The sequence below is a fragment of the Anser cygnoides genome, chromosome 1 (assembly GCF_040182565.1).
Source record: "Anser cygnoides isolate HZ-2024a breed goose chromosome 1, Taihu_goose_T2T_genome, whole genome shotgun sequence".
Taxonomy (NCBI): Eukaryota; Metazoa; Chordata; class Aves; order Anseriformes; family Anatidae; genus Anser; species Anser cygnoides.
The window spans coordinates 95090067-95666782 of record NC_089873.1 but is presented as its reverse complement, the minus strand read 5'-3'; the positions used below and the strand labels follow the sequence as shown (position 1 = coordinate 95666782).

The window sequence follows — 576716 nt, the reverse complement described above, 5'->3', positions numbered from 1 at the left end:
CGGTTACGGCCGTGGTGCTGCGCGTACCTGAGGAGCGGCGCGGGGGGTGCGCAGTGCTAAGGCGGGCCGGTTAGCTCAGTTGGTTAGAGCGTGGTGCTAATAACGCCAAGGTCGCGGGTTCGATCCCCGTACGGGCCAGCTCCATTTTGGTGCCTGAAGGGGGAATGCCCGGTTTTTGCCGTGCCCCGCGAGCTGGTTAATTAACCAGTAGCTTTTAATTAACCGCGAGCTAGTAATTAACCAGTAATTAACTGGTTAATTAACCAGTAATTAACTGGTTAATTACTAGCTAACTGCCCTGCAGAACGAGGACAAGCGTTAGGCGGCGGGAGCCCTGTAGGGAAGGGAAAGAGTGACTGGGTGGAGCAGGGCAGGAACCATCGCGCTGCGTCACGCGGAGGTGACGTCATAGAAGGCGCGGGCGGGCCCGCTGCCCCGCACGCGCTCCTCGTTAGTATAGTGGTGAGTATCCCCGCCTGTCACGCGGGAGACCGGGGTTCGATTCCCCGACGGGGAGACGGCCATCGCCTTTTTCACCCCCTTGGCTTTAACGCCCCAAAAAAGGTTCGTGGCAGGGGAAGAAAGGGCGATCAGAGCAGCCTGAGTCTTTTACGGGAAGCCCGGGGCAGCGCTCAGCACCTTCCTGGCCTGTCCCAGCCCCTTCTGACAGGAGGCAGAGGGGAGGTGCTGTTGCAGCTGATCACTGCCACGATTTCACCAGGCAGAGAAGCTTTGGACAGCTTCTCTTTAAAGCTGACAGCCAGCTCTCACCCCATGTCAGGCACAACCAGGACCCCAACCCAGAATCCCTTGTTCACTGGTCAGTCAAGTCAAGGGCACTGAGGCACATCTCACAACACTTGCTTCCCACCCCCAAATAAAACAGTGTCAAAATAGACATCTTTTTCACAAGGTCCAGAAAGCAGGCGCTGAGGTTTAAAATCATAACAAATATTATTCTTTATTATTTTAAATTTATTCTTTAAAAAAGTATTTCTAAAATCATCCCAACATTATCCTATAGTGAGCTGTGCCATCTAGGCACGCATAATGCTTTCATTCCACTGGGGGAACACTTCACCGTAGTTTAACATTTTTTTGCAGTCAAATAAATCTGCTGAGGAAGTTCCTAAGCATGCACACTAGCCCCAGGAGGGTATCACCAGTCCTTCACAAGGCAACATCAACAGGGGATGACAACATCAGCTGATCACTCAAATAATGAGTTCACGTATTTGCAAGTTACAACAAGTCTACAACATCATTAAGGCACCCTTTAAGAGTATAAATAGCTATACTAAAATGCCATGCAGCAGCACTTCAAATGAGCTGGTTTGCAGGCATTCTTGTTCTTTCGTAATTGCTCAGTATAAGCAATCCATCTTCTTCACGATCCACGTCAGTGCACCCAGTCTTTGGGATTGCGGAGAACCTCCAGGATTTCTGCTTCCCTTGAGCTCTCCGGAGGGGTGTGCATGTACTCCCACCTGCAGGGAGAGGGGAAATGCATTCAGACTGCCCAGCTGCCTTTTCTGAGGGTACTACATGCACAGTTGATAATCTCACATCAGGTGACATAAGGCTACAAATCATTAAATTCATTAAAGACAGGTAACACAAAGATACAGCAGCTTAGTCTTTTTTTTTTCCATCTTCTGAAAAGACAGGAAAAAATAACCAAAAAAAGAGAAATGCCTCCTATGTGCAGGTTTATCTCCAAACTGTTTTGCTTAACAGTCTCTTGTGACACACATGTATCATGAGATAATAGGTCAAAAAGAAACCCCAACAAAAGACAGTGAGGACATGAGGCCTAAGGAAAATTGCCAGCTTCATATTCTATCACTTGACCCTGATGCAATGTTTTCAGCTGTCCATGGCAAGTTCTTCTAGAAACTGGACTGGAAGCACTACCAGTCCTCACTGAATCTTGATTTTAAAAACCAAGGTGATGAGAGACGACCTTTTATTGAAAAGTCAACTAAAAGAGGCATGACAGGAAGAAAAGTGTCAGCAGTCAAAGGGATGGGTACAACCTTTTTCCATTTCCTTCCCCTCTAGGAAGGACCCATTCATGCTTCTAAAGTGAGCTATTTATGCTGGTGAAAACAAAAATCAGATCATTGCAGCAATGAAATTGAGAAGTTAGGACCATGATACAACAGAAGGTCAGGGACACATCTGGTGTTGGCAGTAGGGTGAGAATAGGACAGTCCTCACAGTTAAGGGGTAGCAAGCGACAGCTAGCTTTGCTACTGGAAGGAGGTCACTAAATTCATGATAGGGACTTGTGCTATCAGCATATCTAAAATCAACCTAAAAAGGGAAGTAAATAGTAAATGACAGAGTTAGTTGATGTTACAAGATTAAGCAAGATAATTTAAAACAAAAAGGTAGTTGAAAAACATTACTATCAAGACAAGCAACTCAACAATAACGTGGCAGGTGTAATTCAATGTTGATTGATCTAAAGTAATGCACAGAGAGGAAAAAAAAGTTACCCACACATTGAGAAACTCATTTAACTTCTATTGCCCAGACAAGATCTCGGCGTTGTAACAGTTCTATGAAAAAGCCTGCTCAAAATCAGCAAGTAGCGTATTTAGATTATGAAAATAATGAATAAAGACAACATTATGCCACTGTATGAGTCAGCAGCACACCTGCATCTTAAATATACATATGTAGCTTCTGTTGTCTGAGCCCTATTCCCAGATCAGAAAGGACAAAGAAAACGTAAGCCTAAAGTGGTAGATGTGTTGAAAGGTATGGAACAGCTGCTGTACAAAGGCTAAGAAGAGGAACACTTGTCAGCCTGGAAAACAGACAATGAACAATTGAAATCTGTGAAACAAGAACTATTGTGAAGAAAAATTGGAAGAAAATCTGTTTATTCACTGATAAGTCAAATGAAGCCATCAGGTGCAAGTAGAAAACAAAGAAGCTCTTTTTCATACAGTGCACAAACTGTGGAACTCCTTGCCACAGGCTTGTAAGGTATCGCCAGAATTTCACACGGTTTCAAAGAGCTACTAAATCAGTATCTCTTGAAAGATTTTCCTGCTCCCTCTATGAGTACAAAGCATTAAAAATGACCTTTTTTTTTTTGGTTAGAAAATATCCAGGCCACACATTAGCAGCAAATGGGTGAGTGTAGCAGAGCAGAGAAGCCTCTGCACCTATTTGGCCAGTTCTTGTATCAGGCATGAACCAACCACTGTTAAGAGACTGGACATCACAACAGGCATTTGATTTAATCCTTCAGAGTCTTTCAGTGAGAACAATGCCTACCTGCAACTCCATACACAGCTATGCCCTTACCTTGCAGTCAGTGGCAGAGACATAAGAATGCTTTCAATTCTTGATCCTGGTGTTAGTAGGCCAAACTTTGTACCTCTGTCATAAATCAAGTTGAACTCCACATACCTATGGGGAGTGAAGATACAACAGAAAAACAAGCTTATAATCAGAAGTTGCTTGTGCCTTCTTCAGCTAGCAGATGTCAAACAAAAACAGTATTTCTGCTGTGTTGGGTGTCAAATGAACCCTGTTTTGGGGCCAACTGTCTCTAGCATCTTCTGCACGGAAATGAAAATAAAGCCTTGCTACTCCACAAAGCATAGGAAGTAAGGCCTTAGCTAACAGACAAGCGGACAAACTATGCAAGGAGAGCATTCTGCATGGTGCTGTACTACCTTACTTCTCCCAGGACTCCACCCTGCTAGCAAGCTCAACACCAGGTTTAGCTTGGTTACATTGGTACTCTCATGCGATGGTGTCAAGACAAGAGTAGCCTCAAAGGAGCTGGAAGTGACCATATAAAAAACTCCCTTGTGCTGTCCTCCATGCTGAAGGTCCTTCCGAAGGACACATCAGCGGCATGGTCAGAACAAGATTTTCCTGTTTCTTGAGGAGGTCTGGAAAGCAGCAGAAGTCAGACAGCTTCAGAGTGCTGGCTGGGACTTGTAAGTCCCAGAATGGACATTTTCCTGCCCTCAGCATGCAGACAGAGCAGTGACAATTCCGTAGGGTTTATATTAACAACCAGTACTGAGGTATTAATACTTAACAGAGAAACAGGAAGGAAGGAGCTATTTCTTACTGGCAGAAACGAGAGCTTTGCCTAGCTCAACCTGCAAACAGGTCCAGAGCAACAAGCAGCCTGAGCCAGTCCCAGCTGCAGCTTAAGGAACCTATTCCCTCTTAAAACATCACCAGGCTTGCTAAATCCCATCAACAGAATGTATCCTGAAAGTCCTGCACTCCCAGGAACAGTTCTAGCCAATTAAGCACGTATGCTTATTTGACTAACTGCCGCAGGCCAGTGATCTAAACTTGAATGCTTATGTCCTCTCTATGCCACTTTCACAGGTTTCTTTGCAGAAAAGGCAGCAAGACTCCTCATTTTTGCACAGAGCACACGTATTCTCATTTCTCTACCTGCTCAGACAATCGCAGGACAGAGACAAGAGTATGTACCAATGTACTTAACCTTTTGCAGCATTAACAATCATTCCGAGTAATAAGCATCCTCAGGAGTCTACATTAAAGACTTTGGACCATTCCAGAAAAATAAAACCTCTATTTATCTTTACTCCTTTACAAAGAGTTCACAGCATACTTACTTCAATGCCAAGAAAAATATCAGAATAAACATGTAAGAACCTGAAAGCCCTCTTGCGTACAAATATTTGTCGACTTGCTGGGGTTTAGCTTCATTACTGAATAGTGTGCATGACTCCCTCACCCTTACGCTCCTTGTGACAGGGCAGTCCTATATCCCGTATCACTGGGCTGCAGGAGAGGGCGGGATTCAGGACACCATGCACGCACCCCTTTGCTTGTTACACAGCTTCTCTTTTTTTTTTTTCTTCCTTGAAGGTGTCAGAGAAACTGTAGCATTTCGTAGGGGTTGCTTGTGCTGCTGCACATGGGAGAGTTGCAGATACATACGAGGGTGTGCCAGTACCTTCTGCATCCTCCCTGGCAAGCCAGCACTGGATATCAAAAATAGTTCTGTACACAGAAGTGTTGCAACCCTCTGGTAAGCTTTTGAGCACTTGTGCAAACTTAACTGACACTGTGACAGAATATAAAACACACTTCAGGACATAAACCTCACAACCATGAAGAACTAGCTCATTTTATTCTCGCCAGTCTCATCCACCTCCCAGGTATTCTTTTGCTCCTTCAGTACTCACCGTCCTCTCCGAAGCTGCTGCCATTGCTTCTCCTCTGGTGTGAAGGAGTCATGGCAGTGCTTCTTCACAATGGGAATGTAACAAGGCACAATGGCTTTGGCACAACTCTGCACAAACTGAAAAACTTCCTCCTTCGAAGGAGAGTCCACATCATCAAAGAATATGCCTCCAATCCCTCTTCGCTCACCACGGTGCTTGATAAAGAAGTAGTCATCACACCTAAAGGGGCAGCAGACAGTTAGTAATATGGCCCACAATATTAAAAGAAACAAACACTACTCCAAACAGCTACACGGCACAGGATGGCAGTGGTGAAATAGCAATGAAAAGTCAATTCCTACAGTGCTGGCTGCACCACCGTTTCACCGCCTGCTGAGAGCAGGACTGTACAACACCACGCGGAACGCGCTCCTGCATTCACACACAGTAAAAGCTCAGATTAAGTGGTCACCGCAAAGCTATGTATCATTGCACAGTCACTGAACGTGGAACACTCAAAGACCGTGGCAGATGTTTCCATATGGCGTGATCCAATCCACATTCTCTACCTATGAGGGACACTTGATTTCAAAATTCACCCTAAGAGCTCTTTCTCTGTTTCATTCACAGAGTTACATACAGATCCCAGATTATTTGTACAGCTTTCAGACAAATGTGAAATAAACTTGAAAGTGGATCTCTTTATTCTATTTGCCATTCTTGTGAAAAAAATAATTTTCGGCATCAAAACTAAAAGAATTGACAAACCCAAGACTGGATATGAAGGCTGTTGTCACTTAAAAGGACGGGGAAAAAAAGTGAGGCAGCCTTCTTTGGAAAAAGACTTTGTAATAGTTAAATGTGGAAGACGGAGTCATTCTAGCAGTGACTGTTCTTGGCTCATTTTCAAGTTCATGAAAGAATAAGTGCAGTTTATCCTACAATGAGGTGGGAATTAATCTATTTTGTATTTACTGGAGTGCGTAGGTATGCAATTACTATAAATCACCTGATTCATTGTATCCACACCCAACTTACAGTTGCATGCTTGGGCAACCATGCCCTGCAAGCCTTCATGTGGGGCAGAAATGGAAGCAGAAACCACCAACAGCAAGGAGATCCTGCCTGCCTTTAAGACTAGCATGCCATACATGTGTCGATCCACAATCACTGTTACCAAAGTTTTAAAGCCAGATCAGGAAGGCAGCGTGGTAAACATAACAAGAGCTTTTCTGTTTGAGAGAAGTGGAACAAGGGCGACGCAGAGGAGATTCACACCACTCCACCATTGAGAACCACATGCCCCTACACAGCTGCTGTTTACAGCAAACGTTTATGCTGGGATTAGGAACAGTGTCTGTCTACAGGATACAATTAGTCCTCCTTTGAGTTGCCCTCAGACTAAGAACAGATGTCTGTCTCTCTGATCCCCTGCATCTGGCATCGCTAGCTTACTTTCCCTGCACACAACCTGACCATTAAGGCACGCACTCTGAACCAGCACACAAAAAGATTCCTTAGAGAGCCAGACTGTAGTCTTAAGGTTTTAAGACGTGCTTCTCTACATGAAGCGGTTCACACCCAAACTGCAACACCCACTTTATCTCCTGTCCTCAGACAAGACGTGGTAGCTTACGAAAGGCTAACCCTCCCTTCTGGATACCATAGCTTGTAGCAGATAGGATTATCAGAAACAGAGCAGCAAGCCCTCACTGAGTAGTGAAAGATCCCATCAACTGCATCTCTCAGCTCAAGAACATTCAAAATTCACATCTTTAGAGAATATGCTGTTGAACACTCAGTGAATGTGTCACTTGAAACAAAACTGCAGCTCCATCAAAATTATGAAACTTCTACATTAAAGAAAAGCTTCTTTACCTACCTGGCCAAAAAAAAAAAAAGAAGGACACGCTGAAGGCAGAATAACTGCATTGGAGTTTTCAAAACTGCAGCAATGGCCAAACAGCATCTCTCAGGCCTCCATAAATAACAGACTGCTGTAGACTACATTTTATCCCAATACACATCTACTGATTTTCATTAGGGTCTGCTGATACTTATCAAAAGGCCGAACGGAACATACTTTTCCTAGAATGCATTTAACTGGCAGTCTCCAACACCATCTTCTGTTCCCACAAAAGGGATCCAAGCACATCACTCCCCACATACCATTTCTTGTATTTTGGATACAGCTTCGGATCGTGCTTGTCACAAGCTTCTTTCAGAGTCTTGTGAAAATGTACAGCATCTTCTTCGTTCAAGTAAGTTGGAGTGAGGTCAGTTCCACCACCAAACCACCACTGTTTAGTGCCTAGAGGAGAGAGACAAACAACATTTTTTTATTTTTAAAAAATTGCCAAACAGAAATACATTGCTAGTGGTTCACCAAGAACTAAGAACTACTTGAATAATACAAAATAAAATCATTATTCAGTACAAAATAAAATCATCATTCAGTGGTATCCCTAAACAATCATGACAAATTTGAGTTCAAGGTAATGCAACAACCAAGAAAACACGGAACAAATTTCACAACAGTGAAAACTATTTGTTGGATATTTTGGACATGTTACTCTACCAGATGCCACAGAGTATCAATTTCACAAGATGGGCCGTCAATTCCTACTGTCATAGTTACACCTTATACAAGACAAGGAAACTGCAACTTCATGGATACTTCAACTATCTAGAAACATGACTGCATGCCAAAGAAAGGAAATATCGTTAATAATTCCAGGGTAACTAATTGGTTAGAAATGATCCTTAATACTCTGACAAAATAATTCAAAGAAAAATCTCTCTGAGCCTTGACATACAAATGGCCTCTCAGTGCTAACGTACCTAGCCTTGAAGCCTGCCTTTGACAGTAGCACATGGCAGAAACTCGGGGGGGGGGAAAAACTAACACAGAGAGTGATGTTTCTGACAGTACATCCTCCCAGCTTCTGAGACAAAGGTTGCGTACCCTGACCAGAATGCTTATCGGTCCTTCAGACCTTTCCCCTATTGAAAGAAGCAATTCTAAAATTTAATGTTTTACATATATTTATGACCTCCTACACATTAACATAACTCTGAAACCCCAGTGTATTCTGCAAAAAGTAAGTTGCAAACACCTTTATTCATGAAGATGTATGAATTACACTGACTTTACAAATGCATAATCCAAGGCCCAGAGATTAAGAAATGTGGTGCTATACAACACATTATTGGCATACCTGGGAACAAAACTGGACTAGTTCTTAACCTCTTATCCTAGCCACGCACTCACACTTTCCTCATGCAGAGTCACACGTCATACATGTTACAATGGCTAATAATTCTTACCGTCTGCTTCTTCAATTTCAAAGTATCTGTAGTTGAAGTGCATAGTTGGAACATGAGGATTCTTTGGATGGATAACAGAGCTTACACCCATGGCACAAAAAGGCAGTTTTCCTAGGTAAAAAGATGCACAGAAAAGAAGTCTTCAGCTTGTCAAATAACTTGATTTGTTATCATGTAAGGAACATCACTATTTATACTTAGTTTCCAAGCTATTGGTCCACTACGAGGCAATTTATCGTGTTGGGTAACAATAATTATTAATGTTAAATTTACTTATCTACAATTTTTATGCACCTAAGTGACTTTTCTGCGTTTGTCCTAAAAATGCAACAAAAAGGTAGCGTTGGAGCACCCCTTAGATGATGACCACTGAAAATGCAAGGCACTGCTCCAGCTTTCCACCATCCCGTCCTCAGAACTACCGTTTGCTGTAGAACTGCCACCGAATCCTCTTTAGCCTTCACTTCGTTTTGGTTTTCTCCCTCCACCTCTACAAGAAGTAACTCCTGCGCCGTTTGGCTGCTGAGCTGCAGCATCTTTCTTGAGGAACAACCCTGTGACTTCCACGAGCCAGGCAGGCAACAAGCACCAGGGCCCGACCTTGCTCTCCCACCGCCCCCACAGGAAGCCCCGGCTAAGCGGGCCCTTACCGTCCGCAGAGGCCTTCAGAGACTTGCCCCTGCTCCTCATCTGCCGCGCCGCCTCCTCGGAGAGCTGCCCGAACACCACCGACACGTTGACGCCCGCCTTCTCGAAGACCTCGCCGTCCTGCAGCACGCAGCTGATGCCGCCTCCGCCTGCCAACGCCAGCACCCCGCCGCTGGGTCACCGAGGGACGGGAGCCCCCCGCCAGGGCCGCAGCCCCCCGCCCGGCCGCCCCCCGGGGGGGCTCCCCCCGCCCGTCCCCCCGCACCTTCCTTCCTCTCCCAGGTGTCCACGGCGAAGGCGGCGCCGGGGTCCACGGCCGCCAGGGCGCGGCACACCTCGGCCTGCGTCTCCATGATGAGCAGCTCCATGCGGCTCCGCAGCTCCCGCCGCCGCCGCCGCAGCTCCCGCAGCCCGCTGACGGGCGGCGCCATGAACCGCCGCCGCAGCCGCTCCTCCTCCTCGTCCTCCTCCTCGCCCGCCGCCACGGCGGCCCGCCGCCGCCACAGCCCCAAACCCAAGCCCAGCCCGCCCAGCGCCCCCGCCAGCGCCCAACGCTGCCCGCCCCGGCCTGCCGGGACCCCCGGCGGCGCGGAGCCCAGCGACCGGCGGGCCAGGGCGGGCGGAGCCCGGACAGCGCGGGCGGCCCCGCGGAGCAGCTGCGCCGCCGCCGCCGCCATGACGGGCACCTGCGGCGCACTGCCGGGGCGGGGAGCGGGGCGGGGCGAAATGGCGGGCGGGCGGAGCAGGGCAGGGCCGTGGGGGTTGTATAAACGGTGTTTATTTATGGCTGAAGAGGACCCGGGAAGCACAGCCTTTTTTTTTTTCTTCTTCTTCTTGTTCTCCTCCTCCTCCTCCTCCTCCTCCTCCTCCTCCTCCTCCTCCTCCTCCTCCTCCCCCCCGTTGTTTCTTCTGCTAGCTTGTGGTTTATTTCACTCGGGAGAAGGGCTAAGAGGGGCGAAGTGGCATCACTACACGGCATTCAAGCCTTGCAGCTCGTCTGGTACAAAGCAGGGAGTTGACTCTGTTGTCCTTCCTCACGTTGTCCTTCCTCATATAAAACATTCCGACGTGTTAGGATCGAATAACGTGGTTTTGGCGATACAGCTGCTTCGAGGCTGTAGAGCAGCTGTGTGAGTAGGGGCCTGAACAGGTTCAGGCATGGCCGGAGCAGGTATGCAGATGCATCGTTTCTGCAGTGGAGCTGCTAGGCTGTGTGTGACACGGCTGGTTTTCATGCTCACACAGCCGAGTCTGTTAGCACCAATGTGTGAGACTGCCGGTGTAGAGCAATGAGACTGTTTCCCACAGATTTCACAAGGCACGTGCTTACACTTTCTTTTTTCTCTCTGAAGTTGAAGCACTGGTTGGTTTTTTGTTTTTGTTTTTACTAATAAGAGTAGTAAGAAATCAACACTGAGTCAGATGTTGAAAGGTACTACGCACCACCAATTTACAGTTCAGTTTGGTTTTCTCGGTGCTGATGTTGTCACCAGATCTGTTAAACTGATCTTCTATTTTCTCAGCTGCCTTGAAGTCAGCTATATCAGCTATGAGACAGTACAATGAAGGACTAGCACAATGACCAAAAACTTTAGCAAACAAGTAAAGCTGCGTTTTTGCTCAGGCAAACATGTAAGTGACAGTGCAGCCACGGGTGATGGTACTGTGCTGAACTGAGCTATGAGAGTTTTCTTTCAAATCAAGCAGCAGATTTACTAACATTTTTTAAATTAAGTTTATTGCTTTCGAATAAGTAATGATATTTATTAAAACTCATCAGTTAAGGACTCCTATCAGGGTTAGACTGAGAATAATAACAATTACCTCAAAAGCCTAACCTGCAAGGTTTGTACTCTGGTATGGGACAGTTCTGGAAACAGGCAACTGCTGGTATTTCAGGACTGTTTTACACCTGTAGTATCCAAGAAGAAGGCAAGGAGTCTTGTCCCTAGTATGGATCAGGGCTTCCTTACCTAGTTCTTTCCATTGTAGAGTGGTGGGGAGGAGACGTTCTGTGTAAAGTGATAACAGCTTAGGCAGTTTCATCATTTCTGATCTGATTCTGCTCTTTGTCAGCAGAGGTTGCTGTGAAGCTGCTGTAGCTCTACAAATGAAAAGGGAAGGAGATCTCTGAGCTGGACAATCTCTTCTACCATCAGCTGTGGAGGATGGGGTCTTTTTAAGGTGCCAGGTTGAGCCAGCAGACCTGAACCACTGGCAGCAGGAATGAGGGAGGTGTCCTTTGTTTGCAGGAGAGATCTGAGGCTGAAGGAGAAGGGCACTGCCATGTTATGAACTGTGGTAAGCCTGCTTAATTCAGCTGCACTAAGCAGCTCTTTGTACACTTCTTTATCCAGGGAGGGCTGTGATAGCTTACTTTCATTTTGAATCGCATCCAGTGGATTTACTTAAACATTTTCATGATAAACAGTGTTCATTATGTCTGCTTCCATGCTGTTTACTGTGGTAAAGCTGTGCTCTTTTAGTGCGATTCTTAGACACGGCTATAATGGAAAAAAATAATTAAACGTTGATGCCAAAGGACATGTAAAGTTCATTCATACTGATGAGAATTTCACAGAATCACAGAATGGCTGAAGTTGGAAAGGACCTCCACAGATCACCTAGTCCAATGGCCCTGCTCAAGCAGGGTCACCTAGAGCATGTTACACGGGATCGCATCGAGATGGGTTTTGAATATCTCCAAAGGAGACTCCACAACTTCTCTGGGCAGCCTGTTCCAGTGCTCTGTCACCCAAACCACAAAGAAGTTCTTCCTCAAATGGTGATGAAATCTTCCATGGTTCAATTTATACCTATTACCCCTTGTCCTATCACTGGCCATCACTGAGGAAAGTTTGGCCCCATGCTCTTTACGTTATCCCCTCAGGTATTTATAGAGGTTGATAAGATCCCCTCTCAATCTCCTCTTTTCTAGGCTAAACAGTCACTATTTTTTTACTAAAAAAAATCACTTTTTTGTGTTGTAGGTTGAGTACAAATTTTGATAACATCTGGTAATTCAGGCTGGACAGGACCTCTGGAAGTCTTTAGACCAGCTCCTGGAGCTTATGGCTTCCCAGATGGATAAGGTTACTCAGGGCCTTCCTTATCCATCTGCATTTGGAAAACCATCAAGGTGGGGGTTCCACGTTATGCCTGGGTCTTGCCCTAACACTGCACTACTCTCATGAGGAAGAATTTTTCCTCATATCTAGTGAGAATTTCCTTTGCTGCAACCACATTGTCTGGTCAGCATCATGCACTTGCTGCTGAATCTTAAAAGCGTGATATCTTTACAGGCTGCTTTTCTAGGGCTGGTTGCTGGAGCTTGGTTAGGCTGCACTCTCTGGTAGAGGTGAAGTGGACTGACAGTGTAAAAGTGATACTTCCACCATTTATGTGCTGAATCCTCTCATCCTTAGAAATCTGTGAGGTCCTTCTCCATAACAGCAGTTTAAGGTTGAAACTTTAGGCAAATCCCATGTACTTTCCTTTTGTAGCCATTGGGAAGGTACAATGGCAGCTTGCACAGGAATGGTTATTTGTGGTCTTGGTTATAAGTGTACAACCAAATTGTGCCAGGCAGTTAAAACAGCATTATTGAGGGTAGCTCAAGCTTTTTCAGTATTTGAATTAATGTGCCTCACCACATTATTTCAGCTTACCTCACTCTACAGTACTGAGAAGGGTAGCACAATGCTACAGTGATAAGACCCTAGAAAAAATAGCTTACATTTTGATCTGCATTTTCAGTGCATACTGTTGGTATGAAGCTTGAGGACTTTGAGCTTTTGTGTGTGCTGTTGAATTTCTGTGTTCTTTTGGTTCTTGTGGAAATGCAGACTGAGGAAGAAGAAAAAAGGCGCTCTGAGCTTGGATCAAAGACAAAAAGAAAACCTGGAATTGGTTCTTCCATTTGCTTAATTAAAAATTGAATCTGCAGAAATATACCTTACCCTTTTTTAGTGGGCTAGGTGAAATTCCGAGGTCTCAACTTCCCTATGAGGTCTTTGTGTCAGCTTTAAAAGACTGACTGAAATTTTACAAGGCAAGATGACTGTGAATATTGTGTTATTCAGAGGGTCATCCATTTTGATGCTTTTCATACATGAATGTAATGTGGTACTGAGGATTATGTGGGGTTTTGTTTTCAGAGAGAGTGACACTATTTAGAGTAGCCAAAATCTCTACTGATGCAAACCAGTACGATTCTAGAGAAGGCTATAAGGCTGCAGGCTTAGAGAGTTGAAGAACTGGACTCAACTACATTTTTATTCTTTTCCAAAGACAGAAAGACTATTGCTAATTTTCTTATTTTTCTTCTTTTTTTTTTTTTTTTTTAACACCTGTGCTTTAAAAAGAGCTCTGAAGTATTTCTGTTGCATGTATTTAGGTGCTGTCTGTGTTGTTTTTCTATTCTAGAAGAATTTATGCACAAATAGAGTATTAACAAAAGACCGTGAGACACTAAATGGTCTAAGATAGTGAAGCATGATCAGGTCTGATTCAGACTGAGGCTGTTTGATACTTGTATTTTGAGCACTGAATTAATGCAGTTGCTTATCAGAAAACTGGAAGAAACTTTTTTTTTTTTTTTTGAGAACAGAAAAAATCCCTTTTAGTTTGTCATTTCTATTGCTTCTAAAGCTAAAGGAGCCAATCTCATCCAGCTTACTGTATTACCCCGAGCTTTGATTGTGACTTCTATGTGCTGATGTGAACTTCAAAATTGAAAAAGTACTCTTGTTTAACAGAGGTCAGCTTAAAGGTCTTGCATGACGGTATAAGCTGAATAAAGTTATTTTTTCTGTATGTGTCAGAGAGAGAAGTAAAAGCTTTGGGGGTTGAGCTGAAACAGCAGGTGATGCAAAGCTTATAAGAGAAAGATGATAACCTTCCCTTCTGTATCTGTGATCTCAGTAATTTGTCTGTGTGGTAGGTCCATACTAACTTTCCCCTTTCCCTTTCTCCCTTTCTTTCCTTTCCTTTCTCCCTTGAGTTCAGTAAGGCCATTGATTCTAAGGGTGTCAGAGAGCACTAATCACGTGAAATAATATACTTCTGCTTCTCCTGAGAACACATTTGCCCTTAACCTTTTGCAAAAAGCATGCATGAATCATGCAGAGTCATAATGGAGGTACTTTAATTTTTTATGGTAAAAGTGTGTGTCTTGAGAAACTTCTGAACTTCTGTTCATTTGGAAAAATGAGATAAGGTCATCTGCTGAAGAACACAGAGAAACAGCCAGCAAAATGATACAGTTGGGTTCATAATTCACCCACTATTGTTTAGTCCCCAGAGTGTGGGCAAAACCTCATGCTGTTGAATGATTTATCTTTGCATCTGCTAAAGTATTTGTAGTGAGACAGTAATGTAACAGAGCTATAACAGAAGCAGAGTGCCGCAGGAGTTCCCACCCGTTTTGTCTCTTTAAGGAGCAGAGATGCGAACATGCCAGAGCTCTAGGAGCTTTTGCCACCCCAAACATGACAGGAGGATAGATGATTAGGAGGAACACCTCCAAGTCTTGAGAATGGGGGAGAATGAGTGTGTTGAAAGGCTGCCAGAAGGAGAGTGCCTGCTGCCTATTTCTAGGGAGAAATTATAAAAGGAAAAGGCAAGAGGAAAGAGTGTGTCCCACATGCTAAAATCTCTTTCTGTGACTGTGGTAACCTCAGAAGCTTGGGTTAAAAGATCTGAAGTGCTGTCTTCTTATCTTGTGTGTCTAAAACCTTTTGTGGTATAAAGCATGGTGTCAGGCTGAAAGCCATGAAATTAGGTTCTAGTTCTTCTATTATCAACTGGACAAAATCATATTTAGACCAGTAACTTTTCATAATTCTTCACATTCCTTTTGTACAGTTTGCTGCGGTTTTCAAGATTTTTACACCAGAGTCTTTCACAGTCTGCGCTTGCTGATTATATCAATAGATGTCTCTTCTAAATCCTCGTTCAACCTCCCTTGAGGATTTTCTGAAGATAAAAAATCATCTGGCAAGGAGTTCTGTAGGACTGTAGGGTGTCTTTATAACCCAACTTCTCTTAGGTTCATTGATGGCTCCTCTCTGTTGAATACCTAAAGAGACAGTGAAATTCCTCTCCATGCCATCAGGCCTTCCTAAGGTATCTGTTCACCAGGATAGAGAATCCTAGCCTACTGATTCGTTTTATGGTGACCGCTGTCACTGTATGCAAAGTATTTGTCGGGAACACTACTTACCTGTGAAATGCATGCATTTCTCAAATGAAACACTGTAGGTCTTCATCAGCAGATTAGTGAATTTCTAAATGAACCCACTGGCTTGGGCAGCATTTTCTTCTCTCAGAACTCTGAGAAACAAAGAACAATGTTTTGTTATTGTCTGTTTTTGAGTGTGCTGTGAAAAAGTCCATTAATAAGTGTCTTAACAAAACTCTGATTTTAGACTTACCAAAGAGGAATCACCACCAGCTGCATAACACATTTCACTTCCTTTGTTGCCAACGGTTTTTTAATCTTTCATTTTACAATGGTCTAGATCTGTGGACTGGGCAATATTAACGAAGCAGAAAAACTATTGCTAGTGACAAAGCTGGGGAGTGCAGAGGCAGGTCTGTAGGCAGGGATACTAGGGACTGGGTTACATTAGAGAAGTGAAGGAGCCTGCCCTGTGGATGAATGTAGGTAGTGTACTTTCAGGGAGAGTGGACAGCAAAGACAGAGCTGAAGCTTTTTGGGGCAGTTTGTGACAGTTTGGAAACCACTAATGTTTTTTAAAAGTTAGTTTTCCCAAGTGAGCTGAACTCCAGGTGAGCCCTGCTGGGTATGATGTGGCTTGCACAGACCAAAATGGATTTGAGGAGCAGGCCAGCATACTGAAGGCCACAGAACTGACCTTTTACTGGTACTAGTGTTTTCCAACAGCTTGCTCTGTATGACCTCTAATCAAGAGATCTCAAAAATTCTGACAAGGTATAGGACTTTGTAGGGCAGCTGTACCATCTCAGCATCAGACTTCCTTTCTTGTCTATTTATATAACTCAGCCTTCTTGCCAGAGCATGTTTTGTCATGACTTCTGTGACATTTCATTGTCTTTTCAACTTCTAAGTGAAACAAAGTGTCCCAGACAATACTGGATTTCAGTACTGTATTATCTTCCCCTTTTGGGTACTTCTTCAGTTTCATTCCTTTTTAAATGCAATAAAACCCAGAGCCCTGTCCTGATGCCTTCCCTCCCCCATTCTTGAAAGTCCCTAGCTGGGCTATCACATGCTCATCACCGGTTTTCCCCAAAGGCCCTTTTTTCTGTGGAAACACAGTACTTAGTGTTGTCATCCCGAGTCTTCTTTTACACAGAAGAGCGGTTTCTGCTCTTACTTGTGGAAAACTCCCGCAAAGTTTCCTCTCCCAAAAATGTTATACCTTTTTTCTCTTCCAGATGTCCTCATTTTCCCTTAATGTGAGATACCAACCAGTCACAGAAGCATTGTGCCTGCTTTCTTGAGAAACAGAATTTCTCCCCCTAAATTTTGTAATAAGAAGCCTTGGAAAAGTTCTCATGTTTTCACCTGTTTATAAAATGAAGTTGTAAGAGAATGGCTTTTATTTTTAAAACCAGGGTCCATGGGACATAGAGCCATACCTGCCTTTCCTGCTTCTTAAGATAGGCTGTCACTTAGGTTATAAAATTGAGTAGCATGGTATCAAAATGCATTTAAAAAGTTGTCTTTAATCCATCATTAGTATTTTTACAGTCTGTTTCTTAAACAGCTAAGAGGCTACATCTATATAATGGAGTAAGTAGAGGATATAGGCATATCGCACTTGTTGAATATTCATTCACTTGCTTCACCCTGGTATCACTGTGACCCGCTATCATTGTGATCCATTTCTTATTTTGTATTTAGGTGCTAGTTTTAAAGAAAGTGATATTAGATTTACAATAAGAAGTTTGCAGCAATGTTAACCTATCCTAGAAGTGTACATCAGGTCCTGTGAGCTTGTGGAGCAGTAGTTAAATCATCCAATATAACAGAAAAGTGAGTTATTTTTATTGCTGCTATGGCATTTCTCTAGGTAATAGAAAATAGAAAAGGTTCTAGAAAATAGGCAAGGTTCTTAAGCTCTTGTAATTTTTAAATCGACCAATTTCATGCAATCAGTGTACATACTTTCTTTAGCTCTGTTATTTCAATTGCACTCTCGTAAAAGACAAATGGCTTTTAAACAGTTCAACAATTTTATATGCTTTGATATATTTTAATATGTTTCAACTTTTGCTTAAAACATATAATTTTGCTTTCTCGTATAATTTTTTGATAAGTTATCTCTAACTCAGATAACAAGTTACAGGTTGCATTCAAACAGTTTAACGTGTTTGATTGACATTTTGGATCTTGAAAAATGTCTGAGCTAACATTTTTCCAGGCCATCCTGGAAGTACTGGGAAGTAAAGTCTAACATCTGTCATTCATTAGCTTGAGCAGTTTTGTTTTGTTTTGTTTTTTAAGTATAAAACACGGCTTATTATGCAAAGGAAATCTACTAGATCTCTGAATACTTTGTTCATTATTTAGTAAGTTCAGAAAGTGTTAGATTCAATATATTTTTTTTCTGAAAGATTTCCCTGTGATTTGTGGCTATAGTGACTGCAAAAGATGAAACTTAGGTTCTTTGGTTTGTCTCTGCATCTCCTTTTGTACCTCTAAATCCCGCCAGAGGGTGGTAGGACAGATAGTGGTTCTACTGCTGATGACCTGGTATTCAACATATGCCCCAGAGACGTGTTAGGGAAGGAGTGTTCTCTCACAGTACCAGAAGCCAGAGTGCCTATTGAAATTGCCAGGCAGCAGGCTTAAATCAAGGAAAAGCAAGTAAGCAAGTTGTTTTTCCACAGTCCAGTGGAAATGAACAGCGAGACTGAGGGTCTCAGGGTGTTACTGAGGCTAGGAGTGCAAGTGGTCTCAGTAAAGTAACTGAATAAAATCACGGAATGGCTTTTAAATGCACAGATGTGAAACCAGCCTCCAACTCTTGCTGTCCCTGAACAGCAAGTTACCAGATCTCACTAGGGTATATTAGAGGAAGAGTCAGTCTTGCCCTATGTTGTAATCTTTCCCAAAGTACCCATTATTGGTCACTGTCAGAAAAAGGAGCTTGGCTTTTTACAGATTTGATCTGATTCACTTCAGCTGTCCTTATGTTGTTGACCCCTTACATTTGCGAAATGGAAGCAAAAAGTAAAAATCATGTCCTCCGCCTCACCACAACCTGTTCTCACTTTGTTAATATGCAAGGTTAACGAGCATAAACACATCTGCTTGACTTAAACATGTTCTCTAGATTAAGAGCAGGAGTACATTAGATCCAGAGATCTAGTTTTGTAATTTAATATTCTGATAATGGACTAATGGTCTGAGAAGCAAAAGTAAAACAGCATCAAGTTATTCTTAATTCTGCTGTATCCTTATTTGGTTAGTTTACAAATTTTCAGTAACAGCAAGAAAAATGCAAGCTTCTAGTTCAGTCCAATGCCAAGAATGTAATCCACAGTTTGTCCTTAATCCCTTGAGGATCATCTCAAATGTTTCCAGTGCTTTTGGCAGGAATATTAAATTACAAAACCTAGGCTACTTGCCAGAAACAGGAAAAAAAAAAAAAGGTTCACAGTAAAAGCAGTGCCCCTGTTCTGTGTTTCTGCAGGAGAAAAATGACATGGCAATAAGAATCACTGGTTTGAAAAAAAAAAATGTAAAGGGCAATTTCTCATAAAGGTCGTAAGACAATCTATTCCATTTAATTTGCAGTACTAAAATATTCGTGGTTCAGTGTCTGGAGACAGTTCAAAGCAACTATCTTGTTAGTATATTGAGCTTTTCTTTTATGGAGTTGAAAGTAGTTAACTATCTCTTTTCCAACTCAGGCTGGAACCTGAGCCCCAGATTCTGACTTTTGTTTTATCTGTGTGTGGTTGGGAGAAGCTCACAGAGCCTGATGCGTTTACTTCTGATTCACTCTGATACAACCAAGGCCAGCAATCAAAGAGTGCTGGTTTTGTTAAAGTTACCGTTAGAAGTTGTCAACTAAAATAAATCATCAACTATATAAAATGTTCCAAGGAGAGGAGGGGGTTGGAGAACTGTAAAGTCTTTTTGTATGTATGTCAAACCTTCTTTGAAGATTACGTGAAAATCTGTGCTTGCTTTCTATGTCCAGGTGAAAGTCCTGTTTGTCTTTCAAGGGTGAATCTATAGTTGTTTCTCATAAAATTGTTACACTAGGATACTTTCATGGGTATAAATTCTCCATTAGAGAAAAGGACAAATTATAAACTGTTTATTTAATTGATATTGAAAATTTTCTTCTTACATCAGACAAGTTTATTGACTCTTTCTCCTTCTTTCTTTCTGCTCTCTGTCCCACATATCTGCATTTCTTGGGTCTGTAGAGGAGTTTCTGACATTCTCATCCCTTCTAGGCAATACTGTTGTTGCTTCTGCAAGACAAAGAAATACCCGTGATTTATTTAGTAATACATTTGATGCTATGATAATACAAACAAAACTAACATAGTTACATAAAGCTGATGGAAGTATTTTATTGCCACAGAGTTTAGCACCAATCCCAAAAAAATCTTTATAGAAGGTACTGTACTTTGCTGATGCCTCCCAGCAATTGTCATAACTTTAGGCACAAACATCACAGAAACACTTTTTTTTTTTTTTTTTGGTCAAGAATGGAGTGACTGAAAAACACTTCCCTCCTTCATACGATGCAGTTGTGCTTTTCTGCAGAGGCAGGAAAGGGTGGAGAGGAGGAAGTTGCTTTCATGCTCATCTTTCTTGGCTTTTCGTGATCTGGGAGACATTTACAGTTGCCAGCTGGGACATACCTGTGCCTGTATTGTGTTACCTGCTAAGGATGATTGACTTTTTTAGGATGCTTAAAAGACTCATTTATGCTGTTGCATATGCACTAGATTCGTCAGAAGACACGTCATGTATCATGTATGCATTTGCAGCTACAAACAGAAAGTTGGGCACATTTTCCACTTGTAACTCAAATTTTGATAAACCTAAATACAGGACAGCATTTATCTTGTTATCTTGATTCTGTCTGCAGATCCTTTAAGATGAAAGAGTTTGAAGGAATACTGGAACTAGAAAAAAGGTGACAGACAGATCAGTTGTGTGGAGGACCAATGTACAATGCATATCTGTTTTGTGAAATGGACAGATAAAGGCTCTTGTAGGCTTTTGGGTATAAATCTCATTAAATCCACCCACACACTTCTTTCAGAGGAAGATGGAGATATATTCAGGGAGATGTCACCAGCTTTGAAGACATTGCTTAAAGAAATTTAAGTTGTTTTAAAGCAACTTTTTAAGTTGTTTACAGCAAAAGAATGGCACTGCTTTCCAAACATAAGCAACTCTTCCTTTTAGTTATAAAACACTAGTTACTTTCATCAAGCAAAACCATAAGATACATTTTTCTTGTTAACCGTATACCTAATAACATATTTTTTCTGTTGAAGATCAACTTGACCTTTGGTTAAAACAGTACCTCAGGGTAACTATTTAGTGTGTTAAGAAGTGGCAATGCAGTAGCATTGGCAGAAATAAGAAAATTGAGGCTTCCCTTTTGTTAGTGTAAAAAATTTATATGACTAACAGCCCAGTCAGATAATTCCACAAAGCAGTTATTTTATTTGTGACCTCCATTCTTAAAACTTGGATGCTTAACTTAAAGTATATGAAAGCAAGTCCTACACATTTGCTGAAAGTGTATACCTTTCAAAGAATCTTTGGCAAGGCATTTATACCCGCATGTAAACTCCAGTTCTTTAATTCCCATGTTTGCTGAGTACCTATGAAGGATTATTGACTACAGAGGACAGTCATTCCATATCTTTAGGCCTGTACTGCAAACAGCGTGGTGTTGGCATTGTAATCTGAGCGATTAAAATGGATAAATAATTGAATGCATGGAATATCTGAGGCTAAAATAGACCCACTAAGCATCCTAAACAGATAGCTTCGCTGAAATCAGAAGCAAAATACCCAGTATTCAAACAAGAAATGCTAGCTTCTTGTCTGCATGATATATCCAAGTTAAAAATTAAAGAAAATCAAACCTTGGACCACAATCTCAGGTAGGATTAGAGTCCAAATGAGAAGAAGGAAGGAAAGAATGATACAATCCAATAACTGAATTCAAAGCCTCCAGTAGGTTTCAGACTCAGCATGGAAACATCCAGGGAGAGAGGAGCCCAAACTTGTTTTTGCAATAAAAAATAAAGGGGCGAACCTTACAGAAGGAAAGGAGTGATGACGTAGCTGATTTGTTTGTGTTAAACTGGTCTTTCAACTGAGCAGAAGACCTAGCTGACTTCAGTGGTGTTTTGCCAAAATAGAACCATGTTAGGCACAGAATAGGATTTCAGAACTTCAGGTTCATTGATGTACTTTATAGCCCCTGGGAAATTGTTTTAATCACCTGTTTCCCTTAGGAAGTGTCCCTATAATGGTATGCTATGATTCTTACTTCATGTTGTGTAGATTTGGTAAAGAACATTCCTTCCCCTAAACTTTCAGCATAGTCTCGCATTGCTTAGTGCTGACGTGAAATAAAATATCAGCAGTTCAGGACTCACACTGCTTTTTTGGGGAGGGCGGGAGGAGGGGGGTTGTTGATGTTTACTGTTGTTTTATTATAACAGCCATGATAGTACATGAAGTGCTTTAGTTCAGAAAAAAAAAATGGTCACTCAATTATTTTTTTTATTAACATTCTTGGGGCATATCAGTCAGATCATACTAACTGTAAAACCTTAAGCGATGAGCAATGAACCCTGAGGAGAACCTAGGCGAATCCTGCTTTGCATAGCATTCTAATGTGGAGAAGCATGACAAGCAACATTTTCAGAAGGTTTGCTGGTGCTGTGATCTTCAATATCTGGGGGATTTGCTATGTGCTAGGCCCTAGTAAAACAGCTTAGTTTTCTGTTGGCAGATGTTATGCCTTTAAAAAAGCAATGCCAACTAGAAATGCTGACCACAAGCTCTTAGAATTTGTTCACTTCTTGAGCCTCGCCTTAAAGGATGCTGAGGACTTGCAGCCCTGGTTCTTACTGCTGAGAGCTACTTCCCCTTGGGACTTTTTAAAACTATCATGAGTTTCAAGCTGAGTGTCCAAAAATGAGCTTTCTCGGTGCTCAGCCTATCTTCCTGCTTGGCTTTTATGCACCATGTAACATTAAAAGGGTCTGGATCTGTGTGTCCTCTGCAGCCTCCTACTGCCATGTATTACACGAAAGTGCTGGAAGGTACAATCTTTTCACACAATTCTCTTAAAATTATATTGCCTGTTAAGTAAAATATTAACTTGTGCACGGAGATTATCAGCAAAGCAGAATGAAGGATAATGAGGTGCATCATTGCCCAAACCATCCATTTGAAGATGATGCCAAAGTCACAAGATTTGTTTAAAGTACGTAATAATTTGGGGTTCTTCTCTATTTGCCTTTCTGTCTAGGAATTAAAATTTTTCAGCTTTAGATCTTTAACCAGGCTGATGAAAGATTACTTTTATCAAGGGAGTTAAAGGTCATGTGCAGTCATCTGATTGCACGAGTTAGCCTTCAGAAATACCAGCATTGCATGATTTAGCAATATGGTGTAGCGCTGTTTTTCTTTTGTATTGCTTTTCAGCACCAGGGAAAGAATATATTTCTAATAATTCTTCGTAAGAAAATGAGAAAAAAAAATTGTTGCTGTATCTTCAAGGAATGATAATGATTCTTCTTTCTAGCCGTAGGGAGATTGCATTTTACAGCATGAGGGTGGTAAGATGTTTCTTTAAGCAACAAGTTCTGTGCAAATGAAAGCTGCTTTAATGAAATCACACTTTTCTTTGGGGGACTATATGTATGTCAAGGCAGGGCTCACAAAATACCAGCCATGATTCAGGCATTCTCATGACACTGGAAGAAAGAAAGTGAATGTCACTGACGACCGTAAAGAACTACAGTATGTGAACGTCTTCTTTTGAATCTAATCTTAATGGTTCATCCTTCCTCTGTGAGGGACGACATTCATGACTTTAAAAATGGGGTCATTACTGTGTGAACTGATTCCGGAATCTCTTTAGTGGCCTCAGTGTAGCCTAATAGCCACACATTCCTTAGCAGTGAAATGCAAAACCTCTGTCAACCTCTACTCTCAACTGGAGTTTACTGAAGAGAACTGGCAGTTAGCATGCGTAGACCTTGCACCAGGTCTATTACCTTTCATGCCAGTGGCCACATGAAGATCTCAGTTCAAGACTGGGATTTGGAGGCATGTGAACCTTACTTATGTGGGGACAGAGCATTATGACTCTATCTGTGCTTCATTTCCATCCACTAGTGTGCAGATTAAATCAAGTCAGATTATATTGGATTAATTAGACTAATATACCTTAATTTATTTCTCCTGACTGAAGTGAAATTTGTATGTCTATGTCATCTGTCACTTCTCATTGTTGCCCAAGGACTCTAAGATACATTTATACACCAGAAATTGGCATGTGATGAGCTTCTGTTGGCATTCAGATAAAGTAGCAGTGAAAACAAAGCAATTCCAGGTGGAACTTGGGTTGAGGCTCTTCTACTTAACTGTGGTTTTCTCTATAAGCTTAAGAGTGGCAGCCAGTGCAATTTACTCTGGCCTGATGTCTCTCTTAACATGACTTAAGATTTCCCCTTAGTTTGGGGGTTTGCATGTTGTGTTTTTTGTTTGTTTGTTTTTCTTTGTTTTTTTTTTTTGAAGGGTACATTAAAAAGTCTAAATTGCTTTGATTCCGTATAGATGAAATGAAAGAAGTAGTAATGAGAAAAGCAGCTAAGAAGATGAATAAGGCTACAGTTCTGTGGATAGGAAGACTTGAAGTAGGGGTGACATGACTTTCTCTGGGTCCCATCAGGGCCCCCTGCAAGGCAGGGATTAGAAGACAAGATCTCCTGGCCAGTTTTCACAGTTGACTCATATGTTGGTATAAGTCAGGAAAATATGCAAGGGAGGGACAGGGGAGGCTGCTTTACTCTTGGACATGTGTGACTATTTCACAACAAATCTGTGGTTGTGTCTTCAAGTTTTCAGATATGTAGAGCTCAATTATCCCTTTTGGTAAGCAGAATTCAGATCCAAGCCCAAGGACATACACACTCCTAGGCATATCCCAATCTTGAACCATTCATTGATATAAGATGTTAGAACACATAAGCAATCTGAAGTCACACAGGGGCCTTACTCACTGCTGAGACCATGTGGCATAGTCTGTTTGCTGCAAATGAAAGAGGAAGGAATCAAGATAGCCATAATATTTCTAATGACGGTAGAAAACAACCTATATCCTGGGTAAAATTTTCACAAGTGAAAAGTGAATTGCTTAAGAGTGTAACTTGGATTAACAGTTCTGACCCTCCCTGGTAATCATTTAAATGCTGATTTTATTCTTTTTCTATCCACTCAGGGAGCAAGTATTATTATCAGAGAAATTTTGGATTGTCTTGTCATTTTATTCTCTTCAGTTCAGTCTTACTGTTCTAATACATCTTCAGTTTATGCACATCTCCGTACTCTTTATCATCTCTTTTTCTTCCTTTCCTGTCTCTTCCTATCATTTTTTTCCAACTCGCCTCAATTCACTCCATGCTTTCTAGTCTCCTACCTGATCAGTTTTCTACTTAGTGTAACTAACCCTAGTACGTTGGTATGTACTACATAAATGTGATCATAGCACAGTACAGGGTGATAGGTGAACTGGTATGGTATGATAGAGAAACTGTAGGATCATGTCCTACACATTATTTTTGTCCCATAGGTATTTGTTATAAAACTGTGAGTTGTTGAGTGGAAAACTACATTAACCCAGACATGTTGAACTCACTCAGTTGTTCCTTTCCTTTGAACTCTGCCATTATTCATTTTTTATCAACTCCAGACAGAACGGAAAGTGCCAAGACCCAAAGTGCCAAGACCCAAAGGAAACATCATTAAATATTTTTACCTGCAGTTTGGCTGATACAGTACAGGAAGTGCTTAACTCCAATGAATAAATTTACACAAAAGCAGTCCTTACCAAGCAGTGTTAGTCTTGGAATATAAGAGTTCTTATGCTCTTTAAGTCTGTTCATTCTACCTTGTCATCTCCAGACCATTGCCATATGTACACTAATTAAAAAAGTCTTCTGAGAGAATTGTTTTATCTGCATTTTCCAGGAGAAATCCTGTGTCAGGGTCCTACTTAAGCAATGTAGGACTGAAAATCACAGAGGAAGATAATAAAGACTGTTGCATCAGTTTGACTCAGTTTACTTCAATCAGTGCAGATACCTTTTGTGGGCTCTTTCCTAAGTCGTATTGTAAATAGCTGAACCTAATTCAATCTGTTATCTATTGTTAAATAAGTTTCAGATTGTCAATCTACATAGGTAGCTATGTTAACTAAATCAGTACAGCCAAGTCAGAGTCAGGTGATTTGGTAGACTCAAACCTTGGCCGGTTGTCTTCTTCCACAGGGTGTGAGGATCATTGCTGATATTTGAAGGTAAGGCATCTGTCATAAGAATTAATTGTTTCTTCATCAGGCCATGAGTAAAGTTCTATTGATCAAAATGGAAAAAATGCCAGAAAGAATAATAATGGACTGGAACAATTGTGCAAAGACAGCACAAAGACAGTCAGCAGCTTTGTGAACTGCTCATTTCATGAAGGTAAGGTTTTCCATTTTTGAAGGATCGGTGCTGTGTTTGGTATTTTTCATGAGACTTCAAATATTGCAGTTAGAGGAGATACATTTGGGCCACTGATCCAGGAGTTAGGAATCTTTCTGACTTACCCAATGTCTACTGCAGAATGTCTTAATATTATCCCAAAATATTACACAATAGCGAAGTATCTTTGGGGGTATTCTGTGGATATAATGGCATAGGGTTCTTAGGTTTCGTTGACTAGAAGTGTTCTGAGTAGTGTTGTAGGACACTCAAGGAATAACACCTATAGCAGGAAGGGACCATTTGGAAATCTCCCAAAACTACCAACCTTCATGAAACTTTAAAAAAAAAAAAAAAAAGAAAAAAAAAAGAGAGAGATAAATTTAACAGTAAGATAATAATTATTTAAAAAAATAAGAATGGTACAACTCTGGCAGATTTCTTTATATTGATGCTTAACCATATTTCTGAAACTTGCATGTGATAATTATATTTGAACAGTAAAAGACATAATTTCATTTTGCCCTCTAATTGTATGGTAACTCAGAAAAGGGCATTTGCCCCCACAGTTTTAAAACAAAGCCTACGAAGCAGAGGAAAGAGGTGGTTATGAATTCAGTAGGAAATTTTATCTGGTAAGGAAACCAAGAACATGATACAGTAATATGACTCTTTTTTTTCTTCCAGCAAGAAGTGTTTACAGAGGGGCCCTGTGACCCAAGGTTTGAACTCAGTGACTCACAGAAGAGCTAGTCTGTACAAGCCTTGCTGGTCAAAAATTTTCAAATACTGCGTCAGTGAAAATCACCTTCCAGGTAAGAAGTAATTAAATGAATTGCTATTTCTTGGAGCATTAATTAATTAAAGATTGGAAGAACCCCAAGTGCTTTTTGGCAGTGAGGCCTTGTCTTTGCTAAGAAAAATTGTAGAGGCAGCACTTGGATGTTTGTGCATGTATGGATATATCTTACCTTGAGGTGATGAGTGCTGTCTACATTAGTGAGTAGCACAGTGCAATAGGAATTGATTTGTAGAGCCAAACAGTGCTAAAGACCCTGTGTCTACACTATATGCTTTTTGAGAGCGTTGTTGTTAAAAATATTATATGCTCAGAGACTGTAGGTCTACCTATGACTGTCTTAATGACAGGTATCCATCACACCAGTAACGCTATCTTTTTTTAGCCAAAGTAAAGACAAATCATACATTTGTTGTGGATTCAGTACCACATAAACAGCAAAGATCTTTGTAAAGTTCAAGCAGAAAAGGTGTTTTAAATAAGCACGGGGGGGCTGATAACGAATCTGTAATAGAAGAATTTTGTTGAAAATCCTTGTTTTCCTTCAATAATGCTCTGAGATTGGAGCCAAAAAAATTTGTACAAACCTAAGGCACGAGACTTTTCCCACCTGATGTCCTTGTCTCTAAATTGGAGAGATGTGGATTTGATGGATAAGCTACTTGGTGGGTAAGGAATTGACTGGAAGGCCACACTCAAAGAGTTGCTCAATGTTTCAATGTCTGAGTGGAGATCAGTGACAAGTGGTATTCCTCAGGGGTTGGTATTAGGATAGGCATGGTTTAACATATTTGTTGGTGACATGGACAGTGTGATTGAGTGCACCATCAGCAAGTTAGCCAATGACGCCAAGCTGTGTGGTGTGGTCAACACAATGGAGGGAAAGGATGTCATCTAGAGGGACCTGGACAGGCTTGGGGGATGGGCCTGTGCAAACCTCATTAAGTTCAACAAGACCAAGTGCAACGTTCTGCACCAGCGTGAGAGAGATGATTCTGCCCCTCTGCTCTGCTCTTGTGAGACCTCACCTGGAGCACTGCGTTCAGCTCTGGGGCCCCCAGCACAAGAAGGACATGGAGCTGTTGGAGCGAGTCCAGAGGAGGGCCATGAGGATGCTCAGAGGGCTGGAGCACCTCTCCTGTGAAGACAGGCTGAGGGAGTTGGGGTTGTTCAGCCTGGAGAAGAGAAGGCTCCGGGGAGACCTTGTAGCAGCTTTCCAAGTGCCTAATGGGGGCCTGCAGAAAAGCTGGGGAGGGACTCTTTTGTCAGGGAGTGTAGTGACAGGACATAGGGGAATGGCTGTAAACTAAAAAATGCATAGGTTTAGATTAGATATAAGGAAGAAATTCTTTACTCAGAGGGTGGTTAGGCCCTGGACCAGGTTGCCCAGAGAAGCTATGGATGCCCCATCCCTGGAAGTGTTCACGGCCACGCTGGATGGGGCTTTGAGCAACCTGGTCTGGTGGGAGGTGTCCTTGCCCATGGCAAGGGGTTGGAACTAGGTGATTTTTGAGGTACCTTCCAACCCAAACCATTCTATGATTAAAAACTGAGAGCACCATACAGAGCAGGCTTTGAAAGAGGCTTTCTTAGGACAGCAGATCTTGGTAGCAGGGCAATCTCTTTGCAAGTAGTCAAAGAATTGGACAGAAATCAGGGACATCAGTGGTGAAAGGATGACTGAGAAGGGAGAGAAGCCTGTTGGATATGTGTTTTATTTTCATGGGGAGAATAAAGGAGAATACTGAAGGTTAAGGTGCCTGAGGAGAAAAATGAATATATGGGAATGGGCATGCTTTAGAGCAGAACAGAAAGCAAGGAACTTGCTTGAACAAATTGACAGGGAGAGTGAATACAACTCTTCCCTTGTGGAAATGCTGGCCTAGAATACCTCTGCCAGACTTCTCTATTGGTTTTCATCTTCAGCTACCAAGAAATGTGTGGCATAACAGATATACCTTAATCAAGAGATCTGATTTAAAACCCGAAATGGCCATTATGAAGGGAAGAGAGGAAGTAGTGGGTATATGGGTGTGGTTCCTTGATTGTAGTTAACTCTGTCACATGATTGCACATTCTGGTTCTATTACAGAGAGTTAAAGCATGATGTAGTAAATAAGGCAGGTCAGAAAGAGCTTAGGGCTTCTCTGAGTAGCTGTAACTGGTTTTGAAGGTGGCCACTTATGTGGAAATTCAGAGCTTCTGATCCATTAATACGCATGACTATAAACTTTAGCTTCAGATTTAACATCAGTTTTACCTCAATTGGTTCCTTTAAACTTTGTTGGCCATTTAGTAGTGTTGATTGGTCTTCTGCTGTGGATGTTACCAGGAGATCTGAATTCAAACAGAAATACATGGGTTGTGAATTTGTGCTGGCTAGCCAGTGCACCAACACTGCAGTAGACAACAAACTCCTCTTTTCAGTTCATTGCTGTTCTGCCTTCTCTGAGAAGGTGCAAAGCTTCTAATAGGAAGCACACTGACAGTCTCTAATGTTATGGAAATTGTGGTGAAAACTTTGTGGAGTCTCATCATTGTATCAGAAACCAAATGGGTCAAGTGGCACAGAGCAGATAGCTCTTATTTCTTTAAAAGCATTTTTGATTGTAGTGTAACTTTACACTCATTGAGTAAGTCAAGCAATACAAACTTGACAATATTTGTAGCTACTTATATTCATGACATTTTGTTCTGTTTACTTCTCAGGAAATTGTTTCCCTAAGTAGCAAACAGGATTATGACTGTGGGTGACAAAATGCTTATTAGGTTTCTCCAGGATCACATTTCTACTATTGTGTGGTAGTTCTTAGAAATCTGAGTCATGTCATTTCCTGATTCAGAGTTTCACTGGTGAGCTGCCTCTTGCTACTTGCCACCTTTCCACCCCAACACATACCCATGCCTGCATGCATATGACAAAATGTTTCTCATGTTATGCCAAGTGACCTATCCCTCCAACTATTACAGTATTATAAACAGTCCATTTTTGAACAAAACTCCAAATAATGAGCTTGCCTCACTCGTGTTTTTTTTTTTGGTCTTTTTGTTTGTTTGTTTCAGTAATTACATTCATATGAGCAAACTAAAATCAATTTTGAACCAAGATGCTGCAAATCCCCCTGTAAATTTTTCCCCCAAAATTACAGTCAGTAATTACAAATGAGGAAATCTACAGTGTCAAGATTTGTTTGTAAGCAACTGAAGAACAGGACAAATAGATAAACTTACCAAACCTATCTTATAAATCTACCAATATATTATTATTTGTAATAATTAGGTTTGAGTCTTTCACTTTTTGCAAGACAAATTATTGGCACATTTGGTATTGATAATTGACCATATTGTTTGCAGGGATACAATATACAGTCTTGGCTCTAGCAAGATAAACCAGTAGATGCAGCTGAGCCTCCAGATGCATAAACAAAGAGTGGAAAATTTGTATTACAATTATGAATAAGCTTTTTCACATATGGTTTATCATGGACATTTTTTTTCTCCATAATTGATAAAGAACATCCGCCAGCTCAAGTATCAGTAAATCAGTCTGACCATCCTGCACAGGTGAAACTTGCAAAAAAAACTGTACCGGTTTTGAAAAGAAAAAAAAAGGGGGGGGAGGGGGGGGTTGTTTAGCTGAAACTAAAAACTAATAACTATCAGAATTGCTTTATGCTTTATCGACTATGGTGAAAAAAAATGTCCACAGATCAGAAGCTAATCAATCTTTGTTTCTCTTGTTACAGTGGCAGTTGCATTTTCTGGTCTCTTCTAGCAGGCATGACTACAAACTATACTAATCAAATGAGTGTTTACTTACAGCAAAGTGGAGCATCTTTCATTCTCAATTTTTTTTGCTCTGACAAAAAAAAACAGTTGTTTAAAGTTTGTAATATAGTATTTAAACACAGGTGTGGACGTAGAATTGTTTTAGACTACAAACAAACATCAGAATGGTCAGATCTGCATTATGTTTGTTTTGCCCAGCATTTAAATCAGCTTGGCTCTCGTTTTATTGCCTCTGGGGACTGTGGATACAATTCATTTTAAAATTACTGGTAGATAAAGTAATCTGATTCAGGCTCTCTGTTGAATTCTAGCTTATCGTATTTGAGTCTATGTTATTTCTTAGTTGAAGGTATGATTTTTGTTCTTTTTTTCCCCCCTCCTGTTGCTTAGGGAAAGCTGCTTTTGCTGCATTTAATCAACTCAACAGCCAAAAATATTTCATCTTTAACATTTTCAGCAAATCAATCCCTAAAGACATGCTAAAGAGGTAAGGTGAAACCAGCTTTTGCAAATTTTGGCATGCATTCTTTCTATTTTAATTTTAAAAATATTTTTTCTTTAAATGTCATCTGTTTTCATGCTGAAGGTTAGAGATGTTTTTGAAATGCGTATTTTTTAATCTGTCAGAGGCTTTCCTCTTGAAACTATCTACTGTAATATCTGCAGACTGTTACTAATTACTGATTGTTCAGACCTGTATTCACCCATCTGTCTTCCCAAAGATATTATATCACCTTCTCAAACCTCAAAGAAGATAGAACAGTAAATTCACATTGCAGAGGACTTTGAAAATCAATAATTTTATTTTCAGTCCAAAATACAATAAAAGATAATTGTTAAGCCCTCCACAGAACAGAAATCTGAAAAGTGTTGGCTTGCTGATTTCAACAAATAAGGACCAAGGAAGATTAAGAAATTGCAGGCTTCTAATTTCAAAATCTCCTAGATTTGCCATAAAACCTGGGGTTTCTTTGCTCCCTTTTAGACAATGTGGTAGTGGGATGCCCAGGGACGGGAGAGGAGGGGGCATCTGTGATTCTCTAATTTCTGGGCTATTGGAGCAAGGAATCAAAAAAATCCTGAAGTCCCGTTCTCAAGAGTGCTGCCAGGATCTGGAGGACACCTGCTATTCCTGACTCTGAGGGGGAAAAAAAAAAAAAGTCTGCTTAATAGGGCTGCCTGCAGGCCAAGATACCAGAAGCACACTCCACAGTCCATCTTCTGAACTTTTAAGGAGCCGAATGAGTAAACCAGCAAGAATTCAAGCAGGATTCTGAGGGACAAGTGCTTCTTGCCCTTGACTGAAAATGTACAACTGTAATTGTAGATGAGGAAAAGCAAGCAAAAAGGTAGAACACAATGATGATGACGGAGCAACACAGGGAGTGCTGCTAGAAGTAACTGGCCACGGAGTCAAATGCCTCTGATGCAAATCTCACAGAATTTCTACTTCTTGGTGTCACATAGTGACATCAGATCTGCACTGACTTGAAACAAAACTGATCCTCTACCTCATTTTCATAGCTACAACTTGCCTCAATGTTTCTGTTCCCATGCTCAGAAATGCTTTCTGAGTCAACTGAGAGTTGTACACAGGACCCACAGGCACCAGAAACTGAAGACAGATCTAGACCAAGATGTGTCTGAACTGAACTGAACTGAAGTGTTGGTTTTCTTGCTTTTCAGACACGTTGGACTTAGGTAGACTTTAGACTTTATTTTCAGTAAATGGGTAACATTTGTTGAAAGAAATATTTAACGAAAAGATGTCTAAAAAAGTCTTTGGGGCATTTTTTACCTTTTTTTTTAAGCTGTCCTGTTTGCTTCTCTTCATGTGGCCTAGGCTCCTTCTTCTACATTTCCTTACTGGTCTGAAAGAACTGAAAAATCAAGCTATATGCCATCACTTCTGTGGCACCGGTTTGGTGCCTTGGTTCATGGCACAACTCTGCATGTGTTTTGGAGAGTGAAACAAATGTCCTTTTTTGTTCTTAGAAAGCAAAACATTTCCACTCGGAGAGTGGTATATTACAAGACTCAGTTGCATTTATTTTGCTGAAGTTTTTTTAACATTTAAAGGCATCTTGAAATATTTTAAGAGAGCACTAAAAATATTGGGTAAGTTCTACTAACAAATGATAGTCAAGTTAGTATGAAAGTTTTAGTAATCACCTACTTTGCATGCATTTTGTATGGAAGAAAACCTGTTCAGAAAGTAGGCCGTGTTACCTGCCACACACGCTGTCTCTTCAAAACCAGATGCAGCAGCAGATTGATCCCTTTTGAAAGAATAACATCAGATTAGAGAAGAAAGCTGGAAAGAGTAAATAAAGGCAAGAAGTTGCAACTTTAAAAAGTGAAGTCTTGTGAGTTTTCTTATTTCTGAAAATATGTCTTTACTCCTTGGTGTTACTTCTGAAAAGACCATCTCTGCTTCTAAGAGATTAAGTGCATGTAATTACTGTAACTGTTGGCATCCCATGCTATTTGCCTCTTCTGGAAAGGTTGCAGGAGCCTTCTTTCCTATAAAATAGACCTTTGGACTTGCAGTATTAATGTTTCAGATTCTGCTCTCAAATTTCTCTATTGTTGTTTCTCTATTGTTCCCTGTTGTAAATCATTGTTCATGATTGCTTTTCAGCAACAGTAGCACAGTAGCATTGGGGTAATTTTCATGTTTGTTCCACATGTTCATGACACTGTAACATCAGAAGAGTTACAAGAACATATCCACCTGCAGGATGTGGACTCTTCTAATGATTTTGGGTCAAGCTTTCTGTCACCTAAAGGTAACTGTTCTCTTTATAAAGTATCCTCTGATTTCTGAATTCAGCTGTTACTACATGTTTAAGCAAAACTTATAGGCAACAGTCCATCAAGATTGTCTTTGTTTGCTGTTGGGATACAGAACTACCTTCTAGTAGCTCCTACCAACCTGTATATTGGGAAATCCTTAACAGAACTATTTATTTAAATAGAATTATTTCTGAAAAACTATTACATATGTCTACAGTAGAGTTGATTTGATCAGAGACTTTTGACCATTGCAGTTACTGGGTTACCCAAATTTCTTTAGGTCATGGGATAGCTGGCTAAACTGGCAAAACGAGGCTGTTTGTCCCAGGTAATTTAATTCTGTAATTAGTTTTTCCCCACTTCCTAAGTACCTTCGGGACAAGAGTCAGATCTGGTTCAGTTATGTTCACAAGAAAGTATGAATAGGCCATTTGGAAAGCTGAGCCTCCCAAATACGAAAACAGAAAAGAAAAAAGGAGAATACTTGAGGGGAAAAAAAAAAAAAGGTAGAAAGGTAGAAAATGTTTGTAAAAAACAGGCAATGAGATGGATTCTGCACTTTGTGGTATTGCTTTAAACAAAAGTTGTTTCAGTGACATGAAATCTATATTTATATAATAGAAATATCTGAAAGGCAGCGAGGCTTCACTTGTGCTCTTGCCCAGGCTAACTGACACTTCACATATTCTCATCAAGTTCAACGATCAGCTCAAAAGCACAAATGTAGATGGAAAGATCAGCTGTGCAAGGGTGAGAGTAACATAACGGAAAGTTACTTAATCTGGTCACACTTCTGTGTGACACCTAAAAGAAGGTGTGAGTTTGCTTGCAGCCTCTTCTCAACTAGGTAATTATAAACAATGGCCAGTTCAAAAATAATAATAATAATAATAATAAAAAAAAGCCAAAGCAGCATTGTTTGTATTTATAGTTTTCTGACTTAGTCCTTCCATGCTTTTAAGGCAAGAAAGAGAGAGGTGAAGCTCACAGGACTTCAAATGATGCCCATTTTGTGGGCAGAGTTTCACCCCAACAAGTTTTCATGCTCTTGCCTATGCACTTACATACCATGCTGAGCTAGATAAATGCACTTTCTAAATCTATCTTCCAGCTAATGAAAGCCAAGTAGCAAATGATGGATTTCTCTAACAAGACTGAAACCTCAGTGGCATCATTGTGCTGTAGTCAAACGTACACTAGTAAGACTGGTTCCAAGAGGACTCCTAAAATAGGCGCTGAAGATGTAACCTGACGCTGGCCTCTCTGCAGAGCCAGCTGCAGAGGAGGAGAGCTGTAGGCTGAACCTCACTCGGTTAGTTCAAGGCGATGACTGTTAATGGAACAAGAGCGGTCTCACTTCTGATCCCATTGTGCTTTCCAAACTGGCAGTGCCACGGCGACTGGAATCCTGCCTCTGAGTGTTCCAGATTCACCTTCACTGCCCAAGGAGCCCACATTTAGTTAAGGGTCAAGGTTAATATGTCTGCAGTGTCATTAGTCATGGTAGAATGTAGCTCAAGCCTGTGCTAAGGTCATCACAGGGGGAAGGGCAGGAAGTTACTGTCTAAACTGCTCAAAAGCTGCTGCCAGTGCTTTCAGCCTTTACACAGTGAGAAATGACTGAACAGGCAAGACTCCTTAGCTGGGTAAAAGCTGGTTTGAATTACTTGTACAGCACAACTTGGCTGAGTACCACTGAGAATCTGGTCTGAGGACGTCGCCTCTTTATTCAATACACTACAACTATAAACTCTTTGTTTTCATTAATTTCAAGTGGATCACCATCATTTTCCTGCTTATAACACAGATTCAGAGCATGGACAAAAAAAATGTGGAGACAAAGACAGGAGGAGAGGTGTCCTGAGTCCATCTGCCAAGAGAAAGAGGTACCTGTGCCAGAGTTGTTTATGCCAATCAACAAGAAATGAGGTGGGCTTCTTCACCACTTCTTCTGCAAGTGGGTTTCCCTGAACCTTGCTCATGATTGTCCTTATGATTTTCCTGTAATTTCCAGTCTCTCTGTGTGAATGATTGCTCATCAGGACTGAGAAGACCAGTGGTGTCATCAGAACTGGTTCTCCCACTGCCATAGGCAACTACATGTAACAGGCATGTGGGCATTTTAAGTACCCATAAGGGCAGCTGTTTGGGTTTTTTTTAGGTGCAAGAAAGGAAATTAGCCCCAGGCTCTGATTCCTGGCTGGCAGGCTTAAGTAGGCCTTATCCCACAAAGAGAAAAAAGGCTAGAGGTATGCCTATGCCTTTTGAGGGGGGAGGAGCTCCCAAAAAGGGAGGGTACAAGTGTATTCCTAAGAAAAAGGGGAGGTTTTATCTAGCAAAAGTGAAGGCTACCAGACCTGAGGGTAATACTAATGAGATGGAGTTCTTTATGGGAATGGATGTTAAGAGCAGAGGGAGAGATTTTGCACCAGAAGAGACGTAGTAGTTAGGGACCTGGATGATTTGAGGCAGGGCTGTGATGGTTTGCATGGCAATTTTTTTGTTCAAAAACATCCATAAAATACTGCCTTTATATACCACCAATTCACCTTGTGCCACAGAGTCCTTACCAATACTTTACAACAAATTTGAGGCTTGTAGAAAAGGGCTAAAGAGCCAAACGATTATGTGCCACAGACAGAGGAGCAGAAAGTAGAGCAAGGGTACCAACTAGTTTCCAGGTTTGTGCTATGGCAAGGAATTCATTAAATTCACAGCCAGTTTGTACCTCTTTGTTCTCATGCCAGCATTGTTTAGCTCCTCTCGCAAGACAGGCTCTCCATTCTCCATGTAATCCTTCTCTGCATCTTTTTCGGAATTGTTTTCTTCTTGAGTGTGAGAACACATCATATATTATGTCCTGGGGGAAACACCAGTTTTGTAGAATTGCATAAGTTCTTCTCTACCTTTAGTAGAGAAATAGTGCCTTTCCTATGGCATGTTCTCCTTTTCTATGAACAGCTGAAGAATTATTTATTGTTTATGTCAGTAGTCTATGTGTCCTATCCCACTGACTTTGACAAATCTGGCCTTAATCCCATGCATCTCAATCTCTACACCACAGCTATCTTTGCTGCCCAGCACTGTTTGCCATTTGTGGCTCCTAAGAACATCTCTGTAGTGTTTTTGTTTGTTTGTTTGGTTGGTTTTTTCACTTATTCAGTCCTAGAGTGCTTGCAAGAAGATTTTTCTCGTTTGTAATACATACGTTGGATAGTTTTTATACCTTTGATTAGATATTTTCCAACTTCTCACCACCTTCAGGTCTCTCAGCTCTTCAGTCCAGGTAAATTCACTAATATATTTCCTTAATCTGACAAAGTTTGCCCTTCTGAAGTTGGAAAAAATTAATTACTCACCTGCTTCTGTTTGTTTTTCTGTTTAATGTAAATGGAAACAGTTGCTGAGTAATCAGCCCAATGCTATTTTTGATAACCAGCTTTTTTTGAATGTATTCATTACTTACTAAGTTGGGGTTGTCTCTTTTTGTCTCAGTGACTTCTGTCAGTTGAAGAAATCTGTCAGCTATCGGTCATATGGCAAGCCGGGCACAAGTTTATTAATAGAACCATTTGTTTCCCAAGTGGTGTCTGGAAAGTTAAAGTTGACCATGGCACAATTCCCAGTAATGTTTCTATAATAACATTTCAATGACAGACCTCTTCTTGCACCTTTATATTTTAGCAGCAGACAAGAAAGGCCAGGTTACAATGAGATGTCCAAAGTGAAAACAACCATCCCCCAAAAAACAAAGGCTGTGAACAGGTGGTCTGGGCTGCTGGAAGTAGCACTTCCTGTTCATGTACAATGGGGAATTTTATGATGAATTAAATGATGATGAGTTAAAAGACAAACAGCTTTAAAATAAATTGCAAAGATCATTTGGTGTTTTCCACTAGGCTGGATGAAATGGCTAAACGCTGAAATAAGAATATTGTATTAAGATTACAAATGCCTTTGTTATTGGCCTATTGATCATATTCATGTGGGTCAGATCTGGCTTCCTTTTGGAAAACGAGTTGAGCAGTAGAAGAAAACTCCCCTCCATGATTATACCTGTGAGTTGAGGACACCACCCTGCCCTTTTCTGCCTTAAGGCTGCTCTCTTCAGCCTAAAGTGCCATGAAAGCCTGACTCCCTCTCCCATGCCACCAGCCCAATTTCCTGTGGGTAACTACTGGAGTTGTCTGACCTGTTGCAAGTGGAGACCTTTCAGCCCGTAGCAATAGTCATTACCTGGCAGAATCTGTAAGCTAATTCAGTCATGGGAAGAACTGCATTTCAAATTTTCCCAGTTGTTGTACCTACATCCACGACTTTGAGTGCAGCTTGACTCTTAAGAAATATTAAAAGCTCTCTTCTCCTTCTCAGCCCCTGTCCTTCTCTCATCGAAATTTGGCTGCTGTTCACATACTACAAGGCTTCTAGCAGCTTCTGCCGTACCTTACTTGATTTATACTGGCTTCCCTAGCCTTCTGAGCCTCTTTCTTCTTGGGGTCTGTAGCTATTTGTATCATTTTTATATCCCCGTCTCTTGTCCTGAATTGCTACATCATATTTTCAAGCATAAGCCCAATCTGAAGAGTACTTGGAGGAAAAACGTGCACCTGTTCCCAGGTTTTTAGCTCTTGCACACTGGTTAAGAAATCTGGTCTGGTTAAAGAAAAAGGCTGAAAGTGTGAGGACGGGATATCTCATATACAAGAGCTGCAGTAGCTGCCTTAGTGCTTGCAGTAACGAGTGGGCTAAACAGGTGAAGCCAGAACAACACAGGACAGAAACCTGGTGGTCTGGAGACCAGAATGATAGGCTGTGCAGTGAAGAGCCAAAGGAACAAACAGGGAGGTCTTCTTAAAACTCATGAAGAAGGAAACTGAACATTAAGCTGTGCTTACAGTGGGAAGGGCATCTCACATGCTATTCTCTTCTTGAAACAGCAGACAAGGAACAATGAAACCTGGCATGGTACTGTAGGAATGACAGGGCCATCATAAAAGGCCATATATTTCATCTTCCAAAAGCATCTTATATCAGCGAGCCAAGCACGTGAGACCGAGTGGGTAGGGACCCAGAGGCACAGGCACAAGGACTTCTCGCTCCCTCTGAGCTCAGAGCCCAGCTGCATTTGGCACCAGGGCTGTGCCCTAGTAGCAGACTGCAAATAAAGGTCTCCCACTGCCCTGCCACCCCCTCGGCTGAGTACTCCCTCCTGTGCCCAGCCTCACTTCTCTCCTTCTCCAGGTCTTACCCCATGCCAGATGCCATGGCTGGCATCCTCCGTGAACAGCAGCCCACTGTGTGCCTGTGAGTTTTACAGGGAGGGAAGGTGACTGCCGCCTCCCCGTCAGATGTATGGGAGAGCTGGATCTTGCGAGGTCTGCCTCCTGCCAGCGAAGGGAACGTCAGCCCTTGTCCTCTGTCCGTAAGGGAAGGGCTGCTGTCAGTGCTGTGAAGCTTCCGTTTGGGTTAGCCTTGGATGCACGCAGAGGTGAAGTCATGCTAGTGTGTTGGCAACACGGAAGGATGGATGAGTGTGAAACTTATCCTGAGTTCTCTGTGACAGTGTATTTTAATGGAAATAAGATAACAAATGGAGGAGAGATCTGTTTTTTGATGTTGTTCTTGACCTGGTGAAAATGAGTAGCTGCTCAGGATGCATTCTTCATGATTTTGTAAGCCCTTTCTCCTTCTTCCTGTTTTTCTCCTCTTCAAGTGGGTGTTTCACCTATTTCTTCCTCTGTGCACACCCAGTGAAGCACAAGGATGGTTAGTGCTTATTGGATAATGTCTTTCTTTAAGGGTTTTGCAAATGCTCTTGTGCATAGAGTTATGCCTTGAGGGCTTCATTTTGCTGGGCCAGTCGGGCTTGCTCATGTGCTCAGCACTTCAGATTGCATTGAACTGGCTGACAGGGAGATTGTCACAGCCCACCTGGCTTGCCTCCACAATGTTTCTTGCTGGTTTATGTTTTGTTTGCTTGTATCCTGTCTCCTAGATGGAGTGCAGGAGCACTGCACAGCCCAGGATAAAGCATTCTGTGAACTTCCCAGAAAAAAAACTGTCCCTGTGGACCATGTGAGCAGTCACAGCCTAATGCAGGTCTTTGGTTGAACAAGCCTTGAAAAATGACCTCAGACTAGGTGGGGGTCAGGTCTTGTGAACTCATGGCTAATGCTGTGGATTCTGATGGGAATTCCTACAAAAACTGCCCAGATTTTTTTTTTTTTTCAGACCTCCTGTGGCAGGCTTTATCAAGTTGTCTCCTTGCAAAGAGTCTGTGGCAGAAATATCACAGGGCCACAAATCAGTGACCAAAGAAGCTGCATGAGGATGAGTGCTTGCCACAGCTTGTGGCGTCAGTGCAGTAGTTATCAGTCCCCTGGCATTTGGGGTGGGGGAACTGAGAGAAACTCTACAACAGAGTTGTACTGAGCCAGGTTTTGGAGCTCTGTAACAGATTTGGGCATGTATGGGACTCAGCTCAGGGCTGTTATGATGGTGCAATGCAAAGGAGATCAGTATCATACAGTAGGTGGGCTGTAAAGCTAGAAAATGAGTGGAGCAGGGATGTTGCGACAGTCTGTACTTCTATAAATGCATTCATCTCTTAAAGTCATTAACAAACGGGACAGTTCAATTGCATTTTAATGCTAGGATCAGAGGTGTATGGTAGATTGTGTGGAGCATTGCATGCACAGAGCCAGATTACCAAAATCATCTTGCTTTCTAGATTGCAGGGGAGGAAATCGCTTTCATGATGCTGCAACTTTCCATTCTGTTTATTCTGTACTCTCCACAGTTTTGTTTTTCCCATGTTCAACAGGTTTCCCTTCAATTCTCTGTATTTTTGTTTTGTTTTGTTTTTCTCTCATGTTACAAACTGGGGTAGAGTCTGGGTGTAACTTTTTCTCAGTTTAGTAGTGACTCAGGAGGTATGTATTTTCCTCAAGACCTTAAATATGACTCCATTCTATGTAGATTTGTTTTAGCTATTGCTTTGCATTTAGAGGTTTCTGTAGCTTTTATGTTTGGTTCGGGGAGAGATTTGTGTCTCAGGAGAGTTGATTTTGAACTGAAATGGCAAAAAAAATTGTTGACTTTTTGGTGACATGCATTGTTTTTGCTTGCGGGAGCATTCATTTGACTTCCTGCTAGTCATCCTTTTCCAAAGCATTTCGAAGGCTATTCATTGTTGTCAAATCATTGCTGATACTGTTTGTGTGCAATGGAATATATCCCAGAGAAGTGATCCTTATACTTTCTGCCAAATAAACGTGCCAGTGTTACAGATCAGTTATTAACTTCTTGGTTGTGCAGATCATTTTGAAAAAGACTAAGAACTAAATGCACTTATTTATTTTTCACCACATTTGTTGTTCAACTTGGCATTTGAATCCTTGACTTTAGTTAGACAACAAACACCAGCTTTCATTCTGTTGCTGCCCTTAGATAGTTGCAGTTGCCAAAAGAAACCGAAATGAAAGAACTATTAAGTAACTGCATTATTACATTATTTGACCAATGCAGCTAGATTTTGGGCTTTTGCATTTTTTTTTTCCAGATAGAAGTGTTTTCAGATGTCTTATATGCATTTCTTTTTATTTATTACATACACACACAGCCTTAATGCAGGGGAATCAAACTGTCAGCAACAGGTCTTCTCCTTAGAGCTCTGTATATCCTGTGGACTTCTGATACAAATGGGAATGCTTGGCTCTTCCTAGAGTTAGATGAGTTGTGCAAGACTCCTGGAAAATTGACAAGCACATAACTTACAGCCAGGTGTGAAGTCAAATGACTTCCTCTAAGTCATCAGAGAGTATCGCGGTAGGAACATTGTATATATCTAACTCACTTCAGAGGCAACGGCAACTTGAAGTGGCCTCCGAGCCAGTGGCTCAGCCCTGCTAAAAGCACGTTCATGTTCTTCACCCCTGTGTTTTGTCAGCCGGCCCAGAGATCCATGCTATACTGTTATCAACACCCAAGTTAGGCAGTGTGAAATTAGCTCACGCCCATGAACTCACGCGCAAAAGATGCAGCTGCAGTATACACATCCTGTCTGGAACAGAGACAGGAATAGGATCTGTTTCCTCAAGGTTTCCTATGCGCCCCCGCAGTGAATTGTCCCAGCATCTTGTACTGCAAAAATCTGGCACATCCCTAGAGTAAGTCCATCCTGTGTCCTAAACAAAGGAGGGGCCTCGCAAAAATAAAGCAAAGCTAAAACAATATAACACTGGGCGTGCATAAGGTAAGACTGCCATGAAGCATAAATGCAAGGGGATTGAAGCAGAGTCACATAACCAATCAGCTATTTCCTAACTTCTGACTCCTTTGTTGCATGATCTTAATAATTTTTGAATTGTTTTTGTGCTTATAATACTGAGGTGAATTGAAGGATAAGGGCAGAAGAGATGAGAGGTGATACGAGAAAGATAATAGCAGCATTAGTAAACTAATTTTGGGAGGCAGATATTTTAACTATGTACTTTGAAGCAGCTTGGTTTTGTAAAGGCCGGGATGTGAAGGGTGAAGACCTGAGGAACTTCTTGGGAGAAAGGGGCAAAAGTATGAAGGTATTTTCAGCTCAAGGCAAGACAGATTACAAAGGGCTGAACTTTGGTTCCCAGCCCAGAACACATTGAAAACCACCATGGTTGGCTACAGACTGGGATAGTCCCTTAAGAACAGACAAAATTTCCCAGCTTTTAAGCTGTGATATTATTATATGTACATATAGGCTGTATAAAATTGCTGCTGGTGGAGTCGTTCCCTGTACTTTTTGAGGCTGACCACAGTAGTGACAGTGGTAGCCACCTAAAAATACACAACCAGAAGCTGCACTTCCAGTAAAGGAAGCATTGTTCTGATCCAGTGCTAACACGGACTGCAAGCTCCCTTAAACACCGTATAGAAAAACTTCAGATTAGGAACACTGAGAATCGTAATGTTGGAAGCAGGAAAGGACAGTTAGCATATTAATATGATACAGTCCCTGGACAAAATGCAGCGCTGATGCATGTGCAGTGTCCGATTTCAAACCAAGTGGTAGGTTTGGTTTTTTTTTTGTTTTTTTTTGCATCTCCTTTGTCACTGGCGGAGCTAGTAATTTCCTTTTCCAATAGCAACGCTCTGCCCCATGCAGTTGGGTGCTGCGGCAAGGGGGTGTTTTCCAGGAACCCCATGGCTCTTCCCAGGGCTGGTGACACAGGGCGTGGCCTCCCTGTGCCTCCGGCAGCAGATCTTCGCCAGGACAGATCCTGCCCCGCTGGCCGCCTCTCAGCTGGGCTTGTTGGGGGGAATCATTGGAGGCAGGTGCTTGCACTGGGACAGTCCCACACCTGTGGCTTTCACCTTGCTGGGCTTTTTGTTTTTTTTAGTGTAATTTAATTTTTTAACCAGTTGCCTTGCCTCCTCTTTTTCCCCAAGCTAGCAATGGGTTTTTCTCAGCTGTTAACTGCCAGAGGGTGACAAGTTGCTGGCTGGGGGCAGGAAGGAGGAGCAGGCGCTGCGCTTCCAGCTGGAAGTGGTGAGGGAGGACATGGCGGGGAGATGGCGCTGCGCGGTATCTTCCTTCACAAGAGTCTCTGCTCCCCCGGGAAGGCTTTAATATAGACTGAGGAGGAGGTTCAGTTGACTTGAGCCAAGTAACATCTGCCTAAGTACGCAGCATGCTTCCTTTCACATTTTCTCTTGCAGATGGGGCTCTAGTGAACCCAGCTCTCCTCTTCATCCTCACCATAAACAAGACCATATGGAAATAAGGCTTGAATCTACCAGGAGCCTGAATAGCCCTACGATATAAGAAGCTACAGAAGCTCTTCTGTTCTATCTGCAGTTTTATCAGTGAGAAGATTCAAAAATAAAAACTCCACCCTGTCGACAACTGGTAAGTGAATACATTTGCTGTATAAAGCATAGCTGCCTTTGCAAACTGCTGCACGGGCTGAGAGGACTTCATGGCTGGTGCCCGAACCCACAGGACTTGGCACGCAGGACGTGCTCGTTCCCATTTTTTCCCATCAGAAAGACGTGGGACATCGCCTCGCCCTTCTCCTGCGTTATTTCGCTTGGGAAAACTTCCAGCTAAGCTCATGCACGGGGGACGCGTGCTTACGGTTTTAAAGCCTCCTTCAGGTACGTGCTGACGGCAGCAGCGACCGTTCCGTGCAAGAGACCACACATGCACAGGCGGAGCTGGCTGTCCGGAGCCATCAAGGAATCACACGCGCTTCCAGAGGGACGGAGCCTGCCTCTAACAAGCCTCCTTCAAAGCAGAGCCGGCCCCGCGGGTGCGCGCCTCCGCCTCGGGTGCGCGCCCCGGGCTTCCTGCGCGCTCCCCCCCTGCGGCGGCGGCGGGGTGGGGGAGCCGCCGGCCCGGGGCAGCCCCGCTGCGGAGGGGGGGAAGCGGGCGGAGCGCGGCCCGGCCCGGCCCCGGGGCCCCCCTCGCGGGTGGCCGAGCGCACGGCTAACGGGCAGCGGCGGGGGGAGCCGGGGGAGGCTGCCCCCGAGTGGAAAGCGAGGAGGAGAGGAGCTGGAGGAGCTGGAGCTGCTGCTGCTGAGCCGCTCCGGGCCGGTAATCCCGCCGGGCTGCGGGGCTGCAGGGACGTGCTCGCTTCCCGCGGGGGTACCGGGAGGAGGAAAGCGGCTCTCGGAAGGGCTGCGGGCCTAGAGGGAGAAACGAGGGATTTCTAGGTAGGTTGTGCCCGGAGCTAGGCAAAGCCGGTAGGTACAGGCGGTCTGTGCGGGGGGCAGGGAGGGCAAAGCCTGCAAGTTTTGTGCTGTCTGCTTGCTAAAGCCTCTGGAATATTATTCCACAGCGGAGCTGGTGTTCCAGTTATTGCAAACTGTGAGATCTGTTCTGCCGTCCTTTCTCGAGTTAGGATCCCCACTGAGGGGAACGGGAACTGTTCCCGGAACCGAAGCTCAGCAAAGGCAGTGAGAGCTATCTGTGTTATGTAGATGTTGAGCTCGCGTTGCCCGGTTGAAACTCTGTTTCTTCGTTTGTTTTCTCCCTCTCTTCTTTACCCACTTCATGCCAAGCTATTTGTAGATACAGCGTGGCTACGAAAGTATTCAGAAAGGGCGAACTTTGTAGTGGGATGAGATTACTTGGTGTAACCTGACAATTCTCTTACAGCTAAACTGTATACAAATTGTTATGCAGAAAAGCATATAATTCCTAGTGCGGAGAATGCCAGTGTGCTAGAGTTGTCACTCCTAAATTTTAAAAGCTAAATTCAGGGAGGGCTTGAAGAAAGAGGAAATGTGTATGAGTGGGACTTCTTGTGGACCCATTTCAGACCAAGGAAATATTCCCATCTGATTAGGTTGTAGAAGTGATATTTTTGACAGAAAAATACCTTTCTGCTTGTACATAAGATTGCACCAGTGATACCCTTGTTTTTCTTCCCAGCTATGTGAAATAAATCTATGGACCTTCCTTTCTGGCTTGATGCAGTACCTGAGTCTTCGGCATGTCTGTCTGTCTGCTGAGCTGAAGCAGAGACAGGTTAAGCCACTCTTCAAGCTTATGGCTCTTTATTAAAGTGGCAGTATTAAGGGTGGATAGGTCCCATGGTCTCCCTGAGGGTCTTCCTGGCCATATGAGACAACTTCTGCCGATGGGATGCATGAATTATCCACTGAGACTCTTAGTGTCCAAATACCCCTGTGCTGAAGGCAGGAGGAAAGCTGCTTTAGGTAGGCAGTTGCCTGGTGGGGAATTGTCCGTGGGAGCGGCTGCGGAGTGTGTAGGCAGGGCAGTGAGGCCTGAAAGCTGTCAGAGAGATCTCAACTGCACGAGTACTAGGTTGTAAAGGTGTAGGGGAATAGGTGAGTTATGATGTTTGGCTCGACAAGGTGGTTGGTGAGACATGAGTTTGATGTGTATCTTGTGCTCTGTTAGATAAAGGCTTCAGAAATTACGTATGGGTGTTGCCTCACAGAGAAGGGAAATGCAGCAGCCGACATAGTGAATGATCTCATTCACAGCAGCAAGTCCTCGAGGTGCTTCTTGTCCGCTTTCTTTTCAGAAGTTTGAAAAGTTACAGGCAGAGATGGTTTTAAAAGATTTTGCTTTTGAAGATTTTTGCTTTTTGAAAGCAAAAAGATTGTGTTCTTCTTTGTGTGGCTGTTTTTGGATGGAAGATGGCAGGGAGTGGGAATAGCTTTTTTTTTTTTTTTTATGATAGTTTCTTTGTGTTATTAATATTCTTGTCCTGGGCTCATTTTTGTTGTTTCTGGATACACCGTGGTTAGTGTGTCTCAGTAAAGGTTTGATCTGTCCTCCCAAGACAGGCTTACAAGAACTATCTCAAGCCTGCCTTGGCTGAGATGTGGCTGTCCACTTCTTGCATGTAGCTTTGTGTGCTGCCAGGTGTTCAGGTTCAAGTATTTTGGCCTGGAAGAGGCCACAACCAGGTGGGTCATTTAAAGATGTAACTTGAAGACCGCCATGAGTGTCCATGAGGTAGTCCACACCATTGTCTCAAAGGCATCTGTAAGGAAAAAATTTATTTTCCCCAATATAGCTTGTAGCACAGAATGTTGTTTTGTTCATCTTTGTGTCTTAAGATTCAGGTTATTTTACGTATAAAAGTTTGTTCATACTGTCTGTGAATGTATAGCGAGATACTTTACTGCGGCTCTGTAGTTAAGGGTATTTTAGGAACAGGCTCAAGCTCGCTTGAAATACTACTTCAGACATCTTTTCTTACAGACGCTTACAAAGATTTAACTAAACAAGTTGAAATATACACCGTGTTTTTTAAGAGAAGTTTAATTTTTTAAGCTTGTAAAACTCATTTGTTATTCATTTGAGTTACGTTCATCTTTGCTAGACTTAAAGAGAAACTGGTAAAGAATACTGGGAAATCAATTTATGGGGTAACGGTGTAGAGGGGTTTTTGGTCTTTTTCAGAGTTTCTATTTTCTGCTGTCTTTACTTAAAAGGACAAGAGCTTGGTAGCAGAACAAAAAAAAAAAACAACGCAAAACCTTCAACTTCCCCATTAATCCGCTTTTTTTCTGCTTCCAATTTTGCAATCTTACGTATGACTAATTCTCTACCTATTTGTAGTCTTCAGGGGAAATTACAATAGAACTTTTTGTTTTTACTTTTTTTCTCCTTTGGTGCGTGAACTTCTTTAAATGCTAACTCTTCATCTTTTATCCTACGGAAGATCATAAAATCTTAGCTTTTCATGATAGATGTTCCGGTTGTAAGGAAAATGTGATGTGCAAGCTGTTGTTGCCTCTGAAAATCATCTGTTAGTAGCATATCGAAATTAATCTGCTTTCACTTTGCAATTCAGTCTTCTAATTGTTGCTATCAGCAGCTGAAAAGTTCTAACTGAGAAGCTGAAAAGTGACAGGCAGCACTAGCTAGTGTGTGCTGTTAAAAATAGGAACATAGGTCTTGCTTGAAGTATCAGCATCTTTTGAAAACCTCATTGAATAAATATAGGTGCAAACTGGTCAAAATACCTTGCAGTAATGCAGATGTATGCATTGTCTTAAAATATCTTATCCTCTTTAAAATTCATTTTGTTAGGGTGGGGTAGCTCCTCAGTGTTCAGAAGAAAGTCGTTATTTATTCTTAAGGGCAAAATTGAAACCTTGATATCTCAACAGGAAGACCCTTCTCGCTCGCTCTGTTGCAATGCTGTATTTTTAAGTGTCCTCTGGATAATGCCCAAAGTCTGTGTGTAACTGTTTGCGTTGCTTCCACTCCCAGCCCCAGCAGCAGCAGTAAAACTGGAGCGCATTGTGCTGGAGCTATTCTTTACATTCCTGCATCCGTGGGGAGCCAGGAGGAGCAAGGCAAAAACGTGAATAGCCCCCACTTGCCCTTGCTGGGAAGGGAAGGCTGGAAAACTTGAGAAGCCACAAAGCTGATCCTGCCTCCTGTTAGAAGAGCAGGAATAGAGTAATGCAGGGACTGGTTTTTAAGACCAAAAAGGAGTGAAATGAAGTTCTGACTTAATCAGTGAAGCTCTTCTTAACATCTGTTGATTCACAGTGCAAATTTCCATTTCCTTAGCAGAAATACTGCTTTCTTTTGGGCCACAAGCCAGCAGAAAGCTGTATTTGTGAAGTGGGTGGCTAACAGTCTTAGATTTCCACAGGCTCTTCAACTCACTTTTAAAACAACCGTTTCTCTGCCTTGAGAGTACAAGATGGAAATGCTAAAATAAAGATCAGCTGCTGCAGAGCTCAGAAAAGCTCTTTGTTATACTGAAGCTTCCCAAGCACAGCGGTGCTTCTTTTTTTCGCTACTGCTTTCAGGATCCTGTGGCCAGAAGTGAAATGAGAATGGCGTGAGGGGCATGTCACTGGCTTAACCAGAGTGCTAGGAGAGGTAGGCAGCGGAAATATTCATACCTAATGGCCATTTAACAGCAAATACAAAGTGTATGTGCTTGTGTGTGTGGAATATCATGTGTGGGGTAGGGGAGGAGGAGTCCCTTTTCCAGGGTAAGAAAGGTATTAATGTTGTGTTTCTGCCATCGTCTTTTTTTTTTCTCTTTTCCAACATAAATGTTGACTTACATAGCTCCCCCACATTTTGCTGTTCTGTGTTGCACTGGCAGTTGGTGACTTGTGGGGGAAATGATCCCTTTAGGGAAAGGGGCATGCAAGCACCCTAGTACAAAGCAAGGGGCACTGCAGAGAAGTAACTTGTGGTTTTTTTCCCTGCAATGAGAAAAGGGAAGGTGCTTGGCCACAAGAACTGCTGTTGCTGAATGAAACCACAAATTTATTCATCTTTTTCCAGTCAAAATAGGTATTTCCTGTTTCTCTGAAGTTCTTGAACCTGCTTGTCTACATCCTCCACCAATGTCATGTCTGAGCACCCTGGAAACACTATCACCTTGATCTTCGCAGGGCTTCAGGTAGTCTGAAGTCAATGTGTAGAGCTGAGACCAGGAGCAGGGTTAGTAGCGTAGATGGGAGATACCGTGTAGGGTTTGTTTGAACGTAAAATTTGCACAAGATTAAATGGAGGCATAATATTAAATCCAACTGATGAAGCGCCAGAGCAAGTTAGGATTTGTCCATATTGGTGAATGTGTACAAGGCTTGCTAGCATGTGGTAGCTAGTCTTGATCATGCCCTGTGCATAGGCAATTTACTGTTTTCTCATTCAGTTAGCTGGGAAAAGGCAGTTTTCCACTGGAAACAGTTAAGGGGAAAAAAAAAAAAAACACTACAGCTAGCTCTGCTTGTCCAAGTGTTTCTCAATACTTAATGAGACATGGTGACAGTTACTTGCCTCAGCTGGGAACCTGGAAGGCTGTAAAGGGCTTTTCTTCCCACCCACCTCCACCAATTTTATGACTGCCCATGGCAATTTTAATCCCCAGTTTACAGAGGGACTCAGGACTGTGTCAGTAGTGAAGTGCCACATGGTTCAGCAGCTCTGATGTAGCAGTACTGCTTCAGTCTCCTTTTGTGAGCATCCTCTCCTTTCCCTGCCCCGATTCCCAAGCTTAGATGTTGGCAGGTCCATAAAAGAATACTAAAACAAGCAGGCAGGGATGTATCCTCCAGCTCCTCAACTGAACAATTTTTGATGCTGTGTGTGTACAAGGGAAATCAACCACAAAGTGTCCACTATGTGCTCTCCCTAAGTAGCATCTCCCGTTGTTGCTGGAGACAGACTAGTGGGCTAGATGGACATTAGTGTGGCTTAGCAGGGCCATTATCGTGTGTGCTCCTCAGCATGAGCTGAGCAGCACAGGCTAGGTGTGTAGACTGGATTCTGACTAGCCAAATGGTTAAAATACTGGTCAGTGTAAATACCATTTGTACAGTTTCTTAAGATTGACTTATTCTTGCAAAACATATTAAGAAATTACTGTTACTTCATCTTAATTGGAGCAATTTAAATTAAATATCTATTTTCATTCCTTGTGTGCTAATGGCATGCTGTAGTTTGTTTTCAGCTAGGGACATCAGTTTTTAGATGGTTTTCTATTATTTTAAAGATTTCTAATTTAGAGTGTTGTTGAGAGCTTTTTTTGGAAAAAGCAGTGAAGTGAAATTGAACGTGGGTCTTATTCTTCAGATTTCCCAGTGAGGTTTTCTTACAAATACTTGTTAGTGTCAAGTTTTTTTTTTTTTTTTTTTAAGTTGGGTGACTGAAGTCAGCTAATGCTACTTATTAAGTGGCTGAAAAGGATATTTTAAATATTTAAACATTTAAAAGGTTTAACTTCAGGCAACAGAGTTTAGGAAATTTGGACATTTATATGTTTGTGCAAGGCTTTTCAAAATTTTAGCAATTTTTTAATGGCCAGAGGCTGTTATAGTATATCTGCAATGCAATTATGTGACAAGCAGAAATAATGAAGCTGAGTTTCTGATGGCTTTCTGCATGTAGACTTTCTGATGTTTAATGGAAAAAAAACCCATAAGTTCATTTTTTTCTACCTGACTGCCTACTTATTTTTGCAAAACTTGCAGAGGTCTCAAATACATTGAGTTCTTAATCTCCTGTCAGATTTGACTAAAATTAGCCAAAGGGGTTCAAGAGTTGTATAGGGAAGGAAAGAAAGGGCAGGCACATATGTACGTACAGTGTACGATTGCATAAATTTCACTTCATGCTCAAAACATGTGCAATATAACAGAACAAAGAGCCTTTTACTGCATTTCATGCTCTAATGACGCTCTGCATCGTTTGCTGCATTGAATAGCCATCTAATAGGATGTGGTGGTGCTGGAGGCTGGGCTGGATTTGGTGTGCTCAGGGTAGCAAGGAAAAGATGCCAGTGGGTCCTGCTTGCAGCATGCCTTGCTCTAGAGAACTTCCAGTTTTATGCTGAAGCAAACATCAGGCTTCGTTATATCCCTGCAGCAGTGCAGACAGTTTGGTTATAGGGGAGCAGATCTGTGCTGCAAAAGAAGTCCGTCACCCTGCTGTGACTCAGGAAGGTGAGCCATTTGTTGTCTCAGGGCTCACCTGTTACTCGCTTATCTTCAGTAAGAGACACGGTGCACATACAGCCCTGGGCATATACGATGCTTCGCAAAGATCAGGCAGGGGAGAACGGCTAATGTGTATAAAAACACAGGAAACTCCTGAGGAAACTTATGTTCATGGTGTTTTTTTTTTTTTTTCATGTTTAACCACTGTTGAAACTAAGAATCAAATGGCAAAAATAGACACAGCTTCACCTGCAACAAACCAGACCTGGCTGAGAAAGCAACAAGTGAAAGTGATGCCAGGAATGGATGATTTGCAGCAGATGAAGCTCTGTGAAGGACTGAGCTGTATGGAGGATGGGGCTGTGTGTCTGCAGCCAGCCCCCGCCAGGAGCACTACCCTCTGGCCCCCAGCTCACACTTCGTTGCTCTTGGTGGGGGCTCGGTGTTTTGGCCACTGTGGGACAGCCTCCACGGGAGGGCTGTGAGGACATAAAGGAGCGTATGGGTAGGGTGAAATGCACCTCTGACTTCCTGCAGCTGTAGGGGTGACTCTCTTCAAAAACAAACATCCCAAACAGTGATACATCAGTTCTCAGTTTTGGGGGGGAAGTGGGTGGCGTTAACCTTTGGTGAGGTTTGAGGTCTGAAAGCCTGAAATGGGAAGAGAAGAATCTCTGTGTAGCACAGAGAAAAACATTTAAGCTTTCCCAGCATTCCCTAGTGACTAATTTAGGCAGCTTTCCTGTCAGACAGATGGCAATTGAAGATTACCATCAGACATAATTAGCTTTCCTTATGTATAGCCGGGGAAACTAAGGTGCATAATTCAGGGCAATGAATTTCAGTATAGGCTAAATGCCCCTGAAAGTTAGCACTGCAGTAAGGGCTCTTGTGGTGTCACTTTATAGCTCTGTATCGTTGTAGTTCTGACAGAAATGTGTAAATGAACTTATGCAAACTATTCCATAAGGAACGGAATTCCTGTATAACAACTAACACAGTTGTGCTGTGAATTCCAGTTCTGGTTTTGTGTCTTTTAGCCTGCACCTTTGCCCTCTTTTCTTCACTGTGATTTTGATTTCAGTTTTGTCTCAGGAAACACACAACTAATGATACTCCCAACTCAGATAGAGCTACATCTTCTTTGGAAGCTCGTTAGCTTACAAAAAAACCACCAAAACATAAAACAAACAACAACAACAACAAAACCCAACAAAAACAATTAAAAAATTATTTACTTAAATAGTAAAGAATGCAGTAAGATGTGAATGGATTTTATTCTGAGATGTAAACTTACTGGCAGCTTTTCCTATTCAGAGAATGTAGGACTTTACATTCTGTGTTACATGTTCTTCAGTACTGTGTCTTTCAACTGTTTGGTGTATCTTAGCTCTGGAAATCCTCAGGGCAAGTACCGTTTGGATATTGTATGCGGTAGTTTTTCCTGTGTACATATTTAAGAAATAAAACAAAGCACCTAAAGCCTTTAGGGGCTCTTCTGCTACCTGTACAACAGTTCTTTGTTAGCTCAAAAACACTTTACACCCACAAAGCATTCTCAGCTGTGAAGTTGCTCATTAGAGCATTTCTTATCATGTTTTTTTTATTGTTGTAAATAATATTTTTGAGCTTTAGTGCCAAGAGAATGAAACTACATGTAAAGAAGGCTTTTGAAAACAAACTTAATACTTACAGTACTTGAGCTTTTCTAATTTTGCAATGTCTGTTTGGATTTAGCTTTCTTGTAGTAGTTACCTGTTAAAGTGTGTACAGTGATTAACTTTCATGACCCAGAGGCAATGTGAATGTATTTGTCGCAGTGCTGAGTTAAGAGCACTAATGTTAACAGAGAAGTTGCTGAAACTGTTGGTGTCCTGCAACTTCTAAGTTGGCAGGGTCCTTGCCAACTTCCAAGACTTGCCAGCAGTATGGGTTGAGTGCCACCACTTATCTCCATTCCACCCCCTCCTCTAAATTAATTTAGCTTTACACTTTTCACTGACTTGTTTTGCTACATTCCTGAGGATCTCTGAGCTCTCTGTTGGCACATGTGTACCATGGAAGATTTACTTGCCAAATCTGCTTTTAAGGGTAAATGCCATCTCAAACAGCTAGTTTTTGGTGTTGGTAAGTGGGTGTGCATGTGGTGTGTGTGTGCGCGTTTTAAAGCAGTTGGGGCAAGATTGGAATGTACAAAGCAAAAATTAGTGAATGTAGCATGCTTAGGGCTCTGACTACAGACACGCTTTGCGTGTTATTTCAATGAAAATTAAACTGTTCAGCTTTGTGTGCTGGTACGAGTATGTTTGCCTATGAACAAGTGTATGAGTTCACCTATTTGCTGGCTCACTTAATCCACACAAACCTGTATAATGTAACTTCCCCAAGCTGACTGGTAGATTTACTTGCATAATTCCAAGTCATTCTTGTGAGAGTTGAGGTTAAATCACGAACTCCAAATCAGCTGTAGCTGGATGTTTTAGATATCCTAGGCGTTATTATAAGACAAAGTGTGCCTTGTTTTAAAGTGAACTTAAGGCTGTGGGTGAACGTGCACGTATAATAGAGATAAAAGTCTCTGGCTGGACCTTCTTTATTTAAATTAATCATGGTTTCTGGGAAAAATCAGGTGAGCTGATATGGTTCGTAACCAAACTGTTTTGAAACGTGACTAATTTGGCTATTTCCAGCCTTTTTTTCTTCCACCTCTTCTGATGTCTTTTCTCTGGGAAACCCAAGAAGGATTGTTCGCTTGACCTCGAGACTCTGACTCTGCAGGCATTCATGGACAAAGACCAGTGGGTGTGAATGAGCAAGTGATGCTGCAGTGGGGTGTGTATCTGTTAATCGTTTTCTGTTTTCTCGAGCATTGTGTAGTATGTGTCTTTCTTGTTTGTTTGAGAGAAACTGGAGAAGCAAAACAACCCAAAACTATGATGCTCTGTTCCTTCAGGCGGAGCAGCTGCCTTAAGTTGACAGAAACCTTCTCAGTTTTCCATGTCGAGGTATGAGAAAACGACTTGAACTCTGACCCCCAGAACATGTTGCAAGGCTTGTTTATATTCCAGTCTTTCTGGAAGAGGGGCTGAAGGGAGAGGGGAAACATGGGCCAAAAAGGTACAGTGTTGGCCCCACAGTATGTGGGAGGAGCCTGCGTGGACTTAGAGCACACATTCTCTGTCTGTTTTGTTCTATTGTGCACATGTTGGTGTCTGCTGACACCTATGATGTGTAATATATAAACAGGAGTCCATCTTAGGCTGGCGAAAGCTTTAAATGTTAATTCAGGAGAGTACAACAGGTCTGGAGGAAATCTTTCAGTTAAGGCTGTCTTACTGAATTTGGTGGTGGTGTGTTTGTTGTTGTTGTTATTTGTTTGTTTTTAGATGCAGTTAGAGCTGAATTTGTAGTGTTTGTTTTGATTAAAGCTTTGGGAGTCAAGGAAACAGAACTATCTGCTTAGCTTATACCTGCTTTGGACTTTGCATGCCTAAGTTAGATTTTGACGGAACCCAGAGTAACTGCACTGCAGCTCTGTTGCTGGGTGTGGGAATAAGTGCTGGTCTGTGTTGAAATGCATAGGAGGAATTTATTTAAAAGGAAAATAAAAGTAAAATGTGTTGGAGGGAGGCCTGTGGAGGAACAGGATAGGCAAAACATATGAAAATGTCTGTTCCCAATGTCTGTGCACCTTTGTGGAAATTGGCTACTTCCAGCTAGTCGTCACTTCAAGGTATAACTATCAGCAAGAAGCTGAGACTGTGGCCTTGATTGTGATTGTAGGCAATGTTTTGTGAAATCTGTGATATGTAGAAAACACCAGTTTGATAAGAATCCAGTAGTTACTATTTTTATTCCCCTCTAAAAACACAAGTTGGATGTGGATCTACCTAGGGCTGCCTTCTAAACCCAATTTAGCAGTGTTTAACTGTACTACAAAAGGTATGTAATTTGGTGGAATGAGCCCCAAGCCATTTTGGAACATTAGGGAATATTGTTTTCTTGGAGGGGAAAAATAAAAATGGCAAACCAGCTATCTCCTCTTAATGCTTTCAGTTTAAGTTGTGCCTACACCATACTACAGAGCATGCTGGAGCCAAGGATCCACATTGCACTGTGTTGATCTGAGTCAAGCTATTAGCTCAGATCTCAAGGGTGACATAGCACCCCTACTCTCGCCTCAAGCTGGAGGTGACATGTTCTGCCTCTCAGCAGGGCTAATTAACTCAGCATCAGACCTTTATACTGAATACTGTACCTACTGGAGGGCTGTTTCAGTGGTACCTGATGCATGTACTTTGTTGCATTTTGCAAATCCAGGTTTCCTGGCAGGATACCCCAGCTGATGATCTGTAGTGCTGTTTTTCATCTGTGGAGCAAAGTATTTGGTGTCAGTGTAAGTGATACTGAATTCTGCATAGATAGACCCAAAAGTGACACCTCTATGAAACAATGTGCATCAATAATTGTGGTAGTGCTGAGCACAGGATTGCAGCAGACTGTTTTAGTAAGTTTATAAAGGCTTGTAATAAATGCCCGTAGTCCTGTACAGGTGTGTTCTTGCTGTCCGAGAAACAGTCTGAAGAGTGAATATAACTTCCTTTTTCTATGGCCTGTTCCTGTGCATTGTTTTCTGTTCCTGCCCCCACTGCAGGGCACGTGTAAAAGCTGCTGGGTGTGCAGGTAGAGGTAAGAGGAGTGGACAAGGGGTGACATTGAACAGGCTGTATCGCACTTGATAAATAGGAGGGAGGAGCAGGAGACCATGGGCATGGTGCTAAGGCCGAGTGAGTCAGGACCTGCATTGCTTTTGGCAGCTTTTCCCAGACTCTCTGTGTTGATAGCATGTTTTTCTGGCTTATCTCTTACATGTGTGAGAGGGAGAGGCTACAAACTCGTATTTTACAGATCTTGCCTGAAATGTTGAAGGGTTTGGGTCTAGCTAGAACAAGCCTCCAGAACAACTTCCTTGTATTTAAAAGTGCACAAGGTGAGTGAGCAGGGCTGGAGGTAATGGTTGTGGGTGGTGCAGGCACTGTGTTGCCTGTTATGCACATAAACTATGCCCCTTCCTAGACCTGCCTGCAGCCTCCTGAAAGGGGGCTAACCTCCCTCTTCCATCAGCTGTCTCATGTAGGTCAATTAAGATTACTGGGGTGAAAATAGAGAAGAGTTGTTGACTGGACCTGAAGACTTTATTAGCACATTTTAGCTGAAGGATCTGTTTGCCTAGGAAGAGTTTTTGGCCTTATAAGTAGGACTGGAGAATTACATGAGCAAGAGTGATGCAGAAATCTCCTTGAAGATTTTGGACTGAAGCAAACTGAAATGGTAATTGTCTGAAAAATACAGCAGAAGTTGCTTTTCCTTGTTGCTTGATTCAGCTGGCAGGCTGCTTTGGTGAGGAGCAAAAATACCGGTGTCTACATTTGAAAGGCAAAAATGGAATAAAATAACCATGAATTGCCCACAAAATGATAAACTTCTTTCTGTCTCTTATGGTACATTTACATTTCACCATTAGTGGGGTGATGAAAGGGGGAGGCAAGCACTTAAGCCATAAAAGCAATCTATTACCTCTTGTGGCCTGTCCTGAAAGCACTGTGCAGCCATGCAGAAGGTCCAAGGTGGATACAGCTCTAGTCTGCACCTCTCCGCAGTAGATTAATGTCAGCAGAGGCTATGTTTCTGGCAGTAGTAGCTGATAAAGGGCGAAGGTTGACTAAATCTACTGAACTACTGAATAGACTAAATGTTAGCACTGCTGTGCTATTAAATCTGCTGGACACCATTGCCTGCAGTTGGGTACATAAAGACAGTCTTGCTGCTACTTCCCAAGTTTTCTGCAGTTGTTGGAGGAAGGGGAGGTGTTAGGGGGAATTTTGGAAATCTTCCTGTCTCTGGGAGATGACTTTTTTTTTTAATTAATCAGGTTGCTGTATGGAAATAAATGGGGTTGTTGGGGAAGAAGGCTCTCGTTTTCAGGGTCAGCAAACACTTTTCTTCTGTGTCTGTCTCTGCCTCTTAGACCCATCAAATGATAGGGCAGATAGAGCCTGAAAATGTCTTATCTTCCGGTGCAGGAGTAATCTTTAACTGCTGGTAAAGATCCTACGTGTGACATCATGGTACAAGTCCCCAGTGCCATTTTGACAGAGAAAAAGCTTAATTTTAGGGCGTCGTGGTTGTGCAGGCAGACCTTCAGGAGCAGAAATAACTGCTTTATTTTTGTGTGGGGAGGAGGCTTGAAACAAATAATTTCCAGTTGACATGTTGTTAAACTTAGCACTTCAAAACTGAATCCCTTTTGCTAGAGACTTAGAAACGTAGCTTTAATTCAGGGCCACTTTGCTGGGATGATCCAATATATCTGCCTTCCTCGTTTAAACTTATTGTCTAAAGAAGTCCTTAGAAATACTAACATGGAAAAGAAATGATCAAAAACTTCCTTTAAAAAGAGTGTAAGGGAAGGCACTAGACTGACTCAGCCACTTTAGTACCTTTAAGACTACTGCAGAGCTATTGTATTGTCTGTTACAGCATTTCTTTCCTGAAAAATAAGAAACAATGAACTGTATTGCACATGTTTAGAGCAAGAACTGGAAGAGTTAATGGTGAATAATATATAGATTTGGCAGCAGAAATACCTATATGTGTATCACAATATGCCCACGTTTTGGCAACTTAACTTGAGAAAAATGATATGAGAACTCTAGCTTGTCATTCTGTCGCATAGCTGTGTCACCAGGCATGCACCTTGACCAAAAAGAAGCAGTTCTGTAGGACTGGTGATCACAAAAACTCCCACAAAATGCTGACTGTCTTAAATCCTAACATTTCTTTTTAAGCTTGTTTAGTAGTTTTTCTCCCTGTCCCTTTAAATTTCAAGGTCCACACAAAGCACATTTTCAAGCTCACTTCCCTTCCTCCCCCACAACTACAAGAGCTAGGAATTTAAGGCCTGAATGAGCTGAAATTTTCATGCTGTCAGTTAACTGCAGCAGCAAGAAGTTAAACTGTCACAAGACCAGGTATGGAGCTAGGATTGTTTTAAGATGAGTAGTATTTAATTTAGTAGTAAGCACTTTCTAGTTAAATATTAATGGTTTACTTTATTAATCCTCAAGGGTGCTTTCCAAGTAAGTAGGACAGATGCAAAACTTCCTGCACTGTATTATTAACAATTTAATTTTAAGCATGAAAACAAAAGGAAGGCTTACAAGCATTATGAAGAAAGATGATCATGTGATTGTCCAGTCCGACAGTTGTAGTTGCCTGCATGATTATTTTTATTCTGCATGCATGTGTAAGTTAAAAGGTACAGTCTATGAGATACAGGCTTCTATCAGATACAGCACTTAACTGAAGTAGCAGAATAAATACTGGTGTAAGTGAAGATGCGTGGTTGGCAAAAGCATTGGTTCTCCATCTCTGCCAAGGGGAGGAAAAAAGTAGCCGCCAGGCTTATACAGCTAATGTGTCATATACCCAGTGCATCCCTCTAGTGGGTTGGTGGGAGCTGGGGAGGACCCTCCTGTCCTGAGGAGGTACAGGCTATCTTGCAGATCTCTTATTACTGTAACAGTCTGTCCTGCCTAATTCTGTGATCGTAGTTCCGCCTTGGCTGGGGTGGGAAGTTGAGCAGCAGGTGTTAGTTCGGGTTCCCATTCAGAAATGACTGCGATACTTTTTCTTAAAGGACTAATGCATCCAGTTGCTTACTTTCAGAAAATTGACCCGCGAACATGGTGAACGTCTGGCATTGGCATGCTGGCTTCCCCTCCTCTTTCGTACTGTGTGCCATTGGAAGCTTTTTAGAAAGCGGAGGGAATTGAATAGTTGAGTTCCAGCTTTGCCCTTTGTGTTTTGTTAACCCCGATTGACCTTGACCTATGGGCACCATGACCTCTGTCAATTAGGTTGATTAGCTTGAATCAAGATGCTGAGTCTTGTGTTGTGATAAGTAAGCTGGAATGACTGTCATTTTACATCTGAACCGTGTCTTTCCAATTGCCTATTTTCTTGCGTCTCTGATTATGGGAATTTTCTAGTGCATTATTTGCATCAAACATGTTTGTTTTTTCTTCGATTTACTTTCTATACTTTTACTTTTTTACTCCTTGATTTTAAGAAGAGGAAGGGAGAGATGGAAAACGCTGTCACCATTAAAAATACACTCATAATTTCTTCCGTAAACAAGGCAATGGTTCTATTTACTAAACCAGGTTCACTAAAAAAAAAAAAAAGGTCTGTCTTGATTACAGAACTCGCTCTTCAAAGACCTGAATGAAGCCAGGCACTGGGGGATGGGATGGTGAGAAGACACTTGTATAATTAAAGACCATTTTGTCTTCTCTTCCTGAGTGCTGAGTTAGGTACGCCCTTAATGATGCTACGTTCTCATGTGTATTTCAGACCGAATGTCCTACATAAGATAGTGAAAGTTGTTACGGATTCCTTATGATCTTATTTCAAGAACCATGTTGATTTATGTTGCTTTTGTTAATTTTTTGCAGGCTCTAACAATGTTTTTGTAAATACTGGGCAAGCAGCAGATTTCTTTCTATTCGTGAATAATACTGTTATAAGCAATATCTTTGTTCTTATGCCTCTTTATGTGTAGCTTTGCCTTATCTTTGGTGTGCAACTTGGTCTGACTTCTCAGCAAGGCTCTGTTGATGGAGATTTATTAATTTGCATTGAAGTCAACAAAATTGGTGATTGTTAATTTAATGACTTTTTCTGAGGAGCTGTTACATTAAATGCTGTTGATTTAACTGATGTTTGCATTGATTGAATTAGGAGGTAAAATGTAAACAGTTGATTTAGTGGTATATTTTAGCAATCATTTGCAAAGCAGGAGATAATACCAACAATGAAAAAAAAAAAACCCCACAACAAAGAGCACAGTATCTTTTTCAAGTAAATGAACCAGTTGCTGTTGTTATGACACTTGACTAAACCCAAGAGGTGATTTTTTTTTTTTTGGTAATGTTCTTGTATTTTTAGACACAGATTTTGACAGAATTATTGTGAAAAGTCATGGTTTGCTCCAGAAGTTGAGAATGACTTTCAAAAAATTGCATCTTATCAAGTAGAGTCAAAAGAGTTGGAGCAGTAAGGGAGGCAGTGTTACTTTCCAATGAGCGATAAAAGGTTGAAACTGCAATAGCTGCCTCCCGTGGGTTAATCCATCCAGAAGAAAGCAGGATAGCCTGGAGGATATACTTTTAAGATTGATAGATTATAGCTTGCTCATTGCATGGCTTTGTTACTTGTAGATGCTGTCATAAAACCCCATCCCTGACCCTACAATTAAATCTCTGTGAAGGATATAGAAATAAATAAAAAATAAGGAAGTGGTTGGTTTGTTGCACTCAACCCATTGTGACAAATGGTTCACTGTTAAGTATTTCTTCAGGCTGGAATCTGTGTGAGCGGCAGTAGTTCGCTTCTTAACTTTTAATACCCAAATGTAGCTCTCTCTGTGGTTGTCTTCTGACCTTTACTACAGAGTATGGTGCAGAGATGTTACTAGCATAAAGCTGTAAATCACTTAGTAAAACTGAAGGTACAAAATACAATCTGTCTTAACGCTGTTTAGTGCATATTTAAAATAACAGCAACTCTAAATATTCTTAAAAAAAAAAAAACAACAATATGGAATTAACAACAACAACAAAAAACCATAAAGCCAAAGGGTTTGCTTTTGGAAAATGCAGCAGCAGTATGCAGCTGTATGCTTGTTTGGATGTGGCTTGTTTCTGTTGAACAGCTATTTGTTACCTTCACTTTAGAATACATACATGTACAAGTAGGTGTTTATGTATTGTGTGTATTGAACCTGCTTACCCATACCATGATAGGGGAGAGATGAAAATAATAGAAGGGTATGGCTCTCGAGTAAATTTCCACAGTAATTTGTGGCCAGAGTGTCTATTTTGGACTTTCAGAGGGTTAAGCAACAACAGTTCATTCATAAAGCCTGAAAAGGCAGCTCAGTGTGTTAAGACGTGAGCAATGCACAACTTGCTTTTCCCCTGTCGAGCGTGGAGAAGTGTGTGCTTCTGGTATTTCTTTGGCTTTGTTTTACTAATCTGTGCAATAAGGTGAAAACTCTACTTGAAAAAACAAAAACAAATACCGTCTCTGCTCTTTCTCTAAAACGTAGCAAGTTCTAAGTGCTTTCAAAATATTGGGTCCTAATTTCTCTTCCTTGCTTTGCAATACATGAGAATAGCATTTTTCTGTCATTAAGCAATGAAGTCTGGCCTGTGTCCTGCCCACTCATCAAGTCCTGACACAAGGATGTTAGCAGACAGCTTCAGTGCAGCTTTAAATGACCAAACCCAGACTTTAACAATATTCAGCGGTCCTTAAAAAGCCAGTAGCGATTTGTGGCAGATTCACTGGCATCAGCCTATCTGCCTCCTGCAAAGCACGCATGCTTGTTCAGCTGTGTAATTATGGAAACTGATGGTGGGTGGAGTAAGAAGGAAGAGAAGAACAGGTACCTGTAAAGGCTAACTTCTGACCCAAGAGGCTGGTTTCTTTGGGCTACCAGTGGACAGAATGGAGCTCCTACTCTGATGTGTCTGGAAGAGTCTGCCTTTTTCCACCCTCTTCAGAGGGAACGTAGAGTGAGCCTTTCTCCATATTTGTGTTACTGTGCAGAATATGCACATATGTTAGGTGCAGAGCAGTGTTCAACTCCAGTTACTGGGACTTGGTGTGAGAAAACAGGCTGGAATGATCCTGTCAAATTTGTGGTGATGGAAAATGGCTGTAATAGTGGTGACTTCCTTTCATAGGTTGCAAGATGTAGGAGTTTTTTGTAGAAGTTCATTTTAATATTGTAAGTTGGATTTAAATTTCTTATTTTCTTTTTTTCCTTATTTCAGGTCTACCAGTCATGAAACGAATTCTTCTGTTTTTTATCCTGGCTGCTGCTGTTATGTATGGTATACTGCATGGAAATTTGTGGAGAAATAACCTCTACTGGTATGGTGACACTTTGCTTATACCTCCATGCCCGTATGAAATATGTAGCTGTTAGTTGCTTTGTTGCTGAATAGCTGTTTAAGAGTAATCAACAGAAGGGATTACTACTGTGGATATATGTGCTTTGTGAGTTTTCTGTTTTGTTCTTTGTGTGTGTACCATAAGGGAATGCGTGTGATTGTTCTGTCACCCCTCCTCTTGTGTCGGTTTTAAGCCAATTTGAACCTGTTTTTATGGAGAGGTCAGGACCTCAAAGATAGGAAGTCACTCTGAGTTCCATGAAAAGAGGTGCTCCAGCAAGAAGAGATCTTCTTCTGTGTCATGTCTCTGTGTTGTCCACCCGCTTGTGTGTTTAGTGTTAGCTGTTGCTTTAGGTGTCTGATAAATGATATAGCAGAGACCTGCCTCACGCATGGGAATATCTGCAGTTGGAGTGGACTCCTTCTTGCAAAGCTGAAACTTGTTAAGTCCCAGAGGCAAAATTCTGGGAAGCAGGCCCCTGCTGTCTCCAGGGTGTACAAGACAGGTGACATGGGACCTAAAATTAAGGGTGCTTATTGCAGAAGTTGAGCTTCCATTGACTTTCCCAGTGTACAATTGATATGAATGGTTCTCTGTTGCGGTTTCTTTGTATAGCAAACCTCAGCGTTACACCATTTCCCCTTTTGCAGGATTAGCTTTTATGGACAGACTTCTTCTGTGAGGGCTCCTTCTTCCAATGAGGCTAGTGGAGTTACCCAGTAAGTTCAGCAGTTGAGTGGTTTTGTGTGATCACTTTTGTGTGTGTGTGTTTTTTGTGGGTGGGTGGGTGAGAATAAAATCCATGGTCTTGGTTCAGCTGGTCATTGTACAGCTGTGTCCACTGAGTGTTTGTTATGAACACAATTGTAACGTGTCTGATAGAAAGGAATTTGTCTATGTCATATCTCCAGTGTTTGGTTAATATTTATGGCCACTTATCAGTGGAAAGCAATGAATTGCTGGAAGGATGTTTGTTTACATCCTCCAAATTCCTGGAATTTGGAGTTATATTTGAGTAAAATTAGAGCTATGAGGGCAACTTATGAGCTTAATTTTAATAAATCAGAGGCGTGGTTCACTTATGTGATGTGCTAATGTTCATACAAGCAGATCTTGTGTGCTAAATTAGGTTTGTGAGGCTAACGAGGGTATATGATAGAATGTGAAAGAAGGTCTTCATTCCCTCTGAAGCTGTCCTGCAAAATGCTGTCTGTGAGGTTGATTCTAGAAAGCAATGAGCTGACCAGCTGCTCCATTTCACAGGGTGCTTTCTCAGTGTCAGTATTCACATGATGTCTTGAGGCTACAGAAAGCAATTAACCTTAATGGTCTGCTTGGCTTGTGGCTCTAATGTGGCGGTTTCATCCTTCTGTTCCTAATGCAGCCCAGATGCAAGTTTTGCTCATGGTGATCTTTACCCGCCCTTCTGGGCTTCATATTTGTTCATAAAGGAGCTAAAGCATCAAGACAGGAATGTGCTTAGAAGTATAAGTCTTGGCCTTCTAGCCTCATTATGGGGAATCACTTACCCTGATATAATCTCATTTTCCTTGAAGTGCCCACTGTGGTGCAGTCTCTTTCCATCTCCCAAAAAAGACTCCTCCCTCCTCTTTGAGGAGTGCTAGTGCAGCTATCTCGAATGGCTGCAAGGGTGATTCAGCTGAAGTGTCCTGTTTCTCTGCAGGTGGGTCTGAGATAGAACTTCTGGTTATGGCTGCAGACCCCTCGGAGGAGCACTGTAGAATAAAAGCCTTACTAGGGAAAATAATCATACTGTAATCAGAAAGACCCATCTTCATAATACCAACAGAAGCAATCATGAAAATTTGCCATAGTGTTAACTCAGTCAGCTTACTGTTTTGCTTGTCCACGTTTCTCTACCTTGTTGCTGCTGTCCCTTCCCGTTCTTGCTATTTCTTTGAAATTCTCTCGCAGGCTGCTACCTACGGCTGTGGAGAGAAGGAACATGCTAGACACATGTCTCCTGAAACCAGCATTTGAATCTTTACTGGAGTGAGTATTCTGGGAGAAGGGAGAGGGGGGAGGAAAGGTGGTGGTGATTTAAGTAGAAATATTGGTTATTTACATGTTCTGGACTATTTCACATTTTGATTCATTCCTGTAAGTACAGGCTTCTGGGTTTGTGTTCATTGTTGTTTTTCCTGGTTGTGGCAACACAAATTGTCTAGCTTGTCATTGTTCAGCATCTGAGCGATACAACGCAACTAGCTCAATATGCTGGTATATGTATTGAATAAAAGAGTAATCCTGCTTGTGTTGTAGCCAGTAACGGTGAAACTATTTTCTTGATTGAAATACAAGCCCTGATCTTTTTTTTTCTTCCCATGCTGTTCTTGTAAAAGAAGTGTTCAGGTCCAAGACTGAAACTCAATTATTCTGCTATTAAGAGCATTGAATTAAAAGATTATTTTTTTGATAGCTAAGCACTTTGTAGCAGCCAGAGGCCAGAGAAGTTTTGAAAGTCTCTTCATTTTTTCCAGAGAGAAGAGTATGAAACATGCAAAAACTCATCCACACCCCCTCATTTTAAATGGATTCTTAATTTTAGTAGAATTAAATTTTAATGAAACTTGGGATTGTTTATGGTTTTGTTCCTTGGATAGGTGCTATTGAATTGCATGCTGGTGTTCTCTGCTTTAAGATACTCAGGGGAAGTTTCCTTTGTTAAGAAGCAGTCAACTGAAAAGGAAGAGCTTTTACCCAAAACATAGGAGGTGTCTGGTCACAAAAGTGTGTCTCAGATGTCTGTCAAGAAATAGTGGGAGTTTTTGTTATTAGAATTGTGTCTTAGAATGATCAAAGTAACGCTGCAGGAGCAGACAGGCTGTATTGTTGGCTTTGTTTTTATCTGAGCAAACATGAAGCATGGCCCTGAGAAAAGCTTGGGAAAATGTTTAGATCAAGTCCTGGCTGAAGCAAAGATATTATTACTTTTACTTTTTTTTTTTTAAGTATTTTTCCTGTATAAGAAAACAGGACTTTGATTCAGCACTGCTATTATTTTAAAGAACATGCGAGGATCTCAAGTTTCTCCTCCCCAGAGCAGTCCCCTAGCCTTTGAGTCTTGGTTAGCTGCATGTCTCAGAAAGGTGGTCCTAGGTCCCGTGCCCACAGAGTGCCCAGGCTGTCTTGGTGTCAGGCACAGCAGGGTAGCTTTGTTCCTGAGCAAGGGGGCAGGGATGGACTCAGAGATGCACAGCAGGAAGGTAGGTTCAGAGCTAGGACTGAGTCTCTTGGATATTTCCATAGGTCCTTTACTGGGATAGCTTATGTGAGCTGAATATCTGGTCTGTGCACTTTGGTAATAGCCTGGGGAGGTTGAAAGGGTATCTAACCTGGCAGAATTATTTATTGGAAATGAACTGGAGCTAGAAGTGCCAGAATTAAGAATCCTTTTGCAGCAGGTAAATTATTTATTATGGCTAAGCTTACCAGCTGCTTCTGAACAGCAAGGCAAGTTATTAATTTGAGAGTTTAGTGCGTGATGTCTCAGTTAGCTGTTCTTGCTCAGTTAACCTATAGCCCAGTTCTTGGTGTGTGGATTGTGTACCTTCTGAGCACATGGAACTTAAAGAATGAGACACTTGATTTGTGGGACTGTGAGAGAGCTATGTGTGTGTTTACAGCTATTAATATTCTTAATGGAGCAACAAGTCATGTGCTGGCTGTGGGTATTTATGGTCAACACTCCAGGTTTTCTCCCTGTGACTGCATACCTCTGTGTTTACATTTTAATATAAGACCCAGCATGCAGGATTGCTGCAAAGTCAACCAGTTTGGTGAGCTCAAGTTGACTTAACCATGAGGTGAAACTGAGGGTATGGTAGCATGTGACAGGATCGAGGTTGACTGTTCATTCAGTTGTCTTGATTTTTGACAGATATGGTAATAGAGTCCCTTCCCTGCTATGAAATAACCCTTGGCTGTGGCTACTGTCTTTAGAAGTGACCTGTTGTTTCCATCTTGATGCATATAAGGTGTGACACACTCTTGTTCCAGTTTGTAGGAGGAATGTGCTTTTGAGGCAAACCTCCTCGTGATCTCCATGTGCTGGGCTTCTCGTTGCAGAGCAGTCCTGGCACACCTGGACTGGGCTCCTTTCAGACAGTGCTGCACCACAAGATGCACTGCAGGAGCACACCTGATGTGCTGCAGCTGATAGGGGGTGTTCAGTCCGTGGGACCCCACTAGTATTAGTCCAAAGCAAAATACCTGAGACGTGTGTAACCCAGACATGGGAACTCCATACCTTTTTGCTGTATGGGTCTACTCCTGTTGCCCCAAACTACTGACTAATGTCAACGTAGCCATAAAGTGCCACTTGTTTGGAGTGGGTGCGCTTCTCATATAAGGTGAAATTTGCAGGAGATGGGATTTTTCAATTAAAATACTTTGCTTCAAATCCCATTCCTACTTATTTAATTGCCTTATATAATAACTTTTTTTCTAGCTGCCACTATTATTCTTTTTTTCCCCTCAGCGTGATTATTTACTTCTCAAACCAGAAGTTGCTAGTTGTCTTACAAGGTTAAGATTTCTATCAAATATGCTTTCTCATGATACAAGCTTTTTCAGTGCATGCAATTTTAATGAATCTACATAACTTATACTAGCAAAGTCCTCTTATCTCACTCCCTACCAGAATTTTCCATTATAATGTTTTCCCCTTTCCTGTCACCTGCTTTCTTTCCCTGTGATCATGAGTTTTCTTCTTTTGAAACAGCCAAGTATTATCAATTTTTAAGTAGGATAAGAGTCTTTTTAAAAGTGACTGTATGAATTATTGTCTTAATCAAATACACCATGTGGATGTGTGTAAAAAAAAAAAAAAATCTTTTTTTTTCCCCTTCATTAGTGTTGACAAAATATACCCATTCCTGTGTGCCAACGATTTTATCAGAGCGGCAGAGTTCCATGGAAGTGATAAGTTTGAGCTACCTTATGGAATAAAGAGAGCAGGTATGTGTTCCCTACATACCCGTTTATAAACGTAAATACCCAAATGTGATGGAAGGCCATCTCAATCTATGGGCCTGATGTTTCTTGTTCATCAATGCCAATCCTTTTGGGTCACCTACCAGTTGCTTAATGTTCTATTTCATGCATCTGACCTCACAATTTCTGGCTCTTAAAAGAAACACTGCAGGGAGGGGAGTTCTCCCTCTTGGGAGAGAGCCCCAGAAAGATGGGAGTAAGGAAGAGTAGAGTTTATTCAGCTTCCTTTCATTTGTATGTGGACTGGCGCACTAAAGATATTTAGCTTGTGCTTTGGTGAGTGCAATGGATTTCAATCAACACACCTAAGTTGATCAGGGTCCAGAGTCTTACCGAGGCAAATATTCCCCAGCTTGGTGTGGTTACATCAGCAAAATTTCCCTTTTACAGGACTGTCTCCCCCAGTTGGGGGGTGTTGCTGTGACCGCAGAGGGTAGTCCCACCGTTGCATGGCTGCTGCACTCACACGGTGTTTGTCTGCTAATGTCTGTGTTGGTAACGGGTAGAGTAGGTGGGGTCAGAGAGCCTAGGCTTTGGTTTTCCTTTTAGAAAGGGTTGTAAACTCTTGAGTGGCTTCAGAGTTTTTAATGCTGAGCAGTGCACTGTTGTAGTATACCTGCAGATCTGGGCTTTAGCTTCTCACCTTATCCTCCATCAGCGTAACAAGGATGGTGCGTTTTCCCACACCTCTGGGGCACTGATGAGGGGAAAAATACCCTCTGGGGCACTGATGAGGGAAATATACATCTGAGAATGAGATTTGTTCAGTCCTGCTCTGAGCAAGAGGTATGTGAGTGTCCAGCAGGTGCGTGCCCACAGGGGTGGGCTGGAGAGGTGCCTCTGCTCAGATTTGCCAGTGAGTACAGGCTGCTTTCATGTCTTCTCCCAAGATGTGTAATACAGTTCCTGTCCTTGGCTGGATGGTCCCTCCTCTTGAGACAATGCTGCATCTGTTGCTGTTGAAGATGGGTCGAATAAAAACCAAAGCCAATTAGGATGCAGGTCTTGGAAACTCTTCCAATATGTACTTGTAACTGTATATTTTTTTTATTTTTGAGGCAAATCTCATGCTGTTTTCCAACATGTGAGTGTGGAGGCAGGAAAAGCTTCCAAGAGAGGAGCTCTGATAAATTTGAATTTCCTTGGCATCATTGATTGACCTGTGACTTTAAACTACAAGTGTTCTCATTTTTGAGTTCATCTGAATAGTGCATAAAAACTATTGTATCTGAAAAGGCTGTAGTCAGGGTGGCATGCTTTTACTTTCATAGTGGAAAGTACTGAATGTTTTCATTAAAATCTTCTTTATATTTTCTTTCTAGAGCAATTTTTTCGTTTAGCTCTTTCAAGACTGCAAAACTGTGGACTGTCCAATGAAGATGACAGGTGAGATGGCTTATTTGCTACCGTTTTTGTTCATTGCATTTTTAACGTTCAAGATTTATCCGTAAAGCAGTGTCAGTGACACTATCCTGAAATCACTCAAGTTCCTAAGGTGCAGGTCAGACCTACAGTTTGCAACAGGCCTACAGTGTCTATGTAACTAATTTCAAGGTTTAAATAAATTTGGCTTTAAACACTTGTAGCACCAACATTCAAGAATAATTTTTCTGTGAGGGAGCTTAAAATCCCTATTTTTTTTCTCTAACTGCGTTAGGAATGTGCTGTCTGAACACAGTCCCAGCTTCCTACCCCCTTAAAAATTGCACACAATCTCTTTTGAAGTCATTACTAGTGTAAGTAGATGACTTTCACCATCTCTGCATATCTCAAATATTTTCAGAAGATTGTAGATTGATAAAAGAAATCTTACCTGTGTATCCTCAACCTACTGCATCCGTTGTCCTGCTGCACACACTTACTCATATGTATGTTCAATTTCCTTTTCCCATAAATGACTGTGTCCTGTTCCCAAGGGAGACTTAACGCAGCCAGGAAAGATCTTTCCTGGCAGTTCTAGAGTAAGCAGAGTCTGGCTCAGCATGGAGCATGCCATAAATAACTTGCTTTCCATGCATTAGGTTGTCTTGTTTATGTCTTTGTTAGAAGCAATTTCTGTCAAGAGTTTTTTTTGTTTGTTGTTTTTTTGGAGGTGGTCTTTTTGTGTGTGTATGTGTTTTTCTCTTGTTCCTGTTTGTTTTTTGACGTAGGGTAGTGTGGTTGGCAGAGGCACTAAAATCGTGTTTACCAAGTGACGCAAATGATTTCTTTGCAGTCAAGCAAATGGGCTGAGAACCTACCTTATACAATGGTAACGTACAGAATACTTAATAAAGTAGGATGCAAATAATACTGAGGTTGACTATCCTTTTTTTTAATCAAGGAGATCAAACAGAAGATTGTTGCTCCAAGTCAAATGACAGGATCACATTTTAATTAAATCTAGGTGCAATATGAACAAAATAATCGGTTTTCAAACATAAGAATTATCTCTTTTTTTTTAATACCCGGTTTTCTCTTTCTTCATCTATGGTACTCCTTCTCTTTGTGTTTAATATCTAATTCTAGGATGTTCAGGTTTACTCTAAAGTTCAGAAGGAGGAGAGAAGGAAAAAAATAGAAAAAAGCAACCCAGTACCCACCCTCTATCAGGAGTAGGATAACTGAGGAAACTTGCACAGAAGTGGTTGAGAAAGGCTAGGCTTTTGTCTGGAGTTTGAAGGAGAATGCCAAAGGTTATATTAGAAATTTACTGAAATGACAAGTTCACTAATAATTTTGGCTGTAAAGTAAAGAACCTCATAGTACAGCATAGTATATCCTGAATTCAAGTGTCTCTCCTGTATCTCAGAAGTAAAGGGAGCCTTTGAATGTAGATTTTCCACTTGAGATAGAGGCATGTTTAGTGGTTCTGGGAAGTATGATTCTTTTAATAAAAGTAGTACCAAAGCAAAGTGAGAACTATTACTACTTAATAAGCAGTAGCGTAAATGAATTGAATGTACAATGACTTCATACAATTTGTTCTTTCTTAATTATTTGTTTCTTCTGTATAGCACTGATAGGGCATGAATCACTGTAGTGGGAAAGAGCTTTTAAATATACATTTAGCCAATATACAGTGGCTTTTAAATATGAAACATTTTGGGAATTGATCCTAACAACATTCTCCAGTAATATAGTAACAGAATTATTAGGCAGTTGTGTATTGCTGTCACCTACCACTGCCTTCTTGGCAGAATGCAAACTGAATTTCCCTGTAAACTTTTGTTGGGGTGGGAAACCTACTTTAAAGTATTTTAACAAACGTTAGGCAAAATGAGCATCAAATTCATGTACATGAGCTGTATTTGCACGCAATATTGGTAAAACTGTATGTAGTGAGATACAAAAGATTTTTTTTTCCTGAGTAGTGCAATTTTTAAAGCTTAGGTTGAATTCTCACTGTGTAAAGGTCTCGTTTTGCAAAACAGTTCAGAAGGGAACAGTGTCACTGACTTCAGTGGAGTAGCTTGTAGGGAAAAGGATTTTCCAGGCTAGGGATATATGCATAGAATACCCTCCAGACACCTATTCCACCCACTTCCTTATGAGTGGTGGGCACTTTTAGGACTTCAAGCTTATCAGTGGTGAATTCTTACAAATACACTTACACAATACTAAAACAACAATATATGACCTCTGCATCCTCCTTTTACCAAATAACCTCAAAGGAAATAATTTGCATTCCTCAATAGGCTACTGGGGGTATGGGCTAAAGCAGCTGAGGTCAAGATGCTTTTTTTCCCCTAGAGGAATGCAGATGATGCAACCTTCTTGCCCTTTAAAGGCTACATTTCAGCGTAACAGTATTTTTCTTCTATGTGACAAGGAAAACGTTTCTTTTAGCATTTCACCATATAAACAAAATTATGCAAACCAATGTCTAATCTTTAAATTAAGAGGCTCTTGTACACAATATGAATAGGGAAATGGTTTGAGTGACTGACTAAGGGATTTCATTTAGGTGTTGGAGATCAATTACCATGTGATTTTGCATCCATGTATATACTGAGTAGATTTCCGACATCTAAATGTAATCTCATAGTCACCTGAACCATTCCTATAACTGTTGTTATATCCCAGGTCTTAATCTTTTTTCCTTTCTTAAATACTGTGCTGGAGATTGCAAACTGGACCTCCAGACATCTCAGTCCATCATATTTCGTGTATAGCATACCTGATGTCATTTAAGGACATCTGAATTTACTTCATCTGAATTTACTTCTCTTCATGTTGATTTATCAGTGTGAAGAAAGGATAAGCGTTTTTTTTTTTAACATGAAAAAGGAAACTAAGAAAAAGGGGCTGGTAAAACATCTGGGAATAACAGGTAGCTTAAAATCAGTAGTTCACTTCTGTGATCTGCAGTAAGTACAGGTCAGTTTAAGTATCTTTGAATGCAATCCAGCCTTGCTACGTATTCTTTACCTCCATTTCATAACTCAGGTTTCCTGTGAAGTTGTTTTCTGTTTGCGTTGGTGTTACACCCAATGCACACATGCAAATGTTATCTAGTCTCTAGAATAAACCATTTTCTTCTGTGCTTATCAATGCAATCTATGGTACTGTGGACGTAGACCTATTAATCATAACTGGAGACTCTCCAGCACTGGAGGGAGGGTGCTGAGGGGAGGAGATGATTCAGAAATGGCACATTCATACCAAACTTCCTGTTTGAGTTGGCCTTCTTCAACTTCCAGGGCCTGACAGAGCGTAAAAGCTGATCTTTCAAATGCTTCTCTATTTCTGACTGTACAATGACATGTATACTTCATCATTCATTCATAAGTATTTGATCTGCTTGTTGACTTTGATACCCGTTTCAAAAGTTCACATACCAGTATCAGATGCTTTATTGGTTATTTGAAGGCAGCTGATAACATTTTTTCCAGTACATGTTATTAAGATTAATGGAATCTTAAAGCTTTATCAAGCTTCAAATTTCAGTCTGCTTTTCTGTCTAAGTAGTACTAGTCACTGTTAAAAAGCCATGAACAAGATCTGGTCTGCATCTCTCAGTAAGAGGGAGTGAGTGGATTTGACTTGAGAGCAGCTACTGAGCTTCTGTAGCTGCATGAACCTCAGTTGCCCAGCTCTAAATTCACATTTAATTTTACCTCCTTGCCCTGGGTGTCCTGCCACATCACAACTGCAAAGAGGAGAAACTGAAGAACTGCTCAGTTTTACACCAGAGTCCAAGGCATTATTTCAATAGCTAGGGATGGACATGGTGAATTCCAGTTGTCACTTCAATTCCAATTGTCACTTCAGCCAAAAATGGAAAGATATGTAGTGTAAGGAATCACTTAAAATTCAGCTACAAGGGACAGAACTAGCAGTGTAGCCTCAAGTAACTTCTTGGCTGCTTATCATGATCACAATAATAGAAATCACTTGTTTAGGATTAGTGTTATGGTGATGAGGTTTGTACCTCACAGTTACCCAGCTGCGGTCTAGATGACTGAAACTCAGTGATTTAGAGGCATGCTGTAAATGACAAGAAAGTGCGATGTGCTTTCTCACCTTTCCTTTGTTCTGCTTTCATCACTTCCTGATGACGGTTTTTTGTCTGTTTCTTTTTTTTTTTCTTCCTGTTTCTCTTTACTGCTGTTTCTCCACGGCCCAGGGTCTTGCTTTGAGCTCTGTGGTACAGTTGCAAGTAAAAAGTATAATTCAGAAGAAGGGTAACTTCTATTCCCTTCCTCCCACTGTATGCGTTGCAGGAGTTCACCTGCAATCATTGCATGTTCATCTGCATGCTTTCTCAGGATGTCTTAAAGCTAGATTGAAAAAAATAGTTGGAAATGTATGGGCAGGAGTAATCTAGGAATAGAAGGAATGGTTTTGTAGTGGTAGAGGGAATGGGCATACTGAGGGCAAGATTGTGCAGCAGGTTTTGCCCCTCTGATTTTGGAGGTACCAAGTCCTCTGATTTTTGGAGGTACCAAGTCTCATGGAATTGTGGCGTTAGTTAGAAATCTTTTTCTTTTTGTGAACACTTGGCATCTCCTAAGCTGTTTAGGAAACACTAGAGAAAGGTGAGCCAGCGTTTTCCATGTCACTGTACCCTAAGAGATGTGTTTAGTGGTTCTAGATTTTGTTGGATGTGTATATTGATTTAGAGGTACTTAACAGGTTGGTCAAAGATACATACATACATACATACATACATACATGAAATGTATAGTGTGCGTGTATATACCTTTTTAAATTAATAAAGGCAACTCCCTCTGCAGATGTGGTCTTAGAGCAGCAGGTGAAAAGCTGCCAGCTCAGCATTTCTTTTGAAACATAGTTATTTTAACAGTTGGCATTTATTTTGGTTTAAGCTTTTCTATAAGCTTCAGGTTTTCAGCACTGGTTTTGGTCACAGTTTCTTTTCCACTAGTTCATACACAGTGCAGAATAACTGCTAACAATTTTGTAGGAACTACTTCGTACATTGAGATGCCAGTCTGGGCTGGAACCGTCTGTTTTCACTGATGTTGAATAATACTCTCCTCAACTGAAAAAATGAGTTGGACTGTCCAAGGAGTAAGATGTTAATCAGTCTGCATAAAGTGCTACAAGGGGCATTTAATACAGGTTAAAGTATTCTTTATGACTTGGTATTGTGGTCCCTTGCAGTAAGAAATGGTACAGAGCCTTTTTCTAGTTTGAAGAACTGTATGGGTTTACATATAGCATGTAAGACCACAAGCCTTCCATAAAGAGGCAATGCTCCCTGAGAAAAATGAGACCAAGCCTGTCTAGTCTCCTTTTTGAAACCAAAGCACACATTCTGCTAGCACTGAAATAGGCAGTAGAGAGCAAAAGATATGAATAGAAGACTTGGGACAACTCCTTGGAGAATTTTTACCACTAGAATTTCATTTCATAAGTTTAGCATCTGTGTTTACATAATGTTTTTTCATACGCTTTTTAGCTGTGAATATATCCTGAATTCAAAAGGATGGGTTACTTCGGATGTATCATAAGATCTATTTTTTTCCTCTGTGTTTTATATACCTAGTGATGCTGTCTGATTTGAATCTAGTCATATGAAAACGCAGCTTTTTTTATCATCCTTCTTCTTAGCACATGGCAATGTGCACTTCAGCACATGCTTACATAAGTTAGACAGCACTTCCTAAGTAGATGGAGAAAATTCAACAGCATTATATTTGTGTAAAGAGACATTGTTTGTCATTTTTACTCGTACAATTCAGAGGTTTGTAAACTAGATTGTAAACCTAAATCTTGTCACTGTCGCTTTTATTAGAGGTCTCGAGTTGTGGAGTTGTGCAATTTTGCAGGAGCATCTTAATTTGATTTAGAGCGAATCTGGGAAAACTATCCCAGTTGGTAGACTAGGAAAAATCTGAAGTGTTGTGGAAGATGGTTTACTGAGTGGCAGACACATCACAAACTAGCTATATATGTTTTAAACAACAAACCGCTAGAAAACCAACATGTAGTTACTGTTTTGCACAGGAACAGCCATTTCCTGGCTTTTGTGTTCCTAAAAAAAAAAAAAAAGTGTAGCCCAATTTTGAAAAATTTAGTGTGAGAAACAGGATCTGTGCTCCTGTGTAGTAGACGAGGAGTGTCAATGATACAGTACGCTGGTTGTTAATAACTAAATCAGCTAAATGCTCGTGAGGCAGCTATGTTAATTACAATATTGAAACAGGGGGTGTAATGCATATTAAAGTTGTGTTTGTTCTGCAGCGTTTCCTGTCGACGGTGTGTTGTGGTCGGTAACGGAGGAGTACTTCGAAATAAGACGTTAGGGGAAAAAATTGACTCATATGATGTGATAATAAGGTAAATAGTATTTATTTTTCATTTTCTTCACATATGGGGAGTTACAAACTTCTGTTGTAAGCCAGTAGCTTTATAGTTCAGTTAATATACAAATGAAAATGCATAAAAGCTCCCATTATTCTGTTACATCCTTAAAAAAAAAAAATCAGTTTTATTAGACAGATGCAAGGGAGGAACAATGTGTGCATTCTGTTTCATGGATGGATACATGCATGCAAGATGCTGCTATCAGAGATGGGTCTGGGTATGTGACAGTCCAGAGCCCTGTATGTGCCCCTTGCTGTGAGCCAGCATCCTGGGCAGCCCTGCCTCTTACTTTCCACACCATGCCTGTCTTTCCTTTGTGCTAGCACATGCATTGCTTGGAGTGGATTAAAAGTAACACACTGTGAAGTCCACCTCAAGGCACGTGTCATCTGGAGCATGATGTTAGCGTCTATCTCTTCCTCAAACATGTTAGCTTGTACTGGAAGCATACCAGAGGGTGCTGGGATCTGGAGGAGAGGTATTTAGATCAGGGAAACTGAAAAAGTGCTCAGGGTGTGTGGGTGTGTTGGTGTGTGGGGATGTTCTAATGCCAAGCAAGCTGAAATGGACTATTTAGCTAATTATAACAGTATTTTCTGAATAATAAGAATTTTTAAAAAATCATCCGTTTCTTCTCTACAGAAACTGACATAGTAACCAATAACATGGCCTTTCTGCCAGTAGGTATCTTGTCAGATGATGTGCCTGAACCCTCTTTCATTAAAACCTTTGCCATTTCAGTTTCTGCTTCAATATTGTCTGAACCTCATTGTTACTTTGCTGTCAGTGATGCAAGGAAGCTCCATGAATTATTTTTAACTTATTTCAAGTATTTGGATTTAATCCTTCAATTTAAAAGCTCCTGAACATCTATTAGCTCTTCTTAAAATGGGAATCTTTACATGTGCCGGTGTCACGCATTTAAAAATGGGCAGTTCTAAAACCAAAATTGCTTCAGAAATACAGTATGCATTTTTTTTTTACTGTGAATGAACAAAGAGGTGATGTTTGCATTCTGTATTTAATAACTTGTTGTGATTAAAGCTTTGAAATGTTCTTTTGTCTACCTGCCTTATTTTGTAAAACATTTGTTCCCAACCAACATACCTCCTATTGTGAGCAGTCAGTTGTGTTAGCAGACCGAAGTATGCCTGAGTACTCCAAAGAATATGCAACACAGCTGTCAAGCAAAAACTGCAAGATGGAGAGTTAAACACAGCTCCTTTGGCACCTCAGAGCAAAAGAGACCTTACCCAGAAGAGGCTACCTGCCTGCTGCTTACTAATGTGTTGTAACACAAAGCAGTGGCAGCTGTACAGGAACTATTAAAACAAAAAGCGCTATAAATATGTATCAGCATCATATATGCAGTCATAATCCCTGTTGCCATATGCTGTAGACAGTGAAGAGTATTAAAACACTCTTGAATTGTCTTTTGTGGGAATCAGGTCATCTAGTAATGTGAATGGAGCAGCTGGTAATTTTTCAAGCAAGATATTCTTAGTTTTTCTCCAGTTGCTGTGATTGATTTAAAATTGGAAAGTGTCTGCTGAAGTGACACATTATGAGTAATCATGCAGTTGTACTCTAAACCACCTTGGCCAAGTTCCCATATGTACTTGATCCCTCTATGTTAGCAGGTGATGCAGGAGGCACCTGATAATTGCTCATCAACTGTGTAATGTGATAAGTGAACACTGGGCCCCTAACCCCTTGCATGCCTGGATGTGCTGCCTGCCTTGCAGACTTCTGTGTGTGCCAACCACACATAGAAAGGACAGATGTGTGGGGTAGTCATTGCAATCTCTGCATCTCTGTCTTCTGCAGAATGAATAATGGCCCTGTTATAGGGTATGAAGAGGATGTTGGGAGAAGGACAACTTTCCGCCTTTCTTACCCAGAATCCATCTTCTCAGATCCGATCCACTACGACCCCAATACAACTGTTGTGATCATCGTCTTCAAACCACGTGACTTAAAGTGGCTTTGGGAGATACTAGGCGGTCAGAAAATTGTGAGTTTAAATATTTATGCAATTTTGCACTCTGCTTGCCACACAAAACAGATACATCTCCTATGAGATGTATGTGTTTTGCTTTTAACCTTAGCTGTCCTGGCTGGGAAGAATGCTGGATCTCCCATTCAGTCTATTCAGTTTCCCTTTCCTTTGTATGCCTCTGTTCTTTCTCACTCGTACATTCAATTTGGTTGTTCGCCCCAAAGCAGTTACCTTCTCAGAAATATATTTATCTTGTTCTAGCACCATTTCATATTCTGATGCACGTGCTCCAGCCATTTCCGAGGTTATTTTATCCTGCGCACCTGGTGAAATTACAGAATAGTTTTTTTAAGGGACCTCTCTTTGGAGGTCTTAAGTCCAAAACCCCTGCTGAAAGAAAATGGGTCCAAGCTCAAAGCTATACCAGTTTCTCAGGGCCTTGTCCAGGTAAGTTTCAATTATTTCCAGGGATATTTCTACAACCTCTGTTTCAGTGCTGCACTACTTTCACAGGAAAGAATTTCTCCTCATCCTTTCACTGTGCACCCTAGGATCTTAGTCTGATCCTGTCGTTTTTTTTTTTTTAATCCTCTACCAGTTATTTAAAGATGGGCTGAAAAAAACCACACTCCTCAGACCCTTCTTGCACGACATGTGCCCTGGCCCTCTACTCATTTTAGTGACCCTCTATTGAATTTGCCCCAGTTCGATGCTCTCTCTTGTACTGGGGCTGGGAGGAACCCAAAATGGTGTTTGTGAGACCACAGGCAGGCTCAGTTCAAAGTACTTGAGAGAGATCACTGGTCTACTTGCTCCATATGCTCTTGTTAAAGGAGCCAAGTACATAAGCATTTGTTGCCTCCAGGGCACAGTGCTGGTGCATGTTGTCCACCAGGGACTTTTCTGCGAAGATGCTTGCCAGCCAACCAACCCTAACCTCTGCTGCAGCAGGGGTTTGTCCTGTTGCAGGAGCACAATTTGGCACATACTCTTACTGAATTCTGTCTAGGAGGTTCAACGTTCCTTTTCTTCTTCCTCAAAGTGCTGCTTTTGGATTTTGCTTTGGCTAGAATTAGAGTTGCTACCAAAACAAATTCAACTGTGTATAGCAGTTAAAAATGTGTGGTTACTTGCCTGTTACAGAGTGCTAAAGGCTTTTGGAAGAAACCAGCTCTGAACATGATATACAAATCTAATCAAATCAGGATTCTTGATCCCAGCATCACCAGAAAAACAGCTTACGATTGGCTTCATTTCCCAACAAGGTTTCCCAAAAAAGAGGTAAGCTTTCTTCTTTTTTAGCTTTTAGTTACATGCCACCGAAGAAATAATTATTTCATTATTATAGGGGGACTGTGTTAGAACATCTTTCAGGTTCTTATTGCATAAGCTTAGGTTTAGGTGATGTTCGGAGAAATAAAAAAAAAAGATGAGAAAATGGAGTTCAGAAAGTGTCTAGTCTTGTAAGCCAAAATCTCTATTTATGGGTTCAATAATTAGTATTAACTATCTCTGTCTACAAATATTGTCTCATTTCCTTTTACAAATTGGGAAAAGCAGACAGGCATTGGAACACGATGGATCTGAAGAGCCTCTAGAAATATTAAGGCGTTTTGAATTACTAAACGTAGGGCTTTTTTCTTAAAAACAAACAAATAAAAACAGTAATTTTAACATTGCTGCAATTTATTCTGCTGGGGGTGGGTAGGAACTGGGGAACATACAGGATATTCCAGACCTGCTCTAATGATGTAGATCTAACACCATTCTTGTACTTACTGATTTGATGCCAAGCTAAGTAATGAGTTAACCAACAATTTGGATATATTAAAAAACAAACAAACAAAATATTTTAACTGTCAGCTTCTGGCTGAAGAATGTTTTTTGATGAAAGGTAAGGCTTCAAGTTGGAGACGTCCCTTGTGCAGTCAGGACTGACCATGTGCTGTTTAACAGAAATGCTTGTACAAATGCAGTTCTCTTGGGTCACAGTCATTGCATGGAGCTGCTTCATCAGGATCAGCAAACTGACACACATGGAAACTTCTGACAAGCTGCTACTGCGGAGTATCTACCACAACTGTTTTCCAGTTTAATCTTTCTAATGTTTGAGGGAGTTGTTTTGTGGTTTGTTGTTTGTTTTCTTGTGTGTGTTTTTTTGGTGTTTTTTTTTTGTTATTGTTGACTTATTTATTTTTTAAGTCTAGTAGTGTCTTTGTCTCCCCTATGAACTCTCAAACTGGAATTCCCAGTTTGGCTGCATGCTTGCCAGGGCTCCGCATGCTTGCCAGGGCTCCGTGGCATTTCAGCTCTTCAGCTGAGAGTGAGAAGAGGGCAGCACAGAAGTTGGAAGCTTATTGATCTCCTAAAGGGCCACAGAGCATCCATGGCTTTCATGATTCCAGAAATCTCTTCTGTCCTTTCCTGTACTGCTCCTCTCAGTGGAAGTAAAAGTGAAGCTGGTGCTGTCAGTGAGCCAAGCAGATGTGTGTGGTGTCCTGGAGCTGATACACGGGTGCAGGCTGCTCAGTCCTTTTGAGTAATGTGTATGTTCTTTGTTTCTCTCCTGCTTGCTGGGTGCCCCTGATTGGAGCTGGAGCAGAGCATGTCTATGGTAGGATATAGGTACCCCTTTCTGCCTCTTCTGCTTCCTCTTGCTCTATTCCCAGGGTTTTACAGCCCCGTGTCCCAGACAGCAGCAACAACTGAGCCCAGGTGTACTTGTCCTCACTTCTCCCATCACACAGAGGCAGGCTGTGGCTGGCTTGGAGCCTGCACATCTGCAGTCGCTCTGGCACAGTTGATGCGTAGCAGCTCAGTTAAGTCGGGGTTCATGTTGGGTGGTCTGTTGCAGGACCCAGTTTGGAGCTCTCTGTATTTAGAGCGCATCCCTGGGGTGGAGGCGTGGGGGGCTACTGCTGCCTATGTTGTCCTATGTTTCGGCCCCCTCTGCCTGAAAAGATGCCAAAGGCAGCTGTTACTGTCGCTGCCTTTACCATTAAGCAAACATTATATTCCCTGGGTGTGCATTTGTGCTTAGTCCTGCAAGCATTTCTGTTTCTCTGGCAGCAAATATGATGGTATTAACAGAGCTGGGAAGAACAACTGTAAAATCAAATGTGCTTCCCCAGCAGCAGTAAAGTCAAAAAGTGTTAGAGTCATTGCAGCACTATGCCTGTTCCCACTGAACGCGACTGGCTGAACGAAATTCATTGCAGGCCAAGATCTGTGGATATTGCTAGGGCAAGCCAGGATCTGCAGTCAGTAATAGCAGTTCTGCTTGGCAGGATCCACAGAAAATCAGTTTGTTTGATAAGAACTTCCTTTGAGGTTTGGTTGGACAAAAGAGCATGCTTAAAGCATGAAAATGTATTTTAAAAGTAGGTCTATTATAATAATTACTACATTCCTTTGAGGTGAACTGTATATTTATGATAGACAAGGGTAAATAGAACTAGTTTGCAACCTGTGGTATTCCTGAGCTTTCCAAATAAGACTAATTCTGACAGGTAACATGCCTGTCATAATTTCAGGGGACTATTTAATGTGGATGTTGCAACAGGTGCACCACTAAGTTTATGGTATTGGACCCCCCAGGGTGGAAAGCTGTTTTGCTAATTGGCAGAAACCCTGGGCAGTGGTGCGCGTTTTAAGTCAATGTCATTTTTTGAGTACCCCAAAAGCTGTAAAAAGGTACAAGAAAAAAAAAATCACGTAAAAGATAGTTCAATTCTGTGATTTTAATTAGGAGAGCTAATTAAAGAGTTGTTAGTAACTTTTCCCTGGGGATTTGTTCCTTTATCATATAATACAAAGAACTATTTTTGTGTCACTGAGTTCTGCCTTCTCTCTGTGCAGAATTATCTACTGCTGGTTTGCCTGCTTTGTTTTCAGAGGCAAATGATCTAAGCCTTGAGTAAGAATTCAAAAAAGAAGGTGATTTTGTGCTCACTTTAGGGTTTGACTGCAACTACTGAAAGTGTTCAGTTCATTTGGTCTCTGATAAAACTGTTATTTTAGCCAAGACTGGCACGTCTGCCTGAAAGTTTTACCCACTTACAGGGAATTTTTCCTTTAAGATTAATCAGTTGGTATGATGAAAGAAATTACCTCTGCGTACAAACCTTGCCTCAATTACTTCCTTAGAGCATTTTAGCTGCTGCTAAAAGAGTCATGTCTGTTATCATAAAATGTACATGATGCTTCCAAAGAGTTCTCTGGTCTTGTAAGAAATGAAAATCTTCAGTTAGATGCTCTTAAGTTTGCACGATTAAAACCTGTTTATCGCCTGCTCTTGGTATTTTAAGTTGCATTTACTTCTGAACTTTCTTACTGTAGGGAGACACAAGCAATTTTATCTACAGTGTCCTTTCTTCTAATGAAAATATTGGGGGAAGATCTAAAGCTGCCTTTTCATGAATTTCCCTGCTGAAAAAGTTCAAACGTAGCCAAGTTAATGCAGCTGTAGTGCACATTTTTGGTTTGGTGATAAAAAAAAAGATTTGAGACATGTCATATTCTGTTCACTGGGATCTTAGTCATCTAGAAACTTTCTGAACGTATCTGATAACTCCGTCACATTTGATTGAGGAGAAACTGTCTCCAATATATAGAAGTCTGACTGGTTTGGTGAAAGTAGGTTGCTGAGTGGAGTGGTGGCAGGACCTTACTGATGCCTCTGCTGAGGGAAGAGCTACAGTACAGGCTCAGCCCTTGCTAGAAAAGCAGAAAACCTAAGGGAAGGCTGATGCAGCAGGTACCCTGGTCATGGAAAAGCGGCAGGCAGCACCTTACTCCTTTATGGGACAGGAGGGGATCCAACCCCAAAACAAAATGTATGTAGAAGAGCTAGGCTTCCTGGTTTCTGCTGCCTTTTTTCTTAGCTTTGCTGTTCACATCAAGCTGCCAGTTAATTATGCATGCATGTTGTTTGTGTTCTCTTTTAGAAACCTAAGCACCCAACAACGGGGCTAATTGCCATTACACTAGCATTTCACATTTGTCATGAAGTTCACCTGGCAGGCTTCAAGTACGACTTCACTGACAGAAACAGTTCTTTGCACTACTATGGCAATGATACAATGTCTCAGATGATGCAGGTAAGGTGCACTTGTTTATGCTGAGGGGCATGCTTTGAGAAATACTGCTGATAAGTGAGGAAGGCAATGCAATTAGATAAAAGCATGGACTGCAGGTTAGAAAGGCCTCCCATCTTCTACTGGTTCAGCTGCTCATGGGTTAACGTTGCTTAAACTCACATCTCTGCTTTTGTTTCTGAAAAATGTGGGTAATATTTGTCTCTTGAGCTACACCTTATTCTGCAACGTCATCATTTGTGTGCTCTGTTTTGCTTTAATGATGTTCTTCCTAGGCTACGCAACTCTTGTTTGTAGAGGCATATTTGTTAGCACTGTCAGAACATGAATAGGCACTGTTCTTGTTTAAGTTCTTTTTCTTTGGCAGCTACTTGGAAAACTTGTCTTAGTTGCCAAATTTCTTTAATAAGAAAGAAGTGAAGGAGTTAAAACCTATAAACTTGCAGTTGAGGAAAGAGCTGAATTTCAGAATTGAAAAGTAGCTCTTACAGAGGGATAGGAAGAGAGGGAAGTGCTTCCAGGAGGTGGAAGCCACAACTCACCAGGGAAGGAAGCAGCAGGAGGCTGGCAGACATCAGGAGTGCCTTCTCCTCCTGCAGAGAAGTGTTTTTCTACAGCTGTGCCTCTATTTTCTTTAATGTCTCGGCTCTTGCCTTCAGCTCTGTACTCTGAGCATCTCAGTCTCGGCCCTTTACATCAGTGTGAACAGTTTGCTCATCCATATGCACACCTAGTATAGTGTGTTGGTTCCAAGTGGGGCTTATTTTCTTTCCTCCTCCCTTTCTTGAAAATGTAGTATGGGGCAATGTCCATAGGAGCCTCTCAAGTCTCTCTGAGGAGTCCTACATGCCCTCTGCTCTGAGATAATTTTCCTCTGACACTGCACTTACGGTCACTTTCAGGTTCTTCTCTACAGGTGCTTTGCTTTTTTTTTCCTTCTTTTTTCCCAATATACCTAAGGCTTGAGTAAGGTTGATCACTAGTTGAATAGACATTTATAACTTTCCTAAAATCTCAAAACTTGAAACAGAAACATTATCAGTGATTCTGTGGTATAGGATGTTAGAACTCAATGCTACGTGTATGATCTTTTATAGAGCATTTACTCTGAATTCATTTTAACTTTTTGGATTCTGTGTCCAGTAAGCTTATCTGAAGCACGAGGTTCTTTGAATTCCCTGTAGTCCCCAGTGGATGTTTTGGATTTCCTTGTGCTCTCCTCCACTAACCTCAGTGGTCTCTTGATTATCTGGGGCCCTGCATGAGAGAGCACTGAAAATGGGTTGGTTTGGGGTTGTTAGAGCTGACTGGCAGGACACATTCAAGCTACAAATGTCTCGTGTGCTCTTTGAGAACCTGGGTTGAGCTTGGAGAATTACTCATTTTCTGACTGCTTGTGTTGTAAATGTCGTTATGCTGCTGTTGCCTATAAGCCCAGGGAGGAGCTGGGAGAGTTAGTAAAGGAAGGACTTCTGTCCTACGGGTTTGGTTTGTGTCCTAATAGAAAGTCTAGTGTAGTTTTGAGCAATGGGTTCACTCACCTGTTTTTTTGGGAGACCATACTACAGCCAATGCTAAGAAGTCTTTTCCCTAGAGCCTTCCTGCTCTTAGCATCTTCCAAGCAACACAAGTAATTAGAATGAAAGAGAACAAAGTGGTGCTTCTGGTAATAAGTTGAATTTATTTCTTTTAATTATTATTCCCTCACATCTCTTTAGAATGAATACCATGACATCAACGCTGAGCAGAAATTTTTGAAGAAGCTTATAGACAAGAACTTTGTGGTCAATTTGACGTGAAAGATGGAAAATATGAAGAACAATCACTATTTTCAAGATTCAAAAAATTTTATTTTTTTGTATGACACTTTTATTTTTTAAGTGCAACATAACTGTTTACTGTTTAAAAGGAGCACAGAAACCTCACAAGGCAGAAGCTTCTTCTAAGCCTGAGGATAATGGACTGGTGCAAGCAGAGAACTGAATTTCTGTGAAGCTATTTAATAATGGGGAAAAACATGAAACTTTCAGCTGAAAGTATCAGGGATATAGGAAAAAAAAATGTGATCCACGTGACTTATTTATCAGCAAGAACTGTTTCCAAACGTTTAATTCTCTGGAATATCTTCCTTTCGAACATTGTCCTCTAAAAAGGTTACACTGTCAAGAGACTGTGAAGAGTGTTTAAGTAATAGATGGATGTAAAGTCTTGAATCTCTTGTAATCTGAAAGTGGCTTTAAAAACAATGCCTATATATCATTACTGTGTCTGGGAGAAGGGGAAACATACAAAGCGTACAGGCTTTAGTCTGTCCTACTCCTGAGCAGAGAACATCATCTTCAGTGAAGAAGCCACAGCCTACACTGGTCATCAACTCTGAACTGCTGTCTGCGTGTGCCAAAGGTGAAGACCCTTTGGTTTGATTTGTGGATTTGTTGGTATTGACAATGCTTGTGTTGTATCCAGTTTATGAAAAACTTGCCCTGTGCTGTGCTTCCAATAAATTTTACAGGTTTTGACTTCTCTTAGAAAAGAGGGAGTTCGAAGACTGAAGATTTGTCTTAATTACTTGTCTGTTACTTCCCCCAAACCACAAGAGGAATGCGAGCTGGGACGGAGATACTCACACGAGTTTAAATTCAGAGGAAATGTTTGTTGGATCTCCAGGATAGGATCTAATGTATCTTTCTGTTCCCTTGTCAAGTATCAAGATAACTTCTCCAGACTAGCATAATCCCTTTTTTCACATGCTGTAATGCATATCCAACTTTGAAATGCATCAATGTGAACAGCAACTGTTCCTATTTTTGGTAGTGGAGCATGCTAGGGAACATCCAAGATGTACATCAGCTGAATTAGCGTTTGGCTTCTGCTAATCTCTTCCATTTTTACTTTTAGATTTAAAGAATGAGTCTGAACTAAATTATTTAGCAATGGGAATTTACATGGGATTTTATGAAAGTATTTAATGGGATGGTTACGTTTCTTGTATTGATTTTGTCTCAGATAGGCCTGCTGAGTTAGTTGAATTTGTTAGGGAATGACTTTGACAACTATCAAAGATGAAACGAAAAAGTGGAATGCCATTCTAATTCTTTCATGGAATATACATGTATGTATCTTTTTTATTATGTCAAGTTTGTTTGAAGATCTTTTGGTTATCTTGATCAATCACACCTAAAGAAAGCAAAAACGTCTGCTTCCAAAAAAAAAAAACAAAAACCAAAAACAAAACAAAACAAAAACGCTTCAACGGTGGTAGAAAAAAAGCTTTGCTTTTTAATAAAATGATAGAGACCAGTGCAAGCAATTAAGATATGATCCCAAGCCTCTAGCAGCTCATAAGCACAGTATTGTCTTTTTTCAGGAGCTAAGGATTATAAGAGTACTGAACAGCAACACAGAAGAGTAAGCATTGGAGTGACTAGAGATCAGTCTCATCCTTTCCTATTTCTCTTGCAGAGTGCAATACCTATCTGAAAACTGCCTGTGGTTCTCATCTTTCTCTTTAGCCAGTTCTCATATTTTTCTTTAGCCCTTTGGTTCTGCCATCTGGGAATTGCTGAGTGCAGCATGACTTGCAGGCAAATCTCACCCAAAGAAGAGGTGCCTTTTGCTGCACGGTGTTTTCACCTGATGACTCCTGACTTTTGTTTGGTTTCAAGCAAATTGGACGTATTCAAAATAACTGTGGATGTCCTAAAAATCTGCATCCCCCTTGTGGTACGGGCACTGCCATAAGTGTGGCAGTTCAGCCACCTCAAGTGATCCTGTGTGGGGTCACTCCTTGTCCAACTGGGCGCACAGAGGAGAGGGGCGTGCCAGAGGTCCTGAGGGCAGCGTGGCAGGTGCCTGTCCTGGCAGAAGTGGGGGAAACCAGAATTTCTTCACAAGGTGATGGAAGGAGTCTTACTCAGTTGCTGAGTATAGCCTTCTCCCACCCCCTTTATAACATGCACATTTCTGAGGCTTTGAGAAGGTCTCTGCTTGAAAATCTGAACAGAAATAGGTGGGGTTTTGTACCAGAAAGCAGTGATGCTACTGTTTTTAGCTCTACCATAATGTATATCTCATGATTATTTCAGTTAATTAGTAAGTTTTGTATGTGACTGAATAGCACCAGACCTGCAGTGATTTAAACTACTGACAACAGCAATTCCACGTGGAAAAAAAAAATTTCAAGGCAAAGTTTTTCATAAAGCTCACAACACTGACCTTTCTTTGCATGGAAGCCCCTAGCAGATGTCTCACCGTGCCCAGGGCAGAGCCAGGCAGAGGTGGTGGGCTGCATCCCCCCTAGGAACCTGGGGTTGCTCCCAGAGTCAGCTCTGGCTCCCCCAAGTGTTGTGGGGTGCCCTGCTGTTGTGGGCTGCCTGCCAGGGTACGGCCTCGTCTGCCTGACATCCCACACTATGCTGACTGTGAGGACTTCTGTACAGGAGAGCTGTTGGGTTTGCCCTCTCCTTGCAGCGTCTGGTTCTTGTGACGGTGCTGGCTGCTTCCCTCTTTCTCTCCAGCCACTCTCCCTGGCAGAGGGAGGAGGGCAGCGAGCTGTGCTTTTGAAGATGTGGGTGTTTTCTCTGCTTTATTGCCTTGCCAGAGAGATTCTTCTAAACTGATTCCTTCTCCTAATGTTTTCCTAGGAAAGTCTTCTGCCTTTGGTTTTGTTCCAATAGACTTAAGAATCCAGACAAGAGAATTAGAAAAGAAGGATTCATAATGTCCCCCAAACTCTTTTTGCTTATAATAGTCGCCTTTATTTTGATTTTTTTTTTAATCACACCAGTGTTACGGTCTCCCCAAGCCTTTTTTTAAAAATTTAGTGTTTGTTATTTTCCATGTGTTTAGTATGCTGTCTACAGGCATGTATCCCTATCATCTGCTCCTTCTTACTTCTTCTTAGTAAGTCTCCCCACTTGTACATCTTTCAATTTTTGGCAATTAAACAGTACTCCTGTGGATGTTTTCTCCTTGCTGCTTTTCCTCCTGCAGGAAAGTTGAGTCAGTGTAGGCTGAGGTTGCCCTCACAGGAAGGTGACTCAGGAAAGTTTAGAGCCAGGCCTGTTCACTCGGGCCTGAGCCAAGAGTTAACGCTATTGATAAACCACAGGGCACGGTTTTTTGAAAGCACAGCCTGCTGGCCGCCAGCTCTTATCTTCGATAATAAGCTGTGAGCTACCTGATTCATTGTTTTTCCCTGTAAGATGTTTTGGTAGGGTTCTGTGTATGCCAGCACTGCTTCATCAGCCTCACTTCATGAGGTTGTTTTGTGCTGTATTGCCTTGAGAACAGTTACTGCTTTTACACGGACTTCATGCAGGCAGGAATAACGCTATGTACTCTGTCAGTAATGTCTACAGATCATGGTGTCTATTTTATTGGGGCACATGTTTTCAAAAGTAGCTTGCAATACCAAAGGTTAGGCTTGGGACTTCTTTTTTTTAAAGAATAATAACAATAATAAAAAAAGCAATAATGCTCACTCTGAATATTTCAATCTCTTTGAGACTGAGTTGATATTAAGATTTTCTTTTCCTATTTTTTTTCATTCCTAAAGGCAAGGTTTCTGCACTGAAACTTTATTGTACAAGCTGCCCATTACGCTGATCACATCATCAGTGGTGAAGCTGTCACATTTTGAATCCCAGGGTGCTGCAAGCCTTATTTCCATGTCTGGTAACAGCGTAACTACGTAGGTGCCAGGTACCTCATGTGAAGTGCTTTTCTGTATCAATTGCAGATGGCTTCACCACTGCTTCCTATCTTCCCATTCTTCTGCAGTCTGCTGAATTGCAAGCCAGCAGCATCTTGCAGCAAAGGTGCTCCTGCATTTTATCTGCTACCCCCCTACAAAATGCTCCACCATCAGAAAGACCCAGCTCTGAAGTACCAACGTATACACACAGACACACACACACGCACAGAGACAGATAACATGCTTCAGCCAGAGTTCCGTTTGGCTCAGACTTTTAGGGTGCCTGTTTGTTTTTGTCAGTATCTTTTCCTCTGCTGTAATAATTAAGGGAAGTTCTGAGATACGACCTAAGAAGGAAGGTCACAAATTATTGCACTAAATATGAATTTGGGAGTGCTTAAAAGGTAACAAAACCATGTTCCAGTGACTCTGTGTTGAGAATAATACAGAATCACAATGTTGGTGTTTAATAATCAGTGCATGGTATTTCTAGTTTCTTACGCCATGTTTCTCTTTTTAACAGTGCCCTGGTAGGTAATATAAACACCTTAACTTTTAAGCGGAGTCTGATTTTTAAGAACATACAAAGCTCAACGTCTGTTTCTGGTGCAGGTAATTAATTATTTGCCATTTTTCTGAAGTTTTATATGCCTTTAAAGTGCCAACTGTATTTTGAAGACATTCTTAGAGTTTTTGAAGTGAAATTTTGAATGCTACAAATGGAAAGAAATTATTTTTCTGTGAATAAATTGTGTTAAAGATGCTGCCCTCAAGCTTATTTTTGTAAGGCCCGTGCCGTGTGTGTGCCCAAGCCCATTATTAGGGCCGTGTAAAGTAAATAAGGGATTGTCAGATGTGGCATCAAGTTTCAAAATGAACTTCTGTGGTTAGTAGGACAAACAGGGCTGAAAATTTTTGAGCCTAGGTACAGTACCTGAACTGTGCTGCAGGTAGAAATATCACTCCTGGCTGATAAAAAGCACAGCTGGGACATGATATTTGTGGGCAACGTCAAGATGAGCATCCTCCTGACATTGTTTCGTGGCTTTTTAATCTTACCTGCCTTCTTTCTGCCTTCTTTCAGGGCAATGCTAAAATAGATGTTTAACTAGGATATGTGTGATGAAAATCTTTAGATTGGAAGCAATCAACACTGATTTCAGTACTTCCCTCACGTTGTCTTTTCTCTTTCCTCCTGTGCAGTAAAAGTGAGATGATGGGGAGCAGGGACCTGCTTAGCCAGCGGCTTCAAGGAGCTTGAGGGCAATTTAAAACACAGCTGCCTGCCCCAAGTGGTGGGTATTCAATGCATTCATTTTGGTATTGACCTTTCAGGAGTTCACCAGCTTGGAGGGAATGCCCATCTTTGAGGTGAGACCACGGGCTGCAATCCACTCTCTGCAGTGGAGCAACAGATCATCACTGAGCTAGTCAGTGACAAACTGGTTGCCACTTTCACACCAGCTTTTTGCCACAGGAGAAAAAGCGGGGCATGGGGAGATCAGCAGAATGGGAAAAGCTGTTCTCAAATGATCGGAAGAGCTAGGGATGTAACAGGCGTCTCGAAGCCTGGGCAGCCCACAGCCAACTTTGGCTTTTTGGCCGAGTGCAACCACCCAACAACGCATCTCATACCTATTTGATTTTTCAGCTTCCCTACATCCTGCCCCCTGTGCCTTTTTCAGCTGCACGCCTGCACACACCGCTGTCCCCAGCCCATAACCCCTGCTTCTTGCCGAACCCTTGCTCTGTGCAGTGCATCAGGAATGCACCAGTGCCCCGGCGGGAGCCCCTCACACCCCAGATTCCCGTGGGTCCACAGCTGCCATCTCCTGCTAAATGCAATGCTAGGACAATGCCTTCCTCTCAGGGAGTTTAGGTAAGCCTTGTCAGCAGGGAGGAAACAAAGAAAAACCTGTATTTATATATAGATTTGTTTTTTCATATCAGGTTGTCAGTGGCTTCAGAGAGTCCTTGTAGTCTGATACGTGTATTTGGTGGGTTGAGTGTTCCTTCTAATAACCCTGATTAATGAAGAGAGGATTTTTTTTAAAGATATTTAATAAGATATTTTTTTCAAATCAGTACAAAAATTTTAAATACAAAATTATTTGCTTTTGACATATCTCATATATTCTGGAAACATACCCAAGTCACCAATGCCTGGTAAGCTGTCCATCCGTTCCTGCCAACGTTCCATAAAATTTCTGAGATAAAGCACCACATTATATCACTGGAGTCCTTAGTCAATGTTAGACTGCATTAAACTCTGCATTTAAATAACAGTAATGCCAGTTAAATCCAATTTTAGTTCTGTATGAAAAATCTAGTTCATTTTTGAATCAAAAGCAGTAGCATTAGCTAAGACATGGAAGAAGTGAGGAGTATTTGACTCTTTCAACTAACGTGTGTGATGTGCAGCACTGTACAGGGAAACACAGAAAAGGACACTGTCATTTTTAAATTAATACTCTTGAGGTGAGATTAGCACCATTGATGAACAGACAGTTCTTGCATAAAAGTTGCTTTTCCCCACATACAGAAAAGATTGAGGCCTCTGCAGATTCTCCTAGACAATTGGTAACATATAAATAAGGATTGGAAATCAGCTTTTATATAAAATGAAGTTGTTGGATAAATTTTTATGATCAGTATTGCTGGTAAAGTTATTGATTGATCTCAGACAATGAATTAGTTAATTAGCAAGCAGAGCTACTTCTGCTTTGCCTAGTCGTCGAAGAGTAAACTGATTCAATTTTGGCTGAGTGGCAGAATACCTGTACCTTATTACAAGCCAGACAGACTGCAGGTTTTTAGCATGAATACAGGAATCGAAGCAAATTTATACCACCCTGCTGCATTGCCACATGTCAGCCAAGATGTCTTAATCGTGGCATAAAGCAAATAGGAAGACTTTAAATTTTGTATGATCTACCACATCTGCTTCAACAGTGCAAACGCAGATGGAGGCTTTTTGGGTGCTGTGGCATTTGGAGGTGAACCCAGTGCCCACTGGAGTCAGGCACCTTTCTGGGTCCAGAAACTCCTGGAGAAAGCTCTCAGAATGGTTATGCCATCAGTATTCCTTTTCCATAATAAACAAATAGTTTAGGAAAACAACACAAAACAAAAACCTGCAGGAATATCTTACACAGGGGAAGAGAAATAAAGATCTCCAGCTAAGAGAACCTTTGCCTGTCTGGTAGCCCTGCTGTCAAAAACAAAAACAAAAAAAAAACCAACCCCCACAATAAAACAAAACAAAACAAAACCAACCCACCGCCAAAAACCCCCCAAACAAGTAAAAAGCCACTCAATTTTTTCCATGTAATTTGACACTGACCTACTATGTTTTCAGTCACTGTTTTTCATCTCATAACTATGATCAATGCATCAATTAAATATGCAACAGGAGAGTGACGTAAACTGATTTGAACCTTAGTATTGCATTATTGTGAATGAAATGAAGCATGGCGTCACAGAAATATATAATGTACAGCTAATATGTCCCCCTTGGGTGCAAAACGACTGTTTATGAACCTGATACACACCTTTAGATATGTTCACCACACTTTTTTATATCTAGCTGTGCATAATGTTAAACTTTGTATTTTTTTTTGTACAAGATGGTCCGAAACAGTCGTCAAATGCATCTTTCATGGTATAAGAGTTTTAAGCGGAGAAGAAAGGTTTAGATTTGTATGTGTGTGTTTGACTGTCTGGTTTTTGTTTTTACATGGGATACAATAAATATCCTGAAAAAGATGAATGAACGTATTGCCCAGCATAGAGTCCTGCTGCCTGTTCGGATGGCATTTGAACGTAAACCTTGTCTCCGTGCATCAGCTGAACGACAGCACTCCCGGAGGCTTGGTCCAGGAAGCCCTTCTTGTACTCATCGTAGGTGTACATCAGCGGCTCGTTGTTCTTGAACAAAGCCACCCAGACGCTGGCCCCTTTACAGTGAACATGGTAGGCGAAGTAGTAGATCCCGGGGATCTCGCAGGTGAAGATCCCTGTCGCGGGGTTGTAGTTCTGCCGGCCATTGTAGAGGAGTTTGTCGAACTTCACGGGCACGCCAACCCGGGGGAAGGGGGTGAGGAGCTCCGCCGTGAATGCGGGCATCTCGTAGACAGCACCGGCAGCCTTGCCCTTCTTGCCCGCGTAGCCGTAAGGGGGCTTGACGCCATCTATCCCCGGCCCCACCTCGGGCAGGTACTGTCCCACAGCCGGTGGAGTTGGGGGGATGATCACTGGGGGACCAGGTGGCCCGGGAGGGCCGGGGGGCCCCTGGAGGCCGGGCTGGCCAGGGGGTCCAAGTGCCCCAGGCTTTCCCGGGGGGCCCTGCAGCCCCGCAGCCCCAGGTTTGCCCACACCAGGGAAGCCAGGGGGGCCAGGCAGGCCAGGTTCCCCCTTGGCCCCAGGCAGCCCTGGGGGGCCGATGGGGCCACTGGGCCCTGCGATGCCTGGGATCCCTGAGGGGCCCTGAAGCCCCTGGGCGCCGGGCAGCCCTGGCTCGCCCTTTGGCCCCACGAGCCCCGGGACGCCCGGCAGCCCCGGCAAGCCCTTCTGCCCGGCTTCCCCCTTGGGCCCTGTGGGGCCCGGCAGCCCCCGCAGCCCAGGGGCTCCCACTTCCCCGGGGAAACCTGGCTTCCCGGGGAACCCCTGCAAGCCGGGTTCACCCTTGGGGCCCACTGGTCCCGGTGGCCCCACGGCACCACCTTCTCCTTTGGGTCCTGGGAAGCCCACAGCACCGGGGGGGCCCATGATGCCTGGCAGGCCTGGTTGGCCTGGCTCTCCCGGAGGCCCCCCCATTCCGGGTGGCCCTGCGTGCCCTTTTTCGCCCTTGGGCCCCAGGGGGCCAGGCAGGCCGCCCACCCCACGCTCACCTTTGGGCCCAGGGAAGCCCGGCTTCCCAACCCCGGGGAGGCCAGGGGGCCCTGGCAGGCCTGGCAAGCCTTGCTCCCCTTTGCCGCCCGGGAAGCCCGGCTGGCCAGGGATGCCGTCTTGGCCGGGTTTGCCGACACCAGGCACGCCGGGAGGGCCTTGCATTCCAGGGACCCCCGGGGGTCCCTGTGGCCCCAGCTCACCTGGTGGGCCGGGCTTGCCCAGGGGACCCTGTGGTCCGGGGAACCCCACCATCCCCGGCTTGCCGACCCCTGGCAGACCCACAGGGCCAGGGGGGCCGGGCAGCCCGGGCGGGCCCTTCAGTCCTGGCAAACCCGGGATCCCAACACCCTTCTCCCCTTTTGGACCAGGGATCCCAGGGGCCCCTGGGGGACCCTTCATCCCAGGTTCACCCTTAGGTCCTGGCTGTCCCTGCAGCCCTGGAGCACCTGCCTTCCCTATTCCTGGAAGTCCATGAGGTCCCGGTGGTCCCTGTGGCCCCGGTATCCCCATGGGCCCAACCTCCCCCTTCGGTCCCATCTCCCCTCTTGGCCCTGGTGGCCCCATCACCCCCGGTTTCCCAGGCATCCCTGGCAAACCCGGCTTCCCAATTCCTGGATATCCTTGTGGACCTGGTTTTCCTTTGGCTCCTGGCACGCCGTGACCAGGTAATCCTGGTGGCCCTGGTGGCCCTCTTGGTCCAGGCTCACCAGGGGGACCTTGCTCACCCCTCAAGCTGCGCACGGGCATTTCTGGGTTGGAGAGGAAAGAAACAGGGAAGGGGGAAGGGGGGAGAAAAAAAGTGAATGTAATCACATCTCTTGAAAAACACAAAGGTAATTTTGAACTGAACGTGCTTCTTATGGTACCTCTTGTTTTTGTGGTAGGTGGAAAAATCGAACTGGCCAGAAAATTACTGGCTGATGTTTGTAATTAAGAGGATGTTCTTGCTGTTTTGCGTACCCCAAACTTGTGTGTGTATTTCTGTTTATATGAAATACTTGTTTTGCATCCTTTTTGCTTATTTTTTTGTCATGTAAAGGAAAATTTATTAGTGTTTCCATGTATACAATATTAAGCAGTGAATCCTGCCTTTTCTCCCATATTAGTGTAGACTAGCCTATGAGCTTAAGAGGGACACAGGAGCTGCTCGGTGTGCTCATGCAATAGGAGTACTTCACCCCTTAAGGTGTGAAGTAACTTTTTGTAGGGGCCCTGCTTGTTGTAGGGGCTTACATTAGCAAGAATTCCTCAATTAACATCAATAAAATAAGGTTGCAACAGTAAAAAGTTTAAGTTTGGTATGACTTGCTTTTTAAACAAGGCTTTAGTTCACATTAAAATGTTACTGGAAACCTACAGCCTTACCTGGCATTGCTAAGCTCTCAAAAGTTTTTGGCATAGCCATGGCTAATTAGATCTCCCTCTAAACACTTCACAAAATGCTTTTTATTGTCCCAAATCACATTTTTATTTGTGTGTGTGACCATTTGGCATTTCAGGTTGAAGTGAGGGAGGTGCTGCCTGGGAGGGGTTGTGCTGGGTGCCAGTTGCTTTTCAAGTTGCTGACTTTTGTGTGTAGTGGAAAGTCTGGTTCTCTCTTGCTGTAAAATGGAAGAAGTGAGAGCTTTGGGATTTGGGGGAAGGAGACAGATGAGGTTTCAGGGCAAGAGAATTGACTGTTCTCTGAGAGGCAGAAACCCTCTCTCTCTGCATATTTTGCATTTTATGCATGTAGAAAACCTTTGCTTACAAGACAGGTTGGTTTTAGTACAATGAGTTGTGCTTGTTTAGACACTCCAAAAACAGGCCCTAAAATCCTCCATTTCCCACTGAAGTTAGTAGAAACTGTGATTACTCTGAACCTTTAAAAAGGCAGAGAGTTAACCAGCTGGGCTGAGGCTGCACATACACTTGCTGTCCCCACAAGGATTGTATGACACTGGGCATTACTGGTCTGGACATTTTTAGTTGCTTTCTTAAACATTCTAGTACTTTCCAAACTTCTTTTACCGAACTTTGAAAGTGCTCGTTTGTGCAGACTTGAGCAGCAACACGCTGTATGTTCAACGTGTTAGTCCCACAGATAACCTACAGAAAGATGATTTGCTCAAAAGAGCAAATCTACGCTACATCCAGCCAGCAGCAGCCCACTCCCCCTGTTTGATCACCCATGGGCAAACACTGCTGCAGGGAGCCATGTGTGTCCCCATGCAGGGTTGGTGAGGGGCCTGCTTACCTTTTTCTTTCTTGGGAGCCATGTCCTTGCCAAGCAGAGGTACCTGTGGGACCTCCTTCATGTACTGAGGCAGGTGGGGATACTCCTTCCCGTACTGCATGTGTGGCACCTCCTTGCCCATGTGCTGCATCGGGATGCCTTCTTTGCCCAGCGGCATGTGAGGTACTTGTTGTCCGAGGGCTTGGTACTGGGGCACCTGGGGTGGCAGCTGCTTGATGCCATAGTAGACGCCACCCTGAGTGGACCTCACCAGCTGCAGGTAAATGGCGACAGCCACCGCCAGCAGCTGCACGGGGACCAGCAGCACGGCCATCACCTGTGAAAAAAACAGCAAAACCCACAGTTGGCAGGAAATGGTTTTATATTATGCTTGGTTCATCACCTAGAGCTGCTACTGTGGGCCTGGATGGCGGGAAGCACGGAGTGCCCAGGTGAGGAGAGCGTGTGAGCGGCTGCAACGTGGGGTGAGCTCATGGGGCGCTGCAGGCATCGAGCCCTTGGGGGGTGTCTGGTGTTGTCCCTGCTCACTGCTGTAGGGCTAGGTGCAAGTACCAGGAGTGCTGGCACTGGCCATCAGAGAAGCCTTTTCTCTCGCTGTTCTCTGGTGTTGTGAGGGTTACCGACCAGGTGGTGATATCTCACTCAGTTCTTGTGTTCTGCTGCTGCTCTGAGTTCCCCAGTAGTTTACCTTAGCAGAGCATTTAGAGAAAGGCTTGCTCGTCTTCTAAAACACCTCTCCCTCACTTTGTTCTGTGAACTCTGATAGCTCAAAGGAAATTCGGATGTGATTGTTACTGAGGGAGGATAAACTAAAACTGTGCAGGATACTGTGATTCCGCCATTTTCCTATTTGCGTTTTTCAAGAGGCTTTCTCCCCACAGATATTGTAACGTCACTGTTGTCGTTGAAACAACCAGCAGAAAGTTAATATTTGCTATCCTAACCAGACAAGCGCCGACTAAACCGGGGGTTCCCAACAGCCGCTAGGTGGAGCGCATGCTGCACCGCGGCCTGCCCGCAGCCGCCTTCCCGCCCAGGAGCGCGAGGGCTCGGCCCTCGCCCGCTGCCGTGTGGTGAGGGGAAGCGGAGCCGAGCCCCACAGCGCCTGTGGAGCACCCAGACCCCAAAGGGCAGCCGCTCGCCCTCGTTCAGCAAAGCATTTCAGCAGGGACTTCATCTCCAGTGAGTTCTGCGTGGCTCTTCGCTCCCAGCTCGGTGCTTTGCTGTGAGCTGAAGGGATGGGCGTGAGGTACGCGGAGTCCCTGTCCCACAGCTTGAGCACCCTTCGGCCCCAAGTGACTTCTTTTGGGTCTCTTCTGTCAGCTTTTCTATTCCTTTCTGCACCATAAACTGCACCTAAAAACTGGCTAAGGCCTCGGCTGCCTGTAGGGTAACACCTGCCTCGATGTGCAGGGAAAATCCCAGCTGCTGGAGAGCTTGCAGCTTTCCCTCTGTCGTGGAGGAAGAGCACTGCTTGTGTGAGGAGAGAAACGCCGTTAAACCTTGGGAAGAAAAACAATAGAAGGTGTTGGATAATCTGGGGCTGTTGTTAAAGCCTAGAAGTATAAAGGGCAGGGTGGACTTTGAAGAATGAGGTTATTAAATTAGTGCCTTGCTACTTTGCTGTTCTGGTGGCCAGTTTTTTCCTTTTTTATTTTTTAAAAAATAAATTGCTTCAGTGGAATAAGTGGAGAGGGAAATAGGTAAAATTCCTTCGGATTTAATTTTTCTATTTGTTTTCATAGCAAGATGTGGTTTTTGTGTGCAAGTGGGAGCTATTTGAAGTAATTGAAAAAAATTCCTACGGGGAGACACCAGTCTCCCCACAGAGGAGACAAAACCAAACCTCCTGTGCTTGCCACTGAGCCCCCGGCCCTGCCAAGCCTAATGCAACGCACCTGCAGCTTTACAGGCACAGGGGAAGTTTGTGTGCGTGCGTGGAAATTTTGAGGGCAATCAGGCAAGAGCTTCGAGAGATAGAAAGGCTCCAGAAAACGAGGTGACCTCACTGCATCTGTGTTTCCTTTAAATTTTTTTTCACTTGTCATAACCAAAACAGCGTGGCCTGGAAATGACAGATTGCTTCTAATCTATTGACTTTGGCCGGGGCTAGTGCCTGTGAGGTGGAAGGTGGGGGTTTATTTACTGAGCGACCTCGGGCTAGATGGGACTTGGCCGACATCTTTGTGGGAGGAGGTCAGCGTCTCCCGGCGGCCCCACGTGCGCTGTCTGGGTCTTGGGATCCACCGCAGGTACCTGGGAAGGGACATGCTGGGTGCTGGCCATGTAGCCCAGAGAAAGGGGTCAGGCAAAATTAACCTTGATGAGGAATGAGGTGAAGCTGTGTGTGTGACTGCTGTTGCTCACCGCCTCCCCATAATGGGCTACAGCTCTTGGGGACTGTTTTGGTAAGGCAAGCCTGCCCTGGAGCACAAGGCATCCCTGGGGATGCCTTCAGAGCCGCAGCTCATTGCTTCTTATCCTGCTTGGCTTCTCTGCAAAGTCCCTTGTGTGCTTGGAGGGGGAAGTTGGAGGTCTCTTTCTGCTCTGCAGTTTGTTTCTGAATGCCTGGGTGCATAGCTCTAGTTGTTTGAAGACCTCACTAGGAAGCTATCAGCATCTTTAAAAGCCTAAAAGTTACTGGAAACCTTGGTCTTGGTTTTTTAAAAGAAGTGTATAGATCCTAAACATTGGACAGGTCTGTCAGAGCTTATGAATAGCAAAAGTAGATTCTAATAGCAGTGACACAGAGTAAGGACAATATCAGAGCGAGGAGGAGAAAAATACGTGCTGAAGATGCAGCCAAAGTGTAAGACTTCCCGCACCCTTCACCCATATCTCAACAGTTTTGGGATGACCTCCAAACGCATTCGTGTAGCGTGATCCAAAGTGCTTTCAAAGGTATCTGTCAGCAGAGCGATAAGCTAACTTTGGAATAGGATTTTCCTGGGCTTCTGTCAGAAAGCAATGAGGACGTGTCTACATGTTGATGGCAGGTAAATCCTTAACTGTTTGAATGTCTGAAGAAAGGATGAGGACAAGCTGCCGTGTCTTCACGCACAGCCCAGCATATGTCTCTCCTGCTCCAGCAGATGTGGTGTGGCACGTCATTTTGCTGCCATCGTTCAGATTAAGACACAGTAAATATTTTACTTTACCTAGGGTGGGGCAAGCAACTTGAAGGCAAAGGAAAATTATCCCAAACCACAATGTTCAACTGCTTGTGTGTGAACACGTGTGGTTCTCTCTGTGGGTGAGAGAGAGTCCCTGGAAAAAAAATGCAATTTTACGGGCAAAGCTCAAGTGAGAACATTTCTCAATAATCTCTTTGGTAGAGCTTTTCTCCTGAGAAAACTAGAAAGGACCTCCCTCTGGCTGTTTGTGTTTGTCAGCAGAAACTGAAGACAAAACAAAATGTACCAGCAGTCATAATTCTTAAATTAGTGTGAAGAAATAATGGCTGTTTTAGCCTAATTGGGTGAAGAATGTATGGAAAGAGTGATGCCCGTCTGCGTGGGACTTGAAATCATAGGTGGTCTTGCGAAGGGTGGAAGCCAGACCTTGATTAATCGGTTGTTACAGGGAAGCGACTGCTCTGCAACCAATTTTCAGGTTAAGTAGAACTTAGCAGTGTCTCAGAACCTGGAAGCCACTTGCTCCAGGACTAGCTCTATCGGCTTAATTTGCCACAGCCTGTGAAGTGCAGTGTTTCCCAAAGCTGCACAAGGCGCAGTGAGCATATCTCAGGGACTCAAACTCTTCTGCCGTGGGGTCCTTTCCATGGGGGCTCCCTAAGCTGTGGGACCTGCTCCCCGCTGCATGGAGGGCATGGACTGCCAGCACTTGGGTTTCCACATGGAAATGAGCACCAGAAAACTTGCAAAGTGAGCGTCCCAGTGACACTCGAGAGTTTGCGCCCAGAAGAGTGCTACTAAAAATGTCTGGTGCCAAAAAGCAATGTTCTCTGAGATGTTTTTGGCTTGAGATCAAGAGTGCTTAGGAACATAGCTACTTTTGGAGTATCCTTGATCGCATTACCAAGTACTTACAGTGGTGTACCCAGGGATGACTCTTGTCTTGGGGTGTCCGATCCCACCTGGAACCCCACAAACCTCACTGAAGTCTCTCCCTGTCATACAGAGGCACGCAGGGAAGCAGAGTGCCAAGCCAGCAGCAAACAACGTGGCCCTGCCAGCGAGGAGAAGCACAGCTGCATGGCAGAGCGCTGGCTGGCAGGTCCAAACGCACAGCAGCCCTCTGTGGGGATTTCCCTGGCTCTCGGCTCACAGACAGAGGTATGTGGCATCCCAGGCTGAGGCAAAAAAGGGCTTGCAAGAGGTGATAGCCATTTTCTATTTTCCTTTTTAGTGTTACTTTGGTAACAAATAGCATATATTGTTACTGTTTATATGACATTGTTCCTTAAACCTCTGTGTTAAACCTGCAAGTACATGCACACCCCATGCACCCCTATACTTTTCTTTTAATGTCCCAACCAGCTCTAAAGCATTAAACTAAATCAATGGGCATATCTTTTTCTTTTTTTTTTCCTCCCCCCCTCCCCCCCCTCAGTTTGTAAACCAATTCTAACCCAGCTAGCTTTCTTCTAAGAATTTTTCACAAAATTCACAAAAAAAAAGAGTAGCCATCAAGACTTTAATTCCTGTGGTTGCTCAGCACCAGTGAGTGGCTGGTGTGACTATGACTGGGGAATGCTTTTATGCTTTTTTATGTCAGAAGTCAAGTACGTGGGCTTCTCCTTCCTGGAAGCACCACGGCAATGTGCACGTGACTTGAGCAGTGATCCTCCTAGCACATTGTTGTCCGCAGTTTTCAGACTTGATTTCAAAACTTAATCTCAGCTAAAATTAATCTCTGCAACATTAGTCCTTAACTCCCTTGAGGACAGATTTGTGTATCGCCAAATACTTTCCGAATCGATGTGAGGAGGCATTGTGCTGCACAGAAATTGAATTTCAGTGGCAACTTGCATTTTTAGGGGCAGGAAAAACTGACAGCCTTCTGCTTGCCAGAGATTTTTGTTTGCTCAGTGCTTAGGGTGCCACTTAATATACACATTACCACTTCAAGGTAAAAAAAACTCTTCTGCCTTTCTGTGCCAAACAGGGTTTTATGTCATTTGAACGGATGTTTTCAAATTTGCAATCAAACTAATTAAACTCCTAATTTAGAGGTTTTCTTTTTGTATGTTCAGTTGCAATCCACATATAAACAGGAAGCGAGGGCAACAAAATGTAACTTGGCACAAATTTCCCCTCGAAGTTCCATAACACAAATTGAGAGTAGCTCTACCAATTTAATCTTATTTTTGGCGGTAGAGAGCACAAGGTCTGGGGGGAGACAGCAACCCTGTGCGCAGGCTGAGTCGCACTACCGGGAAGAAATGTCTCTCCCATGCCAGCTTTAGACTGTCCTTCATTTGCCTTCTGACAGTGTCTGCAGTGTCACTGGGGGCGATGCCTGCTTCCTTAGTGGGTGAAGAGTTTACCTTCCTAAAGTGCCTGTGTGCTCAGCAGGGAGGAAAGATCACGGCAAACCGGGATTTGTTAAATGCAGTCCTGCATTCTTGTCTCCTGTGAAACTCTCCCACAAAGATCAGGTTTGTTTATTTTTTTTCCTCCCTACTTTTCACTGCCCCCTCCAAGGAAACAAAGTAGTGTTGAGTGTCTGTGCTCCATTTGAGTTGCTGAGGAACAGCTATTGTTCAGTATGTTAAAAATAAATTAAATCATTTTGCTCAAGGTCTAACAACTGTGTCTGATTATCATGTGGTATTTAGTAAATCTAAGACAGTCATAACAAGGATTGTCACAGTGAACATTTTAAAATGCACACATGCATAAACCTGCTGCTGATGGGGAATATCCAATATGTCATGGATGCTATTTCTGTTTTTTAATTCAAAATGGTGCCTCAAGTTGCTTTCTTAGAGAAGTGTGAAAACATCTAGATAAATGTCTTAATCTTAAAAACAGATTATAATCTATAAACTGCCTTTGGCTTCAGTGGTAATTACACAATCTCTTCTTGCACTGCCTGGGGAGGTATCTTCATTTATCCATTTATAAATCTGTTTCCAAAGATGAAGCAACTGTCTCTGCTCCGATCTTTTTCCAAATAGATCAGTACATGTGCTCGGGCTGGATGGTGATCCAGCTATCTGGGTGAGAATGGCACCATTCAACTTGCCCCGTTTCTTACTTTCAAACAGTGTACATTTGCGTGCGTGTGTCTGTATCTACATACATGTGAAAACACTTGTCTACACACAGATATTTATGTGTGCATGGATGTGAAAACACACACGTCCTTTGCCTTCTCCCTGCACCCAGTCTGCTGCGAGCCCGCCTGGGGGCAGCCAGGCAGCCGTCTCCTGCTCGGTGCGACTTTGGGCATGAGGAGACGGGCACCTCCACCACCCCCGGCTCCCAGGCACAGGGCCCTGCTGATTCAGCAAAGGCAACAAGCTCCTGATTTACGGCATGCACAAGCGGCCCTGCCTTGCCTGGTGGTGCGGATGTGCTTGCATGCAGCACTGCTCAGCCTCGGGGCGGGGAGGAAGGACTGATTTAGGAGAATGCAGAAAAGCATGCAACTCTAATTACGGGATTAGAATTAATTGTAGGTAGTATTTAGCAAATACCTGCCTTTGAATACATTTTCCTGTTCTCTGCCATGCGGCAGGCGCTTGAATCCCCTGCCTAATGCTCTCCTCTGGGCAGTTTGCCTGCGGTCCTGGTGGCAGGCAGCTGTGATGGAGACATCTCAGTGACAGGCTGTGCCAACTCCCTGTGCAGCAGCTGGCCGCGAAGGCGTGGAAACCAGGCCCAGTAACACAAAGCGATCAAAGCCCAGCGCTGCCTGTCTGCTTATCAGCCCCGGTCACCTTCTGGTGCGGTGCCGGGACTGGCTGAACCTCGAAGCATTGATAGCGGGCTGTGGTGGTTACTGGTTGCAAAACGGTGTGGGCAGACAGCTACAGGCTTTCTCTGACAGCCTTCCTTCTCAGCTGGCTCATCACTCTGATGCCAGCCTTGCTCTGGCAGGTGGGCTTTCAAGTGACCCCATGAGATGCCCTATCGATCGGTGTATGGGGGTAGGCAAAGGTGGGGGCAGGAGGCTGTCCCCAGCTGTGGCAACTAAATCGAATTACATGTGACCTGCATTTTCATCCAAACGTAACCAGCAAAGAATTTTCTAAGGGTTAACTGCCAGTTTTACTCTCAGAGAACTTTTAGTTGCTCATTTGATTACTCTTTGTACTAAAAGCAGGCAAATTAAAATACATTATTTGTGAAGGTGCAATGATTCCTAAAGAGGCAAAAAGGATCAACTCAGGCAATATGTGTTTCACTCTACCGCAGACTGTCTCATGACTCTGTAAAGACTGCTTAGAGGGGGAACCTTACATGAGCTGGTAGATCTCAATACATTTAGGAAAACTTATATGTGTTTATAAAAATCCCATTCATTAACATCAGTAATGCACAGGCAGGTGCTACAGTATATATTTTTCTTAAACATGCTTCCTCAAAAGTGGCAATAGACAGGAAAATGCTGATTATAAAACTGCTTTTGTCAATTGCAGTGGTGGATTGTTACAGATGTCACAAAGAAGATAATGCTTATTCTAATAAAAATGTAGATTATTTACAGAAGTATAGGTGACTGCAGGTGTAATATACATTCATATTAGACTTTTCAGACTACGTACGCCACGCTTGGCACCAAACCTGAGGAGACTGGGGAAAAGTGGCCAGAAACTGCTTTTGTGTTTCTCTTGATCCTCAGGCTATAGACAGTCGCTGTTGCTGCTTGCAGTGTAAAAAGGCTGCACTGAGGGCTCCTGGCACCTGTTGGGTACCTGAGGCAGGTGGGGGTGACAGTTCTTTAGGAAGGGATATGTCTTACTCTCTATTATTGTTGAGGAAACAAGAGTTTCTTTGAAGTTTAGACCTATAATTTCCACCTTCTTCCCTCCTCTTTTTAGATATTGGTGAAGTTTGAATGTTTTCCAGCGGCCTAGGTGGCAACCATTAACCACTAACATGGCATCAAAATCATGAAATCTCACCAGGAATGTAATTCTGGGTACAATCATTCTTTGATTGAAGCCTTTGTTACAGAGAAACTTCATTTAATGTGCACCTTTGTAGTGATCATACTCTCACCTTTGCAGCCTGCATTTACTTTAACAGTCCTGGAGTTCTTGGACTGTAAAGCAAGAAATCTGTGAGGGACTAAAGTATTTGGCTTGAACCGTTTGAAACAGTTTATTGGTCCCTGTGACTTCTGTTGCAATCCTGTGGCCTTAAGCTCTGCCTTCTTGCCATATTTGCTTGACTGCCTCATTCTGAAAATGGCAAAGCATAGCATTGCCTGTTCATTTTCCTACTTTGATGGTATAAAAAATGTGTTTTCCTAGCTCTCATCCTCTTGCTGTTTCATGATTTTTTTCTTTCTAAATAAAAGCAAAAGGCTTTTGGAGGTGAATTGTTACCACTTGGAATACTTCCCTTCACTCTGCTTTGATGAGCCTGTCAAGAGAAAGATCAGCTCTTCTCTCCCTTATTTTTCTTTGTTGTGTTCAAACTTTACAGCTTTTCAGGACCCCAAAGTCCCAGTCCACGGGAGATAGGAAAATGGTAACAAATGTCTGCAAAACGTTTTTCTTGAAAAAAATTGCCCGTCTCTTAGAGAATTTTTATTGGAAGGGCATTTGCCATTGAAAGATTTCTGCCCTTTACATACTTTTCCTACCTTTGTTCAAACAGTGGAAGAAATTATCTTGCCTTAGAAGGTTAAGCATACTAGACTACGTCACCCAGATAGAAATCAATGAAGGACGTTTTAAAATTATTTAGCAACAGTTATTTTCCTATTTTACTGTCAAATACTGCAGATATTGTATTTGTTAGGACGTGCTGATCTTAGTCATGACCTGACGCTGTTCCATTCCCATAAATCAAACAGATGCTATCGCATGATCCTACTCCCTAAATGGGTAATTCTTATTTTTATTCTATTTGTCTAGATGAAGGCTAAGATGACAATAACCACAGTTAAGCACTCATTCAGTTGAAGTGGTTTAAAAACTGGGCTGTTCATTTTTTTTAAAGACCCTTTGTTTTGTGGGCCATATCTGGGGGCTGACATGAAGCTGGAAGTTGCTGGATGGTTGATAGTAGATCTACCAACGTACATCTCTTCCTAATTTGGCTCCTTCAGTGCAAGCACTGCCAAAACTCTAATAACATATTGCTCTGCACTGCCACTGTGGCTGAACTACACACATAAATTGCTATGTCACGCCAGACAAATCTACCCATAAAGACCTTCTCCCTTTTCCTCTTGTGCAGCAGGTAAGAAATACTGCTTATTCAAATCTACTTTGCTGCACACTCACTTGAGTAGTCAACGAGCAGGCAGGCAAAGACTGAAATTTATGTTAACAGGTATAATGTGTACAGACCCTATGCAGTTGCTACTTTTCTCCCTTTGCAAGTGCAGAAATAAGAAGAGCATGACACTGTCAAAAAACTTAAAACCTGAGTTGTGAACTCTGCATAGGTTTGATTCAGTGAATACTGATAGTAAATGCTTGGAAAATCTCTCAAAAGCACAGCAAGGAAAAATAATGGCTCTGAAGCACACATGGGCATGCAGAGCTTCCCCCTGCCCCCAGTGCACTTATCCTGGATCCAGGAAAATATACAGTCTTTTAAACATTTGTGTGAAATAAGAAATAAATCAAGTTAGAGGGAGATTCTGTTATCAAAGAAGTAAATACATTGTGTCTCCTTGACTTGAATTGCTTTGGATTAGACCCCTACGATGCCATGAGGCAGAATTTATTTCCAATATGCAATCCAACATCCTGTGGTTCAAAGGACCTGAAATTACTGTATCTATCACCTTGGAATAAACCAACCAAGAGCCAATGGAAATCAGAGCCAAGCACGGAAGACTGAATACTCTCACTTGCTTAAGTCTCACAACTCTCCTCCAAGAGAAACAGCACACAATGTTCAGCATAGCCATTTGGATCCACGAGCAGTAACTGTGAGACTAGCAAGAACGAAGGCCATAAAGCAGGTCAGTGCTCAGCTCTCCTGTCTGCCTGTTACAAAACGTCTGCAGTGGGAACCAGCCCTCGCACTTCACCGATGTCGTGGCCAGGACGGAGGACTACACCAGTGGTGCTGGGCTGAAGAGCCTGTCGCTACCCTGCTACTCAGTTGGATCTGGTGGGGGCACCAGCCTGCAGCCGGCAGCTTTACAAGCAGAGATGGGGTTGGGACTACACAAGCAAATAGGGCTGAAGGGAGAAGTTAAAGGACTTTAATCTGTAATTGAAATTCAAGTCCCTGATCAGCATGCAAACCTTACATGGTGCAGGGAGTGGACCTGAGGCTCCCTTCACGCACTAACATCTCCTGTCCTATGAGACAAGTCTCCTGTGGCTTTTGTCCTCCTGGGGTCTACTGCTCGCTGTGCCAGCTCACCTCCTGCTGGGGCTCTGGGGGTAGGAAAAGGGCACTTCAGTGCCCTTAGCTGAAGAAAGGAGTGAAACCCCTCTTCCACAGCCTGAGTAAGCATCTGCTTGAGCTGCTGATTTCTGCTCATGGTTTGAAGAAAAAATTTGGCACCTGTCTTCAAAAGAGGATTATGGGCTATGAGCTGAGCACAGAGGGACTTGTGTCTGTGTGCTTCATTCACCAGAAGGCTCTTAAAACTATGAGAGAGATAGGATTTAGGATGAACTGCGATCTTCAGCTTTTCCTATTTGGCTGGTTTAGGCAGCTCCCCAAACAGTGGCTTTTGTGAATCCTCCTCTGAGGCACTTAACTCCCCTTTCGCACGTGCACGGAGTCCAGGCATCTAATTCAGGCATGTGGACTCCATTATGGAGCCAGATGCAAACATCCCTTCGTGGATTAGGATCTGAAAGATTTTAAATCCTGTATTGTCAATCAACTAAGGCCTCTGTTTTCCCTGCCTGGTCCTCCTTTTGTTTTAAAATCCAGATTTTTTTGAAGCCGATATGTATTACTCTAATTCTTCTTGTATCTATTCAAAGGAGCGGTTAAGGCATTTGCTAGCTGTTCCCAGGGTGATGTGGTTAAGGCAACAAAGACTGACTTTAGAAAATCCGGAGTCACAAGAATCAATACACTGGAGTAAAATCGTATTCTTCCCTGCTAACTTTCTCCACCAGATTCTTACTGCTGAGTATCAGAACAAAAGGTTCATGGCTACCTACAGGCCACGGCTTACCCGATTCACAAATAAATCCACAAGGCAGATATTTCACTAGCAAGGAAACAGTTCTGTTTCTCCAGACAACAGAATGGCTGTGAGCAGTGTCAGCAGTGCTTAGTACAGGGGGGTTTGCTTTGTTTGACTGTGGGATGCGGTACCTAGTCGAAGTTTGTTTTGTGCTAGGTCAAGAAACATACACAGATTTTCAGATGTTAGTGGAAATCACGTATTCTTAATAGAAATACTTCTAATATACTTTGTCAAAGACTTAGTTAACCATACTAGAGAAGCAGATAAGCGAGAGTATGTAATTATAGCCCACAGGCTCTGAGTTCGTTTATAGAGATGTTTTTTTAGGGCTGAGCTGTATTCCCTGGAAACTGTTGCAAAGTCCTTAATAAATGAAACAAATGAAGTAACAGGCTGATTAGACCCTGCAGGAATGAACTCCCTGAAGGACCATGCTCACAGGTTGTGCTAAAGGTCATCCAGGTACTGAGAAGCAGCCATTGCAGCAAACCTGAGCAGTGCGTGGGGATGGCAAGCCCCTGCCTGAACATGCATGCGTGTGCATTTGCACGCAAATGAAACAAGCAATAAGAACAAAAATACAGGAAAAAACGAACCCTCCACACCAAAACCTCAAAAATCTCCCCCCCAGAAAACAAACCAGAAAACCCAGTCAGCTTTGCTGGTATTAACTGCATCTCTGTTGGCAGCTTGTGCTGGCAAAACCCTGTCACACCACTACCTGGTGGGACCCTGGAGCACAGGGTCTGATTTTCAGCTTCTGCTGCAGCCCCAAGGAGTGCCTGGAGCAAAGCTGAGAGCTGAGGGGCAGAGGCGAAGGTGTTAGCTGAGCTACCAGAGATTTAGCAGCTCTCCGCTTGCAGCGGAGGGGCAACCTAACCTCCTCCCTCTGAGATCTCCTATAAGGTGAGGGATTGCTTGGCATTCATGTTTGCAATGGGTGGCTCTTTCTTTTGATACCCTTTTCATCACAGGCTTTTGAAAGTAATGCCTCAGAGAGAGGAAGGAAGGCAAAATTATGGAGAGTTTTCATCTCTTAAACTATAGTATAAAAAAGTACAAACTACTGGTACAAGGTAACGCTGTTACTTTTACATGCAGATTTGGAAGGATTAGTTTAAAAAGATATCTGTCAAAAGAGCGTATCTTCTTTTCACCCCAAAAAGCAGCACCAGTAATCAAAATCACGAAGAAATTGAAAACAAAACAGCAACAACAAAACACAGAAAAAACCAAAATGAAACAAAAGTGCCCCAAACCCAACATGCAGTATCTCACATTTTTTGGCAGTTTTGTCTTTTGCCTGTTTACACTCTGGACTTGATTTTCTCCTAATGTGTGCTTGTACAAAACTCATAAATCAACTTTGAGAACTGCTGTTAACTTCTTCCCCTGCCTCTCCTTTTCCTGAATTCCTTCTTATTTTATCTTTCTTCTGTCTATGACTAATAGCTATACCTTGTTTTATCCTGTCTTGTACTTGTATTTATTTCCCAAAAGAGGCAGAGTCTCTTAACACTGGTCAGTTGAAAATTATTTTCTTTTTTGATATTATAGTAACGATTACGTGCTGTTATGCCTTTAGTTTGGAATGAACTCCTCATCTTGATTAAATGTGATGCCTGAAATAAACTTGTCTTAAAAGGACTAAGACATGACAAATGATCTGGCATAAGAGGAGAGATTCTTGCTTTCCTTCCACTTGCAAAAATCAGTACATTGCAACCACACAGAGCTGGTGTGGCATTCATAACATGCTGATAACTTACAGAAGAAAAGACAATCCTAATTATGTTTAATTTGGAAATGCAAAATTGTTAACGCAATATTGTTGAAGAATTTTTCTTGCTAGAAAGAAACTTATGTCTTATCAGTTCCCATGCATCAATTACACTGGTAAATATATATATATATATTAAGTAAATATATATATATATTTCCTAGAGTTCAGTAATTCAGGCCTCCACAACTGTAAAGAAAACTCCGTATGATCTGGAACAGATTTTTCTCAAGTGACTCAATTAATCGCTTCCATGTGGCAATTAGCAACATTAGAAGCTTGTGAAATTCAGCAGCTGGGGAACTGGTCACTTGTACAGATGGGCAAGTTGACATATATCGATGACCCCATTATTTTTTAATGAGAACTATAACGTGTATAAAACTTGCTAGTTGTTAGATATTTTTATATGGCTCTCAACTTATAGACTTATAAACCTAGGCAGTTAGTCATGCATTAGACCATGGCCTGTTTTTCTTAATCAAGCGAAACTACAATGAGAATTTTGCTCAATTAAGAACAGAAGAATTTGGCTGAGCTTTACTAAATTCTTGGCAGTCGGCAAAAACTGGCCTTTCCAACAGTAAGTGCCAGTGCAAAATATTTTAGCGAGGAACAAATGTCAGTTCAGATCTACAAAATTCCCATTTTCAGGCGGTAAAATTGGAATCACTCTGGTTTGTATTAGCTTAAAAACACCCAGACCCTGTCCTACTGTTGTGTAGCTAAATAAACAGGTATCCACCGCTGGCCCAGATTCTGTCCTTAGTTATGGTAGCATGGTGACTGCAGTGGAGGTAATTCCTGCATAAAAGCAGAATAACCAGTATCACCGAGTCCAGACTTTTCTATATGCTCTGTTTATCGATGCTGGTGGTCTGCTGTGGAAGTGATCACTGTGGTTAAATGTATGTTTCATAGCGGACAGCAGTGATTGTTGTAGAGTCTGTTTTACAGCATCCCATCTTGCTAGTGATGATACTTGATGGGATACTGCAGATGAACAATTTCACTTGTCTAGTGCCTCTAAACTACAAGGAAAGCTTCCAAAGATGGAAGAGTTGGAAGAGAAGTGGGAGAGAGCCTTTCCTTTGATTTTTTTTTCTTTTTTGAAGGAAATGTTTTTCTTCTTATCATTCTTTTCATCTGTTCAAAACTCTCCCAAAATCTTCCTGTAAACTGGGCTGAAGATGTCATGAGAACAGACGTTATTTCACATATCTGGTATCTTTTTTTTTGACTGGCAACAACGATCCCATTTAATTAAATGAAAGCAGATTTTGAATGTCTGTTGATGTTCTACAGGCAGTAGGAGAAGGAGGGAAGAACCTGTAAAGTAAACCTATCAATTAAATTAAAAATACATACTTATGTTCAGACTTGACTATTGCTTTGCAAAGAACTCCCCAAAAAACATGTACATGGATCCCATTTCCTGCAGAAGTTTGCTTTAAGCACCCGTGGAGTCGATGCATCATACTTCAAAGATTTCCAGTTTAGCTAGAAGAAGGGCTGTAAATGTTCTGCTCATATTACTCACCATGGCTTAGCTGATGCTATCAACCAGCCCGCTTCATACCTGCGGAAAAGACTACTTCTCTTTGGCCTGCTAGAGAGCTCTGCAGGCCAAGTGTCAACACTGCAATCGGGTCTATAAATCTTGTAGATTATTTGTGCTGGAATTTCTCTTGCCATTGTGATGAAGAAATAATTGAGTTGCAGAACTCCATCAGTACATATGAAGCTCATTGAATTTTCTTCTCTAACAAAAGCATTATTTTGTAAATGGAAAAAAAAAGTATAAATGCAAGCAGATACATATGGTTTTGATTTTTGGACCCATATAATTATATAATTATTTTTGCCAAATAACATGACATGGACAAGTTATATGTTAGCCTTTTTTCTAATTTAGCCAAAGTGATCATGTATATTGTGTGCTGGCTACACACACTACTATGTTTGATCTTTGTCCAGCCAAAGAAAATGGGTGCAAAAAAAAAAAAAAGAAAAGAAAAAAAAAAGGCATGGGAGGACCCAGGGCTTCTAAATGTGTCAAACTCATTACAAAAGACACTTTAAACTTACTCATCATTCAGTCTTGTCAGTGATGATGCCTCATTGACTAAAAATAATGATCCTAAATTGAATTGATTTGTAAAGAAATGCAGCAGTGCCATACTTTTCCCTTGTAATTATTATATAGATGATTCTTAAGAAGAACACAGTTTGAAGGTTACCACATTTTAAAATGCACATCTATGGCCTTGCTCAGCTGTGTGCTGCCAAAGCACGCACATTACAAATGAGCTGAGGTGGCAGAGTCAAGGTCCGGAAAAGCCAATTCTTTTTTTTTTGTTGTTGTTGTTGTTATCTCTGCATGTGGGGCTGATGCTCTGAATCAAAATGGGGAAATAGGCACAAGCTGAAAGTTTACTGTTCTCATAAGATAGTCTTTCTTTCTGATAGTGCAGGAGGGGAAGGGATCCGAAAATGATAATTGCGAAATACTGTTCCTGCCTCCTAACAGGACATGCTGCCCCTTGAGATTTAAGAAAATACCTGGCTGCTGCTTCTTCCCCGTGAACTCCTAAGAATAAACTCAGATGTACGAGTATCATTTTTTAATTTCATTATGGGAAAGGCAGGCCTGATCCACCAGCCCCTGCTCCCTCTCTGCACACGTGTGTGTGAATCGCTGCTATTTCTCCCTATATTGTTTGGCATGCTCCAGCCCTTGCTCACAAATTTCTCCCCCTCCTGCCCCCAGGCATTACAGTTTGTAGTGGTGAAGGAAAGAGGAGCAATGAAGAGAAGTCGACCGACAACCAGTAGAACTTATTAAGGTCCCCCAGCTCACACATCCGATTTAGGACACATCTGGAGTTCAGCTGTGAGCAGCCATGACTTAGCAAACCAACCTGTGCTGAGCACCAAGGAGCTGCAGCCTGGCGGGCTGGTGGTACATGTGCCGCCTGCTTTTGAGTTAAACTTTGATACCTCTGCAATACGCTGCAGATACTTCTGGGACCACAGAGTGGGTATTGCTGCACTTTGCCATTCGCCTTCTGTTCCTCGTTTGCAAAATGGGTCTGGAGCTCTGAGCTCTAAGTGATGTTGTAAGGAGAAGCACATAAAGCATTTTAATGAGGGCTATAGTAAGTAATCAGTCTTCTCTTATCGTTCTCATGCTTGTGTGTGTCTAACACATTTATGGAGAGAAGAAACGTTTGCTGGCAGTAACCTCTTCCATATACTACATTGTTTCTCAGTCTCCAGTCCCCACAGCTGACTGTTTACATGTCTCTGTGAACCTTTGTCTTTAAATAAAACCGCACAGAGACCACAAGCCACTCTTGATGAGCAGACGCATTTATTCAGGTTCTCTTCAGGCGTATGAGACCCGAAAGAATAAAGTTCCTCAAAATGTATTTGTCAAGAAGATGAGCACTCAAGATAAACAATGTAGCAGAGGCCAAAAGAGAAATTAAAACAGGACATTCCCCCCATCTGGTTTGCTTAAGCAAAATCAGATGGATTTGACTCTGGGGACCTCAGGACTGGAGCTGCCTTTTTTTTTTTCTTTTTCTTTTTTTAAATCCATGTATATTGGAACTGTATTTGCAGATCATATGAAACTGTAGGTGCTGCCCTCAGTTTTTCTTAAATGCTCACTGTATTACACAGGTTCTTTATGCTATTGCTGCTTCTGCATTCATTAATTGCTCTGAGTAAATGCAATCCATAAACTGTTTTTAACCCCATTACCACAAGCACACCCTCTGTGCCTTTAATTACAGCAGCTTTCATGAACACTTGCCTTTGCAGTCTGCAATGCCGTAAAGAGATGAAACAGTACTTCTTAAGTAAAGGGACACATTTCTTTGTCTTGCTATTGTCATTTATCCTGGGTTGGATCACTGTTTTGTATGTTTTGGGGCCACCTGAAAATGCCTGGATTCTGTACAGTAACTATTAACTCCAGTTTAAAAACCACCAGAGTAAGGTTTTGATTTGTTTTTGTTTAGTAAAGATGTGCCAATTGGTCTTTGTCCTGAAAGGCTTGAGTCCACCTCCAGCCGCCCACATTAAGGCTCAGCTGCTCAGGCTGTGCCCTACTTTTGGGGCTCCTGCTGACTTTACAGCTAGGTACTGCTAATGAAAGTGAAACGGTGAAAAAAGAGCTAAAACGGCTGGGTGAAAACAGCCTCTGAAAGCAGTGGAAAGGTTGGCGCTTGCACAGTTGTATAAAGGAAATACCGTTGTTCCTAAGGACAAGTTACTGTTTCTACAGTTACAATTTAACACGTTTCTCTCTTTAGCACTGAAGCCACACGCTGGTGTACACCGAGGCTCAAAGCAAACACGGTATCGGGCAGCTCAGGGACAGTCAGCTGGTATGAGCAATATTAGCTTTGTAAGCCTCGCATGGAGCTTTATTTGATTCCCTGCTGAAGTATTTAGTAGATGAAATGGACTTGATAATTTAAACCCAACTTTTCTAAAACAAGTCGAGATAGAGTCACCTTAAGTAATTTGTGGCGTTAATCAAGCAGACGATCAGATGTTTATGAATCCTTATTTGTAACCAAGATAAAAAATGGATTGATAACAAATGTATTTATAAAATCAAGCCCGTAGTATCTCGAATGTTTCAGCAGTGCATCTGAAGATCAAATGCTTCTTATCGATGCATACATATTTATCTACTGACAGGTACTACAGGCAATTCAAGTATTTGCTGGAGCAGTCTTTGAGCAGTGTGGGAAATGCATTGAGTTTTCCTGGGAAGTCAAAGCTTTGAGAGCGCAGACGTCTCCTTACTGAAGCTGCCCCTGGGTGGCGTGAGCGATCCACTTGAGCACAGGCACAGCCCTGACAGTTGCTTGAAATTGTTTTAAAAGCAAAATAATAAAAGCATGTCCTCATAATTTTTCTTTATTTGGGTGCTACTGGTGTCATAGCTACGCCTTCACCTAGTATTTGCTGGGGCACAGCTGTGTTATGCTGCCTTCTAGTCAGAACGATCATGTCATGATAAATGATAAAGATATTTCTGACAATGGTAGAATCTTGTCAGTGTTCAAAGCTTGTTTAAAAAGAGCATATTCCTGGTTTTGGCCAGGGCAAATCTGATAAAACCTGACTGTTATCAAATATAGAATCTTAGAATTGTGTCGGTTGGAAAAGACCCTTGAGATCATCAAGTCCAGCCATCAAGCTAACGCTGCCTTGTCCCATCGCTAAACCACTTCCCTTAGTGACACGTCCCCACATCTCTTAAAGACCTCCAGCAGTGGGGACTCCACCACTTCCCTGGGCAGCCTGTTCCAATGCTTGACCACCCTCTGCATGAGGAAATTCTTCCTGATATCCAATCTAAACCTCCCCTGTGGCAATTTGAGGCTGTTTCTTTGCATCCTCTCACTTGTCACCTGAGAAAAGAGACCGACATAGCTTTCCTTTTAGTCCTTTCTGTCTTCTAGTTTTTGTGTAGTTTTTCAGATGTTTTTAATCTCTCATTCATCAGAAGGCAAGGGACTTTGTTTTCTGTCTAGCCCAGAAGTGGATTGAGGTGGAAAGTGCTCTGCTCTGAGTTCATCAAAACCTTTCTGCTGGTTGGTAGAAAGTGTTGAACACCAGCCCTTTGATGCCAATCTTGCCGTATTTAGGGAAGAAAGGGAATGAGTTTTGTAGAGTCTCCGCAGTTCCTATGCAGTTATACTTCCCATTTAGGGGGTCACACTCATTCCTGTCTAGGTTTAATCACCCGTAGAAGGGTGTTTGTACCTCGTACTTGACCATTGTAAGAGGAGGTAGCATTATGCTGTATGTTCAGGCATTTATTCTGCTCTGTTCAGCATTACTAAACCTAAGAGCAAAATACTGCATCTATCTATAGGTAAAAAGTGAGGGGGAAGAGGAAGTGCAAAAGAGAGGGAAGCTAAAGGAGGAGTGTCTGGAGAGAGCATCTGCCTTTAGCTCCTGAAGGATGCTAAAGAAGGATGTGAAGGGCTGTGTTTCACAACAGCTGGAACAGTTTCTGCCTGAGCTTGGAGGACAAAGTGCACAGAGCTCCCAGGCATCTGAGGCTGGGAGCAGCTCCCTCATGATGCTGTTGGCTGCACCAGCAGGAGGGGCAGGGAGCCCCCCAGGTGCCTCGCAGCACCTGCAGGCACGACATGGGCTCTAGCGTTTGGCACTTGTAACACGTACACAGACTCCCACTGCATGATCCCTGAGATGTTCTGGGGTTGCAAAGACAGGAACACAAAGTACAAGCCCTTTTAGGAGGTTAAATGAACACATGTCACAAGAAATTTAGCCAACACCTGGATCACCTACTGTCCTATTTTTACTGTTTAATCCTTTTCACACTCCTAAGAGGTCCCTGGATATTCCATTGCCCATGAGATGCACCCAAAGACAAGAATAATGGGATTTTTTTCTTTTCCTAGTTTGGTGCCTCAGCAGTACATGCCTGAAATAGGGGAAGTAGCACTTTCACAAAAAGCAGTGATTGCACTCACTTCCTAAATACATAGGTAATAAAACTCTTTAGATTTCTGAGATTATACATCTCCGGAAAAACAGTCTCCGCTTGGTTTAAATTTACTATAGTCCAGGAAATAAAAATGTCATCATTCATATTTCACAGGCCAGAGTTAAGACTTTCCTAGGGGAGATAATACAATAATATCCAGAGAAGAGAGTGAACTCACTGCAGGCAAAAATTGTAATCAAAATAATAATAAATTAGACTCCTCCAACTCTCCTTTGGTTCAGCTACAGACTGGAAGAGATTTCTCAGAAAAGCATTTGACATTTTATTGTGACCATGCACTGGATGGAAAAAGAAGAATATCACCTGTTAAGAGTTAACATTTTAGGACTCTTCCTCCCCATGCTAAATTCAATATTTCATTTTCAGCAACAAAGCTGCCAGCCACTTGGATTAGCTGAAGCTGGGTAAGCCTTTTAGATTATCAAATGTCACATGAAAAAATACCAGGGAAGCTGGGGCTGAGTAAGTGTTAAAGCTTTGTTAGGATGGCGTGGCCTCAAAAATAATTGTTGATGCCAAAGACAGAGCTTTCCTACTTCTTTCAGGCCAAGCAGAGATGCCAAGTATACAGAATTGGAAGCCGTCTATCTTTTTTTCTTTTCTTTTTTTTTCTTTTTATTTGCTTGATACTGTGCAGACAGCAGAGACAAAATACCAAAAATGCCTGAAATCCTTATGACCTTTCACTGCAAACTGTGAACTTTGTCCGCTAAACTCAAATTTCTATGTACACTGCCAGCACAGGCTCCATGCTGTTGCTTTTTCTTCATCTTCCCAGTTTATTGTGTACTGGGGGACAGCCTCCCAAGCACTGGGCAGGAGGGGGAGCCTGAGCACATTCCAGACCCTTTTGCAGGTTCAAAATACTAAGTCTCTGTGCCGTGGATTGCTTAGAAATACCTGTAAGGCGAGCAGAGCAGCATGAAACACGCTGTTTGCACACAAAGCAAGTATTCTACAGCCATCAGCTGGTGCGGCTCACATTCCTGCCTGTGTGCTGATGCCACGGTGCTGCCTAGCTGGCCCCATTTACGCCGTCTCCCATTTACGCCAGGAATACTCAGGCTACTGTAGAGCAAACGGTCCAAAAATGCTTTCAGTAAACGATTGTGTCAGCTTCTCAACTAAAAGGTCTCTGATTTCAGCTTTGTGCTCTGGTATTCCTCTACCCCTGGTAAATCATGAGCTAGACTGCTGCAGAGAATAAGTACGGGGGAATTTCAGTTAGATGAAGTAGAAAAGGCTCCTGTAGAAAACTGCCATGAATTGTAATATTGGACACTGTTTGCATACCTATTGCAATTGAGAAAGGATAAAGATAACCTTGTTACTTAAACAAAACCCAACAACTGCATCAAAATCCTTTGAAACTAAACAGAAGGTTGAAATATGTAATAGATATTTTAGCTGAAGGTTCACTTACTAACCTGATAGATTCATGGGCTATCATTACTACTGGGTAATCCTTTTGACTGTATTTCAAGTTCTATTCTGCACTGTGGTAACATTCTCTGAACATTACAAGACAAAGTTCCTGTGTCTGAACCCCTAGGTCTAGAAAACTGGTCAAAAATGTGACATTTCTAGAGAGACTCCTGCATAGAAAATGCACTGATGTTTCCTAAAGAAACTCAGTGAGTTCGCAGGGAATAATTGCGTTGAGAAGTTATGCCAGTGGGGCTTTTGAAAGAAGGCGTTTGCTTAGTGCTGCTTATCCCTGGACAGAGAAGCTATGAGAAAACATGTGGAATACGTTTGCAACGTGGTGACTGCAGCTATATGCTCTATCTGTTGCTGTTACTGAACTGTCTGTTATCAAACCATACCCTTCAGCACATAGCCAGGAGGATTTATGCTTAATGCAAAGCCCATAAAAAGACTTAACTGTTTCCCAAATCAGACAGGCATGTTTTGCTAGTCTTCCATGGAGTTGCTGTTATCAGGATAAAAATATGCCTTTTTTTTAGCCTAAGCACCTTGAGTTAGCTGCTTCTCCTCACACTGCAGAGGAGCAGCCCCTGCGCATCACAAGGCAAAATGCTTCTGGTGAGCTTGACCCTGCAGACCAGAAGCAAGCTTGTGCGTGTGTGTACGTGTGAGGTGGCCTGGGGAGCCTGAGCAGCAGAGAATTACAGAGCGGCAGGTCCTGCAGGGCTCTGCGCAGCCTGGGGTTGTAAACGTGTCCTCATCATTGCTGACAGCAAGCAGGAGGTATCCCCAGAGTAGCCCCGAATTGTATGATTTGTGGAGGCAAGTTCATCTGGTTATTCTTCTCTGTTCCTCAGTACCAGAGCTTTATGTGTCAATTGTCACTACTAAAGCCCTAAAGAAGCCCCTCTTCGTCAAAACACAGACAAAAGCAGCCCTTGGGTTTATGCGCAATAATATTCGGATTAGTTAAAGAAACCTCATTTGCCAATAGGAAAAGAGAAGTAAATTTCTAAGCTATTGAATATGCTGTGCTTGGAAAGGATTATTTCTTCTGTAATTCCTCTTTAATTTCCTCCCATCAGAACTGCTGAGAGGAGTCTGAAGCTAGCTTTTCAAGAGACTAAAGGAGTTCGTCCACTGATTTCTTTTGAAAAATCAATGGACCTGGAAATGTAAGATAACATTTCTATAAACACATGAGTAATATGAGGTTTAAATTCCACTAAAAATCGTCTAGGGCTTCCAACTCCCCAATTCAGACAGGGAAAAGGAAGACTAGCAAACTAATCCGTATTATAGATAAACAGGGATTGAATGGAGGGACATAGGGCACAGGAAAATGAGGAGGAAACTGGGGACTGAGAAGACTGTGTTCATGGGGTTTAAACACGGAGAAGCATAAAGGGCCACGGAATAAAGGATAGACAAAGAATATCAGCCTATACAAACTGAAATGTTACTTTCAGTCACCTTACTTTCAGTCACCTAGATTTGCCTTTGATTTTGAGGGAAAATCACTAGGACCACATAAAATTAAATAACTTGATCATCTGACTCATTGCCTATGAATTCGGCACAATAGGTTTCCTCGTTCTTCTCCCTGATCAGATTATGAAGTGTCTGAAGTTAAACTAAACTACTCATTCTGGTAACCTTTCTGAATAGTTTTGCTTTGTTCATTTCAATTGTCTTTTTTCAATTTAAAAATATTATTCAAATACCACATTTGGGTGGGTAGTGACTACCATGACACTGTGTAGAAAACCAAAGCAATCTGAAGCAAGCTAGACAATCCGAGTACATTTTTAAAATACCATATTGCTTAAATAAAATAAACTTAAATCCCTTAGTCTAGCAATTACTTTCAGATGTTTGATTGTTTATTTTTAAAGAGCTGTCATATCATCCATTTAGAACTGACGAACACTATTTTGATATCTTCACGAGTTTTCTCTAACATCTGCTCCCTTCCTTACATCGTGAACTACACACTCATCTTCATTGTCTCTTGTATTTATCTTAATTTCGCTGTATTTTATTTTATTGGAGGAAAAACTTCGCAGAGCTGTTTGTGGCAAGATTTAGTTACAGGAAACCCAAAAACTAAGCCCCAGTTTCAGCTGAGACAATTAGACTGTTGATTTTGGTAGGAGCTCAGGACTTCTATTGGACCCAAATGCCTTTCAAGTCTAATTGCCAGTTGATGCTCAAGTCTAAAAATTTTCTGTATTTTTGCTACAGATATTGGGCTTTGTTTCCCTTTAATTTGAGGGATATTTCTATCCAGATCTGAATGTTTTGCTGAAATTATTCTCTATTCACTGGAATAGATTAAAACGAAAAGAGAAAAAAAAGGAAATAATAACATTTTCCAGAACTCTCAACGATTTCTTAGGCTTTTTTTTTTCCTTTCTTCTTATTTCTCTGTGCTTTGATATCTCTCTATTGTTGAGTACAGTGTTTGTTTTTCTCAATGCAATTTTGCCATGCATGAAAAATAGCAAGTGCTAGTTTGCACTGTCTAGCCTAGCTGTTGCTTTTTACTGTCTGGCATATATGTTTAATGGTCTGTATTCCTATTTCACCTGCTGTAGGTGAAGGACTCTGAGGTTTGTTGAAGTGATCTATATTATTGTATAACACTGGAAAATCTCTCTCAAAATGTTTGAAGAAATTACTAATAAAAATATCAGTGCTCTCACAGAATGTGTTAATCAGCTGCTATATAACCTTCACAGCCAAGTTATCAAAATCCACTGCCGTTCTTGGATGTATGTTTTATTGCTAGGGGGATTGGGCTCTAAAACTTTCTTATAGATGCTCTGGGAGAACTTAAATACCAGCAGGAATGCATTTTATACTCTATTAACGTTTTGTGGGCTGGGGCCTTGGGCTATACGGTTTCTTCTTTTTATTTTTTTCTCCTTTTTTCCTTTATTTTTGTGTAACCCCGGGATAGCACCCTGTCTAGGGACAGACTCCAGGGGAGTGGGTCTCAGGGCCAGCTCCCACAGCTGGCAGCCACTGAGCATCGAGCCGTGGGCAAGTCCGCCCCAGTGCCCAGAGAAGCCCAGTGAACTCTCCAGGCAAGGTGTCTGCCAGGGCTGGTGTCTGGAGCAGTGTACTTGTGGAGTCGTGCTTGTATTGACTCTGCTGGTTCCCTTTCAGACAAATTCTGCAGGATTTCTCTGAAAGAGAGGCGCACGATTGAACATGGCGCTCGTCTTCCCAGAGAGCTGTTGAGAAAGTCTGAGGAATTTACGCGATTAATTTGTAACATTTGGATTCTTTTAATTAGCCATCTAGAAACCAAAACAGAGCGCAGGACACTACTGCAATGTAGCTTGTTAAGCAATAATGCATTTTTTCTTCCAAAAGTCACACTTGATAACAAACAATAGTCATAAGCATAAGATGACTGTGGATACTATGAGCTAATGTCTAGTTGTCAGAAACTTTTCCATTAGGGCTCCAAATGATGTTTAACATATTCTTCCCGTTATTGAGCTAAACTAAACATTGCATTAAACGTGGATTTCCAAATGAATGTTACTGCTGTTTGCCTTCACATATGCATACACATGGATTCAGACACGTGTACATATGTATTTTGGATATTGAAAGTACATCAACAGCATAGTTCACTATATTCTCAGGGTAAAATGTTTTTTGTCATCCCTTTTTAATGAAACCCATCCTTAATCTTTCCTGACTGTAAAAATAGACTTTAAAAAGGTTCTTTTTTTTTTTTTAAGAAAAAAAAAGTTACATGTCATTTCCTATTAAACTATGAAGAGTGTCTGAAAGAGTAGATTTTCTTTTAATCTAGGAAAGAAGATGCTGTTGAGGATAATCACCAAAGTATGTGTACCATATATTTTTCTACTCAAAAATCAAAAGCTTTGGTGTGTAGCAAACACTTGAATAACTTATCAAATCCTATTTGGTGCTCACTTTAAGACAACTTCTGTTTTAAGCCTTTGCACTCTTGTTCTGGCATTATGCATAACTCATTCAGGATTTCAAAGCTGGATATACTTACATTTAGATATCAGGACAGGGCAGAAGAAGGACAGGTAGTTTGCTTTTCACTGTAAGTGACCTAGATTTCCTGTCTGTGTAAGGCCCGGTGTTATTTTGTTGATTTTAAGTTGGTCCCTAGAGGGAAAAGAAAGCTTATAAGAAATTTATGAGCACAGTAGCCTTTTTTTTTTTTTTTCTTTCAGAAACGTTAAGGAAATTTGCCCAAGATTTTCAAACATAGTGGTGTAGCATAGTCTTTCCATTCCATGTTCAAGCCTCTTATTCAAGGTCTGCTGTTCAGAAGTATGACAACCTGGCAGCTTGTTCCCTCTGAGTAGCCTCTAGTTACTCAGTGCTTGCGAAAACTGATGTAGCAATTTGAATAGGGGACTAAAAATCCTAATGTTTGGTATTTTTGTTGGCAATCCTGTAATAATTAGGCTGTAAATCAAAATCTGGGTTTTGATTTCAAGAAAAGCTCCTTGAGTCTTGTTCTCACCCTTCTGGAGAGATGCTGTGTAGCTTTTTTCAGATTACTAGGTATAAAATTATCAGTTTGAATGGCTGCTGAAAAACATTTACTTATTCTTGTCTTTCTGCAAGTGTGTTGCCCCCTCAAAAATGTACATGCAAACCCTTCCTTGCAATGTGCAACATATAGACATTAGTTCCCAAGAGGCTTGGACTGATATATGAGGTGCTTGGAACCGCCATACAAAGTCCCGAGCGCAACAGTGCTCATGAAGGTGCAACAAGGGGAGCAACAGGCAGTGCTGGCACCCTACATAAATACAAAATATGCATGTGTTATGGGCTAATCGCTCTCAGGCTACCGCTACCAAGACACACATATTTCACCTTATCCACATCCCACAGGCATGACTGGGAAGACTCTGGGATTTGGTGGACTCAGCTGCCACCGAGATGCTCAGGGTTTGGTCTGATAGAGCCCTGAACCATGATTTCTGGAGACCTGTGCCTCTACCGGGGCTTGAGCACATGCTCGAGTGCTTTGCTGGACAAGGGCTGGGGAGAGCCCAGTGCCTCTGTCGCCCTGCCCTCAGCTGCTGACAGTGTGATCCTTTTGCTATTCAACAGCCATCGTGCACGAACCCATGGACAACTAGGAAGACAGCTCTTTGATAAGCAGGGCGGTGCTTTTCACATGCTGATTGGCTTTGTGGTTGAAATTTGAGGTATTTGGCCTAAGACCTTCCTGGCCTATGTTTTTCCTCTCCAAAGTCACTGGTTTCCCTAGCAGCTAGACAAGCTCCAGAGAGCCACAGACATCCGAAGGTCTCTCTCCATTTACTTGAAGCATTTTATCAGCCAGGCCAAAAGGAAAATTCAAGAACAGCAACTTCTAACCTCTGTGCAGATGAACTTCAGCAGTGGCACCTACTCCAGGGTGGCCGTTCCCCAGGTGGCCCTGCTGCCACCAACCTGTGATAACCTTAGAGGGAGAAAGCAACTGGGGAGAGAGGAGAGCCAAAAAGCAATATTGATTTTGCAGGGGAAACCTGCAGTTAGCTTGACCGGTTTACCTCAGATTTATTCCAGCCCATTAGAAATGTGCCCACTCCCTGCTCTCATCTGTTCCTCTGAGTGCACCAACTGGGCTTTTGTGAGGTCTCTTTCAAATCTGAAAAAATAACTAAATTTTGGTCAAAACAGTACATTTTCACAAGAAAAAAATCTTGAATCTTGTTGACAGAAGAGCATTTTCTGCCATAAAAGAGATCTCAGCCCAGCTCCCTCCAGAGCACATTGCTGCCAACCAGCCCTTGTGCTTCAGGAAACCATTCCTCCATTGCGGGTGGCCTCCACTGGGCACCTTTTTCCATCCTTCCTCGTGAAGTCCAGGGCCCCCACGAGAAGTACCTGGCTACTCTCCAGGCACTCTGCTGTAGGTTAGGGTGACATTAGTGGTGACAAAGCTTTCTGGCCTCTCGTATAATTTTGAAGAATCTCTGTTTTGATGACCAACAGCTCAGCTCTCTGGCAATGCCAGACCTAGTGCTGACTTGTGGTTGCCCTTGAGTTGGTAGGTAATATGGGGTGATTTTCTCCTGCTCTGCTGCTGCTGGGGGAGCCACCACGATGGATGTCCCAGTGCCCTGACCCTGAGATTTAAGAGAGATACCTCACAGTGTTCTTACGTAAAAGAAACCAAAGTCTTCTGCTTGAGATGGTTGCTTGAAAAGGGGGAAGGAATTATATAATAGTCCTTCGAGATTTTCTTGCATTTAAATGGTTTTGTTCTACTTTCAAAAAAAAAAACACAAAACACAACATGGATGAAGTATGGTAGTGAAGATAAGTGAGAGCAAAAATTCAGCAGGCATCTGTCCTTCCAGACACTCAAGGACTTCACAGGAAAACTTGAAAGAAGGAAAACAAAAAGGAAGAAGGTGAGGCTCTTTTCAGTGGTACCCAGTGACTGGACAAGAGGCATGGGGCAGAAGCTGAAACATGGGAAGTTCTGGCTGAACATGAGAAAACACTTCATTGTGAGTGTGACAGAGCACTGGAACAGGCTGTCCAGAGAGTGTGGACTAGAGGGGATTGGACTAGATGATTTCCAGAGGTCCCTTCCAAACTCAACCACTCTGTGATTCTGTGAGTGATTTCAATAGTCAAAGAGAAAAACAATTTCACACCCCATTATCAAGGTATAGGAGATAATTCCCAAGAACTGTGGATTATTTGCAATTGGTTTCATTCAATTCATTGAGCTGGATAAAGAAAAGTGCATCTGGCATCTTTCCTGAGAGGACTTTACAGCCTGCAGAGCAGAAATTGCCAATTCCGTTGCTGTTTGCAGCATAGTTTTATGAAGTATAGCTTTTAATTGTTTGTCCTGCCAACCAGGCCTTCTCCTTTATGTTGTGAGTCAATAATTCAGACCACATCTACATTCATTCATCACTTTCAGATATGGCTCCAGGCTCCAAAGTTCAGCTCTGGAGACAAACTTCTCCACAGCTTGCAGGTGCTTAGGTCTGGGGCTTTGGCTCAGCTTCTTGCACGGATGAAGGAAAGTCACGAATTCAGAAGTAGCTTTGAATACTTAGCAAAACGGGGAGCTGCCAGACTGGAGGGGATGGCAAGCTACTTTGCCTGTGCCTGAGGAGAGAGGGATTAGGTGTTTCAGCCGCACAGCTCATTCCTGCTTGCTGTTTGTACCATCCATGTCGCTGTTACTGCCTTTGTGGGATTAGAGGGCGGGTGAAGGAGTGCCAGCTTGTACCAGTGGGCCCCAGTACAACTGCAGTCACACCTGCCCTTTCTACCTCCAGCAGCAGCAGGATTTCCCTGGCTTTCTGCCTAATTCCTGTTCCTCCAGACCAAGACTGACCCCTCGTTGGCAATCAAGAAGGTACAGAAAAATGTGTAGATGGTGATGGTGGAGAGAGCAGAAGTGAGGGGAGGGTGTCTGGGCGAGGGAGGGGAAGGAAAGAAAAGAGGTGGTTCTAAGGAGAAAAGACAACTGTAGGAGAAGAGAAAGTGCCCTGGCCTCTCACATCCTCCCCGCACAGTGTCCTCTTGGTCCTCGAAAAGCCCCCCGTAACATCCCAGACAGTCCCTACCTTTCCCCATCCCACACCACCACCACTGCCCCTGCCTTCCTCGCCTGCTCCAGGGACCCCCTTGGCCATTGCTGACAGTTAGGTTTTGCTGCACAGCGTGGCCAACAAAAGGCCAGATTCTGGCTCCTGATGATTTTTCTGAGAGGAACTCCTGGCTCCTTTGAGGTGTTGTTCTATATGTGCCCTTCCAATATTATTGTTTTCCTGCTCTTTGTGTCCTGAGACCAGTGACTGCATGTGCATTCTTCCACTTAACTTCTTTCAGACATGAAAACCTGTTATGGTGCAATGATTTTTTTTTTAACCCCCAAAATAAATCTCCTAGAAGGTTTCCTAATGATAAATTTCCTGTCTCCCCTGTGTCATTCAGTCACATGAAGATTCTGATACGTAGATTAGGACTACATGAAAATGTTCCAAGCTGAAAGCCACAGTGTTGGGGAACGTGAAGCAACACAAGGCAGTCTTTTTAGCTTTGGAGACAATAAGGTCCAATAAGGCTTCCTGGAGAAGCAAGGGAGAGAGAAAATATGAAAGACAGTATGAGACAAATCATTCCTAAGAAGAAAATTAAGCATTAGATTTCCTGATTGGTACAGTTTCATTTCATTGCTCTGCTGTTAGGAACAGTTTAGTGCAAATCTTTAGCTGAAAGGAGAGGGGAGAATTTATTTTCTGTCTACGAGATCTTCAAATATAGGAGGTGGCATGCATTCTCCTCTCTTTCCCATTCCACTGGCTGCAGGTATTGGCCAGGTCTGGAAAACAGTATTTTGTGTTTTCTATTCAAGTACAGAAAAGCATCAGCAGAAAGGCAGAAAATAGCTGGATTTTCTATTTTAACAGAGAAACAGCATGACCCCTAGTTCAGTTAAGTAATCACATAAATATCAATTCTATTTTAAGCATATACTTGAGTCCCTCTGATTCAATATTCAGCCCAAATGCAAATGACTTTTGTGGAATGAGGTTTGCATTGAACTGGATCTACTTAGTAAAGTATTTCAATCTGGTCTCGGGGAGAAAAGAGGAATCTGGTCAATCGCTGCAAATGCTTCTGTAGCAAAATTGCTGCTGTATTCATTGTTTGGGCTGTTTTCTACTGAATTTTTAATTTTTTTTTTTGTGATAGAACTACTGTGGAATAGAAGTCTGGGTCTGGAGCAAAGCTGCAGGAATGTGCACACATAATTATGTCTTTTGAAAGCAGCACGCTACGTAGGATTTCCTAAACAGTACCAGAAAATGTTGACATCCTGGAACTGACATTTGCAATTTCAAATGCCAGCTTTCCAGGCAAAATTAGTGTCCTTGTAAATGTTTCAGTATCAAATTTGGGACTCGCTTTGGACAAGCCAGTCCACAAACTCTAAACATATATATATATTTTGCCACTTATTATTTCCTTTTCCAGTGTTCCGAGGACTGACAGCTGGGATTTTTAAAGCTAGGAAGTAGTAAATAGAAACAGTGTGTTTTAAATTGTCTATTATGTTTAATTAGAATACATAGATGTTGCTTTTATTTATAATTCATAATTTTCTCCTGCCATTGCCCTTATTTTTTTGTTTAAAGTACCTGTGATTCCCATCCTCCCTTATACAAAATACACAAATACTTTTACATAACCACAACTTTCCTCTAGACACGCACCAAAATATAGAGTAGAGGATATGAGAATTACTTATGACAGATGAGTCACATTAATATTTTGCTCTAAGCCATGAGAAAAATGAGACACAGGGGTAGGAATCAGTACAGATCAAAACCCTTAGCACATTATGATCCAAAACCACAACCATCTACTGAGGTGCAAAATGTTCTTTTTTCACATAAAATGTGAGAAAAACACAAAGAGTTTCATACTGCAAATGCTGGCGGCACACAATGTTGCAATTATTCTGAATATTTTGAGATGTTTGAATCAAAACCAAGACTTTAAGCAACACTGAGGTAAAAGTATTTTTATGTCTTTCCACCAAAAAAAAAATAATATTGTGTGTGTTTGCCACAATTGCTTCAGAAACAGTGTGCCAAATTTCTACCAGTGACTGATAATAAAAACAGAAAGGGGGAATGTCATGACATCCTCTGTCCTTACTCGCTTTTCTCATCCTAACTCCTGTTGGGTTTGTCTGTCTTCTGTGCTGCTGGAAAGATCTTGGATGTGCTTGGAAAAGGATCACTCTGATCGCCTCTTACTGCTACTTTCTTACCACAGTGCATGTGGCTAACTCATGCTGGGTATGGGGCACGTATTAGAGGCTGGTAGGTAGGATCGGTCCCATTGGGTACATCCTCAGTAATTACCACTTGCTATTAGACTTCAGAGGCAACGTTAACCAGTGCATCTGATGTGATCAGGTGATATTGCCTGAAATTCGGTCACAACTGGGGGAACCAAGTCTCCTGTTCCCTAAGACCTGAGTCAACACTTCCTCTGTTCCCTCTTTTTGGCCTGGTACCCCATGGAGAGCTCTGGTCAGCAAGGTGCTGGGGTTCTGCACAAGCTCTTAGCACCCAGTGGGGAAGGACCTGCTCCTTTTGGTGCAGGAGAAGGCAGGCAGCCCCCGCTGCCCAAACAGACCTCGAGACCTTCTCTCCAGGGTGCACAGCGGGTGCTCCAGGTGGGACCCAACAGAGGCTTTGGGCTGCCAAGCCCAGGCCAGTAAAATTTTGGCATGGGGGGGATTTAAGCATGCACATGGTGGCATGTATTCCCCTGGCCACAGTAACTTCAGTGTTTATGGGCTGGAAGCTCTGTGCAATTAATTACTCTGCAGGGCTGGAGCTGGGCTGTGTTTCTCATCACAAGAGTGACTGAGGTAGGTAAGTGTTAGCTCTGCTTCATGGCACTTGTTTGCTCTTCCAGCTACAAGTGGGGGCCCTGCTCCTGCCCGCTGCCCTCCAGATCTGTCCTTTCCCTGTGTGCTAACACAAGGAGCTGCTCACGGTGCATACCAGCGCGGGGCTGGGCTGCTTTTGTGCCACCTTCTCCTGCTGTGCAGGAGAGTTTAAACACGGAAACCGAACACACAGTTCATGGAAAATCAACACGAAAGATTAAGGATTAAAATTTAAGAACTAAATGGGTGGTCTTATCCAGACAATTTCCACAGACTGTACTGAAAGAAATACATGGCTAAATAATAAGGAACCAGCACAATGCTTTGAATATCTAGCTGTAAAAGTGTTACCTTAAGCCAATGAAAGCACAGTCTCAATTTTCTCCATTTTTAATTTGTCTAAGGAATTTTTCTACCTTCTTAATTAATGCACTCTTTCAGACTTGTTCTGCAGGTACAGGATGCATTTCTTATCATCCAGTATCAGTAACTATTCTTTGTGATTAAGCTTTTACAGGCTATTGGGCTGCGATTGCAACTTGCATGCAAATAGGTATAGATGTTGCACTTCATTTAGTCCATGAAAATTGAGTGATTTGGTTTATGCTTGCCAGGCAGGCTGTGAGCCACTTCCATTGAGGTAAATGTAGATACTGGGTTACAGCAGGTGACTTCTTTAGTGATACGGGGAATATCACAAGATGTGCTTTTGGTTAATAGTGGTTTGTAACTGTGATAAGTTTCCCAGGTTTTCAGCCAAAGCAATTCCTACAAAACCACCTCCCCAGAAGAGGAGCACGCTGAACTGCAATTACAGAGTAGGTTGAAAGTGCCAAGGAGATTATAGGGAGATATTATTGGTCCAGACTGAAATTTTGCCAGGCCTCCAGGACAGAATTAAGTATCACTGTGTTTTTCTCTCTGATATGTTTCTACACCATGAACTTGGACAGAATTTCAAATTTATGATGAAATCTAACCTCTGTTAAGACTACTGAATTTCTTTCTTGAAAATTTTCCTGATTCTAATACATGCTAAGATTTGCTACTGCCAGCCAAGACTAGCTATTTCTGGGAGAGGTACCTGTAAAAGGAAACGTTAGGTATAACGGGCATGGGATAATTTTAGGCAGGTTATTTACGCATGCCTTTAAAAAAAAAAAAAAAAAGAAAAAAAAAAGAAAAGTAAACTTTCCAGTTTGTTATTGCTGCCAATCTCAACAAACCAATTCTTTATCTATTCTGGAATTTTTATCAGCTTAATCTCATGTTATAAAGAAAAGTGAAGTGAGATGCACATTTTTGATATAACGTAATAAAAAGTCAGAACACATAACTTGCTAGTATACTGTGCAATGACCAGTGTGCTCTACTTACCACAGGAACAGGTCATTTACCTTGCCCTGGTTGGCACTAGCCAATTCTTGCTGCTTGGTTTGTTTCTTCGGTTGGACCACCTGAACCACACTATATCTTTTCATGTAATTTACCGTAAAAGGCTGAGCTGTAGCCATAAGGACTATGCTAACCTCTGAGTAATATACAATCGCCCTAAATATCATAAATATAATTATTATGAAATATCGGAACAGAGAAGAGCCTTGGCTGTCATCTGAGTACTGTGTATGAACAAAAACAAACAAGCAAGCAAGTAAATTCTGCCCTCCATTGCTGATACCCAAATAACTGAATATTGGACGCTGTCCATGTTTGATCTTTGGCAAATGGGTAAGGCTTAAAGGAGATGAACTTTCCAAACAGTTTCTATGGTAGCGTTACAGAATCTCACATCACAAAGTAAAGGAAAAGCTTTTCTTTTCAGCTCTTTAGGGAGCTGAGTTGATAAAGTAACTAAACACGCATCTTATTTATTTTTGAGAGTTACTGAGTGGGGCTACTCATGGAAATTGGGTTACGTGCAAGATCAATTCCTTTGCTGAATCAGAGTCTTGAATTAAACTGATAGAAATACTCCCCATAGTTAACAGACAGCAAAATATCAATTACAGAAAAACATATTTTTATTTTGTTTGACATCATTCTTTCTCTAAGGTAAAATCAAACCAAATACTTCTCAAGCAGATGTATATTTCCCACTCAGGTTAGGATGAGGAAATGACAAGGAACTATTATTGATCAAGTCTACTATTATTAATCAAAAAGTACATATATTAGTGTGTTTCATCAAAAAGTGAAATGCTTTTAAGCTTACAGAGGAAAAAGTACTGAGAGTATGTTCAAAATGCCACCCTTGTAAGTAAAATGCCTCTGTGGACTGCAAAGTACAACCTTCCCCTCATCCCCCTTGGGATTCATGCTGTTTGTTGTCCACTCCTTGTATGGCAAGATTTTAGGAGTTTCCCATTACAGGCAAGCAGAAGAATTCCTCTCCATGCTAATATTGTACAGAATAAACTCATGCCAGTGGATAATTTGGTCACCATTACAGTAGTACCTAAATATTCAGATGTTTATCTTCACAGTACCTTGTGAGGTAGAGAGGAGCCCCTGCTCCCATTTTGCTGCTAATTGAAGCACAGAGAGGCCAAATCCTCCGTCCAAGGTTGGTCCAGAGAAGTGTAAAAGATGTGGGACGTGAGAAGGAGGCATTCCTTGCCTGCATCAGCAGGTCAGCCTTCCTTTCTGCAGGATTATGAGGCCTCATCCAGGACCAGCAGCACAAACGCTGCTCGTGTTTGAGGAAACTATGACACATCCCATCTCTTGAACTGTGTTCCACTTGAGGCGTCCTGTCATCTCAGCCAGATCTCACGTCCTCTTGCCTCTCACCTCCCTAGCCCCAGAAAGCACGGTCTACACTTTTCCAAGCACAGAATTATTTGTATCTTCACAATGCCATTAGCTAATTAGAACTTATAGTACACACCATGTTTCTACAATGCCTTGGATTTCTCTTCCAAAATTTCATCATTTAATGTGTTTATAGAGATGGAGTTTATAGGTGAGGCTGTGCTAGAGTCCAAGCTGCACCACTATACAAATTCAAGGCGTTAAAGACACAGCAGTTACAAGGCGAAGTGTATGGCAAGACAGAAATGGTGCTCAGATCTGTCATGCATGAGTAATGAAATAAACATTTCAAATACCATATATTTAATATATAGTATGAATATATTTAACTAATACAATGGGCTGGTAAAAATGAGGACATTAACTTATGACTCTAAAAGAAGTATTTAAGAATTTCCACAAATATTTATATAAGAAGAGACAGGACAAGCACTGCAAAATACAATAAGAACTTTGACTTAGCTGAACTCCTACAGACAGTGTAGGAACAGAAGGAACATGTGGATGGAAACATAACTAAGATTCTGGAAACAAGACAGCTCTAAAAAGCAGCAGGAGTCTAGGCGTTAATGGATTCCTGAGACCATTCTATAGAGAACAGGAAGATGTACTAATGCTAATTCTAAGGAAAAATATCTCTTCTGATTTGAGTGGAAAGATTTTGGTAATAAGAATGTTTCTAATCATAATCCTAATGCTTCTGAAATTACGAAGGAGTGTCGAAAGTTTAGATCCTGAATAAAGATGGATTGTAAGATGCAGGCAATGGCCTGACCAGCAGACTGGAAATAATCTTCTCAAGTATTAATCGGATGTATAACTTGATTAATTAAGAACCAGTTCATAATAATGTTAGATCATTTATCTCATTTTAAAGTTTCATAAATGTAGAATGGAGTCTAATGTCAGCCTTTTCTGGAGGTGGCAAGAAGGATTTTGATGGAGTGGGATGGGCTGGTACACCCAAACTGTCCCCTGTACTGATGGTACCCAAATGTGGTGATAGAACTTCTCTGCTCAGGAGTTTGCACTGTAGTCAGCAGTAAAAACAAATTTGCTTGCGTGTGGGAGAACAACAGTTAACACTTCTTTCTTTTATCCCTGGTATTTTAATCTGAATTAATTTGAAATTGTATGTTATGTCAATTATAAAACTATTTTCTGGGTAGGTTCTGCCTTTCTTCAAGATGAGCTCGGAGTGATACCACAGTAAAAGTGATCTATACCTTTATTACTTCCAGGATGGACCTACCATCACCTGTAAATAATTTACTTGGTATGCGTAGTAGAAAATAATTTAGATGTTACGTGTTGTAGAAAATAACTCTGTCCTCTTTTTCTGTGGCTAAAACTATTGAAAATTTAACAGGCAAATACCTTCTCTGGTATCCAAGTCATAGGGAGGTAGGCAATTCCTAGGGACTTAACTATTATTATTTATTTTGTACAGAATGACCCCCAATACCATGTTCGGAAGTGGTAGTCTAAACCTATGTGGGAGCACAGAATTAAAAAGAATCTTTGGCTTTTGGAAACTGGAAAAATACCAGCCCTTTTTCCCTCAAAAACTGATGAACGCAAATGAAAATATAAAACAGCTTATCTTCCACAGCAGCTCGTTAATGCCTTTACTTTCTTAGCCAATAACAGTACAAGGTTGACTGGGATAAGTTTTGTCTGGCAAATATTAAAGAGATATTTCAAATTTTAGCAGGATAGCTGGCTGCTTGAGTAGATACTTGAGAGTTTAAAACATTTGGTTATGATAACAGTAAAACAAAAGATATGGTTATTTTAATTTAAAACCTGACTTGAATAGGATGAGGTCTGGTGAGGTAAGATGGGTCAGATTGCAAATTTGACTGATGGATATAACTGTTAGAGATCAAAGCTAGTATCAGAATCCCACATCTATTAACATCCTATTTTTATATCGCTATTCCCAGGTGATCTTTTAGTTGGGAAAGAAGCGTAAAATTTCTGAATATAGGGAGATGAGTCTGACAAAGGATGAGGAGAATTAGATATACTTTGACTCCCAAAAATGACAAGAGAAATTGAATCTTTTCCTATTCTAAAATGAGCATTTATTTGGAGAAAGATAGAAAGACAACTCTGTGGGTTGCTTTTCCCAAAGATGAAACCTGCATTACTTAGATATATGAATTCTTGCACGGGTCACCAGTTCAGTGAGCACAAATTTCACTAGCAGAAGATGTGAAACGGGATTTTAAGAATCCATATATCACCTATATGGTAGATCTTATTCTGAGACTGAAAAAAGAAAGATAGGAGTAAATTGGGCAGAACTTGTAGAGATATGTAGTCAGCTAATCTTAGGCAGCTTAAAAACACATGAAAAATAGTCATTAGATGAAGGATCCACTTTCCACGGACATTGTATCAGCCAGTGGGCAAGCCTTTTAACAGCTCTGTGCTAATGTTTTTCTATCTGCAACATGATGATATTAACATTTATCTACCTCGTAGCAGAAGCTGGAAAAACTTAATTAACATGTGTAGTTATTTAAAGTTCTAGGGTTGAAAGCTGCACTAGAAGTCCGAAAAAAAATTTAGCATTATTATTTCTATACCCAGATGATTTGCTCACATTTTCACACGCCAGCCTAGAAACGTACTAGAAGCAACACAGCATTGGACAGTTCACCAAGTTAGAAGCTCGATGATATAAACAATAGTTCTAATTGGCAGGGTGCTTTGGAAGATCTACCCATGTTAAGGTTTTTTTTGCAAGTCTTGGGCCATGTAAACTCCAAATAAGCTTTGATTTATGAGTCTGTTAGCTCCAAAGCCACTACGGGACAGAGAGTGAGAGGCTGCAGTGGAGCTGGGAACTCATTCCAGCAGTGTGCAATCTCATTTGAGCACAACCTCCACCTTGAACTGAAAGGTCAGTGTGAGCCAGCAGAAAACACATTTTTAATATATTGGATAATAAGGAAAATGATATTTGGAACTGCCAGCAAAGACACCTGCTGACAGTTGGCGTTAAGGCAATGGCACCTTCTGGACAAACAGAGGGGTGAAATCCAGTCTTTGCTGAAGTCGAGAGAAGTTTTGCCATTGACTTCAAACAGGCCAGAAATTCCCCTACAATGATTAATGATTTATGCGTGTATCTATGAGGTCTTGCATAGTTTATGAAAATTTTATATTCAGGCAGCTCTCCATAATGTCGAATAACTGGAATGCTGAGGTACCAAAGGAATATAATTGACATAGTAAATAACCTAGTAGAAAAAATTAGATTGATCATAGCTTGAGCTAAAAATTGATTGTTTCCAGAGTTAAGTGTCATCCCACACAGAAGTCATACAACAGACCATTCAATGGCATTGGTGGCTGGTGAAAAGCACTTTTCAGTGCTTAGCTGGTTTATAATATCTAGTGGTAGGACACTGTCCAAAATCTGGGGAGGAGAAAGGATTCCTGCGCATTCACTGTACACAGTAAATAATTTGCCTGACTCTTCTTTAAAGTCATGCAAATCAAAGGGCTTCAACAGAGATCAGTAATAATTTATCCAAAGCAAGCTCTGAGGAGATCCAGCTCTGTTTTTTGTTTATGCATTTTACCCAGTTTCACTTTCTTCCTCTGTGTTTTTGTATTATCAGTCTTTTGTAAGCATCTACTTTTTTTTTCTTCTTTTAAATTTTATCAACAAGTTAAAGCTTTTAATCACCTGCCAATCAAATTTTTGCAGCTGAGTCTGCTAAAGCATCCCTGCTTATTCTCTAAGGGGAGAAAATTTGCATGCAGGTTTTTGAGCACACTGAGAGAATGTTTCTGTTGAAGTATTTTTTTCCAGTAAAATCCCAGGGTACTTGGAGAGGCTGGTCTGACAGATGAACTTTCACTAGTTTAAAAAATTCAGACTGGTGGTGTGCTTCCAGAGCATATATCACTGGTTCCACAGACAGACACAAGTGAGGCATTTATGCAAAGCCTGGACAAGAGCCTGACACCTTGTTTCAGACCATTCACACCGAGCCATTTACCCGCAGCATTAGGCAGCTAATCCGCTGTAACACTGAACCATGGACAAGAAAACCAACAAGAAGGCATTACTGAACTGTTCCTACCACTGCTGCCTGCAGAAGACCCTCTGTTTGCTTTGGCGTGGTGTAACTTACACCCTGGCAAAACGTAATTGTCTTCCCTCAAGAATACCAGGCTGAAAGGTTCAGGTGGTAGTCATGCAACTCCTTGCATGTAGACCTCATGTGGTTAGGACCATGTAGGTATAAGCAGGCCTTGGATATTCAGGGACACTTATGATAGCTGCTCAGTCCTTATATATAACTGCAGTTTGGTGATTTCCAGTGATAGTTTTCAGGTATTTTATTCAAGGAGGTTGTGCATCAAGTGATCTTTGTCATACTGATCATGCTCCTTAGGATTTTTATTTACTGTTTTGTGTGCACTAATCAGTGCTTGCTCTGGATTAGATCCCTAGAAACTGCACTTCAAACAGTAGCACAAGGGAGACCTTCTCCTGACCTGCGGCCTTTGCTGCTGTGATTCCTCAGGATATGCAGGAGCTGCTGTCCCATCACAGTGAATGTGTGGCACAAGAATACAGCCTTCCAGCTTCAGACAATGGTGAAAAAAGGTTGTGGGCAATCTGCTTGTGCCTAGGAAAACATAGTGTGCTGTTTTGCAGCCCACATAAAGGGACAGAAGGGCCCTGTAGCTTCTGCACTCCTCCCCTAATGTCTGTGTGTGTGTGTGTGTGTGTGTGTGGTTTTAAAAGGTGATGGTGTTGTAAAGGCAAAGTGTAACTATCATCAGGTGTCACTTTGCGACAGGCATTACGTTACACGTACAGGTAGCATGGTTCCACCTGCTCGTATCTGATGCAATCATGTCACATGTCGTAATATCTTTTAAGTTTCAATAAATACACTGTTTAATTTTTTCCTTCTTTATAGTATTTGCTTCCTAAATCTACCTCTAGATCCTGTAATACTCTTAACATATCTGCAAATCTACTACAGTAGCTACTTTATTTAAATAACAAGACTTCCCCTTTACTAAGGAATTAAGCAACCTTTGTTGGCAGTAGTCTGGTAGGGTGCTTAATTCTGAAAAGGTTGTGCAAAACCCAGGCTAAACTATTGAAAGAATGTTTAAAAAAAAAATAAAAATCAGAACTGAAGGTTTACTCTGTTGCAGAGCAAATAAACTTGCACCAGCTCTTCAAAGCAGACCTCTTTGTTAATAGCTCTGAGGTAGCTGTTGCTTTCTCAGCAGAAATGGCTGTGATTGTTTGAAATAGTCCTCTGGCTTCTTTTCACCACGTAAAATTGTATCAGTAGAAAATACTGTGCTCTTCGTGAGCAAGAAAGCATTCTGTGGTATTCTAAGTCTCTCTTTACAGCAGAAGGTTATCTGTATTACTTACACTGTATTTTCATTGCACATATTGGGACTTGCATTGAACTGCAGCCTACTGAGTTGAAAACCTTTGGTAAACAGGGCTTCTAGAAGAGACAAACCAGACAACTCTTAAGAAGCTATTGAGAAAATCTGTTGATTTTCTCATGCTATGATAATTATTGGGTTTAGAGCTTCTAGCATCTACTGCTAGTCTTCTGAGATATTTGAACTGACATGCTTTGGCATTAGTTCTTGGTACCAATGATACTGCACTTTTTTCAAAAACATCTTCGAGAAATTTGGTCAGGAGACTCAAAGGGTGTGCACACTGTATTTGCAAGCATGCAAGATATCCGTCCTGTAGGGTAATTTGATGTGGTCTGTTCTTCCATCTGTCTCCAGCATCTGGTTATGTTGCAACAAAAAGTCGTCAGTCGGACTGCCAAGGAAAAGGGCACTGTGGTTGCTGTGTAGTAAAAGCAGGAACACATTTAGCATTCTGTGGCCAATGCAATGGAAGTGAAGATATATCCAGAAGGATGGTAAGAATAAAGGATGAATAAGGATACTTAATAAGTTAAAAAATTATCATAGAAGCTGAAGGACACAGTTGGTGAAAAAGCAATGTAGAGAAGAGTGCTGCAAAAAACATCTGCATCCACCTGAGAGAAAAAGAAAAGAAAGGGACAGAGTAACGGAGCAAGAAGACAAAACTTGGACTCTCTCAAGGAAAAGACAGGAAGTCTCACATCCAAAGGTAAGAAGAGCATCCTTCTCAAAAAGTATTAGAAAATGACATGTGGAGATTATCCCTATCAGGCGTAGTTATCTGCCTGGTGTTTTGCATTTCTGTCCTGTACTCATGGATGCTGTCACTTCTCTCAGCCTGAGCAATTCTTTGATTATTGATTTGTCTCAGCGACTCTCATGAAAGAACTTGAGGATGCATACAAACCCGTGTGAGCAAGAGGCACGAGATCAGGCCTGAAAAACCATGAGCCAGTAGCACTGAAACAAAGCTGGGTAAAGGTGGAAATAACCACTGGAAGGAATACTAGCAGTATGACATGGGAGCATGCTGAAAAACCACAGCTGGAGAAAATGAAATGATGTCCCTATTCTCAACAAAATGAAGTTCTTCTCACAGTCAGTTTTGTGCTAATACTGTTTAGTGCTCAAGACCCAGTAGCTTACAGCCACAAGACTTTCTAGAGAAAGTTTGACTAATTTTTGTTATTACCAGGAAAACAGGAAAGCAATGGAAAACAGAAAGAAGCATTTCCCTGAAGTTTCCCAGCAAGTCACTGGTAGTGCCAGGCTTTCGGTCTCCTGGCCTGTTATTGCTCAGCTCTGTGCGGAGGCAAATGTCTCTTTGCTCGGAGATGCTAGCAGCCCAACGTCATTCCCACTTGCATTTCAGTGCAAAAAATCCAGTTCATATCAATTCATATTTAATGTAGTAACTTGGCCTAGCTCACAACAAGACACTTAAGTAAAATTGGCGTTTTTGGTGCTGTTCAAATCTGTACTAAAAAGATGAATCAAACCTTATGTTCAATATAAAGTGTGGGTAAACAATTGCATATATGTATATATATCAGTTTACCAACATTTATAAGAGGCTATATATTGATAACTAATATTAAGTAATTCTATATATACTACCAAATATAGTTAATGTTGACGTTGCAGTAATTTGGAATAGTTATTCCGTGCTTAGCTTCCCATGAATTTATTTTAAGTGAGAAGAAAATTCTTAAACCTTAGTTCAGTTTCTCAATCCTTTCCAAAAAATGAAGGCCTCCCTTTGAAGAACCAGTGGTGTCAGATACTAGGAACTGAAGCCATGCACCCTTGGTTTAAAATTGTTAATGTCTATCTCGTCTGCTCTCTCCTATCATCTTCAATTTGTCAACAGTATGTAGTAATATGTTTGATTCATTAGAGGTGGAAAAAGGATGGTGAAAGCAAGTACATATGCCAGATATCAGTCACTTAAACCCCACAAGTATTAAGTCACCTCAATTTGTTTGTCTGGTAAAAACTGGCCTCTTGTTGGGTGAACTGAGGCCAGCTTGATTCACCACCAAAATGTGAGCCTGGAACTGACATTGAATTTGCAGATGTGCATAAGAGAAACCCCTTGAGTTTTAAAATAATTGACTTTAGGGGGAGGCAGGAAGAATTTAAACAGCATTGTTAAGCAGACCGAAGTTAATCAGTTACTGTCTTTGCTACTGAAACCAGTCGTAGTTTGACATCATGTTCATTTTCTAATTATTTTGTGTAAAGATTAAATTATTATTTTTAATTCACTTAGAATACACAAATCTGGGACGTTTCTGAACAACCTTCTTGCTTATAAACAACAAAAGGAAGTGATATCATACATGAGATTAATAGCTGAGGAGTGAAGTTTTTGGGTGTGCAAAAATTTTAATTTTAGAGCTTTCAGGGGAAAATGAAGTATAAACTCTGAAAGAAAAACAGCAATATTTGGAATGAAGGATGCTGAAAATATCAAGCATATATTGAAAACACCACACACGTAAGTATGTGGTGTGCCTGTAGAAAGGGCTCTGTAATTATAAATTCAGTCTTTCAGGCTTTTGGAAGTGATCTTAAAAACAATGCTGTAGATTAAAAAAAAAAAAAGAGGACAATGTCTCTCTTGTCTCTCTGTTTATGCAGGCTGTCATCCAAAGCTGTCAAAGAATCAAGCCCTCTTAGCAGAGCTCTTCCAGGTGTTTTTTGTCTAGTGGAAGTTTACATACAGGCTGATTCAGAGGTGCAATGTCTACAATTGAATTACCAATGGTTGAATTAATTTACGCTTCTGTTCTCTGGTATTCAGTTGAGTCACAGAGAATCTTTTGGGTCATTTAGATCCACGTCTGCCCGCCCTTTTAATGGGAGTGATGTACTTTACATGTCAACACAGACTAACTTATCTGGCTCATGTTTTCTCTCTTGGAATGCAAAACTTAAAATAGATGCCATTTAATACTTGGCTTTCATGTAAAGACCAGTCTGCTGATGCCTGATGGAAACATTTTTAAACACTCCATTTAGAGATAATTTTGCTCATATGTTATTGATTTCTTCTATTCCTCTTCCTCCAGCTTAAATCAACAGAAAAAAAAAAAAAAAGAGAAGGATTTTGTATGATTATGATTTCAGCATTTTATTAGTGATCCTAGAGTGCTGTAACTTCCAAAGCAATCGATACTGATGATGCTGTCACAAACAGAAAATTACAACCTGGTTTGTAGAAGCAGTGAACATTTATGTCTCATCTCCCTTACCTTTTTTTTTTTTTTTAACACTAACTCCAGTATTATATCTGATAGAAATGATGACAACTTTTGCCTAAGTTTTGAAAACAGCCTAATGCTCAATTTGAGACATTTTGAAGCGATCTTATTCTCAGAACTGGATAGTCAGCACTTGGTGAAGGGCTGGCCTTGCTGCATGGTCTCCATTTGGGCACTTGGGAAGCCAAATATTCAAAATCACTGCCTCCTTTGAAAATATATATTCCAGTCACTTGATATGTGGGAAACTTGAAGCAGTTAAAGCAATGTGCCCACAAGCTGTGAAGACTGATTGCAAGAACAAAAAATGGAAATCGGTTTTATTAATTATCACTGATTGTTCAAATGAAAAATAAGTTGCAACTAAAAAAAAGATTATTAAAGACCTCTATAAACATAAGCCTGTGTTTAACAACTGCAAACATTTTTTTTTTATTGCTGTTGTCAAGATTGTGGCAAATGGTCATGAATTATGGAGACTAGACAGCAGAAAAATACCAACTTAAGTTAAAAAAACGGTGAAAGCTGTGATGGGTAAAGGGAAATCTCTGCTTTTGCCAGAATGCCTAAAAAAATTAGAAGGGAAGAACCATTTGCTACAGAAGAGAAAGAAAAGGGTCAAATTTCAAGTAAGTAGGGTACATTTAAAGCATCTGGGCCTTTTCTAACAACTCTTCTAAAAATGTCCTGTTTCATTATTTACAGTGCTGCCTATCATGTTGGGAAAAAGGCAATGCATTATTTGAGCCCTGAGGTATGTTGTAAAGGACTTCGGATGTTTTAAGCCATGTGTTGGGCAAAAGAAAACTCATGATATTTAAGCAATAACACACAGAAATGAGAAACATCTGCTACGGGTGTATTTGCATTTATCAGTCATCTGGTGGCCTCCTCTCAGCAACCTCAAGCTAATGTTGACTTGGTATCACATCCTTTAATCAAAATGCTCCTTTTGTGTGCATCTCAAACAGTACTGTTCTTCAGCCCACACAATGACTGCTTGTTTGCTTCATGTTTATGAACTGCTTCAACAAGATCCCTAGAGCTTAAGCAAGAAGCTTTGGCCAACATTTTCCAAATGTCAGTGCTTAAAGCTTGGCATCTAATAAGCAACCTTCCTTTCAGAATCTGTGAGCATCAGAAATTTTCTCGGGACTTGAGAAAGTATTGCTGCTCAGCATTTTGTGGCCATGTATGGATTAAGCACCTTAGTTTAGACACTCAGTACTTATGTGCTAGGGTTAGGGACTAGATGTTACACCAAGCTACAGAGTTTCTATTACATGCATGCAAGTAAGCTGAATGTTTAAGATATGTTCATCATAGAATCCTAGAGTCATTAAGGTTGGAAAAGACCTCCAAGATCATCTGGTCCAACCATCCCCCTACCACCAATGTCACTCACTAGACCACGTCCCTAAGCACCACGTCCAACCTTTCCTTGAACACCCCCAGGGATGGCGACTCCACCACCTCCCTGGGCAACCCGTCCCAATGCCTGACTGTTCTTTCTGAGAAGAAATGTCTCCTCATTTCCAACTTAAACCTCCCCTGGCACAACTTGATTTACTGTGATGACATGAATAGTAATACTTTATGAATGGTAATACTTATGTGTGGATAAAGCCAGTTTGTCTTGCAGGTATTTTTCATTCTGACTGGCTTCAGAGGAGACTGTAGATTGTAAGCCAATCACTAATACCTGTAAGTACTGGGATCAGCTCTTCCCCAACCAAACAGCACCTGAAGTAGAATGTACAGGGGCCAGTTTTTATAAGGTCAGGTCTGGATTAACTATTACATGGAATGGCATTGAGCAACAAACTTTGCTCTTGAGTTATTATGGGAGAAGCAATGCTTGATGGAAGGGAAGGCTTGACTTCAGGTTTCATGTCTGAAGCCATCAGAGAGGTTCATGACTTTTCAGTATGAAAAAATTGAATTCATAGGAGTGTGACTAGCTTCCAGGATTCAAGCACATCATTAGCATAGGAGTGTAGGGATGGGAATATGTAGCACTAACATCTTACTCCATTCAAATTCCAAAGTTTGCCTTTGAAAAAAAGCACTTGAAAAACACTCAAAATTGTTCTTGATAGTGAACGTAATAACAAAAGAAGCCACAAAAAACAAAGATGCAGGAAGAAACTTGCACATCCTAAAAATCTCAACAAGGTATTGTGGTGATACAAAACACTTGCTAACTCCTTCCCTGCAAACCTAAGCCTCTGCAATGAGGTGCACCTGGTCTCACTTTGCCTTTTCCTCAGCTCTTTTTCTATGGTTGATTATTGCCATCTCTCTGTCGTTACAAATGATTCAGAAGCTGAAAGTAGAAGGATTTTTTGTTTTATTTTTATTTTTTGTGTGTGCTTGCGTTTGTATGTAAGTGTATGTTTTTATCTAGGAGATGTGGTCGCTTGCTGCTTTCTTTGGTTTCTGAGACTTTATAATGTAGCATACATATTTGTCATTGCGGAAGAAGTCAAATTGCGTACTTTTCTATTTCCAAATGAAAACGGTAAAAATCATATAGTCTCTTGAGGACATCTAGCTCTTAATGAAAAATACCATGTAACTAAAGAGCTGGCAAGACTGTAGCAAGGTTTTTTTTCTCTCCCATTATGTTTTTTTTTTTTTTTTTTTTTTTTTTTTGTGGCTTTCTCATCATTATTGGTATAGCCAAGGAGATACAACCCTAGAGGGACCATTTTGGAGCTGGCTGCAGTTTTGCTATACCTCCTTCTTCCAAGTGGTGTTTTTGATTCTTGCTATTCTTTTTATACTTTTTTTTTTTTCTTTTCCCAGTGCTCTCAAGGAGACATTGAATAAAAGTTTCTGAAGCAGAAGGAATACTGAAGCTTTTGAAGTTGGCTTGTATTGTTGTTAAAATGTAATTGTTTAGGGGGAGAAGTAATAATGAGTTATAAAGTTTCATGCTGATAACATTTTCTTCAATACCGCAACTTGGAAGAAAAATAAATGCTCTCTGAGGAAAGATTTTTCTTCTAATACTTGGACATGTATACTGTATCTCTGTGCCTATGAAATGAACTTTCCTAGATCCTAGGGACTTAAATGTGTATGATTGAAAGGAGGTGAAAAAAGTTATTTTCTGTTTGTAAAAATGTTATTAGTTGACTCTCTGCTCTTGCTTTTTGTGTATCTCTAGGCCCCTAAAAAGTTCTCTGGATTACTTTTTTTTTTTTTTGTGTGTGTGTGTGTGTGTTACAGGTGCATTTAACAATTTCTGAATTCATTTGCCAATTTTCTGGTTTTCTATACCATGTATACATACACTTTTTCGTCATCCTGTATCCGTTAACAGAACTGAGGCAGAGATGTTACAAAGGTGTTACTTAGGTCCCCCTCTCCTGGAATCAGTGGATCACATTAGAATTTTACACTTCATTTAGTAAATCTGCCTATGACCCTCATGTTTCAGGAAGGCTGGAAAAAGCCCTGAAAGATATGGACTAAATGTAACCCAAATGCAATAGTTTTTGAGGGGCTTAAAGAATAGCTTTGAAAATGGTTAATGGCCTTATACATTTTGATGGCATGTCAACTTCACAAAGATCGCCAGTGTTACCTCAGCAGATAGCTGTAGAGGATGGAGTACAATAAGCTTCCTGTTACGCTTACTTGCTGTGTTTATTTAGGGGATGGGAAGAAAAGTAGCTTGTGTTTTTACTCTGAGGGTCCTTTTTGTCAACACCTATGGGCCAAGTAATTTACTGAGTGTTTCCCATGCTTTAAAGGGTTATAAAAAGCAAGAAGAGGCATGTTGCATCAAGGACTCTAGAAATGCATTGATGTGCATCTGTCCCCTCCCTGTTCTGCTTTGGGTTTAATAACAGCAAATACTGTGATGAGAAATAAAACACTTGTAACTGTGATGTCTCTGTTTTTAAAGAGAGAGTTTAAAGGCCATAGTCCCCTGCTTCTATGTTGCATCCTCTTAATAGGGCTGCCTGGATTGAGATTGCATTCCTGAAAATAACCTCAGGTGGGAAAGCAGTTGTGGATACTGTGAAATGTGTCTGTGCCTGCCACTTTTCACCTTAAGCAAAGCTCCTTTTGAAAGTTGGATTGTTGGCTGAAGGCAGAGTGGAAAAACAAACCCCATGCGGATGGATTTCGTACTTCAGTGAAAGTGTAAGGACTTAATAAAAGTGTTTGAAAATTACAGAGCCTGAAATATGCTTGCAGTGGATGTAGTTTAGAGATTCTGAACTACAAAGGCAAGACAGAAGGGACTCTGGCTTTGTGTGAAAGGGAAAGGTATGTATTGCTGTATGAGGCAACACTGCTTATGGCAGCATGAAGATCTCTCTGTTATCTTTTTCCTGTACTCTGGTTAAACTATGACAATTACTTATCTTCAAAATGTTGGACTTCAATGTTTCTAAGCATGTCCTATTATTTTATAAGGCATTCTGTTATTCATTTTGCTTAATCCCTAAGCTGTATGAATGGAAGTGAAGACAAAATGGTATCATAGAACCTGATACTTTAATAGTAGTAATACATGTAAAATACATGGCAAACTTTCAGGTTCTTACTACCTGTATAGTGCTTTTCTGCCTGTCAAGTCTTTGTTTAGCAGGAGACCAATGATTCCTTTACCTCTTCCTTCGAGTAAATTTAGTATGTGTTTATCTTGCCAGACACTGGCGTGATATTGGCATCTGTTTTCATTTCAATAGGATATCTGTAGCCTAGAAGGACAGTTGCTCTGTTTTTCTGTCATCTGTTTCATTCAAAATTTGAGGTGCTTTATGTTGTCTTTAAGAGTATCATGTGTTACTAAATGGGAGTATGAGGAGGAGGAAAAGCAAATGAGCAATGGGAAGGACTAATTCTACCTTTAAAAAGGCAAAATATGAGGCTGTTCTCCTTCCTCAAATTCTGTGTTTGTCTTAACATCTGACTTGTACTCAGGCAACATGTGTTCCTTATGTGCTGTGGTGAGGGTGGGGAAAAATATTCAAAGAACCTTGTGTATGGAGTATTTGCTGAAGATGAATGAGCATCATAAGAACCAAAAGTTAGCACGTGCACTTTAGAAGAACATATGTAATTAAGAGGATCTGAATAATTACTGTTCACCCTAACCGACTGAGTGAGGCACATGTGCTGCTGAGGCAGGTTGTTGAATGGAGATGATGCAGAGGAAGGGAAGCTGTTCAGGAACACAGCTGTCTCAGCATAATAACAAGAGTGTGGTGTGTATGTTGAATATGCTGTGCTCAGTGCTACCCTTACTGTGGCAACCTGTTGTTTCATTCAGCTATCCTGTTAAGCCTGCCTCTCTGAATGGCAACACCTGTGGCTAAAACCTTAACCTAGCCCATAAGCCAATGATGCTAGCAAAAGGCAGTTTCAAAATGGAAAATGAACTCCTATTCCTTTCTGGTTTCTTTGTTTGTTTTTCCAAACTAGGCTATTCCTGCAGTTTCTTTCCTTAAGGCCAGTCTGTACCTAATTCACTTTACCACCTCTCCTTAGCTCAGTCTGGAGTCTAAACAGAAAAATGTCAGCTTTGCTAATGGCAGTTAGCTTTAGATCTCACCCCAACTGCTGTAGCCCAGGTTTGCCAATGGGACAATTCTGGCATGATTTTACGAAACAACTTAGGGCAATAAAGGTGATGTAGTTCAATTCATTTATTTTGCTGTGCACATCACCCTGGAATGTCCTGCTTGCTAAAATTGAGCAATGAGTTGACCATTGCTTTTTGGTATCATTAGTTTAAACTGGTTCCTTGAGGGATAGCCTAGTAAAGCAGATGTTTGCTAAAGAATAATTCATTATTCTGCAACATGTAACTGTCCTGTGACACTTAAACAAACAAACAACCCACACGCACAAAAAAAGGCAACAAACAAACTGATGTTTGGTAGATGTAGTGTCAGAGAAGAATCTAAGTGAGTTTCTAAACTGTATTTTCTCAGTATTTCCACTGAGGCTCTCTTCCTGCCTCAGTAATGAAGGAGCAGGATTGGATCCCGAATGGTTCCTTTAATGCATCACCCAACTGGATTGTCCAAGTTGCTATGTGAGCAGCAAAACTAATGAATTCTGATTTCTTCTGGATTTACATTCTTTACTTTCCGGAGGCCAAACTGAATGACTAACAGATGAATCTTGTCTGTCTTTCCCTCTGTGGGCATGCCAAGCTGTGTCTTTACCAACTGATTTTCAAGAACTTGTGCAAGGATATAATTCTCCTTTAGACTCTAGACCTCTGTCAAGATGAATTTCAAAATGTCCAGCAAGCTCAAATGTTACTTTGGGGTGTGGGGAGTAGATGAATAGATGGATAGACAAGGAAACAGCATACTGAGATAAACAACGCTTTCTATCTTAAAAAAAAAAAAAAAAAAAAAGAGGAAAGAAGAAAAAGAAATGCCTGCCCTGCATGCAATATTCCTCAAGAATAACATTTTCTACAAAAGCATTAGGGACTTCTTGGCTACAGAGTCCTGAAATCCATGTAAAAGGCTGAATACACTAGGAATGATGTCTGGCACCGGTGAACACACAGGCTCAGCCAAGGTGGTGTACAAACTATCAGCCTCCTTTAGCATTTTTGGTAGGATGGTGAGGAATTACAAATCTTGCTGTTGGAAATGTGTGTATACTGTTTTGAATCACACCTACATGTAGAAACATTCCAGATCCATTTCATAAGTGCCAAAGCTTTTGCTATCTAGCCTGGAGGATACATCTTTTCAATATTCTTTCTGAAGTAAACTCTTGGTTTAGCTTGCACATACTATACAGTGATTTAGCACTTTAAAAAAAAATAACTTCTTTTAACATACTGATGTAATTGGAAAAGCATATGTGTATAACTTATTCCTTTAAACCTTTCCACTGAATTGAAATACTTAACATTTCTAAAGCCAAGCACATGATCACTTTAACACTGCATATAAAAGAGGGTTACTGCAATAAATCAGATGACTTGTTGGATATCTTTCCTTTTACTTCTGCTTCAAAATAAATTCCTAGCAACTTTGAAGAGATGACAGTATTATACTTGAGTAAAAAAATAAACTTGAAAATGTAATGTATGTAGCTAACAGCTGTTCTTTTATTACATTTTAAAAGGTTGCTTCAGGTAAGGATCCATCTGTGGGAATGTGTTTAAAAGAACAGGAGACATTCAGAGACAAACACTGCCAGTAAGTGGCTCACAGGACTTAGCCTACAATTCTGCTTTAAAGAAGCACTGGACTGACTTCCTACACCATTCTGACCCCAGCCAAAAAAATAAGGATGAGGTGAAAAGGTAGAATTTGAGGGAAACATTTCTGAACCCAACAAGGGATTTCATTTTGACAAATGAATTGCATTTTGTGACTTATTGCAGCCTTTTCTCTCTTCTTTGGTGTTTATATGTGAATATGTTATGCTTACATCTGGACAAATAAAAACACCATAGATGTATCATGATACCAACAGAGTTGTTAGTGCTTATCCTTGCCACTTTTGCTCCTGTTGGTATGTAGGGAATTACACCCTTTCAGCTCCAGTTTCATACCAGGGGAAGCTAGTATAATGCTATCTATTTTAGGAGACTAAATCTGTGGTAGGTTTTCACTATGTTTGCAAAGAATTCTGAGATCTGAAAGTAAATGTGAAGGGTTATTGATCAGCCAGAGGCTGAAACGATGCATTCCTGTATTTCTGGAGTCTCAGCCCCTATACACTTAATCAGCTGAATACAGGAGAGCAGAAAAATTAATTCAGTTATCTTTTGCCTTTGTTATGGGTGTAATGTCATCAAGAGTAACAACTATCATTTTTCAGTTGGGTTGTTGAAGGCACATCCTAGACATGGACTAGAAGTGGTTGCAAGCAGAATGACAAAGTCTGCCAGCTCAGTGTTTATTTCCTGATAACTTACCATTATTGCATTTTTAGCCATTTATCTTTTTTCTTTTCCAAGATGTGACTCACTGAAGTATGTTTCCTAGCTGCACTGCAATCTTCGTTATACAAATCAGAAACAGAACACGTCTGGGTTTTACTTCATCTCATAAACATTGTGCAAAGACCCCATGTAAACACCCTAATTGTGTTAGCATTTAAATTCACCATAGATTTATCCCTTAATAAATGTAAGATCTTACAGATGAAAATAAACCAGTCTGTTTCAGCAGCAAAGCAAAATGAAATCCGGGGAGAAATAAATAAATGCTAAAATTTTCCAAGTTTCATATCAGTAGAAAATTGTGAATGGTGTCCCAACAAAGGAAGTGAAAGCCATTGTCTAATCTGGACTTAGCACAACATTAAGAAGCGTCCTTCTATCAAGGAGCACTTGTCATAGTGGGAGTTATGCTGTTTTATTTCTGGTTATGTTTATTACAGGAAATAACCTGAGTATCTAGTAACAGAGTATTTTTTTGTTATTATTTATGTTTTAAATGCAAGAAGAATTGTCCTCACTTTCAAAGGTGGGTTTTAATGTTGACAAGTTTGTAAAGCATCGGACGGAGGAGAACTGTAGGATCTAGTTTAGAATATAAATCCTTTTAGCTCAGAGGCTACCTTCATTATATACATATAGTGCATTACAAAGAAGTGCTGACCCATGATTGAGGAGTCCAGTATTACTGGCTTTGAAGTACTTCCTAAAATTCTGTGCACTGAATTATATGCCATGGAATATAGCAGATAAGTGCATATGTTGTGAAAAATACACGTGCCCCTTTTATTGCCTCTTGCGGTTGTTTCCTATCCTGTCGTGTATTTGGCAGTGGACGTAGAAAGACCAGAAGATAGGCTTGTTCCCTTTTTGAAGACTTTTTCATTGTCTTTTTTTTTTTTCTTTTGGTCTGGCAAGGAAGTGACTTAGAGCAAAAATGTGTTGGCAAGTCCAGTGACCCGTGAAATCAGTCAGAAATCAGATAAATCAGCTAAGGAATTAACTGCGGGAAATAAATTACTAAATAATAGAGCTTTTTCGTTGCTGCTTTTGATGCGTTTCTTACTGCATTGGACTCCTTCCATGAGATGCTCATAAGAAAAGCAGGAACTCAGTTCCCCTACCAAACCAATAAAACAAATGCAGGCTAAATAGAAGAATTTGCACATTGTTTAGAAGAAACTCTTCATTTGCGATACTCAGTAGACTTTACCATAGAGGTGGGAAGCTGCTCTAACAAGCCATATATGTCATCTCCAAAATACATGACAACTATAAACTTTTGACATGAAATTACATGATAAATGCAAGATGTTTAAAAAGGGAAGGAAAGAAAGAAAGATGATGATTCAGTAGTGTGAAAACAGATTTGGAGTTCAGGTCTTCGATGATTTTATTTATGCAGTTTAGGTAGTTCATATCTCAAAATGTTCTTCAGGAAGACAAGGCAGTCTGCCTGGTAGATATGTCCTCCTGAGAAGCACTTGGAGTGTCCATGTTGGACAACACAAAGAGGGAGTCAGAACATCGTGCAATTAACTGTGCTAGTGTCTGAGGAAATTTTCTTCTGCAGAGACTGATCATGTTAAGCTAAATACTACCACTTATCTTAAATCATTGGACAATGTTACTACATATCATGTGCGCTCTGGTAAATTAATGAAAGCAGATGGAAAAATGAGGTTCCCAAGTCAAAACATGTCAAAAGAACCACTATGCCCCTTTTCCTCTCCTTTGGAGAAACTCTTGAAAGCATGAATGAGGGGTGGAGCAGAAGTGGAAGCAGAGGACTCAGTAGTTTCACTGTATATTTATTTTAGCAATCGTTATGCAACTGGCAGAGATAAAGTATCAGATCATACAGGGAGGCCAGGTGTTATCAGCACCTAACACTGTGTTTGCTTTGCATGGGAGTTAAATATTCATTGGCATTTCTTGTTGGAAGAACCTCTTGGCTACGACCTCCGCAATCAAAACTTGCCCTCTGACCCTTGCAGTTAGGTGCCATCATCAATCATTTTACACCCAAAGGGTGGTGGTGGGTTGTGTTGCTGTTTATAGAGCTGGGAAAGCTGTGGTCTCAGTGGTGTTACTGTAAAACCTGAGGAAGCAATTTGGGCTGCACAGGTGGCAATGAGCTTTTATCAGCTTTCGTAGCCTCTCCTGCTTGCCACGTGCTGCACTTTGAGTGAGATAGTTTCCATCGCGTGGAGCAACTAACAGAGCTGGGATGAGGCAGCAGCTGAGAAATAAATGATACGGAATGGCAACCGATGCTGAAATGGAAATGGTTTATATCAAGCCAGCTTCTGTTGGCAGATGAAGGCTAACACCTGCTGAGCCACAGAGGTTTTCAATTGTTCTGTTAAATTTAAAAAAATAAAAAATAATAAAAAAAAAACACAAAAAAACCAAAACCTAAGGGTTATTAAAGAAGGTGGTTTGCACAGGTATGAATATAGAGCCATGAAGTTCCTGAAGTTGCTCACAACTGAGTTAGAGGGCACTTTCCTTACAAGTCTGCTGGCTGATAAGTAGGGATTCTTCTGCTGGCTGGAAAGGGAATGAAACAGCCTGTAATCTGGCTCTGCAGTGAGTTTTTTTTCCAGGAACAACATAATTGCATTATAGAGAGTTATTTTAGACATTAAAAAATTAAAAACCAAATTAGTTTGCTATACTTACATGATTTCGCCCTCTGTTCTGGATTGTTTTAAGGCAATGTCATCAATGAGCTTGGAAGCTGTTGCAAAGTGTACGTAAGATGCCTGATATGTTTATTCATGGGAATTTGGACTTAGGGAGCTTTTTCTTCCTCTGCATTTATCAAAGCAGTACCTTTGGCTGTGGAATTATCTGCTCTGACTACAAGAAGAGACATCCCTCTTTTCTGAAGGACAATGAGAGGAAAACAGGAAATATGCTACAAGAAAACATTATTCCCTTGTTCTGAGAGGTGATGGGATGGCTCATTAAACAGACATCACCTATCTTGGATGTGCTAAGATGTGAACTGGCTAGCTTTAAGCAGTTTAATATTACTCACCCATATTTATGTTTTATACCTGCCAAACTCTTTGATCACTGTTTGGTGTGTGTGTGGCTTTGTTTTTTCCCCTTTTGGTGGTGAATTCCTAAATGACTGCATATATGAATTATTTGATTTCTGAGAGTGGAAGGGTCTAGATGTAGGAAAATGTAGGAAAAAAGCTTTTTTCTTTTTTTTTCTTTTTGTGGATGGGAGTGGAAGTGGTGCAAGTGCCTAAGAAAATCTGTTCTCCCTTCTAATTTTATGCATTTTGCACAAGTTCTGATATACCTGGCCATTTTGGTGTTTATAGAGGGTTAAAAGCCCTCAAATCAGATTTCTTTACTTAATCGAATTTTGAGGGGAATTGTGCTTTGATTAGTAAGTTTTCAGATTGTGGGTTTGATTTGACAGAGTAAGAAAGAAGTATGGAAGGTAATTTACATGCATTGCTCTAATGAAGAGGATTTTTTTTTTACCACTTGCTGTGACTGTTTATTCAATAGAAACTTTTATTTTAAACTTAAGACAGAGCGTTGTTGATAGAGAATACTGAGTTGACCCTAAGGACCTTGCATTATTCTTCTGCTGTCTTTACCCTTGAGCTAACTTGAGCTCTAACAGGTGGCTTGCCCAAACTGCAACCCTATCCATAAACATAACCTTCAGCTGAAGCGTGTGGTTGCTCTTCACTTGACTGGCTCTCAGGGCATAGATTAAAATTTAGCTTAGGGTGCCTTATTTGTTGTCAGAAATGCTCTGTGGGGTGGATGAAGCTTGCTCATGCACGCAAATGGGACGAGTTTTCCAGTGCCTTCCCAGGCTCTGCCTTTCCACAGTTCAGTGGGAAAGGGCTCCTGGAAAAGCTACAATTACATGGGAAAATGCCAAGTGATGTAGCCCCAATGTGCCCTATGGGCCTTCACTGCCCCTCCTTAGGGAGAGTGCTGCCATCACGAGCCGCACACAACACTGGTGCCAAGAGGTGGCTGCTCTCATCTGGGCAAGGCCAAGGCAGAAGGGATTCTCCTCGTGCTGCTAACACGTCATTGAATATCTGGATTTCTCCACCAGAAATTAGGTACATTCTGACAGCGTGACCTTGCACAAATCGATTCTGCTTTAGTGCTTACGGTCCCTTTCAGAAAATCTTAGATATGCGGTCCTAAGGTCTTCTCACAGCTCTTCACCATGTTCAGCTGTGTGGCCTGGATGCTTGAACATCTCCAAGAGCAATTACGTTAAAAGAGAAAGCTTCTTTGCTGTGAAAAGGATTCTGCCAGTGACAGTGCTAGAACAAATGGGGACTGAGGGAGTTTGGAGGAAGTAATGTTCCAACTTCACCCTTCAACTTGTAATCAGTATAAATGTGTCAAAACAAAAGACACATCCAAGAATATTTCTATCCCTTCAAAGAGATGGACAGAGTTACAACCAGTTTTTTCATTGTTTTGTTTTATGCTTAGCCAGTCTCTTGAATTATGTAATGGAAACTTAATCCTTCCATCCTGCAAGCTGTTTTGCAAGACCAACAACTAAGTCCACCTGCTCAAATTTGAAGAACAAAAGGATTTTTAACATTTGTTGTTCTTCTACGAAAATATTCCTAAGTGCTCTGGCTAGGCCTCTTGAAGGCAAAACTAAACTTCAAGTTCAGGAATGATATTTATCATGACCTATAGTACAATGCTTTCATCAAGGTAGCAGACTTGGACTGCTTACATTAGAAGGCTATATAATTCAATCTGACAAGGTTAACAAGAAGACACTTCCTCTTAGCAAACCACAGTTAAATTCCTGCCTTGACCTGATTCTTCAAATGTCTAAAAACACCCAGGCTGTATTTGGCCTGTGGTTCCTTGCGAGCCACAGCTTTTGTGGAAAGTGCAGAAGGATCTCTCCACAAACACACACAAGGATTTCATGATGCTGAGTTTGCAGACAGCCTGCTGAATGGCAGTAAATTTTTTCTCACAGTTGCTCTGTCAATAACAGAACTGCTTGGAATGAGTTTGCATGGGCTACTGCATCTATAGTGGGACTGTAATTGTTGCATGTGAATATTGTATTTGTATTTCATACTGTCCTGAGTACATTCATACAGCACAGAAGGTTAATTTTGTGTTCAGTCCCCACTGGGCTAAGAACAGTTCTGTATTTTTCTGCTCTTTCTTCAGGCCACTTTATTCAGAGGGACAAATCACAAGTTACAAGGTATACGGTGAACTCACTGCTCATTGTGGGAGTCTCTTCCAGAAGTCCTCCTGACTTAATTTGAGGCAGTCAAGCTTTGAGTTTAACAGAGACTCTCCCCAAAGTTCATAGTGAAGAATTATTGCATTAAAAATGTTCAAAGATGCTAGGGTACCTTGCGGATGCTTTCTTCCCATCTGGCATGCAAAAAGTAGTAAACAACAGTAGGCTACAGGAATGTTCTTCTAAAACTGTATGATGGTATAAGCTTCCATACTGTGGAATATAGTTTTTCTGGGAATGCCTGTTCCTGCCAGTAGAGTATCCCCTCTGGATTCCTGAAGGGCCCTGGCACCAAGGAGGAGGAAGAGTTCTTTAGTGGAAGAGGGAAATAGGTAGGGTGAAACGAAAAGGAAATGCCTGGCTGAACAGAGGGAGGAAAAACATCCCTGATAGTGTGCCAGGATGTGTCCAAAGGAAATGTTGGAATCTCCTTTCTCAAGGGACTTTTTCTTTTCCTTTTTTTTTTTTTTAAAGGCAAGCACTAGGAAATGTACTTTAGGGAACAATATTGCATTGGCAGGGAAATGGGCTGGATGATCTAATTATTTTCCATCTTTAACTTGTCTAGGTTTGAGAACAATCCAGATCTCTTTAGCTGTTTTTTTTTTTCTTTTTTTTTTCCTACTTATTTCTAAAATATTGTAAACTGGGAATTATTTCTTGTAAAAGATAATTATTTTTGATCCATCAGTCCCAAGGCTAATCAAATTCTGACCTTTCCTGTAACCTGTTCTCCCTTCCAGAACTGTGGTGGAGTACGAGCAGTTACAGCTGTTTTCTGCAGTGTGCACATGCGGAGTTTTGGGGGCAGTAAGACTTCAGTTTCTTGTGGTCTACTATTAGTGATCCTCTACAAGTAAACCTGTAAAGTTGGGATAATAATTCTTCAAAAGCCTTGACATTACAAAGTGCTTAGCATCACAAATTCTCCATGGGTTTGCTTGTGATAGGCAGGAGCTTGTTGCATATACTTTCTCAGCTGGCCAAGGATATTGCAATTAAACCAATATCCTTTCCCAAATGTCTTCACAAAATCCGAACTTCTGCTTTCATGTGATGTTCAATTTTTTGACAGAGGCTGATGGCTTCATGGAATGAAGGCTCTTTTTTAAAAACAACAACAAAAAAACCCACAACTTTTTAAAGGCTAGTTACTCAAATGCTATGTTCTAACAGGATGAAATGCACTTGGGTGCAGTGCCCACTCATTCTCAGAGGTATTTATACGCCACACTAAGTGCTGAAGGGAGTTAGAGGCCGTGTTTCACTGCCTCCCAACAGAAGGCTGAGGAGCAATGCATTGGACAGCACTTGGAAATGAGTGTAGAACCCTAGCAGATTTTAGGACCTAAGTCTGTCTGAACTTCTGAGTCTGAATTACTTCTGCTTACAGCATTAATTACACGAGCAGCTCTGTTCATTGCTTGTTTTGATCTATAATTTAAATAGAAACTTTTTAAGAGTTGGCAGCATTGGCACAGTTGCCTTTTAAGATAAATGGTGTCAATTTTATATGAATTCAGATCCTGTGAGAACTATGGCTTTCATTTTAGAATAAAACATGAACCAAAGCTTGGAAAATATCAGTCTAATGGTTGGAACATCAGTAGACAACTACCGAAGTCTTTTTATCTCACTATCTACAGGTTGGTTTTGTTTGTTTTTCTACAGTTGAACGCCAATACTCTGATACATCAAATAGAGAGGAGGATTGGTGGGTCTGTGTTGTTTGCAATAAGTAGTCCTGAACATGAAGACCTTGGTGAGCTTGAGAGAAATGCTATGGAGAGATTCCTGCTCTGAAGGCTTTGGCAGTGGCTGATAGCCCTGCTTCATGTCCCAGAAAGCTATTGTTGGAACTCTGCCAACGGCAGAAGCCAGGTTGATTATAATGCACTGTTGAGTTCAAACTGTCTGCATGTGTTAGGAAATGGATTGACTTGTTTCATCCCCTTCTTAACTTTTAACACTTTAGAGTAAATGGGAACATAGTGTGTCTAACCATGCATGTTGTGTTCAAAGAAGTGCAGTTCACATATATTCTCGAGAAACTCTAATACAACCAAAGTCCCAAGAAATGGTGTCCAGCTACCTTCATTAGAAAGCAGTCTAATTGGGTATTTTCTGGATATTTTACCAATTACATGGAAACATTTATATCTTTTTTCAAGAAGCAAAATATTTTAAAAAAATAAATATGTATCAAGGTGCTCAACATCGCATTATAACACTTATGAAAGAGTTGCTGAGTTGTCTGGCCTTTAAACATGGTGATTTCACATAAAAAAATAATTATTACAAAATACATAATCAAGCATAACTATTAATTTTTTAGAAATTGCTGACAAGCTCTGTAGACCAATGCAAAGGGCATTTCTAACTTCAAAAGGGAAGAGCCTTTCAAAGCAATGCATATTAGCTTGTGATAAATAAAAAAAAAAGGATTTGAAAGTCAAAAGGAGTTGGGGTATGAAGGATCTGACCTTTTTGTTTGTAGACTGTGATGTCTTTTTTACAATTTCTTTGTGAATTGTGTGCTGTGGAAATATATTGGAAAACAGATAATTAAGAGAGAGGGAATAAAGACATAACCAGAGTATAGTATTTCAAAAGCGTATAACTGCAGCTTCTGTTCAAGTCAAACTATTTGGCTGACACACAGGTGAGCCAAGATTACTGTGGAATGTGAAGATCACAAAGTGACATTTCACTATTACTTCTGCAGAATGTAAATGTCTCCAATATGTTGCTGGGTTTCTCCTCTCCCTTGCCACAACAGATTTTTTTTCTAAAATAATGACAGTAAGAGTTCTTATATATTATGGATTTAAGCTAGTGTGAGTATGGTTTGTTTAAAGGCAAGCATACACCACCTGTAGGTCTTCAGCTGACTTTGTTCTCATTCATTTAATAATGGAACAGTAACATAGAAGATATCTTCGAGTTGTAAATTTGATGGTTTAAGTGTTGTGCCATTCACCTACAAGGTATAATTTACTTGCGCAAAGAGCCGTCATCTTTCCTATCCCTTATTTGTATATGTCAAACACAGCACAGATTATATTGTTTCAATTTGTCTTTTGATTTTATTTGATGTTTTATTGTCTTTCTCAAAAACAACTCATGTATTATCATGTGTACAGGGACGTGTGTACACTTGCATAAATAAAAGATTCAGTTCAACAAATCAAAGACTAAATAAGAGCAGATAATTAATTCTGACCCAGTTTAAAAGACATCACATGAAAGATTCATGCCAATGGTGGTGACTCCACTGGCTGAGTTACGCATGTCTGCTTTGGGTCAGGGTCACAGGGCACATGAACAGCTCAGGTAGGCAAGACTGCAAGTTCTTTACAACAGAAATCATGTAGGTCTATCCTTGAGTTCAGTAGGTATTGCTAAGCAGTCTTTGGCATGTCATTACTACATAAACTGTAATCAGTTTGCCATTCTACCCTTAGGTTGGATATTAGAAGTCTGTACTGAAAGGGTTGTGTGACGTGGGAACAGGCTGCCGAGGGAAATAGTTCAGCCTCCATCTGTGGAGGTCTTCAGGAAACATGTAGATGTAGAACTTAGTAGCATGGCTTAGTGGTGGACTTGTCAGTACTATGGTAAAGGTTGGACTAGATAATCTTAGAGGTCTTTTCCAACCTTAACGATTCTAACTGATGTTAAGGGGTGCATCATCACTGTGTTTTCATAAATGGGAAACATGAAAACAACTTATACTCAGACTTACACAGGTTGTGGGTGGCCTGATTCCTTCTCAGTGGATGTTAGGTGCCTGAATAATGCGGGTGTAGATTCTGCATCCAAGTCTTGCAATTGAAATGTGTACCTTCTTGGTCCATGTGTTAACTCTTGCTCCAGTAATGTCTTATTTTATAAAATACTCAGTAAGGAAGATATCTCAGTGTGAAAGCAAAATACCAGCATTAATTTTCATTTAGAAGAAAGTAACAGTGTTAACAAACCACATCCATCTAAGAATCTACCTGTAAAGAAGGGCTCTCTTTTGGATCAGAGATATGGCAATGAATTACGATAGACTTTCAAGGCTGCAGTTAATGCTGAGAGCCAAATACTTTTGCTACACTCATAAAAGTGCTGATCCCTTTGTGAGCCTCTTATGGAGAACTTTAGTGAGTTATCATAATGAGGAACAAACCTGTTGAAAAGCCCATGCTAGAATTCATGATGCTGCCAAGTCTTTTAAGAAAACAAGCATTTGGTTTGTTCCTGCTACAATGAAAATATCTTGAAGCTCTCAAAATCAGAGCATTCAACATTAACACAGTGTGTTCTTAATTGAGACTAATTTAATCTGAGCCAGAGGCCAATCAAGAGAAGGAACGTGAAGATTATAGCCCTTCTTGAGCTTGGGTAAACCCACCCATCAATACCTGTTTGTGTTCAGCAGTTACTGTTTTGAAAACATTTCTATGTTGTAGCAACATGTAAATGAAAAATCGGGCAAATTCTACCTGAGTCTGTATACCTCTGTCCTACGTTCTATAACTTTTCATGATTCAATTATTTTGAGTATTTTACATCTCTTAAAATATCTTTGTTTATGATAGATACAGCTGAGGAAAAATACTGTTTTAAGGGCAAGGGTGGCTATTAATAGTTGATTAAAAATGAAAAGTAGGTGCTAATTCACTTTTCAGAGTTAGGATCAATAAATCACAACTGAAAGAGCTGAATAGAGGAAATAAACCCACTTGAAACTGACTCAGCAATCTTAACATTTGTCTAAATCATTGAGCAGTTTGTTTAAAAAAAAAGTCTAGGACAGATTCAAATAGTTCTTTGGGTTGGGGAGGATTCCACTTTTGAACTGGAAATACTTTCAGTCTTTTTAAAATTCCTACTACTTCTGTCCAGCAAGAGTTTAACTATCCTACGGTACGTCAATAAGAAAAACATATGTTCATTTGGTCTCTACACTTATAAATTCTAAAATCTATGTCCATTAAAATAAAATGTTATTGGATGAGGATTGTTTTTAAGTGATTATTTTGAGTAACCCTGTGATTGGGTCTCTAAATTTGGGCGTCTGATAAAGAGAAGGAAGGCTTGTTTTGCTTAAAAAATGAAATAATTGTCTTTGAGCTTAGCTTCACTCTACAGAGTGGAAGTCTTCAGGCTGTTTCAAGTGATGTGCTTGAATCTCCAAACATTTTGATAGTTCTGTTTATCTTCCTTTTGCAAATACAGAAACAGTTCTTTCTTTCTTTCTTTCTTTCTTTCTTTCTTTCTTTCTTTCTTTCTTTCTTTTTAATTGAGGATGTGATCTCAAGTTCACAGAGCTGAAAGACTTTATTTGGATATAGATTCAAGCCTTTTAAAAACTACTTACCCTAAAGAATGTATAGAACCCTCCTTAAAATGTCTGATTACTGAAACAAGGGTCTTAGTATGTATGCATAAGAAATATTTAATAGAACTGTGCTATTTCTCCAAGTCAGAAAAAGGACTGCACAGAGAAACTTTGCCAGATGACACCAGGTCGTTAAGTGCTTTGTGAGAAAAATCTTGGCCTATCCTGCTTACTGATGAAACTTGCTTTCCACTTCAGTGAGGCCAACATTTCACTCATGGATGATGCCCTGGAGATTATCAAGAACATTAAGAAAAATTTCCCATCACCTCTGATTAATTACCCAGAGTAACAAGATATCCCTTGGGCAACTTGTGTCTCAGCTATAGATAAACATTGCTATGTGAATTTTAATCAAGTGCAAACTCTGCAACAAGCAGGACAACTTCACTGTTACAACAGTCACTGCTTAGGCAATAAAGCAGTTCAACAAAATCTGTTGAGACTCTGATTCATAATGAAATTAAGTGTTACCCAAAATGATGGTACCAGTTTGCGCTGTGCTGAATAACATGCAACTTAATGTTTGATGGATTTAGGACAAGTATTATAGAATTATCAAGATGGGCATAAACTTGATTGCTTTCCATTATGGAGGTGTATGGTAGGTGCACACTTACCTAACGTTGTCAGCCTGGGTTCTCCCAGACACATCCAGTCCTTGGCTACAGTGATCCCATACGCTCAGGAAAAATTAATATATTCTTCTTCAGTTAATGTGAAAAGAGTTCTTGGAGAGTTTAAACTCCCTACGCTGTAAAGAACTCAGACTTCTACCACCCTGTGTTCATGTTGGCAGCCTGGTAGCATAAAGCTAGAATGATGGTCGTTACTCTCTAATGAAGAAGTAAGTTATGAACTTTAATGGTTCAAGTGTGGATGGGAGTTGGGGGCATAATGGGAGGAAAGAAACATCCTAAAAAGTCTTTAGTAGAAATTAATCTCATATATCAGAGTTATTTGCAGAGAAACTTGGGAAACTATATTGGGCAGAGTGTGGAATGTATCCATAAAAATCTCAAATTCTTTCTATAGTACAAATACTGATTTTTTTTCCTGAACATTCCTATGTTTGTCTTCCTACCAGTTAATGCATTTACAGTATTTTCTACCCTCAGTGAGGATACGTAGTCAATTATCCAATTACTGTTTTTCATTATGTTATAATACGCAAGTAACTTGTGAATATCACGGTCACATCAGATTAGTACATTGGAAGAGTTGGGATATGTGTCCTCCTTTGGCTGGGTAAATAAAGCCATCACCTTTCCCAGCACACTTTGCTGCATATATATTCTCACATCAGAAATAACTTCATAAAAAGAATAGTTCTTGTTTAACTCTGCAAATACTCATTTAGGATATATTTTTGTTTTGCTGATTCCCATTTTTCAATGCTTTCCTCCCTCTTATTCAGTCCTAAGGTGAAGTTCTGCTTCTCTCAAAACTGATGTGGAGGCTCTATATGCCTTGAACCTTTTCCTTTGTGCTATTTGTACAGAATGTGAGAAAGCTGGAATACTGGAGATGTAAATATCTCAAATCTGTATCATTCAAAAACTTGGTGCATGGACATGTCTGTAGTTCTCCAAGAAGTGTTCTGTGATAAAGAAGTATAGTTCATTGCACTTAATAGGTGGGTAAACACAAAAGTGGAAAAGTTAAGTAACCATAAAGGCAATGTAGGGTATACAGAGATGGTCCCTAATTTCTGACTAAAAAAAAAAAAGGAAAAGGGAGTGTGTGGCGGGATTAAATTAAGAAATAAATAAGGCAACCATAAAACCTACCAAGATTACTACTTGATTTTATCCTGAGAAAACTTTGATTCAGAAGTGGCTCCTGAGCTGCTAGTCTTTTCAGCTTGCTTGCTATGCATGCAGTCATGTCTGCCCACCTGTTGTTAATTATAACATCCTATAAATCTAATGTTAGAAGACTGGCAATGAGACACAGTGCCTGTACTGGCTTAGCGGATGCTCTAGGAAAATAAATTTTCAGGAGTTTATTCCTGGATGAGCTTCTGCGAACCTGGCGTTGTCATGTTCTGATATTTCTATTAAGAAGAACACAAGTGGATGTCTCTAAACAAATAATATCCTGGCTTTATATAGCCATTGTTGTTTCGAGCACCATATCAACAAACACTGACGGGAAGCTGTCATTTAATAAATCAAAATAGCTTGCTTGGTAATAAATATTTTTCTTAGAAACCACATTATTCTCTCTTCTGTGGATCATATGACTCTGCAGTTCCTGAATTTTTTGACTTTACTGGAGTAACAAAGAAACGTGGGAAATAATTCAGCATGGTGAAATCATTCAGCTTAGCAAAGCCTATGTTGTGGTTAGAACAACTTAAAAATACCTGATTTCAGGCATATGCGACCAAATTCTTCTGTTTTTCAGGTAGCCACAACTCAGCTGAACTGCACAGTGTCACCTTCCTGAGATGAGGAAAGCATTTAGCTTTGGTTAAATCACTTGGATTTCATGTCCCTCCAATGCAGAGGGGTGAAGAAGGGTGAGCAATATTTCCATCGCACAGGATGGGAATTAATTTCTTGTCTGTATGGGCTGTGAATACTTTCAAAAAAGAGTAAAGGGAAAAAAGAGAATGCCATGAATCATTGCTATTGACTCTGTTCTACATTGGCTGCCATTCAGATAACTTCCACTTATATTGATAAATAGGTTTTTGTAGTCAGCAGTGAAAAGAAACCCAATAGAAAAAAGGGGAGGGGAAAAGTAATTTGAAGAATGGAAACACATACAAAGATGTATATGATTATATTATGTGTAATATGATATGTATGTCAGTGATAGCAGTTTAAATTTAGATTGGTTCTAAATACAAATCCTGTAAAGACATACGCACATAAATATTATAAGAAATGTCATACTGCATTTAAACGGATGTGTTCACAAATGTGGAATGACTTGCTGACAAAGTCAAACTGACAGACCTTTCTATTGGCATTACTGATGACTAAGTTGGTCCAAAATATTTATTGTCAGACTTTACTAAAAACACATAGGCACTTGCATGCTTTTGTATATGTTTGTGTATGAAATCACGTTTCACCCAAAGACTATAAACAATAAGCACTTCTGTAAAAACAAAACAAAAAAAAAACACCACCACCACCAAAACAAAACAAAACAAAAAAACCCTGCTCAGTAGAAAGCCCTTCAAGTTTTCTAACTTGTGCTAAGAAGGTCATAAAAAGTTGATAAAAGTCAGAGGATTCATATAGTTTTACTGGGATCCTTTTACAAGTTGCTATTGATATGAAGATTGGTATATTCTTCCATTTATTTGTTCCCCAATTATTCAATATTCTACAGCAAAGATTTTAGTATGCCTGGGTGAGAGCTTTTTCATAATGAAGCTCAATGTGTGTATGAATGTATTTATAAAGCTTCAGTGGCTATTGGCTCTGCTTGCTACTAAAAATATGGTTTTGATTACTCTTAAACCTCCCGATTCAACCTACTTTGGGAAAGTTAAGCTATATTGTTTTTTACCGTTCACATGACATTGTGTATTCTAGCTCAGTTGAGATCCAAGGTAAAGTACAGTGGACCTGTACTAAAAGAAAAACTATTGCAGCTGAATTGAAGCTGAAAAGTAGCTTAAGGAATATTAATAACAAAGGTAGTGAAAACAGTTCTGGTTTTAGGCAAACAACTTGTCAGTGGTTCAAAATGACAGTTTAGGAGACAGATAGGACAAAAAATTGCTGAAAGTATACAGGAAATATTATGAATCCTTGGAAGAAAAATTGGAGTAATGTTTGTTTAACAGGCAGGCTTTAAATGACCTCAAAAAAATTATGTGCCACGTTGGTTACTGCCCTGTAATAGAATTTCATTACTTTGAAAGCAAATGTGGAGCTTGAGGCAACTTTGTTAGGTATACTAATAAGAATCTCTCTGTTCTCTAGCTGATCTTCTATGCACTTACATCTGTGTCTTTCCGTTTTCCTCTTGTTTGCTTTGGTGATAATACAGTACCCTGCTTATTTATGTATTTATGGATCACATCTAAAGCAGTTAATTCTTTACACTGAGTGTTTTCTCTGATTCAGTTCATCACAATTCAGCTGCATTGGTGTGCATTTCTAGTTTTTTTCTTTTTTTTTTTTAATTGAAGGGAAAAAAGAAACCACAAAATAAAAACTATGTTAAAGAAGAGTGATGTTAATATGAAAGATGTGCATTTCTACTAGGGCAACAAATAGAACACTGACAATATCTTGAATACTGATGTACCAGGAAAGGAGGGGAAACACTGAAGCTGTATGAGAATAGAAAACTCTCTGAGAATGTTTGCTATGTACTTTAGTTCCAAAGCTAACTGCATCTCTGCATCCTTATGAGCCAGTGACCAGGCTCAGAGCTACCTCCTGTTTTTGGGATACAGTTTGGCAACTGATGCCTTCTGGTCTGCGCCCTAAGCTGCATGTTCCTATTGCTGACTGACCACATTGGCCACACACTGTGTGCAGTTCTGTTCTTCAGAGGAAACATGCCACTGTTGGCCAGGGACTGGTAAGCTTTCATGAATTCAGTTTTTCATGTTGAGCAGAAAATATTTATAAAATAACCTAAAATAAGGACATCCATTCTGCTATGCAAAGCCTTATCTCAGTGTGCAAGTGCCTGAGAAGCAGATGATCCCTCTCCCTGAAGAGCACCCTGACATTTGCTGGCTTTGGACATGGAGTTCTCTCCTCATATGGCTTGGGACTGGTATTTTCATGTAGTTTCTACCTCTTGTCTGTAAGAACTTTTGACAAATTGATTCTTCCAAAGCCAATAATTTTCCCCAGGAAATGAAACTTTGAAAGACTTGTTAATTGCATTATTCCAGTATTAGATTTCTTCATTAATTATTCTGTCCTCAGTGAGTTCAGCTCTTAATGTCAATGCACCAAAGAATGTAGCCTCTGACATATCTATAATGGTTGTACAAAAGTATTTTAACAGGCCATGAATCCAGGATGTTGTGTCTATCATGCTGATACTCTATTTATGAAGGGAAAGGAGTGCACACTTGCAATTGCTTTCCAAACATAAATCCATGTGCTCATAATGCATTCTTGCTAAATTTATATTAATGAATGGAGATTGAATCTGCCTCCCTGTTAGCAAAATGTCGGTGTTCAGGTCTTTTTGAGTCAACTGATGCTATACTTCACAGCAAAATCTTCTTCACAGAAATATTTTTATTGGCAGGGAACAAGGGAGTCTGGGGTATCTTCCGTAATGCATAAAAACAATTAAATTGTTACAAAGAAAATTACCTCAGCTTAATAGGAGAGTACTTTGCTGTAGCAGTTCTGATATCCAGCCTCAACATCCAGTAATGAAGAGATCATAATAGTGCGGGTACTAAATGTGAAGGGTTCTGACAATCTGCATTTTCTTCCTTTCCTGGAAAGAGAAGGAAAGAAAGCATGTATGTTAATAATCTTCAAAATATTCAGAACATTAGGAAAATATTTTTTACTTTAGTTGAATAAATAAACTACAGAAAGTTTATTTTATCTTTCTGTTTTAATATTTTTTTGAAGTAATCAAAAGTTAAACAGGAGGCAGCACAGGAAAACTGTGTTTAAAACTGTTGCTCAGGTTACAAAGACACCATGAAGGGCTCACATTTAGTTTTATTTTTATGAGTAATATCGTCTGCATTCCCACATGATGCTTGTATATAAGCTCTAATTCACTGTAAGCTGTAATTTTTTTTTCCTCTTTGGACTACTTTGCATATTATAAAGAATTACTATTTTTATTCCTTGTAATGCTAATTGTTCTCTCATCAGCAGTCAGTTTCAAGCTAAGAAAGTACTGAAAGACTTGAAGTGAAAGCTAGAAAAACTAGGTTGAAAAGTGAAATCTTTTGCTGCAGAGTGTAAACTCTGGTTTATCACAAAAAAAAAAAAAAACACAAAAAAAACAGAAGACAACAAATTGCATCAACCAAAGCCTAAAACCTAAGTAGGATTTTTTTTTCTTCCCCCTCATAAACGAATAACAGTCGACAGTTCTGGAATGTGCACTCCTCTCCCATGAAAACATTTTTCCGCTCTGCCTTTTCCAAAAATCAAAAGTTCAAAGCTAGACTACTACACGTTATAAAAGAACAAATTTACCATGACACTTAAACAAAGACATGAGTCAGTGTATTCAGCTTTCTTGAGGGAGGAAGGAGTTATGTTTCTTGTTAAGGCAAGGTTTGAAGTAAAGAAATTATTTTTGTAGTTTTATATATCCCCTTATAATTATTTATCTCCAAAGATATTCTATTTTACTGTACAATCAACATTGCAATTATTTCCCTTTTTGTCACTGATATATTAAGGTTTACATAATTTCTCCTCAGAAAGCAAATTATTAACATCTTTGTTATATAAATGGTCATATGCAATCACAAACACCAATGTGCTTAGTGTTATTTAGAATATCTGTGGCAAGCTGGGAGCCTCAGCTGCTTTTCTTTCGTATAGAGTGCTGCTTTTTGCCCCTGAGAATGGCACAAGCAAGATGTAAGCATGTAAGTAGAGGACAGGCAAAACGAGGTGGCTTTGGACTGCTATGGGTAAAGTAACTTTTATCTGGAATAAGAAGCATTGACTTTTGTGTTGTCTTAAACATAGGCATATAACTAATATATCAAGCAGCTGAATTGCTCTATGTCGTTTTTAAAGCTGTCTAGGAAACTTGGAACACCATTTCCATTTATTTGGAGCAAGTGGCTGACTCATTTGTCTGCCTTGAAAAACCTCTACTTCTGTTCCTGAGTGAAGCAAGACAGATATTCTGGAAGTCACTCTTGCTGTACAACAGCAGAAAAGTGCAGAAAGTCGCAGAGCTCCTGCTAGTATTGTGCTCAGTAATCCCTAAACGTATGTTTGACTTGGAGCATGTTAAGGGATGCAAACTTCTGCTTGATACTGTAGTAGCTTTAATGTGTTCAGTTCTTTCAGGCAGGCTGAATCTGCAGTCTCGTGGTTCAGGGCTGAGATAGGCACAGATTTGTTGTTGCTAGAACAAAGGTCTGGTCCAGATTTACACCTTTGACACTGAATATTATGTTTGGTAGGATGGAACCAAAATCAGAAAATCCCTGAGCTTGGAGAAAGCTGACATCTGAAACCATATCCAACAGCCTTGGCCCACTATCAGGATTAGTTTTTCCCTCATTAATGTGCAAAGACTTAAGCTCCCTAAGAAGACCAGTGCTCAGTAACTGTATAATAGATATGCTCAAATGCAGGGACACTTAAAATTTTTCTTCAATTTTTCTTTTTGCACCATATAGCTTAGATATGAAGCTATAATTTCTAAAGCTGCAGCTCTCTTCCTGTTGCTTTTGTAAGACGACATGAAAGGACCTTACCTGGCAGTTACCCATAGTCAGAAGTTGTCTAAGCCTTTTTAAACCCTGTTATATTTCACAGGAGAACACAGAGGGTGTAATGTAATTAACATAAATGTTTTTTTTTAACTTTAACTTTTCAAATGGAAAAGTCAGGATTTTTCATTTGGTTGTTTTAGAGGTTTTTAACTGATTGTGCCACTGCATTTTAGAGGTTTCAAACTGATTGTGCCATTGCATTTAATGTTGATTATGAACAAGATTATAGAAAATAAAGGGACATGGTCTGTGAGAAATACATTTCTAGTAAGGGAAAGCTCCACGAACAGTTTTGTTAGGTGAAGTTATATACCAGTGACAATGGCTAGAAGCACCAGGCACAGGGAGCCTGCATTAGGTGAGCTCCTGGGTAGGTGAACCATGTTTTGATAACCACTGGAATAAAGACAAAACAAAAACAAACTCTGCTGGATAGACAAACTCATTTAATTTTTCAGATCTTTTATTAAATTATAAAAGTTGTCAAGAAGATTGTGCTAGGATATACATGTCATTAATAGCTGGAAGTAATTAGGTGGTAATGCCTTTGCAGAAAGAGGGCAGTTGATTAACAGGCTAGTGGTAACTACACTTGCTGGTTAGGTGTAGATGAGGGCAAGAAGGGGATTGCTTCCACCTCTCACTGGAGTCCTTTCCTGTATCCTTCTTGGTTTGGGTGGATGGGCAATGCAGGCAGTAATACCCCATGCTCTGAAACAGGCAGAACCACAGCTGAGCCAAATCTGAGCACCAGCCACTGTAATAACTATCACACAGGGCAGATGCATATTCCCCTGGCGCATGCTTCTGCCTCCTGCATTATACAAGCAAGCAGGAAAGACTCTCATCAGAGGTTAGGAAAACTGTGAGATTTATAACATTGGTGGTAGGTGGAACAAGGGAGACTGTCAGACCAAGAGAGCCAAATATTTTAAGCATCTGCTACAGGCCTGTGCCAGATGCAGGATACCAGACAAGATGTGCCATTTGTCTGTTCTTGAATGGAATTTCCTATGTCCCTAATACCAAGCAAACTCTGTTTATTTATAATATAACTACTTCTGATTTTAGAGAGATGATATACAGCACATTTCATCTTTTCACGCTCACAACAATATTTAAATGCCTAAAAAGTAATTTATGTAGCTCTATAAATTCTGTCAGGCTTGGCAGTTGTTTTGCTTTGTCATGGGTGAATCTGCAAAGGCTGGCAAACTTCATTCAGGGAAGCTGAACCGTGTACTTCACAGAAGTATGGCTTTCTATAATGTTTGTCTGGGTTAAGAATGGGATCCAAGTTCTTTCAAGACCTGCATCAGTAGGCACTGGTTTCAGGTGACCATTTTCATGGGCACAAAAAGAAGAATGCCTTAAGAAATGCTGACTGACCTCTCCTGAAACTGAAGTTATATTCCACTTCTATGTGATAAGTAATAAGGGATCTCAATTAATTCCCAAAGAAATCAGCAGGAATTTCAAAGCAAAACTTTTTTCTTGGAATATGTAAATTCAAAACTACAGCTCTTTGGCAACATGTATTAATTGTAAGTTCCATTTCCTTAAATGAGTTTCTAGACAAAATTAGAGGAGAACATAACCTTCCCAGAGTAACAATGTCAGAATGAGATTGATTACCTGGGAGTTGAGTACCCCAGTTTGGAGTCTTTGTGCTGCTTTACTGGTACTGAAGACATAAGCTCCAAGCTATGCTTAAGACCAGGTAGAAAATCAGTGCTAGGCTTCCTGGGACTGGAAGGAAAATACAACAGCCACACAGTAGAAGTTCTTGGCTCCAGTACAGGCCAATTGTGTAGCAGAGTCAATCTTCCTTGGCCTTCTTTAATGTCAGCACCCTTCCCTGCCAGCGTGGGCATGGCTGCTTGCTTTGCTTCAAAGACGTGCCATGCTGGGCCTGTCAAACCTGCCAGCCTTTACCCTGGGCCCTTTCAGGTGCCTCAGCTCCAGTGCCATGTCCCTCAGTCCTTTTACAAGCGGACTGTGTCCTGATCACCTTGCTGCTCTAAGACTAAGACTTTTTGTGAACTGTTGCCAGCTCTTCAGTTCAGAGGAGGAAACACCTAAGAGACTTCTGACAGACTTCTTTGACCTAGGCCCTCAATAGGCCCCAAGCTTTTTTTTTTTTTTTTCCCCACAGAAATCTTCAAAAGTGCCTTGGCTTCTTCCAAGGACAGGACAAGAGAATTAAAAACAAAACCCTTAAAAAACAATAATAAAAAACAACAACTGTGAGATAGAAAAAGTGACAAGCTCTTGTTTCAAATTTGCTGACAAATACTGAGAGCCCACAGAATTATTAACTGTAATCCAAGTTCTTCCACTGATGTTCCCCAGAACTTTCTAGGTCACCAGCTACATTAAAACATGTGCAATTAACTGCCTGCATAAACATGCTGCATGAGCTCATCCCTTTCTGTCTTAATTTTTTTGTTTGTAAATTCAAGGCTGTAGAATTTGCCTGTGGTATTGTTCTGAAGTCCAGCTTCTGACTGCAGTTGTTATTACAATAAGAACTGCAACAGATGTCAGAACTGAGTGAAAGCCCTGCCATTTAGCAATTACAGACCACAGCCATCACTTTCTTTTCTTTATTACAGGTGTAAGACCCCACATAACAGGAAACAAATTCTCACACCTTCTTCTAGATGTAGTCTTCTATTAGGAGAGTATCCATATTTTTTTCCCACTCAAAGGTTTTTCCAGTACACTTAGCTGTTCCTAGCTGTAGCTAGAAAAGATGCAGCTGCATTTTTTGGCTTACGTAGCTTGAGCTCAACCCTGAGCAACCGCTTAGTCAGAGCTGTTTTACAAAACTATTTCTCTGTAAACGTTTTCATTCAACAGTCCACATGTGATATCTTTGCTTCCTTACAACATGTGAGTGACTGTGTGCCTTATCTTCCTATTACCAGTCTGGTTAGATACTGATTTGGGAGGTGGTTCAAAACCTGGGGCCAGAGATGAGACCGCTTAAGGAAAGCTCAATTCTGAGGGGGGGTGGGGGTGGGGATCCTGTGATAGACAGCCCAACAAGCTGATGCTGAGTGACAGAAAGCAGCAAATTGAGTGGCAGCTGGGTGGATATAGTCAGCCTGGAGAAGAATTTCTAAACTACCCTTGAGTTCATGGTTTTGGAGAGCGTTGGTTTGCAAAAGGACCTCAGGTGAACAGAACATAAGACAAAGGATCCAGGCTGATTTTTTTTTTCTTTTTTTTTTTTTTTCTGTGCACTCACCTTTTGGGTGCTCAGAGTTTAGAGGCAGGCCCTTGCTTGAGGCTTAGGACAATCTCTTATGTAGCTAAATCATGCAGCCTACAGAGGCTCCTGTAAGGAGGCTGCTGCTTACCACAGAGGTATAGTCCAGCCAAGAATAGCATGTGTTTCCTCCTCTGCATCTAGCACAACTGTAGCTAAGTGGTTGCTTATGTTCAGAAATGAATGAAATATTCAACGAAAACAAGAATCTTCACTGACGCGACCACTGCTTCTTAATCATTACACAAAATACTGTTGTCTTGCCCAAGCGTGCCTGGCTCTCTAAGGATAATGGAGACAGTACAGTGTTTGGATAGCTGCTGTTTTTACTGAAGAGTGGGGAGGGTGTGCCTGTGTGAGGGCATGTTCACAAGAGTTTTATTTCCAGAACAAAATAGGTTCATCTGGAAAGAGCATAATCCAGGTTGCCAGACTCTGGCACTGCTACTAGAAATAATCCCTTCTCAGGAAGGTACCAAAATGTGGCTGTCTGGTTTGCCCACAGTTATCTGGGCATTTTTCTTGGCAGGCATGGGTACTGGCAGCTGTTTGGCATTTTGGTTCCTGCCCCAACTAGCGTCTATTCTTTCTTTGCTGAGGATGGAAGGATATGCCTGTGGTTAAATCACTGGCCCAGGGATTAGGCAAAGTGGGGTCTGTTCAGATTTTAGTCTGCATCCTTGGCCTGGTCACTTAAGAAAGAATTTTGAAAAGTGCTCAGCACCCACAAACAGGATCAGATTTTTCAAAAGCGCTCTGCTTCCACTGAGGCCGTGGCCAGATGATCAAAGGAACTTTTCAGAAAATTTGGCTGCAAGTGCCAATGTGAGAGCTACTGGGTGCTGAGCACTCCTGAAAATCTGGTTCTCATTTAGGTGCCCTGGTGGGAACCAAGCTCTCCCACTAGCCCCCATCATGATGGGAAGACACTTGATAATCTGGCCAGCAGCAATCCCTTGAAATGCTACACCAGCAAATTTCTCTGTGCCTCAATTTCCTCTAAAATGAGAGTGACGTTGCCAGGGTGCTTGTAAGGATAAATTCATTAATCTACTGTATGTGATGTTCTTGGATGCTTCTACAGCAGGAGAGGGAGATATAAGTGTTTGTAGTATAATATCTTTCCAGGCATACCAGTCATCTATGTAAGCAGGAGTGTGTTAAACAGACTGGAGCATGAGTCCAGGAGTCAGCTTTTCGGTATGCAAAATTTTCAATCTGTGAGGTTCAGGAGCTGCTGCTCTTTATTTTGCTTTAAACTCCTAATTGTGAGTCAGGGCTCTGCCATAATAGGGGATGTAACAACAAGATCAAAAAGACTCACCCTGAAAAGCCTTTACACTAAACAACATGAGGTGGGGAAAATACATTGGAAAGAAATGATAAAGCTGCTCCGTTCAGCTGTTTGCCATGTGAACTCCCTGCCTGTTGAATACAGTAGTTTTATCATGCTCTTTCCTCACATGATATTCTTTTCTCACATCCCACCAGAGTGATTGGTGGTTTCTTAGGAATTTGGGAGTCTTTAAATTTGAACTTATAAAGAAAGCAGCCAATCTTTTAAATAGATACCCATATGCAGGAATGTTTTTGGCAGGTGTTTTTTTCTGGTTTTAACACCAAAGAGCCTTGAATTTGAAATGGACATTTTAATTGTCTTTGCTGTTAAGTTCACAGTGGCCTCAATTTTGCCTCCAGATGGAGAAATCTGAAAGGTCCTGTGCCTCCTGCTGTGTGTGCTGGAGCAGCCTTCCTCCTCCTTCCGAGCAGCCCCTCCTCACAGGATACGACATTTTCTTTCCAGCTGACAGAGGAGCTTCACCCCTCCCTTTCCCCCTATTTTTGGCCTTCCAGCACTGTCAGCATCTGTGCACGCTAATGCTGCCCAGATCCTTCTCCAAGGGGCACCGAGGGCTGGCACGCAGAAGTGAAGCCCCCAGGCTGTATCTGCGAAACCCAAGAAACCTCAAACGCATTGTTTCCATAAATGCTCCTCAGCTGACTGGGCTGCAGGGAGTTTCTGTGCTCCTCAGCCCTTGCCTCTCCTTTGGGAATGGGAGGCACAGGCTCCAACTCACTTTCCTGATTGCCTGTGGGCAGACGTGGCGCTGATGTGAAGGCAGCTCAAGCCGCAGCGCCACAATATGGGGCAGGAGGCGCAAAACCAATGTGTGGGGCCTGGACCGACCGACAAGGGGTCCCAAAGCGGGGCCAGTGGCCTGGCCCTTCACGTAGCACGCAGAGGGTGAGCTTTTGCTGCCTCACCGACGACATCATGGCCTGGCGTGGGAGGGCTGCCCCGGGCCTGTGTGGTGCCCATTACTGGTGGTTAATGGCTGCATAGCGGCGCGGAGCCATGGCGGTGCCCCGCTGCTGTGGGAGTGTGGAGCAGCCGCTCGGAGGTTCAGCTTGGTGCTTGACGGCCACTCCTGTTACAGCGTTTTAAACAACAGCATTTTTTTTGTTGTTTTCAGTTGTTTAGATTTTTTAAAAAGTGGAATACAGCAATGCTGCACCACAGTGTCACTAAGTTGAGTCAGCTGACAGAAAACTCCACCATCGTGACAGCTTTGGGGCCTCAGGTATGACCTTTCACATCTTCTAGAGGCCTCAAATTTGTTTAATGAGTTAGCAGGCCAAAATACTCCTCCCTGTCACCTTTGGCAGCAGAGCAGGAGAAGCAAGGAGAGAAGGGAAGGTTGTGGCTCCCTGGGCTGAGGCCTGAGGAACTGTGTCCTGTGGAGAGCACCAAGTTACTTCAGTTGGCTTCAGTGGGACCTGAAAGAGCAGCTCCGAGTCTCAGTGATATGGCCGTTCTTTTGAAGGATGAGGCTGGATGTTGTGACTGGCTATCATGCTAAAATTCCAGCCCTCAGTATGCATGATGAACATTGAAAATATAATAGACTTCTGTTCGTTTATTTTTTGAAATACTTGTTTTTATGACATGAACGGTTAGAAAGTTGAAAGCAAGTGTAGCATGTGTAGCAAATGTCCCTGAGCAGTCACAAATTGAATTTGTTTTGCTTGTGTTTCACAGACCTTTTGTATTGAGTTCTTGAGAGCATTCAGCATACGAGTGACAGATGTGATGTTGAAAATAGAATAATAAAAAATATTCATTGCAAGTGAATACTGAGCTCAATGAAAGGCAGTTTTTTGTGCTTGCAGTTTGAATCTAAGAGTAATCTTGCCCTTGACAGTGGGACAGAGAGAGATGCTGTAAGAATTTTGTGCCAAAACTAATCAGTAGTTTGGATTTTAGATACTGAATATTTGCAACTTGTTGCTTGAGAGCAACCAAAAGGCAGTGATGGTGACATTACAAAAGACAGATGAGCAAAATGGATTTCCTTTAAACTAAAACTTAAAAGCCATTTAGTAATTTTATAGCAGGACAAAATGAAAAACTTTAGTGCTGGAGATGAATCTTTAATCAGGAATTGGGCTTGGATGGTAACATACAGCCTTCTTTATTACCGGGATAGCATGTACAAAGGTCTTAGCTGTGGCTGGTAGTGCAAGCTTAGGGAGCAACCCTAAAACGCTTCCCATGTTCCCTGATGTAATAAGTTATGCTTAGATCACCAGAAGATAATAGTCTGTAGGAGGTTTTTGAGAACAGGAATTAAGAAATCACCCCTGTAAAGGCAACTCTTGCTGTACTGCACAGGCCTCCTAAAGTCAGCTGCTCTGGTTGGATCTGCAGGACAGCAGGGATTCCTGTAACAGGCACAGGGTGTCCAACTGCGGCATGACGCTTCTGTGGAAGACAGAAGCTGTTCCTGCACGTGTACCTATATGTGCATACAGCAAAACAGCTGAGATCTCACTGCCCAGACTTGCATACGACTTATGTAGCAGTAGGAACGCAGATCATCACGAATACTTTCATCCTTCAGTGGAGCATATTTCTAGAACTATTCATTAGGAAGGCCAGGATAGGATGGGACAAAATTTTTCCAGTTGTTGCATTGTTAATTCACATAGAGAATTACTATTTAATAAGCAGGCAGGGTAGCTCTTGTGATTTGATGTTCAGCTTGTGTATTCTGAATTACACAAGTACTGAGTCTTGTACAGCATCACATCACAAATTGTACCCACAGTAAGTATTCCAGTCTCAACATACGTTCAAGAGGAGCCTAATAATGATTACAGATGTTTTTGAAAGCACAGCTGGATTTTACTAAGCTCTGCCCACCCTCAGCAAAAATCTTTCCATTCATTGGAGGGCTTGTGCTCTGTTTGAGAGCTTTTATTTTTTTTGTCCTCTCTGAGTTGACCAGAACTTGGCTTTGGCCCTTTAAATCCTCCTCCCTATCAGCTCAGCAACCGCAGAGGCAGTTTATTACTGAAAAGAAATCTAAGAATCAGTTTTGGCCAGCATTGTCTTGGAAAGTTCATTTTATTAACATGGTTTTGGTTTTATTTCAAAAACACTTTGACAAGCACTGACATTTTTGGAACCAGTAAAGCACAAGAGACTTACTCCTAAAGGCCTAAGCTTTGCATTTTTCTGCAGCGAACAATGTGATGTGCTACTATGGTAAATTCAATTCAAGCCACTGACTGAAAGGAAATAAGTACCGAGTGTTGTCTTTTTTCCTTCATTTTCTAAAATACGTTTTGTGTGAATGTTAGTGCTTGTGGGTTGTATTTGCTTAACTACCCTTAGCTTATTTGCTTTTTATCTATAGTACAGGTGACAGATATCAATGCTGGCAACATAAACTTCCCTTGTAAGTCTGCTTTTATTTCTCAACTTTGACCTAAATTAACTACCTTGCGACTTTTTGCTGAGGTTTGCCAACAAGGGTCCCAGTTGTGTGTTTTATATTTATGTCCATCATCTAAGAGTTGGACTGGGATCACCTTATTCATTTACAAAGAAATACTGGGAAAAAATCTGAACGCTTTCTTTTCCTTTTTCTTTTTTTTTTTTTTTTAAGGCAAGCTGAAAGAAAAATTCTGGTCTCCGAGCCACATAAAAGATCCTTGTTCTGATATTCTGCATTCACTGGAGCTCTACACGTGGTGGGAAGAATGGAAGGGCAGACCAGAAGTAAGTTGTTTGCTGGCATTAGCAGACTTGACTACTAGATTTCTTCAGCGGTAAGTTGACTGTATTTGGTTTGAGCGTCTCTGGGACTGTGCCACCATCAGTTCTGTCCCCTTGAAAATTATACTGAGTACGTGGGAGGCAATGTAAGCATCTCCATTTCAGTGACTGTGCTGTATTATATATGTCTTGTTGCTTCACCTCTTAATGCTGGGTTTTGTTAGAACCTTGCTTTGCTCTCTGAAACTTTAAATGGTCAAATGCTTTGCTTGAAGGTCCCCGTGCAAGTCTACAGTTTACTTCTGCCTACTTCTTTCCCTTCAGAGACACGAATACAGTAGTATGTTGGTCTAGAAAGAGTGTCTGCTTTTTTAGTTATCAGAAAACTGCTGCAGATGTTTAAAAAATCTGACTTTAATATACCTTTGTTTTCTAGTACATCAGGCTGTCAGTTCTGACTCATTCTGCCTTTAATAGGACAGGTTTTGTGTACCCTCTATGTTGCTGTGATAGATTTTTAGGAGTTGAAGTGAACTGGGATACCTGATGTAGGAGTCTCTTAAGTTTGCAGTATATTTTGTTTTTTCATCTCAACTTTGTTTCAGAGTAGCTGCATAAATTATATGACCTGTTTCTCCAGTTGCATAACCAGATTAAACAGGCCTTTCCTTAAGAGAATGGAAAAGACCTATTTAGGTTATTTTTGGTTTTGTTTTAGGTGGTTTTGTTGGTACCATTTATTTCTTTTTGGCAAATGTGGTGTTCTCAGAAGCTGACCTTCAGAAGTGTTGTAATTTGGGATTGCTATGAGTATTTGTGATAACAGGCCAGACACCTCTAGGCTAAGTATAGTGAACATAGGTATACTCCTCTTGAAGAGGTAGAAAAAGCAAGGTGTTCAAATGAGTGTAGTGTATGATGCATAACAGAAGGATGCTCTTGCTGTGTGATATTATGAATGGCGTAGCTGCTAGCATGCTTCTCAAATCTTAAGTGGAAAGTTTCTTACCTCCCAGGATCTCCATATTATTTTTGAGTGCCCTCATGTTGAACTCAGTGTAGTTGCTAATGCGACCCCGTGAATAACAATGTCCACATACGTGCACAGACACCACAGTCATCAGTTTACCGCTTGCACACAGCACTGGGAATAGAACTTAAGACCTTCGCCTCCGCAAACACAGCTGCTCATCTGGCTGTGGGCTTTGTAGCCAGCAGAGGGAACTGATAAACACTCTCATAGGGCTGCTTTATATGTTTTTTTCTAACCAAAAGAGGGCACTGATTCTCACTCACTCCATTACATGTCACCCCTCAACAATTTCACCTGCCATTCAAGAAGCAACAGACTTGCATTCATCTTGCTTTTCCTATGAAATGTGGACTTGCATGAAGAAGTTTTAATCATCAAAAGATGTCCCTAGACTGCATAGTGGTATCAATCCCCTGCAGTGCCGTTATGAGACATTAAATTCATTACACATCAAGACAATTACAGAAACACATCCAACATTTCAGGAGTATGGGGAGACCAAGCACAATTGTTTACTGATGTGTACAGAGAATAGGCACAGTTATTGCACAAGACCCACAAAAGGCTTCAGAACCAGGACTCATCATTATCTTTTTAAACACAGAGCTCCACAACTTTTGCTGAAGCAGCATTCTCTTAGCACAAAGAATAGATCTCACTTTCTTATGAAGGAAATGCCATGGAAAGGGAACATACCCTAGCTAGGGTTTTGTGTAAGTGAAGAGGTAAAAGTAACTTCTGTTCAGTTAAATATGGATATTTGTTGGTTTTAATCAAAGACTGATCGAAACACCTCTGTTTTTGTCTTTATTGTTCCTCACTACAGTAACTCCATTGAACCATTGCTCTTTTAGAAACATGACACTAGTGAAAATTAAAAGTTATCTCCCTGTGGAAGGAAGGAACCCAGTGCGGTAGGATAATCAGAAAGTCAAAAGAGAAAGGGAATATATGAGGATATATTTAAGCTTCAGGGATAAAGATGTAATCTTTCCTGCCCTGGGTTATATAGGAAGACATGGAACAATTGGGCTGAAAATACTCTTTTGGAGGTGTGCTTGTGTACATATGATTATCGTCTTATGTTCTGCTGCAGGTGGTGATATAACCATTAATCATTCCTTTTCTAGTCCTTATCATTCCTGCTAATCTTCTGCATCAAGCATCAACACATTCATTTTTCTTGATAATGCACTATTCATAAGACCACTCTTGTGTTACCAAGATTGAGCTCATATGGTTAGGTGTTGCCTGTTGTTTCTGGTCCATGGCAGTGGATCTGTGCTTGCTCATTCTGACAAGATTGCGTTAGTCTCAGCTAACCACAGAGGGTAAGAAAGGGGTGTCATTTGATTATTTATTTATTTGTTTTCCCCTCCAAGAATTAGTTTCAAGTCCTGCTAGGGGTTTTTAAATGGTTTCAAAGGAAGTTCCAAAGTGTTAAGAGTGAATTAGATTCTCTCAAGAATTTACGCTGAAATTCTCCCTGCTGTTCAGCCCTAAGGAGTCATACAAAGACAGATCAGCTGCAAAGGGATGGACTTTATAAGGCTGAATATGAAATGAAGTTTGGGATTAAAGTGCTGGACTGGAACTTAGAAGAGCTAAATCTGACTCTCTGCTCTGCAATGAATTTTCACTGTGACCATAAGCAAAACCAGTCCATGTGTTTAGTATCAGAATGGCCAGAGGAAACACATATCTGCCTCACAAAGAGGTGGTGAAAATAAATTCATGAAGACTGCAGTGTCTCTCAGTCAGTGGTAATGGCAGGCCACTGAATAAATAGTCAGTGATAAATTTGTCCTGTATCTAGTACAATTATACCTTTTCTATGTATCTAGTCTGGCACTTTTAACATCAGTGGGAATTATTCTAGTAGTTTCACTGGGCATTTATACCCTAAATGAAGACCTTAAAAAAAAAAAACACACACACAAATGCGACCACCAAGAGAAGCGGCTAAGCATGCCGCTTACTTTACTTTACTGGTCTATGGCTGAAAAATTAATATAGTCTCATTACCTTTACTTTTTTATTCTAAAATATGAAGGTTATTCCTCAAAAAATGTGAATTCCTTTTTCTCTTATTGTCTCAACCTTTTTTATTATGGTTATAGCAATATTTTAAAGTGATAGTTTTTTCTACCTTAATATCAGTGCATTTTGATCTTATAAAAAGGAGTTTCAGGCTAGCACACAAGTCAATAAAGGCATTTCTAGGCATCCAAGTTCTCTGTGAGGCATGCTGCTTGCAGTTTCCCTTCATCCCCTGCTGCAGAGTGATGCTCAACTGAATTATCTTCAGCCTAAGAGAAACTGCTCAGAGGAGATTCTGATCTAAATTAGACACATTCCTTTCAGCAGAGTTTTCTTAATATGCCCTGCAATCCATTTTTGAAATGCCAAAATGTTACATTTCACAGCAGGCTTTAATAAAAGATATTTTGCTATATACATTTTCTTGTGGCAAATGCATTTTCTGAAGTTTTCTTATTGAAAATTGCACTGTTAGAAACTGATATATCTGATGGAGTAAAATTCTGTATCAATAATGAGGCTTTACTGCCAGATTTTAGACATAAATTCTGAACGCTTTGCACTTAAAATCACATATCTGTACTTTACAACAGGTTTTTTTTGGAGGGGGAAGGGAGGTTTGCTATAAAAGTCTGATGTTAACTAAACAGTCAAATTTTGTAGCTCAGAGACAGAATGTCTGTTTTAGGAATGAGCCTATTGTTTTTTCTCACATCTTCTATGGGCAACTTACATGGATTACCTGGATACAATTACAGTTTTACTGTAAGCCTGCTATAGAAAGTACTGTGCTTTGTTTTTGAAGGGTTACTTTTTTTTTTTTTTTAAAAAAAGATACTTATGTAATCTTCCAGGCAAATAGCTGAAGGCGATGTTTGCTTTTTCTCCATTAGATACAACACGTAACATGTAAAATACAGGGAAAAAAAAAAAAACAAACAAAAACAACTCAGAGCACCTAGAAAAGGGCATTTTGAGCAGAGTTCTGCTGATGCTATACAGAGTTATAGCTTAAAATGTTGCAGCTAATGTGAATACAGCTATGTGTGGACATAACTCTTCTTTAGAAAAGACTTATTTGGGGAAAGAGCAACAGAGTCAATTTAGGAAGAGAATTGTTTTTCTTTCAAAAAGAAAACATCCCTTTTTAACTGCAAAATGTATTACAGTATAAACAAACTATTTACAGACAGCATTCACTGCTTGCATTTGGTAGTTCATGCGCTCTCCCTCATCTCTGAGCACTGGAAAGAGGCAATCTAGGATTGGGATTTCTGTGATGGAATTTCTTTAAACAGGTGACTGTGTGCTAAAAGTGCTTTGACTCACACAAAATAAGAGACTGGTACTAGTCACTAATAGATTTGTCTCTGTGAGGATGGATAGAGGAATAGAGGGGAGTGCAAACATAGTTTTGAAAGCACTTACATTTTAATGTTTCAACTATTCAGCAGCTGTCTGCATGAGATACTTAACTATTCCTTCCTGTAGCATTAGAAATACCTATGTAGGCAAACTTGATAAAACATAATTCAGGCTGATCTACAGATTTCACAGACATACAAAGTCTGTTGTTCCAAGAAACAGAATTTTGCTTGTGAAATGTGTACTTTAAGCATATTTGGTACCGGACAGTGAACTCCAGCTTTCTTACCATGCTTCTGTGAGAGCATAAGTTCAATTATGCCAGAGCATAAGTTCAATTATGCCTTTTTTTTTGAAGGCAGTGAAATCTGTGAAGATGCACTTCAGTCTCAAGACTGGCTCCATCTGGCTTGTAAATTACAATAGTAATAATAATAATTAAAAGAAAAATCCTTCCTTGAGTTAGCACTATGAGTTAGCATTAAGCATTTTTTTTCAAACTGAACTTAAGGCAGCTTTAAAGTGTACTTTTTTTGCTAACTTTGGACTGAGAAGAAGATTATTAAGAGGGATAATAAACTGTTAGAATTGTTCTGGATATACTATTCTCTTCAAAATATATCAGAAAGGGAAAGAAGACAATTTCTCAGCCACACAATGCTTCCCAGCAAGATCTGTTTTTATTTCATTGCTAAAACAACAGATTGTTACTAACTTAACTGTCAGATGACACTCCATCTAAAAAAAAAAAAAAAAGCACCCTGCCAGCACCACCCAGCAAGGCAGTGCTAGAGTTCACATTAAGGCTTCCTTGCAATAGCTGGTTAGAACAGAAACCTGAAGTAGCAGTAATCTTACCTTGAGTGTACAAGATCCAAGGAGAGAAGATCACTGGTTCAAAACAGTGGAGGACTGAGAAAGTGCTCTGATCAGCTGCTGGTAGCATGCACTTGGCTTTTATGTGCAGGTGGGAGGAGCTGCTCCCTACGGTAGGTGGGCAGTAAGGATAGCAGGCAAACAGCCTTCAGAAGGCATTATACAGTAGGTTTTTGCTCTTTGGGGACAGAGGGAGGGGGAAAAAGCAAGCTGAATGGCATTTACAGGAGAAATAGTGTTGGATTTATTAGTTTGTTTTTAAATTATTTAGTTAACTGAAGATTTTTCTATTATATTTGTTTCTCTAAATCCGGTGTAATTGTTCTGGTTACAGTTATAATGCTACTAGGTCTCACTTAGTCTTTTGGAAATATTTTCACAGCAGTGAGATAACACAAAGTGATTATCAGAAAGGCTTGTGTTTCCCTTTCTAAGAAGGAATAGCTATGAAGGAGCAGCTACTTTATGTTCCAAATGTCTACTCGATCACAACTCTGGAACCCTCCTGAGTTTCTCTTGTGCTGTGCTACCCAGCTTTTCCTTGGCGCAGCTGTAACATGTTCCATCTACACACTGACTTTCTAGCAGTTTAGTTTAGCGGTTTTATTGTTCCCTGTGTCTGAGTTCTAAACAATTTTCCCAACTGGTATTCTCAAAAGGCGAATGTAGCCAAAAAGACAAACCAGTAGGAATACACATTCCTGGTGGTTTCTGTGTAAAATTATTCATTGTTCATTTTAACTCATTCACTGCTTTCAGGGCAAGGAAGAGTGGGTGGCACAGTGTCCAGACACTGGCTCCTGGAGGTAAAACAAACAGTTCTACCCATCTGGAATGCACCGATCCTGTATTTGCACAAGTCCCTGAATGAGGCATCTGGTCCTTGACTGATATTATTTACCATAATACACAAGCAAAACCTGTGTCATATTGGGACATTTGTGAGTGGAGGAAACCAGAAAGATAGAAAAGGAAGAGGAGCACAGTGGTGTGAAATCAAGGGAGAGGCTAGAGGCACATCCTGATTAAAAATCTGGGGAGCGCCAGGCAGAAAAATGAATGAGAATCTGAATCTACAGAGTTGAGATAAGCAAGGTTGTAGTGAAGGTGGTGGAGGGTCAGATATAATATATATCACTTCTTGCACTGAAGGGCCAAACTTGTCTCTGGGTGAAGAGGTATGAGATCCTTATAGAACTTCTGTCGATATCCTGAATTTGTTCTAGGTGTTAGGCTCTTGTGACTGTATTTTGATATCTGAATATATATGCTATGATCAATGTAAATAGGTCTCAAGTCCAAAGATATTTATGTTGGGAATGCATATTAACTCTTAAGATGGACTCAGAGTAATATTCATTTTCTTATTGTGTTTTTCCTTTTCTCTTGATTATGATGAACACTTATTTATTTATTTATTTTTTATTTAATGCATGCAATTCTATTTGTTTTTGTCCTTTTAGAAAAAGGCTTAGAAACCAATTTGGATATCAGTATCAAGTGGCAGAAGTACCTGCATAACCTAGGTGATAAAGGCTTTGAAATTCAGAATGGTCAAGCCATGGGACTGGTTAAATTGCTCTGTTTTCTTACAGCTATCAGGTCCCTGTTGATTAGGGTAATTTCTACATTGTTGCAACTAATTACCAACAAAAGCCATGTTATTTTATTTCTGCTGCACTCAATGCATTTTTACAATTCTTATGTAGAGATGAGTATTCTTCTCTGAAAAGATTAGTGTGGTTTTATTCAGAGGCTACACTAGCAATGGTAACATAGGAATAGGGTCAGCAATGGTAAAAATTATAGCAATAGGGTTATGTAATTAGTTCAGGCACCTTGTGATGGTTCGATTAAATGTTGCAAATAAAATGGAATTCTGTTCATCTAACATCTGGCTTTGTACTTTCTGAAAATCTTGACCTAGATTCCTATAATTAGAGAGTAAATAGATATTTGGTCTCTTATTTAATGACTAATTTAATTCCTCAAGTCCGTATCTAAAGACTGATGACTCACTGTCTCAAAATTGCTGGCCTTTCTGCGGGTCCTTCTTAGAATCAGTGGATGCTTTCTATAAGCTCAGTACCTTCTAAAGATCAAGCTACTTTTTTCTTGGAAACAAAAGCTTAAATGTAAAAGACTATCTGTATGTTGATTTTTATTTACTTATTTAAGCTTCAGGTGCTAAGTGCCACTTTTCAGAAGTGAGTCAATACTCAAGTGAACTCAGTATAAAGTTCTCCATCCTCCATTGGTTGTGCACAGTGATCACATGTCCTGCTGTACGGCAGACTCAAGGGTAACCTTATTTTTTTATACTTCCAGAAGAGGAGAACTAAGCAGTTTTTTTCTTCAGTTCTTTCCTTAAGGGAATCTTAAAGCACTTTCAAATATTAAATAAACTTATTAACAGATAAAATAGATGAAAAGTATTAAACCATAGTAATGATTATTTAAGCACCACTGTGATGTAATTATATGGAAAATTACTGGATAAGACTAGCATGTTAGGTGTAGTCATGTCATTTTTTAGTCACTGCATTGCTTATCTTCCCTAATGAGATTTTCAGTAGATGAAAACTTTACCAAAACCTCTGAGGAAAATTTGATGTAGGTTGTCACATGATTAACTGGATTTCAGGGCACACTTCCAGACTGGAAAGCACGTTCAGTGTGGACACATGGAGTCTTGTTCCTATGACCAGGAGTAACGTCCAACATTTCTAAAACTGTTAGTTCCTATCTACCTTTTAAAAATAGGAATCCTTTCAAGAATACTTACAATGTTCTAGCCCTCTTGCTGCATTCTTACCCTGAAATGTCAAGATTAGTTTGCTCTGAGTTTCCAGTAATTGTCTTGGGGCAGCTTGTGCTTTTAGCACACCCAAAATCCTTATCAGGTATTTGCATTATTTGGTAGTAGGGCTATACATGTAGTGTAGAATAGGACTGTTATTCAGTATATATATATATATACAGTTATTAGTAGGGCATCAACTTCATGAAAGTAGCCTAGACTTGGAGAGATTGTTTTACTATGCTTTTGGGAAGCGTACATGCTCAGTTAAGAACTACTGTATTTAATATGATTCAGCAATGCATCAGAGAGCAAGATAATCACCTGGCAGAATTCAACTAACCTTTTTTTTTCATTGTGGCTCTACATAAGGTTCTATACAAAATCTCCTGAAATATATTAGGATTCATTTGGGAACTCTGAACTCTTCCATGGAGTGGTAGAGTGCCCTAGCACTTTTTTACTGTTTAGCAGATTTGGCAGCTGTCCTACAATAGGATTCCACCAGGCAGCCTTTGCAGCTGTCTTATGGCAGAAGTGTTACTAGAGTATTGATGTACCCCTGTAGCATGTTACAATTGTGAAACAGGTCCCAGATTGCTAGCCGGGCAGTGGTTATGGAAATTGCTATATTTCTACAATCATGTATGCATATTTGCTCTTCAGTCAGTTTTCTATTAAACTAAATTTGTTCCAGCATACGAAGTGCACGGAAAAGAAGAATTATTAACAGAGGTGGCACTATCCTTAAAACACAGGTCAGAACTACAGCTGTATAAATGAGAAGCATTTTACTGTAAATCTTATAAAAGGAGATATGCCAAAATTCCTACATATATTCCAATAAAGGAACTAAGTGATTACTCCCAGTTTGAGTGTAGCTCAGCTAAAATAAATGTGGCTGAATGTGTTGGCAGTGGATGCAAAAGAATCAACCTGAATGAATGGAGAGTTTGCCTCTGAATAAATCATGTTTTGTGTGTCATCACACCAACAGCTCTACTAGCTGGCTACTTGCTGTTTGGCAGTATTATTAAAGGAGAGGCTCTAAACAGTTAAATAGCATGGTGATGGCAGAAAATGAGCTGTCAAGATCAAGGTGTCAACATTGTTGTTCAACGAACCAGATAGAATTAGAGAGACCTCCTAATGTAGAGCAGGATAATATAGGTAATAGTAATCTTGTGAGGTAAAAGTTAACTCTACCAACTTTCGTCTATAATTTAAAAACACTATAATTAAAAAAAAAAGTTTCAAAGTTTTTGTGACATTAGTTAATAGAACAAATATTCTGACCAGCTTACAGGTAAATTTTTGCTAAACTATACCACCCTCATGTAAATGTATTCTTTTTATTTTATTTGATTGTAAGACTAAAGACATGAATATTTCTCTACTTTATAAAAGCAGTATACTTTATTAACCTGTGGTTTCAGGCAACATTCTCTCTTCTGTCACGCTTCTCATCATTGTAAGTTCTATCCAAAGCATTTCCAGCAAACTTGCCTTTTAGACAATTAAATGCAACAGTGCTGTAGTTTTTATAGAGTATTGTCTTTTTCCATAGTAAAGACTCAGACCTAGAGGGGAGAATAAGGGGAGAGAGTGAACAGTTTTCAATTCATTTTCTCCGTGTCACTGAAAATGTCTGATGTCCACTTTCAGATTTGCATCCATAGATTAGGGTTACACAGGTGACCTGGCTGCAGACCGCTGTATGCCAGTCTGATGTAGGACACAAAATCAGGATATATTTTGAAAGTACAGATCTTGCAGTCTAGGTAAGCATACACCTAGGACTAAACGTTAAGTGTGGAAGGAGTACCTGTCTACCTCAACCAATACTTTCACCTGTATGACAAAGTTTATTGTTTAGCACATAAAGTGAAAAAAAATGAAAGAATTGATACAGAACATACTCTAGCCATAACTGATGTCATTCTGCATGCATCTTGCCTGTGCTGATTCTGTTTAGTATTGCGTCCACCAGTGAAAAGGGAATGCAGTCCAAAGCTGCTAGTATTAGGCCAATCCATCCAGCCTACAATTGCTTGCATTGTTTGTGTCGTATATTTTCTGTCTTCCTATGTCTGTGTGTCAGCTCTGGCTCTTTCACTGGGATCTGCTAGCTGACTGCCATGTCAAAACAGAATAAAGATCCTTATTTTTAAGAGACACACTTGGCAATGTTAACTTATACTTTCTAGAAAAACAGCTAGTCTATGATATAGTGTAAGCCAGACTGGACATACAAAAGTTGGGAACTCGCTGACTGGGGGACATTTATGCTGAAAATATGGGAGAGTCTTGTTAGACAGCAAACTGAACAGGAGCCAGCAGTGGGCCCTGGCAGCAAAGAAAGCCAACGCTGTCTTGGGCTGTAGGAGTAGGAGCACAGCCAGTAGCTTGAGGAAAGTGATTATCCCCTTATACTCAGTGCTTAGTAGGCTCCATTTAGAATACAGTGTCTACTTTTAAGCCTCCCAGTGCAAGACAGATACGAAGGAATTGGAGCAAATCTAGAGGGGGACCACTGAGGTGATTCTGGCTGCCGGAGCACTTGCCCGGTGAGGAGAGGCTTCAGGAACATGGCTTGTTCAGCCTGGACAACAATTGCCTTTGAGGGGACTGAACAGCTGCCCCTCAGTACCTGTGGGAGGGTTATTGAGCACGTGGAGTGGGGCTCTTCACAGTGATGCGTGGTGGGAAGACAAGAAACAAAGCAGGTTGCCCAGTGAAGCTGTGAAGGCTCTGTCCTTGGAGGTGTTCAAGAGCCACCTGGATACAACCGGATAAAGCCCTGAGCAGCCTGGTCTGACCTTAAGGCTGACCTTGCTGTAGGCAGGGCATTGGGCTGGAGACCTCCTGAGGTCTCTTCCAAATAAAATGATCCTGTGATCCTATGCTAAAGCAGAACAACATTGAGTCATGTTTCTCATACTGTGGAAGAGTTCAGATGAGCTGTTTTTCAGCTGCATTTAAAAGGTTGGGGCATTGGCCCAGGGGATGATCAAAGCTGATAGTGTCTTTGTTTTAAAATCTAGAGTGTATGTGCATTTCTGAAAAATAACCAAGATTACAAATGAAAGTCTTAACTTTTAACATATGCTTTGGGATTAAATAAGACTTGTCTTCAGTTCCACCAGAATGTGCTTGGTGGCAGTATTATGCATTCTCTGTGTAGGTTTTGAGTATTTTTCTTTTAAATAAGTTTCCTGAGGGTTTATTTAATGAAGCCAAGTGGCACACATTTTGGCCGTAATATGTATTCTTTTAAACCTCTTTGCCAAAAGATTATATATTGTTTTTTTATTTTAGAAAGCTAATTTGTGCTGTTTCAAATGAAATATAGCATCCTTGGAAAAATATATTTCTGATCAAAGGAAATATTTGCCCCAGTGACACCAAGGTTAAAAAGGGAGTGAAACAGAATTTGAGTAAGATGTTGGTGCTTTCTAATTCATCTGTGCTACACAGATCTCATACCTTATTTCATAGATGTTTTGTCCCTACACAATTAGTCTTGAAATAATGAACATTTTTTTGCTACCTTGATTGTATCATTAATACATTTTATCCCCATACAAAAAAAAGTCCTATGGAGACAATTAAATTATCTTCAATAATGTTCAAACTGCTTAGTATTACTATCATTAAACCATAGGAATCTGATCCCAAACATCTTAATAGTTTTTTCTTCAGGACTGAGGAAAAAGTAGATCAATTGCATGTTTGGCCATTGGCAAAATTATTTTAAAAGACAAATGACCGAGATTTTTTTTGGAAACTTAAAATGAGCCTAAATTGTCCTGGAAAGGAAAAGTTTGTAAGGAACACCTAAAACACATTATAGTAACAACTCATACTTTCTTCAAACTGCATCAAATTTTACTGTTGGGGGAGACATAATAATTATCCTAACACCAGAGAATACCGTGTAAAGGAAGCGGGCCAGCTTATTATCTCTGTTGTACCATGGCAAAACAGGAGCTGGGAGCACAGCCATGACTGGTGGTGCTCACACAGATTTAAGTGGACTTGCATTTCCATCCTACAGTCTTTTTTTTTTTTTTTTTAGGCTTCTTTCCTGGCTGTAATAGATCAAAGCACGGCCTATGGCGTATCTAGCAAAGACAGCAGACAGCCTGTCAGCTTGATGCCATCTGCAAGCGTTTCATTGATTCTATTACTTTTACTATAGATAAAGTTGTAAGCAGTCTTGTATCTATTGATCTTTGGTTCTCAGTTCAGTGTTTCCACTACTTTTTTTCTAGTGTAACTATTAAATCATGTGAACTTGTTCCCAGGAACTGTAAACTTAAGTCATGTAAGTTATGAACTGCTACAGGCATCCCATATGCTTCATATGCTTCTTTTTTTTTAGAAAAAAAAAAGTACTTTAATAAATTTCTAAAAGATCAATGAACTCTGGAAGTAAGTACTCTGAGTTCATACTAACACTATGATTAAGAAGACATTTGAGTGATCTGTTTGGCTTGTCTCTCAGATCTTTCACGAAAAACCAATGAAATCATTGCCACTGGGCAGCAACTATATTAAATTCCTGGTATGGATGAAGAAGGTTTTCCTCACTGTATTGGAGGACAGATATCAGACTCAAGTAAATTTCAGTGTTCCTAAGCTTTTTCAAAGTATCAACATATTATCAAGTAAGAATCTTGCTTGCCAGCATGTTCATCATGAGGAGAAAAGGAATAGAGAATGAGTGCTTCATGACACATTGGCATTTGTACATACATTCCCAAAGTAGTACTTTCCCCAAAGAAGAGCAAAAGTGTGGTGTTTCATCAGTAGAAAGCTATTTTCTTCTGAACATTCAAAACACTACTATGAAAGAATGAGCAGAAAGTAATCATTTCTGTGTATTATATTCTGGACAGTCAAATGCATTTTCCTAGAAGTAGGAATTTGATTATGACAACTCCTTGAAGTTCATAATAATCTCTTTGGTTTTATTAACTTGCCTCCTTTTGCATAATGGATAAATTCTCAGTGTGTTCCTCTGCCCCTGTTAAAACTGGAGGAGTTAGATCAATGTTGGCTATTTTTCTTGAAATCGCATTCAAAGCTTTAATAGCCTTTGTTAATGCACTGTAATGCGGTGAGTTACACTAGACAAACCAGTGACAAGAGAGTAAGCTCACTGCCTACTTAACCAAGATCTTTTGCATTTAAGATGATGATGGTTAGTTTAATTTTCATTTGTCTGTCTTGGATAGCCTTAGTGACAATCCACCAACCAACCTGCAGGAAAGATTTTCTTGTTTTCCTCATCTCTGATCTCCTTTTGGCCTGGAAATTAAGAGGAACTTTTATAAATAAGAAGCTTATTGTACATGACTAATCAGCAAATTCTTCTCCTAATGCAGACCAGTTATATTCGTGTCAGAGGGATGAAGCATCCAGAACTGTCATAGCTTTTGTAATAGGAGTATGCTTCCACTGTTCAAGGAGGAGAGTAGTACTGCTAGTACAGACCCTACGTGCCCTCATGGGAGATGCACCGACCTCTGCTCTAAGTCACTGAGCTAACATTGTGGCTTTCTTGTACCAGAATACTTCTAGACTGTTCACCAAACTGCTTATAGCACCATTTCCAAGCCAGAGCTCAATATTATATATATATATATATACTCATTTATAGAGAAGTTGACATTGTTTTATTCCTGTGAGTGCTCGGTTCAGTCTTGTTTATTTTACAGAAGTACAAAAGCTCTGCTAGCTAGGATCTGTCATTCACCCAGCTGCGGCAAGAAAAGGCAGACTGAACTACTGAAGTTTCTTCTCTAAGCATAGCATGTTATGTGAAAGCCTTTCTGCTCCATCCAGATGCACAGGCACTTCGTATCTTAAAGCATTTATTTCTATTTATGTTGGACTGGAAAGAGCGTCCAAGTGTTACTTTTTCTCAAACAGTTTAATGTTTGTATGTTACTGTTAACATTTGAATAAGCACTAAGCCAAAACCATTTTGTTCCACAGAACTCAGATGAAGTTCATGCCAATTAAAGAAGCGTTTACATGTTTATTATTAGTTTTTTAAATGAATGGAATCAGCTCCCTGTAGCTCCGTTGGGCTTCTCAGCAACATTTATAGAGCAATTCTTTCCAGAGATACTTAGAAACGAACTATCAGACATACACCATTGACTATGCAAAGAAGCAAAGAAGTAGACTGTTCTGTAAGTCAGCTGCTGTTTGGCAACTCCTATCTGCATGTTCTTACCCTGCTGCAAAGGTGAGGTAACTCTGGATAGCGAACCTTTCAGGGAAGAGGGATTTGGTGGAAATTGCTGACAAACCTATCTTGTATTTGTGTGTTTGTGCTATTGTCTATCACCATTTACCTGATAAATTGTATCTGACCATTCCAGAGGAATTCTGGGGGTAAATCCTTGTTCAGTTTCTGGTTTGGGTAGCCAACTGAAGTCAGAGATACTTATTTATACCATCTGATTCAGGAACAATGAGAATAGACTTTCTCACAGGATTCTCTGTGCTTTTCTGGTGGCAGAGGAAATACCATGGCTGCAGCCTTTCTCAGGCTTTTATGGTGTGTGGTTTTGGATGGGGAGGACATTGTCACATGTACTTTGTTAATGATTTGGAACCTTCAGCTGCTTTTCTCTATAACCTTTCTTTAAGAACACATTCATATTAGTTTAAGGGTTTTTTTTTGCTTAGTCTTATGGAAGTAAAAAAAATCACAGCAGAGTACTCTTCTGCTGAGCTATTTCTTGTGCTTGCATCTCCAAAGGTAAGCTGCATTGCTGGAAGCATATACATACTGTTTATATACATTCATACTGTTTTCATGCTGGAGAGTTAGGAAATATTTTTTAAATTGCAGTCAGGTTGTCTGAAGCAAATGAATTTTTGATGGCATTTCCATAGTTACAGTAAATAAAGATGTGAAACTGGGATGAAGTTGCAGCTGGCTTGAAAGCTAGGTAAAGCACTTTAATTTTTGGAAGGAAGATTCATCTTTGCACAATTTGTTTAAGGTTGTTTTAAAATTGTTACAGATTTTGTTTTACACTTTCTCTTCTCATTCTTGCTCTCAAATTCACTGCATCTGCCCAGTAAAAACATTTTAATTTTTCATCCCTCTGTAATGCAGGTGGTTAAGTCATACAGTAACAGCAATCACCATTGTATGATAATAGCAAAAAATTATTTTATTCTGTTTTTCATGATGTTCAGTTCAAGACCTCATCCCAGTGAGGTCCAGTTTCCACCAGGCCTTTCCAATCATGTCTCTGTAGGCTAGCTTTATGATTCTGGAACAGCAAATTTAAGGGTGAAGTTCATGGGAACTAGACAAATGGACATGGTCAAAGCTTCTGATTGTTGAATAGTCTACAGAAAGAGATGAGGCAGAACCAATATCAGATTGCACTCCAGAAATTTGCTGATACAATTACTCTTTTCATAACTTCTTTTCCAAGATGACGGCTCACTTCGTTTTTTAATTATCTTGAGGATTTGAATATGGCTGTGCTTCAGAGATGCTGGATTTTTTATATTTTTATTTTTAGAGAGCACTGTGTGCTCATTTGCTGTAGACAGGGTCCTTACAACGGATCTTAGACTGGAGGCTGAATTTGATAATGTTTTTTAAACTTTGCTAACAAATGTATGGACCTCCAATATTAAAAAAAAGAAAAAGTAAAAAGAAAAAAGCAGATCTTGGAGAGGCAGTGTGCGAGCTTATCAATATATTCTCTGTAATCCAATCAGAATCACTGAATAATATTTAGATTCTGTAGTAATTCTGTCAAAAAAAAACAACACACGCACAAAACAAAACAAACAAACTAAAAAAAGCCAACAAACTAACATCAATACATCCATATAATCTTTCTTGTAAGTCAAAACAAAAGTCTTCATGAGCACATCTGAGCTCATGTTACTTCACCATATTTTTCTCCAGACTTGTGAGAAGGAGGAAATAGGAGGGTCCTCAAGAAATTTTTCTTGTTTGACTTGACTTTGGATGGGGAAGGGGAAACAGTGCATCCCAAGTGTGACTGACCGGTGGAGGTACCTCCAGCATACCTGTTAATCTATTTACTTAAAAACAAGAGTCAGAAGCCAGTCATGATCTACAGATTGGCTACTAAGTAAAACAGGAAAGCAGTTATATATGTGTCACTTTAAAATATCTTCACAGCACACACTGGCTACAGAAGGAGGATCAAGGATATCTACTGAACATAAATATTTAACTTCCTCAGTGCCCCAAATAACATTTTGTGGCATATTATTTTCCACATTCCTAAAGACAATTGAGGATAATTTATAATACATGAGGACAGAATCTGAGTTTTTGTAAGAACAAATACAGTTCTTGAGAAGTGTTTACATGTAATTAGTTGATTTAGCAGTGGTATGTGTAAGTGTATGTATTTGGATGTATGCATATTCAGATGTATTTGTCCTATACAGGGTTGAGGCAGTAATGAAAGGGGTGCCTTGCATTTCTTTGATCAATCATTCACTAACTGCCATTCAATAGGTTCCTAAAAATTTGGGCTGAATAAACTGAAGGCATAGATTATGGATATTTGGAGAAAAGATTTCTTTAAACTGAAAAAGACCAATTCTGGCTTTCACTATCTGAATATTTGAGGTACCTTCTCCCTGTTTGTGTTTGTTTGTTCACATAACATAGCGCCTTTACAACATGGCAGTTTCTGCAGGAAGGTGTCCTCCTACACATGCAAAAATATTCATACTTTGCTCCGTGCTGCTGAGTAAGGACTTGCTTCAGGCACCATGATTCTAGAAAGATGTGTAGTAATCAGGGAGAATTCAGAAACAGAGCAAGCAGAATGAGCAGATATGTAACTTCTGACCTACAAGGAAGTTGGAGAATTTGGATTTTCTAGTTGAAAGAGAAAATTTAGGGGGAACACTTAGCAGTCTTCAGAACTATGTAAAAGGGCATTGAAAAGAGGAAGAGGCAAACAAATAAAAAGTCAAAATTTGGAGCAATAAAAAGCAGCATTAGCTATCTTTTTTTTTTTTTTTTCAATTTGCGGAAGGATCTCAGCTAGTCTGTTTGTTTACATTGGAACATTTGTACAGCCAGCTTTAAAGACTTCTGTGTTTCATTGGGAGTTATCCAGACAGTGTGTGAATTGGTATCAAACACTTTAAATGATGGATCACATGCTTTGAATAGCAAGTACTTGAGGCCCTTATTACTGTGGAAAAAATTGTGTGCAGTTCATAAAGTGGAATATAGTCACATAAAATAATGAAATAATTTTGAATACTGTTCAGTGATTGATTCTGACCTTAAATAGGCTAAGTTATTCCTATAAACTGTCCAGCCACATTCAGTATTTATTTTCACTTCTGAATCATTCAGGATTAATGTTTCCAGGTTTTCCCCTATATTATTCAGTCCTTATGTTTCAGATTATTTCCTCTTAGTACTAGCTAGCATTACACTTAAAAATAAATAAATACATCGTTATTTTCTGCTGATGTTTCCAGTCCCTCATGTCTATGTATCTTTCACTCCTTATTCATAGAGCTGTTGATAGTTACAAAGAGTATTGCTTGAAAAAAAGAAAATATAAGACAAAGATATTTCCAAAATCATATCTTAAGGTATTTCAGAAATATTGGCACACTTAAAATGATCTTTCAGTGTCACAGAAATCAGCTCAATCCCAGAAAACTGGAAAACAAATAAAAGATTGCTGCAATTTCTAAATGATTTCTCCCCTACATTTCAGCCTCCATCCTCTTCCTGGAACAATTCAATAGACACTAAGCCCCTGAAATCCAATTAATATCCCTAGTAAACTAATGTAATAGATGTTATGGAAGAAAATTTCTAGACTTCTAGATAATGTTTGATTCTAATGATGATATGTTGCTGCTTTTCATAAAAGAAGAAAACAGGCTCAGTATGTGAGTCCTGTGCTTTCATAAGTAACATGATTACTTTCACTAGATCAGGAGCATACTGTGAAACTAGGGTTTTCCTGTGTGACGTTTACCCAGATTGTGAGGAATACAGGTATAAAGTGGGAATACAGCATCATTACCAGAAGGTAGTAAACAACTAAAAACAAAACAAAACAACTCTATTTCTGAAATACCATCCAGTACTCTGTGATTTTGTAAATAAGTTGCTGCCATTCAGTTATTTTGTATGTGTTTGTGATTGCTTGTAGAGATCTCTTAGCAGATCAATGTAAGTTAGACCATTTTTATTTTCAGTTGAACTGCCCAGTGGTTTATCTGTTTCTTGTCCAGTGGCCAAGGTGTTCAAACATTAGGAGGGGAAACATTAAAAAAATAAATTACAATTTGTTCTCCATTTATGCAATAAATTTAGACATGAGCCTGGAATATATGTCCCAGTTCAGGGTTAGGGTATTTTGAAGTGTATTTGAAGTATCAACTGTATCTGCAATTAAATTTTCTATTCACTTATAATCGATTCTTGGCCATTTTGTTAGGGAGAGGTGGTACCCACTCACAAGAAAATGGATATCAGATGAAATTAGCATAAATACAGTCAAGTGAACAATGCAGAATCTTTGGGCCGTGCATGTTTTCTCTTTTCTCCCCATGGCGGTGGAGTTGTTGTTCACCTGCACTGCAGGAGCTCATCAGAATCCCCCTGGACTAATGGAGGAGCATGGGATGTACAAAGGGACGGCATCTCTGCTTCTGTGGGGCTGAGCCTGTGCCACAGCACCCAGCAGCTGCCTCTGCAAGGGAGTGAAGGGAAGCAAAGGGGAGAGCATCGTGTGCTGTAAGCTTTTCAGGACCAACAACAGGCAAAGGACGAACACAGCTTATTAATGAACATGTGATGGAGATCATAGCTGGAAGTCATAGATCTAGACAAAAGGCTAGAAGGGCAGTTAAATTTCTCTAACAGAAACAATTCTTTCCGGAGTGGAAGAAATTTTCAGTCAAAATACAGGGAGAAGAAGATGGGGAATAAATGGACATAAAAGAATGGAAGCAATGCTAAGTCAAGAGAACAGAATAAATGTTAGGAAAAAGGCTGGTAATTCCAGTTGTCCATCCACCCATTTGTTTTGTCTTATATCTCCCTCTTTATTCTTTCCCTCTGTCGCTTTTGCTCTCATTTTCTTTCTCATGTGCATCACAAAGGTACCTTGTTATGTTAATATTTCTGAAAGCACAAAAGATGTTGCATTTCCTATATGGCACAGCCTGCTTTCAATGATTTTAAGTGATCCCTCACCAGTGACTGCTGTGAATGTTCAAAGGCTTGTTTTGTTTGTTTTTTTCATTGTCTTTGAATTATTTTTTTGGATAACCGTGAAGTACAACCTAACCTAACTTTGACAATCTCTGGAAAAGAAAGTCATCTCTAAAAATTCCCTCTGTTGATGTGGGTCAGATCTGCTTGTACATGTATGGGTATCTGAAGGAGCTTTAATTGCTGTGGAGACCTGCCAGATATTTTACTGGACAACTTGGTCTGTCTGTCAGTGAGCAGATCATCAGGGATCAGGGGGCTTTCTTACTTTTTGTTGTGGACTCAAATGGTTGCTCATCAGAATCTGATGCGTGCAACTGATTTCAAAAAGTAAACTAGCCACTAAGATGTTTTTGCGCTTCTTGTTTTTAACTGATCCCAAATACTGCTATTACAGTCCTGCTATCTTTCTGCAACTTGCTCTCATAAATTTGATATACTTTCCTGTGCTGTGCACAGTGTTCCTACCTGATTAGCCACTTCAAAACTTCCTATAAAGTCAAATTCTATTTTCACCTGTTGCAGACTTCAGTCTAATACTGCAATGCTGCTGTTAGGACTGGCAGAGCTCCGTTTACCCAAGAGAGCTTCTAGCATGTCATGCATGTACTTCTGAAACTGATTTTGGTTTTCCCAAATGCTTTTTAACTCTTAGTGATTACTGTCATAGCCACCCAAAGCATTTGAATTTGAACAGCAACTATGCTTCATAGTTTCTCTGTGGAAAAGACAATGCAGAACAATTAATTTCCCTGTGATGGTCATGATTTTACAGACCTCTACTATGCCCTCTCTCAGGTGTCTCTTTTCTAGACAAAATCTGACTTCAACCTGAAGCTCGTGCTTACGCACAGTGATGTGTTTGGAAGCCTGCCTTAAGGTAGGGTGCTAGCTGACAGAACAAGCACTGAGTCAACTAATTCATCTGAATAGAAGCTTGTATGTTACTGAAAGGGTTTGTAAAGCTAAGAAAGCAAACAAACAAACAAACAAACAACCTCAGGGCAGGACAGCCATTCCTGACCATTGGCAGTCAGAAGGAATAGTACACTAGAAAGTTTATAATAAAAATAAGCATACAAAAAAATACACACATGCAAGCACTTAGTGTAAGAAAAGCCTTGGCAAAAATCCTAAAAATGTGTTTATGGAATCGTTACAGTAATGAAAATGTCACTGAAAATACGGTTAAGTCAGTGAGTATTTATGAGAGAGAAAACCACATGGGCTCCTGTCTGTTTTGGGCATTTGCGGAGTTTCTGTCATAGCTGTAGTGCAGTTATACCTAGACATGGATGCTCACTGCTAAGTCTGAACCACAAAATTGAGCATGTAAGGGAATGGTATTTAGGGGCAAAATAATATTGTTAGTAAGGGAGAATGACATAATATCGTGGCACAGTTACAAAATAAACAGCATTTTACACTTCTTTGAGTGTACCCTGGCTTCTCACTGAGCCTTGCTGTGGACAGAACCACGTGTCCCAGTCGCTCTGGGACTGGGGATAGCAGGGCAGCCTTTCCCTGCCCTTGTTTCCCAGCTGTAGTGGCTCGTTCAGTTTGGCACTTGCAAGTCCCTCTTTCATGGGAGGATGTAGGCCTGTATCACCTTTAGGGGCTTGAAAATGGTCTGTTTTATTCGTTTGACATGTATAGGAAAAGGAGACAAAAAGTTAGAAGCTCATCTGCCTTAGTCTGTCCTGTGTCTTCAGCTGTCCTTGCTTGTGCTGTAAATTCCTCTCACCTTGGACATTATGATGTGGACTGTGCTCTTCCTGTCTATTTACATCTCTGCGACTCTGATTCCCTCATCTGTGCTGGGCTGTGTTTTCCCTAGCCCCAGTACCACAAATTAGTACCATTGGGGGTTGGACCTGATGATCTCTTGAGGTCTCTTCCAACCCCTAAAATTCTGTGATTCTGTGAAATTGCTCTAAATGGCTGGAAGGAAAAGATCACCTTTTCCTTGCGTCTGAAAGCCGCAAGTGCCACCAAGAGAAAGCCTCAGGATTATCCATCTTGCAGAAACACTGGGTAGTCACTCTGTCTTTTAGTTAAGAAATATACAGCTTCTGCACTTTTTCCCTCATTGGTCAGAAATAGCTTACAAAGGAGGGTTTTCCAGGCAGCGTTTATAAAACACTGGAGAGGGCTGAGTGGCACTTGAATCTTTAGATGGTTCTTGAAAGTTGTTATCTTTCTTTTGCACAGTCAAGGTACATTTGAATTACGCTGTATGTGGCTGTAGCTGAAGCTCAGTGCTACGTGTGCTGGGGCAGAGATGTGTTATAAGGCCTGTGTTCAGGCTAGGGACTTGCATCCTTTTCAGCAGCATGCCATTTTTTTTAAAGGTGGATTGGTCAGATTGTAGAACTTCCTTCTCTTGTCAGATAGAATGGCAATATGGTGATGGATGCAGAAGAGGTCTGTTTCGATGGGCATTTTCTGTCTTCTTGATAGCTGGATGTTAACGTGGACCGTTCCCATGCACAGTAAACCCCCCTGTGAATGAAAACATCTGCAACGTTAATACCAAATTATATATACAGGAGTGACGTGGTAGGTGCTAAACTGTCTGTGATAGATGAGTTGCAGTCTGGATTGCTTGGTGATTATCTCCAAAAGCTGTGCTTCCTCTCATGAGAGAAAACCCTATGGATTCTTAGATAATAAAAATAAAAGGTCATTATTAGAGTTTGTCTTCCAACCCGGATTTTGAAGATATGACTGTGTGCAAGAAAAGGGGAGGGAAAGCAATCTTTTTTCTAAGTGACAAGTGACAACACCTCTTTTTTTTTTCAGTCCCATTTCCCAGGGTTGTCTTGTCCAAGTGGCCTCGCACTTTCCCAAAATATTTTCCTCTGGCTACAGACCAAATGCAAGGACATTAGGCAAAAAATGTTTCTTTATAAAAATACTGAAAGGGTATCTGTTGAGAAAGGGAAAAGATTTTCAGGCTAATCATGATAAAAACCGAATGATATATAATATCATTGATTTAGCTCCCAGGGCTAAAAATTATGTTACAAACATGTGATTTTTGTATGGGTGCTCTAGATTTTTCTTTCTGTGTAGTTGTTCATATATATACAGTACGTGGGAATGTCAGATACAAAAACTTCAGTGATATGACAGACTTTTTCCCAGCTGAATTCTGGCAGGGCTCTCTCTTCTCCCCAATAGCAGGGCTGCTCCCCAAGGCTGCTGGTGGAGGGAGGTGGCACTGGCTGGGGCTCGCTGGCACCGTAGCTCTTACACACGTGGAAACAGCAGCAGGTCCAATAAACAGCACAGGGTAGTATAAACCTTTCCTCCCAGAGTTTTGATGGCTCTTTTGGCTAGCTGACAGAAAAGTCAAATTCAAAGGCCTTCAATGGGCATAGGTTGCTTATTGCAGAAGCTTCCCCAATAGCTGCATCCTCAGAATGGACATGTGCCAGTGGCAAAGGTGAGATTTTTTTCCAATTTTTATTAATTTATTTCACAATAATGCCTAGATTCCTTAAGCAAAATCTAGCACTCTTCTTTCTTGGCCTTGTACAAAAAAAAAACACAAAAACATACAAAAAAAAAAACATGTAACAATCCATCCCCTGGGAAGTTTAAAATCATGACAGATTTAGTAATCTAAATGTCGAAGAGCATAGAAATTGCACTCTTTTCCTTGAGAGATTTGCTGCAGAATGAAATAAAACACCTCCCTCCCAGGCACTATTTTTTTTTTGCAGTTGGGGAAGAGTGAGGGGAAAGATCCAGTTAGACAGACAGAAAAAGCAGCTTATTGCTAGCTACTGGTGGAAATGAAGAAGAGTGACAGCATTTAGGGACTTCTCTTAATAAAATACTGGCTGGTGATGAAGTTTCGTGTCACTGGACTATGTGTCCATATCAGCAGCGTTAATCTTAAAAGATGGGAGCAAAACTACCCTTCGAGTCAGTTGCTGACTCTCAAGTGGAAGCTTTGTTTTCTGAAAGATCCAGGGGGGGAGCAGAGGAAGCCAAGTTTCTTTGCTTGAATTCTCTTTGCCTTTTAGGGTTAGATTTCTTATGACCTGTAGCTTTGCAGAAATGGCATCTCGTGGCCCTTTCCCTCTTGTGGAGGGGAAGATAGACAAGCCCTGCTGTCTGTCAGAGCATGCTATTCGGAGAAACTGCACAAGCAAATATTCATTCAGCAGCAACTTTACCATGTCAGACCGTTGCACGTGTGTAGTGTAAAGCATGGAAATGAGTAATGTAGCCCTCATACACACAATAGTTTCCTCATGCAAGCACTCAGTACACTCAATGGCAAATGGTAGTGCAAATGGGGTAGAGGGGGCTTAGACCTGCTGATTACAAAGCAGATTCCATTTTCTAAGAAGTGGTGTGCATACATTGTAGCTTAGAGTAACTTATTCCATGTTTAAAGAAGTGTTCTATTAAAATGTATAACATGTGTGTCTGTCTGAGCTCCTGCCAACAAAATTTGTTACAAATCACTCAATTTCTGATAGACACGTGCTACTTTCCACTTAAATTTCCCACAGATGTTATCTTTAGATTCAGCAATGCCCTAATTTGGGCATAAATGTCTTTTCCCTTTTTAATGAAGAAATTAAAATGTTAAGCAAGCTGGAGGCAGCTGTATGATGTTGGCAAGATGCATCAAAACCCCGCAAGACGTGGATAGCAAGTGATGCTAGTGGGATTAATTTCTAAGGCTTTGGTATTTTTTAAGAGATAATGAAGTGGATCAGGGCATGTCACTTACCTGCAAACTGATTACAGATTGCAGTAGGCATGGTGTGATGTATTTCACAGATCTACATATCTTACCTGGAGAGTCTTCAGCAGTTGTAAGACATCAGTCTGGCATGATGCTACAGGAGACCCAGCCTCAGCTGAAAGCAGTGGGACATCGGGGCTTTCTGCCAGGGGAGGCAGGCACTGGAAGAAATGCTCTCCCCACTCATTCCCCGAGTTGTGCAACAGTCTCTCCGGGAAGGGGAAATGTCTGCAGCCTATGCAATCCCTGCCATCTCTGGTGGGCTAACTTCGGTGGGTGTTGTGATGCAAGCGTTTGTTCTTTTGGAACTGGAAGGAGACACGTTTAAATCGTGTGTTTTGAACATGTTACTCAAAAGCTTTCAAACAGAGAAGTAATTTTTCAGAATATCTATTCCAAAAGTAGCTTGTTTTCTTTAAAAATCTCCTGGGGCTTTTGTTCATTTGTTTGTTTTCTTAAGAGCCTGCATTTTTTCCCCCAAAGATTCATAATTATTCTGTAGCACGGCAGAAAAACCATTCTAGGTGGAATTCCCCAGAAATACATTTCTGTCTAAATCCCACAAAAGTCAGTGGGTTTTGTGCTCCAAATGTAGTTAATTAAACATTCTACCTAACAAAAAAACAATACATCACCTGAGTTTTATTGGACAACATTTAGAGCCTGCATGTAAGTTGTCTCTTTGGTGCAGGGGGAGGATAAAATGTTTTAAAAGATGTAGCTGTAAGTTTGGATCATGTCAGTTACAGCAGGAGTAAATGGTATTTTTCACTTCAGTGTCTGCTGAATGAATGATGTGCATTCGGCTAAAAGCTGGTAGCCATGGAGAGAAGCAGCAGCTAATTGAAAGAAACAAAAAGGAATACACATGGGTCTTTTTGTTAGACAAAACAGTTTTGTCCAAGAAAGTAAAAGGCATGTGGTAATGCTATGTTTTGTTTTTTTTTTTCTGTGAGATGGCTACAGTTACAATATACTGTGCAATTAACTGTTTAATTCCACTCTAAGAATTTGCTGCAGGGCATGGTGTGAATGAAGTAGTTTCTCTAGACGCATATAGGACAGACAGGAACCTAATTCTTGCTGTCTTTCAAAATTTCTCCTTCGGTGCATGCCACCACCATACACGCTTTCCCTGGTAGTAGAGACCAAAATGTGCCAAAGGCATCCAGCTTCTCTGACAGCTTTGCACTTCTCAGGCTGGTGCTGCAGACCCAGCGTCCCTATTCAAACCCTGGGTGTGATGCAAGAGCAAATATTTGTGCCATTAGATAGAAGCTGGGAGAGGCAAGTGACTTGCCAAGCAACAGAGTGGAATCCTTTCATCTCTGGAGCTCTTGAATGGCTCTTGGACTAAATGTTGATGCCCAGACACTGCTCCTCTACAGAAAGGAGTAAGTGAAATTGAAACAGAACTGGGCAAGCGTCTTGGTCAGAAGTTTGGTCACAAAACCATGAAAGAAAACATTTTGTACAGATGTGCCAGGATAGGTAAAGTTTTCTGGTCAAGATAAATCCTCAAGGAAAAGGAACATAAAAATTGAACATTTTGAAACAGTGTTTGAGATACTTAAATTATAGTTGGTTTTTTGTAAGTTTTCAAAAACATTGTCATTCAGAAAGCCCTTTTCATTAGACCCAAACCAAAAATAAAACTAAATTAGTACATCATCCCTTTTGGTTTGCCGAAAACTGAAGATGTGTTGTTTTAGATTCTCGTTCTGTAGCTTTTGTCACCATCAACAAACCAAAGGTCAGGTATTTGTACAGCCTAGATCCAGCAGTGCTTAGATCACTCTGAGAGCTTAGATATAATGATCTTTCTTTCAGGTTAATACCGGTATAATAGATGTTGTTTTAATTACTGCAATGATGACTATAGTTGCTGACTCTAGCATAGCTGTTTACCTGTCTCTATGAAGTCGAAGCTAAAGTGATACTTAGATTATAATTGGGAAAGAAAGTAAAAAAGGATTTGATTTTTTTTTAATGAAGTAGACAGCTATTGAAAGACTCTTACAAACCCATGTGCCATTTAAATTTTATACAGATCTTACTTTACCTGCTTCAGTGGAATATAGGTTTTGCCAGTTGTTTAGCACAGAAGTCAGCTTTACCCTATATTAATATTTTTATTGCACGCAGTACTCAGCTGTTTCTGGTAACTGACATTAACAAAATTATCCAACTAACAAATACTTTAAGTAGGAAAGGAAAGAGCCTGGCTTTCTCACATTGAAACATAGTTTCTTTTTTTTTTTCTCATGACAGTGTTTGATTGCATCCTACGTTATTTCTGACAGTATTTCATTTCCGGTTTTGCTTACACTGTGCCTACAAAAATAAAAGGAGTGAAGTGACTTTAAAATAAAGCAGACAAGACAACTGATATTAAAAAAAAAAAAAAAAGAGGGAAGAGGGTGCCAAGCCAAAACCCTGAATTCATATGCATATGTACACCCACACACTGAGCTTTAAGAGAGTCCAAAGCTTGAATGTTGTGGCTCTGGTTCTGCTCCAGTTTGCCCATAACCCAATTTCAAATGTCTGGGCTCGCAATTACATTTGAAGTAAAGGCATTGATTGAAAATACTTTGTGAAGAGGTTATGAGAAAAGACTTATCTACTAAATGCAGCCAAGATTTAAGTCATTCTTTCAGACGTGAAGCATTTGGCAGCAAGAGATCATTTTCATCAAAAAGGAAACCCTAGTTCATTATTTTTGGTCTGAGAATAATTTGGTTCTCTGTTTAATGCTACTCATTCTATCAGCAAACAGCTGACAAAAATGTTAATTAGTATTGGCAATTGCACCAACACAAATACCAGTTTGATTTTAGAAGAAATCATGAAGCTTTTAATCCTGTCTATTGATTAGATAGGCTGACTGTCTGAGAAGGAAATACGGGGAGACTTTCATTTAAAGACTCTGTCTTTAAAAAGTGTTCAAAGTTCTTTGCAAGCATATCTAGTAAATATAAGACCAGTTCAGATATAACATGATTAAAGGAATTAACTGGAAGCATGAATTGGTCAAAATTGTTACATATCAATTAAGTCCATGTTCTAACCCTGTAGGTTGCTGCTGATTGAAAAATTCCCATAAACGTCAGCTCATCCAGTCACCAACATTCTGGATTATCCTTTCGATGTTCTTGACTAGGAAATCGTTTGATTAATACAGAGCTGCTTCTAAACAAAGGTAGTAAGCATGCTCACCAACTTTTTCACATGCTGCTACTATTTTGAGATGCCTCAGTTTAGGGGCATACTCTAAAGAGCATAGTTTTCAGAAGAATCAGAAAGGTATCATATCATGTTGAGGTGTATGAAGTTGGTCCTAAGTGTTACCTGACACTTTTGAAAGAAGGGCCAGTGTAGCAGATGGAGGCACAATTTTTAAATTCTGGAATTTGTACTATGAGTGCACTAAAACAGATTCTTTGCAGCCTCAGATTCTACACCTCTGCTTATTTCTTCCTACAGAAAATACCTTTTTATTATGACTTGCTCCTTCCAGTTTACTGAATACAAACTTATTATTTGATATCACAAGTTTTCCAAAATACCAAAGTGATGTGACAGTAACATTATCTGTGTTTTGCCAAACAGATTGGCTTCAGCTACCCACATAAATTTTCTGGATCTTTTGATCAAATCCTCCACCCTGTTGCAAGTTTGGAATTCATGCCAAATACAGCATCCAGCAGTAGATAAATCTGAATTCTTTCATGTGAACTACAGTTATTTTTTATTCTTGTTTCTGATAAATCTCTTGTTTATATTGTTACTAAAGCTGGTCAAACAATTTATTCCTCAGATAATTTTAAAATATATTTTTAATTCAGCCAGTTTAACATACATTCTCTAAAAGCTGTCTTACCAGTACTCATTATAAATACTACAATTTTTCGTTTCATAATTATTTGCAAATACATATCAATAGCTTTTGTTATTACACATTTTTTTAATAGTTGGAGAAATTATATTTTTATTGGAGAATTAAGTCTGGACACTGGAAAAAAAGAAAAGTTGACAGGGTTCATCCACTGAAGTGAGTGGGACTCTTGCTGAAATTTCCATTTAGCGTGTCTGACAGAAATGGGCTTAAATGCTGCTTCTGTCAATGTATTTCCAAAAACCTGGTTGGGGAAGTATTGTTGCTGATAGTTTTCATCAGGAACACTGAGTACAGCCAGATTACCTGTTATTTAAGAAAGCTTAATTCAATTAGAAACAGGTGCAAAAAAAAGTGCTTAAATTGTCTAGGGCTCAAGAGATCTAATAAGGGAGAAAAAGAGAGTTGAGCCAGCATGGTCAGGCAAAATAAAGAGAGGAATATGATTGGAGTCTATAAATATATTAGAAAAGAAGTACTATTTAAGCTAAGGGAAATGCTGACAAAAGAACAGATGGGTATAATCTAACTGTGAGTGCAGTTATTCTGAATTTTAGAACATTTCTAATTCTGAAAGAAATGAGTCTAAGACAACTTTCCACTAAGAGTACCAGAAGCAACAGCACACGCACACAAAAAAACCCCAAGCCCCAAACCAAAAAAACTCTAATTGATTTTAAGCAGAGCCTGAGCGGCATATGAAAAAGATTAAATGGCCGGGTTGCCTGCAAAAACAAGGGACTGAACTCAATGACCCAAGAGTCCCTTCCAATCTGCTGTTCTTAATTAGATACATGAGTATCATGGGAGCTCTTCTAGCCTCCAGCCTATTCCTGCAAGAGGATCCTTTTATTTATGTAACTTCCCACTGAAATCCCTGCAAATCTGTAGATCCCCATTGACATGTAGGTGATATAGATTCTTGGATCAAATTTCAGGGAGGGTTCATGGTCTCAGAAGAAAATTCCATATCTGGCATCTGTTTTCCTTCTTGGTTTTACATGCGGCTTCTGTTTCAGTTCAGAAATTCCCTCGTACTCATTGTTCCATTTTCTTCATGAAGATAACTTTTCTTCTTGAAGAATAATTTAAATGGCAATAAAGCATGCACTTATAATAAAAATCTATACTGCTGGAAATCCTTTTACATGCAGAATACCTGTTTTGGAGGCCTGAGCACTGTTGTCACTAAAATCTGTGCAGGTAGGGCATTCAGTGGTTTGTTGTGTCCCTTGAACCAACTTTCTACTCTTCATCACCATAGATCAGAATCACAGAACGGCTTGGGTTGGAAGGGACCTTATAGAACACCTATTTCCAGTCCCCCTGCCACAGGCAGGGATGCCACCCACTAGATCAGGTTGCCCAGGGCCCCATCCAACCTGTGCCATGAAACACGTAGTTCTCATAGGATCAGTGGAGTAAGTATTAAGGTAACCTAAGTCTCCAGACTCTGTGGAAAACCTTTGGAAAACAAAGTTCTTGATCTGGTAGCTTCATAGAAACACAGATTTTTCATGCTCTTTACTCCAAAAAGCAGTAATTTGAGATTGGATCGTTATCTTACCACTTGTGATCAATTCAATATCCTCACTAAAGTCTTTCCTTGATGCAGGAAAATCTGGCCATTTCTGTCTCAGTTGATTCACCTATAAATGAGTATCATGACAATCAAAGCCTCAGGGCACTGTGCTGAGGACCGAACAGTTTTGCAAGGGATGTCTGGAGTCTCTGATAGCAAGTCCTACTTGTAAATTATTATGATAAAGAACTTTCCTAGAAATTAAAGATTGTGTTGGAAGTCCTTACTTGCCATGATGACAGATGGGAATGGAATGATTCGCACTAATTTGGGATAGCTGGTGACAAAGCCCAACAACTTGAGTTATTGCTTTCAATTGTTCTGTGCTTCTCTAACGTGCTGTTTTCCCAGGGAAGTTCACCAATGACAATAACCCCAGCAGCTCTTACTGTTTACTAGCTTGTTTCATGAAAGTCATGACCTCCAAAACTTCTAAAGCAATCCCAGGATCATTTGCTCATACCAGCAGCCATGCCAGGGTTGACCGCTAGGCACCCAGTGCTGAGAGGGAAGTACAGTATCAGGGCCTGAGATGAATAAAAGCCAGCACCAGGTGTTGAGAAAAGATGAGTGACATTTTATTCTCCCTCCATCCTGACAGGAAAGGATTGGATTCTGTTTTCTCAGTGTTAGTATTTTATCTTAGACTTTGTACTGAAAATAATGTAGTATTTCTTTGTATTCTGGACACTGTAATAATAATAATAAAAATATAAAATATATATATTTCATTTTCTAAAATGTTATTGAAGCAAACCTCTGTCTTTGAAATGACTTGTGCCACTGTTAAAAGGTTGTTAAATCCAATCCTGATTATTAAGCCAATGAAGAGTCCATAATACCTCTGTTCTGCTCTGCACTGCAGATGGTGGCTGGCTATCTTGTCTCTGGGTGTCTAAGGCACAACCAGTAATCTCTGGCAGGTATAGACCAAGAACTCATTTGCATGAAAAAAGTTGCAGCTCATCTTTGAACAACATGATCTAGTGGAAGGTGTCCCTGCCCATGGCAGGGGGATTGGACGAGATGATCTTTAAAGACCCCTCCAACCCAAACCATTCTGTGATCGAGCATGGGCCAAGAAGTTCATTTGGCCGCAGGTCTGCAAACCTCCACAAACCCTTCTCAGAACCTTGCAGCCTGTGAATGGAAAAGAGACAATCTATCCAAAGTGAGTTAGCCTGGAAGTCCTCTTGCATTTTAGTTGTAAAGTTAAAGCTGAAATGTCTTTTGTTATCATGCAGCACCTGACGTGCTTCTCTTCTGCTTGGACCATTTTCTCAATATTGTTTGTACAGGTGACAGACCTGCAATGTCTCATTACATTACAAGCAGCAGCAGTTGCAAGTGACTTGCTTTATGTTGCCCATGCTTTTACTTGCCATGTAAAAAAAAAAAGCCATAATCTGTACTGCTGTTTCTTCATCTTCACAAGACTGTCAGGAGAGTTAAATTTCTTATAACAGCGTAGGTAAATGGCAAATACTGCACATGTATTAAAGATGGTAATTTGCACCAGAGCATATTTCAGTGCATATTTTGGACTGGACAATTTTATTCATTTTTGTCTTTACAGATGTATACACGATCTGCCTTGGCCCATTTGCCAATGCAAGTCATTTTGAAATTCACTGAACAATTATGTTTTGTTTCTTCACATTTAAGGCAGCAGGTATTTTGTGCCTGCAGGAGTCCTAGATTCCAAAATTTGCTGGCTTTATTTCTCTTCTTTTTGACTTGCAGGATATACTAATTGAAATGATGTTTGGAGGAATTCAAATCTATTCATACAAGGAAATGCATGCAAAGCCATAACGGAAACATAGAAAGTATAACCATTTATCAAGAGATATGAAATCTGTTGGCTTGGAAGACACTTCGAGTTTACTTATTCTTGTGGCCTTAGAGTTCATTTCTTTCAGAAGTCACAAAGCTTTATTACTGATGGAATTGGGTGATTCTGTGATATTTTGATTTATATGTGGATGATTTGAAATGAGCAGTTAAAGCTGTTAGCCACACTTTCATCTCTTAGGTTGACACCTTAAGCAGAACTGGTGGGATGAAACTGCAACTGTGTTCCTTTTGCTTCCTTTCTGTCATATGGACATTGCATATAGGATGTTCAACCTATTTAAAACATTGTGAGGAGATTAGTGACTTTGCTTACAAAATCTTCGGTAAGCAAGAAGCCAATGTTACCTCAGTATCCTTACATTTTTACATAGGGGCTCAACATTATAGAGGTGAAAATAGTTTGTCTCCATGTAGAACCATCTTGAGTTTCAAGTTGGAGGTGAAGGGAGATAAGCAGTGGTGATCTCCTCTGCCTGTGTTATTTCCTTTTTGCAAAAAAAAAAAAAAAAAAAAAAAGACTGTTTAACGTGAGGTATACAAGCATCTTGCAAACATATTAAATAGTACCTGAATATCTTTTTTTTACTGTTTCTCCTTAGCTATTATTAATAGCGATGAACATCTTACATTTTTCAGTCCCAAAATTTCAGAATTGTGTAAATTCTGGCTATCTCTAGCTTTGGATCCCAAAGGAAGCCATTTTACGTTGCCTCATAATCCAGAGTGCTGACTGCCTGCTCTTTGAGGATCCATGGTCCTTCACTTGGTGGTGCTGAAACAAGGACTAAGATGGCTTAGTTCTTGGCTTAAGAGGCTTAAGAGCAGAACCCCAAAAATGAATGAACAAATTTTGGGGAAAGGAAAGACATTAAATGACTTACATCAGATTTCACTGTGATAGCAGTGATTCCCTTTTCCCCGGAAAGCCCAGAAGATTCTCTGTTAGCATGGGCTTTGACGTATCTGAAGCTGACTGAATGTGTTTAACTCATGTCAGAAGTGTGTTGTCTGATCTGCTTTTTCATCTGACCCAGAATGCAACAGCAATATTCTTCAGATTAGATACTGCCAAAATGAATACTGGTGCTGACCAAAACTAGAATTCTGTATTTCGAATAAAATATATATTTTTAAAAGCCGATGATCTCACATAAGAATAGAATTCCAGCTGGTAATATATTTTGCTTTGTTGCCATTAGATCATTCCTATTGGGAAACGATGTATGAAGTAGTCTACCAAATAGTACCAGAAGAAGTCATAGATATGCACAGACATAAGAATTAACAAAATTTTGCTTTAATATTTCTGTGAATGCATTCATAAACAAGAAATGTGAGCTTGCAGTGATATGTTTCTGCAGAAAATGGTGGGAGAAAGACTTCTTTTTTCAGATAAGTTGCTTTATACTATTTGTATTTTGTTGAGAAGCCAACAAACAAACAAACAAACAAACCACACTCCCCCCCCCCCCCCAAATTAGGGTAGACACAGCACTGTTCTAGAAGGCTGTATGGATTTTGGACTGGGATAGGCTTCTGTTCAGAACACAAGCAGAATGAGGTTGGGTCAGTCTGTACCCACCGAGGTAGACATGTTCTGTATGGTGTTTTTACGCATGTATACATTTGTGTTATGTAGGGATGAAAGTCTTGGCAAATATTCTTATATGCATCTTCTACTGCATAAATAATTTTGACAGCTTTGTTGAATAAACCAGGATTGACTTCATATATACAGTTCTTGAACACTTTCCAAATGTGTTCATATAAATCTCTGTTTCGCAATCTGTTTATGATGAACTGTTACAAAGCCATTTGGCTCTAGTGAACATCTCACCCATTGTCTGTAGATGTAACATATCTTTTCAGTATTACAAACCAACAGTAAGACTTACCACCAGCACCTGCAGGTTCTACAAATGAACTATCCCTTATACTGTCAGTGTTCCTAGGGATACAGGTGCATCTTTTCCTCAAACCAAAGAAAAACTGCAGGAATTTGATGAAATGGATCTGTGCAAAGGAAATCTGTATATGATACAGCACTATGTCAGATGTATTATTGTATCTGATTTTAAACTGCATGTGTGAGTTTGTTGCAGCTGTAATTTAAAACTATGTTATCGATGGAAAACTGCAGACACCTGTACTTACCTTCCCTAAAGCATATCTGCTGTAGCATCATCTCAGAGGGCCTCAGATTTTCCCTAACATCTGCTGATAGTGGCTAGGTGGAGAGGGAAAACTTTTTCTTTTCTCTGTTTAGCTATGAATCCTTTTGGTAAGGTTCAGTGCAAGCAACCAAATCACTTATGAGAATGAAAGAAAATTTTTCCAGTATTAAAGAGAGTTTGCAGTCTTTTTGAATAGTTGTACTGCTGAGGTGGGTGTGGATAGAAAGTTGAAGTCTGGTAGGAAAGTTGCCAGAAAGCTGCAAATGCATTGCATTTGAATGTGCTTAGACAAAATAGCTCTGAATTCTATTTTTTCTCCCTTGGGTGAGGAGAGCTAAAGAAGATTCTGGATAGCTTATTTTCCTCATAAGCTGTCAGTTTGGTGTGATTTTGGTTTGTGAAAAGTGCAAAGCTAACCTGTCTTTGAGGGAAAAATGGAGACTCCCCTCTTTCTGAAATCATAATGCCTTCAGGAGAAGCTTAGCACATGAAGGGAGCACCACAAAAACTCTCTCTTCTCTCTGCTATTGCACGTGGGACTTACAGTCCAAGAGCCTGTTCTCTGCCCTTTTTCTGGTAGGGCAAGCTTCCATGAGATGAATTGGAAAACTGCTGTTGTACTCTTCTGAGTTTGGAGAGAAGAAATGCTTTTTACCCTTTGGCCAACCCCTAGCAGAGAGAGGTCTTATTTCCTCCCTATCCTCACCCTACAGAATGGGTAGGAATGTAGAAAAAAGGATCAGTATTTCCTTCCTTCATAGGTTCTTCTTAGGATTTTATGAAGCTCATGAATGACTACAACATTTACATCATTAGATTTTTGCCTCTGCACTTCTATAGCACAGTGTACCAGCTATTGAACCTTTAACTCATCTTCTTGTAGCATTTACCTATACTCTGGTGACCTTCCCTCCTGTCAGTCATTGAGAATGCTTATTAAATCTTCCAGAGTGGCAGCATATGGTGATGCTCCTCTCAGCTTTCTAGTACCTTGGAATAGCCAAGACATTGCGAAGTGTGTGTGTGTGTGGCTAATACCAGAGTTATTTCTATTACATTTCACGCAACTTCAAATGAATTTGAGTTATGATGCGAAAGCCAGTGAATTAATGTGTTTCTGGGTCCTTCTAGGGTCAGTTTTTGAAGCCATACAGTTATGTTTGGAAGATTGATTCTCTTGGACTCCAGAACTTCAATCTCAAGAGACATCTGTATTAAAGTAATTTAGTATCAGTCACAGGGCTTGTTTACATGGGGAGGTTGAGCAGCACTACTACAGCTGAATAGCTTTACTTCAGTGTAACTCCCCCATGTGGACACTGTGCTCTGGAATAGAACTGACTTATTTTGAAATAATTACTCACTAATTGTTCCAGAACAGAGTGTCCACAGGAGGGAGTTATGCAGAAGTAGCTGTAACAGAGTAGTTAAAGCTCAGCTGATTAAATTCACTGCATAGCAATGCCTTGTGCAAGGGTGGCACAAAATTAACAGGGGTAAAAATGCAAGAGTTAGTCAGCTTTGCTCTCCCTGACAGACCATGTTGGTAGCATTAGCTGTTTCGCCTATGCAAAGATTTGTAGTTTCCACAGTGCTTCGGGAAACTGCAGCATTTTTGCTTTGATAGACTTTCTTTGTTCTCCAAATAACTCAGTAAATTTAATATAAAATACAGCTTTGTCCTCTGTGTGACCCTCCTCCTCCCCCCAATTTCTTTTCACTTTCTAAATTGAATTTACACCCTTTTGAATATATAATACTTGGGTGGAAAATAAGCTTTTTATTTCTTTTTTATTCTCTTCCCTGACCTGCTGGTGTTTGTCAGTTCACTGTCGCCTCTTCATGCCTCTCATTAGCTCTTAGTTAAAGAATACCTTCTTGAAAGATCTGTTCACCCTGATCACCACATGGTCAGCCTTTACCACTACAAGGGAGGCAGAATGTCTGCTTTTGTGGTTGTTTTTTTGTCTGCTTTAAGGGCAAAAAGCTGTTTGCTGATACCACTTTCTCTTAATTTTCTAAAAAATATTTCAGACATTGCTGATAGCTGCCTGAATTACAAATGGTTGAAAAAACAGAGATGCTAAATAAAATAAGACTGTCATTTCTCTCATAGAGCCTTTGGTTGCAAGATATCTTTTGAGACTTTTCAAAAGTCTTAAGGAACTGAGGTTTTGTGCAAGCTGTTCTACAGATCTGAGAGTTGTATGTTTTAGTCCTAGCTCTGCTGAAGAATCACCATGTGGCCTTTGTGGAATCTTGTGTCACCATTTGCTCCAATGTGAGTGTCATGTCACCACCCAGCACAGACATGCTGTAAGGCATGTCTTACCGTTAAAACCATCAGGTAACAGATGCCATGCCACTGCAAGTGCTAAGCATTACTTTTTATTGTGTAACTTTCAAGTTCTTAAAGAAAGCAAAAGAGGTGAAACTGAGAAAATCTTTCCATGATATGCTGTGGGTAGAACTGAGTTTCTTCTTCTAGTTCTTCAAGCCAGTTCAAAGTTGGGTGCTTGCATGGCTGCAGAGGCGAGTCTAAGTTAATATGCCTCGTTTTCCAAGATGTAGCACTGTCCTAAAGTAGTCACTCATGGTACAGAGTAACCTGGCTACCCCCTGAAATGCTAGCAGACGAGGCCTGCAGCAAAGCCAGAATATATGGTGTGAGCATTAAATACAAGGGCTTTGGCATGGCGATTACGAGGGGTTTGAAATAGTCACCTTCAGTGAACTTTTGCATTAGGTTTCCGATTTACAGAAGAGTACTACTAGTCAGTGTTTTGGGAAGGATGAAGCTAGCAGAGAATAGGACTAAGAGTGAAGGAAAAGTTTAACCACAGTAATAATCAAAATTAACACAGCAAAATGAGGTCAGCTGGCTCACCTTTCTGAGTCTAGCAAAGTAAATGTTTCAAAATAGTGAGGACTGCTAGTACAGAATTTAAAAAACAAGCAAAACAAACAAACAAACAAAAAACGCTCTAAATCTAGGGAGAGGGAGTCTGGAGTGAGGACGGAACATGCCAAACTTGCATGAAGTTCTCATGGTATAACAGAAAAATGGCTAAACCAGATCCCTTCCCTTCCCTTCCGTCTCTCTACCTGTGCTGTTTCCAATGAACAGAAATCTTTTCAACTGTACATGTCTTTTACATATGGAAATCTGCTGTTCCTCCTCCCTTTTCCTGTTTTCTTCAGGTGGCTCAGTTTTCCCTCATAGGTCTTGCTGTGTAGACTTCCACTTGTTCTTCTTGCTCTCAGACCGTTTCCAGCAAATTAATGCCTCATTCATGCACTGCAGTTGAGGCTTTACCCATACCTCACCTAAAGGCTGAATGGCTACTTGATATGCCCTAAATATTTGTTTGCATGTTCTGGTATGATTTCTCTTTCTACTAGTTCTAATGTGAACTAAGAGAGGCAAGTACTTTTGCAGATAAACCAAATGCCTGCATTCAAATTCAGACTAATAATCAAAGTGAAAAGGGGGAAATGAGCTGAACCTGCGCTGTTGAGCTACTGAGCTTAAAAGGAGCTGGGAGTGAGGAACGTTTTCCTCCACAAAAGTAAACTAAGAGGAGAACCAAGAAAATGGTAAGAGAAAGAGCAGCAAAGTAAAAGTGAGATTCTTAAAGCTAAATGCAATAAAAAGATCAAGCAGCTTTAGACTACAAAGGTTGTCCCTTGCTGTTTGAGCTAGAATTGTTTCCTCTAAGATGAAACCCATATGCATCATACAACTGTTAATTCAGACTGGGAATGTTTTTAATGTGTGTTCAGAGGGAATAGAGGCATTCAACCGCTGTTAATGCAGTTCCCTTTCGTATATAAATAGTGACTGTATCATGACTGCTTGTATTCAAATTGGGCTAACTGTAGACAGTTTATTTAAAATATCACAACTTAACTATGTAACAATAATTAAAGTTGTTTTGTCTGGTTTGATGTGGAAAAAAGCAGAAAGTGGACTGGGGATTAAAGAGGAAACTGCAGAAGATCATGGTGTGATCAAGGGAATCAAGTGATCAAAAGACCTTTTCTTTCCTATGATACCAGGTATATTCATTTTGCCATGAATTATAGATTTGCATTTCAGCTGAAAAGCCCCTGAATTAATTATGCTGCAACTTTAGCAAGGCTCCTCAAATGTTACACTACAAGGTTACTCGGAGTTCTTTTGTCCAGGATGCTCTTTCCAAGGGTTTACTGTAGCAGCATATTTTGCTGTTTTGCTTTGAAATAGTGTCTCAGCAAGTACGGAGGAAGTATTAAAAATAAATAAATAAATACAAATCCATAGAAGGAGCTCAGGTAGAGCAGAGAAATCTCTTAATATGGACCGCAAAGTGCTGATCTGCAACAACTGAGGCTTTGGGCACTGAAAACTTAATGCCTTTACTTCTAATCTAGTGCAATGCCTCTGTGGAAATGAACTCTTAAATCTGCACTTAATTCTGACAAGTTGTACTGAGGCATAGAAGAGATTTTTCTAAAGAAAGATGGCAGATCTGTTTCTCTGACCTGGTTATTGAGTTACTGAATTCTGACATTAGCTGTCTACGTGTCCAGTGATATGATACTTTGCAGTCACTGGATAATTGCCTCTGCAGAAGGAGCAGTGCAGAACATATCTCTGAGCTCCTGTGTGTCCTCATTTCTCGGCAGATTTGTGGAAGACTAAAACCATTTTCAGGAGTACAGTGAAGTCCACTAAAATGTGTAATCCACAGCCCTGCTGAGAGCTCCATTTCCAACATGTGGCATTGTAAAGAATTCCTTGATGGAATATTTACTTGAGGTTGATTAGTTGGTAACTAACTTGTTAAACCAATATGCATTTAAAATTGTTCTTTGTTAAGCTGAGAGACAGGATGTTAATTAAAAAGAAGAATGTTTCTTCTAAATAAAAAGAAATTGTAAATCAGACTAACTGTTCACCTGCTAGACTCCTACAGCTCCTCTGCTGGAAGTGAGGGGATTCAGTGGGAAGAGGTTTTGAGCAGCATTGAGGTGATCAGAGTAGTCTCCAAGGTCCTGTCCTGAAGTACTGTGCTGCAGTTGTTTCAGCAGCAGTAACTTGTGTCTGAGCATCAGTAAGAGGATAGCAGGCACACCATTCATTTGTGTCTCCTTGGACACAGATCCTGGCTGACATACAGAGCATCTATGGATTTTTTTCCACACTCCCCATGCAACTCAAAAAAGTTGGCCCTGTGTTTCCTCAGGCTTCTCACCCCCCAGCTTGTTGTCTTTTCTAAATATCCCCAGTCCAACACGATAGCCTGACTCAGTAGTAGTAAACCAGTTTGCAACTATGCACAATTAAAAGATCTAATGTGAAACTGTCCTCAGAGGGCTGCAAGATCTGATCAAGGAGGCAAAGATTGGTTTTTCTATCCTCTTAGCCTGGCATGTGAAGCTGTTTCTTAAAGAATTTAAACTATGTAATTGAGGGTCTTTGTTTTGCTTTGTATTTTTCTTGAAACAGGACTAATATGGAAATTTAAAGATCTAAGTGGTCCCTTCTGAAAGTTCCTAACATTGCTATCAGTATCATTCCTTTTTATAAACAGAACTGTTACAGTTCTAAGAAATAAAGTATTCAAAGAATGCACTCATAAAAGATTACGCATACAATGGAATTTTTTAGCCTCAATGGGAACAGAAGGCTTTGTGAGTGTTTGTGTGCAATGAACATAATGTTTAAATCAATTTTTAAGCTGTTGCTAATGAAACACCACCCTGTGAATACAGGGCTACAAGGCATGCTTAAAGATGCACAACATATCAGCTCCTGCCTAGCATATCAATGCCCTAGGGGTTTAGAGTGTGAAACATCAGTTCGAAAAGAACCATGCTAGAAGGGGAGGGGAGCAGGGCAACAGCCTGAAAAGCAGCTTGGAGTGATGTGAGATTTATTCCCTTAGCTCATGTTTTCCGTAGTTTCATCATATGACTTGGCAATTCTGCAGAGCTGGTGTTAAATACATCACGTAGGAGTGGGACAGAGATACTTGTGAGCCTTGGATGGGGACAGACCTCATAGAAATCACTTGACAGCTCCTACCTGTTCCACTTTTGTAGTCCAGTTTTTGTTTCTGTGGTGGTCTCCAGTCTCCAATTGCATAACTGATCTGACCACTCCTTTGTGGATTTCTTTAGGGGGGCATGTCTGCTGACACTGGCACTACTCTGATTTATCAATTAGTGGGGAGGTTGGGGGTATCCTTTAGCTGCATCCTCCTTTCATGTACCTTTTGTGTTACCAGAAGTCCTCCAGGCAGATATCGTTCGCAATTCAACACCAGCATAGTTCAAGTTTTGCAATGCAGACATACCGTTTAGGATGAATGGGGTATTTCAAAGGTTTTGGTGAATGGTTTAAGTGGGTACCTTCCAGCCTATGAGGTGCATCCAAGTAATTTCCTCAGACAGCTGTGGAAGTTTGTTTCTCAAGTTTGCTATAAGGGTCGCTGCCAGATGTTACGGGTTCTCTGTCTTGACTGGATAATTCTCAAGCTTACAATGAATTTTCAGTATGGGTATGTAAATATTTCCATTGCAGACAAACCTTTTCAAAAACATCCACAAAACCTTCATGCCATCAGAAATATTCTCTTGCACTCAAATTTGTTCCTATGAAATTTCATGAATTACAAGCAAAATGAGGGGAAAAAATCCACTCAGTAATTTTAGTAGTTTTTTCTTCAAGTAAATGTTTAGATCAACTGTTGCACAATAGTTGCCCAGAACTACATGGAGCTGAGTATCTCTGGTATGAATTTATCTCTGGAATTTCCACTGGTTAGCAGAGGTTGTTACATACTCATTTCAGCAAGGATAACCCACTAGAAAATAAGCCACTGGGAAATACTGCATCCATTTAGATCTTTCTTTGGTCTTTTCTTTTTTTGTTGTTGCTTTCATTTAACTATCATTGCATCTGGTGAGCACATTCAAACTCAGGAAACAAAAAAAAAAAAAAAAAAAAAAGGCACAGAGAGCAAGTGAGAAGTTCCTGGAATGTTACAAGCTGCTGTGTCACTGGGAATAGCAAGGCAGACAGGCAGAAAGCTCCTCTCTCCAAAGCTGACACCACAGTGGGAAAATTTGATACTTACTAGGTACTGAATTGACTGAAGCTGTAACTTTGAAGTAAATGTACAATTGCAAAGAAATGCTGAATATCTGGCTCTTCTCCTTAATTCATTTCTCTTCCGCTTAACTTTTATATACCATGCTCTTTAAGATAAGTTTTCTGAAATGCATTCTTTGAAATCTTATGGTCCAGATGGGCTTATGCTTTGTAGACATAAGGGTTACTGTACATTTTAAAATGACCTTTTTAAAAAAAATTATTTTAAACTGATGGTCCCATTCAGATAGTAAATTACAGTTTATAAATGCCTCTTAGGACGAAGCAAAGATTACCTTCTGTGCATTAAAAAGACAGAAAGGATTTCCACCAGCAACAAAGCTGGAAGTGTCCTGAACTACTACAAAAAGCAAAGCCTGGTTCCCATGCTGTCCTGGGCACCATCTCTCCCAAAGAATGCTGTCTTCTGGCACATGCAGTTCTTTTAGCCTACAAGGATATAAGCCATTGCCTAACTCAAGAGCATGCATTGTCCTTAAAAAAATAACATCAGGATTGTATGCTTCTTTTCCCAGTCTTCATTTTCCTCTCTCTCATACTAAATAAAGTTTTTTTGTCAGTAGGTTTGTTTTTAAACAAACTGACAAGCAACTGTGCATGCTCTGACAGTTTTCCAAAAGGATAAAAACAAAGCAAAACTGAAGGGAGGTGTACAAATGAGGGGGTCTCATTTGTATTTCCTGTTTCTAACCTTTCCTTACCCACTCCTCAAAGGGCTGACCTTTAGCCTTACAATGTTCTCATTTTCTGGCTGGCATAATGGTGGAGGTCCTGGTTCTCTGCTCCGCTGAAGTGAGCTGAAAGGCTTTCCTTGGTTGATCCTGATGAATGGATTCATTGTAGAGGGTCAGCTCTCTTGACAGTTTGTCTTCCTAATATGACTATGTTCCACTGTAAGCAATAACTTTTGCTTCATGAGAAAAGTCATTTCAAGAAGATTAAAACATTACTCATTCCAGCTCAAGTTGAATATAGGGAGAGAGGAAGAAACGACAAAAAAGAAGCGTTAATCCATGTAAACATACCTGCATGTTTCTGTAGAATTAGAAATTTGTGACCTCTCCTCTTGCTACAAGTGCAAACTGCGTAGATCCAATGAAGTCTGTACAGTTCCTGTGGCATAAACAAGTGTAGTCACTTGGTCATGTGTGGTTCTTCATCCCTCCCTCCACCCAAGTGCTAGTAACTGTTGCAGTGGCCAAAAGAAAAATGTTCTTGTTTTTAACCCAAATGCGCATTTGTTTGCCTAACGTTTTAAAAACCACAACTGAGTTTTTGGGGTGTATCTACACAGTAATGGTAGCTCCACCCAAGCTGCAGGGGCTGCTGACAGCCTGGACCGGCAGCCATTATAATGGGTGGCTGCAGGCCGCTAGCTGCGGCGGCCATTTTGATGCGTGGCTGTGGGCCACTAGCTGTGGCGGCTATTCTGATGCATTGCTGTGGGCTGCCAGATGAGGCGGCCATTTTGATGCATGTCTGTGTGCTGCCAGATGGGGTGGCCATTTTGATGCATGGCTGTGGGCCGCTAGCTGGGGCAAAACCCCATGCTGCTGTCTGAGCAGCTTCTGGCAGGGAAGTTCACACCGGGGCTGCACCTGAGCATAGAAACATGGCCTCTGATGTTTTAACAGCCTCAAAACCTCCCCGTTTCAGGGAACTCGTCATGAAAAGTTTGTGGCTTTTAGGAGAATCAAAGCTCAATGGCTTAATTTTCCCATAATGTTCACTGCAGACAGGCTTGCCAGCCTTTTAACAGCACCTGGGTGAGGTGGCTTCCACAAAGAAGGCTGTGCTCCACAGCACTGCGGTGCCTGCCGCCTTTGCGTGGATGCCAGGTGTTAATGCGGGAGTCACACTGCGGCAACAGACGGCTGGTAAGCAGCGGGGTGCGGACAGAGGGCCCCCAGATCCCCCCTTCCTTCCCTGGGCGACCGCGGGGGCTGCAGGGGACCCGCACTCAAGCGGAGGAGCTGCGGGAAGGTGCGGGGGTCCGCAGATGAGGCGGCTGCCTTCGTTCCTCGCCCTCCCTCCGACGGGAGGCTCTTCAGACGGCAGCTCCCCCCGCTGCTGAGGCAGCCGGTGCGGGAGGAGCTCGGCCTTCGGCCCCGCCAGGTGGCGCCCGCCCCCTCCGGCAGGCGGCCCTGAAGCGGCCCGGGGGAGCTCGCCCCGCCGCGGGCTCCTGAGGCGGAGGCGCCCGGCGAGCACACTGCCGGGCCTGCCTGCCGCCGCCCCCCGGCCGGCCAGTCTGGCCCCGGGGAGAAAGGTGCCGAGCCTAGCCGCGGTCGTCGGCAGAAAGGCGTGTGTTTTACGAAACCTTCCGCTGGGAACTGCTTGGAAGATGAGGGAAGCTTGACTTTCTGTAAGGGTCAGGTCTGCCTGGGTTAAGGCAGGGCTCAGAACCAGAGCAGCAGCGCCGAGCTGCAGCGCCCCTTCTCCGAGGTATTGATCAGGCTCAGGGGTCAAAAATACAGTAAAATTTAAATCTAGTAAAGTTTCGGTAAGATGTTTTGATAACTTCTGTCTTTATGAAACATCAGTTGGATTCAGTTATATCAGAAGCAGTTTTTATTTTGCTAATCTAGAGGGCTGCCATGAAATGGGAACATTGTCTTTCCTTTGGCTGTCATGGTGGTCAATTGCCTTTTTAGCTTAATCACAGTGAGACTGTTCTGGATTCTCATTTATACATTTCACATCTGTTTTCTTACTTGCTAGTTATAAAAGCTGAAATAAATTTTGTTTGCTTGGCAGTTGCTTATACGTAGATGAGATCCACTTTTCATAATTTTTAACAAGTACTGAATAAGTAGGGAAAGACCTACTTTACTGTTTAGGTCTAAGGCCCACAGAGAGAAGCATTGCTGAATGTTGCAAACTGTTGTCTCAGTTTGCACTAATTTTGCAGTGGCTGATAAGCACTCTATTGTACTTCTTAGAAACACCTGAACTTCCCAGAAATGGTTGAGGCATTCCAGTGGCAAAACAACACAGTTTTTCAGACTTCTGATGAGTTTGAACTTGATGACAAACTCAGACATTAAAAAGTGTTTAATGTAACGTCTAAAATAATCTCTCTTTAGTTTAGTTGGTTCCTTTGGTATGTTTGTGCAAAATGTTCCACATTGCTGGGGTTATCTTTTCTGTAATCCATTTGTAGGTAGCAGTCTTGTTAGTGCTTTGCACTGTTAATGCATGTTCTTACTCATTTTTTCCAAGACTAGAGGCTTAAATGAATTCCTGAGGACTGATCAGTAAGACTTCCCATAGGATTGTGAGGAAGTTGCTTCTCTGTGCCTTGTAGTTGGCTGAACTGTAAAATGGCAGTCGTGATGTTTTATCCATTGGAGAGGTCAAGACTTGTAGGTGAAAAATGTGACTGTAAATCCAGATCTTTAGGAATAGATGAGTTGGCTTTATGCTGTCTAGAGAAAGAGAATGAAAACTCCACCCTTTGGAGGTAACTGATCCTGTTTCTCTGAAGCGTTTGGAATAGAACTGAAGTATTTCACATGTATAGAAATCAACCCAAAGGCTATCCAAGCTCGCAAAGTGTCAGATGGGCCAAGCTCACCAAATACATGCAAAATTCCAAAAGCACTTTGGAAAATTCTTATTGTCCTTCCACTGGCAATGCTGAATTTTTCATATCCCTGCATAGAAATGTTTATCGTGCATAAAATTATTACAGTATGGTATTTATAAATATAATTTACTTCCTCTCACTGCTCTAGAAAGAAAGGAGATTAACTTTATTTGTCCATGCTAATTTTTACCATTGAAGCATTCAGCTTGAACACTATAAACATCCTTTAATCAAAGTACTGTGGAATATCGTAAGTGATCATGGCTAAATTACTTCTATAACAGTGGATTAAATAGACTTGTGTTGTTTCCACAGGATTTTTATAATGAGAACAAGGGTGGTGATGATGGTTTTCAGTTAAAGTACAATTACTTTTGTAACTTACCAAGTTTGTTCTTTCAGATGCTTGTAACTTTCACAGCTTTCAGGTTGAATTGCTACATTCTTGCTTATAGACATGCAAAAAAAATTTATCAGGGAAACTTTCAACAGGATGATTACACCCTTTTTAAGTAACACTGGTGGCAAATATTAGAATAGGCACAGTGAAGAACACTTCCACTGTTCCTATCAAAACATAAATGTGCATATGCTTATCTTAGCAGCAATTCAGCTACAGATGTTATAACTTGCCTTTTTTGTGGTTCTCACTGAGACCCAAAACTTCGAAGACTAGTTTTTAAAGTTGGAAACACTGGCTTAGAATTTTCAGTACCTTTTTATTTGCAAGCAGTGCCAAGGACATAGGAAATACTGTGCTTTAGCAGCATCTCTGTACTTACTTTAGCTGGGCATAAAAGGCAAATTGCAAAGGGGAAGGAAAAATGCAGCACTTTTAAAATATATTACCTGTCTCTCATGTGTTTTCCTGCTGATCTTCCTTATGTAATATTTAGCTCTGATTCTTCAGATTGCGGAGAAATGCTTTTGTGCATTTTTTTTGTGCAAACAGGTTCTTTAAAACTCTGACATGCTTTCACAAGCACTTCAGGAAAGCTGTGAGTTCCACTGCCTCTGATGATATACTTAGTTACGAAGCTTACAAGACCAAACATAAGTGTTAGAACAAAGACTCCTGGCTTCTGTTTCCCACTTGGTTATCATCCAGCCATTTAAAACCCACAAATGACAGGCATCCATTTGGACTGGTAGTTACAAACTTTTCATAGGTGGGAAAACTGAAGTTCAGGAAAATCGCAAGAATCTGGTGAGAAGGGAATCAGCATCTGAAACAGGATGCAGCTCTGCTGTAGGCAAGGTTTTAACCCCCGTATGTCAGCTGTTTTCTTACCTCTGGGCAAATTGTTTAGTCAGTCTCTGCTTTCTTATCTGAAAATGGAAATAAAAAATGTGATTGAAAGATAATACCACTCAGTTGTTTAATATAACACTCCTCCTTTGCTTCCTTTTCCCTGTAATTGTTGCCTGTATGAAGATGCCTAAGGAAGACCCTATGGTAAGTTGTAAGTTAACACATTATATAACACGAAGTTCAAGTGCAGAAAGTTTCTGTACAATCCATGTATTTTTCATATGTGGCTCCGTCCTCAAGTTTCAAAGAAATAACACATTCAAGCCAAATTTGAAGAATTTCTTTTTGGAACTTTCACACCGAGGAACTTATTCAACCTTTCCAGCAGTTTAGAAAGCCATGCTTTTGAAAATTTTTGTGTAGGTTGCACTTGTGTCGACATCATTGAAGTTGTTAATCATTGCTTTTCATTCTGCTCTGAAGCAGAATACTGCCCTGTCAGACTCTACAGATTGCTTACTGCTGAGCTAGAAGATGACTTTCTTCAACAGCTATCCCATTTTTTTACTGCCTTCTGCTATCTCCCCAGTGTCTCAAAAATCTTTTTTAGTATACTGTGTCTGGAGGTCCGCCTAGTGTGCTTATGGCCTGCAAAAGATGAATCAGGAACACTGTTGTGAGAAACACGTTTTGAATTTAGCTACCTATGGAATATGTATGTGCCAGTTTAGTAGCTCCATGAGAGATACAGTATCATATGTATCCTAGGAGAGCTGTTGTAGCCTGTCCCTGCTTCATTTTGGTTGTGCTGCATGTATAATTTCATAAATAAACATTTATTCACAGAATGTAAATTTGGCTGAATCATTCCGCATATGTGAATCATTTATTCTTGAACAGAGTAACATTCAGTATTCAGTAACTTAAATATTATATAACCACTTCAAAACTTGTCCATTTGAAGGAAAAAAGAAAACACAATTTTCTTTTGGCCTCTTTCCTTCATTTCCGTAGCAACCTTTTCAATTGCAATTCTTCTTTGAAACACAAAAACAGCAGCTCCATTTTATTCAACAGAGCTTTAGCTTGTGTTTATCAAAGGCATAGTGGGAAAAAAAATAACCTTTTACTGTCTTCTGATTCTTTTATTCTGTAGAGCTGACACAGCTCTGAAAGAAGGACTGAAATTATGTCACATGCACCATCAGAGCAGTTTAGTAAATTTTTACCATTTATGACACAGGAACAAGCCCACCAATAGCAGAAACCTAGCAAGTGTCACTGAGTCACATTAGGAGCATCAGTTTGTATGTCCAACCTCTCTGGTACTGTCAGCAATATAAAAGAAAGTACATACCTTGTATGATTTGCAGTGCGCAGACTGAGCTTATATGCTCTGTGAATGATTTTGTGTAATTGCAAGTCAATAAATGCATTACTGGAAGCAAGGAGCTTTATGGAGACACTAGAGTCCATTTTGCAACTGTAGCCATCCATGACTAACTGCTGACTGCAGAGGTACACATTTCTAATTGTGAGTTTGCACGCATGGGGATTTATGTTAGAGCAAGAACAATCACATGAAAAACTGCAATCTTAGATTTCGCAGTGCCTTTTCTGCTGTGAAACAAGAAAAAGTTGGTATTTCAGTAGCAGAAGCGTGATTCACCAATACAAGCCCTGGTTGCTTCTGAAATAGGCTTATAGGGTAAGAGGAGGAGGAATTTAAGTATCTGTTTAAATACACATTTCCCTATATATATATATATATTTACTTATTGGAAGTGGTAATTTGACCATGTAACAAGAGGCTCACTAACGCAGGATCAGCTTTTGTGTGATTCCTATCTAGTTTGCCATGAGTTAGCTCTTACGTGGTATGAAAAGCTTGGCAAGTTCAAGGATGTGAGACGTGTTCCGTTCTGGTTCTCTCTGCAAGTACCTCCATAGGCATGTACAAGGCTTTGTGCCTTCATCTATTTTGGAGTGTTTTCACAGAAAAACAACTTGTCAATCAGCTGGGCTCACCTAGCAGGTTCTCACAGGTTTCTGTTAGCTGCTGTTGTTCTCTTGGACTAGCAAACTTGTGGCCAGTCTGTTTAAGCTAAACTGTTGTTTAATTCTAACAACAGAACCGAAGCATAACATTAGATAAACAGGATATTAAAATTACATCAAGTCTGTACGTAGTTCACTTTTCCAAAAGCCTGCCTTGGCTCTGACTTCTTCTTCCCAGGCATCCTAATAGGTATACTTCTCCCTAATTTTTCATATAGAAGACTCTGATTTCTCAGTCTCAAGATATAATCTCTCTCTCACTTTCTCTCAAGTTCACTTCTTGAAAAATTCTTGAATCCCTGGGTTCCTGCTCTTGCTGCAAGGACTGCTCATCTCTTGGAAAAAAACCTTCAGTTCCATCCAAAAAAATATATGTCTTGCCCTAAGTCTCAGCTGTATGGTGAAGAGTGTTAATCTAGTCCCACCTTCATTCTCTAGCTTAACTGTCTAGCTGTTACGGTGGTTCAATAGCTGTATACAGTGAAGATCACAATCAGTCAGTGTATGGGATTCAGGATTCACAGGCAGCTCCAAATCAGTTACAGAGGAGAAACTTGTTCTTTGCTTTTAGCCAAAAGAAGTAAATGAAGAAAGCAGTATGAAATGTTACTGATGTTTACTCTCAAGCGTAAGTCTAAGTAGGGAGGGCACAAGGAGCTACACAGACACGCTGCAATCAGTCAGTCTATGATCTGCCTCCTTGCTATGTTTCAGGGTGAGCAGGGGATTTCAAGTGTCTAGGTGATTAGAGATCAAGCCTGTATGAGACTCAAAGGGATTTCGTGCATTTAAGTCCTCTCTAGACACTATAGGCTACCCTATGATGCTTTCTTTTTTAGTCCATAATATTAGAAAACTGCAATGTAGCAGCTTCTTTGAGCTGAAATGTGTGTCTGCTATGGTACTGCTGGGCTTGGAAAAGCACAGTAGGCCAGATGCATGTCTAATGTGGCTAGGCTCAACGATCCTGAAAATAGGATGTGGTTTGATCCAAAGTGGGAGATATTAGCTTAATTTTCCATCTGCAAAAGAGTTCCACTGTTGTTTACATTACTTCTCTCAACCCTCCTCAGCCCCAACACTTGGTACAGTTCTTTGAAAGGGGGTCATTCACCCTCTCCTTGCACAGGATATTCCTCTGCAGCCTCCCAGGTCTCCGAGAGCCCCCTCTGTTCCCTCTTACTTTGCCTTTGCAGACCTTGGCACTCTGCTAACTATTCTTTCAGGCCAAAAAGCTCTGGATGTGGCTCCCAGCAGGGCCATTCAACACTGCTGTTGAGTCAGGCAAAGGGCTGAATACAAAACATGTGCTGCTCCTGCTCCTTGTTACACAAGCTATGCTTCCTGCCTCCCCACTGCCCAGCAGAGCTCGCAGTGCAACTCCTATTTAATGAAAACATCTGACAAAAAATAGTCTGTTATCAACTTAGGACTTTAAAAATGGTCTTTAAGCCATTCAGTTGTGTTAGAGTCCTGCTTATTTGATCCTCAGTTGCTTCTGTATTATACCTGCTGTTTCTGGAGCCTGGTCCAGTGTTGTGTGATCAAACTTAGGAGGCAGGAGTAGGTAAGGAATTGGAAAAAGTTTTTTTCTTCCACTAAGCAATTACCTATTATATAATGACTGTTTTCCAAAACTAGTACAGTCTGTATTCCTGAAAGAATATGATATAATGGTACAGTGCATAACATGTACACTGAAAATTGGATTTTGCATGGATGTATACAGGAAAAAGAATAGGCATGCAGGAAAAACATGTTGTGCAAAAGTGGTATTCTGCTTTTGAAAATGTGGTCTGCTACCCAGTGGAAACTTGATGCTTTTCAAAAGTAAACACTTGAAAACATATCTTTATTGTAAGCCAGGTGTACTATATGTCTTAAAAGGTAGCCAGAAACTCCTGAATGGCATAAGAATACTCCAAGGTCTTCACAGTTTGAGAGGGCAGAGGTTGTGACTGATGACATTTCAGGATGCCAAAGAACCAAAGGCCTCTGCAAGTGAGGCTGCATACACTAATAAACCCTGAGCCCCTGGACAGCAATTTGGAGTCTGCAGGAAGTGATACCTCCTCCTGCTCAGCCCAGTGATGGGACAGAGCTGCCACAAGCCACCTCTGCGTAAGAAAGGCAGAACAAAGTTACAGAAAAGCTCAGGGAATGGTCCAAAAGACAAAGGCTGTGGCTAGAAGGGGCCATGCAGAGAGGGCAGTGAGGGATGATGGTATCAGAGAAAAAGACACCATGAGCTTTCAAACCAAGAATATGAGTGACATTGATAGGAACACTGCAGAGAAGGGGAGGGAGCTGTCTGCAAGATGCACAGCAGTGAAATTGAGAACACCGGATACTTACAGCTGGCTGTGCGATCATGGCAGAGTCTTTTCCTTATGCCTCAATTATCCAACTATAAACTGGGAGCTTGTCTCATAGGGAGTATTTATATTATTTTGGGTTTTGTTCGATAAGGTGTAAGAAAGGAATACTTAATGAAATCTTGTCTTCAGCAAAAGCCTCAGTGAATTTGAGAATTTCACTGGCAGACATCTGGGCACTATAATGTCATTGGCGATAATTTTTTTTCATGCAGAAGCAATTGATTTTACATACCCTGTAGTATTCTGTATCAACCATGGTCATTTTAAAGGCACTACATACATTCATGTCTCAGATTCAGTTAGATCATTTCTGAACCTTACAGTATTCTTGTTCTAAACTCATAGGTACAAGGAAAATCCTTAATATTTTCCATTGTGTCAGGTGGTGCAGACGCTCTCTAAAAATCAAAAGTCTTGCTATGCCATTTCTCCTGCCAACATCTCTGAATGCTGAATGAGCTAAATTTCATATTTAGGAGCCAAAATAAATATTTCTGCCACTTACTGCTCGGTATTAGCCTGATTCCACTGTAAGCTACAGTAAAGATGTTCCTGGAAAACAAAATCATTGGCTGATGATCTTCTTTCAGAATATATTAGAAAGCTGGATGTATTCTGACCATCAAGTCTACAGGATTTAAGTGAAAATAGATCAAGAAGGTTTCTATAGTGTGTATTTGTAGATGCTGACATGCATCTACAGGGGAGTATTTATTTCACCTACTGTGAGCTGTCTTACAATGCAGACAATTAGTCTAGTCCCTTGCATAGGCTTTTCCTGTGGTCAGCAGAGGAAGATCAGCAGCTTCAGAAAGCCTTTGATGACTATGCTGGGATCAGATGAATTTCCCTGAGGTGTCTGTTTCATTGGCTACAGAGAAAGCCTGTACAATCAGCCAAGTCTAGACGCCTAAGTGATATAAGTGACTACAACTGTCTATGATAAATCCACCTGGTACTGTAAGTGTATGTTCATATACAGCATCGAAAACTTGGAGAGCGCAGAAAGTGCAAAGTGGTGTGGTGTAGTGAATTTATTGTTTTATGCAGCACAGAGACATCTTGCTGTCAACTGTGATTTATCCCAAATTTGTCCCATTTCTAACCTTGCCTCCCAAAGTGGAAGGGAGCTCTCTAACCACATACGTATCCTCACACACCAGGAACAGTTTCTTCTGCTGTGTGATGTAGAAAATTTGTAAGTGTGTATGCTCGGATGTGATCTGTCACGCCCCAAAACTCGTGCAGAATTACTGTTTGATCACACCACGTCTATTTCAGAAAACATTTCTTGGGATGTTACAGTATTTTGCACAAACTATTTCGATGAAATGCTAATGAAATGCTGTGTGCTTTTGCAGATACAAACTGAAGTAGATATATAAAAGGAAACCAAACTGATGAAAAATTAACCTGCTGTCTATAAAGTGTTAGTCTCAACATCTTGCATCTCTGACTAATATATTACAAAGTTAAGGGATTGTCACAGAAATTACTTGATAGTAAGTAAGTAATAAGATAGATATTAATGATGTCGATGGTAGCATGTCACTATCACAGGTGTGGTTGGTAGCAGTACCTGTCTGCCCCCATTCTCCTCATAATAAGATACTTCTTTTCCTTGTTTTATAACTTTGTCAAATTTACACAGTTTGGGCTGAAAATTTCCATGTCAGGTGTCTGCCCGAGGCTGCTTATTTTGGAAAACTCAGTTCAGCTATTTCCAAAAATAAGACTAGAGGAAAATATGTTAGTTCTGACCATGTTTAAAAATCCGTGGCAAACTTCCCTGAAAAGCTCTAGAACTCAAATGCCTTAGGGCACAGATGAAGCATTTTCTGGGGTGATGAGGCTGAAAACAGAGAGGAAAAGCTGCATGTCAATAGCAGGACTTCTGTTGTTCCACTCAACACTGAGCACATATGGTCAAGTTATAAGCCTCCAAGAAAGCATGTTTTGTATGGGCTTTGAAAAGGCCTGCTTGAATTCAACAGTGTAATATTTCCAAAGTCTCTCTCAATACAGGCTATTTTGCACCTTGGGGGTTGGCAAGACTTTCCTTGCAACTACAGATGTGTGCTGTGTCTGATTTAGGTCAGGGCAAGGAAAACAAATAATTGAACCCGCACTGGGACAAGAGGAAAAGATTTAGAGCAAAGATGGGAAGAAAAGTAGGGCAGAGAGAGTAGAGCTGGTTGAGATTTTGACTCAGGCAAGGGAGGAAATAGGGAAGTAGACAGATACCCGAAATCTAACAAGTCACTGAAACACAAAGGCAGAACTTAGCACTGTTGGGGAAGGCAACAAGACCAGAGGACTTGGGAATGAGGAGACAGATCTGGCAGTAAGATGTTCTTTGAGGTATGAACTGGCATAGCTGGGAAAAAGACTGAACAACGGTAATGGAGATGAAGGGGACAGAGACACTAGAAGTGGGGCTCAGGACAGGTGGTGGGAGTAAGACAAGGAGCTGAACAAGGAGACAGATGTGAGTGATACTCATAACATGGAGATGGGATGAGGGAATTATCCACAGCTAGTCAAGGAGACAGAATTAAGGGAGGAAGATGTAAAGGAATGAAACTAGGGCTTCCTGAACCAGAAGATGGACTCTGGAATCTGAATCCTTAGAAATGGCCTCTGGGAATGGACAAGTGAAGGAAGAGAAACTCCTCAGACCTGGTCCTAAATATAAGCAAGATGCTTAAGTGATCCAGGACCATGTACTTCTGCTTATTTTATCTATGCCAAAGCTCTGAAAAGTTGATGGGCTTCTGAGGATAATGAAGGAGATGAAGTATGCTAAGGAACATGTGCTTCTACTGAATCTTTGCTCTCCCAGTTTCTTCAGGAGAAGGATGTCCTAGTCTTCAGCACTCCCTTTGGCAGTCTGACATCGTCATACCATTTCTTCCCAGGCCACCAGCAATTTCCTTAGGGTGGTGAGAAGCACATATTGTCAGGGCCCTGAACAAAAAAGTCCGTGTCTTTTCTACAGGTTTGGCTGCCTGGGCTCAAGGTCAGCTTTGCTAATGCAGCTGTCTACAGCTGGCTGTGAGTCAGAGGGAAGCCTTGGCGCGGTCTTGCCCACTTTCCTTGGGAACTGCTTTTAAGCTGAGGCTTTTTCCTTTGGTTCTAGCCTGAGCTTCATTGCAGCTATGCCCATGCCTAACTGTATCTGTTGTTCATCCTGACCTGCAGACTTGACTTCCTGGCTTGACCTCAGACCTGCCTCATCTCTACGGACTTGTCTGGCTGTCTGGACTCTTGGCTGTTAAGCCTTCCTGGGATGCCATAGGACTGCATCCCTTCTTGGAGAGGGCACTGAGCCTGCTTGCCTCTCTGTCACCCCAGCTGCTGGCTCCCCTTCCCTTACGGAGCTGCACCACTCTTGGTGCGCCCTGACAGTTCTGAGAAGTCTTCAGGTGGCTTTTCAATAGGGTAGGGAAGTGAATCTATAAATAATGCGTTAACATGGTTTGTACCAAGCCATTGGTTAAAGCTCACATATGAGGCTGGAGCTCATTACATTAAAGGATGTGTGTTTCCACCTAATGAAATGGCAATCTCAGTAAATAAAATAGAAGGTAGGAGAGAAAAAAGAGGACGGAGGACATAAAGATGTATGAAATCATCCATATCAGGCCAGCTAAAGAACCAAATTATAATCCAGGTTTTTGGGCTCACATATGGGTCATGCTGGCAACAGTCAGAGATACGAAAAATGTCCTCACCTGAAATATCAGCTACTTCTAGCTGCTCTTTGACCTGTATGTTGTTAATTAGCTATTTTTTTCACAGGACAGACAAGGAGTCTGGTTTGAGGCAAATCTGAAGGAAAGGGGAGGGTGTTGTCTTTACAAATGAGATCAGGATGCAGAGCCATAAAATTACACCCTTTTCCTTGCTGGGTAACCTACTGCTGGCTTGACTTGGGATTTCATTACTATAGCTTTACACCAGCGTAGTCGTGGCAGTAACACTAGGAAAGAACTGGAATTAAGCCTTGGCAGATCAGGAAGAAGTGTTCTGAACATTTATCCTACTATTTTAGGGGTAAAATAGTATTTTTTCATAAACATTTATCACATTGACACTTGCTTTACTGCTTGAAGCAATTTTTTTTCAAGTTCTGTTCAAGAATGTAAATGTCTCTACTGTGTGTCAGCATTCATAAACTTGACTTCAAGAGAAACACAATGCAGTGTTTATGTCCAATAAATATGAGTGAAGTGCCCAAAGCATTAATATTTGGAATGAATCCTAATATTGTACATTCATATTTTAGTGCATGAAAATAATTTGTTTCTGGCAGTACATTATTTGAAGCAGTAACCTATGTTTGACTTAAAAAGATAAAATCTTATTAATAAATCCAGAGCACACAGTACTATTGCTCTTACACAGTCTATATCAACAAGTGCACAGCTGATTTATGAAATAAAAAACCCCACCTCTGCTATAGGCTAATGTCTTGGTCAGCCAGTTTTGACATTCACATAGCCAGCGCTTTACTGAGTAATGGTGAAATGATTGGGTAGGCTGTATTTGACAGTGTGTCTGTGACTAAAGGAAATGGAGCTCAGCGCGTTCCAGCAGGTACCGACTTGTAATGTAGGAAGAAGAGAATGTGAGATTGTGTGGCGTGGCATATGCAGTTTATAAGTACAGATTTGGAGTATTTTTTCAAATGGGAACACCAGGAAAGAATTGCACAGCTAATCCCAAATGAGTGCCATGACACCTTTTTTCAAACTTACTGTTATGTATTTATTTTATGTATATTAGAGAAAGTACTTCAGGAATGTGTTGAAAATTTGTATTTGCACTTCAAAATAAAAAAATATTTAGAAGTAAATAGGATTTAACCAGATTCTGAAGTATGTGGACTTGGACCATTAAGTTCAGAGGCAAAACCCACCAGACACGAAACCCCTACCGGGTGGGAAAATTCAAGTCTAGCTCCATAGTGCCTGGCTGAGGCCCAGGCCTGTAATGCAGTATTTGCATGCAATCATACACATAGAAGAGCAGAGAAGGATGAGAGGGAGATCCTGTTTTGCTACATCAGAGATATTTGGGGTAATTAAAATGGAGTAGTAAGGACCACATATTTACAGCACCACAACTAAGTGAAGAATATGGTCCATGGTCTCCAGAATGTTGAAAAAGAAAAACAAATGAGGGCAGTCTCTTGAAAGTTCTTTCTGCTTTTAAACTGTTGAAATTATATAACATTTAGTAATCCCTTCTTTATTTTCAGACTTATTTGTTAGGTCCAGGAATTATTATTTCTTCTTGGCAACAGTAAATCCATCATTCTCTAATTTCCCCACCTTGGAAATTGCATTTTTTATTTTATAGTTGGCATCATCCTCAAAAGAAAACAGACAAGCTGCTAGTCAGTGAGAGAAAGGAAAAGAAACATTAAAGAAAGGAAAAGAAAAAAAAAATCTTCAAATCATGTTTAGCCCCATCTGGCCTTAGAAAAACATGGAAATGGGTGATCAAGTGCATTTTCCAGGATGGGCTGCCTTTCAAGGGAAACAAAATCTGGATATTTCTATGTCTAGACCACAGAAGAAAAAATGCTTTAGTGCTAATTAACCCATCAAAAGCTTACAAACCCTGAGTGGTACTCGGCAAAATATGTAGGGAAGTTAGCAGATTTAAGTTGCCAAAGGAAGTGTGGGAGGGTGCAGCCTGGGAGTCAGGAGATCTGGGTCCTACTGCTTGCTCTGCCTCTGGCTTGCTCTTTGATTTTAGTTGCATCAATAGCTTCCCTTATCTCCGCCTCACTGGTCCCCACGGTAAAATGGAGCTGTGATATTACTCTCTGTCCAAGAGCTTTCTGGTACTGGGAGATGAAAAATGCTGTGAAACAAGTGCTAAGTGTCACTCTCCTGCATGGTGTATGATTTATCTGGCCATTTTCTGGGTAGAAATCACACTCTGTAAGGTTGTATGCCAGATGCTAGTCAGTCACTGAGTAAGCACTCCTGTAGGGCCAGCTGTATTGCTGAACAGCTAAATGTATCTGAAAGTAGTGTATGCTTCTCTCACAGGGTAAGAGATCAGTGAGAAAAATAATATTTGTTTCTAAGGGATGTTTAGAGGGCTGTATTGATATCAGCTCTTTGGGACCTTATTAATTATGCCTTAGGCAGATTTTTTGAAAGACTAAAACGTGTGCCATGAACATGCCCTTAAAAATAGTTTCAATAGTGATGTAAATGAATAGCTAGAAATAATATTTCACCCAGGCAGGTGCTGCCTTTTATTCTTCCTGAGCTTCTCAGCCCTTCTCAGTGACCACCTGCCATTCTGGTCCTGCTGGTTGTGTGGATGTCATTCCCATAGGCCTGTTCTTTGAGTTAAACAAATACCCTCTGCAAGACAGAAAAATCCACATGAGCTGCATCAAAGAGAAATAAAATCCAGGCCTACCTGGAACTGGAAGAACAGTGACTGTCTAACATCTGAGTTTTTATCTGCTACTCCCTTGTCAGCTCCTTGTGATGCCTTGGCAAGCCTCCCACTGCTTTTACCACAGCTGCCAGCTCAGACCTATCTGTACTCGTTTAGCAGTCTGCATTACCCCCTTCCCATATGGAAACACATGTTTCTCATCTCTTTACATGCCACCTTTTTCCTGGATTGGGCTGAGCTTTCACAAGCTGGGGATTTCAGAACCTGCTAGAGAGGGAAGAAAAGTTGGCGAAAGGCTTTTTCAGTGACAGCTAAGAGCTGCTAGAGCCTGAAAACTTAGATGAATCTTCTACACAGCAAGGTGATTAATGTATACTCAGGAAAGGAACTTGGCAGGGAGAGAATGGGACCTCTTTACCAGGCACTGAGCAGCTGTGTAGGATCAGAGCACTCCAGTCCCTCTGGATGGGCTGTTGCCTGTGCAAGACGGCACCAAGGTGGCAGTGTTAACCTCCTTGTCAGAGTTGGAAGGAAGAGGAGTAGGGATGGGGAAATATGGGTTACAGCAGGTGGAAACATGGAACAGAATGTGTGCAGTCTTTTTCAGATCATGCAGGTCTCCTTGCTTTCTGGAATTTGGCATTTCTTCCATGTTACTAAACTTTCCACACTAATAAATTAGCTCACTGCTTTGCTTAGTGTCTATCTAGCTGATGTTTAGGTTGTCACCCACTGATTGGTAGTGTGAGGAGTGCCCAAACAAAACCTTACAGTTCCACCAGGTCGAGATGCCAGTTCACAGGGAACACTGGCTTGCGTGTTTAAATAAATCAATAAACATTGGTACCTTAAGTTTCTAGACTTGTCTGCTAAGGTCCTCCACTATGCTTCTCTCAGCTTTTTTTCTTCTATATTGCCTCTTCTTTTCTCTCTCCAGCTTCCTAAAGTGTATTTTCATCTTTCATCCTGCATCATATAAGTCCGTATTCTCATTCATTCTCATTCGGGATCTCATCTCTCCCTCCCCACACTTGCATCCCTTTTACCTGTCTTTGTCACAGAATCACAGAGTAGCTGAGGTTGGACTTCTCTAAAGGTCTCCAGCTCCACAACCTCTCTGGGTACTTGTTTCAGTGTTTGACCATTCTCATAGTAAAAAAAAAAATTCTTACTCTAAGCTGAGTTTTTCGTATTTCAGTTTGTGCCCATCACCTCTTGTTCTGTTAGTGCACACCCCTGAGAAAAGTATGGCTCCATCTTTTTAGCTCCCTTCCCTCAGGTATTTATACACATTGATAATATTCCCTCTCTCCTTTGCTAAGATCCTCCTCTTTCTTTTTGTTCCCTCAGTTGTTTTATCATATCAAATGTTAGACAGTAAAAGGGCCACTCCAATGAAAAAGCCCTAAGAAGTTACTGGCTGTCTACAAGATAAGATAGCCTGGAGTCATGAGACTGCCTGTGCCTGGGAGACAAGTGCCCCGAGGCTGAGTAATGTCAGGGGAGGAAATAGGCTGAGCACGGGCAAGAACTCTCTCCTCGACTTCTCTGTCAGTGGTGACAGGGAGTTGAACTCAGTATTCAGCTCTGTGTTGGCTTGTAGCTGGAGACAGGAAGGCAGTGCCAGAAGAAAGTCTTCTCCGGAGAAAAGGAACTCTAGACAAAAAAGTGAACAGCTTAGAGGGGAATCAAGTCAGGCGTCTTCTGAATTCTTGGCTGAGAGAAGAATGGTACATTTGTTGTTGTTTACAGAGAGCGGGTTTGGGCAGCTCCCTGGGTGGTGGCAGAAATTTGGAGTTAATTTGGAGGACAGAGAGAGAATAGTATCTAGAACCTAGAATACACTTCTGTGCTGACAAAAGATTGAAGGGAACTTTGATAACAAAACATTGATACAAGGTGGCATTTCAGGGTGCAGAATGCATTGGTACAATGAAGGAGTCTTACACCAAGGTGCGAAGTTGAGCCTTAGCTTTGCATCCGTTGCTGTAGCATATTTCAACACTTCTTTCTCTCTCTCTCTCTCTCTCGTCTAGTCTCTAATCTTAAGATATGAGAGGTATTTGCCTTTTCCAAAGAATTTGTAAGTTCGTAAGAGTGAAACCTTTAAATCATATCCTGCTAATACTTATGCCAGGAGTGTGAACTCCAAATGAGACAGCAATAGGGGTAGTCAAGTCAACTGAACTTTTGAAACTGGTGAGCAGATTTTTAAAAACATGTGAAGATTTGATAATGTGAGGGAAACTTGTATGAATTTGGAGCCCTGCTACAATTTCTTTTAACTCCTGAGTCAAATACAGCATGCCAGCATGCTAAATGAAACCTACATAAAGCCAGACTGTCAAATTAATGATGATTTATAACCTGTGATCTTACAAAATTAAAATTAAAGAAAATAAAGACTTTCAGCAGTCCAGCTGTGAGTTCAGCTTTGGTCATTCAGGAAAGTAACTTTTGTCCTTATCATTCCAAAAGCATTTTCTTGTCTGAATGGGAAACATTCCTCTTAGATTAAGATTGTATAACTTTGTAGGGTCTTTTTCTTGAAAATTGAAATATTTTGTTATTCTCTGTAGATAGATGGTCATTCCACTCTTCTCCAGATATAGTGCATATGCATCCAAAGTACATATATATTCCCAGTGTAAATCCTCACAAAGTTGGGTCTTCTCTCATATGTAAAAATACTAACTTCAGCCCAGATTTCCTCCACTGAAGATTGTGCTAATGACTGATTTTTGATTCGATAGCTAAATATTTAAAAAGTCAGATCTGAACGGAGTTTTCTTTTTCCTGCCCAATGTGAATAAATTACATTTTTTGGTAGGTCAAATTAAATGCTCAATTTACATTTTGGCATTCAACAAGAAGAGATAAGTGGAGATGAATGACTAGACTTGAGGAATGTATACAAGCCCCATGAGGAGGCTTTGGGACTCTGAGACAAAAAAGGAGCATATTCTCCCATTTGCTCTTCCTTTGCTTTTTGCACAACTGTCCCAGAATGCAGCATCCTGTCAGTAGTCAAATGAAATGTTCTATGTGTAGGAAAATATTTTTTTTCCAGAAAAGAAAGTAAACAAAACAGAACAAATTGGTTCAGTCTAATATTTATTTTTATTCCTGCCAATCGAATAGCAATTATTTACTCATTCCTACTCACTAGCTTTTTTACAATTTGAGTGGAAGTAAGAAGATCCACCAACCAATAGTTGTCAGTAGTAATTACAGAGAGCTAACCCTTGATTTTGGGTTGATTTGAAAAGCCAATACAAATATCCCAAATAATATTAACTTATTTTTTTTATTGAAAATAATATTACATTGTGTTATATAATTATGTAGCACCATACCTATCATTGTTTTATATCATTTTTATAGAATGCTCAGCTATATTTTATAAGAATGATTCTTTTCCCTAAACACTTTGATATTAAACAGTCACAGTGAAATTAAGCATGGTATGTAAAAATAAATCTAAGTAAAGGAAAGCTATTTCATGTGATGGTGCAAGATATCTTATTTTGCTCACATAGTGTAATTCTGTTAAGTAAGTAAAAAGGCAAACAGTGTGTTTCACATAGAAACTCTGCTTGTAAATCTGTTTAGGGGCACGTCTGTGTAGGTTTATAATTTCTTGAAAGATGAAAGAACATCACAGAAGAATTTGGATAAGAGAGGTTAGAGAGTGTTTAAAAAGTGGAATTCTAAGGTGGTTATTTGTACCAATTCCACTGGAACCAAACTTCATTGGGAGTAGAAGTAGGCAGGTTGTGTGCAAAAATTATCTTGAATATTTGTTTAAACAAAATCCAAAATTTTACACGGAAGTCATGATGGCCCCTATTAACTTTTTCACCACTATTCAGACAAAGCAAGAAATTTTGCAGAGACAGTGCTGAACAATGTCTTGAATTGTAGACATAGATGTGTATCAAAATTCGTACCAGACGCATTCAGAAGCCCACTCCCACATGTTCGTTTAAAACAGGGTTATCTGCTCAGGCAGCAAGCTGAAGCCATGACTCATACAACCTTCACAGCAGGAGGAATGAAAATGTAAAGCACTAGTTATTTCAAATACTATGACCAAACTATGGGTCAACATTAGTTTGCTTAACCTATTTCATGACGTTGAAGGTATGTGTAATCTGTGAACAGACAAATAGTGCTGGCCTTGTTGAATCCATAGTCCGTTGTAAATATAATTCCAGAATTCAGTCTGAATTCATCAGAATTCAGCGTTTGGTCTCCTCTGTACAGGCTGATAAAATCATGCTGGAAACCACTGCTGCTTACTCACCAATAATAAACTTAAGTCCTTTGCGTAGTTCTGATGCTCCTCTCACACACCTCTCTAATGGAGTGTTGCAGTTACTTTTTGAAGTACTGAAACGGAGTAGCCAACTTCTTCACATTCCATGACTAGCTAATATCTATACTTCTTCCATATTTTTCTGAGTGCTAATATCTATTCTAGAGTTTTATTTGCATCATCGTGCTGTGTAAAAGTTGTTCAAGTCACATTAACATACTAACAGGGACCCCATTTTAAAAGAAATGGTCTGTCATTAAGTTCTTGAGGATCAAAACACTGCAAGGAGTGTGGTTTGTGTTTTTTGCTATCTTAGTTTATAATGTTATTAATTCCTTTGTGGTGTCTGGCAGAGACTTAGAGGCTGATAGGATGTGGTCCTGTTGAAATGACTTTATGCCTTCAGTAGTGTGGTCCAGGCATTTTACATTTCGCTATATGACATCCAGCTGTTTCTTTCCCTTACCCTGCCAGTCACATACCCCATTCATTTTCCCTTATAATGATGTGATGGAGTGCCATTTGTGTGAGCAAAAAGTTCTTTTCGTAGCCATGGCTGTGTAAAACCACCGTGTTCATAGATATCAGTCCTACAAAAAAAATGCTTTGGAAACATGCAGGTACTACAGTGGGATTTCACTGCTCTAACTACTCTTCAGGATCTGTGCCTTTCTGCTTGAATTGCAATCTCTGCCATTTTCTCTCTGGAGGAAAGGCAATGTGCAGAGGGACTTGGAGGACTAAAATGAAAATAGCTCTTGCAGTCCTGATGCACGTGGAGTCTGTGAGGATGCTCAGCTGATGTTGCTGTCACAGTTCGCGATGTACTCCCAGTGAGCATCATGGAATCAGCTCTGTTGAGGTAGTTGTCCAATTCTAAAGTAAATTTTAAGCATGTGAATTTAGTTTTTGAATATGATTTTAAAAAGCAAAAAAGGTCCACTGCTTGTAGAGAAATAAACACCTCAGAGCAAGTTCCCAGATAGTTATTTATCATTTGGCCTGCTGAGTTATACATCAGTGGTTTGCATGGGCATTTCTGCCTTTGAAACATTTGTTTTGGAAACTCTTGCCTCATTTTGAAGCACAGAAAAGCACATATTCCTGTTCCTCATTATCCCATATCCTTTGGCGCTGCTATTGATATTGCTCGAGTGCCCACAGTGTGGTTGATACCCCTCTGTCAGGAGGGAAGCCAGTTCAGGCTTCTAATGCTCTATCATGTTTTCTCAGTGATCAAACTATTCTTTCTCTGTCATTCTTACAGGCTTTTTCATAGCCTCTCACAGACACCTGTCTTCTCTACATAAAACAAAGGTGAGGTCCTGGGCTGCTTGAGGCAGCTGGAAGTTTTGCTTAGATGTCGAAGAATCCATGAAAGAGGATTTTTCCCTCTATGAAGAAGTCCTGATAAAAGTGCAATTATTTTTGTTCTAGTTATGACTGTAGGGTAAGATTCTTTCTGGGTCTCCTGGGGGAACGTGACTGGTGAAATGGAAAAAAACAAATAAGAGTTATGATGAGATTTTCAAAAAATGTCTTGCCTGTTAACACTGAAGAAGTCAAAATAGGAATGTGGTCAGTCTAAGGAGAATATATGGTTGAATTATCAAAGCTTCTGAAGAAAGGAAACTGAGAGCTGATACCTGCACAGCATTTCACAGAGATTGTGGGTCTAACAAAGACATCTAACATTTTGCAAGTCTTGTGATGCAGTGCCTCATCTCTGGTGGCCTGTGGCCAGAGATGTGACCTGCCATGCCGTTATATCCCCACAGGCTTTTTGGTAAGCTTAGTTATTAGGGATGCCAAGTTGGCTGTTTATGAAGCTGACCTTAATCAAAAAGACAATTTTTTTTTTGAGTTCTTTGTGAGTCATTACTGAACTCATTTTTAAAATCTCTAGGTTCACAAACTTTAGATCTGTTAATGCCTGCACGGAGTGTTGCACCAAAATGGTCCTAGGACACAGAATGGCTGTCAGAATCAGAATTTTCTTGAAATCTTGAAGTCTAGTTGTTGTTTTAAATTAAGGGGTTGTTTAGTTCTATACTTTATTAGAAACCCAGGTGGGTTTTTTAGCCAAAATCCAAATTACCCCATACGGTGATTATTTTGCAAAATAAAAGTCATTTAAAATAATAATTACAATAAAATAAAGTAATAATTAAAACAATAAAACCCAAGTATTCTTACTCTCTTTGACTTATGACAATATAAAAAAGTAATTCTCTTCTATATAAGTATACTTAAATGTGGCTGATGTGTGTGGGGAGTGGTAATGGTACCTTTTCTGACTAAATAGTCCACTTCATTTGGACAAGAAATAAATGAAAATAGTTTTGGCCTAAGATAAAAATGTGTAGAACACTGACTGATCTGCTATCTGTTTTGTAACAGGATGTTACTAATAAAAATCAACCCTGAGAATTACTCAATATTGCAAATTCACAAGTATTGGCTGGATAATCTTAGTTCCCATTAAAATGTGCCCTTGACATCATTAAACATCCATGGGGATTCATTGGTAAATAAAAGACTAATATGTGATTAAGCAAGATGACAGGAATGTCAGTCTACCTTTCGTCATATTTTTAGATTTTCCATAATGACATTTACGTAAGCCAGCTTGATTTTTGTCTCCATAATTAATACAGTTTGCAATGATTAAAGGCATTCCAAAACCTTTCATGACAGTATTCAAGCTTCCCTTTTTTTTTTTTAGCTGGCTGGCTCTGTGAGAGATCAAGAAGAACTCCCAGATCCTGAGTCTCTGTGTTTTGGTGGAGGCTCACAGCACAGGCCGTAACTATCATGGCTTACGTTCACTGCTAGAGTTTACTTTGACGGCTATTTTGATAGTATGCAACACTGAGCCTATATGACTGTTTTTATTCCCCTTTCCAGCAAAGTTTGCCAGCTCTAGCAAAATACAAGTCTAGCTGCACAGAGAGGCCAGCAAGTCTTCCTGGAGGCTGTAGGCGTGTCATGAACACATGTTCCTGCAAGGAGTGCTGCATTCATCCCTCATCAGGAACGTCTGCTGTTGCAGCAGGACAAGGGAGAGGGATCGCAGGGAAAGGCTGTTACTTGAGAGGCCAACAGCAGGGAAGTTCTGGTGGGCAGAGCAGCACCTGACATTAACCAGGCAGAACTGGGTGAAGAAAAGCAACCAAGCAGTGCACTAAGACAAAAGGATGCAGAGACTCTTCACAAAGCTGTAATTCATAAAACAGTTCAGCACACGTTTTAGGCTGAGATTCAGGCCAGCTTATTGAATTGAAACCTTTTCCTCTCTCTTCATCCATGCCTTTGTAGGGTTGCGTTCAGCAACCACCAGTATAAACAAACAGTTAAGGTAATAAAATATCTTGGAGCAAGCTCAGCCTGTAAAGGAACTGCTGATCCTTAGTCTCTGAGAGTGTTGAGAGAACAGAAAATTGGTGGATGATGGGTTGGAGGGAGATACAGGATGCCTGTTGGGTATGTTACTTCCTACTCAAGTTCTCAGCTGGATGCCATATCAGGAATGTACTTTTTCATTTGGCCAGGAGCGTCAGTCCTTTTTTCTCCTGCAAGTGGTTGTTGGCATGTGAACCTGAAATCAAAAGAGAGAAAATGGCAGAAGCCAAGTACTTCATGTAAGAATCAAAAAATAGTGTTAGAGACACGTACAGCATTATACGGTTACAATACTTTTGCAGTATTCTTATAGAGAAAAAGTACAATAGAGAAAAATAACCGGCCCACACAGTTACCAACTCTGTGTTTGATGTTGGTTTTTGGTGGAAGAAGGGCAGTTATTCATCAGCGACCTGATTCTGCTTCCATTGAAGTCATATGGAGTTTCGCCAGTGGCTTTAGTAGGTGAAAGAACAGGATCTGGGCGGCTATAGATGAAGAAAAGCCAGCACTTGAAAAGTTTTCTCAGCATGTCATTGGATAAATGCCATTTTCTAAAGGGCAGTGGGTGGTCCAGAGAGGAGCAGTTTCAAAGAACAAAAGATAGCAAGTGGATTCAAATAATTTTAGGGAAAAGGTCTTGTAGATGAGGAATGAGTAGGTGCTTGAGGGACATGGTATGTCTGATCTTTCAGTTGACTGGTGACAGGTAAAGGGCCCACTCTGTCAGAAGAAAAAATGTTTCATCAAAAAAGAGGGCTGAACATCAGTTCTCTGTGTAGCCTCATCTTCTGCCTCAGAATTGACGAATTACCAAATCAGCTTCCTTGCTGTCATGCCCCAGGACCACACGCAGGAGCCACTGCAGACATTTGGAAAGTTGGCATCTTACCATCCTTCACCATCAGTGGAAAGTGAGATGCTGTAGCTGTCATCCTGAGGAAGGGACACGGTCAGGGAAGGTGGTACGTGAGAACAGTTCACACATAAACTAGGAATAAAGTGGAGTAATGGGCTTAACTATTCAACCGTTTTCATTGATTTCCACTGGGTGGGCTGCTGAGAACATCAGCAATGGTAGCATATTGATTTAGGTTATGATTTTTTCCACTTGCAAATGAGAATTGCCAAAAAGGTTATGTAGCTGAGGAATTTATCAAGGTTGCATTATATTTTTCTTGTCTGTGATCTATAGAGACATCAGTAAGATGCCTGCTGGACACACTGTCAAACTTTAATTTCACAAACCTCCACGTAGTAGTCAAGACACTATAGATGAAGACAGAGAGACCTGAACAAGTCTGGTCTTTGCAGCACTGCTGTCTTCGTCAAAAACAAATCCACGAAATTCACTTCAGATTCTGTAGGAGAAGTCACAGATAGACAGTATGCATGCAAATTGTGTATCTTAACTGCTGTTGCCTTCGTACTGTGATAAAAATGGTGACAGCAAGTATAGGCATCAGCATCTACCCAATACCATCATGATGGGCATGGCTACAGATGGGTAGGACAGCACATGCACAGAAACTGGCTCCTGGAGCACCATTGCTAGGCATGTGGAAAGGGGACCTGGAAGAGCTGAGCGTACCAGCGGAAACCTTTGAGGAAGTAGAAAGACATAGGAGCAGTCAGAAAAACAGACAGATTCAAAGTCAGCTCTGCCATTCTCTTATCTGAATGCTTGGACACACTATTCTACCCCTACATCTCCTTTTGTAGAAAAGGGGAAAATTGCAGTTGTTTCTGCAGCCTTTCTATTTCTGGTTTGGGAATCCTGAGAAAAGGGTATACAAATTAATATGCTTTGGTTTGTGGTGGGTCTGAAACCTGTGCTTTGCTGTCAATCCCCTTAAAAATAAACAAACAAAAAAACATACACACTGGGCTATTGGCTTCAAATATCTTCAGACATGCAGTGAATTAGAGTGCAGAGTCCAAGATTATAGTGCAAATCCTTTATGGTTTTAACCAGGGCTCGGATGATAAGTCCAAGATCTGAAAGCTAAGCGCTCTGCTTTTCTGATGTTTTCCCTTATTTCCTTTCATATGTTCGATTGTTTTCACATCATGTATGCCCACTGGCAAGGATTCAAGAGAAGATGATCAAAGGCCAGAACAGGCACTGGTGCTGCATTATACTTTCCAGATTAAACTACTTGGAAATATGAGTATATATTACCACTTGCAGTTGGAGAGGTCAGAGCACAGGATAAAAATTTTATATTCTTTACAAAGATACTATATAAGGCCACAAAGCTATGTGCTAACAGCAGAAACTCCTAATTCACCTTTTATATCCCTTTTCAGCACTCTCAGAGAGGGATGCAGTGGAGATTTATGCACCAGATGAGCTAAATTAAGTGACAGTCTAGTATCTCTGAATTACCTCATACCTTTCATTGAACCAGCTGATCATCGAAGATCTCTCTGTATATAATCCCTTCATATTTATCTGCCAAGAAGATTAGCTAATGTATTTGTCAGTTTTATCACGGAAAATCAGTTTCTATGTGACAAAGAACTTGCCTCCTCTTCTTCCCAGATGTTTAATTTTCACACAGAAAAGGTATGCGTGTCATCTACAAGCCAGGGATCAACCACTATTGTATGGATGAGCATAACAGCAAAACTGGAAGGAAGGGGATCTTCTGTTCTACCACTATCTCCTCTGGGGAGTCTTCCAGTGAATACACATTTAAGCATGTCTATAAACCTACCCTCTCCGAAGAAATATCAACACCTATAGCATTTCAACCTCTTTTACAACCTGATAATTGTATGTGCTTTTTTGGAGACTTATGAAGATTTATTTCAAACTGTAGTCACTGTTTTATACAGCTTAATGGATTTTCCAGTTTGCCTTGGTTAAACCTAATATTAGCACTGTGTGAAATAGCAAATCGGCATTTACAGATTTCGTACTGTATATGCAGCTTGTTAAAGAGCACCAGCTTGCAGTGCTTGATGCAGTGTTCAGGAAGTCCTATTTTACACCCAAGAATAGGGGAAATGCTTCTGCTGTGAAACCTCTTAGCTGCCTAGGTTTACCCAGCCAGGCCACACAATTAAGGTGACACAGAGAATGAGAAGTGTTCTTTATTCTTTACAAACATGCCTCGTTTCTGAAGCCATTTGCTCCAAGAGCTTTTGTGATTTTGCCCACAACTTCATCACACTGCTTAAGTGCCACAATGGCTGCCTGTGGAGCAAGCCCACCCAACTTTGCGATCCACAGGTGGGCAGGGAGAAGTGTTGAGAGATGTCACCCCCTGACACTGCTGGTGAGGTCCTGGGCCATGCACATGCTCTCTTCTCAGCAGGCAGGGATACACAGCACTCATCCTCAGACCAGGACCTTGTCCGCTTCTGCCAGGAGACCAAATAGCACCCTAATGCTGGTTTGGTCAGAAGGCATGTGCGATTTCAGGTTTCTCTCAGTTTAGCTCTCTTGCTTTCTGTAAAAGGTTCAGCAGTATGAATTTGGAATGAAATAGAAATAAATCACACTCCAGAGCTTTCATTTGTTTCCACAAGCATATTTAAATGCTTTTGAATTCAGATGCTGCTCCAGATGTCCTGCAAATGGTAGAGAGGGTTATGCTAGTGGGGGAATCACTGGCAACTGCTGTCTTGTTAATGACTTCTTCTGTATATCTTAATCTGAGGAACGGTGCTATAAACAGCATGGGTTTCACACAGAGCAATTCATCTCTGTACACCAGCTGTGCAGAACGCGCCGTTATGAACATGCGGTTTCACACGCACAACTCAAGGTGGATTTAAAAAATGTTCAGGATATTGCTTTAAAAAAATGCTATAGTCCAAAAATGTTAATTGAGACCATCCAGATTAATCAGATTGTCATCTAAGATGAATAAGAGAATAATTAAAACATTTTGAAATACATGTTTAATATTGTTTTTAACTCAAAGTGACAACATATTTTGAAAAATGTAATTCAATTCTTTTTAAGAACAAAATCTTGGAAACAAAGTTGATAATGCTTCAGGTCTTGTTTTCTTTGCTTTGGGTTGCCTGTAAACCATAAAAGAAATTTTGTGCATTTGTGTTTAGTATTTGAAAAAATGAACATTCTCCCAAATCTCTGAGAGCAGCATGAGAAGCTAGAAATCTATTTATTATTTATGTAATAATAATTATAATATTATTTATTTATTATATTCCTACCTTTTGGTAGGATCTAAGTGTCTGCAAAACTAAATGCAAATTACATTTAGTCTAATCTCTTTTGTGCTTTTTAAAAAAAGTGAAACTAAGAACATCAGCTTTAGGATAGAAAGGCTTGGTTTTAATTTAAAAATAAAATGTTAGAATTCTTATGTCTCAATAGGAATATAAACTGTTAATTTCACCTTGTGTGGAGAGCCTTCTTGCAAAACCCTGTTGTAAGAGTGGACATCTAGCTTTTGTGATCTTTGACCATTTATTCGTTTAGAGCAATTGCTTTCAACACTCTTTGATTTGTTGACCCTTTCATATCTAGATTGCTGTGTAGTTTACACTGCCTATAAGTTTCCTTTTCATCTTCTGCACATCTGGAGAAGCAGTTCAGTGGTCCTAAGTTCACAGTCTGAAAAGAAACAGAGATTAAGAGTATATTCGTTATGGCACTCAATTTAGTATGCCAAGTATGGACATAGCAAATTAGGTAGTCTTCCTGAAGAAACTTTTATGAGATAGTAATGAAAGAACTGCAACTAACACAATGATATGATGACCTGGACTGCAGCCCCATGCAACCTGTGTTTTTTTCTAAAACCCCCTTTTCTGTAAGGATTTTACAGGCATGTATCCAACACATTTCCAGTGGAGATCCGTGCAAACATAAGTGTCCAACTGCACGTACGTGTTCCTTGATTCGCATATAAAGCATATGGAGCTGGATTCATTGTTTTTGTTGCCTGGGTAAATTCTGCATGCATATCGTTCTGTGAGGTCCAAGAGAGGGAGTTACCGAGGGGAAACTACAGGCAACATGGTGTAAATGTGTCTTGTAGTCACAGTGCAAAAAAAATTACAGGTGCCAAACAGCAAGTTCCTTGAGACCATGTTTAGCTTTAAGCACACGAATAGTTTTTGGTACAAAGTGACTGATGTTAGGTCTTATGTGGGAGGAAAATAAAAGATGAACCCCAGATTAGTAGCTAAATTTTGATTTTTAGCCTAGAGTACTTCACAGAATGCCAGCCTTGCTAACTGTACCCCACCTTCAGTATTTGGCTGAAAACACTGATGAGCACCGTGAGTAAGACGTTTAATGCCAAGCTAGCCAGCTGCAGCTTAAGTAAAAAGGAACTTTAGAATGGGATAAGTGGAAACAGACACTAATACTGTTTCAGTATCCACTTCAGAGCTGTGTGGTTCTCCAGGAATTGTAAGACACTGTATATGACCTTATTGCAAATCAAGTACTCTGATTAAAGGAGTAATAACTTCAAGACATTTTTTTTTTTCCATGAGGATGAAAAAGAATATCATAAAAAAGAAACTTCACACGGTAGATAAGGTGAGGGAAAAGCCTGTCACTTGAACAGAATTAAGAAGACTTTCTATTGGACTTTGCAAGGGCTTTGATTTTTTACTTTTGTAATAAATTAAGTAAGAGGAACTTTGATTTGGAATTTCCAAGGTGCACTGCCAGAGACTTATGACAAAACCAGACTTTTAGGAACCCAACTGAAGGTAGTATATAACATTAGATCTGTAGTACTTCCATGCTTTTACAGAGAGACCAGCTTTTGTTGAATAAATGGGAGCATTGACTCTTCCCCAGTCCATAAGGGGAGCTGCTTACAAATTACATTCCGGGAGATTCAGTGCTCAGCTGTGAGAGCCGGGCAGCTGCCTGGGTGCCAGCACAAATTAACCAACAAGTACAGTTTACACATGAAGATGAATTTTCCCTCCTTTAAAAAAAAAAAAAAATCCTGACCAAATAGCATATGGAAGCAGCAAAATCTAACCAATACTGAAGAATAGCATAGAATGAGGGCTAGCAAGTTCAAGAGTCCGTACTTACCTGTTTTTGTGGGGCTTATATTGGCAAATGCATTTCCTCTGGTTTAGATTCCAGGAGCTTTGTTCCTCCAGCCAGGAAGCAGACACATGCAGTAAGAAGGAATTATGATTTCCGTTGTCCTTAAATTGAAAAGGCAAACTTCCCCTTCTTTTCCTTTTCTGACCTAAGGTGACAGCCCTTCAAGTAGAGTTCTGCACAGGGCAGAGAGGAAATTCAGTTGAGCTTCATTTACAATCACAAGTTCATTCATCTGGATGTATCTCACGCTCTGGTGTCACTTAGCTGGTCATTGCTGTGGTTTTTCAGGGACCTCACTCTGCATCAGATGCAGCTGACTAGCATTTGGTGTCGGCCAAGTGCTGCTCATGTAATTCAGACGAGAATTATTGTTCTGCATCTCCACTACTTGACCTGGGGCCATAGCTTCTGACTGGCTTCAGGTGAGGCTGACCTGCTTTACCTGTAGTGAGAGAAATCCTAGTGCCTTGGTAAAAGTGGCTCACCTGCATTTTCAGGAGTAAGATTTAGAGCTTTACTGTTTTCTTCAGAGGAGTGGGTCAGTGAAGTTTTGCCCTTCCAGTAGCCAGATGGTACTCTGAGACCACTTCATTTTGGTTGCTGCTGACTCCCTCTGCAAGAGTGAAGTTCCTTGATAGCTTCCTACATGCAACTACAGAGGGAGCAGTAAAGTTTTCAAGATGACCCGCTCTCCACACCTAATATGCAGGAGATGCTGCAGTCCTAAGAACATAGAGTATCTCCTCAAGAATTTAATTCCCCAGTATTAATTACCTGACTACGTCATGCTTCTTAGGCTATATGCTGGACACTGGAACAGGGACTGTCTTAGAAATAAAAAATACACTTTCTGAAATATAACTCAGGGATTTTCCTAAAGTGTGTGACTGTTCCCAGTGTCTGTCAGGACACTTGGTATGCTCCCTTTATGTGAGTAAGTCCCATCTGTTTTTCCTCTTTGTCTGCTGTACGATGGAAGGGTTCCTTGGGTTGCTCCCTTTGGAAAGGTCCTTCAGCTGTTCAGGTTTAGGACTCCCATAGCACATGCTGTAGGCTCATACTTCTGTCTGCTCTAAATATTTTTATCTTCTTTTGTGCATAAACTAAAAGATAAGGAAATGTTTAGTTCTGACAGATGCTGGAATTTGTTACAAAAGCATTCAATTTAATGCATTTTTAAGTGATTTGCCTATCAAGATTTTTAGGTGTCTGTGTATCTGCTGGGTCTCCAGGTTGCATGTTCAGCTGTTAAGATGGAAATAACATTTGAACTAGAGAGTCCTACGTGTAGGTTTTCAATGACAAAAAAAATAAAATAAAATGCTTCTGAGCTGATAAACATAGCTGGTGCATTGCCGATTTGTGACATTGTTTGCTTTTAGATTGGAATTCTCACTGATCTGCTGATTACTGCCAGCAACTAAAAACTGACTCACGCCTTGAAATTGTTTGCTTTTTAAAGTAATGGTCAGCATGGGATTTCTGAGGTTTTCATTAGATTTGTCTTTACTTTGTCACTGTAATATTTTTTTTCCTTTAATTTGCTAAGTCTGGACAATCTTTTATTTCTTACTTACATATAATTTGAGTTTAGAAGGGCCATATCATCCACAGAAAACGTATAACTGCATTGCTTTTATGCTTGTTATGTACTGAGTCATTATATTGTCTTTTATATAGTCTTTTATTACACGCAAAGCTGTTAAATGCCCCCCACTTAAATTCAAGGTTTCCTAAGAGATCTCTTTATAAGGCTCTACTTTCAGTTGAATTATATTTGCCAAATTTGAACTGTTTATACTGATATTTTCCACGTCTCTCGTAGCCTGTATTTTTTTGTTTTAATGTTTCGGATTAAATGGTACAGATGTTTCCAAGAAGAAGATTAGGAAAACGGCATTGTTTTTCTCCATTGTTGCTTTTTTTCATAAGTGCATCAGGAATCTCTAGAGTCTTTCATTCTCTGGAGCAAAGATTTGAAGTGTTAGGATAAGAGAAAAGCTATGAGGAGGAGGTGCATGACGAAATGAGATGGAAACAAGCCCTAAGGGATCAAACAGTCTATCTAAACAGTGCTCTCCTCCTGACTGTTGTTTTGAACCCATGATTCCCAAGTGTTCCTTTCCCTTTGCTCTCAGCAATTTGTTTTGAGAGGCTTTGGAAAATGATTAGTATCCTCTTTAAAGGGCGGGCTGATGTCACTTGGGCATTCTTCATTCTGGCATTTCCTGTTTATTTCATTTTATTTTTTATTTTCTTTAATGCTTTGAATTATGCTGAACATAATTTTAAACATTTTTCCTTCTATGTGGGTATGCTTGTTATTTGTATAATGAGGGTATTCCAAATGTAGTTAATGCAATGCAAAATGGAAAAGAAATGTACTTCCATAGAGAGCTTATATTTTATGATGCAACATGGGAAGAATACTGGCACAGAAGGGGTTGGGGATAACACAAAGCTCAACAAAGGAGGTATATAAAGTAATTACTAGACTTCTAAAATGTAAAGCTATTACATAGCTGTAGAATCTGTCTAGGGAAAATGGAAGACTGAAAATGGGGCTCTGAGTCATGTGTAAACAGAACATTTTTTTTTTTCCTGCATCCGTCACTGATTTAAAAAAAAAATGTTTTTTAAACTTTGATTTATGCTAAGCTTGCTGTGCATTATTTTCAGAGGTGGCATTTCCTCACATTGAGTTTTCAGTCTTTACAGAAAAAGTTATTATTCTTTCAGTCTTTACATAAAGACTCATTATTCCTTCAAGGGCAGAAACTTTGTATCTTGCAACATACCATATGTTCTAGGCAACAGAATACCATGGTGTCTGCAGGGCTTGGTATTTTCTCCCTGGCAGCTCTGAGTGACACACATGGTTCAGTCTTGCACCCTTCACTAATTGCAGTCTTCTTCCAAAATAAATTTCAAAGCATTAGCCAGGAAAAAAAAAAAAAAAAAAAGATGCTCCATATGGGGGAAAAAGAAAACCCTGTTCCATGGTTCAATTTTTAGGACAAATAATGTAAAACAAAATAAATTTGTCAACAAAAATTGTTTTGCAGCTCTAAACAGATTAGTAATGCAAAGATCATTCAGAGTACTTTTATTTTTTTCTAAGGCCAAGACCTTTATTGTTGTTTTACACCTCTGCTAACACTTTCTGCATCCTTGGCTCATGTACTCCCACATGGCTGCAGGGAAGAAAACTGGTCCTTAGAAAACATTTCCCCTTCATGTAGTCCGGCATATTTCACCGATCTGCGTTCCCACAAAGCACAGCCAAAGAACAGTAAAACTTAAATTTCCTGTGAGGAAGGTCTCTAAGTCTGGAAGAGGTTCAGAACCACATGGAGGCCAGGGTTCACACCCATTAAACACAATCTAGTCAGCCAGAGGCAGAGACAGGACCTGCTACCCAAAGCAGCTGCGTCCCCCGGGGGCAGTGGCAGCGGCTGTTCCCAAAGCCGCCCAGCCCTGCCGCTGCCAGGCCTGTGTCCCCTTGCTCTCGCTCTGTCCCACCTGGGCAGCCTGGGCTGGCAGCCCTCGTGCTGGCTGTCTGCTTTCTGCTAAGGTACCGTGTCTGCTTGTGTAAAAACGAGAGCCAATAGGGTCTGGCCATTCCTGAGAAGGAGGCTCAGAAAAATATTTTTTTTGTTTTGAAATACTTACCTTTTTACCATTGTCATGAAAAGTGCCTGTATTTGCTAAAGTTCTGCCCGTGCTTCTTTTCTTTTTCACATTCCCAAGTGCCAATCACAGATTTGTATTGCACTGGGCAACATACATTCATATTAAGAAAGCAGTTCACATATATTCTGTAGAGACCTGATAGTGTTTTAATTGCTGAATTCCCAGAATAAACCCCCAAGCCCTGCATCCACGTAGAGCATGTCCCAGCCAAGAAGTTAGGAGGTTATTCCTGCACTGCAGGGGCTTGAGCCAGGGCCATGGAGAAAGTCCGGGTAGGAGTTTTGTGAGCACAAGGATTCTTGTTTGCCCCTCTGCTACCAGCACCCACATCTCCAGAAAGTTGTCTCATCAGAGTGCAGAGTGTATCTCCAGTATCCAGAGCTGGAGAGTGCAACTGAGGAAGGAACTTGCTACTAGTGCTGACAGACAAGGACAGACATGATCTAGAAGCTATTGGGGACTAAAAGGAACATGGGTCTGGAACTGGGAGCAGCAAGGCTGCAGAAGAGTGGACTAGGCGGCAAAGAGAATAGTGCTCTCTGGAAAAGTGGGGTCAGCGCCAATGTGGCAGACAGATCAGAACAAAAGTGAGATTTGGAACTGAGTAAAGAGATTATTAATGTAAGCTAGTAAACCAGAGAGAAAATAAAGGACATGAAGCAGATTTGACTAAAGCAAGAGAGGCTTGGACTTCTGGCTAGGCAAGAAACTGTAAATGGAGCTGAGATAGTATGCTGAAACCAGATTAGTAACCGAGTAAAGGAAACTTGAAGTGGCAGATACAGAGTCATTACTGCAAATCAGGGCCGAAAAAGGACGTTCAGAGGAGAAACACCAGAGGAGGAGGTATGGGGTTGAATAGGTGAAGGAACTGGGCAAAAGCTGTTTCTACAGTCCAGTTGGGACTTAGGGCCAAAGCTTGAAATAACAGTAGAAATATGGATAGGCTAGCTAGATACAGTGTGAAGGGCAAGCCTGAAAAGCCCAAAAGAAGGAAAGAGACACGGCTAGTATGAAAGCTGATTGGGAAGAATGGCAGCAGAAGGCAGGAAGATGGAGGAGATCTGGATAGGAGTCTGTAATGGTCCCAAGAAAGAAAGGTGCAATCACATAACTAAGCATGCTGTCACCCATGTCATGCATGTACATAACTAGACCAACTTAAATTTGCCTTTGATATTTCCCAGTTTTTGAGTGTTTGACTCTTTGACTCTACTATGAGTTTTCAGCTGTGTTTTTTAAATATGATACTACAAACACACAGACACTTATATTGGAAGAATTTGGTGGAGGTTGTGAAAAAGTGTATATTGGTTTGGGCTGACATGTTTGTCAATGCAAACCATGTCTATAATTTGCATTTGCAAAAGGAAGAAGTGAAATGACATAAAGTAGCAAAGGTGGAAGATAATGTGATTTGGTGTGATTCGTCAGAAATTTATCTTTTCCTATGCATCTACATGTTCGTCCTTATGCTCTGCAAAAGGGTGAAACAGACTGAAGAAATGTAAAAAAATCTTCTAGTGTGGCAAGCAGGAAAGGTTTCTGAACGTGACGGTTAGGCCTAACTCTACATCTGAATGAGAATGTACCTGGGTAAAATGCACAATGGGGATGTTTTGGAAGAGGAGGAGAAGACAAGCTATTACTAGTCTGTTTGCTACTTCTATATTTCTGTGTTTGCTACATCTGATATGAAGCATGGCTAGTTTCAAGTCTTGAAATATAGAGTATAACACAGATGCATCTTGTAAGGCTGGCTTGTGTAATCTGCACTCGCTCTGCTTGAGCGACTGAGAAAAAGCAGAAGGTCAAGGAGTGTTCCTGCTTATCTCCAGATCGATTCTCTTGCCTGTTTGTATTTTGGACTAACTAGTTAGCTAGATGGGCTAGGAATTTAACTCATCACAGAGGATGAAATCACAGGGCAGCTTTTGCTTTTAAGTCAAATTTATCTATTCAGCGCAGAATGTTAAAGGTCTGTAAAAATGATAAAATAGATAAAATGCAAGCCCATTCCCCCTCCCTTTTCCTTCTGTCTCTTTTTCTCTTTGAAACTGGCTAAAATGAATGCCAGACTGTATCCTTTGACAAATGAATAGAGCGTCCTGTGGGTCATTTCAGGAGTAGTTCTCAAGTTCTTATGGGAAAATTAGATTGCAAATGAGCAACAGTCCACGTAGAGTCTAATATTTACATAAATTCTTATATTTGTGTCTTAACACTAGCATCTATCAAATGCAATGTGCTGTTTAAAAAAGTGAAGAATTTGAGTCTGAAAGCATTTGTTTATAGGGAATCATTTTTCTCTCATTTGTCATAGTGTGCAGGTATTATTACTGAGTGAATGAAAACTGAAATTTGCAAAGGGAAATGAGTACCAAATACCCTTTTTTTTTTGTGAGATTTGAATACTGTAACTTCAACTTGAAATCTCAGTTCTCAGTTCTTAAATGTGCCTTTTTAGTCTATAAATGTTAAAAGATACCCTGAAGTTCTTAAGAAAGATTTATTCATCTAGAGAGATAGCGGATCTAGGTATAGGATAATAACATGAGTTCTGTTCAGATGTGTGTCCTGTTCTCCCCTCTACCCCCCAAATTGTCACTCACGAGCATTGGGCTCTCTAAGCCCTAAATTCTTTCCTCCTTCAAGCCAAGCAGTCCCCACTCCACTTTTCCAGATGAATATAGAGGACTTCACATCCAGGCTTTTTTGCCGTCCATCAGCTCATGACAGACAGTCTAGAAAGTAGTGTGCCCTAAATGTCATGTAAATGTTAGTCTTAATCACTCAGCCAAATACAATATTGTGCTACAGCTAAAAATGAATTAAAGAACCTGCCACACACTTCTAAAAAATTCCCCAAAAAGGAAGGCTTGGGGAAAGTTCAAGTGCATAGAATAGGTAGAATGTAGTCATAACAGGTTTTGCCTTTTGTTAACTGAAAAAAATGAGGAAGAGTCAACATCCGAAGGAAATTACACCTGTTTTGTAAATGTTATGGTAGAAGGGAATCCATTTATACTGGGTTAAAAGACTCACCTGCCTGTTCTCCCTGCAGAACACAGAAACAGAATAAACAAAAAAAAAACCACCCAACCCATTTTCATGGCACAATACAGAAAACTGAGAAGGTTCCAGATCTCAAGGAGCTGTGAGAAAAGAAAAGAAATATCAGGAAAGACCATTTCTCTTGTTTCACATTATCAGTAACTCTATTTGTTTTATAAGAATTGGTCACAACCACCTTTCCTTTATTCCTACCCTTTGGCATTAAGGTAGTGATGAGAGCTACCACTGTAGCAATTAAAGCATTCTCTGCTTCTTCGTGCTCCTTACTGAACTTTGTAAACATCTGAGAAAACTGTCCTATAAATTACAATATATTCTGAGCAACCCAATTGTTGTCTGAAGGTGTGGCTCTTCTCTGGGTTACCAGTGGCCAGCTCCTGCTCCAAAAAGTGACAGCAGAAATGACGCTGAGGGTCCTTTATCATGCCTCAGTCTTTTCCAGGTCCAAGCTCCTACTGACAGAATGCTGGATAAGGATTCTTCTGCATTCCCAGCACTTAGCTCCAACTGCTTGCTTTGGGTTGCATGTGTGACATGTTACCCTGGATGTGGGTTGTTAGTACTGTAGCACACTGACTTTCACTTGTATTCCAGGCAAAGCTACTGGCCAATTGTGGCCTATTATTATGTTCTCATTTTATTTCCTCCTAGTGCATTGATAATTAGGTGACATTCAGTGTGTTTTGCTGACATTCAGTGTGTTTTGCTAACAGCTTTTACTTGCTCTGTGGGTATCACTATTATTTGCAAACTCTTTTGGGGGTGGGAGTCAACAGCCTTGCTCTGATTATAATTTGGAGGTTTTTGAGGAGGTTTTCTTCTTCTACTACGTTCAGTACAGACTGTAATATGTTATCCTGTTGGCTGTCTGAATTCACATTAAAAATGTCTTTTTTTTATTGTAGGCATTTAAACTAATAGCTAAACATGTCATCTTGCAATTAGTTTCTTGTAGGGAAAATGAGCATTAGCAAAGTGATTTCCTTTCGTAAGGAAAGTTGATACCCCTTTTATATTCCAGCAATTAGGCAATAAAAGGTTCCTACATGTTACTTCCATTTGGAAAAAACAACCTAGTGATGATAGGGTACATATTTGATGCAGTCATGCTTATGCATGAAAGATGTACACAAATCAAGTTCGTTGGACCGTATTTGAACAAAAACAGTTACTTGGCCTGTTGCTCCATGCCTGTCCTTCTGGCAAACCCCAGTCTAAAAGCTGGTGCTTTGCCATGCTGCTTGCCTCCTCTTTCTGCTGTTCTCCTTGCTGTTTGCCATACACACCTAGGGCCAAATCCATCTTTGAATCCTGATGTTTTCTTCTGTTTTCTTGCTTAATAATAGGGCACTGAACCTTCTCTGCTTTTGCCTGAACGTAAGGCCTTGCCAGGTGAAAAATTACAGAGAGGTTTGTGAGTGCTATTAAATCACAGGCTTATCAGGACACTTTTAATCAACTACTGGTATCATGGGCAGTTGTGAAAGGTTTTGCCTATCAATTTGTGGTGTTTCAGGAACTCATATTGAAAAGTGTTTTAGATTTTCCAAATGTTTGGGTTGACTTCCCATGTTATGTAAAGAATTTTAACACTTGATTTCTCCGGTATAGGTTCTGCTCAGTGACCATAATCTTGAGCCAGGCCTTCCTATCTCATGTTTTAATCCCAGCCCTGCAGTATGATAACCATCTTTGTCCTCACTAGGGTTGTGTGCTTGTCTTATTCAAAACCCTGCTTATCTCTCCTTCCCTTGTGCTTGGCTTCTGGCTGGTCATGGGCCACAATACTTGACTCTACCTGTAGATGTGTACTCTGTGCGTTACGGCATGGTGGAGCTGTCAGCATTTGCCTGTCCTATGCTTGTTCCATTACATCAGTCACAAAGTTGTGCAATATATGAGAAGACAAAGAAATATCAAAGAAAAAATCTCCTTGGAGCTCTCCTTGGGTGTCTCATCTAGACACCAAAACAATCTACAGAGAACAACAGCCAGTAACTGCTGTCAGGGAAGCAGAACAGGGAGTTGCCCTTGTTCCTCCTGCTAAAAAGCAAGAACTACATCCATGTCTCTTGCATGTGTAATATGCTACTTTATTCTTTGGTTGCAGACCTGCACAGCAATAGATCCATCTGCCCTTTCTTTGCCCACTTGTGTCCATATAGCAATTATTTCTTGGTGTGCAGAAATGGCATGGCAATCACATTTGGAAGATGTCATACAGCTGGATTCTGCATATGACATAGCACATTAGCTATGCTTTCTCCCAAGCCTATTTTTCTTCAGATTATAATTTGCTTTTCTGCCCTTGACTCCTAATCCTTCTGCTGCATAAAAGCCTTGACAGGACTTGCATGTTTTGGTGTAGGAGCTAGGAGGACATTATCTGATTGGCAAAATAAGCTGTAGTAATAGAGAAGAGTATCTCACTGCAGGATCATCATCACCTAACACCTTTACCATACACAGCAGTTGTTGGTACATGATGTGAACAAGGTTTATGAACCTCTCTCTTATAGGACCCTTCTGGACCCAGAAATATTTCATGTGAAGTTCGGTGTGAGAGGCTGTGAAAACAACAGCAGTACTTTCTTTGCACTTTGAAGAGAGCCCAGTTTGCTTGTGAAGTTCAATTCAAGGTACTGCATTTATTTTAGAGGCCTGTTTCTGATGGCACAAGCACATATCATGAGTCCAAACATCATCTGTAATAACCTCTTAGGAACTGATATCTAGATGAAAATTTCAAAGTTTCCAAAACAGAAGGGTCTTGCTTGTTACTTAATATACTTCTAACACAGAAGGACATTTGTTACATGTGCTTATTTGGCAGTAAATTCATAACCACCTTTTCCTGAACCCCTCTGAAGTTAGGAGTTGCTTTCTGAGACTGAGGCTAAATTACTTATGAACATACAAACACAGTTATTTTGTTAATGCCTTGGATATTAGTGTGAATGATACCATGGCCCTAAGCAAATTTCTTTTCAGGTTTTAAACTTGCGAAGGAACAATAAGACCAACGATTTTTAAAAAGGATATTTATTGTAATTCTTATGTTGTGTCTTTGCAGAGCTTGCTATTTTTACCAGCTGAAACCCAGGGAAATTCTCGAAAGCAGTTTAGAATAATAAACTTGTCTTAAGTCAAGAACAGATCCCATCAACCTATTGGCTCCCATTTATGTTTTGAAAGGAGCAATGCTGTACCAGCAGCCATTCTTCCTGTACAAGTTTCCCATGGGTTTTTGCTATGGGCAATCTCTAAGCATCAACCAGATCTTAAACAGTGACATTATTGCAATTAACAGCTTCTGAAAGAGTCCTGTAGAATGACATTTACATGTTCTACACCTTGTATGGCAGGTTAACATAAAATCTTGACCTCTTAAAACTAGCTGTTTTACCTTACTCCAGCAGAAGTCACCGAGAAAGGGGAGGGAAGGTAAAAAGCAAACAAACAAAACTTTAAAATCAGAGTTTCAAAGTGCTTTTTTTTTTTTTTTTTTTCTTTTTTTTCCAAGGAGTGAAAAGTTCTGTAAGAATGTAAGAATTTGGGTAATGTACATACATGGTTTCTTGACTTTATATTAAGTATTTATACAGGATAGAAATCAAAATACACAGCATCTGTATGAAGAATGTATGCCTGCCCTAGGAACCTTTGACATGGAAAGAACCTGCAGCAGTGTGTGACCAGACAATCTGGTACCTGTGGGCTTGCCTTGCAGTCTGTGCCTCCCTGCCAGACTGTGCTTAGCTGCTGCTGTAGTGCTCCTTGGACTGTCTTCTTGGAGCATAACAGCTTTACCAAGGACCAGTCTGACAGTAAATATTTGGATGTATAGGTGCCCCATGCTTGAGGGACATTAAGCAGCTTAACAAAAATGATTTGTATACAGAATAGTAAACAAAATCCAAAAGCGTGAGATTAAAGGATGGTCTTCCTAGAAGGTTGTTGTGGGTCTGTGCAGGAAGACCTGCTTGCATCTGAAGCACTACATCCACATTCCTGGATCTAACCTGTCATCTGCTAGCTTGTTGCATCCCTGTCAGCAGCAGGGATCAACACATGACAACTACAGGAACCTCAGCAACATACCACCCAGAAAGTGGGATGTCAGCTATACTACCTAAAGACCTGCCTCCACCTTCCTCCTGCCTGGAACAAATGGCCCATCACAAGTGACTCACTGTTTCACTATAGTGTAGTGCTCTGAAGAATGGTATTCAAAATGGCTTTCAGTTTTTACTTCACATCAGTGGTGTTATTATCAACCTTCATCAAGCCAGCCTTACCCCGGGCTGCACCAAAAGCAGCACGGCCAGCAGGGCGAGGGAGGTGATTCTGCCCCTCTGCTCTGCTCTCGTGAGACCCCACCTGGAGCGCTGCATTCAGCTCTGGGGCCCCCAGCACAAGAAGGACATGGAGCTGTTGGAGCGAGTCCAGAGGAGGTCCACAAGGATGATCAGAGGGCTGGAGCACCTCTCCCATGAAGACAGGCTGAGGGAGTTGGGGTTGTTCAACCTGGAGAAGAGAAGGCTCCAGGGAGACCTTGTAGCGGCCTTCCAGTGCATAAAAGGGGCCTGCAAGAAAGATAGGGAGAGGCTCTTTGTCAGAGTGGAGTGATAGCACAAGGGGTAATGGCTTTAAACTAAAAGAGGGGAGATTTAGATTAGGTATGAGGAAGAATTTTTTTCCTATGAAGGCAGTGAGGCCCTGGTACAGGCTGCCCAGAGAAGCTGTGGATGCCCCATCCCTGGAAGTGTTCAAGGCCAGGCTGGATGGGGCTTTGGGCAACCTGGTCTGGTGGGAGGGGTCCCTGCCCATGGCAGGGGGGTTGGAATTCGATGATCTTTGAGGTCCCTTCCAACCCAAACCATTACGTGTTTCTGTGATTCACACACAGAAAAATTGTTAAGTACTAGAGATGCAGACTCAGCCCAGACTTAGAGGTAGGTGGAATTTCTTTGTTTAAGTCTGCACCATTACTGGGGCTCCAGTCTGAGCTGTGTTGTCATAGGCATGTGTCAACTCTTTTAACTTTGTCAGGTTGCAAACAGGTTGAAGGAACCTGGATTAGGGGGTTACTACCAGAGTGATATATGGAGAGGAAAGAACCAAAGAAAAATGTGCATGTGCACATGGCAAACGTGATCATTCAAAACCATAAAATTACACAGCAAAAGCCATTTTTCAGCACAGACCCACAATAGCCAATGCCATTGTTCATTCTGGGAGCAGGCCATGTGTGGTGACCAGAACCGGCTGCTTAGATTCTTTTCCAGAGCAGTGGTCAATCCTCTGGATCCATTTAAAGGCAACAGCAATAGCAATACCCATGTATTTGAACAGAATATTTAGATTAAGTCCCAAATGAGCTCAGCCAAGTCAATTAGCATCTTTGCTATGTCTCATCTGTATTTGGTTCAATAATACTTTTTATACATGGCATCTGGGAATGATGATTAATGATCAGAATGTGTTTTTGAAATTCTTGAATGAAAGCGGCTACACCAGTACAATGTCTAAATATTTTAATGAGTTTGTCATTTTTACTCTCGGTGCCAGTTTTTTGTACATTGTAAACTCTTCAGCACAGCTTGAAACTCCAATCCCATTAAATTTTATTGAGCAACTTAATAAAAACGAGTTAAGTTCCAAAAGGAAAACAAAACCTAAAGCATGAGCACAAAGAATAGTTTTGTGAGCCTTGTTGTGGGTCCATGCAAGGATGCCTGGGTGCATGTGGAGCCCTCCTTACGCCATTGGTGTAGGCAACCCCTTCTCAACACGTGTTAGTCACAAAGAACTAACTACACGGGATGTTCTTATTTCTTGTGGGGCTTGTATTATAGCAGCAGCCAGTGTATGCTTACACAGGCAAACCTGCATTATAAAGCACTCCATGTGTCCCAAACCTGACTTGCTAAGAGAGAAATCAATGGTGAAGATGTTGAATGACTTTCTGGCTTCACCATTGAGGTTACCAGAGGAATTGTCAGCATTCCCAATATGTTAATGGCTTTTGCCATGGGAATGTTTTGTGACTGGAATTGGTGTGAGGCTACTGAGTCCACATTAGGCCATCTGGCAGTGTACTGAGCTTTCATTATGCCAGTTTGACAGCTTTGGGGCCAGTGACATACAGACAAAGAGAAATAGTGCACCCATGTTTGTGCAATGTTTACCTTTAGGAGGAGTCTGTACATCCTTAGATAATTTTGAAATAGTGCTGAGCAAGTAACCAAAAGGCATTTCATACATATGAGCCTTTCCTAATCAGATTTCATCTATTTTTTTTCTATTTAAACACTGTTTTCTCATTGTTGCTTTTCCTAATCTGTAAGGTCTCAGAACTTACTGGCTTCTTTGCTCTTAGTGATATCCCTTGATAGTTTGAGAGAGGCAGAAAAAGCTAAAAATAGTGAACCTATCCTCAGCCCCCTAGGAACATATTTTGATAAACCCAGGCAGCAAGTACGAAGGCTTGAAAAGGAAAGTAAGACATACCTCTCTGAATCTGAACAAACCTTAGGAAAGCATGGCTTAAGAAATAGACTATGTTTAAGCTTTTATTTTATATAAGTCAATTTGCCTATCCAATGTAAAACATATGTCATAATCCATTCAGGTAATAGGAACAAGATAAAATCTCTCTCTGTGATCTCACTGTGTTCTCTGCACCCAGATGTGACCCTGGCAAATGATCAGAGACTTGCTTTACATTTTGTTGGTCAGCAATATACATCAGTAGGGCTGCCTGGGAGCTGCTGTTTTTCCATCTTGCATTTCTATACACAGTCAGAGTTATCTGGACCATGGGGTATCCACTGAATAAAAAAAAAAACACTATATGTAGCATTTATAGGTGGGAAAAAAGGAATATGCTGAGACTAAGATTCTCCAGATACTTGTGATTTTGGGTGCTGTACCCTTACGCTGAGTAGTACAATAATGCTAAGGAGGGTGGGGGATTGGAAATCAGGCAGACGATTTTCTGGGAGTATGCACTATTTCAGGTTGGATGCGCAGAGCATTAACACCATCTGCCTGCCTTCAGTGTCTAGCTTAAGGGCTGTGTCCATTGGAAGTTAGGTGCCTACAACATGGAAAAAATTGTTTGTCAGTTGCCGGTCACTTTTGCAAACCCTGTCTTATGGTTTTTGGTGTAGTGTCAAAGGCAAGGAAGGACCTTTGCTTTGCAGCCCCTTGTATCTGCTGTGCCAACAACATGACAAGGATCTTCTGGCTGTCTTGGATGGCATTTTATTAGCAAATGAGTGAATTCTCTTCTTGTAAATTTAGCACAACTTTCATTGTTACAGGTGAAAGCCTCATTGCAAAGTCATGACATCCATGTCATTTCTGGGGACTATAGATTTTTTTTTCTATTATGCAGTGCATATCAAAAAGCAAACCAACAACAAAAAACAACCCACAAACAAACCACCCCCAAGCTATTTCTCATAACGATTCACCATGAGTAAGTACTCATGAATGAGAGCGCATCTTTCAGGCCTGCCCTGAGAAAACTGCTATATAACTCAGGGCAAAACTGGATCATTGCTTCCCTGTCAGGGAAATGTAAAACATCATATGCTTCAGTGAGGGATTGGAAAGTTCCCCTTCCCTATGTGCTTGATGTTCACTGAGGAGCTAATGTAACCAGACATCATGCCAAACCCTGGGTTCTGACTGTACCAACGTAGCAAGCAAATGGCTTTTGGAGTACAGGCATTGTATTCAAAGCCATAAAACACAACCAAAACCAAAACTAAACCAAAAACTCCTGACTTCTATCACAGTATTCTAAGGACATTTTTCAAGAGGACTGTTTGCCAACACAGAGAACTGGAGCACATATAAAAAAATCCAAGTCACTATATTTTAGTCAAGGCTGAAGGGAACTTTGATATTTGCCCTTGACCCTATCACTGAGTCTTCTCACTAACTTCAGTTACATACTGGTTTTTTTCATCCGGTTTCTTATCTGTTAAATGAGAAGGATACTTTCAACAGGGGTCTTAGGGGTTTTTTAAGGATAAAATATATGTTCCAAGCATTGCATATTTATAATGAAATTGAATCACAGAATGGTCTAAAAATGTTTGACTGCATAGGAATAGCTAAGAGTTTCCACTAGGAGAGTATTCCCTGGGTCATGGTTCTTGTTTCGATCATGTTCCATGTGGAGAACTCATCGTCATGTATTCACCAATGCCATAATTTACCGGAGCAATTGTACCAGGCTGGTACGCTCTGTGTTTGGTCAGACAGCTTATCTAGGATTATGTATAGTAATACATATAGTATTTTCTATAGTCGAGGTTGATATGAAAGACACATGCTTAGTGGGCTGTTCAAAGTGAGGCAGCCACATGAGTTGCTCAGAAGCAGCAGCATGTACGTGCTTGCATCTTCAGAAAGGGCCTGGGGCAGAAAAAACAGGGCTGTAGCCTACCTTTCCAAGAATTCTTAATGTCAAGTGAAGTCTGGAGCTAGAAAAATATTTTAATACCAGCCAGTCTGTTATATGCAGAAAGCATATAACTATTTTACAGGGCATTAAATATTTTTGCCATATTTGTAGTCATTTTCTCTTGTTTGTGCCAATTCAAATACATATTTCGTTTTCTAATCTTTGTTATTTACTCTTGCTTACGTCCCTGTTCTTAGCTTTCTTTCCTGCAGCCTGCAGTTCTCAAAGGCATCTCTTCTTTGCTTATTTTTCCTCTTGATATTTCACTGATTTGTTTTCCATAACATCTAGATCCTTTTCAAGTTATTGGCTTCATCTGGTCTTTCTTCTTGATCTTTTTCTTTCTGGTCTGTAGTCACTTTTCATCACATTCATTCATTATGTTTTTTCTTATCAATTTTGTTTTCTATTTTTGTCTTGTGGAATCAGTATTTATGCCATAACGTCTTTCATTTAGTATTTTTCTACTCTGTCAAAGGAAAATACGGTCACGAGATAAAAGGGCACTCCAGTCTCATACATTCCTTTCCCAGGAGACCAGGATTGTTCCCATCAGCGTAGGATCTGTTTTGTGCCTTGCTGAGGTCAATTATATACCAAAATTTCAAGTCCCAGTTTTCAGTCACTGAAGCAGAAGGAACAAATCTCATTTCAAGCATTTTTTGTAATGATCTAAGAATTAGCTTGATTCAGTCATCACAGATAACTAGTTAGTCATTGATTGAGGTGAGTAAAGGGAAATGAATGGAAACAAGGGGTGGTCTAGTGGAGTAATAGCCAGGAAAGCTGTTACCAAATATTCGTTATTTCCTTGGTGTCCATGTGGACACTCACGTTCTAATTTTGTTAAGTTTTTGATGGAAACTAGTTTTGGTACTGTGAAGAGACTGAAGCTGAGGTTTAAGCTGATTTTTTTTTAACCTACTGAAGTGAACAGCTTTGTGTCCCAAATCTTGTCTCAGAAGGGTCAAAACATTCAGATTCTTATTAATTCACCAAACTTCATTTCTACATGTATACTGAAACAACTGTACCTGAGCCCACTGGATAAGTTCTGTTCTTTGAGCACACAAACTTGAAACGTGCAAACCAAAAGCTCAGTATTAAAATTATGAACCCTCTTGGCTTTCCAGCCTTTCTCTTAGCCTTTTGTCCTAGTGAAGACTATCAGGACTCCCTCTTCAAAGCTGTGCCGAGGTCAGATGCATCAGCAGACTCAGCTTGTCCAATCTCAGGCAATTTAAACATCAGCCCTCTTACTGTACAGTCTGGACACATGCAGCACAGCCATCACCTCTTGTTGAATGATGTAAGACTGCAAGGGCAGAAAGCAGAGAGCTGGTCCCAGCCCCTGACAGATGGGAAGGGAACAGGGTGGGACAGGGAACTCTGCCATACACAGAAATAGCAAGCTGGACTGTACTGCCACTATCGCAATTGTTTTTACTCAGTGCTGGACTATCTAACCATAGGGTGACAGTTGTAGGGGAGAGTTAGCGTGAAATACAAACCTCATGGAGCTCTTACACAACATGCTTGACAAGACTTGCCTGATAACTTCCAATGTACAGACATACAGCAGTGCTTTTGTGACACAGGGAAAAAGCTGTATATGAAAATCCCGTGTCTCTCCCTTAAATAATAACGTTCAAAAGGAATCTGGAGCATTTGAGAAGATCTCAGCCAGGACTGGCAAGCACAGCAGCCCGCAGGTGAGGCTCCAACTGGGAGCCAGCGCACACCTGCAGCTCCTTCTCTGTAAAGGCACCCAGAAGCCCCAGCACAACTACTCCAGTTGAAGCTTCAGGCAGCCCCATGAATATCATGCTGATTACAAAAAACTCAGTAATTAAGTACTCCTTAAGCATGTTTATACAGAAATAGCTACATTGCTGGATGTGTCCCTTCAGGTTCTCTGTATAGCAGATGTTGTACTTCTGAAAATAGAGAATCTGGGGTGATGTACAGTGGCTGGGTGTCATTTGAAGCATTCCAGCTGGATGAGAAGATGAAACAAACTCTGGAATCTGAATAGTAAATCATACGGTACGGGAATAACATCTAGCACAAGTTAAACTTGGGAGGCAGTTTTCAGAAGACTGTTGTAATTGCAGCCTTGTTGAACAGGGGTTTATTTACAGTGTATTTGAGCAATAAGAAGTTTATTAGTAACCCCCATTTATATTTTGGTTGGTGGCATTTGCGGTTATTTTTAGATGTGAGCGTCTACACTTTTATTAGTGATGTACATGTAGCATGCATTTTTAATGTCTGACATTGCCTTTAAAAATATTTTTCCATGCTTCTAAGGCATTAATTAATGTTTTGTTTGAAGGAAAATTTGGAAAGAGGATAGTTTTTCCCTTTCTTATGGGCTAAAAATCCATGGCCAAAACTGTGATAGGCTTTTTAATTTTGTCATAGAAGAAGCAAAATATAACAGCTGAGATTTTGTTAAGAACAAAACACAGCAGCCAAAATCCAGTTCTAATAAGCTTAGTATCGGTTAGCTAATTTGAGATATAACTGCCCTTACCAAGTGTATGTAATTTAGAACTGCTAACAAGCCCTCCCCCTAACTTCATCTCCCTCCCCCCCCCAAAAAATACATATTCTGAAATCTATACAGCTGCACAATTCCAGTAATGATGACTGAACATACACTTCCTTTGGGTACGTCACTATTATCCAGTTGTAACAAATCATCCGACTGTATTCCTTGTGGTTCTGGCTATCTGAAAACATGAAATGATGTTCAAAGAATTCAGAATGACAGTGATTCCCCCTCCATTCCACATGGCCTAGGAAACTGATTTATTGTCAGCAGTGTTATGAAGAGTGGGAAGGAAATTTTATTAGAAGTGTATAAGGCAGAAAGTACATGAAAAGGGCAAACATCTGTGTTTAAAAAGAATAAAAAAATCTAATGTACCTCTTTCTTTGTGCAGTCATGTTCTCAGTAATATGTGAAACATTTTCAGATCTGTAATGATTGGAGTTTTATTGGCACAACTGCAAATGCACATACAAGGGTGCACTCGTAAAATGTCAGTGTCTTTTCTGGGAAATAGCCTACATCTGCAGTTATTTTAAAGAGCGCTGACAGAAGAAGGTTGTTGCTTAAAGCTTCATCTATAATGTGGAAGTGCCAGATCCAGAAATAAACGCAACAGTAGACAGAATCCTCTAATTGATGATGATCCTTCTCTGTTGTTCAATTCAGGGAGAGATGAACATATTCACAGCTTTAAGATGAACCCTGGAATAGAGTTTGTGGAAAGGAAAAAAACATAGTTGGCTCTGTGGCAAGACTAGGGAGAGCTTAAGCTTTAAGATGTTAATAGACATAAAAGATCAAAATTCATAAGTAAGAGTATCCTGATACATCTGTTTCTGATTTTAGGCATGTATGGAAGCTGTCTGATCAAACATTTCCTAGAATATATGTTTTCTAAAGGATAACCGATGACTGTTCTTGTGTTGACAGAGGTGCTGCCCTTGAGAGGTGCTGAATGGCCCTTGGACTTGAAGAATATCCTGAATTTCCTCCATCTTCAGTAACAGAAGAAAATAGCACCAGGTAGGAACTAAAGGAGATCTGGTTCATGTGCAAAAAAATGAGTAAATCTAGAGAATTGTCAGAGGAGCTTGCATTTCCAAGTCTTGCAAGTCCTTGTGAATTCAAAATGAGGTTTCATTGTTCTTTAGGTGAAAAATCTTAGCTATAGGCCTGTCATGAAGCCCTGAGTTAAAAATATCTTATGATAGTCCAGTTGCATCCATATTAGATTACTCTCTTGGCCTTGCATGTCTTCCTGCTGGTGGCAATTGCTCCTTTAAATTCCCTTACATCTAATTTAATAGCCCATGTTATCTGAAGTGCAATGATTGGGATATAGAGAAGTAAGTAGTACTCCTGAATTTTATCCTTTGGACTTTTTATCCTATGTACGTGATGCAGCTGGTGTCACTGCTCTCATTTATAATAGCTAAGGCATATTGCTCCAGATATTGGAACACCTCCAGCGGGGAAGCTTGCTGCATATCTAATCCTATTCCTAGTAAAGGACGTGGACTTGCACCAACATAAATACTAATAAAAGTTCTCTCAAATAAGGGCATCTGACAGACAGCAAATATTTCTTTTGTTTGTGGAAGGAAGTAAAGCTCAAGAGGGTGTTAGGATTTCTGAATCTAGGTTTGACTGTGTGCCTTCAAGAATAATCTCTCATGAAATACGACTTGGGCACCCAGCATAAAGAACTGCATCAGACTTTAGGATCCTGCTAGGGAGTAGCACAGAACTGGCTGTTAGTAAATGATGAAACGTGTTTAGGTGTCAATGAAAACCCTTTGGTTGTGGCTTAGTTATAAAGCAGCTGATTCACCAGTAGTTCTGCAGTGTATCTTTCCTCTGGGAATTAAGTTGCTGAGATCCCAAGGCAGAAATGGATTTTGAAATAGCAATTACATATAGTTGAAACCATAGCAGTGTAGCTAGTTAGCCAGATGAAAAAAAAACAACAATCAACACATGGGGGAAATAAATACATGAGCTAAATACCTAACAAGTGGAAAATATTGTTGTTTAAATTATTAATCTATATGTGTCAGAGAGAAGTGGTAGTGTGGTGCCTCTTCATAGAGAGTAGGAACTGGACACAGAGGTCTCAGATGGTCTTGACTGACCCCTTAAATTTTGCAAGCCAAGCTGGAAGTCCATGTGTCATGTTAGCTCTTGCAATGAGGTGAGAGGCAGAGCTAAGGAGGAGAGGACACAGCCGAAGCTCAACAATGGTGTATCAAGAGCTGAAGTCAGGCACAGAGGGAACAGCGAGCAGCTGTCTGGCGCTGAGAAAAGTCAGTGTTGGTTTTCTTTTTTTGCCTGCCAGCTTGAACACCAAATGTCAGACAATGAATGTACAGGTTGTTGTCTACAGCCACTCCCACGTTCCTGCCTGAATGTGTGAGTAAATAAATGCTAAGTAAGGACAAATGACTAAGACCTGAACGTGAACTAGCAGTTCTTTGCTTTGTTATTCTTTGGAAAATAGCTGATACTTTGCCTCTTAACAGTAGAGACAGTGGAGGAAATGATGTTGTATGTCCTGCAGTCTGGCCTCTCTCCATATTCCTTCCAAACAGTCTGTGAGAACAAAAGGCCAGGCCTGTAAATAGAAAAGAAAAGCTGCTTGTACATATCATCACTTCCTGATAAAAATAGACAAAGCCTGTTCTCACTTCATTCCTGGCATGAAAGGCTTACGGGTGTTTTCCATATGACAGCATTTATAGTGTACGCACATTGAAAACTTAGCACCTGATTTTTGAAATGTAGGTAGCAAGAAACAAGTTTGATCATTGGTGACCATACTAAGTCAAGACACTTGATAGTCTCCGATGAGATGCTTGGGAGTTGTGTAACAGAAACCTTCCTTTGAGCTCTTGAGGGAATTCAAAACCGTGATGATTGTACTGAGTTGTATTGCTTCCTATGGGTTGACACATCTTCCTAAGATGTCACTGTCTCTGGGGACTTCCCCCACGTTTTCCAGGCAAACTCCTTCATGCACTATGTGCTGTCCTCAGATGTTCTGAAGGGTTTCCCAGGCAGGCATTCCTGAAACTGAACTGGGATTACAGAATAGCTTATTTGAGAGCCCAGCTCCAGTTTAAAACAAATTCGGTTTTGTCCTTGATGCTTCTAATTTTAACTTTTATGCTCAAGTGATATAAATTATTCTACCAGAGTCTACCAGCTGAGCCTGTCACCATGTGCCTTTCTGGCACTTAATAAAATAAAAAGGTCATAAGGAGTCATCACAGGATAGCAGGAAACTGCTTCTTAGAGCAAAGTGTGCAGGTGTGGGAGTGCAGCGCACCTGTGATGCCCAGCCAGGCACAGATGCTAGCTGGTGAGGAGCGTGTCCTTGGCATTGCATCGAGGCTGCTGTTTTAAATGTAATGGTAGCTGGCTGGTAGCTGTGACCAGCACTACAGCTCTGACCAGCTTGCGAGTTGCAGAGCAAAAGCAGTGAATTAGGTGTCTATGAGGCAGGTGGATCAATTCACCTGTTTGGTTAAAAGAGAAGATGGGTCAGCACAGCTCAGCGCTGGAGACTGTGCACTAGGATGTGACTAACCTTTACGTGGCTGAATGAGAAGGGAGAAATGGTTGTTGACATGTTTACACCTGATCACATCACAGGGCAAAATGCAGGACAGGCCTCTTGTCCACCTTCTCCCCATGCTCCTCAAAGGCCTGGCCTGACCTGACCTTGTCTCTGTTTGAGACATGACTGGAGGGGAACCAAGGAGCCCTGAAGCTCTGGCGTTCTGCTGTCCTGGTTGTGCTGTGGGGCTGGCGGGGATGTAAACAAGGGTGGGGAAGGGGAGAGCTTCCGCCAGCCGCTGATCTACTCTCAGGGAGGCGGGAAGCCCGAGAGCCGAAAACATTACAGCATTGTCTTTTGGAATTGACTGAACATGTGCAAAATCACTGTCCTAATCATAAACATTGTAATAAACATTGGCAGGACATGAATCCAGCTTCTGCAAAGGCTTCTTCTTCTTTTTTTTTTTTAATAATTATAAAAGCAGCTCAAATCACATTTTTCTTTATCACATCTTTAAGGTTTGTTATCCCATGCCCCTCTCTAGATTGCCATGTGGTAAAAGCAATGGCTCTTAGAAGTGTTTTTTTGTAGAACTGTAGTAGACATGAATACCAAACAACTTCACAAAACCACTAAATATTTGGCAAGCTTCTAGTCCACTGTAATTTTGAAAAAATGCTCAAGACAAATGTTTATGTTGAAGGGGGAAACATCCCCAGGATAGAGCTATCAATTAATAGATGATTTCAGCTTTCCTATAAGGCCCTGTTCTATAAGCCATACATCATAACCAGTGAATACTGTTCACTGTAATTAAACTTTTCTAAACCTTAAAAAGCATTTGAATTGAGTGGATGCTGCTCTGGCTCTTCTGGCATGTTTCATACAGGACGTCTGGCCAATTCTCCAGTCTTCTCTCAGATATGTTACTGATCCAAAATATTTTCACCAGACACCCTGAAATGGAATCACAAGTTTGCCAATTTCCATTTCATGTATCTTCCTTACAAAACTGAAAATTACAGCTCATGAGCACTGGTGATTTGATTGCTCAATTTCCAAACTTAACTCACTAGAACAAAATAACAACAAAGATTTAGATGATGATGTCTGGCCTTTATGAGACAAAATTGCTTACCAAAAAAATTATGTTATTTCCAACTCAGAAGTTAGGCCTGGGGGGGATTGGTGCTCTTAAACCACTGATGAAGTACAGATCAACAGTTACCAGTAGGCCTTCATCAGAAGAGTTATTGCATTGTTACACTGACATTTCCTTGAACCTGCCCAGGTTTCCAATGCAAAAAATCAACTCTCGGTGCCTTTACACTGGGTAATTTTCAATTTTCTCAATTCTCTGAGCTCCAAGTCAGCACTTTTTTGAGAAACATATATGTCAGGAGGAAAGTTCTCAACAAAGGTCTCATATTCTGATTTCCTTGGACTTTACAGCAAAATTTCAAATGCTGCTGAAACTGCCAAAAGAGAAAAATGTGTGTTATAGTATTACAGATGATAACATAGTCCAGTCTGGGTTTTTTCTTCTAACTAGTGCTGTGAGAGCTTAAGCAATGTTATTTCACTAGGCCAGGAAGTCTAGGCAGAACTTCATTAAAGTTCAGCCAACCGACCTGTTACATGAACTGGGCTCTGCAAGGGGATGTTTGGGACTTTGGCAGTGTAGTGGTCTTGCAAGTTGGTTTGCAGTTCCTTAAAGCTGTAGGCAGTGGCTTGAACATCTCTTGTCCACCACAAAGTTATAATCTTACCTGGATGCCAGCTAGCTAAATAATGTGTGTGGTCTTTATATCTGAAAGGTCTGCTCAGGGTCAAGTAAAAGGTTACATTCATTCATTCACTACCACAGCCCATGATTCCTAAGGAGTTTATCTTCGCTAGTGCCAAGCTGGGGCTGTGTGTTCTTCTCCATGCAGAAAGTGCTCTGGACCTAAGGCATGTGGAAAATGGAAGGGAGTTGTGGCTCTGAATAGCAAGCATTATGTAGTGAACGTTGTACTTGAAAGGGAATGACATGATGGCTAGTGAGGGACTCTAAGCCAATGAGCCATCATCCAGAATTTTAAAACATTGCTATCTTTTATAATACCGTCTTATCAGTTTATAAATATCATCAGATATTTATAAGGTTAAAGTAACTGATCACGGACAGGTTGTAAAAATTAGGGAACCCTGAAGGGCTCCAGGAGCAGGTTTAGTGGTGGGAACATGATATTTTTCTTTGTGTTTGGGTACAGTCTACGTTAGTACAGCAGCCTCTTCATTTTGTTCAGTATAAAATAGGAGAAGGTTGTGTCGCTTCTGGCTGTGTCATCCCAGCAAATGCTCTGTGTTCAATAAAGAGCTTCAGTCCTGAAGACTATCAGATCAGCACGTTTCACCGAGGGAAAAAAAAAAAAAAAAAAAGAACATTACTTTAAAATGTCAGAAGCAATTCTTGCCAAAACATGTTCTAGAGAACATGCCCTCTGTGTTCAGGGCAAGAGCAAGGTGGACATCCTTTTTTCTGCCACCGTGAATATCTGCAAGGTGAGTGGATGCAAAGTTATGTAACTGAAGTATAGGCAACATTTTTAGCCGGTTCCAGGTGGCCCAGCTCTTTCTCCGGTCACTGAAGTGGTGCTCATGTAGACTGATTCTTTGACCCTGCTGCTGCGAGCTGATAGCACGTGGCCCTCTTAGCACAGCTGTCAGTGCCAGGGCAGCAGTGATGGTGGTGGAGAGTCTTGCCAAGCTCCCATCATGGCCGCTCTCCAGGTCTGAGCCTATTCTCTTCATTTGACCAACCAACACAGGCAGGATCAAGCAGTCCAGTAAAAAAAAAAATAAAAAAATTGTATGGGGGATCGTTACAATGGGCCTGGCTCGTGGCTTGCAGCTGCATCTCAGGAGACTTAAATTTCCTTGATGAAGATGTTTCATAAGGAAAAATAACAGGGCTCCCCAGACAGACTGTTTCTCCCCCTCAAATCACAGGAGAGGCAGATTGCCTGTTGTCCCTCCCAGCTTGATCAAGCAACAGCTTGATCCTGTTGCTGCCCTGGGCCCCCACTGCCCCTGGCCTTGCTCTGGCCACCAGCACTTAGGCCACGCTGCTACCCCACTGTGTGTTGGCAATGGAGGGGGAAGCTGCGCGTTGAGGGCAGCCCAGCAGAGCATCGGTGATCCTAAAACACCAAGCAAAGGAATTTAATGGGGTTTTTAAAGCCTGAGCTTTCAAGCATGCGGCCTGAAGTTAAACGCTTAAATCTGTACATAAGCATCGAAATAAACAGGGGTCTGATTTTTAAGAGGTGTAAAACAACTCAGGATTTCCACCCAATCCCCCAGAGGCTGTAAATGTGTTCAATGCCTCTAAAAATCTGGCAGCCTTATTAGATATTTAGGAATGAAGTTGCAATCCCAACAATCCAGGCAAGCCTGAGTTTGTCCCTCAGACCTTTGCTGAATGAGAAGCTGAGGGCTGAAGTCCAGAAAAGCACTGAGGTTCCTAGTCTGAAACACAGCAGGAATCTGGGTGCCTGTGTTCAGGAGCAAGACAAAAACAAACAAGCAAAAAATTCAAATAAAAACCAGGTCCTCTCTATTTGCTCACTTTCTGAGCTTGCCAGTCTTGCATGGCTTTATTCAGCATAGTGGTTTCCACATTGCAGTTAGATCCTGGGGGGTGAGCGTGCAGCCTTGGGACAGAAGTGGGCTTAAACCTCCTGGAGCTGTGGGACTTCTTTCTGTGCCAATGTTCCGCTCCTTGTGCTGATACAGGAGACAAAGCCTGCTCTTGCCTTTGTCCAGCATCTTGTCTTCCTAAAGAAAACAATAGTAGCGACTCCAGTTGCCAAAAGGGATTGATCACGTAGCTAAAATCATGAGATTTCTGCTGTTCTCACATCATTTTGTAAGTGGCTGGACTGTAGCTGATCCTCTCTTTTGATCATTTCTGTTTATCTGGCTTAGGCAGCTCTTGCTCAGCACTCTGTGTTTTCTACTTGTATTCCTGCACGCGTAACTTTCACCATTCACTGGGTTAAAAAGTGACTCAGGGCTGCAAATTCTTGTCCTGAAAACGGGAAGCCTAAAAATCATGGCAGCAACAACATTCCCCTGTAGAGCAGATCCTGTGACAGGGAAGTCCTATCACCTCATTGTTGCCATCTTCAGGACAGACATACGTGTAGTCTGAAATGCTGCCCTAGGTCCTCTCTGTCATCAGCTGAGGGAGGCAGGGGCCTCCCATCTCTTAAGCCAGTTATCTCCTGTCCCTTTGGAAAGGACAAATTGACCCCACCTACTCACTGCCACCACTGACAGTAGGGGAAGCCCACATGAGTAAGTTGGATCAGATTCATAATTAACTGTTGGGTGCTTTAAAGTCGAGTGTTACAGTTCCATCCCCTGGGGCTGACAGGAATTTCTGCTTTAGGCAAGAAGTTCCTTACTTCAGACCATCTAGGGAGGGCAGACTCACCAGCCTGAAGATGACTGTCATGGTGACAGTCATAAAGAAGCGATCCGTGGGTGGAGTTAGGAGAAGCATTTCCTGTCAACACAGCATCTGTCCTTGTGCACCGTCGTACAAGGCAGTAGTGAAGAGCTGAAGCCATCTGTGCTCCAGGAAGGTGAATTCATATTGAAAGATGTGTGGAAGAGGGCTGATAAATCAAATGGGAAGTGAGGAACCTGTCTTAGGAGGGAAGTTTAAAAGAGTAGGGCTAGTTTGACTTAGTGTGATTAATTTTGAGAGGAGAATATGATTATTTTCGCATGTCAAACATTATGGAAAGAGAATAGTTACTTAAGCTAAATCATTACAACATTGGTAGAAGGGCAAAAGGGTATGAGAAGATCACAAATGCAACATGTTTCTAATGCTTCCTTTGTCCAAAAAACTTCAGCATATCTCTTCACGGCATTTATGCTTCATCAATTGGGGAAAGGCAGCACCTGCTAGGGCATGTTACAACTCCTCCCCTGTCTGAGTTCCTCTCCCTCCTTCCATCTCTCCTTGACATGAAAATCAGTGAAAAGGATTGTATCATATGAGAAGCCTACAAAAATCCCCTCCAAATGTATTGGCTACAAGTCTTCTTTTGAAGAGAGGATTATTCTTACCAATTAAAGAGAAAAATACTCTTATGGTAGCCTCTGGAGTCACAGGTATTCACCCTAATGACTGATGTGTCTGACATTAGCAATCTTGGTCCAGGTAGAATGCTTCCTTCTTTTCTTATTGGTTATCCAAGTCTTGAATGAGCAAAAGGTGATATTTTTTTGTGATAGAATTGCCCCAGCACTAAGGCATTTCTGGGACCAGAACCCCTCTGAGAAGTACTTTTAGAAGGAGATCCAATGTTACCTTCTTTGCGAGCTGAAAGTCTAGTTTCATTGCTAATACTTCCTTGGGAAACAAAAAGGCAAGAAAAGCTAGTTCAGTTCTTCTTAAATACTCAGTGTATTCTACTGAGCTGTTTGTTCAACTACCGTTGAACATTTTAGGGTTTTTCATATCTGTAATACTCTTAAACATTTCAGTTAAGACTTTATTCTCAAAACTCATTTGCAGCCTTTTGCAGATGATGCCTTCAATTGTTATTTATTGATTTGATGTTAGAGCTGGTATTTCATTTCCCCTTTTAATCAGTAGTATAACCCAGAAAGGCAGCCACTGCACATACCTCATCTGTCCGTGCCCTGTGTACGAGCCAAACTGAGTACGATTTTACTTCAGAAGGGGAATATGAGGGAATCAAGGTTGACAGAGCTTGCATATCTATGTGACAGAAAAGTAAGTTAATACAGTGAAAGGACATTATCCATTTGTATTAGCTACTGATATCCCTTTCCTGTGTTTCACCTGTTGCCTTTATGTCCAATGGGTTATGCAGAAAAGATGTGTGTAGGTGAGTAAAACTATGTATAGAATAATGTTTGCAAGACTTCAAGAAATCAAACTGCAACTAAATTTCTGCAAAAATGGCAAATGAGGCCAGAAAAATGTGTAAATCATATTGACATTAATTCTGCTTTCTGCAAAGACAAAAAATGAAAATATGCCTTTCTTTACTTTTCTAAACTATAAGTTGTGTAGTTATAGTGATGAGCAACATTCTCCTGTCTGCTGCTCTCATGTTAATCTGGAGGAGCTGCAGTAAAACTGGTGGAATTATTCTGGTCTCCTGCCAGGGGGATTGTTTGGCTCTGGTATGCGTAATTGCAACAGGGCGGTCAAGGAAGCATAGCAAGAAGACACGTGGTGAAAAGTTTGCTAATTAGACCCTCCACCCAGTAAGTTAATTTTGTTCTGAAGGACATGGTTTCAGGGTGGGAGTCAGCGCTGTGGACTGTGCAGATGATGGGGTTAGGGTCTGGGATCTGTAGGTAAGCAAGTGCTGTATGGTGGTGATGGCTGAGGCCCACAGGGGTGCTGGATCTGGCTTCCTGCAGGACTTGAGAAGGCTGCCAGCTGCCTGAGCAGGCACACCTTGAGAGTTAGGTGGGCAGCTGTCCAGGGAGAAACTGAGGCAGAGAAAGACCTGCATAAATGCTGTCGACGGCAGCAGCAAACCTGCTAAACCTTGGCTTGTTAACACCACTGCAGAAGATAAAGGGGTCATACAGCATTCCTCTGATTTTGTAGTATTGCAGGCCTATGACCTACTTGCTTTGTCCAGACACAAGTGAAATGCCATGCACTGGGAGCATTTCTGCATTGGGCCTTTACTCCTTAGCAGATTTACAACAAATACATGATCAGTGTGGAAAGATGAAGGGTATTACCCACAGGCAACAGTAAAAATCTATCAGCCCTGTAAATATTTTGAAAAACTTACTAGTTTGGGTAATAGATAGCAAATAATGAAAATATAGTAATATGCTATTTACATTCTTCCATCTTTAAGGAAAAAAAAAGTACTTTAATAATCTTTTTGCAAAAGTTCAGTAAATAAAGCAGATGGGACAGACTTTATCTTACATTTAGGTTATATGTGTATAATATTCTACCATTAAATTGTATTCAAGTATATGATTAACACAATTCCCTGTGTACCGTGGTATGTCAAAGATGCCCACCTCATGTTCTTTACAGAGTATTTTGGTGTTAAGTTGAACTTCCTTGCAAGACAGGGAAAGGTGAAATTATATTATTTCTACCTTATTTTCCTAGTTGTCCTGGAACAGTTTCCCCTTGGTAAGCCTCTGAAAATGTCTTCTCTTCTGGTCACATTTCTTTTTCAAGTCCCAGGGACTGAAACCTGTCTAGGTCTCTCCAGCCCTGTGGTATCAACTTTCTTTCTAATTAGATAACTAGTTAAAATTGTTGCAACTTAATGTTACTTCTGGCCTCTGTTCCTGGTAAGTCTTAGATCTCTGCTGAATATTACTGATGGATTTAGCCACTAACTTCTCTTAAGCTGTTTCATAAAGGGCACAGCAGGATCCCAGTGATGAACCTCCCACTGTTCCTCTTCCTGCTTCAGTGCCACCCCATCACCTTCAGGCCTCTCTCAGGCAGTCAGTAAGGGAAGGTGCTGGTACATCGAGCATAGATACAAAGGTCCTGCATTCTCATGGCTCCTGACATGTAGAAAGCCTCCTGGATACCATTCCCAGTCAAGAAAAAGATTACTAATCCTTTCTGGGCTTAGCACTGAAGTGGCTCTGGTTTCTGGACACTGTAAGTGTTAGCTTGATGTGCTTCCATTCACTGGTCCCCTTTCTGCATCAGATGTATCCAGGGATATTGGGCGCTGCAGTAAGTCTAGCACTATGGTTTTAACTTTTCCCCAAAACTCCAATAAAAATGAAACAATCTGGCCAATACTTTGATGTTTCTTTCTTACTAAATCCATGAAAACGTGGCTCTTAACAGTACTGGAAATGATCCCAACAGTCTTCCTCATAAAATGCAGTACTTAGTTGACTAACAATGTCAGTGTTCTAAAAACGGTTTTCAGAAAATACGTGAGAAAGCAGAGTGTATTTTCCCATTAGTATAGTTAATTTCCAGGTGCCCAGAGATGACCTTTGTCTGTGCTAAGGAGGGTCATGAATGGACAGCTAAGGAAATGGGGAGCTTGTGCATTTATTTATCAGAGTATAAAAAAAACCAAACACTCTCTTCTAGTGGGCCAAAAAAGGCTTGAGAGGCAGACAAAGCAAATAATTCCACTCATTCCTTCAAGACAAAATATAGATTCATGCAGACACTGTGCTGAACAGAAAGTTCTCCAAAAATATTTCAGGTTAATGGTTTTGCAGCATTCTCTCCAGTAACAGTCTCCCTGATGCTCATTGACTTAATGTTTTAGATTGAAACTGTGAATTCTTGAACTTGCCAAATTTTATTCTCCATAAGATGCTACATTGAATTTCTAGGTTCTGCAGCCCAAAGGTTGGTCTTTTATTTCTTTCAGTCTTGAAAGAGAAAGTATGATGTTTCTGAGAAGCTGTACTCTAAGAGCTAGGTAATACACACCCACAAAGTCTTTTCAGTGTGGCAGCTGACACCACCGGATTGTGGTGTCACAATCCAACAATTTTTAGAATCTATCCCAAGACATGGAGACAGCAGAGATGGCTCAAGAAGTGGGTGGTACTGATTGAAGACAAGGTGTAACAAACAAGGAAGTTGAGTTGATTCAACAGAAGTCCAAAGCTTTGCTCCCCTCCCTCTGCAGGTAGGATTCCTTTTTAATGTTCCGGGTTTGAAGAAGAAAGGCTGTCCTTGTCAGAGCCCCTTGAATCTACATTCAAGCGACTTCTGGTCGCTTCAAGACCAGCGACTTCTGGTCACACTTACTTTGTTAGACCAGTCTGCTGTTGGTGTGACTCCCAACTAAACCCAGCCTTTGTGAGATCAGCCACTGAACTCAACACATGCCATATAACTTTATGATCAGGCAAAACACTGAATTGCTGTCTTCGTTGTCTGATGTTCAACTGCCTCACTCCTCAAGTACCTCTGTTTCTCAAAGCAAATGACACAGATCTCCTAACAAGGGACCACAAGGCCTGCTGACTAAAGCACTATGCAAAAGCTTGGTGTTACTATTGCTTTGTGATAAAGCTAGATGACAAAGGGAAAAAAATCAGAAATTTATTTTCTCCATGATTTTACAGAGAAGCCATTAATGACTGCAGCTAGTGCAGGAAAATACAGACTTTTAGCCATATTCTGGAATTTGTGTGTAATGGCACTAAGGCATGTGTCCTCCCCATAAATACTGTGGTTAGCTGATGTAAAATTATTAAGTTGTCACCATTAAATTATTTGGCATCTTTCACATGAAAGTCACATGAAAAATGGTGGTTGTACTATAACAACTTAAAAAGAAAAAAGAAAAGCAGCTTAAAGGAAAAGGAAAAGGAAAGGGAAAAGAAAAAGAAAAGGAAAAGGAAAAAAGGAAGAGAAAAAGAAAAAGAAAGGAAAAAGAAAAATAAAAAAAGAAAAAGAAAAAAAGAAAGGAAAAGGAAAAGGAAAAGGAAAAGGAAAAGGAAAAGGAAAAGGAAAAGGAAAAGGAAAAGGAAAAGGAAAAGAAGAAAAAGAAGAAGAAAATAAAAGAAAAAAAGGAAGAAAAAGGAAGAAAAGGGGAAAGGAAAAGGAAAAAAGGAAGAGAAAAAGAAAAGGAAAAAGAAAAAAGGAAAAAAAGGAAGAAAAGGGGAATGGAAAAGGAAAAGGAAAAAAGGAAGAGAAAAAGAAAAAGAAAGAGAAAAAGAAAAAGAAAAAAAGAAAAAAGAAAAAAGAAGAAAAAGAAAAAGAAAAAAGAAAAAGAAAAAAAAGAAAAAGAAAAAGAAAAAGAAAAAGAAAAAGAAAAAGAAAAAGAAAAAGAAAAAGAAAAAGAAAAAGAAAAAGAAAAAGAAAAAGAAAAAGAAAAAGAAAAAGAAAAAGAAAAAGAAAAAGAAAAAGAAAGAAAAAGAAAGGAAAAAGAAAAAGAAAAAGAAAAAGAAAAAGAAAAAGAAAAAGAAAAAGAAAAAGAAAAAGAAAAAGAAAAAGAAAAAGAAAAAGAAAAAGAAAAAGAAAAAGAAAAAAAAAAGAAAAAGAAAAAGAAAAAGAAAAAGAAAAAGGAAAGAAAAAGAAAAAGAAAAAGAAAAAGAAAAAGAAAAAGAAAAAGAAAAAGAAAAAGAAAAAGAAAAAGGAAAGAAAAAGAAAAAGAAAAAGAAAAAGAAAAAGAAAAAGAAAAAGAAAAAGAAAAAGAAAAAGAAAAAGAAAAAGAAAAAAAGAAAAAGAAAAAGAAAAAAAAGAAAAAGAAAGGAAAGAAAAAGAAAAAGGAAAAGGAAAAGAAAAAGAAAAAAAAGGAAAAGGAAAAGGAAAAGGAAAAGGAAAAGGAAAAGGAAAAGGAAAAGGAAAAGGAAAAGGAAAAGGGAAAAGGAAAAGGAAAAGGAAAAGGAAAAGGAAAAGGAAAAGGAAAAGGAAAAGGAAAAGGAAAAGGAAAAGGAAAAGGAAAAGGAAAAGGAAAAGGAAAAGGGGGCCTATGCAGATGACAGGAATTCTGCTGGAAAGAGGACTGCTGTCTGCCTCTCTTTCAGCAAAGCTGGACTTCGAGTTTATTGTTTTTTGACAGCTGGACTTAAGAGGATTGGCTACATCCAGACAGATGTGGCTTCCTGGCATTGATTGCCACAATCAATGCATTTCTGTACACCTTAGCAGCAGCAATAGAAACACAATTATTACCACTTAGTTCAAGTGGTAATAATAAGCATAATAATAATAAGCTATAATTTTCATGTCATGTAAGTACATTTTCTTGTATTCAGAAGACAGTCATTCTTGTACTCTTGCAAAAGTGTGAGAAGAAAACTGTTTTGTGGAAGCCTTTCAGAGACAGATTGAAAACTGCTGTTCTTGAAAGAAGCAAAAAGAAAGTAATTGCCATGGGAGGATTCTTTGTTCCACACAGAACCCCTGTCTCCTTCCAGTGGACTGTCAGGAAATGGTTGGACTTGATGATCTTAGAGGTCTTTTCCAACCTAAATGATTATATGATTTTTTGAGTCTATGATTCTATGAAAATCCAAAGATGCTCTACAATTAAAGGATGCCCCGGAATGCCTGCATGTGGGAGGGCTGTGTTCATGTTGATCAAGCAGCGCTTGATTCAGATGTTCCCTCAAGTTTGAGTGCTTGATTTTGTGGTCCTAGTAGTGTTTCTGGATATTTTCTTTAATCAAAAGTTCTAATATTTACTGTGCTGTGCTTTTGCAGTTTAAATCCACTCAACAGAATTACAACAGCATAAACAAATCTTGGTTCTGATATTAGAAAGTGATAAACCAACACTCAGAGAAAGTTTCAAAATATCATATGGTTACTAGTGCAAAGTACTCATGACTACTAACTAGATATTTCTGAACATTTTTGTAGTATGAAGCATCTCCTGATAGAAACTCCTCCAGTTCAGGAAAATGTTACAGCATGTTCTTAAGCTCACAGAAGACAAAGCACATCCCTTTCTGAACCAGGGCCAGAGAGACTGTCTCATCCCCTCTTGCCCTCCCATTCACAATCACATAATGTCTCCGTACCAACTCAAAATGTTGTATACATGGAAAAATGTGTGTGTTGTGTTACTGGCAGTTCTGTAAAGGATAAGTGGGTCTGTCCTGCCTGAAAGAAGTTAATCATACTGTCCACATTTGTTCTCTGTTTCATCTGCTTCTGCCATCTGTTCTCTTCCTCTCCTGCTTCCAATTCCCTCTCTTTTAGCGGTTCCTCCGTTCAGCTGAGATCAGAAGTTGGCCAAGCATATGTTTGCAAATCTTATTGTATTGTCTTAACATTTTTTTTCTTTCTTTTTAAACATCTTGAAGAGGGATGCAAGTCCTAGGCCTTAGCATCTCCCTTTTGTGGGAAGTCAACATTTTCCCCTGCAGGTGGTCAGGTGAGGAAAGCAGTGTTAACAGAAAACTGGCTGATAGAGCCCGTTTAAGCTCAATAATCGATTAAACTTCCAGTTTCTTGGACAAGACCTACTTGATACCCAGCCATGTTTAGGGAGCAGAAAGTGAGGCCCTTGTGAGGCAGGCCTCAGAGGCCTTTAGCCCCTCGGCTCGTGCTCCACCCCCAAGTGAACTCTGCATTGCATCAAGTGCTTTATATATACTCTTGAGAGTACGACCAGATGTGGCGGTTTTGTTTGTTTTCCTTAGGTATACATACACTATTCATGTAACTGCAAATACAAACACTCATCAAAGATTAAATAGACTAACGCTGTCCACAATGAAACAAAGTTTCTAAGTCAGTGTTTTCATGAAATTTCTAAATCAAACATTTCTGTACTGCTCAACCCATAAAATAAGCAACCAGTTTGCTTCTTTTCTTCATCTGCTATGAGGGCATATTCAGTGTAAAGAAAAATGTAGCAAACCAAACAGATCATGATTCACTTGGAACAGGATTTAAAGTTTCTGCAGGGTCATGTGTTCCTGCCCTGCTAGACTGTTCTTGCAAAAAGCCCATCGTCTGCTGCATATGCACGATATTTGAGAACAGTTGTAGGTTTGTAGAACACTAGATGCTTTCCAGAACCAAGCAAATGCGTAGTGGTCACATGCAAAGCCATCACTCTTACCATTGCATTTGGGAAAGCAGTAAGTTTTCCAGTGCAACTGAAGGATCCAATTTTACTCTTCATAACACTACCAAAGAGTGAGAGTAACTCCAGTTGAAATCAGCAAAGTTGTTGCACTGGAGTGAGTGATACGACTATCAGACATCAATTTTCATACGTAACATTCTCTAGTTTTGAGTATAACAGTAAGTCCATGACATAAACATGAAGGTTGCATCCCTTTTCTTTCTTACCTGATCCCACTGACCCTCCCTTCAGCCAGTTGGCTCTATGTCTATCCAGTCTCTCACAGGCACCCAGTACTGGTTTCATTCTGTCATTAGATTCACTGCTCTCAATTATTCCTTTCTTTCCCTTACTGTCCAGCATGCATCCCTTCTGGATTTGCTTCAGTGGGTTTCTTCTTCCATGCTGTTGGTTACTGGCAGTCATGTTTCTAACTGAGAGAGAAAGAAGCTCCCTGTTTTTAGTTCCTATACATAGAATAGAATACTTTTGAGTTGCCATTACTGTCCTCACCCTGGTAAGCCTGGCCTGGCGTGGCAGGACAGCATAGTTGGTAATCATTAGGAGCTGGGAACAGCCTGAGCATGCTCCCTGGGGCCAGAACCCCCAGCAATCATAGCTACTAGGAAATTGAGAAGAGTTTTACTAAGTATGTGTGAAATGCATGTTTAAAAAAAAAAAAAAAACAACTTTCACAGAGACAGCAAAAAGCATTCCTGTCAGAAGTGCCCCTTCCCCTGCCAAATTTCATATATGTGCTTTTTTTTTTTTTCCTTGCACGAAACAAATCGCATACAAGAAATGGTCTCATTTTTTTTGTATGTGGGCAAAATTTATTTTTCCCTAACTTTCTTTTCAGAAACAACTGAACCATGACACTTGAAATTTAAAAACACATGACAAACAACAGCCTGGAGCAAACACCAAGCATGGAAAATTTCATCTGAACTTGTAAAATTTTAACTAATTTATAACAGTGTCTTATAACATGAAATGTCAAAAAGTCTCTTAATAACAATAGAATAATGGTGAAGCAAATCCAGTATTTCTGTGGAGGGTTGATTAGGGAAGTAATAACGTCACAGGAGAAATAATAGGAAATAAGTGAATGGTAAGCAGTAATAGGCAGGACACGCGAGCTATAGGAGTTGTAGAAAAGTCCAGGAAGCACTGTGGAGTCTGCTTTTCTTAATCTATTCTTTTCTAATCATAAGAAATAGTGGTAGCAGATTTAATAAACTTTAACCTCATCCTGACTCCAGTAATAAGAGTAATGTAAAACACTGGAATGTTGAGAAGTGGTGGTAAAGTGAGGAATGCTCTCAAACATGCAGCTCTTTTCATGGGTAAAGAAAGATGTCTTCGGTGATCTTTTGGCATTGTCATCCCAGTGCAATATTTTTGTAACCCAGTTTAATGTGTGGCAATTAACACTGTGGCAACAACTCCCATTGCAGTGGTACAAAATCACCTACCTCCTATCTACAGCAAGGAAAACTCACTGTTGCAGGAAACAAAAATACTTGTAAATCAGCCTTTTAGATGCACTGTAATGTATGCTTTTTTTGCTTTTTTTTTTTTTTTCTTTACCACACTACTAGTGTACATCTGGGAGATGGCACAAACAAAACTTTCCGAAACCCTTCTTGCATTTGATTTTCCCAGTTAGTTCTCCCACTGCAGATGCATCCTCTTTTCCTGTTGCTGAAACATGAAGAACAGATTCCCTTTCTTCTTTCTCCAGAAGGAGTTCTGCATCAGAGCAGAAAATAACCAGTAATTCACAAACATGAACAGGCTCCAGCTGAAGTTCTTTGTCTAACAGCTTACAACAAAAATGGGTGAACCTAGAACGGACTACTGTCCTGGTCTGTACTCCACCCACACTGTGGCTAATGAAAGGTTAACAAAAGCCCAGTCCCCCAGGCTGTCAGTCCAGAACCTTCCAGAAATGCTGAATCGCCCCATTTCTTGGGTCTTGCTCTTGGCTAGGATTCAGGAGCAACTCATAACGCAGATTCTTGGTCCCTCTTGTTATCTGCAGTGCAGGTGATTCATATGGAATGAATTATCCATATGAATGAGACACTTTGGCCTTCTCATGAGACAGTTCTTGGGTAGTATAAAATACAGTGTGACAACTGTATACTTTCTTTCTCACCTGTTCTTGGTAGAGCTATTTGTGTCTTTAAGGGAATATCAGGTCAGGCTGGTCCCTCCCAGCCACTCTATTCAGTCAGCCAAATGTGGTCCCTTAATTTGTACCATGGGTTTTCCCCCAAATCCTAGAGAATTGTTTTATCTTTACTAGGCAAAAAAAGGCAGTAATCCAAGATGTGCAATCGGCCGTAAATCCAGCTGGACCTCAAAATAGACACTGGTGAAATATTCAGCGTTTGCCGCAGTAATGAGTTAGAACATAGAACAATAGAAAAAAAAATGTTTTCTTCTGTTGAAATAGAAAGGAACACATCCCAGTCTACACAGGGTACGGTCCTTTAGGCAATGTTGCCTATCTGAAAGTCTTTATGAAGGCTGAGGCTTTGTGGTATGCCAGATTCAGAACATTCTGACAAAAAGAGTAGAAAGCATATTCCGAAGAAAGGAATGTAATTATATTTAGTTCCCTGAGAACATTTCTCTAGGTTCGGGCTTCATTTGTCCTCCAATACACTTTTCCCCAAAAGGCTTAATTTAATTTGATACTGTCCCCTTAACATGAAACAGTGGAATGCATCATAATATTTTCCCACTTGCCAAGATTTCCTTTTCCAAATACGTGTATTTATTGAACAGGGTAGTATCCGATTGCTTTCTGGTTGGGCAGCAGAAATGGCAAATATGTCTTCAGAAAGCCACTGGTAAAAGGCTCAGACCCTCTGAATCCTGTATGGTCTAACATCCAAGACATTGGAGGAAGAGACAGTGATGCTCTAAGAAGCACTTAGCAAAGAGGGCTTTCAGAAAATTGGTTAGTTTTCATTAGGTCATGTGCTACTGACCTAAGCAGACAGATATGACACATTATAATTCAAGCCATCTTCCAGCCAAGACACGTTAATTATCTGCTGATGTGTTTATACTATGATTTTAAATTATTTTATTTTATTCTATTCTATGTTATTTTATGTTATTTTATTTTCTACTATTTGACATGTTCTCCACATCAGACAGTGTTGTTTTTTTTCCAGCCTGAACTGGAAAGCTGCATTTTCTGTGAAATATTTTAGTATCATTTTCAGCCTGTTCTAATTTGGAGGGGGGAGAAGTGGTATCATTTTGTGTTTTGTGTTGTATAGCAAAAAATAAAAAATAAAAAAAAATTACAAGGAGCTTCAGGTGGCTTACACAGTAATGGCTGCACTTAGTGGTTATTAGTGATCACTACCATTTCAGGATATCCCTAAGGACTATGCCCTATTTTACTTAAGGAAAAACACTTGGGAGAAATTATTGTGGCCATTAAGTAAAACAAAACAAAAAAATAAAACCAGTAAATTTAGTGTCAGCAAGTGTTAGCAAAAATTATCATCTTGATTTCTAGCATTGGCTAGTCAAATTATTAATCTTTTTGCTTGTTTCTGCCTAAGAAAAAATGGCTTATTGCAGTAGAGTTTGTGTGATATATGCCTCTTCTGTTTCACAGTCTTTTAAAGCCCTAGGCCTTGCTTTTGGTTTCACTTACATTTGGATTTTACTCCAGCAGGCTAATTTAAGGAAATATACATCTGCTGTTAATGGGTCACATTCGCCTCTGTTCACCAAGAACAGCAAGCAGCCATAAATCCAGGATAACTTACTATTTAGCTCAGATTTACAGCTGCATAGGGTCAGTGGACTTCCCCTCTCAGCTTCACTGTGCCGCAACAGTGTTTTTCCAAGCAAAGGTCATGGTCCCCTTGGGAGCTGTGGAAAGGATCAAAGCGTGGGCTGGAAGTTGCAGGAGAAGTGGTGTTAATCACTAGCAGCCCCAGCTGTGGTTCCACCGTCTTTGCTTTGGCTGCGGCGCTGGTGTGAGCAGTTGTCCCGTCCTTCCTCCTGGCTGTTGGCTCGTCTCCTGCACACCAGCCTCTGCGTGCCTCCAGCACGTGTCTGTGGAGCCACACCACCATGAACCAGATCGAGGGGCTGACCTGGCTGAAGAAACACTCCACCAAACAAACACACTTTCTGTCATGGTCAGATCAGTTTCCAAGCCCAGTTCTCAGCTAGATTGTCCTGAATTTAGGAAGCCTCAGTGGCTATCTCTTCTATGAACTTCTAATTCTTTCTGAACCCATGTAAAATTATAGTATCTGCAATGTCCAAAGACAGTTTATGCCTTCGTATAGTACTTGCAGCAAGTTCTCGCCTCTCTTCCCTGGAGAAAATGAGCTGCAGCTCGCTCGTGGAGTCGTATCGAGACAGGTGAATCAAAAGGAGTGGATGGGATCGCCACAGTTCCAGAAAGAGAAAGCTCTTTTTATTTGAAAGAAGTAACCCAACAAAATTAAATGAGTAGCCTCTTTAAGAACTTACAAGACTAGATCTTTCAGCTGGTGAGAACTGATTTATCTTTACAGACTTCAATTGCTGCAAATTGGAGTTGAGCTTAGCGTTGTAAGTGCCATCTGCTGGCCTGTAACACCATGTTCTTTTGCTGCTGTGTGTATTCTGAGGGAGGGAACTGAACAGTAAATGATAATTTGCTGTATGTATAATCATCACAAAATCAGAAAGTAAATAGCTGAGATTGTCATATAATGAGTCATTTGTTAGCTAAGTGGCAAGCAGATCTTCCTGGTCATTGATCAAATATTTCAATATCCAGATTTCAGCGTTTGATTTCTGCTCATTTTATCAGAGCCCTGCCAACTTAATTTCTGCCAAGGATGCATCAAGCTTTTGTACTGACCACATGTTGCCAACAAGCTGTACAAATTCTTCAGCTGATGCATGCGTGTCTCCTCCTAACAATGACTGTTAAATGGACAGTATACGCATAGAACCTCCTTAGTTTCATCTTTCTGTAGGTTCTTGATTTGGTTTACTAGATATTGGTTGAGGTACATTTTCATCAGAATGTGTATGAGCTTTTCTGTTGGTGAGTTCACATCACAGCCTTCTGTCCTAGCTCACAGGGGCAAAAATGTGCCCTTCAGAGACTCTTGGGGTGTGTGTCAGAGACCTCAAAACCAGCAGAGAACTACCTGTCCCAGTTGAGGACAAAAGCTGAGAAAGCTCAGAATTACCAAGCTGGTGATTTCAAAGTGCATCTGAACTGTGTCATGATAGATGCATATGCACAGTGAGTACCAGAGGGGAAACAAGTGTGCTTTAAAAGGTCAATATTTTCTCTCTGCACTGGGTTGGGAACTTGTTGATTTGCACAATATCACTTAGCAGTTGTAGCATTGACCTCTGTGAGGTCAGTAAACATCCTAAACATTAAGGAGTAAAAAACCAAACCAAACAAACCAACCAACCAACCAAACAAAACAACAAAAAAGTTGGTAACTGGTGTTGGGTAAAAGCTGTGGAAGTTTTCATATGTTATCCTCACCACTTACCTTTTGTCATCCAAGCTGCTTCCTTGGTTTTACCAATTCTTCCTGTCAGTATTTGGAGAAGGGCTCCTGGAGAGACTGATCCAGACCACCAGTGATTTGAATTCCCCTTGGAAGAGCTGTTCTGACTGCATGGATCACAGGTCATTGCAGGGAGAACCTAGGAAGGTCATGTAGCAAGGCCTGCTATTTTAGGTGCATAGAATTGGCTGGCTTTTTTTCTCCATTTCCCTGGGGTCTAAGTGACTGAAAATCAGAGAGGTTTAGTCACTGTACTGATTTCAGCGTTTCTCAAAATAGTATATATCATATGTTGTACTTCTGTAGTTAACTGCTCTCTGGTGTTTTCATGTAATTGATGTACAGAACAGTTCAGCAAGATGTCTCAGAGTCCTGTGGTGGTGCTCTTAATCTCTGTAATGACATGGCTGACAGTGTTATGACCCAAAGGACAGAGCACTGGACTACGACTGAAAAGATACAAGTTCTTTTTCTAGCTCTGTCACTAACTTACTGGGGGATAGCAGGGATGTTGCTACAGTTCCTGTCCTCCCACTGCTCACTTCAGATTTCTTGTCTGTTGATTTGGGATAGTGAGACTGTAACCATAACCCTCTGTGAAGTCAACTGGTGGAAAATTGAGATGATCATTTTTACTGTAAGATTTAGTGTTGTGGAATGTTTCTGTTGGCCTGATAAGTTGTAAAGATTTTAGCTCTACCTGCTTAAGATAATTCACATAAGTCATGTAAGGTTTGACTGCTTCTCTTGGGAGAATAATGGATTTTTAGCTCTGTGCCTGAATGGAAAAAAGTTGAAGAAAAATTATTTCAGTTGCATTTGGAGGGCTTGGGAAAAAGGAAACAATAGATAGGTGTCTTTGGATCACTCCAAATGTTTCATTTATTCCGAGGTAAAACATTTGTATTAGTTTGTTGTTGTTGTTTAACAAGCTTTGTCCTTCCTTTCTTATAAGCTAGGTCTTCCTGTTGGAAAAACGACATTTTAAAATCAGAAGTAGAAATGACAAAGCAGACCACTGTAGCTCTCCTTAGTCAAATATTTCATATAAAGAGACCTGGGGTATTAACCTTTTAGTCTTCAGAATTCTTTCAGTTGATCATTACACAGTTGTTTGGACTCTTCTGCTGCCTCCAGAGCTCTATTTCTTCCACAATATCTACCACTTAATGAAAAATAATAATGCCCAGCTTTATTTGAAATAATTCCATCTGAATTCATGCCAGGAAAACCCTTCTGCATTACCACCAGGTTCGGAAAACCTGCTCATACAGGTACCATATGCTGTAATGAGGCAGGTTCATTACAGCAGTTGCTTAAATTGCTTCATCTTGGTCTACGTTTCCTGGCTATCTTTGAGCATATATTTTCCTGTCTACCTTTGATATATTTGTGCTGTCCCATTTGAAGAGGTTACTCCTTATGCGTGGAAGGATAGGAAAGATGGAGATTTCCAGAATACGGACTACTTTCTTGTTAAGTGTGTGTGCGTGGCGCATCTCCTTCATCTCTTCCCCAAGATGTGTTTTTTTTTTTGCTTCATTTACAAAGTTTTGTTTTTTAAAGAAAAATCACAAAAGAACTGGGAAACAATAATACATTTTTTCTCCAGTCTGATTATCTTCATTTTACTTGCACAATGAAACGACCAAACATGTTTTCAAATGGAATTATTTGGAGTCAGACTAGATGCAGGATATGTCATTCATCTGAGATGTAGAAACTTCTGGACTTATTTAGGAAAATGTGGCTTGAAAGGAAGTTCCTCAGAAGAAACCAATTAAATGTTATTTAGAAAAAAAATGCACGTTGCGGCATAAATGATGAAATGCGATTGCAAAATGTATAGCGTTCTCTCCTGGATGTATTTTTTCTGGTTGGAACTTCTCCACAGCCCTGGACCTATCATGAACAGCAATGGCTAATCTTACTGAAATGTAGGAAGGTTTTTAGTGGTTTTGGGTGTGGGAAAATACCTACTAAAAGGACAACATCTCGTTGCTCAAATCAGACTTATGAAACTCTCATCTGATTCAAATTCCCAAGAGTGAAAAACAAGTGCATTCGAAGCCCATAAAAATCAATGACAGTCTTTCTTTTTACTTCACTGGCCTTTAAAAATGACTTCAATGTTGAAATCCTGCCCTCACTAACTTCAGCGGTTCTTGGATGAGGTCCACGTAAAAGTGTTTATTACCTTTGGAGGATTTCTTCAAAAAATGGGGAGCTTCCCTGTATTTGCCACATACCAACAGCACTGGCAAAAGTGGAACCAGAACTCAGACAACTTTACATTGGATCAAATATATTTATTGACGAAAGTACTTTGAGCAATCCTGGTGAATGCCTGTGTTCCTCCTACCAAAATCTTGCAGATGCTGAGGGTTTTTTTTTTTCCTATGCTTGGTTCTGCCTAAGGAATTTCTGCCCTCCTCCTCCATGGGGCTCTGTGCAGGCACAGCAGTCCACACGTCTCCCTGTTCCTCGCAGGGTCAGGGCTCCCAGCTGCTGTCAGAAAGGTATCATGAAGTTTTAAAAGTTGTTTCACTACCCTGTGACCTGTTTTTTCCCCTTTAGGGTAGGGAGTGAAAACATGGATACTGTTCAGAACAGAGCCAATTGTCATAACTGAGAGACTGAAGAGTACATTTTCTCCCCTAGGTTTAAGGTACTGTCTACACATAAACAAATACAATGGCAAACAGAAAAGAAAACGTGCACATAGTGGGTATTTACATGAGGCTGATTCCTAACCACTTTTGTGGCTGCTACAGAGATTGTCGTTCTTCTTGTTATTGAAGAAGCTGTACTTCAAAAAATGTATTAAGGCAGTAAATATAAAAGCAGAAATGTGTCAGCCTTAGCCCTCCACTCACTCAATCCCCACTAGCTGGGACAGCGGTTCATGTGCTTCAAGTGGTTGTGGTTAAAAACGTCTTTATTTCTAGCTAAAGTTACCACCAGTAATACAGGCCCTCTACCAACACCATCGCAGGGTACAAGTTCTTGGAAGCCATAATAACAGGATTGTTTCTCTTCCTGCTTGTATGATCATTTTAAACTTAATTATAGCTGCTCATTTATTAAAATAAATAACTCGGGAATATAGTAAGTTTTGAATTCCAGCTGTTCAAACAGTCTTTATATTTTCTTTGTGCACACAGCTTGGTGGGCAATTTATTGTATCCATTCCCCCCACCCCTCTCTTTTTTAACTAAGAAATGTGCAATAAATTTTCCAGATAGTCACAGGAATTCTATATAGAAGCACCACTGCTTCAACACAAGGCCTTCACAGAAAATGAGTTTGGCCCTTCTTTTAAATGCACGAGTGACCTAGCTGAGGTGATACTCATTTCATTGATTTCCAATTCAGATAATGATTTATAAAGTATGCTTGACAGTACCGCTGTATAGTTTAATATTCCACCTTCCCCTTGCTCTTCCCTTTGCACGTTGCTTTCTTGCCCTTTTCCCTGAACTTGGTTGAAATGCTTATTAGTGTACCCGGTGCCTTCTCCCAAAGGCACAGTACTTTGTCCTTGTGACAGAGAGAAACACTGAACTCCATTTAACACCTCCTCTGAGCTAAGAAACTCGATTTCCCACATCAGAGAGATTGCAGTAGATGGGTGGCTGTAGATTGAAGGCAAATCGCTCCCATCCCACAAAGAGCTGAAGTGGGGGGAATTCATCGTTTCCAGCCTCTAAAGGCAGAGACAAGAGGGCAGAGAGGGTCTGGCCTCAACCTGTCCTCCCACACTCAGCCAGGCCGGAGGAAGAGGAGGCACCTTGCAGCAGCAGAGAGTTCAGTGCTGGTTGGCATCCAGGGATGATTCAGAGCACAGGTTAGAAAAATGTGCTTAGGATCTCTTTATGATTCTAAACCTTTTTGTGTGCATTATTAACTCAGACTGGAAGGACAGTAGGATCACTGAATCCAAATAGGGTCTTTAAAAGGAATTGTCTTTCTTCTGTAGGTTTTTTTTTTCTTGTTATCACACCATCTCACACATCCAACCAGGCTAATGTCTTTCTTGCATTCGGCGCTGCAATACATGTAATGAAGCAGTCCCAGTTATAAGAAGACAACAAACAAAGGAAACAATATTTTGCATCTAGTAGGAAAATAGGACACAAATATGAATGCCTCAATTTTCATTAATATTTCAAATTGGCAGTACATTTGACTGGTCTTAGTGTCGGTAGAGATCACTTAAAAAACCCAACAACTTCAGTACTGGAATGGTGTAAAATGTCCTTGTAAATCACAGTAAGGACAAAATATTCTGCCCCATTGTCTTCTGCTCTACGATGCTGTAAAACTCAGATATGGTCAAGAAAGTCTGCAGCATTTCTGCCAGTTGACAGATTTGAATAAACATGAAGAATGTGTATGAGGTCTGCTTCAGCTACCTTATACATGTGAATGCCAGTTGCCTAGTTATGACATGTAAAAGCATCCCGTTTCCTAAACATGGCAATGCCTATAATAATTTGCCCCAAATCACTCAGAAATTTGGAGTCTAACTTGTGAAATGAGCCAACGAATTCTGCATCAGGATTTTAAAAATCTGATGTGTTTCTTTTCTAAAGCAAAAAGGAAATCTTTGCAAAGCTGCAGTCACTCAGGACCACCCTCTCAACCCCTGACTCTCGTGGTTTTCTCTGCATGTTGTTCTCCTTCATTCAGACTGTCAGCACATTCTGAGCATGTCATTCAGCTTCCAGCATACTGTAAGATGCTCAAAACATACCATTATTATGAAATATAATGTGCTTTCCCAGGAGAGATACTTGGCAGAAGGAAGAAGGACATAAAGTCAGTCTTAAACTATAGCTCAACACTTACATATTCTGTTGTAGAACATGCAAAACAGGAGAAATCCCAACATGTTTCGGTTATATTGGCTGTCCTGTATTATGCACCCTGTGATCTACACAGGTCTGAGCCGCAGTTCACAAGGAGTCATATGGGGAGAGCAGATTAAAGCAAAGAACAAAAAGAGGCAAAGGGAAGAGAAGAAGCTTCTGTAGCTTTTGATGAGGAAAGTCTAATCCGAGTTGTAAAAGCTGAGCTATCTTCAGAAATGCTGACTTGAAATTTAAGATCCCATTAATGCTTCATTAAAAATATTTTAGGTCTTCTAGTTTGAGGCAATTGTGTGCGTGTATGTTGTTGAACCTTTTTGCTTCTTAAAGTAATAAGAAAATAGTGCATAGAAGGCAGAGGAAACAGAGACCTAGGATCGAGTTCATCACCTCCTATTCTTTAGTTTGGAACAGAAGTTCTTTTTTTTTTCTGTTTGAGAAGAACTACTCCTGTGGTAATAATAATACTGATGTTATAAGCGATGTACTGAAATGCTTATAACCTAAAACAGAAGCTAAAATGTTCAGATATCAAGAAAGGCAGAAAGTTTGTCTGGAAAAGTTTAGAAAGTTGCTCCGAGTAATGTCTAACAAAAGATCTAATTTCCACTTAGACAGTAAATAAACTAGAATGAAAATAACTGTCGTCCATAGGTATGGCCAAAATAACTGATTCCTGTGACAAGCAGGATGCACGAAGAAGCCTCCTTCTTACTGGGATTTGCAAGGCATCGCTTTAGGGCATCACAAAGCTTTGTGGTCCAGACTGATTGCTGATGTTCTACCGAATACCACACACATGCTACCACCACCAGGGAAGTCAGAGATAATGTGATTTTGTCTGAATCCTTTCCTCTCACCGCTTTGCACACATCAGCACACATCCAGTCCCATGCAGGACTTTCTAAATTGTAATCACATATTGTGCTTCCTCTGAAATGTGCAAGCCATCTGCCACAACTCTGTTTGGTTTTGAGCCATTTCTTTGTGAATAGGTGCTTATCGGTCTCGCTTGTTATTATTTGTACTTTGAGGTAGGTGATGGGGAGTCCAAGACCACCAACGCTGTCTTCGTCTGACCAGATGCATGCAGAATTATTTTCTATAAATAATGGAAGAAGTTTTTGAAAACCATATTCTATACTTATGGTGGATTTTTCAATAGTTCTGGCTTGTGTATGTATCTTTTAACGTGTCAATAAGCAAGAATAGTGAAGCATTGTAAGTATATTATGACAATGAAAAGTGCTAATAACTTTTCAAAGAAAAAAAACTAGTTTATAAAAGAGCGGGAAGACAGAGTTTATGATTTGCTGTAAATGCATGCTTATGTTTGAGAACCAGTGTTTTTAGCAAGTGCTTTGAAATACATGAAGTGCTACTAAGCAGTACTTTTTTCCCCCTGTGGATAGCTGAGAGCTGAGATAGCCATCATTGATATATGAGAGGCAAAAGGACAGTTTTGTTTTGTTTTGTTTTGAAAGAAAACTCTGCTGAAGAAGTGGCCTTTATATTCCTTTGACCTACATCAGCTTAGGACTCGGTCTGATCTCCCATAAAGAATTCCATAGCCAGTAATTCTAATGCCCAAAATATTCTCCCTGAGCACTGCCTAAAAGCCAAAAAATGTCTTTCTCTTCACATATTGTCTCAGTGGAGCACAGCTGCTTCTGTGGGTTGTGGATAGAAAGGTGATCTGATGCACACTTCCTTTGTGCATGCATACAAATACGTGCATCTTAACTATTTTTTCCGCAGAAATTATTTTGAACGTAGTAGAAAAGTAAATGTTCTGTTCTCTTACAAAATGGAAAATTACACAACAGTTTGATAACCTGAAGTATTTGACAGAAGAAGCTCTCTCCTCCCCTGAAGTTTGCAGATTTGTGTATGTGTGTGAAAATGAGATGCAAAATCAAAGAACCATTAAATAATTCTGGGTTAGAAGGGGCCTCTAGAGGTCATGCAGTCTGAGCCCCAGTCAAAGCAGGGCCTATTTTCAAGTTATGTTAGGTTGCCTGTGGCTTCAGCTGGTCCAGTTTTCAATACCTCCACATACACAGAATAAATAATCTCCCTGGACGTGAATTACAGTTTCTTCATACGCTTTCATATTTTAAGTGGGAATCTCCAGCTTAGTATTTCCCCAGTGAATCCAACCGATCATATCCATTACTGGAGATAGACAAGTCAGCTTCTTGCACAACTGTTGGATATTTTGATTTTTCAGAAGGCTTCAGAGTACAGGGAACCTATCAGGCATGTCTACAATAATAGTCACGCAGATATGAAGGTAGAAGATGCAACCTGTAAACTTAAGTACCACCAGTCAGACTGACTGATTCTAGAAAATACCTTTCCAAAAGTCTTTGAAATTTAAAGCAAATTGCAATTTTCTTTTCAAAATAAATAAATAAATAAAATTAAAAGCATTCAGTTCATTTTGGGCTCACTTGCCAGGGCTATTTTCGTATATGAACTTCATTTGAAAAGAAAACAAAAATCAACAATTTATTCAAGGGAGCAAATTTCAAAGGTGTAGCCTGAAACCTGATTTTAGGAGTTTTTAGTTTATCCCATGCCCATAATGGCTGTCCAAAGAACTAAAATGTATACTTGCAACAGATAGCAATGCAAACAAGTAACATACTGAGACTCTGTAATTAATGAATAAATTCAAGAAGACAGCATCCTCTCGGCAAATGACTTTTTCTGCTTGAAGCAGAAAATGCAGCAATATTTGTGAGGCTTGATACTTGTAACAGTTTTCTCACCCTTCTTACATGGGTGCCTTCTGATGTTATTTTAGAAGATGGGAAAACCATGTTGGCTGCATAGTAAAAGCGTTATCCAGTTTCTCAGTGTTTCTTTCTTAGCCAATGCTGTTTGCACCACTTCTAAGAACAATAACTAGGAACATCATCCCCACTATATAGACAACATTTACAATGATCCTATTCTGAATAGAGATGGTTCCTGCGATGCTGTCCAGAAAATAAGTGACTTTTATGTGGTGACCAAGCCCAAATGCAGGCTGTTCTGCTGTACCAAACCACTGTTTTTCACTGACTTCCAAATGCTTTACAACAAAACAAAACAAAACAAACAAACAAACAAAAAATACTTTGAAATGTTTGGCAGCATTTTAAAATCACTACGGTCAATTCTTTTATATTGGAGTGGTGGCATTACTGTTCCTGGGGGCATTTAAGGAAAGGTTGGACATGGTGCTTAGGGGGTGACATTGGTGGTAGGGGGATGGTTGGACCAGATGATCTTGGAGGTCTCTTCCAGCCTTAATGATTGTAGGATTCTCTGATTCTATATACAAGTATAAATAAAAACAGATGCCTTAGGATCATGAATGCAGTTAACAGATGTCTGACAGACAAAAGTGTCACTGATGCTTTTTTTCCATCTCATTTGAAATGTTCTTTTGCTTGCCTTCACCTTGTAGAGGTGACTTCAAAGTATGGTGCAATTTAAGGAAGAAAAGGAAGAAGCTAGGATCTACGAGATCATATTACTCTTTTTTTTTCATTGGACAAGTGTGTTTCTCATGAAGACAAAAAAGAAGAAAGAAGCAAATTTTAATGTCAACTTGCTTTAAGCTGGTTTTCAATTGAGATCTTTGAAAGCTACTTGAAGATTGCAAATGAGCAGAGGATAGGCAAGGGCCTGATAAAGGCACAGCAAGGCAGCCTTCTGGACTGTATCATGCAGTGTCGTCACCTGCATGTGGCTGCACTTTCTTTGATGACAGAGCTTCATGACTCATTCATAAAGATGCATGTAAATTTGCAAAAGATAGTAATATTTACATAATACCAAAGCCTTGATGTTCTTTCTTCTACAAACAGACAGAAGTACTAAAACCTGCAAGAGGAGCAGTAAAAATCAGGGAATTTTTTGCAGGTGTTTTGCCAGAGGCCTATGCGAATTACAACTCCGTGTATATTTCTCTGATACAAAACAATATGATTTTCTACTTAATTATCTGAAATTAGAACCAGAGTGGCAGGCAAAGGGAAAGATTGTTAGAAGTAAAGTACCCTGGACCACATATAGATGCTCTCTTAATAAGGACCTCAGAATTAGTAGCTGTTTCATGAGCAGTGTTTCTATGCCTTTGGATTCTTTCGCATGTAAAATTCCCGACAATAACCTCAGCTGTGCCCACGTTATCTCTGATATTTCCCTTGGAAAGAGACAACAGTGCTGTGAGCTGTCTGGGGCCATACATATTCGCAATGAGTGTATGTGTTCTCTTTGGCAAGGTTGCTGCAGTCAAATTGTATTTGTAAGGGCTGAGTTCTGCTGAATTCTCTCAGACTCTCTCTTCTACCCAACAGTGTTTGACACAAGTTGTGGGAGCTTCATTATCTACCTCTCTTTCAAATGTGGTTGCAATCTATCACAAAATTCAAGTGATTAAGCTGGGCAGATAGACTTACAGACAACACTTTTGTATAAGTCCCATTTCCTTACAAAACCAGGCAAAAGAATCAAATTTTGTCAGTTTCTGGGCTTTCAGTAAGAAAGTTAAATTAAGTTCCAGATGTGTCCAGCTGAAGAGATGGCTTGGCATCAGCGTATGTATAAAAAGGGGTCTTACTGACAGGGGTCTCAGAAGCTATCACGCTGACCACATAAAAGTCCTTTTGCACAGTCATGACTCTCTTCTTTTAATTTCAGTTTTTCCTGCCTACAAAATCAGAGCAATATAGAGAGAGTGGGAGCTCAAGATTGTCACAGCCAAGAGGTGAAAACTCTGTGGATTGTCCTACTAAAATGGTGGGGCTTGTATGGGTGAATTAACTCCTAAAGAAAAGCTTACCCTTCCTGGAAACACTTGATGAGAGGTAATATGGTTCAGGCAGGAAGAAGCTTGAGGCTTGTTCATCATCATTGTTAGAAGCTGCTATTTGAACAGACAGTGAGACTAATACTCCAGACTAGAAAAATCAGTGTCTGCACGGACCCTGAGTTCAGGTGTCTGTGTCCAGAACTGCTGAGCCTGGGGTGTGCTGGCAGCCTCAGGCCTTCTTTACAGGCCAAAAAGTTTGGACAGGTTCAGAAAGGTATCAGATCTCTGAAAGTAATGATCCTGAAGTTGTGAGTTCACATGTGGCTTGTTTTAAACTCTACTTTTACATCCTGTAAAATGTACTAGGGCTGCTGTTATTTCCTTATTGGCTTGTAAAACTTTCTCTTTCCCAAATCCACAAGAGCACTGTTTACTAAGCTACTAATTCCTGTTCCCAAAAGACACCGGACACCTATAAGGAAAATATTAGCCTGGGAACCAAAATTTTCAGCTTATTCTGAAGTTTTGATTTGAAGGAGGGTGGCAAGGAAGAGGTAGTTAGAATCAAAATCACACCAGTGTAACTGCAGATTAAGAAGCCGGTGGCATCTGTTAGAGCACCACCTATTCATTTGCATTGCTGACATTTGCTGTCACTGCCCGCTGATTGTGTGCTGCAGGCAGCCAGCTCCAGTGCAGTAGTCTGTACACTTCCAGTGAGGTGATGATTACAAAGTGGATTGCCTGCAACTGGTGGTTTGGAGGCATAATGGAGTGCAAGGTTCAAGCTTACAGGAGCACAGGCTCATCTAATAATTAGTAAGGATTTTGGTAGGTGATCAGTCCAGGCCAGCTGACTACACATACCTTCCTCAGGCTTAGCTAACAAAGTACAAGCTTTCAGGGTGCCGAAATACTCTCATGTGACTACTGCCAGGTTCACCGGTGCTGGTGAACACACTGCTGGAAAACAGAAGCAGGTAATTGCCTATCCCAGGAGGTGAGACACAGCTGCCACCTGCCCCCAGAAGGGACAGTCAAGGAGCAGTCGGCAGCACAGGCTGCAAAGGGATGCGTCAGCTGGACAGCTGGCGCAGACCATGCTTTACTTCTGAAAATGCCCTTGCTTTTAACACCCTATAGGATCCAAAACAGGTAGGAGTATAAACCGTCAAGTGAACTTAGTTTGCAGTGCAAAGGGAATTACTGTTCCAAATGTTAAGAGGTCAGCTGTCCAGTTGCAGTAGTTTTGGATTTATCAAGCAATTCATTAATTTGTGTGCTATCTAAGTTTTCTCCAGGTACCTCTTTTTAGTGCAATACTGTCAAGCCCTTTGCGAACAGTCTTTGCTGCTGCCTAAAGGAAGCAGTAGGAAGCAGAATACAGGGTGAACATTTTAGCAACAGAGACGTATGGGAAGTGTAAGCTTTTTTTTGCCAAACCTTCTTGGCTTTTCTGTGCTGAATTTGACTTATTTTTCTGATGTTCTGACTTCAACATTGTTCTTTTGCGGCTCTATACTGTGTACATTTGAGTTGCTGGTGTGGCTGAGGACTCAAACAATTGAGGCAAAAGTCCAGCAGCTTTCAGGGATATCAGGGATATCAAGTTTTAAAGATCTGACTTATTTTTCAGTAGCCAACACCTTTCCTAGATGCAACTGCTCATCAACTCTTGGGCCTGATGTACAGACAGCAAACATTCTCATAGAATGAATGTTTCCATTCTTTTCAATGTGGAGAGAAATGCTGAATGAACTTGGTTACACTTTTACATTTTCCACTGTTTTTTATTGTGAGATTCTATTTAAAATGTCATGAAAGTTCTGTTCACCAAAAATAAAAACAGTAATTTTTATTCCTTTTAAGACCTTTCTTTCCATAGTGCTTCAGAGACTGATAAACAAGATAAAACGATGAGCCGCAACTGAAAGGCAGCCAATTCCGAGGTGAAGCACAGCAGCTATAAAATGGCAAGCAGTAACGTTTCAAAATGGGTTAGGAGAGGACAGAACGAATAATAATATAAGTGAGTGAAAATTTGGGAGGAATGTAAGAATACAAAACAGGAATTTGGTCAGTACATGTCACACATGAAGTTCATGCTAAAAATAAGAGTTACTGGTGGAGGATGAGGAGCTGAAGGTGCTTTTGCTCCTACATTCAGCTTACTGTCAAGAATGTTCAGAGTGCAGTAACAGTAACTGAAATGTTTGACCAAAATGTGAAACACTAGGCTTTTGTTTCACCCTACACCCATTATTAGGAAATCATAATTATTTTTACCAGTAAGGGCTATTTTATGCATGATAAATGTCCAGCTACCCAGGAAAAGAAATGGACACGTGAGAGTCTATCATGTTCAAGCCAAGAAGCACTTTGTGTAGGTGGGCGCTCTGATTGCCCGTCATAGTCCGTGGAGATGTACCACTCGCTGTTTGACACCAGGGCACACAGCTTGTTGATAGTTTTCCATGTTACTCTACACTCTATATTGAAGACGAGTTATCCAACCACCCACAGTTTAATTGCCAGCTATTATTCTCTGAGCCTTTAGAGCTAAAGCCTCTCTCAGTAAACGCTGTCATGCTTGTGTGCGCATCCATATGTCCTCTGATTTCCCTGCAGCTTCTCTCAGGCAAAGTAGGCTCTCTGTTCGTCCCACAAAACTCTCATTTGCCCAACAGGCTCATGGAAGTTAGTGTTGTTTGTAATTATTTTCAGCAAGGCAGTAATTATGTTTGGATAGACCCAGCTTCATTATTAGTATTTTCCTGGCAACTCATCTTTACCCACTTCTTGTTTTTGAGGTAATGTTCAGCAGCCCCCAGAGCAGAGCCCTGTGGTGCCGGCCCGTTACAGGTGCCCAACTCATGGGCCCTGGTGTTCAGTAGGTCTGTACCGAAGGACATGCAGTAAACCTTACTCATTAGCAAAGGAAGCTGTCAGTGGCAGCGAGGTGGAGCCACGTACAGCAAAACCTTGACTTTGGGTTGAGATAAGACATCCTCGAGGTGTAACTCCATCTCAGCAGGGGTTTGGTCCAGCACCAGAAGCAGGCCTGCACCCCAAGCACTGTTGTCTCTGAGTAGCTGGAGGCACTAAGCCCAAGGGTGGGCAGAGCTGGGTAGGGCTGCCTGCCTCACGCTTCCACTCCCCACCTGCCTCTGCTGACAGGGGGCCCAGTCGGCACCCTCCTGGGAGATATAAGCAAATCTTGGGGTGAATCTCTCTCCTCCACCTGTCCCCTGGGCTGGCGTTTGGTCCTGGAAGTGGGAGGAGTGCCTCCAGAGCTGGCTGGGGAGGAAGAGTGAGGAGAGGAATTGCTTTGCCACTGATGCAAATTTGATTTTGCCACTCCTGGGCTGAGTACAAAATAGGAATTTTTAGCTTTGTTTCTCCTCCCTCTCGCCCCCCAAGCTTTAGGACAACAAAATCCAATTTTGCATATGTTCCTGCAAAGTCTGGATTAGCTTTCAGTAGGCAGCAGAGTTTTATGTTTTTTCAAGTCCCTGATTTTATTTAGCTCTCCTGAAAAAAGCTGGCTTAGTCTGTAGCCTGAAATCCAGATGGATACTCCATCCCGTTAAAATTATTTTGCAGTTAGTCCAGCTAAAATGTGAGGAAGCAATCTAGCCTTTTGACACATATTGGACCCTTCTGATAGCCATAATAACCTCCAGAACCAGATGTCTGAGACCAAATCGTTTAGCAGATGAACATGTGTTTCACGGGAAAAGCATGTTGCTCGGTCTGTGTAGTAGGTGTGATGGGAAATATGCTATATTGGTGTCCAGCTAGCACAAAGGCCAACTTCGTTCTTTCTCTGCTGCGTTGACATTCTTCGGCTTCTTTTCCACATTTTTTCTGTTTGTTCAGACAATTTGAATCTTGAAATGATGGAAGGATGCCTGCAGCCTCCTGGGTAAACTGGTGCTGTTGGCAGTTCAGCCAAACGCTTTGCTATAGCTTAAGACTCCACCAGAAATCCAAAGAACTCAAATGCCCGTAGACTCCAGCCCAGGCAGACAGTGTGTAAATGTTTAGTCTGAGGTATTTTATTATCTTGTTTCTCTTCTGTTTGAGAACCAACATTTAACCTGTTCTGAATATTTTGTATGCAGTGCTTGAAAAACAGAATAAACCTGTACCCTCCTAATTTTTGTGAAAAGTAAAAATTTCAAAATTCTTTTGCTAAAGTGAAGTGGGAAATTATTGCTGTGAACTTGGCCTCTGTGAAATCCACAGTTTATGTAAAGAAATATCCTTCAGGTAGAATATTTTCAGAAAAAGATTTTTTTTTAATTGTTGAGAATTTTATTCAATGTGGACAAGAGAAAATATTCTTCCATGAAATGCTGGAGAGAGTTCCATGTAATGGGCAGCTGGGAGACATTACAGATCAAATTAAAACCTTCTGAATTGTATTTTTCATAGTGGTTGGTGATTAATACTTATTACAGTACATGTTGAATTGACTTTACTCACTCTTGATGATTTAGACTAGATATTTATTCTTGAGTAGCTGAAAGGTTTGAAGAATTTGATTGATTCTGCTTGGAGAGAGGCTCGCAGACTTCAGTGCAAGATACATCTTTTTGGTCAAGTATTTCCTGCCTGGAGTTTTTTTCTTACAATGAGATGGCTTGAAAGGAAGATCGCTCTATTATTTATTGCAGAGATGTGTGGGCGCTATTTTTTTTTTTGGTTTTACTAGGTGACATAATGATGTCTATCTTAAAATAAATGCTTTCTGAGAATTTCATTTTCACAGACATTTCAGATTGAATCCAGCTGAATCACTGGGCCAGCAGCTGCCCCAAATAATTGATGCCATTCATTTCAGGAGCATGACATCAATGTTCAGTTTGCCCAGGAAGCACAAGATTCAAGACGAGTCACCTAGGTTAGGACGTTGAGTTTCTATTCAGGTTATTCATTCACTTAAGGTGAATTAACTCAATGCCAATATAATCAGAGTACATAGCCCCATACTAGGGTCCCAGTGAACCAAACCTCATTCACCCATCTTCATCTACAGTGCATCTTTGTATTTTATGGTTGTGGCGACCAACAGTACCAAAGCTTAGGAGATTCTGATATTTGTTCAGACATCTCTGAACGTATAGACTAGCAAGAGAATCGAGAGGAGCAGACTCCTCATTTAGTTTGTTGCTGTGCTATAGATGCTAGTTAAAAGAAAAGATCTTCAGCTGTATTTGTTGCTGTAATGTTTATTGAGTCATGTATTCAGTAGTGACATTGGGACACGTGAATGGAATCACTCGTGGTCTTTTTCCTGCTCTTCAGTCATCCAAGTTCACTTTGCTGCGAGGGAAGAGATGACAAATGCATCAGCAGTATTGTTAAGTCAGAATTTAACAACTTGGGCAGAGCTGTAACAATTAAAAACAATGAGGTCTTAAAACTAGCATGAAAATACTTTAAAATTCGATCAAGGCAGGTGATTTCTCTGTCCAATAAAACCTCCCTACAGTGTAAGAACGGGCAGGATTAAGAACATGAGCTTTTTGCTTTTATGTTTACATTTTGTCTTGTCACCCTAAACCTTTGACCCTCCTAAACCTTATCCCTCTTGTTGTGCAAATCTATCTTCCTTACTTTAATTAGTAGAGACACGTAGGCTTTACGACACAGGGAAGACTTCCAGGCAAGATTGGAGAATCCACAGACAAAGTTCTGCTCTGTTGGGCTGGAAGAGAAAGCTGTTCAACTCTGTTGCCATGGTTTATGATGGAGGAGTATGAGCCACGTTTCAAGGGGGTGCCTAAGCCTTTCTTGGTATTCCCACTCAGTAAATTCATGCTGCTACCTCCAGTTATCAATGTGGATTACAATCTTATAGTGTCTTTATTTAGGCGTTGACCAAAAAGGCTATTAAAACCAGTGGGACCTCCTGGTGATCTTCAAAAGCAAGAAAGCTCAAAAAAATGTGGAATTTCTTTTAAAAAGAAGAACAAAGAAACAGAAACCTTGCAAATATTCTTTTCTTTCCATACACACCTAGGAAAATTTTTGTTCTTTTTTTTTTTTTAAAAAAGTGTTTTGATTGTGTTTGCAAACTTTAGCAAACTTGTTTACAAGACTTTAATTTGATGCTTTATACAAAAGCAATCAAGATATTTATCTACTTTGTTATAAACAACACATGGACAAAGTTTGCTATAAAGCAAGACTTTGTCAGTCCTTCTTCTTTAATCCTATGGGAACTCCAAAAAGTGATAATTTGTTTTCCTGTTAATTGTAATGATTTTCCTTATGATCTGACAGAATATATGGCTGTGTATCTGGAAACTTTTTCTACTTATCTCCAAAATCTTAGTACAAATGATACTAACAGGCGACTAACCAAGGAAATTATGATGCTTGGACTGTGTCTTTGAAAAGGATGTTGGGAGTGATGCATGGTTATAATTTTCCGGATTGCATTCAGATGTCAGAACTGGCAGTTGGTTCCCCAAACAGCAGGTGTTCAAGCTGACAGACAAGATGATAATAATAACCAACACAAAGTTATATGAGGAATTCTATACAGCACAATGTCCGTGTTTGACTACGTGCAGAGTGAAGTGAAGTGGCAGTGAAAGTTTTGTTTAATTCACAGGCTTATAATAACAGGGACTGAATTCAGTCACTGAAGGCACTGATTTTCGGTTCTTTTCAGAATCTGGGGAAAGTCAGTACAGAGATTCGTATGAATGCTCTTTTTTATTAAAATGACAGGCTTTTCCAGTATGATCTCTTCATATTCACCCCACGGCTGTTCTGTATGAGCAACCCTGTAAAGACCGCTGAGACAATTAACTGTCCTAGCCTCTGGGATCGTCTCATTTCAAACTAAAGTGAAGAAAAAGGCAGCAGTAATACATGAGCTGTGTCTATGAAAAGATTTGAGGCATAGACATAGGTACTGGTGGGAAATTTACAATTAAATGCATTTTTAACCAAAATAAGGCTACGTCAAGGCTTTCAAAACCTTTTGTATTACAGCTCATGTAGAAATGTGACAGTTTAGAAAGAACCAACACAGTACTTCAATACAAACCTAGCAGAACAACCACAGAAGAAGCATAAAAAAAATAAATAAAAGAAGAGCCTGTTTTTTGGGATGTCTCTGCAGACTGTAGAAAAGATACAGGACTTGTTCTAAACTGCTGGATGATCCTTCCGACAGACCTGTGCTCCTTTGCTGACACGTACACAGTCACTTAAAACATACATTGCTGAAATTTCTTCCAGGACAATATTAAGCTGAAAAGGTGGATGATCCAAAGAAAATGTGCCTGCTGTCCAAAATGCCTGTTGCTCCCTCACTTCAAATATTGACATTCGTCTGGGTGCTTCTCGTTGTTTAGGTTGTCCACAGACCAATTTAACTGAGGCTACGCTGCCAAGAAATAGGACTTGTCTCAATAGGAAATTTCATAATCATTACCACTCTTAAGTGTACACTTTCTGTCTCATTTCATTTTTTTATTGCAATTGATGTAATTTGAAAATTGATGTACCTCATTACTTGCATGTCACCACACCACACTGTTCTGCCTTCCCACTAACATTAAATACACCATTTTTTCTACATTTGTTTTCACTTTATGTATGCATTGCTAGGTGAATAATGTTCAAAGGTCTGTTCACTGGTTTGTTACTTGGGGTTTTTAATTCACTCCTGTGTGCTTGGTGTCAGAAAAAGCCATTAAAAGTATCACACCTGGTTATAGATCTATAATCACACAGCAAATAGATTTTCTTTCTAGAAAAATGTTTCATTCTAGTTTCCATGATTAGCATTGCTAAAAGACATTGGGAGAAGGCAAGTTCTCCTAAAGACTTGCGAATTTTAGTGTGCCTTCTTAATCTGTCACTACTGTGTTGTAACTTTTACTTTATAATTACTTTATAATTTACTTTATAATTCCTATCATTATGTCGTTATTTCGAGGGGCAGCTTAATGACACGAGAGAATAGAGATAGCTAGGGAAAATCTGATTAGATGCCAAAAAAAAATTCTCAGTGAAGATCAAACATTGGAACAAGATGCCCAGAGAAGTATTAAAATCTCCCTCCTTGGAAATATTCTAGATTTGGCTGGGTATGATCCTGAGCAACCTGCTCTGACTTGAAAGACAGATCTGCTTTTAGTGGGGACTTGGACTAGAAGACCTCCAGAAGTCCTTTCCAAACTAAATCATTCTTAAATTCTGAGAATATTTTTCTCTTTTGTCAATAGTTTGTGAAGAAAGTGCTAGTGTACAAAGGCTTATAAAATCTGATTTTTTAAGGTTATCAATAAAATTATAATCATAAAGTTTGCCCTCTGAATACCCTTTGCAATGACATGGAATGTTTCACCAAACTAGCGTAGACTGATTTCACCACCATAGTACCACAGAGGTCACTACTGTCTATCCCTGGCTAATGGACCTAACTTTTGTCTTTCTGATGAAAATAAAGCGTCAGCCTCTGCCTTTCACTGTACTTTTTCCTGGCACTTTACTGGTAAAAATAGCCTAGATGGACATCCTAGTGAACGGTTTGTTCTACCTCCCAGCAATGGAAGAATCTTCCCTACTGCATACTGCTGGTGCTTTTCATTGTCTCATTTTAAGTCTCCCAGATGACAAGGTTTCCACCACTTCTTTTGCCAATCTGATTATTAAACAGTAGAGAGCACAGCCTCATGAAGTTTCCCCAATGTCAATCTAAGTTTTCTCTTACTATTTTTTTCCCGTTATTCCTAAGTCTGTCTTACATATTGTATTAATATACCTGTCCCACTCCTTGGTGTTTAAATATTTAATCCACTTGAAAATTGTATCATGAACTATGGTTCATCTTATTCTTTTAGTAGCTTGCGTGTGATCACCTTCCTTTTCCTCTGGATATTGCTTGCAGCCATTTTTTGCTTCTCTGAAGTCTCGCCGTCTTTTTTGATCACTGGGCATGTGGAACTAAGCAGAGCTTTCCAAGTCCAAGCCAAGAAGAATTTAGGTTATTTTTCCCTTGCTCTGTGATGAGGTACCTCTGCAAAATCAGGGCAAAAGTGCACTTTTCTTTCCTCTACTGAATTTATATTACAGCACAGCTCTGTCACAATCACGGCTCCTTCAGCATTACAACCTCCCCGTGGAATAATCCCATGGTGTAGGTGTGCTATGGGATGTCAGGGATGATCCTTTAAGTTGTTAGAATTACCGGGTTCATGTTTCTCATCAGAAAAACAGAAATAGAGGATAGATGTAGTGAAATGCTCTATATGCACTGAAACCAGCTAAGCCATGGATCTGGCACCAGCATAGCCTTTCTTTCAACATGCTTAAAATATTAATAGATGCTACTTACATGCACTATGAAGCATGGACTATGTGGAGATTTTCATGCAGCTCTTAACTCATATCAAGAGCCGTAAGAAGTTCATCTGATGGACATGGATACAATGAAAAATACTTCAAGTGTGTTTAGCAAACAAGCAGGGAAAGGAAGAAGAGAACCAAACTCAATGCTAGAAGAGGGGAGGATGGAGCAGGGCAAGGAAATGGTAATTCCCCAATTTAAGTACTATCCAAATACTCATTCCCTTTCCTCCTGCCAGTCTCCAGTTCATCTGTGTCCAACTCTGAGGAGGCCTGAGTGCGTCTGTACATGTGTGCCCAGACTGTGGGTGCCCAGAAAGACCACTTGTACCCGCTTATCTTTTGGGTATATTCTTCTTTCAGTGCTACCAACAATGTGTTTTCGTTTCGCTAGATAAAGAACATGTTCTACTTCACATTGAACCTCCCTTGAGGGAAAAGCAAACAAACGTGTTTAAATTGCAAGAAGAAAAAGTTCACCAATTCAAAATAGTCTGATGGGTCTCTAAACTCAAAACAGAAGCATGGGAGGTTTGCCCACCGGTATGAAGATGTGAATCTGGATCGTTGGACAGGGAGGCCAGTGTGCCAGCAAAGCTCTCCCTTCGCTATATCAGGAGAAATCAAGGCTCTTTGTTAACTGACAATTCATCAGTCTCTGGCAGGGATCCATCCACAGGCAAAAGAGCTGTGCATCTACATTTCTATTTCAGTTGTGGTGAGACACGCAGACGGTCTTGCAAACAGATAAATATTCAGCCCATTCCCTGGGGGCTGTTACCACATAAAGTCTGACCTGAGATACACTGAACTCAGTGTCTGTCATTTGGAGACCCGTCTATATCTGCTTCTGTTTATTGTGAAACCTGACTGTAGAATCTATTGGATAAAACCGCCTTTATTAAGCCTCTAAATAATAGCTGTGCTGTAGTAACAAGCCAGTCACGTCTGTCAAAAGCTTGGGAAAATCTGTACTCAGTTCAAAACAGTACTTTTATTTCCAACTTTTTAACAGAGACCAGCTTCTAAATACGATATCTCTTTGCTCGTGTTTCTGGAAGTCAACCTTTCTGACTGTTTTTCTTTGGCATCTACTTCTCCAGCAAAGAATGACCTTAATCATTTTATAAAGAGTCGTTTTTTTTTTTCATTTCACAGTTATTAGTAGAGCAACACTTAACAATTGGTCGGTGCTTCCAACATATTGCAGTTTGCCCCACCAAAGTTAAAGGAATAATGAATTTTTGTATTTGGACACTTCTTTGGAACAGCACAAATTTTCCCTTTAACTTGTCTGGGGGCTCTGCCCTGCTGTGTGTTTTCTAGCAAGGTTTACACTGGCTTCTCTGCTTGTTCTCTGTGCCGAGTGATAGCAAAATGGCTTCCCCTCAGTGGGCAGAAGGGTTACGGCCTTTTTGCTTTGTCTGGCATCTGCTGACAAACTAAAAGCCCACAAAACTGAGGGGCGGATTTCGTAAAGGTGTACCAGAGCTTTAAACCAGCCTGCAACAGAAAATGAACTAAGCAAGAGTGTTAGAAAACTGTCTGCTGCTGCCGAGTTTGGGAGAAAGGGAGAGCACCATTAGATGCTGTAAATGAGCCTGATTTTCAGGAGATGGAGATTCTGAAAACCTTTAAAAGTGTATCAAACCCCTTTCAGACGGTTTTCTGAACAACCATTGTTTTTCTCTCTCTCCTTTTTGTGTACCTGTTGAATACTGCCAGCTGTGTAATTGCAATACATAATATCTGAATATCAACTGAAAAGTTGCTGATGCCTTACCTGGATCTTAACAAGAAGCTTCCCTCTCTGATACCTTTCTGATGCAGGAAGAGGCATCCTTGTTACTGAACTAGATGGGAGTGGACATGTATTTGTGAAACCATAATCCGAAAAAACTCACTAGATTTTATTACAGGGTTATTTTTTCTTACTTGTGAAAGTTTTCAGCAAAAAGAAAATTACCCAGAGATGTAAATCTTACCAAAGCAGGGTTTTCCCATAGGATGCTAATTCTGTTTTCTCCTTTACTGTCTTTGTCCTCTTTCCAAAGGAAGGCGGATACCTGAGGGTCATTGTCAGGGAGCAGCAAGGCTCGGCTGCTCCCCAGGGGCTGGGTGCGAGGCATGGCGGGGGCTCCCTGGGGCAGCAGGACTGCCAGGGGCCCATCCAACTGCCCCAGCCTGGGCTGTTAAGTGCTGGGGCCAAAGCTCAGGCTGGGGCTGAGCGGAGCCTCAGCTTGCAGCAGCTGCCACAGGAAGGGGTAGCCCTGACTGAGTCCTCCCCATGGGCACCAAAGGCAGGGGCCAGCCCTCAGCTGCACTACCTCTAAGTCCACCTTGGGCCACAGCAGCCACACCTAAAGGACAAGGGATGCTGTCATGGTCCTTACTATTTTTATCTTTTCTTTCTTTCTTCAAGGAGTGGCGAACTTCAAAAAAGATTTTCCTGCAGTACTTCTCCACATAGTACCGAATGACTTAACATACAGGGACTGTGCTATCCTAGGGATAGTTAATATTTCATATTCCGTAAAAATTTTTAAACTAAGGTTACCTGAGGGGACAGAGGGAGAAGATGGGTGGTGCCGAGTGATGTGGTCAGGGTAAAAGAATAAAGATTGTTTGATACAGACTGCAAGGAAGATACTAAGATTCTACTTCACTACAGTCTAACAATCTCAGCACAGCTCTTGGGATACAGCAGGCCATTATCCCCTCTCAATCTCTGCACTGAATTCCTAGTTAGAGCTTTACTTGGATAAAACCAGTAAGATCAGTGCTAGGGTCTTCAGTTTCCTAACATCTTTTGTAAGGAACTGACATTCAGCTTGACTCTTTGGAGCTGGGAAGCCCCACCTAGTTTTGCATAATCTCTAGTGCAACAGAAAGGATAACCAGCAATCTGTGTAACAATTCAGGAATTTCACACAGAGACGGTGAACTTGAAAGTCTGGTCGTTGTGGTTTAACCCGGCTGGCAGCTAAACACCACACAGCCGTTCGCTCACCCTCCCCCCTCCCTCTCTGGGATGGGGGAGAGAAACGGGAAAGTGAAGCCTGTGAGTTGAGATAAAGACAGTTTATTAAGACAGGAATATAATAATAACAATAATAATAATAATAGTGATAACGATAATAGTATTAACAATAATAATGTGTAAGAAACAAGTGATGCACAACGCAATCGCTCACCACCTGCTGACCGATGCCCAGCCTATCCCCGAGCAGCCTGCCCCCCACCCCGGCCAGCCACCCCTATATATTGTTTAGCATGACGTCAGATGGTATGGAATACCCCTTTGGCCAGTTTGGGTCAGCTGTCCTGGGTCTGTCCCCTCCCAGCTCCTGCTGCACCCCCAGCCTGCCCGCTGGCAGGACAGAGCGAGAAACTGAAAAGTCCTTGGCCTGGTGTAAGCACTGCTCTGCAACAATTAAAACATCAGCATGTTATCAGCGCTCTTCTCATCCTAATCCAAAACATAGCACCCTACCAGCTACTATGAGGGAAACTTAACTCTGTCCTAACTGGAACCAGGACACTGGTGAGCATTTGTGACATTAGTAATTTACTGCTTGTTGCAGTACCTGGATCGTTGCTGTGTTAAACACCTACCATTACAATTGCTTCAAATACTTAGATAGAGATCAGGCCCTAAAATAAAACAGAAACCCATCTGTGCTGTCCCAGTCAACCTCTTCTCTGTCCTTAGAAATGAGCTGGCTTGTTCCTTCTCAAATTGTGTTTTCTCCCTGTTGAAAACTTTTCCACTGTGAATTCAGACAGTTTAAAATTGTCTCTTTTGCCCAGCAATGACCTGTTGTGCAAAGTCTGGCTGTAGCATGGGGAGAAAAATCTCTCTTTCTAGAAGAGCAAATGTAACTGTCCTCTTATTTTCTCACCTAACCCCATATATTTATTAGCAAACCGGTGGGGGGAAGTAGAAAGCAAACTATTTATTCAGGCTTTTGTATTATCAATATAGCAGGGGCCCTGGAAAGCTTAACTCCAGAGAAGTTTGCCAAAAGTATCCTTAAAAAAATAAAAAACAAACAAAAAAAAAACACAGTGAAAGAACTAATTATGTTGTATCATCCTGGAAATAAAGAGGCTCTGTGTTGCAGCAGTATGGCATCCCTATGGACACGAAGTTATTATTTATAGTAAAGAAAATCTAGTTCTTATTTGGCACTCTAAATGTTTTACAAACCAAGTCTGTCATCTCTATTTTACAGATAAAATTACTGAGATACAGACTGTAAACTGCCTGCAAAAGAACACCCCAAACACTAGCAGTAGATCCAGGATAAGATTTTGAGACTCACGGGAACAGAGCAGGAAGCCCATGCCCTGCAAGAGCACTGACATCACCAAGTAAGAGTACCAAATGACAGGGGCTATTTTTTGGGGGTGAATTTTGGAGATACACTCCACCCTCTTTCCAGCCAACCAATGTTCTACTACTGGCTTCAGTAGGAACTGAGTTTTAGACCAAGAGACTTTTTAAGAAACTGCTATCTTTAATACGTCTTATGTGTAGCAGCACCTATTGTCAAGCTGCAGCTGTTTGCTTTATTCGCTGTGAGTGAGTCCTACATGGTTACATCTTTACAGCTGAAAGCCCCTTCTAAATTCTACTTCAGGATGAAATAGTTGCTCTGCAGGCTTTCAAAATCTCCACACTTAGAGATAATGCACCAAACCTATTGTACCAGCAATTTATGTCCTGTTTATGGTGCCACAGTTTTCCTGTGTAAATGATCAGTCAGGATTTGGCCCCCCATGGTTGTTGTCCTGCTTCCAAAAGGGCAGGTGTTTTACTTCAAAGTGCCATGGGTTTTTTCTCCTGGCTGCAAAGTAGCCTGAACCTTCACTAATATGGGAAGGCCAGAGCCCCAGTGGAGTTACAACCAGCAAGTTTCAAATACTAGAGAGAGAAAGACCTTTAAAGCTCTCAAACATCTTTTCTCCTGCCAACAATGTCCAACACATCCCTTCCTCTTGGTGCTAAGATGAGGCCCCCACTACATCTTTTAAAAACAGGGAGAACAACAGCTTCCCATGTAAAATAATTGCTACTAATAAGAATCTGCCTGCTGTTTTTCACTGTCAGTTGAACAGTTGCAGACTTCTTTTCAGTCTTGAAGGACGTCATTTTTTAATTACCTCTAGACTGACATTTTGCATATTGGGGCTAATTGTATATGGAAAGAAGAATGGCTGTATCAGATTGGATTGAGTCATCCTCTAGCTAGCCCAGGATCCTGTAACCAAAAAGTGACCAAAACCAGATGCCTAGTTAAGAGCATCAGGACAGGGCAAGCTCTCACTAATACGTTGCCAGCATAGTCATATTTTCCAGCAATCTGCAGTCCAGAAACTATCTCAAGCAGAGATGATATTGTGTTTAAGTTCTGTCAGGGAAAAGGGAACATCAGGAGAGGAGACATTGAGTCTAGGTCTTGTAAATTCACATGAGTGGTACATTCATTTATTTGATACTGCATTGTTTTCTATTTATTTCACAGTTGGTGTAATTTGCGCAGTTGTTGTAATTTATGAATTATTTTTCAAAGAGTTCATTCTTGCTACTTGGCCACAGAAGAGAATTTTTATTACAGCATGAAGAATTTGTCTGATCTGATGTCACCTAACTCACAAGTATTTTCCCTTTCACCACGTCAGCCAACTAGCATTGTTTCCAAAAGATGCTGAAATCAAATTCTGCATGTTTCCTGTTTAAATCTTTATCAAACATCTCTTTCTTTCCAGAAGAAAAAAAAAAAAAAAACACCAAAAACACACACACAAACAAAAAACAACGTTTTTTTCAGAAAAACACTTGCATGTTTTGCCAGTTATATACTATTGTTTGGAATACTAGGTGGACTCCTTTTTTTCCTCTTTTTAAGAAGACCTGCAGCTGCTTCTTCAAGTTCCAGACAACTAATCCACTAAAATTGGGACAGTATGTTAAAGTTAATGATGTGCTATGTGATTAACTTCCTGACTTACCTGACTAAAACCGGAGTCTAGTAGTAGTAGAAAAAAGCAAGTCTCTTATCTAAACAGTCTCATTAGACAAGTGGTATTTCTTGAAGGAAAAACTCCGTTCAGTTTACATCCATAGGAGTAACATGTATTACAGGCTTAATTTCAGGAAGGAAAAGTTAGAATTTTGATTCTCAGCAAGTTATTCATTATGATTTTACGTAATAAATTGCACTCATGCACCATTATGGTTTTCTCTTGCATGCTCCAACAGGCTTATATATCAGTATGCATCGCTATTTAGATAGGGCCAACAATTAAAATCTTACTTCACTTACTTAGAGAACTTACTGAACAAGGACCAATCCTGAAAAAATAATAATAATAATAATAATAATAATAATAATAATGAAATCCTATTAATTTCATTTGATCCAATTGACTCTCAGGAAAGTACTCTCAATTGTAAAGTGAGACAATTGTAAGTCTTGAAGGATTAAAATTTGTCCCTAGAGGTCTTACCTCAGGCTTTATTCCATGTGCAAAATGCACATGTAACTTTCTCATCATTTTGCTGTAATAAAAATCTCTACTATGTCCACACAGTGAAAGTCATTTACAGTGCAATTTGACTTCTCATATATTTCTTTGTTGCACCTCCCAGGAAACATGATCCAGGAGGTGAGAAATTAAAATGTCCATGTGTACTCTGGTTTCTCTTCAGAGAATTCAGAGATTTCGTATAAATCTATGATTCTATGGGTTAATAGGCTTAACTCCTGAGGGCAGCTATGGGCACTGAAACATCCTCTAGTATTAATCAGAGATTTAAGTTTTCTACATTACCATGCTCTGTAAAAGCACATTCCTTAACATCACTGTGAAACAGAGGACCACCACATGCAGACGTGACAAATCTCATGCTGACAGGGTGAGACTGAGACACTTGTTCCTGTCTCGGACCCTCCAGCCTTAGCTGCTGCATCTCCTAGAGGATGCTGTTTTTCCGCCACAGGGATCCTCTCAGGCTGCCCTGCCCAGCTGTTTGACTCCATATGAAGGACTTACAGACTTCCTGCTGCTACAGTTGAGGAAGACAAATGCCCTCCTGACAACTGAAAATGTTGAAAACACAAATATAATTATTCTTTCAGTCCTCATTTGGGTGCTTTGATTTAAAAAGTATTATTTTCATAACTGCTTTTAAAATATTACTCATTACCTTCCTGGCTGCTTTGCACATTGTTTTCTTTTTCACTTAAGATGTATTGCTTATGCTGGGAGAAGCTGTGTGGCCCCACGGTTTGAGAACAAGACCAGATGGCAGGAGTTATCACATCCAACATCCAGTTTGCCACTGATGTTATGCGTTGCCTTGGGCAAATTGTCTGTTAGCACTGCATATCAAGTCCCCTATGCATTTTTGGAAGGAGTAGAGACAGTAATATATTTCCTATAGTAATCCTCTGAATGTTTCTTAAAGACTGTACTGAGCACAGGGTGCCCAGTTCTTTGGGGCAGCTTAGTGCCTTTGACAGTGGTAATAAGCAGAAAGCTGAATCCTTACCTCCCACAACATCCCTGCCTTACCATGTCAGTTGTGTTTGCACACTCCAGCAGACACATCCACCTCTTTTGTCAGTGGACTTAATCAGAAAAATGTAGCGTGGGAAAGAGGCTGTAAGAGTAAAGTGGAGTAAGCAGGGGGTGAGGTGAATGCTGGCCTGCATCTCACCAACATCATTCTCCCTGGAGGAAATCAAAGAAACATGAGTTTTGCAGACACCGGCCTCTTAGTTTAAATGCCTTCTGTGGTAAGCTTGATTCCAGCTGTTGTTGGATACCTGTGCTTGGGCTTCACATAATTTTTTCCAATGGAATAATTCTGTAAGTATAAAATTAGAAATGTTTGTTATTTTTCTTGGAAGACTTTTTTTCATCATAAAACTAAACAGTTTTCTAACTGCAACGTAACTACAAGCCAAACTGTTCTATACAGTCCTGCTGATTTTTTTTTTCCACTGAAATGGCCTTCAAACATGAAGAGTGTGATGGGGAGCTGATCAATATTTGGTAAATTCTGCCAAGCAAGCGTCTTTTGCTTGAACACAACAGTTTTTTTTTAACCTGAAGAACTATGTTTTCCACTGCCTATTACCCCTAAGCTCAAGTGACAAATAGAAATAAGCAGGCCATTTTATACATAAAGAACCAGTAAGCAAAGATTACTGAATAATCCACTTTCTTTTTTTATCTTTGATAAACAAAGATTTTCTTCCATTCAGTTTTAAATTTTTCTTGGGTAGGCATTGCTGCTAAGTAAAAGTCACTAAGTAAATCTAAGTGTTGTCAGCACAAGGATGGCTTTAAGATTAGGACTAAAGCTAAATTCTTTCCCAAAACAACTAGAAAGACAAACATTCCTCAGAAGTATAGATTGCAGCCTGTGAATTTTTATTAAAACGTAGTCTGACTGAAAATGGAAACCTCCTATTTCTACTTGAAACTAAAGAAGAAGGTATGAATGCCTATAGGTGAAGTTTTTTTAAGGGTAGTTTCCTTCAAACATGATTATCAGAAAACCAGTTTAAGGGAGGGTTTTCGTTGTTACATGTTATTCTTGTAAAACAATGTGTTATGATTGGTTTTATTAAACATTGATCAGAAGGATCAGCCAGGGAGCCAGGGAAATCTCTGTGATAGCTTTCCTATGGGCTGTTTGCTCAGGTGTAGGAAGGGCAGTACTGATGTTTCAAGAACACATTTCCCTGAGTGTTTTTGAAAGAGCCAAAGAAACAATAGTTACATCAGGTCCCTCTGCTCACGTGGCTTATTCTCCTGTGGAAGCACCTGTATTTAAAATACACCGTGTGTCCTCTCACAGTGGTGAAGCCAGGAGAATTATTATTGGCAACATTTTCAAGCCTTAGATGTCTAGATTTAAGCACCTAAATATGTGGCTTGATTTTGAAGTACTGAACACACACATACATGCACACAGACATACGCACGTTTTATTGAAGTCAGCTGGAGACGCTGGGTCGTAAACATTTTTTGAAAATCAGGCCACTTATTTAACTGTCTAAATATGGATTTATGAGCCTAGCTTCAGACACACCCAAGTCTAGTCATGGTCTCTCACAGATACAAGCGTGTTGTCCCAGCACTGCACAGTGCAGACTGACTAATCTTTAAGTCCCGTTCCAGAGTCACACTTCTTAAAATTAAGCTCAATGAAAATAAAATTGGGAGAATTATTTCCATATATTGAAGCCAAGGATTATTATTATTTTAATCCTGGAAGGGAAAGGATTTGAACCTTCCTCTACAGTAACTGGAACCTAAATATTGCAGCCCTACTGTTAGCTAGTGAGAATCAGAAAATCAGATTGATTTATTGCCCAATTTTCTATTTTTCTTTGAAATATTACAGTGTTTACTGAAATCTGTGGGACAACTTATGTTTATTGCTTATAAAGAACAAGGGGATCGCCAGAGAGCCCTCGCTGTGCCACAGAAGTGTTATAATTATGCACTGCTTTCTACTCACAGCTTCGGACAAAAATGTGACCTTGCCTCAGGGACATTAAAATGGAGCACTGAAACCAATTTTACTAAAATCTTCCTGTGAAAGCTGGTGTCGGATTGGTGCAATGCTGCTGCCTAACACCTGAGCAGCAGTTTGTCTGCAGTGCCAGTTCCTACAAGCCTCTGAGGGCAAGGCTTTCGCAATGCCACAAGCAGGGGTTTGCTTCAGAGCCTTCTTCTGTGTCATAAAATCTCAGTCAAAAAATTTGGGCCAGGGAAGTGTACAAAACTATTTCAATTACCACACATCTCTGACACTGTTCAAATATATTCAGTGATCTGCTTCCATCACAGTTGACAACACAAAAATGACAAAATTGACCTGAAGAAAGACTCCATAGACTCCTGCGCTGGTTTTGTTTTGGGGTTTGCTTTTTTTTTTTATTTTTTTGCTTTGAGGCTTTTTCCTTTGTTTTGGATCACAGCAGCTGGCAATTCAGTTCACCAAGTATTGCTGTGAAGAATTTCCTTTACTGATAACAATGCAGAACAAATTCAATTTTTTCTTCTCACCCAGTGCAAGGATCTGTGTGTTCTCAAGAACTAGCACATTTCAGAGTCAAAGGTGGTCCAGAAAGCATGTTCCACAAATAGATGTGTCTGTTTTCATTTAGCAAGGTATTTTATGGTTTAGTTTATTCTCTCAGGTAGCCTTTGACTGTCTTTTCTCTTATGCTTTTTTTTCTTTGTAATAGAGAATCACCAGCAAGGGTTAGATAGAGTAAAACAGAGCAACTCGGTGGGTGGTAAAAACACTCAACCATGTAAAGCCTAACATTATTTTGATTCCAAACGTTCTCTTTTAGAAAACAATTTCTAAAATAATTGCTTCTGAGCTGGAAAAGACACAAAGGCTATCGCTTGATCTTTTAGTAAAATCTGGTAGCAAGGTCAGTTGAAAGACAGAAAGTCATCCTGGACAAGCACAACTCTCTCTTTGCCTCTTTCTTATTACCTAACTTACAAACATTGGATGGATGCAGCCCTTTTGAATCTTTACAGAGTATAGATTTGTTATTTAGGATGGTGTTAGTCTAGATTTATGCTACTTAAGGGAACAGAATCACGCACTCTGTGTTTCACTGAACAAAGTTCAAATTCAGGTGTTGTGACTGATACAGTCACAAACTTCCCTTCCCTTCCCTTCCCTTCCCTTCCCTTCCCCCTTCCCTTCCCTTCCCTTCCCTTCCCTTCCCTTCCCTTCCCTTCCCTTCCCTTCCCTTCCCTTCCCTTCCCTTCCCTTCCCTTCCCTTCCCTTCCCTTCCCTTCCCTTCCCTTCCCTTCCCTTCCCTTCCCTTCCCTTCCCTTCCCTTCCCTTCCCCCTTCCCTTCCCTTCCCTTCCCTTCCCTTCCCTTCCCTTCCCTTCCCTTCCCTTCCCTTCCCTTCCCTTCCCTTCCCTTCCCTTCCCTTCCCTTCCCTTCCCTTCCCTTCCCTTCCCTTCCCTTCCCTTCCCTTCCCTTCCCTTCCCTTCCCTTCCCTTCCCTTCCCTTCCCTTCCCTTCCCTTCCCAGCACACAGAGGCTGTTCAGTACAGAAGTCACCCTGTGGCTGCAGCCAGCAGGACTAGAACTTTTGGTCAGATCTGAAATGGTTCTTTTCTCCCTACAAGACAACTTTGTTTCCTCTGCCTTTTCAGCATATAGTTTATAAAGCATGATCTAAAAAGACGTGAGTGCTGAAAATAAGAGCTAAAATGCAAACCAAAGAAAGATTTCGGATGGATGAGTCCACAAAGAAAAACATTTAAGTGAATGTCAGCAACGTTCATGTTCAAGCTCCTAGAAATATCCTAATTTGATTTATAAGAATCCAGGTACTATCAATTCTAATTTTAGTTCTAAAAATTCCCAGAAACAGACCTTTAACAAAGAACTTCTGCTGATACTCATTTTACTCCACTGCAGGATGGGTATCCCTACTATTTCCATTGTCTAGCTTTATTTTTCTCATTCTTTGTGGTAGTTATGCAGTACATGTTTTCCTAGGTGCTCCCTACCAACTCCATAAACAACGAGTGAGAGACTAAGAGGGGACAGATTGGTAGACACTTTAGTCTCAGAAAAGAAATAGCAGGGGAAACTAAATTTAGCCCTGAAAATAATAGAAGTAGACAAATAAAGGAGGAACCATTCCAAGTGAGGAGTGAAATGTGCATGCCAAGACTGCAAGGGAAAACTGGGAAAACTCTTTCTCCAGACACCCAGTAACAAAAGCTTCAGTCAAAAGCAATGGGAGATTCCCCATTCACTTAAACAGTAACAGTGGCAGGGCCCATCTTTCTGGACAAAACATCGCAACAGTGTAAAAAGGTGCTTTTCACAAGTAGAGAAATCATTCCTCTCTTACAAATCTTAATGGTCTTAGAAGGAAAGGGTGAGCGAACAAGTTGAAATATAGAACAAAGGAACCAGGACAGGCAGCTACGAGTACCATTAGACATCTGGTTGCTGGCCGATGATGACTTTTTGCTTCTAAATGTATAAATGCCCTATCTTTAGCTTCCTACCATGATTCTGTTCCCTCTTTTTTGCCCGCAGTTCACTCTACATTCAGTGTCATCACCCGGCTCCTTTCTGACAATTGTCCTGTCTTGACCACAAGGATATGGAGACAGACATCTGCTTAGCTCCTTGCTTAGAAAGCTAGAGACCTTCAAGAAGGTAAGATAGCTTGTATAGCAAAGAAAAATTGAACTTGAGAGGTGAACAGTGATGGTGATGGCACTCTGCAAAGAGTAAGGGAAACCAGTCAGAAGCATGGGTAAATGCAGAGTATAAAAGTCAAATCACTTTTATTTTATTTTTATTTTTTTTTCACTCATGCAAACAATTAACATATTGGTGTAAGGTTACCTCTGGTACTTTCCATCACATAAACAGGCTGTCTCACAGTCTGGGAATGATCTGGGAATCATCTGAAAAGTAGATCATTTGAAATAATTGTGCCAACCCTGGACAGTGAAGCAGTAAGAAAATTTAGATTTGTGAGGAACTGAGGGTTTTGAGCTAGTCACACTATAAAAAGATATTAAATAATAACCAAAAAATGCATAGGAATTAGAGATTGTGTGAGAAGATGAGATGTAAGAAGGGGCATTTGAGGTGAGAAACAAATCAACATGTTTCTAAGATCTGGAAGGGTACAGTGTGCAAAGTAGATTAACCATAACAGGATTTTCAGTCCCTGGCTACCTTCATAAATAAGGATCTCATTAAAATGAAAGAAAAATTCACATCAGATATTGTGGGCAGCAGGACAGAGGTTGTTATTCAGGCATACGTACCTGCAGGTCTCATGAAGTACAAAGCCATTTGTGCTATGAGCAGGAGAGGGACTTTGTTGTTGTTGCTGTTTTCTTGTTGATTATTGTTTAAAAAATTACAAAATTGAAAGTTTTCATGAGTTTAGTGATGAGTGTAACTTTTGTTTAGAGTATCACATGCACGCGCACATGCAAGATAGTGTGAAGAGGTCTGGAATTGATGTGAAGTAACAAAGGATTTGAGGGACAAGATTGATTATCTGCTTGCATGTTCATTACTGGGAGAAGTAGATTGTGACAGAAACTCCACTTATGAGCACACCAAATTTGGTACAAACAAAGTAAAAGAAAACCAAAAAATATCCTTCCCTAAGAAGCTTTAAATCTTTGTTTCTTGCCCAGGTATAGTATAGAAGTTTTTAGAAAACATTTAAAGTTAAGCTAAATCCTATTTCTTATAGGCTTCTTAGCAGATGGAATTTTGTAAATAGACCTTGGGTAGAGTGTTAACATAAATCTTAACCTGCTTCACTTCCACCTTGTGTATGATGTGGTAGAAAGATACTTTTCACCATCATTAAAAATGAGGCACATAAAACTATCTGTTTCTCCATGTACAACAGAAAATATACTGATTTCTTTCTCCTTATCTAATCTCCCCTGTGCCCAGTCCTCAGCAACACATTACAGTTCTGTCAATTTTTTGTCCATTATTTTCTTAAAAATACATTTTACCAAAATCTGTTTTTCCACAGCATAGTATTGATTTGAATCCTGAATGCAAATGTGGGTAAATTGAGCTTTTCTTTATTTTCTTATACATCTGAAGAAAACTAGAAACCTGTAAACTAAACTTTGTATAACAGTAGATCAAGTATGCTTTTTTCATTTTACTGAACCATCTCTTGTGGATCACACTGAAACTTGTGGGCTCCTCATACGAATTTGTTTTTCCAAAGAACAGCTATTTAACTGAACTGCTCTTCTCCAGAGGCGCTAACTCATACAGTGCTTGGTCCTTCTGAGAAGTCATTAGAAGCATATGAATCTGAAGTTTCCCTCTTCTTTGCCATAATAGTGGCAACTAAAAAACTCACAAACTGCAACAGCTCCCAGTTTCTCTCTGCCTTCATCAAATTCAGAGAGGGTCTGGCACTGTTCCCATTCTTTTTTCAGCTTCTCAGTGCTTATGTCATTAAACGATGGTGTAGAGAGGAAAGGATGTTCTCCCTCCAATGATTCAGCCCAGCATGGTAGGGTTGAGGTGAGATTTGTTTAAATCCCTTTTAACACTGGAGCTTCATCTACCCTTGGGAATAATTTAGTGAAGGGATTTTGCCCAATTTGTTTCCATGGACCAAAGTGCTTCAGGGATCAAAATCCTTTTGGGGAACAGTGATACCAATCCTCAGCATAGACACTGCAACAGATTGCATGCACAAGTCAGATAACAGGCAAAAGGGTGTTGTTGTGCACACCAGCCAAAATATGGCTACTTGACATATAAAAAGCCTGACTCTTACCATGTGTGCTTTGCTGGTAAAAGAATAGTTGATACTTTTGATTCTATATGACAATGTGAAGTTATTGCTGCGAAATATCAAAGTCACTGCCTGTTTGAGAGGACAGCAGAAAATCCACATGCTTCAGTTTCAGGTTGCATATATAAATATGTTGCCAAATTTACAAAACACACTGTTGATAGTGCTCTTTCAGCTATGAGTTCTGTAGACACATGATGGCATCCTGGCCACAAAAGTTGAAGTCTGGGGTTTTGATCATTTACTTAAAGATAGGGTTTTAGCATCTGAATCACAACTTGCATAAGGTTTTGAAATATCACATATATAGTCCTCAGAAGAGAAATACCATTCTGTCCTCACTGCTCCTTGCTCATTCTTTCCTGCAGTGCAGTCCTATATGGTCCCTACTAGTACCTCTTCTCATAGTTCCTCTTGCAAAAATTGTTGTGTGCTTTAAAGATGTCAGGCAAAAGGCTCCAAAACCCATTCTCCTTTGACTTAGTGTTACTTTGAAAGACTGTAACTACATAAGCATGAACAGACCTTGTCCTTATCAAGATCAGGCCTAGTAGGTAAATTACGTTTGAGCTGCACTGCAGTCCAGTAAAGTCAGTGGAGTTGCATCAGTGTAACTTAGAAATGAATGTTCATTTATCATTCCAGCATGGACTGTCTCCAGTCATTGTTTTCATCTGCTGCTGCTTCTGAGACACCAGCTCCTTCTGCTTGAGAATGTTTAAGTCTTTTGTTTTCTTCACCACCTAAACTCTATCCAATGGGCAACACATTTTCCCTTAGATATTTAATATTGATTAGGTCAATTAATTTTAAATTTTAGAACTAAGAAAATTTGGAAACATCTGCAGACATTGAATAAAGTCTGTTTTCTTTTGCAGTCTGCTAACAGCTGGAATCCTCAGCCTGAAAAGCCTTCTTTGTTTCCCAGGTTTCCATTACACATTTTTGTACCACACATGCAAACTATCCAGGCCTGTGAAGGAGGGACAATTCTTATTTTTATGAAAGATGTTTGCCGTTTTCCATTCTGAACTCTTTAGGCCTCTAGTTGTCTAATAAATGTTGTTAAAGACATTCCTATTTTCCCCTCCGCAGCTATATTTTTAGTACAGATGCTGGGCCAAAGTTTGGTTTTGTACCAAATTTAATCCTGTCATACAAAGTTAACTTCAGCAGGGTTTCGCTAGATTTGTATGAAGGCATGATACATTCAAAATGCAGAACTAAACTTATTTGTTGTTAATCTCTCCTGTCTAAGCTGTAGAACAAATAGAGCATGTATTAACCATGGGACTAGATAATCATTTTGTCAGTAACATTGGTGAAGAGCTTTATCTTCCTTTTTCTTACTTTTTCTTACCTTTCTTCCTTCTTTTCTTCCTTACATGTGTAAACATGAAGTATGTCAAGGTGAGGATTTATAGATCTTACACTGGAATCTTTTATTGAGCATAATTCTTGTCTCGATGTGTGAACTTCGCTGATGTTCCCTTAATCTTCCACGATTAGATCCTATCAAAGATTGGTCTTTAATGGCATGCTGGACATATTAGTGTATGAAATTCTTCTGTAATTAAACTGTTATATAGGTGAGTCTTGGTTTTGAGTACTGATCAGTATTCTGACCCAAAATGCTTGGAATAATGGCAGTATTCTGACCCGCCTGGTCAATGTCTGTTTTATTTTGTCCAAGGTGACAACGTTCTTTTCAACATGCAGTATCTGGTGAAGGGATTGTCAAGTATGGATACGAATACCTAGGAAACAGAGTGATCCCCACTTCTTAGAGTTATAAGACATTATTTTCAAACCCGGTACTAAAATCAAAAGATTGCGTTATAATATGTAGATAGTCTTTGTAAGGACAATTGCAATTCTACACTCATAGAAAAAGAGAGGAACTGCAGAAGGTGACTTAGTCTACCTTTCATGAGGACAGGAGGAACTACACTCTACAGTACTCTACTTTTAGCCGTTCCTGACAGAAACAAATCCAGATTGATACTAAAAATGTTCCATGAAAATTCTGCTGCCTTTCCATGCCACACGTTCCAATCTGAAATAATCTGGTGCTTTGAAAGGTTTTCGTGTGTCTCCTCTTTCTTCGTGTTATAGTGTACTATGCAGAACAACAGCATAGACCTCGTATTTGCCATAACTCCTCACTTTTTGGAGACTGCCCCTTCAAAATATTTTTGAATAGACAGACAAAAAGATTATGCTAACCAAGATGTATTGAGTAAAATGCAGGGTAGCTTGGATTCAAAGAATTGTCTTTTGGTGACTGTATCTGATGATACTTGAAAAGACCTAGCACAAAAAACAAATAGACCTCATTATGTCATTTATCTATGCCATACTTTTAGTGGAATATTGAGCAACCAAGGTATGTCAAATTTTTGAATGGGAATAGCATATACTCATGGCCCAACTTGTTAAAAGACAAGTTTTCTAGAATCCTAAAACTATTTCCACTGAAGGCCAAGGTTAAAGACTGGATGCTGAGGTTTTTTTATCAGCGTGGAACTGTTTGTTCTCAAACACTGAACTTTCATCATTCAGTTTGCATACACAATCCCTTAATGGCATTGATTGCTCATACAATAAGTTCAAACACTTTTAAAAGCAAAGCTGTTTCAATATTATTAAGTGGATATGTCATTTTATTAACATCATATTTAACGTTCCCTTTCTGGAGCATGAGATACCTCATTTCAAAGTGACATCTTCAAAAGGAATCCTGTGTTCACTTAGCCTATGAAATGATCTCCATGATTATTTTCATCCATTTAATTTCCTAAAACTTCCTCCTCATAATTTAAAGTCTTCTGTCTCTTCTACCTCTTTGCATTGACGCTATTTTTTCTTGCTCATAAACAGAGATGTGACATCTCTGGATTGTATTTTATTCCAGTCAAGGCAAAAAGAGCACAGGAGCTCAAATAAAGTATAAGTCTGAATAACGCTCGTTATAAAAGGATGCCAAAGTATCTTGGCGACCACATTCATAAGCCAGAGCCAGAGAACCAGAAACTGATGTCTAGTAAGAGATGTCAGATTCAATTCTTGCTGCCAATGTTGGGCAAGAAAAATCTGCTCAATAGATGGTTTGCCTCATATGACCCAGTTGGCACTTAGGGCAAGGATGCCTAATCATCAGAGAGTAGTGCAGGTAAATTATTATGGAAGCATGTAGTTCTCCCCATACATCCCATTTCTTGAATACTGTTGTTTTCTGGATTTTAACACTAGGCATTTATCCATAACAATACCATTAGGGATTACAGGAACCTCAGTCTGCTTAAAATAAAGAAATATTTGGGATTTGAATCATTGCTGGCAGTAGATGCTAGCCCAGTGGATTCGTGAGAGCTTCTGCTCTTCTTCACTGACACTGTATCTCTTTGACTTCATTTTAATAAGAGAGGGAAATTGTAAAGTCCTTGTATTTCTGTGAAAAGAGTGAACTTTCCTTTTGGATTCCCCACTTCCAAATGGGACATGTTTTTCTTGGTTTATCTCCTGAAAGTGTTTTAAATTCCACAGGGTCTTGAGGGGAGTTCTTTATCTTCCCCAAGCCACAAGTACCTGGGCAAGAAAATGGTTGAGTTTGCTTCCCTGGTTAGGGCATGTTTGTGTAACAATACTCCTCTGATGGAAGAGGCTAGGGAAGGATGCCTGCTCACCATTTGCCAATAGAAACAAGGCTGATCTCTGGAGAGAAGGGGGAGCTGGAATTGAGCTTTCTGCTCTGCCACTATTGCCATAGAAAAGGGATACATAGAGACAGCAGTTTAGACATGCAGAAGCCACAAAGCACAGCATAAGCTGCAGCTGTGTGTCTCTTTGACCAACACAGGCACACTAAGCAGTAAGTCCCTGACTGCCTTGTCATCTCCCAACACTTCAGTGACCCAGGCAACTGTCTATGTGGCCTATACCTAGAGGCAACTTTGAAGTTGAGGCTGAAAAAAAACCCATATATTGAATTATCAAACCATATATTGAATATATCAAAAGCTATATATTGATATATTGAATTGCAGTGTTATCTGAAGGGTCAGAACACATGATTTCTGTCAAATACCTGAGGCAGAGCTAGCCACATTTCTGATCTTGTTCCAAAAAGTAGGGCAACTGTGTGCTAGATTTTGGTGGCCTATTGGAGTTCAGCCTAGAAAAAAAATAGAATGTATCCTCACCTCTACTGAGTGTGGTGGAACAGTATGATAGCAAAACCAGCCAGCCCACTTATCTAATTAGTGGCTAATCAGCAGTAACAGGAGCTTGTATACAGCTGGTGTTTGTGTACACCAACAGCAAAGTGACATTGCTGAGAGTATGCCTTAGATGGCCCGATAAATAAAAAATAATATTTAAAAAATGTCATTCCCCGCAGGCTGTATAGGAGTTATTCCTTGCACGAGAGTGTGCATAAATTGTTCCAGATTGGCAAACACATGCTCCACAAAAAAGTCTGAAAACAAACTAAGCCCCATCATCACTTCTTACTCCTGAATGGATCTCCATCAGCCACTCCATTTTCTTGACAGCTTAATCCCCGTGAGACCAGTCAGATGCAGTTGGCTATTCTCAAAAAGCAGATACCAGAACATCTCTCTTGACCTCCTTGGCAAAAGAAGGAAAAGTAAAGTGCAAAGAAAAATTCCTGGTAAAGGAGCAAGGCAAGCAGGTCAGAATTTATGCCTCCTTGCCACAGAAAGGCAAAATAGTATGAATACACCTGAATTCCCCATCAGCATTCCAAGACAGCTCTGCAAAGCCAAAAGATCAAATCATAGCAAGAAAAGCATTTCCAAAATGAAGCAGAACTCTAGTTTGACTAGTTAACATGGAAGGGCAAAACATGAATCAAGACCAAGATGCACGGTGTGTGCAGTGGTCAGTAGGGTACCATTCAGGAGGTCATTTCTCTGTGATGCCCAAATCACGCTCTGCTTTGGTACCAGCAGCTTCTGTGGTCATCAGGAAAGCTGGACTAGTCCACATGAGGGCTGCCCGGCATGTTTAGTCCGGCTGGCTGGAGACATGCCGTTTTTGAGAAGATTTTGTTTTCAGTGCTGCTTGCAGTGTTCACGCCTGACTAGCTTTCTGACTGACTATGCAACTCCCAGATAGCAAAGGCACGATTTTCAGTTTACAAAATCTGATGAATAAATTGTCCCCTGGGGTTTGGCAGGGCTTACTAACTGCCTGAGATCTGCTGTAACTTTCTCCACTTGGCCTAAACTCTCTGATATGAGATGCCTGAAAGTTACACAACTAAAAGCCATCTTTAGCCACTCAATAGAGCAGACTTGGTTTAGAGATTCTGAAAACTCCAATTCCAGCAGGAGCATATGGGAACAGTTGCCGTGAAAATCAGGCCATTGTCATAAATGAGTGCTTTAGGCACACAAGGCTGGAATGAAAAAGACTGATAAATTAAATAGGATCATTGGTGAATGACCTGCCTGTGGCACTCAGTAGAAAGCTTGGAGATAGCTATTTGGATTTCATTCATTAAGAAATGCATGCAACTGTGTTTCCCATCTGCTGTTTAGAGAACATTATGGAACAACAGTGAGAACTTTTTTTTTTGGTTTGGGTTCTGTTCTTTGAGTGCATCTTTTATGAAGCATGTGTTTGGCTATTAGTTGCAATTTCATCTTAGCGGCCTCTTTGATGACATGGATTTTTGAAAGAGATGCTTGTGATGATGGAGTGACTTTTTCCAGGGTTAAGTGGGGCCTCCAAGACACAGTTCTGACAGCCTGCTGCTAGGGTCACTGAAACTACTTCAGTGGTTTCATTTTAGCTCCCTGAATGAGACCCCTTATGATGGTTTTAGCCTTCAGCCACATTCTTTTGCTTCAGAAGAGACTTTTCCATGCATGCAGAGGACAGTTTTCTAGCAATGCAGACTGACTAGTTTGTTTTTTTTTCAGAGACATTATAATTAATCATATGCATGGGTCACATATCGGTCCGCCTGCCAAAAACCAGTACACAGCAGCAAGTGAATACTGTTAGCCAAATTTTTACAAGCCAGAGGGATCTCCTAGTTTGCAGCCATCTCTCATCAAGAAATGCGCCTGCATCCATTTAGCACTTAAGAATGCTTGCAAGAGAAGTGTAGCTGAGTTGCCTGCTTGAAATCTTTCAGGCACTGGTGTTCAACTCACAGTTTATCAAGGCCATATTCTTATCTTTCATGCTTTATCATTTGATCTCCCAGTACTTTGGATCCCTTTGTATAAATGAGAATAATGCAGCCTCCCTTATCTTACAGTCTTTTGTTTTAAGGTGTATCTTTCCAAGGACTGAGAAGCACTCAAATAGTATGGTCCAAAGTGCCATTTCATTTCCCTTAATTTTATTCTTGTCTACAAGCTGGTCTGTCTGTGGTTATGTGTCTCCTACTCTTAAGCAAGTTTGCTTCCAAAGAATCAGAAGCATCATTCTGAATCAGCAGTTGTCTCTCTTCAAGGCTTCAAGGCAACCTCACTATATAGCCTCCAGGTATTTGTCTATTCCTCTTTAAGTTCACCTTACAGGTTGTGTTGTACAAGAATAAGATAAAAGCAGGTCCATGCAAGTCTGAGATCACTGTCATTTTCCAGTTTGTCTCAGGGTGCAAGTACCTCATAGTCCCTAGCACAGCTACATTTACTTCACTACTGTGAAACAGGTAAGAGCTGGTACCCCTTTTACAGGTAATATTCACAGAATCACAGAATCACAGAATCGTCTAGGTTGGAAGAGACCTCCAAGATCACCTAGTCCAGCCTCTGACCTAACACTAACAAGTCCTCCACTAAACCATATCACTAAGCTCTACATCTGAACGTCTCTTAAAGACCTCCAGGGATGGTGACTCAACCACTTCCCTGGGCAGCCCATTCCAATGCCTAACAACCCTTTCAGTAAAGAAGTTCTTCCTAATATCCAACCTAAACCTCCCCTGGTGCAACTTTAGCCCATTCCCCCTCGTCCTGTCACCAGGCACATGGGAGAATAGACCAACCCCTACCTCACTACAGCCTCCTTTAATGTACCTATAGAGAGCGTTAAGGTCGCCCCTGAGCCTCCTCTTCTCCAGGCTGAACAATCCCAGCTCCCTCAGCCACTCCTTGTAAGACTTGTTCTCCAGACCCCTCACCAGCTTCATTGCCCTTCTCTGGACTCTCTCGAGCACCTCCATGTCCTTCTTGTAGCGAGGGGCCCAAAACTGAACACAGTACTCGAGGTGCAGCCTCACCAGAGCCGAGTACAGGGGCACAATCACTTCCCTAGCCCTGCTGGCCACACTGCTTCTTATACAGGCCAGGATGCTGTTGGCCTTCTTGGCCACCTGAGCACACTGCTGGCTCATATTCAGCCGACTATCAACCAATACTCCCAGGTCCTTTTCTGCCAGGCAGCTTTCCAGCCACTCATCTCCCAGCCTGTAGCTCTGCTTGGGGTTGTTGCACCCCAGGTGCAGGACCCGGCACTTGGCCTTGTTGAACTTCATACAGTTGGCCTCAGCCCATCGCTCCAGCCTATCCAGATCCTCCTGCAGAGCCTTCCTAGCCCTCGAGCAGATCGACACACGCACTTAGCTTGGTGTCATCTGCAAACTTACTGAGGGTGCACTCAATCCCCTCATCCAGATCATCGATAAAGATATTAAAGAGGACTGGCCCCAGTACTGAGCCCTGGGGGACTCCACTAGTGGCCGGCCTCCAAATGGATTTGACTCCATTCACCATTCACCACGACTCTTTGGGCCCAGCTACCCAGCCAGTTTTTAACCCAATGAAGTGTATGCCAGTCCGAGCCACGAGCAGCCAGTTTCTTGAGGAGAATGTTGTGGGAAACGGTGTCAAAAGCCTTACTGAAGTCAAGGTAGAGCACATCCACAGCCTTTCCCTCATCCACTAAGCATGGCACTTTGTCATAGAAGGAGATCAGGTTCGTCAAGCAGGACCTGCCTTTCATAAACCCATGCTGACTGGACCTGATCGCCTGGTTACCCTGCAAGTGCCGCGTGGTGACACTCAAGATAATCTGCTCCATGAGCTTCCCTGGCACTGAGGTCAAGCTAACAGGCCTATAGTTCCCCGGGTCTACCCTCCGGCCCTTCTTGTAGATGGGCATCACGTTTGCTAGCCGCCAGTCAACTGGGACCTCCCCTGATAGCCAGGACTGCCGATAAATGATGGAAAGCGGCTCGGCCAGCTCCTCCGCCAGTTCTCTCAGTACCCTCAGGTGGATCCCATCCGGCCCCATCGACTTGCGTACATCCAAGTGTTGTAGCAGGTCGCCAACCATTTCCTCGTGGATAGTGAGGGCCACATCCTGCTCCCCATCCCCTTCCACCAGCTCAGGGTACTGGGTATCCAGAGAACAACTGGTTTTGCCGCTAAAGACTGAGGCAAAGAAGGCATTGAGCACCTCAGCCTTTTCCTCATCTTTTGTAACTAAGTTTCCCCCCGCATCCAGTAAAGGATGGAGATTCTCCTTAGTCCTCCTTTTTGTGTAGATGTATTTGTAAAAACATTTGTAGTTATCTTTAACAGCAGTAGCCAGATTGAGCTCCAAATGAGCTTTGGCCTTTCTAATTTTGTCCCTGCACAGCCTCACAACATCCTTATAGTCCTCCTGAGTGGCCCGCCCTCCTCTCCAAAGATTATAAACCCTCTTTTTTCTCCTAAGCTCGAGCCACAACTCTCTGTTCAGCCAGGCCAGTCTTCTTCCACACTGGCTCGTCTTTGGGCACGTGGGGACAGACTGCTCCTGAGCCATTAAGATTTCCTTCTTGAAGAGTGCCCAGCCTTCCTGGACTCCTCTGCCCTTCAGAACCACCTCCCAAGGGACTCTGCCAACCAGTGTTCTGAACTTTCCTTACCTTTTCAGCAGTAGTTCTAGAGGAGCACTAAAAAAACAAGCTGATATCAGTCTCTCTGATTTTGAGAAGAAATAAAGAGTACAGATCAAGGCACTCAATCCTCCAGCTTTGCCTAGGAAAGGCGTCCCAAGCACTAGGCATGTGTTTCTGCATATGTTCAGGACAGCTTCTGTTCTGAGAAGGCTTATCCACCCCTAGATCTGCTGTTCAAGAGTTTAATCTGATGTCACCAGTAAATCCTACCCCAGCTTCCTGGTACCATCTAATTCAGGGGTCATTTGTAAACTGTTTTTTGTAAGATGTATGTATTGCATATCAAGTTAATTTGTAGTGTTAATAGCACCACTTTTGAAGCCTTAGAATACCTCCAGCACTTACCCCTGAGCCGTTCATCTAGTTTACCTGGAATTCTTGAGAAAACACATCTCTTTTCTACTCATAGTTGATGTCCAGACATCATTTTGGTTAAAGCAAAACATCTGGGTCTCTGAAGATGTTTCTGATTATCTTCTCACCAGACAGACATTACTTCCCATAGGGTAAAGATACTACTGATTAATTTGTTCTTATGCAAGGCAAGAAGAATCTACTGGGAGACAGAAAACACACCAACTGTACCAGAGAAGATGGGGGTAGAATACCTTTGGAAAAGAAAGAGCATACAGTTGTAGAAATGTCATTTTTTTTAAGATCTAGGCCTCATGTCAGTGCTTCAGGAGATAGAAAACAGGGGTCAGAAAAGAAACGGAGGTATTGTATTCTATTTCCCTATAACAAGCAATAAATAAAAAATATCCAATATTCGCGTTACCCTGTATTTGTTAAGTGTGGTGATTAATTAACTATAGCTGCAAATTAAAGACTCTGTAAATATGAAATTCAATCATTTTTTTAAAGAATTAGTGGAAAATATTTTTAGTTGCTGCACCTGCTGTTGAATTCCCATGTTTTTCTATGGTTTTGCCATTACGTTTTTCAATTTTAAAAGAAGTGAAGCAGACTAGACACAAGATACTGTCAAATGCCCAAGGTAAATAAATGGAAAAAAATTAATAAAGATACATTTTTTTCAGTAACAGCAAAGGGAATATTAAGTGAACAGTATTAAATACAGAAGGGACTCTGACAAAAAAGTAAAAGGTTGAATGGTGTCCCTTTAAAACAAAAATCCAAAATGTCCACTGAATCCTAATGGCTGGAATCTTTCTGAGTTGCTTCAACACAGAATATGGAGTATGAATCAATCTTAATTTATGCAGCAGATTAATTACATATTTGTAATGTGAATCAGATATCTCAGGTTCTGTACTTAGGAAAATCACCTTTATTAGCCCCATGTGAATGCTCAGTGCCAAGACCACCCAGTGACATGGCTTTAGTTTGAAGGATGGAGGAAACCGTGTAGCCTTAAATTCTTAAGCGAATGCTGATTCTCAAATTCCTAAATTACAAAATCAGAAGATGGAAACTCATAGCACATTGCAATAAAATCACTGTTTGCACCTAGAAGAGAGAAAGTCACTCTCGAGGTTCCCTTCTGGGTTTTCCTGTGCCTCTGCAGGATGTCCCCAGTAGGAAACAAAAGAGCTCTTATCTTAAAGGCAACTAATTATCACACATCCACTACTTCCAGCCTAGGGCATTATGCAGGTGGTTTAGAAGTTGCATCACTGGATCTATTCTGTTGTTCTGGAAGGGAAAGACCTAAAATGGGAAAGAAGGCCAGTACCATGTTAAACTACTTAAGAGGTCAAACAAAATCTGACTGCAGCCAGCAATGTTTGGATTTTTCCTTTGGCTCAAAGAGCAAGCTGTAAATCATACAGCAAATGTGTGCTCTGCAAGAGGGTCAGAGGAAAACATCTGCCCATACAGGGCAGCCACTTCAGTCTTAGTCTTAAATAAATAAACGAATAAATATTTAGAAATTGCTGCCAAGTTCCTAAGAAGTGCCCAGAAGCAGCTAGTCTGGTGCACCAGCTCTCTTGCTTCATCCTGGGCTGGTGGGTTTATGTCCACGACAGAAACTTCAACATTAATTGTGACATAGAATATGCAGAAACAAAGGGAAGATCACTCTCATGAAGCTTTTGCTTGTCTTCTCCTGACAAGTCTATCTAAGTTTTTTTTAATCCCAGTTAGAAGGGGACTTGTGGAAACCTTGAGAGGAAGAAGGAGCTCCTCACTCCCTTCCTGGTTTGTGTCCAGCCCACAGGATTAAAAATCAAGTATGTTCCGTATGTTCTAGCCTTATCCTGACGACCATTTGTCTGTTTGCAAGAAAGAAGATTCGTAGTTCTGTGAAGTGAAGAGCATAAAACCAGAACACCTCCTCTGCATTCAGTCTCAATGGAAAAACCAACAAAGCAGGAGGTGGTGAAACTTCCCTGGAGAGCACAACAGCATGGGAGAAGTGCATGGCATAGGGAGGGGTGGTGGAAAGTTGCACCAATATTTCCTGATCCTCACTTTTCCTGTGAATATATATTAAAATAGATTCATAGATCTGTGTCTGTATTTATCAGTATCCAAAGCTACCAAAATGACAGCATTTGTCATAATAACAGGTACTGATTTTAGCAAAATGAGCTGTTCTGAGACACATTGAAAAAGAAGAGTCATTTCATAGATGTGGGAAAAAATCTTTTTAATATACCTGTAGGTCTACTGAGTTTGGGGCTGATTTCTGACAGAGTAAAGCAAACAATTATAAGAAGAACTCCGTGGTGCACTAAGCATACTGAACTTTACAGCTACCTGCACTCATGACATATTCAGGGTTTCAGGATGGTTTGGAATGGCAGAAATCTGCAAAATGGATGGAAATGATTTCTCATTTTTCTCTGAATGTGCTATCTACCAACCTGACTTTACTGAAAAGAATTTAGATTGGAGCCGGCCTGGGTATTTGGCTAATACACTGGCTTCCTGCCTTCACCTTGAAATTTTCTTTTCCCCCTAGGCATAGAAAAACTCAGCAGTCTGCTTAAAAATGAAGAAGTCGTGACACCTAGCGGTGAGTTAAACAACAATAGCTTTTGTTTCTTAAAGAACTCACAGTTGTTTTCCATAGGCATATTGTTCTCAGTCAGATTGCGATGTGAGAGGTGTGGGCATCACCCTCATGACACCAAACATCCAGGCAGCCACTCTCTTCTTACAGTCCCATGCAGTGCCTGTGTCTTGTTGCATCTGACTCCTGCTCCTCTCCACTGAAGGCTGTGTTTTCATTAAGGCCCAGCATGCAGCCCCTGGTCATGCTCCTTATTGAACATGACATTTTGAATAGCCATTTATACTGAGATCAGGCTAAGTGCTTTGACTTTGGAGAAAAAGGGAGCATGGCAGAGTCCTGGCATAAGACCAAATGGGAATTTCAGCCCTTTTTTTCTTGTTAAAAACTTATTCATCAAAGTTGTTTTTAGAAGGTGACTCAAAACTGTATTGTATGGCATGCAGCAAATTCCTGGCAGGCAGTTTAAACTGACTCAGTTGCTGGCATATTCTTTTGCTTTTGAAGACTACTTAAAGTCTGCCTTGGTCAGCAGCAGTCTAAAAGCACATACTGGCTGTGATACCATGACAAGAAGTCGCACTGAAAAGCAGTAAACCAGTCTAGACATGTGCAAAAAAGCTATAGGTTCTTTCCAAACAGTGGCAAGCCTTGGAGATTTTTATTGTTTTTTAGGGAAGCAGAACAGTTGTTGAGTTAATGGTAACTAGGCTGCAGTCACCAAGTGGAAAGCTTTCTTGGCTTGTTGAGCTTGCTGATTGGGGACCAGCCATTTTTTATCACAAGAATGAGCTTCAGTGCAAGAGTTTTCAAGTCAAAACATCACAGTATGTTGTTCGGGAATCTGGGTGCATGCTTCTTTGCATCTGTAAGAGTTGTTAGCAGTGTAGTCTTCCAGTTTCATGTCCATATTTGTGCATGCTATATCAAGCATACTTTCCATTGCCTTCAACGTGACAAACTCCTTTCCCCTCTGCTTTTAGAATAGATGCTTGATAGAGCTGCATGTTGTAGCCAACAAATGGAAACTAAATTACTTGAATATACATGATTTTCTTCATCTAAAAATTTATATAACCGCATGTCCACGTGCATTTAGTACCTGTAACTTCCCCGGTTTGCTGTCTTGGGTATAATTAACACTTCTACCACCATAATGTCTGTATATAATGCAAGTGAATCTAAAAACATCATTTCTGTCCAAAATGTTCCAGTTTCCATCCCTTGAATCATCAGCATGTGACCTGTTCTGTGCCAATATTAATAACCATTGCTCATGGCTTTCAAACGACTCAAACTATTTAAAAATTAATTCTGTTTACAGTACCTTCTAGAGGAAGTATTTTGTAAAAGTGAATAACTCAAACTGACTAGTGGCTACCCACAAAAAATGACTATCCAGTAACAAAATGAATCATTTAGAATTAGTTGGCAAGGACAGGACACATTGTTGGAGAAAACATCAAGCAAAGATCAGATCCAACAACCAGGAGTCCTGGGTTCTCTTTCTGCTGTACCACGCATTTGCCATGCTACTCTGACAGGCCGGCCTAACTGCAGTGGCTTAGGCAGCTACTAGCTTCAGTTATCCTGAACCACACCGTTTACTTTTTTACACTGGGCTGTATGCTGTGGGGCTGAGGTTAAGTGCCCAGTTCAGCAGTCACTGCTAGAAACACTTGCAATTGGAGTTGGAGCCCATAGGTTTATGCTTTGTCGTTTGTTTTTTCCTTTGTAAGATGGAGTTGGTCACCAGCTGATGCATGGCAGACTTGTCTGAGGTCCCTGGTGTGGGCCGAGGGCTGGTATTACTTCAGTCTCCACTGGCGGTGATAACCACTGCCATTGCTGGAGAGAAACAACACAAAATGGAAAGCGATGCTAATGCTCACAGCCCTGCAGCCTGAAATAAGTAACGCAGTCCTGGACAGAACAAGTGCAACATCTAGCAGAGCAGGAAGCCAGGTTCTGCTAAATGCTTGGAGGCCACTTTTCATGTTTTGTATTTGCCATTGTTGCTACAGGCTCTAAGCAACCCCTAAACAGTCACAAACAGAAGTAAATATTTCTTATAGCCTCACTCTAGGAGAAGCAGCTTGACAGGTTTGTAAGGGGAGGGAAGTTGTGCACTACTCAGCATGGCTGTGCAAACTTGTGAGATGACGTTTTTGGAATGCCCAGTAGAAGTGACTTTGAGGTGCAGATCCAGCAACAGTGAGGTGTTTGATTATCCCCATGCCAGGCAGGAAGGTCTGTTACAGTCCGTGTGGTACATAGGTACACCAGAACCTCTGCTGTCTCTTGTTCTTGCATTTTCATGATTCTCCTACTGACAGACAGAACACAACAAGAGCTGTGAAGTACAAAGTAGGTGTCAAAGATGATACTGAAGTGTCAGTGTCTAGGTGATAAGAAACAATCATGCACAGGATTTTCAATACTTAGCCAGGACATGCATTTTAAACTAGATTATATTAACAGACTATTAAGTTATTGAGTGCAGGTTTGATATGGACAGTGAACCCTTAGAATATCAGACTCACTTTCACGATTAAGCCTACAATCACAGAGTCACAGAATGGTTAGGGTCAGAAGGGCCTCTGGAGATCATCTTGTCCAACCTCACTACTCAAAGCAGGTCCAACAAGAACAGATGCTCAGAACCATATCCTGCTGGGTTTTGAATATCTCCAAATATGAAGGCACAAAGACTCTCTGGGCAACCTACTTCAGTTCTGAATCATCCTTCAAGTAAAAAAAAAAAAGTGTTTTGTTTTTTTTTTTTGATGTTTAAATTCAATTTCTTGTATTTCAAGTATGTGCCCCTTGCCTCTTTTTCTTCCCCTGGATACCACTGAGAGAAGTCTGGCTCTATTTTCTTTACACTCACTCAACCAGGTATTCATATCTATTGATAAGGTAGGGTAGAGAATCACAGCTCTCAGCCTCTCCTACTGTCAGATGCTCCAGTCTGTTAGTCATCTTTGTGGCCCTTCACTGTAATTGCTCCAGAATGTTCACCTCTCTCTTGTACTGGGGAGCCCAGCACTGAACACAGCACTTCAAATGTGGCCTCACCAAGGCTGAGCACAGGGGAAGAATCACCTCCCTTCTCCTGCAGGCCATGCTCTTCCTTATGTGTCCCCAGAGGCTGTCGTCTGCCTTGCTGCAAAACCGTGTTGCTGGTTCATGTTCAGCTCATCCACCAGAACACCCAGGTCTGGTATCTACTGTCTGGTTTCATATTAATGTCCAGTTCTAGCTGCAGCTTTCCTCAGTTTTCTAGATTTAATGGCCTGAGTTTCCCTGTAATACATAGATTAATATGCCCAGGTCCATTGAATTGCATGGACTGTTAAAATTAATGATACTTAATTATCCACTAGGACTGAGAGGTCTAAAAAGGCCTCCAAGCTGTTGACCAGTTCAGCAGACTAGATCCATATGTAACTGTCATGAGCAAAGAGAAGCAGCAGCAAATTATTGTTTTTTCTGGTGAATCCGGATAATGACAAACCTCGTGCTGTGCCATAAGTTTTAACGGCATCCTAACAACTGCAGAATAGTTTAAATGAGGGAGGAGCTGCCTCTCCTAGCAATCTGTTTGCTGTCCTTCTTGTGGACCAAGCAATGAAGTGTTTTCTGCATACATATTTGGGCCACCTTTCAGCCCTACATTTCTCAGCCCAGCAACAGAAAGGAAAATTCACTCTTTCCCTAGTAAAGAAGTGAAATCCTTCTACAGAAATGTAACTAGCTGCTTCTCCAAAGACCAACAAAAGTGGACACAGTGGGTTAACACTCCAAAAACAGGAAATACCCCTAACCAGCACACTATGTCATCACATAACCTAGATTTCAGTCAAGAATTTGGGTGTTGTTTTAGATAACAAAATACAACATGTGTTCGTCATTAATCTTCTTGAACATTTGTTTGGCCAGAAACTGTCTCTGATCAACCCACTTATGTAAACAGGTTTATGCTTCAGACAGAAGTGGTAAGATCTTATTCCAAATACTTGCATTATAGGGAATCTCTCTTTAACTCTAATGAGATACAGTTAATGACAGCCTCTGCATCGATGGCAGTACTCCAAAGATTTTTATGTTTAGTTTAAATTTTGTAATTAAATGAAAATTTATCTTGAATCAAAGGGTAGAAATATTACCTCTAAAAATCTACCTTTGTCTCTACCAAGTATCAAACACTTTTGAGTTTGGCTTGCAAATGACTGGAAAGCTTTTTCTTTTTTCATGACCAAATAGCATATGTTGTATTCATTGCAGCTGAACACCCTGGAGAGGTTTTCATTCATCATTTAATTTTTCACAGTTATAGGATCATATATAAAAGTGAAGGAGAAAATGAGAACAAATAAGCTTTGTTTAGTTAAGGAAAATAAATGTCGCATTGTACTTGTCTCAGCTAATTCTGGGCACAATTGATGTATTTCATTTATGTTTGAGAATGCGGTCACATAAACTTTCAAAAATTTTACTTGCAGAATATTGGTAGAGTAAATTAAAACATGCAAGTTCCTATAAGTTGTTTCTCCCCATAGCTGGTCTCTTCATTTTGTTTCAGAACAAAATGAGAACAAGCAAATGACTGTAATCCTGCCAGTTCAGGGGCAGGGCATGAGGGGGTGAGGGAGTTGTAATCGCTGCAGCTACTGACTGGCTGTGAAACTTCTTTGTCTGTATTTCTTCATTTGGAAAATGTAAAATATATTTAAGAACTAGCCAAGAACTGTATTCTTACTCACTGTGAGGGAAGTTTGTGCTTCTCAGTCAAAAAGTGTTAATGCTTTAATTGCTTGAAGGTTAATCTAAGACTTTTAACTCTCTGATGGAAATCATTTCCAAACCCAGGGAGTCCCAAGTCGGCAATAAACACAGACATTAGAAATATTTATCATCAAGTTACAGCATTGAAGAGGATCAGTCTCAACTCCGCCAATTCCAGAACACAGTATCTTAATTGCATTACATATTTTGGACACTGCTATGAAATGCTTCTGAAGATCATAGAGATACAGAACTCTTGAGATACAGATTTTCTTTTTTTCTTTAATTTGGAAATCAGTTTAAGCATGACAGTTGTTTTAAAAATTTCTTACGAAGTTCTGCATTCAGTAGCTGGGAAAATGGTACAGAAAAGACCGTGCTGATAGACACAGAGTAATAAGGAAAGGACAGAAGCTAAAGTGAACAGAGTAAGGGAAAATAGACAACTGCCCTGGCTCTTCATATTTCAAATGCCTGGAGCAGTGAAAAGAAAACAGACACTTATGAAGGTGGAAAGAGAGTTTGGTAGCTTTAGAAAGGTGACAGCTGTTATAAATGACATGTCAGATGCTGCTGCCTCTTCTCTGTCCTCTTGACGGAAATGTTCCCCATCCAGCTGTGTTTTAATGGTGGCACTGCCAAAGCCAGATTTGCAGAGCTTGCAGCCAGATGATCATATATACTGAGTAACAAAATGAGTTGAAATAAGGCATACATTTCCAATTTCAAAAGTATTAATGCAAGACCTTTTCCATGTGGAATTCAATCCTGGTATACAGAACTGAACAGTGGCAAGTCTTCAATATGCAGTTTTTCCTCCCAAGTATTTCTCTGCAGCCCCTTCACTTATGCAGTTTGGCTTGCCACACTGCTATCATAACAAAGGTTCATTTTAAGATATTATCCTGTTAGTATCTGCAAATGATTGAAATCCATGGTAGTCTAGATTGGTTGTCTGGAGTTGTCTAAAATTATAAAAATCCATCATAGGCCATTACATAACCTTGTTTTGAAAGCAAAAAGAAATTAGAAGCAGAGAGGTTGGCTGGTATAAAACGGATAGGTTAAAACAATTGTGATAGAGAGTATTTAAAGCTATTGAAGTCATGCAATGATTACAACAACAAGAAAAATGGGAGGAAATATTTGAAGATGAAGTCACCGAAATGTGTTTTAAGTAATGTTTATGGAATGTGGTTGTTAGCTTTCGTGGTGTTTATCTGAGGGTCGCTGGACAGAGACAGAGGAGAAATGAGTGGGAAGAGCTAATGTCATTATGGCTGTCATTCTAGTGTATCCCAGGGGGATCCATCATTACACTGACACGCTTCCAATATAAACCTCTTAGCTCTGGTGCTGAGCCTGTATTTTGGTGAGAAAAACTCACCTGGGAGCCCTCATTTTCTGAGTTACAGCTCTGGAGCACATTCACTATCTGAATAGCTTTGATTACAGGAATGTCAAAGGTACCAGCAACTAAGGTCTTGAGATTTTGTTGTTGTTGTTGTTTGTTTGCTTTTTTGTTTTTCTAAAATAGAGCTCAAAATCTGAACAGCTTCAAGGCTCCCTCTTGCAATTTGAAAACTTGGTCTTCCAGGATTCAGTATTCCTTAAACTTCAAATATATGTAGCAGTTTAAGAAGGCAAACAGAGCCAAACACCTTCAAGTCTGCAGTCAAGATAATTTTGTTTTGATACTGCCAAAATGTAACATTTAGATTGCGGGATTTTTTATATTTTCTCTTCCAAAACCAACTTCAGATTTCCTATTTTTCCTTCTGAGGTGGTATTAATTCCATTCCCCTCTTCATTCCATCACTCCCCAATTTCCATCCTAAAGAAAATCATGACTATGAAAAGCTCCATCATTCAGCAATGTGGGAAGAGTGGAATCATCATGAAAGGTGCAGTAAACACGTTGCAGAAGTGGGCTGAAGGAATCTGGATTACTTGGAAATGGGATCTTAGCCATGAACAAACTTCGATATAATGGAAGGAGAAGTAGGCTGGGCAATGACCAGTCAGCTTAAATATACTCGTTTTTCCCAGAAGTATGATACATTTTCTTCATGCAGTGCTCTGTAATGGATAAAATTTAAGCCACCATGATCTCCACATCAAGCCTACATCTGGAGAACTTCAGAAGTCTTGCCAGTTACTCAGGATGTTACTGTTTCAATAAGTGGAGATCTGCAACGTGTTTGTTAAATTTCTGTTTGTTTCTGTCTAATTTATGAGGGAGCCAAAAGAGTTATGTAAACTTAGAAGGAGATTGAATAGAATCTTTACCTAAATTAGTGCTAACTGTCCTACGGAAAAACTAAAACAATATAAAATACAGACAGACCAGATCAGGCCCAAAGCTGCTTATAGACGATTGAAACTCAGGTGGAGGTATGAAGTAGTCAGTGTTCAAAGTGGTCTTGGTATGAGACACACACTGTGGGAAAGGAGATAGTTTTCTCTTCGTAAATGTAAGTTAGCTAAATTTATTTCAGATTTGTTCTGCACACTACTGGTAGTAAAAATGTGGGAAAACTTGATACTGTGTTTCTGAGGACCTGAACCACTGCCTGTTTCTGAATATCTTCTGAGTGTTCAAGCTGTCTGAAATCTGTGCATCCAGCTTGTGCAAATAGGCGTGTCTCTCCAATGGGCCTCTCTCTCTTAGTGATCCACACGAAAATCCTGACTCCAACTGTCCCTGTTTTGAGGACATTCCCATGCTAAATCTGAACTTGCTGCATGATCTTGCCCACAGAGGCAGACAGCCTTGTCTGTGCTGCTGGTAGTTGGCACTTCTGAAGTTTCCAGGAGCTCTGCCTGTGCTCAGAGGGAGCAGCCAGCCTGTTCTCAAACTGCCTTCAGGGTCGTGCTGAGGAAACACCCTCTTGGAAGCTGCTTGGCTTGTTGTTCCATAGGTCTAAAGTAAATGTCATTGTCTGAAAGTGTCTCATTCCTCTTTGTGTATGCAAAGACCATGAGAACACTTACAATTCAGTCTCCTTCAGATACCACGCACAAAACCAGAGGAAATAACAATGTTTGTGTCTTTCAAGAAAATCCACAGTGTCCAGATTTCTTTGGCAGACATTCCCACTTTGTTTTTCCAGGCTGAGAATCATGGAAGTACCCTTTCCACCTCTTTCCACTTCCCTGTGCCTGCCAAGTTCAAGGTTGATGACACTTGGACACACAAAGAAAAAAATTAGAAGTGAGTGGAAAAACACTTCCAGCTGACCCAAAGAGGAACTGCGTCCTCTACCTGCTACAGTCTTCTTCCACATGCTTTACCTTATTTCTGCAGGTTAAGTAAGTCACTACATTCTTCTGCCATTTACTTATCTCCTGTTTTCTCTGTGTGCACAGCAAATCTCCAATGCTTGTGGGATTGTTCCAAGTTCAATAAAATTTTATTTTCTGAGGGTTATAAGATTCCTTGAACTCCAGTCAAGATCTGGAGCCAGAGGGGGTCTCAGTTTTCATAAAATCAAAGCTCTGCCACAGACAAGTGACACATATAGCCCATTAATTAAGTTCTCAATCTGAAAGTGTTATTTTCTATGTGGGAAAAGTCAGCTTAACTGACTATAAACTGTTGCTGAAATTTTAGCTGGAATTATGCACACATAGTCCTGGCTGGTGTAAGCAGAAAGTATTTGCACAGACATTCATTGTCCTGACCCACAGACAGAGTTCAAACAAACACTGATGGGAAAATTAAATTAGGAGTACAGGATATTGTCCTTCATTCTCTGCATTCAAGCTACTCAGATGGCAGAATCTGAAATTTATATGGCATTGTAATTGATCATGAACAAAGTCAAAATGATTCCAGGGTTTGATCTGAACAGATTTTATACATGAATATTTAACATTAATAAAGCTCATCAGAAGGAGAACTCTGAATATTGAAACTTTGCACTCATTTGCAAAACAAGGAAAGAAGCAGGGGTGAACGGTGAAAGCTTACACAGAGTGTCCTATTTAACATTCTTCATCTGCTACTCAGTATTGTGCTATGGTGATACAGAAAACAGCTGAAGTTTTTACTTTTTCACTAATATTATGGATGACTACTTTTCTCTTTAATTCTTGTATCTGTATCTGCCTGCATGCATGAAGTTAAATTAGGTATGGCAAAGGGATATAGCAATATGAACAAAGTTTTTAGCCTACGTGGCCAAAATGAAAAGTAGGGAAGAAAAAGTCATTCCAGGAAACATGGCACTTGTAGTAAAATTAAAAATGAGGGTTATTTTGACACAGCTATCAGCATTTTATTTGGTGTTTGGTTCAAAAACTTGTTTTGGGTCATGTTTAGATAGGTATAAATTTCAAATTTCTAAAAAGAAAGAATATAAACATTTAAATTTTTAAATGTTTAAATGAAACATACATCAGACACTCTGTTAACACCTACTCCTTTCCAAAAATAACCAGAAGGTGTAAGTACAGTGTCCATCCCCATGTCCAATCTCTATCCCACCCCAACAGGATTTGCACCATCATGTTTCTCCATATCCTCCCTTCCAGGAATACTGAAATGAATAGTAATTCAACTTTCTTGATGTCAGTCTTCATCTCAGTTTAATAGAAACCTGTGTTGAAGATGGAGCAACTACTGAAAACCTAAAGCAAAAGACAATATAAAATCTTGTCCAGAGTCTTATGCATACCCCATTTTCTGTTACATACAACATACCTGTTGTTCACTATTAAAGATATCAATGGTGAAATGGGAATTACTGGTCTTAGAGAACACAGCAACTAAGCAAGCTTTTCAGACTTTGTTTACTTAAAACATAGCACCAATCATTGCTCTTCTCTCAGCAGAAACCTTACTGGCCCCCACAGAAAGCACAGACCCTTCCTAACAGTAGTTTTCATCCTGCCCTACCTACAGAACTGAAAGACTCCAATAAGAAGTTGATCTCTGCAGCCTCTCCTTTCTGGAATTGCACTTTTAACATTGTCTAAATTTCTTCCTAAGTTCCAAAACAGAATAAGAAATTCTCCCTTGTTAGAACTACTCCTTGCTCAAGGCCTCTGTGCCCTGCAAGAAACCACACTATGTGATCTGTTACTTCTGCTGCACAGATCCCTAGGTCCAAAGTCAGCTCTTTTTCCTTGGCTTTTTAAGGAACTAATGTAAAAACAAGACCTTGATCATCTTTTACCAGACCTGTGATCCTAAGTCACTCTACCAGTTGTCTCATCCTTAGTTCATTTGCTGTTTTTTGTTGCAGAATGAATTATACATTGTTCATTGTGAGGAGAACTAGTCCAGAAATTGGAACCTGAGGCCTGGCAGAATCCAGCAAGAAAGGCAACCCTCCAACCTCTACTTTCCAAGTGGGAACCAGATATCCGGATACGGATATCTGTCCATGTATCCATCAATATATCCATCCTCTATTCAGCACTACAGTGTATAGACTGTACTCTTGCTTGCCAGCCTCACTCTGATGGACAGGTTTCATGAGTAATCTCAGTTCTCTGCCCTTTCCTTTCTTGCCCCTTTACTTTAACCATTTACTTCATTACAGACTTAGCAACTCCCATATCAGAGCCAATCATCCTTTCACACGCGAGCCCTGATTCCACCTCTTCAGGACCACACATTAAGAGCAGGTATCCCTTTAGTGGTTAGGATTCTGGAGGGACAACCATGACAGTCACCTTTGTTATAGTTAGTCACTCCTCTTGCCTCTAGGGTGCATCATCAGATTTTCACTCCTACAAAAACCAAAACCAAAACAAACCAAACCAAACCAAAACAAAACACAAAAAACGCCAACAACAGCAACAGTAGAAGTGTTTATTCAAGATGAAATACGGACTGCAAGGCTGCTGTGATACAGTGATACGTACCATTCCACAGATTGTCTTCCTAAATCCAAACCATGCATTCAGCCTTTATGCTACCTTTAACAGTAACACTACTGTTACCATTTCCCATCACAACTAACCAGAAGACATAAATCCTTGCCATTACCAGCCCTTATCCTAGACCTAACACATTAACAAGATCCTGCAGTAAATTTATGTTTGCAGCTCATCCTTTCCTGAGCCCTAACCCTAACTGCAGCTGTACATTTCACCTGGCCGCTCCAGAGCACTGAACTTAATTCCAGACATAACAATAACCTTTAACTGTAACCAGTCACTCCTTTCTACCACAGAACTAATCACTTGGCAACTAATCATAAGTATACTGCTAGAAGGACAAGCTCTGAAATTAGATTTACAGGATAGCAGAATGCCAATACAGGAGAATTATCTTCCAGTGATGTTGCTTTTTTTCTGTCATTGGAAAAAAATGTTTTTTTTTCTGCTTGGAAACACATATATTTTAAAAAGTGTCTATTGTCAGTTTTATCTGTATTTAGTTTTGAGCAGTGGATTTTAGTTTCAGTGTAGCTTGTCAGTGCTTTAGCAATCCCTGGACTAACAGACAACTGTTGTTTTGTGGTTTGCCAAAGAAAAGAAAAAATGTGAAGGCTTCTTCAATACAAGGAATGCTTTGTTTTTCCAGATCTAAGCTGTATAGACATGAATTTTGATATTTATCTTTCCCCTACATTCATTTGTTCTAGAAGATACTTTAATTTATTCCAAAATCATTGAATAAATTAATAAAACTGTATTCTTTCTTTTCAACTGTAAAACTGCTAAGAGCGCTCACCCTTCTAATTCAGTGCTGACTGAAAACTTGTGATTCCCATTAATTTTAATAGGCATTGGAACAAATTCCAAAACAGTACCCTATAAAACTAGCAGCATGACAAAATAATGCCTCAGAATTAACATAAACACTTCTCTCTATAGATACATTTCTTCAAGAGCATTTCACTGGAGAAAATACACTCCACAGATTTTCCTAATCATACTTCTCTTTTGGTAATGTAAGAAGTCATTCCTCAAGAGCAATGTTTTGTTCCCATTCAAATCAAAGATAAAAATTCTCTTGAGTTTCATGGGAACAAGAGTATTCTAAAAATAAAATTGTTCCTCTGATAACCTCTAGTGGATTTTTTTTTTGTTTCTCAGAAAACAAACACGACAAAGATGACATTTTCATCAGTTCCATTTCTGTCCTTAGGGTGTAATTCTGTTCAGTGCAAATTCAGCTTAGGGATATGTGAAGGCACTTTGTGTCTTCTTATGTATCCTCTGGATTGCCCAGAGGCTAAATTGTCCCTTACTGGTGCTAATTTACAGCTGCCTATGGGTAGCAGCATAGCTCAGGAGCCTTCCTATAAGTAGGAAAAAATAGATGACAGTTTTATACTGCATCTTGGTAGGGCAACTGTTTCATGGACTCTTGTGATTTCTCATCGGCCCTGGTATGCTGCCAGAAATACCAGAGAAAAGGCTGTGATTCCACTCATAATCACTGTGAACCCTTCTTGAGGATGGCAAGTAACAGAGCTGCCACAATGAAAGGTGGAAGTACTAAACTTGTATTCAAGCCACACATCAGCATTCACAAAATAATTAAAATTACAACATATATTCAGCAATAGGGCCACCAAGGCCACTGCGTTAGAGACTCTAGCTGTGAATTCTTTGGCTATGTACAAAGTCCCAGACTTTGTGACCCAAGTGTTCCAGGAGAGAGGGGAACATTAAAACTTTTTAAATCTTACTTTACGTAAAACAATGAGCAATCTGTTTGTGATGAATGCTCCCTGTGTGCTGTGGCATTTTGTCTCATCTGCAGTTTACTCTTGCAGTTAAACAAGGCACTGCAGGACATTTCCTAATGTCTTTTGGAGACTTGTTTGTTATTCTGCATGAATAGCATGAATATGTAGTACCACTGTTACCTTACTGCATGGAGGCACTTAGCCAGGTGACCATGCTGGGCTCAGCAAACACCACTGGAATTGGTGCTCCACTGTTCGTTCAGTTATTCAAGTGGAGTGAGGGGGAGGACCACACAAACACAATCCATGCTTATCAAAAAGCAATGTCAGCCTTTCCTAGAAGACCTTTGCAACTCTCTCTGCTCAAATAAATGCTTCCCATCAGGCTGCCTGATGGAATAGAAGCTGCCAACACCAGCACTGAGAAAGGGAGGACTTCAAGATGTGGCTCAGTCATTTCAAAATAACCTGCACAGTGATAACAATAGGCAAGACCAGAGTAGTTATAGACCATATGAGAGTCATGTCTGTAACTGACACTCCCACAGGCAACAGTGAGGCATAGAACAAAAGAAAACGAGCAAATTGTTTTTTTCCATGTTCAGTGATTTTGCATGAGAAAGGTGTATTTGCTTGTATACACGCTTCACTGCTTCGTTGATCTGTTTTAGTTAAGGTGGCTTGTGTTTCACAGTAGGACTTTAAATGAAAGTAGTGTGAGAAAAAGCCACAGAGAAAGCTGCTGAAGATGCTTGGGAGAACTACCATAGGCATGGATCGTGTGGATATGGTGAGGTAAGCAAGGTATTGTGCTAAGCTTCTGAGTATGCCTGAGCTGAACCAGGTGATAAAACCTCAAGCAACTCCAGTCAAAACTGAATCCCCTGCAGTAAAGGAGAGGGCCATGCTCTCTTGGCAATCAAACTCCATTCTGGATTCTCATCATCATCAGATGGAGAAGAACATGGAGAGACTCCAGAAAGAGTCCCTCTGAGAGCCTTCCCTGATCCAGCCTGCAAAAATTACCACATCCAGAACTTTGCCTGCCAACTCATTCAGCCGCATCTTTGTGAGACACAAACTCAGTTATTATGTTATCCAAGATTAAATTCCTATCATTATATTTATCTTCTTATCCTCAGCTTAAGTAACGCTGAATCTCTAGGATTTGAAACTATGAGCTCTTTATTAATACTCATCTTCAAGTATGTGGAAGTTCCTGTGTTATGCTATAAATACAGCACCACTTTTTTGTTTGCTTGTTTTAAAGAGCAAATAGATAATATTTTTGCAGTTCCTAAAGTAAACTCTTGGAGCCCATTTTCAAACATCCTTTGATATGGCCTTTAAATTTGCAGCTATTATTCAGACAATTCAGATACCCATTTCAGTGAAATCCATGCATGAACTTTCCGAAAGAAGGAAAGAAAGGAAGAAGAAAAATTATTACCAGTTTGAAACATTTTCCTATGTGTAAAACAGTAGCAGCATGTTTATATTAAGCCACTGAATTTACTTGAAGCAACTGAAGTCTGAAGAGAGAATCAAATTTTTAGACACTCACAAAAGTTAAATGATAAGTATTTAATTTTAATAGTGACAAGATATTAATTTTCATAGCTATTACAGCTTTTATTTAATTTAAGGTTTATTAAAATAGCTCACAAACCATTTCAAGCATTGCTTGTACATGTACCCCAGGCACGGGTGTACTTCTAGAGCAATGTGTGTTCCTCACCAGTAGAGAGCAGCACTGGCCTAACCATTGTCTCAATTGCAGGAGGTGCTCTATTTTTCTTCTTTCTTGACCCTACAGCTAAAGCCAAAGGGAGATTCCTCCCTGCCTTTTTCAAGAGGAATGTCTGGTCTCGTTACTGAACATTTTTCAGTGAAGTAAAATTTAAGCACATCATATCACTGGCAGAAATCTTTAATGATCATACGCACAAAGCTGTTGCTTTGCCTGTTTTCCTTCCAAGGGTACCTTTTGCCTGGGAGACCCTCTAATTAATTTCTCACAAGCACTGACAATACAGAAGGCAAATGTGAGACTGACAGGCAGATGAACATGCTGGGTTGTCAACAGTGTGTTTTTAGCTTAATGTTGCTTTTTCATGGACTGACCAAGATGGGAATCACAGAAGTGCACCAGCAGGGCCCTTGTCCTAGAAGATATTTTATCTTACCTGAAACAAAAATGATTGATGCAGGCAAGGAGAGGTAATACTGCCAAGGTGATAAGCTGCAGATTCTGCACTGCTATTCACAGAGGATAATCATAGGAGGTGGCTGGTGCTTCCTTTCTGCCAAAGGGTTCACCAGCAGAGCTTACTTACTGCCATCTTCTTAAGATACAGTGAATTGCTCTAAACCCTTCTTGCTTCAGCTTTTGTGAGTGACGAGACTTTTTCCAAGTCAGGCTGCTTTAATGGAATGATTATTTTTAAATCATTCTTGCTGTCGGAAAAAGTCTATTCACACTCTTTCATACCCAGAAATTCAACACTGTAGTCAATACCTTCTAGCCAAGAATTAGCTATGGATAAGATGGCTTTCCTAGCTTAGAAGCTGCAATAGCACAGCTTTAGCAGCTAGACAGAGCTTTGTTAAGCCTTACAGGGAGTCCAGGTCTGCCAACAGAATGAGAGATAATAAATGAAGATTGTAATTAATTTCTCCCACCAGGTAGACCTGTAACCCTTGAGGTAACATCATTCCTCCTACTTTGTTATACTTCTCTTACAAGCCACAAGTTAATTTCCTTCACCCTTTAAAAAATAAGTTACGTGCTCAAAGTCTTCAGTTTACCAAAGATTTCCATTCCCAAGATTTCAAGGTCTACCAGGAGTTCAACCTTTTTGTATTCTTACCTGGTAAGTGAATGCATCTGGCTAGTTAGTGAGGGATTCAACTTCAGAGTTGCCTGCTGCGTCCTAGTTAATGCTGGGCCATGTCATTCTGTCACTTTTAATGTGGCATACTATTTTCAATTGATAAGGTATAAGACCCCTTAGACTTGTTACATGCAACATCTTCTTTATGGGCACTGAGCATTGGTTCTGTCACCTTGTAATGAAGTTGATGTTTCATTGATTATTTTTTTTAGACTCTGGGTTGTTTTTTGTTTGTTTTGTTGCTGTTGTTGCTTGTGGTGGTTTTGTTTGTTTGGGGGAGAGAGGGTATCAATTATTCCTTAAGAAAATAAAAGAGCAGTGTAACAAATCAGAAATTCCTGCCAGAAATTTGTTTGCTAAGAAATATGTGATCTTAACTTTTATGCTCCAATCTACATCATTGGGCCTACACACATTTTTGGCTAGCTTTCCTCCTCTTCAGCCTATGTGCCTCTTTTTCTTTCATAAGCAGGAAAGAACAAAAATAATTCATGGCAGGTAGGGTTTTCAGATATGAAGAGCATTTAAGTTAGACCAAAGCTATACATTTTTGGAAGCCATACCAAATTGTTTGTGTACAAGTATGCCAGCTATTTTTCTTATAGAGTACCAATGGGCAAACTAAGAACTATACAGAGTCTAAATTCATAACTATTTACTGCAGAATAGTTTAGGGAATTAACCACCTTATGTACAAATAAATAAGGTTTCAGTTCTAGGTGGGTCAGAACACTCTTAGAGAATGGAATATGGAAAAAGACCAACTTCACACAAACCAATGTACTTTGTAAGGGTGCTATATGGCAAGTTATTGGTATTCAAAGCACTCTATGGCAAGTTATTGGTATTCAAAGCAATCCAAAGCATCCGATAACATAAGGCAAACCCACGGTAGTCGAAGGCAAACATTTAGCGCATACAGCCTTGTTCCAGCAGTACATTATAGTAGTTTGTGGCATGAGTACCAAGTATAATTTTAAAACAGAGTAAGGTATTATTTATGCATAAAGGGATATGTTTGATAGAGTATTTTATCACGGAGAAGAAGTGTAATGGACATAACTTTATAGTGGATACACATTACTGAGGCCCTCTAGGTACCTATGGGGAATTAGCACAGACAGTATAGCCCAGCCTTTCTGAGCATTGGCAATTCCTGGTTTTTCTTGCTGGTCTTTCAGGCCGTTGCCAATGATGGCTAATTGCCAGAGCCCTGCGTATCTCTAAAGAACCCTGGTAAGTGTTGTCTCAACATCAATGATATGGACAGCACTAATGTACCTCAAAGACTTTTTTTCAAATGCCCCATCTCTCCTCACATTTTGATCTGTGTCAAGTGTAGGCCCACTTTGTACTTTCTGTAGCCTCTTAAAAGTAATCCTAACAAACCATGATAGATGGTACACTGTAAGTTATGCATCTTCTCAGGCCCACTTAGTCCAGTGGTCTCTCCTCAGAAAAATAATAAAGAGCTGGGAAGAGCTATAAATGGCTTCAGGGAAGTTATTGAAACTGTCAGCAGCTAATACACGTTCTTAGGTCTGTTTGGTTTTTGTGAAGATAAACCCATACCTACTCAGCAATTTCCAATGCACTGATTAGTCTGCAATGCTAGCAGTTCCTCTTGCTCTGTCAAAATAACAGTATCCTGTATTTGAAGAACTGTTTTCTGTGTAGAAAAAGAATCTTACTCAATATGAATATTTGCAAACAATGTTTATTGTATGCAGTCTTTCCAGAGACTCTCTAGTTTGGGTGGATATTTCTGAAGAGATTCCTTCATTGGCTTTATGTAAATACTGTCTACTCAGAGAGATGGGAGATAGGTTCTTAAAACCATAAGGGATGACATTATATTTTTATTATTACACATCTCCCTGCTCAGTGGTGGAGTCTAGCTGAGAGGAGCATCTGGAAATTGTATAGCCTCCCCACGGCTATGTTGTCTCAAACAAACTCTGAGGCATATTGTAATGCTTATCTGATGTTCCTCAGGATATCTGAATCCTTTTGTTTGTCTGTAACAGTATTTCATCTCCTCTTTCATGACAGGCATGCATAATATAATGGTCCTTTTTCATTAGAAAGGAAGAAAAGAATGCCACAAATTAAATATTAGGCAAGTAATCACCCATCTTTAATGAGCAAGGACAGTTGCTCAGCAAGTATTTTGCCCTGTATTCTTTTCACAGGAATGCCTCTGCTCTTCCTTGAGGCCACCAGGCACAGCACAATTTAGGAGAAGCCTGTGATATTTCTTGGAAACAACAATCTTGCACGGAAAGGCAAATTTATTGTATTACACATTTTCTGTCTAAACGCTTTGCTGGCTTATTAAAATGCCCAGTGAAGCTAACGTTTCCATGGGCTATTTGATCAGACCTGAGAGAACATTTTTAGCTTGAAGGAGTAAATGATAATAGCAATTTCTTTTATTCAAAGCCATATACTTTCAGAACAAATAAATAAATCAATCAACTCTTATTATCAAAGCCATCCCATGTGTTCATCCCAACTGCCAAGCTACAATCTGTGTTACTGAGGTGGTCATCTTTTCTTTTTTCTCTTTAATATTAATAGAGTGTTTATTCCTTTACCCTCTTTAAACTCTGCTCGATCAGCCAGTCCTTCCACTAAAGGAAATTACAGGCTGCAGGGGAGTCTGGAGAAATATCTATGTTTTAATACTAGCTGTATGTCATCCAGGATCCCACCGGAGATGACATTATTGCTTTTCAATGGCGAGACCTGGTCACATGGGAGGCGATGTTTTTATTATAATCAGCTGCAGAGAACTGGTGAGGGTGAGCTCATCCGCAGCTGAGTACGTTTGAACTTTTGTACCTTTCAGTACCTTTCTGTGAGCAGTGGAAACCCTCTCCAACTGGGATGTGTTAGTAAGTTTGGTTTCCTGTAAGTGTTGAGATCTTAGAAAATGGCCACAGGAAATGAACTTTTAAAAAGAAACAAAATTGAACTGCAGAATTACCATGTTGATCATTGAAGCAAAGAAGTCTCATCAGGTTAGGTAGGAAAGGATTATCATGGTTTAAATATCTGATTTGTTTTCCATTCACAGAATTACTGAGAAGATTTTTTGAATCTCTGTTTTATTACACAAAGCAGATTCCACTTACATTGTAGCCTACCGTTATGCTGGGAGTCTCCTGGGAGATGCTGAGCACCCTGAACGCCTATCTGCAACCTCAAGAATTGGTCTTTAGTCGAAGCCTTCATAAACACATTGCATCTGCTTCACTGGGACAATTTCCAGATGACATGCATTTCATTGACTTTCTGTGAGGAGTAAATGGAAATCTAGTGGCACACCTGGTGCTGCCTTCAAATCAATTTACAGTAGTTAAATAGATTTGAATTGGCACTCACTCACATGGAGAACCTGTTGTGCAGCTCTTTGTTCACTTCACCCCACTGAATTGAACATTAAACAATTGCATTTACCTTAATGCAGATTTTGTTGCGGAAAAAAAATGACATTTTGCACATGGCTGAGCTTTAAGGCAGTTAATGAAATTAAAGCAAAAAACTCGCGGCACAGTAGGAAACCTGGATAACAGGAACAATCATTTAGTCAGCACATTTCTGTTCCCACAGGAGCCAAGACTAATTATTAGGGCCAGGCTGCATCCAGGGGGATGAGGATATGGCAGCACAACAGCATTTCTCTGCACAGCTGCTCTAATCAAATTTATTTACATGTTCTACAGAAACAATGGCTTTAAAACATATTTATTCCCTGTGCAGGCTGGGAATTGTAGAAGATGGAGTCATGTATTTTCCCTATCAAGTTTTCGCAACCATTTTTTGTATGAAAAACAGCTTTTGCTATCCAGCACCATCCATACAAGTCAACCCTGAGTAATTTTGGAAAAGGCGTATCAAAGAAACAAGGAGTTTACAAAGGGAAAGGAGGAAAGCAGATCCAAGTCTGGAAATTGTCTCCACAAAACAGACACTTTTCTTCTCTCTCTCTCTCTTTTTTTTTTTTTTTTTTTTTTTATGATTTAAGTAAAAGCTATATAACATTCCACAGTCATCAAAGGATGTTCTCTTATCACAGTGTAGACTTTGGGTTAATAGCATACTTCTTGATATCTCTCTATTCTCTTTACTACACCAGATCGTAAAAGGTGAGAGAGAGTAGTTTTAGTCTAGAGCAATTTTATGAGGTAAAAGCATTATTTTGTGCTTAAGGCACTGAGCCAGATCTTCGAACATCTGGTTCAGTTCCTGCCTTTTCTATAAACTTCCTGTGTGACAAAATATATTTGAACTTCAGTTCCCTATCTGTCAGGCAGGGATCACATTGTTTTCTTGTTTTACAGAGGTGGTCAGTTTGTACCTGCATAGCCCAGTTCAATGAAAATGTGACTTTAAGCTGTGGAGGAGAATTGACTCCCTTATATTCTGAATATCCAGTCCTAACTCAATCACTTTTTTCTGTAGCTTAAAAGTATCTCTCTCAATATTGCCATCTGTAATACTAGAATAATGCTTTCTTACTTCCAATGGCAGTTGTATGAATACATTAATTGCAAAGTTTTTCTAGAAAAAGAAAATTGCTGTAAAAATTGAAATGATTTTGATTGTGAGAATTCCATGCAGTAAGGTCTCTTTTGCATAAGATATAGTCCTTCCACTGTCAGTTTTGCTGCGTCTGCTCACAGAGCTTCTTCTCTGTTGTTTTCAGTGTGAAAAAGTTCATTCAGTCTTCAAATATTATCATCTCCCATCTTTCAGATGTACAAACCCAGCTGCAACAGCATGACAGACAAGAAATGAGTAAATGGTGGTTGCAGCCTGATCTTGGCCAGAATGCTGCTTAGATTTTATCTCTGCAGCGCCTTTCGTGTTCGTGGAAAGGCACTGACCTGCTGCTTGTGCCTAACTGGAATGCTGGCCACTAGCCAGCAGCAGAGCAAAAAGTCGAGTTGTGAAACAGGAGAAATATTTGAGTCAACTCCTGAAATAGGTGGAGCAGTCACAGGAAACTAACTCTACTTACCATCCACTCAGGGTTACATTTTTCCTTCCAAAGATTTTATTGTTTCTGTGGCTTCCTGACTATTTTCCAGCAAGATTGCAGTCTCAGCCTCCAAAGCGCCGGGAAGATCAGTCCTATCTAAAAGTGGCCTATGAACTGACAAGTTTCTACAATGGCTACTTTTCTGTAAGGGAACAGATTGTTTGGAGCAAATGCTGCAGACATCTGCTTTATGGTGACTATTTATGTCCTGGGTTTATTGAGAAAAATGTTTTACATTACTAAACAGGACCGTTATTTTCACAAATGTAAGTATGCTCATTATCTGGTCCTGTTCCTACAGTACTGTTAATCTTTTAAAGTTTCACTGAATAACCAGAAACCATATTCTCAAAAGTATGGATTCAGATGTGATCAACAACCATTTTATATTGCAGTATTTCTTTAAACTGTGCTGGTCCTGTTACTGCCTCCTCTTAAGTGAAGTGACATATTTTCCTGTAATACAGGATTATTTTTCACAGTAATACAGGGCTCAGGAATTGTGTGGAACACTAAGCAAATGGTGTCAGTATCCTCCTTGAGAAAAAAAAAAAAAAAAAAGCAAGCAAGCAAGCAAGCTTTTGAGGAAAGTTTCAGCTTTTCATTCCAGGATACTTACAGCAATGCACATTCCACAAGGCAGCCTGTTCCTGATAAACACAGAACACATCCTGCTTTCTCCTGAACAAACATTTTCTAGTAATTTAAAGGTGAATATCTGAACTGATGAAATGATAAGCTAGGTGTCTTGAAAGAACGTGAGTCATTGGGATCTCAAATGCAAAACTGCTCATTCCTTTTCTAGGCACATGCCAAATGTTGTGGGGTTCCTCGGAACCTCACTCATGGGTACCCCAAAGTACTTTCTGACACAAGGAACTCTGAAGGCTTTTTCCAGGATTCTGCTTAGCCCCGAGAAAGTAACCATTAATATATATTTCTTTGTGGTTGGCCAGATATGCAAATCAATACCTGGTTCCTGAAAGCAGAACATGAAGAAAAGTTAATAAAGTGGGAGCACCAAGGACTGGGAATGTTTGAACAGCCCCAGTGCTTGTTCAGTGGAATACAGGAGTCCCCTGTCACCAGACTCCAGAAATGCTTAGTAAACAGTTAAAGGAACAACATGGACTGGTTATAGAGCAAGCCATTGCTTAGGAACCACCCTCAAATACTAGCTTTTAGAAATTCATATCTTTCATTAGACTACCCACTGTAGAAAATGTTTTTAATATGCAAACAAGTCTGCTTTTTTTTTAATTATTATTTTGCTAGCTGTATCAGCTGGTCTAGAAAGCGATGACCTCCTTGCCTTCTTACAGCCTTAGGCCATTGTAGCTATAGCAACACTCTTACGTGTTAATGATGTTGTGGTCTCTCTAGACAAAAAAAGGAGCATAAAGGACCCGCTTGTGTAATTTACTGTTATCACCAGCAACTTCAGGAGAGCTTTAACGATTTACATGAAATCAGAATCAGATCTGTGTGGTACATCGTCCTTCTTTGTGGTGACTGTCAAGTCTGGTGCAAAAAAAAAGGAGAGAATTTCATGAATAGCTTTCAGAGCGATGGTCCAGATAACCAAATAGATTTGAAAGAGTAAGAGTGGAGATTACACTTATGTGTAAAATGTGTAAAAGGAAAAGCTCAGTAGCATATTGAAAGATGATAAAGAGTGGATCTAATAATAAAGTCTTATAGCAAATACTGTAAACAAGCAGGACTTCTACAGCTGAAACTTAGAGCAGAGAACTTCATTAGCAAATATAGGTCAAATTACCAGATGCTTCCTGATAACGTAGGAGGCACTCTGTGCCTGCTTGCAATTCCTCACTTAGATAATGCATAGGAAACAAAATGATCTAAACTCCCAAGGCACTTGACCCTGTGTGCAGTTGTCTAGGAACAAAATTATGTACAAAATACAGAGATATTATCTGGGTCTTGTGTATATCGTGATTCCATAGCAATGGAATTTGCTGAAGAATTGTGGTCTTGACTCTTGCTTATTATTAGATACTAAATGAAAGGGTATGAGAAGGATTTGGGAAGCCCTGAGGGAAGTCTATGTGGTGAGCATTTTGCAAACATCTAGCAAATGACAGTCCTGTCCCTAAAGGAACACAGGCTACAGAATGAGAAGATACACCAGAAGTGTAAATGCCAATAGTAGTTGCAATAGCTGGGATTATTAAAAAAAAAAAAAAAAAAAAAGGGGGTGATGGTGCTTATAAAAGCGTATTTCTTTCTGGTCTGCATGGGTGTTACAGAATCTTTGACGGTGCCATCCAAGTACCATCATCATACTTAACTATGTTTTTAATATTAGCCATGAGAAGGATGAGCTACCCATCGTCTGGATGGGAGGAAAGTAAATTTGGAAAGGAAAAACGTTTGTTTAGAAGCAACATGATTAACCATGTCACTGCAGAGCAGTTCTCTAACTGCCTTCCAGCCATAATCATCTCACAATCCCAAACTGCCTTCTCTACCATTACAGGTCTGAGAAGACCCCTTTGCTGAGAAGACCCCTCTGATCTTTGCCTAGTTGCCAGAATTTCCAGCTTTTGCCATGTAAGTGTAAATACTGTCACTGACAATAGCTGAATGTGAAGAATCATGGAAAAGGCATAAAATTAATTTATAATGGCTATGAAACTGAAGAGTGTCTTGGAACTGAGTTAATGCTCGATATGTTTTTTTAGAATCCCTTAATTTTTAAAATATTTATGAAACAGCTGTGAGACATCTCGTGCTATTCCAGAACATCTTCATGCATGAGTTCTTAGATACACATCAAGTGTGAATATACTGATTTTTGACTAATCATGGATATCAATATTAGTAACATAACTGAAATTTGGTGACATAGGTCACATTCCAGAGTCCTGTAAATAAGCCAAGCTATGCTCCTATGGCATTTTACCTGGGGAAAAAAAAAAAAAAAAAAAGGTGCTTTATACAATTTTTCCTCAAAGTAATGCACAAAATACAAATTACACATATTCTGTTTTATAATCCTAGACATACCTCCCTAGCATCTCGAATGGCCATGAGTTCCCTCACATGGCTGTGGAAGCTCAGCAGTACACAGTTCCTATAGGGAAGTACTGTGAGACCACAGCTAAGAGTCAAAATTAAGTAAGCCTTCGTCAATGTTAGTGCGTGTATTTATAATTTAAGGTACTATTTTCTTTTTTTCTTGTGCATGTAACTGCCCAACCAAACAGTTGCTTTCAATTAATAACTGATCAGATTTTATGTTCAATTTAAATCCAACATCTTTAAATAGCTCTAACATAGAGTTCAAATTGCAACTGCCAGTGAACAGTTCTCACTGAGACTCATTCGCACTCACTCCAAACAATATTTTGGGATGCTAACAGAGACTGAGACTATTCCTTTCTCATTCTATTTCAATTTTGACATCTGTTTGTTTGTTACCTTTTGCATTGCCTGGCCTCCATTTGGAAACAGACTACAGAAACTGCAGACACAGCATCCCACCAGTACACAAGCAGTACCTGTGCAGAAGCTGTTCACAGCCCACAGAGGGGAAGATGAAGCTAGCAGCAACCTGAATGTATGTCAAGCACAGAAGAACAGACCAAACTGAGCACTCTGTACTCTCGCTCCAGGTAGGTGAGTTTGGCACTGTGGTTTGCAAGGGCAGGGCATGTCTTAGGGTGATGCTATTTGCAAGGGCATGTCTTAAGGTTTCTTTCCCAATCTGCATTGGAGCTTTTCTAAGAGTTGGTCTGTAATGTGTGGAAAGAGAATCTGTGGATATGTCTCTGCCTTATGCATATTCTTCAAAATGTGATTTTATGAATCCTAGATTTGACTATAAGGTTCTAGACTGGCACAACTCTACCAGATCAGCAGGTATCTGTCCTGCTATGATTGGGCTAGTGTGTTTTTGGAGGCCACCTGACAGTTATGAAAATTGAATAGAGTCAAGTTAAGAAAGCTAAGACAGGGGAGCAGATTATCTTGGGAAGGCAACAAGCCAAACGTGTCTGATTTCATAGACAGACCATGGTCAGATGTAGGCTTAGCATGATCAGGAATCTTGTTATAGAATTTCCAAACTTTTTCAAGACTTTACCTAAACACAGCCTATTCTGAGAACTCTCTGAGCCTCACCAGGAAAAGCAGAACCTTGAGGAGCACTGTAGCAAGGAACAGGAATCCTACAGAATGAAGCAGTATTCAGAAGTCAAAGAATGAGTAGTGAATCCACTAGAGCCCAAAGGGGAACTAAACACTACTCAAAGCTTTCTGGGGCCAATAGGGAGTTTTCCAAACTATCTGTATTAAACTAGATTCCTCAGTCTTAAATGGCAGTGGCAATTTCAAATGTCTTTTTCCCTTTTGGGCTTTTTTCTCTGCTTTGGGAGAAAGCGGGGAAAAAAAGCACTTGATGTTTTGTAAAAAAAAGTCTTGAAGCCCAATCTCCTGTTCAGGTGAACAATCATTTAATAAAAATCTATTCACAAGCTATTGGCAATCCTTTTTAAAATAGAATTGGTCTTCTTGCTCCTATTATGTCTCTCAGCAGGCTGTTTTAGTAACTCTTTTCTTTGCTCTTTAGAAACCTTCTTTTAGCTGTCATTGTGCCAGTATCATCTTTTGGAAGGCAGAGCAAATTCCTCCTCTATATGTACTCCTTGATGTGTTCATAGGCAGCGATCACACCACTGCTTATCTAATTGCTCATTTCAGCGATCTTGCTCTTTTAGACACCTTAGCAAGACAGGCTCTTCATGAGCCTTGTATCCAGTCTCCTGACCTGCCTAGTGTGTAGTCTCTGAATGTGTTCTGTGCACGCAATCCAGATCTAATTAATTTTTAAATAACGATAAATAGAACACAAAAGTCCAGGAGAGGTATTATTATTTCATGTAAATTGGAATTAATAATTATCATTATTATATTATTTCTATAGTATATATTTCTATAATATATATTCTATTATTATTATTATTATTATTATTATTATTTCTGTTAAAATATCTTGCCTTTCAGATGAGGATCGTCTTTGTCTTTTTCATAGCTTCATGTCAGTCACATCTCATAGTTGGGCCATAAACCTAACATATCGGTCATTGTCCCTGGACACCTCCAGTTGATAAACTGCCAATTTAAACCAGAAATTCACGTGAGTCTTTGCATTTTCATCACATTTCTATTACTCCTGACTTCAAAATTTATCACTGTTTCTTGTATGATGTTCTTTTCCCTCTCTGTATATGATATTTTGCCACTGTACTGAAAATGCCTCCATGTCATCAACTGATTTCATTAATATGTTTCTAGTCTGTGTCAAGGCTGTTCATGAGAATATTTTATAATACTGAATTCTGTAAACGGTCCTGGAGGATGTCTCCCTATAATCCTCCTTCAACCCTCAGTGATAAACCTTTGTTCTCTCTCTCCCTTACTCAGCTCCTTGCCAAACCCTCTTGTTACTGTCATACACATTTGTATTCACAGTCAAGTGATTCTTATAGTATTTCATATCTTCTCCATTTTAATTAATGGACTGTATGAGAAAGCTTTATAGAAGTCATGACAGATTTACTACGTTTTCTTTCCCTAAAATAACGCTGATTGTTGTCAAAAACAATGCCAGAAGAATCTGTTACAGTCTGTCTTTTGTAAACTCAGGCTGTATTTTGTCCTATTTTTATTGCATTTATGCCTTGCATAAGATTTTTTCCTTTACAGCATGTTCTAAAGCATTGTTTATTATTGAAGTCTGCAAGTGCATCGTTATGTTCTTTCTGTGTTATCAAATCCAGAACTAGGGTTTGCTGTACAAGATGGAAAAAAAAGTACTCATTTTGTTTTGGGGCCTTAGGTAGATAATTGTTACTTTCTGATCTGTTAATCTGTTATGATTGCACAGTGATCCTACCTTTTTATCATTAAAGGCTCCTTTTGTTTTTGGCCTTTTTAGCAACTCATACTTTATTGCTATATTTTCTGACCTTCAAAGCAGAGAAATTTTACTTGGTTGTTTTCCTTTTCCATTTTATAGGCTTTTTGTTTACTCCAAATACACTTTTTTCAGGTAGCTGTTCATCCATTTGCAGCAGACCCCTCCTCTAGAAGTGTTTTCCTTTACTTGGGATTCAAATTACAAAGGGTTTTTGCAACTCCCACTTAGAAATTCTCCCAAATTTTCTCACCATTCAGGACTTAAGGCTCTTCAGCCCAGCCTACTTCACCAAATAGTTCTCCTTGCTTTATAAAATTTCCTCTATGTTTTTCAACACTGGTTTTTGTTTATTTAGATAAATTTCATTTATATTGACATGATTTAACTCATGATCATTGAACCCCAAATTATTTTATGCCAGTCTTGTTCTTTAGTCAATTGGAGCAAAGCACACAGTACTTAGTAACACTTAATGAGTAAATTACCAAGCTTTTTTCTTCCCCTAGGTAAATGAAATACAGTACAACAACAACAACAAATATGTATTTCCTCTATTAGAACAGTACATCACATACAGACCTTTCAGTTCACATGATGGCAACTCTCCTTAACAAGTCTTTGATTTCTCGTTGTGAAGAGGCTGATTCATTAATTTTTTGGGGGCTTCCCAACAAAAAAAAGTCTGTCTCATTTTTTCAAGACGTGCCTAATCCAGCAATGCCTACTTTATTCTTTAAGGCTAGAGCCCTACCCTTGAATAATCCTGATGATTTCCACTGGGGCAAAGAGGCACAATATTCTGAGAAGACATAGCAGAATCTGACCCCAAAAGAAAGGCAGTAAAAAGGTCTACAGAGTTTATGAGGGAGGTAATTTTTTATTGTTATGAAGGGGTGTGGTAGTAATATTGGGAAGAAATTCAGGTTAAATAAAAAAAAGTATCAGGAAAAAGTATACTGAGACCAAAATACACTACAGTCCAGAAACACGTCCCACAGGGAATCTTGGAAGCTCAAAGCCTTGGACTTTTAAAAGCAGATCTGATGAAGCAATAGAATGGTCCTGCATTTTTAAGCTGGCTAGCAGAGATTTTTTCCATCTCTGTCTTCTGTGTGTGTGTGTGTGTTCCCTGCCTCCTCTTTCCCTGACAGATGTTCTACTCCTCATTAAAGAAGGGAGTAACAGCACCCTTTCCTGACTGGTCCTCAGTTTTTACCCATAGTTTAAGCCTAGATTTCAAGAACTGATGCACTGTTTTGTACCTAGCTAATTAATTCTAGATATTATCTGTCTGTTAAGTACTGCTCCTGTCTGTGGCTCAGCACAGACAGGGAGGGGGAAAGCTAGCTACAATTTAGTGGTTCTGTGAGGGTAAAAAAACCCTTACTTTTAAGGCACAGCTTGCAACCTGCAGGTGGGACTCAAAACAAAATGTTTTTATTCATTCTGATTAATCTCACATACTGAAGCTTGTGGCACCAATGGTAGGTGATTGATTTTTGCAGAACTAGTTCCCATACCTCTATTTTTTTTTTTACAATCTTTGTGTATATTGTTAGATTTACATACATTCCACCTCTAACGTTAGGCTGGAGTCACTCTTCATCTTCCAGGGTTAACTTATCCATCATTAGATGGACCCATGCAGATCTGTATGAAATGTTTGCTTTTAAAGCCAAGCTTTCTTACATCAGCTTTTGACATTTTATTCACTTGGACAAGCTGATTAATGGTGTTAGCATTGTACATTTGCTTTGCAATGAATACTAAACAGATGTTATACTGGCTTGTTGCCCCAAACTATGAGCATGAAGAGGTGAATCCCACAAGACCTTGCTTTTGTGAGTAGGTCAGTCACCAAAAGGTCAAATAGTGTCCCTCAGTCTGTTTTGTACGTACATCTGATCTTGATTAAACTTAGATATTTTGATTCAGATCTTTTGGGATAGGCGTTATATTAGAATTCCAGGGTCAAAACCTAACTAGGCAAAACTTGTGCTGAGTGTAAGGGCAGTTTTCTCTGTGAGGGCTTCTGGGTTAAACCAGTTGTGAGTTACTGTCATTATATCTACTGTTTGTTCTCAGTAGGTGTGCAGGCAAGGACTGTAAGGAGAGGCAACATCTCATCAGGCCAGTGGGATGTAACAACAGAATGTAATGTTTCAGACACACACGCCCCTCTTTTGGTCTGAAATGGAAACCCCAAATCTCAAGCTCTATACACGGTGAGAAGGGAATAGTTCTTCCAAGAAATCTGGGTATACACCTCTATGAATAAAGGAAGTCTTAGCAAGAGAACAGAAGATAAGCTATGCATACTCATTTTCCTATAACATGGGCTAAACTAAAGAAATGAACCCACTCAAGAAGAATTGCATTTGATACTGGTAGAAGATAAACAAGTGCATTAATAGAAGTTTTAGCAATGGGCCTGTGTTACAAAGTTTGATTCAGAAATTAAGCTTCCGAAAGTTCAGAAAGTCTTCAAGTCCAGGGCTAATAGGCCTTTTTCACATAATTTACACAATGTAAGCTGTGAGATTATATTATCTGTTGTCGTGGGACAAAGATTTTTAATATACTACTCTTCCAGATAGAAATAGAACGGTTATCTCCCTGTCTTCTCAAAATCCAATTGGATAATTTATTTGTATTTGATTTACTAATGTATTAAATCTATATAGACAGAGCTATGAAATTATTAATATGCAAATTTGTTCATTCCCATGTTGCGTGTTTTCTTTCAAAAAAAAATTCCTTCATTCTAGGGAAAAAGAAGAAAGAAAACAGAGAAACTAAACATGAATCCCACACAGGTAAAGTTAATCTATTTCAGTATATGCAAGATACGAATATTTGTAATGCTGTGGGGTCTTACTGCCATCTGTAAAGCTCAGATAATAGCTACCAAGTGAATCTCTATTAATTCCCTGTTTTCACCCTTCAAACAAAGTTTTATAAAATAATTCTGAATACTTAGGATATTTAAATACCAGAATTATTATAATATATTTTTTTATGGAAGAATGTGTTCAGATGTAAGCTACTTCAGCTAGAATGGCAAAATTGTATTGACAGTTCTACTGGTCAGAAAACCCTCTTCCTTTGTAAGCGTCCTTGTCATACAAACTCCTGAAAATTGGTTATTTAGGTTAAACTGAAGAGAATGAATTCAGTTCTGGAGGTGCATGATATTCTTTCTGCTTTTGAACGTGATGGTGATCATCACAGTACATTTTCAGATAAAGCCAAGACAATTTTAGGAAGAAAAGACAAAAGAAAATATCAAATTATTTCAGTGTTAAAATATATCTGAAAAGACAAAGTGACAAAGGACATAAATGTATGGAGGCCATCTTCTGTTTATTTTTCTGATAATTACATGTATATCGTTTATATTTCTCTATATCCAAGTTACTTGCATTTCATTAAAATAAGTCTTTCTCTGGCTTAACAACCAGTGCATTTTAAGCCCATTCATTTAAACTATTGAGAGTTTATGTGCACTAAAAGCCGAAGGCAACAAGGCTTTTATTTATTGAACACCCTTTATATCGCCAATGTACCTTTTCCTGTGTAAGCTGAGTGTCAGTTGTGGCATAAAATGATTTCTAACCTAATTCATCACTTTCCAGTTGGCAATACTCTTCCCCTTGAATACAAATTTACAAGCAAAAAAGCTATTGAAAGGTCAAAGGATAGAGAGAAGAACGACAGAATGGCACTTGTTCCTTTTGCCACTTCAAGTTACTGACTTCCTTGCTGTTTCCACACATTCATTTGCATAATAGGGGTGATTATCTGGCCTTTATTATGGCAGATTGAATGTAAATCAGTTACTGAAACATATAATAAGTCCCAGGGAACTCTCTCCACGCTGGCATACAAATGAAGGCACTAGTGCTGCCTTAGGATACTGGAGGTGACAAAAAAAATTATTAGTGTTGCTGATTGACTCTCATTGTTACAACTTGTATGAGAGACTGTAGGAGGATTTCACGGTCTCAGTGAAAGAAGTGTTTCATTTAGTCAATCTCCCTTCTCCCTTTGCTGTAAAGTTGTTTAAGAGACTGGCTCTGAGCACCAGCCTTCATAATTCAGGACAGAACTTGCTGCCAAAACCATCCTCATTTTTGACACCCTCTTCGACAGAATTGGACAGCAAGATGGGAGATTTCTGCTTACATTCAGGCATAGTCATGTACTTAATAGCCTTATTTTAAGTATTAAACCTTTTCATTAGGAAAAGACCCTCCTGATCTGCAATGTTCTACTGAGTCATTCTGTCCAGAATATTTTTGCAGTTTCTCTGGTAAGACGCTATTTTCCTTCTCAACACAAAAATGGCTGCAGGCTTTTATTCTTGTACCCACCACAGTCCCACTTAACCTCTTTGACCAAGATTTCCTACCTTTCATTTTTCCTAGAGCAGGCTAGGATGCCATGCCTCTTCTATCACTTAATAGAACTACTGCACAAACACACTCGGTCCAGGGCTTCCGAGGAAAAAGGTGCACGTCCGTGTTGCTGTACCTGCCTTCAGCAAGTTTGTCAGTTGCTGCTTTAAGCTTCCAATATTGAATGTGGTAATCCCCTTGTCTTTAAGTTTGCCTATAAAATATGACTAATGAACCTTTTTCTTCTCATCTGCCACAAATGGTTGTCAGAGTTCTTCATGACCTTCTCTAGTTTAATTCTTGCTAGCATTCTTGTAAGTCACATCTCACTCAGTGTGCGATTGACACTACTAGGTCATATGCTGCAATCTTGTGCAGTCTTTCTTATTTTTACTTTAGTCTTGCATGAAGCACGTAGGGACGTGTTGGCAGAAAAGCTGCTGTGCTGTGCGTTAAAGAGGAGTATGCACGGGATTTTTCTCATAGATTTGAAAACAGAAGGGTTCTGGGAAAGTGAGTATTGCCAGTCATAAACTTAAAAAATAACACTAGGACAGAAAACACAATGATATTTTTAAAAGATGTGGGGCCAATGAAAGGGATAGGTGGCTTTCTTCGATCTTGTGGCTTCATCATTCTTTCAGGTTGATTTGGGCCATATTTTAAAATTCTTTCAACAATCATAATGGCCAAAACCTTACTCTTTTGTAACATCTTCTCTCTCATTCTCTCTCTTAATTTGGATTTTTATTCTTGAAACTCTTGCACAATCATTGCTTGCCAGGATCCAAGTGCTTGGCAACAACACAAAACAACAGAAATTTCCTGGGTTTTATAGTAACTGGCAAAGCTATTCTCCAGGGAGAGGCATTAGCCCTGCGCATAAAGCTTGGATTTCATATAAAAGAACCCTATTTCTTCTTTAAATATGCTGTCATTTTCTTGTATGTCTTTATTAGCATAGCACAATGTTTCTTTCGATGCCTTAAATATTTTCAGACTTCCTCCCATTTAAACTTATAATTCTCTGTTATTTATGTTAAATGCTACACCAATTTTCTTGAGGCTGAGTCATATTTGCCTGCAGTTGTAGCTCTGTATTTCATCATCACCAAACAGTTAGGGCTGTCTACAGCAGTACATTACTTAAATCTATATGAAAGATATAATCAGCTTTCATCACTGATCTGTTGTTTCTAGAGTATATTTTCACATTTTGATTCTTCTCTTTTCACTAAAAATCATTTTATTTGTCACACTACTGATGTGGTAGCAACTCAGATCAGTTTGCTTTGGTGGGACTACAACCAATCAGACAAAAAAATAGGCTGCTGTCCAGACTTTTTATCTGGAATAGACAGAGGTGATACCAATATGTTTATGGTCTAATGCACAATTTTAAAAGCATACATAATTTAATCTCCTGACAATTTGAATTTCTTTGCTACAGAGATTACTAATCTCATCTGCAAAAACAGAAGAATGTCTCTGTTTCTGAAACAGAAAATCTTGCCTGAAGTTCAGCCTTTTGGATCTTAGCTTGCAGATATTGCCTTCATAGGTCCCAGATTTTAGCATTGTAATTTCTTTTTCTTCATTATAATTGCTTACATCTCAGGCTCCCCTCAGCATTAGTTACAAATATATTACAACTAAACATTATGTTGTTCTTTGACCTTGATGTATAGACATAGTATTTTCTTTAGGTTGAGTATAAAGACCTGAAATGTGCAACACCCAACTGCCTTCACCTTTATGAAGGTGAAAGAAAGGGTGTTCTTAATATTTTCTTAATTTCATAAATGTGATTTGTTCTCCTCAAGCATGTAAATGTATCACTAAAGAGCTTCATCTTTTGGGGAGCCACATGTCTAATATTTGTATAGTTACCACCAGTCAATGAGGTTGGAAGCAGGAATCAATGTAAGATCACCTTATGATTCAACCTGTTACAATGGCTAAAGTAATTCGGTGGCAAGAATGAGTAAGGATGCAGGCAGAGAAGAGGGCTAGAATAACATAGATAAGATGTAGAATTCAAAGGAGTTGCACAGGGCATGACAGATTGTTTCTAACTGGGGTTTGCATAAAGTAAGTGAAATTAAGAAAGGAAGCTGTGGTCCTGACAAAAATATAAAATAATGAAAAGAGGGAGAGCAATAGAGTAACTATATAATAGAGATTAAATATGTGGAAATAATTGAGGCAGCAGAGTCATATATCTCGATTCAGCAAAATACGTACAGACTTAATTTAAAGAGCACTCTTCATTCCCACAGAATCTATGCTTAAATTACTACCTGTGCTTATGTGCTAAATTAATTGTATAATAATCATAGTCTCACTTCGCACAGAGTCATAGGTTTCATTTCATTCAGGGAATTTAGATTGCTCGCTACTTGAAAATGCTGCTCTTGCTTAAGAGTACCAAAACCCCATAATTACAAGACACGATTTCTCTTTAACATTTTTCTGTTTTTACTTGAATGATTTTAGTAGTACTGGGCATTGATCCAATAAACATGAACTCGTTCAAGGGTGGAAGACAGGCTGAAATCCTCCCTAATATTTTTTTTCTCTGTGATACCATGTTTAAATAAACAAAAAATGGCTTCCCCCCTCCCGCCCCCCCAGCATCCCTGAATTGTTTCACATACACAATGCAGTAAAATGTAAAAGAAAATTGGTTTTGGAATTTATGCTACCAATTTTTCTTTTATAATGACTTCTAGGCCTGGTAAAATTAGCAGATGTTTCCTACCAAAATAACACAGAACTAAATTTTAAGTGGTTTATTTTCTTTTAAAAACACAAAGCAATCATCAGCTGAGTAACTTTAGACTGTCAAATAAATGTGCTTTATATACAATCGTAAAGCTCCTATCTGAAGTGAATTAAAAATTAATCTTAGGTAAATATATCATGGTGGTTTTGTAAATGTGTTTCTGGAGACAAGATTAATTACATCCATTGATGTGAATAATATACAATCGATACCCATTTTCCTTTTTGGAAGGATGAAATCAAATCCATTCTGCAACTGGGACTTTGTTGTTGTTCTTAAAAAGTCAGCAATAACAAGCAGTTAAAATGGGAACAAAGTAAAAATGAAAACAAAGAGAGGAATAGAAGGATTTGTACTGAAAACTATAACAAAAAGTAGAAACCCCAAATGAGATGAAAATGAATAGCCAAGAGCAACAAAATCTAGATCCTAAGACCTAGATCCTGCAGTCTTTTACCACCACATATTTAGCTAGTGCCACAGAGTGTACTGCAGGATTCTGGAAGTGTTTGCAAGATCAGGCACCAAACATCCAGGTTGGCTGAAGATTAGTAGTGACTACAGTTAATAAAATAACATTTGAAATATCGTGTAAACTACTGAAACTCCAGAGATATTTTAATTCTGTAGAACTCATGAAAGGTTGAAATTATTCACAATTCTTCATTGTTTTTCTTTGGATTTTTAATTAAAATGTGTTTCCCAAAAAGCAGAATCATGGCAAAGGAGAGAAATAACTATTATAATAATGACTTGGTAACTGTTTTAATTCAAATACTTTAACAATTAAAAATAATCAGAAAAGGGTGGGGTTTTGTTCCAATATTGTTGTGGCTGTTAAATTATGAAGCCGTATTTCAATGAATAATGCTTTTATACTATGAAGCTTGGACAGTTTCAGAGACAGCGTGGTTTTTCCATGGTGTATGTCAAATTCTCCTGCTGAGCTGGGTCCAGTTATTCATAGGCAGGCATTGGGAGGACACTGGATCTATCCACTCGTAGGTAATAGGGCTACTAACATAACGAACACAGAGGTTAAAGATTTCCTTTAATATTAAATGATCTTTTTAGAGTGTCACCAAGACATCCTTGTAATGTGGTAAAGGAGCTTGCTTTGTCAGTATACCTGTTGAATAGTTTGTGGTGTCCAGGAGCATTTATTTAATCCAACACAAGAATACTAGGAGAAACTGAAATAGAACGGGTTCCCTACCCTGGAGTGAACTTTACTCTTGGTAAACTCTTGTAAATGCTAAAAAACTAGTCTAAAGAAAACTCTGCAATTTAAATAATTGAGAGTATTATTATGCATGCTTAAAATTATTTGCATACTTAAGTATGACTTCTCAGCAGATTGCAAGTTCAAACCTATATATTGAATTTTTTAAAAAGCACTTCTACAAAGTTAATGTGCAATAGTAAGGCATTTGTCTCTTGCTTTTCTGGTGTTAAGACCTCCAAATGGATAAGATGAATTTGACTACCTTGCAAATGCAGCTGTTATCTCAACAACTGTAAGATAACATTTCGTATGCTCATTAAGCAGATAACATAATTGTTTTGTCTGCAATTCTGCCAAAAGCAGTGGAATTTGCTTTCTGGAAAAAGAGTAAAATGAACTAATAATTCAGTGGATACTAGGAGAAATTCTGAACCTGAGTATGGATTTGAACTTGCTCACAAGTCTGTGAATGCTATTCTAGTAATAACTTGTCAGGTGTCTGCTAACAGCAGAAAGGAGATATGTTGCCCTTTGATGCACATATAGCTCTTGTATCAGCTTTGTGGGTGGGCCTTTGTATTTACTGTCACAGAACAAATCTAGTGCATGTGTGAGATTTAAAGAATTAACGTATAAGAAGTTGGAGGTGCCGTCAAAGATCTAATGTGTTAATACTGTGAAGGAAGTCAATAATTTGTCTACTTTAAATGCACCCTTTTTTTTTCTTCAAGTGCAGAAGAATTAACCTGCTCATGATAAACTCTTATTTCAATTACTGAACACACATAAGCAACTACAGAAACTGAAAAATCTCTTTCGTTCATTTAATATATCCCCTGTCACTGCAGGAATCTTATCCATAGTTCATTATCTGGTACCTTAGAGTCATACCATCATACCTCCGGCTGGAAGGGACCTTCAGGGGTTATCTACTTCAACCCTGTGCTCAAAATAGTTCTATCAGATCAGGTTGATCAGGGCCGTGTCCTGGAGAGCCCTGAACATCTACAAAGACTGGAGATTCTCCAGCTTCTTTGGGCAACCTATTCCAGTGTTTGGTCACCCTGATGGTATTTTTTCCCTGGATATGGAATTTTTTACCTGGATATGGAATTTATCTTGCTGTAAGTTGTGTCTGTTGCCATCACTGTGCCCCTCTGAGAATGGGCTAGCTCCATCTTCCAATCCTGTCCTGCAGTCAGGTAGCTGTAGACAGCTACAAGGTCTCCCCCCTGCCTTCTCTTCTCCAAGCTGAAGATGTCCATCTCTTTCAGCCTGTTGATGTGCATCATGGTCTCTGATCAGTCCTTGACCATCCCAGAGGCCTTTTGAATTGACTCCCTCCAGTAAGTCAGCATTGTTCTTGTATGGGGGTAGCCCGTAACTGGACACAGTACCCACAGTCCTACAGGTGCTGAATAGAGGTGAAGGATTCCCTGGCTCTGCTGGCCCCTGGACCTCTTGCTAAAACACCTCATGATGCCATTGACTTTCTTCACTGCGAGGGCACACTGCTGCCTCGTATTCAAATTGTCCACTAGGACCCACAGGTCCTTTTCCTGCAGACTGGCTTCCAAACAGCCCCCAGCCTGTATTGTCGCATGGGGTATTTCTTTCCAGATGCAAGAGCTTGCACTTGCTCTTGTTGTATTACAGGAGTTTTGTCAGCCGGTTTCTCCAGACCGTGGGGTTTGCTCTGAATAGCAGCCCTGCCCTCCAGCTGAATTCAGCTTTTGAAATACAATAAAAGAATGTAAAAGCTAGAGAGCCACGGTGGGAAAGAAGCACAGTGCATCAGAAGCCTCTCAAGGGAAAAGAGAACCAGATGGAGATGATAGTTTCATTTACCTCTAGAACTTGTAATGGGAAGGAAACATTAAAGAAATACTCAGTTGGCTAAGCATTTTTCTCTCAGCATTAAGAAGTTAGTTTGATCTTCTGTCCTACCCTCTTGAAAAAAAAGATTTGTGCTGATTTCTTAATATTTGTTGGCAACTTGCCTTATGGTATTGATATTGCACGACACTGTATTTGTTTCCCATAACATTTTAATTCTGTATCTGTTTTGATCTGATGACAGGGACAGTTTTAAGTCACAAACTGAAATGGAGTCTTTATGTACATTTCTGTTTCCTCCAGAGGAGATGCCTGGGAGCTCTCACGACTGAAATATGAATTACACTGCAGCTGGTCTATTTAAACTCATTTTGTGCTGCAGTCTTCTTAGAAGAAGGAAGATTCTGAAAGCCAGGGAGACCATCTGGATTTGTCTATTCTTCTTTTTCATAAAAAAGTGTATAGTAAGACAAGCCATCCAAACACTTGCATTGCTAATGGAATGATATTCCTAATTCTTTGGCTCTGCAGATTCCATAAATCTTTAAGGCTTTTAGAGTGGATACACTTTCATAGTTTGTCACCACTTCCATCAAGATGGTGTTCCCTTTGCAAAATACCCGTCCTAGGGCTCCAGATAAACCATTTGTGGTGAGGGAGTGTGGCTTTGGGACAGACTGCTCAGATAGATTAAGCAAATTCAGCCTCTGGCTGCTTTAGAAACTGTTTCAGGTTTTCACACCCGTTTTAGAAATCAAGCCTCTCAAGGATCCAGATACTCTTTTCACAGGAACAAATAAAAACCTTTAGGACACTCAAATCAGGTTAGGAAAATACCACACACAGCCTTTACAACAGAAAATAACACAGGAGAAAACCTGTATCATGTCCACCAGAGACTATTATTGATTTATGGGTAGGATGTTCAGACGCTCCTGTTAATGCATGGCACTATTAAGCCACAAATTATTCAAGGGGTGATTTTTCCAGTATACAAGTACCGCTAATGATTAGTGATGTTAGGAATGTGGTCTCTGTAGTGCAGAAAGGATGTTATTGTAGTGATATAACTGCTTCACGTGACCTGTGGAACGAACCTCTGTGTCTAGTGAATGGAAGACAAAGGAACACATATAAATGACTTTCAATTCATCTTCCGTTATGTGTTGCGGGATGTCTTGGTGATTATTACATCCTGCAGGCTGACTTAAAACAGCCTCATCTCAGATATTCTTCCATTGACTGCTTTCATTGGTATTTCTTCGTGTGTGGCTATAAAGGTATGAACAGGAGAAAAATACAAAACTTAAAAATTGAATCAAGGCAGGCTAGATAGTGCCTTGCATGCCTCTTTGTGGAAAACCAAACCAAAACAAACCTTTTACAACCCTGAGCATTGCCTTGAACATCTTTTAATTTTCAAGTTCTTGATAAGGAATGAAAATCTTATAGCAATTGGTGAACATCATTTATGAGGATGCGGAGAACGCTTGCTTTCTTAGGGCACCTTTTACAGTGAAACCACTGGAGCTGGCCACCACCATGGCTTGGGGCTGGCTTGCAACAAGCCTTTCACAGCAGAAAGCACGGACGGTGGTGTCCGTGGGCCAGTCTTTGAAAGCTGTGGAGGTGTATCCATGCATAAGGACAATGGTAGTGCAGGGGTGATCTTCTGCGCCTACCATTGCTTTGGGTGCTTTTTTGTCCCCTTAAATATGCTTTCATGAATACCTAGGGCAACCAGTACCAACTATTGGAAGTCCCTCCAAATGTGCTACTTTGCTTTCTTGAAATACTTGAAAGTTATTATTTTAAGTTTCTATTCCTCACGGGTGAGTTTAGCCTTCTACACCAAGCCTCTCCGATTGCCCGCTGTAAACGTTCAAAAGGCAGACGACAAATAAGCACCGGAATCGCAAAGTCTGGAGGCTTCTTAGCCAATCTCCTGCTTTCATAGAGCTGGGACCATGTTTGTGAGCAGGGAGCGGTGACCACTTTATCCTCCTCCGCTCGCAATACTCGTGTCTCCGCGACGTTTTAGTTTCCCTCGCTCCTTGGGGGGGGAAAAAAAAATAAATCAGGAGCTACTCGGTGAACTTGCAGAGGGGCACGGCGGAGGCACGCCGAGAGCCTCGGGGCTCGCCGAGCCCCGTCCCCGCGCTGCCCTCGGGGCCTGCTGCCGGGGCCTGCTGCGGGGGCTCTGCGGCCCCGGGGCCGTGCGGCGGGGGCGGCAGGAAGCGGGGAGCCCCGCCGCCACCGGGGGGCCCCGCCGCGCTCCCGGAAGCGCTTGGGCCGGCCGCAGGGGGCGGGCGGCGGCGGCGCTCGCTCGGCCGTCGGCGGCCGCGGGGCGCAGGGGCAGAGACGCGGCCCCGGCCCGGCCCGGCCCGGCCCGCCATGCCCTCGGAGCGCCGGGCACGCCGCGGGGCATGGTGAGCCCGGGGCGGCCGCTCCCCGCGGGGACCCGGCAGGCGGCCTCGCTGCTCCGCCTCGGCTTCTTCCTTCTCCTCCTCGTCCTCCTCCTCGTCCCGCTGCCGGGCGCCGAGGCGCAGAAAGGTGGGTGCGGGGGGCAGGAACCCGCCTGGGCCGCGGGGGGTGCCCCCGGCTGCGGCTGCGGCGTGGCGGGCCCCGGGTCTTCGCCCAGCCGCGGTCCCAGCCCCGAGGGAGGCTGCAGGGAGGCTCTGCCTGCTCTGAAAAGCCACTTGTACGCGCCCAGGGAGGTGTAGGAGCGAGCCCGGGGTGAGGGGGAGGAATGGGGGGTAGAGAGGGTTGCTCGTTGGCTTTTTTGTTTGGTTAGATGGGTCGGTGAGGTCTCTCCTCCTCGGGTGGAATCGGCTTCAGCACAGCGAAAATTACCGGGCGAGATGTGGTCACTGCCTGGCAGGAGATCGGAGGGTGGGACACTGACTGTCACTGATCGGATGCCTGGGAGAAAGTGATGGGAATGAACGTTTTGACGGCAGCTTGAAACTTTCGTTTCTGTGAATACGGGAGCTGAGAAAAGAAACGTTACAGTTTTCAGCTCCGCTTGCTTCTTGCATTGGTGTGGCTTCATTTGGAAACTCAGCTCTGTTTTCACATAACTTTCTCTTTCTGAACATCTCAAAGAGAGATGGAAATATATGTGAGTGTTGCAAATGCTGCATTTAAAGGCACAAAGGGAATCGGAAATATATGCTGTGTACTGTTAATCATACATTTTAACTAGATTCTTGAATGGGAAATGGTTAGAGAAGTGTGCACACAGCAGACTAGTCCATTGTCTCATCTTTTTATCTTACTTCAGCCTATACACATACGAATCTAACACTAGAAAGCATTAGGCATTGTTTTGTTTTGTTTTGGTGCTGGAGGAAGAGAAGATCCATTTGTTTTTGAGAGGAAATTGAGCGATTTGAACATTTTGTCTTTTCTGTGTGAGTCCAGCTGCAAGGCAAGGTGTTGGTTTATGCTGTTGGAGCATCATGTGCTCTTGGACACGTGCTGCAAATACTTGTGCTGACCTGACACTTGTCTGACCTTTTGGTGAGCAGACTGAGTTTGTTATTCCAGGAGAAAACTGAAATAACTGGGGTGGGGGGTGAGGCATAGCTTTCTTACAGATCACTAAGTTGAATTGGCTCAGTGAGTGGTCAGGAGTGTTCTAGAGGGGGTGGTACTGTGCAGCAAGAAGCGGGGCTGCATGGGCAGCAGGCGTTTAGATACTCTGTTCATGTTACCGTTTTGTACTCAGAGAAACCACTGATGAGCTCCTAACCTGAATTTCAATTTACAGCATCCCATCTCCCTAGTTAATGCTTACAGTTGGCTCAGAAGTTTTGCTTTTAACAGGGCGGGGAACCTCTTTATTGACAAGCTTCATTTTATTTTGTAACAAGTGGTTAGGGTCTCCACTGTTACTGAATACAGTGCCCTTTATAGTGAGAAAATGTTGGAATTTCCAAGAAAATTCTGCTTGCTAGCAACTGTTTCCTTGTCAAAATATTTTCATTTCTCCAATTTCAGAGGAGGTTGAGGAGTCCATATCATAGAATTATAGAATCATTCAGGTTGGAAAAGACTTCTAAGATCATCCAGTCCAACCTTTAACCTAGCACTGCCAAGCCCGCCATTAAACCATGTCACTAAGTTCTACATCTGCATGTTTTCTGAAGACCTCCAGGGATGGTGACTCAACCACTTCCCTGGGCAGCCTGTTCTAATGCCTCACAACCCTTTCAGTGAAGAAATTTCTCCTAATATCCAACCTAAACCTCCCCTGGCACAACTTGAGGCCATTTCCTCTTGTCTTATCACTTGGTGCTTGGGAAAAGAGACTAATCCGCACCTCGCTACAACCTCCTTGAAGGTAGTTATAGAGCAGTATTGTGTGTCTTCACGTGCTGGCATAGTTCTAATTTGGTGTTTGAGTCCCGTATGGAAATGAAACTGTCTTTCTCATGAAGGGTCTGAATAAATCTAAATTACTGTATAAAATATGTGCATGGACTTCTAAGAGAATATTTTGGTTGTAAAGGAAAGTACCCAAGGCTTAGGAAATCCCACAGAGTTGCGTTTAAGCTCTTTTAGAAAAATACAGTAAGTAATGTTATGGAGGAACCTAACCTGACTCATTACGTTAGGGAGGCTGATCCTCTGTTAATAAGCAACTGTTCATTTTCTTTCTCACTGTTCAGCAGCTCTAAGCCTCACATAATATATGGTATTTAGTTCTTATTCTGAAGGCAGAATGTCTTTGTTTCTCACATGCTTTTCTGGAGAGCACCTCACTAGTATCAACTGATGTAAAAATACGTTATTGGTTGATGTGAAACTTACTTGAATGTTGGGTCAAGTGTTCTCCTCTTCCTCCCCTTCCAGCCTAGCTAGGGAATCAAAGCTAGGAATGAAAAAGTGCAGGTTATTTTCAGGTAATTTTTCAGTGAACAGGCTTTTCGCGTAGTAGCCTGCTGCGTTATCTTGCAGGATTAGAGCGGTGTTTTTTTTTTTTTTCTTTTTCTTTTTTCTTTTTTTTTTCTTCAGTCTGTCACATTGAAAATCATTCAGTAATTCAGCATTCTTTGGGACAGGGTTCTGAACAGTGTCTCGCTGTCTTGGAAAATAAGAGCATTTTGTGTGAGGTTTAACATATTTGGAAACACTGAAAAAAGTTCAACAGAGTAGTGCCCCGTACTGCATGTGATACGTGCTCATGCATCAAGGACCATCTAGGTGCCTGCTGTGCAAGTCACCTCTTGTGATTTTTGAAACAATGTTGTGGTGGCTCTAGCTCCTGGTTGCAGGGAAACTGCTTTAAGCTCTTTTCTAGTATAATTTAACTTGTTTTTCATGTTTTTCATTTCAGTTGTTTTTCAGCAGTGAATGAAAGCAAGCCGGCACCATATAAGCTTCCTGCTCTTTGTAGATTGCATTTTGAAAACTAGTGCTCTTTACAGATGTTCAGCTATTGACATAAATCCAGCATGGCCTGTTTGTTAGTTAAACTTAACTGTTTTTTGGGAGTGTAGAGAAACATAAAACAGCTAGAAAAGAAACGGTTGCTTATTTTTCATCCAAATTGAAGTTAAGTAATGACTCAGTTATTCTGAAGGTACAAAGATTGTAAGGCACGTGAGCTTTGTTATCACGCCACAGTTTGGTAGTCATCTATTGGTGTTCCTAGTGAATATGGATTTGCATACAAAACTGGAATAAGCCCTTAAGTTACAAATAAACTTTAGATGCTGAAGCTGATAGCTGTGATTTGAAGCAGATTTGTTTGCAACTTTTTCTTTGAAAGATTAAAACTTAGTATGCTTGTTTCTGAATGTGATTCACGTGTTTTGCTCTACCAGCCTGTAAGAATGTTATTTCATTATGGAGCCTCCCACAGGAAAGTGATTCGTCACTAGCTTGAAAAATGTCTGCTTCAGTGTAGCAAAGCGAAATTGTTTTGCAGTGTGTAGTGCTGTGTTACCATGATCTGAAACATTAAGAGAAAGAAGGAATGACTCTGTGCATTGAGCCTAGTGAAACAGTTTTCCATGTCCTTGTGTCTTGTGATTGAACTGCAGTATTCGTGAATCCACTGGCTGTTCCCCATACCTCTCTGGTGCCTCTCTGTCTGTCCTCCCCATCTCTGCAGTGCTGCTCTCACCTCTGCTTGCCCGTCCAGCAGGGCAATAGATAACTGTGGCTTTGACTGGGCTCAGCCAGAGTTGGAGTTAAATCTGTCCTGTTTGGTGACTAAGAAAACCTTCCAGTAGTGAACTTCATACCTGAAAGGATATAACAATGTCCTCCAGCTATAAATCTGGAAAACAGGTGGTCTGATTTGGGGAGTTGGAAGCAGACAAAGAGAAAGTGGCTGTAGACACATATCCATTAGCTGGGCAAGATGGAGAGACAGGGAGACAGGCTGTAGCATCTCCCTAGATGTCTTGGAAGAGGAGATTTCCTTCTGTAACAGGGGACTGAGGAGGGCACCAGCCACCAGCATAGCCTATTGCTAGTGTCTTCTTCCTGCTGCTTTTGCAGAGAGCTGTCTCCTTGCTCTTCGTATCCATAGTCCTTGGCTGGGAGGGGAGGAGGAGGATTACAGACAAACCGTAAGGGATTATTTTGATTACAGTGACCCCCAGCTCTTTGGATGAAAGATTTATTATCCTTCAAGTTAACATTAGAGTAAGTCTTTCATGGTGGAGAGGGCAGTGATCTATTGAACTACTTACTGCTTGTTAATAGGAGAGTTTCACTTAAGAACGCAGAGTGCTGTGAGGATGCAATAGTACAGAGTGCTGACTCTTGAGGATTGATTCAGGGGTTGGTGCTGTGTATGCAGGAGTGCTGAGGCAAATCCCCTTCGTCCTGGTGGCAAGACATACAGGAGAATTTTTCAAGACCAGGCCATAAAGTTCTGGCAGGCTTAGCTGATGTGTCTACTGATTCAGGTTTTCTGATGCTCTTTTCCTCTTCCTAGCGTTGCAGCTTGGAGATAGATGTGGTGAGGAGGAGTGCCCCAGAGAATTGTGTGGAGGAGTGCTGTTCATGAGGGGGAGTGATCTGGTATTGGAACTATGGACCTAAACATGGTGATTTTTTTTGTTGTTGTTCCTTTTGAAATCAAGAATCTCAGCAAAGTTATTTTTCCTTCTTCAGTTACTGAGATTTATTTGAAGTGGTTAAGTTGGTCTGGTGGGTAGAAGGTACGTGCATACATGTGTTCTGCAGCTCCATGCTTCCTGGGAGGTTGCCGTGCAGTAGTGATTCTGTTCAGCCCAGCTCATCTCCAGAGGCCTGTTGAGGTCATGCTGGTATTGCCTGCTCCTCTTCAAAGAATGCAGGAACCACCATTTTGTGTAAACAGTCTTAGACTTCTCATACTCAATCCCAGAATGTATCACGTTTTGCTTTGGATTCAAGCAGCATGATGCACACAGTTTTATATATAAATGTGTGTGTGTGTGCATACACAACTTCAAAAATCAAGTCTCTGAGTTAGGGTTAAAAAGGTAATATTGTAAATGTTCGTTCAGAAGCTTGCATATTGTTACTGTGTGCATCTTAAGCCAGTGATCTTCTGGCAGAGTAGTACAGACTTTAGGAAAACTGTTTTCCTGCTACTGGAAGGAGATGGTGATGTTTAGCTTTCAAGATTTGGAGAAACTTTTTCTTATGTTACTTGCATAAGCAAAATAATTTGTCTCTTTTTCTGAAGTTCTGCCATGTATTTTTTACTCCAAGAAATGATGCGTTAGGTTTTTAATCTAATTACTGCTGTTCTGTATAGTTTCAGTCATCAGCTAGTTAAGTGTTGCCTCACATCCCTCAGTTTAGCTCATAATCATCAATACCAATGTAATCCTTTGCTCATTGGAATTGCTGCTCAGCGTATGGACCACTGCTTCTATGTTGGTTTCTTTACCGTATTTTGAAAGGTTTTTAAATACACTGTTGCATGTCACCTCCACCCCATTAGCTGTGCACTGCACTGTGGGGAAGCAGTCAGTGAATTTGTTTTGTAGGCAAAGGGTTTTCCTCTCCTCCTGCAATTCCTAATAATGAGTTGCTTTTAGATTAATTCAGTCAAATATAATTGAATGTTAGTAGTCTTTTTTCTTTTTTTTCTCCTTCCTCCGTTCCTTCCTCACAGCAGCATAGCTGAAACCATTGTCCAAGCCTAGACTATAGATTTATTACAGAAGTGACGCTATTGGGATGGGTGGGTGGAGCAGTAATATTAATTAAAAAGGTTGCATTAAATTGGATCTGCAACATTTTCAGAGCTGGTTTTTACAGAGTGGTGGGTTAGTGTTTGTGAAGCCTGTTCATTAACATGATAACTGTGAAGGCGAAGATTGTTGGTAACTTCGTGTTACGCTTTTCATTATTTGTGATAAAGGGCTTGAGCTGTACTACTGATATTTTATTTGAGATCTTTTTTCCTTTGTATTTGCATAACTTTTGTGTAATTTGAGTTAAAAGTAGCACTTTAATTTGTGAGATTGATTTGACATTTGAACTACAAAACCATATTGGTTTTGAAAATGGCTTTTCTCTGATGAATCTTTTATGCAGTGTTTGTGAAGGAAAACAAACCCAGCTCTTAGGTGAGGAAGAAGCATTTAACCTAGACTGTTTCTTTCGAGGCATTTGCGGTCTTCCCCTGTGTGATCACTTAGTTTCCCATGGTACATCTTTGAAAGAGCAGTAAAAAGAAAACACTCCTTTATGATTGTTAAACTCTTCAAAAATGAATTTAAGGTGGACTTAGTTTGTACCTATTTAACTACTGGTATCTCACTTTTGAAATATGTTGGGTCTTGGAATTGATACATGGGCACTTGATAGTGCTTCTGGGAGATCCTGACATTTGGATGCTTACTGCTGGCATTTCACACAAAATCTCTACTTTTGTGATTGTCAGTTCTGTTTTGGTTAGACAGTTTCTTTTTTTCAGTGCAAATACTGGAATAAAAATAATTAACCATGAGTTTGCAGTCTGTGAGGCTTAGGCCAGCAAACCGTTGATGGGTGCTAAAGCTCAGTCGTTAGTTACTCCTCAGACTTTGGTGAGACTAATTGCACCCTGGAAATCAAGTGCATGAGTGCTGATCTTTGACAGTAAGTGACAATTCATACTCTTAAATATTTCCTTGTGAGCTTGCAGTGAGTCTGTGATTTTAGTTGACCTCTCTAGGTACAAAACAACTGACATACGTTTACAATAAAAGTGTATAATATCATAGTGAGTGCATGAGCCACTAGAAGCACAATAATTTTTGGCAGCTATGGGTAATTGCTTTAACAAGGATATTTAATAAAAGGATATTTAATAAAAATCCTTTTGAAGAAAAATGATTGCTTGAAACAGAATGTGTGTAAATGGGGGCTCAGTATGTGCCCGTCACATGTTCACTTTTAATTTTTGCTAACATGAAGAAGATATTTTGTCCAGTTCAATGGTCTGCGTGTAAGATAGGTGTTTTGCATTTTGACTCCTACATTCATCATTTTCTCAGATTTGACTGCTTAAGAACGAACCTCTGTTCTTAGCAATTTACTGAAAATACTAAGTTTTAAGTTTTCAACTGAATGAACTTCTGTTAACAGAAATTTCATGCATCTTGTTTTTTGAAGGGCAACAGAATCAGGGAAGTTCCAGTTCTGTACCATTGCTATGATAGTGTACATAGCTGTTGCATTAGTGAATGTTTTTGTGTAAGTTGAGTAAAGTTTATGAACTTAGTTTCGTCATTCTTGGCAATTCTAGTATAGGATAATAAGGAATTCACCCATATGCTGTGATGTAGTTGTATTTTTTTAAGAGTAACTTAGAAAAATGTTTGATTTTATTTCCCCCCAAGTGTTTAAAGCATTCTAGCTTCAGAAATAGTCAAAAATGATCTTTCTCAAGGTACCTTTAAATCAAATCTGAAAACTTTCTGGAAAGTTAAACTTAATGCAGCATCCTAAATTTATTTTTGTTAGAATCATGACAACACAACTATATGGAGCCGTGTTATACAAGAAATCATATTTTAAAGGGCCCTCCTGGTCTTTAATGCTGCAAATCCATTTTTCTGTAAAATGACCCATTACTTAGGGTCCAAGAGGTTCAAACTTGATACCTTTTTCTGTTTCTTTTTGATAAGTAAAGTCTGGAGGGTTTTGTTTGTTTTCTTTTAAAAAGTATGTCTTCCATGCTTTCTTTACGCTGGTTTGTCTTTCATTGACAAGACTGTATTACAACATCAGCTTTGTTAATTGCCATTAAAAAAAAAAAAGAGAGAGACAATATCAGATCTTTTCAGATTTTTTTTCTGTCCTGTGGATATCTTTGTTTTGTACATTTTTCATTGCTCAGTAAAAGTTTAAAGTAAGTGTATTGTGTTTTAACATTCCTACACTCTTTATAATGTAAAAACTCAGTTCAGATCCAGCAAGATCGTTGGAATAGTATCCATCAGAATGATAATCCTGCCAGCTACTGATCTTTGGGTCATCAGCCTTGCTGAAAACGGATGTATTGTGTCTGCAGCCACGTAGATTCTTTTTTTTAATTTTTCTCCCTCACAGCCGTTCCTCTGCTAGAGCCATTTCTCTAAGGAATATGCTGATTTTCTTGGTTCTGTACCTGAAGTGCTGTGGGAGATAGCTATTTGATATATTTATGAGAAATATTGCTAGTGGTATAAAAAGGAACTTGAAAAGCTTGATGTGCTTCAGTAAATTGTTGTGAGCAGATAACTCATCTTGCAGTTTGAAAAAAGGTGTTGGTTTAAAAGCTTCACGGAGTGATGCTGTCAGTCATATCGTGCAGACACTGTCGATCTTGGTCTGACATTTAAACAAAGTTTTTAAATATTCTGGATTTGCAAAAGGTTAATTATTTTTATCCCTAAATGTCATTTTCTCCTTTTATTCAGTGATGCATGTGTGGTTTTCCTAGACTTATATTTGGCAGTCCTAGGCCCTCTGCCACCTGCCATATTACTTAATGTTGCTTCACCACGTAGACAGAATCCTTTCAGGTCTCTAAACTGCTGTTTCTCGCAGTAGAAATAGTAGCTGCTGCAATGTCCAGTTGCAGATTTTGAATTTGAGTGGCATAGAAATGCTGAACTATTCTGGCAGTTTTGTCACAGTTCCCATTATACATCCTATCTTTGCGCTGTTGGTTTTATATTGAGGTGGAACTAAAGTGCCATGTTAATTAGATTTGGGTTGTATAGCTGCTTGGATATAATTCTTTTTTCTTTTTTTTTTTTTTATAGACAACCCCATAGGGATAAGGCAGGTGAAAGATTCTCAGCATCTTCAATGGAAGGAAGGTGGATTAGGAAAACAGTAGAAACAGATGAATGACAGTGGTGCAGTTTCACTTGGTTACTTCTCAGAGCTAAGAGATTGTGACTCTGAAAGAACAGCTGGTTGCAGTGATCCAGCCTGTATCTGAAACGTGTTGTGCACTTCATTTGCCAACAGCTCCACAATGGTTTTCATAGCTGGCAGCTGTTATGTTGTCAGCAGGACTGTAGCCTGATAAATCTTTATCCGGTTATTTTAGCATTGCTCCAAAATGAGTAAGGTGTGGGGAAAACATTGTGTGTTAGAAGGAAGCCAGTGGCACTTAATTTTGTGAGTTTTACGAAACCCCGAATGAAATTATCTGTTAATTGCTATTTGTATGCTGTTATTGGAATGTTGTATCACAAGGGTGGAAAGAATTAAATTTTATGCTTTTAAACACAGGTGAAGTCCAGCGGTAATCAGATTTTTCTTTTCCTTGGGTAAATTTGAAAGTGATAGATAAAGCATTTTCATTACTTTATATTTTCATTTTTAAAGAGCTGTTTTCTAGGCCTTCAGTTCTATAACACAAGGCATCCTTTTCTTCCTGATGTGAAGCAAAGCTAAGGGGCAAGTTGGTGCAGCTGCTAGGTGCAAATGATTCCAACTTGTGTTTTTTGTTATTGTTTGTTTGTTCAGTTTTGGTTTTTGAAAGAAGCATCTAGATGCTCCACTCTTTGTTCAAGTACCCAAGCCATCGGCTTCCTTCCTGCAATCTTCTCTTGGGCCATGGTAGCCAAACGTGATTTTTACCAGTTGCCGCTGGTTTCTCACCCTCTCCTCCCTGTCCCTAGCTCCCATCCTCTCCATTGTGCAGGCTCCAGCAGTTGTGAGACCCCCGTTGGCCCATACCTTTTGCCCTTACTCAGCAAAAGACAAATAGGGGTGTATCCAGAGCGTAAAACTGCTAGGGTACAGCAAGCACCAGCTGTTTGTAAAGGCCACCATGGTGTTTGCCATTGTGGACCCGCAGTGTAGGCTGTGTGATCTCATTTATGGACTAGTAACAGAAGAGAGGAAAAGATGATTGTGGTATTAGTTTAACATGTGTATTACCAGTGTGATTGGAGAAGTTTTTGCTGCTTTGTTGAAATACATAAGGCTTGTGAAATTTCGTTCGGTCCTGGCATGATGAGGCTTTTGAGGACCTAAAAGGATCTGAAGCCTATTCTGACCTTGACTGCTGCTGCTGCTTGTCTGGTTTTGTGTGACCGTCTATGAGTTCTTTTTCATTTCCTTCATCAGCTGTGTTTTGCTGTGTTGCACTTAGTGCACTGAAGCACAGCAGCGTTTATTTTTATGAACGTGTTGGTGCAGATGCTAAGTAAATGATACGTCTTGGGAAGCAGGCAGGCTGCGTGTGCCAGACAAAAGATGACATACAACGTGAACCGTCCCTTTGATTCAGCATGGGTAGTAGGTCTGGAGGGCTTCTGTAACATGCGTCATTGAACACAAAGAGCTGTTACAGACTGCTCATGTAAATCACTTTTCCCCATGGCTAGCCTGCCTTTATAGGCTGCTTTTTCTCGGGTACTATTTAAGCAAATCATAACTGTCCGTGTAGACTTATTCACGTTGTTTCCCTGACATCAGTAAGGAAAAGCTCTGCGACACAGTCTTAGACAGTGGATCTTTCTTTTCTGTTCTTTTGAAGTAGTCGCTTTGGTTAGTACATTGTAGCAGAGGAAGCAAACGTCTTACCTGCTCTTAGGAGGCAATAATTTAAGATAATTTGTTTTAAAATGTTACCATATTTTGGATGTTAAATTTAGCAAGGCTAAGTGTTATGCTTTTGTGTGAAACTCAGTGACTGAAAGCTAAGACTGCATTTCCAGAGATGGTGATTGAAAAGCTCCATGTATAGATAAAAATAATGAAGTGCTAAGAATCACGAGCCCAGTATGTGGCTAGTGTTGTAAATGAAAGCAGTAAAGTTTTGTTGTAATGCCATTTTAAATGTTGTGCTTTTGCTATAAGAGCAAGTATCTTCCTTTGCCTCACTGCAGTACTGAGCTGAAAACATTTTGAAAGGCAAAATACTGTGTTTTACCTTCTGTCCTGTTTCCATCTTTGTTACACCTCAACCCATAATTTCATTACCATTTTAAGGCTGCCCCACAGCAAGTAAATCAACTGAAGCTGAGACAGTAATCCAGCCAGCCCTCCTTCCCTTGCTGAAAAGAAATGCTGTGCTGTGGCAGTGGGTAGGGGCACTGGTTTGTCTTCAGCCGTCTCAGTCCTTCAAACCAGTGCACCACTTCTGTGAGTGATCCTTCCCGGGGAGGGATGGTTTCTGCGTTTCTGGTTGATATTCAGTGGAGTTTAAAATGCCAACACAGGCTGGCAGTGCTGGGGAAAAAAGCAGTTGCTGGTGTTTCCCTGCCGTTATGCTCTCCCATCCGTCTGTCAGAAAAATCACTGCTGCATTTGTGCTGTAAAATAAACAGCAGGATTGCTCTAGGTTAAACCTAACAGCTCTTTTTATCTCAAGTCCCTGTTTTGGTTTACCATATGGCTCCGGAAGTGTTTACCTCCAGTACCAGGAAGGGTGTGAGAACAAGTGGCCAAAAGCGAGGGACAGACAAGGCGTGCTTTTGTTCACGGCTGCGCTAATTTAAAGCACCTTCAGGTGTTACTGAGCTACGGCCCCACTTGTGGAGGTGTGGGGGAATTTTATGTTGTGAAACATCTGTAGTGGGATGAAATGCTCCAAACAGTATGGTACTGAGGCAAGTAAATATCGTAAAGATGAAGGTGGACTGTGTGCTTGGTAGCTTGTTAAGAACATTAATTCTGACAGAGGGGCAGATTCCCACCTGAAGAACATAGTTCTGGGGATTTGTGTGGAAACAACAAGGAGTTTGGATGACAGAAATGAGGGCATTTACCTAAATACCTTGAAAAGCTATTTAGAATTTGAGGTCTCTATGGCCTTCATTCTTCAGTGTTTCTTAATCATGGAACTGTTTTGCAGGTTGTGTGTACTTTCTTGTCTGCACTGAGAAAAGCAAGAGGTAGATGCAGCATCTTTTAGTGATGCTGATAAAGAGCAGGGAAATACAGTGTACAGAAGCTAAACAGAAGAGGAGGGATTAGTGCAGTGTGTCAGGGAGCTCCGCTGTATGTGGAGCTAAAATGAATGCTTTAAAATGTATTATTGCTTATATGACTAATAGGTTCGGTTCTACCATTGCTTAGTTAAGAAAGATTCAATTAAATCCTGTAGGTAGTCATAAATTTACAGAAAATCATAGCTTATGTATGCAAAATCTCCTCAGGAAATCCACTGGTTAAATAGAGTCTGTTCAAGTGGCTGGTGCCACGTGTTAAAATTGAGATCAGTGTTTTGATCTGCATCAGTTATGCTTTATAGACTTTAATTTTAAACTGTCTGATCTCTTTATTTTATCATTCCCTCTTCTCCAAGTAAGGAATCAGAAAGCATTCTCAAGTTTTAAAGATTAATTTTTACCATGTTTTGAAAGGGAGAAACAAGATCAACAGCAGCCAATCTTGGGGAAAAAGTTCTGATTATTTTTCTTAGTAGTTGAAGTCAATTAATCTCTTTAATGGATATTACTAAAGGACTTAGCACCCACTCCTACATGTGCAGTATCCTCTCATTTTGTTAAATTTCACGTTGTCTTCTTATCTACTGCATTTTGCCATGTTTATGTTTGTTCAAGTTCTGTATTTTGTTGATGCAAAGAACTTGGATATGGGAAATTATGTTAAATCATCTGCATGATTGCATCAGACATCAGCGTGCTATATAGCCTGGGGGTCATGTGTAATCCATCAGGATAATTCATCCAGACTGCATTCGAAGGCGCCTCTGGAAGAGATGAATGGTTCTCCTGACGACATCAGTCTGCTCTCCTCTACCGGCTTCATAAGAGGCACCCGTGTTCCTAAGACAGCTCGCTGAAGAACTGGGGTTACTCAGTTTGCTGTGAACCTGGTCCTCAGGGCACATGAAATTCATTGCACATGTGCAGACCTTCCAGCAAGTGTCAGGTGTGATGTGTACGTGCAAATGATTTGGTGAAGAGCTCGGTCAGTTCTGCCTCTACAGTAGGTCTGTTGTGTGATGGAGAGGGCTGAAAGAAGGCAAAGGAGTCATTCAGCTGTGTACTGGTAGCTGGTAACAGAAGTTGTCATCTCATTCAAGAGTAACTGATTTAGGACTTGACGTCTGTCTCTTATGTGTACTCTGATGTTCCACTCTCATACATGCAGATTAACCAAAACAAAAGATTCTGTGGTAGTTAATTAATGGCTTCCAAATGAATGAAGAAGCTAATGCTACTGTATGTTGTGCAGAGAATTGTGCTTTCTCTTTTTCTTGGGGAAACTGCTGAGTATTGCAGATTGTTCTCCCGATAAAAGATGTGTACATCTCTGGGGATGATCAGTGGTGTTTATACAACTTGAGCAGAAATGATGAAGCGCCATTTAGATAGAAAACCTCAAGAACTATCCTTTTAGAACCAATAAAATAAAGCGAGGCTTTGTTGTTCTGTGGGTTTCACTGCAAGTAGAATTTTAGAAATTTCCAAATAGCTCCTGAGTGATGATTCTGCCCTTGGCAGACTGTAAGTGCGTGCCAGACACTCAGTGATAAATCTTTAACTTCTTCAGGCATGAAGTCTGCTATCACTAACTGAAGTGAAACAAAACAAAATGAGATCTAAAATACCCATCCAGAACGAGCTATTTTTAAAAAGTGGCATCATTGTAAGGTGATGCTGTAGATGCACTACAGCACAAGTATTTTTCCTTTCCAGCACAATTTGACAGCACGTTCTTTAAAGTGGATAGATTATAGGAGGATTTTGCCTTGCATGTTTTCTTTCGATAAAGCCTACAACAAAAGGAAGATCTGAGATTTATCTTTCCATCAAATCATGTTTCTGGAGTTTAACTTTTTTTTTTTTTTTTTTTTCATCAGAAAGGCATGCCTTGTTCATTGTTACAAATGCAGTGCTGGTATTGTTCTGTGCTTGAGACAGCTGAACAGCAAGCTAGCAAAGAGAATGGTAAAAATGCGTGTTAGAAGTGCTCTTTGCTACTTTTAATTGGACAAATTCACGGTTTAAATACAGTTTGGGTCAAAGACCCAAGCTCTTCTTTGTCTTTGACTTCCAGCAACCTAGGCTGAAGAAGCAAAGTGTAGGGGAGAATCATGTATGTCACTGGAATTCCTAGTTTTCAGAAATAGCATATGTGGCACTACTGCATTGCAATAATAGGCCCATTGAAATGAGAAATAATAACCAAGTATTGTAGATCTCAAAACCACTTCTATTTTCCTTATGGTGCGATCAGAGCAATCTATCTGCTTGGACAGGTCAAAGATACTATGATTTGATGTTCAAAAGGTGACTTTATTAGCATATCTGCATATTTTAAATCCGTAAATGACTAAACAGTTGTTCACACCTGTGACAACAGGAAAAGCACAGAACTGGTTGACTGGCTCATTGCTTTTATTTAAGACATAATCTAAAACTCATTGATGTTTACGTTGAAAATTAACTTCATATTTTTGCAATATAAATGTCTGTTTTGAAATACTAGCCACAAATATCACCATGAATAGAAGACCTAGTATCTATTTGTCATTATTATTGTTGTTCATATAATACGTTTCACGTGTTTTGTAATGTGTGTGAGTACTTGCTTGTGAAAAGCTAGTTTACCAGCAAAGGAGTCAGTGCTTGTGTTTTGTTTTGTTTTGTTTTGTTTTGTTTTGTTTTTGACTGATAAGTATACTGTGAATAATGAGTTTGATGACCAAAGTTTTAGTAACTAATAAACCAACACCATGCAAGTTTTAAATGATAAATCTCTCACTTTTAGGTTTATAACATGCTTTTGGAAAGAAACCAGTATTAAAATGATAAGCAAATTGTACTATTTAAGCTACCTATTTGGTAACATTGGACAATTATGTATTCATGTATTAGAGTAAAAGTTTAGGAAAGTAAAATATGTGCTTTCTGTTTATTTTTGTAACGGGAAGTGTAAATTAAGTAGAGTGTAATAATCAGCTATCACTCAAATGGGAGTAGCATTTGTCATGGGATGGACCAGTGTTTTATAGCAACTTGCTAAAGTTGGACAAATTAAAACATGTCTAAAAACCAGCTTTACAGATAGAATTTTTGATTTTACTGAAGCAGATATCCCAGTTACCTTTCCCAAGAGAAGATGCATCTTTTTTCATTCAAGACTGCTAGGAAGAAAGCTTGCATCTGTTCATAATTCTCTACATAACAGCAGCGGTTTAGATTTTGGAACCATAGGACTGTCTGTAAAGTGCTCAGTTTGTGAAGAAAACAGATTTTGTCACTGAAAATCAGGTGCTTTTGCAAACAGATTAATGAGATTTGTTTGATTGAGCTTTTCTTCCATGCCACTTCAGTGTGTTGAACTCCTGCTCTTAATGATTTCTGATCCTTTCAGGATCCTGAAAGGTCCTGATTGCTTTTGGGTTAACATGTACAGATCTCTTTCAAAAGATCTCTGGACTTTGTAGTGTCAAATTCTGAAAGTGATAATGCTGTTCCCGGCTTAGACATTCATGTGACCAAATTCAGTAAATAGGCTTTTGAGGCTCTGGTGCTAATGGTACAGTGATTTATAAAGAGCCAGTGACGGTAGATGTTACTTAAAGTATGTTCCTATTTCCAGAACAACTCACAGATTCTTACGCTAGTCCTGTACTATATACTGGGGTCAGTTCACATTATGCTGTTGAGTAAATAGATTTATGTTTGCTTTTCATCATTTGATTTTAAGAAATCATAATTTGTACAAGTCATCTCTAATATTGTTACTGCCGTTTAATATTAATGCTCTAATGTTAAGTTGAGGGCCTCATGTTGGAGTTAGAAATTAACTTGTTATACAAATCTCAGAAGAATTAAGCATGTTCCCTAAGGAGTGGGTTGAATTAATTACAGTATTAAAATTGTTTTAAAGTAGAAAACAATGCACTAGCAGTTTGATGATGTTCAGACCTGGCAGTTATTTTCAGTAGAGTTTTTGCTGTCCCTTGTCTTTCCAATTCTGTTCTTTCTCATTGTGTTATGGATACAGTAACAACAGAGAAATGATGTGCTTTTATTTTATTAGTGGGTTTCTACCTCCTTTCTCCTTTTTGGAACCTGTTTTCTACTGTATATAGGTGTTGAGGGAACACAAAATAGCAAGGACACTTTCTGTACTTTCAGGACGATTTTTAAAGTCATTGTGGACAAACTTTTATCTAGTTGAGGAAGTTGTAGAACCCCTCTGGTCACAAATGATGAGAAGTTAAAACACTAGCCAATGTTAGTTCAAAGGTATTGTGTCACGATTGCTCTTCCTTCTGTACATGACTTACCTTCGAGTGTTTTTTTTTTTCCAACATGATTAGTAAGGTTTAAAAAAACAAACAACACACTTTTGCTTTTTGTTTTGTTTTGTTTTGTTTTAAATTTGTGCCACAGCAGAAGATAACTAAATGACCAGTGAAGCTTTAAAGTTGTATGCAATGTAGCTAACTCATTTTTGTTCTTTTGTAGGTGATGGATGTGGACACACCGTTCTGGGCCCTGAAAGTGGAACTCTTGCTTCGATAAACTACCCACAGACCTCTCCCAATAGTACAGTCTGTGAATGGGAAATTCGTGTAAAGCCTGGGCAGCGAGTTCAGCTCAAATTTGGTGATTTTGATATTGATGACTCAGATTCTTGTCATTCCAGTTACTTGAGAGTTCACAATGGGATTGGCTCCACCAGGACAGAGATAGGTAACAGCTTTTATTTTTGGTATTGAAAAGCTATTGTCTTTTATAGGACTTGGCACATAGTTTTAGTACTTTTGTAGCTCTTAATTTTTCTTTCCTAGCCTGCTCTGAGCATAGAGTAACTGTGAGGTTTATGGTATTATTTAAGTTATTTTTTGTAGCCCTGGAAAACTGTTCTAATTCAATTGGTTTTTGGTTAGGGTGAGACCTTGCCTGAATATAAGCATTCAGTGCTTTCTAAGTGGATTTCGACTCTTAGAAGAAGTGATGAAAAGAAGGAGGTGTTTATTATGTACAGAAATCTTAAATTAGGTAAAAGAAGGAATTTTAGGAATTCTGTAGTTAGAGTTGTGTTTTTACTGAGCTTCATATCAAGGAAACTGCAAAATATAATGGAGTGCTGTGTTATAACCTACCACAGCAGAAAAACAGCCATCAGGGACTAGTTTTAATAACTTTACTACTAATAGTACCTCTAGAAAAGACAGCTTAGGAAAGACCTGTTTTCTATACAGGTCTTCAATACGGGCAGGGAGTACAGATGAAACTGTAACTATATAAAAATCAAAGTGGTAAACAAAACAGTAGTCCGATAGTCCCTTTCTCAGGTGATGTGCTCCTTTCAAGGATGCTTACTATTGTTGCTCAGCAGGTAAGGTTTCTGGAATGCCACAGTGTTAATCTAATTATTCTTTAGTAACTGCATTTTGTTTACTGTATTATTAAAGTGTATGTATATCTTTGTCTTGCCACAATTCCTAGAACCTAAAAATGTACTGAAAAAATGATGAATTATAATGACAACAGAACAATCTGTATTTTGTTTGTATATACAACTGTGCTAAATGCAACACAGATCCTATAACAGTCTTTGATTCTTCAGGCTATTGAAAGAGACTCTACTGTAAATTTTTTTTTCTCAGACATTTCCCAGTAGCTTGCAAAGTGGACAAGAGACTCCACCAAGTTCTTGTAAGCAGTGAAGAGGGAGTTGCAAAATTATGAGCATCTTTATTAAAAAAAAAAAAAAAAGAAAGAAAAAAAAACCCTGCCTTTTTATACTGAGGAAGTTCTTGTCTGAGCTCTTCATTTCAGTGGTAATAAAGGATGTCAAGCTTCGATAATTATGTATTTCAAATATCTTCCGATAGGAAGGCGTCCATAGTTTAATTTGCTCTCTTTTAAGAGGACAAATTGAATTTCATTATTATAAGGTGGTTATTTTCAAATAGTGTGAAATTATCATCCACATCAAGGTATATGTAAGGTTTTAAGACCCTTCTTGTTATTATGCATAAAACTCAAATGAATTGTCATTTTTCCTTCACTAAAATTAGTTGCTATTATGCAGAGTCATTTTATTTTGTTTCCTAAATCAGTAATCTGGAGAGAGAGAGAGACTTACTTCACCGAGATTGTTTTAGTTGTACTCAAATACTAATCCCACTCAACTGAGTCTTTTTATAAAGAGGCTAGTAGAATGTTAGCTTAGTTAACCCTCTTTTCCAACTGTTACCTTGGTAAGCATGTGTGAAAATAAGTCTGTGCTTGGAGTGGTTGAGCCAGACTTGGTCTAAAATAGAAAGCACCGAAGTCCTTAAATGGCAAGGAACGTCTAGTTCTGATAACTCTATTATTCACTTTTACAAGTGACGTAATGGGTTCAAGTAAATTTTCTACTTCATTTGTTTCTCTTGACTTTCAGCTGTTCCCAGCTGGTGTAGTAATACAGTATGTCAAGCAAATGTGTGTGTTGTTCTGCTCCTGATAAATTAAATCACAGAGCGATCAGTGATATTAACACTGGCAGATACAGATGGTACAGTTTCTTAAATATTCATATTTGAAGCAGTAAACATTGGAGAGACTAAACAGTGATTTGAATTTGGAAGGAATTAATCTTCTGAATTTATCCTAAGTTCTTAATTTTCTTGCATTCAGCACTGCTAATATAGTCTAGTATTGAAATAATTGCATTACATAAAATGTGAAATTCAATGATACCTATTTTAACTCAAAATTAATTTAAAAATTGTCTGATTTAGATTCAAAATTGAATTGTTACTGGGTTAGTTCATTGATAAGGAGAGAAAGTTTCTACTGAAGCTCTTAATGTTTCGATCTCACTCTAAGCCTTTTGAATATTTATCAGTAAGTCAACAGATTGAAATATTTGGTGTTAGGTTTGTCAGTAGTTTCAGTAAGATTTAGAGGTGTTCTGTGTTAAGTTTCATTGCAATCCAGCCAGTATGTATTTATACTTAGATGTATTTATTTAATATATTTTATGTAAGGCCACATCTGTAGGAGCAAAGAATGTAAACTACTGTGGGAATTCCCCTTGTGCTGTAATGCTGCTGTACAAAAGCACTTTGGATCCTTCAGTGCATAAATACAGACAAATCGGTAATACTACATCTTCTGTTCATACCATTGACAGTTATCACTGCAGTCACGTTTTGTCCATTTCTGGTACCAACTTTTTAAAAAGTCTGCTAAAAATCTGGAAGGAGGCCAGAGAAGAGCTGGGGAAATGATTTATAGTCTCAAAAGTATGTCTTGCAATGAATCATAAGGTGCATCCATCTACAGTTTGTCAAAGGCTGTATCTCCATGGTATGAGCAGCACTGGATAGTTTATCCAGGCTAGATTTACATGTCTTGCTGTGTGTGTTTGCCCAAAGAAGAGGTTAAATGGTGTCTGTCTTGAGAAGAGTCTCTTGCTGGTCAGCTGTGTAACAAGATCCAGAAGCTGAAAACAGGGTGAGGGGGGTGGAGGGTGTAGTTGGAAAAATAATGCAGTTCATCATAATGAATGCAATTAATCACTGAAACATAGCTTAGGGCAAAATATAGGGTCAGTGGGGAGCCTTGGTAAAAGGGGACTTATTTTCGTAACTTTTGCTGATGACCAGCGTAAGTAGTGAATTGAAGTAAGATTACATTGCATGTAATTTTATACATTTCATTAAAGTATTGTAAGATCTATTTTCTGTTTTTCATCAGAAAAAAACACGTGCTTTATATGAAAAATATCAGAATAAGAAAAATTTAGGAAGCTCTGAAGAGTGACAGGAACTTGTGTTTCTATTTTTTAAATGTTTGAGATTGCAGTTCTCTTTTTAAAGAAATTTGACATACCTTTTAAAAAATTATATTTGATCAGAAACAGGGCCGTGTTATTCCAACCCCTCTTCCTTAGTACTGTAATTTTCCTTTAGTTGAGAAGGTAATTTGGCTTCTTTTTTTTTTTTTTTTGCTATTTTACAATATGATAACATACTTATCAAGAAGACAAATAAATGAATGGTAAACTGAAACATGCGGTGTCATCTGTTGTTGGTGATTATCCACTTTTAATATTCTGCAGAGAATATAGGGTCAGAGGCTGTTTATAACATTGATTGTCTAAGGGTGCTTGTAGAACAGAAGATTTTTTTTTTCTTAACTAGTTAATAAACTGGTCAGTATTTTATTAAAGTTTCTAGTTAGTAGGGCTGGAGAATTCCATACTGATTTGAATCTGTTTAATAGCCATTCATCCAGGTAAGTTCAAGTCATTTGGTAGTAATTCTAGGACTTTATAGGCAAATATTGTCAATACCTGCCGACTCCAGCTTCTCAGTCTAAAACGTGATATTTCTATTCTGTATTGCAAGAGAGAAGTACCCAGATCCAGAGGCAGACCAAATCTAAGCTGCATTACCTTTTTTCTTTTCTGAAAAGCTCCGGTGCCTCTCTTAGATTTTCTGGGTGCAGCAAAATGGTAGGTGAACCAATTGCAAGTTTATGTTACCCATACTTTGCTTTAAATGGACACTGACTACATGCCTTTTTATTATCTACATGTTTTTGTTTTGAATATATACACCAGAACTAATGTGAGCTTATACTGGAAATGAAGATTCTAATTACATATGTTGGTTTTGGTCCATGTCTCTTTCCTCCTTCTCTTCCTAGGAAAATACTGTGGCTTTAGCTTTCAAATGGATGGTTTAATTACTTCAAAAAGTAATGAAGTCACAGTACAGTTCATGAGCGGAATACACACTTCTGGGCGTGGATTTCTTGCGGCTTATTCAACCACTGACAAATCAGGTATTCATAAGATTCTCTTTGTTTTTCTGTGCTGATTAAATGACAGTTGTCTAGTAAAAACAAAAAACTAATGTATTTTTTCCTACATTCTCACAAATTAACATCTAAAAGTGATGAATTCTGATAGAGTTTTCTTGATATTTCTGCACAGGAAATCAAACTGTTGAGTTACTATGTAAGTTACAGTATTTAAAAAAGAAAAAGTTATTAAAGCTTACCCCGGATATAGCAAGATTCATAGTTACCTGTTATGAGTGAAAGAGCTACTTTGGATAAATGATGAAATGCATTTTTTTCAGGTAGTAATCCAGATGACAGATAACTGATTTTTTTTTCTTAGCGAACTGTATATGTTTTATGCAGACCCACCTCATGGAAAATTTTAGTTTCACTAACAGCTTGCTATACTTTCTCTACCCTTCAGTCCCTCTTTGACTGCTGACTACTTTTTTTATTTTTGCCATTTCTTGTCTCCCATCCGTGTTTTTGTTTTGTTTTGTTTTTCTAGCCTTTAAAAGAAGCAACTGTATTTGTTTTGCATCTCCTTTCACTCATTGTAAAAGTGAGTGACATATGTGGTCCACAAGGAGATGAGGGATTGCCAGCAACTGCTTTGCAAGGCACAAAGATTGAGAAAATCCTTATTAGATGTGATCTAAAAAGAACAGATGAAGGGTTTTCATGTGATATATTTTTTTTAATTTTTGTTTTCTGGTGCTTTTCTGTGTGTTTTGGATTGTATGTGCTTACACAAAGCACAGAAACATAAAATTTGATGCAACAGTCATGAATGCCAGTAACATGTCACTCTAATGTTCCCGTGCTGCCTGGTTTTAATACTGTAGGACTGTTAAGTGCTGAAAACACAGGCCTGTTTAGCTAGCTTATTATCTAATTTTCTGTTTCAGTTTCCTTTTGTGAACAGGGCATATGTTTGTGTCTCATTCATAGGTTCCCTGAAGTATAGCTATAAATTAAAATTAAGCTACAAGAAACTTGCCATATGTTTGTAGTGTATCCTTCATGTCTATCTAACAGTGTATTTCTCAGTACTCAAATTATCAAGGTTCTACTGTCATACAAAATCTGTTGAAAGAAAATTATTAAATAAAAACTTTCTTTTCCTTCGAGACTTTTGGTTAAGCCACAGAGGCTCAAATATGTTTTTTGTGCACTTCTGAAAAGCATGCTCAAACCTGTTGTCTTTATCATCCTCTTGACCTAATATTTTTTCTTTCCAGACCTAATTACCTGTTTAGACAATGCAAGTCACTTTTCCGAACCAGAATTCAAGTAAGATTAATTTTACCTCTTTTTCCGCCCCTTTATCTTTACTGAAGTCATTTTAGTGTTTCTAGTTCACTGTTACTTACACCTAACCCAACTTGAAAATTGGAGGTCGAGAGGACTCAAGAAACAAAGAGATTGGGGTTAGAGCTTAATAATATTGACATTTGCACTCGTCCTTCTTGCTCTTTCCTATTTTTATCTTACATGCAGTATACAGTAGAACCTCGTTAATTTGCACTAATGCATATAAGCTAATATCACATTCCCATTAAAAAATATACTTTTATAAATATATATTACAGGGTGTATGCCCCTTCAATACTGAAATTCATATTAAAGTTCTCAAAGAAGCACTAAACTCTGAAATGGGTAAAAAGAAATAATAATTGCAAAGCCATTTCACAGTTTGGTGTGAATTAATGAGGTTCTGTAGAGATATAAAATGCTGTTCCTTCTGATGGAGGAGACATACATCATTTGCCTGTTTTGTCCTCCACTTCTGTCTAAAGCAAGGACAGTGTTTAAAGCTGTAGACTGAAGTGAAGTATTTAAACTTACTTTTTGGAGAAATTAAGCCCTGAAATCAAGGGCTTTCAATCAAACCTTTCAAAATGCAACCTTTGCATTCCTTGCTCATTTTCCCAAGTTCCAGAATTGTAGGTTCTGGCATTACCCTGTATGTGTTTGTCTTCATATCCTGTTGATTTCATGGTACCTGCAAACTTGCTTCAACTGTTGTTGAATTGACATTTTACCCAAGTTCATTGTTAAATCTTGAAGACTTAATGGTTTTTGTATGTGCAGTATGAAATGGCACCAGAATGTGAATGTGTGCAGATGTCTTCCCGTTTTTTCCATGAGCTAGTGGTATTAACTGAATTTGGCCTGGTTTTTTATGATCAAAACGTTGCCAGGAGCTATTACAAAATATCATTACTTTTCAGATGTACAGTTTAAAGATGCAAAGCAAATAGATATGCAGGTCTCTAGTTTATAAAATATAATTCATAAATACTGCTACTTACAAGACTTTCAATTTACAGAAGCCATGTAGTATTTATGTTAAAAAAATTGATGGCATAATTTGTTTTATTATATTCAGTTATTATAACTGAATTACAGATGAAATGGGTTTTTAACTACCTTTTTCAAATGCCTGTTCTGCTGTTGTATACTTCTCTTCCCGAGTATATTTTTGTCTGATTTCTTATCTTTTCAATTAGGATATATCCTCACATAATGATAAATGAACGATAACGTAGCGTATTGTAAATAAAAAGCAGTGACTGTTGTATAACATTGTAAGAGTTATGGTTGCATGCATATTTTGACTTGATTTTTTGTTTTCTTCTAGTAAGTATTGTCCAGCTGGGTGTGTGATTCCTTTTGCTGATATTTCAGGCACTATTCCTCATGGATACAGAGATGTAAGTAAACTTAATACTGTGGGCTCACATGAATTTTGGTAAAATATGTTATGTATGATTAAAACTCTGTTATAGATGTCTGCATTAGCTCTTCTGTCTGGATTCTGGGAGTTGTGCCTCCTAAAGTGAATAGCATGCTGCTTATGTTTTTTTTTTTATGCTGCTGCTAAATGGCTGGTGCTTCAGTGAGTTCAGAGGAGGCCCACAAAAATAATCCGAGGGCTGGAGCACCTCTCCTATAAAAAGAGTATGGGAGTGCTGGGTTTGTTCAGCTATGGGGAAGCCTTCTAGTGGTCTTTCAATACTTAGAGAGGGCTCATAAGATAGACAGTGAAAGATTTCACCAGTCTTGTAGGCTTGTAGGGTGGGAGGTAATGGCTTCAAATGGAAAAGAAAACTAGAAAAGAAAAGAAACTAGATTTAGATTGGATGTTTGAAAGACGTATTTTACCACAAGGGTGGTTAAGCATTGGTACTGGTTGCTGAAAGAAGTTGTGGATGCCCCATTCTTAGAAGTGCTCAAGGCCAGATTGGGTGGGGATTTGGGCAACCTGATAAGGTGCCTGTGCTCCTGGTGGTGGGTTTGGACTAGATGATTTAAAAGGTCCCTTCTAACCCAAACCATTCTATGTTGCCATCTCCAAGAAGCGCCATAATATAATAGAGACTTGAACATTTTTGCAAGGCCTGCTGAGAAAAACGGATCAACCAAAATACTGTTTCATGTTTCGTGTTTTGTTTTTGATGGCTTTCTCAAGTTGTGAAGTTCAGATTTATAAAGACAGAAACAATACTGTGTTTTTTTTAATGGTGTCCTGGTTTTTAACATTAATATATCTCTACACAAAGGCTTTCAGTTGTTTACACTGAAAATCTGTTTACACTCAGCAGATGTAAAAAAACCATTTGCAAAACAGTTAATACCATAAAATTAATGGTTCTATAAACTGGAAATAAACATCTAATAATGTAAACTACTTAGAATGCTACAAAAAAACTCTACACTTTTAAAATATTTAATATGAACCCAAAGTATGCCTCCCTGATTTTTCTTTTCTCAAATACCTGTAAATCCTAGGTTACCTGTATAAATAACTTCCCATATGTTAAAAAAGAAAAAAATCACCATAGTATAACTGTGTTAGGTGTTCTGTTCCACAGTAAGTCCTTACTAAATAGCTGCAGGGCAATTTTTATACCTAGTAATAAGACGGAGTTGATTCTCTGCCCATCATATTTGCAGCATCTGTACGCATTCAGCCTGTTGGGATTTTTTTGCCAAAATCTGCAAAAGCTGTTTTCTATGCAGGAAAAAGGAAATTTCAGGAAATAAATTCACTGTTACTTTGTGTACTTTATTACTCTATTCTGAATAAAAGGCAGAGAATTACCTAGAAGTCAAGTTTGGAAAGAAATCAAGTTGTCCAACACTTTAGACAAAGTTTCAGGTAGAAATTTCTCTTGCATACATTTCTAATGATCTTAGCTTCTTGTTGCTTAAAAAAATACCCTAAACTTTGATTTTTTTTTTTGTGTGACCCTAATGTCTTGCACTCCTTGAGGACTTGGAGCACTCATTGCTGCCATCTTCTGGTGAGCAGGCATGAGAGATTTTCATTTGCTGCAGGATCGCATCCTTCTGCTTTCAAGGAAAATAGGAAGGAAGGGAGAGGATCGCTGAGTTCATCAGCCAGACATAATTACATTTGTTTAGAGAGCTTTGGGGATATTTGAGGGGTGAGGAATAAGGATCCACAATGGGCTGGAGTTTTTATGTGTGAATATACTAAAGAGAATTATATCTAGGAATGTCTTGGTAAGAAGTTTCTGTGCCAGTGAGCCTGAGATATAAGGGCCTCCTGGCCTGTTGCAGCATGCAATTATTTCTCAAAAGGCCACAGTAGAAAAGTTGTTCTTTTTTTACAATAAACTGTTGAGGACAATCATCTATGAAGTCTCCCTTTTCTGGAAAGGATCTGCTGATTCCTTCTAAGAGAATTGCAGTGAGGCTCAGTAGTGCCCCGTGGAATGGTTGGCAGAGCAATGCAGCAAATGTATTTAGTACTAGCAATGAGCAGCAAACTTGCTTTGGGAAAGCAACTGTTAAAAGTAAATATAAATCTGCAGCCGTCATCTGTTGTTTATCGGCTTGGGAAATCTGTGCTGGGACACCACACTAGAAATAAAAAGCTAAATGTGGTTTCTGGAAGGTATATAGGGAGATACCCAGGTGATCCGCAGGCAACTTGATCCCCGCTGATATTCTAAAATTCAGGTTGATCCCAGTCACATTGGATGCGAGCAACGGGCTGCATAGTTGTCGTGTGTCCGTGCGTACTCAGTGCTTCACGTGGCAGGCAGTGCCTGTGAATAGTCTGTATGTGCCTGTTGCACTGTGCAGAGCCAGTCATCCTGCAGGAACTTGGTGTACACCGTTGGGCGGGTGCAGAGCCCTTGCTGCTAAGCTTTTTTTGGAACTGGACTGTGTCTCTGCTCCTTAGCACAAGGACATTTCTGCCTTGAGCCCATTTGGGTTGAAAAGTCTTGCTTTGCAGATGAAGGTGTCCTGGGCTAGTTTGCTGTAGGAAACGGGCATCTTGCTCTGCTCAGTCTGTGCTGTGCCTGAATGACTTGGTGGAGTGGGTCAGTCCTGCTGTCAGGACTACAAGCCAGGGAAATGGAAACGTCGCTGTGGTATTTGTTAGCAGGGTGGGACTAACAGCCTCTGGGATAAGATGGGAAGAGCAACAACAAAAACAGTTTGATTAATTGATCTCCACTGGCCTGTGCAACATAGGTAACAGGGTTCCTCAGAAGAAAATGCATTCGCGTATTACGGTGGGTTTTTATGGATCAGATTGCTGGGATGCTAACCATGTTTAATCACAAGATAAAATATACAACCCACTGGCTCAAAGTTACAAAACCTGTACTGCATCACTCCTTAATTGTGAGAAAATGAAGAAAGCACACAAAGTATGTTTATACTAAAAGGTTTTCTTGGTATTTATATATTCAGCTTCTGTTGTCTGGCATAAAAGATTTATCGTAGGCTAAAAATCTGTCTTGCAGTCTTTCTCAGAGTTGTTCACCTTGCTGTTTATTTGAGCATATTTGATTACAAGAGTTGCATTCCAAATACGTCTGGGCTAGGACTCACTGAAATGTCTGAGATGTTTTCTATGTTTTTATAAATTCCACAATAAAACAAAGATAAATGATTTCTAAATAACAGATATAGTTAAATAATAAGTTTCTTAATGTAATAATAGCAACAAAGAATGTGACTTTGCAGCATAGCATTTGCAATACACTGTGTATTACTTAATTTATTTACAATGTAGTATTAAATTTTTCTTTTTCCCCCCTCCTCAAGTCATCATCACTTTGCATGGCTGGTGTTCACGCAGGCGTTGTGTCAAATACTCTGGGTGGCCAAATTGATGTTGTAATCAGCAAAGGCATTCCATACTATGAAGGCTCCCTGGCTAACAATGTCACCTCAAAAGTGTAAGTGTACCTCCTGTGTCCTCCTTCTTTTTAGCACCATAGATCTTGGTACTGTGTCATCCCAGGAGTAATTTCAGCTACAGGATCTACGTGTTCCACAGATGGGTGCTGTTCTGTAAAGTTCTCACAATTCTTTTTTACTCTGATGCAATTGTTTTACCAGGTATTTTTTTTAACCTCTAGACCATAAAGATTACTTTCACAAATTCTGCAAGGAGCTTTTATCTTCCAAAATGCGTAAATTCCTAATGAGCTGTGTAAAAATAATTTGTCCAGTTATTTTTTCATAATCTGTAATTTCAGGGTCTTTTTTTGTTATTTAGATACCATAATTTCTCCTCTATAAAAAGAGGGGAAATTTGATATCTAATGTGAATAATATTTTTCTCCTAAAATTTCAAATTTTACAAGCTAGTGGACAGCGTTTGTTGTTGTTGTTGCTTTTTTGTTTGTGTGGGGCTTTTTTGTTTGTTTTTGTTTTTTTCCTTCATGTCATAGTAATGTGTGGGGGCATTTTCTCTGGGGAGGAGTAGGGGAAGAAGATGGGGGTGGGCAGGGAAAGTTTTCTTTTTTCTTTCTTCCAAAGCTGTCCTTTTAGTCCAGTCTGTAATTTAAGGGTTATGGTTCAGAAGAAGTGTTTTTTTTTTTTTTAACAAAACCTTGAGGCAAAAACAATCCAATAATAACTGTTTTATTTCCGTGCTGCTAGTGTTTGGAATCCAATGGACAAAGGTCACTTGCCCTTGGTTGTCTCTACTAAATGAGAGCAACTACTGTTTGTCCTGAGAGGCCGGAGGTTAGGCTGGGGAGCTCAGTCATCGTGAGGAGTGGTCTGTGTGCATGTGTGGGCAGGCTCACTGTGCGAAATGGTGAGACGAAAGCTGAATAGTAAATAATGTGATTTTGATGGTTTTAGAAATACCAATAAGTCGAAGGCGGAAATTTCAGAGTTTGAATGCAAGTCAAAAAAAAGTCCTTTTTTTTTTTTTCTTCATTCCACCTTTCTCCAAGATTGAAGTGTGAGAACTGTAGTGCAGTTTTAAACAGAGGAATTTGCAGAGCAGAGCTTGCATTACACTTGATGGATTGGGGTTTCCACTGTAGCTGCATATGGATTTTTGCAAGAATATTGCACAAGAGAAAAGAGTGTAACTTGTAATTTTATCTCAGAAGTCCTAGGAATAGAAGTGATCAGATGATCAGAGGAGGTTGCCTTACTACGATAAGGTTAATTAAAAAAGGAAGCGTTTTAATGAAACTTTTCCATTTTGCTGGGTAGATGCTTTGAAAACCTGTAAAACCAGTAGTATCTCTGGACAAGACTTCATTTGAAAACGGGTTTGTATTTAAAGCACTGCAACTTGGTGACAGAAGTGTTCCTTTCATCATGAAATCCTTGTTTAGGCATATGTGTGTAGGTTTCAGTGGCAAGCAGTCAGACAAGAAAAATAAATTAAAGTCAGTTTGTGTCAATTTTCCTTACTTACCACAAAAAACATCTTTTTGTTCTCTGCAGGGGACCATTATCTACAAGTCTCTTCACATTTAAGACAAGTGGTAAGCATTATCACTTGTATTACGTGTTTATACTTTCATATGAACTTTGTGTTATATTTCTTAATTTTATTCTGCGTAGTATTTTTACTGTCTTCCTCAGTAGTGTATATTTTTGAATTGTTTTACTAGCATGTTTTGATAATAAATCATAACTACATACAAATATGCAGTGCTGCATGTGTAAATAGAAGGATGCAGTATGTTGTGCTTCAGTCATTGTTTTATTCAGTTGCTTGTAGGCACATGTGTTTGTTGTGCTATGTTTATGCTCTCCTTTTATATGTGTAAGACATTCTAAAACTGCTTTCTCAGTCCTACAGGGTGGTTGTCCTGCCAGTTTATACATAATTTTCTTTTCAAATATTTTCCTAGTAAAAGTCTTTCCTTAGTAAGCTTTACTTACCTGCAAAAAGAGATTCTTCCGTGTTTCATTCCTTTACTATAATCTGGTTTAAAGTGACTTGACTCCTACACTTTAAATGCACTGCTTAAAGTAGAATTTGGTACTTGTTAGTTGCTCTTTATTTATTCTTTTAGTACAGGAGCAAATAGATATCGACTAGCCACAAAGAAATTTAGCCAGGAATTTAGGTGTTTTTTTAGCCATCAGAAGAACATGGCATGGAAGGAAACAGCAGGAATGGTGACAAAAAATTTAACTAATTTCAAGGATGTGTTTGAGCTCAAGGGTAGGATTGTGATATGGCTTTCTATATTCATTGGTTTATTGTTATCACAATTAACATTGTGATACTGAGGTAGTTTGAAAACCAAGAAATTATGTAGGTGCAAAAAGGAGTGAGTAACCAAGTAGCCTCTTTCCCATTCCTGAACCAACCATGTGATGGACTTTTAAACCATGACAGCTCCCCACCAGTGCTTCTCTGCTAGTGCTCTGTGGGGGTGGTGATTGAGAGAATATCCACATTATTCTTGAGCAGGCATAAAACATTTAGTAACTAAAGATCAGAAGTGTAGTTCCAGCATCACTGGAAGAAGGCAAAAGACTGTGTTTTTTTGGTAGAATTGTTACGGAATAAATTTAGATGTTAGTTTAATATTTGCCTGGCAATTGTTAAACTCCAAGCAAGTAAAATCATTGCATAACTTGGATTTTCACTCTGAATCTTCACCTTTTCCTTTGCTCAGGTTGCTATGGGACACTGGGGATGGAATCTGGGGTAATCCCTGATTCCCAGATCACGGCATCATCTATTCTCGAGTGGTCTGACCAAACAGGACAAATGAATACTTGGAAACCTGAAAATGCCAGACTGAAAAGGCATGGGCCTCCTTGGGCGGCTTTTGTCAGTGATGAACATCAGTGGTTGCAGATAGACTTGAATAAAGAAAAGAGAATAACAGGTGAGTGAGTCTGATGTGGCTTTTAAAATGCATTCAGAAGGTTTGGTTACTAACATCATTTTTTCCAGTGCTTAGTCTCGGATAAAATCCAGAAGATGTTTAATTACCATTACAAGTTCAGTTCCATATCCTAGCTTATGCACCAAAAAGCCTAGGGTTGAACAAGTGGAATTCCGTAGTAGAAAACACCTCTTCCATCAGAATTTGTTGAAGTGTTTCCTGTGTTTTTACTGGATCCTTGATGCTTCCTTGCTGATTGTTTCCTTGGAGGCTCAAATCCATATCCAGTCAACTCAGTCCGCTGGTACCTCTGATGTGGGTGTACTGACTGATGTTTTTAGGTTTTCCCCACTGCCCTCCACAGCCACAGTCAATCCAGCAGCGGAGATGGGAGCAGTTGCCGTGCTCCGTGTGATGAGCAGCAGGCAGAGCAAACTAGCTGGCAGCTTCCTCTTTCTGAAGGGGAACGTGGACCACGAGTCAGGGTTGCTGGACCCTCCTAGCAGAGCCTGTTGTGTTGTCCCCCAGCAAATGGACCAAGCAATACAGACTGATGCAGCCAGAGCCTGGGTTAGGCTCTGCTCCTTCACAGGGATTGCGGTGGACCTTCTGTCATGGTTCTAGTCGCTGTGGTTCTTTGCAGAGACAGCTGGATGTGCTGCTTGCCCAGTTCGCTCTGGGTGGCCTCATGTTCTGGGGGCTGGGCAAACTTGCGGTTACCTGTTCTTGCTGATGGCAGCGTGGCCCATGCTGAGTAGTGAAGCCCTGAGGCACTCGCATTTTGGGGTTAACTTCAGGGATGGCCTGCTTGAAAATAAACCCAGCAATAGTGCACCTATCATAGCTTCTGTGCTAATGTTAGTGTCTTCTGTTTTGATTTACTTGTTCAGAGGCAATCACTGTTGTTAGTGGGCATGCTTGCAATCTGACTGAAGTCCAAACTCAAGTTGCTGTAGGTCAAGCATGTTTTAGAATCCTGGGCTTTAAGACTATCCTGAGACATCTTGTTTTGATCAGTTTGGGTTTGTCTCCTTCTCAAGTGCTTGAACTGGTCCCTGAACTCAGCTGCATACCCTGCTGTCAGCACCTGGGCTTCCTGCCATTAAACAACTTAAGTTTACTTTTGGCATCACCTCCTTGGGGACTATTTGGATTTTATATTACTCCTCTAATTCCTCTGCTAATAACCTTCCACGAACGTGTTTTCTGTGTGAGTCTTTCTGCAGCTCTGAAGTGTCTGCTTTAGGGGGCTACAGTTTTTTTCAGTGGTGCTTTGAGGTTGGCAGCACAAAAGCAAGGAAGAGAGGTGCTATCCTGGCACCTGCAGGCAGAAGTGGGCCGTGGTCAAACGAGCAGGCCATTTTCACCAAGAAATGGGGACTAAGTGCTTAGGAAGCTTGTATCATGAGAATTACAATATAAAAGTAAGTAAAATGATGATGAAGTTTTAGGAGTTTCAGACCCTGACACATTGGAGAAACTTTTCTGAATGTAACAGGACCAGTGGAGATTCTAAGTATATAACTCTGGATTAAAAGGCTGATATACTTTTTTTTTTTTTTTTTTTTTTTTTTTTACCAACTGGTAACAGTTTTTGTGTAACTGGGCACTTTTATTTTCACAGGTATTATAACTACTGGATCAACCTTAGCAGAGTACTACTATTATGTTTCAGCCTACAGAATTTTATACAGTGATGATGGACAAAAATGGACAGCATACAGAGAGCCCGGCATGGATAAAGATAAGGTAAAAAATACCACACATTTTCTAGATATGTTCTGTGGAGATTCACAATTGTAAATATGACCAATTTTGGTACAGTGAGGAAATGTTAAATAACTTTTTCAGTGTAATTTTTAATCATAAACAGCATCCATGCAGAAGGAAATCAGAAAATGTGCAGATATGTAAGGATTTGAAGTAGTGTTCTGAAATTCAGAGGTGATTTTATGACTGTTTGGGAATGGGAATATTCTGCACAAGTAAATTCCATTGCCAGTGGTAGGCTGCCTGATACTGCGTCCCTTTCTGACTAACCAGATTTCTTTCAAAATACGTTGCTTTTTATGTTTGTTTGTATTGTTTTTCCCCCAAATCAGAGCTTAAATTCTCATCATCTTCTGGATACAGTATAAATGTTAGGGGTTGTATAATTTTCCTTCTTTTATAGTGCTTCTGTTGATCATTTTGACTAAGAAGTTTCTTACTTGTGTAACAGAACAGTCTTTGCAGAGGGGAGGTATCTTAAAAGAATGAAATGGTATGTTTACATGGCAAATGCTTACCACAAGGGAAAAAATGTCAGCAGTAAGATAGATAATGCAAATAATTAATTTCTCAGTTTTTAATGTAAATACAAGAAGATGAGAAGGCAGGGCAGGGTATTGTGCTACCTGTTCTTCCCAGTGGTTCAGATAAGACTTTCTTAAATGAGAGAATACTTGGAGAGCTGACTGGAACTAGGGTTTCTTCCTTTTTCTTAACATTCGTGGATGCAATTTACTTCCATAGGCCTGTTGTATTATGTAAATGTGGATACCTGGTAACTTTTTAGGAAAACAAAAACCCAGTCTTAAGAAAGTTAGCTCTTAAGTGGTACTTTCTGGGGTTTTCTGCTGGTTTTGTGGATTAAGAATGTTTCAGGGCAGGATGTAGCAACTTGTTTCACTTGTTAAAAGTGACCCTGACTCAGGGAGCATGTCTACTTCAGGTTTGCCTCCAAATTTTATTTCTTGTGGTTGTAAGGCCAAGGTCTTATAAGCAGCTGTCCGTAAGGAGTTATCCCTTCCTTCCTGCTCCCTCTGGACAGTCCCCAGTGCGTAGATTCAGCCGCCAGAGCATCCTGCGGGCCTAGAAAACGGCCTCACGTGCTCTGGCTGATGACAGGCAGCAGCATCTGCTGTCGTTAACAGTTAGTTCCTGAGGAGCTGCTTTGGCTGAGTCTCAGTCTGAGCTTCAGACCTCTGCCTGGAGAACCAGAAGGGATTCCAGGCGCTGAAATAAATGATGGTACCTTTCCTGCTGTGTTTCCAACCCTCATCCTGATGAGGTGAAAGGTAAAAGCACCGTGTTTGTTAGATCGAGAGGTTTCTGAATACTGCACACAATCACAGCGGGGAAACTTACCTGAGCAGGGGTGGCTTTACTGTTGGGACTGGTCCGTCTCCTTGAGCCCACACATGTGCTATTGTTAATACGAAGTATTCAAGGCAAATAAATCCAGCGTCTTCTGTTGTTTTTTGAGTGCCCTCTTCTGGCTGTAAAATAAAACCTCAGCTAGCTGCCCAGATTTAGGCTACGTCTAGTTTATTTTCCTAGAAAACTTTTACAGTTATTTTAATTGAGCTTGTTCTTTTCCTTGCAAGTTTGTGAAGTAAAGCAAAATGTGGAGCTTGAGATTACAGGTGATGGATCTTTTTTGCTCTTGTTAATCAGTAGGTACCATGTGTGAAGAACCGTACGTATCCAAAATGCCAGCTGTGAAGGGAAATACTTAAATGACACAAAAAAGGATTGGTGTGGTTGATTTCTGAGGCTTCGGAATAGCAGATTTTTCCTCTGTCTGGCACAATCTCATTCGATACATCTTTGCTTTTGGACACAAACACATGCAGGTGTCTCCCTTTGATCCTTACACAACTGCACACCAGACAAATCAGGAGTTGCAATTCCCTGGTTTTTGAAAAATGTTTTAAACTCCTGAAGTTGTTTAGGAGACTAGGAGCTTTTCCAAGGCTTTCCTGTAGTCCTCTATGAAAATGGCTTCTCGAGGTGTATCAGTATTCAAGAAAACCCTTCCTTAACATTTTTGTCTACTTAAAAAGGGGGGGAGGGGGGTAGAAAATGCTTGAAGTGGGGAGAAATGACAAATTCCACTGTTGTAAAAGCACAGAGGCAAGCTGAGAGAGTCTGATAACAAATGGCATATGAAGGTGATTTTTTTCATCACAAAAATGGTTTTTACTGAGCTCAGAGGCAAATTTTTGTGGGAAAAAATACTATGTATTGAGCTGCAGGCAAAGTTAAGTTAATGTCTTAACACTTGACATCAAAAAGCGTGACTGTAATGAAAGCATGGAGTAAAGAACTACTTTATTGCTACTCTTTCTTGAAGATAATAACCAGCAGTAATGTTTCTGGTTGCCTTCGCTCTTATGTGCTCAGGCTCAGAAACGTGCAGTGAAGCTACCGTTTAGTGTCGGGCATCTACAGGAAATCAGAGGGACAGACACACAGACTTCTCTGATCTCTAACCCGTGTGTGTTGCTACAGCAGCCTGACGCAGCGTGTGCCTTCTTTCGGTGGCTGGAACTGGCACAACACAGGGCAAACGAACACAGGGCTGTGTGCATCCCCTCAAAGATCCTCCTCTGTATTTCGCTTCTCACTTGCATCTTCACGAAAAAATAACTCTCTGGCGAGGTCTGTAGCTACGAGCCTGTCAGCATCATCATAATAATAAACTACTCTCGTTTATAAGTAAAGTAGCTTTTGTACATTGGAACCCGGTCTTCTGTGTTCCTGGTCTTGCAGTGTCTCATATATTGTGAATACCTGGACACACAAACTGTGACCGCTTGGTGTTACTCCTGTATTTCCAGAACACCACCATAGATTTCCTTAGCATTTAATCTGCCTTCATTCATTACCAGTAAGTATATTTAGGTACAACAAGCTTGAATTCAGAGCACTTTTCAAAGCAGAAGTGTCACTGAGAGCCGTGTGCTTGCAAATCTGCCCTGCTGGGGAAGAACAGACTGTAAGCTACCAAGGCAAATAACCTCGTGTTTGCCTACCTAGATGTGAGTAACATGAAGGGGCTAGCGGTCAGTTTGGTAGTGTTATTTGGATACAAAAAAAAAAAAGAAAATGTTGGTTACTAAGTTGAGATGGAGAAAAAATAATACATCACAACCATGAAGTATTGTATTTAAATGAGCAACCCTTTTTTTTTTAACAGAATTGACTTACTTATTTGATCAGTCAGTGCTTTCAAACATGATGACAATTACTGACTATGTAAGGACAAACCAAAATTCTTACGCTCAAGTGGTAATAGTAATGGGGCTTGTGTGTCTTTTGCGAGTGGGGATATGCACGTCATGTAGGTCATGAGGCTAAGGCATGACTCCATTAAAGACTACTAAGGGATTGTTTTGGTTTTGGCTCATGAATGGCTAGTGTCCTGGAATAATCCTTTTCTTTCAAACCGGTTGGGTATTGCAGTCGTTTAACCCTACAGTATCTATTTTTTGTATGAAGTATGAAACACCAACAAGCTGAATTGTTCAGAAGTAGCAAGATACTTTAATGTTTACATAGTAGTGTGAGTAAGCAGAAAAATCCTAACTCTCTATAACATTTATTTTTGGGGTTTGTGCTAGTAAGGTCTAATTCACTTCTTAATTACATCCAACGTGATTTGCATTATCCATATCAACACTTTAAGACATGACCTTGAACCAGTCCTCCAAAGAAACTGATGGACTGGGTCCCTGGGTTGGCACATTTGGCCTGGCTGTTATATATTGTGTTAAGCAGCTTGGTGCAAAACCTGTTGGTGTCTAGAAGCTCATCAGTGTGCTTACTCTGCATCATACATACGGTGACTCAACCAGAGTTCCAGAGAACCAATTTCAACCAGACAAAACAGTTCTGTGTTGTCAAATTGGCCAAGTTCTTTATATGCGAGGACCAGCAGTGAAGGACCAGCTTTAGCTCATTCTTTAGGCAATTTCTGCTCCTTTCTCTCCCATAATCAAATGGCTTCACGTGAGATTTCTGACAGATAAGATTTTGCTTTCCTAACATAAATCTTAACATAGTATTTTGCTTGGAGTTCAGTCCTTGTAGATAGCAGCCGCTAGAGGACAGTGTGACTACATACTGGACTTTCTTAATTCTTCCTAAGAAATGCCACAGCCATTCATAGGACAGGCCATGCTTAAACAACTACACAGGGTAAACTGTGTAGGCACTGGTAAATTCCTGGTTTCACAGTGTCACAACTGCTTGCTTTATTTGAAGAATAAATGACAATAGCAAGAAAGGACTGAGTTAAAATTATTTTTCAGTGCCATAAAAATGCAAGATTTATTTAGCAGTAGGCATTGCCTGGGTCCCATCAGTACCTTTATTTGAAGTAAGGCAAAGGCTGTAGCAGGTGCGTGTGTACGTGCGTGTGTGTGCACAACTAGCTTCTCTTCTGCATGGGACAGGGCAGGCAGCAGCACAGTTCTGAGGCTGAAATATTCTCAGGATTCTGCACTGCTTATTTTTGTTAAATGAAACATCAAAATTGGTTTTACTTCTGTAGTTGCTATTAGTTTGTATAACATAGTCTTTTTTTAATTTTATTTTTCTTCTTTTCCAGGTATTTCAAGGGAACACTGAATTGTACCAGGAAGTTCGTAATAATTTCATCCCACCTATTATTGCGCGATTTTTTAGGATTAACCCCTTAAAATGGCACCAGAAAATTGCAATGAAAGTAGAATTGCTAGGATGTCAGTTCAGTATAGGTAAGAACTGAAAACCCTTCAATTTTGCAAGACAAGCAGTGAAATGTGTCAGTGAAGTTTAACTTCTGGGCATGTTTTCAATGAGAAAACAATACTGAGCTGAGCAATCCTTCTGTAACTGGTACTTCTGAGTTTATTCCAAAGTTACTACACTTAGCCTGGAAAACAGCTCGTTCCAGAGTAAACAAGGTGATTTAGAAAGTGTTTCAAAAGCCACCAGTCACTTGCTTTCCATGTTTCTGATTCTTGTCTTTTTCCTCATTATTTATCTTTTCTTGATACATTTAGAACTTGAAATGTGTAAAACTAGCTTTTCAAAACCCTCTTCTTACAAATACTTTTCTTTTAAAGTCCGCTCTCCTAAAATCACCATGCTGCCGCCTCCACCACCACCACAGAACAATGACAAGAACGATGACTTCAGTGATGACTTCATTCACTCAGTGAAGACGTCGCTGCAGACAGATAAAACAACTTTCACACCTGAAATAAAAAACACCACAGTGACTCCAAGTGTAACCAAAGGTACCCATGCTTAAATAGTGGAAGTGTTTGGGAACTGCTGACAGTACTTTGCTATGTGTTGTGTGCTTTCCGAATTTAACTTCTCTTGACAATTTTCATATGCTATAGCAAACTATCAATCTTTTAATTTTAATATTTACCAGTATATTAAAGATGTATGCAGAAACAAACCCAATATTCTAAGGAATGTAAATATTACATGTAAACTGAGTTCAGCTTTTAATTACTGAACAATTTTTTGTCCAAAGGAGAAGTTGCAACTTGGACTTCCCTTCAGAATTAGTCAGAAGTAACTGCTTTGTTATTTAATCTGGTAATTTCTCAGGACAAAAGACTTTTGCCATAGCTTGTCCTTTATGAAACAGTCATGTTGGCATGGAATTCAAAAACTATCTGGCATCCTCGTTGTTGTTTATCAAAGAAAATTGTCAGACAGAGAGCAAGGTCATTGCAAGTGTAGGCACTGGTGGAGTGTCCTTTGGATAGCAATGTGACAGGATCGTCTAATGTCACGTGAAGAGCCAGCATAGTCAAATAGTGATTAATTGCCAAGGTACTGTGGTATTTCCTTCTCACAGGAGGTTCAAACTTCAGTGGTTGTGTACTTCTGGGCTCTTTGTTAACAACAAAATACGTTGTTCTAATAGAAAATCTTATTTATACTAGGTCAAAGCTGTTAATCTTGATGAGAAAACTTTCAAAAATACTGTCTGCGCGTACATGTAGGAGAGATGTTAATTACTGTTTAAACTGCGAGAGCATCCAGTGGGGTTGCTTAGCTTAGCTGGGTGATGCAGTGGGCTAGATGTTATACATGACAGCGACATGCTCTACCCAAGTAATTTTTAAAATAAGAACTGATTTATGTGAAACTCTTGTCTGACACCACTTAATTTAATGGCTTTCAGATGTGGCATTGGCAGCAGTTCTGGTTCCCGTGCTGGTGATGGTCTTCACTACTCTGATTCTTATCTTAGTTTGTGCGTGGCACTGGAGAAACCGGTAAATGAACGGGTTAATAAAAGTACTTTACATGACTGTTAGTCTGGTGTGTGGGAATGAAATAGTCTGCATGGATTGCCACAGGAACCACCTGGTGCACACTTCTGGAAGGGACTTTTTTCAGAACTGTGTTCTCTTTCTGAGAAATTGTTCATTTGAGTAGCCAGCACAATGAAAAGCACTTCTTCTAAATATTTTCATTTTAAGTGCTTTTACTGAAAACTGATTTCTCAAGTAGCAGCAGACTGGTGCTTTTACTTTAAACTTGATGGCCAGCTACAGCCAAGGTGACAGTTGCTGAGCATTAATTCATCTTCTGGTAAGCAGAATAATAAAACACACTTTTTATTTTCTCACAGCAAGAAAAAAACAGAGGGCACGTATGATCTACCTTACTGGGATCGTGCAGGTAACAGAATGATTTTATGATATCATTTGCTTAGCATTCTTGGTGTAAAGTGTTTTTCAAATTGCAGTAACGGACAATTTCCACTAGCAGAAACTTCTCTACTGCTGACTAGCACAGGCGGTAGGGATAGTGAACACAGCGCTTCCTTTCTGAACAGACTTCTCTGTTCTCTGAATTTTCTTCAGAAATGGAAAATATCTCCTGTTCAAGCTTAAAGCTGCAGTCTTTTTTTTTTTTTTTTTTAGTAAACAAAGTGTAGAGTCTCTTAATTACAAGGAGAGAGGAAAAAAAATCATTTATAAGGAATGTTTTTATACATTTCATAGACATATTTCTGGTACTTCTTTTGTTCTGGAAAAAACCTTTCAACTGGTTGTATGAGGTGTGTCAAATTTTATCATTCTTCGCTGTCCTATTAGCACATGGGATTACTTGCATCTCCTTTTAGGTATCTTTTCTGTCTTTGCTGTCTGTGCCACATTAACTTAAGTTCAGACAGTTCCACCGCACAGCATGTGCTTTGCAAATGTCCTGAACACTGCTGTGGTGCAGCAGTTGGGTTTTTACTGTCTGTATGACTGTGCTTCCTTTTTCTGACCTTATGCTGAAAATTTCCACAGCTGTTTTTGTTCTCTGTCAGTTTAAGCGTAACCTTTATCCTTTAGACAAGAAACCTTTTAACAACCTTATTTTTATTTATTACATGTCCATTTCTGATAGGTTGCAGCACTGTTGCTTTAGCATGTTAGAGTCATAATGTCCTGTGTCTAAATGTTAATGATAGATGTGCTTATTTTTTTTCCCCACTTATTTAAATTTAAATGTTCAGTAGGCGGGTCTGTTTTAAAAAGTACATTGAAATTTGGCAAAATGCAGTATCAAAAAATGTTGTTACACTTCTCTGTGGAACCTCTGTCTGCGCCCTCCCATGGGCTGCCTCATACAGCAGGTCTGTAGGTGCTAAGGACTGCAGTGGGAGCAGTCAGACAGGTTGATGGGATGACAGCGATGGTTTCACCTCTGAATCGTCAGGCTGCCATAAAACATCAAAGTATCCCATTAACATGGGATCACGCAAGTACTGATAATTGATTTGTTTGCCCACTACTGCAAAATAAAGATATGGTGTAAAACAGTGTAACACCTTAAACTACAGTATGGATGTATTTTTATTTTTATTTTCTTTAAATCCACACAAAGGGTGGTGGAAAGGAATGAAGCAGTTTCTCCCTACCAAATCAGCAGAACACGAAGAAACGCCTGTACGCTACAGCAGCAGTGAAATCAGTCGGCTAAGACCAAGAGAAGTCCCAGCAGTGTTACAGACAGAATCTGCAGGTACTTTTTTTTGTTGTTTTATGGACTATGCAATATACAGAAAATGCCAAAAAATGCCAGGAACTTGGCTACATTTAATAATTTTCTGGTTGCTTTGGGGAGAAGATGAGAAATGAGTAGTTCTGCTGGTAAATGCATTTCTTAAAATGCAGACCTTTTCAGCTCTGCTCTCAGAGTACTATAAATCTGTCTTAACTGACTGATGCTGTGATGTGTGTGGATAGACACTGTCCCAAGTTAATGCAGTAACTGAAAGCTGCTGTACTTGTTCTTGAATGTCTCTCTAGCCAAATTTACATGCATTGTAAATAATGTTACCACATTTTCTTTATGCACAAATCGGAAACGTGGCATTTGGTTTCCTATGCTGACAATATGACTTAAATCATCCTCTTCATCTGCAAAATGAGGGATTACTGATAACAGCATGTGCCCTTTGCTTGTGAACCAGTCATTAGAGGACGATGACTGCCTCTGCCCTTGGTTCTATGCTTATGGGAGAGCAGAAATATGCAGACAAGCAGGAATTGCAGCTTCACAGCAGGCAGAATCAATTTTCTCTTTGGCTGCTTGTCTGTTTTTAACACAGCTAGCCAGTTTTCCCACCTCCAGCTTTTGTTATTCAGATTAGCTGTCAAACAAAACCATCTCAGCTGACCACGTGCAGGCTCCCCCCCCTCACAGGACAAACCCTCCACCCTAGGGACCACTTCTTATCCAAGGCCAGCCAGGATAATTTCATTTACTTTTAATTTTGCAGGGAAGCATGTTTCAAAAAACTTGGTTTTGAGCAGATTTACAACATGGGAAATTGTAGCTCACCAGGGAAGAAGTGTAAGCCTGAGAAATCAGGATGTTGTAAGCATAAGCTATGCAACAGCTTTATCCATTGTGCAAAAATGACCTTTTTTTTTTTGCGAACGCACCTAGTTGTGGTGGACAGAGACTGACCACTGGTTTTATCGAGGACAGTAATTTCTGTGATGCTGTTGACATTAATGTGTTGCTGCTGTAAGTGTATTTTTATTTTGTTTTGTTGGTGCTCGCACCACAGAGTATGCTCAGCCACTGGTAGGGGGCATCGTCGGCACGCTTCATCAGAGATCAACCTTTAAACCAGAGGAAGGGAAAGAAGCAAGCTACGCTGATTTGGATCCTTACAATTCACCGGTACAAGAAGTCTATCATGCTTACGCTGAACCACTACCTATAACTGGACCAGAGTACGCAACGCCAATAATCATGGATATGTCCAGTCACCCCAGCACTCCTCTTGGCGTTCCTTCCATTTCCACCTTTAAAGCAGCAGGGAACCAAGCTCCTCCGCCGGTGGGAACTTACAATAAACTCGTATCGAGGACAGACAGCGCATCATCAGCGCAGGCGCTGTACGACACGCCCAAGGGGCAGCTGGGGCCAGGTGCTGCAGAGGACTTGGTGTACCAGGTACCGCAGAGCGCGGCCCACTCCGCCGGGAGTAAGGAAGAACTAAGTTAGCTCACGCGTAAGGTAGGATGAAGGCAACTGTGGCTTGTTTTTAAAAGCCAGCTGATGGTTTCATTTTTTAATCACACTGTTTTTATATTGTTAGTCTTAAGTAATACAATGTTGAACCAAAAGATGTGGCATTGAAGTCTGGGAAACCAGTAATTCTGCCTTTTCTTAAGCTGTATATATAATGACAGCTTGTCTCTTGCAAAAACCATGGACTTTTTTTTTTAAACTACTGTACAATTGTCTGCCAGACATGAGAGAAGAATTCTTCAAGATTAGCTTCAGTAATTCATAGATGTGAATGATAAATTGGGAGAAACAACTGTTTAAAGTACGAAAGCCAATAATTTCTTGCTAATGGTACTACTTCTGAGTGGAAAAAAGCCCACAATCAAAACTCCTAACTTTCTAAAATCTATACGTAAGCGCTATAGCTCCTAAAATTAATTTTACCTTACAAAATGCATGTACAACCTTGGACTCTAAAAATAATATCAGGACTGATGGCAAAAATCCCATTAACTTCACAGCATAAAATAGTCTTGATAGTAAATTGTTATTTTGGCTTTTGTTCACAGGATTGCTTATTGCAACCTGTGTGTTCCTCAAATTTCTCATGATTGTTGTTATCCTTCTAAAACTCGAGTTTGCTGCCTATACAATCCACCTTCTTTTCTGCCTCATCTCCTTAGGCCACTCACTCTTGTTCCCTTCTAGGGATATGGTAGGTACAGTCTAAGTTTTACAAGCAACTCACCTGACAACTGCTTTTGCGTGTTCCCTGCTCAGTGAAGGCTGCTCTGACTCGCGTCTGCCTTCGATTCAAACTTGTGCAAGAAGCTGCCAGGTGTTCGAGGTGACTTGAGTTCAGAGACGTTGCCGCTCCCTCAAGCAGTATCTGTTGTTGTACGTTAAGATGTGAGCATATACAAAGAAAGAAAGATACGTATATACTTTTGTGAGTGCTTGAGAAAGCACACAAATACTGTAACGGTGCATAGTTTGTGTTAATACATGCATTTAGCACATATGGTACATTTTAGCACAATTGGAAAACTTTGGCCCTAGGGCTTTTCTTATGATTGTTCTTAGCAGAAGTATAAAATATTCCAAAACCTTTGCCGAGAACAATTATCGTTCCAAAGAGTGTCAATTTTAGAAGCATTTAATTGAATTTGTATCTTTTTGAATGTTCCAGTTTTCTCTACTGCAGTCAGTCTTCTACTTGAGATAACGTAGACTAGTTTTATCTAGGTAATCACAAGATGAAAACAACATGGATGTCACTTTTTATCTTGTTAGAAACAAAGCACAGCTTTTTAACAGAAACAAGTAGTAGAAAAAAAATCTTAAATAGCTTTAATTTCTATTGTAACAGCACTGTTGGGAGGATGCTGAATTAATTTATAAATGTGAAAATCCCTAGCTGCACACTAGCCCAGTTTTATGGACTTTAATGGTTACTGTTTGTTTCTGTGATATAACTCAAGTCAGCCTTGTTTATTGCCCATGGACTTTACACAGGGCGGAAAACATCCAAATCCAAATTAAAATACTATTCAAGCCGACTGCCACCATGTGTTTGTTACCAGTATGGGATCCTGACTTAACACTTGAAATTTTTTTTTGCACAGAGGCTGTATATAACTCAGTAAACCAAATTTTTATGCTCTGCTACCTTAAAACCCAATTCTACATTTTTTTTGATCATGAGAATGATACATTTTTTTAGATGTGGGAGTCTAAGCCTAAATCTGAATAGGCAAATAAGGTTGGTATGCAGGACCTAGTAATGAAAAAGGAAATTCCTGCACAGAGGTTGGATTTTTTGATGTTACTGAAACATTCTATGCTTGATAAAGCTAGTTTGCAATCTTTATAGTTTTGCTTAATCAGGTAAGTATATGTTCTTACTCATCAGTAGCAATTATGACTCTGAAATTACCTGATTTTATTTGAAAGGTGCAGAAAGCTATGTTTGCACCAAGCTGTGACATACTTATTCCAGCCAAGTTAAGAAACATTTAAAGCTTTTAGGCTTAGAAAAAGAAATTCTGCCATAAAAATGAATGGATATGTTCAAGTCAATAAAATTAACACTCTTGGAAATCTACATTTAATTTTTACCGTAGGCCAGATATGGTAAAACTGTGGGTGTACTGTAGGCTAAGAAGGTGTAAGAATTAAAGAGTTTCTGTACAGGGAGTTATTTTCAAGCAACCAAATGCAGTTTCATTACCTGAGCAGCTTAAGCTGTTGACTGGAATGGTTGCTTTAAGAATGGAATTAAGTTCGTTTTCTTAAGAAATGGGTCTTGTGCTTTGCTCCCTGCTTTCAACTTTGATAATTTTATCTTCTAGGGCTAAGATAAGTTTGAATATTGAACATTTGGGTTTAAGATGTATGCTATGAACTGTTAAACACTGATTCCCAAATGTAATTGCATGACACACCTAAGGTTAGCATTTTCCTGTGTGCAATGCAAGCAGAGGTACATTTAATGGGTCTCTTTTTTACATGTGAAGACGTATGGTTATAAAATGTATTTCAATCTTGTTTGGCTTGAGTATTCTCCCAGAATGTATGTTCTTACCTCAGCATGTATTGTAGTTGCTCAGTATTTGTATATGTTGCTAGAAATTAGACTGTATAAATAGTGAGTTTTTTAATGTATGTTAAAAAGTATTTTAAATAAATTGTACATACGTATCATGCTCAGAATGTCTGTATTTGACAACCTACTTTCAATAACCTCTCGTTTGGAAATGCAAGGGTTATTTTTTTAGCTACCATGCTACATCTGGGCCATTCCCTGCCTCCAGGAGTGACGTTATGCTGTTTCCTGGCAGTAGGTGTAGGTAGCAGCCAGGCAGTGCAGGGAGGAATCCGTCCTCATCATGTCACCAACCATTAGAAGCAGTAAACTGACACTTACCAGAGCTCTCCTCGTGGCGGAAATCTGCTGCTGGGACAAGCGGTATTTTGCAGGCAGGCTCTTCCCTGGAGTTAGCTGCTGGCAGAACGCTGGGACTGCGCTCCCCTCCGACGACGAGCTGAGACACCCTGCAGGCAGCTGCCCTGTGTTAGTGCAAAGAGTCAGGCTCTGGTCCAGTGCAACCCTCTGCTTAGGGGCAGAGACAGTCCCTCAGCACCAATCAGCAGACCACCCCCTCTGTACTAGCAGTCAGCCAGACCGTATTTTCCAATTACTGACAAAAAAAACCTGCTTTTGCTTTCAAAACTTGCCCATTCTTTACCTTAATTCTTGCACTACAGTTCCTAAAATAAGGAAATCGTAATTATTTTTTTTTTGCAAGTACAAGGTTAAAATTGGATCCTAAATAGCTTAGTCCTGAATTTGTCAAATTGAAATACTCCTTGCACCATTACCAGCAGACGACATCAAGCCTCCCTGCGTGCACTGACCACCATTCTAGGAGGCCTGTTCTCAAGCGGGACAGGTTAACTGTGTAACGCAGAACGCATGCTATTTCCTTAGATGTCTCTGCACCTTGTTAAATATACACTTTGTGGGAAAAACGACCTACCTGTAATAAAAGCTGATACTGCAGTTTGTGCTGTCTCAACTTCACATTTGAGGTTTTCCACATCTTGGGTGAAGTGAAGGCAGAAAAAAAAATGGAAGCAGAAATGTATCTACATTTCTGAAAATGTTTAAGAATTAGCAAACATCCTAGTACTGCATACCTTACTGGGCATGCAAGTCTCCTGAAATACCGATCTTTTATTTTTTTGTTACTTTTCCACTAATGCTGGGAGGTAATAGCAAAAACTCAGGAGAAGTGCTTAAGTTAAAAGGCAAAGTATTCTGTTCACTACACGAACAGAGCATTAATGCTAGGGAAAAAAAGTTCCTGAAAACTTAAAACCTTACATGTAAACAAAATTTGTCCATTAGCCCTAATAATACCGAGTGTTCATGTTTATACTGTTATACGTTTATACTGATGAGAACAAAACATACCTTACACTTTCAGTAAATCCATCTCCTCCTGCAGCAGGAGTGTCTCTGCAAGCTGAAGGAAACTCCTGTCACTCTACTGCACACTTCAACCTTCTTTTAGTAGTAAAAAACACACATTACTCAAACTGTGTGCTGCTGATCTGTGAGGAGAGTAGCAATAAGGAATTTTTAGTGTATGTTAAGTGACAATCCTGGGAAGGCCAGCTTGGTAAGTTGTCACATCACACTTTTTCTTAGGTAGATCTTAAAACAGTTATAGATAATGCAATCAAATACACCATGGTTCAATTTTGAAATGCACAGCTATAAAATATTAGGAAACCACACAAATTCTCATCTGAAAAACTTGAGAAAATGGTGTTAGTTTTTAGCACACCACGTTGTTTATATCAACTGCTGGCTCTGCTGCCTTGCAAAAAGGGAAAGAAAACACTGTTTTCACAGGTAATGACAGTACTGCATGTGAAATTGGAAGGATGACTTCTACCTGTACTCACATTTAAATGGCAGAAGTAACTTTCAGGTGCACTTCTGTCTGCATGCTGAAACTAGTCAGAGTAACTACACAACTCTATGGTCAAAGAACAATGGAATTGCAATCTACCTAAGAATAAACTTAACAAGAAATAACAGTGCAATTCCTTTTGCTTTTTTACCTTTGTATGTGGTTTTAAGGAAGACAGGGTCCAAAACAGTCCGGATGCTATTGGAGAAGAAAGTCGAAGTGGAAACCTACAGTCAGGTTTCACACTAATACAATGCAGCAATACTATTCAGAGTGAACAGATCATGTAGAAAACCAAAGATTTCTTCAAGCAATAATTATCTAATCTTGCAGCTTGCTTGCACTAGTGCATGTTTGTCAGACAGTTTATTTATGGCCTATTATAAAACCTTATGTCATTTCTTAAGTGCCTGCAGGTCACTTGCCTTGCTCCTGAACATGGCGCAGCTTCACAGGGTTGTAGCTCTTCCAAAGCAAGCTTTGGGTGACTAGATGAGTGCCGGAGACCATTCTGCTCAGGGAGGCTCTTCCATATTGGACATATCCTAGGACACGATTCTTTCTGAGACAAAAAAAACCTGAGTTTTAACAGCAGAAAGAAAGAATCAGTGTTTTGTGTATAAAACATCTAATATGCATCTAAGACAGTTGATAAAAATGCATGATCAAAGTATTTCTTAAGTAAGTCACAGAAATAGGTCTAATGCAAACCATTCTGAAGGTTTATTTTGAAACACATCAAAAGTAGATTCAAAGATACGTTCTATACTGCTTTACCTTCATAAATCCTGGTGGACTTTTTCTGCATTAAATAAATAAATAAATAAATAAATAAGAGCAATCTTGTTTCTGCAAAAATGGCTTTGTCAGGTCACTTTACCCATCTCTGAAATAGACCACATCGCTAATATGGGTAGCAGCTGTAAGCAGGATTTGGTAACAAAGTTAAAGCTCAAGTTGTAAATGACTGTAGTGATTTGTAAGCCTTTGTCTTAGTGTCTCACCTGGGAAGTGGGATGTCCAGCAGGCAGTGTGACTACCTGCTGCTGCTCTGGCATATCGGTAGCTCCATAGTTAGTAGCAACCCAGGTGCTGCACCTGGAAGCTGCTTTGGCCTCTCTTAAGTGCAGCAAACACCCAAGTGCTGAGGGAGGCGCTGACCTCACAGCCTGGTCACCAGAACAGCCTAACAGCACAGCGACATACACACTCAGGCAATCAGGATATAGGTTTCCTTTGCTCTCACAAAAAGTCCTCAGCTGTACTAAAAAATACCACCGATGAGCTGCTGAAATTTTTGCACCAATAATCACTTCATTTCACATTAAGGAAAAAAGCAACTTTCACCATTCATCTTGTACAGCTTCTCACTCAGTGTGAATTACTTTCTTACCATTTCTACAAATTTTTCTATTTTCTTCCGTTGTATCAGTAGGAGAGCCATTGCCTGCTGTACGTACCAATATAGACTGCTGCCGTGCAGTAGGAAGCACTCCTTTGGGTTTTCACCCCCAAGCCATTCACTTTAAAAAGGAAAAAAGAAATGTATAAGAATGCTCTTTCAAGTTTGGCTGAAATTGGCCTTTGACTTCTGGCAAAGAAAGGGCAGAGCAAATAGTGCAGAAAGTCTCAACTTGTTCAAGAAAGGACAATACAAAGGATTTGAAAAAGACGTGTGGTCAGTCAAGTAGTTCCTTCAGTGCAAGCAAAGCATAAGGATGCAGCCCCTGCCAAGGCTTCTTACGAAGCTCCTCGGTAAAGAAAGCAGGTGGAGGCAGAGAGAGGAAAAAAGCGCAGTGGAAGATCTGTCACACACACCGCACACACCGAGTCTGCATTAATAGTACTGAAAAGCCAGTTGCACTCCCTGACATGACAACAACTGCAAAATCCTGCAGTCCTGATTGCCGTGGAGGTTTGTAATATCAACATGGATGGCATAAAGGGTAAACCTTGTTCACCAGTTAGATGACATTCTTTAGCTGCCAAAGTCATGAGAAAGCTATCTGTTTTGCATTTCGTGAAACAAAGAGACAAGGGAAAGAGTTTTTCATAGCAATGATTAGTAACAATTGAGGAATGGCTACAAAGAAAACAGAGCAGAGGGAATTTTAAACGATGAAGACCTTTAACACAGTATTTTTGTAGCTGTTTAAGATCAAAAGGCAGACAAGTTTCACACGTACCTCTAAGAGGCAATAAGGAAAGCAATTAAGAGCAGAGTGCAAACAAACCAAAAAGGCCAGCAGTATTTTATACTCCTTCATACTTCAAAGGGAGAGAAAGCAGAACCTCACTTTTAGCTGGAAAACTCAGTGCAAGTAGAAGACTTGTGAATTACTTCAAAACCAGATTGGTCTGTCACATAAAATACACTACAAAGAAACTGACCAGAGAAAATACGAAGGTGTTTCATGATTATCTACAGTTCAAATTCTACCATTGGTGGTTGAAAAGATCCCGTCAAGATCATTTGGTGCCTATCACGGCTACTCAGGTACTTGGAATGGTAACTGTGCAAGGAAAGGTTTTTCTTACAAGAACAGGCTGTTACATAAAAACACCAAAACTAACAAATGGTGACTGTCTCACACTTCTCTGCCTGGGTTAAAATACCAATGTCATGCATTTGGTTTAATGTTTTACCAGTTTCACTCAGGCTTGTTCCGGCTGTAGCTCATTCTAATAAACAGTATGGCTAACAGGATCTGTTTTATCTATTTACTTAGAAAAAGATGCCGCCACATCAGGAGGTATCCTCTGGAAAGGGGAAGCAACTAAGCCTTCCCAGGAGGCGTGCAGCCTCCATGCTGCAGGGCGGGACAAGGCACAAGGAGAGGATCTCCAAAAGGGGCCCTGCAGTTCAGCCAGAGCCCACGCAGAGGAGCGGGTTGCTGACAGGCACCGCCACCATGCACAAGTGGTCACCAGAGCATCCAGCAGGCTGGAGAGTGCCAAACCCAGGCAGCACAGAAACCAAGCCTGAAACCAAGCTGATGCCTGAACCAAGCTGAAACCTACACTACAATAACACACAGGACTTATCATGTCTTTATGTGTTTTGCCTTAGTCACTTTATTCTCTCCTTTTTCAGTTGCTCCAGGATTTTGAATTGAAAAGCCCTTCTGCTCTTTAGGTACCTCATGGGAAGTGGAGGTGCAGGGAAATCCAACACAGAGCTCTACCCCATCACAAAGCTCCTCCAGAATTTGCGTAGGAATTGAGACAAACATATGATTTACATTCACTACAGTCTAGCATGTAACGATACCTTAAACGGAAGTGCAGAAAGACATGACAACAGTACCAGTCTTGAACTGCTGTTTGACGTACTGTTCAATCTCATGACACAGCAGAGAAAATGTCTGGTTCAAGGGACCTGTGCTGAGGTTCACGATTTGCTTGTAGCTCCAGCTGTGAAGACAAAGTAGTATTCTGTATCAGAGATAACAGCATTGTAAAACACACACACAAACGTAAACTCATTTGGACATATGAAACAGGTATGACAGAATATATTCAGGACTCATTCAGGATTGCAATTGCAGAACAAAACCAAGAACATTCTCTAGACACTGAGATTAAATACTGCAAAAAAGCCTCTGCCTTTTTCTTCAGATTTTATGACAACAATTTCGGAACAAAAACTAAAATGGCGGAAAAAAATGAAATCCCAGAGGATGTCCCTAAGCTACCTATATTAAAAGGAAACTTAATCCAGCATCTCTTTCTGTGCAAGATGACTGATCAATTGGAAGTAAAAACTTGTATTCCTCAGTGAAGCTCAAATGTTTCACAACTTTAAGAGGTTTCCCAGCCCCGGTTTCATGCAACAAGCATTAAACTGGTCCAAAAACTCACTGGTGTACAAAGGTAGCCAAAACGAGGTTCGTAGCTCTCAGCCCACATAACAGCATTTTAACTACAACCCTTGAAAGTCATCTTCCTTCAGGAAAGCGTGCAAAAAGACCTCATGTCACTATCCTCAAATAATTACGGAGCATCCTGTCTTAAGTCGTAGCTGGTACAATAAACACCGTATAAATTGGCATGCACCACATACAGTATGCAGTGTTCAGTTCCAGTAGGTAAATTGCACAACAGAAATATTTTAGAGATTCTTACAGTAATAATAATACATTAATTACTAGAGAAGAGCAGCCTTCCAAACACTCACAAATCCTCCAGGAAAAGCACGTGCAGAAAACAACGCTGCCCAGTATTTTTTCTACCCAGTAGAGGAAGATGGAACCATGTACACGAAGAACTGTCTCCTACATAAAGCAAGCAAAAATGTTGATTATTAAACCAAACTTCTCTCATAAAACTACACTTCCACTGGCAGTATTCCCACTTAAAACAGTGGCAGATATTAAATTTGTCCACACTGAGAGACTGAAACATTACATTATTCGTAATTCCAAAAGTTTTAATGATTTTTGCATCTGCATCAGATTTTAAATGCATACAGTAATGAAATGAATAGCCACATGATACTCAACACTAATAACGCTGCCTGCAAAAATGAGTTCCCAGTGAGTCAACTTCAAAGACCGCTCTAAATACAACTATATTAGTATTATCAAAACTTGTGCTTACTTCCAAATTTGACTTTTTATAAGACATTTGTATGACTGAGTTAGCACTATATAACTCCAAAAATATTTTTTGCATAGGTCACGATACCTGCCTTCCCATAAATTCAAAGAAGATAACCTCCCTTAGCCTCAGCTGTAAATGATGTCACTGCTTTTTCATTTTCTGTAATGCCAACAGCACTTTGGACATCAAGAGACTCTAACATATGTTGGCATAGCTAATCTTTTTCCTTAATATATATTTGAGACACTTGTTTTCCTCTAAGTGTCCACCCCCAATAACTTCTCTGATTTATCAGTCTGGAGGATAGGTGCATCGCAGTTCAAATGAGTAGGCCCAACTATACCATTTGAATCCTCCTTCATAAATAACCCACAGCTTAAAAACTTTCTCTAGTGATGAATTACTTTGTTGATACAAAGAGAGGAGGGTATGAGGATGCTGTTTTCCTGTGTGAACAATGCCAATTTATTTCACTTTGGGGATGTTTTTCTGAAAAACGATTATTTCTGAAACATCAGTTTTCTGCAGGATCTTTGATGCGGGACTTTTCAGAGACAGCGGAATGACACATGGAGTTCCAAAAACCTGTATGTTCAATTTAACACTATTTCAACAAGGTTGTTTTTTCCTTTCGTTTTACATTGTAAGATGCAGTTGAGAAACTATTTTCAAAATCTGCAATTCAAACACGGATATTTTCAAAATGTCTTAATTCAACGAGCTAAAAAAATGCTTACCTGGTATTCCTTTTTGCATGTCTTCAGACTTTGATCACACAGAAGCTGAAATGGTTTGCATGTCTTCTCACCACGAAGCTTCACACAGAAGCAAATAGAAATTTAACATTAAAACGCTAATCTTCTTTACCTTGTCATCTATAAACACATGCATGAAGAATATATTTACAATACTTGCTTACCTAGACAGTTATATAAGTAGCTCTATTTCAAGATTGTGCTACGAAGTTCTGAAAAATAAAAACAAGACCTTATTTTTACATAACTTGAGGAAAAAGAACACCTGAAACAACATTTTTTCTGTACAAACCACTTATACAAAAATGCCACTGTCTTACTCATTTTTTTCCCTATACATTTGCAAGCCAGTTTTGCCACAAACTCGAAGTTTATTTCTTCATAGCATTTACAACACCATGGAAACAAAACAAGCAGATTCTGTTACCAGCTACTTTGAGGCTGATTAGCAAAATAAGATCCTGATTTTATAATCTAAATATGTAATGGTGAATGCTTATAAAAATCCCTACTGAGTCAGACTTAAAAAAATATTTTCCCATTTAAAGCTATAATTACCTATAATCAGAATTCAGTTGATTTTGGTTTCATATCAAATAAATGAGGTATTGTTCAGCTCAGAACATCATCATTTCTATTAAAAACCTTTTATACTTTTATTAATATTATTAAGATACGTTAGTAGTATATCTTTTCATTAACAAAAGTATTTTCTGATGAAAGCTATATTCAAAAGGCCTTAAAAATAAGTGAATCAGAGACTTCTTGGATTTTCTACTAAAAAAAGGAAAGAGCAAATGTCTGGCAAACGCCAGGATCAATCCAGCATTTTCCTCTCAGACACTTCATTGACCAGTGAGGCTCACACATGGTACATGTGAATCGAGTTTGGAGGGAAGCATACATTTTTTAGGCTTACAAAACAAAACAATTTCCCTGGCTCTTTTCTAGTGAACAATAAACGGTGCCCAAATATGCCTCATCCGTATAAAGGTATCTGGAATAGCTAAAACAGATGCAGACGTGTTGACTTAGTGACGCAAATCTCAGCCTGGGAGATACCAGATTAGATGTGGTGCGTTGGTTGTGATCGCTTGGATGCGGTTACCACACTGTATCATCTTTTTGCCAGGCTTTCATTTCACTCCTTCCTAGCACAGGGCCAGCACTGAAAACTAGTACTGAATTAGATGGATGCAGAAATGGTCAGTCTTATGTTACTCCTGTTGCCCAGCACCACTTGCGATTTGAGAGTCCCTGAGCTTGCAGCACAGTGGCCCTTTGTACATTAGGTCCAAACCAGCTGTTGTCTGGCCCGGCCGAAAGACACAAGAAGTTTTTTTTTTTTAATATAAAAAATAGCAAGGCCGAAGCAGGGCTGACCCAACACTGGGACTGCGCACAGTACCACGGGCTCCCGCTGGGACACTCGCGGGGGCTGGTACCCACGGACCCAGCGCTGGGCACACCAGAAGAGCTCACCCGCTGCCTCAGGCAAGGCGCAGCCCAACCTCCGCTCACGCCTCCGCAACCGCCAGCGCCCGCCCCCTGACATGGCGTCGGCTTCCTCCCGCCTCAGACAACGTTCCACGAGTGACCGCCGTTGCCGCCGCGCTCCGCCAGCTTCTCGAGCCCCCATTGGCTACAACCTGCACCTGTCCTCCCGCCTGCCGCTCCCCTATTGGCTCTCCGCCCCGCCGATCGGCGCAGGAGCCCGCCCCCCGGCCACCTGCACGGGTGGCGGCCCCGAAGGGCAAGCGGGAGCCCGGCAGACGGGCACCGCAGCTGCCAAAGTCAGGGCTCGTCTGCTGACAGTACTGTTACATTTCTGTCCCATTAAAAATGGACACGGCCGCAGTATGGCGCAGTTTTGGACAAAGCCAGCATCGACCAACCACCTTTTCCTAGTAAAAGAGCAAGCGGTTTTACTCTTAGCACAATAAAGTCTGAAGAACAAGTACTTAAACACAACAGGCTTCCCTTTTTCAATGATTTCTAGGGGAATCATGCTCAGCCTGCACGTATCCTCCTCATGCTAACTTATGAGTGAAGTTTAGCTGAGAAAACTTGCCAGTATGTTGGTGGTATTTACAGTGGTAACATCTATGAAATCCATAGGGTAAAGGCAGAACGAAGGCCCCCTTACTTTCCCACTCAGGGAAAGCCTCCAGAAACAGCTCTGTAAAAACATGGAACTGGCCAAGTCCCCCCAGCCATATTGAATGCTCCAGCCCTGAGCAGCCCTTAAATCTCCTGCTGTGGGATGACATGCAGCCTAGGGAAAACAGGCTTCGTGAGCTTCACAGGTTGCTACTACTTGCCTTTCTTGATACTGTGCTATTTCAGTACCAGCATCAGGCAAACAAACTACGTGAAGCAGAAGTGACCCAGACAGAGTGAAGACAGCATTAAAAATACATGGCTCAGGCCGCCTCGTCACTTAAGAGCTACTGGTCCACTTCTTATAAAAGAAGCACAGCCTGGGATCCAAAATAGAGACAACTCCATTACCTTTGGTACACTACTGAAACTTTAAAATTATATCCACCCCATAGGAAGGGAGTATTTTTTCATCAAGCAGTTAATGAATCAAAGTCATTCCTGAAAATAATCAATCTTTCAGAACACTAGGAACACTTAAAGTTACACCTGACATATTTTTACCTCATTTCTTTCTACAACATGATCGCTATCACCTCTTCGGTGTTTACAAGAATTCCTGACAAAACAGGTAAGTTTCAGGGCAAACCCCCAATTTTAAAAGGTAGTCTATTTACTTACATTTTGTGAGACATTCCATTGTATTTCAATCAAAATCCTGAAAAAGCCAAAAATGATGAAAGTGCCCAAAAGGCTTGAGCACTGTCTTCTAATTTTCTTACCTCCCTTTGAAAAGCAACTCTTGACCTTTTTAGTTAAAACTTGGCTTTCCGCTGGTTGCCTGAGGTGAAGTTATGAACTCAGAAATCTGAATGATAAATTCCTCAAGCTACAGCCTGAAAGTCATTGGCACAATTGCAGTTTATACATCTGTTAAGCAATTCTTGCATTTAATTCATTTTATCAGTAACAAAAATATGCAAAGATAAAATCTTATCCATAGCTTTACTTCTTAGCTCATCAACTTCATTCAGGATCAATGCCTTTTTTATGATTAACTGCAAAGCCAGAAACGACATGAGAAATGCATGAAGAAAGCTTGTCGAAATACTTTGTGATCGTTGCTAGATCTCATGAGACCCAGCAACTGTGATCTTATAACATGGAAATTTGCCTCTAAGTACTAGATTTTTTTTCCTTACCGAACATAGCAAAGAAAACCTCATGCAGTCTGCAGTCAGGACAGAGATGGCTGACACCAAAATTACATGTGAGCACAGCTGATGCTTGTCTGTCCTAAATTCTCATCTCCAGCCCTGGCTCATCATCATCAGAAGATAACAGTATGAAAGACCTTAGATACAGAAACCTAACTGCTTTATAGGCTGTCTAATTCTTGTAATGTTTGGCTGATTAGTCACTGATTATTCTTGCACTGTTCTTTACTTTTAGAGATTTTAATTTAAAGTAACAGTGTTGCAGTCAAAGTAACACACTGAGCACAGAACCAGGGTAAAAAACAGTAAAAACCAAAGCAAGTTCCACAAAACTGACAGTACTCCAAAAGACACTTTCTGTGTAAATTCCATTTGTAAATAAAATTGCAAAGACCTGAACTAAGACAGATCAGCAAAATGTAATGAGTTAACAAAAGCATTCATGCCACACTTGATTTGTCCATGGACTGCTGTTCTTACGACCATACATCATTTTATCAGCCTCCACTATAAACTGCATGCTGCTAAGTCACATAGCGCTGCCCTGGTGCTCTTCACACTCCCTTACCTTCTCTAACTTTTTGTAATTTATCTCTGCATGCAACTCAGACCACCAGCTAGGTCCGATGCGTGGCGAGCCATGAAGACGTCCTGACAGCACACACTGATTTCAGCGCAACGCCCCGGAGGGGTCCCGAACGCCGCTCGGACGGCCCACACTTGGATGGCACAGGCCAGCGAAAGCCAGCCCATGCAGGAACTGTACCCTCGTCACACCACTTGAGACACATTCTGCCACCCACCAGGATGAAGCACCACCAGCATCAAGTGCTAAATCACGGCTTCCACTGGCACTGGGGGACACAGCGCTGCTGTCCCCTGCCGCTGTGACAGATTCCTTGGCACACCCGCCGAGGGGAGGGGTGTTATGAGCTGCAGATGTTATTATTGTCCTGAGCTGTTGTGAAGTCTCTCTCTGCACTGTCTAAATAATAAAAATAAAATAATAGCTGCCATGTTGTACCTCAGAGGCAGTGACAGCAGCTTTGTACATGTCCCCCAAAATGTTAACTTGTTATGACAACTGGGGCTATGGGCAGGGTTAGACACTACTTCCCTCCCTTCTCCTTTTAACCACCCCATTTTTCTTGACACATTTCTTCTTACAGTGCGTTCAGGTTCACTGTTGCTAACAATACAGTCTGTCTAAAGCCCAGAGATTCATACAAGCAATCTGAGAAACCTCAAGAACTTTTAACCTAATCTTCAACCCCAAATCCCCTGGTGTTATAACTGGGTTAGCGGAGCTGTTAATGGAACATTTTCTTCTCATGATGCACAGGAATCATGATGGTAAAAAGGCAGATAACTTGGGATAGCTGCATCTGATACAGTAGAAAACCTCATTTTTTTTACAAGTTGTTTTTTAGTTGTTTCAGTTTGGAAGGGATCATTTCAGGCACTTTAACACAGATACAATGGCTGCAATTGCATGGGAGTGTAACTAAATGACCATTTTTTGATCCGTACCAAACCATTTCAAGTAGTTTCTTGTGAACTACTAATTCTGAAGGAAACATACAACAACAAAGCAAGGTGTTTCCAAAATGAACCATACTTCCCCTGGACCCGCAGTTACTAAGGGAGACAGGTGTTTAATTTAGAAGCTCAGCCAGCTCCTGCCCCCAGACTCTCTGGCACCTTGGTCACCCTGCCAATGAGCCCTGGACCTGGCTGCCATTTCAAACACTGCCATTTCCAAAACACAGCCCTGCAGTAGGAAGCCTGAAAGTCTAATCCTGGGCCCAAGAAAGACTTTACAGTTATACAGTTCCTCCCACCTAACAGTAACGGAGAAGGAGCCACCTGCAATCCTCTCCCAAAGATACTTCTACTCAAAATCTCTTCTTGTGTTCAGTAGAGGCTGTAGGTCCACCACATCTAATAGGAGCCAGAAAAAGACAAGGGTATCTGGCAACTTTGGTTTTTGGTGTTTCCCAACTGGTATGCAACTTGCAAGGCAATTACTATTTGATACCATTTAATATTGCCTCTACTTGCACTGGACCACAAACAACCCTATTGTCATTTTCCTCTCCTAGCTGGCCATATGGGGAAAGAGAGAAAAATTTCTCATGCGCTCATGAAATGTAAGCAAAAGCCAAACAAGCCCCACTCTCCCTTTGCTTGGCTTTCCATAGCCTGGGGAGAGAGCAGGACACAGAGCAAACAAAAACTGCTCAACAACCCCTCCCTTGCAAACAGGCCACCAAGGCAAAGGCAGCTGCCCAAGGCACTCCCAGCTCATAAAAAAATTGTTCTTGGAATTGTAGGGAATAATGCAATTAGAGAGAACTGAGTCAAAACACCTTATCTCAAAAACTAAGCGCTGTACTTCAGAGTGCACATACCATCCACTGAAAACCAGTAAGTTTTGTTTACTTAACTTGACTGCTCCCCAAAGGTATATGGGGTTTATAGATCACATCAGGACACACCATCCTATGGCATCTCAGCCAAATTTCTTTGCCTCCTATCCAAGAGCAAATAAAGTACTTTGCCCCTTCCACCATTCTTCCTCCTTGTGAAAGCACAGTTTTCTTTTCAAACCAGCCTTCTCCATACTTCACACCATACTGCTCTCAACCAAGGAGGACAGCACCTTCTTATACTGTGAAGCAAGTGCTTTCTCTTATTTCTGATGTAAACTCAAATCCGAACATTATCAAAATTTTCCAAGCCCTCCCTTTCCTGAAGTGTTCTCCTGGAATTTACTCTGGTATTAGTTTGATTTCTTAGAAAAAGGAAATGGGTTTTAACACTGTAATGCATCATTAAAATACATGGTGCTCCATCCACATACTACTATTAATATCACAATGCAACACAGCTGTTTATATAAAACAGATTCAGCATGTAACTAATTTTTCCAGATTCTATAGGTCTGTGATCATGCTAACCTGTTTCACATGAAGGGCTCATCCCTTAGTTTTTTAGATGAGATAAGCAAATCTCTATGTTTAGGCAGAAAAAAACCAACCAAACAACAAACAAACAAACCAGCAAGACAGACAGATACTGGATGTATGTGTGTGGAATTGTAAAGCCTGAAAAAGACTTGGAAAAATTCTTTAACTGAAGGGCTACTGAAATATCCTATAATTCCTGCTTCAGTTTTATGTCTCTCTATATAGATGCAGATATATATACCATTAATGAAATTGAACCCTAAAGGGAGCTGGCAACCAAAAGCAGCACAACAGCTTTTGACATTAAAATACAGCTCTCTCTTATGCCACTCTGTAATTTAGAAATGAGATTTAAATTGCATATAAGGTTTTCAAAATAGGGATCTTTCTACCTCCAGATATTTTTTGCCACTGTTAAAACTCAACTACGGAACATCAGATGATAAAATTCTCCTATGTGTAACTGTGTAACTGCCATCTTCACAACAACAAATTTTATATATATATATATATATATATATATATGAAACAGCAACAACAACAAACCACAGACCAAAAACAAAACAAAAACAAACAAAAAAACAGGGACTTACCTGTTTGCACTTACCAGGTGCTGCTCTTAAGTTGACTCAGCAATCTTAAACCAGGATATCTTTGTACCAAATCCACAAGTTTACGTACATTATCTCATATAAAAAGGCCTACTTAGTATTGGTGGAAGTATGCTTTATAGATAAACTTATTAAAAGTCACTTTTTGAAGAATTTTATCAGCACTTATTTTTTTCTCTTTGCCTTTACTCAAGGCATATAATATTAATTTATAAAATTGCCAAAGGCACAGCATGGTTATGATGCTCCAGGTACTTTAAAACTAAGTTACACTTCAACAAAACTACAACGTCTCTGGTCCCTTCATACCTCTGCTCTACAAATCTATTTTCCCTGATCAAATTTGATCTAATAATCAATAGCCAGAATAAATTAATTCAAACTCACATTGGATTTTTGTCTGAAATCATGCTTTCTGCTGCTATCGGCCGCTTACAACAGAAGGGGATTATCCCCTGATCCATGCCACAATAAGAACGCACTAAGGATGGCTTTTACTATCCAGTTGTTAGGGCAGTACTCCAGTCAGGACTCTCACTTCTGTTTCAGCCCCTGCAGAAGAAGTAAGGCAGAGGCAGCATAAAACAATTTCAATAAACATTTCATATAGGTAGAGGACTACATCTACAAAATTATCCTGAAAAGGCAAGTGCTGGTACAAGGGGCAGACCAACAGCAGAGCTGTAGCACTGGCACAAAAAGCAGCATAAGGAGGTTGCTAAAACTTTATTTTCCATCCTTTTTTTGAGCAAGGCAGATTCTGTCCAAATACATCTGCTGTGAGTACTTCATCAAAACTGCCATCCCCATTGTTCTGGAGTAGGCAGCACTATCTGAAATGACAAGACAGACACTGCAGAGCTGTTCAGAGTTAACAACAGTAACTTCCTGAGCTCAAGTAGTGGCTTCCAAGGACTCTGATGTTCAGAGGGTACAAGAAAGATTGAAGACGTGTTTAAAGTTGTGGTAAGATGAAAAAGAACTTTTATTTTCATAAATGAAGACTTAGATAACTTCTGGAATAATAGACAGAGGAAGATTTCTTTGAAGACAGGTTTTCCCTGTGGAGGAGTTTGAAGACATTGCACATTTCAAGAGATGAGCCAGGTTCCTGCACAAACCTCTGGGAGATAAAGGACATACTGTGAACGCTGCTTGCTAGACTGTGTTTTCTAAATATTTTTTTTTTCTCGTAGACACTGACTTACTGAAATACATACCTCATTATGCAGTCTCCTTTTACTAACATTTTTACCAGATATTCCACAAAGAAATAACATCAATGGCAATTGTGCTGTGACTTAAGCACCCAGATGATATATCATTTCCTGAAAGCCAGTTTCTAAGAGCACTTAAAAAAAATGAAAGAAAAAAAGAAAAGAGAGAATGGGGGAGAAAAAAAGGAAAAAAAAGAGTCCTGTGGTCTGTTTGGAGCCAGAAATCCTGAGTTCAGCTTTGGCAGCAGCTCCCATCAGTGCCTTCCAGAAGGCTGCATGGGATTCAATTTTCAAAAGCATTTAGAAGGTTTAGGAGCACGTCTCATTGTTAGAAGTGATTTAGACTAATGAGCTTAAGCATTGTTAAATATACTGCTTCATGCCCTGTCTCATCCGGTCCACTGAGGGATAGTTTTCACCCACAGCCCCTGGCAGATTCAGATGCAATGGTTTGAAATACTGGAACCCTGTTTTCGCAGCTTGCTGATGGAGGTGACTGGCCCTGACCAGGAAGAGTGGAAGCAGACACATGCATTAGCCCAGAACGTCAACATAAAACATTGATGGAGCAAGCTTGTACCAACAGGCCAGGTTATGATCTTGAGCAGCATCACTTTCCACTGCTCATGTCTCAATTATGAAGCACAGATTAAAGGAAACGGTACCTTCTGTTGCTGCAAACAGATTCACACCAGAGGCCATCTGTCAAAGGTCGTAAGATCCTAAGTGCCTGATACATTTTTAAAGGCAGACTTGACAGTGTCACACAGCTTCCCTATGCCACATTCCCTTCTCTTGCTCTAGTATGTGTTTTCTTTCTTGGTTTTTTTTGGGTGGGGTGGGGGGTGGAGTGAGGCACACAGAATACTTATCAAAGAAATTCATTGAGTATGTTTTATTCCATTTCCACTTCTGCAACAGAGAAATTATTTTTAAAAATTCATACATGCCATAGTATACTTGATCTAAATTTTTCAGCATTGTTCCTACATTTTGCAAGAGACTGGAAAATGCTTCTAAGTGTTTCAAATATGAAACATGAATATTGATAATAGTCTATTCACACTGGCTGCAGCATTCATTTTCTGAAAATAAAGTTGTCGGACTTTCTAATGCTTTATGTTTATTATGAGTCTCTGCACCACCGAAATGAGGGCTTGAATGGGGAACAGACATTTCATGTCACTTAGAGAGTCAATGTGCACTTTTGCACAGAAGGGTAAGTTAGATAGGTTTGGGTGCGTGGCTTATTGGTAACATTATCTAGATGTTTCTGCTAAAATGTTAGCATTGAAGGAGCTTTTAATTTAAACTTTCTATTAAATTGTAATGCCCTCTGTCTAGCTCTGCAAGCTAGTCTTGGTATCCAGATAAAACCAACCAAGAGGGTTTAAACACACTCCATACTCCTAAAAAATGGCATGTATTCAATTATGAATCAAGTATTAAACTGTGATGAATATACCGCACTAATATGCAAATAAATTGTCTGCTTTTTCAGGATAGCTGAAAAAGCTGTATAAAACGTGAGCCAAGCCATTCAGCCCATGCATACAACCAACAAACAGACTTTACCATCAAGTTCTACCTGCTCAAGCTTTCTGTTGGATCAAGACCTCACTTTTTTACCAATCCAAGCTCCAATTAAACTAATAGAAATATTGTATCAATCAAAGGCTGGAAAAGGAAAATGGACCCAGAGTTCTGGCCAAACATTAGTACCACACAGTTTCTCTCCCACTGAATTTTAGACCATGATGGTATCTCCTGTTTGAAACTCAGTTCACTACCAGTTTCCTAAGAAACAAACTTAGGAGCACACATGCATTAATAATAATGCAGCCTCATATAAGTTTGGTTTTGGATGACAGAAGGGCACTGCCCCTCAATTTGATTACATACACCAAACCTGCTACAGAAACCGATCTAGAGCTTAGGGGAAAGAATGAAAGGCCTGTGCTGCCTGTTCATTCACAGCAAACCTTTGCCATTGTTTATAAATCCAGGATACCTTATTACTTCTGAAAGTATGTTTTCTTTTTTCTGAGCTTTAAGTGGATGGCAGTTATGATAAAACCTGTCAGGGTTGCTGCTGCACCACAAACCACATAGGCAATTCCCAGGAATGGGTTACTTCCTCCGCTCCATACCATGGTTGAAAGAATCACATACTTCTTCCCCTTGAATTTGGTTACAGGGAAATCTGACAAGGATGTTAAGGTTTCAATCAAAGTTTACACATCTCCAGCTGGAGAAAATGTAGTGCTCAAAATCCTTTCCAATGCATAAAGAAGCTGGGGATCTGTACTTACTGTAAAAATTTCTTTAAATGACCTGTGAAGTCTCTGCTATTCTTAGCCCCCCCCCCCCCCCCCCACCCCCCCCCCCCCCAAAAAAAAAAACACAAAACAAAACGGTAGCAGCTTTCAGCTATTTTAGATAGTCTCCATGTAATTCTGGAAATAGTGGGATTTTTTTATTATGAATTTCAGATTCATACTTTTGTAACTGCTACTGAACTAACTTGATAAGACCCATAGTATTTTTAAGCAGCAGAAGAAACTTACTTGAAAAGAAGCCTCTTGGGAAACTTACCATGATGATACTCCACATATTACTGATGAAAAGTGCTCACCTTTATTTAATGCATTGTCTACCCAGAATATTTTATGTTTTTACCTTTTCTCCCTCTACATGGAGCCTTTCAGAACACAACTATGCTACAACATTTAAAATCATAGCTGTATTAGCTGAGTGGGTAAAAATTTATAGCCATCTTGATGTAACTCCTGCTGACAAAATGAGGGCTTTAGTCAGCAAAGTTCACACTGTTCATTGTGAGATTGCACTTTCACCGGCACAAAAATTCCCATCAGCCCATGGCTCAAATCTGCCAGAGGGCTCTGCTGACATAGGCATCCAGTACAGCTCCCAGTGGCAAGGATACCTCTGGCATTTCTTGCATCCCAGTAGGGGTGTCTACACATCTGAGGAGGCCAATATTAAATATTTCAGCTAAATCAACATCTTCAGCTGTCTCTTCAGGTTCCCATCCATCCGTTTTTCCCCTCATGTAAAACCTAGTACTGCCACGTTCTGCCTTGCAGAAGTCAAATCCAAAGCTCTTTGCTGCCATTTGAGTAACATGTCTTAACTCTGCCTGCATAGGCTAGAGACAATCTACTTGTAGCATCTTGTCACCCTTACAGCTAGGTCTCTTCATGTTGACTTAGTCTGGGGTGTTTGGCTTGTTCTTTTTTCTTTCCATTTTAGTATATAAATCCAATCCCCTTCCATCTCATTGCAACCATTTAACAGTTAAGGATTGTCTTGGATAATATGAAAGGATACTATAGGAGATATGGAAAGTGTAATTCCCTGCTGGGAGGCCATCAGCAAAATGTCTTTTCCGGCTGATACGACGGTAAAGATTTCTGAATGTAGCAAAGGCTGACACTCGCATCCAGATAATGAAGTCATCATTTATATAACCATTGTTCCTCTCATCTTCCTCATCTAACAAATATACTGGTTTCTGCCAGTAAGGAGGTCTTGCTGTCCCTGGTGAAAAAGAAAAAAAAACAGGAAAGACGTACTGTCTGTATAAACAGGGGTCGGTTTACTAACTTCTGGGCCTACTCATAACCAACACAGAACGCAAGATATGGAAGAAACGCAAGACTCTGTCTGTTATTGCAAAATTATATATGCTTGGTAACACTCCGCATGCTTGGTTCTCCACTCACCTCAACCACGAATGAACAGAGATTAACAGTATGCATTAGAAGCCACAAGTATAGGAAAAACAAAGTGAATTGCAGAAACGAATGTACTGATACTGTTTCTTCTGGCTTCTCATCTCTTCAGCAGGGAATGTACCCTCTCTAATTAGGACTTCACCTTCATTTTTATACATTAGTTTATTCCTGTACAACCAGAAAGGCACCTTTTTGCACTTTAATGGCATAGCCTATGATATTTAGAATCTATCATATGAAAACCACTTAGATAATTAACTCTGAGGCAGGGTGAAGTTTCTTGCATATTGCATCCAGCACAGCAATGCCCTGATCCAAAATACAGTGCTTTTAGTCACTCTTCAATATGGATTAATCATAATGAAGAAACAGACCTAGAAAACAATTGTTTGAAATAACTGCTGAAGATGGCAGTCTCACTTGGCTCACAATTGCCTAAGAATCTTCATAGGTATGAAGAAGGAGAAATGGGATATGCAATTCTCCTTTCTAGATATTTTCAACAGAAAATAGAGACTGCATCCTTGCTTTTTCTGGACAGATTAAATGTTGCAAGTAAAAATAAAGCAAGCAATATTTTGGCTAACTCTATCTTCTACTCTCATTCAGTTTTTAAAGCTGCTTCTTCTTCCAGGTATTCTTCCCAAAGACATTTCCCTTTTCAGCATGGGAAAGCTCTGCACACAGGGAGGGAAGCCACTGAAAAATAAGGAATGCCAGTAGAATCGTTCTTACCTGCAAACGCAGAAGAGAGATTGTGTGATTGTGGATTGCGAAATTTCACATTTTTATCTGTCCACCAACTGTTTCCAGTCTTCAGCAGTGGTACTTGAATAACAGATGAGTTAAAATTGTAAAAAAGATCAATAGTATCTGTAGGGAATACCAAAGGCAATGCATATGAGTAAAAGACAGTCATTCTAACGTCTAACATGACTAGCAAAACTCACACGCACCTTTCAAGTGAATAGAAAAAAAAAAAAATCCTTAGAAGGATTTTATCATGGTGGTGTATAGAGTATTGTATACTCCATCAGAAGAACTAAGCTGCCAGAGTCTTAGAACTTCTGGACTTTTAAAGAGTGAGCGTACTCCTACAAACAATCTGACTGAGTCTCTGTGTAAAAATATGCATGACTATCTTGTGTCCATCAACTCTATGACTAACTTCTTCACAAATCACTTCTGGAACTCTCTAGGTTGCTACAGAAGTTACACTCCTAGCTACCTTTCCCTAGAATTTCTTTACCAGTTGTCCTAAACTGATTATTTTGCTATATATAACTTGTTTTCAGCAAACAGTAGAAGTGAAAGCACAGTCAAGGGAACTGATGAATCTTTGGAGAAAATATTGCTTTAGTTTTATGCTAATTAGAGGCCTTGTTTACGAACTTGGCCACAAACACTCCTTTAATCAGAAAACATTTAGTTAAAATTGTGCTTACCCTTGTCATCCTGGGCATTGTCATCCTGGGCAAAAAGCACTTGTCTTTTCCATTATATTATCCTACTTGGATTAGTTTAATGTAAGGCAAAAATATTTCAGGTTTCATTAACATCTATGTAAACACCTAGGCAGCCAACGTGATGACTGGCAGGAGAGGTTAGATGGTATAGATGGGGAGGGGCTGCATTTTAGGAAACATGATGAACACAATGGCATGCACATTGATGAAAACATACTTTTAAAAAATCCTATTACTAAAACTATGTTCACTTGGCTCATTAAAGCCGGTCAGATACACTCTTCTTGCGTAAATGATCATTGTGTGCTCCACTATATTCTCCATCTACTTGTCATTGGTTTACTAGCAGGAGCTGCAATTCTCTGAGCTCTGTCTGCTTAACTGCTCCGTTATTAGCAGACAAATAGCTAAACTGTCAGAAGCACCCTCTTTCACAGCAAAGGGATAAAAATGAGCAACCAGAGCGAGCATTCAGACTTCACCAGCTTCCCCCACATCACCAGCAACTGCAACATTTCCTCACACTTTGCACTAAGGACTGATGCAAAGGCAGACACTTGAAGATTTACCCTCAGCATTTTTTATCTCTAATTCTCTGCAGGAGAATTCTGTCCTGCTAACGAGGGCTCCAGAACAGCACAGGCTGCATGGAGGTAGCTCTGCTGGCCTAGGTCTCAGCCCAGTCCAGTAGATCAGATTTCCAGAGGAGCAGATGTGTGCACAGGTGAAAATCAAATGGGTCTAGAAGCTATTGCAGCTGCCCTTCACAAGCCCTCTGGTGGGGGTGGCTCAGTTACTTTAAGTATCACTGCTGCATTGCCAGAAACTGCTGGGTGGAACAGGTTAAAAAGGGGTGAGAGGGGAAGAAAAAGGATGGGGTAGGGGAACAAAACCTGTGGAAGTTCTTTTCTTCTTTCCTTCCAAAGAAATCCATTCTGAAATCTGCCAGTGTTCATGGCTAGGCGCCCTCTTCTAGATTTTAGCCTTCATGTACTGATAGGCAGATTATGTCCTCCGGGTAGCCATACAGAAGATCAAACCCAGGATCAAATCAATTCATGTAAGACTATGGATGCTTCCAGCATTCAAAGAACAAAATGCAAACATACAGATCCAAAGGTCCAAACCAGTGTCAAGAACTTGTTGGCTCTTTTTAAGCACACCACTGTGGGAAGGTAGAATTTGAGTTCTCCCATTATTTCACAAAATCCTTGACTCTGTGATTATTGTACCAGAATGGATTTTTTAGCAAGAAAGTACACTAAATCTATTATGTATATCATTGTTTCCTGTTTCACCAAGACTCAATTCCTGAGTCCTGTTGTAAAATCACACTGAGGAATAAAAAATCTTCCTCAGTTTGAAGATGAGAGGAAAGTTACTGAACAAAAGGAAGCAGAGCTCTGTATTCACCACAGCAGCAATGACATACAAATCCTTTTGTGGGAGAAGGACAGAGATTTTGCAATACCAGGACTCAGCTGGATTGGGGTAACAAATCATAGTTTCAAGTGGAAATTAGTAAGATGGACATGGAGGGTACTTACCATTGAACATGCTGTTGGCAATAGCACCACACGGAGCCATCGGTGTTCCATTATTGTAAGTGGTGAAGGGTGCGCAGTAGCTCCTCTGAACCTGCATTCAAAGTCACAGAACAATCAGGCAAAGAACCTATAGGGTTTTGGTTTGGTTTGCTGGTGTTAATGTCCTCCTCTCACAACTTCTTCTGAAAAGCCACTGAATAATTAAGTCTAGTACCTTTTGGTACTAATTAAAGAGACACATTAAAGAAACATCCAAATGAATAGGTCTGTAGTTGAGGAACACATGCTGTATCTCAGTATGGAAACTTTAGGCCTTCACCAAGTTCTATTGCAACCATGCAAACTCTAGACTACAAAACTCATTTGGTGATCTGCGGTTGTAACATAGCTACAACTTAACATGTTCCAGTGTGCAGCCCTGACTTACCCTGGAACATCTTATTTTCTTTGTTTTTATTTTTGACCCGCATTGCTTCAGGAATGTAGAACAGCAGATATAGTTGGCCACATTACTTCATAGTGGCCAAATCTTGATGTATGAAAGCACAGCATGAAAAACAAAAACCCACCTTCAAATTTGTCACCTTTCACCTATCCCAATTCACGACAAACTCTAAGTCTTAGCACAGAAACATTTTCAAACAGCTCGGATCACCTGTGTATTGATTGGCACAAAAGCCAAAAGCTGTTGCACCTGAATGCAAACAAGCTGACTGGACACCTGGAGAAGCAATTATATGTGGAACGTGTCTGGAGAGTTACAAAAAATGTTTTATAACAACAGGTTATTATGGGACAATCACCTTATCTACTGACAGGACAGTGCATGAACTGTATATATGTTAACAAATGCTATTTTTAAGCTAAAAAAAACACACCACATTTTATTTATAGATATACAAGTAAAAAAATACGTTAACATAGTGATCACAGTCTCCGATTTCCTTATGCATGCACTGCTGTGAGTGACGCTGAGTAGCCTCCTATTCAAACATCTAAGTTATGTATTTCCTAATGCTACATGATCACCTATTTCACCATGTACCATTCCCTACTCCTTGTCCACTTCCAAAGCCAGATGTCAAAATGAAAGTCTTTGAACATCTTAATTTCCTAAACTTAAAATAAAACCACAAATTAAAAGATTTCTGGCTAAGACAACTAAAAACACTAGAAGGAAACACTTCCTATAAATTTATTTTTTTTAATTTTTTATTAAAGGACAATGTATTTTTAATACTACCCCTATACAGTGCAGGTTTGGGAACTGCAACATTGGACTGACATCTTTTATTTATGCACTCAACCTTCCTCTGTTATTAACTTATAACACATAATTGCCCTAGCAATCATAAAAGCAGAGATTAAGCACTGAAAATCTGTACCTTCTTATTCCCTACAGCCATCTCAAAACACCTTGAAAGTTATGCTTAGTTAGCTGTCTGTGTGGTCAAAGATGCACCTGGTGAAAACACTGATCTCATAATATAAAGAAAAAACTTACATTTACATCTCGACCCAACAACTGTGCATCACTTCTTGATATCACATATCGACGGTGGTTTTGATAGAAATTTTGCAGGCCATAGTACATAAAAACATCACCCTAGAATTCAAGGATAAATCCTTTCAATAAGGTAAGCTCATGCAGACAAGAGAAATCACGCTACTTACCAAAAAAAATGAGGGAAGTAGAGAGTTCAATTCATACTTACGTGTTGGTAACTATATTCTAACCAATTACTTTAGCAGACACAGCTAAAACCTGTCCTTTACCCCAACTGAAAGTTTTTGTATTTTGGCACAAAATTAAACATACTTTAAAACCCTAAATGAAACCTAAAATGAAAATGCATGATTGTTATTTTACTCAAGCTGGTAATGACTGGCCATGAACCAGCAATGAGTATGAATAATTTAATGGAGACAGACACCCATTTTCTGTAAAAGGAAGATGCCCAAACAAAAAAAGGAGCCACCAGTCTTAATTCCTGCAGATTTTTTTTTGGAAACTAAGGCTACCTCTCTTCAATTATCTGAGTCCTTTGGAAAATTTAGTCCTGTAATTAAAAGGAGAATACTAGGCAGGAAAATATAAGCAACAAAGAGGTTTAGTAATGTATTCAAAAAACTTTATTCAGTTAAACAAACTTCTCATCTCAAACATTACTGTATCTAAACCATTACCCACAGAGCACTTTAACAGCCTCTTTGATACTGAAGAACCATAAAGTGACTTTATAATATAAATACCGCTGTAATTTTAAGGGATCATCTATGTAGTACTAAGTGTAAGACATCTGTGGCAGAATATCAGGCATTCTAACAGCCTCAGCAACACAACCAGCAGTTTGGGACAGAAAATGAATGATACTTCTCCCAAATGAAACTGGAGAATGACAATGCTAGACTTGAATTGTTTCAAGAACCCTAGATATTAACAGCACAAGCCCTGAAAAAAAGACTGTAATGGGCAATGGTTGACTCATGACAAGTGGTCAGAGTTTCAGATTTCTTTCTCATTTGAGAGCTTAGCTGTGCACAAATACCTAACCCCGGGTAAGGGCAAGGGTTTGCTACTGACTCAGAAAGAGAAGTGATCTCCACAGTCAAACACCATTTCCTCTATCCCCACCTTCTCCTTGGAGATCTCCTGTCCAAGGGCAGAGGCAGCCTGATCTTGAGTATTTTCAACACGTGCCAAAATCAATAGCAAATGTAAACGTGTAAAATTAAGAGTATTTCATGTCTATAAAGAGCAAAAAGAAAATTCAGTCGTGAGCTCTACAGAGCAAAATTAGCATATTTTATCATGCAGGGGCATAACCAACAAGAGGTGCTAAGCCACATGCGTTGGTTTCTCATATCCACTTACCAGCATATCTTCCTTCAGCTTGAAATCAACAGAACAGAGGCATTCAATATTCCAATTATAGGAATTTTCACGAAGTTTTGAACAATCCGAGCATTTGTCTGAATAATTAATCTGTCAGAGAAGTGAACAAGCAGAGAGATTACAAAAAAGGACATGAACACAGGAAAAGATTAGTGTTTTAGCTACAAGACCTCCCAGAGCAGTTCTCTCCTAAGTGATTTGGGATTGCCAAAGACATTGTTAAAATTGACAGAGATATAGAGAATTAGGACTTGGCCTCAATGGAACATTCACAAATTTCATCCCTAGTTTAAAGCTGCTTTAGAGCCTTTTGATGACTGTTGCAGAACCTCCACATTTGCTCCTCGGCAAAGAAGTGCTGAGTGATGAGCACTTCTGCAGCTTGGCCTGGCTGACCAAGTAATGCTTGATGAACTCCCATGGGAATTATGGCCCGCCCCCTGTGAACAGCCTGGATGTAGTGCTGAGAGTCAGCTCCAACCAGCAGTCCATTAACAGCAGCAGGTTTAACCAATTTTGCTTCCAGGAAACAGCATTTAAACATCAGGGCTCCTGTGTTTTAAGATTTTGCCCCAGCAAATATTTATCTTCTAGTGCCAAACACTATTAAAGGGGTTAGTTTATTTGCCCTCAAAAAACGAGAAAATAATGACAACATTTCAGATATTACCACCCAGTGGTGAGAGTTCCCACACATATTTTGGATATTACTTCTCAGTTAACCACCCAGTACTTGGCTTTTATTGGTGACCAACTATCTGAGGATTTTCACAGAAATACTGGCTGCTTGATGTGTCCAAGGCATGAAGCCATTGCTATATTCTTTATCCAGAAGCACAAACTCAAAGCTCTTTTCCCCCAAACATAGATTGATTTCTTCTTAATAGAACACCTAACACCCCACTCAAAACAAACCTGGATTTCTCTGACGCTGTTTGCAGACAATATGAGGCAGATTCCCACAGAAAGGCAAAATGCTCCCGTGAGAAAGAAGGTGGAGAGCACAGTCGCAATGGTAAGCTGGGGCTTCCACGCCGGTAGCCTCTGTTGTTTGAATGCACTGTTATCCGGACATCTGGAAGGACGTGCTTCTGCTTCTTGTGGAGCAAAACTCTTCTTGTTTTTCATATTCTTCTTAGTGAGAGGAAGGAATAATATACTTGTGCTGGAGAGTGTTTAAGCTGAGATACTGTCTTTACTGCTGAGAAACTGTGCTGTTTGTTCAGACTTGCATTATAGCCAGGAATTACTTATTAACTAGATCTCTCTCTTCCTCCTTTTCTACATTTGTGTCTGGATCACCATGATCAGCTTGTACCAATCAGATGTTTGTGTACTTTGGTCAGTACGTCCAGATCATGCTGCCTGAAAAAGCTTAAATATATGCTTTTTCCTGCCCCACAATTCAGTTGTATTTATGTCTTATTCTTTTGTAAGGATACTACCAACTCTACTGGAATTTCTGCGTAATCTCAGATTTATTATTTCTTCACCCTTCACTTGCTGACCAGCTAACAAGCATGGGATAAAATGAAAGATCTACTCCAGTTGCACTGGATGCCACTGGGGAGGACTGGAGGGGCTGAGAGTAGTAGACAGACAATATTGGTTTGGAAAACCAATTTTCTTAACCTACTGCTGCATTCATTGCTATTGATCTAGATGCAATTTAAAGCTGTAAAAATGCTGTGTGTTCTTTATCACAATAGGACAATTAATTCTAAAACCATCTGATTTGGATATATGGCCTTCCAAGATGTTGACAATCAGTCCACATCTATTCATCTTGTCTTTCTGTGAAAAAGGTGCACCCATTCCCTACTTTTCATAATGATAAAAGTATTACCCAGTGAGAGATAATCTCCTTTTAACTGGACAAACAGTAGAATATTCTTCACACATTTCAACTGTTTAACCACAATAAAGTCTCAATTTAATATACTGAAATTTTAAACATAATGTATCATGTAACAGCATAAAATAGCATTTAGCCAGCTGTAGATCAGATGGGAGAAAAATACTTTTTTGACAAATTACTAACATTCATACAACATTTTCAAAGATCCTCTAAAGCAAGAACTAGCTTACCACTTCAGTGAGAGAAGTAAAGGTTTCCTTTGGGACAGCAGAAAGAGATAACTGACACGTACAAAGGCTTTCACACCTAGGTTCGCTCATCTTCCAAGTCTTGAAAGTGACATATAATAGTAAATTTTGTAGGTGAAGGCGAACTAATTTCAGTATCACATTGCTTGGGCAATAAGTCATACTAAAACCACAAATAAAACTTCTGTTTTTATTATTAAAAGAAAAGGAACATCAGAAAAAGTTGCACTGTGCATTCTTTCTGTATTGATTGACCTCAGAAAAGTCAATATTCCTAATTCGATCACTGTTAATCACTTGCCAGTTGCAGACAGGATAGAAGTAAAAAGCAGCTGTAAACGACGTCCTTGTAGGTAAAGCCATTAAAAGAGTCCCAGCTTCACAGACCCTTCTCTGCATAGCTTTATAATACTCATCTCCAGTAGGTCAATTGTTTCTTTCTTTATCTGAAGAAAACAAAAATCAAAGAAAGCATCAAAAGTAAGATAATGCTTTGGCTAAATACCATGACTCCTGCAGTCCCATCTAACACAGCTACAGATTAGGCTGTAATTTGTACACAGTTGATAAAGTATGCCACAGCCAGAGATCCACCCTGGGCTGCAAAATTTCTACGGGACTTTCCATATTATCAGCCAGTATCAACGAGTCCAAGGGAAGTACTGCACTGTAACAGCCACAGTGTTGTCTGTGGCTGAGACACCTGAATGAAAGTGAGCAGGAAGGTCAGGTATACATAAGCCATATGCAAAAGTACTTTGGTTTATAACAGACATGGTTGTGCCTCATTGCTTATCTAAAGATAAAAGTCAAATGCATGTGAGGGTAAATATTAATGACACACTTCAGCAGGAACAGAAGATTCTCTGTTATCGTGGTAACTCCAGAGTTTCCTTATGGTTCCTTCTTCCCACTTATGAATAACTTATTTCTGAGGTTTCTCTCAGGTTTATATCCTTCTGTGCACAGGAATGTATGATGTCAGAAAGCCTAACTATTCTCTATTTCTTACAAACCCTTTTGCTTTAATGAAACCTGACATTTGCTCAGTGCTTATTTGTAAATGGAAGAAAATAATGTTTAACAAAATGTTTTAAAAAACCCCATTTGAGTCTTACAAACAAGTAATTTGAAGAGTTGAGACTGCTCTGTGTTGTCATCAATCTCTATACAGAAAGTTTTCAAAGTGGGAAACTTGTCCTTTGGTCAGATTGAAAAGTATACAGTCAATTTTTATTTAAACCTTTACACTTCAGTGTAACTGAAGCTCACCAAAACAGAGTCTGATAAACTCATTCACTCCACCTCTGGTTTCTTTGTGAGGTTTCTTTTCACTTCCTTCTCTCCCCCATTTAGGATAAATGAAATGAGAGACAAAGAAACAAAAAAAATCCAACAGCATTAATGAATGAGATGCTGAAGCAACTGAAAGAGCACTGGATCAGGTTGCCATCCATTTTGTGAATATGATGGCATAGAAGACTGTCATGTGGGAGGATTCTTATCTTTTTAAATACATATATATTTCAGAATATACCATTATGTACATAATTCTCCACTGAATATGAGATGAGCACAGGAACAGCAAGGAGTTTGCACCCTTAAAAGAAAGCGATGGATTTTTCCTTGAGTGGACAAGAGGTACATGTTCTTCCAGCTGTTCTTGCTTTCTGCATATTTCATTATACAGACTGGTATAATTACAATGCAATTTAGCAATGAAGCACCTTAAACATGCAAAGAAATTAGTGTCAAAGTGAGGTTTTCAGTGGAAATGTGTCATTATGCTCCTGTCCAATTCTAAGGGCACTACTTTACCTCCACGTCTAGTATGGGATGAAAAAAATTAGTACATCAAACTACCAACTCTCATGCTGTTGGTACTATAATCCATCTCTTCTCTGAGAAAACATGTGACTATTATTAGAATGCATTTGACAATTTTTGTACAAACAGGAGAATAAGGTCCTTAGCTCCCTAAGACTGTATTCCATATTTAAGTCTGCAAATTGCTAAACATCCCATTGTCTTCTACAGTCTTAAGATGCTTTACATTATCTGAGTATCTTTTATTACTGACATTCCTTATAAATAACTTTCAGGAATCTACCGCCTGTCTGCAGCAGGATAAATAGCTGCAAGATGCTCCATTTACATAGCTCAACATGTCAAAAACCTTTCTGTATATTTTATTACCTGAGCCAAATGCAGGTTTGAAGACTTTTTTGTAATCCCATGTTTACTATTCTGCAACCATATATAAAGATCTATCCTTAGACTAACACTATATATGAAGGTGCAATATTCTTACTTCTTTGGTTTTAACGTGAACTAAGCATGAGCATTGACTTTGATGTTGACAGCTATTTTTCCTTAATAAAATAGAACCAGAGTCACAATTTTGGCTTCTATTCCTAGGCAGACATGCTGAAATGCTGTAATACTACGTCCAGTGAGCTGGAAAGGACTGTTCAGGTTTGCAATAGCCCCAAATCATATATTAACAACATAATCTTTTTTTTTTTTTTTTTTTTTTTTTGTGGTGGATCACCAATATTCTACTGTGTGTTTATTTACTTGAGCTGGTTTACAAAAATCTGTTACACTGCAACCAGCACATGTTGCAGTACTATCTTGTGCTAACATGCCTATGAATTCAGGTTCTCTGGTCTTTAAAAAACTTTCACGTAAGTGCAAGCAATGTACAAAAGAGGCTTAGGTGTTCACCACAAGAGGGAGCCTCCTTGACTCAATAAACAAAGCTGTTCTTTTTGCTACTTCATTTCTGCAATGTATTTTTTGCAGGGCATTGTATTCAGGATTATTGGATACTTGCATATTTGTGTATGTGGGACTGTAAAATGCAGCACATTCAAATATACATGCAGGTGCAAAGATGGAAAAATGACCGACAATTTCTTTCACTTGTGAAGCTTCATATCTATATGTAAGAAAGTCTTATTTCCCTCGAGATTATGTGTATCAGCCTGCTCTAAATGTGCAGGAAAATGGAAACACCGTGCAGGAACATGGCAGCTTCCTAGCAAGGACGACTAGTGGAATCCGCCTCTTTCACTCTGCTGGCTAGGCACCAGCTGATGCCCCACAGCGTACGGTAAACATGTCACAGCAATTAATGTGAAAGCTCGCTTACAGAATTGAAAAGCATGGGAAACTATATTGAAAGGAGTCTACAGATGATGGATGGCTCTACATAGTTTGTACCCTCCGTTTTTCCAAAAAAAGGGGAACTGCCTGTAGATTTACTCACAAGAAGTTATCTTACTCTCAGATAGAGACCAATAAATGCCTCTCCAAAGTTGTACTTAGTTTTTGAGGAAACTTGGGCACAAAGTCCTCTTACTGAGAGAATTGCCCAGGAACACGCAGAACAACTACCCAGCATAAACAGGAGAAATTCACAGCACAGCTGTGACCTGCAACAACAGCAACAACAAAAACTTCCACAAGACATAATATTGAGACCTGAGAGTACAGACTTCCAAGTAAAATGTTGACTTCTTTGTGTTTCTAGACCACTAAAGTTATCTTTACAGAAATAAATCCTTACCAACCAAGATCTAGGCACTAGAATCAAAAGTACTGAGTACAGAGAATATAATATACACAGGTGCTTATACAATACCTCAGGGATATCCATCATTCTCCTTAGTTTCTGATCTCTCCAGTTCCAATCCAGAATCATATATTTTGTGGAGTTCAAGCACAGGCCATCTAAAAAGGCAATAGAAATTTTATTACCAAGATAATACAGCATGTGCTTATCAAAATTATTTTGTGTTTTACATCTTTTGCTGTCTGTTCCCAAGGAAACTAATCTTTGAACACTTAAGCACTACATTTGCTGGTTGGAAAACTAATGCAGTGACACTGCAAACTCCCTTAACCACATAATCCCATGCCTTTTTGGAAGACAAACACAAAAGCAGAACAACTACTGTTGCCAGGCTTGTCAGGAGCTAACATCCCGCCAGCAAATAATTCCTCAAGCTTCCTCTTGATGAAACCACAGGAGTTGAATTTCCACAGCTGATGGGGAGCTGGTAAGTTACAAGGACCCTAGCCTGAAAAATCCTATTAATGGGAACTGATGGTGTTTAGCAGTTTAAAGGACTGGGTGCTATGTGAATCTGAGTCAGGTCATTGGTGCTGCTGAAGGACTCCTTTATTCTCCAAACAAACAGTGGTTAAAGAAAAAAAAAAAGGTCCTTTCTGAACTGGCCCTCCAGCAGTTTCCTGGTCTTCTATACAATGTCCACAATTTTTATAACATTTTTTACTCCTCTTCACTCTTTAGGGGCCTGACACTGCAACACGAAGTTGTCAAAAAAGGACTAGAACTTATAATAAAATACTACACTTTGTGTCCCTGCCATAAGCTGATACAACCTGAGATGGCAATGCGCTGATGTGCTGAGCAGTAACAATTTAATGTTGGTGAAAGACAGAGAAAGCAAAAAATTATGCTATTCCTGTATTCCTTTAGAAGGAGCAATAGAGTCCCAATCTACAGACAGTCCCTGACCACAGGGGACCAGTGACCATAGACTCCTGATGAAACCACAGACTAAGCAAGACAGTGCTTAGAAATAGGAATGGAAAGAATCACCTTAACTTGCCATTTTGTGTTTGTTTTTCTTTGCATACATCGTGTGTGTTGAGCAAGTAGAACTACTCCAAATTTGGGCAGAGAAAATTATATTTATATAGAATATTTAATTTCATATAGAATATTTAATTTCATCACATACAAATCAGAAATAAAATTGGCAACCAGATCTTTGCTCCACCCCACACAAAAGTTTACACTGAGCTCAGAGTGACATATGATACAATGACTTCTGCTATTATTTCCTTTTGATTTACTTGTAGTGTTTGGTTTCCTGGAGCTTTAAATCTTACACCATGGTTTTGCAATCACTTCTAAGTCAACATAAATTAGTATTCTTGACAAAAGAGGAAGTCCCCCACCTCTGCCTGCTCATTACCCAATTTTGTGTGCATGCTGGTTTTGTTTTAATTGGGATCAGTTCACTGAGCTGCCAAACACACACTTGAGCTAGTACAGGAGGCAGGATGGGGGAGTGAGTGGGTACTGACTGGGGGTGGGGGTTGCTACTCTGCCTTTATCTCATAATACTGATTTATTCCAGCTTAGTGTTCATTAAATCAACTATTAGAATATTGATCTCATTTTGACTGACACAGTAGAAAACTGCACAGCTTAGTGCCACAGACTCACATAACCTAAGCTCTTCAAAAGCAAAGTCTAACTTCTTGTGAGACCAAGAATAGGATACCTATTGATAAAAAACCTCCTTGTCCTCCTACCTTGCTCCACCAGCGCTTTTATCCTCCCAGGAGTTCCAACCCCAATGTGGAACACACCTTTCTCCAACATATTAATCTGTTCTTTTATCTAATTTGAAAAGAGAAAGACAAACTGTTGTAAAACCATGACTGTTTAAAATTTCTTCTCAAAGAGCATTTCCAGGCTGGAAATAAATTCAAGAGATCACATACTCTCTTTCCAGAACACCATCAAGTAACAAATGCTATTCATCTTTCAGACTGTCAAGCTGATCTATCTGGGAGAGCATTTAAGAAATGTAACAGCCAGCTGGGCATCACACTTCTCTAGAAGGTCAGTCATTTTCAGCTTTGAAAATCTGCAACTGTACCAACTATTTCTGGAGGTGAGAACAGTTTGTTTTCTTCAGTATTTAAACACATTCTCTGGAAATATTTGGAAAACCAACAAATCTGAATTAGCTCTAAACTCCCTCAAGATGCTGACACTGGAAAAAAATGAAATAAAGCAAGTTATTTGTGTGTTTGACAGTATTTATATCAAAGGCCATATTTCCACTCATTACTTCCCATATTCCCACAAATCGTGTTCTCCAGCAAGTATGAATATTGGATATCCAGACCTCTCACTGGCCTATGCAAATGTGGGCGCTGGTACAGTTTGCTTCTACAAATGTGTGTGTAAACCTTTGGTTTAAACAGGCAAAATATATTTGAGTGAGCACTTCACAGGAATGTGGAACATGTTTAACATGCAGCACATCCATAAGCATCTACACTCTACATAGGATTGCACCAAAGTCAGTGTTTGGCTAGATTCCTTGAATTGTGACAAAAATCTTCCAAGAGGAAGCTTTACCTACAAGAAAGAAACACTATATTGAAAAGCACTATTGTTAAATGTTTTGCAAAGAAAATGGTATGACACTAGTTAGTTTGGAAAAACAACAAATCTGAATTAGCCCTAAACTCCCTCAAGATGCTGACACTGGAAAAAAAATGAAATAAAGCAAGTTATTTGCGTGTTTGACAGTTAGATGTTCTAACACACTTACATCTTTCTTACCTTTATGTGCTTTGCAAACAGTTTCAGAACTCTGCAGTCTCCTTTAAATGCTGTCATTGACCTAGAAATAAAAAATTGCAAAAGGAAATGCAAACATCAGGGCTGAGATTAAGACCACACAGGAGGAAAATAAAACTAGCTGGCATTTCTCAACATACTTGAGACATACAGTTCCCCAATGACCTATGCTTGTACTTTGAACACTATGTACACTCTCATTTGCTACTTGCAGTGATCAACAACTGGACAAACACAACAGCAGGTATCGGTAGGTGGCAATATTGCTTAGATAGCTTTTCAGATACTGTTGAATAGTTAGGGCTTATGCTTTCACAGCTAACAGTTCAAAACTGACTAATCACAAAATTCTAATTAAAATATTTGCCATTACTGACATACAGGCATCAATGAACATATGCATGTGTCCAAAGGAAAAAACTGTATATGGACAAATGTACATTTTGCAGAATTTTCCTGCAGCTTAGCTGATGAGAAAACCTAGACTGCCACAGTCTTTACTGTTGAGATTGTCCAAATTCCAGTTGACCAAAACTCATTTGTTTGAAAACCAGACTTATTGTTTTGACACTCCATTTGAGCACACACTAAGAACTCTGTTCGGTATTAGTCAAGCAGAAGACTACACATCCAGTACTTACGGGATGTCACTTAAAGCATGCTTTCTCTGCATGCTTTCTGCAGTGAGTGAGCCAAACTTTCAAATTTCTCTTGTGCAAAGCTGAAGGTTTATATACAAGCATACATACACCTAAGGCTCAGACAGTAGTATTTGCATGCAGGGGCTAAGCACTACAGGCACATCTGCCAAGTCTATGCTGTTATATGTAGCATAAAATTCCCAACTCTGTGTACTGACAGAAAATCACAGGAAGCAGGGTCAGGACACAGAAGACAACCATGAAATCTGTGAGGTATACATTAATTCATCAAGACTTCTAGAATGAGGTAGGGGAGAATAGAGAAGGGAAAAAGAAAGACAGGGAACACCGAAAATCATCAACATTTTGTCAGCCTGAGACAGCTGAGAACACAGACACAGATATGGAGGCACTCCGGCCAGACACACATGTCATCACTTGAGGCCCTGGAATGCCTTGTCCTCATTGCCTTTGGTGCTATCAGCATCACGGCTCTACAGTCACTACTTCTAGTGGTGGATTGTGATGCTTTATGGGTTTTACTCTGTTCCCACATATAACATGTTGCGTGTCCCCCCAAAATTGGTTACACTTTTTTTTTTTAAAAAAAAACAAAAATAGCACTTACATGCAACTGAACTACTAAGTGTTACTTTAGCAAGGGATATTGCATCAGTTTCAGTCAGTAAACTTGTTGGCTAGCAGAGGACAGTGTCCCAGTTTTGCCTTTATGTCTGTGGATCCAAGACAAAACCTCTGACTGACAGCCAACCTCAACATAACATTTGCTATCGACATACTTGATGAGTTCCAAGGAACGAAGGGCAGAACTGCAGATAACCAGCATCACCACTGACTTCTTCTCCTTGTGGTTTTTACGGAGTTTTGCCCACTTAGGACAGACTGCAATGAAAAAGCCCACATGCACACTTAAAGAAAGTACTACTTAAATACATGCCACAATTTTAAATTGCAAGAGTACATGATGAATGGTAGCCAGCAGCAAGAACACACATGCTGACTCCTATGAGGTCTGGATCTCTGGCAACAGTTTTACATTTAGTCATGGCTGAGAAACTGGAAAATAAAATGTCCAAAATAAATACAATACAGAAATATGATAGAGCTGAACAAATGACATAGTATTAAAAATCAACATGTGGTAAGGTGACAAGGCCACTGTCTTCATTTGTCGCATATGGTAATTTGTATCAGGTAAAACCAGTTGAAAACAAACAAACAAACAAAAAAACATTTACCAGACCAGAAGTTCTATATAAATATATAGAAGAGAACAAAAACTCTCTTGGTTCATGTCAGTAGGCAGTGGCAAGATTGCTACTGTAACGTAATACATATACATACTTATGGATCCATGATAAACTACTTATGACTAATAATCCCAAGCAATTAAAAGAAACTCTAAAACATTTTGGTCAAAAAAAAGTTGTTTTGTAAGAATGAGCCAGAAAAGCAAGACCTGTCACAAAACAAACAAGTAAACAAGAACAACAACAAAAAACTATAATCCTGGAAGTTATTAATGTTTCATAATTAAAAATATTTGGGGGTGCAGATAAGAACTGCAATAATACTGCCTACATAATGGTTTTCATACAATTTTCATCCCATCCAAATCAACATTTTAACTCACTCTCTTTCAGGTATGAAGAAAAACTGTGGGTGAGATCATTGGCTGGCAAGAAGCAGGAATCTGAAAACATAAAGGAGAAAGTATTTTTGTTGACGTACTTTTAACAGCAAAATGAGTATAAACGTTTGCAGCATAGCCGTTAGTTATATTGATGAAATCACATTTGTGTTAAAATCTACCACCAATAAATTACCGTTTGTAAAAAGAGATTCAAGGACATCACATGTACATGAAGCTTTAAATTGTGTAAATAAGTGAGAGTAACATTTCCCTACCCAATTGTAATTCCTTTTTTTTTTTCTCCCACCATAAAACCCGGAATACAGGACTGCCCAAAGGTGATCACATACTTCAAAACAAGTCTTTACCAAAATCAATCAAAGGTTTTAGCCAAAAGCCTTACAGTCAACCTGCTAGACTGTTACTTCCATCGAAGACGGAAAATGTAGATCACCCAGACAATTCATACTGCGTAAATGCAAGAACCTACCAATAAGTGAGACAGATGTTGGTCACTCTCCTGTCAATGAGTTGCTCTTTCTATTTGGCCTTTCATATTGTGGTAATCTACCTAGTTATACTAGCCCTAATGTTAATCCCTATACTGCATTTTGACACCGTTTTTTTTCCATTTCCCATTGGCTGTCTATCTTTTACCTGGTCACTATATTAGCTAGTAAATATGAAAAGGACTGTGGCAGGCATGCCATTTGACTTTAAGGTCCATATAGAGGCAATGAAGAAAGACAGTGTCCTAAATGAGGTAGTTTGGAAGGTCCCTCTTTTCTTCAGTGCCTACACAGAAGTCTAGGATCTTAAATTTGTGATTAAAATTAGATGGTCTGAAAACTTGCCATAGTTGTTAAGGCTCTATTGCCTGATGGAACAATACGCTCCCTCAGAGCATTAACAACTCTGTCTTCAGGGACCCACATATTTGTTGTCATTCCACATGAAGCACTGCACCTCAGGGTGCCTGTCTATGGAATGAGATGTTTGCTGATACATTTGAACTAAATTAAGGAGGTTTCCTTACGCACGTTATTTTTGTTCACATGGATGGCACATTGTGCTAATGCTGGCAGTGTCAATCCATGGTTTCTACTGCAACAGACAGTGTGACAAACTTGGTTTATAGCTGGATCCTGCCAAAAGTCCTGCCTGTGCAGCTTCTTGAGAATAGCCACTCTCCACCACTACATCTTCCATTTAATGGGTGCTGTCTTGCTAAATACTTTTATTTTGTCCCAATCCTTTCTATTAAAACCAGAGATTGACATTTACTGGGACTTGAACTCCAAAGGGAGCTCACTGTGTACAAATGAAGGATCAGCAACTGATTTAATTTTAAAATTATGTTTAAAAGCTGCATTTGATGCTGGTGGCAAAGGGCAGTAGCTGGTAAAATACCATAAACATTTGGTGGTAATAGGAGAGCTCTAAACATCCACTACAGTCCTTTCCCCCCTATGGGCAAAATATCTTAGCTGTTGGTTTGCTATTCTGAATACATTAAGTCTCATTACTGACTGAACAATTCAAAAGATGATTTCTAAAGCATATGAGGTTCGGTCACTGACTTTTCACAAATGCTCCAGCAAAACTGAGTATTAACAACAAATTTAAATAAAAGTTTCAGAAAGAGGGAAAAAATCCACACAGCTCCAACCTGTGCAAGAGACCATACTGACTACAAACTTGACCTTCTACACTGTGTCAGTTAACAAGAACACACAGCTCCAAATATTTGCTTATTTGCTCAGTGCTTTGACATGAATGACTTGACAGCTGTAGAAGTTAGTAAACTCCTTGGGTCTCCAAGCCTCCAACTCCCAGCACAAAAATAAAAAGTAAAAATCCCCATCCAACCCAAGAGCCAATCCATGTGGAAATGGGTCACTTCATTAGCCTAAAGGCCTCTTTCAGTAAGAAAGAAACCAAAGCAATTTATTATTTGCTAAAAACTCTGAATGTCTAGAAATATTTAACACAAGCTTTTCAAAGCAATCTATATGGGACTTTTCCAGGTTTTCTTGATTCAATAAGAAAGCTGAACATAGCCCAAAGAAATAAAGAAGGGTCAACTTAGAATCATGGATACTAAGGAGGAGCATATTTATCTACAAAGACAAGTTTAAATGTTAAAAGACAGAAAGCACTGCTGGGCTAAAAGGGTGCTAGATTGGGCATAGGTCACCTGCAGTTCAAGAAGTATCAATGGTACATGCAGATGTGTTATTGTGCAGTTTGTTCTTCATATGCCATCTCAACAAATAATGGACAGTGCCTAGAAAATGACAGTGCCTCTTCATCTGTGGAGTGAGAGGCACACAAGTTCAATGTTGACTTTACCTCTAAGGCAACCTCTAGCTGACAGAGGGAAGCTAACCCTGCTCTGTCCTGCTTTGCCTTTTCTCTCTCTGGCTTTTAACTGGAGACAGAATAAAGAAAACCAAGAGGGTGCTAGTCATGGTTAAAACTTGTTCACTTTAAACTTGGACCAAAACTACCATCTCATTTCATGCCACTCCCTGAAAATCCATTGTGTTCAATATTTCATAACCATGTCAGAATCATGTTTTGTTACTTCTTTGTCTACTCCTCTCAGCCCTCTTATTATGTATCTGGATAGATGCAGATAATCCCAGAAATGAAAACTATTTTCACTGTCTTTCTCAATCAGTATCTTGGAACATACTGCTTAGGGATCATACAATCTCTATGAGAAAGGTGAGCTCCTAAAATTAATTCTTTATAATAAAAAGAAACATTTAAAAATGTTTTTTTTTCTTTTTGCTTTTGCAACTCCAAGAAATCCTCATATTTGTTCGAAATAAATTAACTCCTCTACTAAAGAGCAAAGTAGAAAATATATAAAGTATCATAAAATATTTCAATAGAAAGTACAACTCTTAAGACCTGTCTGAAAAAATCCCCATTCTTCTACAGAAAAAGAATTCACCAGTGTCACATTATTTATCTATTAATACAGAATAAATTACCTGACAGCTTTAATTCCTCTATTTCAATCACTGAACGTTTTGCACCAAAATGTTGACTAAGCAGATTCTGTAGATCCTCGGGGACACCAGGTTTTGGAGAGGATTTTTCCAGAACATCAGATATTTTCTTCTGAAAAACAAGCAACAGGGTTAAGTATGGCATTCCTACAATTTTTGCTCTTTCGGTAACTAACAACATAAATAAAAGTTCCTCCATAATTTCATAAAGGTAATTGGATTAATTAAAGCTCGATTATGAAAAGCTCTTACAATGGAACAAGACTGTGTTTAGTGGGAATGAAGACTTCAGAAGCAAGTTCAGATACTTTGACAATGATGGTCTGTGACCCTGAAGATAAAAAGTCTTGTTCACTCACCTAAAATGCTGCCATATCTAAAACATAAATGAAAGCTGTTTTTGTGGGGTTTGCTGTTGTTACACTTTAAGTATCAGTTTGAAATTTGATTTTTTTTTCATATTTTTTTTATTATTATTCTTCAAGCATTAATTACAGGAATCAAGTGGTTATGTAAAACAGCTATATTTTGAGTAAAATAGGGCAACTATCTCTTTTTGGAAGGGAAGGTGGTAAGCTAGACTCACAGGATACGTCATATCATGGGAAGTACAATGAAAATGAGTTAAAAGCTCACAAAAACACAAGTATAGCAGAAAGAGTTCAGCAGCTGTTTTGCTCCTCCAGAATATATATATTTTTAAACCAAACAAATACTTTTTTTGAGCCTTGACATGAATTCATAGAGATTGTGTTTTATGCCTTAGGAATGTTAGCAAATAACAGGTCTGAATTTTCACTGAAAAGAAAGTGTTGCTGCATTTTTTCACATAATTAAATGGATCATGGGGGTAGACCAGCCCAAGATTCCTGTTATCTGAATGATCTGCCAGCATTTTAGATTGCAGCAGATTTTCATGGACAGAGGCAGTCTGGAGAGAATGGCATGGATCTGAAACCTCTCCCATTCTCACTGAGAAACGATTAATTTGTAAAAGGCCAGCTTGAGGTTTCTCAGCTGCGTAAGCTAAAATGAACTTGCCATCATGAGGACGTGTGGCAGTATAAGCCTGGAAGTGAAAAGGAGACGGATAGTGTGGCTAGGACACGGCAACAGGATATGTATCTGTGAGGGAAACTGAGACTGCGGAGGGACAAGGTGGGCCTAGAACCATTTTTGGCAGCTGTGGAGGGGTGGTGGGTATCTGTAGTGCTTATGCCCTCTTGGCCTACCTTTGGCATGGCCTAAAGCCCCCTCCAGTCATTGGAAGGCTTTCAGTGGATTTGCAGCCGACTGGCTTCTGTAGTGCCTGAACCTGTGGCATTCCTTCGCACGCTTCACTGCCATTTTACACTGTTATATTTTTCCGCCTTGCAATAATTGTCTTTCCCAGGCATGGCCACAGGCCACCTGCAGTACACGCAGCCTTCTCACGAGGCCTACAGACAAACCTCTTCTTTGTTATTCCTAACAAATACGGAAGGCAGGGCACTAGGGAGAAATGCTCTTCTCCAGCCCCAGCCTCTTCAGTGACCCACATTTGGGAACCTCTGCTTTAGCAGACAATAACACAGAAGTATCAGACTCATTTCACTTGGTAACTCAGCGTAAGTGGCTGTTCCTCAGGACCATTATATCACTTGCTGGGCCACTTGATCCCTCCAGGAAAATTATGGCACTCTTGAGGGGAGAAGCCTAATTCTAACGAGAAAGTCCATAAGGGTACGAGCAAGGACACCTGAGCAAACTCTCCTCCTTCGAGGAGAGCTGTGGGGAAACATTCCTCATGCAGGAAGTTTTATTATTTTTCTTCCAATTTGTTCCAGATGCTTAAAAGTAAAGTTTTTCTTTTTCTTCTTTTTTTTTTTTCCTTATTTTTTTGGAGACTGCAGTTTGTTTGGAAACAATAGATCAGCCTGATAAATATTTCCTGATGAATTTGCTAACAGGCTGTGTATGTTATCTCAGTGGCCCTAGTGCCAGTGAAACTAAAGGTGTAACTGAGTGCCTGTTTTTTGCCTGGGAACGGGGTCTTTTTGCTAGGGCTGGTTCACCACTCTTGTGATGGGATGCTTTCACTCTGGCAGCAGTGGATCAAGCTCTGCGGTCGCTTTGCCAGAGCTGCATTTAAAGCTAAATCCCACTCTTCCTTCTTCCCATTCCCCAGCTGATTAAGAGGCCTGACATAATATAAAAAAGCCACCTCTCTGCCTTGTGAGGGAGCCAAATATTTATACAGGCTGCCCCAAATGACAATTAACTTGCTTGGTGCCATGTTATTTCCATCTAGCCTGCAGTGTGTGTGCGCTGTTGAGGGTGAGGATGGAGCACGGCCAGGGGGGCAATCCAGAATATTTATTTATATACTTATGCTAGGAGGAGAAGAGGGAACACGGACACTTCTTGGTGCAAAGGATGCAACAGCAGCTGAAGCCTTGCCACACAGCTGAAACTGGGCAGATTCTGCAGAAACTGAAACGCCACCTTTCTTTGATAGTTACATTTTCCCAGTGGGCCACACCTGCAAGCTGCATGTGGATGTACAAAACCCTTGAGCGGGTTTCAGTTCAGGTGAGGAACGGGTATTTTGAGTAAACTCAAAAAAGTGTGAATTTTTACTCTTATCTGAAAAAGGCTGCAACGTTATGCTGCTTCACATCACAGGGTTGTCCCAGTTACAAATTTTACACCACCACCCACACCCCAGGACTTTCAAACCTTCTTTCTCTTCTTCGCTTTTACAGCGCTCTCTTGTTTTTCTTCAGGTTGACTAAGAAAACACTCTGTAGGCTGCAAAGCACATATTCAAAAAAAAAAAAAAAAGATTCAGTATCAGATATCTGATCACCTGGAAAAAACAGTCAACAAAGGGAAGCAAGAGAGAAATACAGGAAATATAATGCTGGCTAGGGAAAAACAAACAAAACCAAATGTCCCCACCTGTAGAAGAAATCAATTTCTTACAGTTACCTATATCTGGAGTAATTTTGGAATTGAAATCTATGTTGCTGTAACCAAGAGAGGAATAAAAGAATGGAAAGCTCAAACATACAAGTTGCAGTCACATTTTCATAAAATAGTGAGTAGTGGGTTTTGATAAATTAAAAAAAAAAAGGAGGGAAACATGAACAAAACATTTCAACAACTATATACTTTATTATTGCATGCAATTATTTTTTAAATTTTTGCCAATAATGCTCTAAAATATCTGGGTCTAATGTGAGCATCCAGATGGTGAAAGATGGTAGAAAAGGGTGAGAATAATTGTCAATAATCATGCTCTGAATTTCCTTTGACGTTTGTAATGCAAAATTTAGGAAAACATGTTTCAAATTTGTTCTGCCCCATTTGTGCTTTGTCTTCTCATAGCAGGCAGGGTCAAATATGTGTAAGAAAAATACATGTTGCATTTCAGAATAATCTTCATCCAACACATGTGTTGTGATTATTAACCCACGTTTGTGCCTGAGTGAGCAGGCTGAACCGGTCCATTTGTAACAGAGTCCCTGCTCACATAAATCAGGGTTAGGATTTGTCTGAAAGCCACCTGATGTTGTCCAAAAGAGAGGAAGCAAGGTACAGGTTTACAAGCATATCAGTTCTCTTCCCTTTTTCTTTCTTAGGGACTTCCACTTCCTGGAAATGCAAATGATTCTGCATACACAGGTTTTGGAGCTTAATAAATGACTCAGAGAGAAGGAAGGGGAAAACAGGCTGAGCTGCAGGAAAAAACTCCTTGATACTAAGATGCATTTGGCTGAAAAAATCTGCTCCTGTGAGAAGCCGTGGAGAAGTCTCATCAACATGGTACATTAAAGGCCCAAGGACCACCAATAAAGGGTCAGCAGGAAAAGAAGCCTGGCCGAAAGCCAGAGGATTTGCTCCTACATTCCCTTGCAAGGGTACCTTCAACAGGGCCAAAGGAAAGTTAACAGATGCTCAGAATAGCTGAGCCCCTTCAAGCACTTCCTGCACTGCCACCCTAACAGGAGGACACTTCATGACAACTTGTATGACATGAGCCAGGCCAGCACATTTGTACCGTTCCGTGCCCACTCTCGTATCTTTATCAAAGGTGTTTTGGGGAGTTTAATTGTTCATGTTATGTCTTCACTTCCCCTTTTCTCCCTACTTCCCTTGATAATGTAGTTATAGAAAACAGGGAACCACCACGTTCCCCACAAACAAATGACCTCTATTGATTGCTCCCATTTTCTGTGCTGCGATACAATCACTGCACTTGCTAAAGTAGCAGTAATGTATAAAACTGGGTCTGAAACTGGTTGAGGCTTTAAATTATGGTTAGGAACTACCAGAGCAGATTTGGCTGGGGACTGCCTCGAGCAGGCAAAGCATTCAATAGCTAGGGCTGGAATATAATGCAGCCTGGATCAATACCTAGCTGTGAGAAGCTGTCATTGGAAATGTATCTTCCCTCAACAAGTAAAGATCTGTCCCTGTGATTTTGTCATGAGTAAGCAGATACTATTTTCACTAGAAATCAAGAGACTGCAAGTACAACTTACTTCAGCTAAGAAAGTCGTTCCAGGTTTAACATAAGTTTTGTGTTTTTATTTTTGTTTATTTTTTAAATCTCCGTCCTGACTCAGATTCAAGTGCTTATAAGAACAATACTACACATTTCCTCATTCCTAGCCCTGCTATTAGCATTCCCAGACATTCAGACTGAAACAGAGCTACCCTCTGCCTTCAGGCCCTGCTCTACCCTTATGTATCCCAGCTGTCCATAGATACTTGAAGACCACTTGCCAGGTGTTTTAATAATAAATTCCATGTTCACCATTACATTCTACATAGGGAACAAGCCTTTGGATTGATTTACTCAAGAGACACTACCACGCAATCAAAAAGCCAGAATGGAGCCAGTCTGAATCTCATTCTTCCCACAGAATACGATGGTTCCTTATCCTACGAAACATCACCACTATTTATGAGCCTTTCAGAATACAGAAAAATGCCACTCATTCACTTTGGGCCCATTTCTCCCTTCACATACATTGTGAACTGTTTTATATACATCTGCAAAACACCATGTGCACTCCCAAACAGTATCTATGTGAAAAAGAATAAAATGCAGAGCTGAAAAAAAGTCTCTAAGAGAAATAAAATTTTCTCACTGGTAACCCTTCATTCAAATGTTTAAAAGTATCACCAAATGTCTTGGCTTCTTTTTTCAAGGCAGAGTGTAGCCTTTTCTTTTGATGGCAACAGAAGTACGCAGCAGGCTTGTAGGGAAAGCCTTGCTTCCTCAGAGAATCATGTTAGGACTGAAAAAAACCCTCCTTTACAGCAGCATGTATATATTTAGGCATGGCATGCTGTTAGCAAGTGTCCACTTTATTCAGACATTAAAAATAATGCCATAAGAGAAAAATAAACTTCATGGTGGTGAATGGCTGTAAATCTACATGGCTTTGATGATCTATAATCCAAAATATTTAGGTATGTGATCTTGACTGAACTTCTGACCCTTAACCAAATGTTACTTGTCTACCTACTCATGCAATAGCTCTTTGCATGGCACCCTTAGGAAAAGGTCATTTGCATGTTTTTCTTATGCAAGACACAGAGCAGACAACCTGCTGGGTTTTGACATGGCTCCCCTGTGCTCTGTGTTTTTATGCTATTTTTACATGGAAGTTCTTAAAATGCAGAAAACAGGAAATTTGTGCTGAGACCACTGATTTATGAACTAAAATGTCATAAATTCCTTGTTTGTTAATCATGGACATAACATAAAATATTTCCTGTATTATATTTCTAACACAACTTTTTTTTTTTTTTCTTTACATGTTGCCAAGTTACTGGAAATTCGAATGCAAAGTGAAAACATTCTTGTGTGTGTGTGAAAGTTTACATTCTAGGTCAGCCATATACTCTGACTTTTGGAGTTCGTGACAAAGTAAACACATCAATGCTCCATTCAGATTGGAGACAAATTATTCATTTCATTGTAAGCCTGTGGACAGTCTGCAGACTGGAAACATAAATGTTCATAATTCTATCTGGCTGTCTCCTGACTGGCTTTAAGATGCCAAGTCCACTGCAGAATAGCTTCCAGCCTGTGAATAAGGCAGAGATGAGTGAGTAGAATAGGTTATGTCACATGCACCAGAACTACAAAACTACTAGCTTTCTGTAAGTACATCCAACTTTGCAAGCATTTTGCTCTAAAAGACATGCAACAACACACACGACTGAGTTCCCATAAACCTTTGCACCCAGGAGTTTCATGACTGAAGATCAACTTATCCTGTTCCAAAATACAGACTGATGTTCTTTATATTCTGATTTATATTCTGCCCCAGAAGAGCTAGGGCAGGTGTTGTGCTACAGTTCCAGTCCACCTCAGCAGGGTAACCTGTGTTGGCTATCCTTTCTAATGTTCTCACAGAATGAGCAAAGCAACTCCTTCAAATAAACCATCTTAACTTTGTTCTAAATGTGTACGTGAAGATAGTGTTGATAAAAAAGGGCTCCATAGGCATCCGCACTGAGTTGAATTCCTCGCATCTGATTCCCAGGTAAGGTGTGTAAAAAGGCAATACAGCTTTCTACTGTATTGCTTAGTTCTCTCTTTCCTAACCAAAATGTGGAACCAGTTCAGACATTTGGCTCACTTCACCCTTGGTCTCCTTGGAAAGACACCCAAATGCATGGTAATTACTGTATTGCTGACACTTCTCTGTTACTAAAAAAACCCCATACCTACAGATGATTTTCACTTGGTCTATTGCCTAGGTATCATACAGCGAATTTAATACTGACCTAGGGTCTAAATTAATATCCATAACCTCAAAGAGAGATAGCCTCCAATGTCATTTTAGCTCCTTGACAAGAATTCAGTCCATTCTCCAGTTCAATACCAGGAAGACAGAAGAAACTAACTTTCAGACAAGAGACTTCTTAAAACCAGCTGAGCTCTAGCTCTGCTAAAGTGATGCTGTCTGCCAAAGACCTTGCTGCTGTTTCCTGGGTATATTCCACGTACTGCTGAACAACAAAGTTCTTAATGGTTCTAAAGGAAGCTTTTAGCAATGCAAGGTTATGGAAACATCAATCCGTGTAGACCTAAATTCTTCCTCATGTGGACATTTCAAAGGGGACATGCATGGGTGGAGATGTCATACAACATTTAAAACACAGCTTTCAAGACCTCACGTGTGCAGGGAAAAGGAAAAGATCAGAGGATAAAACATTGGTAGCACTGCTCAGACATTTATCATTAGTCACTTTTGCAGGAGACCAGCTTGGCAATCTCAACTCACACAAAACAAGAGCTAAATTATGATTGAAATATACTTGAATGAGACCACTTTCAAATACTGCAAAAATAATTAACCCCCTCCCAATTTATGATAAAAATCTTATTACATGAACAGGTTAGACAAAAAGTGAAGAAATCTGTCCCTTTAGTGGAAGAATGGGGACTACATTCCCCTACACAGTATCATTTAAGTGCTCTGCGTAATTGCTAAACTTACAGACCTGTTTTCTTTTCTTTTTCACAGCAGGTTTGGAATCTGGATCTTGATGGATTGCTGTCTTATCACTTGGTTTCTCAATTGCTTCATCATCTGAAGGATCTGACGAGAAAAAAAGAAGGGGTTTTCCTTGCTGTTTTTCAAATTCATCTTCTTACTTTGCATTCAAAATATGGATTAAGATCTTTAACTACAATCTTATCAAAATGATATAATCTCAAGATTAGCAATAAGTATAGCTGTAATAGAAATTTTTATCATTTAAAAAAAAAGGTATTTGAAATTTACTCTAGGAAAAGTCCCAGTTTTTCCCTCATCTTCATAGGATTTGATCTGGCAGGCAATATATTTCCATGTCTTTCTGTAATGCTGCACAGTTGGTGCCATCTGCAGCATCACAGGTAGAAATGTCTGATCTTTCCAGAAACCCACTTGAAATAAATTGAACATTGAAAGAAGATGTATCTGATCAACTACAACACCTCAAGTTGCATGACATCTCTCTGTGCTATTTCAGAAAAAGTAAAACGTTATCTTAGATTCATAGCACTGCATTCATCATAGAGAATTACAGACCTATCTCAACAAATCATTAGACCCCAAAGTAAGAAACAGTTCTGCTGCTAAAGACTAATGGCTCTGTGGACCATAGGATCACAAGAAGAAAATACATAATTCCTGCTAAATTTGTTGACGCTTTTTTTGGCATAAGTCATCTCTTCATACAAGGACAAGAGTCTTGCAGGTGGAGGAATAAAAAAAAACCACACCAACACACACACACACAGAGAAAACACTCAAACCTCTATCTAGAAGCCCCAAATGCCTCACTGACACCAAGAACCTATAAGAGGAAGACTTCTAAGATTTGTATAATCTCGTACTGTATAAAAATATATACAGATGTTTCCTGCAAGCACATTTTTAGCTGTGTGACTCTTACAACATTAATAATTAAGCAAAGGCACTGTTCCTAAAATTTAAGCAGAATGTCCGTAACAATAAAAAAATGGTTATGCTTTCAGAGAAAATTATTTAGATTAAGATGTCTCCGTTCATTCTCTTCTTCATCTATTTTTATGTACAGAGAGATTTTTGGGAAAAAAAAAATCCTATCCAAAACGACAGTTCCCTCACCAGTGCTCTATTAGCCTCTGATTTTAAAAGATGTTGTATTCCAACACAGAATTTTCTGTTGGGGACTGAATTACTTCCCCAATCGTTGCCGGAAGCATTACCATCTGTTTAACTGAATAATTACAACTGAATAATTCAATTTCTGTATCTGGAATACTCTGGAATATTTTTCCACTTTGCAGGGATTTCACAGCTGTTGAAATCTCCTGTATGCTGAAGTTTTAAGCTGTCAGTTCAAAGACAAAGTTATTTATTTTAAATAGAATCAGTAAAAATTCCATAATTTTCAAAATAGAAACAGTAAAATTCCATAAGCATCATACAAAGTATGGAAGATCTGACTTCTGATTATTACATAATATCTATGCAATCAATAGCAGTAAGCAGAGTAAAGTAAGGGCCAGGAGACATGAGAGAGAGAAAATCAAGTATGACTGCTATTTAATAATTGCAGCTGAAATATGTACATATTGAAAAAATAAAATATAAGCATAGGGAATTAATATGATTGGGAAAGAGGAATCTTTACTCATCCCCAGATGCAACACTATGCATTATATGGCAGTAAGGCCATGGCTTCTAAAATCCACATCAGTAACAATGCACATACATACTTCTGCCTGGAAAGTACTGTCTTGCAACTTCCATTCCTTTTCACACTTTGAAGAGCTCATCAGCATCTTAAAAATGGGTTGTGACAGCTGTTAAGAGTTTTAAAATTTTGGGAAGTTAAAGCTAGCAATTGAAGAAAATCAGAGAATATTTTAGCAGGTTGGAAGTCATTTGTCATGAAATCTTATTTGATATAGATTAGATTCTTGGCAAACTGCAATAGCTTTAGAAACATCAGGAAGAAAGAAAAACTAACTCTTAAATGAAGATAAACATGCTAACGAACTTTATTCAGACTAAAACAAATGCCATGAAAGAACTGGCAGCACTTATTTGCAACTTAATACATACTAAGAAATCTTGAATGGGAATGCACCAAGAAAACCCTCTGCTTTCCAAAACCAGGGCAAATGCACAGATGTGTGTACGAATGCACTAAGTGGACAGTGCTGCTAAGCTGGCCTATTTGCTTTCTTCTCTTCACAGGCATAGCCATCAAACCATCAAATGAGTGGACTGTGACCACCCAAGTGCTAGATCACAGAATGGTTTGGGTTGGAAGGGACCTCATCAATCGCCTCGTCCCAACCCCCTGCCATGGGCAGGGACCCCTCCCACCAGCCCAGGCTGCCCAAAGCCCCATCCAGCCTGGCCTTGAGCACCTCCAGGGATGGGGCATCCACAGCTTCTCTGGGCAGCCTGTGCCAGGGCCTCACCACCCTCAGAGTGAAGAATTTCCTCCTTATATTTAATCTGTGATCCCAGGTGAAGTGGGTTGCTGGTGGCAGGGGAAGAGCAGGGATGCCCCACTTCACCCTCCTCACTGCCGCTCATCTGTAACATCAAGGTGCCCCTTAAGAAGCTGATAAGTCAGCCTCAGCAGAGGACACTGTGTGGTCATTCTGGGATTGCTTCACAAAGGACGAGAACAAGGCAGGTGGCAGGACTAAATCTGAGGCAGCATTTATGTACACTAAGAAACGTTGGGCTCCATGAGCTACCTCAGCAGCTACTTTCCCTCTCTTCTGAGAGAGGAGAAGTCAAATTGGCTCCTCCTCCGAGCTGCCGCTTGGATCGCGAACAAGAAGAACTGGTGGCACTCACAAGTACTACTGCCACTTTTGCTGAAACTTCACTATTACCGAAGAGAGTTCATCAGATGTCATCTGAACATATAATATTATCTGGGAAAGTTTACTGCCCAGAAGAAAAGTTAAAAGGAGAAAGTATTACAAAGCTCTTTTTTTTTTTTTTTAATTTCAGCAATGGTGATATGGGTATACTTTACTATAAATTTATTGTTAATGCACAAAAAAGCATATCTGGTCCTGTACAATCTAACACAAGGCAGCAGGTGAACAGGGGAAGATAAAAACTTGAAGATTTAGGAGACAAACAAATTTCTTATGTTACAGCTCAAATATCTGTGGCCATCAGCTGGGTTCTTACTTTCTCTCCTCCCAAGTATGTCTGATGCTCCTGAACCACATGCCGCTCCCTCCAAACCAATAGCTCCTTCCCCAGCACCATTCCTCTCCAAAGTCACTGACCACTTATGTCTTTTGGGCATTTTGGAGTCTCAGGTATGATACTTCTATAGAGGAAGCTTAAAAATTACATAATCCATCATACTCTTGAAAGTATAAAATGTGTTTGGGTGACCCAGTATAATCACCCTGCTTTAGCACTGGCTTGTTTCCCTTCATATCGGCCCTTCCCCAGCACATTTCTTACGATGCATTTTGGTAGAGGAGCTTCTGGGTTTGAGAGCCCGTCAGTGACTTTGGTATATAATCCCTCTGCCCTGACTCGAGAGACGCTGGAGGAATAACCACCTTTTACACATCCAGCTCCACATATCTGAGGTCCTGGATGCACTACATCCAAGCAGGCTGTATATCCACAATAAAAATGAAGAACCCACCAAGAGATCATTATTAGTCCCCTATTTGTCCCTCTTGTCTAGCCCCGCTTGAGCCCCAAACACCCATTCCTGAATACATCTGTGCATGTCTCACTGAATTGAATTGCTAAGCCAGCTCTTTCTCAGCATATTTACTTCACACTGGAAGTAAATAAGAATTGCATTAAATAGATTCAAGGAAAGTGACTGTGATCCTTAAGCATTCCTTTTTTAAAAACCATTTGGCATGCTCTGAAAGGCAAACAGAGGCAGTCTAAGTTTTAAATAACATCTTCTCTTTCTCATAACTAAAAGATACACCGCTGGTAATAGCAATCTAAAACTGGACAAATGGTTTCCATGATATGAAATAGCCTGACAAACAATGTACCACCTGTTCACTGCCCATCTGAGTTACAGACTGCACTTCGTGATGCAACGTCCTTCTCCCCTTTCAGCTAGAAATGAAAGAGGGAAGCAGTGTCCGTCCCCAGACTCAACAAACATCTGTGAAAGCAATTCTCATTTGCACACCTTTCTGCAGTACCTGAGTATTTTTACTTCATATAACAGTAGGACTTTCTGTCTATTCCAGAAACTGCTATTCATATCCTGGCTGAGGCAGTAGCTAGTTTTGAGCTGCGATTGTTTGTGACACCGTGTCAGCTCCAGTGATGACAGGACGGTTTTGTTGTGGGCATCCAAGTACCACAGGCCAGACTCTGCCACCCTTGCTCACGTTAAGCAGTGTATCTCCCTATGCAAATGGTTACCTTGAAGTCAGTGGGGTTATTCACAAAATAAATCATAACTCGATGTGAATAAACACGGAGGCATCCAACTCAGATTCCAAACATGCCTGTATCAGAGCAGCACTGCCTGCCCTGCTTTGAGGTGTCAAGCTACCCAGGAGATTCCTCTACGCCCAAACAGGAGAGAGGACAAATCCTTCCTTAATAACCAGCTGACACAAAGGCAGAACCTAATTGATTAATACAGAACCTAATTGATTAATACAGAACCTAATTGATTAATACAATGTTGACTTTCATCTCTCGTGTTGTGCAAATGAGCAGCCAGGCACTGCTGGAACATGGGGCCAAAAGGACTATGTTATTCAGCACAGCAATCCTCTGCATGTTTTCCTGTGATGGGTAGACCTTATGGAACCACAAGGTCATCAAAGAAGTCTGAACGATCACGTAATGGTCTAGATATAGATAAATAAATATGAATTCCAGAGCTCGCTCTTCACTTTTTTCTCTAGTATTGCATCAGCACCACGGCACACATTAACAGGCTTCCCAGTCATTAGGTATTTATATTTCATTTTACTTTGAACCATGCTGAAATGGAAAAAAAACACTTATGCTTAACACATGCCTCCCCTTCCATGAATAGACCTTCTCATTTATGATATTGATCACGTTATTTCAACTGATTCAATGCAAGGGTTTCTAACCTATATATGTGTCTGTGTACATCAATAGGCATACTAAATATATACATGCGCACACATTAACGCACAAACATGTACTCAGATATATAGACATGCACGTAACAAGGCACACAGATATTTTGATAATTTACCATGTTCCCTTTAAACATCACCCTTATTAAGCACTGTCTTCACAAAGAATGCACATTTACTTTGTTATTTATTCCAGTATTTTAAAGGCAGACAAAACCTTAATGCTACGGGAGGTAATGACACATGCTTTGATGTGAATGCAATTTTGTCAATACTAGTTAGTGCAAATTTGTGCTTGCTAGGCTGACTCACCATTACTGAGACATTTGACCTTTACAATGCCACTACTCTACTGTGAAGTTATTAATACAGAAATTACAATGACCACAACATAAATCACTCATTCTTTTAAGGACTCAGCTTAACTGACTGAAAAAGTAAAACTTTACCAGGAACAACTCCTTAAAATGTCTCCAAATAAAGAAAAAGTTACATCTGAAAAGGAAGAGAAAATAATCTTAAAATTCTTTGGAAAATGAGCCTTGTGGTTTGAGCTATTCTAGCACAGAAATAAAGATAGAGGATGTTAGCAAGTATGACAGAAGCTATGGGAACTTCTTCACAGGAAGAGACGATAAAGAGAACAGAAGGTTTTTTGAGGAAAAGATGAGGTATGGTGCTTGCAACTTTTCATAATATAGGCACAATGAACATGTAATTAAAAAGAAAGCTTACAACAGAAAAATATTCTTTTGCTTATGTACTCAAAGACACCTGAGGGAATCATTCCTATTAGTTTGGGGGATTATTTTTTTTTTTTATCTGGAAGCTTTGTGAGATCAGACATTTATTTGGCATCCAGAAGATCCCCGGTGAAACAGGGCAGTACAGGAAAAGTTCATTTCTTCCAGTTAAACTAATCTGTGCGACAGAATTTGGAGGGAACCTGTCTTATGCAGCCAAGAGGGAGACTGCTTCAACTTTTATTTGAAGTATCTGGCACTACCCACAGTCAGAGAGACACTCTGGGCCAAAAGAGCCCATGGGTCTAAACTGAACTGTTACAGAAATTTCTGCATTCTTCATTACAATCCCACCAGTGTTGTATATCAGTACTAATCCAGAATTCCTTATAGGAAAACAAAGCTTGTGTATAATTTATTTTTACAAACTTTGTTCCCCTTCCCTTTTCTTCCCGCTGACTTCCAGTCTCCTCTGACTGTTCTAAAATTGCCTTATATCTAAAACCAGAATTTAAACAGGGCCCGTGTTTTTAAAATTTCTAACAGAAGGCCATGGATGCTGTGGAAATAGGTTTTGTATTTGCTAGGCTCTATTTTTAGTTTCAGGTATGGTGCAGGAAAATATGTCCTTGTCATTACTTTGTAGGTGAGCATAATTCATTCGATTTGGTGGGCATGCTATGATGGATTCATTTCAGGCTGCTTTGCAGGTTATGTTTTTATTTATTGGCTGATTAAATAGTACTGATCTGTATTCATTAATCTGGGGAAAAATATTTCTCAGGGCTCCCAGCTTTAAATCCAGCAGATTGAAAAATATTTGGTTCTGAGTAAAATGCCAAGTGTATTGAAGTTTTTTTTTTTTTAATTATTATTATTTGCCATTTTAGATTCCTTTTTTTCTGGAAGTAAGAATGGAGTGGGACAGACAGGGAGGTCAGGGAAAAGAATAAAATTGAAGTCTAGACCTTCCTATTATTTTCATACTTTTTCATTTAAAACTGACCTAAATTTGCAGTGAATCAGATTAATTAATCTTAATGTCAATGCATTTGCTTGAATTTTTCTTGTGTCTCCTCTGCATATCCCACCAGGCACACACAGTGCAAGATCAACTAATTTTCTTTTAAATGTAGCAGTTGTCTGCAAAATTGGCTCCCTGGTCCCTGTTTATCCTTGTTCAATGGAAAAGCCTCTTTTTTCCCCCAAGTTGTGTTGATCACAGTAGCTGGCCTAAATGTGATGACAACAGTATTTAAACGTACCACTCCAGCACCATCCCTTGAGGCAGCAGGAAACACGAAGCTCAGGTGGGCCCAGGCACGATGCCCACCAACATCCAAAGGAATAGGTGAGGTCCTTTAGATGAAACAGTCCTGACAGGGGAGCTGATCAAGTAAGAAAAAGGGTCTAACTTTTCAAATATTTTGAACTATTCCAAGCACGATTTCTCTGACAAAAGGAGAGGGATAGAGAGACAAAAAAATGCTTTTGGAAGCAATTAAAAAGTGGTACGTAGCAGTGGAAGAAGCCAGTCGTGCACAGGAGCAACAGGCAAGCAGTGTTTTAAACCATCTCCTGGAAAGGTCCCAAATTATTGATCTGTGTGTCACTGGTACTGGTGATACACAAAGGAGGATCTCTTTCATGTCTACTAGGACAATCTTCACTAAGCTACCCCTCTGTAGGCAATGAACAGCTCTGAATTTTCCTATTACAAAGCTAACAATTGCTCCAACAACCTCGTGTCAATGGTTTAAAACCAATTGGCCAAGAAGTAGCTATGAAGGTCTTCTGTGAGCCCCCCAGACCAGCCATATGGAGCTGCTAAGAATGAAAATTTTAGTATTGATACAGTTCTTCAGATCAGTTGCTGACTACTTATCATGGCAATACTTTAGAAATTGCTGGGAAATGTGATAAAATGGTTATAAACCAATTAGTTAAAAAAGTAACCTGGGGCCATACCCGCTTCATTTCTCCATTTGCTCTCTCTGAATTGGAAAGGGTCCACTGGCAGCCCCAGAAAGGTAAATAATACTCCATATATATACAAATAATACATCATGAGCATGCATCACTGCCAGTGGCACTACTGAGAAATCCAGATGACAGATTATGAAATAAATAAATAAATAAATCACCTCCTTGCATAAGGAGTTAAATCATTTTGAACACTGCAGTAAAACAAGCTGTAGTCCTAGAAATCAGTTAAAGAACACGTATACTGACAGTAATGAAAACTGAATATTTGATCACATCAAAGGACATAATCACAGCTCATCAGAAAATCTTTGATGCGAGAAAGAATGACAATATGGCTAAGCAAAGTGCCTCTTTTCTTCAAAAATTAATGAAGATCTTTTCTTTTTTTTTTCATTTAAGTTTTTGAAACTCCAGTTTTAAAACACTGATGAAGTTTTCATAGTTTTCTCACTGGGGTCATGAATCAAACGAAATCCCTTCACTTGTAAGACGTTAAATTACTTGGTTATTATGACACTTGGGAACTAAAGGGAAAAACTGTGAATGATCTGGTATATATCAGTTTATTAGTTAATTATTAGTAGCACCAGGAGACATGAAGGTGCATATGAAGGAAGCTCTGTTGCAGGTGACCAGCAGTTAGTACCATTGTTCTGTCAACTTCTACTGTCAGCCCATTGCAACAGAGATCAACGCCGCCTCCATGTCTGGGCTGAGATAATCTGAACAATAACTATACACGGAGCCAGCACTCCATCATCCCAAGGTCTGGGTTCTGATTTCCTTTCCCATCTGCATGAGCTCCTCTTCCAAAATGGGCCTGCTCCAGCACAACAGTAAGTCCTCATAGCTGCGAGTGTCCCTTAAACTGCAGACTCTACCTGCAAAGACACTTCACAAAATGTATTTTACAGCACGCTTGGGAGGCATGGCTGAAGGGAACACAGTATGCAACTGAGCAGGAACAGACGCAGTCCTATTGAAGACTCAAAAGCACTTCACTTTTGTCCCATTAGGGAACATCCAGTCAGCATAAGACCCTTCCCAGCCCCATCCTGCCTAAGCCTGTGCTGAGGCAGAGCTTATTGTAAACAGTTTGTAGGATGTGCAGGTAATAGTTTACAAGCACTGGCAATAGTTTACACTACAAAGACAATATGCTTACACAGGTGTGAGCTCCTTCCTTGGTGGTTCAGAAGACACATGTACCACAAACAAACTGCCTGACAAATCTGGTGACAGGATATTCAGTCAAGGTTCCTCTTTCTTAGAGTGAATGGCCATTTAAACTAAAAGCACTACCTTCATTCCAGAAAAAAATAAAATAAAATAAAATAAAATAAAATAAAATAAAATAAAATAAAATAAAATAAAAATGGAGTCATTTCAAACTAATTTTCAATATGCTCTGATATGACAGAAAACATTTAGTGCACAGATACACCTACCTGCCAGACTGCGCCACGCAAAGAGTCTCCCACAGAGCATTTCTAACAACCATCTCTCCTTTTTCCCTTATTTTTAACACTTCCTCTTTAATACTCAAAAGGTACTTCCAAACACATTTTTGACATATATTGATTTGGGAGTGAACCAAAAGACAAAATGAAGGGCATACCCAAGAACAAGACCAGAGGAAATCCCCTGTTGTGTATGTGTAAGGACACAAGAATCAGCCTCACAGGACCATGGTTAGGCCTAGCTTGCAGTACAGCCACAATTGCACAACTACAACCCAGCCTATTCATAATTCGACCTTCACATGTTCATATATTGCCTTATAAGCAGAAATGGATTAAAAAACCCACAGAAATAGACTTCTCAGACATAAAAGTAGTAGGCCACCAGCCACTTAATAAAAACAACTTTTTCTCCTGCAAGGTATCCCATCCGTCTCACACAAAAAATAATGGCACCACCCACAGTAGATGAAGGGCAAACATGAAGATTTGATGTGTTAGGAATACGACAGGCTATTTTATTGCTTGCCATCCAACTTAATTTCTTCATGACTGGCCTGTCAAACAAGAGCACCCAAAGCCTGAAGATACAATAAATAACACATCAGCACAGAGCGCACATTGCTCCTGTTGTCTGCTCTAGTACCCTAAGCCAATGACACCATGAGTGAAGGCTCAAGATGACATCCACGAGTTGCTGTGTTTTCCTCATTACTTTTACTTTTATTCTTTCAAAAACTACCCTTTACTTCTGGTAATCTCTTTAAATCTCCAAATTCAGTTTAAAAGCATATTCTTAGAGAGATGGGTAAAGCGGGAGATTATTTTATTTAGTTTGCTTATAAGTAGCATGGATTTGGGCTGTTTAAAAATTTACTGGATGGATGTTATAAAATAATTAAATACTTGACCTTGTAAAATAGGCTTCACTTCTTGACAGATTCCAGGCATTAATACCCTACAATCACTTCAGAAACCACTCAAAGGATGCTAGAGATACTGTGCAATAGTTTAGGATTGTAAGAAGACACTATCCAACTCTGAAAAGCAGGGGAATGGTGAAAGTCAGAATACAGTTGGCCATCCTGGAAATTGGCTGAAACATTATGGTTCATACATCTCGCTTGCAAAATGTTCCATGTGATCTTTAAACAAACACAAGTGACTAACAATTTGGGTTTAATCAAAGAAAAATCAGCTGACAAGAACCAGTTACAGAATGCACAATCATATGAGGGAGAACCCCCAAAAGCTGGCTTGAAGTAGCTATCAATCCTAACAGGCATCTGAGAGAAAAAACAGCCTGGGATCTGGAAAAGCTAGATCCAAATCATTCCCCAGTGTGGGGAATTTCCCAGAGGAAATACTACCAAAGAAGGGTGGGTAGTCAAAGTAAAAAACTGTCTGCAAAGAAGCAGACAGATCATCTAGCATCATACAGAAAACTCAAGCTATGAGTCTGGCAAAAGCTAGGCACAAACTAGGGCCTGACTCCATGCTATATTTCCCCCTTTGTGTTGTGGCTAGGAAACTCATGTAAAAGCCATCCTAAAACAAAACAAAACAAAACAAAACAGAGCATATAGCGCTGTTAAACAAAACATCGTTTCATTCATCTCGAAAAAAACAGTACAATCAACTCTTAAATCCTTTTCTCCTACTTGCAGGAAGTTCACATTACAGTGGTTGGTCAGGTAACATTTACAGCCCTGTAAACATGAACATCAGTGCTCTATAAAAGCGCCCTGAAAATGAACATGCCCTCTCCAAAACCACCCATCACATCATTTGTGTAAGCAAGAAATCACCTTTTCTGCAAGATATTTGTATAAGAGAGGTGTGTGTCACAGCTCCTGGTGAGGTATTACAATTCCTGTGTTCTTATGACCCATGGGCACTGGGATTCCTTCTTCTTCTAAGAACTGATCTATCACGTATGGAAACTGCTCCAGCTGTTTGCTGTGGAGGACAAAGAGTATCAGCTTGTGACGGGGAGGAACAGTACATGTTCCCTCCCTTAGCCCCAAATCCTTCATGCTCTCAGTGAGGGGAACTGTGGTGATTTCAACATCCCAGCACTGGTGAGAGGGATGGCACTGCCAAGCTGGAATTGGTTGGGTTGGTCTGGATCACAGCAGGGGTAGCATCCTGGAGTGTAGGATGCCGTCCATGATGCTAACCATGTTTAATGATGCTGGCATGATGTACATTTAGAATCTCACTACTTCCACGGTACTGGTATGTCACTCAACTTTTGTCTGTCTGGAGGCAGACTTGCTCCTTTTTCAGATCCTAAAGTCAAATATCCAACCAACATCATTCATTAGTTATACTATTCACTCCTAACAAACATTTATTTTTGTTAATTGGGAGGAAACATGTAAATTGGGGGGAAAAAAGGAACTTGGAATAACTCCAAAAAACTACTTAAATGGTGGGCTCCAGCCTAAATGTGACTACGATTAAGTTTTGCCCAGGAATGTAGCATGGCCCAGATGTGATGTCTCTCTTCTCAGTACTGCTGGAGATTCACATTTCCTACTGTTCTCTCACTATCTTGGGAAGCAGCTGTGGCTTCACAGCTGTAGTTCTTGTTGTGAAGGTAACACACAGAGTCTGGCTGACCCTGTGGACTTGCAGTTGATGGATCATGACAAAATTACACAGACGAACTTGCCAAAAACAGTGGGCGTCCATAAAAAATGTACAGCACACATTGTAAAAACTTAACAGCCCATATTACATTATTGTTCATAGATAGGCACTAATATTTTACCAACCACTGATATAATTAACACCTTTTTGGCTCGTTTATTTTGCAGACATACACATCTATAGTATAATGTTATCACAGACCTGACGCTTTCTCAGGTTTTTTCTGAACGTTAAAAATTGCATGCACACATAAAATGTAGCATACACTTAGCTATGTGTCAACAACAACAAATATATCCCATTAAAGAACAATACTGCAAAAAAGCTTTTACCCCAGCTCTCTTTTATGTCTGAACACAAAATGTGAAAGAAGGCATTTCAAGTTGTTGAGATTTATTCATCTTTTTATTTTATTCACAAGTCTTCATATGACATAGCAATATCAAGTCCATTTGACAGAGCTTCAGACTGATTCATATCAAATTAAAGTCTCCTTCAGGTTAAGGAACAAAATACCCTGACATGTTGCCACATAGAGTTAAAGTGGCAACTCCCTGGATCATAAACCATCTGTTGAAAAACGGTTCCCTATCCAAAGCCCAAGGGTTATATTTCTAAGCCTCTTATTCTCTTGCTTCCTCCCCTGCATATACTACATAATTCTCAGCAGCGTGGTCCCAGATATTGTAGCTTGCACTGCAATTTCAAGCCACCCTAGCGTCTCAAATTTATATGTTACTGGAATACACGCTTGTGGATTTAAATCACATTTTGTAAAAATCTCACTGTAACAGTGAGAGAAAACACATTTTCTTATAGACAGAAACCTTTTACATATGAATGAAGATTAATGTAATATAAAAGGGAAATACTACACACTTTGCTGAGTTAACGTCTTTGAAAGGAGGAAAGGCGACAGGCTTTTCATCTATGTCAGTGCTCTCTATTCAAGATTAGTAATTACAATTCAGTCTCTCATCTGTAAAGGTCTTTTGTGAACTGGCATGCAGCACATTTGTCTAAATGATCAAATAAAGCACATTATGACTTGATCAGTTGCAACTGCCATAAAAATAGAGCTCATACCTACATTCATGAGCTGCAAGCAGATGGTTGATTGCTTTTCTGTCCTCTTACATTGCAGTCCTGTTCCTTTAGATCCTCTCTTTGCAGAGGGTGACATGCTGTGAGGTCAGTTTTCTGACAAGGTCATCTGCCTTCAGAGTATGAAGAGAACTACACGGAAAGGGGGTTGGGCTATATTTAGAGTTTGGTCCAACTCCGTGCCAAGGTCCCCCCGCTGTCTCTCCCATGCAGCACCGTCTCAGGTCTATTCTTGCAGAGTCTCAGCCCACAGAACAGGCGAAGAGAGGAAAGCCGCTCTGAGCTACTACTGGAGCTAGGTTTTTGCAATTCGCTAGAACAAGTGGATCAGGAGCTCAGCTGAGGACTCCTTAAATCCCTCACTCTTCGGTTATTTAAAGACTTTTTCTTTCATTATTCAAGTGGATTTTCCCTTTTCACGTGAATAAGCAGAGGGAACTGCCTGGATACAGCAAAAATTAGCCTTCCGAGCTAAGGTAAGCTTGCTTCATTTTTGTATTTTCATTGTAATTAGAAAGCAACTGATAATGACTTGTTCCAGATATGCTTTTTCTGCTAGACTGGTTCTGTATGTCAACATTAACATTTTGGGGGGGATAATGAAACTCTCAATTTCAAAACATAGGTTTTCATTATCACTGTCTAAAGGAAATGGGAAAATAAAAAGATATCAGCATGTGCAACAGAATATACATTGTCTGATTTCACCTGTTTAAATTAATTTAAAAAGCACACAGCCAAGGAAGCAGGCTGTATCATTCTGAAAGTAGCAGAAAAGCATATATGTGACTATGTGCATAATGATTACATATGTAAGCGTGCAGTCAGATGTGCTGAGTGATGTTTTATCCACCTTATTTTGTTTAATATGAGAACACATGGCTTCAGGGTTGCAATACAGGGCTTCTTACAACTAGCACGGTTAAAAAAAAAAAAAAAGAATTTATAGATGAACTTGTGCTCAAATTCCTCCACAGTTCTGAAGAAGTTTCTCAGCTTCAGCCAGAGTATAGACAAGATTAAAGATTATGTTTAATTCAGTCTCCTTTCACAGAATACTTTTACCTAGTCCTGCCTTGCTTCTCCTTTTAAAAGCATATATGGCTGAACAGGTTTCCTCAGCACTGTCTTAAACTGTTGCAACTCTTCAGTGAAAAAAAAAAAACAAAAAAAAACCTGGAGAGAGTACAGCATGGCATACTTGACTGTAAGGAGATCCTAATACACTTTGGGGTCATGGACATCATGATACAGCGGTGTGGAGTCCAACATGAGGAGACTGTTATGTAAAGACACTGTGGAGCCATGGATATAGTGCCGGTGCATGCACACACATCATCACCATATATTCCTCCAAGGCAAACACACAGGAATGGCAACCTGAAGAAATGGGGTAGAAAGGTCCACTTGCCCTAAAAGTCCAAACTCTAACACGAGAGCACCAAAAAGTTCTTCATAACAGAAACATCAGGCACAAGCCTCAGCAGAAACGTTGGAAGAGGGGTAGATGGGTTCTAGACTAATAGTAAGCAAAGGGCAGAAGAGGTCACGAAGTCACTGAGGGTTCATCTAAGGCATGGTGACTGGGTAGATTCCCACACTTAGTTCAGGTCTTTCTTTAACACAACCACTGATCAAACAATATCTCTTACATCAGGCTGAAAAAGTAAAGGATTAGATGGTGGCAAAAGTCTCACCTGCTGAAGGAACTTCTGATTCTGGTTACTCTCAGCTCTGTGTAAGATCAGCTGAACTTCCTTTCCTTCTGATTTTTGTTTGGCAATTTATGCCCAGTTTGAGTGTTAAGTTTATTTGGAGGATGTAATAAACACCATCTGTTTCGCACAGAACACCTTTCTAGTGGGTCTACAACTCTTTAGCAAACAATTAGGGCAACATGCCATGGAGCCAACTTGGGCTGTGTGGCATGCGAAAATTCACATTCATCCAGAAGGTTTCCATTGCAAGAACTTAGAGAAGAGGCTCTTACATGAGGGTTACTGAAGCACTGCAAATGTATTCATGAGGTTCACCAGTAAGCAAAAGGCTTCACAGCAAAAAAGCAACTAGTGCTGCCTGAGATTGGCAACAACCTTTTATAAACAGTTAGCACTGAGAGAAAAGAGAAAATAATGCAGCTATCTACATTTTTAAATGGTCAGTTTTTGCCTAAAGTTTCTGCTTAATGAATCCACTTAGTTTTTGTGACACTTTATGGCACCTGTTCTCTGTTTGTGTGTGGGGAAAAGTTATTTCCCCATCAATGTTACAGGTATTGGGGGCTTAAAAAAAGCACGGGTGTAAGTGTAGCCTACAAATCCAGCACTCACAAAGAAACCCCCTAGCAGAGGGCAGGAGTGCTGCTGATTGCCAGAGGCAACAGGGGCCAGCTGGTTTTGAAAACAGCAAGGAGGGACATCACACCTTCGTCACAGGAACGGGGCCTAGAAGGAGCAGGGCCACAAACCATTGGGAGGTTTGTTTACGTACCGATGACAGAATGAGAGCAGTGGAAGATGGCAATGTTGTCACCATGACAGATATGAACCTGGCATTAATGGAAGAAGTAGGAGAGAAGCACACCGGAGTGAACGAGCCTCATGTTCTAATGTGGACAGACCTCAGCCTGCCTCTAACCTCTTTCCTGCTGGGGCCAATCCTGCCTCCAGTAGTATCCTCCTCTTCCTTGTCTGTCCCCTATGTTAAAAATGTCCAGCACCAGAATGGGGTGGCTTCATATTGCTAAAGTGGAGACCACTGCAGAAGGGGGAAAAAAAAAAAAGGAAAAAGTACTTTTCCTTCTTTTTCATTTTCTTTTCTTCTCTAGTGCAGGAAAGAAAGGCTGAAACCCTTTCTGTCCACTTAGGAAGCAAAGAAGGCCTCAGACAGGGCTGAAACCCACTTTCCACAGTGGGGGTGGGAGATCATGGCTATGGGTATTGACTGACCTCCTGCCCAAGGTTGTGGAGGAGGAGGAGGAAGAGGCCTGGCTCACAATATATGCTGCCAGTTGGCCAGGCAAAGCTCCAAGGGGACATTCACAAACTGCTGGCACTGGTGCTGTCACCCTCAGCTGACAGGTGTAAGCAGAGCCCGAGCCAGAAGGGTAAATCCAAGCAGCGCCGGGGGGCGAGAAATTCCCACCAGCAGTCCGAGCCTACTGCCGCACACGGTATTTACATGCCTGCTCAGAGGCTTTCTTCTGGTGCCACCAAACAGCAAATGGCACTGGGACTTTTCTCCCTCCTTGCTGTCCCTCAGCCAAGCGAGACTGACAGAAACAAGCCAGGGTTTTGAGGGAAGTCTAGGTGTCCTAGTTAGTTAAATAATTTCAGTCATTCTGCTAAAGAAACGTTTCCCTCCCGAGATCTGCTAGTAACAGGAAAGCGGGGCAAATAAGCTTATGCTTGCAACATGCCATACAGACAAAAGCTTTGTCCAACCTGCTTTCACAAATCTATCTCCCAAAAACAGAGGAAAAAAAAACAACAATAAAACTTTTCCATAGGGTGCCCTAGTGGATTTTCCTTTCTGTGCACCAGAAGAATAGTGACACCTTGTTGCAGAAAACTGTCTGCTCTGAGGTGACAGACACCCTCAGCAGTTTGCATTTTCCCGCAGTCTACATGGTCTTGGGACTGATGGAAAGGTCTCCCATACCGATATTCACATTTTGGGTTAGAAAATATTACTTTTCACTTAGGCAAATTCGCTCCTCTCTACCCGAAGCAGAATAAGGCCTTGCGCTCTTGTCTAAGCAGAATGAGCACAGACAAAAAGTCTCTGAAGACCGAGGGGCCGACCTGCTCGCCCAGAACCTCTGGGCACAGGCACAGCTCTGCACGGATTTATGGTGTCAGCAAGTGCCTCAGCCCTGACTTCTGCGACGACTCAGAATTAGCTAAGGTCTGTTGTGCATGGTCTCTGCATTGAAGCAAGAGGGGAAGGGGAGCCTGGAGTGGCCTCACCTGACCTCAGAAAGGCAGGACCGGTGCAGTTAAGGACATGGTGGGTGCAGCCTGGTTTCCCCTGGTCATGCCCACGTCTCTCCTGCAGTCACACCAATACACGTACATACACGTACACAGCTGTGCACTGACAAACAACGAAGTTGCAGGGAGTTGAGACCCACTTTCTATCCATTAACAGCAAAACACAGTATGTTAGGCTAAGATGAAGCATCTCCTTTGAAAAATGTAGTTATTTTACATTGACTTCCAGTTTGGCTAGGTGAAGTGGAGAGACTATGACAACTTTACTTCGAATGATGACAAGACTGAAATCAAGCAACTGAAAGTAGTTTACCTGCAATATTATAAAACAGCATGCAGTGGTGTGAGAGCGCATGCATATATCCAGAGCAGCAGTTTATCTATACTAGAAAACATGCTTCCAAAAGTATTTAAAAATAGAGGACATGCAGCTGGTCACCTGCATGGATTATTTTTTCATTTTCATACAGCTGGTCCCAACTCCCAGCTTACTGACAGCTACAGATTTAAACTGAAATCAGAGTGCTCCAGCGGGGCCTGCGTTTCTTGCAGTGGTAACAGAGGTACACAGCACGCTAGCAGAAAAGGTCTCTCCAGGGAGTTCATCAGGAGCTGGGAGCCTGGGAAAGCACCAGCACAGCAGTGGCTGAGCTTTGCTGGAGCAGTCTGTCTAAGAACGGTGTTTGCAAGGCTTTCTGCTGCTCTCTGACACCTGCCAAGGAAGAGGATTTTATGCAATGCTAGACGGTACCAGTACATTTCATTTTAAGATGAATACGGCTAAGTTTAAAACAAGTCCCAGTAAAAATCCCACCTACACAATGCGGCACAGTCATGCAGGAAGAAATAGTTGAAAGTGGTACTACACAGAAGTCTAACACAAATTTCTTATCTTCCATTACACAATACCAAATTCTTTCAACCTCAGCAAATTTACAGTGATCACTAATGGGGCTAAAAACCAGAGAAAGAAATCCAACAACACCGAATTCTTACGTCTCAAACACCATAGAGTGAAAATGCATACGCACAGCTGCAAAACCGTAAATCATAATTTTACATAAAATGAAACTTGGACTAAACATTGTCTTGTTAAAATAAATCCTTGGAGGTGAACTTTTCCATTTTTCGCTCATAACTGGCTTTTTATTTTGCCAGTCTTCTCCTCAGGCATTCACTTAAACAGCGCAACAGTGTCCAATCTGTAGAACCCAAATAACATTAAATAATCAGTACTTACAACACAGTTGTGTTAGACACAGTACTCGTGCAATTTTCTTAACCACAAGCAAAGGGTGAAAAGAATATAAAATAATCCACAAATGAATGACAAATGTTTTAGGTACTCTCCCTAAAGAGACAATTTAAAAATTATGTGCAAAATATAGTCAAAACCAGGCATTTTACGTCAAGTCTTGTCTGTCTTGAAGAGCACTCACTTTAAACAGAAAATGAGCAGCAAGCATTCTTCCTGTTACTCCGTTTTATTCTGTTAATTTTACGGTTAGAGATGCCATCCAATATAAACTGATGCGTAGCATCATATGGCCACTCACACAACACCCACCTAAAAGAGTGGGAAGACAATAAAAGGAAATCCCATTTGAGAAGAAGACAGGACTAACTTGCTAGCATGCAAGAAAAAGGAAGGGCTGAAATCACACATCAAGACTCTTGAGCTCTAGCATACGTTGTTGTTTTGCAGCGTTTCTCACGCAGCCGAGCCCACTGCGCGCTCCCCATTGTAAATCCATGCATCGTCCAGCACCAGCCCACCTGGGAGCTGAGGCAGCTCAGGCCGTGGTGGAGTTTCTCGATACAGATAAGTACACGCCGAAAGAGGGAGATGATATGACCTCTCTCAGTCCTTCTGCAACAGGAAATTTGAGACTCCTGAAGGGGGAGAGACAGAGCATTCACTCCCCCTCACACCAACTTTCATCCGACCTCCAGCTGTCCGAGGAGGACAACTTGTAGCCTAATTATAGGTTTCTTGATTCTTCCTAGAGATAGCCCCCTCACGTGGGCAAAGAATCTTATGAATCTCATGCATCTTTCAGAGCAGAGACTGTCCTCCATTTTAAACCCTTCTGCTCTGTCACGATTATCTGAACCGGATCCCCCACTCAGTTTGCTCCTCCCGAGTGAAACGAAAGAAATGTGAGTTTGATCAAGAAATGCAGGGTACTGAGTGACCCCTCGAGAAGGCATGGCTAGCTTCTTCTCTATTGTATTCCCCCACAACGTGTCAATAAAAAGAGCTGTTAACACCGAAGGAATTTTTATTGCAAGAAGTGCAAAACTACAGTATGCACTCAGCAGTTTCATATTTTACAATTGTTGAGGATATACTACATGTATTAGTAAATATGCTGTGTTTTCTTTGCACTTTGTGTACACACATAAAATGTGGTGAGAGAAAGGAGTCCTAGAGGATTTATTTGGATGGAAGTCAGGTGCACGTATGTGCATTGTTACATTGAGGAGCTCTGGAGTCAGCATTTCTAGATCTGATAGGGACTGCTCAGTCTTTAGCAAATCACTAAGAGTTCTTCCATCTCAGGCCGTCTTACTGCACAAAAACAAGGTAGAGAATTGCCTCTTGACTCAATGGGGTGTTTTGGGGCTTGAATGACATGTAGGGCGCTGTGGGATTCCTACAGAAAGTGCTATGGTAGAATAAAATACTAGTTGTTTATTATACTTCAGACAGAGGACAAAGTCCCTCTGCTAAAAAACAAAAACAAACAAACAAAAAAAAACCAACACCAACAACCACCTTGTAAAAGCAGCATTTTTAAAAACACGTTTTAGAGAATCCAAACCAGTTGTATTCAGATCACTAGGATGAAAAACAAACTTGAGGCTCACTCCATCGAAGAGACAAGGCTCAGAGGGATCCCTATTAATCTGGAGTTACAACTCCCCAGACTCTATCTCTGCGTCGATAGCCACATTTAAAGGCTTCTTTGTCATAGCTTTGTTTTTCATTGGCTTCTGGGAGAATGCCCTGACATGAAACAAAGGCATGATAAAGGTTATCCCTATCCAAAGGGTTTCACTACTGTATGCAGCTCAAGGAAAAAATGATGACAGATGATGTAAAGCTGGGGTCAGAATATATGTGGTATGGGAGAGACAGAAGCAGTGCTTTATCTAGGCCCTGAAGGTCTCAGCTCTGGAGACAGTCTCCTAAGGCAGATGTCCTCCAGTATCCTCTACGAATTCACACGCTATGAATTCTTCACTCTAGACCCTGCTGGGAAAAGTAGTCTCCTCCTACTTGATTTACTGCAAAATTACTGATAAGGAAACTGCACTGTAGTGGAACACGACCCTCAGCACAACAGAGATGAGATAGGCAGTGCATCTGCAGAGGGGAGATCACCGTCTTAGCCAAAGTTACAGAAAACAGAAATAGTGAAATAATCCAAGTCTGACAATATGGAAAACAGGATGCCCTTCAAATCAGAGATATTTTGCGTCCCACTGTTTTGTCTTTGGCAGCAGAAAGCATGTCCACATGCAATTAATACTACCAAACACAGACTGGCATAGCAAGAAAAAAAATATTGTCATGATAGTTTTATCTGTTTGCTTATTCTTCTGACTGACTGATCACTTACCTCAGCACTGGGAAGGACTGGAAGGCTGCACCAGGACTGTAATGAAAATAAAGCCCTGGGGAACAATTTTGATTATAATGGAGGTTTCAGCTGACTCAATTTTAATTAATCAGAGTAGCGCAACAGTCTGAATTCCCAGGTACCCCATTTCAACCTGCAGACTAACATGACTTGTTTTAGGGCATATTTTAACATTGTTCTAATAAATTCTTTAACAGTACTTTTAAGTCTCAGAGGTACTCTAATTTCTTCTTTATTTTTGTTATGGAAGCTTTCAACAGGCACTTCAACCACAAAACACTAAAATGATATGCCTGAAAAATGCCAAACATAGACTCAGAAACCAAATTCCTCTTCAATCCTTACATTAATTAAAAGCACAGTGAATTTTTTGATTGCAAAATAAAAAAGTGACTTTGTATTGATAAAACATTTTAATTTAAAATAGATGTCTATAATAAAGACAAGCCACAGTAAAATTTGGTTAAAATACTCAGCACAGACCCAGAATAATAATATTAGATATCATCTGCTGTAGGAGAAAGCCAGAAATCGTCAAGGACAACAGAAAAGCAGGATGTTCAGGGTTCAACACACAGTGCAGTGTCTATATTATCTGCATGATCCAGGCTTAAGTAAGCCAAGGCTTAAGGACTGACAAAACACGTGCAGTCTGAGAAACAGAGCAAACAAAGAACTCCAGATATGTAAGCTGTGTACTAATACATCATAAGACCCAGCAGAGATGATGTGATTTATATCTTTAAACTCACAAAGCACATAGTTTTTTCCTCTGCATTCTCCTCTGCATCCTGAATTCACCAGTGGTTTGCTACCATACGGAAATGAGAATGGTAAATGAATTGTCCAGGACTCGCCCAGGTTGCACTGAGATGCTGCGCTCCCCACCCTCAGTTCAGTGCGACCTGCAGAGGTGCCTGTGTGCTGCCCCAACCTGGCAGCAGCTGTAGAAACCGAATCTTCCTCCAAGAGGGATTAAAAACAAACAAACAAACAACAACAACAACAACAACAACAACAAAAAAAAACAACAGAAAAAGACCCAGACATTACAAAAAGACCAGGGGAAAATGCAAAGGCAGCAACCAAGCAGAGAGATCAAGCTAAATGCAAGAGGAGTGCAGGAGACACCTCTGAAGCGATGGCAGGAGGGGAATGAGGACAACACATGTAGAACCCTGAGCCTCTACTCTTTTCCACATCCATCATGGCAAAAATGCCTCATTTTCTACAGAAACAAACCTTTTCCTCTTCTTGATGTGGTGAGCATCACCTGCTCAGTGTGCAGCCCAGGGAACCCCTCCTTTGCCCCTGTGTGGGGGCAAGGCAGAGGGGGGTGACTCTTGCTGCTTTGAGGCACAATCACAGAGCTGCGGTAGAAACAGACCTGCTCCTAGCAGTGCCTACCCCTGCTGAGAGGCACTGAGCCCCTGATTGCTGCACCGCTTGGCCAAACACAGCCCATCTCTGACTGCTGCCCACTTTTGTTACCTAGATCTTTTGAGAAGGCACCATAATTATGGCTCTTCCCTGTAAAAGAAAAGGCTGGGGGGGCAAACCAGAAAGCTACTTCCCATGTTCTCTTACACCAGTGTATTCGTAAAGTTGCCAAAGAAAAAAAGAAGAAAAAAAAGAAAGAAAAAAAAAAAAGAAAAAACACCACCAACAAAAGAAAACAAAATATCAATTTAGATTGGTTTTCAAGGGTGCAAGAGTTCTGCGTAGGGAGAAGAAAAGGGTAGCTCATGTCTGTGTACAAGCAGCAAAGCAAACACCTGATTTAATACAATGGTAATGACTTCCCTTTGACGATGGAAAAGGTACAGACCTAAACACCTGTCTCTGGCAAGGCATCTATTTCAGCAAGCACTACTTCCCCTTACTTTCTGCTAGCCTAACAGTACTACAGATACTCTATTTTACAGTTTTCATTGCCACAAATATTACAGGAATAAATTGCTGCAGGAAGTAACCACAGAACTGTGTAAAGGCAGTGACATCCTCAACTGCCTGTAAAATTACTCCAGACTGGAAAACAACCATTCATATTTAGCAGCAATTGTTTGCGAAAGCAATGCTTAGAGAGTTTAGATTGAAAACCTCTAAGAGGAGAAAGCATCAAAGTACTACCAGAGAATGAGATTTAGGAGCTAACTTTTTGATGTGGGGAGGCAGTTTCTGCACAGATTTGCAAGCCTGAGGCATTTTTTTCCACACTGAGCAACCAACCCAGCACTTAGTTCAGATTTCAGAAGAGCTCAAGTGATGCATGTAACACCTGCTGTGTGCACTAACACTTCGCACTGTTCAAACCAGAAGGAAAAGAGCAGATGCTATTGATCTCCCTGCCTCAGGTTAAGCACCAGGAGTGGGAAATCCCCCACCAGGAACACCAGCACTCCCACAGCGCAGCCTCAAGTGATCTAGAATTTCCCTCCCAATTCTCTATTCTTGACTCACATCTTGTCTTTTAACTGCATCCAAGGATGAGCACAGGTAAAGAACGCAGCAAGCTTTCCCTGGGGCTGACCCCAAAAGCTACTTCACGATGGCAAGCCTGGGCAGATGCTAGCCAGGATCTCTGAAGAGAGCCCTAAAGAGCTTGAGCCTGCAAAGCCTCATCACTCCATAGCTCCAAACGCTGCTGGCTGCTTACCAACCTCCTCAGCAATATCAAGAGCTGCTAATGTCCCAGCATCTTTCTACATGGCAGTAATTAAGAAAATGAAGATAAGCAAGCACTGTTTTTACTGCATTTTGTCGTTATTGTTTTAAAACCTAGAGAACCTGTGTGTGTGTTCCTTAAACTTTTCATGCATGTGCTGGGAGCGGAGACTGGGACTTTGAAACAACTGAATCATACCGATGCCTACACCAAGTAGGATGTGCAGGGGTGAGTGGGAAACGTCACGTGCAAGAGTCTTCAGGCTGTCTGCATGCAGCAAGTGCCTGCTGCAGTATCACTGGAAAAAGCCATTCAGCCATTGTGATCATTTTTAAGAGCAAGGAGACTACACACAAAAATACAGGGTGCTGAGGGGGAAAACATCTCAGACAAGGCAAGGCATTTTTTGATAGGATTGTACAGTTTCTGGCCTATTGTAACACCACATAAGAATGGCAGAAATTTTGCAGAGAATAACTTTTTGTCTCTAGCATTTGAGGAAGATGAGGATCATAGCTTCATTGCACAGGCCAGCATCAGCAGGACGGTAACACACAGGGTGCAAGAGAGGAAGGTCCAAAGTCTCCAACCTGTGCTCAACACAGAAAGCATTCAAGAAATCAGACAGCTCTTTTTCTTAACCACCAAATCCAAATTGGGAAGCAGAAGTAACCGTAGAGGATTTTCATCCGAAGAACAGACCCTATTCTGGTCTGTCAGTCAAGACTGCTGTTAGCATGCCCTTCAGGAAGCTCACAGTACCCTCCTATTCTGCTATGCAAGTAGGAAACAAAGTTCCTTCTGCTGCAGTCCTGTGTTGAATTACGGGATCGTTTTTCAAGGAGAGTTTTTAAGTGAACAGCGCTAGGATTTGGACATGATCAGAGGTCTGCAGATCTGTCTGCTGCTTTCAACACAGTCAGCTACAAGGTGTGAGCAACTTGCCCGCAGAACCGAACAGGAGCCAGTGTGAGCCAGCCTCAGATGGTTCATCTCATTCCTACCAGGAGGCCCAAAGCAGGCAGCTGCTCCTCCTCACTGGGAGTGCTTGCAATGGCATCCCAGCAGATTAGGCTCTGTTCCCCATGAAGCTATACGTTATTAATCTTATCTGAAGCAGACAGTGCTGACGCCCAGCTTCCTCAGTGTCTGGAAGAACACCAGCTGTCTCAAACTCAGCACAAGGAAATGCACAGAACGTGCGCGAGTATCAAGAGGAAATGTATCTTAAAGCTTTGCAGGATTCAGAATCCCTCCCCTCTTTTTTTTCCTACATGTTACCAAATTGACTGCCTGGGATTTATACCCCACTCTGTGTCTCTGCATCCCTAGGTGTAAGAATACTTTTTTGTATTTTCCAGTTACGAGACACCTGTCCTACTTCCTCTCAGACAACGACCTGTCCCTACTGGCCCATCCATTTGATTTTGAGCATGGGTTACTGCAAGATTTGTTTTATCAGACCAACAGAAGAAGATGCCCAGATTATGCAGCTGGTGGAAGATACAGCAGCACCCCTCCCAAAGCCCAGATATGGGCACTGTAAAGAAACTTACTGTACACAAAATAATTCCTTAGCTTCTACCTTGTAGAAATCCTTCAAGGAGTTGGTTCTAGGACTCAGTATTCTCCCTGGTCCTTTTTCTTCATCAGCCTTGAGCGTTACAACCAACAAACACTAGACGGTTCTTAGCATTGTGAATAAAAAGTTCATTTCCACTGAAGGGCAACCAAGTTGAGGAAGGACTTTATACCTCAAACTTAATAAGTTATCTATAAGGGTTACTGAATAACACTCATAGACATTCATGGTCATAAACCATTGGATGGCAAATTACCCCAAAAACAGGAAAAAAATGAATCTGTACCGACTTACAGACCTTTCAAAGTCTCTAACAATCTCAAATAACCTTTAACAGTTATGTAGATACAGCATAGACTAGTGCAATACAAATACATGGCTTGGCAGGTAGATTAAGGCCTTTAAAAATTGAAGAACACTAAGCACCATAGCTAATTTTGTACCAGATACTTGTTTCTTGGACCCATTTTTTAATTTCAGGATGCAGTCCAGCAGTGAGTTGGTTTATGAACATTCAAACCAAGATACACATGCACAACCCACCCTCCCAAGAAAGACAGAGATCTCTGTTGTGGCACCATTACACACAAGGAAGAGCTACTTTTAAATAAAAACCATCCACTACAGGGTAATAAAATGATTTCCAAGAAGTTTTTGATCCCCTGAACTAGGGACCAAGACTTTGCTAGCAGGTGGGAAAGTGTTCTACAATTTGACATGTTACAGCCGAGTTGAGGAAAGATAAGTCAAGCAACCTGAATGGCTACCACGCACTCATTTTTACAGCAGAAATCGACACAACACGTTCACATCTAATGAAACCACATTATTCATTATTCTGGAAAATACACTAATTCTACTCACCATTTCCCACAGGTTTACAGCACTAATAAATCCAGATTTGTGTCATTAACCTCTAGAACTAAAAACTGACTACCGGTAAGAGTGCAGTAGGTGGTGATGAAAGCAACAGAAACGCCCCATAATACGCGTGTTATTCCCTTTGTGTCAGGAGGCACTGTGTGGTAAGTGAATATTAACTTCAAAGACACAGCTCGTTTTACACGGCTGGCCTCTCCTGTGAAAGCTGAATTTGGAGCATGTTGGTGTAGCAACACGCTCCCAAGACTTTTTCTGATCAGTAACTATAATGAAACACTATGGCTGAATAGTACTATCCTCACCCACTTCCATCATCAAAACAAGATGACATCATTACTTTTATTTTCTAAAGCTTGTTTTCGGCAAAGGAAGTCATCTGTTCTCCTAGGTACTGTATAGAAAGCAAGATTAGTAGAATAATCCATTTGTCTCCCCCAAGAGTTGTGCTTTTTACATTGCCATATTTACCACATAGCTTCGGGCATGGCAGTTAAAGACTGTCTTAAATTTGTGCTTGCCTCAGATCTGTTTGACAGGGCTCTTTGTGCCTCTGGAAGTAGGCTGACGGTTTAGTAGCACGAAGTCCTGGGTTTAATCCTGGTATAAAGCATTTGAAAAAAATAAACATTTCCAAGTAGAAGGCTGAAAAATATTACACTTCCATACTCAAATTCCACAAGGCAAATCTACTTATCCCCAAGATAAATCTTTACATGTATATTTACCTGGCAAGTACATATGATGGTGTTTGACTAGACCTGTTTATCATTGCAGCAAAGGAGGCCTAGATAAACACATATAACGGGATCGGTTTAGCTAAAGCCTGTAGGCTTCCCACATTCTGAGGGTCTGACCCTCAGTCATTGTGTATTTCTAATACGACACATCCACTAAGCTTTCATCACAAGGCAATGACTGTAAATTTCCTCCATTACCTGATCTGCAATTAATTGGTGGTGTTAAGAGCCTAACGTCTCACATACCTGCGTACAGCAATGGAGCCGAAATCTGCCTATATATGTAGGACAAAACAATTTAAATATACAACAAATAGAGAAAATTTGATTTTAATTACACTGGACACAGTATTTGTCCAAGCAAATGCACAAGGGGAATATGTTACAAACAAAGCAAACAAAAAAATCCAAAAAAATTGGCACGTCAAAAGAGAATTATGGTCACGTCTCTCATGGTAGAAAGGTTGATAAAAAGAGTTCAGAATTGCAGCCAAGGTTTTTGTCATCCTGAATTTGTATTGGCTGTTCAGACACCGGTCACAAGATGTATAGAATAACACAACATTTAGTTTCGTACAGAACTGTTACTGCATGTAAAACTAAACAAGTTTGCTTTTTCTGTTGTTTTGTTTTGTTAAAACCAACCACCATTCAGCACATGTTTGGTAGAATACACATCTTTCAGGAGTCTTTTAATCAACCATAGCAATTTGCAAACCCATTTCAAAAATAAATATTTAGAGGTCATGTAAGCAATGAACTCAAAGAATGGCTTACATCCAGGCATTGTGTAGACTGAATGATGTGATCCTCCAGACATCTTTCTGCCCATGTGGTGCCATCAAAGAATTTTATTTTTTTAAACATGACCAAAATTAAGGAAAGACAGAGATGTGAGGAACTAACTGTAACTAACTGACTGATGGGATCATGCGAGAGGGGTGAAATCCCCTACTCAACCGTGAGCCAGCAGAAAGGAGGGAATAAGATAAGACAAAAGGTTGGAGCAGCAATGGTGGCCAGATCTCTTCTTGGAAAGAGCTTAAGAACTGAATTAAAACAAAAGCCAACCCTCACACTTCTCCTCAGACATCTGCTACTCTCTGCCCTCTTTTCTCCTCACTAGTCTGGAGAAGACTTACCAGACAGATGTTTTTTAATTGCCCACCTAGACATCGAGGTGCTCAAGGAAGGAGCTGAGGGCAGCTGGCAAAATACACAGTTCCACTAAACATCCTTCTTTGATCAAAGAACTTTCTGGGGGTCAAGGAAATGGGGGAAAAAAAGAAACAACACCTCACCATTGAGAAATGATTTCCCACTTCAGCCTAGAGAGCAACTCTTTAAGAAGAGCCATCGCTCCCTCAGTTCAGTAAGAGTACAAGGGATTCCTTCTGACTTTGGAGGTCATGCGGAAGGCCGCCTTCTACTACCTCGCCACCAACCATGCCAGGTCTCTGCACCAATTTGCAGCAATATACTTCGTTGTGCTACTCTGCTAAATTAGTTGCAGATGCTTCTGTAGTAAATCTTTCCTCAGCTGTGAGCTTCAGAAAAATGAACTGGAAAAGTCTGCTTCATAGGCTCCATGTCAGCCACAAAAAAACTGCATGAAACCATGAAGTCAAACACAAAGCCCCCCGGGGGATTCTGGAGCACTACTGTCACATCCTGATTTTCAAATTTCATCCACTCAGCTGAAAGGATGTTTAAAACCAACATTTCTGGGGACAAAGAAAATTTCATTTCATTCTTCTCTCATTATTGAAGTGTGGCTGAACCCTTCTATTCTCAGAACTGCCAAAAATAAATAAATGCTGCTACATGTAGGGAACTTTCAGCCTCAGAAGTGTAATTTCTCACAAGAACTTCTGAGCAACTGAAGATGTGGGAAAGGACATTATTACTTGCTCTCAGCTAGAGCAGTTGCTAATACGAATATATGGGCCTCTTTTAAGTCCGCTTGCACAAATGGTTAGCCTTTCAGTAAACAGCAGGGTAATTTATCACCAACCCCCCACACCTCCCTCCTTAGAAATGCCGTACACCTGAATACCACTTGTGAAAGCAGACCCCAGCTCAAGGCGAACATCATCTCGTGCCCTGCTGTGGATGTGAGCTCTGCTTCAGCCCCCGAGGTGCAGCTCCTTAACAGGGGGACAGGGGCCTTCGTGCTGGAGTTCTGCCCATCTCTGGGAAATGCCACCACACTGCCACTCCTGGCTCTCGTCTCCTTTCTCAGGTTTACCTCTACGGCTGAAAAGTTTATTTGGCATTCTAGCTCATCTATATCATCAGTTCAAATTTAAAGCATTAAAAACTTGCCAGTTAACTTTGGGTTTAAGGTCGAGATTGAGAAAGCTCACAAAACCCAGGATGCTCAAGCTACAGCTTAAAGCTACAAATTACAGCCCTTCTCCCAGCACCTTCTTGTCCTCTTCGGACAAGAGGAAATGGCCTCAAGTTGTGCCAGGGGAGGTTTAGGTTGGATATTAGAAGAAATTTTTTCACTGAAAGAGTCATGAGGCATTGGAACAGGCTGCCCAGGGAAGTGGTTGAGTCACCATCCCTGGAGGTATTCAAAAGACGTGTAGATGTGGTGCTTAGGGACATGGTTCAGTGGTGGACTTGGCAGTGCTAGTTTAACGGTTGGACTTCATGATCTTAGAGGTCTTTTCCACCCTAAATGATTCTGTGATTCTGTACTTACAATAATAAATAAATAAATAAAAGAAATTTATCAGAAAAAACATATATAAAAGTAGAGTGAGTTTTCAGAGGACAGCCATAATCTATGCAAACAGGTATGCTACAGCACAGGATGGTGAGATGATTTCCCTCAAACGTTACATGAAGTTGATGGCAAAGCCAGGAACAGAATGCAAATCTTGTTTATGTGGTACAACATCAATAAACCCATGTGTGGCTTTTCTGCTTATTTACTGTACGTGTCTCTAAGTCTACTTACTTTTCACATACTGATTATGCAAGACTGAGGTATGCTTTTCCCACACTTGGACGTGTGACATGTAACTGCTTGTTGTTATCACAGTGTGAATTACCATGAGAGTGGGAACCGTACCTCTGAACAGCCTGACTTTGTTCAGCTACAATCCTAAGCCTTTATGCTTGCAGCTAGAGTATGTCACTTATGAACGCCTTGTGGCCAAATAAGACAAATTCCACCTCCCCTTACTACTCTCCAAGTGCCCATGGCACCGAACCCCTCAACATAAATTTTGTGTGATGTTAGATGCACAGAAACGAACAGCCATCCAGCAACCCCTGTAGCAGCACACAGTTAGGGGATCTCAAACAGGCCAAGAAAGAGAAGCCACTGCTGTACTACCCCCTGCTTTGCACGTGGAAGATTCCTGTTTCTCAGGACATTGTAAAAAAGAAAAAAAAAAAAGAAAAAAACACACAAAAAAAACTTGTCCCACACAGAGCCCAGGAAAGCAGTCAGCACAATACGGTTCCCACTGCCCTCCCCATTTGCTTTGCTTTGTAGGGAAACGGGGCTTGTATGACCACAGAATCTGCCTGTATGTATATGTCAGTGTGCTGATCCCAGAATTTTAGTTTAGACCTACAGTCATATTACAACAACATTTGACAAAGGGACAGAGAAAGCAAACTCTTGCAAGTTCTTACAAGTTTATGAAAATTATCAGGGAGGCGATGCTGTAATTCTCCCGGCTGAAGGAGTGGCTGGCACGTGAGGTCCCAGAGAGCATGGAGAATCCCAACAAATTCCTCAGCCATGGGAAAAGTTTCAGCTGCGGCTCACAATCAACCACTGGACACAAATTTATAGGAAAGTAGGCATGGTCAGCCCCACTGTTCAGAAAACTACTTGTCTGGCTAGGCAGTCATTGGAAGACATAATCATGCGAATGATTTATTCTATTTTTTCCTCTAAGAAATCTTTCCCAGCACTGAAGAAGGAGGGAGCAAAATGGTGGGTGACAAACACATTCGCTAGCACAAGAAGTACCTTTATAAAAGCAGATTTTGTGCTTTCTAATTTAAGAAGAAAAAAGCCAGTGACAGGGTGTGGCAAGAGATCCTGTTAGTTTCTAAGCTAGTTATTTTCAAATGTGTTGCATGTATATGCTTTCAAAACACAGAAATGCGTAACTTCTGGAAGGAGCACCGAGGCCGAGCTGACATACATGTTTGGGGATAAGGAGCTTATCTTCTTAAGGTCTGCACATGAGAGCAGAGAGATCTACTGCAAATGTCTTGATCACCAGCACTGGCTGTGGCTGTTTAAGGGGAGAAGAGGCAGACTGACCCCATTATCACCCCCATCCAAGATCTGTCCCTTAGTCGCCCTTGCCCTTTGCAGCCCCAGTGAACCAACCTGGCAATGCCCCATGACTCGTGCTGTTTACCCCTAACCTTGCTCCTGACAATCCAAGGCAGTCACAGAGGAAACACAAGGCACTGACCTGGCAAATCTGCAGGCACTTGTGGGAAGCAGGCGGTGACCCTTTCAGCCAGCAGAACTACTGCAGAAAGACAGTGCTTGAGCAAACCTTAACACATAATTGAAAACTTCCCCACTGGCACAATAATGAAAGGGAAGTCTATTTTCCACCAGCAGTTTACTGTTTGAGGGTGTAACCTGAGTACAAAAGGATGTAAGAACTTCAGCTTCCGGGCTGGAAGAGTCATGACAGAACCACAGCACACACGCTCATTTGTCCCGTCAGGAGTTCACTCAGACTTGGCCATGCACGTGCCAGGTTGTCCTCCACAGCAGCACTTCTCTGAGAGTCAGGTCTTTAACAACGTTGACAGCACTTGGGACACAGGCAGCACAAAACAGAGGATGGGAGGCTCAGACACCCTGAGGGCTGTGAGGCACTGGCACAGGCTGCCCAGAGAAGCTGTGGATGCCCCATCCCTAGAGATACTCAAGACCAGGTTGGACGGCTTTGGGCAACCTGGTCTGGTGGGGGGTGTCCCTGGCCATGGCAGGGGGTTGGAACTGGATGGTCTGTAACGTCCCTTCCAACACAAACCATCCTGTGATTCTGTGACACATCGCTGTGCTGCGCAGAAGGTCTCCGTGGTTAGTGAGAACAGTCTTGCCATGCTTTCTCTTGAACCTTTGCCCTCCAAGAATCTGAACAGACAGTATGGCAGGAGAGCTGCGGGCTTCGTGCAGCACCGTCCACATAGAACTCTCTCAGCTCCGACAGGCTTGGGGCTGTGACTGTGTCCCTGGGGAGCCTGCTCCAGTGCGCAACAACCCTCTCAGTGAAGAGCCGCAGCTCCCACATGCCTCTCCTGCATCAAGTCTTGATACCTAATACCACTGCCCCTTTTCCATGCCCATACAGCTTCCTTTAACTACCCCCCGTAAAACCATGAATACTATTTTTCACAAGTAGAAATTACCCACATTGACGTAATTCTTATATCATTTTCATAATAATAAAAAAAAGCTTGCAGTCTCTTGCCAGCAATAAAAGATGTCAACATTACCAAAAAGCGATCTAGCTATTATCAATGTAAGCGATAGCACTAAAAATATCTTTGTACTCCAACCCTCCATTACTCAATCTCTATCTATAAATACTTTAATGGGATTTATTCCATTTATTTTCTAGTTTCCCAGGTGATGACATGACAGACCTTCAACCTGGTCTTGCGCAACAAGCATAGGAGAGGTCAGAGAATTGGCAATAACAAACTGTTTGAGAGCCAGCAACAGCAAGAGGGAGTTCAGATACTTGATGACAATGCACTAACACAAATATATGTTTCCCTCCGCAAGGACTCCAGCATTAAAAAAAAAAAAAGGGGGAAAAAGTTTTAGGAAGAGATCCTTCACGCCATTATCTCCTAGCACTGTTTGATCTGGTTACCTAACTACAGTCTGAATGACTGGCATTTATCTGCAACTAACCTGCGAGAAGGACGAAGATCTGGTGTATCAAGTCTGCAGGATGGATCACAATACAACAATTCCTACATCTCTGAAATTTGTAATAAACAATCTGGCAAAGACCTCAGTTAAATGTTTTTGCCCTGTTCTTCACATGCAATTGCACTCCCCAAATCGACAGCCATTTCTCTATTTAGGATTTCGGGATGAATCATCCCATCTCCTGTCGTACAAGGCTTTGAGCATGCTTGCCACTGCCAGCATGCCCACTGTGTGCCTCCTCTGTTGCATGCCATGTGCCAACTGCTCAAGTGAAGCTCTTCTGGCGGGGCTGGGTCATGACACTGGCAGTGAACTTGTGCTCCAGGGGGAATGCATAGCAAGCCAAATCCCTGATGTGAGAAGTGTGCCAGAAAGATGGGGATGGGAGAATGCTTCTCCCCAGTACTAATGAGAATTTGAAAAGGCTTGACTTTGACATAGAGAAATGAAAGGGCTCTTTTTTTCTTTTCTTAATATACTCCTCTGTTCACACACTCCTGCACAGCAACGTGACAATCCTTCGTGGGAAGCTCAAAAAAACACTTCAACTTCTCTTTGCCAGGGACAGCTTGGTTAGGTTACCAGAACACGGGAATCTACATGGAAGAAAAAAACAGCAAAATGTTTATAAAACGTCCATTTAAATCCAGGCTGGTGCTCCGTGCTCAGTAACACCTTGCGTGGCTGCTCCTGTCAGTGAGGCAACAGAAGAGGTGTTATTAAGGGCCTGTTCTTCAGCCACGCTCTAAAATCCCCCAGTATTAAGCAAGCCTGCCCGTCAGCCACCTTGTTCTGCTTGCAAGCAAACCCAACTCAAGTAACCTGAGTAGACATTAGCAACTCAACACTCACCGCAGTTTCATGTCGTGGTCTGACCAAGCGGCACAAGCACTTAACCACAACCTTTAACAACAGCAATGCTACGCATACTAATCCCTCACTGATATTTCATGTCAGCTCCCAACATGAATCAGCACAGACAGCGATGGATTTGGCTTAACAAGCCGAGTCAATTGTGCTTGCACTTTTTTGGAGCAAGGGAGCTTATCATTCCTAGCAAAATCACAGAAGGATGCTGACTGCAGCCTGCCAACCTCCTCCCAGTGGTGCCTTGCCAGGGCTAACGTGCAGCCGGGCCGTCGCCGCTAGGGCTGCCCGAAAGGCTTGGACATTCCCTTCGGGGAAAAACACCTCAGGAGTTGATGTCATTTACACGTTACCTGACTCTGATGAGCAAACTTGCCCACGGCCAAGCATAACACAACAGTGACACTTTGAAAGAAGTGTTCAGGACGTGTTTTTCATTACCACAGTCAGCCCAAACACTCCATGGCCTCCACCTTATCCCACTGTGCCACAGCCATTAACAAGCTGAAGGGATAGCGACACATGGATGACGAAAACATTCCACCAGCAGGCTGGACTACACTGAAAATCTTGTGGGAATGTCAAGTTAGATATTTTCCATACCCTGAAGTGCTTTCTTGTGGCACATTAGACTTTCCAATCCTTTTCTTTTTTTTCTTTAATTAACTACTGTGCTCGAGCTTCCTGGGGCTTCTTTTTTGCAGCAAGGCAGAACTTCAGAAGTCTAGAAAAATAAAAAAGCAATAACTCTTAAAATATTTTTCACACCAAAAAGAAAGCATTTTTCCTCATATCCTCTGATTGTTTCCCCCTGTATCTTCCATGTTCTAAAATACTGACAGCATAAACAGACGGCCTAACTAATCAGAACCTCAGTCACAACAACCACAAAGAACTCAAAACATTAAATGCCGATGCCACAGGTTTCTAACACCAGCTCTGCTCGGAAGAACTGCTGTATTCTTGCATGATCAAACCTTAATACAGCGTCAAATTTCTCAGATATCCAGTGGGTGAGATGAATGAAATATAAGCTCAAAGATCTCAGGTCCAGGGCGAGGTGAAATCCTGAGGCAGTGTGGCATAGCAATGTGTGCAGCCAAGAGGGCACAGGAAAATAATTCATTTGACTTCTCCATCCAGAAAGGCTTTGAGAGGTATCCACAGCTGCTGGCTTAACAGAAGGAGCTGTGGATGACATCTATCCAAAGCAAGGCTCCTACTCACTCATCTAGAATAGAAGCAAAAGTCTTTTAACCACCTCATTTAAAAGCAAAATTATTGGAGGATGACTGTTCTTGTTGGGCATGCCAATAAACTGATAGATATGCCAGCACTTACGGACTTGGCTATCTCTAGGCAGGACATTGCACAGTGTCACTTCTAAAACAAGGTCAGTTATTTCCTTCCAACTGGTATGTGAAAGCTGCCAATAGCAATAACAAAAGTATTCAAGAAGGAAAAAAGAAGCACAAACATGGGGATTAGCTGGAAATTTAGACAGTAATTTTTTATTACTATTACTATTTTTAATTGCAAACGGAGTCAGAACACATTCTCTTAGTGACAATGTAATTTAAGCAGTCTATTATTCAGTATTATGTCAAACCAACAGACTGCAAAACCTTAACCTCCGTCTCAGGTTCACTCTCCTATCCCACCCCCAATATACTTGTTCCAAAAAAACACTATATTTAATCCCCGAGTGTATAAAACAGATAACATAAATGCTATTGTACTCAACTTTAGGGAATTCTACAGTACTCTTGAAATGTCTAAGGAAACTCCTGCTGGGATAATATTTAAGACTCTAGTCCCCAAAGCAACATTTCTCAAATGACCTCAAGCCTAAAGTTACCTAAGTTGCATCAAAGCTGCTCAGACATGTTGTTGCTGGCATCAGCTCAAGTTCTTTTAAAACATAGTTGAGATGTGCAATAAATAGAGAACAATGAAGTCAGCACATGTGAAAGAATTTAAAAACTTGCCTATCAGAAAAAACAAGGCAGAGTTTGCATGTAAATGTGAGCAATAATTTTAAAGGGTGTCTGAGTGCCCTGCTCACTTGCAACCTGCTCAGCCGTTATGCTCTTCTAAGTATTGCATGTCCTACCCTTTAGCTGTGTTAAGATGCTACTGATCCAGATACCAAGATACATGTTAATACACAACCTGCCAGAGGTGTTTGAAATTCCATCTGATCCTCATCAAAGAACAAAATTCCTTGCCCTTATTACAGTGTGTAAAAAGTTACCAAATGCCCCAGAGCAGGATGGCTACCTCCCTTGAACACCGTCTTCCCCACATCATAATACCATCAGCGTCAGGTGAACTATATGGGTTCCCCATGCTATCTTCATCTTTCAATAGTGGCTTTGAACCAAGAATTTTACTATTGAAGAACAAGTACGGAAGGGCTGAATCCCAAGATAAGTAAGCAGCAGGGCTGACCTCATAAGCTGTTCCCTAGGGCATACCATTGGGATTGCATGAGGTTCCTGGAAATATATGAAAAACAGACATTGAGGTTTTACCATTCATAGGCAGGAAGTAAACAATGTTTAGCAAGAATTAAATGCACTTATTATTCAAAGAAATTTAATACACATACAGACCAGGCTGGGGTTAAAGTGATACTCAGATCCAATATGGGAACGCAGCAGGAGCAGGTTATAGCAAAATCCACCCGTGTAGCTTACGCACATGTGCACACTTGTGAACATTTATAGAAAACTACAGGCACAGCTAACCAACGTTGAAGAAACATGGGCACTACATTAGAAAAATAAGAATTACAGAAGCACTTAGTGTTGTTCAAATCCACTCCCAGAGAATTTAGGAGGAAAAAAATATCACCAAACCTTCAAAACAAACAATCCACTTCAGTGGGAAGAAAATCAAGCTAGTGATGAGTACTTCTGAATACCCTCTCATCCTACTAAAATGCTTTGCAGAGAACAAGCCGTGTGAGCCATGAAGCATTTCATCTTTTGTCTGCTTTGAGGTCACATGCTGATGAGCCTCACCCCTGAGTTTCCCCCTTGACACATGGAAGAAATCTACTGTAATATATTTGAAGTATGAGCTTTAATCATTCTCTAATACTGAAGATTATCCTTCTGTTCTAATTTGCCATAGACTTTCGAGGCAAATTCATTGTATAATGAAAAGTTTCAGAAACACCAACAATACAGAAGTGCCTAGAATTTACTGCCTATCACTGCAGGAAGCCACAATCCTATACTGAAATTTCTTCAGATTTTTTTCCTGTTGTGATGACCTCAAGGACAAGTACTCTGAACCTTAAAACAAAGGCACCTCACCTGCCTAAGCTGCAGCATTAGGGCCCATAGTTGGAGGTGTTAGACACAGTCCTTATTTTGCATACTCCACTATAAGCTCACGTGGACCACACTAATGGTACATATCAAAGACAATAGGGGTCTTGCACTGGGCCTCTGCCATCTAGATTGCTGGAAAACTCCACTAATTTCACACTAACTAGCACTAAATTAATGGATCACCAATTGTATTTTAGGCTGCCCTCTCAGGCTTAAAATGAAGTAAAATCAGAACAACGATACTGAACCAGCAGAACATCTGAGTGAATATGCCAACAGAAAATATTGTATTGATCTTTTTATTCCTCTGTTTGGTTTAAGAAGGTTTAGATGTTTAGATTATCCCCCCTCTAGTTTTTTTTCCCCAGTAAGCTGCAGCTGAGGAAGACTGAAGTACTCAATACTTTGAGCTCAACATTGCTGTGTTTTTCCCCCTTAGAGATAAATTAACTACTAAGAAAGAAATCATCTTAAAAGTACAATACTCATTTTCTTCTAGTATCTTACACCAGAATAACTCAAAAAGCTGCATGCACTTTTTAATGCACTTATCAACCACAAATCCGGAAAACTGGACTTGCAACTACTGAGTCTTTCACAAGAGGTATCAGTTCTTGGTGAAAAACCTTTTTTTGTTTGTTTGTTTTCAGGAACCAAAAGAAATAGCTTTTGGGACCCCAGAAAGAGAAAGAAAATCAGCTTTTAATCAGTCCCATCTCATGCAGCCAAAGTCTCACTTCTGTCTAATAAGGAAAAAATGCTCTTGATGTAGCCACACTGCACTACACTGGGATCTGGGTGTTATTCTGGTGCATGGACTGCTTGATTCACAAAACCCTGAAATTCTATGAAAAAGCTGATGGGTCAAACATCTTCATGTGTCACATACACCACCAGGGCACTGAGAACCTCTCAGCTCTGAGTGCAAACAGTACAGAACTTAAGTATCCACATTAGGATTTGCAAGAGAACAGACAACCAGTCCCAATGTGTCCCAAGGCTGATCTGTTGTTCCATCACCCTGGCTTTACAATCCTAAATAGAATTGAAATAAACCCAGCTCAAAGCAAGGTTCTGAAAATTCAGCATACTAAAAAGTTGTTCTAATGTCCTAAGAGGTGCATATAAAACATGAAAACAAATATTAGCAATTAGGTTTTAGGGACTGTGATCTCACACATGAAAAAAAAACACATTTTCAACCTAAGTCAATGGAATTATATCCATTGACATGAAAACACAACATGGCACTCAAAAAAAATACCATAAATCTTAAAATCCCCAGATACAACCTCTGTGGCCAGTGTCTATATTAGCCACATGTGCATTATCCTGAAAGGAGGTTTCAATTATTTTTATAGTGAGATAATGTTCCCTTGACTATCTTAAAGTCTTAGTAGCACATAACAATTAAATTTCATTCTTTAGAAGACAATAGCAAACATCTGCAACTTTGAATCTATTCAAGAACTAGCAATTTTCCCATTTTCTTCCTGAGAAGGGTGACATCTCTCTGACTTTTCCACAATACCATAAAGCTACTGACAAGCTACATACAAGAATTTGAGGGGGAAGCAGGGGGAAGTCTTCTCTGACGCCAAGTCCAAGCTGGAAGTTTTGCACTTTGCCAGTTGCAAGAAAAATGGGAAACAAAACACTTCATTTGTAATAAAGTATCAGCTAACACCCTTAGCAGAAGGAAACCCAGACCTCACCAGCCAAATCTGACTTTCACTCTGTGAACTAAAAATATATTTGCAGAGGTTTGTTAATATGGTTGACCTCAAAATTTGGAACTTTCTTCCTTCCAGATGCAAAATAGCTCAAGATTCTGCGTTTTCAGGGATAGATCCAAAGGCCCCTCTACCGTCTAGTCCCTACTGAATTTAATCACCAAGCATTAGCGAATACAGCCAATTCTAGAAACTAAGGAACCAGTTATCCCCACTTTTGGATATAAAACTGAGCAGTTAGTCTCTTCTGTGTTTTCTATGATATACTTTACAGTACTGCTATGCAAGCTTTAGCACATTGCATGATGCCAACACTGACCTTTCCCAGCAAAGCTCTCCTCTGTTTGATCCTAATAATTAGAGGAAAGAAAATAGGACAATTATCAGGACAGAGATCAAATTTAGGTTCTTCTTTCCTCATCTCCACTTTTAAGATGATGTTAAAAACCACAAAAAGGTATGAGACTACACATATTTAGTAATGAAGAGAAGCACCGAAAAGGTACCATGAAGGTGGCTATAAAAAAAGACTACCTAAAGCTTGTTTCACCAGAGGAGAAACTGACATATATATTAGCCAGCAACAGCACTACAAGTCAAGCTGAATGCTCACAGCTAATCTAAACTGCAATTTGATTTGTCTGTGCTAGAAACTGAAGAAAAAATATTTCAGGTTGTTGGCTGTTTCTTTTTTTTTTTTTTTTTAAAGTTACTGTCCAGTAACTAAGGATTGCTTGGATGACATCATTGTAATGTTTACCATGCCATGACTGTGTGTAGGAACACTCAGGCAAGCCACATTCCTTTCAGGACTTCCAGCACCAGCAGCAGTGTCCTCAGACCTTCTTCCCTATGGGCATGTGATTAAAAGTATCGGTGGATCACACCAGTTTCTTTAAAATGTATAATTATCTAATTTTCCTAGCAAAACCCCAGGGCAAACAGACAGGAAGGTTAGTTGTGTTTGCGCATAAAGAAAATAGACTCAATTTACTGGAGAATGATGTTCTCTTTCTCCTCTAAATGACGGTTCACCTGCATGGTTACCGTTAGTATGTCCTTCCCCTGCCTACCTCACATGAAATAGAGTATCTGAAAGTCCAGCAGCACAGTGACCACTGAGCCCTTTTGCAGCAAAACCCAAATCCCACCTGATGTCCTTTACAACAGTACTTAGCAGAGATGCACACCTTGTAAGCAGCTCTGCAGACCTTGGGACAGGGAATATTCATTTAGAGAAGCTAATGGAGGTTACTTGCATTCACGGAAGGAAAGAATCCCAGTCCCCACTAGCAGCTCTAGCACACTAATATCAATGTACAAATTACAATCTGCCACACAATGGGACCACCTCCAAGCAGAGCCAGTGGTATAGAAGAGCCTTTTTAACACAGAAATGTAGAGCAATTCATTCTCCTACAGCTTAAACTCATTGTGGGTGGTTGGAGAAAGCATACTTTCTACCAGCAATATGGACAATCTTCAGGCAAGGATGTTAGCGCCTGAGAAGAGGGGAGGGGAGCGAAGGAAACCAGCTTCATTTCCTGACATGACATGGAACTTGACGTGCTTTTCAAGGCAGTTAGTCAGTCCAGGAGAAATGCTACATCTGGGAAAATGGCTGTGTAATGGGGACACAGCACTGAGCAGGTCAGCCTCAACCTCTTCAGATTTCCTTTTTTTTAGCAGAAATCATGCCCCCCCCCCCCCCCCCCCCCAAAACCTAATCCTCTTCAAAATATAAGGGAACAGGCAGCCTTGCATTCATTTTCTTGTGAGAAATTCCAAGACCCAATTAAGTTACCAGAGATCTATACCAGATCATTCAGAAACTGAACTATAACCTGCAGTTACAGAGGCAAAGATGATGCATTTCTACATGTGTATTAGCACAGAAACGTACAGTGTAACACAGATTCAGAAAAACAAACCTCCTTTTAGATGTAGGGCTGAAATGACCTCAAAACAAAAATTATCCAGATTAAATAGGCACCTTTTGAAGCCCCAGATATGAACCTGTGACCCCTGGCTGACAGGGACCTACCTGTGAGACGTGTGGAGAACCACGAGGGCTCGACAAGCACACCTCGCGGCCTAGTGTCCCCTGAAGCCACTGAATGAGACTTGCTAAGAACAAGGATTTAAACCAGGCTGTGGGAGCATGGCTCACCAAGAATAGGGTGTCTGTGGGGCAGCAGACAGCCCAGTGATGTGCACTGCACAGAAGATCAGGCCAGTGGAGTCACAGAAAGCGGCAGGGCTGGAGGGGCTCTCACCCACACAGCCAGGCAAGGCTCCACCAGGCCCTGCCTGACTGGTGCAAACCCAGGACAGGACGGACCTGAACAGGCTGAAGGTATGAAGGATCAGGAGCGCAGGGAGATGCAGATACGTGGGATGACCTACAGGGAACACAGCGTCTGCTTTCCAGAACTACCCAGTGAGTCACCAGGGTGGAAAATACAGCGTCTGCTCTAGTCCTTCTGAGGAAGGAGCCATTTGCAAGGCTCTAATTGGCCTCAGTGGGGATCCCTCGTTAGTCATCACGGTTCGCTGTGAAGCGGAGGTACTTTCTGTGAATGGCCAAACCACAGCGATGAAACAGATTTCTTCAAGACTGAGAGACGTGAAGCAATCCCCTGCCACAACAAAGATACTATCAGCTACTGTCATCATTCTGCATTTTCATTTGTGAGCGAAGATGCTCAGTCTGACCGCTTCTGTGTCAAACGGAAGAAAATGGCCTGCTGAGAAGGAAGCTTTGGATTTTTTCTTGGCAATGCGCTCTGGCCCTGGGCTCCAAACTCTGACACACCACATGTAAGCAGATTATGCTCTTCACCCAGCATACAAGGAGCTGCATCTCCTCAGCAAGAAATGGAGCTCTCATAGCTAACATCTAGCTACAACGCAGCTATGTAAAAAAACAAAACCAAACCAAACCCAGAGACTGGAAACTGAGCCATCAAACAGGCAACATGTATTAAAAGCTACAAAGATGGTAAAAACATTAAAATTCACAAAAGAAGCGACATTAATCGGAAAGGCTTGGGTAACCTCCAGCAAAGAGCAGCAAATCACAAGCGAGCTCTGTCTTGTCAAGACAAGAAGAGGAGGCAGCAGGCGAGGGCAGCACCATCCACTCGCTGCCAGTGCACAGGACACAGAGTAGGGAGGTTGACTGGGATCGCTCCTTGTAGGCATGGCTAGCTCCAATGTGTCTCCAGCTCCAAGGGCTGCATGCACACGCACAAAGGGACAAGATACCAACAGGCAATTGTGCATGAGCACAATTGTGGAGAGCATGCTTTCCCCCTGCCAGATGTAGCTTAGAGTTGCAGCTGTTTGATTTTTACCTCATTTCAAAGACTAGCTAGCACATTAGGACAAATTCCCGAGGCATGGTGATTCACTGGCAAGGATGAAGGGTCCCAGCAGGATTCTCCATGCATAGGGATGAAACTTCTGTAGCTTTTCTTCCAGGGTCCCCCTTGACATTCATCTAACATATGCCATACTTAAAGTCACAACACTCCTGAGCACATATGTATAATAGTCTGGCAGATTACACTATTCTGTGGTTCACTTCTTCTCCAGAGAATTTACAGTTTCGGATATTTTTGTAACTTCAGCATAGCTAATGAGCAGTTCAACAGTTCCCCCAGTTCTGAGCTCTTCTTGTACAGTCCAGTAAAAGAAACTACTGGGAAGCAGTCACACATTTTTAATTTAAGAGGAAATTCAAGAGATCTTTGATTCTCTGAAGAATTCCCCCAGCCATTTTGATACATGGGGGATATACAGAACCACGAGGAAGCAATAGTTTATCCTAAACCAGAAACTGCACTTTTCTTTCACTGGGGAGGGGAAGGAATGAGGGGAATTAACAGATCATGCATTCATTACAAATACCAGACATCTGAAAAACAGAATGAAAATAGATTGACTAAACTTTTCTGTAGTCACTGTCAAAGGAAACGAGTACAATTACCTAGAAACAAAGCATCTATACAGTACCAGTACTGTGTGATTTGGTTTTGTTACACTGTGTGTAATGCAGAGCAAAGCAGTCCCTCAATCTGAAGAATTTAATCCAGAACAAATCCAAATGCAGAACAAGTAAAGGTAGCAAAGAGTTTAAAAGTTTTTTTTTTTTTTTTTTTTTTAAAAAGGATGTTTGTCTTATACAAGCCAATGATGTATAGTTAGGTGGCTTATTATGAGGTTATGCCTTGTTTTCATATTTGTTTTATTCAAAGTATAAATGAAAAAATATATATTCAGGCACAAACGTGCCTATAACAACATTTATTCATAGCACATCTGTTTCACTCTCCTTTTAACTTACTTTTGAACTCTAGTTCCTTAGATGCCTTTCAATGAAAAAGATGGCCAAGTTTGCATATTCACTTGAGCTGATTTCCAGGAAGCATGTAAATAGGAGCTCATTACAGCTGGCTCCCAGTAACACCCTCTGAACATTCTGTGGGGACAGCTGTAGAAACCCACCACTGCTCTTAGCCATCAACAAACAAGAGTTGGGGAGAAATTGCTTTTTTTCTATCTTGCACTCAAAGAGGACAAAAGCTCGTCATGTGCAAGACAATACACAGCTCTTAGTTGTGGCTGAAGTTTGTGTTACATTACATTGACATAGCTGCAGAAAAGTAAGCAGAAAAGCAATAAATTATATTCCTAAGAAAGCAGCAGCCACCCAAGAAATGAACTAGTACAATAGCAAGACCTTGCATCACCAGGTGTTTTAGGTCATGAATGCAAGCAAGCAGGAAGAGTGTTGGGTAAGCAAACACCTCATTTAAGCTTCATAAGCTCAAAGTATGTGATATTTCACAAACTCTTCCCCAGCGCGATGTTTAATTGGTTCACCCAACTAAATGACTCCAGGATGAACCTGAGATACCGTAAAGGAAATAAATTGCCCTTCTCTTAGCACAGACGCTACAGACAAGGAAGTAAAGGAAGAGTCTTCATAAAAACGCTGTAAGCAGCTCCGTCTACTTAGGCCTAAAACCTCACTGCCCTGCAACTCTCTGTAGTGTATGTTAAAACCGATCGGGTCCTTATTTTCTCCTGAGCTCCTCACCCTGAATCTGCCAACTCTTTCCATCCTTTAGCTAGCCCCGATTGCTCCCATCTCTCTCTCACACACCTCGATGCCATTAGCTCTGCTAGCCTACTGGGGGTCTTCACCGTGCCTCTGACGTACACAGGAATTCTTCTGTTAGCACAAAGGAATTCTACGGCCAATACGCGTTTATAGCTAAAAGCAATAAACTGAAAATTGAACCGACACAGCAGTTAGATCAATTACATTTTCTTCCAGTGACTAATAATTTCTTTTGTTTTGTGTTTTAAAAGTAAATGAATAACAAGACTTACAGTCAGCTGAAGCATGGAAAAATATTTAATGTGAATTTCCAGAGCACAGTGTTTCTGAAGCCTTGCCAGTCATGTAGGAGATAGAACACGGCATTACTAATTATTCTCATGTGTAACCACAGTGACGTTATAACACAGGTTATTTAAAGCCTTGTGGGATTCACTAGTATTCTAGGTAAAGTACATTTTAAATGTATTTCCCTGGCCAATGTCTGAAGGGGCATTCCAAAAACTGAAGTGCAAATTTCACAGCCTCTAGCACCGGCAATATACATCCTATAAAACAATCAGAAACTTTCATCTTTTGCAGAATAGCTGGGATCCCATGCCTTTGCAGACAGTTTCATACTTTGCTCCCTAAGCAATAAAAATGTCACAAGAGCTGCTGCTAGCAGGTTGGAAGGAGGTCAGCAACATGAGTGTCAGGGGCTTTTTATTTCCTTTCTTTTAAACTCCTTGGGGAGTCTAGTGATCAAAACTTAGCAAAGTGCATAAATATGTTGCGTAACAGGATTGTTAGATCTGTTGGCTTCATATTAGAAAGGCTATAAAACAAAATTCCTATTATGGATATTTCTTGATGTTTGGTAGTAAGTCATGCATTCCCACTACAGATAGTCATTTTCATCCTCTTGCTGTTAAGATCTCATTAAAGAGCATTGTTGCAATACTTTCACAAAATTACTGTAATTTGGGAGTTTTACTTTTGGAAAAAAATGTAACAGAATAATTAACATGTTGATCAATTCCACTCACTCTCTTAATTAATGCCAAAACAGCTGGAAGGCCTGAAGCATTAACCACTTGCTTGCTTTAGCTATTACATTGAGAGTGTGACCTATTTCTACAACATCAGCACTACCAGAAGCCAGAATCTTCCTGCACTTCTAGCCACAAGATCTGCTTGAATGGCCAGTGCAGACTTGCAAGAGCATCTGAGATAAAGATTTATCTTACTAGAATCATCTTAACTGATATTTCACCACTGACCCACACAAATGGAAAACAGACAAATTTGAAACATGCTCTGTATTTACTCTCAGGTGATGCCTGGGTCAAGCTCAGTAAGCTGGTTTTGATCTACGAAGTTCTCTGTACCTCTGTCCTAGCTGCCTAGGGAAAGCCTCATTTTTCCTCTTCTACTGTGATAGCCGGAGATGTGGAATTAGCAGAGACAATCCTCCCACAGCTTTCCTTAACAAATACTAAATCTCTTTGGAGAACTTTTATTTATAGTAACCCACTACTGTGGGCTACTGCGAATCACCAGCAAACCATTTTGAAGCTACACCAGTGTGACTGAGAGAAAAATCCAGCCCAAACATAAGCCCTATCTTAAGCCATAAGCCAAATCTTAGTCACACTGCTTTAAATGGCAAACTTCCTATTGCTTTTGTAGAGACCGAAGTTTAGAACCCAGTTACAGAAATGTATCCATTTAAAAACACAAAAGGAATCTGACATTGATTTTCCTCAATATATACATTAAGGTATTTTGCTACATTTTCACAATGATGTTGAACAATGTTGTAACTGTCAGCCCAAAACTAGAATTTCACATCCCTCAGGATTTCTTACAAAGCATTCCACCCTCCCACTCTCATGGTACTTTACAAACACGTTTTAACATCAATACAACATATCACATGTAACAGACTTCTCTCAAAAAAAATGTTAAGTCACAAATTCTACAGACAGTTTAGCAGTTTTTCTTCTGAACAGCTAAGTCACTCTTCCCCCCAAAATGTAAAGCAGTACTTTAGAACCACACATATAATTTGAATATTATTTCTTAACTTCAGAGAAAATATCAGTACTGAACAACCTTAAAGAAACACTTGGCAAAAAAAAAAAAAGAACTGCTTTGATTTTGCACGAAAAAAGAGAAAATATATTTACAAAAAAATAAAAGATCCACAGCTGAAGGAAAGAAATTAACTGCTTGCACATCTGCTGAATTATGAGTATCTTACTGAACTACACACTCCACAGCTTATCTGACAAGGCTCCACGAATGTCTCTGCTCCAGTGAGAACTGTTAGATGCTTTAAAAGTCTCTAAGGACATGAATATAAATACAAAATGTAAAACTGGGAACCAAAAAACTGCCTCCAAGTCTCTGATATACATATATGAAAAGATCTGGGTTTAATCTCACAAAAGACTGATCTTTAAGCATTGGCAGTAATTTATTGACTACGAAAATGTTTGACTAGCCTGGGCATTACCCAAGGACCTCTTCATTCCTTAAGACGATGTTATATAGCTAAAAGTCTGCTTTAAAAAAAATGAGTCCGTGTGCTTACCATCAAGGAGAAAGCAGAAGAAAAGCATCCATTATCAAGACTGATGGTAAACATACTCCATGTCATGTGTGTGGGACAGATAACACTGTAGGAGAAGCAGCAGCTCTGAAGACGGTACCCCAAATAATGCAGCAGAAGCACCGCACATGGGGATAAGTTGTAATCTGCATTCACCAAGGATAGGGATAACAGAACAGAATTACTCATTTCTTAGAAGGGCTTCTAGTTTGTTTTTTGAGCCCAGAAATTGTTCTCTCAGCATAGCTGAATACTTCCTGCTGCCTCTCGTTCTTCAGGTAAAGGGAAATAAAAGCAGCCACATCCATGCTCACATTGTGGCCTCCCAGCTAGTATATGATCACCAACGAGAACCGTGTCCCAGCCACGAAAAATAAAAGCAGAAGGCTAGTTAGAGACAGTGGAGAAAAGCTGCCTACAATAAAGGTAGATGATGTCTAAGAGGAAAAAGTGCCTCTGATAGTAGCTTTTCCCTACTCATGCCGTGAGTTTCACTCCACAGATTGAGTCATGTACTAAATGGAGTGGGACTGAATAGATGCATGTGTTGCAAGTCCTTTTTTAACACTGAGTCAGTGGATCCTGAGAGATGTGAAAGGAACGTGATGGGGGAACCATGGGGTGATTTCACCCTACAGACCGGGGAGCACTATGTTTCTGAGCATCCACACCACAATTGCTGCAGAGACCTGCAGCAGCTCTAAGCCAGCCCCAGCCCCCTGCCCCGTCCCCAGCACCCCACAGCCCGGGTGTGTGCCCAGCTAGTGCTATGGCAAGTCCTTGCCAAGCTGCTGGCCTCAACAAACTGCAGACAGAACAGAGAGAGAGAAGGAAAGCAACCCCCAAGAGACTTTCACGTGCCTTAGATATGCTCTGGGCTTCTCAGAGTTTACTTCCTTCTCCTTCAGCCTGCACCCGGATAAAGTTGGGAATAGAAATCTCTGCTGAGCATATCATCAGCCTCAATAAAACAGGATGCAACATGCTTTTTTGTCATTGCTGGACACAATTTTACATCAAGCCACGTACTAATTTAAACAGTGTCAGGCAATGCTCATCTTTCTACGCTGCTGCACTCATGGATCCGGGTAAGGTGGAGGATGTCCGAGTGATGCCCACATGCCTTCTGCAATCTGGCTCCACTGTTTCTTAAGTTGATGAAGGTGAACAGGGAAGGTGAAAGGTTTAAGACATTGAAAGGAATAAACAGACACTCAAATTACCAGCAAAAAGAACTGCTTCACACGAGAGGGAGTAGACCTTCCATAATCTGGTGAAACTGCAACATCAGTTCTGAGGTGTATGCTTGTTGGGTGTCCATCACTACTTGTGAAAGGTGCTCAGTCTGAGAGGGCTTCCACAAACTCAAAGATGAAGGAACTGAAGAAAGACAAATTTGATGAATATTTTCCCTCATCACCTCCACAATGCTACCGTCTTTAAACGAGCACAGAAACATAAGATGTCCCTGATATCCAAATCTGATCTTTATTAACTAATCTCTCTTGCATTGCTCCAATCAGCTTAGCAAGCTCTTTTCACCCAAACATTGCTGAGCTGGTGGAAAAAGCAAGTGGTCAATGAATTGAGGAGATTCAAAACTAAAAATAAAATATAGCAACATGAAGTAAAATGCTGCTATGTTTTAACTTTTTTTCAGATTGCAAACAGACTTTAATGTTGTAGTTATTTAAAAGAAAATAAAAAAAAAAACTTTTCAAGGGCTAAACACTCTTTAAAGGAAATCTTACCTCTCTGCTTTCTATGCAGCACCCTTAAAAAATTCAAACTGAGTGGTTCATTCTCCTGATTTAGACTAAATTACAAAAGTTCATTTGATAATAAAGCCTAAGAACTGTACATTTTGTTTGCAGCCACCAAGTGGTGACAATCTTGCTGAGCAGGTAACTTCTCTTGTATTGAAAGACTCAAAGCTAAAACACAAAACTAAGGCAGTTCCTGCATGTGGTTGTACTTGCCTCAAATGGCCTCAAGTGCGCCCGCAAAATATGAACAAAAAGTCAAACAATCCTATAGCTCTAGTTTCAGAATTTATTAATACAGTTTTATTACAAATTTTCAATAATTTTATTTGCTTCCAAAAGAGGCAAATATTTAATCTGGTGTTTCTTTCTATGACTTTTCCAGCAGAAAATAAAACATTTGATTACTGGCCCTAAAAACTGGGTTCTTTTATTTCAGAGTCAAGCCATTTCTCTTTTGTGGAAAGACAGCTAACATCAAGTGTACGCTAGAAACAAACAAACAAACCACTAGTGGGTTTATAATTCTACAGGTTTTAACACACTGAAGGCAAAAGAGTTCAGGTAGATTAAGACGAAAACATAAGTTCAGAACTCAGCTCAGAAATATCTTAGGTCAACTCTTCATTTTGCTGGCAAATTGAGAAAAGATGACCAGACAAGACTAAAACACAAAGCAAACTAACCATACGTAAAATTAATCTAAAGCACACCCATGCCATATTATTTCTTGAAAATAAATAGTGACTGGATTTCTGTAAGAAGCGGGTGCATGTTTAAGGAGCAGTGGGCACTGCCATTAGCTCATCCCTCACTCTGTATTTCACAACAATGTGATGAAGCAGAGGATGTTAGGAGAAGACATAATCTTGCTAATCTAAAACCCAGGTAGCCAGCAGAGCTAAGCGAGAGCTGACTGTGTAATTTATCAAGGAGTTAACCCCTTAAATAAGCTATTGTAGAGCTCCCTCCTGAGGGACTTCTCAATTGCAATGAAAACTCTTCCAAATTCAGCTTCCACTGCTAGAATGAAAACAAATGCCACAAGGGCATGATGAGATGGAGGCCTTCACACAGCCACTAAGAGAAATGGTGGGATCTCACATGCTGCTTCAGTTACCAGATCTAATAGTTTTAGTATGCCTGTAAAGACAGGCTTCAAACTGACATTGTTACAGAGGTCACAGCTCACAGTTTCCAGGCAATCCATCATCAAAACCCTTCAAAAGCTGCAGCCAGATTTAACATCAGCACCTGATGGGGTGTTATTAAACAGACAGCCCTGCACTAAAGCACTCTCATCTAGGAGCTTACACAAACCATTCAAAAAATAAAATAACAAAATGTTATCGTAACGTACCTAGTCACCTCATCTGACCTCAGCAAGAGAGCATGGGCGAATTCATCTTGCATGGCATTAAAAGCAATGCCTAAGATTCAATACTTTACAAACAGCACTTCTATTTACTAAAGTATCAATGAAAGCACTCCTGCTTCCATATTCCCTCCTCCATGGTGTTTTTCAGGGTGTCTTCTTTTAATAAAGATGTAAAACTCAAGTCTTAGCCACTTACTGGGCTCCTTAAAAGATATGAACTTGTCCATCCTCTCCCACTGCTAGCTTGGCCAAATTCCAAACTAATTTATTCTGCTTGTCCAGATTTTCCTTTTGGTTTGGTGACCAAAGTATCCGTAATTTCTCCATGTAACTCTGCTTCTTCTGTCTTCTTATTGAACAGCCAATTTTTTTTTCAAGTGGAGGAAAAGTCAAGCTAGAAACTTGTTTTGAAAGATTCTCCTTTAAAGGAGGGTGAGGCAGGAAGAAAAAGGGAGACAGAAGGCAAAGAAGCTGCCTTTAAGTTTTTAAATGAGTGGTGTATGGGTCATCCACTCTAGCAAGATTTTAAAATTGAAAGGAAAGTAACCATGATTAACAGATGCTTTTACAAGAGCAGTGGTGAATAAAAATTACCACCAGACAAATTCTAAAGAGATGAACTAGCTGATGATCAAGGAAAGAGGTGGTTGCATGCAGCTGCAAAACAAGCAGCATATATTATTTCAACAATCTTCGGACTTCATAGACACATTTTGCTTGCATTTTCTGCAATGAATTGTTACAAGTATGTCCATCAAGAGACAGAAGTTGTGTTCTAATGCTGCTAATCCTGTTAGCAGAGTATTTCAGACTTTTTGTGGTGCAGCCAAAATGTAAAGACAGAGGGAATAAAAAGGATGTCAAGTGGCTTAAAGGAAGCACAATAGGATGTCACTACTTAATTGCCAATGCTCAAAGGTGTCAGTTTGGTCATACCACTTTCTTTCACTGCCATAATGCTAGCACTACTAACTCAAGCTTCAGCAGCTCACCCGGCACTGCACAAAACCTAAAAGCATACACGGTTGCCAGTCTCTAACATCTTTCAGTTAGGATATTTTTACCCTTTACCTGCCTTTGGTACCTCCCCTAACATCCCATAAGAAGTCCTGTGCAATCCCCAAATGCTCTTGCCCTGCACCCCATCACGTGTCCCATGCACCTCAGCAGTAAACCCCCTCAGCCCCAAAGGTGCTCTGGCATTGACTCATCTTGATGGGGTTCAGACCTGGACACTGGGGCTGAGGCTCTCCTGGGGCAGCCTTGGGAAGGGCCCAGACAGGATGTCCCTTCCTTTGGGTCCTTAATTTGGGTTCCTGCCTGCCACTGTGCCCTTGTGCTCCTCTGGATTTGTGGAGCTGGGCCTTTGGTGGGCTGATGGCCTCTTTGATGGCCTGGGAGGAGCTGGGGCACGCCGCTTGCCTTTGTCTGCTCTCACATAGCCTAACAGACCTTCCCTGCAAGAGTGACCTGGCATCTAAAACGCCCTCCCAGCTTTTATTTCCTTTTCAATTTATTTTCCTGTATAATTGGAGAACATCTGCTCTTCCTATTGAGCATTTGGTATAATTTAGAGGAAGAATGAAAGGCATTTGTATTAGAAACACAAACAGAGGCACCAAGATCAGACCAAACAATCCTCACAGAAAGCATGAAAATAAATTCCAGCTAAATGCAAAGGTGAATTTTCTGAATTCCAATACCCCTCTTTTTAGAGGGGGATGCAGTAAGCATTTTTCTGCAGTCACTAACTTTTAATTTATTAACACTAAATTAGAACTTTGGAATTCTTCAAATGTTCACCCTGTGTATCTTCAGCCCGGCCCAAACAATACTTCACGAGATGGATTTGACACACAAGATCGTTTCAGCTGACCCAACGCATTACTGTGGGAAAAGAGGAGAAAGAAATTGGCCCTTCTGGGCCAGCAAAGCCGGGCTTGCTGACTGCACCCCGGATGAAAGTCACTTTTTCTTTTCTGACCAAGGACTGAACACAGAAGCTTGATGAAGTTACAGGGACCAACTCTTTCCAACTGTGGGGAAAAAATTCTGTTTATGTAATCTTTCTTTTGCCAAACGTGAATCTGGGAGCTCAGCTGAGCTGACGTTAGTATTTCTTTAAAGTTAAAGAGCCAAAACATTTTTCGGTGTGATGTTCTTCTGACTTCCACCATTGACTATAGACTCTGCTGAAAAACAAATAAACAAACAAAAAAAAACCGCAAAGCTACACCATAATCCTAAATGTCATCAAACAATTTCATTAGGATTATGCAAAGCATAAGAATTGGAAATCCAGGGACACGGAGAGTCTTACATAAGCAAATAAGCAACAGCATTATCCTGCGTTAGGTCCCAGGGGCCGCAGGTACTATTTGATGCCTGTTTACCTGCGTGTTGGTGGGTTACCTTGCTTGCCTAGGACTCCCGGAAAGGGGCAGCCTCAAGTGCCTTCAGACAACTTGCAGTCTCTTCACTTTGTTTCTTAAATTGGAAACTTATCTCTTCACTGAGAGCACAAATTCTTACTGTTTTCTAAGCAGAGTCTGGGTTAGCATACTCCATACATAGCATACTCCCTGAAGAAGCAAATTAAGGTGTAAATTTACTGATTTTCTACATTACTAAATATAATGGTCTATCACTTAAACAACACACCAGAAGAAAAAAAAAAAAGAGAGATGATTAAGAATCAATTTTTACCAAAAAAAAAAAAAAAAGACACCAAATAACAAAAACCACCAAACCCCCAACAACACTGATTACTGGAAAGCCCATTTCATAATTTGCCAGGAAATGGCAGTGATGTATATAAATTTCAAAATAATAAACATTAAATAAACACAGACAACCAACACAAGAAAGGCTGTTATGAAAGCCTTTTGCAGCAGCAATAAACCCCAGATCCTGAAAAACTTCAAATAGTCCAAGAACACATGGTAAAAACAAATACAAGAACTGTCTTATAAACTGCATGTAAATTAAGAACAAAACAATGGCAACAGCCTTCAGATTATATCTGCAATGGGAAATGGCTCATCCAAGAAAGGAACGCCAACCCACCTGCCTCAGCCATGCCTGAGCTTGGGTTGGTTCTCAATCTCACTCAAGTTTCAATCAACTTGAACAATGTTTGAGCATACTGACAGGCAGGAAACCAGTCTTGAGTTTAGAAGCTGTTGTATACCTATATAGGGAAAAACAGTCTCTTCTGTTCATCTCATGATAACTTAATAAAAAAAAGAAACAACCCATGAGAACATACCAATGTGAAGAGGCGTGACACAAAACACCAGCTCCCTCTTCTTTAAATAGCCTCCACTTGGCAAAGAGTAAAGGGGTTATTGCTGAGTTGTCTGCCTGAACAAATACTGAGGGATGACTTCAGGTTAGCAAGGTTAAGGAAACAGTTGAGAGCAGTGGTTCCATTTTTAACTATTTTTAATTTAGAGGCCACAAAATATTTTCCAGCACGGAGAAAATATAAAGTAAACAGAAGGGGAAGTTTTTTGCATCCCTCCTACCCTCCTTTTATGTTAAATTTTAGATACCCCACAAGAAGGGCGGGGTTGATTGCTGCCACCCCAACCCAGCCTCTGGGTCTGTCACCGCTGAAACTGAAATAGGTGTTTTTGTTATTCTCAAAAACAGCGTTTTGCAGCAGCACATAATGCTTCTGCATTGTTATATTCACTATTAAAACCTCGATGAACTGTTCTACAAGCCTCTTTTGACTCAGCAACAGCCCAGCTTGTTTTGGTAGCTGTGGACCTCTTCCATTTTCATCATTTCCTTCAAAGCTGATACGTATTTCCAAAGTTCCCAGTGGCTTTAGAGACAGCCACCAGCAACTCGTAGAGGATGCTACTTAAAATAAATAGATAAATAGATAAAGAGGCAAAACAAACACAAACAGCAAGATCAAAAGGCACAACAGGTTTGCTTTGTTTGGTGGGGCTAACCATGGAGCAGCAACATAAAAATCCTACTTAAAAAATCCTATAAAATTCTTGCTTCCTTCAATTCTATTTTACACCTGAATCCTGCATATATGCAGTGTGACAGCCTGCAGGATTTCTTCCGAAAACCTCATTACAATATTCAGTTTCTTCTGCAGCGAGCAGTAACATCAGACAGTAAAACTGTGTGACTCTCATTGATTCTAGCTACAGGTGTCATTAAAGTAATGGGTACGCATAGCTGGGGAAAGCTGAGATTCAGCATCGGTGTCAGCGTGTCTCAGGCCACTCCACAAACGACTCATTTCTAGAAACTCCAATAAACTCCAAATTGCGAAACTTACTTGGAAAGCCTTTCAGGCTTCCCAAAAGTTAATTCTATTATAGCAAAAAATAAAAGCTGAAGTACTGAGATATTTGATTTCTATCAACATGATAAAAATCTCACTATAGGGTGAAAAAAAAAACAAAGAGATGGTTGATTTTGGCTGTGGTTGCTGCTGCTGCTGTTGTTTTGCTATGCTTTGTTTTAAGTAAAGCTACATTTTTTAACAGTGACAAAGCTCAGTAACGAGTTATTAGCTATACTTGTATGGTTAATCTATGTTAGATTCTCCATCACCTGAAGCCTTTAAAACAGTATCAGGCACCTCCTTAGAAGATAAGCTGTAGCTCAGCCAAGTTTATTGAGTTGTATTAAAAGCTACTAGATTAGGCTCTACAGTTTATGTTTATGTAAGATTGCAACCATGATATAACGTCTCTAACCATAAGTGTCTACTAACCTGTAAAATATCCAAAATACAAAGGCCCTATGAGCTACTACTTCTCATGGATGTAAGCATGGTCACATAAAACAGACGGTTGTATGTCAAATGAGAAACAATCAAATGCAGAAACATCAATAAGGGCAGCTTTGGTGAGATATGGAGAATACCACAACCATTATCATGTTACAAATATAGCGCTGAAAATAAAACCCCACATCTTATAAGAGCACAAACACATCTACAGAAGATATCTGCCTTACTAGTGCCATGGCAACTGCAAGAATAAATACATACACTGACCTCAAGGAGTAGCAACTTCACCCAATTAAGAGCATTGCTTATAAAGGGAACGAACAAGCAAGAGACGGCTGACCACATACCCATGAAAGCCTGGAATGTTTTCTGCTTCCAGGGAGTATTTCAATGCCTTTGTTATTATTTTGAGAGAAAGAGAGAGAAAAACAAGGTATTTGTCCCTAGTTTTACAGTCCCTGAGCGCACGAAGTTAACCAACTGAGCAGATGCACACTTCAGGGACTTCCCCAAATCCAACCTCTCTCATTTCCATCCCCCTTGGAACAGAGAAGCCTAGCACCAACACCCTTAACAAGACCCCAACCCCACAGGCTGATCTAACCTTACACAAGCCACCCGCTCCTTGCCTTCACCCTGGAGACAATGACCTGCTCATACAAATCGGCCAACAAATTCAAAATGAAACAGCTAAATCTGCCCGTTCAGGGATTACCTTGCATTTCACCACTGTCTGCTTGAACAGCTTTCACGCTGCTATGATTCACTGCTCAAATTTGTCAGAAATGCTGTGCACAGTTGGATAGACCTGTAAGAATGGACTTACAAGGGTGATTTGAGACTGGTTGCTAAAGAAGCAAGTCTTCCATGATACTTTATATAATGGTCTGTCAAGACGTCGTCCCTTACCGCTGCTGGCCAATTCCAAAAGGGAGGGAGAAGTCCTGAAAACACTATGTTCCTAAAAATCTGGTGAAAGTCAGTACGGACAAAGAGAGATTATAATCAGAGCATGCATGGAAGAAAAAATAGGCAAACTGCCATTATATGTCCTGTCTGGTGATACAGCACCAACATTGCTGCTGACTGGTCGCTTGCTTGGAGGAGCTTTTAGCCTGGGGGCGCGGTGTGAAGCTTAGGTCACTGCAGACCTCCAAGTACCCAAGCAGAAAAGGACACAAATCTGTAGGAAACTAGCCATTATTACATTTTCAGTCCACAAACAACCTGGATATGCTTATTTAACCATAATGTATTTTTCTATTATAGCAAATTACAACGTATGTATGTTCACAAGTTCTCCACATCTGAGCAAAAACCCAAACCAGAAAAACCCACCTAGAATAACGTATTACTTACATCTCCTACAATAAATCTAACTGTAACAGTCGTAGTCTTACTCGCATACTGCATTAGCAATTTAAATATTGTCTAACAAGCAGCTAAGAGCTAAATAGACTTTTTCCCTTTTAAAAAAGTCTTACAAGTGTGAAACTTTGAAAAGCTGACACACTCATTACCCCGTGTCTTTACCATGACTAAGACAGACAAGTCTGATTTACAAGCATTTCAGAATTTTGTGAAAACAACATTAACACGGGAACTGCTCTGCAGCTTCGTTACCCACTGAAACCAACTCAAAGTAATTGCTATGCACATACTTATTCCCAGAAAAGCAAGTCTGTAAGCCACCAAATGGGAAGAAAAGGCAAAAGAAGAGACTTTTGCATTTAATAACCAGTAACAGTTGAGACCGCTGCTCTCTGTCATGCTCACCAACTTTTAAAAAGCTGTCATTTAGATGTCTAAAATACCTTATTTCTCATGACTACTCAATCAGGCTCTCCAGTTTGAGGGTCCTAACCACTGCTGCTGTTTAAAGCATCCAGAACATTACTTGCACATGCGTTATAAAAACAGTATTGCAGTAGGAGCGAAGCTTTTAAAATTCGGGGAAAACAGCCATGGGGTTTTCCCCTTTTGAGAGCTTAAGGTTTTATGAGTGAACCTAAAGGACTGCCAGACTTCTAAAGTGACAACACATTACGAAAAAATTTCCTATGTGTTTTGCAAATTTGAAGTCAGCCACATTTCAGAACTGACATCACAGTTTTTAATATCAGCTCTAATGAAATATAATTCTCCAATGACATAGCTGTGAAGTACAGCATTTTCATTTCACTAGCTGGCAGAGAGGTTCTGGCCTTATTATTATTATTACTTACATAGAGCCAGAAGTGTTCTGGGCCTTGCACAGACACATCTGAAGACAAGGCCTCTTCCTCACATCTGCTGTAAACACGGAGACCACAGGGTGTTCAGCCTAACAGAAGGGGCAGATTCATTTTCACATGGCTGCTATCGCCAAATTGTATGTTAATACACAAGAATATGAATACAGTGTAAGGAATAGTTGGCCTTCGTCTGCTCTCCAGTTTCAGTTTCACTAATCTCTTTGGGTGGGATTGAATAATTTTAGTTTGGGAGAGTTTCACTGTTGTTTTAAAATTTATTTATTTTTTAAATATCTACAGTACATGAAAAAATTCTGGCTATCAGCAAAACCCTGCGGGGAACAGGGGTCAAGTTGGGAACTAAAAATAATAAAAACTATTTCTTGTTTAGGTCACATTTCTTCTGCTGGATGAAAGAATGAGATATTTATTTTGAAAGCGCAGGTACCTGCACAGCTCATGACAATTTAATTGCACGTCAGTACAGATCAGAAAGCTCCCTGTTGCAGATGAATGAACTATGTAAGTGAGCAGAGCTCTTCCTTTCCCAGACCCTGACGATTCAAGGAGCAGGGATGAGAGAAAAAGCCAAAATTCTCTGCTTCCCTGAGGCCTACACCCACTTAACTGAGATGAAATCAGAGCATGGCAGACTGCAATAGGAGAGGGAGTCTGGCAACCTCAGAAGCCCCAGGACAGTTGTTAGGAACACCTGCCACAGGCACTTCTTTCTGAATTTGTTGTTGGGATAAGCAACAACAAGAGCAATGTTGTACTTCCCTTCACCTATGCCTCCTGCTCAATGCCTGTGATTCTTCAGGACACCAGTGGTGTTACTCTGGGAAAGAAACGTGCGTCAGCTTGGCTGTCCCAAGACATTTAAAGGCTCTGGAGACAGAGCACGGTGCTCTAGGGCTGAGCAACAACCCTGGTTTCACTCGGTGCTCAGGGATCCTGACATCCACGGGACTCCCATGCACGCAGGAATGGCTCCAGTGCATGACAGTATATGAAAGGGGTATTGCACAGCCAAGTACGAAGGGACAAATCTAGGCCTCTAGGCCTGGCCTGACAAAACACACATAGGAAGAAGAAAAGGATAATCACAGTCTTCTGGCCAACAGAAAGCGGGAGCTACTGTTGTTAATCTAAATGCAACATCTCCAAATGGCCATCCTGAGTGGAAAGCAGCAGGCTACATCACCTCCAGCACCAGGCTGATTCATGCATGCTCTGCTTGGGTGGGAGAAAAAGAACCAGCATTTGGCACATCAAATCGAGAGGAGGAAAAAAGCCTCCAAAAAACACATGGGACAGACATCTGGTGAGAGTTAACATCAAGCTTCATTGTGGGGTGTTGGCCTCCCATGTAGCTCTTGTGGTAACACCTTGTTTGATTTGTAAAAGGTAAAAGCAGTAGATCAGTAGCAACCTTCCCTTCAGGCTGGGCTCTGATTCTGAAGGTAACTCAGGAATCATACCTTCTTTTTGCATCTTTCAGAAATACTTAAGGATTTTTGAATGTGGGTCTGCGATGCATGAACTGGAGCCTAAACCCAATTTGAATTCTTAGTGAATGACAACTGCACACCAGCTCTGTTTGAGGCTACAGCACAAGCTGAAGAGACTCTTTCTTTACTTTTTCTGGTCAGGGGTCTGAGTAAGGAGGGGAGGGTCTGCGTAAGACATCATGGTGCAGCTTGCAGCGGTGGTGGTTGTCTCTCTCAGTGCTGCAACTCTTTTCCAAAAAGACAGCTGCAGAGGATGAAATAAGTGTTATCCTTCAGTTACTCTAGATTACTGACAAACACTAGACTGGTCTCCAATGCCCGTGGAACTCAGATGAGAAAATACAGTGTGCAGCCTCCCAAAATGGGTATAAACTTTGGTTCTCTCTGGAGGATACCTTGGGAAGAGGCGGAGGATCAATGGGGACTGGCGTCTTCTCCAGCTCCATGTAACCGAGTGTAAGTCAGGAACAAAACAGATCACTCCTCCTCTGAGGGGTGGTTGGAAACTTGCAGGGGGAGACAGCATAGCAGGGGAAAAACTGCCGTGCATGGCTACTCTCAAGAGGTTATGGTCAGGACTCACCAACGCACTTGCTGGAGGCTTTGCCTCAGCAAGAAGAGAATCAAAACCATGTAAGGATGGTGGGGTTTGGCCCATTGTAAACACTGGCATTCATAAAGGAGCACAGCATCACTGCATGCCTGTGACAGATACTCATGGCTTGCTTCTCATAATGTCACGTTACAATACTTTGTACTGAGATTTTTATATAGTAGGCCCTTAATTTAAGTAATTGCATTTTCTACTAGTGGGAAACAGGCTGCATTGACCATGCCCAATAAGCTATTGTCCCACTAGTCATTTTTGCAACATTTTTTTAACCAACATTTGTTTTAAAGCACTGCCTTTTTTTTTTTTTTTTGAGAGCTCTCTTGCCTCTATTAAAGGACAATGCAAGCCTGAAACCAGCAAAATGCTCACGTCATCCCTTTCATCAGGCGCTGCAACAATATGGTTTAGGAAGGGGATAAACTAGTTAACTAGTTGCTAAAGCTATCTTGAGCCCCTGCCTGTGAACTCCAAAAACACTAGTTCTCACACAGCTCTAGAAGCTTAATATGCAAAGTTATACTAAAATGGTATTAAAACTTTTACATCTTCCACCCACACAAATTAGTCCCCTCCTACCCCTCCACAGCTTCCAGCTTCAAATATCCTGGCATAAAATGATCAGACAAAATAGGTGACTTATGTTTTTATTGGTTCCTCCAGACTATGACGACATTTCCTAAAATGCTGAGCCAGGAAACTATTAATGTCTCTGAAAAAGTGGAAGGGGTCAGGCTATTTCAAAGGGCATGTGTTTGCTAAGAAGCTTTTGTTGCAGATGTATAGGCCACTTAAGATTCAATTAGTAGTAACAAAAATATTTAGCATTCACACAGTATTTCTAGCTTTAATGTATATTATGAACACATTTGCAACACCTCTGTGTGGTAAGAAAGTATTACCCCTTTTTAACTTTTTCAGAATTCAAACTGGAAGGTGAAACAGCTTTCCTTAGATTTTATAAAGCAGCACGTCCCTTCCAAGATCAGAAGCCCCCTCAGGTTTTGTACACGCTCCCAAGCTCAGGCTGTTACTGGAGGGAGAAATGGAAATGGTCTCGAGCTTATCAACATTACAAAAAGGAAGACGAACCAGATTTTCTTGGTTTATCTCAGCCACACTGGCCTGCATTTGGCAGCACAAGGTAGCTCAGGCATTTGCAGGTGGGGTCATAGATTCCTTAAAAAAGCTCCCTGGGTTTTATTTACCAGCACTAAACCAAACCAATTGGTATGCCAACAGGAGCATACCAAACCCAGGACAGAAAGAGGGATCCTACAGGGGCTCCCAAAACCCTTGTTATTTTCAGGCACATACTACATGTGCATACTTCTTGTTTGTGCTCTGCTGTCAGTAGGGATGGGAAGTATCAAGGGGGACACAAAAAAAAAACCCACAAAACCTTGGAGATAAAGCTGCCCAAAAGGTATCACAGCTTAACTTGTGGCAAGTTTAACTTCACCTGCCAACCCAGCTCTGGTCCTGATTACGTTAGAGTACACATGAAGGTCAGTTCCCTAGCATGGGGGTGGCGAAGCAGATTTAAACCCAACCTGCCTACAGCACACAGAGTACAATACATTTTACACAGAAAAGAGTGCTGTGACCTAAGAGAAGTCATTCTGCCCTTACTGAGTCCAGCATCTCACTCATTTGTCACGTCTCAAGCCACCATGATCCTGTCACACTACCACCACCACCACAGGTAAAAATCCCACTATTGCATAGTGCCATCTCCTGGGCAAGCAAGACTGAAGAAACTCCTGACTCTTCTCTCTCGCAGCATCCAATGTTTTCACGTCTCCTCCAGCTCTGGCGGGCCAAGCGCTACCTCTGCTCGCAGAACACAAGCAGTGAAATCACAGGAAGAAGAGCAGGTTGTTTACAGCTCCCACCGTGAAACGTGAGACTCGGCAGCCTGCTCTGGAGAGAGGCAGTATGTGCACAGGCAAGTACCGTGCAAACCCACAGGATTAAGTTCACTCTGGGCTGCTGGCTAATCACAAATTAGCAATTAAGGCTTCCTTTCAACATCCAAACAGGAAATGGGAGTGGAGGAAGTGAAAGCTTAATAATTTCTTGTGTGTTAACAAGTTACATGAGCCACTCCAAGAAAAAAGTTTTCTGATTTGAACTTAAACCTAGCACATCGTCTGCCCCAGTGGCAAGCATTTATCTTTGAAACCAAACCGTGCGTCTTGGAAAAGAAAGCACTGATGCAAACATTTAATTTGATACAGCTTAATTTCCAGGAAAAGAGAACATCAAGCCACGGAATAAAGTTGAGGACCCTACCTTTGTGTAATCACAAGTGCTGAGATTATGATCTTGAAACGAAGCCAGAGGTGGTTAGTCTGGAATCTCTCTAGAAACAATCAGTGAAGAACCGGGACAGAAGGGGTAACTTTTCAGTTACCACGAACTGTTAGATCCATAATGGCCTCTGACCAAGAAGCAAGAAAATCAGACAATGTGTTAGGGCTTTTTCTTTCTACTGTCTCTCAGGGCTACTGTCCATTTTGGCCCTGTACATTTCACAATGTCTACCTCACCATACAATAGAGGGTGAGGAGAGCTGGGGAAGAAAGTCCCTGTGGGGCAACAAGAATCCTGAAAGGCCTGAAGGAGCAAAGGACTCTTAGGCATCTGTGCTGAATGCAACGAGGAACATCTCTCTCCATCTTCAAACCCATCAAGTCACAGCCCCTGGCAAAAGCAAAAAGCCTGACGCGTTACACACTCCTAACTTCGTGCTATCTTCACAGAAGGAGAAAGAAAAAAGCTTTGCACAACTGTTGAGTAATTCTCAAGGGCTCAAGAAAGATTAAAGGCCAGCCTCTTGGATGCCTGGAGATATCAAAGACAGATTAGGGACAAAGAATAGGATGACATATATGGGTGGATGCAGACAGATGTTTTGAGGGAACAAAATTGATCTGGGAATACAACAAAGAACTCCTTATTTTTTAGGGATTCTTTACTGATGTACCTCCCCCCCCCCCCCCCCCCCCCCCCAACAAAAAAACAACCAACCAAACAACAATAAGAATAAAACCACACAGATAATTTAAGTGGACTGCATGGAGAACAGAAGAAATGCAAAAGAATTTAAAAAACACAACAAAACACCTTCTGTCAATATATCTGCTATACAATCTCATTACCTCCCATGGATGCAAACAAGAACAGACATATAACATAGTTACCACGGCCCACAAATACTGATTGGACTAAATAAGGCGCTAAAATCGTGTGGGTGCATGTTCTCCATTATGGAGTGTGAAGGTATCTTTTTTCTCTTGTTACAGCAGGAGAGACACAGACAATTCTAGGTCCAGAGTAGCATTTACCCTAAACTGCCACCTGCCATAACGTACCTCAACGTACTTATTACAGTATGCATATGGTTGCATGTGTGGACTTCACTGTGGACTCTCAAATTGCTGCTCTGAGCAAGGAAAAAGGAGGAAGAATGTCTATTTTACATGTGAACTTCTATCCTAGATCCTCCATGGCCAGACAGTTTTCACAGTAGGCATTGCCTGTTTCCAAGGCGACTGGAGGTAGATCTGATATTTGATCAGCCTGGAGTTTGGATCACCCACTTGCAAAAACTCTCCAGAACAAGAGTTTTGAAAATTGAAAAACATTAATTGTGTAAGACTGCTGGGTTTGTTTGTTTGTTTGCTCGCTTTTAGACGTAATCATAGGTAGGTATTATCTCCTTCATTGGAAACAGCAACACCCTTTCCCCAAAGGACTCATACTGCTTGCTACCTTGCACTCCCAGGTGGTGCAATATGTACTGTGTCCATGCTGCTTTTTACTTTTTTACAAGATATTTACTTATGGAGTCACTACTTACTTTGTTCATTTGCTCATTTAGGATGTTTGTATTCACGGCAGCAATGCCACTTCCTACCACGTGAGAAAGACCATGACAACTCTGAAAGACTGCTACCTGCTCAGTTCCCAAAATGACGATGTCTGCCAGAACATTCAGGTTTCCAGCCTGTGATGCTCCAGCAGGTTAGTTGGCCTTCACTTCTATAGTATCAAATGCTTTTCCTTAAGCCAGAGGTTTCCAATATTTCTCCCCTCTCTTCCCAAAGAGCAGGGAGGGAGTATCTGGATGAGGTTACTTTGGTAAGGAGTGCTGAAGAGTTCCTACTTGTTTAGCAGGTATTAGTACCAACAATCCACTGCCAAAAATGGAGGAGGAATGTACTGACAACTCTTGGTGAGAGACAAATTATGATCCATGTCTCCTTGCCCTACATTCACACAACATCCAAGCTCACATGTTCCATTCACTTCAGGAATACATACTGGTGACCAGTTTCTCTGGACCAAACACCAAGTACCTGTTAACTAATATTAAGAATGATTTCACCCTGAGATGCTTGTACTGGACCTTACCCAAGAACTTTTTATACATTACATATATTACTGTTTTGCTGCAGTTGCTGTTTCAAAGCAAAGCAAGAACTCTGACAGATATATGCATGAGATCATCCAGATGAGGAGACTGTATATTTGGAGAGGTGTGGTAATACTCGACAAAACAGATTATCTTTTTCAGTCTGTCTTCCAAAATAAAGATTTTCTTGGATGATTATTTAACACAGGGGTTCCTAGAGGTTTGTCCAAGGAGGGCAACTTAATAGGTGGGATATTCAGGCTAGAAGCTGCATAACAGAAATCAATCTGTACAACAGTGCAGAACAGCCACAATTTAAAAATACCTCTGAGGGTCATCTTTAGAAGCTTTCTAGGTCAGTCTTCAGGAAGTCCCAACTCAGATGCTGAATTCTTGTGAGAAATATAACTGATCCTTGCATTTTCTTTCTCCTCAAAGACACATTTCTAATTTTTTTTTGTTCTGTTAAATTTTTTGTTCTCTTATTTTTTTTTGTTCTGTTTTGTGATGACTACTAGGATCTGTGTTACACAAGGAGAAGATTGACAAAGCAAGAGCAGACATGCTAGCCTTTCAATTTATAACATACTTGTAAATGCTTGTAAGCTCAAAACAAGCAATAGTCTTTATTGAAAAGGCCTCCAGCTCTAGAAGCAGCTCACATTATATTCAGGCAGTAGTGGAAGGAAGGGTTTTTTACTGTTTAAATCTCTAGTAGACTTTGTAAGCTTTTTTTCATAGTCTGAAGGTTTTAGAAGGTACTAATGTAATGATAACTTTTAGTATTCTCTAGAATACCACTCTCATTATGGTCTCATTGAGATACTTGCATGATGTGGTTTCTCTGTGCCACAAATACACACAGAGGAAAGATTTCTGCCTTGCATTATATTTGTACTGAAGCTTAGAGAGTAAGGAGTAAGAACTGTTGATATATACTCCCCTGAAGGCTATCACCCTCCGTTCACCTGTCTTCAAGTGAAGGTAGCAATTGTAAACTGCATCTAGGATTTGAGCACACAATTATACCAGTCAGATGACAATTCAATCACAGATGAGTAGGTTAAAGATGATTTAGGCACTGTTAGTAGTACGAACAATCCCACAAGCTTCTACTTTTTGTGTATGTTTTCAGTGGCCATCCATTCCCAGTTGCATACAGATTCACAAAATGAGAGGCTTTAGCATTTTGGTTTCTGTTTTGAAGGGTTGGCAAGAAGGCTTGCTCAGCTGTTATGCCCCTATTACCAAGACTGTAGCTTCCTTAACTTTAGTCATAATAACAGAAAACACCTACTCTAGTCCTTAAGTGCAAGTAGGTGTAACAGAGCATTCGATTCCACCTACAGAAACCACCTGAGGAACAAACTGTTCATCTTTCTCAGCAAACCTCTTTTTGACACTTAGTTCAGATATTCTGAGGGGAAAAGCAACCAGTGAAATGAAGAAGCAAACAGATAAAAATATTTGGAACGTCCCCTCAGCATTCTGCTAGGCAGGGAAACATGGCGCCAGCCCCACAGTCCCCTGAGACACAGGGGACTCCATCAGAGCACAGGCTCCAGTCCTGAGCAAAAAAAAATTTCTTTTGTCTCTGCTAGTCTAGCAGGCCTGCCAATGGACATCGCAAGTTTTAGGCAGGAAAGCATGTGTTGGGTCATGTATTCCTGTCATGCTAGATGATGGGACAGTGCCTGTGTTTGGAAGACTGGCGGAAAACAAGCACAGTGCTCTCCTGGGGTTGGATCACCCTTTGTAAAAGGGCTCCTTTCAGTACCAGGCATGACTGGCTGGCAGAGATCTGGCTTAAGTGGAGCATCCTTCTTTTTGCTCCTTAATCCCACACAAGAGGTATGTCTGGTCAAGAAATTATGTCTCATGCTGCCCCAAGGACCTGCCATGCCTCCTTACTGAAGAGAAAAAAAAAGGCAGCTGCCTTCTGTTGCAAAAGGACAGAGATCCAGGGTAAGCTGTAGGGAAAAATGAGGCCAAAGCCTCATGCAATGGTCTCTTGTTCACTGCACATGGTCTGACATGTCTGGTCACAGACTCGAGATCTCTCAGAAAGGGGATGGTCCCTGGGAGATAGAAAGGCCCAAGAAATACTGCCTGCTTTTAGCTGAATATTAGAAAGTGAGTTGTACCACAAAGTCACACAAATGTGACAAACAATTTACCATGCAGCAAGTTTTCTACACTGTAACCAGCCAAGGAGGCTAGATTTGATGTGTGGTCTGTTTAAGAAATACAGCCTCGCTGTTTTCCGTGTTTTATCTCATTCTGATCACGAGTTAAACAATCCAGTCAGTCCATTGTTCTTACAACATGGCAAGTAACTAGCTACATGTAAACAAAACAATTAGGCTCCATAAGGAATTGCTTGCCATTCAACGCTGAACTAAACATTGCATTTTGTTTCTGGAATCCAAATATGGTAAATTGGCTGACAGTTAACTATGGCGATACGATTCTTTGCTGCACAGAAAGGGTAAGTGGAAGAGGCAGCACAAACTGGAAAATCACCTTTCTTTCTCTTCTGGGCACAACCAAGAGCTAAACTGCCACAGCTGGCTCTAAAATCCTCCTCCTTCAGTTGCAAAAGCACCAGGCTCCATCACATCTCCTCCCCTCAAGGAGAATACCTCTGAGCCGTTAACCTCTTAAAACATCTGGCACTCTGACAACTCATTAGGGGATAGCACTGCACACAAGAAAATTATGAGTTGGTTTGTAGTTATTAGCTGTATTCCTGTTCCACCAAAATCAGACCATCAACTTGCTGGACAGAATATGCATGAAGGAAGAATGAGTCCCCTCCCCAATGGGCACAAGGCCAGAAGACTAGATCCTGTAAAACCAAATCCCCCACTCCAACACAAAAAAAATCAACTCCCCCACTGCTATCCATTTTATTTGTTTAGCTTTGCAGGCTGGATATTCCTAATTGAAATATTCTCACAATGTAGGAGTCTTGAATATTCAGGGCAGAAAAAGAAAATAACAGAAAAGAAGCATTACTAAATCCATTGGTGGGGGGAGCTAATAAAGGCAAAAATAGAAATACATTTTGTCATAGCACCCACAGGGAAGGCCATTTCTGTATCTTAAGTGTGCATGCTTTGCTCCTCTGAGAAGGTTTAGCAGTTATCCACTGTTACAAGTCTGCATGATGCTGAGGGGCAGGAGGCAACTGCACTGAAGCAGGCCTAAAGCTAGGGGAGGAAAAACAGAAGCAGGGATGAAAAAGGGCATAACAGGGTGGGTGCTGAGCCCTGGGGCTGAGAGGTCACAGGACATCAAGGGGAAGAAAAGAGTCTGGAAGCTCATGGTAGCTTCCAAGGTAGGTTCAGAGTTTCATACTGGAAATATGTGAGTTAAAGCCACAGTAATGGTGAATCTTCCTATCCGCATAAGTCATGCTCTCCCAGCCAACTTTATGACGTGCTATCTAAGCCTGTATGGCCCAGAACATCCCAGGTTTCTGATGAAGTTACCAGATAAACTGTAAGTTTTGACACATAGCTAGACAAAGGTTATAAAAACAAACTACTGCCTGTTTACTGTGGCAGTGCAATACATACGTCTCCGCCTGTGATGAAGGGTGAAAGACGCCATTTTGTGCAACAGCCTGGCAGAGACATCTGGGGGAAAGGTGAAGTGGCCTGTTACGGGGCTGTTATCCAAAGGACATGTAGCACCGGCTGAGTGGGAGACAGGTTGTGCAGAGACTTTCCCCACTATATTAGCAGAAGATGCACAACTTGTGTGAAAAACAGATGCTAAAACACCTCATTTGTTTGGCTTTCTGTATTCTGGATGACAGACTGTGGGGGTGGGGGGAGAAGGACCAGGAAAAAAAAGGTAAAATAGCCTTACATTTCTTCCTGAGCTTCACCCTGCATTGCAAATATTGCTGGCCATCAGATTATTGCCACCTACTTTCTATATTTCTTGCAAATATTTGTGGGCACACCTTCAAAGCTGCCTTGTACACTGAAGGATCATGAAGCATCCTAAGTGTGAGGCAACAGAGCCAGGAACACACAGAAAAAAAGTGAACCAGTTTTTAACCAGGAAAACTTCACATGTAGTGCTGCTTCTCTGTCCCTCATGTTTTCACTTTTTGCCCTCTGAAGTGAAACCTTCATCCAGCAAAACCAAAAAGGCTTACACCTTCTCAGGACATACCTCATGGTGCGATATGGTAGGAAGGGATCATGGCTTGGAATAAGGCTTCTTTGGAGGCACGCAGGGTCCTGGAGAATTTGGGACTCATCCCATGGCAAGGTCAAACTAACCCTGAAGAGTCACAAAGTTGTGAGGGTTGGACTCCAAACCAAAGAGTGAGGGGAGGAGAACTGGGACAGACTCTAAGACAGTAGCTGGCTTCTAACCTCAGTGGCACTGAAGTCCACAGAAAGGTCCCCTCCCTCTTGCAGCCAAGACAGGGACAACAGTTCCTGCAGTTTTCTTATAATGGCATCTTTGAATGATTAGGAATTCTGATTGTTTGAGGCTGGAAAGTGAAAGGAAGAGCTGCTTCCAGCACCATGAAAAGACAAGAGAGATGCCCAAGTTCAAGTTTTCATCAAATGGGCACAACTACTTCCAGTAGGTTCTGCTTGTCCTTCAGACAGATTTACCATCCATCTTTCCCCACACTTTCCCAGATGTATGGCATTCAGAATGCATTCTCTAGAACATGCAAATGTGGTACAAGCCTTATTCTTAATGTGTTCTACCCTTACTCTTCATTTTTCTGCCTCCTCTAAGCCCTGCACCTTTTTCAGTCTCTTAGTCTTAGCTTCATCGACCGTGTGCTCTGCCATTTTCTGCTTTGCCTTCATGTTCTCCGGTTTTCCTTCACTAAAACAACCCTTCTTGCATGTTATTTCCCCCAAACAACAAAAATCATAGCACTAATCTGATTTTATAGGTGTAGCACAGTTGATTTTACTTCACCATTCTCATTCTTTTGCCTGCATTGGCATTGTCCACAAGCCCTACGGGAGAAGTGCTGATCAGATTTGAACTGTGCTTAGTAAAACAGCACCCAGAACTAGTCTGGCCCTTCAGTCTGTCCCCAGTAAATGCACTTAAAAATATATAACTTGTTTGTTATGCAGCCATCACCCTACTTCTATTTTAGGACTGAAAGTTCCAGATCCACACATTAATACTGCATCTTCTCCCAGTGCAATACCTAATGCAATTTTCAACAAGGTCACTTTGCCAGACTCTTTAAAGGTGGTTGAGCAATTTCACTTCAGACCCCAGGCAAGAGGCAAACTTCTGCTGGTATCAGGGAAAATTCTTCTGAGGTACAGAGGAAAAGGCCTCAGAATTTGATCCTTAAAAAGATAATGCTGCTTGCCTCCCCAGCTCTTGCCACTGTAGCTCTGAGGGCTTGCTAAGCACTTACATACCACAGTGTTGAGCATGGCAGTAAAACCTAGACAGATTGTTTGCACAGGCTAGGATGTGGGCATCCTGTTTCTCACGGCACCATCCTCATAACATGCAACCGCTGCCAAGCATTACAGTATAAATCTCCCACTGAACCCAAGATGCGGTTGACAAATATCCAAAAAAAGAATAAAAATATTTATATCTTAAACATGTTGAATGGGTAAACAAGATTGTAACCGGGACTCTGTTATGTCCTGCTTACCAATAGGCAGGCTGAAGCCGACAGGAATGTTTACAGCAGCCACTGCTGCGCCCTGTGGGCTCTTCTTCCTGCTGCCTTCTTCGGCAGGAGCAGAGCAAGTCCTGGGCAGGATGGTGGCCACCCACTTATGGTTAGAAGGTGGTCAACACCTGGCTCACTCGGCAGATGCTGAGCTTCTTAGGAATGATTTGCTTCAGCTCCTGAATCATTCCCAAATCACTGGACTCGATGACCCCTGTGGGTCCCTTCCAACTCAGGTTATTCCATGATTCCCTCACTACATATAAGCACCACACACGGCTACAGGTTTTTCTTCATCTCCTGAATGCCACACGGATGCTGACTGTCACTACAGGTTTGCCTTTGACGATCTTTAATAACCGATTTTATGGAGCCCATTTACTTTCTCAAGATAGTTATCTAATAATTCAATAAACCAATCACTACCAAAAATGGTCTGTTAGGGGTCAGATTTGTTGCTTATAAGTAACCAGCCTCAATTATCCTCCTCTCCTGCTCTCACTCCAAGCCTTTCAAAGCCTAAATCTTTTCATTCCACACCCACCAGTCATTTTCCCTTTACCATGCTTGCATGCTAGAATTCACTGAGCTGTTAATGTGAAAAGCTAATAATCTCTTACATAAATACTCTGTGTCATATTCGGCCCAAACTAGCGTTCATATTTTAAGGCATATGGCTTTAATAACTCAACATTTTAGAAATATATTAGTTTTTTTAATTTAATTTTTAACTGAAGGTATTTGACTAAAGGTCTGTAAGCCTACATATATACCACCTACCTGTATCTGAAATGGTATTATACAAAACTGTTCAAAATGACAAGTGAAAAGCTTAAACCTGTAGAAAGCCTGCAATATTTCAGTGCCACAGAGCAAGTAACGGCTATGCATTAACTGTCAAGCAATCCCAGAGAGAAAAACCACCTACTTAAAGATGCCATGTAACTGCTAAGGGACGTTTTCTGCAGTTAATACCTTAAAGAATACAATCTTATAACTTTAGGGGAACTCAAATGTCTAAGAATAGTTTTCTGACAGAAGTTGAGCACAAAAACCCTGTTTCAGGTAAGCACAAGAGCTCAGGACCTGCCTTAGACTGAAGCTCTGACACTTCAGCGCAGCAGGTCTGATTTCCAATGCTGTTTCTGTATTTCCAGCCTAACTATTTACTGATGTATCAATATATATTAAGGGAGAAAACCTGTTTCAAAGCTTCTAACATCTGATCTCCTGAAATATACCATCCTGGTGAATGCAAATTCCTTGCTATAAAACAGCACCATTAAAAGGAGACTTGCAATCCACTCAACTACTTATACTGAGACCCTATAATGAAAATCAGTTGAGCACTACCAATTCCCTATCCAATACTTATTGTTAATTCTTCTGTCTATATCATTACTGTGTTTTCCTTTTTCTTTTTAATTGGTTTGCTCCCCTTTCCTTACTGCCTGAGACACACACATACAGGATTCACCCAACTCAACATGCAAATACACCAATGGAAGATGATATGCCTGAAGTACAATCTAAAGAGAAAAAAAAAATTCTTTTTTTTTTTTTTCACCAGAAATCGCAGCCATTACTTTTAACAGCAATATGCAAAAGCCATTAAGGCAGATGTAAGAACTTTAAGCTTATGATATGCTGTACCCTGCTGCATCTGAGGAAGTGTCGTTACAGTGAATGTTAGTGATAGCATTTTGATATGGGCCACAGCATTGGCTAACGCTAGTTTCATTGCTCAATGTGGCATATTTTTCACATTATGTAATGCTTATTGTATGTATTATAATGACACATAGCTGAAAGCCATCAGTAAAGGCTTTCACTAGGGATTGTGCAAAGAAATTTGATATAATGATAAAGAGACAACACTTGATTGTTTTTCCTTATACTCTTTTGTACCTTTTGGTAGCTGTAAAATCAGTATGTTCTGATCAGATCTCCCAGGCTCACCTGCCACCCCTATGATACTGTTTGTCAGACCAAATTTAGAAACCAGCTGCTGGCAGAAGAGCTGCAGTCTCCTCGCTGGTGGAAGGTCACTAAATCAGGAGATGGAGGAGGGAGGCGGGTCTCTCCCAGTTCACTTCCCATCATCACATGCTGTACAAGTACCATCTTCTGTGGGACAATTTCTTTCAGTACATGCAGATTCCAAAATGGTTAGAAAGCAGACTAACTAGCTGGGGTAATTACAGGGAAACCTCTCAAAATACGAAGCCATATTAGGTGGCCTGTTATTGACTATGCCTAATTTAAAGTTTATGTGTCATCAGGGCAGACTTGCAGAAATCCTCATGAATGCAGCGTAATCAAGCTTTTATTAAAACTAGTCAGACGTTTTCACCACCAAAGCCAAGATTTCATTAGGAACCTTTCTCTGGTTTCTCTGTTTAACTTTCTACATTTACAGAACCCTGTCAAAATTACCTCTTAAAGACTTGAGCCTGAATTAACCGATACCTTCCAGGGGGCTATTTGTCACCAAGAGAAAGTGCACTAATTTGGATAGTTTAGGTTATTCAGATCTAATTTCTTTTCTTTTGAGAAACTTCAATGTACGTAAGTGCTATATTACTGTGCTGATGATGAGAAACAGACGAAAAAGAACTGCTTCCAATCCCAACCTCACATACTGTAATTGTATTAAATGATCATTTAATTATTAAATAGAATAGAGTGCAATGCAAATGAAAATTCAGAAAGTAAACAGTTTAATGTCTCAAAATCTCTTGTGTCACTGAAAGACCACAGAGGTCTAAGAATCCACACCAACTGGAATTTTAATAGACTAAACAGGTTTGATTTATTATTAAAAATTAATGTGAAATTAAATGACTGAGCACTACTTCAAAGGAGCTGGCTATACAGTTACTCCACCAGTTTGTTCATAAACTTACTTCCTGGCCAAATACTTTAAATTAATACAATGTCATTATGAACTGCTGAATTGCATGTAGAAATCTGTCTATCACTTCTTTGAAATACCACAGTGAAGAAATATTTATCCTAACCTCACTGGGCAAAACAATCTTGGAACCCCTGTAATTCCAAGATGAAATCACCAAAATTGGTCTAAAAATATTGCATTTTAAAATTTAATACCTCGTATTTTGGGGAATGAAATATTTGCATCTTGCAAAGACTGAGAAAAGCAGCTCAAGTATGCCTGTCCTTAAAAACAATGTTTCTCACATGATGGAAGAAAAGAAATCCACTAGCTGCGAATACCAAAAGACGCTGCAAGCCCCACTCCATTTTGGTACCTGGTCACTTTTGCCATCACAGAAGCATGCGTAGAGTGCAAGGTTTAGACTAAAGACATAGAAAGTTGCATGTTGTCCCATACAGTGGGGAAAAGGGATAAAATCTAGAAGCAAAAGTATTTGGTCATAGCAGGCCTATGTGCTCATTGGTTCCAGATGACTCCTCTCCTTAGTTTGCATCTTCGGTGCCTTCTGGGCCACTAGAAAGGCAAGTTCCTTCAAGTAGAGAACTCAATAAGGTCATTCCAAACATCAAAGGCAGCAACAAAGATGACACAGAAACAAGTATGAGAAGGACATAAAAGAAGGAGACTCCGGAGCAGCTGTCAGAATAAAGGAAGCATGATTGAGGCTGGGCAGACAATAAGAGATCAGAGGAAGAAATGCTGGCAGATTAGCATCAAGCTGAGCAGTGAAAGCAAAAAGGGAAAATTTGCTATTGCTCTCCACTGGAACAGAAAAGCAATCATGCTAACACGAAGAACTTGGTGAAATAATGGAATTGTCTTTATAAAATTAGCCTTGCCAATGTCTAAAATCCCTTAAAACAGGTAAAATCAGTGTATAAGCTAAGGAATGCACAGGAAACACATCCTATTTATCTGGCAGTCAATATTTAGAGACTACGCAGGATAAAATGACAGAATTCTGTCCTTGTACGAATATAATCAGAGAAGTTGGAAAGGAGAAAAAAGCTAGAGATGTTGCAAGCATAAGGGATGAGAATGCAGAGCTCCTGTTGAATGTAGGCAACTAACATGGGTGTGCAAACATGTCTAAACTAGAGACACCGCAATAGTATCATTAACTCAGCAAAGGTCAACTATGGGAGCAGCCCAGCTGGGACACAGTGCAAGTTTATTAGCTCATCACCTATCAAAACCTTTTTAGGTAATCCTAATCCAGCAACAGTAACTCTCTCATTGCAACAAAAAATAGTGTAAGAGTATGAGGACCTTCATGCTAGGGGGACTGAATGAGACCCCTCCATCCCTATGAGTAGAAACACAGAAAAAAGTAGAAACAGCTCCAAATTGGGAAGCATCAGATTACTGCATCTCTTCAATTCCGTCCACAAAGTTTAACAGCAAAAATCGAGGATAAGCATTACACAGAGGTTTACATATCTGACTTGTACATATACAAGGATATGGAAAAGGAAAAGGGAAAGGGAAAAGGGAAGAGGGAAAAGGGAAAAGGCTGTCAAGGGTTTTGGAGTTGCCGAAAACAAGGGATGCAGCAACCTTGAGATACAAAATCAGTCCCTGATTTTCTTGTCTCTCAGTCAGGAGCCAATCAGACCTCAGGTCATAGTTTCTGCAGTCTCTACTTTTTCTAAGGTAAAAATTATATCCACCCAGGCATTAGAACAGGATTATGATTTATCATCGAATTAGTACCATCACAAATTCTGGATCAATGCATGTCAGTCCCAAGGTCATTCTCAGCCCTTCTCCATCTCTAGTATGAGATGCCCAATACAGTGAATTTGGTGACACAAAAAGCCACACAATGGGAACTCATCTGAGAAAAAACAGCTTCACCTTCAGTACAAGAACAAACCTTTACACAACAGTAACTACTTCAACAAATTCAGGAAGAATGTCAACTCCAACAAGGGCATGAAATACCTGTCTTTGTATGAAGCCCCTCCTTAATTTCTTACCATGGGCAACTGCTGTAATAACCATAAGAATTGGGGATATGGAACTTGGCATCTGGGCAAATTATGCCTGTGTATAAAATGCTGTTTGCATCCCATTATGCTACAAACTAAAACAACACAATCAGCCAGTACTGACTTTTGCTGTGCTTGTTATTTGGGTAAATACAATCTCTATTTACCTACCTCATGACTGAAAAGAGATCAAATGCAATCAAAGACTTTAGGAGACAAAAATATTAGATGTAAACAGGACAGCTGAAGAGCTAAGACCACCACATGATATGGATGCAATTTGTGCCATGGAAGCCCAGAAAGAATCAATTGGTCAGGCTTTCTGTGGCTTTGCACAGGCTTTTATGCGTGAAAGACATTTCAATAAACACTGTGCCCATGCCCTAAGCAATTACATAGATGTCCTCAGTGTTATTGGAAGACAAAATTGAGAACAATGAATCATGACCCCAAATGGGCAGAGCAACAAAACTGACAGCAAGCTGAACCCTGGCCTCAATTTCACCCCGAATGGCCAGTCTAACACAATTCCTACCCAACATATGCATCTTAGCAAAAAAGCAAAAACCTGCAGCAGAATGCAAGGAATAAATCCACAGATTCTGTGTTCAGACAAAGCACAGTCTGAGATGCACCATATGTTCTTCAAGGGAGAAAGGGAGGGAATGCAATAACCAGCCTGAGGACACACTCAAGTATTTCTTCAGTGACTTCTGTAGAAGAAGCCTTGCATCTTTCCATTGTCCCAACGCTCTAGGCAGTTTCCATCAACTAAAAATGAAAAAAAACCAACAAAAACACAAAAAACCTGCAGTCCACAAGGGGGATTATTTGGGCCTGTAGCTATTTCTGTTTTAACATATAATTAAAATGTTGAGCAGAAGTGAATTAAAAAACAGCTAATTTATACTGTGGATGATGTGGTCCACAGTCAAATATGAAGCATATTGGTGAGTCTTATTTTCCAATGTAAAACCTTGGTCTGCATAGCAATTCAGACTCCAAGCCTAAATATTTTAAAGAGCTATTTAATTACATATGAGAGACATTCTATACTTTTCTGTTACTGAGGCTGAAAAAGTGCCAGTGAACTTCTACAGTGCTCTACCTTTGGAGGACTACATATTGCAGTCATGTTACAGCAACAGAAATTAGGAGCAGTCCTTCAAGTTTACCTCTGTAATGAAATAGACTGTAAGAATGTATGTTTTAACTCCTACACAGACATTCACAGTAGTTTTAAAAGGGGTCACGATGTCCTGGTAACTTGGTCCTGAGCTGCTACAATGCATCTCAAAGATCTAACATAAAGCCTGAAGTCATTTTTGACAATTTGGTCTTAAGCAATGGACTTTATGTAATTTTATTTGTTTCTTAATTACTGAACAGATGACAGTGCATTTGTAGTTTATACAGTTACATCATTCAAATAGCGTTCATTTTAACAATTGTCTAAATGCACATTTAAACAATTAGCCAATATATTGCTTCAAATATTATCATGCCCAATTAGAAAAAAAATTATAAGCACTCAAATGTAATTATAATAGTAAAGCCTTGAAAACGTATTTAAGTGATGCAAACAGTCTAATCTGAACCAGGTGGATGGAGCACCAATTCTAGAGTGTTTTGATTCTGTGGGTTTATATTAAAGGCTGGCAAAGAGATTAAAAAAAAAAGAGATGAGACCAAACCTTCACAAAAAAGGCACAAAAATGTTTTTAGATGAAAGCAAAAGGGACAACAATTCATACAAATGCAGAAGATGTGGATAGGATGGCTGACTGCTTTGTCTCAATGTTTCCCTCCAAACCCAGCTCTTGGGAACCCTGTCCACAAAAGACTGATTTTTCTGACTCAGAAAAAAAATTAAAAATAAAAATCAGGCGGAGGGAGTTGGGGTTGTTCAGCCTGGAGAAGAGAAGACTCCAGGGAGACCTTGTAGCAGCCTTCTAATACCTAAAGGGGGCCGGCAGGAAAGCTGGGGAGGGACACTGTGTCAGGGATACTCTTTTGTTAAGGTCCCTTCCAACCCAAACCATTTTATAATTTTATCATTCTAAGTTTTCTGTGCTTTTATGCCCAGTACCATTGAGCCGTGCAATGTAAGCTAGAAAATTTTTTTCTCTCACTCTCAAGGACTTCTGTATTTCTCTCCTGTGTTCAGACAATCATAGAACAGCTTGTGTTGGAAAGGACCTTAAAGACTACGCAGTTCCAACCCCCTGCCATGGGCAGGGACACCTCCCACCAGAGCAGGCTGCCCAAAGCCCCATCCAGCCTGGCCTTGAACACCTCCAGGGATGGGGCATCCACAGCTTCTCTGGGCAGCCTGTGCCAGGGCCTCACTGCCCTCTGAGTGAAGAATTTCCTCCTAACATCTAATCTACATCTCCCCTCTTTTAGTTTAAAACCATTCCCCCTTGTCTTATCATTATCTGGCAGAGTAAAAAGTGGCTCTCCATCTATTTAATAAGCCCCCTTTACCTAATTGAAAGTCTACAATAAGGTCGCCCCAGAGCCTTCTCTTCTTCAGGCTGGAAAGGTGTTCATGCACCTTTTCCTATTTTTCCTTATGGATAGTGTATCTTCCGATATTCAAAATGAAAAAATGGCAGTAGACTTCCCTCTTCTTCTTCTCTACCCACATATTGAAGAGGTAGCTTTACCTATTATGTGACAACTCAAATGACAAAGAATTAAAGGACTACGTGTTCTGCTCCTCGCGTAAATGAAAGCTGACCTAATGTAACCTTCACTTGTTCTCTAGAAGGAAGTTATAGAGGCCCCAGTTCACATTTAAAATCCCTTTTTCTGATACAGAAAGAAATCTATAGTTCACAAGCAGTGTTAGGGATGCCAGCTCACTAACTTAAAGGCTGAGAAGAAGCACTGGACAAAGAAGAGCTACCAGTAACAACCCACCATCAAGCAATTAAAGTACAAGTACAAGAGAAGACTGGAAAAGTTGGGAACTTGGAGGGCTGAGAAAAACAAGACAGAAAAACAAAGCTGACAGAGCAGAGACATGGCAAGACTGAGCTATATAGCCCATGGGAGATCACCAACTCCAGGATTAATCCCACAAAAGCTTCCAGAACACATTCAGTTCTGTTCTCAAATTTTGACAGGTATATGGGAATTAGGAATATGAAGAGAGATGTTATTGAAGCAGCTGCTTATTTAAGCACAAGATCAGTACAGGTAGGAGTCAAATGCCTGCCAGCAAAGAGGATATTGTCAGTTTTCTCCAGTAGGAAGAGTGTTGCAATCTTAACAAAACAAAACCTACCAGGGCTGAAATACCTAATTTTATTCTGAAGAACTGAAGGGGTCAAAAAAAAAAAAAAGACAGGAGGACAGGGATGTTGTGACTGATGGAGTTGGAAAGCAAAGCAATGCAGAGTTATGATGGTTTTATTCTAGTTTTAGATGTGCAGAACACAGAATTGGCTGAAAATAGTTAGGCAGTGATGCCTGTTGCACTCTGGAGATTAGGATCAGGCAAAGGCTTTATGCTGGCTGCCAGTGCTTGAATCGTTTTGAGACATTTCAGAAGATTATGCGATTCCAGCAGACCTTTTTTTTTTTCCCTTGGTAAAACTAGTGGGTGCTTTTAATAGATTAACAGTACAGTTGGGCTTTGTTTGATGAAGTACTGCTTATTCAGAAATAAGCAGAATCCAGACAAAATGCTTCATCAGTTCACTGCCTCCTAACAAGATCTTTATTTAGGAACAGTAGGCTCCAATCTACCCACTGTTTTGAGTGAACCCAACTTGAAAGAGAAGTCAGAAGCATCTAGTTCGGAGTAAAAGTTATTAGCTAAATAGCTCATACACAGGTGATGTTAAGCGGAGAATCACTCCAGGGCAAAGCACTCCCTCAAAAGCTTGTACCTGGCTTCGGAGCTGTGCCCTCAGTGTGGCTGCAACCTCCAAAAAAAGCGATGAGGGAGCTACCGTTTCCTCTCACTCACCTGAGCAGGATCCTCACCATGTACAGGAGGACAGTTGCAAGCAGTAAGGGAGGTGAGCTCATGCTTTTGGCCGAGAGGAGAACCAATACCTCTTATGATGACAGTCTGGCTGGTTAAGAAAAGTACAAAATCCCTGCATTCACTCCATGAAAGGTGACGACTGAATGCCATCAGGATTCCAACCCAAAATGGACAAAAGCACCTGGAAAACTGAAATGGGACCACAACACTTACTTCACCCAAGACACAGAGCACTCGCCAGCTATAGAAATGACTGACTATTTCTTTTTCCTTTATGGTCTTTTTTTTTTTTGTGTTCAAAAAATTTGAACTAGTGACTCATGAGCTCTGTATCCTACAAATCTTCCCCCCTGCAAGGAAGTTTAATCATTCTCAGCCGCTCCTATCACGTCTCAGTCAGTTGAGAAAGCTTCAGTTTTTAAAGGAAACTTGTGATTTTCATAACATTTTCCTCTCATCCTGAAGTAAGCCACTTAAGTCTCTCTACTTTATTACATGCTCCAGTACACCAAGTGGTCTATGAACGTAGGGAAATGGATTAGATAAATAGAAATATTTTTGTTATGACCTAATTTAAGGATCTTAAAAATAATATGACTACTTCAAAAACTGCAAGGCATCAAAAGGCTTAAAAATATTGCAGAGACATGAGAGTGCAAGAGATCTGGGAAGTATTGATAGGGTAACATTTAACTTGAATGAGAAACAGGAGGCATTCAGAGACACATGGTTACCATTCACATCAATTTATGACCAGGGCATTTCTGTTACTGTAATGCTCTTTGTACCAGGAGCCATATGCAATGGCTCTTTCTTTTATGTGCAATGTCCATTTGTCACATTGGCAAAAATTAAATAAAGGTTTGAATTTGGAATTCGCTGGCCACCAGTACGATGTAAAAGGTGAAGATAGAGCAGCTTCTGCTCTTTGTAAAAGAAATCAACAGCACTGTGAGAGGAGTCATGTAGCTTTTACAAACTTTGCAGCAAGTGACAGAAGAGACGGCCAAGAAACAAAAGTAATCCTTACTTAGTAATCCTTAACCCATCCTATATCCAGTGAACTTTAGTCCAGTACAGTTCAAACTGCATGAGACACCTTTAAGAAAGTTGCCTAACATTTCTATCAAATTAATGAATGCACTACTTCCTTGATTACCTTAAAAGTTCATTTGTGCACTTGCATTAGCATTGAAATTTCATCAGCGTTTTCATCAGGACGCCTTTGGTAAACGACTTTCTACCACACAGTCAATGGTTTTCTGGTTCCCCAAACAGAAATTTAAAATGAACAGCACAAAACACAGCTGCAAAGCACACACACACAACGCTGTCTCTATTGCAATTCCCTCATTAGATTTGGAGTTTACATTATCTTTTATATTACTTTCCTTCTTACAGAAGCACTTAGACATCACAGCAGTCTGAGTAATAAAACCCAAATTATAAATAGTAACAACTTTTCCTTATCAGGCAATAAGCGTCCAGGATCCCAAATATGGTGAAGCAATTCATAAACTGGAGAACTAATGAGTCGTAGGAAAAAATATTCCAGCTCTTATCACCAATCTGTTTTTCCAGATGGTTTCTGCCTCTACCTGTACACCAAATTCACATCGTTAAGGTGTGTGGGAAGAACTCCTCAGCCACACCATGTTCAGCTCAGACCTTTGATTCTTGGGTGTTGATGCTTGACCTCAAATCATTCTTTACTTCCTGTTTTGCCAGGTGTATGGCTCCTCCTAGGAGCATTTACTTTGAGGGAAGAAAAACCCTAAGCCTAAATCCATAGGAAATACCACTGCCCCCACCCTAACTAAAGCTTATTTTACATTTTACCTCTAGCTGATCCTAAAAATTCCCCATCTGTCTGCATCCTTCCGTACTCTGTACTTCTGTACTTCAGTATTTCTGTACTTCATCCCCTGTACTCTGTTGTAGTCCTCTGAGGGTATCTGCAAGCCCAATATAGTGCTAAATCCCTTTTTTTTTTTTGTAGCATATCTACATATATGGAACACACAAGCACAATATACCCAAGGACAGTGCCAGCATACTTGTATTTCCAGTGTTGCAGGAAGCTCATTCAAAACTAGGTGAGGTATTTCTGCACAGCTTTATACTGCAGTATGAGTCAGGCTCTCTCAAGAAGAAATCATCTTTCTCCTGCTTGGATAAAGTTCCCTGTTTAGCATCACGGCTCACGAGTGAGGTCCCTCTGGCACTGCACAAATAGAAATAATAAACAGTAGCAACAGACCCTCTTGTATATTCCTAAAAACCACAAGTACACTTAGTTGGCTGCTGAGAGACATGTTTTCCCTTTCCCTATGGTAAAACAGGATGACGGTGTGGCTCTCTGCAATAAAATATATACAAGGGAGTCCCAGCAGAACACCACGCACGAGAGACAGAGCCCAGTCCCACACGTATGAGAACTCCAACATGAAATACAGGCAAGAAAATTACATGCTTTTAATAGCTCATTGCCATTTCTTTATCACAATGCTGCCAGATCCAAAAGCACCAAAGCCAGAGCTGCAGTTAAACCTAGAAAAAAATTTTCTCAAAGGTAAAGGATCTTCAAGAAGAAATGGTTTGTTAAGTCAGAAACATTTTATCCTGTTAGTTGGTAAAACCTCAGAAGCAGGAGAATCATTGCTCCAATGACAGCAAAACATTTTAATGTAACATACTTCTTCCTCTAGCTTCCCTGACCATTGCTTCATCAAGAACGTCCCTTTTCCTACGTTTCTCTACTAAAAAGGCTTCTTTGGAGAATAATCGCACATTTTCCAGAAGGAAAATCTTGTTTTCCTCCTTTGTTTATTTGTTTAAAAAACCCCAACCACCAGCAACTCCAAAATGACAAAAAATAAAATAATTTCCACTTAGAAGAAGAATTCTTGGCAGGAAAAAAAATTAAGTACCTCACGCACACAGCAGAAAGATTGTTGGTTGTTTCACTCTGCTGGAATTCCTTATAAAATCACTTACATGCCTGTATGGAATAAAATGTCACAGCAGTTCTCAACACTTCACCTATATTTTACAAATACCCCAGTATCATGTAAATTTTGCACTTAGTTCTTCAGTGTGCTTTGATCATTCGTTATTAGTTTTAAGGCAATTTTTAGTTTACAGAGTAAAATGGATTCCATTGAAAGGACGTGGATTATCATATATACTGGAGAGTAACGAGGAAAGAGGGAATAAGGTTATGTATCATGTGTAACGCTTTCAGAATTTCCTTCATGAGTTAAACATCTAAATCCCATGGAATTTCAATGGGACTGAGAAGACTAATATCACCTAGATGCTCTCCCTGTGCCAATTAGGTAGGTGCCTGGACAAACTCTCACACATTACTTGCAGACTTGTAACCAGGGCTTTACCTTATTCAAAGAAAGTACTAGGCAAAGACAATCTTGGTGTTGTACAATGCGTGCAAAGTGTATTGGGACACAACATTACCTAAGGCATTGCATGCTACAGACATACCAAATGCATGTCATGGTTTGTCTTACGTCTTACCCATTCAGCTGGGGAGTTTCACTGCCACAGTTCAATTCCTGGTCAAGACCACAAAACAGGGAAAGAAATTTTTCTGAAGTCAAGGCATTTGGAGGCTTTTAAGAGCCTAGTAGTTTAATAACTACCAGTTTCATCTGAAATTAATAAGTCAAATATTAAAAAGAAATGTTCTGTCCAGCTTTCAACATTTGTGGAGATGTCTGCTTTTTTTCCACTGGCATCTGAGCAGCTGATCAATCAGAACTTCAGGAAGCTTTGTAATGCTGCCATGTAAGACATTATCACCCCAAACCTTTAGCAGTAGCTTAAGCATACTGCAGACTGACTGATGATGAGCCTAGTGCACTAAAATCCGACGATAGAGTCAGTATGCATCATTTGTGTGGGAGAACATAAAAATTTGGCAGCATTTGTTAACCAAAGTCGATGCTTGTGTTATGCAATTAATGTCATTCACACTTTTAAAAAAGAAAAAAAAAAACAGACGTAACTGTCAAGGCTGCACAGTTTTTCCTAAATGTGACTACCCTTTTGCTCTGTTTTTAGAAAGACATTCCCATTTGTGTGGATGACTGGTGGAGGCTTTGCAAATTAATAAGTCCCAAAAGCTGCTTTAAAGCTATATTTCACAGATTTTTAAATTCAAGTTCCATATTAGAAGAAGGGATTAGTGTCACTGTTATAGAGATTACTGCACATTAGTATAAAGACTTACAGAGTTTTGAGTCAGTGCCACTGAAACAGAGCACAGTGCTGTATGGGAAACTCTGTTACTGCGCTTATAATAGCTCTTAGTATGCTCAGAAATGCAACAATCCCGAAAAAAATCTCAGACCTAATTCATTATGTTCATGTATTTAAAATAATGCATGCAGTGCTTTACAATTATTTGCTCTTCCATAAACTTCACTGGTATTTTAACGTTTAAGCAAAAAGTCTGCTCTGATTTATTTGCAGATTAAGTTGTATTTTTATGCTAAATGCTCCGCTACTCTTTACCCCAAAGACCAAATCATGACATTTGCTCATATATGGTTATTCTTGGATGCATGGAAAGAAAAAAAAAGAAGAAAAAAAAAAACACCCAAGAAGTTTCTCAGTTAAAAGCTCTCTCCATCTGCCTGGAGTTTTATTAATAACTCATCACCATGGTATCACAGCATCTTAAGGAAAATAGACAGATAGTTGCTAGGCTCCCCAACCTTCAAGGATAAAAGGGAATACTTCTTGGGGGGAGACACTGTTTTGTTCTTGTTTCATTATCACCCTTGAGGGCAAGGTAAAGTTGAGAGATGGGCCTCGTATTATGCTCTGAACACTGGAAGTATTGTGGACATCACTCAAATGTGTCATCCATGACCCAGTTCTCTGCACTTACATTAAAAAAAATAAAAATCCAAGCTATGAATGAACAAAACCTAAGCAGAAGGGAAGCAGATGAAGGGACGCATTGCTTTCTTCAGCACTCCAATTTAACTCTCAGAAGGTCTCTTCAGCCCCATCACTGCTGCCCCCACTCACCTTAAGCTAACGTGAGCTGTTTCCCAGTGTGCTGAGCTCTCCCCTGGTGAAGGATCAGGCTCCCGAACCAGTCATAGCACAGAGCTCCCTTCACTGCACGGCCTCATGCTGGAAATGCAGCTGAAGGAACAGGGGGAACCAGAGAACATTCAGATGACAGGGCCTCTATCCAGAGGAGTCTCAGCAGTTTCTAATAAGTATTTTCAAAATTACCGAGTTTGAGAAGTCCAACCCGTTACCTGCAGCATGCAGGCCCTATTCCCTTAGGGAAGAGGCTGACAAAAAAAATGTCCCTGTGCCCCTGTCAGGTTTAGACTCCAGAAGAGATGAGCAGTGGTGTTATGTGCTTGTAAACATTATCTGCTTCAGTACGTGAAGTGAGATAAAAATATGCTATAACATCATCAGACATATGATATATTGAAGCAACAAGCGGAAATGCAGTAAAACATGGCAGGCAGGGGCAGGCAGGGTTTGCTTGCAGTCCACATCACATTTCAGAAAGCAGGTCCCACAAAGTTACTCGTGTACATGCGCAAACATCATCTAGTTTGGAGACTACAAGAATACGCTTCCTACTTACAAAGAACTACAATCTCAGATGCATTCATTCTAAGACAAAGTGATGCAGTCAGAAGTCATGCCTTTAGTCAGTAGCTGTTCTCCTGAAGCGCCTCGTGAGGAGGAAAGCCTGAGGGAAGCCCGACAGAACCACAATGTCTAGTGGCAGAGAGAGGCACCCAGACTTACAAGCCACCCAGTCTACCATCTGTGAGAGGTATAGTGCGTGGTTACACCATTTCTTCCCTTCTCTTCCCCTTCCCTTCCACCTGTTAAGACGAGTAAGCAAACAGCGCTACCAAAAAAACAAACCACTATGGGATGTGGCAGAGCCTCCTCCAGCACCATGCCCTTGAGGTCCCAGCACTCATTACTCCTCTTCATGTAATGTTTACCCATCAGAAAGATTGTGCAGCTCGAGGTGGGAGGAAAGACAAGAAGTCCCAGAGGCATGCCTTCACCGCCAGTGGCTGGGCATTACATGAACTGCCACCAAGAGCAGGCCAGCTCCAGGCTCCACAGAGACTCTGCCACAGCTCAACAGGTTTCCTTCACAGGACTTTCACTCCTGCGTGCTGTTTACTCAGTATTTTAGGAGGAAGGAATCTGGCCTTTATCACCTCTTTCTCATTCTCATGTTACTGCCTTCTAAAGCAGAAGCCTATTACCTCCACCAAGCATAAAATGTTGCATTTTGCTCTCTCGGGTGGCCTCACTTTAAATTTCTTACAGTTGTAAGAGATATTAAACACCGGAGGAGACTGTTCCCCTCGTCTTTCCGCTGCCTGGCTGACGAGTGCGAGTCGCAATAAGCCGAAAACCCTTTCTCTTTTTTGCTAGATAGTTGTAGCTCTGAGGCGGCATGATTCCTGCAACATTAGGTTGTGTGCTACTTGGACTCCTCCTTTTAGGGTGAAAAAGAAGCATAGGCCAAGGTAAAAATCTCTGGAAACAAAGAAACAAACAAAATCACTTTAATTTACCCCCTGCCTGTCAGGCCGGGTGCATTTTGTCTCTCTCTGTATCCAGAACATATACAACTAATTCTATTTTCTAGAACTGCAATTGTTGATTGATGAGTCATCTTTCCTGTAAATTTATTTTTTAAGTGATTTTGGCATTGTTCCTTGAAATTCCTTGCTGGCTATGTAATGGAAATTTTGACCTCAAACTCTGGTTTCTTTAACATCACAGATACTGAGATTATGAGTTTAGGAAGACCAAGCAGTTGAAGGAAAGATACAATGAAGAAATCCGTAGCTTAAAAAGAAAGCAAGCTGTTCTAAATAAACTATCAAGTAAATATTTAGCTGTATGGCCATTAGGCTATGTTCATAATAATACAGCAACTCATCTATCATAATTAAGAATTCATCAGGGGGACGAATGCCTCCCTCTTTCCCCTCCCAAAGTTGGTCATGTGGCCAAAGTTGTTGGCAAGTGAAACTTGACATCTATCAAAGTTCAGTCTTTTTCTTTTAATTACTGTGTCCCCATATTAGTTTCAAATACATATTGCAATTAGTAGTCAGAAAACAAAAAGCAGGAAAACGTAAACCAGAAGAGAGTAGAAAGAAACCAAAAGTACCAAATCATTCATCCAGGAGAGGTATCGTAACACTTTTCAAACTGTAATCAGCAAGATGAAGGACTTTTTAGTCCCCTACTCTTTCTCCATTTGAGGGCAATGTGGAAAGTACAAGTCAAAAACACATGCCGTAGAGCTTGAAATTTTGCACTTAGTGCTACAAGAAAAGTTAGGTGAGTCTTCACAGAAGGAATAAAAACTGAGCACATTTATGAAGTACCCTGACTTATGTAAAATGTCATTTAATAAAAAGAACAGAAACTCCTCAATCCACACAGACTGCATTCACTAGCAAGAAAACCCCGTGGTGTTCAGAAACAGATGGGTGTCCCTACCACCTGCTAAACTAAGAAGTGGTATATTCATGATTCACAAAAGCTAGGCCTACTCTAAAGGAATCGACATTCATGCCAATCTTCCAAACGTTACGAAGGATTGCCAAGAGACACGGCAACAAGGCCTTGAAATTATGCATTTTTGGAAAAACTCTAAACGAAATTTCTCAAATGGGAACACCATTATGGTCTCTGGTAATTTGTCATGGTTGTGCCAGAGGGCATCCCACCCTATCCCACCCCTGTTTAGCTTGCCCCACCAACAGTTTTCATTAGGCCAACCAAAGGCGATGGAACATTTGGCAAGGAGCTCCGCTGCTGCTCTAACCACAAGGCAGCCCACAGTGGTCTCTTCACAGACTTCACTTAGACACCGACCAACTCAAACGGCCAGTTTAAGCCATGAAGAATGCAGCAAAAGCCTGAAACTTTGAGAAGAGTCACTGCCCTTCCCTGTCAACGTAGCACTCAGTGGAAACTGAATACCCGAGGGTGAAGTAGGTCAATGTAGCACTCAATGGAAACTGGATACCCGAGGGTGAAGTAGCTTTGACCACGTAGGCTGGGATCTGCGGCTGTGCTGTCGGCACTCCAAAGAACCCAGTAGCTGCTCTGGAACTCCTAAGTGTGTTTGTCCTCGGTCTGTTGCTATGATGAAGTGAGTTAATATGACTCATACAGGTGTGATGAAAGATAAGCTTTCAAAAATATTTGTGATAAGATGCTACTGGAAATCAATGTGTAATCACATTCCCAGCTCCTGTCACGAACTTAACAAAGTTGCATTCCCTGCAAAAGACAGCATTTTGGTTACAAGAGGGGAGGACAGGACAGTCAGTTCATTTGTTCAGTTTACCCTTCTGATCTCAGCAACCAACTAACATTCTTTTGTGCAAAATAATCTTCAAATTTCCATGTAGAGAAGGGTCCATGAAAAAAACAACTCTTCAGCTACGAGATTCTACATATATTGATTGATGACTCAGAGATGGCTGTAGATGAGTAGCCTGTGACCTCAGGTAAAATACAGAGGATTTTACTTTGAACAGTCATACAGACTTCCTTACATACAACCATTACAGGACACAGAAGAGAAATGACTAAGAGATTTCTTCTTATATTGATTGATGCATTTTAAAGTAATGCATTTCCAAATTCTTCCAAATCATTCTTTCCCGCCTCCTAGGCAAACTTTCTCTGATTCAAATGCAAGCCATATACTGGGGGGTGTCCATGCTAGTGATGAACGTGAAAACATGTTGGGCAGAATATGGGAAAAAAAATACTTAGCATCTGTGTAGTTACTTGGGCTGCTGGGAAAACTTGCACCAGATGTTCCTTGATGTTACCTCAGCTGCCTCCCAAACCACTATCACGTCTGTTCTCTTCCTTACTGAACACCAGTGTTATTAACTGGAACCATGCGTAGTTACTCCTGGGAGAAACCTTAATATATCATTTACAAGCCTGCCAAGTGCCACATCTCTATTAGAAACTGAAAAGCACAATAAATGTAACATGCTAAATTCAGTAACAGGTTATGCAAATAGCATAACATGCTATGCAAATGGTACAGGAAATAAATATTCTCCTCAAGCTCCTCTCAGTCATCAGAAAATTCAGCAAATACAAGAAGAGCCGCATTTTTACACACTAGGGGTATTTCCCAGGTGATTGTGTGAGGAAACATTTTAAATACTTCCACCCACCTAATAAATTATGTTTCATGTCTAGAGGAATATCCTGCTATCAACACAACCACTAGAATACCCAAGCTCTGTACACACACAGAGAGGGAGAAAAGCAGCTGGGCCAGAGGAGGGCCTGACACTGAAAATGAGAAGGTTTTGGGCATCACAGGGAAGAGGATAGGTAGGAAAATAAAAAACACACCAGCACGCAAATCAAAACTTCTTATCCTAACATTTTTGATTCTGGAATCTGAGAAATTATCCTAAGTTTAAGTTCAGATATAAGCAATATATAGTACAGTATCTATGTATGGCCTAAAAAGTATGAAAGGAAATCTCTTCATAAGACTGCAAGCAAGTGTAATCTAGCTAATCTATTAACCTCAATGACCATAATACAAAAAATATATACAGAATTAATAATTAATTGCTCCAAACTTTCTCAAGTTATTCTCTGGACATTTTACTTTCAGATGAATGATTTTTTCTAGTTATTTCCTAGGTACATTGCACTATGCCCTTCTGTGTAACACAGAGAAAAAATGCAATCAAAGCATCACAAAAAAAAAACAAAAAATGTGCAGTTCCAAGTTACCACCATGCTCCAGCTGATCCCCGGGGTGATCCTGAGCAAATCCCTTAGCCACATTCCCACCAAAAATGGAGAAGGCTCCAGACTCTGAGAAATGACTGTCAGACCAAAAAATGTTTATAGAGCAGCTTGCAATTATCAAACACAGGGCTCTACAAATGGAAAGTATTACAGAATATGCTATGTTCAAGCCATGATTTAAAAACAAAAACGAAACAAAACAAAAAACAACAACAAAAACAAAAACAGAGAACCTTTGCAATTGTGAGTAGGTACATATGTTCCTAACATAAATGAAACCCTTCTTTCTTGGGTAAAGTTCTTTGGTTTTCATGGCATACACGATAAAGACTAGGCCTAGAAACAAGAACAATAAATCAGAAGTTCATACATAAAGGATCACATTAAAGTTGTTGAAGTATTTCACAAGCGACAGGCATGACAAATTTTGTGGAAAGAGGCAGCATCTTTAACTGTATTTAATTTCTATAACTAAAAGTCAAATTTCCAGGTACCAAAGTCCTTCTTCAGGTTTCAGTCACCTTTGCAGAGTAAGGTATAAAAGGAAAAGAAGCATTCTTCATAAAAGGGAGAGATGCAGAAGGGAAAGCACAACCTGTATCAGGTCAGGATGCAACCAAGAGCACACAAACTCTTGATTTGATAGATGGAAAGAGAAGCCCTTGGTGTTTGATTTGGGTGCAACAAATCAAGAGATGTTGATGTTTAACTGCAGGAGGAGGAGGTCTCTCCTTCTGGAAGGAACCCAGCAGCTAGTTTTTCTGGTCCTCCTTGGGCTGGTTAGAAAGATTTGGATGAACATGCAAAGAAATCGAATGCCACTATTTCCTAGTGAAATGTTTCTTCCATTCATATTATTGCTCTCCATGGAGAACGCAGCATCAGAGCTTGCATTAACTTCAACTGCAATGTCTCAATACCAAGTGTCAAGACTCAGCAGCAGGGGCAACAAGAGCTTTAAGGCAGATAAAGGCTGAAGCTGTAAGCATATGACAATTTACTGATAAAAGCAAATCCTCTTTTATAGCATACACTGGCCAGTGTTACTGCCAGCAGTTTATTACGGCAATGAGCTATGCTAGCTACAACAAGCATATGGTGGAAAAAAAATGGCAATATGATTAGCCACTGTGTAGGAAATAAGAGGGAAACATACTAGCCACAATTTTGTCTTTAACATAAGGTAGGTGTACTCAAGTTTTCAAGAGTCTACTAAAGGAATCACCTGAGACTATTCATATTTTCACTTCACTAAGGGTCACTTTTCATTGAGAGTCTTATCCTTTAGACCAAGTAACCATGCCAATAAAAGCTAAGAAAATGGGATTATGAAAAGTAAAAGAATAGTACAGACACTTCTTTATTCTTGTTTATTCTCTTTTTCTCACCTGGCTCTGCATGAAAGTAACATACAAAACAAAAAAATACGTTCATTGATTACAAAGGCACCGCATGAAACCAGCTCAACACATATTGTTCTCAAAAGCGTAGCACAAGCAGAGAAGAAGACTACTATATTTCCCATAATTATCTTTCAGCACTTTTTTTTTTTTTTAAATCAGCTGTACCCTTCATTCAACATGTAAATCTAAATAGAGAACGGAAATAAGCATTTCCCTTCCACGTGTAAAATTCATGATTAGTCTAAACAATTAAAAGCATGAGAGTGCCTAACACCCATTGGTTTCTCCAAGTATTCATCCATACTGCATGTCTGGCAGTAGTTTCAAAGAAAATCTGGATTAAATAACATGATTTAGATGTGAAAAGACTGACAATAAACAGCATTTTAGTACCACTTGGTCATAAAAACAGCAAGCTTTAGTACTGCATGTCCACATTAGGAAAAATAAAACTGTTTCTTCTGAGAACAACATGCTGGGCGTTTAACCTGTGTGCCCCACAACAAAAACTAGGGGAAATCTGTTTTTCTGATTTCCTTTGTTCCATCAACATTTAAAACTACTTAAAACAGCCATGCATAATAAAGCGTAACTAATATCCTACAAAATGACTTTTTAAATTTAATTATCCACTTTCTTTTTCAATTTTAATAAAGCCACTATACGCTGTTCCTTTTTCTTTTTTTTCCTTTTTTTTAAACGTTCACTTCTGTGAAGTAGAAACAAAAAAAAAAAGTTTTTCTCAAAGATCAGCTAAGTGCATCAGATGTCCTCTGATCCATTCAAAAGCCACTCGCTGCCAGCATGTCCTGATGCTGGCAGGAATGATAGGCCTAACTTCGGCATGGTGGCAGCTCCAGAGCTGTGGGGAGAAAACACGAGGCACAGGAACCTCTTCCACATTTTATAAGGGCCTCCCTCATTTCTCTTCAAATCGCTGCAGGAAAGGGTCTCTTAGTAGTTCCCATAACCACTAATTTTTCTATAAAATGGATAAAAGAACAAACTAATTGGTTTCACCACATTTCTGGAGCTTTCTGGGCTACGGTGGATAGATGAACTCATCCTGCTGTGAAAGAAACTTCTCATATGCAAGTACATATCACAACAAGCCACTAGCAGATGGCAAATATAACGCGTATGTGTGAGGGAGGCTTGGGTGTGCTTAGTCATACTGTTCGCAAGAAAAGGCAGATTACTATGGATTACAAAGATGCACATTTTTCATCAAAACCAAAATTCAAAGCTGGAGATAGATTTCAGAATAGAATTTGAGGAGAATGTTGCTGAAAACAGCACGATGTGGCAAAGAGAGCGTGACATGTCTTGTTCCTATGATCTTTCCGTGGCTAATGGCTACAGCTGGAGACAAGATACAAAGCTAGATGGACATCGGTCTGATACAACCCAGCTGTTCCTCAGTGCTCAGGAGAAGTCAGATACAAAGGCACGACAGCCCTTCTAAGACAGTTTAATCATGGTACTGATGGTGTGATTTTCTCATTACTTAATTATTTAATAGCAGTTCTTTTATTGTTAATGGATGTGGTTTATGCAAATCTTATCCACTACAGATACAGATTTATAAATTACTCTAAATTACAGTGCTGTAATTGGACAGTGTTGACATGAAACTTGAGTAGTTTAGGAATTTCCAGAGGCTCGATGCCTGCAGCCAAAGTTTAATTTCAGTTCTGAAGCAGATTCCCCCCGCACCTTTAGGCTAGTCAGCTCTGTTTCCTCCTCTCTAAACTTGCCTCCCAGGATGGTGTTAGAGGTTTAATTAATGGATGTGAATCATTTCAGCATCGCCTCCTGAATTCAAGATATAACCAATAATAAGCCAAAGTTTTGCTTAAGCAAAACTGTGGTTACAGCCAGCCTGTGTGAGCCAGCCTTCTCATCCTCCAGACACAGAGCAGGCACCACCATGCATCCTCTGAAAGCCACCTTCTCCACAGCACTGATGTCTCCCCTTTCCCACCCACCACAGGGAAGGTGAACACTCTTTAAGCTAGCTGAACTGCTGGTGTGATCACTGACTCATCTTCCATCCAAGTACTACAGGGTAGCACAGACGAACTCCTTCAGCTATTTTGGTTGAGCGCACTCATTCTGGTCAAACCAGGCAAGAGAAACAACTGCAGCTGAGAAGTGGGAATGAGGGGGTGGAGGAATGTCTGAAGAAAAGAATTAAACTCCTGTCAGTCATGCGGTTCTGAAGGTCTCCTTCTGCTTCAGTACCAAAGATATTACCAGATCCAGTAAGGCAAACGAGGACAAAAACAACCCATGTGCATGCATGTGTATGAGACTCAGTGTATGAGAGTCAGTCAGTCCACTGAAATCTCATGGCAAGATCCACTTCAACTATCTAATTGCCACACAGCAAAAGAGGTTATATTCAGATTTTGTGATTGATAGGAAAAAGACATGTACGTGTTGTTCCTGCAAGACAAAACATGAGCAGCTCATCTTAAATTATCTGAGATCTACCGCTTAGCTCCCTTTCATCAAAACTAAACAAGACAGGTGGTCTGCTCATCCCCAGAAGCTGGCTGTTCTCACACAGTTCAGCCACTGTGAAAAGCTTCTTATAGGGTTACAATCACCAAGACACGGAAACTCACTGAATGTTAAACTACATGAAGTTAGGTTACAATTAAGACATTACAGACCCCCTGTTACTGACTGCAACCTGGAGAGCTGAATACTCAGAGGATTAAGGCTTTCATATTATTCTAAATGGTTAAGTGTTTTCAGTTGACAACTTTGCCAGATCAAAACAGGCAAATGAATATATAAATATTTTTAAACCGAGCTTAGACTTCAAATCTTCCCACTACACATACCATTTGTTAGCAAACTAGCACATACTTTCCACGCATTTACTTTCATGGGCACCAATCATGGAGAGAGCATGAACTCCTTTCCGCTCCAAGCAGCCTTCTCTCCAACCTTCATTAGCTAAACTCTAACTAGCTATGGGAGGACTAAAAGCAATTACATATTTAAAAACAGCATGCTAGTCAATAACTGATTATATTCAAAATGTGATACTCATTTGAGAGTACCTTTTCAAAAACAACTAAGAAATCCCACGGCTGTTTATGAGTCTTTTAAGCTGCAATCCAGTTTATATACACAATTTATAGCATAGAAACTGAGTCAGCTGTTATGTAATCTAGGCTCCTCCTGAGAAGTTTAGCTTCATGATGACTCCAAGTGCGCTGTTCTCCACCTACACGGGCCTGAAATGCTGCAATCATTACCATGGGCAGCTCACCAAGTCTCCCTGTCTAAAATCCACAGGAAGACATTTTCACCTTCCCCTCCCACTCTGAAATGCTCCTTATGGCTCTGGTAGAAAATGGAGCCGGCTTTGACACAGCTACTGCCTCTCAGATACAGCTCCCACCCCATTACCCTCTGTCTAATCAAGTGCTACCTTTACTCTTGTTCCCTTCCCGGTTTGCTGACAGGCCCTATCCTAGCCAAAAGTTCCCATGACACCTCTACGGAAAGACTTCCCTTGCCCTGGTCTCTTTTTGCTATGCTAGAAGAGGTTGGAAGGACAGACTAGACCCTGACCTCACTTCCAGTCCTCTGTTCCTCCACACCTTGCTGTGTATCGCCTGCAGCACCAGATCAGGGATGCTGGCAGGAGGGGATGCTGCTCACTTCTGCAGAGTGAGACCTCCCCTGCATTGAAGTGCAGAAACCTTCCTGTGAAAAGTCTTCCCTTTGCATTTGGAACAGACGTGGGCTTAACTAAAGGCAAATTTCCCTATTCAAATGGGAAACGAGCAGAAAATGTAACACATATGAGTAAAACTTAACGTGTGTGAGTCCCTGTTCCTAGTAAATAATTACTACCTGCAGCAACAGGTACTGCAGATCCTCCTTTGTTTTTCCCCCTCTTTTTCTTCAATTACGGCATCAAAAGAAAACTAAGACCTTTTAAAGACATAAATTAAGCATTTCTGCTCTGGAATGGCATCAACATCTGGACACCTGGCAAAACACTGCTCAATACTGACTGTACCTATTTCTCAACCCCCCTGACAGCAAGCATGAATATTCTTGCCTCTCTTCTTATTTACCAACAACATTTAAAGAGAAAAGTGTTCAGAAGTCCATTTCAATGGTTTTCATTCTGGTTACATTGCAGCAAAATGCTTTGATCTGGGGGAGGGAGGAGGAGGGGAGCAGAGAACATCTTAAGTTCACAATGCCAAAAGCCAAGATGCACAAAACTGAAACATTCCAAAGTTAAAAATAATCATCTTGAAACTGCAAGAGCAGAGCTGTAATTTCGAGCAGTACAGCATGACATCATGGTTTATATGGGGCCAGCTCAATAAATCAAACCGTGCCTAATTAGAGATCCTACTGCAAATCTACATTATTTGGACAAATAATTAAAACAGGACAGTCTGTAACACAAGCCAGATATGTTTACTAAAACATGTTCTTTTCAAACTTTTAGCTTCACTACTGCTTACAAAGCTTTCACATTTAGTAAATTATAGACCCCTAAGCTTTTATTTTAGTCTGACTTCACTTTCAAGGAATTCTTCAATTAACTTTACGTTGCTTTAAGCTCTTCATCCAATGAGAAAACAATCTGTGGTTTCTTACTTCTTCCAGTGCCAATGGCTGCCCTCCATGTTTGACTTGCAGACTTACTGTCTTTTTAGAGCCAGGTTCTGTTTGTCTAAAACCAGCTAGTTGTCATAGCATTTTGACAAGTCTTCTGTAAAAGGAGAACAAAACTTTGTGGTGGGTAAACTGCTAAGAATAATGAAGGTTGTTCTTGCAAGCTCAACAGGCGAGTGCCAAATTTAAGGAACATGCAGCAATAAGCCCAAAGCTGAAAGCCCTGACTACCTAAGTTGCCCTTCTTTCCCACCCCAAGCTTTTAATTCTCCGATTTTTGCTTTTCTCCTCTCAGTAGTTTTCTAAAAGTTGTGCTTCTTCTCAAGCCTAAAAGCTATGACATGCTCAAACATTTAAGGCTTAAAAGCCCCCAGTGCTATCAGACATGCTAATCTGAAGATGGTCAGGATCCTCTGGAACTGCTAGAAATACCATGGAGACTTTAACTATCATTTACTGTGTAGATAATGTTAAATTGAGAGCCAAAGAGTTTAACAAAAAGCATGAGCTGAACAAAAGGATGGGATTCTTTGCTAAAGTGTACATTTTTCCTCCTAGAGCTTAAGAGGTTTTTACATAACTTTTTAATCTTGCATTAAAGAACAGGAGAGAGAGTAAATAGCTCTCCTTTCCTTTCCCTTCTGACACTTGAGATGGTAAGCAGACCAACATATGAAGGATTAAAAGAATTATTAACACAATGCCAGAAGAGCAAAATGTTTGACAATCAACAAAATAGGGCTTTACATAACAAGAGGTGTGTCTGTTGGTTCAGTATTATTCCATCCAAATAATTGTCTTCTGTATAATGTTAACCAGGCACAGACATGGAGAGGGCATCATTCACTTCTTATGCAGATTTTAGATAAAATAATCCGTAAGATTTTAAACTACTTAAAGCATATTAAATATCATGTGCACTGCAAAGCATTGTTTTTCAAAACACTGCAAATGCACCTCCCTCGACCACAGCCACCGTGATCAGCACATAATTAAGCAGGAATGCATCTTTCAGACATCCATTTGAATTCTTTGTGACAATAAAAATGCTTGTAAATTAAGAATGATTTTTTTAAAAAAAACTTAAGACTGTCTTAGTGGATGGAAATATTGTGACTGACCTCTTAAGTGTGAGCATTTGGAGCCACAGCCATTTGAATTCCCCTACATTCTCAGTGTGCAGCAACAGATTTCTTGAGAAAAAAATCCCTGTAACAACTATTTGGACATACTTCTGAAAGCAGCAGTGAGAATTAAAAAAACAGCCTTCCCAAAGAAGTATCTATTTTTGCAATGTGTGCTTTTAAAGCACAATGCTTACGGAATTAAATACTTCAGTTCTCTTGTGTAAACTTGTACAGATTGTTTGCTATTGATCTTTTGAGTCATATTTTGGCAGTAAACTTGTATCTTTCTAGAAAATATAAGTACTACAGACCAAGTGATGTAATCTACATCTATATTTAACTCTTTTTTACTTTTTTTTTGTTTTATTTTTAAAGAATAAAACTCTGAAAAGAATAGGAAAATCAAAGACATTGAAAACAAAACAAAAAAGCAGAATACTCACAGTTAAATTTTTATTTCAAAACAAATAATATGGACTTCATACTTCAATTTTATTCCCAGATTATGAGCCTTGTGATAAGGAAAATCTTCAGAAGAAATAGTTTGTAGGAACACAGATCTTTTAAGTCACAGGACAGAACTCAGATGAAAGAAAGCAATGTTGCTACCTGTCCACAAGACGCAGGACTATAGATTTCTTTCCTTCTCAACTGAATGACGTAACAGCTCTATTAAACCAGGGCAAAAACTCCTCTCAAGGTAGTGAGACCTACAGTTTCTTCAGACCTGATTCTACTCTCCTCCCTGCTCCCAAGCTACTGTCTATTCAAAAATAAATAAAAAGAGGTAGAGGAAGGGAAGAAAATTGCACTGCAGCAAGACCATCCACTTGGCCTAGGCTTACGCTATGCATGCCGTATACATACGTGTAACGCACAGTGATGCAAAATTCCCCCTCTACATTTTTATGGCCCAAAGCAGGTGCCACAATGTCAGTGTTTCTGCTCCTTTGCAGAGTACATAACGCCACATGGCATTTTCGACAGGAGCAGGAAGAGCCTATGGATGAGTGCAGCTGACAGAGGAAAATGTGGAATGTTCTTAATTGGTACTTAAAGCTTTGCTCTGACTCAAAACCTCAAATGTGATAAACCTTTAACCAGCAGAAGAGATTGACAGGAAAGGAAAAGACTGAGTGAGTCAAAGGATAAGAGCAAACGAACAAGAGCACAAGAGCATGTGTGCAGGAGATGGAATACATGCATTTCCCTCCTTCCACCTAAGCTGACAACCACTATCTAAGGGCTCAAACCTCTTCAAAGTCTGGTTACCCTTAAAAGAAGAACATGGTCAGGCCAATGGGTAGAGAACACCTGGCAGGATTATACCCTTTAACTCTCAAGTCAATTTTTAACTTACTTTGCTGAAGCAGGGACTCACTGATGTGGATGGCGATGAGAAAGCATATTTAAGCTTTGAGAAAATCAAAATTCACACAACTTGCATTGACTTTATTAGTGGCTGAAACCCATGTAAAATCTGTGCGAATAATAAGCGAGAGACATTGGCCTCACTTTATAGGAAGGATCAGACTTAGATGAATGTAGAGAGCTCTTCTCTCTTTTAATTGTGACAATACAGACGCCAGAAAACTTGGAAGATTAGGAGACCTTATTTCCCAGTATGAATTACACAAATTCTTGTTTTAGTTTTGGTCTTCTAAAAACACACTAAACCCAAAGGAATTTATGCATACAGCAGCCCAGAGCCTGCCTTTAGATGCTGTCCAAATGACACACAGTTTTGACCAAGGAGATAGCAATACCTCTGTTTCCATTAATTCTCTATTAAGAATCACAGGGTTCAAAACGTTCATTTCCAGCATTACCTCATGCCTGGGCCTCTCACTGATTAATTAAAACTGTATACGTAGAGGAAAAAGAACAAAAAACCAGAACTGCAATACTGTGAACCAACAGTGTCCCTGATAAAAGAAATGGACTGCTGTTCTCAGTGTACTTCCATAGGTTGATTGTGAATTGTGACCAGACAAAATCTCCTTTTTCAAGCTTCCAGCAACTGGCAAACATGTCTAATGCACAGGAAGTCATATTTATAGTTGCATAACTCTCCACAATATACCGATTCTCTTGTAATCAGAAGTTGTCTCTAGGCCTGCTAAATGAAAGATCTTTTTCCTTAGAATTGCAGCTTTTTAACAGGAAGCTTCTAAATCTACAGTTAGTAGTGGCTGTGGAGAGAACAGCCCAATACAGTACAGCCCCTGTAGCAGTACTAGACAGTAAAGACATATCATACTGTGTTTTAAAAAAACAATTCTGAAGTCCTGGTATTGCAACTTGTGTTAATTACTCTGTTGAATCATGATATAAGTTACAGTATGCGTTTAACTTATCTAATTGATATGTTTCTTTTGTTATCTAGCTTTACATTCTTTTGGGGTTTAGATAAAGAAATTACTACTACATAAGCTTCGGTAGAAACTTGGGCAGGGCCTTTGAGAATGCAGACATTCAATAGAAATCTAAAGCTCTGCTTCGCTAACGGAAAATATATTTCCAACTTCTTCAAAGTACTGCAGGTGACAGTAACTTCTTTGTGTGTTTGTACTGTCACATGGTATGTAGGAAATTGTTAAGTAAAAACATAAGCACATATTTGAAACTTTTAAATTCTCTTCCAGCAACCATGTCAGAGTATTTAAAAGGGCAGGGAAAGCATGTGGCCAAGGATTTTTTTCTTTTCTTCTCCCACTTTAAAACAGACAAAAATAATACCATTATTAAAGGATAATAGAAAAAGAGATTAATACTTTACCAAAGAGGAGTTTCTTTGAAAGCAAAAATCACTGCAAAAGTTGTTCTTACCTAGAATTAAAAAAAGAGAGAGAGAGAGAGAGAGAGAGAGAGAGAGAAAAAAAGAGATTAAGAATCATCACTTAGAATTACTGCACCTTTACAACATGAAGAATTCCAGAACAATATTCTACAGACATCATGACAGCCGTGGAACAAATCTAAAGAAAACAAGCTACACTAGAACAGGAAATTGCAATTTCTTTGAAACAATAATTAACCTTAAGAAGGAAACCGCTACTAATATAAACAAACAAGTAATAAAGGAAACCGTTTTACCACAGAGAAACCTATCTTAAAGCAGTGGAACAAGGGAATAGAAAAGGATTTTGCCTAAAGAGATGCATTTCTAAAAAGAATCTGAGCAATTCTGCAGTAAGAATCATGCAACCAAACCATCAAATAAGTCATTTTCAAAGTTTCAAAAAGGAGGCTGGACCACCAGAAATTCAGTAGCTTTTAAACAGAGGACTTAAATCTAAAGTGATCCTAATCTTACAGAAATCTAAAGTGAACCTAATCTCATACTGCTGGCAGTTACACATCCTTGGGAGGAGTCCGAACAATCTCTGGTCCTCCTTAACTGGTTGAATTGCTTTAATAATCTTAGCTTTTGATGCCCAATATTTGTCATTTTAAATAACTAAACATCTTGGTGATAATTTCATCATCTTAAAAAATGGGAATCAGAGATGGGAAAATATGAAAAATCAGAAACTTGATTTTTTTTTTTTCCCTATCAGAACAAGACAATTTCAATTTTTTTTTTCATGAGAAACAGAAGCAAAATTGAAAGCAGCTCTCATTTTTAGGGTTTGTAATCATTACTTACTACATAGAAACTCATTCTCAAACCTGGAGTATTCATTTTTGCTTTCTTTTATTGCCTGTGGTTCTTAAATAGTTGCAAGTAAGCAGTAGTCTTCCTGTATTTACTGATAATCCAGTGGGAGAAAAGTTCATAGGGGTATAAGAAAGCTGTGACTAAAATAAATACTAAAAACAGAAACAATTTTTATTTCAGATGTTATTAAGTCAACTATCTGCAAGTAACAGCATTTCAGACACTGTCCTTATTTGTTCTTGTTTATTACACTGGTCCCTTTGTGGTTTCTAGTATTTGGCAACAATAACGTACACAGAAAAGCTAGCAACACAACAAAATTTTAGCAAAGGCAACCATAATTTGATTAAAAAAAAACCAACAAAACAAAAAAAAAAACAAACAAGGCACAATACAGTGAGCAGCTCTGTGAGCAGTGGAACTAACATGGTTTGGTTTCCTGCGAACTTGTGTCCTATGGGGACTCAAAAAAGCTCAGCAGGCTCACAAGTTCACGATGCAGATTTCTGTACCGTGGAGCACTAAGATGTCTCTCTTCTACCTAGAAAGCCATTGCCATGAAATTCATTAACACTTATTATCATCAAAATCTCTATTTCTTAACTGGTCCAGAAGTCACTAGGGATGACTGGCATATAGACAGATAGATAAAAGTATTTCTTCCCTCAAAGAACAAGTTAATAAGAGAAGTACCAGTCCCATTACTGAATCTTTTTATCAGATTTTACAAGGTGTTATTTAAATAAGAAAAAGTACTTCCCTGTTGTCTGAAGCATGTTAACACTGTCAGTAGTGTTAAGATTTGTGACTTCATGTCATCTTTCACACACATTTATGAGGATAACTGCAAGAGGAAAAATCTACATAAGATGCTAAAATAGACACATAGTCAGCAAATCCCAATATTTACCTACAAGGAGATTATGGTAAAGTAGGAAATGGAAAATATTTGTTATGGAGTTCTGAAACACAAATACACCCCCCTCTGCCACATCACCCTCACAAAGTGAGTTTTTCCTCTCTCTCCTAAAGGGATTTGGGAAATGGAAATTTCCAAAGCAAGACAAATGGCAGAAAATAACACGTACAAATTAAGAATGTCAGAGTTACACTCAGGAAGCCTACGAGATTATCTCTGGAAACACCTTCTAAATGGAAAAATGGCAGCAGCAGCTATCCTGAGAGATGAGGGAAAGTCAGGCCTATCTAAAAACAAGAAACCTCCACCATTTCCCAGGAAGAAACTTAGAGGAAGAGTGAAAGATCTTCAGTCAGGAAGATCACAGGTGTTTAAATGATGTGCTTTTCTCACATTGTTAAACCAAAGAGCAACAATACATTTAGAAATCCTTTACATTACTCTGCAGCTAGCTATCTCCTATTTGAGTTCACCAAAGGCTCTGAGGGAACTGAGTAATAACCAAGAAAGCTCAAATATCCAGCAGCAACCCGCAAAGAGGTGTTTTAATGTACAGAAGGCCCACCAGCAAACCTGCAACAAAGGCTGAGGTTCTGGGAAAGACCTGGACCTGAAATTCAGAATTTCAAAAATTTTGAGAAATCCAAAGGCAGAGGCCATGCCTAGGCCCTCCTCAAAACCAAGATGGAACCAAAGGAAAGCCTCAGTGTACAGACCTCTGCACTACTCTTCCACCGAGTTATCAGCACAAACCATGTCTGTGTGGCACATGAGGCCTACATGGCGCACCCGCTGAGCATCATGCCTCCCCCCTGAGATCATCATTTTCGTCAGTTCTCTTGTTCTATTCCTTGTTCTTTTTTAGTCCTGAGACACCACATATGCTCTTGGTATGTTGTGATGAGAGATTTCTCAAATGATGAATGCATACCAAGAATGCGCAAAATCTGTACGCAGATTCAAAGAAGCGCTTTTATGAATTACCCCTCAAAGACAAGGTGCCAACATCCAGTTTAAGAAGCTTTCTGTAGGTGTCCTGTGGCCCCATTTATGACTCACAGAACTATCAAGGTTGGAAAAGAACTTCAGGATCATCAAGAACAACCATCAACCTGACCTACAGTGTCCCATTACTAAATCATGTCCCTTAGTGCCATGTCCACACGTTTCTTAAATACCTCCAGGGACAGGGACTCTCACACTTCCCTGGGGAGCCTGTTCCAATGTTTGAACCAAGGTAACTTACACATCAGAAAAGGTCACAGGAAGAAACCGACACAGAAGAAAAATAAAATACTAAATCCTCACTGCTTTGGAAATTTCACAGCACTTTTTCTGAATACGTAGGACTCTAATCTTGGCCGATTTATACATATTGATCTCTGGCAAAATATAAGATAAAAATTACTGACGTACCAAAAAGACAACACAAAACATTTGAAGAAAGCTACCTAGTTGCACACAGAAATAAACCTCAGGCAATTTGGAAAAATATGCTACGATGGTGATGAGCACTGTTATCAGGCAAGCTGCCTGCATTTGGACAGGACACTAAAAAACACCGAACAAAGAAAAGCATGTGCGAAGTCACATAAATCCTTACGTAAATCTTGATTTAGGTAATCCAATAAATAAGACAATGAACTGTAGGTCCTGGCCTTTCAACTGACTTAGTTATTTTGGCTTGGGACACTTGTTACTAGGCTACCTGAGCCAGGGCCCTGGTGCTCACATCTGCTTCCTGCTTTTTGGGCCCTTCCGCAAACAGAACTTCCATTGACCTAGGGCTGGACGCAGCCCAGCAGCAGGACAGACATCTCTCCCTGCAGCTGGGCTGCAACTTCAAGCAGTGAAAAGCTCTACATTAACTGCAGGGCAGGCAATGTTCTGCCTTGTAAACTTGCAGGAGGAGTGAGGGTAAGCGTTTTACATAAGTTGTTTAAGGACAGTTGTTTCGTGTCCCCGCTGCCCCCAACACTTCTGCTTCATTCAGCATATTTCGATTTTGAAAAACAAACTTCTAAACCTCATTTGTTCCTTTTCTGTTTTAAAGAGCAAAAAGAAGAGGGGTTTAGATGAAAAGATACCAAACAGTTCTACAGCCAAGGCACTGGCTATCTAGCAAGAAAACAAAACCCAGACATACCATTTCACTGCTCAGGCTGAAATACAGATTCTAGATACATAGCTTACGTAAAGGCACGTGTCAAACAATATGCTTGATTTTTCCTTCAACACTGACTCATTGAATAAAATCTGTACTACTTTTACATGTAAACAGTTCTTTTAAAATCAGCAAAACAAAGTGCAGACAACTTTAAGCTCAGCATGAACGTTTGCCATCTCCATTCAGACATCTACGAAATCAATTCCATTAGCATATACTACAATGTACACAAAGTGTGCTGCATGTTACTTTAGAGAACTGAGATTTTTTTTTTTTACTTTTAGTTGTAAAATGTTTATGTTAAGAATTTACTCATCTGGTGCACCTTCTGCAACCAGATTATTAGATGAGTTTCTTTTCCTTTACGAGATGTTTGTGAAACGTATCAGTAAGGACATATAAAATTTTATCTCAGGCATCAATACAGCCTTTCTTAGAAATAGTTGAGAGCTATGCCTTATAGAAATAACTTTTTTTTTTTTTTGCTAATTGTTCACTTTCACCATTTTTCATCCCTCAAGTGAATGTTATTTCCAAGAAATGTCACTTATCTAAGTACCAAGGTTGTTTACATTCTACACAAATGTTATGCTCTCGGGCTTTCATTTTTGAAAATATCAAAAGTAAGGGGGATGATGCTCTGCTTGTAAAAACATTCTTTATTAACGGACTGAGTCTCATGACATTTTAGGTTTCCCACAAGACATTTTTCTGTCTATCATTTTAAAACTTTTTCCCACACATCATGTTCCTGATATAGGCTTTGGCAGGTTGAGAGATATGCGCTGGCTGGAAAAGGATAGCCTGTTTTCAGCATACTCTTCTACTGTTAAGCACTTCTTGCACAGGATAATTCAGACTGAGCAGTGCGTACAAAGAAAAGCAGACAGTTTTAGTTGAGCAAAGCTGAAGTCCTGAAGGATGCCAAAGACTTCATCACAGTTTTACAGAGAAAAAAAAGAGAAATTTTGAAAAATGATCAGCATTTCTTGCAAATTGTACATTGTCTTCATTCTGATCCTAAGAGAGACTTAGGAGCATGTGACAGCACACTCTCCACCAAATTAGTGGAAGACTAATGCAGACACTCTATAAGGAACACAGTTGAAGAAATCACGCACATTAGTAGAAATACTGAACTTCACATACAAAAGAGGTGTGATTCTTCCAGTTGCCTATCCTACAATAAGGGAATTTCAAAGACTTGGAAGTATATCAGAAAACATGCCCATGTTTCCTTGATCAGTAAGATCAGTTTCCCTACTACTCTGTTAAGGAATCGAGGGCTGGAACGAATGTGACCAGAACAGTTGTACCTGAAGTTAGAGGAAGTTTCCAAAGCTGGAGGCAGCAGCACAAACTTGACATCTGTATTTTTAAGTTTACATATGTGCATATACACAAGAAGACACAGGATGCTTTATTGACAGTAACTAACTCACGTTCCTGCTGCAGAGCTTACTAATGCCATAACACTATGACTGCTAAATCCATGAATGTGAAAAAAGACTTAGCACTGATAAAATCAGAATTCATCTAGGGACAGAGAAAGTTTCTAAAGCTGCCTGGACCACAGATATCTAATGGTGCTTTTCATTTAGCATTATGGTCAGCTATCTGTAAAAAGTGCATTTAATGTTTCATAAACCTAGAGTTTAAAACAAAAATGCTTCTAATCAGATCTGGCAGAAAAGGGAGAAATGCATACATAGAATGAGGTAAGTGTGATCTTGCCCAGCTGAAGAACAGGGAATGGCAGGGCTTCAGGCCATGACTCACACAGACACTAAACAGTAGAGAGCTAGAGATAATTCTCAGGTAAACTTTGCTTGAGCCACTACGTCATCCCCCTCTACCCTTCCTGCATTAATCATGTCATTAGCAACCTGATGCAAGCCGAGAAGAATGTCTGATTTACGGGGAGCAGAGCAATGTTAACAGAACAAACACATTGGTGGGTCAAAAAAGGAAAGACCAACCCAAATTTCATTTTAGCTCTAACCACACCCTAGAAGAGCAAGAAAATTAGGAAAAAGAAAATCCCAAAACAAAAATGTTTTCTTCCCACAGCAAGATTGCGTACTTGGTTAAAAGTTCCTGATGAACCAGTTATTGAGAGTACAAATAGGAACAACATGCAAGAGCACACAGATAGAGAACCAGCCTGAACATGCTCCCAAACAAGGTAAAGAAAAAGAAAAAAAACCACAAGCTTTCTTTTGAAGTTTTCATCACAGTTACATAATTTCCACATTAGTCTAAATGTTTTTGAACATCCTTTAAGCATACAGTTATGAATCAATTTACAGTGAGTACAAAGTGTACTGCTAGGAAAGATTCATGTCCCGGTCAGGTATTATGGTTACTCCGCTAAAACAAGAAAGACAGGGAAACACGGGGGCAAGAAAAAAAGGAAAAGTTCCAGATGTTCTTTTTTAAATTATTACTCACTCTGGATTGATAGCAGCTACTTTAATAAACGTGACTATTGTTTTAAATACTGTACATGGCTATTTCAACTTAAACATCTCAAAAAGGTAATGGTCATTTGAAGGAAGGAACTGCAGATTATTTCCATTCACTCTGAAGCAAATGAAAAACTCTACAGGTTACTTTAAAAGTAGAATGAAATTATCCATAGGCTTCTCGAGAGCATCCACAACAAACATGTTTGATGAAGCCCATCTAAGCAACTGGAAAGCCCAGTGCTTATGGGGTTTTGTTCAGGTTCTCATGACTTCATCTGCTTCTAAGTCTTCCTAAGTAGGCTGCCTATTTTCTTAACATTTTCTTCCCAAAGAACGCTCCCTCCTCTCTCACCTTCCTCTCATTTTTAACTCAGCATCACACCTGTGAGTTGCTAATTTGATTTTAGCTTCATTACTTCAAACCACAGGGTTGCAGGTCTACTTTTCATCACAAAACAAAGGTCTGCAAAGAGAAATACAATCAGTAAATTAACTATTTTATCTCCTCCTTTTCTGCTTAGTCTTTGACTCACTACAGTGGCTGCATGGTAGCTACTGATACCTACACGTGTCACCTCAGTTCTGAAAAGTACTTTTGCTCTTGCTGATTATTCATGGCATCCCTTTCTCGATATTAAAAGTAATACATAAAATACTACTAACTTTATAGCTCAAATATTAAGACAATATATCAAAATGTTAGTGGAATATGAGATAACAGCAAGGAAAATACAACATCCTAACACTGATTTGGTAAGCTTCTCTGTTGCACCAAGACTGCAGGACTCAATCTCTCATTAAAACTGAAATCAAGATGTTTTGAAGGTTTTCTCAACGTACATAAATGGGCATTACTCTTTCCCAGCTGCTTGATTTAAAGTCAATATTAAGTTGAGAAAACCAAGCCGCTGTTTTGTCCCTGACTTCAAATGTTCAATGTCACATGCAGAAAGTCGCTAGTAATCTCAAATCTGAAATAGGCAGTCACCTCATTTATAACTATTCCCTTTCTCATCAGTTTTTGAAGGTCAGCTAAAGACTTTGTGGACAACAAACTGAAAAATCTCTCTGAAGAGTCCCTACGTAGATAAATAGGGTGTGCCAGAAACTGTAGGTTGGTAAGCGTCATGTTTGTGCATCATTCAGCAAAGGCATTAATGACAGTTTCACAAGACTGGGGGGTGAGGGGTGTCTGTTTCATTCTTTTTAAATTTAATCTGAAAGGAAAGAAAAGATTTAGAGATACAATGCCAACAGCTTAATGAGTATTCTATTGTGTATCAGTACTTCTATAGTGTATATAAGTACTCTGGGGAAAAACTGCCCTCTGATAAACCACAGATTTGATTTTCAGGTGCCCTGCAGAATATAAAACAGGATCACAATTTGTTAAGCCTAATCTAATGGTGTCTTTCAAAATAAACCTATTTCAGCCACATCTAGCAAATAGTCCTCTTCCCACCCTACATCCAAAGCCTTATCTTCAACAACAACAACAAAGTTCTTCCTAATAAAGGCTTCAACACTATCTTCCAAACCTGCCAATAATTTGCATTACATAGTACAGCTAAGAATTTTAAACTGACCTTTGTCCCCTTCAAGGAAGTCATCAGTCTGTTCCAAATGACCCATACACTGTGCAGAAAGCCAGAGCTCCCACAAATTCCCTCAAATGTGTAATTTATCTGTCCCAGATAGTGAGACCGCATGTGTCTCTAAGCACATACAAAAGGGTAAAATGAGCTTTCCACCCTCTTGTGTGTCCCACACCCGGTCCTTATAGGCCTTTCCCTGTTCCTTTCTCCATGGCACTGCTTCCTTCCACATTCACATCTCAACAAAACACAGTCTTAAAATTTTACTTGCAACTTGGAAGTAACCTTTGCTTGCTTACATGATGTGCACTTATGGGCATACATGTGCATTTTGCCAGCTCAGGCTCTAGAAGGGCAAGGAGGAGGAAAAAGTGCAACCCATTTACGCTGGACATGCACTACCTACCAGACTCAGCATGGGAGTATTACAAATGCCACATCCAGGAGGCTGCACTTTCCCAAATGGAGCATACAGTAGGGCTTACTTAGTGATTGCATGCCCCGTGCACACAGTGTTTTCTGGTGGGAATTAATTTTGATACCTTCTGCCAACTTAAAAATCTATCCCTAGTGAGGAAAAACAAAAACAAAGAAACAAAACAGACAATGGCTACAGAGACTCCAGGGGAATGTAATGACTATAACAAAAGGCAATAGCAGTGTTGTGACAAGGGTTTTTTAATGGGTCAACTAACAGGCCTGAAATGACTCAAATGCAGAATCAAATCCCAGCAGGATTGCCTTAAATTTCCTTCAGAAATTAGAGGTTTTCAAGCAGTTTGCATTCAAGAGACCAACAAATAGAAGGATCCATCTGCTCTCCTAGATCAGAAAGGTGCACTATCAAAGCAGGCCAGCATTGCTATCCTCTTTTAGCAGAAAAGGCTCAGAAGCATCAGGCTGCACCCTCTGAGTGAAGGCAGTGAGTTGGAGCAGAGCACAAACACCAGCTCCTACCAAAGTGCTACCGGCATAGTTCAAATGGTCTTCTTAGCAATTATAAAATTTAGGTAAGAACATACTGGTCAACAGAAGCTTGTATGAAAACTACCATTACTAAAAGAGCACACACGCAGTCTACAAACACGGAGAGAGGTGACAAAGCTGGAACAACTTAGGTATTTTATCCCATTCATTCAAGGGTTGGCACTTCTGAGCTTCTTAAATACAGCCTTGCTCCTTCAAAACACCACCCTACCTTTGCTACTACTAGGAAGCAGGACTTTCATATACTCTATATACTTCAGTATTTCAGCATTTTACTAATGTATATGTAGGTGACATTCCAAGTGTGCAGTAGACAGGAGAGTGTTGAGATTTTGACCATTTTGAGAATTTCCACATTCACACGCAACTTTATTTATTAAATCGATGCCTCCAACCCATCTATGCCAGGCCTTCTCTCAATTAGCTGCCTTAATTATCTCAGCAATACAAAAGCTGAAACATGAACTGAATAAAAACCTTGTTCCAATGACTAAAAAAAAATCAATTAAAAAGTCCTACTCTTTTCAATAATGAATTCACAGATTTTCAGGCAGAGCTTTCTAAGAAGTCTTTTTATATGTTCCTTGTGCACCAAGGAGTCTTGAAGGAGACAGCCACGAGTTAGTTGTTTTTTTCAGATGACAAGGTCAGGTGTCAAACATTCTGTCTATTTGATAAGGAGACAAATGCCTATAGAAGTGTTTCAGCTGAATGCCTAAAGATGAAGGAAAAAAACCAAAATACACTGAGATCAAAAAGGGACAGTCAGGGACCTGGTGAGAATTATGAACTGAGCAGAAAAACTCACCACATCTTGGACAGGGTTGGGACATGGAACAGACCTCTCTGCAGATGTCAGAAAAGCACCAGGAAGCCAAAAATTAGACTTGTTGCAAACCAGTACTCAAAGAGTGACTCAAAATAGTAAAGAGCTATTTGGTTCTTAAATAAAACTTCATGACAATGTGTCAAGAGGTATTATATTATCATTGTATAACCTAAGCATCTGTGAAAGCTATGTAAAAAGTATCCTTTCTTCCTGCTTGGAGGGCAGAATTCTAGCAAGAAATCCCTGAGATGCTGCAATCATTTCCTTGGGGATTAAAGCATATTGGACAAGTCATTGCTCTTAGCAAGTGCCTTAGTTCACATCTAGTACTGTCTTAAACCACTTGCTCTGGCTAAAGACAAAAATGTACCATAAAATATCTAATGGTGCTATGATGACAAGCAGAAAGATTTCTTTCTTAACTCTTCTTTAAAGCAGAAGCATAGCATTTCTTTATATACATCTTGTTCTTAGTCAAAACTAACCCAATAGATTTCAAAGAAAAACAAACCAACCAACAAAGCCCCTAAAATAACACAATTAACTTTGTTGTTAAACGTAAACAAGTTAATTAAATGTTTTGTGATTAATCATTTTGAAAAGTCGAGAAGATAAGCTGACAGACTGACATCCTTTCCCACATACTACTTTGCTGGATGGCTTTGCAAGGTGCATATTCATACAGCACTTCACAGAAGCTTTCCTAATAGATTTATTTTAACCAACAGCTAGTAAAACAGGGTTCTGCATTGACTTTTTTTTTTAATCTCTCTTGTGCGACTTCATTGATGACTGTTCAGTAATTACAGGAAGTTAGCCATTTCGGAATTTAAAGCCTAAATTTCATGCTTCAAGTTACAAACTTAAATGATAAATGCCACTGCAGATGCAAAATCTAGCATTTGTAATGTTACAAAGCAAAAATATAAAAAATTTAAATACGAAAACAGGGCATTTATAATTTTAAAAATTCTAAAATACTTCTTTGTTAAGAGCTGTTATTATTACAACTGTCATGGTATTTGTTATCTTATTGCAATAGCTAATAGAAAAGGGATGAAATGGCATATTACCCAAAAGAGCATGAGGAAGAACACCATGATAGCACTGGAGATGATCTGACAACAACATGGGAGAGGAGACAGTTCATCACATCAGAAAGCAGAAAGAAATCAACATAGCCTTGTAGAATTTGAGAAATCTAAGAGTTCAAGAAAGAGTTATCCAGAATACATGAGCTAATGCAGACTAACTGGTGCCTTCTCCTTCTGCTCTGTTATTATCTATCAGTAATAGATGGTTTAATAGTAGAAATATATCATGTGGTTTTTACTCTTGGCAATAACTTCCAGAAACAGTGGGCAAATATAAAACAATCCATTTTGAAACTGCTTTGTCCTTATATTGAGTTGCTACCAGTAAATAACAAAAAATGCCTTCCTGTATCCAAGTAATCCCATTTTCCTTTCTTTTCTCTTCTGTTATGTCCTTGGATCACCATATAAAAATGAAGTTTATATTCATTCTATTCCTCAGCATCTGAGATGGCCAAATTCAATTTCACTCAGGTCTTCTTCTCAGGGGCCTGCCTTCATCTCCTCTTGTACCTTGCCTGAGTTACACAGTCACATCTCCATGACAAGGACAAACAGTTACTAGCATATAATTCAACATTAATACTGTGGCATTCTTTCCAATCCCATATCTATCTGGCTGTGGGCTACACTTTTCAAAGGGTGCCTTCAAGAGCAGTGACCTAGCTCCATGAACCAGTGAACCCCCAAATGTGAAATTCTGGCTGCTAGAACTTTACATAGAAAAATTGTTCTTTACCTGCAACAGTAAAGGAATATTTTTGAAACTATAGGAGAATACAGAATAAAGTACAGAAGAAAGAAATCTTTAAATGAAGCAAAATCAGAGTTTAAAGGTTGGACCAGATGATCTCAGGTCTTTTCCAACCGAAATGATTCTATGATAAAAATAGCGGTGCTTTGTTTTAATATTATTACAGACATGTGCTAGTCTTCCAAACAGTAAATTAGAAGAGCATATTGTCAGTCCATAACTTTGTCCGTATCCTTACCGGATCTAGTCTATTTACTTATGCTTGTTAAAAAATTTATAATGGACTTTTACATTTCATTGCAGATTCATACCACAAGAGAGACTATACTGGACACAACTAAGGAATTTTAGGGAAATATCCCTAACTATCAGCATAGAGCTCTGAACTGGTAGGATTTTTTTCTTTTTTTTGTTTCTTTGGCATGTTTTTAAGTGGGTGCTACTGATGGTTAAAAAATAGTTTCATTTCTCATATGTGAATTTTTAAATGAGATGAAAATAATGGGAACCTGTACACATAGGACACTTTTACAGGTAATTGGGTAGACTATTTGTCGGAAATGTTAAACCTTCTCGAAAACAAACCATTTCTAGTTTCTCAACTCCTACACACAGTGAGTGCCGTTCTATTTATCCAATTTCTTTTAAATGCTAAACATTTAGAAGATAAGCATTTTCCTTGCAATGCAATGGAAAAAAAAATCTGAGAATTTTGTTCTGCTTACTAGGTAACTCCTTTTAAGTGAATTAAAAGTTTGTTAGATACCAATTCAGCCACTGAATCTAAAGTAAATGTGAAAACGTATTATAAATTGATTTATATTTCTCCTGGCCCCTTTCTCAAGCCAAAGCCACCCTCAAAACTGTAAGCAAAAATATTAAAAGTAACTGAATCCTCTTAATGTTTAAAAAAGTGGGTTCATCCAGGCAGTAACGTCATTACATTAAATATCTAGAGTGGTTAACTCATCTGCTTTTGCCATTTGTACACTAGAACAACAAGCAATTTTTTTTGGACAGAAATAATGTTTCTGTAAACACATTCTGGAATTTCACCATGCTATTTGAATTAATATGGATCTTACGGTAAGTGGCCCTTTGAGAGAGCACATTTCTGATGGCTTTGCATGAAACATACCTTCCTGAAACACTTCCTGTCTTGCACCCGTTTTTGGATATTATCACTGTTGTCTGACAAGAATGAAGTCAGCTAGGATTGTAGGGATACTTTACAGCAGCTGTTGGGCATTTCTTTGAAACTCCATAGCCTTTAACTCCTTCACTGCCTCACCAAAACAGACATCACAGTCTTACAGGAACACCGCAGGAACAACGACTTTTCAGGGTGCATACAATGCCTTCCACTGAGCAATCTCCAAGTGCTTAACTGAGGGAAATAAACGACTGAGCCTTTCAGGTGAGAAAAATGGGAAAGAACATGATGTAAAATGAAGTGATAGCACCTTTGCAGTGGCCATGCCCAAACCCATCTGAAGAGGTAAGATGGTATCATCTATGCAGCAGACAGACAGACATGGCATGGAAAACAGCACAGAGAGACAGACAGGCTTAAAATAGTAAGGTTTATCAGCATTCTCCCTCAGAGACCCACTTGGCTGGCTCTCAGCAAATAAAACTGTACAGCTGCTCTGCAGGGGCAGTGGGAAAGTGTAATCTGAATTTGCGCAGAGCTTAGCTACAATGTGCCTCAACAAATTTCCACAGGCAAAACCCTCACAAAGCTTCCTGATATTTTAAAATGGGTCGTCTCAGGTCAGGAGGACCATCAGGAAGCATTTTAATTCACTCATGAAGCTGTGGTCCCACAATCACTAACATGAGCCTTGTGCATGAATGAGTCTTTCAGTAGCAAGAGTTTGATCTGCATCAAGCATGCCTGTATTTCCACTGAAAGAGCCAGAGTTATACTGGCTGTGGGAGGAGAGACAAAGCTCCTGTGATGCAAACTTATGCAATCTGGAATACAAGCTATACTTGTGTAAAAGTTAGCGTGTTAAAACCTCTTGAATTGAGCAAAAAGTTTCACTCTCAGGGTAAATTCCCACCACCTTAGTGCACTGAACTGCATGGTCACCGTTTCCCATTTGAGAAGCTTCAGGACCACACAAAGCATGCTGAAACATCAAACCAGGGCCTGGGAAAGTTTCTTCGTTGCTTTTTGATGCACGGTGGTGCTGGAAGTGCTGAGAGGGTGCTAGATGTGGAGGGGAGCAGGAGAAGCACCACACCTGAATCTCTCCACCTCAGGCACCAGAAGAGGCTGCAAGAGAACAGCACCTTGGAGTGTGGACAATGCTTTAAAAAGCCTCAGTTATGAAACTGATGAGAAACAAAGAGCACGATCATGCTGCACAGATGTTCAGATACCATGATTTCCACACCTTCTTACTTCCCTTCATCAGGATGCACTCATCCATGCTGCGTGCATCCTCCCTGTTTTTTTTTACAGTATGCCTAGTATACAACTTGTTTCAAGGATACTGTAAAGCTTTTGCAATCTAAACCATGATTTGGTTATAAGATTAGGGTTGGCAGAGTTTTAACAGAGCAGTGTTCCTCCTTAGGCTATGCACCAGTCATACTTTGGAGTGTTTTGGCAGCAAGCATCTCAGCTCATGTGTTATCATACTGTATCACTTCAGAGTGCACACTAGAGCTAACAAAGCATTTACAAATTCACCTTCGGGGAAAAATAAAAATAATTAAAAAAAGAAGAAGGAAAAAAAAAATCACAAAACTGATCCTGTCTTGCAAAAACACTCAGTATGCCTTTGGCTGCTTCTGTCCCCACCTGAGCTAGGGCGTATACTCACGCAATGCATAATACATGTGCGTGCAGGTCTGTGGGGCAGCCCTCTGTGCTCCTTTCCAAATGGCAGCTTTTCAAAAAGCAGCTGCCACTCTGTGCCTTATTGCATACGATAACTCAGGGTAAAGGCTGACATAAGAAGTGAGCCAACACAGAAGAAATTAACTTGATTTTGCCTACAGTAAAACCAAGCAAAATACAAAGGTGAAAGAAAGCAATTTCCAACCACCTCACCTGGCTCAAGAATCAAATGACAGCCTCTTAACACTGTGCTATGATGTGCTGCAATAAATGTTATGCCACTCTAAACTAAAGAAATTGTTAATGCCAAACTGGCATCAACACCTCCAGTAGAAGAACTCCTCCTGGTCCCCTTCCTCCTTTTCTTACCAAAAAGTAGTTCTTTTAAAAAATCCTATGATTCTGTAGTTACTCTACAGTTATGGACATCCAATGGGAAAGGCCTGAAAGTCCAGCTTGGTGTCACAGAGCTCAGATAAAAGAATTTTGGGTTTCTTTCTCCAAAGCAATGAACAAAACCACCAGATGCGTGCAGTGTATATCAGGATACTATACTTAATGGCCTATGGGGCAATGGACAATTAGCAAGATGGCGAAGGCATATTTCATTTAAGCTGATAATTATTACATTGCAACATATTTATAGGAATGGTGTGTATTTTTGTTGGTTTTGGCTTTTTTTTAGATTCTAAAATACATTATTTTGTGCAGGGAAGAGGCAGACAGACTTGAATAAGGCAAAGCTGCTGATCCCAACAAAGGATTTGCAAATTACTTATTAGATACATTTTAGGTCAATATTGTTACATACAGGGAAAAAAAAAATCTGTCAAAAAACAGATAAGCTTTGTGGAAAGAAAAAAAAAAAGAAGGAACCCTGTATTCAGCCATTGCTGGCATCTGACCTCATTCAGTACCTCTGCCACAAGAAGGTGCACGAGTCGAGAAAGCTCAGCTAAGAACCAGGCAAAAAATACTGTCTCTAGGTAAATTGACAAAATTGTCCATTTTCAGACTTTTACACTCCGTTTTCCTTTAAGCTGAGGGTGATTTATTTTTGCAAATGAGATGATGAAGGAGTAAGACCTGCAGGCAAGCTTGAAGAGCCCACAAGTATCAGGACTCAGAGAGCACAAGATTCCAACAGCTCCTGTCCAGAAATTTTAAGTTGTCAGATGTCGCCTTCTTGCCCAGACCTCTGAACAGGTATTAAAAATTAATTTAGGAAGCAACTATTTCAGATACCTCATGCAAAGGTCAAAACCTTCCTGCCTTTCTCACTCCAGAAACCTAAAAACTTTTGAGAATTATACCTTCACTGGTAATTCTATCTGTGTTGTCTCAGCATAGGAATCCCCCCACAAAGCCAATACCTTGTGGTTTTTATTAGCGTACACCCCACTTTAGAGGGCAAACAAGACTTACTAAATCTTAGGAATCAAGAAAATACGTAATTTCCAAAAGCCCAAAATGAAAACACATATACTGTTGTTTACGTTTGTTTTTCTGTTACTCTCATTCCCTTTTTTTCCTCATAGCTATACTGATTAGAGAAAATACATATATATATGTATGAAGTGTGTATATATATATGTGTGTATATGAAGTAAAGAAGACTAATTCAATAATAACAGACCAGAAACATTTTGGGTTTTGAAACAATTGCAAAGGCTACCGTACTCCTGCAGGCTCCAACAGCAGCTCAGATCAATTTTGTCTTTTGTTCTGTACTCACATTGGCACCTACCTGTTAAGATGCATACAACACATTCTTCAGGGACAAATTATCTTTGATGAAGTGGGGAAAAATTGTCCAATCTTACAAGCAGTTTAAATGATTAATTTTAGCTTTTACATAGCAATGAATCAGAGACTTCATCTTAATCTAACTTTAAGTGTCTGAAAAAAATCTGTGGGTTATAATGGGCCTTTTCATGGGGCTATTGTGAGGTTTATGAATAAGTACCTCAGCATTAAAGGAAAGGGGAGAGTGGCCATGGAGAGAGAAATAAAGGAAATGGCCTTGGAAGATGTTAGAGACACAAAGCAAAGATGTTTTGTGCAGGAAACCCAAGAAAGAAAGTACAGTAAAAGATATACTAGCAGCTACTGCTACTCCACTTAATCATGCAGGTTAGTTTAAAATGTTCACAGCACCATTCTGCAGAGAGAATCTCAATACCTGCCTTAAAAGATTTGTAATTTGAGGCACGTAAATTTTCACTGTTTCACTCAGTTAAACAAAACCAGAGAGAGCAGCAAGAACGAAGCATGCATCATTTTGCCAAAGCTAACAGGAAGGCAACCCCTGACAGTTTGGTGCAGGGTCTGTTATGAAAATCTAAGGACCAGGAAATATAAATGAAGCATTGAGGGAAATGCTTCACAGAGACTTACTAGGACTGCAAAATAATTTCCAAAGTAATGTGGAGGAAGTTGCATCCCTTGTGATACCTAAAACTGGATGGAACAAAAGAGTGGAAAGTAACCCAAGGAAAAAGCCAGTACTGGCAAGTTGACAGGCTATACGGAATACATTTTTTTCTTGCATCTCTGATTTCTATTAACATTTTTGTGGCTCTGGAGGCAGCAAGGTAGGAGCTTCAGTTCATACTCCATAAACATAAGCCGAAAGCCTCCCACAGTTCCACTTGGTAATGTCAGCTTAACGTGCTCAAATACACACAGGCTTCTGAGAATGAGTCAAGTTCCGACTCAAACATAAATTATGCCAAAAAACGCCCAAGATTATTTCAACTAATAAACACTTGGTTAAAAAACATGTCAAATCAACCTGGTCTTTACATCAATTTAATTGCCTCTTACCACAAGCATTGCCTAAGCCATGGTGTGCTGGAAGAAACACTAGAAGATAAAGTCGATTGAAAACATTCTCACAGTGCTCCTCTGACTGTCATCACTTGTGCGGTTTCACAAAGCTCATGACTCTCCACTCTGTAAAAAGACTCTTCACTAACTGGGCTTATGCTGTGAAAAATTTTAAGGATGCTGACTCCCTTACCCCAAAAGACTAAAATTTGGGAGAAATACTGCACCTCTTATTTGGGGAGAAACACTTCTTAAGAGGAAGGTCCACGTATTGCGTCCTATCATGGTAGGGCTTCAAAGCCCTCCCAGAACACTGTCTTTTGATTCAGCATTCACACTGCCATTCTCATAAAAGACATCTCTTCACAAGAAATACAATACTTCAAAATATGCACAGTGTTACCCCAAGTTTATACAGATGCTGTTCATTAAACATATTTATTCTCTTCATAAAACTGTGACATTTGGACTTCAGATATTTCCAAATTCCATTCCAACTCCCCTGCTGAGTTTGTATAATGAATATTAAAATGACAACCAAGGCGAAAAATAAAAACAAAAAATTCAACACAAGGACACAAGCAAAGCGCGAAGTAACTTGTGATATATTGGATCTATTATGGACTAGATCTCGAAATCTTCTTCTCTAAATAACTTTTTCCAGAATTTATGGGCCTACAGTAAAGCACAAGGCAGAGCTGGGGTAGGTAGCTCTTGCCCAAGAGGCCTTTCCAACATAAGCAGCATCTTCAAGAGACTACTCTTACAAGTGATTAGAGGAAAGCAAGGCAAATTTCTACCTGACAGATAAAAGTAATACAGCAGAAATACGTTTGTCAGTTAAAACATCATCAGAAATAGCATCGTCAGTAGCAGCCTTACCATGGACAAATAACCGGAATTCTGTCACATTAAAAGTTGTTTTCCCTGACTAGGACTGAGCCGTATTTGAAAGGCTAAGCTGAAATACACCTTTCTTATCACAAGCCTTCTTCCTCCACAGCTGCCATACTGATGCTATCAGTGAACAAATGCTAAATTGACTCAAAACACTTCAGAGACAAATAGAAGTCCCTCAAGACAACCCTGTTCAACTGAAAACATATGTATACAAACATCATGCCCTGTCTCCATATGTAATTCAAGTTTTTCTTCTTCCAGAATGGTGACATGAGCTAAAATTTCATTCCCACTGTGAGATCTCTTGAGGACTCATGGAAAGATGAATCACAATTTTTCATGGAAATAATGACTTGCGACAGCTGTAACTTCTGATATATAAAGCATTGCATGGGCAAAGTTATCCTCACTCCCTGCTGTAAATAATTAGCAGATTGCAATAAAATGTATTTTTAGTTTTAAAAAGGTACTGGAGATAGAGTAGCCTGGAGTCTCTCCTGTACTAAAGAATAAACACATAAGAAAAGGCAGAGGTTGAACTAGCTTCAACTAGCTTTCAGACAGAGAGCAAATATTTGGGCAAGGTGAACAACAGGAGCATCATCACTAATCCTTCTCCTAGCCTGTGATTTAAGCTGCCTCCAGAGCATCCTGCTAAGCAATCACAACTGAACTGGTCCTCCGTGAATCTTCTTACTGAATCGACTAACACCTCCAGCCTTTGTGATATCCCGTGGCACTGACTCCTGTAGTTCATCTGTGTGCTGTGCAAGGAAATACATGACTTTGCGTTAATCTTGTGACTGACATTTGTGTCAAATCCAATCACTGAGTGTCCCCTGATTATCATGCTACGACAGTATAATTACTTCCATTTACTTTGTGTGTGTCATTCAGGATTTCTGAGTCGTAAATCAGGTGCTGTGTCTACATTTTATTTCCCATTTCAACAGTCGCGGTCTGGTAGTCCTAGCAGATAGAGCATAGGTAATCTGGCGCTACCTCACATTTTATGGAAATAGGGAATCATAACACCAAAATATGCTTGTACAAAGGCATAAAAATGTTTTCTGGTTTGGCTTAATTTCTTTGTTAAAGCTCTCTGGGTTTTGACCAGTGCTAGGTCAAATCAGATCTATGATTTTGGACAAAGAACCTTTTTTACAAGGTGTCATGGTCCCAGGCCTCGCAATTTTCTCTCACAGGGGAGTAAGTGCTCATATGACTATATTTATTTATTTATTTATATGTGTAAATACATAGGAGCCTTATCTGAGAGTTCAGCATAATTTACAGACTTCCAGACACTCTGTCCAGTTCATCCTGAAATACCTTCACACACAGCTTCTGTAAAACAAAGATGAAATGCCAATATTGGCGGCCGCTTTAGCAAAACTGTCACACGTGTTTTATACCAAGGGCGTCTCCTGACAGATTCTCCCACCTCTTCATCCTTCTGCTTCCCTGCCCGGCAGCCCAGCTCCCCCAGGCCAGCAGGTGCCGTGATGCTCCAAGCTCCAGCACGCACTGGTGGACTCAGAGCCAGCTGAGGCTGCCCGTCCCGCAGGGGACAACCCCTGGAGCAGGGCTGGCCACCATCACCACTCCAGCCATGAGGTGACGGCCAAAACGCTGCCTCTGTTGTACCTGCCAAGCCAGGGAGCAGATGACCAGGATCCACGCTGCGCAAGGCAGCTGCAAATTTGACAAAGCCATTTCTGACAAGTATTGTACAAGCCCCTTGGGAAGACGGCCTTAAATCTCCACAGGGTTACGTCTTGCACAGGTGGCCTGTATAACTTCACAGGATCCTGTTCTTAATATTTTTTTTCAAAGCTTGCACACTACATTTATTACTGCAGTTCTGACTAAGCCTCCAAACTATTTTTACGGGCCCTGAACAATAGTAATCATTTAGGATCAAGTTCAACTTGCTAAATTGAATTATATCTAGTCCAGATCCTTAAAACTCCATGTCTATGACAAATCCTGTTGATCACAGAACATAAAGGACATCAGCTGGGATACTGTGGATTTAATGGATATATGAGGAACACCACAAGAATGTCAGATGCAATGCACCACAATAGCCTCTTAGCAACAATTTCATTTTGAAATCCCAAATGCAGATGTGGTAAGGTAAAGATGACCAGGTTTTTGAATGAAATAATCACCCTTGTCATTTTTTTTCAGAGGAATTTAAGAATTGTGTCTAGGTTCTAACAAGACATTAATAAGATGCCCACACCATTCTTCATATACTGATAAAACAGCACTAAAACTAGAACATGCATTTCCCAAAAGCTATTTTCATTTTACCCCCCCAAAAAGCTTAAAGATTTTACTTAAATCTCTTGATGGACAGTAAAAGTCATTTCTTTCATCTTATTTGTAGAAAAGCAACTTTAAACTATTCCATTTTAATTAAATTTCCTGAAACAAATCCTGATGCTTAAGCACTGCTATTTAACACTGAAGCATTTGCTTGGAGCCATACACATTCTAAGAGTAAGTAAATAAACAATCTTACATAGCTGGGCAAGTTTCATGTCTGCAGCCCTCATTTGCAAGAAACTGAAATTATGACAAAAACAATCTCATCATGCAAAGGCTCTGAGGATAAACCTACATACTTTGTCCTAAGCTCACGTAAGTTGAGAAAATTAAGATAAATGTGTATGATAAGATGGTATTACTAACATTATTAATACCAGTGTTATGAGCCACAATCTACTTTTTTTTTTTAACCATATATATGCATTTCTTCACACACACCCTTCCTCCTCCCCTCCATGATCCAATCTTAAACACGCAGTCCCATGGCCTTTACCGGGCCAACCTGTACGAGGGCAGCTTGCAGAATTTCACCATGTGCACTCTGATGCTGGCTGGCTATTTGGTATGAAATGACACAAGACAGATTCTCTAGCCTTTCATTTAAAAGCCTTTTCTTTATTTCAACTCCATGGATTTATTTGAGCAGAAAATGCAACATTTTGGTGTCAGAGCAGCCTTAGGATCTGTGATCACTTTTCAGCCAGAATTGCTTGCACATACAGGCACAACTTGCTGTTCAGTGTAATATTTTAATCAGAGTAAATCCACTCTATTGTTAACACTTCTTAAATTCTTATTCGTTCACTCCAAACAAAACTGTTTGGAATAGAGGGCTAAGAAAAATTATCCTCTTAGAGAAAGAATATAAATACTATTAATGTGTGGGAATGTATGATCACAATTCACACACCTGCTGTGTGTTTAAATGACTCCTTTACAACCATTCAGAAATCAACTCAGGCTGCTTAGATTTTACTTTTTTTTCAGTGCTAAGCAAATATTCACAAGCAAACTTACAAGTTAGAAGTTTAACTAGGAGGTGTCTTTTTACACTTATGTCCAGGAGACAGATGTATTCCTTTAGAATACAGATTAAGGAGGATATGTTCAGATGTGGTACATAGGTACTTACAGAAGTGGCATTCATTTGCTGACTTAACATATAACAAACATTCTGTTTATGTGCAGAAGAGGCATGGCACTCTCAGGAGCTAAATATTAGCTTCAGATAAAATAATTTCAGTGAAGTCTTACTAAGCAGCAGCTCTTAGGAGGCCCTCTGTGCCTGCAGGATATGACTCATTGCTTCGCTAGGAAAGACTTGCATGTAAATGCAAATATTTACAGTCACCTGCCCATGCCTTCCTTAACACACCTAAAAAACTGCAGACCTGTCCTCAGCTGCCAGGAAGATATCACTAAGAACTTAACATGACTGCTGCTGAGACCAAAACAAGCGACTCCAGAGGGACTTTGCTAGTAGCTCAACCCATTAATGATACACGCTGCTCAGGGAGAGGTTCCTTCCAATATCCCTGCAACGCTGAACACCGTCATCAGAAAGGCCTCTTTGCAGCCCTTGCTTCCTACCTTGCCTCCATCCATTTCCACCCCAGTTTGTCACAGGTCACCCCAGAGACAGGCAGGCGAGCTTTCTGCAAGCCCCTCTGGCACCAGCACGTAGGGAACAGAACTCCAGCCCAGCAGATGACAGCTGGTGCTGGGTTACATCAAGATGTGGATATCAAGACTTTGTTTTTATGCTGATTTTGATTACCATACTTCCAAAAAGATACACAGCTAATTTCAGTGGGGCTTTTCAAAATGGCCTTTAGAGGAATGTGCAGGAGAATGCACCCATACCTCAGAATCCCCTCATCCCCCAAACGCCACAACCTTGTAAAATGCCCACATGCACACATCCCTTCACGTCTGAGGAACCCCTTTCCTCATCTCCCATTGGCCACTGGGCCAGAAACCGGCCACAGCCATATTTTATTTGAACAAATGGAAAAACAAAGGAAGGAACAACGGCCAGTATGTGCTCTACAACATCTCTCAAGCGTGCCCTGTCCTTTCCCCCTCCCCAGAGGGCTCAGCTCCAGTGTAATCAAAACCAGGGGGAAGGCCCAGCTGTGGCCACTAATCAAGAACATTCTCCTTTGGAGTATGAAGCTCATGTAGCAAAATTGTGGGGTCCTTATGTAGCCATGAAAGGAATATATGAGTTTTCTCCATCTGCCCCATGCCGAAGCACAGATGATGGCCTCAAGACAAAATTTCAAACAAGGGTGGAGGGAAGGGGGAAAAGAAAGAAGTAGTTAGGGACACACAGGAGGTACGTACATCTACCTCACTTACCAAACTCCATTCCACTTCCTTTTTTTCTATGAGGAGGCAATTTAAGTTTACTACTTTTAAGAAACTTCCTATTAGAAAGCTGCGGTTTCCAGTGCATTTTTATTGCATTTTCCAAGGTTGCGTCATCAGAGTGGGGCATATTCCTATGGGAGCTGAATGTCCAAAACCGTGAGCCATTACAATAAATAATAATGAATGTCATGGCTAGTAAAACCTGTAATCTGAACACATACAAAAATTAATTTCACTGTGTACAGTTACTTTTCAAACTCTGTGCTTTTCACTTTTTCCTGGCAAATGCATACAGTCACCAATATTAAGAATATAAAAAAAATATATAAGCCATCACTCAAAGTCATGATTTTACTTTGGCTTACTTAAGGCAATATCAAACTCAATGAAACAAATTCTTCAAAAACTAAAACTCAACTACAAAGCTGACTTGAGAATCTCTACCTGGAAGCTCGCATTTCCTTTGTGTTCCGTTATGTAGAGGGAAACGTTAATTAAAAAAAAATGCTGCCACAAAATCAGCAGGTAGGATCACAATAAATAAGAACAAAAGAACAGTAAAAGCCAAAGAAAGCAAAAGCATCCAAAAC

General features: G+C 40.3%; 7 protein-coding genes, 4 long non-coding RNA genes and 2 other non-coding genes across 39 annotated transcripts in view; 7 read left to right on the top strand and 6 right to left on the bottom strand.

Moving 5' to 3' along the window:
• Positions 1-9158, top strand: part of TTF2 (transcription termination factor 2) — a 37338-nt gene extending 28180 nt beyond the window's left edge. The window contains exon 27 of one of the 2 annotated variants that reach the window (XR_010828598.1): positions 8845-9158. The gene's annotated coding sequence lies outside the window, so the exon portion shown is untranslated. Of the gene's footprint in view, positions 1-4371; positions 4823-8844 lie in introns of those variants that run through there. The other variant, XR_007161130.2, reaches the window with a different exon arrangement.
• TRNAI-AAU (transfer RNA isoleucine (anticodon AAU)) lies at positions 65-138 on the top strand. Its single transcript has one exon. It is a non-coding gene; the product is annotated as a tRNA-Ile (tRNA).
• On the top strand, positions 446-517 carry TRNAD-GUC (transfer RNA aspartic acid (anticodon GUC)). The gene has a single exon. It is a non-coding gene; the product is annotated as a tRNA-Asp (tRNA).
• On the bottom strand, positions 936-9847 carry CPOX (coproporphyrinogen oxidase). The gene is made up of 7 exons (XM_066990390.1): positions 9421-9847; positions 9158-9304; positions 8508-8618; positions 7350-7491; positions 5202-5420; positions 3322-3426; positions 936-1487 (listed from the first exon to the last, which is right to left on the bottom strand). The coding sequence occupies exons 1-7, from the start codon at positions 9830-9832 to the stop codon at positions 1400-1402; spliced, it is 1224 nt and encodes a 407-aa protein (XP_066846491.1). The 5' UTR covers positions 9833-9847; the 3' UTR covers positions 936-1399.
• A 33148-nt stretch (positions 9848-42995) lies between these two features.
• Positions 42996-83718, top strand: ST3GAL6 (ST3 beta-galactoside alpha-2,3-sialyltransferase 6). 11 transcript variants are annotated; one of them, XM_066990393.1, is made up of 12 exons: positions 42996-43171; positions 61119-61218; positions 61890-61958; positions 63175-63252; positions 66116-66219; positions 67578-67641; positions 73948-74043; positions 75898-76084; positions 77213-77350; positions 78663-78683; positions 81016-81168; positions 82884-83718. In XM_066990393.1, exons 2-12 carry the CDS (start codon positions 61130-61132, stop codon positions 82962-82964), a joined length of 1080 nt encoding a protein of 359 aa, XP_066846494.1. In that variant the 5' UTR covers positions 42996-43171; positions 61119-61129; the 3' UTR covers positions 82965-83718. The 11 variants fall into 11 exon arrangements, with proteins under 11 accessions (XP_066846494.1, XP_047914129.1, XP_047914119.2 ...); XM_048058161.2 differs by lacking the exon at positions 42996-43171 and adding an exon at positions 43375-43419; XM_048058163.2 differs by lacking the exon at positions 42996-43171 and adding an exon at positions 43551-43574.
• A 6546-nt stretch (positions 83719-90264) lies between these two features.
• Positions 90265-176852, bottom strand: COL8A1 (collagen type VIII alpha 1 chain). 4 transcript variants are annotated; one of them, XM_066990386.1, is made up of 5 exons: positions 176733-176852; positions 160984-161113; positions 154031-154110; positions 93987-94302; positions 90265-92499 (listed from the first exon to the last, which is right to left on the bottom strand). In XM_066990386.1, exons 4-5 carry the CDS (start codon positions 94297-94299, stop codon positions 90593-90595), a joined length of 2220 nt encoding a protein of 739 aa, XP_066846487.1. In that variant the 5' UTR covers positions 94300-94302; positions 154031-154110; positions 160984-161113; positions 176733-176852; the 3' UTR covers positions 90265-90592. The 4 variants fall into 4 exon arrangements, with proteins under 4 accessions (XP_066846487.1, XP_047914109.1, XP_047914110.1 ...); XM_048058152.2 differs by lacking the exon at positions 154031-154110 and adding an exon at positions 119118-119233; XM_048058153.2 differs by lacking the exon at positions 154031-154110.
• On the top strand, positions 94298-119118 carry LOC125182110 (uncharacterized). 3 transcript variants are annotated; one of them, XR_010828605.1, is made up of 3 exons: positions 94298-98281; positions 99441-99606; positions 111796-119118. It is a non-coding gene; the product is annotated as an uncharacterized lncRNA (long non-coding RNA). The 3 variants fall into 3 exon arrangements; XR_007161133.2 differs by lacking the exon at positions 111796-119118 and having other exon boundaries at positions 94298-95168; positions 98127-98281; positions 99441-110811; XR_007161134.2 differs by lacking the exon at positions 111796-119118 and having other exon boundaries at positions 94298-95235; positions 98127-98281; positions 99441-110811.
• Positions 157064-339746, top strand: LOC106038484 (uncharacterized). Its single transcript, XR_010828603.1, has 8 exons — positions 157064-158198; positions 171327-171489; positions 260491-260583; positions 304571-304709; positions 312451-312573; positions 326572-326625; positions 334524-334722; positions 336660-339746. It is a non-coding gene; the product is annotated as an uncharacterized lncRNA (long non-coding RNA).
• On the bottom strand, positions 196533-213478 carry LOC106038490 (uncharacterized). Of its 2 annotated transcripts, XR_001208659.3 has the most exons (3): positions 213295-213462; positions 203296-203421; positions 196533-203209 (listed from the first exon to the last, which is right to left on the bottom strand). It is a non-coding gene; the product is annotated as an uncharacterized lncRNA (long non-coding RNA). The 2 variants fall into 2 exon arrangements; XR_007161131.2 differs by having other exon boundaries at positions 196533-203421; positions 213295-213478.
• On the bottom strand, positions 239408-241872 carry LOC106038481 (uncharacterized). Its single transcript, XR_001208653.3, has 3 exons — positions 241736-241872; positions 240069-240286; positions 239408-239730 (listed from the first exon to the last, which is right to left on the bottom strand). It is a non-coding gene; the product is annotated as an uncharacterized lncRNA (long non-coding RNA).
• Positions 339747-365476: 25730 nt separating the features above from the next.
• Positions 365477-409938, top strand: DCBLD2 (discoidin, CUB and LCCL domain containing 2). The gene is made up of 15 exons (XM_066990387.1): positions 365477-365743; positions 382093-382320; positions 386278-386415; positions 387657-387708; positions 389060-389132; positions 392509-392642; positions 394159-394199; positions 395349-395564; positions 397189-397313; positions 401941-402088; positions 402440-402613; positions 403522-403615; positions 403975-404024; positions 405225-405362; positions 406417-409938. Exons 1-15 carry the CDS (start codon positions 365617-365619, stop codon positions 406857-406859), a joined length of 2181 nt encoding a protein of 726 aa, XP_066846488.1. The 5' UTR covers positions 365477-365616; the 3' UTR covers positions 406860-409938.
• LOC106038425 (cell cycle control protein 50C-like) lies at positions 407452-436621 on the bottom strand. 4 transcript variants are annotated; one of them, XR_010828599.1, is made up of 12 exons: positions 435400-436621; positions 434464-434574; positions 433093-433194; positions 431589-431679; positions 429311-429448; positions 428169-428378; positions 426829-427020; positions 423988-424152; positions 416868-416915; positions 416686-416763; positions 415524-415620; positions 412807-414760 (listed from the first exon to the last, which is right to left on the bottom strand). XR_010828599.1 is itself a non-coding variant. In XM_066990398.1 (7 exons), exons 1-7 carry the CDS (start codon positions 435610-435612, stop codon positions 426833-426835), a joined length of 1053 nt encoding a protein of 350 aa, XP_066846499.1. In that variant the 5' UTR covers positions 435613-436621; the 3' UTR covers positions 425698-426832. The 4 variants fall into 4 exon arrangements, 1 of the variants encoding a protein (XP_066846499.1); XR_010828601.1 differs by lacking the exons at positions 423988-424152; positions 426829-427020; positions 428169-428378; ... (3 more) ...; positions 434464-434574; positions 435400-436621 and adding exons at positions 407452-407754; positions 409792-409934; positions 410405-410467; positions 410842-410981; positions 420006-420691 and having other exon boundaries at positions 411772-414760; XR_010828600.1 differs by lacking the exons at positions 423988-424152; positions 426829-427020; positions 428169-428378; ... (3 more) ...; positions 434464-434574; positions 435400-436621 and adding exons at positions 407452-407754; positions 409792-409934; positions 410405-410467; positions 410842-410981; positions 418186-419976 and having other exon boundaries at positions 411772-414760.
• Positions 436622-436766: 145 nt separating this feature from the next.
• CMSS1 (cms1 ribosomal small subunit homolog) overlaps positions 436767-576716 on the bottom strand; it is a 239465-nt gene continuing 99515 nt past the window's right edge. For 2 of the 7 annotated variants that reach the window (XM_013184994.3, XM_066990401.1), the window contains exons 2-10: positions 455830-455927; positions 451039-451110; positions 448303-448432; positions 445301-445360; positions 444447-444549; positions 442988-443048; positions 441943-442030; positions 440237-440325; positions 436767-437036 (exon numbers count right to left, since the gene is read on the bottom strand). In XM_013184994.3, coding sequence (XP_013040448.1) covers positions 436953-437036; positions 440237-440325; positions 441943-442030; positions 442988-443048; positions 444447-444549; positions 445301-445360; positions 448303-448432; positions 451039-451110; positions 455830-455927 — 785 coding nt within the window. In that variant the 3' untranslated portion in view covers positions 436767-436952. Of the gene's footprint in view, positions 437037-440236; positions 440326-441942; positions 442031-442987; positions 443049-444446; positions 444550-445300; positions 445361-448302; positions 448433-451038; positions 451111-455829; positions 455928-457576; positions 457626-468878; positions 469128-474578; positions 476703-489812; positions 489934-508214; positions 508342-576716 lie in introns of those variants that run through there. The other 5 variants (XM_013185008.3, XM_048058180.2, XM_066990400.1 and 2 more) reach the window with 5 other exon arrangements.

Bases quoted from the DNA above. Each gene is read 5' to 3' on its own strand.
- LOC106038425 (XM_066990398.1), bottom strand. From the start codon at position 435,612: ATGAAAAACAAGAAGAGTTTTGCTCCACAAGAAGCAGAAGCACGTCCT. The intron at 428,379-429,310 runs GTAAGAACGATT...CTTTTTCACCAG, and splicing joins TCTCTCTTCTGCGTTTGCAG to GGACAGCAAGACCTCCTTAC. The intron at 427,021-428,168 runs GTATCCTTTCAT...CATCCTTGTCAG, and splicing joins CACTTTCCATATCTCCTATA to ATTTCCCTGTAACCAAATTC.
- COL8A1 (XM_066990386.1), bottom strand. From the start codon at position 94,299: ATGGCCGTGCTGCTGGTCCCCGTGCAGCTGCTGGCGGTGGCTGTCGCC. The intron at 92,500-93,986 runs GTAAGCAGGCCC...TCTCCAACCCAG, and splicing joins GGCTCCCAAGAAAGAAAAAG to AAATGCCCGTGCGCAGCTTG.
- ST3GAL6 (XM_048058161.2), top strand. From the start codon at position 43,377: ATGCACGGGGGACGCGTGCTTACGGTTTTAAAGCCTCCTTCAG. The intron at 61,219-61,889 runs GTATGGTGACAC...CCCCTTTTGCAG, and splicing joins TGGAGAAATAACCTCTACTG to GATTAGCTTTTATGGACAGA. The intron at 63,253-66,115 runs GTGAGTATTCTG...CCCCTTCATTAG, and splicing joins GCATTTGAATCTTTACTGGA to TGTTGACAAAATATACCCAT.
- CPOX (XM_066990390.1), bottom strand. From the start codon at position 9,832: ATGGCGGCGGCGGCGGCGCAGCTGCTCCGCGGGGCCGCCCGCGCTGTC. The intron at 9,305-9,420 runs GTGCGGGGGGAC...TGGCGTTGGCAG, and splicing joins CACCTGGGAGAGGAAGGAAG to GCGGAGGCGGCATCAGCTGC. The intron at 3,427-5,201 runs GTGAGTACTGAA...CACTCCCCATAG, and splicing joins CAGCAGCTTCGGAGAGGACG to GTATGTGGAGTTCAACTTGA.
- DCBLD2 (XM_066990387.1), top strand. From the start codon at position 365,617: ATGGTGAGCCCGGGGCGGCCGCTCCCCGCGGGGACCCGGCAGGCGGCC. The intron at 395,565-397,188 runs GTGAGTGAGTCT...TTATTTTCACAG, and splicing joins TAAAGAAAAGAGAATAACAG to GTATTATAACTACTGGATCA. The intron at 402,614-403,521 runs GTACCCATGCTT...AATGGCTTTCAG, and splicing joins GACTCCAAGTGTAACCAAAG to ATGTGGCATTGGCAGCAGTT.